At 40.7% G+C, this 460,579-nt stretch overlaps 5 protein-coding genes and 3 long non-coding RNA genes across 26 annotated transcripts; 4 read left to right on the plus strand and 4 right to left on the minus strand.

Annotated features, from left to right (window-relative positions):
• Positions 1 to 29,635: 29,635 nt before the first annotated feature.
• LOC309691976 lies at positions 29,636 to 32,285 on the plus strand. The gene is made up of 4 exons (XR_014272176.1): positions 29,636 to 29,744; positions 30,209 to 30,287; positions 30,666 to 30,761; positions 31,527 to 32,285. It is a non-coding gene; the product is annotated as an uncharacterized lncRNA (long non-coding RNA).
• A 12,896-nt stretch (positions 32,286 to 45,181) lies between these two features.
• On the minus strand, positions 45,182 to 368,756 carry grm8a (glutamate receptor, metabotropic 8a). 6 transcript variants are annotated; one of them, XM_082511551.1, is made up of 14 exons: positions 368,611 to 368,756; positions 356,847 to 357,696; positions 217,390 to 217,606; positions 142,222 to 142,357; positions 141,310 to 141,464; positions 136,573 to 136,710; positions 111,284 to 111,487; positions 84,337 to 84,476; positions 81,442 to 81,588; positions 76,667 to 77,088; positions 74,143 to 74,509; positions 47,847 to 47,987; positions 47,554 to 47,659; positions 45,182 to 45,985 (listed from the first exon to the last, which is right to left on the minus strand). In XM_082511551.1, exons 2-14 carry the CDS (start codon positions 357,387 to 357,389, stop codon positions 45,936 to 45,938), a joined length of 2,766 nt encoding a protein of 921 aa, XP_082367677.1. In that variant the 5' UTR covers positions 357,390 to 357,696; positions 368,611 to 368,756; the 3' UTR covers positions 45,182 to 45,935. The 6 variants fall into 6 exon arrangements, with proteins under 6 accessions (XP_082367677.1, XP_082367680.1, XP_082367678.1 ...); XM_082511554.1 differs by having other exon boundaries at positions 47,550 to 47,659; XM_082511552.1 differs by lacking the exon at positions 368,611 to 368,756 and adding an exon at positions 368,024 to 368,600.
• LOC309692751 (zinc finger MYM-type protein 1-like) lies at positions 65,131 to 68,665 on the plus strand. 2 transcript variants are annotated; one of them, XM_082511560.1, is made up of 3 exons: positions 65,131 to 67,061; positions 67,447 to 67,600; positions 67,808 to 68,665. In XM_082511560.1, exons 1-3 carry the CDS (start codon positions 65,533 to 65,535, stop codon positions 68,333 to 68,335), a joined length of 2,211 nt encoding a protein of 736 aa, XP_082367686.1. In that variant the 5' UTR covers positions 65,131 to 65,532; the 3' UTR covers positions 68,336 to 68,665. The 2 variants fall into 2 exon arrangements, with proteins under 2 accessions (XP_082367686.1, XP_082367687.1); XM_082511561.1 differs by having other exon boundaries at positions 67,486 to 67,600.
• Positions 175,870 to 194,058, plus strand: LOC309692756. Its single transcript, XR_014272434.1, has 3 exons — positions 175,870 to 176,030; positions 189,893 to 189,973; positions 193,961 to 194,058. It is a non-coding gene; the product is annotated as an uncharacterized lncRNA (long non-coding RNA).
• A 125-nt stretch (positions 368,757 to 368,881) lies between the features above and the next one.
• LOC309692758 lies at positions 368,882 to 370,448 on the plus strand. The gene is made up of 3 exons (XR_014272436.1): positions 368,882 to 369,390; positions 369,682 to 369,764; positions 370,436 to 370,448. It is a non-coding gene; the product is annotated as an uncharacterized lncRNA (long non-coding RNA).
• A 642-nt stretch (positions 370,449 to 371,090) lies between these two features.
• Positions 371,091 to 403,726, minus strand: znf800b (zinc finger protein 800b). Of its 12 annotated transcripts, none has more exons than XM_082510155.1 (13): positions 403,443 to 403,525; positions 390,687 to 390,733; positions 389,920 to 390,031; positions 386,238 to 386,580; positions 381,562 to 381,657; positions 379,918 to 380,061; positions 377,233 to 377,413; positions 376,955 to 377,144; positions 376,707 to 376,869; positions 375,644 to 376,008; positions 374,382 to 375,545; positions 373,893 to 374,002; positions 371,091 to 373,404 (listed from the first exon to the last, which is right to left on the minus strand). In XM_082510155.1, exons 3-12 carry the CDS (start codon positions 389,974 to 389,976, stop codon positions 373,901 to 373,903), a joined length of 2,805 nt encoding a protein of 934 aa, XP_082366281.1. In that variant the 5' UTR covers positions 389,977 to 390,031; positions 390,687 to 390,733; positions 403,443 to 403,525; the 3' UTR covers positions 371,091 to 373,404; positions 373,893 to 373,900. The 12 variants fall into 12 exon arrangements, with proteins under 12 accessions (XP_082366281.1, XP_082366287.1, XP_082366284.1 ...); XM_082510161.1 differs by lacking the exon at positions 403,443 to 403,525 and adding an exon at positions 401,981 to 402,354; XM_082510158.1 differs by lacking the exon at positions 403,443 to 403,525 and adding an exon at positions 401,777 to 401,927 and having other exon boundaries at positions 386,376 to 386,580.
• A 7,987-nt stretch (positions 403,727 to 411,713) lies between these two features.
• Positions 411,714 to 444,990, minus strand: atxn7l1 (ataxin 7-like 1). 2 transcript variants are annotated; one of them, XM_082511851.1, is made up of 12 exons: positions 444,753 to 444,990; positions 444,214 to 444,288; positions 435,153 to 435,257; positions 425,886 to 426,084; positions 425,350 to 425,777; positions 422,807 to 422,889; positions 420,824 to 421,086; positions 419,966 to 420,176; positions 418,142 to 418,263; positions 417,073 to 417,594; positions 416,516 to 416,768; positions 411,714 to 415,398 (listed from the first exon to the last, which is right to left on the minus strand). In XM_082511851.1, the coding sequence occupies exons 1-12, from the start codon at positions 444,847 to 444,849 to the stop codon at positions 415,381 to 415,383; spliced, it is 2,376 nt and encodes a 791-aa protein (XP_082367977.1). In that variant the 5' UTR covers positions 444,850 to 444,990; the 3' UTR covers positions 411,714 to 415,380. The 2 variants fall into 2 exon arrangements, with proteins under 2 accessions (XP_082367977.1, XP_082367976.1); XM_082511850.1 differs by lacking the exons at positions 435,153 to 435,257; positions 444,214 to 444,288; positions 444,753 to 444,990 and adding an exon at positions 426,617 to 426,725.
• Positions 444,991 to 447,521: 2,531 nt separating this feature from the next.
• Positions 447,522 to 460,163, minus strand: sypl1 (synaptophysin-like 1). Its single transcript, XM_082510165.1, has 6 exons — positions 460,056 to 460,163; positions 459,342 to 459,529; positions 450,332 to 450,450; positions 450,033 to 450,237; positions 449,745 to 449,936; positions 447,522 to 449,445 (listed from the first exon to the last, which is right to left on the minus strand). The coding sequence occupies exons 2-6, from the start codon at positions 459,411 to 459,413 to the stop codon at positions 449,314 to 449,316; spliced, it is 720 nt and encodes a 239-aa protein (XP_082366291.1). The 5' UTR covers positions 459,414 to 459,529; positions 460,056 to 460,163; the 3' UTR covers positions 447,522 to 449,313.
• Positions 460,164 to 460,579: the final 416 nt, after the last annotated feature.

The following is a 460,579-nucleotide window of genomic DNA, read 5'->3' on the forward strand; positions in this document are numbered from 1 at the left end:
AAGTTAGCGTGGCAGCCAAACAAGCATAGAGGAATCTCAGTCTGTAAAACGGACGTATCCTCCAGAGCTAGTTCTGATTCTAGTAAGTTCTCATCAAAGCTTGATGATTGTGATAAAGTATGCCCCATTCATGGGAAACCACACCCATTACGCAAATGTCGTGCATTCAGAGAAAAACCGATTGATGAGCGCAAGATGTTCTTGAAGGAGCACAATTTGTGTTTCAAATGCTGTTCAGCATCATCGCACCTTGCTAGGGATTGCAAGGTCAAAGTGCAGTGTTCTGAGTGCAAAAGTGAAAGGCACAACACAGCTCTACATCCAGGGCCTGCACCTTGGATAGAAGTGAAGGACCCTGCTCCAGACCATGGCGGGGAGGAAGTTGAAACTTTGCCTCAATCGGACATCACAGCCAAATGCACAAAGGTTTGTGGGGGAGATCTGATGGACCGATCCTGTTCCAAAATATGCCTCGTGAAGGTATATCCAGCTGGGAACAGAGAAAAAGCAGTGAAGCTGTATGCAATTTTGGATGAGCAAAGCAACAGGTCGTTAGTTCGCTCACAGTTTTTTGAAGTGTTTGGTGACAAAAGCCCATGTGCGCCATACATACTGAGAACATGTGCAGGAGTAAAAGAATCAGCAGGTAGGAGGGCAAGTGGCTATGAGGTGGAATCTCTTGATGGGACTGTCCGCATTCCATTACCCAGTCTCACAGAATGCAATGAAATTCCCAACAACAGGGATGAGATTCCAACCCCTGATGTTGCTATTCATCATGCACATTTAAAGTCACTGGCACACCTCATCCCAGATCTGGACCCAAATGCCCAGATCATGCTTCTCCTAGGGCGGGACGTTATCAGAGTACATAAAGTCCGCAAACAGGTGAATGGTTCACACAACCAGCCCTATGCTCAGAAGTTAGATCTGGGGTGGGTTGTTGTGGGCAACGTGTGTCTCGGCAGTGTCCATAGGCCATCAGCAATCAGCTCCTTCTATACAAATACCACAGAGCTGCGAAGGCCATCTATCTTTAACCCATGCCCTAATGTGTTTTGTGTTAAAGAAAGGTACAGCGCCATGCAGGTTGCAGACCATCTTCCAACATGTCCTGAGCAAGAGTCCATCTGCGATGTTGACCATCTTGGATGCAATGTGTTCAAGAGGACCAAAGAGGATAACCAAGTTGCTCCTTCAATTCAGGACGCTTCATTCATGAAAATAATGAAGGCTGGACTACAGAAAGACACAAATAACAGCTGGGTAGCCCCTTTACCCTTCAAGAGTCCACGTCAGCAGCTTTCTAACAACAGGCCTCAGGCACTGAAGCGTCTCAAGTCTCTCATTCACAACTTTGAGAGGAAGCCTGAAATGAGGGAACACTTCCTTAGCTTCATGGAACAGATGTTCAAAAATGGTCATGCAGAGTTGGCTCCTCCGTTGGGTGAGGAGGAAGAGCGATGGTATTTACCAACATTCGGTGTGTACCATCCCAAGAAACCAAAGAAAATCAGAATAGTTTTTGACTCCAGTGCTCGATTCAATGGTGTGTCACTCAACGATGTGCTGTTGACGGGGCCTGATCTGAACAACACACTGCTGGGTGTATTGATTCGCTTTAGAAAGGAAGCTGTTGCATTCTCAGCAGACATAGAACAAATGTTCTACTCTTTCTTGGTCAGAGAAGAGGACAGAAACTTCTTGAGGTTTCTATGGTTCCGTGATAATGACCTCTCCAAAGATATCGTGGACTACCGCATGACAGTCCACGTGTTTGGGAATAGCCCCTCGCCTGCAGTGGCTATTTACGGCCTGCATCAATCCGTTCAAGTCAGTGAGTTCCATGCTGACCCTGATGTAAAGCATTTTGTGATGCGAGACTTTTATGTAGATGATGGACTGAAGTCTCTGCCTACAGTCGAAGCAGCTATCAACTTGTTAAAGAAAACACAGGATGTCCTCTCCAGGTCTAACCTGAGGCTGCATAAGATCGCAGCAAACAAGAAGGGGGTCATGAGAGCCTTTCCTTCAAGAGACTATGCAAGTGACCTTAAAGATCTTGACCTTGATGCAGACACAGTACCGATGCAGCGCAGTCTCGGGCTCAACTGGAACCTTCAAACAGATTGCTTTGTCTTCAGTGTCTCCCAGGAGACGAAACCTTATACTCGCCGGGGAGTCTTATCTATCATTAACAGTCTCTACGACCCTCTTGGGTTTGTAGCACCAGTTGTCATACAAGGCAAGGCCATTCTGCGAGAGCTCACTGCTGAGAATGGTGACTGGGATGCGCCATTACCTCGAGACAAGGAGGAAGCTTGGGCCTCGTGGAGAGCTTCACTGACAGAGTTGTCAAGTCTGACGATACCCAGACCCTACACTGAAACTTCACCATCGACAGCTGTCAACAGAGAATTGTGTGTTTTCTCTGACGCTTCAACAAAAGCTATTGCTGCAGTAGCATATCTTAGAGTCACAGACACTGCTGGAAACCAGCATGTGGGGTTTGTCATGGGAAAGGCCAAGCTGGCTCCTCGTCCAGAGCACACAATCCCGAGATTAGAGCTCTGTGCAGCAGTACTGGCTGTTGAGTTGTCAGACCTGATCTCAGCAGAACTTGATCTTCAGCTTAATGCTGTGACTTATTACACAGATAGTAAGGTGGTTCTGGGCTACATTTGTAATGAGACCAGGCGTTTTTATGTGTACGTAAGTAATCGGGTCCTGCGCATTCGAAGATCCTCCAGTCCACGCCAGTGGCGCTACGTGGCCACAAACCAGAACCCTGCAGACCATGCAACACGTTCTGTTGCTGCAGGCACTTTAAAAGACACCAACTGGCTTAGTGGACCCAGGTTTCTGTCCAAACCAGAGCAAGACATCCCTGACATCACCTTTGATCTTGTGGACTCAGGTTCAGATCCAGACATCCGACCGCTTGTGTCCACATTAAGCACTGCCACAGCATCCAAGCAACTTGGGTCCCAGCGATTCACCAAGTTTTCTTCGTGGCAGTCACTGACTCGTGCAATCGCCCATCTGAAACATATTGCCAGTTGTTACAACATGATCACAACAAACAAACCTTGTAAGGGCTGGCATCTTTGTAAGACAGGATTTAGTGTTGAGGAATCCACCTCAGACATCATCATTCGAACAGTCCAAGAAGAGGTTTATGGCGAGGAGATCAAATGTATCATAATACACAAAGAGGTTCCCAGAAGTAGTCCTCTGAAAAGTCTCGATCCCTTTATTGATGCACATGGCCTACTAAGAGTCAGAGGTCGTCTTCACTATTCGAGTCTTGCTCAGAGTGAGAAGACTCCTGTGATTATTCCAGGGAATCATCATATTGCAACCCTGCTCATTAGACAGTACCACGAACAAGTTCACCATCAAGGGCGTCTCTTTACGGAAGGGGCCGTCCGTGCAGCTGGATTTTGGATAGTTGGTGGAAAGAGAAAAGTGAGCAGCATCATCTACCGATGTGTGACATGCAGAAGACTTAGAGCTCCAGTAAGCTGCCAAAAAATGGCCAGCCTTCCGGCAGATCGTCTCTCAACAGACCCTCCCTTCACAAATGTTGGCCTTGATGTGTTTGGTCCTTGGAGTGTTTCTGCACGCCGGACTAGAGGAGGCCTCTCACACAGCAAAAGGTGGGCCGTGATTTTTACATGTATGAGCGTAAGAGCCGTACATATTGAAGTCATAGAATCCCTCGACACATCCAGCTTTATCAACGCATTAAGGCGGTTTCTAGCAGTTAGAGGGCCGGTCAAAAGTATTCGATCAGACAGAGGCACTAACTTTGTGGGTGCTTGTCAGTCCTTGAAGGTACCTTCTAACATCGACCACAGTGGTGTCAAGTCTTATCTGTCAGCCCAAGGATGCTCTTGGACATTCAACCCTCCACATGCCTCCCACTTTGGTGGAACGTGGGAAAGGATGATTGGTCTGGCTAGAAGGATTCTTGACTCCATGTTCCTCCAGCTCAAGGGGAAGCTGACCCATGAAGTGTTGGTAACTTTCATGGCAGAAGTAGCAGGCATCATTAATGCCCGGCCTCTTGTTCCTGTAACAACTGACCCCGACAACTCATTCATTCTTACGCCAGCTGCTCTTCTAACACAGAAGGTAAACTGTGTTCCTGCTCCTCCAGGAGAGTTTGGAGCCGCTGACCTCTACAAGCATCAGTGGAGACAAGTCCAGCACCTGTCCAACACCTTCTGGGACAGGTGGCGCAAGCAGTTCCTTCCAACATTGCAATCACGTAGGAAGTGGCAGTCATCTAACCCAAACATTAAGCCAGGGGATGTTGTTCTCCTCAAGGACAGTCAAGTACAAAGAAATAAGTGGCCACTTGGTCTGGTAACACAGACCTTCCAAAGCAAAGATGGTAAAGTTCGCCAGGTCGAGGTCAAGGTCATCAAGCCAGGAGGAGAAACATTGTTTGTGAGACCCATTACAGAAATAGTACTTCTTCTGGCTTCAGATGTCTAGGTGTTGAACTGTCATTGACAAAGTGTGGTGGCGCTAATCACGCCAGGCGGGGAGTGTTCTGATATCAAAAGTTTTTAAGGTAGACTGTTTTCTTGGATTTGGTAAATGTTTAAATATGCAATTGTAACTCTCTGGTGCCACCTTAAAACCTGTAGTCTGTAATAGGACATGATGTCATTGGTAAACAGGAAGTAAGTCTGTGAATTAAGGAGAAGGCATGTGCAGCATGGTGGCCTTAGCCAGATAAATCCAGTGGCATCCACATACATCCTATGCCTTTGGTAGCATTGTGGGTATGTATAGACTTGTTTTATATTTTATGTGCATGTATAGACCACTTTCTTTCAAGTAAGTTCATTTTTCTGTAAGTTTAATGATAAAACCAATCTCATGCAGTTTAAGCTAGCAATCGCTTATGGAGCTAGTTAAAGGGGAATGACAAACGAATTGGAGGCATTCATTATAGTAAGACTTGTTAAAATCATAATTTGATGTTTGTATTTGACTTAAAAAGGGAAGTAATTCATATGAACATTGCATGTTGACATATTAAAAAACTGGGTTAATATATTTTCATCGTTATATATGTACATGGTGAATAAGTACAGTGATTATGCCTTGTACTGTTTGTTACAGTTTCACCTTTCCCTGTGTCAATAAACCTGTGAACCGGGAATCGTGTCGTCAGAGTCTTGATGTGGGGAAGGAGTTTAGCTGACTGCCCAACCATAGCAGAGGCAGTACAGCCTGAGATAGCTACAGTCGCAGTTAAGACCATATTACCTTTTAAATTCAAATACTTTTATAAATCTTTCAGGCGCTATTGAAATGGTACTCCAGAATAGAATAGATGCTACGTAATGCAACTCACGAAAGCTTGGCACACAGCTCACGTAAACAGTGAAGTTATGATAGATCATTTAGCCTAGCATAACCTAGAGCCCATTTATTAGTTTTATAAAATCTTCTATTGATACATTAACCTAAGTCGTATTTCTGTTTGTTATGCTTCTCTAGCTCTCCTGCTTTTCAGCATTTTATATCTACCTACACCCTCCGTTCCTTTGTCCACTCCTACCTCTGCTGCATCCTCATACCAGCATGATTTAACAATGCGGGCAAGCATGCATGCTGCACAAGTATAGATCTCAATAGGTTCCTCTCCCCTCTCACACACATATGTGTTGCATTCTGATTTCTGCTTCAGTGTGGGAGGATCATGCCAACTAGCCTCATGTGAATTATTAATTCAGTCTGTCACATGTCATGATGTGCTAACAACACTCTGCATCGGCACTCATTTAGACAACACACATTCTATCCAACACCATACACACACACACAGGCATGCCATGCTGTAATTGTTGAGCCACTGGTACAGAGATCATGACGAATGATTGCAGATAATCTAGAGGGGAAAAAAGTAAGGTTGGCATCAAAGAGCTCCCCTCAAAGGGATTTTTGGCCTGACTCTTCTTTTGACTGCTCCTTTATACAGTGGTAGGACACTGAGGCAGTTGCTTCTAAAAAAAAAAAAAACAATAACACTAAATGACGGTTTCTTTTTTCTTTTTTGGCAGGAAGCATATTCCCTAGGTCAACCCATTTTTTTCCTTCATCAGACGTCTTTTTCCTCCATGGTTTCTCTCTTCATTTCTTTACTTTCATGGCTTTTTCTGTGCATATCTCTGAATTTACTATCTCCTCCCTTATTACCGGTCTTTTTCTTCCTTTGTCCCTGCTACTGTATACCTCCTCTCTAAAGTTCCCCTCCTCTCCTCTTTCTTTCATATCTCTTTGCTACTTTCTCTTTTATCTATGAAATCTTTTTGAATATGGTTTCACGTTCATTTTCTAGTACCTTCTTCCTTTTTCGTCCTCCTTTTTTCTGCTATGTCGTCTTCTTAAACTTACTTATTATCTTGCTCTCTAGTTTGTCTTGTCTGTTAAACTGGCTCATTTATTTTACCCCCTTGGCACTAAAGGCAAAAAAAGTAAATATAAAATAAGCCATTAAAGCAAATGTACAAAAAATATTGTCTGTATCAGATACTAATAATAAATTGGTATTTTAAAATAAAACTATTGGCAAGAATTTCTCAAGCAGTGCATTCTTAAGCTAGTGCTGGTCCAATCAAGAATAGAGCCCAGTGACTTTATGAGGGGGCCGATATTTTCAGCCTATATTAGATATTTGCTGATCATTCCGCTTCCTGGGTACCACCATCACCCAGGACCTGAAGTGGGAGCCCACCATCACCTCCGTCATCAAGAAAGCCCAGCAGAGGATGTACTTCCTGAGGCAGCTGAAGAAATTCAACCTGCCAACACGGACGATGATGCAGTTCTACACTGCAATCATCGAGTCCATCCTCACCTCCTCCATCACCGTGTGGTACGCTGGAGCCACTATCAGGGACAAACAGAGACTGCAGCGTGTTGTGCGCTCTGCTGAGAAGGTGATTGGCTGCAGACTCCCATCTCTGCAGGACCTGTACACCTCCAGGACACTGCGGCGTGCAGCTCGGATCTCAGCTGACCCTTCTCACCCTGGACACAGTCTGTTTGACCTGCTCCCCTCAGGCAGGAGGCTCCGGTCCATTCACACCAGAACCTCTCGCCATAAGAACAGTTTCTTCCCCTCTGCTGTTGGACACATGAACAATAACCATATGACTGTCCCCGCCACTAACACATGACCCTACGCTGTGTCACTGCATCATTTCATGTTTGGCACTGATCACCACCTGCACTCATGTATATATCTTTCTACGTAGCACTCATAATTCTTATTCTCATGTATATATCTCATGTATATCTCATGCACATATCTTTCTACATAGCACTTTTAATTCTTATTCTTACTTTTATTTTTTTTCATGTCTATTTAAGTGCTATTTATGACACTATGTTTGCACTGAAGCACCGCAGCAATTTCCTAATGTTGTAAACCTCAACATCTGGCAATAAACCCCATTCTGATTCTGATTCTGATTCTATTGGTATCAGTATTTACAATGCTCAATAAATGAAAAAGTAACAAGTGAAGGAAGAAAAGAGGAGAGACATCCTTCATCCATGTTATGAGTTTTTACATTGGATTTGTGAAATTAAAAAATTACAAATTACTACAATATATCCTGCATTATTAACAATATAATCTACAGCATTGACACTGCATTACGATGTTCATTTAAACCTGCTGGCCTCACATTAACCTTTTTATTACAGGTGCAGCCATAATCATTGTATACACACATTGCATTAAGGTATACACGCTTACAAAACACATATAATACATACAATCTAGAAACAGGCCTGAGCAAAGGCCTGAATGTATTCAGCTTCTTGTTGCAACCTGTTGCATTTGAGTTTGCTTAGTAACAGGTGACAGAAGATGGGCCAAAAGGAGGACAAGTCCTGAAGGGTGTGAAATCATCGCCATATTTGGAAAGAAAGAGGAACTTCTGTGTCTGACTTTAGATCTAAAAATTGCTCATTGTCTGTACAAGATGCAAATGATGTTCTTAAAATACAAATTATGTTCTTAGAACGCGAGAAGGGGCGTTTAACCCTGACGTTATAAGAGCAACTCTTTGTGTATTTTTGGGAGAAGAAGTCTGCAGATGTGATGCTGTGTGCTTCTTCCCACGCGTGTGTTTTTAATAAACTCTATCTGATTTCACTCTACTGGGCCTCCATTGGTTTGTCTTGTGCCACATTTTCGAGTTCGGGACAGTTTTTGGGGGCTCGTCTGGTCTTGGGGGTACAATAGAGGTGATTTTTGGAGGTTGCCGAGGCCAGGGAGTGGTCGTACGGACAGACATTTCCGGTGATTCTTTGACTACACAGGGCGCCCGTCTAAAAAGGTAAGGCACAAACCTCTTAAACTGAAATTTTGCTGTATTGGAGTATTATTCTATGTTACATCCCCTGGCTAGTCTAGGGGGTTGAAGGGACGAACATAAAGGTGGATAGAGAAGGAGGAGCCAAGATGGTAATTTTAGAAGGTTTATTTAATACTGGTGATGGGATCAGACTGAGGTATAATGTCAGGGAGAGCCAAGGCCAACATAACAAACAAAACATCCCTGATGTTGAAATAAAAGAAACTTACCTAACTCCAAAGAAACAAAATATACAACCTATAACCATAACCTACCTAACAACACATAAACAGGAGAAAACAGGGTGTCAAAACAAAAGGCAGCTCTCCCCTACAAGCAGTCTGAACATGAAACAACAATGCTCACACAAAATACAAAGCCATGCAAGCCTGCACAAGTATGGCAACCAAAATGACCAGAGGGCCCAGAAGCACAGCTCCACAGGCCTTAAATAGTGCTCTGCTGATTACCAATTAGCCGGACTCTGCGCAACATCCAATCAGGACAGAGGAGGTGGAGCCTGGACAAAACAAAGGGTTAATAGGGAGAAGAGACATCCTCCTGGGGGATGTAACATCTAAAATTGTAGTAACTGAATTACTGGTTGATTTCTGTTTGGAGTTTTATCAGTAATAATGAGAAAACTTTGAAGTAATGAGAAACTTTGAAGTAAGGATAATGAAACTTTGAGAAAGGCAGTACTGAGTTAAAAGTAACAGGACATTTCATGGGAAAATAGATCAATGTGTGATCAAGAAGTATAAATAGAAGTGTCAAGTCACGAGTTGGAAAACTCCCACTTACTGAAGACGTTCGGTAAGGACCCGGCGTGGTCATATTCCAGGTGGCGCTGCTGAGAGTTGTGGCCTCAGTTAAAAATAGCTAATGATCAAGAGGATCATTTTGGGATACACTTATTTGTCAGTAAAAAGAGTAATTTCGGACATGGAAGTCCGACAGAAGAATACCTGGTGTTGTCAAGGTGTTCAAGTGGCTCAGAATCTCAGACAACCGAGTCACTTATGATTTTGAGTTCCTTGGGTAATTGATTTTGAAGGAAAATCAATAAATATACTGTTAAGAAGACTTTCAGTATTGTGACATAAGTGAAGAATCAACTGTGCAGTTCTGGGAATATAACTGTGTTGACATTATCGGACCCAGCGTGGTCTGAAAGAGACAAAGAAATAGATCAGTGACGGTATTAATATATTTCTTTGAAGATTGGTGGATCTACTGAGATCCAGAAGAATAATCAATGCTGACTGAGTTGGTTTGAATGTTGATTGAGGGCGATCGTGGCTCAAGAGTTGGGAGTTCGCCTTGTAATCGGAAGGTTGCCGGTTCGAGCCCCGGCTTGGACAGTCTCGGTCGTTGTGTCCATGGGCAAGACACTTCACCCGTTGCCTACTGGTGGTGGTCAGAGGGCCCGGTGGCGCCAGTGTCCGGCAGCCTTGCCTCTGTCAGTGCGCCCCAGGGTGGCTGTGGCTACAATGTAGCTTGCCATCACCTGTGTGTGAATGGGTGGATGACTGGATATGTAAAGCGCTTTGGGGTCCTTAGGGACTAGTAAAGCGCTATATAAATACAGACCATTTACCATTTTGATTAATGATCCTCAACCATCACAGAGCAGTCTACAACTTCACTGTTGCCAGTGCACATGTTTGGAATCCCACATACACAATAAACAGCTGGGCAGAGTAGAGCTGGATAAATAAGTTATTAAATAACTATACATAGCAAATGTTATGACATTCTGGCATTTATGTGTCTGAAAGAAAAAATATCAGCTGACATATCAAATTTTTAAATAACTTAATATCAGTCTTATAATCCTGTATCATTTGGTTTGCATTTCATCCAAAGATCCATCATAACTGTGATTATGTCAGATATAAAATATAAAACAGATTACAGACAGTTTAAGGCTAAATTTAAAAACGAAGCTGATACAACTGGTTCCTGATCTGTTAAGTCTCCTTCCTCTTCCATCCTCCAATCCTGTTCTCTTTACCCCTTTTCCCCCAGCTTCATTTTAGCTGTAACATTCCCTTGATGGCTCAGCCTAGCTCATATTCTCCACCTCCTGAGTATCAGCTAATCATAGCCTCAGGTAGATTGCTGTCATGGACTTCACACAACAAAAAGGACAAAGTCAACTATGTTTGATCCCAGAGGGAAACACTTTGTCTACATGCCATGGTTACTTTCAAACACACACACACACACACACCTCGGGACCAGAGGGAACAGGGAGCTCTAGTATAAAGGTCATTTTTTGCAAAAGAAATAAAATCTAGGAAAGAAATTTAAAACAGAACTGAAGAACTGAAAACATACTAAAGTTCAACCTGAATTCTTTAGTCAGTAAGCACTCACTGATTTTCATGCATTTGCAGAAAGTTAAGAAGTCTGAAAACTCATAAATGCTGTATGCACACAGATACACACGTTTTGTTTCAACAGACATAAACTGTGAGACTTTTCAATCTATATCTACAGCCTATTTTAATTTAACATGATGATTTTATATCACTTATACCTAGTAAGTAGGCTGTTTTAATTGTTTCTTAGTAAACAAGAGGCCTGTGGAGGCAATTCAGAACAGCTTTTTTTTTTTTTTACATAATGTTTACCTGTGATGGTGCCTTTAAATCCCAATGACATCACTTGTTGGCTAGAGGAAACTTGTTTTAAACCAAGAGTAGGGCATTTTTATTGTTGGTATTATTTTTTTAAGCTGACATTTGTGCCCAAAGACACATTTTGTCTTTTTATGCCACCACCCATCTGTCAGCTTATCCAGGGGTTAAATTGAGATTTGGCATGTGGAAGAACCATAAGATCAAGTAACGGTGCACCAGTGCAGAATTACTTAGTATTAGAATTACTAGTCACGTACCATATTTTTTGGAATATAAGGCGCAATCAAAATCCTTTAATTTTCTCAAAAATCAACACTGTAATTTTATTTTATTTTATTTTATTTAATATCGGTACAGTACTCTGTTTTTGGTAACCATTGTCCTTGATGTAAATATGTAAAAATTGTGTATGTTTCTGCTCTGTGTCTTGTGTACTGTTTGTTTGTATATGTGTCTTTCTTGCTGCTGTTACACCCAAATTTCCCCTTGTGGGACAAGTAAAGGATTATTCTATTCTATTCTCATTGCACCTTATGTATGAATTCTGGTTGTGCTTACTGACCTCAAACTGATTTTATGTGTTCCACGGCGCTCAAAAATCTGTCAAAAAATCTTCTAGTACAACTTTGGTAAGCTACAAAGCCGCACCGCTTGATGGATTGTCGGAGCATTACAGCTGCCGTAGTCAGGAGCCTTGCGGCGTAATCTGGGTCCAAACTCTGTCCGCTTCAGGTGCCGAAGTCTAACGAACACTGCAACATTACTGAGAGTTAAAAACTGTCTAAATTCTTTCATCTTTAATAAAATGATCAGTGTTGCTGCTTACCAGGTGTAACAATTAAGTTTAACATCCAGGCAGCCATGAAAACTGAATGTATTAAATTTAACAGAGTTAGAAGTTAGCAGGAAGTTAGCTCGGTAGTTTCCACCTATGTTCTGGCATGTTCTGACTGAGAGATTTCAAAGGTACAGCTCTGCTATCACTTCAAACATAAATGAAGACAGAAAACTAAACAGCAGTCACGTTTGTAGGGTTACTGAAGTTGGGCTAGCTGGTCTATAAGGATGAGCTACGTGATCGCTAGCGACACAGCTATGTCAGCATAATCAGAATCAGAATCAGAATCAGAATACTTTATTGATCCCTGGGGGAAATTATTTTTTGTTACAGTGCTCCATTTTAAACCAACATTAAGACAAGACAGACAATACGCTAACTAAGAATAGTACAATATATACATATATATACATACATACATACATAAGTCACTTATAAATAAATATTTGGAAAAGAAACATGTGTAGTTGTAGCAGCAAACAGTGTGTTAAGTGGATGCGTTGTACAGGGAGATGGCCACAGGCAGGAATGATTTCCTGTGTCGTTCAGTGGTGCTTTTCGGTAATCTCAGTCTCTCACTGAACGAGCTCCTGTGACTGACCAACATGTCATGGAGTGGGTGGGAGGTATTATCCAACATTGTCTTTATCTTGGACAGCATCCGCCTCTCCGACACCACCTTGAGGGAGTCCAGCTCCATCCCCACAACATTGCTGGCCTTACGGATGAGTTTATTAAGTCTGTTGGCATCTGCGACCCTCAGCCTGCTCCCCCAGCATGCAACAGCATAGAGGATCGCACTGGCCACAACAGACTCATAGAAAATCCTCAGCATTTTCTGGCAGATGTTGAAGGACCTCAGTCGCCTCAAAAAATAGAGACGACTCTGGCCCTTCCTGTAAAGTGCTGTGGTGTTTTTAGCCCAGTCCAGTTTATTGTCAATGTGTACTCCAAGGTATTTATAGTCCTCCACAATGTCAGCACTGACCCCCTGGATTGAAACAGGGGTCAAGTGTTTCCTGGTCTTCCTGAAGTCCACGATCAGTTCCTTGGTCTTTGCCACGTTGAGCTGCAGATGATTCTGCTCACACCACGTGACAAAGGAGTCGACCACAGCCCGGTACTCTGTCTCATCATCCCTGCTGATGCATCCAACCACCGCAGAGTCATCAGAAAACTTCTGAAGATGGCAGGTCTCTGTGCAGTGGCTGAAGTCTGTGGTGTAGAGGGTGAAGAGGAAGGGGGAGAGGACAGTCCCCTGTGGTGCCCCTGTGTTGCTGATCACCTTGTCAGACACACACTGTGGGAGACGTACATATTGTGGTCTTCCTGTCAGGTAATCAACAATCCAGGACACCAGAGAAGCATCCACCTGCATCGCTGCTAACTTATCACCCAGGAGGGTCGGCCTGATGGTGTTGAAAGCACTGGAAAAGTCAAAAAACATGACCCTCACAGTGCTCGCCGGCTGGTCCAGATGGGTGTAGACACGATTGAGCAGGTAGATGATGGCGTCCTCTGTTCCGAGACGAGGCTGATAAGCGAACTGAAGGGGATCCAGATGTGGTCTTACTATGGGTCGCAGCTGGTCCAGGATGAGCCTTTCCAGGGTCTTCATGATGTGGGAGGTCAGTGCCACGGGCCTGTAATCCTGGGGGCCACTGGGACGAGGCGTCTTTGGTACAGGGACGAGGCATGATGTCTTCCACATCACCGGGACCCTCTGCAGACTCAGACTCAGCATAAACAGTTTATGAAAGACTCCACACAGCTGGGGGGCACAGGTCTTGAGGACAAGGGGACTCACTCCGTCTGGTCCAGCAGACTTGCCTGAGTGAAGTCTCCTCATTTGCATCTCAACCTGGTATTGAGTGAAGGTGATGGGTGGGGGAGGGGTGTCAGGAATCTCACAGGAGGCAACATATGAAGAGAGAGGCTGGCACAGTGGTGTGGCTCTGGATTCCAGGCTGACTGCAGGTGAGGTTGTGGGGGTGGGAGCAGACACTGTGGTGTCGAATCTATTGAAAAACAGATTCAACTCGTCGGCTCTATTCTCACCTCCCTCAGCTCCCCTGCTGTTGGTTGGCCTGAATCCAGTGATGGTCTTCATGCCCCTCCACACCTCTCTCATGCTGTTCTGCTGGAGTTTCCACTCCAGCTTCCTCCTGTAATTGTCCTTAGCCTCTCTGATCTTGTCCTTTAGTAACACCTGGATCTTCCTCACCTCCTCTTTGTTGCCCCCTCTGAAAGCCCTCTTCTTGTTGTTGAGGAGGGCTTTGATGTCCTTAGTCACCCACGGCTTGTTATTTGGGTAACAATGAACAGTCTGAGCTGGAACAATGGAGTCGGTGCAGAAAGTTATGTAGCCTGTGATACACTCAGTAAGCCCATTGATGTCCTCGGCGTGAGGCTCACAGAGTGTTTCCCAGTCGGTCACCTCGAAACAGCCCTGTAGTTCCGCTATTGCCTCCTCTGACCACCTCCTAACAGTCCTGGTGGTCACAGGTTCCCTCCTCACAATTGGCACATAGTGGGGGGTGAGGTGAATCAGGTTATGATCTGACCTACCAAGAGGGGGGAGGGAGGAGGAGCTGTATGCATCCTTGACGTTAGCATACAGTAAGTCTAAAGTTTTCTCTCCCCTGGTGGGACAGTCCACATATTGTTTGAATGTTGGTAGTGTATTGTCCAGTGATACATGGTTGAAGTCACCCGAGATCACAATAAAGGCACTCGGGTGCTGAGTCTGTAGCCGAGCTATGGCAGAGTGGATAGTGTCACATGCAGCTGTGGGGTTAGCAGAGGGGGGTACATAAACAGCCACCAAGATGACGTGAGAGAATTCCCTGGGTAAATAATACGGCCTGAGTCCAACAGCACACAGTTCAGTGTCCGGGCAACAAATCCTTTCTTTGATTGTTATGTTGGCAGGGTTACACCACCGGTTGTTAACTAAAACAGCAAGCCCACCTCCTTTACGCTTACCGCTAGCGATGCTGTCCCTGTCCGCCCGAACAGTGTGGAAGCCTTCCACGGAAGCATTCTCATCGGGAATGACCTGGTGCAGCCATGATTCGGTGAAACACATCAGGCTACACTCTCGGTATTCCCTCTGACTCCGTACCAGTGCTGAGAGCTCGTCGATTTTAATTGCCAACGATCGCACATTTCCCATCACGATAGACGGCAGACACGGTTTAAACCTCCTCCTCGCTTCGAGCCTCCGCTGTCTCACCGTCACCTTTTTTCTTCTCTTCTGTCCTTGACCTCTGCATCCCCGATGTGTTTTCCTCCAAATTTCAGCTGGTACTTCTGCGGGCCTGGCCAGCGAGCCGGCCGGCATCAGGGCGATCAGCTGATCTCTGGAGTAAACAGTCCGTGCGTGTAGGAGATGTGCCGCGGTCCCGTTCCATGATAAAAGTAACAGTTCCACGGCCACCAGAAGAACAAAAACTCTCTCAATCCACATGATTGAGTAAGAGATAGAAAACGGAGGAAAATACAAGTCAGAAAAAAAAAGAATACGTAAGAAAAAAGAGCTAAACTAAGAGAAAAGCAGGAGCGACTGTAACAGGCTGCACGCTGGTTGGCGCATGCGCATGCGTGACCAGTGATCCTAATTCATGGACTCAGACAGCTGCAGATATCAAAGGCAAGTTGTCATTCCTGTTGGAGTATAGTTGAAATCCACTTATGCTCACCATGCAATGACAAAATATTTGTCATTGGTGGATTCAAGCACACCTCAGCGGACTCGCAGACACGTCCTTGTCTAAATGTTAAACCCACAGGACCACGAGTAACTACGAGCAGCAGTGAATGACTGTATTTTGTTTCCCCTTCTGAGCAGAGGCAATGCTGTGAGGATTAGTTCAGGTTTTAGTCCTGCCTCACCACCTGCTGTGTGGTAAGCATAATGATTTCACTCATCATAATCACTGTAGCATTTACTCTGATTTTGTAATGCAGTGCTGGCATGGAGCAGAGTATTGTGTATGAGCGGTGTCTCCAGGGGGGTTATGAATAGAAATGTAAAGCTCCTGGTCTAACATGGTGTTATCAAATTGCTCTTCCTGCCCTTTTGCAAATCTACACACTCACACACGCAGACTTTCTAATCACATTGCAGCAACAGCAGCAGCAGGGGTTGGAAGTGTACAAGTCCTGATAGATGTTGCCCTCTAACTCAGCATCTAAGTTGGTCAGAAGGAGGAGAGCAGTATTATCACTCTTTGGCTCCATCCAATATTGATTGGAGAGGGAGATTGTGAAGAGATTGTGTGTGTGTGTGTGTGTGTGTGTGTGTGTGTGTGTGTGTGTGTGTGTGTGTAAGAATGAACATGAGGAGCAAAACATAAGAGATTTTGAAACAAAGGAATGAATACGATGTAGCAACAGTATGAGAACAATTAGACAGGGGACAGAGGAGAAAAGAGTAAGAAATGAGTGGAAATTTCATACTTTATGTATTTTTCATATTATTAAAGGAACACTCACCTTGACGACAAAATCCAGGCAACTTTCTTCTACTATCTATAGACTAACTATATAGTATATAGTTAGGTCCATATATATTAGGACACTGACACAAGTCTTTAGGTTTTTTTTACCTGTTTTAATGACACATATTCCATTTATAGTTATATAATGGACATGGGCATAATGTGCAGACTCTCAGCTTTTGTTTGAGGGTATCCACACTTAAAATAGATGAAGGGTTTAGGAGTTTCAGCTCCTGAGCAAGTGTGGGCATTTCCTTATGTCATTATCAATTAACCCTTTAAGACCTACCATAGAACCAAGTCCGCCAGAGTTTATATTATATTTTTACATGCTGTAGTGCCATTTTTAGGAGCTTTTCAAGTTGCTATACATCAATACAACCATTACAGCCTAAATTTTAATAATATGCATGCATTAAGTGCATAGTAATTACATAAATTGCAAAAAAGTGCAATAAACTACAAAAAAATTGAAAATCGTTTTTGTTTTTTAACATATATTTCTAGTTAGAGAAATTTAAGAGGCTTATCCCTCAAAACTGTAAATACAAAAAAGTTGCACAAAATAGTTTCCCACCACAGGAAATTTATTTTGAGTGTCTTCATAGTTTTATTTTTGAAATACACCAATTTCTATACACTGCAGGAAAAACGAAAATAAATATAGTGCAAATTTGCAAAAAAGCAGCATATGCATCAAAATAAACTATTTCCAGCAGTGCAATATTAGTCCTAAGCATCCCAGAAACGACACAGAAAGTCATAAAGTCAAACACCAGTATAAGCTCATGGGGCCTTGATGGTAAAAAACTACATTTCCGCGAAAATGACGTCACTTCCGGTTTCGGGCAGGTCATGGCGGACATGCGATAGTTCACGCTGATGGACATAGGAAGTGTTATGAAAAGCTGATCGGATCGGCAAAGCGTGTTTCTGGAATATTATGTTTTTGTTGCTGCAAGGGCTTTTTATGCAGTTTTTGCAAAGCTATATGGAAGGAAACTGTGACCTAGGACAAGCTGATGGCATAAGAAGTAAGTAGAATTCCTCTGGTTTCATATGCAAAAAAAATTATTGCGCTAGCTTACGTGGTTGCAGTGCTACCGGGATTTAAAAATAGTTACGCAAAATGGAGCGTGCCCGCTCCGACCGGTTTTAAAGGGTTAAGCAGATAGAAAGGCCTGAAGTTGAGGTTTGGTGCTTGTATTTGGAAGATGTTGCTGTGAACAGACAACATGTGGTTAAAGGAGCTCCCCATTCAGGTGAAACAAGCCATCCTTAAGCTCCAAAAACAGAAAAAGACCATCTGAGAAATTGCTACAATATCAGGAGTAGTAAAATCTACAGTTTGGTACATCCTGAGAAAGAAAGCAAGCACTGGTGAACTCAACAATGCAAAAAAGGCCTGGAGGTCCACAGAAGAAAATAGTGGTGGATAATCACAGAATCATTTCCATGATTAAGAGAAACCCCTCCACAAAAGCCAACCAAGTAAACAAAACTCTCCAGGAGGTAGGTGTATCGATATCCAAGTCTGTCATAAAGAGAAGACTGAAACTAAACAAAGAGGGTTCACTGAACGTTGTTAGCTGCTCAGAAGCCTCAAGAATAGAAAGGCTAGATTGGACTTTGCTAAAAACATCTACAAAAGCCAGCACAGTTCTAGAAGAAACGTTCTTTGGACAGATAAAACCAAGATCAACCTCTACCAAAATGATGGCAAGAAAAAAGTATGGAGAAAGTGTGGAACAGCTCATGACCCAAAGCATACCACATCATCTGGAAACCTTGGCAGAAGCAGTGTGATGGTTTGGCTGTGCATGACTGCCAGTGGCACTGGGACACTTGTGCTTATTGATGATGTGACAGAGGACAGAAGCAGCCAAATGAATTCTGATGTGTTCAGAGAGATGCTGGGTGGCATTTTATAATAAAGATGGACAAAGACGCAAAACATACAGCCAACACAACCCAGGAATTTACTGAAGCAAAGTAGTGGAGTATTCGTGGATGGCCAAAATCAGTCACCTGATCTTAACCCAACTGAGCATTTCACTTGTTAAAGACTAAACTTCAGACAGAAAAGCCCACAAACAAACAGCAACTGAAAGCTGCTGGAGTAAAGGCCTGGCAGACCATTAAAAAGGAGGAAACTCCGAATCTGGTCATGTCCATGAATTCAAGACTTCAGGCTGTCATTGCCAGCAAAGAAGAAATGAACATTTTATTTTCAGTTGTTTAATTTGTCCAATTACTTTTGAGCACCTGAAATTGAGTAATTATGTTAAAAAAAATTCTTCCTTACAAATGAAAGCTGAAAGTCTGCACTTCAGCGGCATTTGAGCGGTTTCATTTAAAATTCATTGTGGTAATGTAGAGAACCAAAATTTGGAAAAGAAAACCCTGTAGATTAAGCTTGCTGTAGCATGGCTTGCAGACACACTCCTTCTAACACAAAATAAGTGCAATAATGAGAGCACACCATATCATCCTTCTGTGCAGAAAGTGAATAGCAGGCAGCGACTTCAAGCAACTACGGGTGAAAGTAACACTTGCAGTGCAAAGTGGGCAGGACTCAAAATAAACATATTCTCTACATCCGGGAGCACGATTAAAGAGACTACCAGTGAGCGCACAGGATTCGGTTGATTGACAGATGCTCTCATAGTAAATACGTTAGAGGGTTACCTAGGCAACTGAAGTCTGGAACATCTGTGAGCGACCAGCTGTTAGTTTCAGAGCGATGCAGCACTGGTGAATGGCGTTCAGTGTGGACACAGCTTAAAGCAAAAGGGCCTTCAGAGGAAGATATCAACAAACACCAAAAGTGATTATATCCAGCACCAACCTAAAGAAATGAAGGATAGATATCAATTATGAATTGCAGCACTTATTAACATTTTTGCCAGAGGTTAAATAAGAAGATTGATGCAATATTCATATGCAGGATTTTCAACATGCCTATTAAAAGTGTGACACCCCACAACATTCTCCCGTGTTGTGTTTGTCCGTCTGCACAAAAAGCGTTTAGTGTTATAGTTGGATGGATAGCAGTACATGAATCAGTTCACAAACACACACAGTAGCAGTCAACAGAAAAAGTCAACAGAAAAAATCTGCAAAAAAACACTTCCAAACTCCATTATAAAGTCTTGAGTCTTGAATCTCAGATGTTGTCCACCAGCTACGCAAAACACATTTTTAAAATTTAGTTTATTCATGGATTAAATAAAATACACGTTAACTAAAAATAACATATTACTTGGTAACATTTAAAGGTGCTGGATATTATTTTTATCCCACTGAAATGCTGACAAACATGGCCAGAGGTGCTGTATATTTTGGATGTCCAACCACGAGATACATCTTGAGAACATCTTTAGATAATTTCTTTAAAGTTTTTGCACAAAACCTTCAAGTCAACAAATTGCCTTTTAGTGGTCACTGTGGCCTTGGGTCTGTCCCTATCTTGATCTTTCAGGAATTTTTTGAGGGAATTTTTACAAATCCGACACAAACATTCACTTGGATTGAAAAGTAAAGAAATTATAATTTTGTGGTCAAAGGCAAAGGGTCACCGTAACCTCACAAAAGATTGCCGAGGCCATAACCTCTTTGAATATAGGATTTAAGATTATGATATGAGAATTTTTTTAACCCCCCCCCCAAATTAAAATGATTTTTAATTAATTTATTATTATTAAAATAAAATAATGAAGTAATGATGATGATGTCCTCATGGACTTCCTCCATATACTCCCAGCAATTAGGAAATTAACTGTATTTGCCAACAAATAAACTATTAAAGTAAGTTAAATATGTTATTGATAAGATGCACTGAGGAAGAAAGGTTGCAGTGAAGGAACTGCCAGTTAATTGCTTGAAGAAAAAAAAAAGTGGTACCTGACATTGTAGATTATGAAAAGCACGCCACTGAGGCTGGTAGAGGCAGCCAAGTCTCTCAGCACTTCTCATAGTTTGTTTATGATAATCAAGCTAATATGTCAAAAATAATTGGGCAATGATTTATTCATATTACCTTTTACTTTGACCCATCAGCATACCATGTGACTTCCTGCCTCAGGAAGCATTATTCTAAGCATCATGACTTCATGGCTGAATGCAGATAATAAAATAAAATTAAAAAAAAATAAAAAACTTTTTATGATTCTCATTTGAGTGATCAGGCATACAGAACCATGGCTGTAGAGGAGGCACTTAAGTAGCACAATAAGACAAAGAGGAGGATTTTTGGTGCTGTGCACTTGCACAAATGCTCAACAGAACTTATTATGGATGATGCAGACTTTAGCTTTTGTCCTTTTTTTATGAAGTGCATTAAACCATTTTTTTTTCAGTGCAATAAATGTTGTGCTCTGACACAATCAGTTTTTGCATAAAAAGGTATGCTGAAACGCTATAAAAACATCTATAAGCAAAATACCAAACAAAATCTTGATCTATGAGCTGCTTGAACAAAGTGTATGATGACTGAGAAAGTAATAGGAGCTGACATATCCACCTTTCTCGCTTAAGTTCAGTGACGCCTGCAAAATAACATCAGAATGCTTTGTAATGCCCTGAGGTGCCATGTGTGACTGTGAAGATTTGCTCCAAAGAAATTATTGGTGTCACAGCAAATCTACAATATATTTTCCCCCTTTTTAGCAGCTGTTTTCACTTGTTTGTGTCATACTACAACATGCAAAATTAATTTTTACCAGATGTTCCTTTAATTGTCACAGACCAAAAACATCACTTGTCAATAATAAGTCCTGTACCTAAATAAGTGTTATCTTCTATTTATTAAAACAATATTTTATCGAGTTTGATATTTTTTCTACAACGTGATAGCAATAGAACACCACAAAACATCAGTTAAGTGAAAGTCTAATGATCTAATGTCAATAAAGGAAAAAACAACAATTGGCCATGATGAATAATTGAAAAGAACAAAGTTAAATAGAAATTTACATATGCAAAAACAAATGTGTAAACATGTACACAGGAGTTTACTTGTTCACTCAATATGAACCTGTATAAATATTGTCTACATGTCGTATAGAAAACGATAAATTGCATTTAAATAACTAATAGCAAATGAGAATATTAACAGCAAATATTGTTTTTTTTCCTTTTGCTTGAACAGCAGGACTGTTTCTTTGCAGCATTCATAAATAATGCTGTAAAGAAATTAACTTTTTTCTGTTTTAATACAAAGATCTATTTGTTTGACAGCATGAAAGAATTTGCTCTTTCTTTGTGTGTCTTAACAAATTAGGTCATATTCATAATGCCTTTTCTCTTTTCTCTTTCCTGTTTCAGCTGTTGACAATAAAGTATTCAAAATAATACTTTTTGGTTTAAGAAGATAATATAACATGAGTTTCATGTGCATATACTATACATTCACCCCCTACTTTGTTAGTTACACAGCTGAACACATTTTTTTCCTCATAACTGCCTTCATTTCTAATGATAGACCAAGATTCAACATTGTCAGTGTTGGGAAGGTTACTTTTAAAATGTATTCCACTACAGATTACAGAATACACGCCCAAAAATGTATTTTGTAATGTATTCCGTTACGTTACTCAATGAGAGTAACGTATTCTGATTACTTTGTATTACTTAATATATTATCAAGCTTTGTACAACTACATGAATGTACTATTGCTGTGTGATTTATTACTATTACTGAAGGTTATTCGCCATACTAATACCAACTAATACCAACTAGATTTTCTTAATATAATAAATATATAAATCTTTAGATATAAATCTTAATATAAAATGAGTAACAGTAGGGTGGACATTAGGTAAGACTGCACTTTTTGCAGCGATCTCATATAGAAAACTATTCCATGACGTGTATATAAAACAGGTCCGCGCCTCCTAACCGTAAAGCCGTAAAACTGTAAAGGGGCCTCTGGCTAATACATCGGGTTCCGTGTCGGGCTTGTAGCCAAAGTAGCAACACTAGTAACAGTACATTTGCATAATGACTGAAACAAGCCCACTGAAGGAACAATGGGCTGGGAGGTTAGTTCCATAATTCTCATGACCATTGATCAACAACCACTGACCAAAACCCACTGATCAAAGGGGTGCTTTTTTGAACTGCAGGTCCTTGAAGGGTAATACAGTTTGAAGCTGGAGGATCTCTATGTAAATATCCGATAGAAGCTAGGTCCCCTAACTTTCAGTAGCTGTTTCCACAATACTGATGAAGGAAAACGCTGGGCTGGCATGTAAAGGGGCATTTATTCCATTCAAGGACCTGAAGCTCCATAAAGCACCCCTCCAATAGCCAAACCCACCTGTTCTCTGATTGGATAGTTAAATTTGTGATTGACATGACACTTGCCAATCAGATGAAAGGAAGAAAAATGGGGTCAAAATTCGTACTTGTAACTTGAAACTTGAGTGCAGAGTTTCACACGCATTTTTTGGCTAAGTCCACACACAAATCTTTTTTACGCACACACAAATTCTTTTTATACAAATTCTTTTTACACATACAAATCCTGATTTACAAGTACAAAATATTTATGTCCACAATTTGAGCCCATACTATTATTGCTTTCTCAAATTGTTTGGATGTCTGCTTCAGAAATAGATGATATCTTCACACTCAGTATTCACATGTAGACAAAACAAACACAGGAAACCGAACCTTTCTGTTTTCCACTGTGTCCAGACTTAAAAACTTAACAGCTAAGTCACTGACACAACCTACAGGCATTAAAAGATTTGTCCAATCATTAGCAGTGCATTCCAATGCTATTTGGTACTTTCTGAATAGGTCCCCTGAAAAAGATTGAAAGAGTGCCATTTCAACCATTACATAAAATGCCTTGACATGGCGGGGGTGAAGGGAAGGAGCTTGAATGTTTAAAATTGTGTCCTCACAATGGAACATTCTTCAGGGGCATGCATTTTTTCAGAATCAAACACCATTACGATAATAGGTTGGGGCTTTTAAAGATACAACCCATCTGATGGCTAAAATGCTTTTTGTATTTTCTTTCTCTTTTTGACCCAATCTCTGACCCTGTGGGTGTGTAGGAGGATAAAAGTGGTTTAAGATGCGGATAAGGATCCACTGTTTGTGCTTACAATGCCTGAATTCCCCAAAATGGATATATGTATGATCTATGTGTAGACACATGTTCACACAGAGCTGTAAGCTTCCAGGTTTAACCAAAGTTCATTGCCAACCTTTGGACTCGAAGCACAGCTGCATGGCATCATGAGGGAAGTTTGTGCATTTTTACAAAAAGAGGAACTTGACAAAGGAAAATCCACCGCTGTTCTTTTCAACTTAGCCTTTGAGCAACCAAGGTGCATTACAGAAAGGAGGGAAACCACACAGTCCAATTGATTACTGTGAAATACAAAGAGACACCGCACTTTTATCAGTGGCTACTCCCCTTCTCTCTTTGGAGTTTAAAAAGCGTGGCATTCCCTTAAACCTCTGTGAAGCTGTGACACAGATTTAAGATCAATAGCTACAGATATCACCAGAAGGTCACTATTTATTATTTCTGCAGCTTCCGAAATAAGCACACGCACAAAAACTCCCATATGAATTACATTTGTTACTACACCAAGTGGTCTCATTTCAGCTTTAATAGGTAGCTCTCCTTTAGATTCTGATACCATTATGACCATCTGAAGTGAACTGTAAGTGTTGGCTGTCATTGTGTTGACTTTACTACTAATTTACATAAAAAGCCAAACATTAAACCTTTCCTTTCTTGCAGTAGTACACAGAATGATTCTCTTCTCTTTTATGAATACTGCACAATCCCCAGTAGGGGAAATAATGATCACTTCAACACCAGCTGCCTGAGTTATTTTTGTTGACCCTGGACCATCCCAGCAGTAAGCAGCATCTTTTAGCTATTTTAAGTTCACTGATTTTATGCGCCTTGGTGAAGTCTCCATTTACATTTATTTATATCACTAAGGTAACAGAGCACGATGGTGATGTACAAATAATGTGTGAATATAATACTAGGGGATGCCATTTACAGAGCAAGATTCCCCAAACCGTAAAGTTTAAAAACCGTAACAACTGCTCTTTGTAAGGCGTCAGTGCAATCAAATAGTTTGATTTTCCTGTCTGTAGAAGAATTTGGTTTTATGCCAGCACCATGCTCACATTGTGTTTGAATAGCCTGTAATTATTTTTGAATTGGTTGTATTGAAGGTCTATTAACAACAAAAGGGCCATTTGCCTCTCTGATAATGGTCTCTAAATGATGCCCATCGCGCTTTTATTCTCATGTCCTAAGTGGCAGTTACAATAGTAGATAATCTTCAAAGAGTACAGCATGCTCTGTCCTTTTTCCAGGAATTGAGCCGCACACTGGGGGAATTGTTTTAAACTCAGTAGGATTCCACCCCGCTTTCAACCTGCATGGGGATTTTTTTATTTTCATTTTTCTGGGCCATATGAATTGGTTTTGGCATTAAAGAAATGCCTTTTTTAGCAATACCACAGCCATAATGAGAAACAAAAATGTCTCTGCCAAACTAGAAAGTGGCTTAATATTGTCATATGGTTTTTTGCCTTTTAGAAATGTGTCTTTTCTCAAAATGTATTTTGTGTTGAGTGTAAGATGATTAAATAATATGCTTTGAATAAATTAAGCCAAATGCATTTTGCCTTTAAAAAATGCAGTAACTGAAAAACCTCTAGAGCATAAGTCTTGAGCCTCCTCCATTTATTTATATTTTGCTTCCAAAGAGCTAGACTTTCGTGTCATTTTTTTAAGTGATAATTTTCAGTCCAGTCCTTTTACCGGACCACTTAACATAGATACACATGAAATCGACAAGTGGAGGGCAACAGAAGAAATGACAGGCCTAAAAAACTATCTGCAACAGCAGATGTCCTTAGAGACTAAGAAAAACTCCAGTCAAAAAACTGACACAGGATCTGAGAGATGCATGTGATTCTTCAGTTGATCCATCTGCTGTAAGCCTTATTAGAAATGGTTTCTCTAAATTGGAAATTTTCAGTTCGAATCATCATCATTTCCATGTAAGAAGCCAGTGTAGAGGTACAACAGAGCAATCCGTAAAACATGGTGGTGATTCTATAACTGTCAGCCAGAACAGTCCCGTCAGATTTTGATCCACGATGCAATACCATCTGGAAACAGACAGAAGAGTCTGAGGTATGTTTGACCGACAATGGCTTAATTTTTCAGCATAACAATGATCCCAAACACATTGCCAATGCAGTAAAAGCATGCCTGGACAGAAAAAAACACAATGGAATGGTACCAGCCATGGACTGCCTCCCACAGAGGCCGGACATCAATATATGGGACGACCTTGACAGAATGGAACAAAAGGCAGCCAACATCCAAAGAAGAGCTTTGAATGTTCTTCAAGAAGCCTGAGAAATGTTCTGAACACTATTTAAAGAAATGAGAAGAAAGCTTGCCTGAGAGAGTTCAATCTGTGTTGAAGAATAAAGTGGCTATAGAAAATATTGACTTTCAAGTTCATTATTATTGCTTTATATAACATATTTCATTTAGGTTTGCACATGTTTAAATAAATCACTTCACCCATTTCCCATTTTCCTAGGAAAATATAAAGAAATAAGGGATGGCTCAAACATTTTCCGCAGTATTGTATGCCATGATTTTGTCATTTGTGTTGACTCTGAAAAAAATATTTCTTGCCCTCCCCTTCCATCTTGTCACTCAATTCCGTCTTTCTCCTTTTCCACTTTATTTAATCTCTTTCCTCACATAAAATAGACTTCCTATCACAAAGACAAGTTGGTTTAATATTCTACCCCATTCCACCACATTCAGCGGATGCATTTAAGTCAGTCACTCACTTTCTCATCCAGTTTTAGTTGTTTGCCAACTTCACTTCTTTTTCATTTGTGTGTTCATTTTCAACGAGATGAGTTGGGAAACAGTTGTATCCATCATCCCTGTGAATCTTTTCTCCTTCTCAGCATGCTCTCATTCAATGTGCACAGAAATGAAGCCTAAAGTTATGAACTCAGTGGTCGATGTACTTTTATAGGCAAATGCTGACATTTTGAAGTACGGTTTTGTGTTAATGTTTAGTGCCATTTGATTTGAACTATTTGTATGCCCCAAAGAAACCCAGGTTTCCTGAAGAATTTCATGGTTGGTTGAGAGGAAAAGATTGTGAAGCAGCGTGTGGACCATGGATTAATGGTCTCCTAAGAAAATGAGTACTATTGAATTTTTTTATTGATCCAAGAGCTCTTGAAGGCCAGACTCAAATTTCAGGTGGTTTAGCTATATTTATCTCACCCATTCTGACAATCATTATTGATATTTGGGACAAAATATCTAGTAATGTGAGAATTTTGGTTTTTTTTTTTAACAGGAGACAAAAAGAGGAGAACTCTCACCAGGTTAATAAAAGAAGTTAAATATTTAATAACATGTCTCCCCATGTGTCCAAGACAACTGTGATCTTTGTGGAAAACTAACACTAATCTGTAGCGTTGCTGAGTCTCTATGAGGTTGTACATAAGCACAGCTTTGAGCTAAATTCAACCAGTTCTTAATGTCAGCATGCCAACATACAATTCCAATTTCCTTGATGTATGCTCAATCATTCAGGAAATCCAAAAAAGTTGTTCCTGTTCATCTGGACGTAGCATTTTCAGTGGGAGAAATGTTTTGTCAATCTTCCAAGTGACTTCTTCAGTCTCAGTTGACTGCAGGTTTCCCCAACCTTATAAAAAAAAACATTTGCATAATGACTGACACGAGCACCACTGACTAACAATGGGCCATGAGTCCAGTTTCAGGATCGCTATTATGCAAATTGTCTTGACCATTAATCAATGACCACTGATCAGTGACCATGAGTAGCATTCACAGAGAGTTGTGGAATGGCTGCAATTACAGCATTGTAAGATGGTAACAGACGTGTACATCCTCATAATTGAAAGAGCAGCCATTGGCCTGCAGGTGTAAATAGACTGCGGAGTCCTGACAAGTTAGTGCTTCTATGTTGTGCCATCTACGTAGTCAGAGGTTGTTTGGTATCCCTGATCTATAAATCACAGCATTCTTCCCCACATTTATCAGCGTACACTATATTACTCTTTATGTCACTGTGGACCCGATCCTTGGTGTGCACCAGTTTTTGGTGCGACACTGAAAACGCTACAACCACATGAACGGAATAAACTTTTGAGGTTTTACTTAGAAAGCAAATAATTTCTTGATTCTGATTTACATTGGACTTAGCAAGGAGTTGGCAAGTGTCAGTGTCTTTCATGCAAACTACAGGTGACTGCAGCAATTTGCTATCAACCAGAGCTATTACAAGGTCTTTGGTTCAGCACCCTCTTTGTGACTGTTTTTACCTAGCAACAGCCATCAACCACACGCCAACCTTTTAGCAAATGACCCAGCAACCAGAGATTGCCAGGGGTAGGTCAACTGGTCTCTATGGTTGTGTTTTTGCAGGTATTAGTTAGAATTATGTAAATAATGGTACTGAATAAAAACTCTAGACCATAAAAATTATTACAATTTATCTGACTGGTTTTATGCAAATATCTCAAAAAAGCAATAAGGCAAAAATCTCGCAACCTGCAAGAGACACAAGGTTTAGTCATAGGACCATCAACCATCTTGTGGTTGTTGAGGGAGTTAAGGCTAAACTAAAGTCAATCAAAAACAAAAACATATACACAGTCACTAATATAGTCACCCCCCTGTGTGGCTTTGCTGATCTACTCTTCTCTGATAGGGTTCAGTTCTCCAAAACTACAAGGAGATAGATCAGGTCAGCACCACTAACAACAGCAAAGTCACCCAAAGTCACAGACAAAGGACTGTGACAAATCCCTGACAAAACCTTGTGTGTATTGCTCCCCAAAGTACAATAGAAGACAAGATTGTGTGTCAGCTTCATTTCCACTGTCAAAGCTCTCACTGGCAAAGTGCAGTCTGAAAAGCAATTACGTTCATCGGGGAGACGTAGGCATGATTCAAAATTAATTCCTATTGTCAAGCAAATGGGGGGAAAGGAGCGTTCTTCTTGTCTGCTTGACTCATTGAGATATGGAGTCAGCAGACATATTCAAATCAGTCATGTTTTTAGGAAATTCCTCACAGTTCTTCATAATCTGTTTTTCTATGCGCTTTCTTTTTTTTCTTTAAGTATCACTTTTATGCTTTCAAAGATTTTATACTTATATAAGTTACACTAAACTTGATAAAGAGATGGTCAAGTCATTATATGAGCGGGAACTTTTATGAGGTGTTTTGAAGTGTTACATGTATCTAACACATCTGTGTTCACTATTAATGGCATCTACTAACAGAGATGAGTCATCCCTGTCCTAGTAGCAGACCCCAAAGGTGTTTAACACACTTCAGTTCAGTAGGATTTGTATGTCTGTCATGTCAGGCATACACTTAGTATTAACATATAATATATTTCCAGATAAGTTATTTGAAAAAAGGGTTAATGACAGAAGTATTAGCCCATGGTTAAAATTTTCAGTTCGGACAGACAGTACTTTTTTATGTTAAAAACCAAATGAATTAAATCACAATGTTTTCAAAACCACAATCACTATATGAGGATTAATTGAAATGCGGTCACTGTTCTGTCAGACTAATCCAGTCACCATTGGACAATGTAGTCATCCAGCCATTTAACCCAGACGAGAATATTACATGTGTAACATGTACAAATCAATATCTGACTATGATCCCATCAGCCAGACCACACTTGAAGGTTTTCAGGCAGAAACTGTGATCAGATCTCACCCAGGTGTAAATCCAATGCTTGCAGGGTGACAGTCCACGCTGCGAAGAAAAAAACATCAGCTAAGTCTGAGCAATTGAAAGGTCACCTAACTCTGCCCCTTCCTGCTAACTCAAACAAGCTTAAGAAAAGCTCCTGGTTGCAGCAGTGATGCTAGAATCGTGTAGGAAAAAAGAGCTCTTCTTCCTTCAGTGTAGGAAAGAAGGATGCTTCTTCACCTAATTCAATAACAAGTACATGCACTGTAAACCCCAACAGTCTACCTGACTTATAAAGTTTGTGGATATAACAATTAAAATTCCTCACAAAGTTGAAACAACTTAAAACTTTTCTGTTCGGTTAACGATTCAAACAGTTATAATTGTACATGGCTTAGAAGTTAAGAGTAAATACTGCTTTCTTAATTATGATTTTTGAGTAAATGTTTTTTTCCGAGCTCCGCATGTGGACGTCATGACGTCATGACGTCTTCTCTCTTCTCTCTAACCTGAACGACGTTGACAGAAAATTCTGTTCAATATGGCTGCCCTTCTCGAGCGACTGGAGAACACATTTGGAGAAACTTGTAAGTAAAACGGAACCTTCGTTATGTTTATTTTTTCCGTAAAAAAGCAAGTATATTAATATGTTGCAGCCAATAACTTGTTTTCGAATGCGCTGTTGTGTTAAAAAGCACAGACCCAGGTGGTGAATAGTTGTTCGCGGTTGTTCGCGCTCTTTTTCAAACATAGATTATGTCGTCAGTTTTACAGTTTTAACCGATTAAAACACAGTTTTACGAAGAATCACACATAAAGAAAGGGTCTTAGTGATATTTTAACGACCCCTTGCCAACGCAAGAAAGTTGGCGTTTTTACAACAGCAGCCTCATTGTTCGGCAGGTTTTTTTTTTTTTTCTTCTCATTAGCATCATTCAAAAGTGACTTAGCTAGCAGTGGCAACTTCTATCTAAAACAATTGAAATATAGCAAGGTGTTGTATATTTAGTGTGCTGATAAGGTTTTCAATATTTTTATTTTTTCTTCCAAGGCTGAAGGCCAAAGACAAAAAGACAGAAGAAAAAAAAATTCAGACTGCAATTAATTTCAGGTGGAGACAGTAAACACAGGTGAGTTGAAAGATCTATTGAAGAAACCATTCATTAAGTCCCTTAAGGTGAAGATTTCATATATTGATAATGATAAAATTAACACAAATTAAAAGTTTCACTGATAAACACACAATTTTTCCTTGCTTTGAATCCCATGTTCTATATAGATCACAGCTCTGATCTGGAGAACACTATTTTAAAATACTGTGTAGGGTTTTTGTCAAATGATTAAGAAACATACTCTCTGTCACAAGAGACAGAAAGGTTGTGTCTTAAAAGAAAAGTCTCCAAAATTTAGTAGAGTCTGATGTCATGCAGTTTCATAAACATGTATTCTCCCCAAAGAATGACACCTGAAAACTTTGCGTTAAATGAACTTTTCTTTTCCCTTTTTAGGAGGCGCCTGATATCAACGTGAAACGCACTGCAGTACTTCGTGCCCTTCCTGTATACCTGCGGGAGGAGGACCCAGAATTCTTTTAGACATGTAATGTAAGTGTATTTTTGCATTACTTAAATTCTGCCAGTAAGATAAAATGCTATGGATTTTTTAAAATACAATTTAATACCCTAGCAGCTACCAAATTGTACAAACAAAATACCCTCTCTGTAGAAAACCCACACACACACAGGTCAGGAGCAGGGCACAGGCGTATCACAGCACTATGGCTATGCTGCAGGTGGCCCAAAAACCAGGCTGAAGTCAAGATTTAGTTTCTTTTTGAGATAAAGTCATGAAATAAAAAATTACTTTTTTTTTTTTTAGAAAAATAATAAAAATACAAATTATGTAATGCAAGAAGCTAACACGTTAATGTACATTTTTCAAAAAAAGTAGAGTACCCTAACTCGTTACAAAGTAACCCACTACACTGCTGAATGTTTTGCTAGATTACAGGTCATGCTTGTCACATTCTCTCAAACCAACCTTACTTATTTAATTGGGGCGATCGTGGCTCAAGAGTTGGGAGTTCGCCTTGTAATCAGAAGGTTGCCGGTTCGAGCCCTGGCTCCGACAGTCTCGGTCGTTGTGTCCTTGGGCAAGACACTTCACCCGTTGCCTACTGGTGGTGGTCAGAGGGCCCGGTGGCGCCAGTGTCCGGCAGCCTCGCCTCTGTCAGTGCGCCCCAGGGTGGCTGTGGCTACAATGTAGCTGCCATCACCAGTGTGTGAATGGGTGTGAATGTCTGGATGACTGAATGTGTAAAGCGCTATACAAATACAGGCCATTTACCATTGATACTGTGTCTATTCCAGGCGGACGCATTGGATGAGTCGACCCTCATTGACACTCCAGTTGCCCTTCTCACAGTGGTTACCGACGGCGCTTCCCAGTCCAGTCCATTTTACTTCCTCAAGCATGGCTGTTTTGGTGAAAGGCGACTAGGTGATGCGTGATATTCCCAGATTTGCAAATGCATTTGCTTTATTGTTTGGCTTGATCTATGCTCTGCATTTAGACTACCCCAGGAAGCTGGTTCACACATTTGCCTTAGTCCAAAATATCTTCATGGGGCTTGATGACGGCAAACCCCTGAAACCCCTGTCTACATGCTCTTAAGGAATATAAGGCAATGTTTGTTAGGACACGCACTCTGTTACTGAGCACTTTGTTTGAAGCACTTTAAGCACTTTAAGTTTACTACAGGCTTTGGGTGGATTTAACTCCATCAGTTTACCTAATTTTCCTATACTTGACTGCCTTATCTGGTTATTTGGAAGCTGATCGTCTTTGTACCCATTTTAAAAAATTGTTTTTCATTTCTATTTAAAAAAAAAAGTGATTAGTATTTGACTTTTTGTTTTGCATTTTTGTGTATTTTGAGAAAGATGCAATTAGGACTGATGTCGTCCTTTGTGAGTTTATAAAAAGATAAAAGATAAATGTTCTACACAGAATTTATAATGCTCACTTTTTGGTGCCGATGTCCATGTTAGTTGTTTTATAAAAACATTTGTGATGTTTTTAAATTTTCATGAAAAAATGTTAAATAAACAAAATGTAAAGTAACTGAATTTCCGTACTTTTTTTTTTTTTTTAGTAGTCTACACTCACAACATAAATATCTTTTAATTAATAATCAGATAATTTGAGTTTAGGTTGTAATATAATTGCATTGTGTTGCATCAAAATAATAAACTACAAGAAACACAAAAATATTGAAATTAAAGTATACAGTCTTTGAGTAAAGCTCAATTAATAAAATATAAAATATAATTTAAAATTTTTAGGTTAACAATAAATACAAATTTTGAGTACCCTATACTTAGAAGATATGAGTTTTTGTACTTAAATCTTTTGAGGTAATCAGTTTCCACAAAAGTTTTAAGTTCAGTCAACTTGTTCGGGTTTACAGTGTGTAAATACCAGCTGTGAATGCAATGGATGGATCACAAGACCAGATTACAGGTTAACATCAGGTGCATATGGCTATCTAATATCACTATCCAACTTTATTGATTATGTGTCTTCACATTTTTTTTGCCAGTTGTAAATATTATGCAGTTTTTAACAAAAAAAAAATATACTGACAAACACAACAAAACAGTGCAACAACAATGCAGCCCCAAACCCAGGCAGAGCCACCTGTGATTTTACTGATGGCTGTAGTCACTCACTGTTGTGCCTCTCTCATGACAGAGACAGCATTGATGACATGTTGAACCAACATTTTCAAATTTTGATGTATTGCTCTGTAAGACCTCTTGCTACTGATTTTCAATCCAGTTCTTGTTTAATTTCACACATCTCAACTCTGGCATACCTCTCTCATGGTTTCCCTTCCTTTAGAACAATTTCTTACAGCAGTTCTTCCACTGAAACATTTTCCGAGCTTCAGTAAATAGAAGTTGGATCAACTGAAGGATCAGATGGGCATTTGAGGGTAGTAAACATCAAATATTTGGAAGCAGTGCATACAGTGCAGAGCTATGCAAACCTCTTTGAGTCGGTTGTTGCACAATTGGTGTAAAAGTACTAGTAGATTGAATTAAGGAAATGGGGAAAAATTTTTGTATTTATGCAATAGACCACTCAGGCTCATTGGAAGCAAAATATAAAGAAATGAGAGATGATTCAAGAGTTTAGAAAAGTACTATATTCTTACAGGAAATTTGTAAAGTCTAAATCTAAAACCCAAGAAAGCCCATTAAAGGCTACGATGCACATATTGTGTGTTTCATACACATAAATCAGACTGCCACTAAGAGCTGGATGTGCCCATAAAACACCTCCTCCTTTACCATTCCGTCTTCACAGCTTAGTTTTCCAGCTAATATTTATACAGACACATGCTTGAGCAGATGTAGTGAGCTCTAATCACTTGCTAAGCATGCTACCGTGTAGCAAGCCATAAACCACGAGGAGGTCTTTCCTTTTTTCCCTTCCTCTACCATCACCTCTTTTTTTTTATCCTCTGTTAGGGAGCATTAAGCCACATGTTGCCTGCTATAAAAAGAGGGATGTCACAGTAACAGATGTATGTTTTTAGTGTATCTTTGTATTTTGAAATCCCTTTAATGTTTTATCCAGTCTGTCTTTACCTTTCATCCGCTTTCCAGTTATTTTTTTTCCACAACAACCCCCTCACCTTGTTCTGAAAATATATTTCCCTTTTATTCTGCTTCTCTTGAAAAGATTTAGGGTATCTATTTTCTCTTCAAGCATATGCCAGATGCTAACACTATGCAGTCAGCACAGTAGCTATCAACAGCTGTGAATCAACTCAGCAGCTGCTTCTTAAGGTGTTAGCCACAGACTTGTCACCCTTGCACCTCATAATCTTGTCAGTGTATGACCTTAGAGTTGTGTTGCTAATCTGCCTCTCAGCGACAGATGTCCTGTTATGATACCACAAGAGAAGGACAGTGAATTATGATGCTATCTCTTGCTCCTCTATTAGTCAAATTAGGCATTTAGAGGTCTTTCACCTTTATTTAGAAGGCACCACATCACTATACTAATTGAGTTGAGAAGCAGACATGTTACATCTTCCATGATCAGGTGAAATGCTTTGCTTATTTCAAGAGCATATTGATATAATAAAGACTGCAAGCTACTAATGCTGCACATGATATTTCAAACACACTCTACCTAAGCTGCTAAATTTGCTATCTACGACTTTGAAATGTCAGTGTAACTTTGCTGCCTGCTATTTTGACCACCACACCAGCATCTACCTGTAGACTTTAGTGGATTCCATATTAATCACTTCCTGATTTCTACATGCATACTATTTTTTGAGAATGATGACATCAGAGTACAAATGCTAATCAGTATTCTGCTGCAGTGATAAATCATTTCAAATATGGGTTTCTTGAGTCAAACACACAGTGTTACAAGGATTGAGCTGAACTATATTGGACTATGTCTTTAAATACCCTGTCTAAGTAAGTGTTACTAAAAAGAAACAGCTGGGATAACATTGTGCAACTAATTAAGTTAACTTTGGGTATAGAAAAAGTCAAGTGAAGTCGAAGTTTTTTCCTATAGCACATTTAATAATAAACAACCTCAGTGCAAAGTGCAGGTTACACAAAATATAAACTATACATAAGACTAAATATACCTCTGAGATCTCTAAAATGCCCCAAATAAGATTCACCAGTTTGCAAATATTCTAGATCAATTTTAGAATAATATACATATAATGTATAATAATGTACCTCAAGGTAAAATTGCAAAGAATTGGAATATCTCACCATGTACAGTCTACAATATTATCAATAGATTCAAAGATCTGGTGAAATCTCTCTTCTCACTGAACAAGGAAGAAAATCAGTACTGGAAGCCTGCGATGTCTTTAAATTATTACTAAAAACATGAACAAATATCCACACTTTAGAAGAAAATTACAACAGCAATGTAAAAACAAAGCAGGTGAGCATGAATTTTCACATGCACATGATCCTTTTGGGGTTTACAAATGCACATATGTTAGCCACACAAACGCACACACCTGACAATGACCTCACCTTATCTTATCCTGTCTAAAGTATGAAAAACAAGTTGTGTACTCTGCAGATAATGTCCTCTGTGTATGAGCATGTGGCACTGTTCAGGTATTTTGTGTTCTTTTTCATATTTAATGGAGCATATTTGCACTATGCATCACTGTGAGCCTTATGTTCAACATTTGGTTTCTCTGAGAGTTCCCAATTTATCTATTTTAATTCTGCATCACTAATCAGACGTAGAAAACTGGAAAAGTGCCCACACCGACGCCAGCCAGCTGTATCTTCAACAGGCATGCAAACATCTGTAAGAACCAGGATCTGTATCACTGGTGAGTCTATTTAAGGTAATAGCTTCCCCTGGCACAAGCCGTCTGACAGAGCTAATTACGATAAAGTCTCGGCTGGGAGGTTTCACGCGCTGCCTGAGAAACCTTAAACACAGAAACTGGCTGTTTTTCACTGTTTTTCTTTCTTTGTTTTCCCTCTCAAATCACTGTTCCATTGCTTAAGCACTCGTAACTCCCAAATGGAGACCTTGCTCATTAAGAGGATGGAAGCATTTCAGATTTCTCCTCTTCCTCCTCCTCCTCCTCCTCCTCCTCAGCACAACAGTATGAGGAGCATTTGATTGACAGGTGGGACATTTCTGTTGGTGGCATCTCTCCCAGGTGTCCCGTTTCCTCACCGGGGTATGTTTTTATGGGTACACACATGCATGGAGGACTGACAGAAACAATTCTGCTCACATACTCACAAATCGGGATAAATAGAAGTGAACACAATGCTGCAGACACTGCCAGAGAGAGACTGGTGGCTTTCTGTCCCAAAAGACAATAAGTGAAAATTAGGAGCACAGGGTCTGATATTGCTAAGGATAAACAGAGTTTCCACTATTTACTCGGTTTAATTTAGTAGTTTGCACTCGCCGCTTTAGAATATGGAAGGTTTTAAATTAAGTTTGTTATTCCCTCAGTAACTCAGATCAGTGTGTGTACATACACACCAATACCCAAATCCTTACATATTCACACAGTTTTATACTCAATTTAAAACTGAACTTGAAATAAGCAAGTAAAGAGTATGATTTGGCATTCGCTGGAAACCAGTAAATCCCATTAGTAAAGGAGATAGAGAAGAAAACCAAGCAAAACAACAGTAAACACAAGATTTAAACAAATAGATAAATTCAATTTAAAAATAATATCAAACAGTTCTTCATTTAAACTCTTTAAAATATGGATGATGGTTTTATGGAAGATCTGCAAAAACCAAAAAAATCCCCAAAATCTAGCACAGGCTAGATAGAGTAATTTCCTTTGCTTTTTTTTTTAAACCCACAGAGTCTTGCCATAGTCTAGAATAATAGGCTGGAAATAGTAAAGGCTTAGTCTCACAAACTGGTTTTATTGGAAGCACACTGTCATGAAACATGTACCTAATTTTCATAGAGAGAGAAACCGAGCGAGGTCAGGCAGATAAAGCAGGTTAAGATTACTTCACACGCGAAATACTTTCATTTGTCGCTCGCAGACCCCCGCCTACAAACCACAGCTTGTCCGATCGTAATTTAGAGACTACAGCCGGGAACAGCAGGCAGGCATGTCAAGCTCTGAATTTCTTTGCATGTTGTGCTTGGGCTCTAGTGAAGGGATGCTAATTTGCATTTAAAGTGGTTTGAGAGAGGTGTCCTTTTTCAATGTTGACAAAACAAAAAACACAAGCAAAAGCATGTCTTCCCTCCAAAATCTGAGGTAACTCATCCAGCTAACCAGCTTACTAGAGGGTGTACAGTGTACACTAGAAGTGACAGTCACATAGGTCAAAATCAAGGCACGTGTATTCATAGCTTCTAAAATGACAAAGATATATGTAAATTTACATTAATCAATAAAAAGTAAATACTTTATAGCTATAATTAAAATACAGGCATCTGTTATCACTGACAATATTTAGAAAACGAAAGAATATTAAAACGACATCGAGTACATCTAATTTTCAGTTAGCCTTACAAGGTTATCAAATGACTTGAAAACATTCAAACTTGTCAGCTTCAGATGTATGGGCTGTTTTATCCATGGCATGAAAAGTGTGACCATGAGACTTCACAAAGATGGGAAAGGATACAGAAAGAATAGCAGCAAGCTAAAATTATGCAGTAATCAGGAGCGGTAATCAGGAGGTGTAAGAGCCACTTGAGCACTAATCAGAGCTGTGGACAGTGTGCTATTTTCACAATTTAGCTCGGAGATGCAGAAAAGTCCTTCATACTTGGCATAGGGCTTATCTATGTAAATCTGAGCTTCTGTGACTGCTTAGATAGCGCAGTGGAGCGGCACAATCTCGACCCCTATGTGAGGAAACATAACCTTTCTTGCTTTTTGTCACAAAAAAAACCCCTGTAAAACTGATGAATATGGGGAGGTCATTTAGATAACACTAAATAAATTTGTTTGTGTCAAATCTTGCACGTACTTGTGCTCAAGGCGGTCCAGAGTTGCATTAGAAGATGACTGTGAAGAGAAAATCTGCCAAATTTAAATAAGGGTTTTTTAATTTGTTTTTTTTTTGTAGAACTGGAACATTTTATTCCACCTCAGATCCTGGTGTGATCCTGCCTGACTGAAGTGAAAGGGAGATGAGGGAAAGGTGGTGGAAAAAGCAACAGGGATGTTAAAGCTGTAAATGGATGTGCCAGAAGCTGTCAAAGAGAAGAAGGTCAGAATAACCAAAATTTAAAAAGATGTTCTAAAGGAAGTAGTATGTTGCGAGAATATGCTACGAACAGTTCGAAACACTTTCTAGTTTGCGAATATACATTGTTGTTGTTTAAGCTGTATAGCAGGAGAGCTGCTTTGCTGCCTGAAGCAGGTGTGCTGGTCTGCAGGTTTGCAGCAGTAACCTAGCACACGCTAGTTGCATTACTCGCATTATCTTTTTTTTTTTCATATAGTAAGAAGCTGTGCTTGTGCACATGCACGTCACAGTGTGCATCCATTAATTTTGGGGTCAAAGCTTATGAAAGAGCATTGATGGGAGTGATGTTTGATTTGCGTGGCTGCAGAGTTTAAATCTAAAAAGAATTTCTACACTGTTAAATGGAAAGAGATTTGGTTAGAGAAATTTTCTTCAGCCACCCTGCTTCCAGTTCCAATGCCACATTGGTAGCAGTGTGAATGAATTAGCAGAGGACAATGTGGATCATTGCCTGGAAAGCTTTTCTGCACTGCAGACAGTAAAAGGTTTTTGTGAAAATGGAAGCAAATAACATAAAAATGATTACAAACAACAATATAGTGAGGGGAACATAGTAATTTCCATTAATAAGGCAACTTAATAATGAAATTGGGGGTCTTTTATATTAGAAATGATCTATAATTTTAGCAATTACAGTTTAGAAAGTCCTATAACCAGTATTAATGTCTGTGCAGCCACAAAGGTCAATAGGTGCTCTTTTACCTAACAAGGTCCCACAGGAATGATTCCTAATCAGGTCACCTTTGAAAAGTCTTTAACTTAAAGGTAAAGTCAATGCAAGAAAAGGGCACACATCATTCCCTGTGTGTTCTACAGTACAGTGTATTCAATGTGGGTTGACTTAAAGTCTTTCAGTGTGCTTAATTAATTGTAATAAAATACAAAGATAACAAAACTTTTTTTTTTCATGTATAAAAATGTGATACTTTCTACTGGCAAAGGGATTCCATCATCCATCCAAATCATTGAATTCATGTATTCCAATCACTTCCATGGCCACAGGCGTATAGAATCAAGCACCTCAGTATGCAGACTGAAGTTTAGTGGAGGGAGGATTACAGTATCCCCTTAGTTACAATGAAATGAACTCATAATGCTTCATCATACAAAGAGACTTTGGACAACTCCATGCTTTGTGGAAACAGTTTGGGGAGGACCACTTCCTGTTACAACAAAACTACACACCAGTCTGCAAAGCAATATCCATAAAGACGAATTTGGGGTAGAAGAACATGACTGGCCTCCACAGAGTCTTGACCTTACCCTGATAGAACACCTTTGGGATGAATTAGAGTTGAAACTGGAAGTTGGGTCTTTTTTATACAACATCAGTGTTTGTCCTCACAAATGCACTTCTGGAAGAATGGTCAGAAATTTCCATAAACACACTCCTAAACCTTTTGCAAAGCGATCCCAGAACAGTTCAAGCTATTATAGTTGCAAAGGCTGGGCTGACATCATATTAAACTCTATGGAATAAGAATGGGATGTCACTGAAGTTCATATGCGTGTGAAGGTAGAAGAGTGAATACGTTTGGCAATATAGTGTACTTATTGTCCAAAACACCATGACAATAATTGACCAGGCTCAGCACACGGCACGCACTCTGCTTTGTTTGTGCTGGTTTGTACTTGTGTCAAGCTGTGCTTCACAGCTAAGTGTGCGCTCTGGGGATGTGCACTCACAGTGGCATGATCATGATTTGAAACAACCAGAATTTTCACTCATTTCTATTTGAAAATTATGTGCAAACTCTAGTGGGTGTTTTAAAGTAACTCAATGAGTGAAGTACCCGATTCAGTCTCTTATTAAAATGAAATTTAGAGTTTTTATTCGGACCACCTCTAAAAATTTCTCACCCACCATCCTTGCCATTTCTAGTCCAAGTTGTCACATGAAGTAATACTCTTTGAACAAAATTATTTATTTCATTCTGATTCATGCTTGATTACTAGTCTTCCACACCTGTGCTTGGACGCTTTTGTCAGTCTGATTCACTGCTAATTAATCACACCAAATCCGTCCTGTACACAAACCAGCTGCATCACTCACTGACAAAGCGACAATGAGGTCAAAACATCCACCATCTGGTTTCTCTCAGGAAATATTAGAGCACTCTCACACAGGCTTACGTAGGTGATGACAAACAAGTGTCAAAGAATGCAGCCTATATCCCCTCGACAGTTAGGCATTTTTTGAGAGTTGTCAACATTTGCTTCCGATGGGGATTTCCCACAATTCCCGAAATGACTAACAATAATTGAGCGAAATTTGCAGGACTTATTTAGTTAAAAAAAATCTTCAATGTAAACTGAGCTATTAATGCTAGTTTATTAAAATATTCAAAAGCCAAATACCCAGGATCCATGTGAAATTGAATATTTATTTATATTGAAAATAAATGCCCAAACCAAACGATTAAAAAAAGAATCACTTTCATAATTGTATTTGTGGACACCATAAACATGCTTAAAAAGATGTAGATGCCTTCTACATGGAGCTAACAAAATCAAGTCTGGTGCAAGACATATATACATATATATATATACATATATATACATATATATATATATATACATATATATATACATATATATACATATATATATATATATATATATATATATATATATATATATACACATACATATATATATATATATATATATATATATACATACATATATATATACATACATATATATATATATATATATATATATATATATATATATATATATATATATATATATATATATATATATAGAGGCCAACTCCAAGCCCATAGCACAAGTCACCATCAAGTGCGGGATCTACCAAGGAGATGCTCTGTCCCCACTGCTGTTCTGCATAGGCCTGAACCCCCTCAGTGAGATCATTAACAAGACTGGCTACGGATACAGACTACGGAACGGAGCAGTTGTCAGCCACCTCCTGTACATGGATGACATCAAGCTGTATGCCAAGAGTGAACGAGACATCGATTCACTGATCCACACTACCAGGCTATACAGCAATGACATTGGAATGTCGTTCGGACTGGAGAAGTGTAGCCGGATGGTAACAAAGAGAGGGAAGGTAGTCAGAACTGAGGGGATTGAACTACCAGAAGGCAACATTGCAGACATAGAGGACAGTTACAAGTACTTGGGGATCCCGCAGGCAAATGGGAACCATGAAGAGGCCGCTAGAAAAGCTGCAACCACCAAGTACCTGCAGAGGGTCAGGCAAGTCCTGAGGAGTCAGCTGAATGGTAAGAACAAGATCCGGGCCATCAACACGTACGCCCTGCCCGTGATCAGGTACCCTGCTGGGGTAATAGGCTGGCCAAAGGAGGAGATAGAAGCCACTGACATAAAGACAAGAAAGCTCCTTACCATGCATGGAGGGTTTCACCCCAAGTCCAGCACCCTGAGGCTGTACGCTAAGCGGAAGGAAGGGGGCCGGGGACTGGTGAGTGTCAGCACCACAGTCCAGGATGAGACAACGAACATCCAAGAATACATTGGGAAGATGGCCCCAACTGACCGAGTGCTCAGTGAATACCTCAGGCAGCAGAAACCCAAGAAAGAGGAGGGAGACGAGGAACCATCATGGAAGGACAGGCCCCTGCACGGTATGTACCACCGGCAGATAGAGGAGGTGGCTGATATCCAGAAATCCTACCAGTGGCTGGACAAAGCTGGACTGAAAGACAGCACAGAGGCACTAATCATGGCAGCACAAGAACAAGCTCTGAGCACAAGATCCATAGAGGCTGGGGTCTATCACACCAGGCAAGACCCCAGGTGCAGGCTGTGTAAAGATGCCCCAGAGACAATCCAGCACATAACAGCAGGGTGCAAGATGCTAGCAGGCAAGGCATACATGGAACGCCATAACCAAGTGGCCGGCATAGTGTACAGGAACATCTGTGCCGAGTATAACCTGGAAGTCCCGAGGTCAAAATGGGAGATGCCCCCAAGGGTGGTGGAGAATGACCGAGCTAAGATCCTGTGGGACTTCCAGATACAGACGGACAAAATGGTGGTGGCTAACCAACCGGACATAGTGGTGGTAGACAAACAGAAGAAGACGGCCGTAGTGATCGATGTAGCGGTTCCGAATGACAGCAATATCAGGAAGAAGGAACACGAGAAGCTGGAGAAATACCAAGGGCTCAGAGAAGAGCTCGAGAGGATGTGGAGGGTGAAGGTAACGGTGGTCCCCGTGGTAATCGGAGCACTAGGTGCGGTGACTCCCAAGCTAGGCGAGTGGCTCCAGCAGATCCCGGGAACAACATCGGAGATCTCTGTCCAGAAGAGCGCAGTCCTGGGAACAGCTAAGATACTGCGCAGGACCCTCAAGCTCCCAGGCCTCTGGTAGAGGACCCGAGCTTGAAGGATAAACCGCCCGCAGGGGCGTGCTGGGTGTTTATATATATATATATATATATATATATATATAAATAGATATATTTTTATTCCATTCAGCCTAAGACATCAAGGACATTGTCTCACAAATCCTGTTTTAAGTTCACATTTTCAAAGTAAGAGTTATGTGTGAGATAAATGTATTGTTTGGCATCTTTAAGTAGCACAAGAGTTTTTAGCTCATGGTATTTAACATTCAGTGTTTCTATTAACAATAAGTTAGCTCTGTTTTTTCCAGGAAGAAGATGACCCAGAACTCCCTTGTGCTTCAGATTCAGATTTGCAGCAGGGAGCGCTCTTAGCCACACTCCTGCTAACATGCATATGCATACTGTATGCATATTGATATGCAGCAGTGGGACTGGTGATTCAAAATGTTTCAAAATATAGCTAGATAAATAGATCTACTCTGTACTTTCTTAGGTCAAGGTAAATGCAATAGTAAAATTATGTCTTTAAAAAAAAAAACACCCTTTGTGGAATGATGCATGACTGCATGCTGATGTCTGAAGTCTATTAACATCCAGGTTTGGTAATTTGAATGAACTGGCCCTTTAAACAGCCTAGAGGGATACATTACTGTGTATTTGAAAGGAAACTTACCTTCTGTGAAGCTTGAAATCCCAGACTCTAATATTAATAACCAAAATGATTTATTAGTTATCGAGCTAGCTGTTATTATGTTTTCTTATAAGACAGTCGTTGTGGGAGAAATGACTTCAGTGTAAAAGTGTGGCTCTTTTGGCAGCTTAACTGATATGGTGAGATGATCCTGTCTATGTCATTACTAAATGACTGTGGCCCTGTATTATGTCCCAGTAAAGCCCCATAGCTACCATGGCTGGGAACCAGATCCATTCTGTCTTTCAGTGCTGCTATAACTAGCTAACTGACGCTTCATTGTTAGCACTGGCTAACCTATAGTGACTATTTATGAAAATAACGAAATAAAGAAATTTAGACTCATTTCTAGCTTTCTAAATAAAATAACATTTTTTTATATTTAAAAGTAGTTTGCAAGTCTCAAACAGTATAACGCATTGATGTAGCCCAAGGATTAGAAAAGAGCCTTAAATCTTCATACAGGCTGAGGGCCACCAGATGGCGATATCTGTGACTGGAAAAAGACTTCTGGTCCAGTGATTATAAAAATTTTTTGCTTTGACTTGAGCTTTGTAAACACTTTCCTATTGACTTCATTGGGTCAATCAACTTGAAATGGTCAAGTCAATGATCAAGATTTCAGAGGCCCACCCTTGTCACATCTGTTTTTGACAACAGCAAAATGCTAAATTCGAGGTTCCACAACCGGACTTCAGAACCCAGTGGAGGACATCATCACAGCTAAAGCCTTCTTTTATATCATCTATTGTTTATTAAACTTCTACAATGCAGTGGAAAAAATTTGATTGAATAGATCAATGTATCAGCTGCCATGAAAAACAAAAATAAAACTGGATTCTTTCCAAAAAGACAGAATATTTATTTTATCAATAAAACTGAAATTTGCCAATTATCCTTTTTTGGTAATTTACTATTTAAAAGTATGTTTTGATACTGGTTATCAAAATACCATATACGTTATTATCTGCAATGATGAGAAATACATTTCATGTTAGAGCGATGACCGCAGGATGTGCACCAATAGTTTGTTTAGCAGTTTGGACTGCCCTAAGTGTATGACTAAAGTGCATAAAGAGTCTGTAAAAATACAGAATATTTTAACTGCTTTGACATGAAAGAATTTTCAGTATTTTTACTATTTTTAGATTAATTTTTGCATATTTTAATCTCACCCTTAATTATGACTTTAACCATTTACTGAAACTTCACGGCTGTAAGAAACTATAAGAAAAAACGAATAATGTACTGGCAGAAAATGGCCAGTACAGTTTTAAAAAAAGTAATAAATACTTAAAGAGTGCCATGAGATTTTGTTTATGGTCTGTATAACACCAGAACGGATTTAGTTTATGTGATTATTTTGAATCACACTAGGAATCCTTGAAAGGCAAGCTCCCAATGCATTCTGTGCTATACTCCTGGCAGTGAAGTATACATGAATCACTGTCTTGGGGTGTAAACTAAAACTGCCAGCCTTGACTGAAAAGTTTAGCATTTGGCTTATAAACAAGCTCCAGTGGGTGTAGGGTCATGTTACACATTTCAAGTCTTACCCAAGTCTTTTCCATTAAATAAACAGGTAGGAGTTTAGTATTTTGTTTAAGGCCATGTGGGATTTTGCAGTTAGAAAACAATGAAAAAGCAGCTGCAAAAACAATACATTGTGGGGGAAAAAAGGCCTCCACTACCAGGTGTACATTTACTGATTTTTCTACACATACACTTTGTCATCAAGGGAGATTTCCACGGCTTTCAGAAGAAACAGCAGAAACTACAAAAAGTATGAGATCACTATTTCAGGAATACACTTGGTAAATTTCACACCTTTTCTTGTAACATCTGTGTGTAGCGCACACCATCCTCCTGTAAAAGGTGTGATTTGTCCTTTCACTTTGCCTTCAGCAGTATTGATTCCCCCCCCCAACAAGAATGGATCTACTGTAGTGATGCAGTTGACTGTTTTTTTTTTAGTTCTCGTGTATTTCTGAAGGCTGGACATCAGGTTGTTGTCTCTAATATTTATCACTCAATAACTTTCACTCTCCTTTATCTTCTGGCCCATTTTCCAATAGCAGAGAGAAAAAGACACCCTTTTTCTTTCAAACTCATTTCCGCATTTTTCAAAAGCATGACAACAAAATCTACACATTTGCAAAACATTCCTTTATTATAAATAAATCTCCTTTTTGTATAAAAACTGGCATGCTTCAACCATGGCATTTTACAGGTTCACAACCCAAGGCTACAACCCGGATAGCCAAGACAGGAGGAAACACACTCATCTCATTATGCAAGGGCGATCCATCAGACAACGGTGAGACAAGAATGAAAAAATCGTCACGACCACAAAAATACCTACAAGTAGAGAATAACAACAAACATGTTTGAGTCTCATAGATTTTCTCTTACATTTCTCTTTTTAAATATTTTTTAAAATGTAATTTGTTAAATCTCTTTTTTAGCCCCACCTTTTGCCCTTTTGATATAATTTCTACACATTTTTTTGAGTTTTTTTATGACTTTTTTCTCTTTTAAAATTTTTTATTTTTGTTTTTATATGTTTTAATAGTTACTCTTTCCACCACAGTCTCCTATGGTACCACTTTTTTTCATGTTGTTTCTTTTTTTTTTCTTTTTTAAAACAGGTAAGTTCATGGTAGGACCAATGAGCTGTGAACAGCAGGAAAGCAGGCACACTGACTGGCTGTTTATGTGGTCCCACCTCTGTGATTTGATGGGGAACAATACAAAATGTCTCATGCTTGAATTCCATTGGGCGCTCTGTCTGTTTTCCACTTTTTCAGCCAATCAGCTGAGTCACAGCTCTTCCTTCCCCTTGGCCCTGCCCCCACAACACGTCCCCCTCCTATTCAATCCCCCCCCTCTTCTCCATCGTCATCTTCTTCTTCTATGGTCCCTTCACATGGCGTGATTACTGTAGCTGACATATGTCATCTTAGTTGATGAAGCTGTGTAAAGAGTTAAATAAAATAAGATGAAAGAGCGTGCGTCATGGGAACAGAATTGCCAACAAAAAAAAACATGAAGGGAAAATTGGCAAAGAAATGTAACAAGCAACAGAATAAAAGTAAAGTGACAAATATGAGGAATGGAAAAGGGCAGGGAAAAAAAACAAAGAAGAAAGACCAGTTTAGAAAACAGTGTCACATCAACAATCCACTGTAGTTGCTGGGGCTTTTTGTTAAACCATGATGTCTTCTGTCCCCTCAAGCATGCTGCGGTAAATGTCAATATTTTTGCTGCAGAGCAAGCCTCTAACAGCACCACCGTTACACACTGATGGAATCGTTTTGGGTTCTTTTCCGCTCACTTGTTTTCACACTGCCTTAGACTGCCTGGATGATAGTTAAAGTAATAGTAAATAAAAATAAAGCTAAAAATTGAAATAACAATAATAATAATAATAATAATAACTAGAACACTAACGAAAATGGTAAAAACAAGCATCTAGACACGTTTGATAATGCCATCTTTCTGTTCAATCTGCTTCCTGGAACATCAAACTTTTTTCTAAACTTTTTGCAAACAGAAGCATTTAAATAGATGACTAAGCAGTTCAACCATTTGCTAAATGAATGAACTGTGACCTGCTTTCCTCACTGATGCTAATAAAGTGCTGACAGAGGGGCAGGGCAAGGTTTAGCTTCACTGTTCTGGAACCTATTATCCACGTGCACACAGAACTCACAAACTGCACACAAACAACTGTTAATAATTCCTTAGTATGCTCACGGGATTTCCTGCAAACGCACACACACACGTGCAAACCAAGAGTAACTGATACGTGCGCACTGCAGGAACCTGGAACAAAACCACCTCGATATAAACACTAAGCTTCTCGTGCACACGCACATAAATCCTCCCTCATTTCATTTTATCTGCAAATTGTTAACACCGGGACACAAAACAGTCTCTAAGTGAATTTAACAGTGCTTCGACTACAACATGGTGAGTACAGCAGGCATGCAAGAAACACATTTTCAGTAAAAGAAAACAGTATCTAAGGTTAATGTACACGTGGAGGAAGATTTTATTTGTTTGATTTTTACAGTGTTACTCCATCACAGCGTGCAATTAACAAAATATAAATGGATCATCCACAAGCTGGGTGGTTGGTAAATTATTTGGTTGTTTCTAAATGAGCTCACATAAATGGCTGCCAGGCTGCTTCATAAACACATTATGCTATACTTGATGTTTTTCAATTACGGCTAACTCTATACTGATTCAAACCAGAAAATTAGCCTGAAAATGATGTGTGTTTTTGAAATCACGTTACTAAATATTACTTTGTTGTTTTCTATTAATTTCTTCTCTGCTATTTGCTCATATTCTAGATTTCTTGACCAATCTACATGTATTTGACCTTGGTGATGCATTTTTTTTCAATACAAGTGTGTTGTTTACTAAAAAACTGATGTACGACTAAAAATTTATTTTTTATTTTAATTATATAAAGCTTGTCTCTTTTAAGTTTATATGTGTAATTATAAAATTTTGGTGTTCTCTTACTCACTGTTGGTCTCCATGCTCTCACACAGTTCAGTCTTAACTTCTCCATTTGGCCGGTCTCCTCCCTTCTGAGTCAGTTTTCCCGACATGGTGGCTGCTGTCACGATCGCCTGCGTAGTCATTTATTCATAATGAGAATTTTATTAATTATAAATGAGGAAAATGGTCTTAGTATACCTACGTTCTTCTTTCTCCCTTTGTAATTTCATAAAAATATTTTCTGCTTAACGTCAGCCAAAATCAAAATATATGGATTTGGAAAGCATTATGAAAACATAAGAGTAAAAGTCACGTCACCTTGAAGCTCCGTTTTCGTTTGGGTACGTTCTGCTCGGGGTGGAAGAGGATGATGTAAACCTTGGGCATGTAGAGCATCCCCAGAGAAACAGATGCAGACAGGCTCAGAGAGATGGTCAGGGTAGTAGTTTGTATATACATCTGCAATGAGAACGAGAGAAAGAGTCATTTATTACATTTTGAGTTGTCAGAAATAGTCTGTTTAATCATCCAGTGTCAGAATACATTTAATCAAAGGAAGACAAGGAAGTCAGTTGGGAAGTGGTGGGGGTAAGGAAGTAGAGGGTGGCCTAACAAGGGTGATATGAGCAGAAAATTTGTCAAGTGACAGCTACGACGACACACAGGCTAGTATATAAAACAATAACATGAATGATGGCACCAATGAAGTTGCTTAATTGCCCGTGTGCTGCAGAGCTCGTCTCCTTGTCTAGAAGTCGAAAGTGATTCTCAATGTTTTTGTCAGAAAACACTAGAGAAGTGGGTTTATGGCATCAGTTAAGAAGATGGTGAGGAAAATTACACAAAATTGACATTCAGACAAGTTTTCCTGAGAGTTTTGATAAAATTTTGTCTGATATCAGATACAACTGTGAACTTGCTTTACTCTGTTCCCATCCTCGGTTTTGCAAGTGGATAACATCCACCTGAAACAGATATTGCTTGGGTCAACACTGGCCTAGCCACATTCTCATTTTATAAGAGTTTTTGAAGATTAGAGCAATGTCGAAATGATTGGTGAATCTCTAACTCTTTCACAGCGCTGGATTCTTTTTTTCCAGTCAAGAAACTGTTCTTCATCGTGCAATGCCAATTACAGTATATATATCAAAAAATCTGCAGATAGCAGGATGAAGTTTGGCCTGTATGGCATTCTATAGGAGTAGAACAGAAAACTTTAGATTTCAGAGACTGAGTTGTTGGCAAACTAGAGTTCCCATCCAAAAATAAAATCTGTGCATTTCTATATTTATTCAGTTGTGAGTGTGCTGAATTACCATGTAGACAGACAGGCATCCAGAAACTGTCCTAGGTGGCAGGTACTAGTGGACTGAAGGACAGATATGATGACATGTGCTTTAGGTAGAGAGTCACCTACCAAATTTCAGTGTTCTATTAGAAAACAGCGATTCTGCTAAGTAAGCTAAGGTGCAATTATGATGAAACAGGAGGGGAGTTCAGGCAGAGACATTAACACACTGAAACATTCCGCAGTGGACTAAGCACCAGTTCTTAGTGGATCCTTAGGGAGTTTCATAGTGTAGTTTGGAGGAGGACAGATGTAATGACAGGCTTCACCCACGGCTCTGACACAGCTGACAACATCTCAAGACAAAGGCCTTATCAGGCAAGCAGTGTAGTGGAAGGACTGGTGAAGGTAGAGCGCAGTAAAAATGCAACAAGGAAAAGTAGGAGACTCGTGGAGACAGAAGGGACATAGGGAGGCAAAAACATGACAAAAAACTGATGTTTAAGAATGTGGCAAGAAAGAAGATGAGAAGCGTGTGCATCACAGACACGATGATCAAATGAGAAGGACAGAGTGACCAGTGAGACCACAGCAGTCACCGCTGTCAAGAAGAGGACCGAATCAGGCAGTAACTACAGCCTGACAAGAAGCAGAAAAACAACAAAAAAAGTAAAGCTGCACAGTGTGGTAAACACCATGCTACTACTGCAGAAAAAAAGTGTTTGATCCAAAGCAGCTCATTTCATTTCACTGTGAGAACAAAAACACCTTTCATGCCATACATTTGCAACACACAATCATAATATGAATAATAAACAGAAAGCCTGACTTACACTCAATAATAAGAAGTCATTCTTTTAATATCACACTGCTGGAAAGAAAGCAACCAAGCCAACATAGAAGTACTTAAAAAAACATATTGAATGCATCCATGAAAAATGTCCTGAAAATGTATAACAAGAAGCAGGTATAGAGTTTAATTCAGTTTCACTGTTGGCAATAAAAGCCTCTAAAACATGCAACTGTCAATTGGTCAAAAACAACTGGAACTGGAAATGCACACTACAAAAAATTAAGGCTAAGCTAAGGCTGTTCTCTTAGTCAGAAAGGCCCCAGCTTGTCTTAGCGTACCCTTACTAGATCATTTTGTGCTTACAAAAAGTAAGGACAGTAAAGTCTGGAGTAACACCGTCTTTAATAAGGAGCATCTCATGTCCTATTTCAGTTGATATGAGCTCTGGGTTGTGACTGAAAGAATGAGATCACAGATACAAGCAATGGAAGTGAGCTTCCACTACTCCTTCAAAAGAAGCCAGTCAAGGTGGTTCAGAGATCAGACAAGGACGCCTCCTGGATACCTCCTAGGTGACAGGTTTTAGGCATGTCCTACAGGGAGGAGGCCCTGGGGCAGACCCAGGACACACTGGAGAGATTATGCCTCTCGGTGTGCTTGGAAACTTCTCTGTGTCTTCCTGGACAAGCTGGAGGAGATTGCTGGGGAGAGGGAGGTTTGGGTATCTCTGATTACATTGCTACCCCGGACCAAGATAAGTGGCATAAAATGGACTGATGGTGTTTCTTGTCTAAACAAAAAACCTGAACAGATCTCTTGACTCTGATATAAAAATAAATCATTGCTTGAAGGGGTTTAAGTATTAAACAGCAGCACAAATCTAATTAAATACTTTAGGTGATAAGTCTCAACGCTGGCTTCTTAGATTAACAGCTGACTTTAAAATAGTCGATGACCTGGTGAAAGAAGCTCACAGAGACGCAATAGTATTATATTTATGAATGTTTTCGTAGGCCCCTGATTAACACCAAACCCCTATGAGTTTGCCCTCAAACATGTATTTGAAGACATTTAAAAGTATCCTTATACTTATCTGCAGCACCATGCTTTTATCCATGCACCCTGGTTGAGTAGCTTTGCATAATTCATAATTCAAAATTGTCCTTTTTTATATTATACTGGGCCTTGGTGCAACTCCTCAGTTCCTCCTCCGTCTAAAATGAGCCATTGTGTCTCAGAGCCTAGAATAGAAAACCTGACTAGACAGTGAACCTGAGCATTTAAAGAGGGATTGCACAGATAACTTGTGCATACTTTGATCTCATTTGAAACTTAACATGAGCATCCACTAATAGAACAGTATTATACTGCATGTAAAAGGAAGTAAGGAATATCATAATGGAGACCCTTTAATCGTAATGGCCCAAACTTAAATTAGTCTACAAAAATATACAACAGAGGAACAGACATGCCTGCCCGAGGGTTTGAATTAATTGCAGTGACAGTAGCTAAAGCATAAGGGGACTGCATGGTCAATAAACTGGATGCAAGCGGATGCGTGCAAAAGCACAAACATGACCTACACGTGTAAACTAAGAAATAAACTCACATGAACAGAATGTAATATTAACATCACATGGGAGTTATTATTCTTCTGGGTGACCTTCCTTAAAAAAAATAGACCCTGCCTGCAGCTTCATTATAGCCTCTGATTGCAGTTATTACCCCACAGCTGCACGCAAACACTCGCACACAGCAGAGCGTGTGCAATCAGGACCAAACTTCACAGTCGTGTGAGACACATCGTCACTTAAACAAAAGAAACCTGATCATGAAAGAAATTTGCAAGAGGGGAATTTGTAGATTCATTTACACGTTGCCATATTGTTTCTTTTTCAAATCTCCTGCCAACAAATTGTCTTTAATTGAATTGCACTGATACAGGGAACACAGTAATTCGCTATATCTGAGAAGAACAGATGGAGAAGGAAAAAACATATTTTCACTAGGAGAAAGGAATAACTCGAGAAAAAGAAATGGCTGAAAGAGCGAATGACGAAAAAGGAAAAGCCAGAGTAACTGCGAGAGGAAAAAGATTTATTCCCTTAAGCGGTGAACTTGCTCTTACCGAAACAGCAGCAAGTCTGCTGATAGCCACTTCCATTACATCTAGCCTTTGGTCCAAAGTTGTGACCTCCTGCTGTTATTTACACAAAGACTGAAACACATACACAAACACAAACTGAGGGCTGAAATCGTCATCCTCCACCTTGTTGTTCACACTTGATGCAGGCTGAAATGCGTGCCACGGAAGAGCGCGCTATTAACTCAAAAGACCCACTCAAAAAATAAAGCAATGACCTATGGCTGGCTGTATTCAGCGTGCTCCTTTAAGGTTTAAAACATTTATAGATGTGTAATGAGATTCAGGATGTGGAACAGACAGATAGAGCAGATGTGTTTAACGCCTTGGCAGACAAACTGGAGTAAGGAAGGTCACGAAAGAAAGAGAAACAATTGAAAGTTTGGATTCATGGTGCCCTTTTAATGTTTTTTTTCCAGTTTATTTTTCACTGTCTACAAGTAATATGGACCCACGCAGACTTTGAAGTGCTGGGTTGATTTCACAGGAGCCTTTTTTATGGAAACCTCATGACTCATATTTACTTCATTATTTCCTCTAAAGGAAACTGCTCATCTAAGAATGATCGTCTTCTGCAGAGCTTGTTACTTTTCAATTAGTGCTTCAAGGATAGTTCCACTGTTATTCAACCACCAATAGATTTATTACATTTCTGAAGAACACTTTTCATTTCAACTATACATGAAAAAGGCTCCCAATAGGCCATAAATAGCTAAACTGTATTAGAAACATGAATCTAGACGGAGACAGTTCGATTGTCTCATAGTTATCGGGCGCAGAAGTTCAACTCCTCATCATCACTGTGCAACCTTGAATCTACACTCAGTCGCTGATACTGAATATCTGTGTAACAATGTAATTCCTGGCCAATTGTGACAGTCTGGCAGCTTAAAAGTTCAATGACACGTCAGTTGGTGCAAAGACGGCGACTTTCTTTTCGCAGCAAACCCATATGATAGCTGAAGCATGACAGTTCATCTAAAAGGCTATTCTGAGTTCACTCGGCTGCACTGTGAGTGACACTGAAATGGAATGTACTTATCAAGAATACATTCTAAGTAAATTAAGCAAATTAGACCCATCTCCTTCAGGCTCATTGCTTTACACAAAAGACCATGTACATATTAAGTTTATCATGTTATATGAATTGAAAATGACATTGTAATTGGTGTATTTCAAAGTCCATATAGGGTGTCAAACATATGGCTTGAGGACCAGAATTGGCCCAGGAAAGACTCCAATCTGCCCCGTCTGCAAAAGTAAGTACATCCCTGATGTAGAGTAATGCTGTTGGCAGTAATTTTGGGTGAAGCAGCAAAATGCAGGTAAAATTTTTGGTGATTTATGGTGAAAGCTGTTCCACCCACAGGCTACACCTTTATTCTTTCATGCCATGCTTTCATTTACTGCCCATTCTACATGATCAGTGCTTCTCTCTCGTCCCACCGCAGAATAACTGTAAGTGCACATGCTTATTACAAGTAAACATGTTTGCCACAGCGCAACTGATAGTAGAACAGACAACAGTGCACCTGCCATATGCGTTGTCCCAGTTCAACTGTTAAAAAGCAGATGATTGGCTCTTTAGGGAGAGAGGCAACACAGCGGCACTCTTTGGCATTGCAGGATTCATCCATAAATTTCGATTCGGGATCCTTTAGGTGTCATTCCTCTTGCATTATGTCATCTCTGGGTTTTTATCTGCACCTTTTGTTTACTCTTCATCCCTTCACCAATACCGCTCAGCTTTCAGAGGATTTCTATAGAAAAAAGAAGCCAATCAAAGAGAGGTAGTGATGTCGTTTAATCACTGCTGTAATGTAGTTTAATCAATCGATGCGAGTGGTGACGGAAAGAATGAGATTGCAGATTTAAGTGGTGGAAATGAGCTTCCTCCGAGGGGGTGTCTAGGCTCGCCCTTAGAGACAAGATGAGCAGCTCAGTCTTTCAGGAGCAAGCTCAGAGAAGAGACTCTGCTCCCTCTGGTCCCTTGCATCAAAAGGAGACAGTTGAGGTGGTTCAGGAATGTGTCAACGATGCCTCCTGGAGGTGTTTCAAGACTTGTGTCTCTCCGATGGTTTAGGAAAGCCTCAGCATCCCCCTGAAAGAGCTCTAGGTGGTAGTTGGGGAAAATGAGGTCTAGGCAGTTTTGTTTATTACCGCTTCCGCCCTCTGACCCCTACACATAAAAGCAACAGAAAAGACGGATTTGACATATGTAGGGGTTTTAAGAAACACAAAAATCCCAGCTTATGAGGCTTGGTGAACCATGACATGAAAGCTTCTGAGTCATTACATGGCATCTGTGATTATCGCAACTCCTTTCATACTCCAAAACAAGAAAAGGGTAGTGAAATCAAAGAGTCCTGGCAAGCGACTTATCTAAAGAGAGGGAGGGAGAGGGAATGAAAGAGAAGGAATTTGTATGAATATGAAAGACATTGTGGGAAAGTGAACGAGAGAATAAAGAAAATGCGAAAAACAAACAACAAAGGAAAGTTTTGGGTGAAATTGGTGGAATTGGAGGAGTAACGAAGAGTGATGAAGGAAAAACAGCAACAAAGAAGCAAGAACCAGTGAGTGAACTGAAGAACAAAGTCTTGTATCTCTCATTGCCATGGGCATGTGGTTTGTGATGCAATAGCATTTTCTTTTGGGACGTTTACATTGAGGTTGCACATCTTAAAGCAAACAGTGTCACAAACTTTGCTTCGTATTACTATTTTAATTTTACAGTGATTATGTTTTTTCTTAGTTTTTTTTCTTTTACACTGATCACTTGCCTGTTTTGGCTTGTTGGTATTGTTTTGTACAATGTGTATTCAATTCAGCTTTAATTCACCCTACAATATTAGAGGGAAGACTGAAACAATCAGACGACCCCTGTATAAGCAAGCACTTGGTGACAGTGGAAAGGAAAAACTCCCTTTTAACAGAAAGAAACCTCCTCCAGAATCAGGATCAGATCGGCAGCCAACTGCCATTACTGATTTGGGGTGAGGGGATAGAGAAGAGAAGGGCCTATGAACATACTGGAAGTGAAGACGGGAGTGGTGGAGAAATGCTCAGTGCATTATGGGAAGCCCTGCAGCATCCTGAACCTATAGCAACATAACTTCATGGTCACCTGGTCCAGCCCTAACTTGAAACTTTATCAAAAAATAAAGATAAGTCAAATTTCAAAAGTAGCTGATGGTGCTGCCTCGCATTCCACTTTTTATTCTACTTTTACAAACTACAGGAATCACAAGTGAGACTTCAGTCTGAGAGCAAAGTGGTCTGTTGGTGTAATATGGTTCTATTAGATCTTGAAGATATGATGGGGCTGATCATTCAAGCCTTTTTATGCATTTAAAACATAATCAGATGTGTTTTAAATGCATGCACTGTTGTTTAAAACCATAAAACTGAGAAGAAATCTGTGCAAACTTTAAGATGAATATCAAAATCTATTTTTAGGCATATCAAAATTTAACAGGAAAAAGCTTGTCTGGAGCTTTAGGAAAACATATTTTTATTGAACTATCACCTGCCATCATTTGGACGCTGCTGTACTAAATTACTGGGCATTTACTTAAAGCTGAACTCATGTTCAACTTTGTGCTGTCACAGACTCACTAAGATCTTTAGCCAAAAATCAGTCCATTCTCTCCATGGAGTGATGTCTCCCAGCTCTCATTTGAAATAAATGACCACAGGCTACTTTGTTTCTTGTATCGAGTCAGGGAATGGTCAGAGAGAAAGATAGCCAAGAGAGGGGAGAAAAGAAGGGTAGTGAAAGCATTGTTCGAGACATTTTCCATTTCCAAAGACATTTCTGTTTTTTTCTCCATCGTTCCATCAGCCTCTTTGCCATTCCCTCACTCCTGCCCATACAATCTCTAATGATTGGCCGGCACTCTTCACTGCACTCCAAACTCCCTCGTATCTCTCTGTGGAATATTTTCCTCTGTCCTCACTACTTCTTTTTCTATCCTTCATTATATCTGTCTCTGTTGCTCTCTTCTGCTTCATCTTTCTGCCTTTTCAACCTTCTTATGTTTTACAGAACGTCGCCCTGTCATCTCCTTTTCTCCACATATCATCTCTGCATGACTTAAAAAGCTACCGCCTGTGCATGTTGATAGGGAGTTAAAACGTCCTTGACGGGTACCTGTCCTATATAAATATTTTGGCGAGCAGAATGACTTTTTCAAATTGCTTAAAGGTCCTGAACTAACTTCACAATCCCATTTAGAGTCATAACTTCCTCGGTATGTGTGTCTGGGTTCCGCTGTGTGCTTAATTGACCCCGCCTGTTTCTCTCAACTCACGCCATGGGACCACTCATCATTTTAATCACCTAAGCCACAGGAGGGTGAAGAGATTTAATTCTTATTTATATATTTAAAGTAATGTGAGGAGTCAGTATAGAATGATTTTTCCTATTGGGCAAATGTTAAAAATATAAAACACAGTATATATAAAATGAAAATTTTTTTTTTTTAAATATTGATGTTTTTCTTTTATTTTTAAATATTCTGAATATTCAGAATTTTAACTATGTTCTCCCAGATTTATGGACTATAGTTTGGCTCACTAATATTAGATTACATTTCTTTTATGTATTGCAACAACATGAGAAGCTGCAAAAATTGACTATGCCGTCATCAGCCAGGTGGGCAAAGCCTTAACTATACTACAATGAATATAACCAATCTGGGTTTCGTCTTCTCTAAAGTCAGCTACAAAAATATGTCTTTTCATTCAAGAGTTCTGCCTTCTGCCCTGCACACATGCAAAACACGGAGGAAAACAAAACACCTTTTTTCCAGTGCCTCAACGTACTACAACAACATGGCCTGTGAAGGTTTTTTAAGATTTCTTAATAGGACAGCGTTACCATTGAGGAAGTACTTCGATAAGCAGGGATGCACCCCCTTCCTATCCCAGTTTCAATTCACAGCATACATCCTTCACAAAGACTCAGAACAATGTCTGTAAGCATCAACAATCATCATCATCAAGCATCAACGATCATCATGCATCATCAACTTGCTAAAGTTAAAGTTCAGCAAGTTGTGTTGGTTGTGTCTGCTGAAGTTTAAACAGAGCATTAGAATGAGGAAAAAGGTGACGTAACGTTGAATGTGGCATGGATGTTGGTGCCAGACAAATTTATCTGAATATTTCAGAAACTGCAAATCTATTGGCATTTACATACAAAATCATCCCTAGGGTTTACAGCGTATTGGCCTGAAAAAGAGAAAATATCCAGTATGTATCAGTTCTCTGACCAAAAATGCCTTGCTGATGTTTGAGGTCAAGAAGAAGGGACAACAACTCAAATAACCACTTATTTCAGCCATCGTATGCTAAAGAGCTTATCTGAGCACAAAAAGCCCCACTGACCCTTCAAGCAGATGCGATACAGCAGCCAAAAACCACAACAATTTGCACAGGCTGACCAAAATTGGACAACAGAAGTCTGGAAAAATGTTGCCTGATACGAAGGCTCAGAATTATGAGTAAACCACATGACAGCATGACTCCATCCTGCATTATATATATATGAAGTTTAAACTGGTGGTCGTGGGGTAAAGGTGCAGAGGATATTTTCTTGGCATACATTGAGCTCCTCAGTATCAACCGAGAAACTTTCAATTGCCACAGCCTACATGGGTCACACAAAGCAGCGACACAGGACATTTCACAATCATATTTTAACTTTGTGTCAGAGCAGCATAATTGGGCCCGAGCTCAGTCGGTCCCTGTTGTCCACCAAGTGCCTCATTACATTCTACAAACAGCACTTAGAAACTTTCTTTCTCCATCTAATCCATACGGGTGTGGAGTCTGTGTGTGTCATAGAGGACATAGAGTATTTTGTGAAATAATGTTACAGCTATATTTGGAGTTTTGCAAGTCAAGAAGAGCTACACATCTTGCAAAGTTCAGCCAGTAGCCCCGAGTCAAACAAATTCCGAGCTATATGTAAAAAAATGTATTGTAATGCATACTGTGAGGTTGGCCTTGTTGTCGATAATATGCTTTCCTTTTTCTCTCTCGCTTTCTCATAACTGACATAACTGTGTCCCACTGTGCACAGCTCCAACCAATTAAAATGCCCAGCATGGACTGATGTGGAGTATCATCAGGCAGCAGACTGCTGTCCAGGCTGTGAAAAAAATAACGTGTTACACCTTGAGGAGGAGGATTAGGAGTAACTGTGTCTGTGCTCCACTACCATGAATGTTAAATATTCTTATTCCACTGGCTGATGTTTTGCACTCTTAACAGAAATCGGGCTGGAATTTATATGGAGTACACTGCAGCTGTGAACTACACATGCACAGCCCCAATCCTCTTTTGTAATTTTAGAGGAATTAATAAAAGAAGAAGGTAATAAAGTCCCTTTCATTTGGGGAGTTTATTTAAAGGAAAACATAAAAGGCTTTCATATTGTTTCTTTGGTCCCTTTAATTAAAGTTTTTATTTACAGAGTAACAGCTCTGAAGAGCAACTGGAGCTAATGAAATGTTGTTTGATAGTTTTCCTGGTGTTTTCACTTTCTTATTGTGTCCATGTTGTCATTCCGGCAATTGCTAATTCGGAGAACCAGAACCAGACCAGCTCTTTAGTGATAAAAATGAGCAGTAAGCAAATAAAAGTGCTCTCCTGATTAGAGACACGTGAAGAATCTTTAGAGTTCATGAGTGTTTTTGTAGTTTGTGTGCATCACAACAGCAAACACAAACCTGTTGTTCTCCTGTAGTGTTGGTATGACTTAAAATGCACAGATATTGCAATGACAAGCTTGTTTATTTGACCAAATATAGAAGCAGAGGTGCTAGCCGGTATTTTCTGAATCACAAACTAGTAAAAGCCTGTCTTTTTTGTTCCATCGGCTTAAAATATGCAAAAAAGTTAATGAAGGAAAATTTTGCTCATCATTAAATTACAGAATTGGAATAAAAACTCAAACTCTATGCCACTACCCAACAACTCTTTTGTTGACCGAGGATTTTCATTCCAGTGACAGACCTGAATGGTTCCTGCCACGATTTGGGCTAAGCGAGCTCCAAAAATTCCCAAGCCAAGTATCTCCCATCTACTGCCAGCAACCGGGTGCCAGTTTACTGCATCTGCACAGCAACAGCTTGAAAGGCAACAAACTGAATTTCTGTTGGGATCAGCAGGAGCTGCACCATAGCACTAATTAAATCGGTGCTACATTTATCTATTTCTAGATGGCGTTTTTTCCATTTTGCCCAAAATTACCATCCTTGTGCTTAATTAAAGCAGCACGACTCATTTGAAATACCATTCAATAAACATACCTTATATGCACTGTCTTGAAAAGTTAACAGTCATCCAAACAAAAACAAAAAGTGACTTTTAACACAATAGAGTGCCAGGTCTGAAGACTTTATTTAGTTCTTAGTTTTTACTTTGTCATTGTGTTTGTTTCTCCACAGTGAGGCATGTGTGATGATGAAGGAATGACAGTTACAGTGGAGGTGGAAGATAGAAAAGTGAATAAACAACAGCATTAGTCAGAGATGTAATGGTGACGGATGTTGCTGTGGACCTTAAAAGAGAATTTTGATGAAAAGTTTGGATTTATAATGTTCTTTGCCTGCCTCTACTGCTCCCCTGGGGAGAGCCTGCGTGCATCACACTGAGTGTGCGTGAATTCCAGCGTGCACGTGTGAGTGTTCTTAAACGACCATGTTTGTGAACGCAAAAGACGCATGTGCAAGTGTGTAAGTGTCTGTGTGCGGGCGTGTGTGTGTGTGTGTGTGTGTGTACGTGCACGCGTGTGTGACTGCGAGCATCACTGTGTGAGGCGGCCCCCCTTGGGCATCTCCCCCCATCCTTCAACATCTCACTGTTTGATGTCGGGATCTGACACTTGCTGTCTGTCTCTCCCCATTCTCAGTCAAACGACCAAATCCCACCAGAACCCTGGAAAAGATTGCAAAACCCATTCCTTCAAAAATAAATGAAAGATTTTACTGTTTGTTGGGGGTTTTTTTCGCACACACAGCCTGCTCAGGTTAATCACCCCAAGGATTGGGATTGGTAAAGTCTGTCAGGATGAAGATGGTGATGTCTAAATCCAAAAAAAAAAAGGAAAAAGAAAAAAGGAAAACATTGTTCAGATGTGATCTGTTCTCTGTACGTGTTCCGTTGATCCCGCATTGCGACTGCGGGAGTTACAAGCTTGTGATGTATTTTCTGGTATATTACCTCACCCATTTTTTTACTTAGCCTCAAACCAAGAAAGTTTTAAATTCAAAATGTACACTTTTAAAGGTGCAGGCATAAGGTGTTTGTCAATCAAAGAATGCATCACCTGCCTTTGCTCTGATCCCATTAACAAAACACGGAACCTACTTGCATTGTAAATTGACCATTTATGCAGTTACTGATGTAGTATTTTATTTAATTTTTGTATTTTATTAAGAAATCGAGTCGATGGAAGTGGATATGTTTGAGTAGCTGGGGTCAACAAGCAGAAAAAAGGGCGGAAGAGAGGTGAAGAAGAGTTTGAGAGCAGGGTGGAGTGGGTGGAGACGATTATCTGGGGTGATTTGTGGCAGGAGGATAGCAGCAAAAGTGAAAGGGAAGGTTTAAAAGGTGGTAGTGAGACTTGCTATGATATATGGTTTGGACATGATAGCACTGAAAGAAAGACTGGAGGTGGCACAGCTGAAAATGGTAAAATTTTCAGTGGGAGTTCCCAGGATGGTCAAGATCAGACATGGGTATAACACAGGGACAGGTCAGTTTGGGAATATTGTAGAAAGGATGCTGAATATGGAGCTGGAAGGCAGGAAAAGGAGCTTGGAAAGAAAAGACTTGTTTAAGTTGCTTTAAGAAGCCTCTCATCAGAGAAGCTTCTTCAGTTCTAAGCATCAAATGGTGGAGAGTCCCAGATTTAAACCCAGTGGGAGTTTCCCCCAAAGAGGGACAAAGGACCCCCTGATAATCCTCTACCTAATCACATGAGCCGAGGTGTGAAAATGGGTGTGGGTCACAATCAGCCAGGGTTTCGGGTGAGCTCATTGTGAAACCTGGCCCCACCCTATCATGCGATTTCCTGAGGTCAGATGGCCCAGGATGTGAGTGGGCGTTAAGGCATCTGGGAATGGATCTCAAAACTGGATTATAGATGGCAGACAGTTGGTGTCGACAGATGGTTTGAAAGAGGAGTGCAAGAAGCCATTTATGTCCACTGTGAGCGACCATCTTTGAACAGAGGTGGTGGTTTACGACACCAACTGAAGAAGCTTCTCGGATGAGAGGTGAAATGTCTTCAAGCAACTTAAACAAGTCCAGACACTTTTCTTTCCAAGCTCCTTAGACTGCGACGACCTGGATGACTAAGAACCTTCACAGACAAGGCAGGAAAAGAGAAACCACAAAGAGGATTTGCAGACTTAGTGAAGGAGGACATGCAGAGGGTTGGTGTGACAGTGGAGGATGATGGGGATAGGGTGAAATGGATGAGACGCTGTGGCGACGCCTAAAGAGAGGAGTCAAAAAAAAGAAGAAAGAAGGCAAATTTCAGAAGCAAGAAAAAAGCCAAACACAACCTTTTTACTATTATCTTTAAAATAGGATCCATGCTGAATTTCACTTAGACGCCAATAAAATAGCACCACAAAAATGTATTTCTGCTTTTTTGGGTGAAAAAAAAAATCCATTTCACTTCAGATTTTTCTTCTTGTTGTCTGATAGTGCTACTGCTGTACAGAAAGAAAGTAAAGTGCATGCCACAACTCTGCGTACTGTATTGTGGTAAATGCAAACCATTTTCAAGGATGAAGGTCTGGAAAACTGATATAAGTGAATCAGCTTCTGGCCAATCAGAGCAGGGATATCAATTAAATGCAACCCAATAAATGCTGAAATGTGATGCCGTCGGTGGTTGAGAGAGATCCGTGTCACAGAGAGAGATGCTGGTGATGCTTAGATGGTCATGAGTGCATGAGCACAGCTTTGGTTATCTGTCTGGTTCCACAGTGATTCAGAAACGTTATTTTGTTTCCCACATCCCTCTTTATCCCACTCTCAGCCTCTTTGTATCTCTGTTTCAGTTTTATAGTTTCTCCTCTTTGATGTACATTATAATCTCTCTCTTTCTCCGTCTTTCTCTCTCTCTCTGATGTTGGCTTGTAACTTTCCTCCATCTTAATGTTTGATGGCTGTGTCAGTCCCACCTCTTTTGAGTCTCTTTATCTTTTATAATGTCTCTCTCTCGCTCTGCTCTCCCACACTCTCTGATTCACTGCCTCTCTGCAGCATTCTGCCTTGTATTTTCACTCCTTCCACTTGACATTTGTGATCTTTTCTACACCCCTGCCTCCACTTGCTTCCAATCTCTTTTTCAGAACTGTTGCCACCCTCTCAGCCCACTCTCTCCCCTCTTGCTCCGTCTCTCACATCCTCTTCTGATTACTATAGATTGATTACTGAAGGTTACTCCTAGTAAAGATCTGGGCGGCTGCTGGTGCACCACCGGGATCACAGTTACAGCCATAAATCTATCTTTTGACGTTGAGCTGCGACACTGTGTGTGTCTCAGCGTGTGTGTGTGTGGGTGGGTGCGGTAAAGGACAGAGATGGATTTATAATGCAAAGAGATTGATAGTCTGCGCTTTACACTCCTGAAAATCAAACATAATCACCAAGAAAAGAACAAAAATGAGGAATGTTACTGCAATATTTCACTTCCAGTGTTGGGTATTTTTAGGTCAGGACTCCTTCTTTTCTCCTGGGTTAGACAGCAGAGTGCTTATGTACTTATGTGTGTTTTCAAAAAGTGAGATGAAAAATTTATGATTAAAAAGTAGAATGATGAGGTGAAGGGGAGGCCGCGAGAGACAAAAGGTGCATAGGTGTATACGAAAAGGAGCCACAGTGATTGAACCTGCTGATTCATATTATTCAGTGCATGCAGCTGTGTCCTTCTATTACATCACAGCATGAGTCAGTCTTTTCTTAGCCTGGATTTAGGCTGTATCACATATCTCATTGTTTTACTCTGTAATGTAGCCCAAAGTTTTCATGCCTAGAGAAGAAAGAAAAAAGAAAATCTAATGAATAAAGTCATATTTTAGCAAAGAATTTCTCCTGGGCCCCGCAAAATGGCTTAATTCTATACTTACACATGTAGATATTTTAACTCTTGGCAGCTCCTCCGTTGGTACTAGGATAATTAAATAACATAAAAGTCACTCAAAGATGTCTCTGTGCAAGCAACTGGTGTGCACTTAACGATTCAAAAACAAACCCACTAAAAAATATCCACCTGCTGTGAAAAAGACACACTCACACAAACATACACACACACAAACACACAGCGAGTGGGTTTGTGAGTTGAACTCGTATGGTTGCTTCTTCCTTGGTTGGAGGCAGAAAATAACAAGTTGGCCATATTTAGGACATCTGGAGAACAAGAGAGCCGGCTCACATAGAGGCACAAAGAGACGTACAGATAAAGAGAAACAGACAGAGACAGGAGAAAGCAGAGAAATGAAAGATGGCCTTATGTCGATAGAGTCGGGCAAAGGAATGATGAGGCGCACACTGAGAGAGATAGCTGCAGAGAGGATGTACCATGTGGTTAGGGCTCTACAGCAAGCAGAGTGAGGTAGAGGGAAGCGCACATGCAACGTTCGCACAACACAACCTTTCACATTTCTGCAGGGTGTGGCAGAAGCTGTTTGGAGCCTCCATCCTCTGCATCGATGCATGACCTATTTCATAACAATACTTTTTACCCATCTGTGATGGCTAAGAAGCTCCTTCTTTGATGATTTATCTCTCACATCCTTAGCCTGTATCTCCCAGTCCTCCTGCATCCCTCCATCTCTCATTATAAAACTCCCTTGCAATTTTTACCTCTCCATCTACATGCTTTTCCCCCACCCTTTGACTTCTTCCTCTTCCCCTTTGCCTGCTGTGGCTCTGAATCTCGAATCTATATTTGTCAGTAAAAGAACTACATAAAGCAGTTCTAAGTATACACACAGAGTACCATGAAAATAAAGAGAGTCTAAACTTGCATGTATTCTTTTTTAAATTTTACACAGGCCCCTTACAGTATCACAGGAAACCTCTAAGGTTCTTGTCTTCTGAACATAGATATCCTAAAAAGTGTGTGACGTATGATGCAACATCTTCAAAAAGCAGCAGCGAAATGGCTGCAGACAAGAGGCTGGCTGAACAGCAGAAACAGACAACAGCTGCCTGTAAACACCAGACCAAAAGCTGAACACAGCTTGGTGTGTGTGTGTGGGAAGGAGTAAAGGTCATTAAATGAGAGTCAGAGGATCACCGCAGAAATATCAAGAAGGCCATTTACTTTGAGTGCAAGAGCCAGTCTTGAGCAATAAAACAGAGATTTTAAAATTTGCCTCATAGTTAACACACAGTCCACCGGAGTCTCACAGCACAAATTTTCGGAATAATGCTGATGGACAATCACCTATTTTATCCTCTGTATAAACATTAAAAACGACTACACTGACATCATTTTATTTACTAATGTTGTTCATGGACACCAGCAGTATGGAATGGAAGTGCTATTGGACACCAACAGCAGCGATTCTTTGCAGACTAGTTTTCACTTATAGGGCCATTTTCCATATATATACACATGTATATATATATATGTATATATAAAGCCAATGTGGAAGTGCCTTAAACCTGCATTCTATCTCAAAGCCACCAGATGATGATGGATTGTGGTTATAACTGTCCTGTTACCTGCATTACAGACATCCCAACTATCATACAGAACCAAAGGAAAAAAAATTTAATTGTCTGCTTTGATTTTAAACTAAAGCTCTACATTTCCACCAATGTCTTCGATCCATCTTGTTACCATTTTCTTGGAGAGGAGCATATTAGCACAGAGTCCACCAAACACACTCTGACAAACTTCATATCTCATGACTTACTGTTTTTTGTGATTCTGAGGGAAATCACAAATCTGATCTTGACAGTTCCATCCCTGGATGTGTAAAGAGTGGTAAAAAAACAACAACAACTTGTTATTGCATTTGCTCCTTTGCTAGCAATGGTTCAGAAGTCAATTTCTCTATACATTTAGTTTTTTAATGTTTATTCAAACTCAGTATTCAGTATTTATTTATTCAAGGATTAAACTTTAATAATTATAATTTTATTTATGGTCTTGGAAAAGATCAACATTGCACATCAATCTCTCTTTGTTTTTTAATGCGAGCCGACATCTTTCAGGGCTGGCAAATTCACATGTCTCAAAAACATTGGTTTCAACCAGGGAAGTTGCCACTTATAAGTAGAGATGGACCGATCCGATATTACGTATCGGTATCGGTCCGATACTGACCTACAGTGGCGGCTGGCCCATAGGGGGCGCTCGGGCTCCGCCCCCCCAAATGTGGAGGAGTAAAAATATATATTTTTAAAAAATTCATCAATGATAGTTTTACTATGTGTGTGCCCATATACAGCCAGGCGTATTTTAACATTTTCACCAGCTGACTCATTAAAGTTCAACCAACAAACGGTGTTTTTCTTCTTCTGGGGCGCTCGTCAAAGCGCCCTTGATATGCAGCGAAATAGCCTATCATTAAATGGTTGCCAGGGGAAAATAATAAATATTTGACCTATCAGCGTCGCTGAATTAAATGGTTTGGGGGCGCTTAAAATTGCGCCCCTGCAGAAAACGCGCGAAGATTTGCTGTTCTAGAATTTTACCTCAGTCAGTAGCCTAAGTGAGCTATAAGGTCAGAGAGAGACGATGGCAGCGGTATTGTTAACGGTTGAGGCACAGCCTCCCCCAAATTCGGTTAGATCGCTTCTAACCTACCCTTTTGCCAGAAGGACAATGGCAGAAAAACTGCAAGTTAAAGAGTTGGGACCTGACAAGCCCGAAATTCAACTAACCCAGGCAACGAAGGAGAAGTCAAAAGCATACAACAGGACTTTTTGTCGGAGTTGGTTCCAGCGCAAGTCGTGGCTGACAGGCTGTGGAACAGCTAATGCACTTTTTTGTTTCCCGTGCATACTGTTCAAAAGTGACAAGTGTGATTTGACGTGGACACAATCTGGACAAACCGACTTAAAGCACCTCTCCGAACGAATCAAGAAACATGAAAGCTCACGAGTTCATATGGACAACAGTGTAAAGCTAGCTGTGCTAGGGAAAACTAGCATAGCGGCGCAGCTAGATGATGGACATCGGATTGCTTTAAGAAGGCACAACGAAGAGGTAGATAAAAACCGTCATATTTTATCTAAAATCATCGATTGTATTAAGTTTTGTGGTGCTTTTGAGCTAGCAATGCGGGGACATGATGAAAGTGATTCCTCAGACAATCCAGGGATTTTTAGAGGTTTAGTCGACTTGATGGCATCAATTGATCACGACTTGAGGCAACACCTTGAAAATGCTACTGTATTTAAAGGCACCTCGAAAACAGTCCAGAACGAGATCCTGGATTGCATGTTGGCAGTTCTGAGAGAAAGGATCGTGGAAGAAGTAAAGGCAGCGAAGTTTTTAGCCATTCAAGCTGATGAAACCACTGACATTTCTACACACTGTCAGTTAGTCATGGTGCTAAGATACATTGACCAACGAAACCGTATTCAAGAGCGTTTTTTTGAATTCATCAAGCTACCCAATGCTTGTGCAGATGCAATAGCCAGTGCCTTATCGGAGAGGCTGCGCTTCATCCTCCCCCAGGGACAAGAGAGAAAGTTGATCGCCCAGGCCTACGATGGGGCCGCTGTAATGAGGGGTACCACTGGAGGAGTGCAGCGTAAGATACAGGACATTTATGCTAACGCTCACTACGTACATTGTTATGCCCATCAGTTAAACCTGGTAATGCAACAAGCAACCTCCCACATCCCTCAAATCAGTCACTTTTTTTCCGACATAGCAGGATTCGCTTCTTTTTTTACTAAATCGAGCAAGAGGACTGCAGTGCTTGACGAGGTGGTGGCGCACCGACTTCCAAGTGCATCGGCAACCCGTTGGAACTTCAACAGTCGTGCTGTGAATACAGTGTATGAACATAAAGACGATCTGGTGAGGTGTTTTCAGACCATCCGTAACAGTGAAGGATTTGATGCCCCTACAAAGAGAGATGCCGGTGGTTTCGTGAGAATGCTGGAAGACGAAGCTTTCTGTTTTTTCCTGGCCTTGTTTCACAAGATAATGCCACATGTAGACATGCTGTATAACCACCTACAGAAGAGAAACATCGATTCTGTCACCATCGCAGGGATCACCCAGACATTCATCAGCCGCATGCAGGCTATCAGGTAGGCATAAAAGCATAAATATGTAACCTAGAATAAATGTTAATTATCTATGCATAGATTCTATCAAATTCTCTGCATATATTCTGTGTTCTGTGACTTAAATGTTTAATGGAATTCAGATAATTTTGATTTATATCAGCCTTTGAAGTAATTTTATGAAAAATATTTGATTAAGTATATTTGATGAAGTATATTCCCAGTAATGATTTGATGTAGCCTATACCATAGGCTATTTCCTGAAATTATGGCCAGGGCCTTTATTTACTTGCACTGGTTTTCCCCCAGCCATTAAACCAGGTCCGGTTATTAATTAAATCCGGTAATTCCCGGTAATTAGAACACAACCTTTGTTTGGTTTGTGTTTGGTTAATATATCCCTATTCAGTTTTCAGAAGCCATTAATGAAACTTATGTATTGGATCAGGGAGGCACTTCCTAATCTGGTTGTGGATGAGGAGTACAGGGGACCTGTTCAAGACCCACCCACAAAGAGACGGAGAACATTGGGGGAAGACAGGCAACACCATTTGGCACTGGAGGTAAGCACTAGCTGCTTGGTCTGATTTAAATCGGATCATCAGATAAAATCTAATGACGATGCTGTCAGATGTCATTTGATATAGTGGTCATGACTGTTTTGTTTTGTTATGGACAGATTTTTTTTTTCAGAATAATGATTAACATGAGACATGTGCCAAAGTCTTACCACTGAATCTAACTCTTACCAATTATATATTATTGGATAGGTGTGCGACACCATTATGAGCCATGCCAAGGAGAGGTTTTCTTTCACCAAGCACCTTGTCAGCGCCACTCTGTTGCAAGGAGACTTGTTCCAACAACACAGCAAAAATTTTCCAGATGCAGCACTACAAACCACAGTGGAAGCCTATCCCTCATTGGACAAAGCCAGACTTAAAACAGAACTGTCCCTGATCTACGACAACGAGGAGTTTCAGAGTTGTAGTGGTGCGCTGGCGCTCTATCAGGTTCTGATGGAAAACAACCTTCAAGACACATTCACCGAAACTGTAAGTCTTCTTAACATCCTCATCACCACACCAATGACAACATCAGAATCGGAGAGGTGTTTCTCTACTTTAAAGAGGATAAAAACTTTCCTGAGAAACAATATGGCTCAGGATCGGCTCAACGCTCTGGCTATGCTGTCCATAGAGAAAAAACTCACACAAGAACTTCCTGATTTCAACACCAGGGTCATCGAGAAATTTGCCACTCAGAAAGACAGACGAGCAAAGTTCTTGTACAAATAAGAACCCTTAACCATATTTACTCTCTTTCTCCATCCCTCTCTCTTTCTCTCTTTAGCCCACCCCCCCAATCAGTTTACAGTTGTTGTTTTCAATAGTTATTTTTCATTCATTCAAAAAAAAAAAAAAAATCTGTTCATGTTCATTTTTACAAATCTATACAAATGGCCAGAATATGGTTGTTCATTTTTACAAATCTATACAAATGGCCAGAATATGGTTGTTCATTTTAAATTTAAATTAAAATTGTGTTGTTTGATGTACTCATTAAATGGGTCATTTTAGTCGATATCATAAAAATTGCCCCCCCTGAGATTTTTTTCAGGAGCCGCCACTGCTGACCTAAATTACTGGATCGGATATCGGAGAAAAATAAAAAATGTAATCCGATCCATTAAATATCACGAAAGCACCTCACAAAACTTGCAACACGCTGTAACTCACCTCAGAACGTTAGCACGTCGGAGCAGTATGCATCACGTGATAGAGCGGCTGTGGCATGCGGGACCTGTCGGTGGTCTGGATAGCATTTGGAGCTTCGCTAGCAACCCGGCATTTCATCTCCGACAAAGTTATCCCGAGAGAAGTAAAGCAAGTGTGTAAGTCCATCTCTGAATGTTTGTAAAGCATTCCTGCGTTAAGTTTAACAAGCGACTGCCTCTCCTGCTGCTACTTCAATCATGAAACTGCTTAACGATCAGCTGATCGGCTTTTCTGTCGCGAGTCCGTGTCTCTAGCTTGCTTTTGGCCCACTTTGCACCAGAAAGAGGAAACCAGCGGCTGAACAACAGCAGCACGTTTAAGCTTGATCAGCTGTTGTTAGAATGTATTTAATATTACTTTCTACTTGAGGATCTTTTTCTAAGTAGCTGACGCTGGTAACTGTGCAGGGGCGGATCTAGCAAAGTTTAGCCAGGGGGGCCGATAGGGCATTAACAGGGAAAAGGGGGCACAAAGACATACTTTTCTTTCTTATTCTCATTTAAAATAGCTTTTAATAAATAATTATCTGACACCCAAAGTTTTAATTTGATGTAAAATGAATAGAAGTCAATTACTGTATATAGTAACTATTAAGTCTAATATATATACCCTAGTAAGCTATAGTACTTTTTCCTTTGGGAAGGTACCATCTGTGCAGTCTGCAATTTTGTTGAAGAAAGATGTTGAATCTATTTAATATTTCTTGAAAAATAATTGATTTCTGTGCATTTTTTTTTCACACTGCATCAAATTAAGGTTGATTACGTCGAGTAAGCATCATGAGGTGGAGCGTGAGGGGTGGTTCCCTATTTTTTATTTATTTATTTTTGTTGTTGCTGGGAGTTGGAACCCTATTAGTTAGGTTGCTTAATATTTATGCTAAGTACTCTTTAAAATACCAGAATAGGGAGGATGGTGTAGGTTTAAGTTTATTAGATTGATCAGTATTGCTGAACTATGAAATATTTTTTTTTGCATACAGGTATAACAGAATAGCTTTAGTGTAGTTGTTGTTTTAAACTTGAGTATGAACTTATACAAAATGCAGCAAGATATTTAAAATACAGTTTTGTTGATTAAAAAAACACTATATCAGATTCATATCGGTATCGGCAGATATCCAAATTTATGATATCGGTATCGGACATAAAAAAGTGGTATCGTGCCATCTCTACTTATAAGTTATTCTCTGATAGGGAGTTCATCAGCCGGTCCGGGACAGCCAACAGGCTGGTTTTAGGCCACGGCCCGTAGAACACCCATATCTGGTATATACTACCTTTAGTTAAACAACAGTTATCATGAGTTTCAACGCTCTTTCGTCATGACTTGGTGGTCATCAGAATCCCATCAGAGTTTTAAGAGCACGTGTGGTACAGGCATGAAACATACTTTCAAATGCAGTGAGTTACTTTCATAATCTGACTGCTGAGTGCAATGAACAAATGCCAACTTGTATCAATGTGCACAAACAAACTGTCACATTCTGTAACTGCTTCACACTTAATGCAAGGGGCTGTTTGATAGAATTGGTTCTTGTTGGTTTCTGTTTTAGAATATTTTTACCCAGAGCACGAGGAGCAGATTCTGAGCCATAGCACCACACCACACAGACAATAAATGGCCAACAAAGCTATCTCCATGACAACTGAGCAAACTCTGTCTGCCAACATGGGCCCTGAAATGTGGTTGAAGAATCTGAAAAGATGTACGCCAGTGGACCTTGAGTTAAAGATTTTCTTTTGTTTATATAAATGTTTAAATGCTCCCATTGAGATGTGTTCCCCAACACTGACTGTGAAAAGAAGTGCTGAAGCACACCTGCTGAAGAAAGGTTCTTATAATCCAAGCTCTCATACATTTGAAATGTTCCCACAAGGCCAGTGTGAAAGTCACTGTATTGAAAGAAGCCTCCACACAATCCCAGAGCCAAGAACTAACTGCAGTAAAGTTTTCAGGTCCCTGTAAATTTCACTGACGTCAGCATTTTAGACGAGGTATAGCACACAACAATGTAACTGTGACTTTTCTGAGCATGCCGAAGCATCCAGACTTGATTATCACTTGCTGCACTGTGGTATACTTCTATTAACTGTGTGCATAGTCATACAAATGTTAACCCTTATATCAAGATACCAGGTGAAGCATGATAATCACAAAGTTAATCATAATGAGAGTCATGCTGTCACCTAACCTCCAACTAACTTCACTGCAGCTCCATCGCCCTCCCCTCTGTCTGAAACCAAACCTATGCCCTTGGTAGAGCTCTCCTCATTAAAGTCCCATCAGCAAGTCACATCATTACCTGTTTACTCCTTTCCCTTCACTCTCTCCTCCCTCTATTCTGCTTTCTCTGTTAGCCAGCCAGCTGCCACACACTCCAGAGGATATCCCAATTAGAAACAACATACAGAGACAAGCGAATGTGCGCTGGTGGATATTCCAATTAAATACAACCCATCGGACAAACATGCTAACACAAAATGCACACAAAATTGCTGGTGGACATTCTAATTAGCCAAGCAAACAAGGCATGGACGCTGCAATGCCCGTCCAGTATGACAGGATGCTATGTCCGATAGAATTCACACATAGATATGGCCTCATGAATATGCACACAAATTACTTTTACAGTCAGGGATGTGCAAAATCCTGCCATGAAACATTCGGCCCCTTTAAATGGTCACAAGCACAAAACTTTGCATGTAGTCACAAACACAGAATTCGCATAACATGAGCAGCTTGCCTGTCATTCACACACAGTATCTTGATGGATTTGAGAAGCTGCAGTTATAAGAAATAGTCTCCTTATTTTGGTATAACTGTAGAGTAAGGTTATTCCGGGGGAAAAGGAGAAATACTGAACTTACAGATACACTTAAAATGTATTGCATCAACAATTACTCTCCGACTTCTTATGGAAAAAATGAGAGTGCATGAAACATCCAGCAAGAGTATGATTTCCCTGATGTGTGATTAGACGGGATCACTTTGATGTCAGCTCTCTGCCATGTGACAGAGGCTGGCACCCGTCTTGAAAGGAAAATGGGCTTAGATGTAGAGAAAAGGAGGAAATGAAAATATCCTGACTAACACTCCAAAATAGGAAGAGATTATTAGAGCTGACACGTTTTTGGTAGAGGTAGAGGAAGAGAAATCTGGAATATTCAGCGGACACAGGTCTTGGACTGTTTATAAAACACTTGATATAGCTACAGCGATGTTATCCTCTGGAATCTGGAGCCTCAATCTTAGCATGTTGACATGTATTTGAGTAGATACAAAACTCAATTTTTAAATGATAAGTTTATCACGTCACTATGGAGGAATTTTGTCCAACTTGAATGGCCCATTTAAGGTCATGTCAAAGCATCTCACTTGGATTTACATCCAGTTAAGTTTAAGTTAACGACTGTGTTGAGTCTGTTCCTTCCCATTCCATGCAAGGCCACCTGGGTTGGCTGGAAGACTGTTTACTTAGCCTGGCAGGGCGAAGGACACTGTCTCAGCTGAACTACGGACACGCACACACATACATATACTGACAAGCACTCACTGACGCATCACCCTCCCTACCCCGGATCCAACGCCACCTCCAACGCTTACCTCCCCTCTGATGTGGACATCGGGTCAGCTGGAGGCGCAGTCGAAGATTGCAGCGGTCCCAGATCAGATGTACACACTGGAACACTTTCCCATGTTGCGTGTGTTCAGTCCTCACTTGAATTAGTTATGGTCAGTGTTTATTATTCAACAACAAAGAGACTGAGAAAAAATGGCGTCCATGGGAGAGTTGGTGAAAACCACTGCTGACCAAAAAGACATCTTGATGATCTCTGAGATTTTGGGAAAATATTTTGTGGACTGATGGGACAAATTGAACTTTCGGTGGCAGTGGTGTGATGGTCTTGGGCCGCTTTGCTGCTTCACTTTCTGGTAGCTCAGCTCGCTACCAGAAACTCCTGAAGGAGAATGTCCACTCATCAGCTCAAAAAAGAAAGTTAAAAAAAAGCCTAGTCAAAGTCTGAACTTAAATCCAATTGAGATGCTTTTACATGACCTATAACAGGCTGTTCACAGCAGGCCAAGTCCTCCATAGAGATGTGACAAACTTTTTACCAGTTATCGCAAACTGCAGTTCTTTCTTAAAATGTGTTTGATGATTGGAAACACGCTAATGAGACAAATACACAGAAACATGAGAAATCAGGAAGCTGGTAAATACTTTGTCACAGCACTGTATATGCCTGTTTACTTCTATTGATCTAGAGTAATGTGCACATTTTCTTTATACAGATGTATAGAGTGTGTTTAGCACTGTGATGTAAAAAATGTGACTTGGACAAAAAAAAAAAAATCAATGACCTGTCATGAATCTCAATGAGTGTATAAAGTGTGTTATTGTTGAAAGCAGCATATTCGCACTATCAAGAAATGGAATCAATAGACCACTGCTGCTTTAGCTCGAGTAAACAGTCCGCTTCAATATGTGTACGGTCTTATGAATCAGATTAGCTATATTGGTGTTTACGTGCGCATTCAAACCCACTGTTTCTAAGCTGATAAGATGAAAGAACACTGTTTAAGAGCCAGTCACGCTATCACTCATACCCTCACACACACCTCACGTGGCTTTTATTCTCATCGAACACCCATTAAGAATTAACTACAGGTAGGAAGAATAAGCTCGGCAGTATAACTCTTTATAAGCCCAGACCATGGCACGGTTCCAGTCCATCAGACAGACAGTAAATCCTCTTGTACTCACGAGGGATTGTCGGGAGATTTCTGACTCTAAGCCAATAGTATAGCTACAGTTGTAAAACACTTCTGTACTTCAGTGCCAAAAGATACGGTTTTGATTTTGAGAATTTTCAGGGAGGTAGTAAAAGGACACTTTGTGCCAAAGCAATACATCACACGTATGGCTCAAAATGCAATTTCAAAACTTGCTTTAAAATCTGCTTAGGAGTTTTGAACCACGTGAAGCAAAAGGGCACTGATCGCACAACCACCTTGCACCTGCCAGAGAAGTTTTGTATTTTAAAAAACTATTGCACTTAAATATAGATCTAACTTTGCTCAAGCACAGCAAAATACAAATTTGCCCTGCTGTTCACAGTAGATGGAGATGTTCCAAGAGGAATTGATTTGAATGTTAAAGCGGTGATATAAAGGGAAAACAAACAGTTAAGCAAGCAGACACATATTACAGTTTGATCCTCAGAAATCTTGCAGTTGATTGGGGTTGAAGGACAGACACCAACAACACACTTTCCGTTTTCTCAGGATGTAATAAGTGTCATCCAAAATATAAACACACTCACCCGTTCTGCAGACTGGGACGTGCCAAAAAAGATGGGTATGAACGCCAGCCAGATGATACAGGTGGTGTACATGGTAAATCCAATAGGCTTGGCTTCGTTAAAGGTTTCGGGCACGCCTCGCGTCTTGATTGCGTAAACCGTGCACGTAACCATCAGCAGAATTGAGTAACCCAGGGAGCAGATGAGAGACAGGTCTGAGATGTCGCACTTGAGGACACCACGTGCCGCCGTGGGGTCCTGGGTCCGCTGCTCGCCGTAGTCCACTACAGTATGGGGAGGATCCACGGCGAACCACACAAAGACACCCAGAAGCTGAACTGAGATCAGGGAGAAGGTGATGACGAGCTGGGAGGCAGGAGAGATAAACCTGTAAAGAACAGGATGGTTAATTAAATTTTGATTTAGCAAGGATGAAAAACTGCAATTAATGCTAGAAAATATGCACTCATGGTTTACATTTCTCAGGTTGCACCAACTTCTTTTCATGAGCTGAGAGCTTGTTCCACCAGCTCCCAGTTTGCGTTCAGGAGACAGTCCCCCTCTCTTTTCTCTTTCATAAGTTACCTTGAACAATCCTTTAGTTTGCTGATATATAGGCTGTAGCGATGATAAACGGAGTACCTCTGCTTCACTCAACTCTTTTCACTATTTTCATATTGATATAGCACAATCGCATCTCATTAACTATTTGTTAGCTGGTATTTTATCCTGTTTCTTGGTCGTGGTCTTTCTATGCCGCTCTTGTCTGCCATCTCTTTCCTCAGAACCCCTTACTGGTTCAGCAGATGGCCACCCTTATCTAAGCCTGGTTTTGCCAGAGGTCTCTTCCTGACAAAAGGCAGCACTTCCTCCACCACCAAGTGGTTGCTCATGGGGGATCAGTCACTTGAGTTTACTCTTTGTACGAGTAGCACCGTATGCTCTTTACCTTTCAATATAAAGCTCCCTTAGATTACTGTTGTTTTGAATTCATGCTAAATTTTTCCAATAGAACTAAACTTAAACATTGCTTCAGTGTCACATGGTTAGTTAAATAGCAGTCTGGTAATGCATTGGCCAGTCTGGTGACTTAACCTCTGGAGGGTATTTGGCTGGTGTAGCCAACAAAGATTCAGGCCAAGATTTTCTGTTTTGGCAGCCAGAGATTGCTTATGAATATAGATAAATGCAGAAAGGGTACTTGTTACTGGACAATAACTATTGTTCAAACATAATTGAGTAACAGAATTTAGACTATTTATTGAATAGAATAGAATTTTCCTTGACTTCAGATTCTGGATATTCAAATACAGATATACATTACTCAGTTAGCTTAGTTAGCTAATGCCAGAATATCAATATCTGGCATGTAGGGCAGTAATATACCTTGTTCACTTTAATCTGTCTTGGGTCAGGAATGCATCTGCACACAGAGGTAGAAGCCTAACCCATAAATAGGCTCTCAATAACCATTGTGTGATCTGTAAATACATTTTATCTTTTCTCTTTGACCTACCAGGAACGGGTGACTCCAACAGGTATAAAATTTCAAGCAGGTTCAGTGAAACATCATAATGCAGTGGCTGACATGGTGATCCACTGAGATTCACCGTAAGACTAGATCTATTCTATTTTCCACAGAATTTGATTTTTCATAAAGTCTTCAGCCAGTACGGTCCAAAAATAACTTAACAAACACTCAAAAATCCTGTCCCAATAAGATGAAAAGAAAACAGTTTTATTAGACTCTAAAAGGTTGAGACAAGTCTCCCACTTGACAGCGGCAATATATTAAATTTCTATAAATGCGACCATACACACTCCAGCAAATCCACGCTGAGAGCTAGAGCGAGATCAGGGAAAATATAATGATGGGTTTTGCAGCAAGAAAGAAAGGGAGAAACAAGGATGAGCAGTTGCAAGAAGACATAGAGCTGAAAAGAGAAAATGTGATGATCATCTAGGATGACAGAGATATCAAAACCGGGGTGCAAATCATGGCCCAAAACAAAAACTATATTTCCACTTGCATCAGAATGAAAGAAACAACCCACTCCTTCAAGCTCTCAAGTTCAAAGGACGCTCAGTGCTTGACTACCTTAGAGTCACTACCGTAACCTGAAAAGAGCCTCAAAATACTTTGTGTAAAAAGTCTGTAGCTGGATGGGAAAAAAAAGAAGAGGAAGGAAAAAAAGGGAAAAAATCTAACTGTCTGGATAGCAGGGCCATGAACCTGAGCACTATTAAATCCTGCATTAACAATTTAGCCACTTAGTGGATGCTCTCTCCCAGAGTCACTCACACTGAGTGCAAGCAGTACAATAGGAAATTGTTAGTTCATGACTCTCATAAATAATGTATGAAAAATAAATGATGAGTAATGACCGCAAGTATCTGAAAAAGTAGGGTGCAGGTAAAGTCACACACCTGAGTGCAAAAAAGCCACACTTATAGCAATATTAAGTGCCACTGAACCCATCAAAATCTGCACAGCCCAAACATGTACGCACAAAAGGGCCAAGAGCAGACGTAATGGCATTTTTACCTGGGTGCTGTTACAGACTTTTTCCCTTGTTCAAAGATGCGGTGTATCCTGTTGGTCTTGGTGAGCAGCGCAGCGTAGCTAAAACACATCCCCAAGCCTAAGAAAATCCTCCTCAGGGAGCACACGCCCACATCCGGCGTCGCGATCATCAGGAATGTGATGGCATAGCACAGGAAGATTCCAGTAAGCAGCACGTAGCTCATCTCTCGCCCCGAAGCTCGGACAATGGGCGTGTCATTGTACCGGACAAAAGTGACGATGACGAAAGAGGTGGCGATGATACCCAGCATGGCGATAAAGACGGGGACGATGGCCCAGGGTGAGTGCCACTCCAGTTTGATGATCGGAATGGGAGTGCAGCCAGTGCGGTTGGCATCAGGTCGCTTCTCGTATGGGCACAGCTCACAGGTGAACTCTGAGGCCTAACGGGGAGAGAGGTTTTAGAACATGCATTAGTTCATTTTCCTTAAGTAAACAGATTTTTCTAATGATAATTTGACTGTTAAACACCGATTCAACCATGAATTGGCTGATTGAAAAACCATCTGGCCATCTGGCTGTTGTGGTGTGCCTTGATTTCATTTTGTTGTCTTGTGTCTCTCTTCCTGCAGTCAGACCAATGCATTATTATCTATTGGACTGCCGGGGCCAATCTAATCTGAACCCACAGCAGAAGGAAAGGTGGTGTGCTGTATCTCACTGAGGCTGCAGAACAGAGCAGGGAGTACTGTCACCATCTCATAGATCAGAAGGAGTCTGTTCACAGAATGAGGACCTTATTGGAGCAGGAGCTGACTATTACATCATTGACATCATTTATATGGTTTAATTCGTTAATCAATTTATTTTTTTGCCAAAACATGTAGAAAAAAAACTCTTTTTGTGTAAATATATGTGTGCCTGATCTCCATAAGACACAATCTAATATAATTCTGAGGAAAAGACTTATTATCAGTTATGCTTTTGACAACTCCACAATTACTGCTTGTTTCTGCAAAATAACTATTGAGTGCTCGCCCTCATAAACATGAGCAGCTGCTGTTGTACAGTGGGGCAAAAAAGTATGTAGTCAGCCACCGATTGTGCAAGTTCCCCCACCTAAAATGATGACAGAGGTCAGTAATTTGCACCAGAGGTACACTTCAACTGTGAGAGACAGAATGTGAAAAAAAAAATCCATGAATCCACATGGTAGGATTTGTAAAGAATTTATTCGTAAATCAGGGTGGAAAATAAGTATTTGGTCAATAACAAAAATACAACTCAATACTTTGTAACATAACCTTTGTTGGCAATAACAGAGGTCAAACGTTTACTATAGGTCTTTACCAGGTTTGCACACACAGTAGCTGGTATTTTGGCCCATTCCTCCATGCAGATCTTCTCGAGAGCAGTGATGTTTTGGGGCTGTCGCCGAGCAACACGGACTTTCAACTCCCGCCACAGATTTTCTATGGGGTTGAGGTCTGGAGACTGGCTAGGCCACTCCAGGACTTTCAAATGCTTATTACGGAGCCACTCCTTTGTTGCCCGGGCGGTGTGTTTTGGATCATTGTCATGTTGGAAGACCCAGCCTCGTTTCATCTTCAAACTTCTCACTGATGGAAGGAGGTTTTGGCTCAAAATCTCACGATACATGGCCCCATTCATTCTGTCCTTAACACGGATCAGTCGTCCTGTCCCCTTGGCAGAAAAACAGCCCCATAGCATGATGTTTCCACCCCCATGCTTCACAGTAGGTATGGTGTTCTTGGGATGCAACTCAGTATTCTTCGTCCTCCAAACACGACGAGTTGAGTTTATGCCAAAAAGTTCTACTTTGGTTTCATCTGACCACATGACATTCTCCCAATCCTCTGCTGTATCATCCATGTGCTCTCTGGCAAACTTCAGACGGGCCTGGACATGCACTGGCTTCAGCAGCGGAACACGTCTGGCACTGCGGGATTTGATTCCCTGCCGTTGTTACTGATGGTGACCTTTGTTACTTTGGTCCCAGCTCTCTGCAGGTCATTCACCAGGTCCCCCCGTGTGGTTCTGGGATCTTTGCTCACCGTTCTCATGATCATTTTGACCCCACGGGATGAGATCTTGCGTGGAGCCCCAGATCGAGGGAGATTATCAGTGGTCTTGTATGTCTTCCATTTTCTGATGATTGCTCCCACAGTTGATTTTTTCACACCAAGCTGCTTGCCTATTGTAGATTCACTCTTCCCAGTCTGGTGCAGGTCTACAATACTTTTCCTGGTGTCCTTCGAAAGCTCTTTGGTCTTGGCCATGGCGGAGTTTGGAGTCTGACTGTTTGAGGCTGTGGACAGGTGTCTTTTATACAGATGATGAGTTCAAACAGGTGCCATTCATACAGGTAACGAGTGGGGGACAGAAAAGCGTCTTACAGAAGACGTTACAGGTCTGTGAGAGGCAGAGATTTTCCATGTTTGAGGTGACCAAATACTTATTTTCCACCCTGATTTACGAATAAATTCTTTACAAATCCTACCATGTGGATTCATGGATTTTTTTTTTCACATTCTGTCTCTCACAGTTGAAGTGTACCTCTGGTGCAAATTACTGACCTCTGTCATCATTTTAAGTGGGGGAACTTGCACAATCGGTGGCTGACTACATACTTTTTTGCCCCACTGTAACTGATATTTTCTATTTTCTTTGCTAAGCACATTTTTTGACATATACGTGCGTGTTCAAGTATTTTTCCAACTAAACAGGAAGCCTGATAGACTTTGAAATGGTCCCCAATGATAATTTAATTTTCACATATATGGATATATGGTTATGGCTCAAGTACATCTAATTTTCCATGGTGTACTGAAGATCATTGTTCACTTGCATGGCCCAATTTCAGCCATGCTTTAGCTGCTGCATATTCTCATATTTGACTACAATATACTTTTTTCTGCTCTTGCTCTTGACGAAGACGGTCGCACTTTTCTCTTCTCCTCCTCTCCCTTAGCTTCCCTGCTTAGCCTCTTATGTCCTTGTCTAGTCTCATGTTTTTTCCTTTCCAAACGCCTTCGATGCTTGTTCCCTCCTGGGAACACGGCGGGTCTGAGCCCGCGCTGGAATGGTAGCGCTGGGCAGGATGGCTGCTGTGTTTGCTTCGGATTACTCCTCACCCCCCACCCGACCCTGTGGCTTGTCACGTGTTTCATAATGTTGTGCTGTGGACATTTATGTGCTTTTTTGTGCAGAGGAGTTCTTTTTGTTTCCTGTTCTCATGCTGTCCTCCCAGGAGCCCAGCATGAGTAGAGGTCACTTTTTTTCCTCTTGTACTTTCCTATTTCACTGCAGGGCAACCTGCACGTGGCGAATAAAACTTTGATTGATTGATTGATTGATTGAGTATACATTGTTTATGGTCGACTCAGTGTGTCCAGGCCCTTTGACTGAAAAACAAGCTCAAATCATCACCCCTCCATCACTGTGCTTGACAGTTGGTGTGAGGTGTTTGTTCTGATATGCTTGAGTTTTTCAGCAAACATGGTGTTGTGCATTATGGCCAAGCATTTCCATTTTCCTGTCTGCTATCTCAAGGACATTGTGTCTTGTGGTTTGTTTGAATGCAACTTTGCAAACTGAAGCTGTGCTGCCATGTTCTTTTTTTTTTCAAGAAAGAGAAGAAGTGGCAGCATTTCCAGGCAAACTTCAGTTTCAGATTTTTTCTTATTCTACTTTCATGAATGTTTTTCACTTGTGAATAATCTTTGAATGGACTTTTTTTTGGAAATGGCCTTATAACCCTTCCCAGACTGATAACCAATAACAATTCTTCCTCAGAGATCACTGCTAATCACTCCTTGGCCTCGTGTTAACACATACCTGAATGCTTTAGACCAGCAAAGTGACAAAACCTTTGCTTTTATAGAAGTGCTGCTGCTGATCAGTTAATCAAATGCTTTTGATTAGCAGCACCTAGACATCCCTGACTCTCTTTATTCCTATAGAAAAAGGATATATTTAGGCAAAACTAGTTTTTTCATACATTGATTCTGCATTTTAGCTCAGTATTTCTAAAATAAATGATGACACAGTGTAATATTTTACCTGCTGATATTTATCTACCTAATTTGAAGACCTGATAAGGACCAGATCATTTTATTATGTCCTGATATGTAAAGCGTTACAACTGAAAGAGGCTGTGCTTTCTTTTTTATCATTAATGCAGCTTCAAAATGTGTGATCAGGGCATTTCCCTCTCCTCAAATTAGATACTTTCTCTATATAGAAATTCAAAATGGACAATCTAAGTGCCTCACTTTTTTAATTGCCTAAAAAAAGAGCAGGAGTAAGCAGACAGCAGCTGTCAACAAGTCGATGTGTGCAGAAGCTAACACGTTTACAATGTCAAACAGTTTTTATTGCAAATAGGTCTTTCAGCTGATTCTTTTTAAAGCGTTCCAACAAATGCGGTTTCATTTGTAAAGTTGGGAGAGGGTGTATAAGGAATGTTAGACATTTGATTAAAATCCACATTTTTACCTCGTTTTTTGACAAGTCAATTTCACACAGATGAATTGGTTAGGCTAAGAAGTTCTGTGAGCCTCTCTAGGTTTGAAAACACAAATAATCAGTGCTGAAATCAGACTGACAGAGAAACTGCTAAATTGATAAAGGGTTGATGCATGATTTTTGTCAAACACAAATCAAGATCTAGCCAGATTTGTATGTGACCTGTGATGTCACAGTGTTTGTGATATTTTAATTTCTGGATCACGCTGACGGTTTTGGATAGCTGATATTTTTCTTCAGAAATCTACCTGAAAGTGGTATCCTTCACAGCGCTCACAGTGCCAACAGCACGGCACCCCTTTCACCACTTTCTTCCTTTCACCCGTACGGCACGGGAGGCTGCAAACGGAGGCAGGGAAAGTTGGGTCACCCATCCTCCAACGCATGGCCTCCACCTGAGAGAAGAGCAGTGTGTTGTTATTTGTGTGTCAAAACGGCAAAATGAAGCTTCTTATTTTCTCACAGGACATCTTGGAGCATAAGGATTGGCAGCCATCTGCAGAAGCTGACATAAACTGTATGTTAACAGTCCTTTAACACTCAGCTTTCTCTCTACCTTCAAAAAAAAGTGTGTCTTCAGGGCATCTCGCAGAGCAATTAGCACAAGCAGATCCTCTGATCATTTTCCTGAGTGCTGCCAGGCACAAAACTAACACCAGCTAGTCTGGAAGCCAGCAATCAGACCATAATCAGATTTGGCACAAATAGGCCATCTGCATTTCCTTCTGTGTGTGTCTGTGTGTGTGTTTATTTGTGAGTGTGCACACGCATATGTTTCACCATGTGTGCATTTTGTTTATTTGTGTTTGTGTCATGCTGGCATTATAGTGAATCCCTGAGCTCTCCGTACGTCCTCTGCGAGTGAGTTTGAATGTGTGTGTACTAATTTGTAGTTGTGTGCGCGAGCAGTTGTGAGGAAGTTTGTCATTACCGCGTTCCCTGAGGTTTAACCATCGCCGAGGGTGCTGCACAAAATTTAATATTACTGTTTTAAACACAAAAAGTACCAGTCCTAAAACAACTAGTTAGAAGGGAAAATTCATTAGACTTAGAGAGGGTGGATTTGAGTTAATTACTGACACACAAACAGAAACAAGTTCTCATGGAGTTTAATATGCAAGAATGGGATAGTTGCTGCCCACAGTGTTGTACATATATCACTAAGGAGAAACTTTGTTTACGGAGAAATTTTGCTCATTACTTATTCATATCCCCCATTTAATATCTGTATACTATCACCTTATTTTCTATCAAAAGGCATAAATTAAACAACACAGACCCATATTTTATTACAGTGCAGTGTCAGCCTTCATTTTATTTTGCCAGGAAAATAGGAAATTGGTGCAGTGATTTATTGAAACATATGAAAGCATACAGGGAAATATAAGGCAAAGAAACAGGGTTTGTATAATTTCAAAGATTTTGAAAGTCAATTTTTGGCATGGCCACCTTTATTCTTCAACACAGCCTGAACTCTCTTAGGCAGCTTTCTTGTCATTTCTTTAAGTATTCTTCAGGAATAGTTCTCCAGACTTCTCGAAGAACATTCAAAGCTCTTCTTTGGACGTTGTCTGCCTTTTGTTGCATTTTTGGTCAAGATGATCTCACACTACTCCAGTAATGATGAGGCCTAGGCTTTGGCGAGGTCAATCCATGACTGATGGTGTTCCATTGTGCATTTTTTCCCATGGATATACTTTAATTTTATTCGCAGTGTTTTTGGGATCATACTGAAAAATGAAACCTTTCCTGTGTTCATAACTCCATCAGTTTTGACAAGATCACCAACATCACTGGCTAAAATGCCAAAACAAGACAGTGGCTGCAGCATGTTTTACAGATAGCTGTAGACAGCAGATGAACAGTCTGTCGTCTACAGCTATCTCTCCTGATCTCCTCTGATCTCCCAACGCTGATTCAACTCAGTGTTGCATAGCACGACAGTGCACCCAAGGTAGCCAATACTCAGTTTGCACAGGGTTTGAATGTGTGAATTCTTGAGACTCACATGCTGTACATTCTTATGTTCCACAGTGCTGTCTTGTATTTATAATGATGAACATTCAAACTTTTTTGTTCTTAATAAAAACTACCCCCTGCTACCCTGCATACTTTCAGGATTTTACCTAATTAAATATGTCTGTCTATTTAGAAATTGTTAAAGTGCCAAATCATGTGTGACTTCAGTTTCTGTGTTTTATACTTCTGTACTGCTGTACAAACACACACACTGACACACACAAACACACCGTCCATCAGCCAGAAAGCGTTTTGTGTCTATTAGTTTTCTCATCTGTCATCTGGCCTTTCTAATGAAGTCCTTGGTGGATTTATAACACCTAGCACTGCTGCGTGCTCAAAGATTTTTTTGTGCATGTGACAGTGAGACAGAGAGAGCGAGTGGGACAATGGGAATTCAGTTTGCTAATGCATTCAATTATCTGTTTTTCTGTGGATCTAAGTAGGCACTGTATATTCTCCAGGTTCTGTAGCATTGGTTATTATGTGTATTCTGTAGGTGTGTGACCTTTCACAGTTGCGAATGTTTGCAAGTCTCTCTCCTTCACAAAGATTAGTATTCTGAATAGAAGCAAAGATCTACACTTGCTTGAAAAAACTAACTTTTGCACCTGAATAAGAGCAATAACTCAAACGAATCCAGCCCGGTAACAAGGGATTTTGAAATCATGGCAGCTGCTCATAGTCATGTTGAATTTTCATTCTTCCAAGGTGTCTGATCTATAATGCCTCAGAAGCTTCAATGAGGCACTCAAATCAAAATATATGACATTTTTCATTAGGACACAGACGTGTCATGCTAAAATACTAATAATGAGATAGTTCAACATATGACAAGCTGGAAACACATCTGAAATATATACTATGGTAAATGGCATACAGTATGTTCTGTACTGAACAACTTTTTAGACCATAAAATGTTAATCATTGAAAACATATTTCATAATAAACTAGTATTTTTCACTCGAGCTTCACTTTTAAGTTGATTTTCCAAGTTTTTGCCTCCTAATTTTTTTCCATTGACTTCATTCAATTTATATGTGTGAAAAATATGAGCAGTTTTGTCAGCTTATAAACTGTAAAAACCAATTAGGTACACTGGTATACGTGTGTAAAAATCTCACCTTGAGGTGTAATTTATTGGTCCAGGAGCCGATGACTCTGTACTCAGTAGTCGATCTGTTGGTGATCTGGTACTGGAATATGTCGTATCTCCCTGGAGCATCTCCATTCTCATTGAAAACCACTGGTGTACCAGCACTTCCTAAAACAGAAACAGGTTTTGAAGACGGCGTCAATTTAGTAATTTCTTGTGATGCTCTTTCACTTTTCTTGATCAGGCGACTACTCCTGAAAAGCATAAAGGTTCAATGGAATGAAATGTGAAAAGTTCTATTTTCTAGCTTCACTAAAGACATTAAAAGTTCGGAAAGTCATCATTTCTTCTTATTTTAATGTGTATTTTAGAGATTCTACTTAGTGGCGGTATTACAATGCTGTGTGCGCAATTTTAAAGAAAGGAGTATAATGACAGTTTGATGTACTATGGATGAAATTTTACAGAATTTGTAGTACTGTGCAAAAATCTTGAGCCACTCATCTTTTTTTTTGTGTTTGGTTTCAAAGAGCCAGACTTTCCTATAATGTTTTTAAAGTGGTTTTGAGCCAGTTTTCCTTTAGACATTGGCTGCTTTTTCACTCATTTCCCCCCCTTCATTACCAGTGCTTACACCTAAACATTTTCACCGGAATGTTTTTTTGTTGTTGTTGTTGTTGTTGTTGTTGTTTTATTAAGCCATTACACACTGACCTTTGCAAGACCTAACACAAGAGGTGTACCGGCATTTGCAGAAAAATGTCAAAGACAACACAGTTTGACAGGCACAAAAAGGTATTTTTAACCCAGCAATGTGATTCACAAAGAGCTACTAGTAGACATCATGGCATATCAGCATGGTGTGCAGTGTGTACAACCGTGTCTACAACCATCTGTCAAAACAAGGTGGAGGTTCTGTCATAGTTTGGGCTGCACCTCAGCAAGGGAGGATCTTGTCAAATCTTATAGAGAATAAAAAGGCGCAAACCTCAAAAGAAGAGCTTTGAATGAGAACCATTCATGAAATTTACTTCAAAAAATGACAAGTAAGCTTGCTTAAGAGGCTGAGGTGAAGAATAAATATCAATTTTCAAGCTTGTTCAAACTGCAAATATGCATTTCCATCTATGTTTGCACATTACAATAAATCGTTGCACCCATTTCCATTTTCCTATCACAATATACGGAAATAAAGTCTTTCTTGAAGACTGTGCTACCATTATTGCATTCTTACTATTTTACAGCACCAGAATAAGTTATCAGTAAATCAGCTATATATACACACAGCTTCTCTCTGTGCCAGCATTTTACACACATTTTGTTTTTTCACCTGTATTTCATAAATGTTCTCATTGCCTACTTCTGTGAGCCTTATATTTCAGTCTAACTCTAACCAGGACTACGATATGGATACTAACCAATCAGAGGAAAAGTAAGGGATGATTTTCACAGAGCATCTCTCTTAATATTAGAATCCTCAGAGCAAATCCAGAGACAACAAGCAAACCCCACAAAGAAAGTGTCAGGCAAACCAGGAGACTCAGTAGAGGGGTGTTGTAGCAAGGCAACATCCTCCACCAGTTAGTTCTCCACCACCTTTGAGGTTTAACACAAACTTTTTTTTCCTCTTTCGCTCTCTGTCTTACTTGCTATCTTGTTTATTTAGCAATGCAATCAAATCAAATTACTGAAACTAGCACAGCATAAAGGAAATCCAATTATAATCTATATGTGGAAAAAGCACTACATTATGGAAATTGCACCCCAGGTAAAATAACTCATTAATGCTGATGGAGGAAAGATAAGAAAGACAGAAAAAGTTATGCATTTAAAGCAAGAAAAGGTAAACAGCGTACGCCTGGAAACTGAGTAAGCGGAGAAAAGCATGTCAGAGAAAAAAGAAAACACAGAAACAGAAAATATCAACAAATATATTTTTAAAAAAAAGTAAAAGTTCTTGTGACAAAAAAGAAACCAAGCTGAACAGAGAGACGCAAGAAGGAGATCAAGTGTGATAAAAGAGTAGCGTGGGTAGAGAAATGACTTTACGATATGACAGAAAGAAAACCAATCACGATGACAGAGAGAAGAGAAGATGAAGGACAGAAGAGACAAACTCAAAGACAAAGAAGTAGAAGTGGCCCACTGTGAGCAGAACAATGAGAGATATGCACATAATGGGTAAAAGAAAGAGAGAGAACGTCGTAATAAGTAGGAATCTTACTGAGAGAGACTGAGGAAGATGAATGGAAAAGGATTGAGACAATAGATACAAGTTGTCATTGATGTCATAATTATTATAAGGTCATGTCTGTATGTGAGAAGTATACCCATTAGCCCTGCACAATGAAAAAGAACACTCACTGTTTCCTGCTGCTTTTAAAAGTGACAAGGGGGCCTTGAAAATCCTTCATATCTGACAAATTGAGAGTGATACCCATGTCAAGACTACAACACCCCAGCACTAATGCCAAAGGACACCTTGCGTGTATCTTTGAGATCCTGGCAGCTTTGACAGAATGGCAGGATTTGATATTCAAAGAATGAAAACAGGCATCACTGTCTTTACTACAAACAACAGACAAGGCCGGCGATTTTACTTAAACCTGGAGATGCTTTAATGGACGGCAGGAGGCGACAACACTTGTTCCCAGAGGATTTATTAACTCTAAACAATTCTCTGATTAATTTATGGTTTTATCTACTTGTTTAAGTCTCCTTTCACTACTAAATGGCATTAATCTTATAAAATGTTTCCACATTTGGAGTCTGACACACGATAAAGACGATCATATAATGGAGCGATAACACTTTATAACAATGACACACTATTAAGTGTTAGTAAGGTTTTAGTGTTTATTACTCCTCCATATTATGTGATTTATAAACACAGGTAAATGCAACAGGTATATATTTTTATTCTTGAATAATAAGCTCATATATAATATGTTCATGGCATATAGATAGTCTAAGTAAGTGATTCGGCTGTTTAGATGCGCATTTCTGTTTATAATGATTAAGATATGAGCTCGTTGTTTGTTTGTGTTTTAACAGAGGTTTCATAAATACTAATTTAATAGTATACTTTTCAGGCAGTTACACGTTTGTGTGACATCTACAATGAGAACTACTTTTGCCTTATACAGGTTTAATAATACACACTATGGAATAATGCTTTATAAATGATGAAATAATTACTACTCCTTTAGTAATGCTTAATAATGTGTCATTTTGATAGTTGTTTTAAGCGTTACCAGTAGAGCTTTCAACAAACTTTCCACTGACAAGATGCAAGTTGCATGTAGTATCCTTGGGTCAGATCCTCCACTTTCTCTGGCTTTAGAAAGCCAGCATAGCAACAGCCATTGCCATTCTTAGTGGAAGTGTAAGCTCAAGGCTTCACAATGAGAGGCCATATACCAACGAGCAACACTGATGAAGAAAAAAAAAAAAACAGAGCCTACAATAATGAATGGGTTGACAGATTTACAACTGCATTGGTCTGCATGCATCTAATATGTTCATGCATGATTAAAAAAAAAAAAAAGGTGCATCCCACCCGACGATAAGCATGTCATTTTTCCTCCCTGCTGTATTGGTTGGCTTTGCTCTGTAATATTCGATCACACCAATCATGCCTCTTTAGGGCTGCTTTGCAAAATTCAGCAGTTAAAGTTGTTGCCTGGAGTGAAGACGGAGGTAAGGCAGGCTGTTTGTCATGAAAAAGGCAGTTACCTTGATTATTCAGTCACATAGAGTTTGCACCTTTTGTTGGAAGTTTCTGGATAAGGTGGATAAAGACACAAGAAACACAAAACAGGCACAACAGAAGCTTGCGTGACGAATCCAGTGCATGTTGCTTACAAACCGATATAAAAATTTCACACCATTTTTAACCTTTAAGGATACTTAATCACATTTTTTAGTCTCTTTTGCTGCCGTGTTGATGTATTCTGTCATCAACGTACAGTAAGGGGCAGTGATAAATCAGCTTTTACACTTTCAATACTTCTCGCTTTAGTTGCTTTGACCTTGGAAGGGGAAAAAAAAACAAAACAAAACACGAAATATCACCTGTTGCCCTAGCAACACACCTCCACCTCATCCATAGTGACACCCATTATGAGCTGCTTTTCAAAGCAAGATGCTGCACTGCAGAACATATTTGTCATAATGTGCGAGTAAGTGCTGCGTTTGTCCCGAAGACACGTTTTTCTCCTTAAACATCCATATGCCACAAATATTTTTGTATATCTTGTAAACCATTTGTTATTTGGGATCACAGTTTGTCACCTCTCCTGTTTAGCATGTGAATTATTTGCCTGTGATGGATTTATTCTGCATAACCCAAAGCTGGCATGCTTTGGGTTATGCTAATTGACACAAAGTGCTTGAAAAAAAGGCCAGGGGGAAGATGTAGGTAACATAATGCATTGTTTCACTTACTGTGATTGAGAAAAATACTGAATTCTGAAGTCTGAGTCTTTCATTTTTGGAGGAGGATTTGGGTGCTGCGATTGTGCTGCTTGAGCACAGTGAGAACAGGTAAAAATTCTACTTGAAGGCAGGAAGAGTGCGTATGTGCAAGAAAACATTTTTTCAGGGCTTATTTTAACTCTGCAGGTCGCCTCGCAGCACCAGATAGACATCTAAAATGACAAAGGCCCAACTAAAGTGTCCTATGGCAAAATACTGTTTCCAGGCCTGCCAGCAACAGCGCTCTGTAGCTTCCCCACAGAGTCGGAGGCTATCCCTCTGGGTATCAACAATACACTACAACTTCCCTCTAGATTTGTTAAAAAGAAGATCATGGGTCATGACCTTTTACTTCAGTAATCTAATAAAATATCTAATAACCAAGAACTCAAAGAAGCCAATGTGAATTTCAATTTGGCTGAAATGAGCTTGCAGACAGAGATACACTAACAGAGGTGGGAAAGGGATGAAATAAGAGGGAATCAGTAATACTGGCACAGGAAAGAAGACGGAGAAATGATTTGGTTTCCACTAGATTCAAATATATTCAATGTCAGTCATACAAATCTGAGAGAGCTGAAAAGAAGACAAAAAATGAAGGTAAGGAATACAGGAGTGAAAGTAAGAAACCTTGGCTAGCTTAACCCTTTAAAGCCGGTAGGAGCGGGCACGCTCCGTTTTGTGTAATTATTAGAACCTGAGCACAATAATTTTTTTTGCATATGAAACCGGAGGAGTTGTACTTACATCTTATACCATCAGCGTGTCCTAGGTCACGGTTTCCTTCCACATATAGCTTTGGAAAAATTGCATAAAAAGCGCTTGCAGGAACAAAAATATAATATGCCAGAAACACGCTTTGCCGATCCCATCAGCTGTTCATAACACTTCCCACATTGAAACAGACGTCAGCACGAACGATCGCATGTCCGCCATTTCCTGCCCGAAACCGGAAGTGATGTCATTTTTGCGTAAAATGTAGTTTTTTACTTGTAGGCCTTAAAAGCCTATACTGGTGTTTTTATAAATCATGTTTGACTTTATGCTTTTCTGAATAGTTTCTGGGATGCTTAGAACTCGAATTGCACTGCTGGAAATAGTTTATTTTGATGCACATGCCGTTTTCTTTGCAAATTTGCATCATAGGATTGTTTTTCGTTTTTCCTGCAGTATATAAAAATTGCTGTATCTCAAAAATAAAACTATGAAGACACTCAAAATAAATTTACTGTTGTTGTGAACTATTTTTTGCAACTTTTCTGTATTTAAAGTTTTGAGGGATAAGCCTCTTAAATTTCTCCAAGTAGAAATATATATAAAAAAAACAAAAACGATTTTCAATTTTTTTGTAGTTTATTGCACTTTTTTGCAATTAATGTAGTTACTATGGACTTAATGTATACATATTATTAAAATATGGGCTATAACAGTTGTATTGATGTATAGCAACTTGAAATGCTCCCAAAAATGGCTCTACAGCATGTAAAAATATAAAGTAAGCTCTGGCGGACTTGGTTCTATGGTAGGTCTTAAAGGGTTAACAGTCAGAGAAAAACAGAAAAAGATACAAAGGAGAAACGATAGAGTAAAATTAATGATAGAGGAAGAACAAGGTAAAACATGAGGGATCCGGCATGCTGACAAGTACTCGATACTGTCTACTTCACAGTCAGCTGCAGAGAGATATCAGTCCACTTAAGAGCAAAGAACGGTAGGTGAGGCAGATGGAAGTGGTGCAGCAAAAGGACACAGAAAGTATACAAAATGTTTTTTACTTAAACTTAAGATAGATGCAAAGATGGCAGAAAAATTAAAGAATAGAAGAGCTGGTAAAAAAGCCTCAAGTCTTGCCTGGTACACTTAATAAGAACCAAGGAAGAATAGCAAGTCTTCATACCAGAGACTAAATTTATATGAAGGGAAGATGCAAAAGCTACACTGCAGCATGCATTAATAAAACATAGGTCTGTGTGTGTGTTCTTTGCCAACAGGCTCCCATCTGTGTGCTATGCATCGATAGCACTAATAGGGGAAAACGACACAGACAGACAGGGAAAGAAACACAAAAAGAGAATAAGAAATGACAGAAGAAAAATAATGATGAAACCTGAAGTTATGGAAGAAAAAAACTGTCATTTTCACATTTTCGCAGGGAAGGTGACTGTAAAAGAGCAGCTGGTTAAACAGTAGTTCTCATGGCTTTTTTCTACTCTTTTTCTGTCCTTTCCCAATTTTCTGTCACATAATCGGACATTTTTGCAGCCACTTGCTGTACAACTTTCCTCGTGGCCAATCATTTCATCCCATCTGGTCACTCTTTACCTCTAAATCTGTTTGATCCAACAGCAACTATCTCCCCTCCCCCTTCCTCTGTGCATTTCCAAAGCACGCTATACCCATCCCTTCCCGTGGAGTCATCTCTCCTCTCAGCATCTCTGTTATCACCTCGCCTTGTCTGTGCAAAAGCAAAACAACCATGAGATAGTTTGTCTGAGGGAAACAGAGCTGATAATGGAATATGTTTGAAGAGGATCCAGATCTAAACGATTCTCCGTGTGAATAACAATGAAACACTTTGGCTAAAATAAAATACAGTAAGAATCTTTTCTACTGAAATGACATGTTTTTCATGACTTATGTCGAATGATGCACACATGCAGGGCACAAGAAAATATATACATATATTTTTGTACGGCAGTCTCCCGTAATTACAAAAAACTAATTTACTGAGCCAATATTTGTGTCATCATCTGCATTCACTGCAGCCTTTGAGAAAATGGAAGAGAGAAGAGTAAGAAAAGCGATAAAAACCGTGGGAGCCGGCCATATTAAGCTGATCAAAAGAGACAAAACAGCCTGAGCCGGGGATAGAAATGCAATTTGCAGGGAATAAAAGCGGGAGAGAGGAGAAATAAACAAAACAAGAAACAAGGAGTTACATTAACAAACTTGGCAGAAGAAAGAGGAAAACAGTCAAGGAGAGAGCTCAAGTGTTACTTATAGCTACACTGCTTACAGTTTCAACTCTCTGCTTGACTTTTTTACAGTCAAACAATTTTATAATATATAAAACCTTTTTTCAGTTTAACCCTGTACACTAACTTGCATTTCAAAAGGCAAAAATCTCACAAACATACACACGTATAGCATTGCAAAAGTCACTTAGCATTGCCCCATGCACTGTCCAAATATAAAAAGACATCTAACTTAATGGGATGAACCTTTATTTTGTCTACACATAACAGGCAACCTAGAAAATAACACATTTTACATTGTATCTTTAGGCATTTTGTTGCTAATAGCCTGTTGAAAAAACTGTTCCCATTTCTTTTCTTGTAACTATGAAATATATCAATGGTAACACAGTTTATAAGCATAGAACAGCGTTTTTCTACCAACAAGTTGCTCTCCAACCAGCTATTAGCCAAAACCCAACCATATCTCACCATGGTCCATAAAGTTATATTCTTCAGAAACGTTATGGTTCACGTCTTGGCTTCAGCCAGTGGTGTTGGGGATCAGTCAAAATGTCTGAAGAAGCCTAGAGAGCTCCCAAAGACTAGAAAAGTTGCCTAAAAGTGTTCAGGCGATTACAGCAAAGTTCACCAATACCTGGGCTCCTCTGCCAGCTAAGAGGTTTTTATCATAATATTTAAGGACAGTTTTTTGGCCATGCCCAACCAAGGTAGAAATATAAGAAATTTATATATGGAGGCTAGGACAGGCCATACCACTCTCAACACTGGCACAGGAATCATAGAGTCATGAGTTTTGCTAAATTAGGTTTAGAGACAAACAACTTTTTCTGCTCTTGCTCTTGACGAAGGCGGTCGCACTTTTCTCCTCTCCTCCTCTTCCTCTCCCTTAGCTTCCCTGCTTAGCCTCTTATGTCCTTGTCTAGTCTTGTATTTTTGTATTACTTTTCCCTGGAACATTCTCTCACAGTCTGTTCTCTAAAACCTAAAAGAGGAATTATGGATTGGATCAACTGGTCCCTAAATGCAACTGACACCCCTTTCTCAACGAGAAGTTTGGGCTTGGGTGAGCCTGAGTGCTGAACAGAGACGCGTTACTGTAATCTGATTACTTTTTTCAGGTAACGAGTAAAGTAAGGGATTACTATTGCAAAAACGGTAATTAGATTACCGTTACTTTCCCGTAGGAACGCTGCGTTACTGCGTTACTAAAACCGTGATCTTTTTTGCGAGAATGTCTCATGACAGTGACGTAAGCGAGTGCGACGTTCGTGACAACAGCTGTGTGCAGATCAACAGTGCATCATATATCGAGTGCGGGAGAGAGTATGAGCGTGCAGCGTTTAAAGCGTGGAAGTACTGACCTTACTTTGAGTTTGATTCCATAAAAAGTGACAAAAACATTAGCGTCCGTTGTGCGTGGGAAGAAAACTTCTTTTTAAAGGGGAAAAAAAAACCCTAAACTTCCAAGCAAGCACCGAGTGCGCTACAACGTAATGGGAAACTCACAGAGAAACTCGCGGATTCTTCCACTGACTGCTGCGGCACACCTGCACCAGAGCACACCTCCGCCTACCCTACTCCTGCTTTACAGGTGAAAATAGAGCAACAGGACCGCTAGTCTTTGATGTTATTTATTTTCTGCTGTGTTTTACTTGCATCTATTTGAAGGAGTGAGTGTAAACACACAAAAAAATATTTTATGTGCTGGAATGTGCAGAAAATAAGTTTAAATGTTAAACAAATTTCTTCCAGTCAGAGAATGTTGCATATAATTAAATTTTTCCTTGATGCATAAAGTTAAAACTAATAAAACAAGTTTTAAAAAGAGACTTTTCCATTTGATTACATTTTGTATGATGGATCATGCAGAAAAAGTAGAATTGGGCTGAAAGATCTATCGCTTTATCACCTATTCAGGTTGTAAATCGTGTTTTTAAAAAGTAACTAAGTAATTAATTACTTTTGAAAATAAGTAATCAGTAAAGTAACGTGATTACTTTTTCAGGGGAGTAATCGGTAATTAGTTACTGATTACTTTTTTCAAGTAACTTGACCAACACTGGTGCTGAAGATATCTACCTATTCGGAACCATGGTAACAGGGTTCTGGCAGATCGGAGCTGGCTTGGCCCTGACTTATCGAAGAATTAAGAAAGCGGAACCGGCTGTTCAAACCCCCACAGAGCTGCCCGCTGGGATTGGAATGATGGGAGAGAGTTTCTCAAAATGGGCTCATTGAGTGCAGCACGGATAAGATCTTGGAAAGGCTACGGCTGCTGTGAATACTCAGAATAAGATCTTTGACTGCAGACTGGATACATCTCGGAAGGGCTAGCTCGGAATAACATCTCTGGGCGCAAATTGGATGACATCTCGGGGAGGCACACTGCCGTGAGTTCTCAGAATCGGCTCCTTGAGCACAAGAAATGACAACATCACAGAACGCAAGTATGGAGAAGCTCACGGCTCTCCAATGGGAGACTGAGAGACCCTGTGTTGGACTGTAGAACTGCTTTGAAATTCATATGAGCTGTTCGCACTAAAGTAAAAACCATCACTTCATGCGGATACCCCTTTGGCACCAGCTGCGGTCTCAAGCTGAACAACAACACCCTGATAACGACTGTGTTTAGTCTGTTCCTTCCTATTCCATGCAAGGCCACCTGGGTTGGCTGGAAGACTGTTTACTTAACCTAGCAGGGCAAAGGACACTGTCTCAGCTGAACTCTGGACACGCACACACATACATATACACTGATATGCATACACTCATCTCCCCTCCCTTTCCAAACGCCTTCGACGCTTATTCCCTTCCGATGCTGACGGTGGATCAAGGAGACCAGCGCACGCAGGCCTGGATGTACTGTCTAATTCGGCTGTCTCTCACCCTTTACCCACCCCTGTGGCTTGTCATGTGTTTCTTTGGTGTATTGAGTTTTTTCATGTGCTATGTCCAGAGGTGTTTTTTTTCTGTTCTCAAACTGATCTCCCTGTTGGAGCTCAGTCTGGGGGGGGAGTTATTTTTTTCTCCTTATCTTTCCTCATGTGGTGCATTTTCCATTGTTATACCTCTCTGACCTGTCTTCTCCATGTGATGCTTTGTGTAATGTATGTATGGTCGGAGGGTAAGATGGCGCCGCCATTGCGTGCAATAGGTCGGCAGCCTTATGAAATTTCCCCTTGTGGGACTAATAAAGGTATATCAATTCAATTCAATCAATAAATGTCATAAAAATATGTCCTTTTTATGATGTAAAGCACATATTACAAAGCTACATTTGCTAGCATTTATCAGCAGACAATGTAAGTGTTCTTCTTCACATGACTGCTAGAAGTATAATCTGTGCTGCTCACCCTTTATCACTGATTGCAATGGATGATAACCAACCTACTAAGCCTTCCAAGGTAGAGGAGAGCAGCCACAGGCCAAATGGCTATGGGAGTAATAAAACTGATTAGATGGGTTTGCATCGTCCTGTCCAACAGACCTGCATAATAGTAGTAATAATTAACAAATTAATTAATTAACAAAAATGATTACTCTATTATCCTTGCCTCTTATTTTTCTGAATTAAATGTATTTCCAATAGTGGTTTGTTTTTGTGCCCATGTGAGTGTATATTTGCCTCTTTGCTGCACTGATTTGGGCTCTCTGTATGATTGCTTTTATACCTACTTAGTTTCTACCTATTCTTACTCACTCCTCTTATCTAAAATTATATTCGGCTAATGATCCTCTTTCAGAACTTAGCTCATTGCAAGAGAAAGGGGTAATGTATAATATTGAAAACAATAGCAAGAGGATAGAAAATGCTTTTATATGCACAGCCTATAGATACACAGTAGCTGAACAAGGTCTACTTTATACGATGGCTGTTTTGCCCATTTGTCTCTCACAGTTTACACTGACATTATTCAACGGCCAACTATATACTGCATATGGCTTCACCAAACAATAAATAAGCACTGTAAGAGAGCTCTTCTACAGCAGGCAAGGTGACACTACCTGTACAATAGGTACTTCCAGCTGCTTCTTCAATTGCAAGAGGTCACCACAGTAGGTAACTCCAGTAAAGTTGACAGATTTTTCCATGGGATGCCCTTCCTGAAACAAATCCCAATTGGGGATAAACTAGGGAGTTTACCCTTGCTAAGGGAATGTGTAAACCATTACACTATGGAGCTACCATGACACTACCTGTAAACACTTGGAAAATGTGCAAATAATCTTCTACTTACTACCTGCTGCTTGTAAGTGGACAGCAGGTAGTAAGTATGAGATTATGTTTGGACCTGAGGAGTCTATATAGAGTGAAGCACTAAGTACATCCCATGACTCAACAGCTTTGTTGGTGCGCTTGACTTTCCAAATTTAGACAGAGCTACTGTAGCTGTTGAGTTACGTTCTTTAGAGAAATAAGATAATTTAATAAGACTATAAGTCTTGTAAAAAAATCTAAACATCTAAAGGTGGTGGTGTGTTCACAGATTACATAATTTCATAAATGATTACCTATGTTACATTGTGCATAATTAATTGCATGAAGTTACATTTCTGTAGCCTTTTAACTAAAAGGATCTTTACACTCCTGCTATAAAGAGTATTTACTAACTCAAGATACCAGAACAATTTAACCAGGTGCAATTCAAGAGACCTCAATGGGAATAATAGTAATAGTAACAGTGGGTAATGCTGACTGGGAGTATTCTTAGCCCAGTGGGCGCAACCAGCCTCAAACTGATCCACTGATCCATACTGGAACCATTGCCCAGGATGCCAGAGGATGTAGGGGTCTGGAGAATGTGGATGACATGAAGGATGGAGGCCTTGGTGTTCCAATTTCCAGCTACTGAAACTGGCTTTTGGGACTTGCAAAGTCACCTCTGTGGTGAGGAAGGAGTCCTAGCTTGAGACTGAGAGTTGTGCTAAACTCATTATGGAGGACTTTAAGAATCTCAGGGTTTTGTTCATGGTTGAGAGGAGAATGGAATGGGGGATAGACGGATTGGTATGGCATCAGCAGTGATGTGGACACTCAACTGGTCTATTGTGGTGACCATGAAAGTGAAGCTACCAATTTACCGGTTGATCTATGTACTGTCGAAATGATTGTGATTGCAGAAAAAACAAAGCAACTAGAAGCAATGTTTTTGCCACTGAGAGGATTCTGAAAGGATCAGATTGTCATTCTAGCTATAAAGACGCATCTCACATCTAAGAGACGTCTCACTTAGTGAGAAGTCTTAAAAGTTTTATCAGCGTTTTGGAGTTGGAGAGAGCTATTTGGGGTAGGAACATAGGAATATTGCAGAGATGGAGTACAAATATGTTAAGAAATAAATAAAAAGATTTTATTGGTTTACAGGTGACCATTTCTTAATTGTGGCAATATGATTATTAAAACCTTTCAGAGAGTATTTTTAGGCTGAAACTGTGTCTAGCTGAGCTACAAATAATGGAAGCCCTCCGGTCCACACATACACTTTGCCAGACTCTTATATTTGAGTGACTGTTTTGACCAGGATAACTAGAGCCAAGGAATTAGGAAAATAAATTCTGTACTAAAACCCATAATTCTGAAGAATGCTTTTCCAACATTGGCGATAGAGGGAGGACAACACAATTCTAAACTTAGAACTTGGCCAACTTGACATCAATACATGTAAAAGCAAAGGGTGATAAACTTAAAAACAGTCAATACAAATCTGAGCTTGTCAGTGGAAAAAAACAAGCACTTTAAATTTGCTATGGACAGTTTCCTCCTGGGATTATATTGCAGCCGTTCACAGCTGCTGGTTATAGTGTTCTCACTCAATATTGTACTACATCCAAAAGATTTTGTCTCCATTAAAAATTTAGGAATAAACAGACCTAAAAGATGGGGAAAGGGTTTAAGAATACCTGAAAAACAGCTGTTGAGGTATTAAACTGACAATAAAGAATCAACATCAGGTAGATGCGGATAAAAAGGTTGTTGTTAAATATATCACTGATTTTATGGGGATTGAAAGGGCATTACCTTTTTCTTATTATTCTCCCCTTCCACTTACTTGAAGTTTGAATAATAAACCAGGACAGTTCCCTATGCATTCTTCCCTTCTTATGGTTGCCCTAACCAAAGAAAATTTGGCATATTTGCCATTATATGTTTAGCATGTTCCATGTTTCTCTCTTTTTGTTCTCTTGTCATTTCTAATGTCATATTCAGTTTAACTTTAAATTCATGCTTCTCTTTGTCTTTTACAGTTTCTTTTCTATCCAAGTCTACGAGCTGAACATAAATTTGATATATCACTGTCAGCTCATCTTGAAGGTCATTTTACGCAGCCCCTAAAGTAAAAAGAAAAAAAAAGTTTGTTTTTGGGGTATTTTTTTTACTTTTACTATGCCCTGGATTTCCATCCATTTTTCTTCCTTGCCCCATGGATAGACTGAAGATGACTCTTATTTCGCTGTTTTCTTCTACCCAAAGCTGTTATTGACCAAGCAAAGTTCATCTTTCTTTTATCTGTCTTATCCGCCCTAAAGCACTGCCCTTTTCTCATTGTCTTTTGCACTCTCTTTGCCTTTTCTGCTTTTCAGCAAGCTCTCCATCTTTTTTTACCCCATTCATCTCTCTGATTCACTTTCTCTTCAACCTCTACTCTTGTCTGTTTTCCATATCTTCTTTCTCCTATATCCCTTCAAGGTCATATAGCCCTAATAGACTTTCTACTGGGATAAGCTCTTCTGACTCCTTTGCTCCCTCTTTCTTATTCCAAGATCATTTGCGACTGTTCAAGTTCATCATGTATAGGGAAGCTAGTTCTCCAGAATAATACAAGTACTCTTTCTCTCATAACAGGTGGCCTTCATCCCCCAAGCCAGTTCCTTTTGTAATGTCATTAACCAAAACCTTCCCTTTTTTATCCTTCTCTCTTTCTCCTCAAGGCTGTTCAGCCAGGTATAGAGTTCTTCATATGAAAGTCAAGCCCCTCTAATTAGTGCAAGCCAGTTCAGTTGTGAAAGTCCATCTTGTCTCTCTGCATGGAATATAACCACACATAGTGAAGATCACAATGAGAGTTACCTTGCATGAAAAACACATCCACATATAAACTTGTGTAAAGGACAAAAATAGGCCCTTCTTTTCCCTACTAGAGGTGGGAATAATTGTAAATCTCACAGTTCAGTTCAATTTAATTCAGTTCTTGGTGTTGAGAATTAGTTTTTTATTGAAAACAATTCTTGATTTACAGGAGGAAACACTTGATTTTGGCTCTTTGTCATGCTATTGTCCGTACAAGTAACAGTTAAGCAAACTGGTTTGATGACGATCGGAAAAATTAAAGATTATCAAGAAATGTAAATTGAAAAATATTATATTGGACCGGTCTTTGACACAAAATAGATAGAATAAGAATATATATATACACATAACGATATATATATTGGTAGCGCAGTGTTTCATTTGTATGTATTCAGTAAGAATCACAATTCTTATCCCTTTTTCTCACCCACCCCATATTGTTTGTGAGCCATATCCAAATTGCATTTAGCCTTAAACCACTCAGTCTGAAAGAGAGCACATATGGTCATGAACAGAATAACATTTTATTCCCAAATCAAATTCTGTGTTTGAACATAAACGTGGGTGCTTTGAAATAAGTAAAGTTTCACTGAAAATCTGCCGATGAAATGTAAAATGTGAGCTGAAGGAAAGAGAAGCAATAATAATCATACTGATGGTTAAACATGGTATATTGCTCCCAGCTTAGCAAACAAACAAAGCAGTATGCTTGACACAGAGCGAGTCAGACTACATATATAATTGTGTACTTGTTTCAAAATAAACATTTGTTTTGATGAAACGTAATACATTTTCCTTACAATTTGTGGATAACAAATCCTAGGAACAAACAAAGACTTTATAAAGCCTATAGTGCCATGAGTTGATGACTTAATGGCTTTAGGGTGTACGAGTGGTAGGAGTGCAGAGTACAGAAGAGTAACAGAGAGTCAAACAGAAAGCTGGGGGAAAAGAAAGAAAAATAGAGTTGGTGAAAAGAGGACAATAACAGTGAAGCACAAACAAATGAAAGTATGCTAAAAAGGAAAGAATGAAACAGAAGAGCAAAGAAGGGACAAAAGAGAGTGTGATGGAGAAAGAAGCATTAGAAAGGACGTCATCTGAAATGCTTTTCTGGGGGAGTACTTACAAGTAACAAAGCCAGTAGAAGTAAAAGCAAGTAAATGTATGTATATCTGGATCTGTTAATACTTTGACCTGGTCTGAGTTAAGTTCTCAACATGAAGTGAAACAATCAAACAAACCAACTCATTTTGTTTTCCTGACGTTCCTAAATTTATTTCAGTTTAATATTTTATTTTTGTGCCTTGGATCAAAACTGTACAAGTTGCCTTAGTTTTCATTATGCATAAAATCTGTGATATACAGTACTGTGCAAAAGTTTTAGGCAGGTGTGGGTGTGGGTGGGAGGGGGGATGCTGTAAACAAAGAATGCTTTCAGAAATATAAATGATTGTTTTTTGGCCCCAAGTGTATTCTGCAGCAGGACAATGACCCCAAACATACAGCCAAAGTCACTAAGAACTATCTTCAGAAAAATACAAATTACTGGAAGTGATGGTATGGCCCCACACAGAGCCCTAATCTCAAAATCATCGAGTGTGTTTGAGATTAAATGATGAGACAGAAGGATGTGAGGTAGCCTGCATCCACAGAAGATCTGTGGTTAGTTCTCCAAGATGTTTGGAATAATCTACCAGCCGAGTTCCTTCAAAAACTGTGTGCAAGTGTACCTAGAAGAATTGATGCTGTTTTGAAAGCAAAGGGTGGTCAGACCAAATATTGGTTTGATTTAGATTTCACTTTTGTTCATTCACTGCATTTTGTTAATTGATGATGAAAATAAATGATAAACACTTCCATTTTTTAAAGCATTCTTTGTTTACAGCATTTTCTGACCTGCCTAAAACTTTTGCACAGTACTGTATGTGTGCATTTACCTCTGTTTATCTGCATGAGCTTTTCTCTGCAATGCAAATAGTGCAAAATAGTAGCAAATGATTTTCCGGCAAGGTCAAGCAAACACTGTTTTTATATAATAGTATGTAATCAAACTCAGTAATACTTCTGGCTGCAGCCTTGTTAAAAAGGGTTCACGACAGTGCCACGCGTTTGATTTGTTACACCATGGCCTTCCTGACACAACCCCAAAGGGATTTGTGCCTCTTCCTGGGAGTGAACCAAGGCTCTTTCCTTTGTAAGGCAAATGTGCAAATCACTACATGAAAAATCAGTCTTGCTGTGTTAAAGTGGCTTGGAGCTACATCTGGGCAATATCATGTTAAAAATTTGAGGTGTTCAGAAATCCTGATGGCATGAGAAACTGAGAAAGTAAGAAAGTGGATGACTTTGACTTGTGTGGATAGTGTTATGGGCTTTTTTCTAGGTGAAAAAAGATGAGCAATAAGCATACTGCTGTTTACTGTATTCCTGCATCCTGAGGTGACCTCTTCTCAAAATACAAATGCAGTAACATAATGAATGTGAGAGTGAATGAATAGTGGTATTGTAAAGCGCTTTGAGGGGTTCCGAAAAGCGCTATATAAATGCAATCCATTATTATTATTATTATAATTTTATTCAATTGCCACCATAAACCATACGTCATCTCTGCAAGAATGTATAAAAGAAAACATTGTGGCTTTTTGTTTCTGCCACAATGCCAAGTGATGATAGTATAAGATACTGCTTAGACTAGGCAACCATGTTTAACCATGTATAACAAATTATTCAGTTAACATGGCACTCCAGCTGCCATAATCAATCATGTGTGAGGCAGACAGATTACATATGACAAATCACATCAGGTAGACGTGATTTGTCATATGCTATTGCAAAGGCCAAAACACGGCGAAAAAAACTTTAAATACTGTCCTATAAAACTTTGGAATGAATTACCTTTCAAAATAAAAAACAAACTTTTTAAGTTGAGATTCTTAATAGAATGAGGTGTATATATGGCTGTAACTTAGGAGGTAGAGCGGGGAATCAACTAATCAGCAGGTCTGTCTTGATCTTGGTTCCTCTAGCTTGCATGTCAAAGTATCCTAGGCAAGATACTACACGACAAGTTCGCCCTGATGCATCCATTGGGGTGGGATTCTATCAGCATTAAGTTAAAAGTGCTTTGGTATTAAACAAAAACACTTTAAGGAATGGGTCACTGGGACTTGCATTAAGAAAGTGAATTGAGTGCTCAAATCAGTCGAAAAACACTACGTAAGTACCAGTCCATTTACTTCTTTCATTTTCATCTCAGCTTTCATGGCTGTGTTTTTGTTTCAAATTGATAACATAGCATATACCCATTGAAAGGTCACAAGGTATGAAAGATATGAATTCAAGATATACCTGTGTAGATCCAACAGGACAAGAGTCCTCTTCATCACCTTTTTAGCTAGATTAAAGCCTTAAAAAAAAGCCCATGCCACTCTGATGCGAATGGAATCATCACCTTCATGAGTGGATGTGTACAGAACCCATGAGAACAAATGAGAGAAAAAAAGAGTTTGTCCTCTGGCCATTAAAAAAAACTTGATTTTTAGTGTTAACATGGACATCTGCTGAAATTCTGTTAAGGCTGTACTCAAATTGAATGAAGAGGTTGCTAAACGGTTGGCTTTTTGCTGAAGTTGAAGTGCACTGGTTTTCTACATTGATTCTGTGGTTCTACAGCAACAGCAACAACCAAACTGGTTTTCAGTTGGTCAGAAAGCAGCCCATTCTCTCTCTCATTTTGTCATGTAGCTGCTCAAAAGGCAAATGGATATGGATCCATAAGGAGCAACAAGAAAGAAAATCCATGGTCCATCATCACCTCTAGCTTATTCTCCTCCATGCCCATGATGTGCAATTAACACAGGCAAGACACACGCAGGCCTTCAGTTTTTCCCACATTTCTCCTTAAGGGTTATCAGTGTAATGGTGACCCTAACCACACTAATAATGAAACTGTTTTTAATCAGAAAACACAAATGTATCCAGACACACTCATAAAAATACACACACACAAAAAAGTAGCCAGAAGAAGCTTCATTTCTTCAAGGCATCTGACCAGATGTGAACAACCCCAGCAGATCCACTTACTACAAACAACCACCCAGCAAATGAAACTCATTAGTTTTTTAAAAATCAAACTCAAGTACTTACAGTGGGAAAACAGACTGACAGAAAAAGTGATCAACTTTCTTTTTTCCGGGGATGGCAGTCCATTACACCACCACTAGCAGCCTGAACCACTGATACCAAGGATGGTATCAGTGGCTCTGATAAGCCAGGATGGAACCCTGCTTTCATCTTGTTTACACAAAATTCTGACCCTATCATTCATACGTCACAGCAGAAAGTCGAGACTCACCAGATCAGTCAACATTTTTCAGTCTTGATGAGCCCATGTGAAATCTGGACTCAGTTTCCTGATTTAGTTGGAAGAGCAGGACACAGTGTGGTCTTCTGTTGCTGTAGCACATCTGCTTCAAGGTTCGATGTGTTGTGTGTTCAGAGATGCTCTTCTGCATACCTTAACTGTAACTAGTGGTTATTTGAGTTATTGTTGCATACCTATTCTCCAATACTCAGACAACCAAGCTACATTCAAAGTCCCTTAAATCACCGTTCTTCACCATTTTAATGCTGTTTTTCAACATCAGCAGGTCATCTTAACTGTGTCTACATGCCGAAATGCATTCAGTTGCTGCCATTTGATTGGCTGCTTAGATATTTGCACTAACCAGACAGTTAAACAGATGAATCAAATGATGTGGCTGGTAAGCGTGTAGGTGTTTAATTCCCATCTTCGCATAACCCAGACACTGGCAAATTGATTGATTCCACCTATTAATTTTTTTATTTTCTGTAATCATGTCATGCCTCAATTCAAGCATTCAAGTGCACTCTTTCTATATTACTCCTTCAAATTTTCTTTTTTTTTCTTCCTTTTCAAAATACTGGAGGGTAGAGGTGTGTCTGGAGTAAATTATTAGTTATTTAAAGTCTGTTTTTAGTTTAAGTATTCCCCTATTTCATCAGTAAATTATACATTTGTAGCGTTCTCACTTTTATGGATGCAGCATGTGACCTTAAAAGGATAACACAGCTGTAAATTAATTGCATTATAATTTATTGTAATTGCCACTGTTACCCATAACTTTCTGTAGTGCCATCTACAAAGTGTCAGAGGCTAATGAAAGAATTTAATAGCTCTAATACAAGCTTGTATTCCCATATCATTTCAGCTCCATCTTATCTAAAAAAATTTTATTCCGTCTCAATGTCTGGTCAGGATCACTTACAGCTCATTCTGTCTGGGCCAACTTTTACTAAGCGAGAAGGATTCGGTGATTCATCTGGGGATAAAGTTTGCGACCTTGTAGTTATGGGAGGATTTCTCTACCCTCCAGGCCAACAATAACTGAGAAACTCACTTGAGCGCAAATCTGCCGCTGCTGTATGAAACAGCAATCATTGCCTGCCTGTGAATTTATTTCTGACACTTTTAGCAAGGGCAGACACCGACAGAGCAGGAAGCATCAAACACTGATACATATTTTGGGCACATTCCTATACAGACATATTCAAGCAATTTTAATCGTTCCTCTAAATCAGAAAAGCATTCTTGTAAACCTCACAATGCAACCAGTCTCACTCTGCCTCTTGCTTTCACAGACATTATGTATTCCACACAATGCTGGACGAAGGAACACAGGAAATGAAAAGGCTGACAGAGAAGCAGGTACAGGCGCATCAGGGAGAGGAATGGAGATTAATAGTAGAATATTCAAATGAGGTGTCTGATGCTACTTTGAAATGAGCAAATGTGTTTTTGGGTTTTTTTTATCCACTTAAAATTTGTCAACACTTGAGGAAGTCATGCAAAGAGAAAGAGAGAGGGGAAATTACTGAGCAGTACAAAGTGATACAAGGCTATTCGCAAAAAAGCAAAATGTAAAAAGATTACATGTTTTGAGAAAACACAAACTGAATCTAATGTTAGGTGTGAGAGGTAATGTGACATGTTCTTTGATAAGGACAAATTAGACGTTTCGTTTAGCATTGTTAAAATATGAATTTGTTGAGTCAAGTTGGGTAAAAAATACTGTAATGTGTCTACAATTTATTAAAAATGTGATACTGTCCAAATGTTTACACAAAAGGATTAACACACTATTCAAAACCTGATGTTGACTAGCTATAACGTATCAATAATACAATAATCTACCTTACATGGTAAACGAATCTCGTAGATACCTGATGTAAATGATGTGGTCTATCAGAAAGTTTACAAATTTGCTGATAAGCTTAGTGTTACACTGGGCTACAGCCCTAGACTAAGTTCATTTTAACTAAAATTTAAGGGTTACACCGGTGCCACACATCAGAAGGGTATTTCTACAACGTAAACTCAGGATAGCCAGGCCTTCTTTGCATTTTCTGGCTTGACAAAGTCTAAAACTGCAGCAGAAGCTTTGCTAATTCAGGTCTCCTGCTTCTGGAAATAAGCATAAAAGTGGACGTTTCATGCATCATTTAACTCTCTTTCTTCCACACAAAATGGGTCAATTGAGCATTGCCTACTCCAATCAGAGATATTGTCAAAGGAACAGGTTATTTAAAAAAAACAAAACAAAACTTATATAACAAATAAAATCACGATGCTGTCATGATCCTGGGCCATGTTGGCCCAGTATTCTTAGTTTTCGTGTGTTTTGTGTTTTATTCTGGTTTCTAGGATGTTCTGTTAAGTTGTTCCTTGACTTCGCCTTGTGACTTTTATGCCCTGTGTGCCCCTCTGTGTATCTGTGAGCCCTCGTCTCCCCTCCTTGGGTTTCATTCAATGTTTTCCCCAGCCCGTTTTGTCTGTGCTCTCTCTCTCTCTCTCCTCCTGTCTGAACCTCTGTGTACTTCCTGTTTTACTTTGACAGTCTCTCGTCAGTATGCGTCATGTTGTGTTCACTCCTGCCCTGTCTCGTTACGATTATCTGTGTCAGCTGTGTTCCCCATGTGCTCCCACTTCCCTCGTTAACCCTCTGTGTATTTATGTGCGCGTCTCCCTCAGTTCTGTGTCGCGTTCTCCCTCATCCGTGTGTTTCTCCGTATAATTCTAATTTGGGGTGTCTTGGTTGCCAATTGGTCCCGTTCATGTCTTTGTCTCTTCTCTGTTTCCTTACCTCAGTGTCTCCCAGTTAAGTAAGTCTTGTCTTCATGTTTGTTTGCCCATCAGTCTCCAAGTTTAGTTGCCTGTTCTCTCAGTCATGTCTCCTCTCATCCCTTGCTCTTTTGCCCTCACTCTCTCCTCCCTCTGTTTCCTGTATATAGTCAGTCTGCATCTCAATGTGTGTATTTCTTGTACTTCCTGTTTTACTTTGACAGTCTCCTGTCCTGTATGCATTATATTTAGTTTTGTCCCGTCTCATCTGTTAGATTGTGTCCAGCTGTGTTCCCCAGGTTGCTGTTAGTTTAGTTTTCTAGTTCCTTCCAGTTTGTTTTTATTTATTTATTATTTATTTTTAATTTCATAATCCAGCAATAAAACTGTGCTGATTGTAGTTCCACCTGCAAGTCTGCATTTTGGGTCCTAATCTTTACCGCTTTAACCACCACATGACGGGTCTGTTCAGTTCTGACAGCATCATGAACGAAATGTGGAAATTGTGTTAGCTTTTCACTAGATCAAAGTGAAATTAATTGGAATGATTTTATATTGTCATTAATAAACAGCCTACAACTATAACTGGTCAGTTGTCTAATCTGTGCTTGTAACATTTATAAATTTTCTGCCACACCAGCTGAATGTATGCGTTCTTGAGAACCATTCAGTGGTTTTTGTAAGAATTTGTGATAGCATAGAGGTTCCAAATGATTTTAAACTGAAGCCCTGAAAATAACCTGCTCCCAAACAGGTTGTGTGTTCAGCATAAGTTACCATGGTGATCCAGCAAGGCACAAAGACAGCCCAAAGTGAGCCACCGGTGTGACACTGAAAACTCTGGCTTTAAGTTCAACATACCTCACTAATCAATTAATCCCACTTCATAATACAGCCCTCAGGGCTTTAGCCTAATGTCACATTAGGGCAGCTATGGATAAGCAACCACTTGTGTGCAGCATTGCTGTGGCAAGATTTGCATGGAAGTGAGACAATACACACGGAGGAACTGGAGACAATTAAACAGAAAATGTTTGGAAAATATGGAAATATGTATTTTGACATAAGTGGTTTAAACCTTTTACTGACTTAAAAGGTACCCCCCCACCCAAGAGTTAGAAAAGGAAAAGGTCATTCCACGAAACAGTGACATCAATAACATCTAATATGAGCCATGTAAGCATTAAAACGACAGGAACAAGGATTTTAACTCTCAAGAAATCTGTGCCGTGGAACAGATTGGACGAATGTACATAAATCCACAAGCACTTTGACCAGGAGACAGGAGTTCATGTTCCACTAAAGAGAGCCTATTTTTAGATTCAATTCAGAAACTCTAGAAGAAAAAGGAAGTAATAAAAGAGCTGATTGATTTTACTTTGCTCAGAGATGTATTTTTTCTCTGTCCCAAATGCTTACCTATATCAAGAATAACAATGCAAATTAAATTTGTATTTATATTTATATAAATATATTTACATTTCTGAATTAATTTATATTTAATTTGAGTTCTTCACAAGGCAGATGTTAAAGGATAAGTCTTAAGATAAAAGTGAGTATCATTCATGATTTTAAAGAGGCTGAAATGTTTGCAAGTTGGTGATCTGAGTTCATAATCTCCTATATCTCTCTTTATATATTCTAATTTCATTGTCAATACACTCATATCTGACATTAATTTAAATGATTTATACATGAAAGCTTTAAAACACAGGGAAGAAGATAGTGTGGTGTGATTTAAATGTGTATCTGAATATCCGAAGGGTACTTGTCATATTTGTGCAATATATATATAAAACACCCAGCACGCCCCTGCGGGCGGTTTATCCTTCAAGCTCGGGTCCTCTACCAGAGGCCTGGGAGCTTGAGGGTCCTGCGCAGTATCTTAGCTGTTCCCAGGACTGCGCTCTTCTGGACAGAGATCTCCGATGTTGTTCCCGGGATCTGCTGGAGCCACTCGCCTAGCTTGGGAGTCACCGCACCTAGTGCTCCGATTACCACGGGGACCACCGTTACCTTCACCCTCCACATCCTCTCGAGCTCTTCTCTGAGCCCTTGGTATTTCTCCAGCTTCTCGTGTTCCTTCTTCCTGATATTGCTGTCATTCGGAACCGCTACATCGATCACTACGGCCGTCTTCTTCTGTTTGTCTACCACCACTATGTCCGGTTGGTTAGCCACCACCATTTTGTCCGTCTGTATCTGGAAGTCCCACAGGATCTTAGCTCGGTCATTCTCCACCACCCTTGGGGGCATCTCCCATTTTGACCTCGGGACTTCTAGGTTATACTCGGCACAGATGTTCCTGTACACTATGCCGGCCACTTGGTTATGGCGTTCCATGTATGCCTTGCCTGCTAGCATCTTGCACCCTGCTGTTATGTGCTGGATAGTCTCTGGGGCATCTTTACACAGCCTGCACCTGGGGTCTTGCCTGGTGTGATAGACCCCAGCCTCTATGGATCTTGTACTCAGAGCTTGTTCTTGTGCTGCCATGATTAGTGCCTCTGTGCTGTCTTTCAGTCCAGCTTTGTCCAGCCACTGGTAGGATTTCTGGATATCAGCCACCTCCTCTATCTGCCGGTGGTACATACCGTGCAGGGGCCTGTCCTTCCATGATGGTTCCTCGTCTCCCTCCTCTTTCTTGGGTTTCTGCTGCCTGAGGTATTCACTGAGCACTCGGTCAGTTGGGGCCATCTTCCCAATGTATTCTTGGATGTTCCTTGTCTCATCCTGGACTGTGGTGCTGACACTCACCAGTCCCCGGCCCCCTTCCTTCCGCTTAGCGTACAGCCTCAGGGTGCTGGACTTGGGGTGAAACCCTCCATGCATGGTCAGGAGCTTTCTTGTCTTTATGTCAGTGGCTTCTATCTCCTCCTTTGGCCAGCCTATTACCCCAGCAGGGTACCTGATCACGGGCAGGGCGTACGTGTTGATGGCCCGGATCTTGTTCTTACCATTCAGCTGACTCCTCAGGACTTGCCTGACCCTCTGCAGGTACTTGGTGGTTGCAGCCTTTCTAGCGGCCTCTTCATGGTTCCCATTTGCCTGCGGGATCCCCAGGTACTTGTAACTGTCCTCTATGTCTGCAATGTTGCCTTCTGGTAGTTCAATCCCCTCAGTTCTGACTACCTTCCCTCTCTTTGTTACCATCCGACTACACTTCTCCAGTCCGAACGACATTCCAATGTCATTGCTGTATAGCCTGGTAGTGTGGATCAGTGAATCGATGTCTCGTTCACTCTTGGCATACAGCTTGATGTCATCCATGTACAGGAGGTGGCTGACAACTGCTCCGTTCCGTAGTCGGTATCCGTAGCCAGTCTTGTTAATGATCTCACTGAGGGGGTTCAGGCCTATGCAGAACAGCAGTGGGGACAGAGCATCTCCTTGGTAGATCCCGCACTTGATGGTAACTTGTGCTATGGGCTTGGAGTTGGCCTCTAGTGTTGTACGCCACATCCCCATTGAGTTCCTGATGAAGGCTCTTAGGGTCCCATTGATCTTGTACAATTCTAGGCATTCCAGTATCCAGCTGTGGGGCATTGAGTCATAGGCCTTCTTGTAATCAATCCAGGCAGTGCACAGGTTGGTCAGTCTGGTCTTGCAGTCTCGGCTGATTGTTCTGTCTACCAGTAGCTGGTGTTTTGCACCTCTGGTATTCTTGCCAATTCCTTTCTGTGTCCCGCTCATGTATTGACCCATGTGCCTGTTCATCTTAGCCGATATGATGCCTGACAGGAGCTTCCATGTAGTACTGAGGCAGGTTATTGGTCGGTAGTTGGAGGGGACCGCTCCCTTCTTGGGGTCCTTGGGGATCAGGACCGTCCGACCTTCGGTTAGCCATTCCGGGTGTCTCTCGTTAACTAGCAGCTGGTTCATTTGTGCTGCCAGACGCTCGTGGAGTGCAGTCAGCTTCTTCAGCCAGTAGGCGTGAACCATGTCGGGCCCTGGTGCTGTCCAACTCTTCATACTGGAGACCCTTTCTTGGATATCTGCCACTGTGATGGTTACTGGACCCTGTTCAGGGAGGTCGCTGTGGTCTGCCCTCAGATCCACTAGCCACTGAGCATTGCCGTTATGGGTTGCATCCTTCTCCCATATGCTCTTCCAGTATTGCTCCGTCTCCAGCCTTGGTGGTGCTGTTCTCTTATTGTTCCCTTGCCACTGAGAGTACACCTTTGCTGGTTCTGTGGAGAACAGCTGGTTTATTCTCCTGCCTTCTATCTCTCTGGTGTACCTCCTCAAGCGGCTGGCCAAGGCTGTGAGTCTTTGCTTGGCAGTTTCCAAGGCCTCAGGTATGGACAGCTTGCTGTATTTCTTAGGCACCTTATTTGTCGCACCTTTCTGCAACTCTGTTAGTTGGCTAACCTCCCTCCGTGCTACTTTGATCTTGCCCTCTAGCCTCCTTCTCCATGGAGGGTACTGCCCCTTGTGGCTGTTCAACTTGTAGCCAAGCATCTCACTGATCACTGTTGCCGTATTGTAGATCAGCTTGTTAGTGTCGGTAATCGTGGTTGTAGGTATTGCCCGTAGTGCTGCATTAACATCATCTAGCAGACCTTCTGAGGGTACTTCACGTAATCTTGGTAACCGGCTACGGGGGATCCAGGTTTCAAGCTTGGCCATGATCCTATTTTTCAGGTCAGTTCCTCTCACACTCAACGATCCTTCTCCTATCGCACTTGGGGCTATGTACCCAATCTCGGGTGGGGGTGATGATATCTCCCCCCTGACCTGGCGTCCTGACTCCTCCTTGCCGTAGCATTTGTGTTGTACCTCGTCAATCTCTAGCTGTGAGAGCAGTCCCTTCTTTCGAATGTTGGAACACTGAGCTACTAGTTGTTTCGCCGTCATTGTGGATGTTGGGTATCGAAGAATCCATAGGTCCCTCATCCTATTCATGTAGCCCCTTCCGCCGGGGTTACTTGCGTAGTAGCATTCCAACAATATATATATATATATATATATATATATATATATATATATATATATATATATATACACACACACACACACACACACACACACACACACACACACACACACACACATATAAATTGCAGTAAGTATTACTGGAGGTTAGCATAATCTTTTTTTTTTTTTTTTTTTTTTTTTACTAAAAAAAAAAAGGTTAGCATAATCTAAGGCATTTTGTTTGAATGGTCAGCATGTAATTTTTTTTTTTTTACTAGGATAAGAATGCTTTTAAAAGCATATGCACCTGAAAAAGGTTACAATCGTTGAAAAAAAACAAAACCCAGCATTATATTGGATCCTATACATTTAAACCAAGTGGAAAACTTACCATTGAAGTTGACAGCGCGGATGTGGTTGAGTAGCTCTTTACCATCGATATTGTTGGCCATCCGTGGACAGAGGCCTGGGTATCCGTAGCAGAGCTCCCGGTGCATGCGGTGCAGAGCGTGGGCCATGGCATACACTGCATCCATCACAAACTGAACCTTTCCCTCTTGTTCATAACTGGAGTCACGGCCAACTTTTTCTAAACCTGAACAAGAAGAAGAAAAGATGTGCTTAAAAGGGAGAGAAGGAATATTAGAAGTAAGATAAAGCACATTAACTCCCAGGGGACTCGTTTTAGGTAACAATCAAGGTATGGAAATCCATAGCAACATACATTCCACCTGCGTCTACCTCTCATAACAGATCAGCGGGGAGCTATAGGGAAAAACTTGTGTGCAATGATATAAAGTTACAGCATACAGAAGTAGATTTCTTTAGGCCATGTATCATCCATCACCCCACATGAACTGAAAAAAGGAATCATATGCTTCAGGTACGAGATGCTACGGTTGTGTGGTGAATGGCATTTGATGCTTTGGGTAAATGTGAAACTTATTCATGGCCTTAAATGACTTTATGATAATCATTCTGCAGTCTCGCCTTGAGTCTGTTCTAATAGGGAAGCCTGGCACCTGACCTGTATAGCCAGTCGTGTGCCTACTGTCGTCTTCACAGTGCCAGGCCATCACCATTTGTCACAGCTTTTGCTTCTGTTTGTGCTTTGTCTTCTGTATAGCCCATTTATGTCCTATTATATTCCATGTACACCATAAAAAAGCCAATAGTCAAGTGGTGACAGAAAAATAGAAATGTATAATGCAGGTGAAACAAGATCTACAATAATGGCACCAAAGCACGTAGAGGAAAGTGGGCAGCGGTTGGCTCCAGAAGGACTGAAGAAAGAGATGAAAGAAAGACAACAGGTAAGAAATAAAACGAAAAAGAGAGTTTAGATGAAGAGAAACTTTAAAGGAATGAAGAGAGACCAAATGAGAGATGAAATCTTTGTGCAAGACAGGTTGACCAGTAGACAGGCAACGGGGCACTCAGCATGACAATGACAAATAACTCCTCTCAGTCCATTCTCGCCCTGGTAGCAAAGAAAGAACAACATGTTCCTTCTTTACATCTTCTGAACCACTGATAATGGCATTTCTGTGTATACAGGAAAGGCAAGAAAGTGTCTGGTGGGGACAAAATAGACTTTATCCTCTTTCCGACTAGTCACACAACCATGTGTTGAGCCTTGACATGTTTAATTTACTTATAAGTCTCTACTTTTGGCTTCACATACAGTTATTAGTCTTCAGTGTATACTACCATTTAGCTCTGCTTTCTGAGCTTATCTTACTGCTGCAGCCTTATTAGTTACTGCAGATTAATGTTTAGGTTCATAAGCTGCTGATGAATATTTGAATACTTACATCTGGTCTTTATGCTTGCATGCATGTACAAAATACATGCATGCATACAATCCCTGCCCTGACATAAATATGTGCCAATGCTCAAAAGCATGCAAATGGTCTCCCAACTGCATTTTCTTTGAGCGGATTTTATGTAATGACTCATTAGCATAATGAGCTAATGAAAAAAGAAGAGAGTGAAAACCTCCTTGATGCATTAAGATGAAAATCAGTAATTGAGTGTAACATTCATTTTCTCTGTTTTCATCAAAAAGTTCAAAGAGTGGAACCACATAACATCCTACGTTCATTATCTTCCTTTCTCACACGATATCTGACTTTATGTGATATATTCTTTGTTCTTGTTTCTCTATCCTTATCTCTCGCTTCGACCACATTCTCTCATATTCTCTCTTTCTGTCCTACCCCTCCGTTTGGTTACTAAATCTACTGCATCTATCTTGGCTATGTTCACTCTTTTTTTCCTTTTCTTTTTTTCTTTAAAAGCAGCAGTCACCTTCAGGCAACACAAACCGAATCAAAACCCATCTGGGCTGAGCTGAATTAACAAGACCAGAGGCACCCAGAATCAATATGAGCATCCATAAGGAATTAATGGGGTCCCCTGAATAAAATCCAATCCACAGTTATGGAAGGCTGTAGGGTGCTTTGTATGCATGTCCTTATTCGTGTGTTTGTTGGTGCCTGTGGTGATGGGTAAGAACCCCAGCAGGAAATTAGTTAGCATTTTCTCCGGGCCACTGTGGTCCAGCCATACAGCTGATCACAATGCTGGCCTAAGAGTTGAACTTTGATAGTAAACAGGAGCACTGTAATGTGTGCATATGTGTGGAGAGAGGAAAAAGACAGAGAACAAAGTACGCAGAAAGTACAAGTCTCTATCTTTCAACTGTAATGAAAATCTGTTCTTTTTTGATCCTGCAAAGAGGGCTAACACAATAAATTTTTTTTTTGGGGGGGGGGTTCTGCAGCACCCTGTTTTCTGTTACCTGTTTGGACACTCTCCCTCATGCTGAGGCAACTATTCAAACCTGTGGGTATTTATTTCATGACCTGTACACTGCTGGGTGGAGGAGGGTGCTTTCGGCAATATTGATTTTGTGTGTATATACGATGATGATCCGCCCGGCTTGAAAAAAATGCACATGTGGACAACTACCTGCCTGAGGTGTCAGACTGAAACTGGGGGTAAAAACCCACTGAGTTATTTCCTAAAAAGTATGGGGAAAAAAGGAAAAAAAAAAACAACTTGTTGCTCAGAGCTGGCAGATATGCTGTTATGTGTATTACTGCCCTTAATTTGACATTTCATTAGAAAAGCAGCTGCACAAATCACATAACCTTTATTTATCCACAAAAGCATTCACCTTTTGGCCAACAACCTGCTCAACATTCATAAATACACACATTCACAGCTCAGTAGTCACTGAAAGAGAAGAGAGCTTTTCTCATTAGCATCTCAAATTCTGGCCACAAGCCCAGTTTTTGAATCTCACAGCCAGAGCTACAGTCCTGTGCAATAGTCCTGAGTCACCCCTCATTTCTTTATATTTTGCTTCTAAAGAGTCAGACGTTCTTGTAATTTTGAAGTGAACAATGTTTCTCCAGGCTTTCTGTCTGCCTTTCAACACTTTTCTTTGGACATTAGCTGTTTGTTTAGTCCAGTCCTTGTATTTTACCATTGTTAGAGGAATATATGTTTTTTGTTTCCTGAACCACTTAACAATGTTCTATGAGGACAAAAAGAATCCCAAACTTAAAAGATGAACCAGCGTTGTGTCTACACATCAGGCAATGAATGACGAACCAGTTTAAATCGTATACTTAGGCACAGCCTGTTGCAAAAAGTATCTACAGTGATCAAGAGTATCTGAAAGATCCAGTAACAATCTGGCACAGGACCTGAGAGATGCATCTGGCCCTCAGATCCATCTGCTGTTTACGGAAGCTTCATCAGGAATGGTTTCAGTCAAAGGGTGGCTGTCAAGAAGCCAAGTACCTAGTACCATCAGGTTTTGATCCACCATGCAATATCATCTTGATCTTAAACACACTGCCAGTCATGGACACGTACACAGAAAAACACACAATTGAACATTGCCAGTCATGGATTGGCCTCCCTAGAGTCTGGACATCAACATTATTAAAGCAATGTGGGATTATCTTGACGGAACGGAACAAAAAGGAGCCAACACCTGGAGAATGTCCTTAGGACTTTGAATGTCCTTCAGGAATCCTGGCGAATTATTTCTGAAGACTAAAGAAATGACAAGAAAGCTGACTTACTGAGTTCAAGCTGTGTTAACAAATAAACGTAGTCATACCAAATCTCAACTTTCAAGCTTGTTAGAATTGCATGCATGTTTGAACATGTTTCAATAAATCATTGCACCTATTTCCTATTTCCCAATTTCTTTTGCTGATTTCCCTTTCATTTTGTTTGCTAAAAGAATATTTACAAATCACATTTGATTGGTGTCAGGCTAGTATGCATCAAACTATACTACTAAAACCCAAAAGTTTCTTAGAGCTTTTAAAGTCTTGTCTTGCCCTGAGGTTACTCTGGTAACAGCCTCTGTAATGTGACTGATTCTCGTAAGCTCACTTGAATCCTGATGTGTGCAGCAGGGTGAGGTACACCACATTCAACTGACTGTGATGTCTGTGAAAACAAAACCCAAAAAGAAAAGTGCAGCAAGGTGAAACAAATGTATCTGTGTGGCTAAGTGATGTGATGGGAGTCCATTTATTGTTCTTGTAACCAAATTCAAGGAAATTAGAACAGAACAGAGTGAAAATTGATTCAACATTAAATAGAAACACTGTAAGTTAAAACCCGATTGTATTTTATCCACTTATATCCACCAGGTAAAAAGTACAAAAAAAGTATATCATTTAAATTACAGGCTGACATACAGTGTATGGCCCAGCTACACACAACACCTAGAGAAGCTGCTCAGGCATGGAAGCCCATGCTATGAGAAGTGTGTGGTGCATAGTTTGTGTGCTGATGTTAATGCCAGGAGAAGTCTGGAACTCTACAGTCAATCAGCAGTTCATATAATGGAGTCCATATAGTGTAAGTAAGCACTTATCGGGGCGGGGTTTTGTTGTTGTTGTTGTTGTTGTTGTTGTTGTTTTTTGAATATTCACTCCCCATACTGCACATATTCAATTTTTTTAGGTTTATTTACTATTCCTAACATTTCCTCAGCCAGCAAGGAGTGCAGAAAGGTGAATATGTTCAGCCATAGTGCATCAAGATGACTTTAAGCAAAGGAAAGACAGACAGAAATGCCATGTTTTATTCATTCCATTAATCTCATTGGTGTAGTGAAAAGCTGAATCACTCATTAAGATGGTTGGCAAGCACATAAACAGCAACGTGTATACATGCACAGGAATGCAAAAAAGAAAGAATAGAGTCAAGCGCCTTTAGAACTGGTCAGCTGTGAGATACAGTTAAGAAACCTGTGTTTCTAAGAAGAGTGCATTTTGAAATATACCTAGACAGCCTCCCAAGTCAACAAAAGTACCTTGAGCTGTCTAACGTTCCACCATAATTACAGATCTAATTATGCTAATAGTCTACAAACAAAGCTAAACAAGACATTAATTAGTAAGCCCTTTCACAGCAACATACCTTTAAATAACACGTCTGGCAGTGGTGCACTGAAAGTACATCTTTTTAGCAACAGTTGTGCAGCTCTTAGAAAACAAACTGTGGTCAGTGACCATTCACAAGAAAGAAGAAAGACACCTGAAAAGGGCAAAGAGTCTTTTCAAGTGGTTTCACAATTTAGATAAAAATAGCGGCATGTTTTTTAGACGCTTTGGCCTTTAAAAAAAAATAAAAAATGAAATACAAGACTGCTAAATGCTGTCTTTTCTTCTCTCCAGATTTGTGCCTCATTGCATGTAACTTGTGTTTTATGTCTTTCTGAACATTAAAACATCTCCTTTTAATGCATCGCTACAAGTACGCATGCAGTTGTTGGCATTCAGCATTTGTGCAAATTCTCATTCAGAGAAAAAAAAAAGCACAACCAAGTAATGAAAGTATTGTACTTTGAGCCATAGATCAACATGCCATGTAATAATGAGAATTTCTCTCTGCTATTCTTATGAGATGTGAAATGACACGATGCATCATTAATCAGTATATCGCAAGAAAATGCAATCGTGCCTTGAGACAGTTAAATGACTGTTGCTGTTATGAGTAGTGCTAACTGGGAAAACACTACCGTGTCTGTTTCCTGGGATTGCGTCAGGTGTTGAAACCGGAGCAACGGGTGTGTGTGTGTGTGTGCGTCTGAGTGTGTGCAAAGTACAATACAATACAGCTTTTATTGGATGTGTCTGCCCATTGTCTGCAGCCAGTAACAGTGTGTGATATGTATGAAATCCACCCATTTAGTCTCTGCACGTTATGTGAGCAGGTGCAAAATCAGAACTAGAGATTTAGCTGAGGCTTTAAGACCCAATTACGATATTCAATATTTAATGTAGTGCAGTCTTGTTTTTGTATCAGTGTGGAAAACAGGAGACAACAATAAAGGTGAAGTGGAGGCAGAGAAAGTGATGACTGGACAAAATGTTTGCTTGCTGAAGTGAATTTGCACACTTTATTCCATTTTGTAGCCAGCAGCTGCTAAATGCAATTCAGCCTTTCTGTTCACTGTTAATGACATCAGAGACCACAGGCAACTTAGTTGGTTGGCGCCTTGGTAAACGAGGATTTGCACTGAAAACTCTGGGAGGCAAAAGGACAGATAAAAAGTAACTTTCGTGTCTCATCCAAGATCTGCAATCCGAAAAGAAAAAACAAAAATGCATGAGCAAGCAATCTCCATATCTGCCTCCAAGTCATTTTCATATTTCGTGGTTGATTATTTGTTCTTGTTACATAGGCACTCGGGCCGACTGCTGTGATCTGATTCTAGATCTGTACAAATTCATTACTCATCTTGGTTCTGTTTAATAAAAGCTACAGGCATGTCACGGCAAAAAAACATGTTCAAAAACCAATTTTATGATGAAAGTTTTGTTTGAAATTGAGATGATCTGCTATTTGTCGATCCTGACACCTGCTATTACAAACTGAATGCTAGCATAAAAATGTAGGCTTTAAAGTCTCTAAACTACAAAAGAAAAGGAGTTTTAATAGTCAAGACCCTGCACTTTAAAGGGGCCTTTGAAGATTAAGTTGTGGTGATATTTTTCATCATTTTCGGTTTCTTTTAAATTGATACTGCATTATAAACAGACCTCTCCAAACAAATCTTAAACTCGGCACTTCAAAATCAATGCAGAGGTGGTGATACTTTGAATTCTCTTATTAGTAGTGCAAGTCAAAAGACAAGATATATATGTATTTCCTTAGGAGTCAAAGTAAGAAGCTTACAAATGAAAACACCTTTTTTGCAGCATGGTCGGGGATGATAGTGATTTGAAGGACTTTAGCATCTCTTCTGCAACAGATTTTAACATAATAACAGGCCGAGAGATCGGCTGAAACCTCTGGTCACCAGTGTTGGGAAGGTTACTTTTGTATGAATGAATGTATTCCACTACAGATTACAGAATACATGCCCCAAAATGTATTCTGTAACGTATTCCGTTACGTTACTCAATGAGAGTAACGTATTCTGAATACTTTGGATTACTTAATATATTATCATGCTTTTTACAGCTACATGAATGTACCATTGCTGTGTGATTTATTACTATTACTGAAGGTCCGCGGCTCCGAACCGTAGTAGGGGGACCTCTGGCTAATACGTCCGGTTCGTGTCGGGCTCGTAGCTGAAAAATAGCTTTACTTTTTGTTGTGTGGGTCAACTTTGCTAGCGAGAGACAGAGAGAGGCGTTGAAAGGCTGCTCCAGAATTTACTGTTTCGGAGGAAAACACGAACACAGTGTACAGTCAAGTCTTGATAGCGTACTTACAACTGGGCTCGTCAGGCACTCTTTTTGGCTGCAGTGGTTATTATTATATTTACATGCTTCCAGCTCCCGTTTCTGCTCGATGACAACTCGTACTTTTCCTTTTTCTCCCTCCCTCGCTCACAGACACACAATGGGTATGACCATTCTCCCTGCAGCACGGACTACACTACCAATGAGGCTACATTCTTTAGCGCTATGTCTGTAACACTCTGCCTATTGCCTTTATATTAAATCATTTTTAAAAAAAGATTTCCTCATTATGAGACGCGAGATTGAGACACGGGCATTAGGGCCTCTTAATGCGTGTTTTGTTTGGGTTTCCACCGGAGTTTTGGAATTACCAAAAATGGACAGACAAGGAGGAGACAGAGGTGTCGTTTGGTCTTGCTTCCCTGAATTGCCAGGGAGCACAGCCGTTTATTTTCCAACAGAAACACACCACCGCTAACCAAACTGCTCGGCATAGCTTAGCACAACAACAACAACAACAACAAAAAGGCGCTCTCTCACCCAGGAAACACACAGTCGCAGAGAGAGTGCGTCGCCCTGTAACCATGGCAACCGTAACGCTGCCGCCTGGAACAACCAATGACTGTAGAAAGCAGTCATTGGGAACAACAGAACGTAGCTGTCAAACAAAACCCAAACAGTCCTGACCCGCGACAATATGAAACAGGAAAATACCGCCGTGTAATCCATTTATTTCAACAAAGTAACTGTATTCTAAATACCACCTTATTAAACGGTAACTGTAACGGAATACAGTTACTCATATTTTGTATTTTAAATACGTAACGGCGGTACATGTATTCCATTACTCCCCAACACTGCTGGTCACTATGGAAAAATGTGTATTAGAGTGTGCTTCACCAAAAACCTACTTATAATTTCTTTGGTTACTAGCAGGTTGTGGTGGTTGTCAGTACTTAGCATAGAACGTCAACACTCATCAACTGTTTGTTGAGCTACAGTGAACCTGTGAAAAGTGGGACAAACACGGGAAATAGAGATCGTTGCACCCTTCAAAATGTTTTCATTTCAGCGCTATAGTGTGCACCGCGTGTTTCACAGTTTCACTACTGCTCAGCAAGGATCTGCAGACAAGTTGGTGCCTTCCATGCAAGCTATGGGTGCAGCAGTGTATATCTCTTTGTAACCATTTTTCATCTACCAACCACTAGCTAACCATTTGGGGAACAGACATTTTTTATAGTGATCTACATATGGTTGCCCGGAGTGTTGCTGACCGACTAATCTCTTGGTCTCTGTGACTGGGGCATTAGCAATCAATTTCACAGACAGCGAGCAATCCCCAACAACCACTTGCTGACCTGCCAAGCAATATAACTTGCTAAGCAGTTGCTAGCCCTGAGTGATTGGAGTCTTTAAAAGGCAATTATGAAATAACTTTATATCGCACTATTATATTATACTGTTTAGTTATACAAAAGTAATATAACTATTCACATTGTGAAATGACTGCCGATGTTTTGACTGACTTTCTTCCTGACAGCTAAGGAGCTACTGGCTGTATCGACGGCCATTTTTCAAGTCTGCTTTGTGGGACTTCTTCACGATTACATGTGTGATTATCCATAATATTCAAAATTGCAATAAATATTAACATACCTACTTACTTTAAAATTAAAATCCTTCTCTACACAAGAAGGATTAAGATTACAACATGGGGGGGGGGGGGGGGGGGGGCTGTATCTTTTATCCTACTATTTTCATGATATGAAATAAAATAAAAAAAATTGGGAACAGCAAAACCTCTGAAATGCATGTTTCACTGCCTTGCTAGTGAAGCGAGTTCCTTGTCTAATACAAACATAAAGCAATACATGAAATCATCGAGGTGAGACTAATGCAAGAATGCCAACTGGCTAAATGCTTTGATGGATGCCTTCATAGACCAGTGTGCTGGGCAGATTTTCTACATGCAGTGATTGATGGCAACACAGCTGACAGACAGACTAATGATGTGAACAAGCTCCTTAATTAAACATCAATTTGCAGCACATATTCAATTCCCTCCTTCTAAACTCTCAACAGCTAGCAAGTATTTTACTCTAGCTTTCTTTTCTTCTCAACCACCACCTGACGCCCCCATCCGCCTTTCCTTTTCTGTAGGCAAATTGGCTTATAAAAATATATGAGAAGGAAATTTATTTATGAGCCCTGGAATGATGCAACCTAAGTTCAGATGTTCATGAATACATTTACATAAAGGTTGTTTAATTAGCTTTTCTCTCATTTATCAACGATGGCTCAAAAACATCACAAAGATGACAGCATAGAGTGATGCTGCCCACACACACCATAATTCAGAGACATTTATGAATCAATATTGTTAAAATATAAAACTACCACTCTGCTTAAATGCGTTTCTCATATTTCTCATATTTCTTAACATACAAAAACCATGCAAACCATATTTGACTGGCTTAGATCTTTGAGGCTAATCTACCAAGGAAGACATGGCTAATCAATAAGAAAAAAGAGCAAATGAGCATCAGACAGAGATCTGCTCTACATGATTTGACAACAGAGCACTGAAGCCAAGGCTTGTGTCAATACACTGCTGCATAAATACCAGTCAGTGGCTTCAAGCCTGAGTGCAAGTATGTGTCTGTGTTTGTACAATTACATCTAAGAGTGTGTGCGCCTGTGTGACTGTGTTTGTTTCATAACTAGTGCCTCGTGTGTGGGATCGAAGCTTGATGTCAAATGTTATTTGACACATGTCTGTGTAGACTCTTCAAATTTACTGTATTGATCCAACAACAAATAAAGAAGATGCATAGATGAATAGAAAAGTATATCTGTTTAAAAGTTATCAATACAAAACAGATAGAATAAGAGATAAAGAACTTGGTTAAAAGTCCCATCACCAGGCTGGCTTTAGGGTGGATGACTAGATGAACAAGTTCCTAAAAAAGACATTTCAACCTCACTACAGTTTGGGAAGCATTCTAATAGCTGAAGTCTCAAATTAACTTATTAATAATTGCACCTTCGTGCAGCAATGCTAACATTTTTAGAAGTCAATTACCTGATCAGAGTTTACTCGAGCAGCAACCTGTGTGAGTGAAAGGGTGAGGGTGACATGTCAAGCATGAAGTGACATGAACTGCACTTCCTGGAAGAACAAGCCAGAGCTGGCTCCAAAAACAAGTAAATCCCCAGAGACCTCAGTGTTAAAATATTTTTTGTTGTTGTTGGTGGTGGTGGGTTTTTTAATTGCAGATTGGCAAATTGGCTCTTAAAGCTGTACTGGAAATGTCTTTAGTTTATGTAATAATCACATCACTTTAGTAATAGTAGTAACACTTTCTGTACTTAGTATAGAAAGCTCACTCTTGACATCAGTTGTATGCATGTGGGATGTGATCACAAGTGGGGCCCAAGTTTTATTGCACCTTCACAGCAGACTCGTTTTCCTCTTGAGGGCTCTGGACATCCTGTTGCAGAGGAGATGACGGTTGGTCGGAACTGTTCCTAGACTGAAGAGATAAGGATTTCTCAGGATTTGTTTGGGAGGTATAAAAGGGTTCAGGGTGATGTCTTTCCCTCAGAAAAACGGGTTAGGTGTGTGATCTGAACGTTTTTCTCCACTGCAGTGTTTTTCTTTTCTTTTCTAATAAACCTCACTTCAAAAGACACGCTTGTTTGTTGGTTGCAGTTTTATTAAAGATTTTCCATAACAAATCATAAAAGGTGTTAAGGTTTTCAAGGAGTCGGGCATCTGACTGACAGGCGGCCTTCAATGCCACTAATTTTTGTCACTGATTAGGACTCTCTACCCAGTTTGTGTCGATGCCTTTTGGAGTATTTTGTATTGCAATTATCTCAAGTTGTAAATCTTGCTGTGTCCACTCTAAAAAATCAGAAGTTGAAAACTCAAAACATCAAACAACTTGAGTCAATACTTGAGTTCTGACTGTTGTTGATTTTACAGGAGTTCTGGGAACTTTTCTTGTTAGGGTAACAATAACATTTTTGGTTTGGTGGAGACTTTTACACAAGATATATTTCTTGATCACTCATATCCAGCTTTTGGACCACCACACCTGCTTGTGACCACCTAGCATGACCTTGAGTTTGAGTTGCCTCCTAGTTGCAAAACAAGGACTTTTAGTGTTTTAGGCAAACATGTTGACTCTTACACTATTGAAACCTATACGCAAACCTTTCAAGGATATTAATGTTGCTTGTACTGTAACTAAGGAAATGTAAATAAATAAAATGAAGAGGCCACAGCTCATATTTTTCCGTAATGTAAGGGTTAGCACATTCACCTCACAAGTATAAAGATCCTTGTTAAAACTGTGAGAAAACACACAGCCAACTCCAGGTTGGGGAGGGTGTCACAAGTAACTGTCAAGTCCCTGCTGGTCCCAACCCAGGATAAAATAAAGGATTGCATGTGGGGTCAGAATTTCGCCCAAACCAATCATGCAGATCAGTCTGCTGTGTAAAGTAAGGGGGCCAATGAAAGGCAAAATGATGCAAAGCTTTCTGTGACTGACACAAAAAGTGTTTTGTTTAGTTAATGTGGCAGAGTTTGGTTTGTAGCTCAGCTGCAGGTGTCATGGGAGGCTGAGCTCCATCACCTAATCACCCGTCTTATCCTTCTCAGGTTTGCAAGAGTGCTGGAGCCTATCCCAGCTACCATAGAGTGAGAGGCGGGGTACACCCTGGACACGTCGCCAATCTGTTGCAGGGTTAACACAGAGAGACAGACAACAATTCACTAATTAAGCTAACTCTACTAACTACATGTCTTTGGACTGAGAGAGGAAGACAGAGTACCTGAAGAAGAATTCATGCAAACATTCATGTTTTCTGTTTTTTCATCTTTTTCTTTTAACAGCATGTTTTTTTTATCAAATGAGTAAACACAGTAGAAATTAGATGAAATACACTAAAACCTTTGTGTTCATTACACTGCTTGTGTGCATAAGCTTGTTTAGCTATCTCCTTACTAATGTCACAGGCTTGCCTGTTCTCGGTAATTGACTTGCTAAACTCAATATCACTGTTACTTGTACCGGCAGAAATAGCACCAGAGCTCAAATGAGCAAGCATTTATTAGATATGTGGCATTTTGATCCTGCTGCTGCTCCTATTCTCATCTTTCCCCTCTCTCTTCTCAGACCTGCTGTCAGGCTGCAGTGAGAGTGTTGTCTGTTTTATAAAGAGCAATTCGTAGCAGAGCACCCTTTTTCATGAATAATGTGATGCCATTGACATATGTGGCTAATATATATTACACTCTACATTATTGCTGATATATATTACTGCTGATGGTACACACAGCTAATATAAATTATTCATTGGTCATTATTCATATCTTGCTGAATCACTGTCCTGGCATAACTTGGCTATGCACACTAGCCCTTCCTCTCTCTCCTCAACTTTTTAAATTTCCTTCCCTTCTTTTGATCTCTCTCTTGCCCAGCTTTCACTTGACATATAAACAAGAATTTCATGAATGTTTTTTTTGTTGAAGGGATGTGTGCTTCATGTCACCGGACCTTCTCCCTTCCCACCCTTGAACAAGCACATTTATAAACACACTATAAAACACCGAAAGGGGAAAGCTGTGGAACAAAAGAGGCAGGTGGCAGAGAAAGAGCACAGTAAAGCTAGCGAGACAGCAGAGAAAATATATCAAACAAAACAGAAGGATGGTGGGGGCTAAAAATAAAAGCTGGAGTGAAAGATGATAGATAGACTTTAGGTTTATAAAAGCAAGGTCAATAAACAACAGAATAAGAGACGTGAATAGCTTTAAACGACAAATACATTGAATATAATGCTCTGACACACAAACATACTTGCTGTTAGTTTTTATATTTACAGTGCTGGTATTTGTGTCACACAATCAGAAACAAGTTTGCTGTGAATCTGGATCAGTAATATGATTAGGTGCATTTGATTCAGCTGGGTGACATTAGGACTATTAAAACTTCTCAGTTTTCCAAGACCTGCATGGGGGGGGGGGCAGTTTTAAAAACTTGAGAAAATGACAACGACACAAAAACTTTGAGAAATGGACAAAAAAATACAGAAAAATGGCTGCTGTAAAATTAAATTGCTGATGGTTATATACTTAGAAACAGTATGACATAGATTATATAGGTAGCAAACAAGTGGGCAGGTAGCTAAAAAGAGAGAGAAAATCTCAGACTTCCACTTGTCTGGAGAAATATAACAATGTTAAAATTAGGCACATGCTGTCTCAGAGATAATGAAGAAAAAGGAAAAAATGCGTTGACTAGTTCTAGTCTTGACTATTGTAATTAAATATTATCTTATAAAAGAAGCATCCCTTCTTTTAAAAGTTTCTTGAAAAGCTTCCAGTTAATCCAAAATACTGCAGTGACAGTACTGCCAGGAATGAGAAAGAGACACTTTTTCCCCACCATTAGCTTCTCTTCATTGGTTCCCTGTTAAATCTATTCATCCATCCATTCATTTTCTTCCGCCTATCCAATTCAGGATGGCAGGGGGGCTATAGGCTTTCTCAGCTGCAATAGGATGAGAGGGTACACCCCAGAGAGGTCGCCAGTCTGTCCCTGTTAAATCCAAATCATCACATGCAGACTCTACAGTACTATATCGTCCCAGCTGAAGACTTTGTTCTAAGATAGCAGGCTTGCTTGTGCTTCCAAGAGTTTCCAGAAGTAGAATGAGAGGGAAGAGCTTTCAGCTCTCAGGTCTCTTTCCTGTGGAACCAGCCACCATTTCATATTCAAGAGACAGACACTCTTTCTACTTTTAAGATTAAACTTAAAACTTTCCTTTTTTGATAAAGCTCAGAGTTAGCAACATCACATTGCCCTGAAGCATCCCTTCTTTATGCTGCTATAGGCTCAGGCTGCAAGGGGACTTCACATGATATACTCAGCATTTTTCTATTAGTCTTCTCTTTTTACTCCCAATGCATTGCTGCTGCATGTCTTTAAATTGTGTCTTCACTCCCATAGTTTGTCTTGTCTCACTATGCTTTCTTCCCTTTCTTTTCTTTTCTCTCATCCACCAACTAGTCACAGCAAATGACTGCACCTCACTGAGCCTGGTTATGCTGGGGGTTTTAGTTTAAGAGGGAATTTTTCCTTCCCATCGTTGCTTGTTGAGCATGTGATTGTTGGGGTTTCCTCTCTAAAACTGGAGGGTTTACCACACAGTAAAGAGGCAACTGTTGTGCTGTGATTTGGCATAAATAAATAAACTTGAATTGCATTATAACCTCATGTCAATTTTGTCTTTATAGTTTATGTCCAAAACTCACTTCTGCATCTTTCCATTTTCTTCCATAGACAGACAACCATTTGTGCTCACATTCACGCCTATGGTCAGTTTAGAAGCGTCATTTAACCTAACCAAATGCATGTTTTGGGGCTGTGGAGAAAGCCACGGTACTCAGAGACAAATCACGCAACCAGTCAGCTAGTGGCTTCAAACTCAGGACCGTCTTGCTGTGAGGCAACAGTATTAACTTCTGCATCATCGTGCTGGCCAACATCTCAACTCATGACATGAACATGTTGAGGTAACAATGATCATACAAATACATTATATTTTATGTGCATACTCCTGCCTCCTAGCCACATTTTTTCATTAGTGGACTTTTTTTTCCTTCCTCTACAATGAGATTTGGGTCTCATCAAGATGGATTACAGTTTGTGTGAGGCTGTGATACAACAGTGGCAAATGTGCAGTTCTCTACTTATTTATCCAATGCCAAAGTAGTGGCTATGATTGCAGCTCACCCATACAGTTTCTCAGTATAAGAATCGAGGCACATGTTACAAGCATGCTCTCTATCGTAGGACTGCAAGTCATAAATCAGCTACCACATATGCACACAGAGTGCATCATTGAGAGCTATAGATAACCATGTCCTCTGCAAGAAAATGAAAAAGGATCATTTCACTGCAGCTAAATGACACTTCATCTCACCTACTGAAAACTAATGTTGGAAGGAGTCATATAGCACTGTCTGTTGCTGTTTCTGTCTCACAGTCTGCAATCTGTCTGTCTGTGCCTGTCTGTCTCTAATTGTCCATCAAGCTCTCCATCTGTGCTCGTCTCCATCCTTCAGTCTGTTCAGTCCTTAGGCCTTTTCACAGGGGAGGGAACAGTTTATTCAGCCTGTGAGCCTAATAACTCTCCTTCCCCATCGACCTCGTTAGGATATGGTCTATTTGTAGTGAGTGAACATGTGTTTGTACGCAAGGGTAAATGTGTGCATGCTGGGCTAAGTCAGGATCTCATTAACTTCTGGAATGGTACTGTGCTTCTCCCACAGACAGACACATGCACACATCGCTAGTGTTGGATGAAGGCTCTGTGTCTTTAAAAGCATGACTTTTGTACCAAGTAAGAAAAGCATTCATGCATTCAGAAAACAAGGGCATCAAACTAGCCAAGGAGCCTTTAGAAGATAAATTCCTCATCAACAATACTCTATAAAGTATTAATTATTTATGTTAAACTGAGGAAGTATAAAGCTGTGTGTGTGTGGTGTGTGCAAGCATTTGATAATCCTCTGTGTTTGCCTATTAAGTAGGAAGGAAGTTAGAGCATAACCTTCATTAGGCAGCTGTAAAAAAAGCTACAGCATTATGGTAATTTTGCTAATCAGGAAAACGGGCGAGAGATGAAACTGTTATTCTTTTGTTTTTTTCCCCTCACAGAGTACTATACATGCATCTTTTTAAGCTTTTCAGGCTTCTTCTCACCTGGGTAAGAGTTTTGGGCTCTCTTCACTGTGCCCCAGCAAATTCTTATAGATGTGACCTCTAGTTGTTTAAGATACTGAGGCATAAACTTCCAATGTATCAATATTTCTTATAATCAAGGTCTTTTCCAGGTGTAATGTGAGGCAGAGGGAACTCCAGGAAATCACAATATTTTATAAATTCAGATCAGTTCTCCATTTATTGCACATTTATATAATTAAAAATTGGTTCTAATAATATACCTGGTGTGTATTCATTGAATTGTGCTTTGCTTCATAGGGTTTTAACTACCTGCATTTGCACAGCGGGCTTTGCCCTCATTTAATAGAGATAAAACATCTCTGAATGAGTTTTCCTGGACCCATTAAAAACAGCATGCATGCAACTATAACTTCACATAAAATAATAATAAGCTAATATAAGGAATGAAAGTAGAAACTACACAGCTGCATAAAATATATATTATGTATTGCTTTGCAAATAAATACTACATAGACTAAGATATTACTTTTATTTGCCATGTTTACAGTGTAAACAATGCAGTAGATTAATTTTCTGGCCATACAAATTAGGATGAGAACAAGAGGCTGCAAGACGGTGAGAGTGTGCAGAGGAAAGGCAGGCTCAATTCAGAAAAAAAATAACATAATTTAAAACTGTTATTGATTTGCAAAGGGAGAAAATAATGTCAGACTGGACTCCTACAGGCAAAAATAATATTGTTATTTCCATCTCCGATAATTTATACTCGGAAGTATGGCTCTATTCTGGGACCTCCTCACTCTTCCACATGCTGAACCTGAAAGCCAGAGGCAGGGAGACCAGCAGCAGGAACCTGTATGGGGCAGACTTCAGTGACACATGCATGACATTGATTGGGTCAGAAACAGCATGAACAGCAGCTGGAGTCAAGATGGATTGCAAAATGGTTTGTAGATATGCAGAATCTGTAAGCAAGCTTGCCAATTAGACAGGTAGAAGGCTACTGCGTTTGACCTGAACTTATGCTAGGCTAAGGAATTCAAAAACCCACACTGAGACAGCATTACTGATTTTCACCTTTTCAACGTTGACAAAAAAAATAACACTTTAAACTTGGATTTTATAGAAGAGAAAGAAATGACAGATGCAAGAAATGGAAAGACGAAAAGACAGACAAGGCGAGATAAAGAAGTTTGATGGCTGACAAAGTAGAGAACGATAACAAACCGGTATCATTCCCTTGAGAGTGACACAAGTCAAAATCCACTCAGACAGAAAGGCAAAGAAATCAGAAGTATAGAAATCAACAGGATAACAAATGTCCAACTGTCCACAGTGCACTTTAATTCTTCTGAGTGTACCTGAGGCTTACAGCTCTAGTCAACATCCACTGCTATGAACAAAGTCTGATGGTGGCTGTGGACAGAGATGCTAGTGGTTGTGCTACCATATCTTGTTTTATTAAACATTGTTTATGTTTTTGCCTATTTTAATGTACGTTTCTCCATATGAAAGCAGAGAAATGATCTAGAATGTATGAAAACTTTAGAGATTCATGTGGAAATTAAGAGATTCACCTCCAAGAGCATTACTGTATGTATGAAGGGAGAAGTGGGTAGACTCGCTCTATAGATCTGCATTTTGTCATGCATTTTATCTCAGTGTGTGTATTTCAGCCTTCTTCACTATGGTGCCACATTACTCCAAATCCTGCTCAGATCCAGTCTACCTGGCAAGTCAGTTTGAAACAACAACCAAATGCTAAACGCCAAATGGATTTTCTGGGTCATTGACACTGCCTGGTCCTGCTGTGTTTGGTCTAGCTTTAGCAGCTGTGACAAAATGGCATCTTTAGAAAGACGTGCGATGAGTGTGCCTACTTGGGTTAGAAACAGAAAAAGAACACGCATGTTTTAAAGTAACACACATATAGTAAGAAATGTTGCATTTTCCTTCTTGATGATCTACAAGCAGTATGCATGGGAGTTTCTGGCCATGTAAGCGTGTAGTCTTATTTGTGATCTGGTGTCTGCCTAAATCAGTTTGCCCTGAAGCATTAGTTTTACCTAAATGTATGCCTTCAACAGAGCACACTTTTATTCCAGCATCCGAGTTGTCGGCTGATGTCCTCATGAGCCATGTCTCAAAAAGAGGCTTTTTACACTCAGCAGCCTGAGTGCCTTGGATTTCCCCTTTTTTGTATACTTACTATTCTCTTCATGAAAGATGAAATGATGAAAGCTGAAAGTTGTGGTAATGCACTCTAAATAAATCATTAAAATGCATTTATTGGACTGAAGAACCAATGTCTGGCTGGTCGTAGTAGCTTTAGCAGCAAATCACTGGATATCATGTAGCTACTATGATGCTACGTATGTTGTTTTACATTATACAGTAGGCTGGGGATATTTCTATGAAAAATGCATCATCTTCATGTAATTCATTTTGTACTGACAATAATAAAGGAAACAATATCTCCCAGGTTAAATTAAGAGAGTAGAGAAAGGAAGTAAAGAGAAAATGACGCAAGAGTGATTAGGTGATGGGGCTTCATTTTCTTTATTTGTCAACGGCCTCTTTCTGACAAAAGCCATTTTTCTTTTATGCAGCATAATACAGCAAACAAATGCTGCTTGGGTTATAATGTAACTGAACTACTCAAGCTGTTCCATTGCACAGTACTTCACTGCTAAACCTCAGAGGAATATGCTGTAATTTTTGCACACTCATTTGGAGCAATTAAATGTGCAGCAAAAAGACTAAATACAAAGACGAAATGAGTGCTTTTATAAAATATAATACAAATACTTAAAAAAGGATTTATTAGAACCATGCATATAACTTTAAAATATGGCAGACATATTTGGTTTACTTTGATTACACCAATATATAGAGCAAGTCATGGATAATAAATATTGCTTGATAAATGGACGTGAATATTGAGTGTATTATATAATATTATATTACAGTATATTTCTATTTAACCACGCAGCTTGAAAGAAAGGTAGATTAGAAATGTAGGAGTTAAGTTAGAGGTCAAATGCAACATGATATTCGGATGCAAACTATAATGTGATATTTGTAAACCATGTATACCAGTATCATTTCCAGAATGTTTCCAAGTGCAGTAGAATTTTAAGCACAGTTTTAAAGATAAAAGTCATTTTATGAAAGTTTCACCTTATTTGACCTTGACAGAGAAGTCATAAGTGCAAAATCACGTGATATTTAGAATCACCATATATCATTCCCTATATGCATAAAAAAGTGCAGTAAGAAACATGGTTCTATATAGCTCTATCTATCATTATTATCATTTGGACCTCCAGGTCGAGCTACTGACCCTGAAGGAGAGGTCAGAGGTCAAATGTGACATGATGTTTGAAATCTTTATATGGTACTTTCTATATGTTGACAATAAACACCACACTTGGAAGAATCATAGTTTCTAAATTACAAGGATTTTTGTCAATTTTTAACTGACAATCCAGTAAACTGACCTTGAAGACCTTGGAGAATGTAAACTAAGTTTGGATGGATTGTTAACACGAGCCCATGCTAAACCCCTACAAAGTTTTACCAGAATTCAAAAAAAAGAAAACGAAAACTTTGAGCTGTCATGTTCGCAGACACACACACACACAACCAAAAACATAACCTCCGTGGCAGAGGTAACTATTTTGGAGTCCATCATGGATTTTCAACCTCCTCTGATAATACATATGTGATGATGACTATTCTCACTCTCAAATGAACACCATCAAACACTCCAGGTCATCACCTCATCCAATCTTTTAAGATTAATAGGTTAAACCTCAAGTTCTTCAGACTCAGAACTGTTTAATTCCCGTATCCTTTTCAAGTCTTACAATCTACAATTAATTTGCCCACACCCACTTATCATATTTCCCATGTTACTTGAATATCTTATTATGCTATCTTTGTCACTGTTTGTGTAATTTGTTTCCAGCTGCATTTTTCAGTTTCTCTAACTGTTAATTTTCTGTTGACATCATCTCACCGCTCCCCCACTCCCAGCCCAATCACGTGCAATAATCACATACATTTCCACATCCTCCCATCAGCTGTCTCACAACAGTGACCTTGAGCAGCAGGCTGCTGATTGGCTTCTGTGTTGATGATTTGGAGGTCACAAACCCCAGCACTTGGAATTAATGGACTCTGCTTCATGACTACAGGGCCCTCGACACATAGATGCCCACATACACAGATGCCACGGCTAGTAATAGACGGTCAATGGGAGTCACAGCCCTTACAAACCTAATTATGTGAGCCAATGGCAGGCATCAGCCAGGGAGTAGTCGCTATGACACACACATAAACATACAGACCCGATCACGGCAGCACAGAGATATACCTACAGGTCATGTCCACTGGCATTGCTAACTCTTCTAAAAAGTATAACACTTTAGCCAGTGACAGGTGTAGGCAGTGAAAAAGTGCACACACAGCACCATCTGGATCACGTGCACACGAATGTGACGACAGCACAAGACAAAAATCAGCTGTAGCGTTGGGTCGTTTGTAAAATAACAAGCTGCAGACAATTTGGACTAGGACTGAAAAATGCAGGTCAAACCACCATAAATCATATAAAAGCAATGCAAAAAAACAAAAAAATGACACCAAGAAGTGCTTATTACAGAACTAATACCCATATATACCCTATGCACAAACACACAAAACAAAACGCACCGAAGAGAGTGCACTGCCACATTTACAAGCACATACTCCAACAACTATTTAATTTCCCTTCAAGCTTCGAGTACACAAACAGTTGCTCTTGTTGAGCTATATTGCTTCTTAAATCCCAACAGCTAATTTGATCTGGGGTTTAAGGTTACTTATTACAGCCAGCAGTGCACTCCACAATATATATATATACACACTAATTAGAAGACAGTATTTGTCTCTGTTGACAGACTTTCAGAGCTACGATGTTCTAATGAAGACTTATTCAATCTAATGTGATGTGCTTAATCAGCTGGCAGATGTAATATGAAAAGCTGGGCCTGCTTTTAGGATAAACTGGTTTCCCTGAAAACTGTCAGTCTGGTGTGCCTAGTTATTGTTTTACGCTGTACCAAAATAAGTAGAATGTCACAGGCTGGGTCTCCGACCCAGCACTCTGAGTTTTCTTTGTATTTTTTGATATGTTATTAGTTTGTGTTATTTCCTATTTGCCTTTAGTTTAGGCAGTTATTGTTCCTGGGTTTTCTATGTTTTGGGGTTTTCTATTTATTTCATCACGTATTAGGTCTGTTAAGTTGTGTTGTCATTTCCTGTTTTATTCTGACAATGTCATGTGTTCTTTGTTCATTGTATTTAGCTTTCCTCTCCTGGTCCTGTCATTAGGTTTATGTCTGTCAGCTGTTTTCCCCCATGTGTCGCCACTTCCCCTGATCACCTCATGTCTGTATTTAAGCCTTTTGTTTTCTTCATGCCATTGTCAGTTCGTCTGTTTATCTCACCAGAATTACAGTCATAGTCATAGTCATAGTCTTAGCCTGTTTATTTTCCACCTCAATCATAGTTATAGTTTTTGGTCTTAGTACCTTTAGTGTTTTGTTTCTTAGTGTTTTTCCAGCTTAGTGTTTTGTTTCTTAGTGTTTTGCCTGTTTGCTTTGGTCTCTTGGTTCATTTCCTGTCGTCATCGCAATAAAGGTTCACTTTTCTGTTAATCATTACTATTCCTCGTCATCATCTGCTTTTGGGTCCTGTTTCCGCACACATCGGCGCACCCCGCCGTGACAGAACGAACTGACCAGTCATGGACCCAGCGGATTCTGCTCTCACCGAGTGTCTGGAGGAGACTGCTCGGATCCAAGCGATCCTCGACCGCTTCTTTACAGCGCCCGATTTGAAGAGCAAGCTGGTAATGATTAACGTTGCTGAAGCTATTATGGAGAGGGATCCCCGCCTTCTCCAGCTCCCGGACTCACCTGCCATAGTTGATGCCTTTACGAGGATAAAGGAGATGCTGCAGGCCCAGGGACTGTTGAGTCAGGAAATGGCTTCCAGCACCCACCAGTCACAACAACCCCACAATCAGTCATCTCCATTGCTGCCTCCGGAACCTGAGTGTGTTCGTGTCGGTTCGCTGAGATTCGCCGCAGCGTCACCACCTCTCAGCTCACCAGTTTCCACGCCCTCATCACAGTCTCGCCATACTCCTGTCACAGTTCAGCGCGAGGAAGCGCCGCACACCATAGACTTGGACGACGACGAGCGCCAGTCTATATTCTGCGCTCTCTTGGAGGAGGAGCTCCGGTGGAAGCCGTGGCTCATTCCGGAGCACGAGCACTCTTTCCGGGGAACTCGACTGGCTCTCGGGGGACCTCGGAGTTACCAGGGACTTCCACCCATCGCTCCGCCGTCTTCCACTCCTAAGAAAAAGCGGCGTGCGCGCCACCGACGCTCCGTATCACAAACGCAAGTGAGTGATTACATTTTGGCTCCTCATGTTTTCTCTCAGTAAGTTGTTGAAATTGACACTACTTTTCCGGTTAATGAGCCCGGCTATACAGAGACTGTTTGCCCTGGAAAAGCTAGCCATCAGGCTCAGCTAAGCTGCTGTGGGACTGCTATCCAGGCCGGTTTGGAGCCGGAGACGGAGGTACAGCTGGTGCAGCCAATTTCAGTGTCAGCCGGAGGGCCCGGGGAGCCCGTCCGGCCTCAGGTTTCGTCTGCTGGAGGTTCAGGAGAACCCAGCCAGCTTCATGCTTCGTCTGCTGGAGGTTCAGGAGAATCCAGCCAGCCTCATGTTTCGTCTGCTGGAGGTTCAGGAGAACCCAGCCAGCCTCATGTTTCGTTTGCTGGAGGTTCAGGAGAACCCAGCCAGCTTCATGCTTCGTCTGCTGGAGGTTCAGAAGAATCCAGCCAGCTTCAGGCTTCGTTTGCTGGAGGTTCAGGAGAATCCAGCCAGCTTCATGCTTCGTCTGCTGGAGGTTCAGGAGAATCCAGCCAGCTTCATGCTTCGTCTGCTGAAGGTTCAGGAGAACCACACCAGCCTCATGCCTCGTCAGCTGGAGGGCCCGGGAAGCCCATCCAGCCTCATGCCTCGTCAGCTGGAGGGCCCGAGGAGCCCATCCAGCCTCATGCCTCGTCAGCTGGAGGGCCCGGGGAGCCCATCCAGCCTCATGCCTCGTCAGCTGGAGGGCCCGAGGAGCCCATCCAGCCTCATGCCACGTCAGCTGGGGGTTCAGGAGAACCGCACCAGCCTCATGCCACGTCTGCTGGGGGGCCCGAGGAGCCCTTCCGACCTCATGCCACGTCTGCTGGGGGGCCCGAGGAGCCCTTCCGGCCTCATGCCACGTCTGCTGGGGGGCCCGAGGAGCCCTTCCAGCACCACGCCACGTCAGCTGGCGGGCCCGAGGAGCCCGTCCAGCCTCACGCCACGTCAGCTGGCGGGCCCGAGGAGCCCGTTCAGCCTCATGCTTCGTCAGCTGGAGGGCCTGAGGAGCCCGTCTGGCCACCTTCTGCTTCACCACCTGTGGCTGCAGCGCCACCTCCTGCGGCTCCCGTGCCGCCGCCTGCAGGACCACCACCTGCTGCGCTACTGCTTGCTGCTTCTACGCCTCAGCCTGAGGACGACGCCTCACCTGGTTCTGCCACACCTCAGTCTGAGAACTCATACAAACTCATTTCACCCACTATAGACTGTGTTGCTGCAACTTGAAAAGCAACCTGCCTCGTCAGCTGGAGGGCCCGAGGAGCCCGTCCAGCCTCATGCCTCGTCAGCTGGAGGGTCCGAGGGGACCGTTCAGCCGCCATCTGCGGCCGCCTCGTCATCGGCTGGTCCAGCTTCAGCCTGTGCCTCGCCAGGCCCAGCCTCATCAGAGCCTTCATCCTCGCCAGGCCCAGCCTCATCAGAGCCTTCAGCCTCGCCAGGCCCAGCCTCATCAGAGCCTTCAGCCTCGTCTGGTCCGGCTTCGTCAGAGTCTTCAGCCTCGTCGGGTCCGGCCTCAGAGTCTTCAGCCTCGTCGGGTCCGGCCTCTGCTTGTGCTTCTGCTACGCCTGGTCCGGCCTCTGCCTGTGCTTCTGCTACGCCTGGTCCAGCCTCAGCCTCTGCTTCAGCGTCACCTGGGCCAGCCTCTGCTTCAGCGTCACCTGGTCCTGGTCCTGTGCCCTCCAAGCCTCGGCCGGTACGCCTGACACTTGGGCGCCGCCGCCGCCTTCCGCACGGCCGGCCCCCTGAACTGTTTCCACGCCGTCGCCTTCCGCACGGCCGGCCCCCTGAACTGTTTCCGCCCCGTCGCCTTCCGCACGGCCGGCCCCCTGAACTGTTTCCACGTCACCGCCGTCGAGGTCGGCCCCCTGAACCGTTTCCGTGTCGCCGCCGTTGCCGTCCGCACGGACGGCCCCCTGATCACATGAACTATGGCTTTCTGGACCGTCACCCCCCGGGCCGGCCCCCTGATCACATGGACTATGACTTTCTGGACCGTCACCCTCCGGGTCGGCCCCCTGAGGAGTCATGAACTGTTCCCTGCGCTCCTGTGATTTTGATGGACATTTTGTTTTTTTTTTTGGCCTTTTGTTTTCTTCATGCCATTGTCAGTTCGTCTGTTTATCTCACCAGAGTTACAGTCATAGTCATAGTCTTAGCCTGTTTATTTTCCACCTCAATCATAGTTATAGTTTTTGGTCTTAGTACCTTTAGTGTTTTGTTTCTTAGTGTTTTGCCAGCTTAGTGTTTTGTTTCTTAGTGTTTTGCCTGTTTGCTTTGGTCTCTTGGTTCATTTCCTGTCGTCATCGCAATAAAGGTTCACTTTTCTGTTAATCATTACTATTCCTCGTCATCATCTGCTTTTGGGTCCTGTTTCCGCACACATCGGCGCACCCCGCCGTGACATAGAATGACACTGGTTATGATGCAAGGAGGTAGCCGATGCAGGGATAAAGGAAGACCAATTATAGCTGACCTTCTGCTACACTTCTCAGAAAGTAAAACTTACAAGCTCGTATAGATCTGTAGAATTACAGCTAAACAAAACAATCTGTTATACCCTCAAGTGTAAAACTCCAAAGTACCTTGGAGCATTTTCATCTCTCTTTGGATCTCTAGTCAAATAACAATTTACACATTTAAGCTTTATTGACTTTTTCCCCAAATGGTTGATAGCAAGTGAAATAATGGAAGAAGTCAAATATAGTCTTACCTGTGCATTTCTTCAGGCTACCAGGCCGTTTACCATGCATTCCCAGTTTACAGTTAAAGTTTTCCTCCCAGAATTCAGCAAACCAAACATTTCTTCTGTTGTTGGACAGCGAACGGCTACGGAAATACCGGTCAAATGCTGTGTAAAAGACAGACAGGGCAAAGGTTAAAAAGTATGAAAATGAGTTATTATTTTTTTTGTTTTTCTTTTTAAAACTCTACTGAATACATCTCCCTATTTATTTTGTTTAGACGAGCTGCTTTCGACACTTTCAACCCAGATATTGTTAAATGGCGTAATAGGAGAGGGCACCGGTGCTTCAGGGGTTATTGGCTTCATTTCTACTGAGCCTGTCTGTGCTAGAAAATTAGGTGTTCAGCACAATGTAATAGATTTTGACACATAAATGCGTAGGTTATGAATAGCCCACGTATGGTATGGCTGAAAAGCTATTTTGGTTGAACCGGTCAGTATTGGAGCTCCTATCAAATACTGACGTAAAGAGAAAGAAAAGCATACATTTTAAAATAAGCTTCCACAATAGATTGGATACTTGTCCATTTTAATAACAAGATAAGAGGAACTAAAAGAGGGGAACATGTTTCTCTACTCATAGGAATGAAATACCTGTCAGCAAGTGGCAGGGTGGAATAAAGATACGGGCAAAAGAAAAGAGACGTGCAGATGAGAAAAAACTACTTTCTTCATACCATAATTAAATGTGAAAGAAGCTTCTTAAATGCATGGCATTTTATCTGCCACATGAACCTTTTAACAATTCATCAGCTCATCGGCTATCTTTCTTTGTTTCCGTGCAGGGTTAGACTTTCATTTTAGCCGTATGCTACAGTAAAACTTTTACAAACTAGGGGATTTTAGCTTTGACATGAACTCTCTGATATATATTTGAGAAATTTAGGTTTTTGGTTAATGGATTTTTTTCTTTTTTGGATGTTCCAAATATGCAAAAATTCTCTATTGTGCAAAAGCCTCAAGCCACCCCTCATTTCTTACATTTTGCTAAAATAAAAACTCAGTGCAGTAATTTATTTAAAAAAGATATGCAAAAAAACAGAAATACAGCATATAAGGCAAAAACAGAGTTTTTACATGAGCTTTAAAGTCAGTGTTTGGTATGATCGTCTTTACTCTTTAACAGAGCCCGAACTTCTTAGGCAAGCTTTCTCGTAATTTCTTCAAGTAGTCTTCAGGAATAGTTCTTCAGGTTTCCTCAAGGACATTCAAAGCTCTTCTTGTTGTTGGGTGCCTTTTGTCCTGTGCTCTGTCTCATGGTCCAACATTGCTTCAATAATGTTGAGGTCCAGGTGCTGGGGAGGCCTATCCATGATTAATGGTGCTCAATTGTGTTTTTTCTGTCCGGGCATGCTTTTGCTGTACTGCCATGTGTTTGTGTTTGGGATCATTGCATTGTCATATTGAAAATTGCTGCCAGTCAGATGCTTTCCAGATGGTATTGCATGATAGATCAAAATCTAATATATGTGTTCATAATTTCATAAATTCTGACAAGATCTCCGACACCACTTACTGAAATGCAGCCCCAAACCACAACAGAGCCTTCACCGTGTTTTATAGATGCTGTAGACATTCACTGCTGTACCTCTCTCCTCACCTCCTCCATGCACATTTGGTATATCTCATCCTTACCATTTCCCTTCCTTAAGAATGGCTTTTTGACAGCCACTCTTCCACTGAGACCATTTCTGATGAGGCTTCAGTGAACAGTGTCTGTCAGGTCTTTACTGATTTTTCCCTGTTCCTTAAGGAGATGACTTTCCTGAACTGTTCAGCCACTTTAGATAGTTTTAAGCCTGGCACATCTTCTTTCGTCTTCTTGTCTTGCAGAGTTTGCTGAAAGTAGAGTGGACTGAACATGAGTGAAAAAGCAACCCATGTCCAAAGAAAAACTCTGGAAGGCCTTTAGAACATCTGGCTCTTTGGAAGCACAATTTAAAGAAATGAAGCATGGCTCAAGACTTTACACAGTACTTTAAAAGGAGTAGGCTTTTCTCTAACCCAAGTCCTACATCTAACCATAGATGGCTTGTGACCGGGTGGGCAAGAAGAAATGACTGCAAAGAAACATTTACACTTAACTAAGAAGGCGCAACACATGCTCTGTAGTTAAGTGTAACACTGGGCACGTGAATGATTCCATGTGAGGTGTGACAGCCTGTGCCATGCCAGATTCACTGTAAAAGCTAAAAAGATCTCTCCTGATTAATTCAATGTGCTGTTGTGGAAATGGGTAATGTGTGCACCTGGGATGCTCTACTGATATTTGACTGCTGGAAATATTAGTCTTACTCTTTTTTGTGCCTCAACAGTAAGATGTGCCATGTGGAATCACATGCTTCCCATTGTGATAACATTACATTCCTAAAAACAGAAATATAATCATTTGAGGTACTTTGAGGGTCTAAAAAGCACAAACTTAATTCAATGATAATAGAAAAATAGAAGTATTGCTACCAGTTGGGCAGTTGTTTGGAAGCACACAGTTCCTATGATTACATTTTAGATTATATTTTGGTACATCTCATGCACTGCTTTCTTATAGACTGTAAAACAATAAGTTCATATGACATTTTTAGTGTCCTGTGTAATAATACATAGATATAACCAAGCCAACCTTTCCTCAGTCTGAATCAGTGTTGAAACTGAACTCTGTGAACAATGATATATTCATTTAAAACTGCATTTAAGTACTGATGAATAGAGATGAAACCATGTAGACTTTAGTTCTAAAGTTCTTTAAAGGGTAATACAATTTCAGGTTAGTAAAAATAAAAATAAAAAATAAAAAAAATACTGTAGCATTTATTAAGCCTCTTCCAACCAGCTAAGTAAAGTAATATATCAATGTCTGCCCAGACTCATAATATATGGAGTAAAAATATTAATGGAATTTAATATGTGGCCACCAAAGATTAATGTCACCACTTTAGTATCTGACCAAATTGAAAGTGCTCAACATCTCTGCATCTACTCTTGAATTATGGTGTTGAACAGCAGCCAGAAAGGGTGTTTTTGCAAAACATTAGCATGTCACAGTGAAGCAGAGCTCTCCCCTTTTGGATATAAAATGACACCAGCTAATCATTTTATCCAATTAGATATCTGTGTAAAATTTATTCAAATGAATCAACTTGTGGCAACCCCCCCCCCCCACACACACACACACACACACACACACAAAAATAATCATGATGTCACCGAGATCTTTGACTACCAAATTCTGATAACTATGCTTATTTCCAAGAGAACATTTAAGACAGGTGGAATGAAATTTCCTCCCAGTGTTCCCGAGATATTACATTCACAAGAATAGCACAGGTTGGGTTTGTCAGCTTTGTCTACCTTCAGAAAATAAATGTGTTCACCAGAATAAGTTATACATATGGATTATTTATGTAAAAACATAATGCCTCTGGCCAGGACTGTCGCAGGGCATAAAAAAGTACCTGTGAAATCAACAAAGTCGCTCATATCAGAAATGTTATTTGATGCTTCTGCCTCTAATCTGCAGATTAAATGTGAAGCCTGAGCCTGAAGACAGTTAGCTTAGTTCAAAGACTGGATGGGAAAAACAGAAAGCCTTTTTTCAAAGATACAAAAAATATTATCTGGTGTTATATTCCTTATAAAAAATGTAAAAGTGACTCATGCACTTAGAGTGACTTTTGTTTTTCCTTTTTGTTTTGTTTTGTTTGAGACTAGCTGTTTCCCTTGTTTCTGGCAACTGCAATAGCAAAGGTAAACACAATGTGACACTGTTGAGGGAATTTGTGGCATATTAACACAATTTAAAACTGCTGCCTCACTGCGTTAAAAACAACATTGTGGTGTTTTTGGACCAGTTGTGAAGCAAAGTTTTGCCTTAAATTATTAAAGTTACAGCAAGGAAGTACTTCCAAAGTACAGGCCAGAGACATCTGTTTTTAGCAGGAAGGCCAACAATTTCATTTACTTCTCTTTTGTTTCCTGTGGAAATAAAAGCTAAATTATACAGCATTGGGAGCCCAAAAGATGATTTCAATGAGCTTGTTATGGCATCAGAATAATTCTCAATGCGTGAGAAAACATTTACCTCATGTGCAAAAAGATCCCATGTTTGAGTCTATGTACTGTACTATACTATGTCACTATAAATTACAGTTTAGACACATTTTAAGCTTTATATAACACATGTTGCAGAATTGCTGCATTATACTGCATTCTCTTTCTAGGTGTACCAAAAGAAAAGTCTAGTCATTAATCCTCACTCACATCTCTTCTGTCATTTCTTTAAAGTCAACATAGCCTTTCTTGTGAATCTGCCAAAGCTCCCTTTGATTCATTTAAAGTTCTATTTCTCTCCCTCGCTTCCAGTTTATATCTTGTCACCTATGTGGCCCTCCAGGAGTCAATTATCTAATAGAGAGCTCTGACAGAGAGCAAATGAGGATATTCTCCCTGGTGTATTGGCAAAAACTTGTTGCCCACTGGGATCAAAAGTGAGAGAACATGAGTCCATTTCATTTCTGTCTCTGGTCTTTCCCCTGAATCCTTAATTTGATCTATCAAAGTTTGAGCAGACGCTGCTTCGGCTTTCTTTCATTTGCCACAAATCCAGTTTCAGTGCAGGTGAGAACTACTTTTATTATTCCTCACATCTTCTCAGTTATTACCTGCACGTGTGCTGACAGCTTCGTATATGCTTGTTATTATCCTTACCATCCACAGATGCCCTTTTGGGAAGAATTGTGATGGCCCCCTCGGCCACCCTCTCCTGGCCAATCACAGGGGAGATCTTGGACCCCCAGCTGTCTGAACCCACCCACAGGAAGTGACCCGTCTGGTTGTTCCTTTTAGCTGCATCCAGAACTCGTCTGTTTTAGAAAAAGAAAAGATAATTCAAATATCTGAAGATAGACTACAGCAGACAAGTCGAGCAGTGGGGTATTGATTTAGGCTTAACCCTACATAAAGATCACTGCAGCTTTTTTCTTGTACCACTGCTTATATCTATAACTGATGCAGCAACAGGCAGCATCCGTCTTGCCCGTGAGGAGTGACTCCTTTTTTTTCTATCCATAAAATGTGTGAAAAACATGTCATCAAGTATTTATTTCCAAATCTCAAGCATTCTGGAGCTTAGCATTCTGGACAGCATTTATCTAAAAAGGCTTTATTCTTCAAGCATTTTTGGCAGGACCCAAAGACAAGAGGTCTGATTGACCAGTAATTAAGCCATTTCAGGGGGTCGTATGAGTCAAAACTGCATTTTATAATATTTGAATTTTTTTGTTTAAATCTCAATTTTCATAACTGCCTAATAATTATGTACATCATCATTCAAGATGTAAATGCAATAATTGTGCCTGTAGTATAGTGCGAACTCTTGTCGGTACCACAATGCAACACTTCTAACCAAGTGAGTTGCTAAAGAATAGCGATATGAAAACCAGGTCTTTTCTTCTTCAGAATAACATAATTGTAATCACAGCGAGCATGTAGGTGTCAAAAGGTTTCTATTGTAAAATATGTTGAAAATGTCACAGAAAATCTTATTAAACAAAAAAGTACACCTGATAGCAGCGGGAAAGTTGACCAGCAGGGTTCGTTTTTAAAGTGCACAACACGTACCGTATGTCATCCTCATTAGCGAACATGATGATGGCCCTGGCATTGGAGGTCTCCAGCAGGCGTCTGATGATCTTGTCAAACTCCCCTGGCCTGGGCTCCCTGGGGATCTTCAAGGACTGGGCAATACACACACCACCTGAGACAGAAGAGGGGGGAAAAGCAAAAGGAGGGACAGATTGCATCATCTATTTTAGATTCACTGATTTGCATTTTCCATTCTGTTTTCAACACTAATTTCACTCTCGGGTCGGCTTGTACACATTTCTGAAACTATTCAAAGCACTCTGTGTCGAGGCCTCTGACGAAGGCTTTAACACTTCGAACACCCTCACAGCTTTGAGATAAAGGTAAGAGTAAGTGGTTGGTTAACATGGCAGCAGAGAAAGAAAGCAAGATATTCACTAAAGTCCGGGAAGAGACATGACTGAACGTAAAATAGTACTGGCTGTTCAATACAATTTCTTCTCCAAAAGATTCAAGACAAAAAACATTTGAAAAGATTAAACAAAAACTGACAGGTAAGATCGGACTAGGTAGGAAGAAAGTAGAGAAAGGGTAGGAGGAATCTGGGGGACTGGGAAATTCTAAGAGAGGAACGCTGAAGAAGAAAAGGGATGTTAAAATTGATACCGAAAAAGACTAAAAGGAAGAAGTGAAAATAAACAGTGGGAAGCTGAGGAGGGGGGAAAAGCAGGAAAGGAGAACGAGCATTAAAAAAAGAATTTGCTAAAATGAATTGAGATGATGGTGGAGGTAGGTGGTGTTGATCACAGGAGAGAAAACTGTAAGAAACAAAGGAAAAGAGGAATGGGGCATGAATGATTTAAAATCACGGCACTGCACAGAGTAAGTGGCAAGAAATATCGTCTGTACCCACTTCACCTCCTTAATTTACTATTGTCGAGTGCAGCAATATTAGTTATTTCACTCACAATATGAGATAATGAAGATTTCTGTCTACCTGGTTCCGCCTTGATCCCTCAGCCCTCTCACACACACGGACACACTGTTGCATACTGTTTTCAGCCACCTCAGGAGGTGTTTTTTTTTAAGCTGTTAATTCACTCTGGCTGCATTCAATCATTAGCTATTGTGTAAATTCTTTTTAGCAGTATGTGTGTGTGAGTGTGTAGGATTATGTTATTGTTGTACATTGCCTTTGTTATATCTGTACAGAATTTATGATGGACATTGTGTATCCATGTCTTTAGTGTGTAAGTCTACACATTCATTTCATTCACGTCTCTGGGAATGTCTGTGTGTGTGTGTGTGTGTGAGAGAGAGAGAGAGAGTGAGTGTGTGTGTGTCTGTATATAGAAGTGAGAAAGTATGAATGATGTCCCCTTTCCTCCCTGCCTGTTCCAGACCATTTATTGAACATCTGTACAGTCTGTCGCTTTCACTATGTCACAGCCCTTAATCACACACACGCACACACACACACACAGACGCACACACATCCACATAAATGCGCACACCGGAGTGCATGAGCGCTAAAACAAATACTCATTAGCCTCAAATTAAAAGCCTCTCAAGGATAATCACTAAAGTGACAAAATCTGCACAAGTACCCACCTCTACCCCACTCCCCTACACACTCGCACATTTACACTCATTCTCACACAGACACACACAAGAAGCAAATATTTAAATGTTCAAAATACGTTCTCAAGGATAATGACCAAGTAGACATGCACTTTTGCATACATATACAAAAACAGCAAATCATAAATAAATTCAGCGTGGCATATGTACACGCATACACTCAAATACACAAGCGCTGACGATTGGATTCTCCCACCATTGTCCTTGGAGCAGCATAAAAGTGATTAAATCGCTGTTTGTTTCACAGCCTCACAACCATCATTAATAACTGTCCCTGTGGAGAACGAGTTTCCCAGATAAAGAAAATATCAAATATTGTCTGTAAACTTAAGAGCTTCTCCACACACGCGCGTGCGCGCACACTTGGCTGTCACTATCGCAGCCAAACACTTCACATATTTGATGGTGCAGAAATGGAAAAAAAAATTGACGGCATGTTAAAAGTGAACGTCAGATATTAGCGCACACCTTTTGCTTCTCAGCTAAAAGCACAGCTGCGAGGCAGGTCAGGAGACGTATCAACAGCTTCTTTTTTAATCACTCCCAGAATGTCAAGTTGAAAGCTTAACAGGAAACAAGGTTCAATATCCAAATCCTTGCACAGCAGGGCACGGGAAACAGAGGACTGGGTTCACGTTCCAAACACAGACATGCATAAAAAGAAAAAGTCAAGAAAAAAATTTGCAAAAAATATCCTGAATATATGTAGCCTATATTTCTGCTCTTTGTCAAAAACTTCTAATATGCAAAAATATTTTTAGTGTATTCTGCAATCTTTAAAATCAGCACCTCAAGTAGTCTCCAAAGCAAATCAAGTCAGAAGCGTGCTGCTGTTTCCCGAGGAGGGAAACTGTGCCTGAGAGCATTAGACACTCATTATCCTCTGGATAAACAAAGCAGTAAACACATTATTTACTGGCATTTGTTATGTCAATAATGTTCATCATTATTGGATTAAGTCGGAATTAGTGCTATATTTAGAGAAATCAAAGTGTGAAAAGCTGTTCAGTCAATTTTAACTTTCAGCTGTTCTTGTCTTATAGTCAAAGGCTCGTAATTTGGCTGATTGTGTGTAAACTGTATAATTAATTGTTTGGAGACATATGATCACACGCTGCGCATGCTAATGTGGAAACCGTAAGAAAATCTCTTCATTCACTTCAGATAACAGCTGTATTGTGTCACTGTAATAGTCAGTTTTTGTTACATAATTTGCCAGTTGTAGCACGTTCATCTACAATGGGCTAATTGAATTATGAGCTCTTTATCCACTGAGCACCAACACACCGAGCTCTCCGTTTATCACTAATAACCTGATTATTGAGCCTTCGCTGTGGAATTGAATGTGACTGAATCCTAATTCCTTGAACGTGTGAGTGCGCGCTCATGTTTTTCACATCTCTGGGCGCAGATGCGAGGTGTAGCATTGTGCCCCGTGAATACCTGTTTTTTGTATGTGTGAATAGGAATCAACCTGTGGCCACGAGGAATGAATCAATGCACTCAGCTATCTGTGGAAATACATGCAGTTTAATGTGCATTTTTGTGTGCGTGTTACACGTTACTATGCATTTGTATCCGCTTGTCCCCTCTGCAGCTGTTACAGAGAGAGGCAGAGTGCAAGCTGTGATGATAAATCCAATGTTAAGTGTGTCCAGCGTCTCTCCAAACGAAACCCTGGCAGTCGGTAATTAACTCCATTCTGTTTAGAGGTTGAATTTTTTCAGTTGCAGGAAGGGAAACGCCGCTGTCTCAGCGTTTAATTAACAATCTGCTTCCCTCCCACACGCCCTTCTCTCTGCACCATTTCATCTATTATCCAACAGAGACTTGAATGGGGAAGAAGAAAAAGAGAGAAATTACTCATCCTTCTCACTGTGTGCGTCTTGCTTTTGTCAATTTCTTCTCACCTGTAGCTCATCAAACTTTTCCTAATACCTCCAAAGTATTTAGACAATTTCAGGAACGAACTAGCTAAACTTGGGGCACTGCATCCTGAAATAATTACCTAAACTCCTTACACATCAGACAGTGCATAAAATGCAACAAGCAAATTTTTTCTTCTTTTTTCATATGTTGTTTTTATTAATCCCTCAAACCTACCTTACATGAATTTCACAGCAGTCATTTCTGCTTCTGCACAAACTGTGTTGTTGACTCTGTAAAGGTTTGCACACATTCACTGATAAACCCGTGCATTTTATAATATTGCTGTACTACATGAATAAAAGTACAAGGTCACTTAGATCTTACACTTGTATGGGCTGCTCAGCCATGGAAACCCATGCCATGAAGCTCCTGGCTCACAGTTTCATTGCTGATGTTAATGCCAGAGGATGTTTGGAGCTCTGCAGCAATGCAGGTTGGTGACTTTATCACACTATGCAATCAGTCCTGATTTGGTTTGCAAATGCTTCTACTTGGCAATAATACCATTTGTTGATTGTGGAGCATCTAGAAGGAGGTGGCCTCCTATTACAGTACCAGACTTGAAATCAGTGACCTCTTTAGAACACCCCATTCTTTCACAGATGTTTGTAAAGTCAGACTACATGACCTGATTTTAATCACTTGTGGCAGTAGAACTAAAAACACCTGAATTAAAAAATTAAGAGTATACGTGGTTCAAAACTTTACAGCCATTCCCAAAAGTCAAGAGTACTGCAGCCCACTTAAAAACCAGAAAGTCCCATTAAAGCCCACCCAATCTTAAGTCTTCACGACAAAAGAAACTGATGCATTTACTTGAAAAATATAGTAAAAAACACATAAACAACACAGGCTGCTGACTATAAATCACTACTGCTACCCAGTCATATGCAAAGTGTTAAGGCCAATGAATGAAATTTCTTCATGGCTAGTGACTGGTGTGTGTGTGTGTATGTGTGCGGGTGTGCATATTTCTGGGTTAAACATGACTGGAGTAATAAAGTGAAACAAAGGCAATAAAATCCGACTCCCTTTCTGTAATAATTATTCCATTACAATACAGTCGCATTATCCTCCAAGCAGCCTGCAAGTGTGTCCTGATAATTTTGAGAGACACACATGCCCTATCAGCTGTTACCATTAGCACAGGATTAAACATGGTTGGATCAAATGCGAGGCTCTGTGTGGTCTACAAATCCACAAAGGAAGAAATTAATTTCTTTCTCCAGCTTGGTATTTCCTTGATAAACCCTGTCTCCGGACTCCCACTACATAAACACTTGCCAATGGATTGTTACTATGGAGAATACTTAGACACATGCACACACTCTTTCTTTCTCTCCAAACCTCATTAGCACACACTTTAAAATTAGAAGTTGCCCTCTGCTTCTGTTCATGAGTGGGGGTACTGTGATATAGGCCCTTTGAAGGCAATGATTTTTTTCTTTTGTGTATGTGTGGTGGTGCATGGGCACTTGGCTTTTTTAACACTTAGACCCCCGGAGAGCAGTCATTTTGGTTTTCTACCTTAGACCCCCGCGGAGTCATCATTTTGCGTTTCTACCTTTAAAAGCCGGAGAGCAGTCAGTCAAATGCTGGAGTCATTCATATGTATATTAGGTCGTTACCTAGGAATTCTGGAGGGAGGGGAGTGGGGGTGAGTGATTGAAGGGGTGGGGGAGCTGCTAAAAGCGGTGAGCTTCCTTTTGTGTTTCATCTTGATGCATTCTCAATCATCCAGGGAAACAAATCTCCAAAAGTCACCAACTTGGAGTGTTTCAGTTTGCCGTCTTAGGGAGAAATCAACACACATGGGTGTATGTCCTTTGTTGCTGAGATTTATTGATAAAAACAGTACAAAAAACCAACCATTTGTACACATATTTACAAATGGCCTGCTGAGTGGTGCATGGAGCATGTTCATTGGTTCATGGACCTCCCTGAACTAATGGCATTTATTGCAATTGTCATCTTGCGGGGGGTTACCAGGGTTCCATCTCTAAATGACTGCTGGTCAGCAAACCTGGGAAACCCACAGATAATTGGAACTATGGCACGAAACCGCTTCCAAAACATCATGCAACACCTACGCTTTGATGACAAGTCCACCCGCTGTGATCGAGCAAAGACTGACAAGTTTGCTGCAATTTCCAGTGTGTGGGGATCATTTGTCACCAACTGCATCACGTGCTACAACCCTGGTCTACATATCACCATTGATGAACAGCTTTTCCCATCAAAGACTCGGTGCTGTTTCCTGCAGTATATTGCAAGTAAACCTGACAAGTTTGGGATCAAGTTTTGGGTGGCTTGCGACCTAAAATCCAAGTACATTTGCAATGTCTTCCCATATCTTGGCAAGGACCCCAGTCGTCCCACTGGGGAGAGACTTTCTGAAAATGTAGTAATGAGGCTGATGGAACCATTCCTAGACAAGGGCAGAAATGTTACCACGGACAATTTCTTCACATCGCTTTCACTTGCGCAAAAACTTCTTGGACGGAAAACCACCATCCTCGGCACAGTCAACAAGATTCGCAGGGAAATTCCTCAATCCACTAGACAGACAGATCGCAATGAATTCACCACTCAGGTATGCCACTCCACACCGAGCCCTGGAAAAAGGGCCACGTGTCAGGTCAAACACAGATGCAAAAAAAATCAGGCCACTGTGCGATGTGTTCACTGCTACAGGTACACATGTGGTAAATGCAGACGACAGATACCGTGGCAGTGCCAGGATTGTGAGTGATTGCTGAAAATGTTGAAATGTACTCACTCACTTTTTATCATTATTTGTAAATATGTGTACAAATGGTTGGTTTTTTGTACTGTTTTCATCAATAAATGTCAGCAACAAAGGACATACAAAGGACATGTGTTGATTTCTCCCTAAGATGGCAAACTGAAACACTCCACTCCCCCACCCCCTCAATCACTCACCCCCACTCCCCTCCCTCCAGAATTCCTAGGTAACGACCTAATATACATATGAATGACTAGCCAATTTAGCTTCCACTTCCACCATTTGACTGCTCTCCGGGTTTTATAGGTAGAAAGGTAGAAGCCTGGGGATGCTATACAATGCTTGTTTAAGTTCTGTACTTACTAACATGGGATCTTACCAATTTTTTATATGGTTTTGTTTTTGTGCTGTTTTTCATGTGGTGCGCAAATTTTTTTGTCCCACACAATGTGTGTCTTTTTTTCAGCCTCTGAGGTAAATGTCCTCTGCAGGCTTCCTAATGAATCATTGACAACCCACAAACCGCTGTCCAAAGAAATGTGCATCCTCCCATTAAAATAAGCCTTAAAGGATGCAGGTCACAGAGCCTCAGACCGGCTTGAAAATTCAAAGCGGCCCAAACCCGAACCCAAAAAAGATGCTGCTCAGACCTAAAACCACCCTCAGGTGAAAATGTTTTTCTAAACTTGTAACGGGTTCAAGTTTGGTAGCTTATAATTTGATGATAATGGAACACCGGTTGGTGCAGGGAGCGCTAAAAAAAACGGGCAGAGTTTCTTCAGTTTTCAGAAAAAGAATGTTGTTTTGGTCAACTTTTGATTAGCGTAGCGTGAATACACACTGAGGGAAAATTACAACCCCACACCAACATTTGGAACATTGCTCATTATGTTAGAGTTCCCACTGTATAAATGAAGGCACTAGTTTGCATCAGTGGGTGGATATTGAATATTTGCTAGATGGCACAGCATAAACCGCTTCGGGTGATGCTCAGACAAAATACAATAATTTGTGGTATCTATCTAAAAACCTCATTTACAATCTAGTCTCAGTATATTATAGCAGAATTTAATAATATAGTTGCAGGAGTTATCTTTCAGTCTGCATCTATATTGTATTATTATAATCCTAGGCACTGGAAAAATCTGTCTTTTCTTTAGTGTGCGTTACTGTGGTTTTTGTACGCAAGTGAAGAATGGAAAATACATTGCAGAAAACAAAAACATCTTTCTATTTAGTATCTATAGGCAGCATGTGAACAGCAAGAATTGGCTAAAAACAAACCAGAGCGTTCATTTTTTGTTTTTGTTTTTAATAATGTTTAGATTAATTATTACATACATAATTATTATGTCTATTTAACTATAGATTTTGACTATTTTTCACAGCATGGATTTAACAAGGTGCTGGAAAGTTCCCCGGAGATTTTGGTTCATATTGACATGATTGCATCACACAGTTGTTACAGGTTAGCCGGCTGGACATCCATGAGCCAAATCTTCTGTTCCATCATTTCTCAAAAGTGCTCTGTTTGACTGAGTTCTGGTGACCGCAGAGCCCATTCAAGTACAGTGGAATCAGTGTCATCTTGTAGAAACCAGTTTGAGATGATTTGAGTTTTGTGACATGGTGCGTTTTCTTGCTTGAAGAAGCCATTAGAAGATGGGTACACTGTGGTCATAAAGGGACAGACATGGTCAGCAACAATACTCAGGTAGTCTGAGGCATTTAAATGATGCTCAGTTGGTACTAAGGGGCCCAAAGTGTCCCAAGACACCATTACACTATCACCACCATTCTGAACCACTGACACAAGGCAGGATGGACCCAAGCTTTAATGTTGTTTACATCAATATCTGACCCTAACATTCAAACATCCCAGTAGAAAGGGTTGAAAATTACTAGTACAATCACTTGAAACTTTCTGTGCAACACTAATTTAATTTATATGAAAATAAAATAGAATAAACTTTTAAACACATCAAAACATAGTTGTGAGCAGATGGGAATTAACTGTCTCTCCTTCTGTGGGCAACTAAAGAGAGGCTACTGGGTGATACTACAGTAAATTACAGTTCTAATTATCTAAAACTTGGAAAATCCTGTACATTAATAAACATTAAAATATGTACGTATAATTAAACTGAAAGTGTCATATGTGCTAAAACTAAAAATAAAAAAAAAACTAATTTACAATGTGTTGCAGGGTAAAGTAACGGTTTCTATGTGGTGCAAAAACCAAGCATGTTAATGCATCAATCTTTATGCTGTCCTGTCACAAACCCTTGCAAGTCCTTTTACTTTTCATCTGTGAGGCAAATGTGAAGGACAGAGGCACTGACTGCAGATTAAATGAAAAGGACTTGAACTTGTCACCTATACTTATTTCATACATAGAGGTCAGACTGTGCCTTGTAAAGTAAATCTTGGCCTTTTAGCATCTAAGTTTCACTACCGTCACACAGAAAATGTCTGAGTGCACTGTGTAGCAACACCTGACATGTGTGTGTGCGCGCGTGTGTGTGTACATGTTTAGACATCTTTTCGGGGACAGAAAATTGAAATGCCACTATACTTGTGGGGACCAATGGTGACTTATGGGGACGAGTTTGAACTCGTGGGGACCTCCTCACTAAGATATGAAAACGAGTGTGTGTGTGTGTGTGTGTGTGTGTGTGTGTGTGTGTGTGTGTGTTGGCAGAATTGTCATCACCACAGGAGTCAGACAGTCTAGCTGAAGTCAGCATTTGCTCAGGTCTAATGTGGAGACAGGTGGACACCTAATGCACGCAGCACTGTGCATGCATCAGACGAATGTGCATCACAGGCAAAAATGGAACCCATCTAACTGCTGCAAGTATTTCCATGAAAAAGCAACATAATAGCACATTTAAAGCACTTTAAAAGTATATATATAAAATTTGGGGTTGCACTGAGCATTTCTTCTTCTCTTACTTCTTTTCACTCTATGTGTTTATATGCAATTTTGCATTTAATGTGTGTCTTTTGTCCTGTCTCCCTCCCCTCACCCACAACCAGTTGTGGCATGTGGCTACTCCTGCCTGATTCTGGTTCTTCCAGAAGTTTCTTTCCCTTAAAAAGGAGTTTTTCCTTCGCACTGTCGCCATGTGCTGACTCACAGGGGATTGTCTGTATTATTGTGGGGTCTTTACCTAACAATACAAACCACTTTGAGATGACTGTTGTTGTGATTTGGTGCTATATAAATAAAATTGCATTGAACTGAACTGTATTGAAATGAACTGTGTGAGTTGGCAGGTTTGTCATCACCACAGGAGTCATGAAGTCCGGCTGAAGTCAGCATTTGCTCAGGTCTAATGTGAAGAAAGGTGGAAGCCTAATGCACAGAGCGCCATGCACGCATCAGACGAGTGTGCAGCCTCTTTAAATGCTGTAAGCATTTCCATTAAAAAGCAATATGATAAGAAAACATAAAGAACTTTGGAAAATATAAGAAATTAGTGGTTAAGAAAGACTGACAAAATTAGTAGGAAAGCACAAGCTATACATGTTGCGTATTCATTTTTCCCCCCTAATTAGTGGCTGTGAATGGAACCTTGAGAAAATACTGGAAGTAGCATTGTAGTGATAATTCACACGAGACCCCAACTTACAGCTGTATCTGAATCATCTTGTGCAAATATATATCTGAGTATTTACATTCTTTTTGCTTTTCCACAGAATTTGGTATAACACGCGTCAACCCACATCTAAAACCCATAAGAAAAGGAAACAGAAAAAGCTTTTCCATTTCTAAATCTGCACAAGCCAAAACCCAAACAGTGCTCGAAAGTGCTGACTAATAAGCACTTTTCGTACTTTATTCTTCAATATCAGCAAGTATATAGAAATTCCACTAGCTTTGAACAAGTTTCTGTGAGATCTGACAACTGCAACGGGAGACTACTTTTGTGAGGCAGGAGACAAGTCAGTCTCGATGTCTCCACTGAGTCATCTGACCTTCCATCGCCAGTCGCACATCACCAGTACTTCTAATCAATCAGACTAATCCCAATGGCTTCTGCTGGGTGGTGGGAGGACAGGATCGGCAGTGGGCCAGACAAGAGGGGATAGATGGCGAAGACCTCAAACGAAGAGACGGGATAAGGGATTGCAGGATGATAGGCAGGACGGGTGGAGAAATGAGAAGATAAGTAGAAGAGGAGGATTCTGGAACTAGGGAAGGAGGAAATGGAAAAGGACGGAAAGATGAAACGATGTAGCATATAAAGCAAGGGGGAGGGAGATAAGCAAGGGATGATTGGATGCCAGACAACAGATAAAAATCACAAGGTCAACGTTAAGCTCAGAAATCACAAAGAGAGAACATGCCCACTTCTCTGTCTGATACTCTCTGTATGACTTCTGAGTGTTGATCTCTCTTGCTTTAACTCTACTGTTGCAACAGCCCTCTCTTTGACATAGAAATGTGCCCCCACCCCTACACACACAGAGAGACACACACACATGCACACACGCTATCTGACAGTAATCAGACATCCAATTACAGCAGTGCCCCCGGAGTAGGGCTGTGTACATGCATGTGACTGTTTGTGTATGTGTGCGTCTGAGAATACATGTGTTTGCTTCTTTGCTGTCTTTTTTTTTTACTGAACACACACTGATACTGCATCAGATGCCTGCTGATGTCTGATACTCCCCAGCCCGGGATGTCCTGCTGTCCCTCTAGCTCATGTTTTATCTGAGGATGAAGGATCTTTCATGTAAACACACACAGACACACACATAAGCAAGGCTGTTTCTAACAAAACGCTAGACTTGTAGAAGAATGCAAGGAAAAGGGATTACACAAAAACACTCAGCAAAATATAGTGAAAATGGTCACGGCAGGGAGCAATTCTGCTTTTACATTAAAAATGAAGAATTAAAATATATCAATTAACCATATTCTAGACCAAAAAACTACATTTGTGTTGTGGATTGTTGATTTTTTTCAGTGCCAGGGTAAGATAAGATAACCTCAAGAGCAGTTTATGCATTGTTAACGTTTTAGGGCAAATTGTTTAGTATTTCACACAGTACGTAGCAAAATTCTGTAATCTCACCTTTCTAACAAGTACAACAACCAGTACCATCCTTGTATTATACAGAAAATTAGTGCACAGATACAAAACGTATCCAAAGAAATATTTACTATAATACAAAGTGTTCAGGAGAAGTGACAAAAAACAGAAAAACAAACTGTAAATTGTCCTCGCTGTCTCCTAGGCCTCCCTTTACCCTGACTAGTCCTCTGTGTTCATGCTGCTCCATCTTCTTGCCTAACACCTGTATAAGTCCCTAAATGCCTCTTTTAGACTCTGACACATGATTGAATTTTTTTCTAATCGACGCGGAACCGGTTCAACATGAGTGAGACTAACTGGTAATCAGTGTTTTCCATTTTGAAGGCCAGTGTTCCCATAGGTCAACAAAGTGTGCTAAATGATACAATCTGTTTTCAGAGATTTACAAAGCTGTGTTTGAGAATGACATTTGAACCAAAGGAGACCAACAGAGCTTAGAGTTTATTAGTTTGGAGTCATGTTGTTGGTAGTTCCACTTTGTGTGAGTGTGTGTGTTTACAACCTGGAAAAACTGTAGCAGATCATCATAATCTTCAGTCTTTACCATATCGATGTTTGGTTTAATCAGAATCATCTTTATTTGGGCACGTTTGTGCACACAAACAAGGAATTTGAGTCCGGTTGACTTTGCCCTCTTCGTGCATATAAAAAAAAAAAAAGAGATCACTTTGTTTAGTTGTTTGTCTTTTTACTTCATATTTGCCATGATTTTTGCAGACTTCCAAAAACAGACAAATAAAGAAAACACCCAAGTTATCTTTTTCAGAACCTTTTTTTTTGTCTGATGTTGTGAATGATCTGAAACTATTCTTTGAAACTATTCTGTGGTTTTAATCAGAGAAAACAATTCTGTTGAGTTTTCTGACGTGTGCTTTATTTTATTTTATTTTTTTCTTGGTTTCTTTTTTTAAAGAAAAGATGTGAAGGTTTCACGAAGTCTGTTAGCAATTGTGAAAAAAAAAATCTTGGCGCTTATACTCCTCATGTTAGACTACACTGTTTCAGTAGATGGCTCTACAACACAATACATAGATGTCTTTGACAACTACTTTCTATTCTTTACGTTCTTTTGATACTTTGCAGTCATTTATGTAACCAGTTTTGAAACATGCAGTCGTACATAGTGGACTTTTTTTAATGATTAGTATATGACTCTACCACTTCCAACCTCCATTATTCTTCCAGGATGCAATCATCCATGCTTTTATTTCTTCTAGACTTGTTTACAGCCATGCACTTTACTCGGGCATCTCCTATCATAACATGCACAGAGATCTTCTAGCATGGTTAGTAGTTCCAAAGGCTCGTTTAGTCATTGAAGCTGACTGAACCTTTGTGTTCCCCGCCCCATGACTCTAAAATTCCCTTTGATTTCAATAACTGCTAATGCCTTTATCCAACCATTTTCAGTATTAAGACCCAAGAGTGTATATGCACGGTCTTTCCTTCCTGTATTTACTCTTGAGAATTTTAAATTGTTTTTAAAATTGTTTTTTTTATCCATTTTTAATTTTTACCTTCAACTTTACTGACATTTGTTGCTTTTATTATTAGTACTGTAACTTGGTTTTGAAAAGTGCTTTATAAATACAAATAAAGCTATGTAACATAAGAATGCAAAAAAAATCATGGCTCGTGTCTTTAGTGCCGGAGTTTATCACTCTGCCAAATCAAAAGAATGAGTCACCCTGCAGCGCACAAACAGACAGCCATGTTAGCATTTTAATGGAGTCATCGGGAAGTGACAATTATTGTGCTAGATGAAATATACAATCACACATGCATTAAATATTCAATAGCAACTTCATTGATACATCAGCGCAACACAACACACAACTAATCAGGCAGCCCACAGAAACTTCAGCCAATGATTTGCTCCTGCTAGAATCTGCCAGGGAGCAGAATATATAGACAGCATTATGGCATCTGAATAGCAATGACCACGATGGCTTATTACTGTAGATAGCATCCACATAGAGAAACATGATGCATGAATGAGGATGAAAAGAAAAAAAAAAATCTGGCAGTCTGTGAATACATGGTCGGCTGTGCACGTGCCCGTGTCTGTCTGTGCTCGAGTGTGTGCGCTCAGTGCAACAAACGCCTGACACTGACAAAGAAGACTAATGTGTGCTACTCTGCTTGGCAGTTAGATGTGTGGGACGCAGGTATATGAGAAATGTATGAAATAAAATTACATAGCTGAAGTTAAAATAACTACAACTTTGGCTGTAAATGTTATTTTAAAAAAATAAAGAAAAAAACCTCGGTCACGCAGGTTAGGCGGGGTGTTTTTAGACATATTCTTGATGGATTATAATTTGCTTTAAGGTGGCTAAATCAATGTGTCTCCAAATGTAATTATGTGAAGGCTGAACCTCTTTGAGAAGTACATTAACTTTGGATTAACTTTTACATTACATTAAATGTAATCACCTTTTAATATAATATTAATCCTATCTTCAAGACATCAGCCACCTCAGCATTCTATGAATCTCTTTCAGGGCATTTCTGTTGTGTTCATAGGTAATAGAAAGAGTGGCTTATGCTCTGGCCTGGTGCTGTGAATGCACTATTGCTTTGGCCAACAAAGTCCCATGCATAGATTTCACCAGATCAATATGACTTCTACATGAACTATTCTTTGGGTATTGATGCATTCGCTGCTGGCCTAGGACACGGTGTTTACTGCCAAAAGCTAAAGTGACAAGGTGAAAAATAAATAAATAAAGCAGTGCTACGCAGACGTACATGAGTCAAAGGGCTCCATTTTCATGACAGAGCACAGAGAGGCTTTGCACAGGTAAAATGACATTTTTTTGACAGACACACAGGGGTCTTAATCCCAGCTGCAAGCATTTGATATTTTGGCGATTTTTCCCTTTTTTCCCCTCCCTCTGAACTTGAATTACCTTTAGTAGGCATAACCGTTCAGCAGGGGTGTGATAATGGTGAAGATGCAGCAGAGCAATTTCTGCTGTTCGGGATTATGGTGATTTGAGGTTATGCTGCGTACCTGCTCAGACCATTTCACAAGTACGCGGAGCAAAGAGGAATGAAATGTATTTTTCTGAACACGAAAACCACTCACAGATGGACCACAATATTCTTCTCTGTGGAAAAAAAAAACAGATGTCAACAATAGCACTAAAAGACAATGACCATCACCTTGCTACTGAGATATTTGTTCACATGACATCCCCACATCCACACTGCCCCTTTGACATTCTCTCTGCCATCTCATCTCATTATTATTCTTTTCCGTTTCTCCCTTCTCCTTTATTCACTTCCATCCCATTGCCTTCCCTTCTTCCTCTATACCCTGGGGGGAGAGATCAGCAGCATGGTGTTCGCCTCCCTTCTATCTACTCTTTCCGCCTTTCCATGCTGTGCATCCATAACCTCGCTGAAGCCTCCCACCACACGCATCATGCCTCCAATGTTGCCAGCTAGCCTGTGTCTGTGTGATCATGTGTTTTCTATCCATCTATGCCCCGACTTTATCTTTCAACTCTTTACTCTCAGCGGCAGGCTTTGTTGTGCACATCCTGTCTAGTCTGGCCTGCCTCAGTGCTCCCAGCAGGCAATATGAGTGTCATGTGGCTTGTCTTTACTCCATGTCAATTATAATTCCCACTACAAAACACAACAGCAAGGGTGAGAGAGAGTGAGAGAAATTGAAACACTCTGGTTTATCCATCTTATCATGGCCTTTCTATCACCAGGACCAGCAATCAGAGCCACCACAAGTTGTTCATTGATCTCATAATCAGACAGTGGTTGTAGCGCAATAAGCTAACCATGGCTAAACATGTGAAACTTTATTTCTTTTAATGGAAAACGTCTTTTATAGTTAATAAATACACATATGCACACGAATATGGGCACAGAATACATTCACCCATCTTTCGCTGCACTTGGTTTGCCTGCTCGATGAAATGCCGCTTGATGTGTCTGTTTGAACGCGTGGTTGTGTCGAATTGTGAAGGACAGCAAGGCCTGTTGAAAAAGGTTAGGGAGGCAGAGTCCATTGGCATTTACTCAGCACTTAATAAGGTGAGTGTTTCAGAGACAAAAAGGATAGAGGACAGAAATATACTTTGGGTGAATAATCACACAAAAACACACAGAAAAATATCCTCTGCACCAGCGGATAAACAGGAATTTACACAAAAAGACACACACAGTCTGAACTCCTGCCAGTCAAGCGTGTTAGCAGGAGAAAAAAGGGGTCAGTGATGGCTTCACAGTTCAGTTAGGAGAGAATTTAACAGGTTGATTGAACCCTGACTAGAGATTACTGATGGATCACTAAAGAGAAGAGAAGAGAAGAGAAGAGAAGAGAAGAGAAGAGAAGAGAAGAGAAGAGAAGAGAAGAGAAATTACAGGCATTCTCTAGAGATGGAATCGGGACCTCTTTTTTCATAATTTGAAAAATGGTGTAATGGAAATGAACACTTCATTTCAATTATGCAGTTGTAAAACTCACTCCTGTTATTTGAGGATATTGAGCCAACATTTTTAAAAAGGTTCTACCAGTTGGTAGTTCCCTTGGAGACAAGAGAAAAATCTCTAAAAACAATGCTGTACCTGCATATTTCAAACACATGCACACCTCGACACCAACAACACACACATACTATTAGATTTCTTGTTTGACGGAGGAACGGGAGATCAATCTGGGTTTCCTCCTGGGTTGCTAGAAATCTCTAGGGTTGTTCTATCTAATGCTCTCACCACATATATAGATGTTTTCACACATGCACCTGAGCCCCCTGGCAAAGCTGTTTGGTAGAAAGCAAATGTCCAATTTCAGATTCAGCTTGATCGAACGTTAAATGGTCTCTAAACTGCCAGTTACAAACTGCAAAGTGTGTGTGATGTCCAAATGAATAAAGGTGAGGTTATAGAAAACGATTTTCAAAGTACAGTATGTGGCATGTATGTCTTGTACACCCTGCCCAGTCACCGCACATCACCAAAAGCTAAATAGGGTATCTTCAGAAGTGAGACTTTATCTGACACATGATATGTTTGTGCTTACATGCTGTGTTTAGTTTGTGCCAAAATGTTTGCATCATGGCCAAACATCTCTGCCTTGGTCCCGTCTGTCCAAAAGACTTGTGGTTTCCTAAGATGCAACCTTGCAAACCTACGCTGCGGTTTTCTTTTCTTTATAGAGAGGAGAAGCTTTCTCCTAAAAACACTTCCAAGCATACATGTTCAGTCTGTTTTTAGAAATTATGCTGTCATGATCTTAAATATTAAAGGCTGAGATGTAACCTTTGGGTTTATTGCAGGTCCATTGAGCACTTCAAGGTCTGACTTTGGGTTGGATTTGCTGGAATGTCCACTACTGGGAGGACTGCCATTGTGTTAACACACATTTGAATGCTCCAGATCAGCAAGCTGCCAAAACGTCTGCTTTTATAGAGGTGCGCACACTTCCTGATGATCAGTTAATCAAGTGCTACTTAGTGTACTTAGTTTTCTGAGAGAAGAGAAGTGCATAAAATCCTGTAAAAACCTTCTTTTCCATATACGGCAGACCAATAGCAGTTCAAACCAGGGCAAATTACCAATAAACTGATAAAAAAAAAAAGTATAGTCTGTGCTGAGAACTGGGGGCTGGAAATGGGCTGTTTTCCTTCCAATATATCAGTTTTGATCAAATACATCTTGAATAAAAACTGTAAAAATCAGTATTACCACTTCCTTTGTGTGTTTTTAACCCAACAGTTTCTATGTTCTTATCAGCACTTTATTTTCATCTTTCATTGGTGATACTTCTAAACACGAGGCAGTGAATTAATTTGTCATTTGGTGCACTTTATACAGACCGTATGCAGCTCCACTTTTGTTACTGTGCTAACTCATTTTTAGAGAGCTTATGTTGTATCCTTGATCTGCAGTCATCATTATTGATTTTCTAGTCAGGACTGTTTCACTGCCCAGTAAAAACATCAAGGATTTACAGGCTGTTCCAAAAGTTTATTTGAAAAAGAGTTTAGCCTGCTGCATAAATGTAAACCTGTGCAATTTGTGAAGAAGAAAGTTTCAGTGCAATATATTTGGGAGTTTTGTGTGTTTTCCCTTTGCTGCCATTAAAACCATCTAAGGTGATCTGTCTCACTGCTGAGTGCCCTTTGACCCTGTAATCTAGGAAGTGTGAGACTGAGCTGCTCCTCTGTGGGCACCCATGCTGTTCAGGTCCAATCAAGTGGCCACATAACACCATTATTTCAGCCTTACCCTCTGCAGGGGTGTCAGTGTCCATCTATCGATTCCCTTCTTTCTTTAATCCCATTCTCTAGCTATATTCATCATTTCGTTCTCACTGTCAACCCCCTGCGTTTTCAGTCGCTCATCTCGCCCTCTCTGCTTCACTTCTTCTCACTTTGTGCTACTATTGACTTTGTCCATCTTATGCTCCACACCTACCTACATCTCCCCCCTGTCCCTCCCTCCATCCTGATCTCAATATTCCTCCTCTCTTTACAAACTCTCCATCCATCTACTCCTCTATAAAGGCCCTTGCGGCCAAGGCTCCATAATGAAATCTCAGCAAGCCTTATTGTGTTGATTAAAGCTGTCAGAAAGAAACTAAGAGAGGAAAAATACAGTGGCAACAGGGGGAAAACAAGGGCTCAATGGTGCGTTGCGAGCGTCCTTGTTTGAGCTATTATTTTTGCCTTCCTCCCTTCTATGTTTCCTCTCTTTTTCAGTTAACATATACACAATAATTCTATTAGTCTTCGAGTCTTTCAATCCTTCAGCCTCTCTCCTTCCATCCATGTCACTATAAGCAGAACCTTTTGAGGTTATGTTCTGCCCCGACCTTAACGTAATGCAATTCTGTCAAAACACATCTGCCCCTCAACCCTCTCTCTTCAAGCTGTTTCTCAAACACCGTCCTACATAATATGTTATGTACACAACTACACAGTAGCAAGATGCTTAATTTGTTTTTAATCGAGCTGTACCATTCAGCGATGCACTGATGGATCAGCCAGCGACTGGACTCATGACTGATGACTGCCTGATCAGAATCACATATACAGCATTCAAAACAATGTGCTGTAAATTGATGTTTACCTGTTCAGCTCCAGAGCAATTAAATGTGGAAATGATGGGCTCTGCCCAGCTCAGTCAACACTGTTTGAAATGCACGTAGAAGCTGTGCACAGAATAATAACTGCACTGCCATCGGCACATATAATTGCAGATATAAAGCATTTCATATATATATATTTTTTTTTTTTAAAGTTTAAAATAGATTTATGCTGTCAAATGTGTTCTTAGGAAGAAAATCCAGGTTTGTCCAAAATCTAAATCAGCCAAGAATGCAAACAGTGTCTCTGTTTAATATCAGCACTTACTCAATGAATGTCCCATGTTGCAGTACTAAAATTATGACTGACTGGGTGCTGTGTGTTTAATTCTCTAGCATAGAATTAAAAAAAAAATGTAAGTACTACTTTTTTTTATTCTTTTACCTGCCCATTAGGGTACAAGGGGAAAAAAGGTCAGGAACTAAGCAAAAGCTATATGTTCAATCACTTAGTAATGTCTTTAAACTGCCAACTACAACTGACATTGATAGGAACGTGCTAATCTGTACTAATCCTGATCTGCTTAATATCAGCAGCTGATTAATTAATTGATCACAACACTTTGTAGAAGCTATTTAGAGCCAATCATCCAATGTCTGTGAAAAAAACCACACACAAAAACCAAAAACATAATAGGAGGGGAGATCCAAGTAATCAGTGAGGGGAAATGCCAGAGTGGGTCACAGGGGGTCAAAATGAGTCATATACATCTGAAACCAACCAATGCTATGCCTCACACCCTCCGCTAACTTCCTGAGAGAAACTCTGAAAATGTAGCGCCAGAAAATCCTAAAGAATTATACCAATATAAAAAGCCATAAAACTGGAAGCAAATGTTGAATCATTATTGCAGCCTTGTTATTATCAAAGCAGGTGTAAGAAGTAAGAAGTATGAAGCACTGGATGTAATTTCAACTAAAAGATAAAAGCACATTAGACCAAATAGAGGACAACAAGTGTGAGTAGAAGCAATTCAGTGCAGAAAGTGAGCCATTTATATTTTTTCTCAGCTGTGAAGTTTCAAATTCATATGGAAGTCAATAAAATGGACAATTCAGCAGAGCAGGACCAACATACTGAATGTGTTTACAACACAGAATATTGACATTAGAAATGCAGTCTGAAAATCGTGTAACCTAAATATCATGAAGAGCTTTAGTATTGAATTTGGATGTAGATCTCCCAAGAGTACGTGTGTGTGTGTGTGTGTATATATATATATATATATATATATATATATATATATATATATATATACACAGTCATATACACACAGTATATAAAACACAGTTGTGTTTAACATATGTGTATATGTGCATACATATATTTGCTTTAACAGCAGGTCCAAATGACAAGCACAAGAAGTTCAAACAAATTACAGAACAGTTTTTTATATTACTTATTTTTTTCTCACAATTTAAGCCCAAAGTGTCATGGTGAAAGATTTCTTCTTCTACTACAGCAGCATTTCTTTATCATGTGGAAAAACTGATTTTCTTTTTACTTTCTTGTGCTGAAGTTTCTGAGAAATTAAACGAGTAGTTAAACTTCAACTTAAGATCAAAGTAAGCTGTATGTGACCCATGATAATAAACGAGGTAAACACGAACATGATACGTGTAAATATTCATAAAGCACTTATATACGTATGTGTCACCACACACACAGCAAACCCCACAGCACAGAGTGATAATCAAGCACCATCAGGACCAGGCAGAACGGAAGGCATGCCCTCCAGAGTGCAACCTTCCATTAACATTACATTACCGGAGAGACAGGTGAATGACAGCTCAACAAGACTGAATATCAACAGTTTCTTTTTCAATTATGAAGATGACAGAGAAACCACAGGGAAACAAGCCGGACGTCCACTAGAAGTACTCTGAGGAGATTTTGGAAGCAGCCTGCCTGTATGCAAGATCATCTAGCAGCCAGTCCAGCGATGTGCATGAATAAATCAATCTGTCACTAACTAAATCTCAAAAGGTTTAAATTTAGGATGTGTAGGCTCTCAAATGAGAAGCATTTCAAAAGCACGTTATTCTGAAATTCAAAGATTTCAGCATTCACATTAGCATCGATAGTCTTCTAATTAGAATTAGAAACAGATGCTTATCTATACTGCAGATGACCCCACTGTAAGAAAATCCACTAAACAGAAATGGAAAAATAAAATATTGCGTGGAAAGGAAAATACAACATTCTGCAACTGCAGAAATGGGTTTAAAGTGTCTGTTTAAGCAGTGGTATAATTGTTCCACATACTCCGTGTGCTCTCATTTACATTCACAACACAGACACAGACTTGTTACTTTTACGCAGAGAGACTTAAGTTAACTGCAACGATGGTGTAAGCTACAGCTTCTCTAAATGTCTCGGCTCATTTAAAGGCAACTGAACCATTTAAACCAGTGTATAGTCGTGGGTGGATAACACAGAAGCAACATTTTGTGGTAAGATGTTTGAGAACCAGCGTGAGGAGAGCGGAGTGATAGGCAGATGTGTCCTGACAGTGTTTTTACATTAAGCCGAGGCTAGGAGAAACATACTGTAACCTCAGAGCTTCAGTTTTATAGGTATTGTAAAGATATTTACATGTTTTATACTATTGTTTACTTAAAGTGGCCAGTATGAGGAAAAATGGCCAGTATGAGGAAAAATGCAGTGTTTAAGAAATGGTATCTGTGTGGCAGTTGTGTTTAACATCTACTGTACCTCCTGTGGTAGCCATTATGCATCGCGAGTGAGTCACTGTGCAAAATGTATTGTGGTGAGAGAGAATGTGTTTGGACTATTACAAAATAAATAAATAAATAAAAAAGGATAAATGAGAGCGCCATAATTTACAATATTGTTTCACAAAAAAGCTGCAAAAATAGTACAGTGCAATATTATTATTATTATTATTTAATTAAGATGCCAAATTTTGGTTATTTACTTTACAATTAGTTAGTAAAAGAGTAAATTAATTTTACTGATTGAACATTGTGCTTGATTAATTTCCAGTCTGCAAATTTGGATATAACATAAATAACATATTATAAATTATGTTTCTTATTTGCATAAAAATAATAGTTTTAAACAGATTTCTAAAACATTAGTGTTTTCTTGTTTTTATGACAGGTAACCCAAAAAAAATTCTTAGGCACCGTAACATCCGGATTGGAAATAGTAAGCCATTGCCAATGTACTTAAAAACATGGACTCTATCAGAAGGTATAGCTGTGGTTGCAAAAAAGTTGGGAATGACTTACCTCTGTAAAAACTTTCCTCCTCAGTTTATTATGTCAGTCAGTCATTTCAGATCATATGAATAAAGACTTCTGTTTATTTAATCTTGGACTTACTGTGTTTCAGAATGGAGGATTATCTTTGGCAGGCTCATTAAAAAGTTGTCAGCCAATGAACGAGCGGTTTCAGGGTCAGACCCACGTCTCCTTGTCACATGATTGTCTTTTTTTTTTTTTTAAACCAAGATAACCACAATGAAAAGGAAACATCACAGTAGCTACTTTTACACTGTCCATTGATGCTCCTGTGGGAGAGATGGTGGAATTGCGAGGCTGAAGAGCTGGCTAGCTTTCTAACAGCGAAAAGCTTATGCCGTGTTCCAGATACCTTGGAACTCGGATGTTTCCACATTCCAAAAAGAGGAGGGAAAAAAAAGGGCTTGTCTTAGTTCTTAGCAAGGCAGACTCCTTCAGGTATTAATAGCAATAAAACATACCACTTATGTTTTGGGGCTTTAAAAAAACACCTTCATGTGTAGAGCCTGATCAGTGCTCCGTGTATGGTTTATTTAATGATTAAAAAAATACACAATATTGTCATTACAGATCAAAAGTTTATAGTTTAAGTACTTTATATGTTCAGTGCCACCACCTTGGATTGCAAACTCTGGGTTGGTAGGGCTGCTCCAAATTCCCAAATCTGAGTTGAGGGGACATTCCAGATTGAATTTTTGACTGGGAACTTTCGGACTTCCGACTTATTCAGGAAAACACCATTACCTTTGGATGTTCTTTTGGTTCCTTGCTAAGATTCTTTGTGCACTTTTGAAAAATGTGAACTTCTTCTATATTCTTCTTCTTCTTTTCTTTTTGGGTGTCCCTACACAAAATCATTCTGCTCTGCATTGCTGTCAGTGAAGAATAAATAAATTACACATCACACCAGGTGAAGAGAATTCCTGCCTCAACCACGCCTTCAGCCCACTTGCAGCCGGGAAAGGAGAAGGTTCTGAGGCTTGTAAAAGATTTAGGTTTTAGAACAGTCATAAGGAGTCCCTAATCCATATTTCATTCACTCTGTTAAAAAAATATAAGTAAGTAAGGGGATTTCTCCTCACAACCGAGGATTAATTACCAAAACTCAGTTTAATGATTAATTGGCTAATTGTTATTCTGCAAAATCGCAGCACTAATAATGTCAAGAGAATGAATATTTTCAATCATAAAGTTATACATTGGATACCTAATAAATGAAGGCAGTAGGCTTTGACGCCTATAACATAACCTCCATACATGACAGTAGTTGGACGGTTCACACAGGTGATTCTGACACGAATTGAATCAATACCTTGATCAAAAAGTCAGTTTGAGGCTTATCAGCGGTGTGAATGAACAGGTTGTTTATCAGAAGCCTGAGGTACAGAAAAACACATGAACCAGCCATTTCTGCAACAGCCCAGATCAATGGGAGGATGATCAGGGAAGATATTGGCAACATGAGAGCACAATGAGCAATACTCTCCCTCAGCACAAAACAATTGAATCGCAATCTATCTCGGCTATAGCCAGGAAACGCACACAGTCTGTCAGACATAAAAGTGTGATGGGTTACACACACGCACGCATGCACACAGTGAGCTTTAACCATGAAAAAACAAGGTTTACGTAAAAATAAAACCAACAAAATCTCTCATTTATATGGTTTGATGTTTAAGGAACTTAGGTGCCTAAATGTGCACTGTGAAAAGAAAGCTTTTACAACCGTTCCCCTACACAGAGCTTCCTGGTTCCTTAGTGGGGGGAAAAAAAAGGAAATAGCAACCTGCCCACCCCCTCCAGTGTCCCCAGGGCAGCTCTTATTCCTTGTAAAGAGCTGGACGGCTCCTGGCTAGTAAATAGAGCAAAAGAGAGTCAGTGAAAGAGTGGAGAGTGGAAGATGGGTAGAAGAGTGGCAGGAAGGAGGGCTAGAAAGAAGAAGAGAGAGGTAGGACAGAGATGGGTGAGGGCTGGGGCTTGTAAAAGGCATGAGATTCATTAGGCATTCACACTGTGCACTGGAGAGCCCTGATGCCTCGCAGAAAAAGAGAAGGGATTACAGACATCGCGGGTGTGGATGGGATGGGTGGGTGGACGGGATGGGTAGGTGGTGGGGAGCCAGAGAACCTTTTCTGTGAGCCAGGGGAGGGGAGAGGAATTGGAAAAAACAGAGAAAGGAAAAAAAGCTGTATGAGGTGAGGAGAGAATTCGGGCAAGACAGCAAAAGACAGGCAGTGAAACGGAATGAGACTTGGCTCCGAGATATCAAACAGGAAGACAGGGAGTGAGAGGGTGGGCCGGCGTGTGCAGTGAGGAAGAGAATATATGAAAGCTGTAATGCAGGGAATGGAAGGGAAGAAGTGGTGACAGAGTGAAAGAGTGGGGCAGCAAAAAGGAGAGACAAGCAGCCAGGAGGAGTGCCGTGGTGCCATAAAATGCCAGCTGTATGCCACTGCAGTCTCTCCCCTCTCATCATTGCACCGTGTGAGTTATCACTGTGTCTGCTACCTGACACACACACACACCTATACAATCCTCCTCCAAGTTTACAGCATGTTCACTGATTACTTGGATCTCCTCTCCTGGTCTTTATGAGCTTAGGGGCTGATAGCAAATGAAACATTTACTGCCCACTTGTGGGCATGACAGCGAGTATGTCTGTGCATGTCCAAATCTGTGCAGCAGGCTCGTGTGCACATGTGCATACCAACCAGGCTTGGCAGGTTCCTATAAAGCAAAGTTGTTTCTATGAAAGTTACCCCCCAGCTTTGTAAAGTGTCCCATCTGGCTAGGCGTAGTGTTGCGCAGAGCAAAATCAGACATGAGAACTCTATTCAACTGTGAAATGAAAGGGGCGAAAATCCTACAGGAAAAGGGAAATACAGAACTTTAAGAATTCATGGACCATATCATTAGTTTTGCATGAAATATAAAATATGTACACGTAAATTAATGCTGACCATTTCTCACTAAAGTTTTTAGATTGAATTTCTGTCTTCAAGGCAGCCATTGCTCTAGTTCATTTCGGTACGCTACAGAAATCAGCTCCATCACATTGAGCAGTTCATTGCCCTTATTTTTGCTGTGGAGTAATGCACTTGTGAGTGGGAACCGATTAGAAAGTTGGTTCATTCGGGGATGATCAGAATCAAACAGTGGAAAGATGTTGTTTTTTTGGTTTTTTTAATGGATGAAATAACAAAAAAAATCCTTTTCAAAATATTTACGTAAGATCGCTCACTTGACAATTCATTCTGGCAGTTTAATTCTCAGATGTCGGTGCATCCTTGTCTGCTGCACCAAGGAGAAGTCTAAGACTGGCTGACAAGTTAATAGCCTTACACATACAAAGATTCTGGTGCTTAAAGCTGTTTCTAGATCATTTACTTATATAACACTTGCATCCTATTTCACATTTGTCTACTTCACCATCACACATCTCATCTCAAATGCTCTTTGTGGAGAGGACAGGTGATTGAGGTACGCTTCCTAACATAACCAATGTTTCCCTCCAGATCGTAACTTTGCACGGGGACTTCAAAAAACATCTCCTCACCAAAAAAAAAGCCTTAGTTATCATCAACAGGGAAGTGCATGATTTTTAACCCGATCGACCAATGAGAAAGCCTTGAGCCATGTTTAGTCAACATTCACTGGTTTCCTTCAAAGTAAGTGAGAGGGTGAAGCAGAAGGTGACATTTTTGGCTGCTCCCTTATGCACAAGGGAGTGTCACCACAGCAGGTTGTTCTTCATGTTCAATTTGGTAGCTCTTAATACAGGATGCCCAGCCCGACACAACCCCTGAGGCATTTTCGTCCCCTCCCAGGTTTGAGCTGGGCATTTTTCACTTGGTAGGCAAACAAGCGAGACACTACACTGCAGAGCTTACGGTACAGAAGATGATATGGCATTCATATATATTTATGTTGATGCGCAAACATGGACACATATGTGTAAATGCAAATACACACAAAATAACCAACCCGGTGGTTCCTGCAGACTTTAGGTGTCTCATTTTTTTCTTATCTTAATAAGGTTGGTCTTAACTCTAATGTGATGGACTGTTCCTCTCCAGTAATAGATTCACAGTAACAAACATTCACTGTAATTGCTTTGCCATACGCTTAAAACACACGCAAATTATTTCACGGTCCCATCCAGGCATTAGTCCCCGTCTCTTGAAAGCAGAGCACCTTCCCCCTCCTTTAGCTCTCACACCAACACATCCACACCCACACGCACACATCCCGTCTTGTCTTAAAGTGGCTGTTTGGTGCTGTCAGCTTGGTCTAACAGAGTCGTTCTCTAACCTTCCTTGTACAATCTACCCACCCACGTCACACTTAAGGTTGAGAATTACAAGGTTAAGTCAAGACTTATTCAGCGCTCTGGCACAGCAACATCAAAAGTATTACTAACACTACAGCTTGTTTGAAACTAGGGCTGTAACTATCTGCACTTTTCATTGCAAAGTGACCTAAACGATTTTTTTAAATAACATTTCCAAAGATCACAGACACAAAGATTATACTTTTTTTAAGCGTACAGTGATATAAAAATGAAAATGTGAGCAACATGTGATGATTAAAGTCTTTGGCATTTCTTCTTGAAAGATTAATTTCAGCACTTATAATTGCATTTTCTTCCTGACTTTTAAAAACTAGAGCCCATTCAAACTACCTTTTCTGTGATATATGAATACATGCCTTCCAGAAAGTTTTGGGTGGTTCTCTCTCTTTCTCTCTCTCTCATATACTAACTAGAGTATATAAAAAAGTTACAGTGCGAGTGTGAAAAACTATTTGCATATTTGATACACTTAAAAGCTCAGATCATCAAGCAAATTTTAATATTAAAGATAGCCCCAATAAAAATGAAAGGCAGTTTTTAAATAATGCTTTCATTCATTAAAAGATGCGAAAACTTTGACTAGTTACTTTTTTGGGAGCTTTTCAGAGGTGGACTTATTCAAAATTTTCTGGTAGAGAGCAAAATTCATCAGTCATGATAAGTCGCCCAGGTCCCGAAGAAGCAAAGCAGCCCCAGACCATCACACTACCATCACCATGCTTTGCCATTGATAGCGTGTTCTTTTTATGAAATGCTGTGTTAGCTTACCGCCAGTTGTGAAGAGACTCAAACCTTTGAAAAAGGTCAACTTTTGTCTTGTCACAGAATATTTTCCAAAAAGTCTTGGGGATTCTCATCAATTTTTTTTAAACCACAAGATACGCCTTTGTGATCTTTTTAGTCAGCAGTGGTTTTCTTCTTGGAACTCTCCCATGGATGCCATTTTCCCAGTCTCTTTCTTATTATTGAATCATAAACAATGACTTTAACTGAGGCAACTGAGGCCTGCAGTTCTTTAGATGCTCTGGGAGGGTTATGGGAGGGTTATTTTTGCGACCTCCTGGATGAGTCATTGAGGCGCTTCTAGAGTATTATTGGTAGGCCAGCCAGTCCTCGGAAGATTCCAAGTTTTCTCCAGTCGCATAATTGCTCTCACTGTGGTTCACTGGAGCCCAAAACCCTTCGTAATGACTTTGTGGCTCTGAGATAACGTGAAAACTATGGATCAGTGCCATTACATGCATAGCCAGAAAAAACCCAACATGGCTATATAAATTAATAATCCCCAACAAAGAAGCAGGGATTTGAGAATCCCAATGCAGAAAAACATAAAACATTGGTGTTTTCATTGGTTTTATCTCTATTATTTAGTTATTTATTGTTTTGATCAGAAGGTAACTTGGCCAATGAAGTGCTTATAAAACTGTTATTTTCTTTGGGCATTTCTAAGGGACAAATCTGAGGTGCGGTAGCCTAAATCATGATTAGATTCAATGAGAGACAGCGATGAGGAGAGATGCCCAGTTCCGTTTCGTTGCCGTCACCATCTCTGGGGTGATCTGACTAAATTCTGCTGGTCATTCAAATCCATTTACAGCTCTGTCTCTCGTTCCACTGATCTATTGCTCCATCTGTCTTTTCTCGCTTTACCCCCTATTTTATTCATTAGACTCACTTCTACCTCCAATCTCCTGAACACTTGCTGTTTACTTCTTTTACTTGCATTTCCTTCCACGCTATATTTCTTGTACTCAACCTCATTTGTCTCTCTTTCCTTGCTGCATTTCTCTCTTTCTCTGCCCCTTTGTTTTCGAGTTCCACGCTGCATTTACCCAACCTACCGCTCCTCCTCACTTTCCTTCCCAATGTCTTTCCTCCCTCAATCCACCTCAGTCACCACTTTACCCAGTTATTTCTCTTATTTTGCTCCTTCCTTTGATTCCCACTTTAATTCCTTTGTCTTCCTCTTTCTTTCCTTCTACTTCTTTCCCTATTCCTCTTTGGCTATCTAGGTGGAGTGCAAATGTTCCTCCCAATATGGGCGAGCCCAGAGACCTAAAAGACGACTTCAGTAAAAGATTATGAGGCTGATCCATAACAGCCATCAAAGCTAACAAGGGGGATCACTGAATGATACACACTCCCTCTATAACACACAAGTACTCACTCCTCAAGCTGTAAAGATGTTTTGTTTCTTGAGATAAACAAACAAGGTGTTATTTAATGACATATTGGTTGACAGATTTTGTTACCTTGGATCACTGCTTCCTATTATTCGGTCTTTATGCTAGAACACTCTTTATCCTAACTTTACTTCTCAACTTCCTTTGGGAGTTATACCTCTCCAGTAGAGATGCCAGTCAAAAAACAACAACAAAAAACAGATTTTTTTTCGCTCTTAGCAAGGAGAAAGAAATAAAATATATATATATATATATATATATATATATATATATATATATACTCTACTGCTTTTAAGGTTTTCTTTGTATAAGACAAAGCCAGAAAAGAGAGGGTGTCAATTCACCTCTCCCCCCTTTTTCTTTTTTGCTCCCTCCTCCATCTTCATTCCCTCTGACCTCCATGTACCTTTATGTTTCTGCTCCTTTCTACTGCATCACATTTTCCTCCCTGCTTTTCATGTGACCAGAGAAAGAATACAAATTGGTGCTGCAATGAGCCAAAGTCAAAGAAAGACTGAAAGGACAGGGGTTAGCAGAACATCAGAAACATTAAGACAAATAAGGAGAACAGAAAGAGAGGTGTGGGATGGAACAGACACCGTTGCTTCAGTGCATGTGAATATGAATGTAAGTTCTAGTGAATGGGCAATATAGTGTGGAAAAGTGCTTGGGATCATTTCCATCACATGACATCCAAATCACTCCCACCCTCTCCCTTTCTGCGATTCAGTCGCTTTCTCTCTCCTTCCCCTGTCATTCTCGCTTATTCCTGCCTCTGTCATGACAGGAATGCAGAGAGGTCTCAGCTCTCAGCCGCTGGGGATTCTCCTCTCCTGGGACTCTGTGATCTCTCTCCCTCTCTTTCAATTTCAATGCCCTCCATTGGCATCACAGTTGAACAATATTGGCGGAGCATCAAAGGCCTCTCTCTCTCTCTATCCCTCGCTTCTGCTGTGCCCTTCACTCTCTTCTTTGAATATCTTTCTCAACTCTTAATTCTTTTCTAGAAATTCCACTTTCAATCAGTGTGGATAGCACCTAAAAAGACTTCAAACAAGCCTACTTGCTAACTGGGTCTTAAACTTACACTCGTACTCGGTTATAATCACAATATCAGATAAATGCTTAACGTGTTACTTCACAGTAAACCCTTATTTTTCGAGTTTGCTCTTTCACAGTCAGTCGATCAAACCTGTAGTTATGCAACAGCAGCGCAGTGAGTTCATCCCGACCAAGATTTTGTTTGCATTGCCTGACGAGCACGTCACTGAGTTCATCATCACCTGCACTGACAACTTCATTCTATGTTGTAGATGACCAATCAGGGAAGGCGTAGCATTGCATTACTCACTTGGTGAAATTAGCATCCACTCAGTCACAAGTCTTAGTCAGTGAATTAGTCAGATGTTTGTTCTGTGCTTAAAATACAAGCTGTTCTGATACGAGTGGTGACGTAAAGGATATCATCTGTTCTACATTAATTATATTAGTGAAGTAAGTTCCTGCCTTTAAAACTTTTCATTTGTATCTTGCTTTAACTCATCATGTATTCATATATAACAAAATTCAACCCTGAGGGGCGTCCACACTTGATCATTCATCGCCCCCATAGCTGATGGTTGGTCAGTAATGGACATTTAAGGCTCCAGTTGCCCAGGTAAACCTCTAATCTATTTACACCCGGTCTTATTCTTCACTCTTGTTCGTAGTTGCTTCAATCACTGGCCTTGAAGTTGAGAAAAGTTTAACTCTGGACCTTGTCGTTTTGCTTTGCCAGTGGTTATTTCGTATGTTGTCGTTGAAGTTGACTCACCGGTAGCTGCCACTTTATAGGCAGCTTTAAAAGCGATATATACAGTAGCTGTTCCATAAGCTTCAATCACCAGATATGAAGAAATCATGTTTGTGTCCAGAGCCTTCAAAGGATTTAAATTTTGTTTTTTTGGCTATCACAACATGTTCTGGAACAGTGCGCGTGCATTTAAATCCATGTTGTGCATGTGGTATTGATCTACTGTCTGCTTCTTTGGATCTTCATTGACAGACCTCTGTTGCTCCTGAGTGAGAAATGCCTCCCCCTCCCACCCCACCCCCCAAGTCTGCGAATCTGTCATCCAAAGCTAAACAACCCCCCGCTGTCCGATCGATCACGCATAAACATCACAAGGCTGCCTATCGCACAAATCCTGAAGCCCAATCAATGTGTTCAATCCCCAAAAATGGATCCGCCTTTTTAAAGGATGCCACTCGAAGTACCACTGAGGTGTGGTAGTAGAGCAAAGTGTATAAGCTCAGCAAACAAGTAAGACCTACAGTAAAGTGTCCCAGAGTTTTCTGGGACACTGCACTGGCTCAAGTACGAGGTGCAGCACATTTCTCAAGATCCTGGGAAAACATTACTTTCCTTCATCTATCATATATATAAAATATGCATAAACTGCGTGGAATGAAAGCGCATCACATTTTTCAGCTGTGAGAGTGGAGTCGATCCAAGATGTATTACATATAGCTTTGGTTCTGCCTTTGCCTTTCTGATTAGAGGATTTGTTTTTTCCGTGCCAGACCACCTGTTTCATTAACAAAACCAAACCAGATGACAAAACAGATCAGAGTCGCTTCCCAAACAAGAGTCCCATAACCTTTCTGATGAACACTGGGCAAGGACATTAAATAGCTTGCATGTCATCAAGTGCCGAAATTAGCCGAAGCGGCGATACCTGAGCTTCACATTAATTTCACCTTTCTGTCTCTCCTCCTGTTCCTCCTTTTCAGTCTTGTTAGCACTGTCTGAGCTTCAAATTAGTCACTCCTTCAACTCTTATCTTTTATGCCGTCTCTCCTCCTTGCGCTGTCTTTGTCACTCTCCTCCGCAGCATTCAGCCAAATTAGTTGATCTCTCTCATCTTTATCTCCTCATTCTCACTTGATCTCTCTCAAAATTGTCATCTCCTTGTGCCTTAATTGTTCTCCAAAGGCCATCATCCTCTGTCCAACATCTACCCTTTGACCCGTTCTCTGACATTCGGCACCTGAATGTCTCTTTCCCTTGTTTTCCAAAGTCCTTCAAATCAATTCTTCCTTTGCTTTTTTATTTTTTTTTAACTATTCAACCAAAAAAGCCTCTTCATGTTCTGATGACCCCCTCTGTCACTTTCCACAGGCCGTCAACCCCACTCTATTCCTGTTCACCAAACCTCTGCATGCCTCGTTTTACATTTCACTGAATCAGAGGAAAAACGAGAGGTGTTTCGTCCTTGCGTTTATGTTTGTCCTTCTCCAAAATACCCATGGTGGTGATAAAAGGATGTGAAAACAATGAGCTGTGATCATTTCATATCAGATGCAGAGGCACCATATTTGCACAGTGAGCAGGTTCAGAATGAAGATTAAAAGAAAATGACATTACTGTGACGGCATCAACACTGTTATTTTAAAGGGCAATTCCAGAGCAGGGAGACTCATGGTAATTAACTAATTAATGAGTGTATAGCAATATTCACTTACTGAAGCGTTGACTATTCCTATTGAACATTCTCCACGATTAATTAGTATATACAGATTACAGGACAGAAATTTGGAAACTCCCTCTTGTACTGAGTAGTGCTGTACTGTTTTATACCGTCTTGTTAAAAAGAACATTTTCACAGAAAGCTGTGAAATGTTTATTTTTTTCACATTAAGAAAGTGAAACAATGGAGGTTACGTACATTATCTTTTAGCAGGCTAAAGGATCATGTACCTAAGAAACTGCATAAACTGGAATAAAAAAAAAAAAGACTCCTGATTCTCCATATAAATACACAGATAGACAGATGGACAGATATATATACAGATATACATGCATTAAAAACAAGTGCAAATTCCAGGCATTTTGCATAATTTAAACCTTCTGTGTAAGGTAAGGTATTTTATGAAAGTATGACCTTATTTGACCTTGAATAAGAGGTCACAGGTCGCGCTTTTATTAGAATCCCCATATATCATTCCCTATATGCCTATATATTGTCAAACCTCTGACTTCAGTTGTAGTCAGAGGTCAAATGTGACGTACTTTAAATATTTATATGGTGCTTTCTTTATGTTGACAATACACATCACACCCGTATGAATCACAATTTTTAAGGTCTAAGTGTGATTTTTTTTTGTCAGCTTTCAACCAAATTAATCAGTGAGTTTTGAAGACCTTGGTGGGTGTAAGTCAAATTTGAACAGATTGCTAACATGACCCCACTGTACACCCAAGCTAAAATGTTTACAGACAAACAGAACGACACAATAACAAATGCAACCAAAAACATAACCTATTTGGTAAAGGTAATCATTTTTATTGATATTTTAAAGATGGTGTTTAAACTTCCTTAGACAGCAAGGCCTTCATCATTTGTTGGTATGCCTGGGCAGTGGGATTAAATTTGTTTGTAAAGTCCAAACAAATTCAACAATTTAGGTAACTACTTCTTCCAGCAGAGAACTAAGAAGTGCATCTATTGCTCAGGGTCTTGCTGTAGCCATATAATGGGAATGTTATGCAATTATTGTCATTAAAGCTAACATCCATCCATCCATCCATCCATCCATCTTCATCCGCTTTGTCCGGGGCCGGGTCGCGGGGGCAGCAGCCTAAGCAAAGAGGCCCAGACCTCCCTCTCCCCAGCCACCTCCTCCAGCTTATCCGGGGGAATACCAAGGCGTTCCCAGGCCAGCCGAGAGATATAATCTCTCCAGCATGTCCTGGGTCTTCCCCGGGGCCTCCTCCCGGTGGGACATGCCTGGAACACCTCACCCAGGAGGCGCCCAGGGGGCATCCTTGTCAGATGCCCGAACCACCTCAGCTGGCTCCTTTCGATGTGGAGCAGCAGCTGCTCTACTCTGAGCCCCTCCCGGATGGCCGAACTTCTCACCCTATCTCTAAGGGAGAGGCCAGCCACCCTTCGGAGGAAGCTCATTTCTGCCGCTTGTATCCGCGATCTTGTTCTTTCGGTCACTACCCACAGCTTGTGGCCATAGGTGAGGGTAGGGACGTAGATCGACCGGTAAATTGAGAGCTTCGCTTTTACACTCAGCTCCCTCTTCACCACGACGGACCGGTGCAGCGTCCGCATTACTGCAGCTGCAGCCCCAATCCGTCTGTCGATCTCCGGCTCCCTTCTCCCATCACTCGCGAACAAGACCACGAGATACTTGAACTCCTCCACTTGGGGCAGGAACTCATCCCCGACCCGGAAGCTAACATATTCGCATTTACTGAATGAGAGAAACCATTGTCAGGGAAAACTAATGGTTAGTTAACCATCTATCCGCTTATCCTTTTTCAGGGCCGCAGGAGCCTATCCCAGCTGTCATAGGGCGAGAGGCAGGGTACACCCTGGACACCCCGGAGTACCCGGGGAGAACCATGCAAACACAGAGAGAACATGCAAACTCCACACAGAAAGACCCCGGCCTGATGGTGGAATTGAAGTCGGGACCTTCTTGCTGTGCAGCAACAGTGCTAACCACTGTGCCACAGGTTAGTTAACCATGGATTAATAATTACTGACCAAGTGATAATTACTGGCTTGTAGAGCATTAGGTGGCATTTGTAAAGTTGCAACAGATGTTTATAAAGTTGTTTAAATTGATTGACTAATTGATTAATGATGTTATTCCCTTTTTGACTTTATTTATTTTTATTTATTTTCACCAGCGTTAGTTACCAAAACTACTTTTTTGATTCTTTTTAAATCTGCAACAAACAGAAATGTCTGCTTGTCTTCACAGCAGAGAGATCAAAATCATTTAGTTACAACATTCAGGTGCACAAAGCAAAGCGATTTGCAACTCAAAGCAGTCTACACAGTAATTAGAAAACCTCATTTCATTTACTGTTCATCGCACTCTGTTCACTATAAATCCACTTCCAAGCTCAAAGTAAATTATCTGATTTTTCCCTCAACCTTGACCGTCTTTTTTTGGTGGAAACTATTGTCTTTTTTGTTTTGGGTTTTGTTTGTTTCCAATTAAAAAAAAAAAAAAAAAAGATGTTCTAAAATGATTTTGTTATACTACACTGCTTTTCTTATTTTACTGTGCAAAAATTCTGTTGTTTGTGTACCCTTGGTTTATTAGTAGGGTCTAAAAATTTTTTTGCCCTGACAATCTGTAAAGAACTAATCAAAATCAGTTGTAAAACAAATACATTTATCGAGGTACGACTTCTTCACCATTACTTCAGTTGTTGCAAATACGGTATTTTCCTGGTTATCTGTATCGAGTATGAAATACTAGCATTGTGATAATCTTAGCGGGGGGGAACCCGATGCTGACAAAAAAAGGTATGAATTTACCAAATAATCATATTTTTACTGGTTCAAGCTGACATATTTAGACTTTCATTTTCAGTCTAGTTGAGAATATTTTAGATATACAAATGCATTGAGATGTGATGTACACTCAAATCTCTTACAAACTAATTACTGTTACTGGGGAAAAGCCAGTTAAAAGCCTGACTATACACATCTGGCAAAGAAATATGTCATAACTTGAAAACTCTACCTGGCGGAAGTCGACTTCTCTTACCCTACAATGCAAGAGAAAGGTTTTTTCATTTGCATGACCTTTAAGAAAGCAGGCTATTTTCAGCAGGATTTGCTACTTTCCCAGCATCACAACTCTAATCATTCCTTGTAGTCTAAAAAGATTCAAACTTATGAGGGCAAGTATAATTCCCATAGAAAATACTGCTGTGACAGAGACAACAACACAAGCAAATCCAAATACACACACAAAGTGCCCAGAGGCTGTTGTTGCTCTTTCCATGATAATTGCATGATCAGGTATTCTGGTTAAGCACTCTCTGGAGAAGTGCCAGGAGCTAAGTTAAACAGTCCATTCTGTTATAGCTGTCACTGGAACTGGGACTGTGTTTGTATGTGTGTGATGTTCTCCCCATTTCTGCTCTTTATTAAGTCCATCTTCTATGTCTTTTTCATCTCTTTCATCTTTTCTGTCTCTCTTTAGTTTTGCCATCTCTCACTTTGGGCAGCTCTGAGCAAATTTAAGTTTTAAAATGAAAATAAAAAATAAATAAAAATAATTTTATCTATCTATCTATCTATCTATCTATCTATATACACACACACACACACACACACACACACACATATAGTTTAAACTTTCAACTCTTGCAGCAAGCTTAAAAAGTAGCAGTCTAGAAACTTTTTTTTTTAATTTTCTACTTAATGAATTTGGCCACCCTTCTACTTGTAAATGTCATTAACTCATTAAGGGCTTTTACAGTAAGTCCAGAGCTTTCCACTGGGAATTATCAACTGCTATTTCCAAAGTTTCATACATTCTCCTGAACTAAATCCACGGAGGGATCTAAAAATGAAATTTGTAATTATAATTGATGCCGGGAAAGCAAGGAAAGGTTATATAAAAAAATCAATAATTCAATTTGCAATTTCCAAAGTCAAAAGGTCAGTAAAAATAGCATGGATTGGTGGCTCAACTCTGCAGCTTTAATGTATAAACACAGTCAGTAAAAAAGAAAAAGAAAAAGAAAAGCTTAACTGCAACACTGCAGAGAAAGAGGGAAAACAATCCAGTTACAGAGTTGCAACAACTAGATGCAAAAGTGAACCTTAAAACAAACGAATTCAACCTCAAATTCCACCAAGAACTAATTCGGAAAGTGTAAGTGAACGCTTTTGGAATGATCCAGAACAGTCAGCCCAGCTTTCAAAATAATTGACAACCTGGCAAATCTTTGCTTGCTAAAATGGGCAGTGCCAAGATGAAAATATCTCAGAAGTTTACATGGTTTGTAAGACAGAGAAGGTGAAATAAATAAAGAAAAACTCTGTACAGTGTAGGTGAGAGTTTTCCCACCAGTGCCCAAACTTTCTCACACAACTGGAAGTATCAACAGAAGCTATTTTAAATTTGGTATCAGGCTTGTGTATTTGCACCTGCATGAACAAAAGACTTTTTCTCATTAGTGTATAGTGTGAGCAAACACACTTAGGCTCCTGCCCACAAACACAGAGTCTCTTGGTTGTTAATTAATGCCCTGAAAGGACAGCATAAGCTATGACTGGCTAAAGAAGAACTAGGCTAGCCAGACGGTAATCACAATGGGCTTTAACTGAAAATACAAGCTGAGTGGTTATTAATGAGTCTGTACATACACACTAACACAGCACAGAGGCAAGTGCACAAACAAAGCAGTATGGCATATACAGGAAAACATTAACATGCAAACAATACAGGAGTAGGCAAAACATTTAAGCACACCCACTCACACAAGCATATAGGAATAAAAGCACACTTCTGAAAGTAAGGGTTGGAAATGCTTCAGAATGCTTTTAGATTTTGGGCTGAAAGCCCAAAAATGTTTTAAGAAATGATTACTTCAGTGACGGTCCTGTGGGGCCTTCATTAGCGCTCTCTCTGTTACTGCCACTCACATTTCATACATACACACTTTCACATTTTAGCCCTGCAAGCCAATTACAGGGGACTGCTGAACGGCAGGTGCTGGGAAAGTCTTCAGGGGATTAGATATTTATATTACCAAGCAGAACCTGAGATGATATGAGACATTCACACATGTATATGAATCAGCCGAAATAATAAATCCATTAGCTCGATGCTTTTTAATTGTATAAGCCACCACTGACCCGTCGTAAAGGACAAAAGACTTCTGAGGGTTTCCTCTGAATCCTGGCAGTTGATCCTTGGAGTCGTGCTGTGCACTGTGGCTATTGTGAATCTGGCTTATTCTGGCATATTCTGCAGGTTAGACTGGGAACAGGAAAGTGTTCAGGAAGTGGAATCGCTTTGGACTCTGCAGGAGTGCAGTGGCAACATTATACTGCTAGGGGGAGGCAGGTATAGGGGAATGTGTTTCAGTTTGGAATGAGTCTCTTTGAAGTTATGAGCACATGATAGTGTCGTTTTTCCCGCATCATTTCAGTGATATATCCATGCAGGACATCAGAGATTTCCAGATACAAAGGAAGAAGTTTCAAACAGTTTGAAAAGATGACACTCTCTGGACAAACTCTGGAAAAAAAAAATCTCTGCAATTGTTATTGCTTCCTAAATCTGCATATCCTAGCAGGCAAATCTTCTTCCATCTACATGACATGTCCACCGTGGGCTCCTGACACAGGTGTTTTACTGACTTGTAAACATTACCTTGTTACATCAGGCACCTTTCACGGATCAACAGGACAAGAAAGAACCCAACATCAGAGTGTTCCCTTCTTCACTCGTGCTGTTTTTCATGCTACGGTTCATCCCAATTGGTTTCAAATTCTGCTACAGGCTGTTCTGTGTTCATATCTGTCATTTGTCACTGTACTGTGTTGCTGTGGGACAGGCAGTGAAACAATAGCAGTAACATGTTCTTTGAGATTTTTTATATATATAGCACTTCTAATTTTATTCACTTCCAATTTGTTGGGCACATGATTTGCATATAAAGGCATAAACCGCAGCCAATATAAATAGAAGTAGCATACATAAAAATAACAGTTAGAATAAAAAATGAAAAGCAGATTTGCAAAAAAAGGCAATCCCCATAAATTTAATTAAATGTCAACATTATGATACCTACCTACACAGAATAACAACAATATGCATTAAAGATCTGGGGCTTTCCTTTTTTGCTTTCCACCAGACGTCCACTGCATTGTGTAACGCGTCAGTGTTATGACTTCACACATTCTGGCATAGCAACTGAACCATGGAGACATACTGGCATTGTAATAAAGTGTAGGATCTGCTGTTTGATGCTCCATTGCACTGTTTCTGGTTCAACATTACACTGCTGGCACATGTTAGGGGAGCAAATTTTACGAGGGTCACTGAAGTTGCGCGAACGAGTGACAGTGAGGTCGGGAGAAGGGGAAAGACAAAAAAAATAAAATCCATGGGAGAAAGTCAGACAGGGAGTGAAAACGGAAACATCACGGTGGGTTGCGAGAAATGAAAACAACATAGACCTGAGACAACTGAGAAACTCAGTAGCAAAACCAGCTGCCATCATGTTATGATGCCACATTTTCTCATTGCTGGTGTGAACAGCAGGATGGTAACAAAGCCATTTGTAGGCCAGTTTATACCTGTGGTCTACTGGACTCCTCTGGGATTGTAGGAAATTCACTCTTTCTCTGTCTTTTTTCTTCGCTTTGTAAATAAATCCACTTTCAGTACCTTCATCTAAGTTCATCTTTTATTCTATTTAAATTCTTCACATAAGTTAGGAGATCCAGTATATCATTAAGAACCTCCACAAACAGTTAAAGTCTCTGTGAGGAAAGAACTGCAACGCTGTAGATCGATAGGAACAAAGCTAATGTCAGTGTCAAGGACGTAGCTAATTCCAGTGACAGTCAACAATGAATTCCACTGAATACAAAGACAAGAAGGAGACGAGGTTAGGTGATTGCCAAGTCAGTGTAACAGCAACTGGCTACTCAGACTTAAGACTTGGTTTTAGGGTTATACAGTTAAAACTAGCTTAGCTAACCAGTTCTAAACTAGTGCTGTAAAAATGTGTTATTTTTTTTCTACTTCATTCTCAATAAAATGAATATACTTCACCTGTTAGACGGTTTAGTTGCAGTGTGAGATGAGTGTGGAAGCCTGAAAGCCAACTTTATTGTTTGTGGTGTTCTCAACATGGAGTATTACTAAAATTGAATTTCATTGATATTCTACTGGAAGGGGAACATTACATCCTCGCTCCATTTATAGTCTGACTAGCAGCAGCTAGTCTGTCTTCACTTCTGGCAAAACAGCGAGAGAAAGTGAGAAAGTGGAAGGGCTGATGAGATTTCTATTCCCTCCCCACACCACTCATCTTTCTCATTCTGCATCTGTCTTTCTCATATGGATTTTTCTTTCAGCTCCTCTCGCTTCCCGCTCTGGTCTGGTTCTCTTTTTCAAGTTTGCAGGTGTAGGTTTAGGGAGACAAAATGCAAACCACAGGTGTTTGAAACCAAACGCCTACTGCACCACGTCCCACTGCTCCTGACAATACCGGGCTGTCTCGGTGTGTATGCCAGGATTGCTGAGGTGACTGGGCCAGGCGTGTGGGCTATTGAAATCTAGACTAGTGCAGCTTCCCTTCAGGGAAATTGTATCCCGTGGTTTTTTGGGGGGGTTTTTTGTTTTGTTTTGGGGTTTTTTTTTGTTTTTTTTTTTTGGGGGGGGGGGGGGGGGGGTTTACAGCTACAATTCATAAGTTGTCTGATCAATGTGTCACTTGCAGGCAATCGTAAAGTACTTGATTTAAAAAAATCTCTTAATAAAGAGATATTCACCTAATGCATGTGCAGACATACACCTGCACACACACACACACGCACACACACACACACAGTGGCTGTTTAGAATGGGGATAGATTGCAGGTTCTACATATGTATACATCCAGATTTAGAGACAGCTTTTTAAAGTCTTTTAAAGGTCTGTTTGAGACTTAAGACTTGGTTTTAGGGTTATAAAGATAAACCTAGGTTGAAATGTGGATTTGTCACGTCCCACCAGCCCCCTTCAGAATCAGCTGATTTTGTTAAAGAACTTCTGCATTTAATTTACATGCAAAACGCCATGCAGTATTTAATCAAGAGCAAGTACGGCAGAAAGGCACATTAAAAATACATTTCAGCTCTGCTTAAAGCTGCAACTCAATTTTACACCAACTCTAAATTCCAAATTATTTTAGCCTTTAGGTGAAAATGAGATGTTTCATATGATATAATTTGTTTTGACCATTCACCTTACCCACATAGTGATACAGCTCTTTTCATATCACCCAAAAAGCAGTTTTAGTACCTTTTCAATTGTATTATCTGAAAACAGACATCTAGGGTACCACAACTTGCTTCTGAGGCAGGTTTGCTAAATCTATAATATAGCACATGATATTCAAGTTCAAAGTTAATCGAAGACAATATTGTTCTTAGTTGAATAAAAAAAAAAGAGGTTTGGGCTTTAGATTGTGACAGAGTTGGGGTGAAATTGTGTGCAAAAATCCTGGGAGAAAGATATATGACATTCACTAGCTGGGCCCACGTCCTCATTTTAGGTTTGACAGCGTTTTAGTAGGTAAAGGTGAATGGCTTGGACATGAATTGAGCTGCAGCTTGGGGAAGGCCTCGAATGGGACTGGAGGCGGCTCCCGGGCCTGGCAGATCGCCATGTACTAAATAGAAGTGAAGAGGTTAAAGAACTGAAAAGGGGAGGAAGGGTGGAGTACTTAAACAAGAATGAACAGCTTGTAGTACTGGGGGAACCTATATAGATGAGAACCGGAAGGAGCGTGTTTGGAGGTGTGGTCATGCTCCTGAAATGTAATATATCTATATCATGGCTAAAGCACTTCTGGATGGATGCAAACTGCATTTCGTTGCCTTGTACTCGTGACACATGCAATGACAATAAAGTTGAATTCTATTCTATTCTATTCTAAATTCCAATACTTAATCTCCAAAAAAAAAAAGTCCCCCGTCTGTACTTTCAGAGTCTGTAAATTTCACAGGTTTTACAGTATGAATACATAATTTTGCATGGCTTCATGAGACATGCTTTAGTTAAAGGAAAAATTACAGTAATTAGCTGATATGGCAGGGCTCAGATGGAAGCTTTTCTCAGAATTGACTGATTTCATATTGAATGGCCAAAGAGGGAAACAGCAATCACTCTAGGGGAAGCACTGGTAGTGTAAACATCTGTGAGCCAAAATAAAATGTGAGAAATGCTCATCCAGACCAATTTCATGTTGCCACTGCACTTGCTCATGTCCTCCTAGACAAATTTAAAATGGGAATGATATATAAACTGGCCACTTTGTTAGGCTTAGATACATGTGTTGCATTGCAAATATCTAATTAGCCAATCATATGGAAGCATTTCAATGCACCGAGCCATGCAGACATGTTCAAGACAGCCTGCAGAGGTTCAAGCCGGGCATCATAAAGCAGAAGAAAGGCGATTTAAGTGACTGTGAATGTAACGTGGTTGTTGGTGCCATTTCAGAAACTGCTGCTCTACGAGGATTTTCCAACACGATCATCTCTAGACTTGCGATACTTGGATGGTCAGAATTACATTAAAGCATGGATCCATCCTTCCTCAGTTTGGTTGGTGATGGTTATGGTGGAAAACTTTGGGCTCCTTGTTTACCATCATTGAAATGCCAACTGTTGATCATTTCCATCCCTTTATGATCTCAGTGTACCTGGCTGCTTCCACCAGGACATCGCGTCATGTCACAAAGCTCAAATCACCTCCAGCTTATTTCATAAATATGACATTCAGTTCACTCATATGGCCTCCATATCTCAATCCAGTAGAGCACCTTTGAGATGTGGTGGTATGGAAGATTTGTGGATATAATCATACATGTAAAATATAAAAAATGGCAGAAAACATGACAGTCTAACAGCTTTCTGTGTGTGCCTGGTGAACAATATAATATAATATATGCAGCCTTGGACTGGGATAATGATCCTCTGCTTTACATCCCTATGGCTTCCAGTCAAAGTGATTATGTAGTTTTCGGCATCTGGCAATTGGACAGACAGCTGCACTAGAAATTAAGCTCATTGAAAATCAGGCAGTTTAATTAGTTGAAGGATAGATGTTCAAGGGGCTCATTCTGAAACATTCATTGCGAAAAAACAATAATTACCTACAGTAACGTTAAGTGCTCAATACTACTCTGTGAAAATTGCGCTATTTTGTAAACGTTATTGTCTGTAGGAATCTCCACATTAATAACTCGCCTCTTAACACAATAGGATCAAAAAATGCCATGCAACTGATACAATTTTAAGCGCAAAACAGCTTTTTTTTCACGGTTGGATATTTTTATTTTGAAAGACAGTTGCAGCTTCTTGGTGTTCAAATGTTTCACTACTGTGTCCACAGTTTAAAATTCGCCCAACAAAAACCTGCTAGCAGCCTCTCTCTCTGCTTGACAGGACACATGCACACACTGGGAAATAACACATTGCAGGGTGGCATGGTACACGCATGCACACGACGCGTGCGTGCAAATCCACATGAACACACACACGCCCACAAGTGTAGCCACATGAAGACATATGGTCATCCCCGCCATAGGGGAGGAAGTATAACACAATAAGCCAAAAAAGCTTTGGCATTGCCTGCATGCTATCTGTGTGTAGCTGTGTGTGTGTGTGTGTGTGTGAGTGAGTGAGCTCAGTGTGGTGTTTCTGAAATCATTGACTCGTCCATTCCACGAGCGGGAGTACTTGCTTTATGCCCACACAAATATGTGACTGCAAACTGGCAAAAGACACGGGGAGACACCAAAGAGGGTATAAAATGTGCTTCAACTAAGAGAAGTAAATGCAAACAAAGACACATCAAACAAACAAAGATATTGTTCCACTGTTAGCAGGAGAGAGGAAATCCAACCCATATGAAACATACAATGTGAAAACTGAGGAGGTCCCAAAACCTTTGGAGAAGAGTGCTACAGTATTATTTTTACATAATTATATCTAAATACATGTCTGTGAAGGTTCTCAGTCATCCAGGTCATCGTAGTCAAAGGAGCTTGCAAAGAAAAGCGTCTGGACTTCTTTAAGTTGCTTGAAGACGTTTCACCTCTCATCCGAGAAGCTTCTTCAGTTCTAAGGTCAAATGGTGGAGAGTCCCAGATATAAACCTAGTGGGAGTGACCCCCCACAGAGGGACAAAAGGACCCCCTGATGATCCTCTAATCGCCTGAGCCAAGGTGGGAAACTGGGCGTGGGTCCCAATCAGCCAGAGTTTCGGGTGTGTTCATTGTGAAACCTGGCCCCACCTTATCATGCGAATTCCTGAGGTCAGATGGCCCAGGATGTGAGTGGGCGTTAAGGCGTCTGGGAAGGGATCTCAAAACTGGATTATAGATGGCAGAGAGTTGGTGTCGTAAACCCCGCCTCTGTTCAAAGATGGTCGCTCACAGTGAACATAGATGGCTTCTTTCACTCCTCTTTCAAACCATCTGTCCTCTCTGTCCAAAATGTGAACATTGGCATCCTCGAAAGAGTGTCCTTTATCCTTAAGATGCAGATGGACTGCTGAGTCTTGTCCTGTGGAGGTGGCTCTTCTGTGTTGTGCCATGCGCTTGTGAAGTGGCTGTTTGGTCTCTCCAATGTAGAGGTCTGAGCATTCCTCGCTGCACTGTACAGCATACACCACATTGTTAAGTTTGTGTTTTGGCGTTTTGTCTTTCAGGTGAACCAGTTTCTGTCTGAGCGTGTTGCTGGGTCTGAAATACACTGGGATGTCATGCTTGGAGAAAACTCTCCTGAGTTTCTCTGATACACCGGCTACATAGGGGATGACAATGTTGTTGCGTCTGTCCTCCCTCGCTGGTGTCTGATCTTCTTTTCTGTGCCTCTTTGCTGACTTTAAGAACGCCCATTTAGGATAGCCGCACGTTTTGAGTGCTTCCTTTACATGTGTGTGTTCCTTCTTTTTCCCTTCAGGCTTAGAGGGAACATGTTCTGCCCGGTGGTGTAGGGTCCTGATTACTCCAAGTTTGTGTTCCAAAGGGTGATGGGAGTCAAAGAGGAGGTACTGGTCCGTGTGTGTGGGCTTCCGGTAAACTTCGATGTTGAGTTTGCCGTTCTCTTCAATGTGCACAGCGCAGTCCAGGAAAGGCAAACAATCGTCCTTTGTGTCTTCCCTGGTGAACTTGATGTTCTTATCCACAGCGTTAATGTGCGCAGTGAAGGATTCCACTTCTTGTGTCTTGATTTTGACCCAGGTGTCGTCCACATATCTGTACCAGTGGCTGGGTACTCTTCCTTTGAAAGAGCCAAGAGCCTTCCTTTCCACTTCCTCCATGTAAAGGTTGGCTACAATAGGTGACACGGGGGAGCCCATGGCACAGCCATGTTTTTGTCTGTAAAAGCCTTCGTTGTACTTGAAATATGTAGTGGTGAGGCAGAGGTCTAACAGTGTGCAGATCTGATCGGGTGTGAAGTTGGTCCTGTCCTCCAAGGAGCTGTCTTCTTGTAGTCGTTTTCTGACAGTCTCCACGGCCTCCGTGGTGGGTATGCAGGTGAAGAGAGAGACTACATCAAAGGACACCATGGTTTCATCTGGATCCAGGGTAAGTTTCTGGACCTTGTCGGTGAAGTCGGTGGAGTTCTTGATGTGGTGTGGGGTGTTCCCCACGAGAGGCGCAAGGATGGTAGCAAGGTGTTTAGCAATGTTGTAAGTGGCTGAGTTTATGCTACTGACTATTTTGAAAGTCAGTGAAAAGAGGAGTGAAAGAAGCCATCTATGTCCACTGTGAGCGACCATCTTTGAACAGAGGCGGGGTTTACGACACCAACTCTCTGCCATCTATAATCCAGTTTTGAGATCCCTTCCCAGACGCCTTAACGCCCACTCACATCCTGGGCCATCTGACCTCAGGAATTCGCATGATAAGGTGGGGCCAGGTTTCACAATGAACACACCCGAAACTCTGGCTGATTGGGACCCACGCCCAGTTTCCCACCTTGGCTCAGGTGATTAGAGGATCATCAGGGGGTCCTTTTGTCCCTCTGTGGGGGGATACTCCCACTAGGTTTATATCTGGGACTCTCCACCATTTGACCTTAGAACTGAAGAAGCTTCTCGGATGAGAGGTGAAACGTCTTCAAGCAACTTAAAGAAGTCCAGACGCTTTTCTTTGCAAGCTCCTTTGAATATCTAAATACAGTTTTGTACAGTATTGTGCAAAAGTCTTGATCCATCCCTTATTTATTTATATTTTGCTTGCAGGGAGCCTGACTTCAATGTAATTTTTTTAAGTAGTCTTAAGCAATAGTTCTCTAGGCTGTCTTTCATTGGACATTGGATGTTGTTATTGTTTGTTAAGCCACTTTACACTGATCTATTAATCATTCAGCATAACAATGGAACCTAACTCAAGGAAAAAACCTTTATTAGCAGCCTGGTTCAAATCATCATAAACATGTATGGAGGAGTTCAGGAGAGACGTACAATAGCCATCAAAACACCAAGGAGGCTCTGTTATAGTTATATACATATATATAAAAGTGTTGGAGATCTTGTCAAAATTGATGAAATTACGATCCCAGAAATGTGCTGTCAGATCTAGACACTATGCAATGCCATAATGTTAACATGGCAAACACACTAATAATCCAGTAAAAGCATACCTTGATAGAAAAAATGCACAACGGAACACAATAAGTCATGGATTGGCCTCTCCAGACCCCAGACCTCTATAGTATCAAAGCAGTGTGGGACCATCTTTACAGGGAATTGAACAAAAGGCAGCCAACATCCAAAGAAAAGCTTAGAACATCCTTCAAAAAGTTATTTCTTATTTAAAGAAATGACAAGAGTCAGGCAGTGTTGAAGAATAAAGGTGGCCATACCAGGTATATTTTCATTTATATTTGGACATGTTGTAATATATTGCTACAGCTCTTTCCTATTTTCCAAGCAAAATATAAAGATTTTTGGAAAAAAAAAAAAACAACTTTTTTTGAGCACCTGAGGTTCATTTGAAGATCTTCTTGGGCCCCATCTGTCAGTTAAAATGCCCCCGATCCTGAAGGAGACCCTCCATATTTCACACCAAGGATCCAGGTGTGTGCAAGATTCATTAAAAAAAAAAAAAAAAAAAAAAAGGTACAGAGGGGATCCTGGAGTATGTGTGTGTGTTTCATGTATATCCCATTGACAACTTTGACCTCACTTCACACTAATCCATGAAGACTTTTGTCAATAATTGAGGTCCCTAAGGTAGACACTGCTTTTTGAGGTTTAAGGCTTGCTTTCAAGGGTAAAGCTAAGAATTAGGTTCAGACTCGGGTTACAGGTTCCATTATGGAGAGTGTAAGGGGCTAAGGGGTAATGCAACAAATGATCCCCACAGGCATTTTTGTGTAGGCGATGATGTGTGTAAACAGTGACAAGTCTCTGGAATTCTCTCTTCAAAGCAATTACAAGGCAACACATGACCCAAGACCATCACACTGCAGGGATTTGTTATACACATGCAATGTGTGCACACGCACATGCATGTGCTCACATCGCATATCACATACTGACACAGACAGAACATTCAGAAACAACTTCAACTGAGGCAATATTTCAGTGTGTAAAGACAAAAAACGTTTGAATAAAAAAATGTTTGTAATACAACAAAGGCCAAAGAAAATTAACAGGATTATTATTATTATTATTATTATTATTATTATTATTATTATTATTATTATTATTATTTAAATCCAGAGAATAGAAGTTATTTTATAAGTGTAAGCACCTCCATCAACTTCTCTGCTCCATCTGCATTTTTCAATTAGAACTTCATGAAAAAGTTTATGACAAAGATGTGCCATTTATGAATCCAAGTACCGGCAAGAATGCTCTCAGAAAACAGCTGGAGGCAAAGCCATATTAGCAAAAGAGCACATTTCAAATTGAGCATGTCCAAAATGCTCCAGCAAAATTTCCTTCATGCTTGGAAAATCCACACTTGCAAGCAGGCCTCAGTTACTTGTCAAATACGTGTTGCATATACTCATTTTGCAGAATTCCAGTAGGTTGGAAACTCGTTTCTATCAGCTCTATCACTTGGACTCGATCCACTTTATTGCATCCTCTCCTTCACTATGTCCTGAAGTTGATGAGTAGGATGAGGGGATGTCTGTTTGTGCGCGTGTGTGTCTGACAGTGCCTTTGGGAAATGCAGACTTTGAACAGATTAATGTGATCTAAATATAACCACTGCTAATCAGGACATCAAAACAGGCACAGGCAGACACAGATAGATAGCCATTCAGAGACTTTCATGTGCACTACGCTGAACACCACCACACACGCACAGCGAAAGTTTTCATGCGCACAAATATGCATGACCACAGTGTTGCGTTGCTTCTGTTTCAGTCGGTCATTTCCATCCGTTTCATCTTTCAGGCTGTCAGCCTCAGAAAACAAGTTGTAGAAAAAAAATTAATGAATAAATCACTGAATTCAAAACAAACAAGTCATCCACATCCTGTGGTTTCTAATATGATTACATGTTCAAAACTAAACACGAACTCTAAAGCTTTTTCCCATAGAAGCTGTAGGTGTGATCTGAAGTGAAAACACTAATCTGCATCATCTGAAGCATGGCTCATTTACTCACACATGCAAACCCACGTGCACGTCACCTGCAGTGCATCGCACACATCACGACGGCTGAAAATACAAACGCATGCATTTAAACTGCCCGATGTGCTCCACAGAAGAGTTAATAATGTGACCTGATGAGATGAGAGCTCATTATCTTTCACAATAGGCAACTAATACATCATTAGACTAAGATGCATGTATTGATGTGTGTGCAGGGAAGAGAGGAGAGATGAAGACGTGGTCACAGTCAGACAGTAGACTGCCTACGGGAGAGAAAGAATGAAAAAGAACCAAAGGTGAGACAAACAAAAAGTGGGCTGCAGACAGAGACAAAGCCTTTTTCCTTTTTCAATGAAAGCTTTCTGCATTCTGCCGTAAGAACAACAGCTGCAGGCATGTGCAGAGTCCAGCATCGACCACCACAAAGACACACTTGAAAGCAACACAAGCAGCAAAACACTGCATGTTGAGCAGCACATTTCCTTGTATTTTCTACCTCATGAATTTAGAATAGGGTCGAAGCCTCCTGGAGAAACAGGTGCAAACTATTTTTCAGAGTTCCTTCCTTTTTTTGTTGTTGCTTTTGAGGGTTTTTCTGACAGTTATTAGCACAGTTTTATCTATTGTTCACATCAAATCTGAATTATCAGCCCAAAACCCAACGCCAAACACAAGACAGGTCAAAGGATCTCAAGCTCAATCCGGATATTCCACGCACATTCACAGACCAAAGTGCCAGCACAATTCAGTGTGTGGGGAGGAAAATGAGAAAACCGTCCCTGAAAACAAGCCAGAGATGAAATGTGACATCATAAAGTTTATCCTCCGCACGCACAAACTCCACCCAATCCTTGCTTCCCCTTACCTCTCTGTCTCTGCTGCCATAGCAACACAGTAGGCAAATCCAAAAGAAAAAAACATTAATGTGACGAATTCAGCCAAATGTCTAAATAAATAATTTGTGAGGAATGGATTTTAAAATCAATGCATAAGTAATGCTCGCCTCTTTCATTTGTACCAAATAGTGTATTATTGGATGTCTGTCTGTGTTTAAGTATCCTGTTTGCCTATCTGTCACTCAATAGGCAAAAAGTAATATTAATAATAATATTCAGCAAATAAAATCTGATGTTAACCATAATATGTTTATCCATAGCATCAATAAACAAACCGTTCAGCGTCAGTATCCATTTGTATTTAGTGCAACTTGCTTAAAAGGACTGTTCAGAAACCATTTATCATCTATTCCTTTAATCACTCTGCGGTTTAAATTAACATATTAATGTGACATTGAAAGAGAATTTTTCTATTCTTTCTCTATAACTCTCTAAGTAGAGTCCACTACATTGGCAAACACAACTGTGTGCTGGAATATGTGGCAATATTGGTGGATAACAGGTGTATAAAGTTAATGACAATGATGTGAGAGATCAGGAGTCACATGAAATAAAGCACGTTGGTTAAGGCTAGGAAAGATTGTGATTTTTGGTTGCATGTCATGTAATACAGAAGTTGAACAAGCAGGCAAAATTCATCATTTAATACTAAAAAGGCTGCTTTGAGTTAGCCAGTGATGTATATGATATCTCTATCCCACAGTCTGTATTTTTTCACTTTTTCCAGGGAAAATCATAACAGTTTGTCCTCAATCAAATCAAATCTGGTGCGCACTAACTGATGCTCAAAGTCAGATGTTAAATGTTCTGGTTTCCTGTATTCACCTATTTGTTGGGTATTTGTTGTCATTTTTTGAGTAGAATAGTGCTTTAATTTACCAGAAGCTCTTAGATACCAGTGTTTGTTTGCCATTTCTGTTCTAAGGTTGGCATCCAGCATGGAAGCCCCAGATGTTTAGAAACTTCCCACCAGCTTGTGAACACAACGTGACTAAGTGAATGGACCATTTTAATTGGGATTGTGTCGCCAGAACCCAACTGTGGTCCAAGTTTTTCTTCTGTCAGCTGTTAGCAAGTGCTGCGACTGGGACTCACATAGAATGTTAATGACTGAATGTCTATAATGTGTGTCTCTCCTAAAAATAAAAGTTAAGTAAACCAAGCAACTCTAGAAAATTGCAACTATCCAAATATTTACACTACTCTGTTTCAAATGCAGTTTCTTCAGAGAAGCATCAGATCAGTCCAATGTTTATTTTCTACAGCGTGACACCAACAGCAAATATAAAGAGAGTCAGAGTCATAAAAACCTTCAGCAACAAGAAGAACAAGCAGTCCTTCAACAGGGGCATCCCCCCCTATTGAGCCTTGATCTAAGCATCATTGAGTCAATCTGTGATCAGATGAGGAGGCTGAAGCAACTGAGACCGTCTAAATCCACAGGGGAACTGCAGAAAGTCCTCCAATATGCTTCAAACAACCCATCTGCCATGAACCTTGAGGAACTGCAGGGAGATTTACCAAAGAGAATCGCATGTGATCACACCAAGCAACAGTTTGTTTATTTTATTTATTTTTGTTTTGTTGTTATTGTTCTGTAAGGAATGGGTTAGTTTTGCAACTTTTTTTTTTTATCCTCAAGTGCATAAATATTCTGAAGATCACAACATCTGGTGTGAAACTTTAATATAATTTTTTAAAAATATATAATATAATTTTCAGGCCAGTAACAAAAACCTGTTGGTGGAGAACATTACACTCAGTGATTTATAGCTGCAGCTGTGGATTCTCATAGCTGACTTTCATTTCCTCTGTCATGTATTTGCATTTGCTTCATCTTGCTCTTTGATCTCACAATATATTCCTTTACTGTATTCACTCGTTTTTGATACTTTCCTTTCCAGAAAAACGATTGCATCCTAGTCATTCATCAATTACGCTCACCGTCCACTTCATTAGGTATACCTTTCAGCTGCTAATTAACACCAGGCACACAGCAGCAACCCAACACTTCAAGGCATGTAAACATGTCAACACAGAATGCTGAAATTCAAAACGCGCATCAGAATGGGGAAGAAAGGCGAGTTCAATTACTTCAAATGTATGATGGTTGCTGGACCAGGATGGGGTGGTGTCAGAATTCAGGGGGAAAAAAGACCAAATATCAAGTGCGTAGGAGTTCTCTGGATGACAAAATCCCTTGTTGATGCCAGATATCAGAGGACAATTGTCAGACTGCTCTCCCATGTGGAAAAGAAATAGGAAAAACTTATAAAAGACTTGTATCAGCTTTAGCTTGCTTCATATAGTGAATCATATAAGGCTTATATGATTTACTCATGAAAGTGGCCACTTTCTCATTACTTCCATATATTGTTTTAGGAAGTATCCAAAACATACAAGTTCCATTTATATAATTTTTCAAGGGATCTTATATCTGTCTTCACTCTTGTATGCTTTTCATACAAGTTCCACACAAGACAGATACAAACCTTATAAGATTTATATATATATATCCTTTCCATATGGGCTGAGCTGAAACAAAGGCAGCAGTAATTAAATTAATTACTCATTAATACCAAGGTATGCAGAAGAGCCTTTTCTTGAAACAAGTGAAGAACACACCCGTTGCCACTCAGCTAAGAAACTATCTATAATCCACGGGGACTCAGCAAAATTGGAAAACCACTGCCTGGATAGCACACCATGTCACAAAGCTCTTGAAGAAGACAGTGAATTCACTCAAATGGCTCCCCAGTTACCAGATCTCAATCCATAGAACAGCTATGAGATGTGGTGGAACGGGAGATGTGCAGCTAAAAATCCTGCAGCATTTGTGTAATGCTATCCAAGACAATCCAATTGTTTGTATATTGCCAATTCACAACAACTGTTGCCTCAGGGTACTTTAAATCATAGGCTGCAGACCCTTCAAACAAATAAACAAAAGGAAAAAGGAAAAAGATGACCCCTTTGGCACTTGGTGACAGTGGGAAAGAAAAACTCCCTTTTAGCAGGAACAAACCTCCAGCAAAACCAGGCTCAGGGAGGGGCTGTCATGTGTTATGAGTGATTTGGTGGTGAGGGGAATGAGAGGGAGGCTGAGATTAAAAATTGCTAAAGATTAAATCCAGTAGTGAATGAAAGCAAGGTGAAAGGAGAAAAAAAGGGAAAGGAAAAGAAATCTCGCAGCAGCCTGAGTGCTAACTATAAGCTTTTTAAAGAGGGAAGTTTTAAGCTTAATCTTAAAAGCAGACAGGGTGTATGTCTCTGAAATCCATATCCACATATTATATATATTTATCTGGGGTTTTTTCACTTAGACAGTCACACTCATAGTGCTAACACTGTTATATTTTCAGTCTATCTTTATCTGTGTTTTCACAGGAATGTCAGAGCCCTTTGATGTCTTGTGATTTCTTGTGGCTGCTATCATCAGCACTAGCTCTCAACACACTGGCAGAGAGTCACTGCACAAGACTCCTGTTGTAGCACTCTCAAAATAAATAAAGGTAATAATGCACTGTTTTTTTCCTCTATATTGAAAGAAAATCATATAAAGCACATGATCTGCCTTTCAAAGGAAGAGCAGAAGATCGTTTTTTGAAGTTGCTAAGCATGATGCTAGAAGAAAAAAAATTAATCAGGCTTCTAGTGAGGTTTGAAATTTTTGAGGCGCACACTTCTTAAGATTCTACCTTCTGCACCTCTAAAGATCTAGTTTTACATTTTTACAGCATATTTATGAAAGTTTGAACTAGAAAACTTTGTTTAAATATATTCAGCTTTTCATTAGCAGACTAAACTAAACTGATTTATTCCAATTTCATAGCATCTGATCCTGTAGTAAAGAGATGAGGACAGAAAGGGGAGATGCAGATACAGGCAAGCTGTTCTGCACCAAAATAAATTAAAACACTTGGTACAGAACAGGAAATATGCATATATTCTGGGGGAAAAAACAACAACAACAACAAAAAAAGAAACCCAAAAAACGAAAAGCAGCCAACAGGGGAGAAAGAAAAATACAAAAGGAAAAAGAAGGGGGGGAAAGTTAGTGAAGATATAAGGCCATGTGTAAGCCTGCATAAATTCCTATTTCTCTTTTGAATAATAACAGTTTCATTCCGCAGAGAAAAATGGGGGAGGCTTGGATAAGTGGTGAAACTTTTAAATCCATGGTTCCGTGCTGGCGGAGTGGGAATAAATTACTCTGTCAGAGTCAAACTATGGAGACACAGCTATGTTTGTTAAAGTGTGGAGTGTTGGAAATGCCTCCAATCCTCAGCCATTGCCCATCATTTGTCAGGTTCCACTGCCAACTCTGTCGCATAATTGGGTCTGCGCTACCTCTGTCACCATCAACCGTCATTTAGATGTAAATATGAGGGCAGCCGATGTAAGGACGGCACAGGGCTTTGATAGGTGAGACTCGTCTGACTTTGCCTTTCATGAAAAACATTGCATTATGCGTTTAAACAGTTAGTGGCACATTTTATGGTGTATGAAATGGGGTTTAGACAAGTTGACTGAATTCGATAAGGAGGCCTCAACTTTATGAGAGAAAATTAGGGGAAATCGCATTTTAGTGCACTTTCTGTGTCATCCCTCATTCTAACAGTATACTCTGTGTCTGCTCTTCCGATTTAACTTTTAGATTAGTCTTTGTGTTTTTTCTGTGTGTCTGTTCCTAGCTTTAGAGTCAGTATGAATTCACATCTTGCTGCATTTAATTATTTCGTCTGTGCCAAATATTGTTGTCATGCTCTTCGTACGCTACTGAATTTGAAAGGCTAAAGGAAGTTCTTGAAGTTAAAGACAAAGGCAAGAGACCCACAGGGGAAATATACGCCATCTGCCATCATCAGTATTTATGATTTATCAGTGTTATTTTCTAATATTCCATAAAGTGAAGATTGCCAGTCTGTGAAATTAAGTTATTCAGTTCCACAACAAGTGCCTTTTAATACCAGGGAGAAGAGCAGATGACACACGAGATGTGTTAATCAGTGGCGATAGAAAATAGAGAAGAGAAAAAGGGAGTCATGAAAGAGACTTTAACAGGGAGAGGGTGAAGTGTGTCAGAGGAAGAGTAAAAGGGGATTATATGATATGTAGAGAACTGCAGTGTGCTTGCATTAGGGGAACTTGTAGCCCAACAAGCTCATAGTTTTACCCCAGGAAAAGGGATAGTGAAAAAGTCAGAGGATACTAGGGCAATGAGAAAATAGAAGAAGCGACGATAACCCGAAGAAATGAAATAAAGCATAAATCAGTAAGACTCAGGATGGTTTCAGAGGAATAAACAGACAAAGAGACAGATGGAGAACATCGATTACCCTTCCCGTAATCCAGCATTCCAGCAATCCGACATGGATCATAGTCAAAGCAGCAATGCAAAAGCAGTTCCGATGGAGTTGTAATTCTGCTGCATTCTGTCCTAGCTAATCGGCCACTGCCAGCTGGCCATCAGTCAGTCCGTTGGACAACAGGATGTGCGTCTCTGCTTGTATACATTTTTTGACAGAAAGTAAGTGAAAAGATCCAGGTGGATATCTATGGCTACGTTCACACTGCAGGCGAAAGTGCATCAAATCCGACTTTTTTGACCCTATGCAACCCATATCCGATCATGGTATGACAGTATGAACAGCACAAATCCGATATTTTCAAATCCAACCTGGGTCACTTTCGTATGTGGTACTGAATCCGATACATATCTGATGTTTGAATGGCCATGTCGCATTAAATCCGTCTTTTACGTCACTGACACAAGACAGACGCCAATTATCAGCGCCGGAGAAGCGCACGAGAAGACATCGTGAACGCTTCCTGGCCATCCAGTGAAACTTTTGGGAAGACAACGTTGGAGAAATGGGAACATTTTATTTGTACTGTAAAATCTGCAGATTCTAACAGAAATCTGCAACTATCCTTTGAAGAACCACTCCACTCTAAAACAGCAATAAGGATCATTATTAGGCCATATGTGAATAACAAAATAACTTTACAACTTAAAGCAAAATTGGGAAACGTAAAGTCCAAAACAAGTCTTTATATTAAGGGCCATCAGTCAAACAATACTGTTCGGTCTGGGTCTAAACAGAGTGCGTTGTGTGTGACGTCTTCTTTTGCGCATGCGGGCCGCTTTGAGGGTTCAAACTAGAGCGCGTTTGCTGTCACATTTTATTTGTAGTATGAACAAGCAGACAAAAAAAAATCGGATTTGATCAAAAAATCGGAATTGAGGATTAAGACCTGCAGTGTGAACGTAGCTAGTTGCCTCTCTTTGTGAATGTCAGAACATCTCATCACAGACTAGCTTTGCTTTCATATTAATGTGGATTCACTACACCCAGCAACTGTAATAACCCTAACCGGTCACTATACAGTTGGGTCTGAGTGATGCTGGCATCAGAAAAGTTGCATCTAAGCCACACATTTTCCACACAAAAAAATAAAACATAAAGAAATCAAGAACTGAAGCAAAAAGAAACGTGTGAATTTGTAAGTTAACAGGGTTATCAGTATCAGTGGTCTGTCATTCAGGTTCAAGCAGATGTTGACTTTAATTATAACTGTGTAGTCTCAGTTTTAGCCTTTTTTTTCAGCTGCAACCCCTTAAGAGAGTTTTACACAACTCTCTTAAGAGCTAATAACAAACAAATATGAAAAGATCTGAATTAAAATTCAAACATATATGCTCAATTTATTTTATGCCTAATACACTGCAAAAGTTCTAAAAAAGCACAATGAAAGTGACAGGTAACACAGTGCATGATCTTTGTTTTCTCCACCTCAAATTTCTATGCCATAAAACTGCTCTGTTCAGACTGTGAGTAGTGTATAACAGCATATTTTGTATTCTGTTCACCTTCCCTACTGAAGATAAATAGTATCACCAGCAAGATGTTTGTGACCAACAATACAGATTTCACAGATTCTACAGCATTTTGCATACACCTACAAATCTTGTTGACAAAACCGCTTCATTCAGATTTTGCCTGATTCAGATCCTGTTAGACCCACTTTGTAAAATAATGTAAGATGTTTTAGAGCTTTTTTTCCTCTCTGCATCTTTTCTCCGTATTGATTGCGTTTGTGTGCAATGCACTTTATGTGAAATTAAAAAGAAACATCAGGTTCCCTTCCTTTGTACTCCATGATTGCCTCACAGTTATCCGACACTCAATGTGATACCATTGTACTCATTTCTTTGCAGCATCTTTAAACATTAATCTTTTTGAAGTCATGGGTTGACTTTGGCCTCCCACCATTTGTTTGCTGAGTAAAAGCAAAGAGGCTACAATTCTCTGCAATTTTGAATCAGCATACAATGATTTTTATGTGATCACGGCAGGCTGACAACATCAAAGTTAAATTTTGCTTTGATCACTGACTGTAAATCTCATTTTCTACAAATGACGCTTCAAGCTTAAAGTCACTAAGCTATGCTAAGCCCTTTCCAAAAATCGTCCAAGTGACAGATTTTATAATGGTGAAACTGATTTTTTACCTAATGCAATGAAAGAGGATTGCATTTAAATGACAGAAGGTGAAGTTTACTTAAACACATGGAAAATGCTTTGAGTAGCCTCTGTCTCTGTTTAGTTATATCCTATCAACATATATGGTTTTGTCCATTATTTCAGCATAGACAGCAAAGAGACACATAAAACACCAAAAAGAGATTTTACACTTTTTGGTGTTTATCGCTATAATCCCTATCAGATTTTTAATATGCTTGCAGATGGCTTTTCATTAATAAAGGAATATTTGTGTGAATATTAATAAAACAGAATAGATTTTAGAATAGAATAGCAACTTTATTTTCTTTTAGAACATGGAGCAGTTAGTGGGCATCAGAAAGACATTTCTGATTTTGACTGCACTTAAGGCTGGACCTCTTCTTAGAGAGTCTATTGCTAAAAAGCTCAACTTTTGTCTCTTTATAGGTGGCTAAAACTGCTAGCTTTCTTTTAGGTTACACCTCAGCTAATTCATGGCAATGAACTAGACTTCCCAAGTGCGTTTGAGGCTTGCAGTGCTATTAAATATTAATAAAAGCGTACTTTTCTTTTTCTTCTAAAACAACAGCATTTCTTTTTATTTTATTTTTTAGTTCCTTTTTTGATTGAGATTGAGTGAAATTTGAGTATGTTTTAAATAGGTTTCACTTTATTTATGTTAGCACTATTTAGGTGGTGCCCATGCAATGAACTTACAAAGTTAATGTGTAAAGCGCTTTGGGGTCCTTAGGGACTAGTAAAGCGCTACACAAATACAGGCCATTTACCATTTATACAATCTATGAGTAAACCTTGCTAATCAGGGGGGGGTCACGTGGCCAAGCATTAAGATGGCAGCTTAGCGACGTCGCTCTCAGGACAGTGTACAAACTTTCTATAAAAAACCCTTGCATATGCTGTTAGTGTGGTCTGGAATATACGGCACTGACATGTCAAAAGCTTCATCTGTGAAACAGTGTGACATCTTTACCCGAAGACACAAGACAGGCGCTATACCATCAACGTCCGACACAGATGCTAACATGGCTAGCATAGCCGAGGTTTTGGATGAACTCAAATCACTCCGGTCGGATTTTGGAGCCAAGTTGGACAGCATCGATATAAGACTGACTGGGATGGCGAGCGCAGTGACTGCACTGGAGGGTAAAGTCTCGGAGGTAAAGCAAGACATATTGAACCAGGGGGCTCATATCGAAGAGGCCGAAGCCCGCATTGCCGAAGTTGAAAGCACACTTGAGAAAACAGAAACGTCACTGAACTCGGCTATCAAACGAATCGCACTTCTTGAAGCCAAAACAGATGATTTGGAAAACCGCGGACGACGAAAGAACCTGCGCATCTTCGGCATAAAAGAGGGAGCAGAGGGGCAACAATCACTCTTCGACTTTATTAACATCATGCTACCTAAGTGGCTGGGGCTAGCGCCCGACAAGTCATTCACACTGGAGCGAGTGCATCGCACGCTTGCCTCCGGGAAACCAAACCAGAGCAGAGCGGTGCTTATTCGTTTCTTAAAATTCCAAGAGAAGGAACTGGTATATCGGGAAGCAAGAAAACAACAAATTACACATGATGGGGCCAAGATCACATTTGCACAGGATCTGTCTGCGGAGACGGTTCGGATCCGACGGGGATTTCACCCGGTTGTCAAACTGTTTATTGATATCAATGCCTTCCGTGGATTCCAGCACAACCCATGCAGACTCAGAATCCTGTACGGTGGGAAGATCCACCTCTTCTCAACACCTCAAGAAGCCGAAAAATTCTACAAGAATCTGCCGAAGGAAACAGCAGAGGATGCTCATCACCAGTGAGTTGGTTAAACAACAGGTTAACCATTAAGACACTCCATAAGACTGCCTCTGCTTCAACATAACCGACCAGTAATTGAGTCACTGATAAGAGACAGATAAAATTTTGAGCTCGAATTTATGTGGGACTTATGTTACCATAACTGGGCGTTTTTAAGCGCATATTCGTTCTAAGTTTGATTGCAATCGTTTTTGGGTTGTAGATTAACAGCTGAACCTCACCTAAGTCTTTTGTTTTGTTTTGTTTTGTCCTACCAAGGGTAAACTTTACTTTATTATGGGGGAAGAATCAGTATCATTATATGGTTAGTGTACACTGTCTGATTTATGGGGTTTTGGAGAGGTCGCGTTGACTAGTTACTCCTCAGTGATGTGGATTAACGCCCTCCAAATAATTTGTTCAAGGGAGGGGGGAGACATTTCCAACAAGGAAATGCAAATGTTCAATCAGAAATTGTTTACAAGTTCTTTATCTGGTATGTGTGAGTGTGTGAATGTATGTGCAAACCTGCTTCTTCAATTTTCCCTTTACTTTGTTTATTTAAGTGAACAGTCTGACAATATTTTATGGAGAGGACAACTAAAGAGAACATTTTGAAGGTTAACATTACGACCTGGAACGTTAGGGGGATACGGAAGTTAGCTAAACTGAAACAAGTATTAAACCGACTAAAACATTTTAACTCTAGGATTATTTTTCTACAGGAATCTCATCTTACTGCATCAGAGATACATTTATTAACCAAAAGATGGCAGGGTCAGGTATATTTCTCTTCTTTTACTAGACATGCCAGAGGAGTCATTACTCTTATACATAAGTCAATCCCATTTCAAACTACGAGGGTGATTACAGATCCAAACGGGAGATATGTAATTGTGCAGGGCCGTATCTCCATGTTAGAAATAAACCTGATAAATATCTATGGCCCCAACGAGGATAACCCATCCTTCTATGAAAATCTATTTCTCACAATATCAACCTTGGAGGGCCTTTATATCATAGGAGGGGACTTCAATTGCGCCCTGGACCCTAACCTGGATAGGTCGTCTCAAACTGACACTACTCATACCCAGACTAGAAAAATACTTTTTAACTATATGAAAGATTTGAGATTAAATGAGGTCTGGAGAACAAGGAATCCAAATAACAGGGAATTTTCATGTTATTCTAGTTCGTATCAAAGTCATTCGCGGATAGACTACTTTCTTATCTCTACAGAGTTATTACCTTGTGTTGAGAACTGTTGGTATAACAGTATTGTGATTAGTGATCACGCAGCAGTATGTCTATCAGTTAGATTGGGCGAAGTTGATCAAGGTGTAAAGCGATGGAGGATGCAAACATTTTTGTTAAAGGACCCATCATTTGTCAAATTTATAGAAACTTGCATTGATCAATATTTTCAAATAAATAAAGATGAAACCACAGCTAGTATTAGGTGGGAAGCATTTAAAGCTTACATAAGAGGGGAAATTATAAGCTACAGTAGCAACAAGAGTAAGCAATATAACCAAGAATTAAAATCATTAGAAAGGCAAATTAAATCTAATGAAACAGAATTTTACCAGAGCAATGATCCCACTAAACTAAACAATCTGACTATTCTAAGAGCCAGGTATGATAAATTAACAGCAGAGAAAGTGGCAAAAAGTTTAATGTGGACCAAACAATTATTTTATGACCAAGGAGAGAAGGCAGGAAAATTATTGGCCTGGAGGATAAAAAAGATGCAAGCAGAAAAGGCCATCACCCACATAAAGTCCAAATCGGGTATTATAACAACAGACCCTTTAAAAATAAATGAAAATTTCAGAGAGTTTTATCAATCTTTATACCAATCTGAATATACGGGAAACAGAGAAACACAAGATGCATTTCTTGATCAGTTAAAATTTCAAACCCTCTCAGAAGAGGATAAAACAGCCCTTGATAGTCATTTAACAATAAAAGACCTGTCAGAAGCCATAGACGACCTGAATAGCGGTAAAACGCCTGGTCCTGATGGACTTCCAATGGAATTCTATAAAACATTTAAAAATAAATTAATACTGCCACTTCTTAACATGTATGAGGAGTCATATAAGTCCGGAATACTCCCAGACTCACTGAGATTAGCTACAATAACCCTTTTATTGAAGCCAAATAAGCCTCCGACTGAATGCTCCTCTTATAGGGGAATTAGTCTTATGGGATGTGATACGAAGATTTTGTGTAAAGCACTCTCTAGAAGACTAGATAAATGTGTGCCTAATTTGATAACAGACGATCAACAAGGTTTTGTTAAAACGAGACAAGGCTATCATAATATAAGACGTGTCCTCAATGTACTTTATGAGAAAAACAATAGGGAGGACACTGCGCTGCTATCACTAGATGCGTGCAAAGCCTTCGATAGAATAGAATGGAATTATCTCTTACAAGTGCTCCCCAGATATGGACTAGGTGAAACATTCCTGAAATGGATCCGATTATTGTATACACATCCAACAGCACAAGTTTTAACTAATAATAACGTATCAAAACCCTTTAATTTACAGCGATCAACCAGGCAGGGCTGCCCTCTGTCACCAATTCTCTTTGTGTTAGCAATAGAACCTCTGGCCATAGCTGTGAGAGCAAATGCAGGAATATCAGGGACAAGAATTGGAGGAAGAGACCATCTAATTTCTTTATTTGCAGATGATATTATATTTTTTTTGACTAATCTGAAAGATAGTATCCCTAATTTAGTAACATTAATAAAAACATTTGGAGAATTTTCAGGATACAAAATTAACAATTCTAAATCAGAATTAATGTTTCTTAATGAGGAAGAAAGAAGAAGCCCTGTGGTGGCCACCCCATTTAAGACAACTACAACAGGCTTTAAATATTTAGGCATTAGGATCACTCCAAGCCTCAAGGACATAACCTCAATAAATTATGATCCCCTTGTAGGAGAGGTCACGGAAATGCTAAACCGTTGGACAAACCTGCCTGTATCTATGATAGGCCGGATAAATATCCTAAAAATGACAATTTTACCCAAATTTTTATATTACTTCCAAACACTTCCGTTGCCCCTACCAACTTCATTTTTTGACAGTTTAAACAAACTATTTAACCAATTTATTTGGAATAATAAGAAGGCAAGGCTCCGCTTACAGCTACTTTACTTGCCCTATGAAAGAGGAGGTCTCCAAGTCCCCAACCTCAGATGGTATTATATGGCTGCCCAACTAACATCAGCCACCCATTATTTCTGCCCAACAACACCTCCAGCCTGGGTTGACATCGAGCAAAAATCTGTTCCAGATCTTCCCTTACACACTTTTCTATATTCTTCAGACACTAAGATATAAAAAAAAACTACAAGGAACCCTTTCTTGAAAAATACAATTATAATTTGGCATGCAGCTCATAAATATGTGGGCGATCCTCCATCGCTTTCGCGATTTACCCCTATTTGGGGAAATGAAAAGTTCACGCCTGGTAAAAGTGATGGGGGATTTAAAATATGGAAAAATAAAGGCATTCAAAAAATTAAAGACCTATATGCAGATGGCATACTGCTCACATTTGATCAGTTGTGTAAAAAATATTTAATACCCCCAAAGCATTTTTTTTAAATATTTACAATTGAAAAACTATTTGTCATCAAAACTGCAAAGGATTGCTGAACTTCCACCATTGACAAAAATAGAGGAGGTATGTGTTAAGAATACAAAAGGGAAAGGTTTTCTCTCTATATATTATAATTTACTGATGCTTTCCTCCAAAGACTCAGCAGCAGATAAACTGGATGCTTGGAGAAGGGAGATCCAAGAGGACATAGATGAAAATGACTGGAACCAGGCTTGCTTAAAAGCACAAAAACAAACAATAAACACACGCTTTAAACTACTGCAATATAAATGGCTCATGAGAACCTATATAACACCTGTCAAGCTTCATCATATGTCCAATGATATTCCGGACATCTGTACTAAATGTCTAGTTGAAAAAGGAACTCTTCTTCATTGTCTATGGGAGTGTCCTAAAATCCAGGACTTTTGGAAAGATGTTATCAAATATCTGTCTGAAGTGTTTAAGGTAAAAATCCCTTTAATAGGAAAACTCTGTGTACTTGGAATATATCCAAGGGAATTTAAGCAATCGGGGAAAAAAACTAAATTACTGGACTACGGACTACTTCAAGCCAGAAGAGCCATTGCGCTATGTTGGAAGAGTATGGATGCTCCCTCCATGGGACTCTGGAAGAAGGAAATTGCAATCTCTCTAGGCCTGGAAAGACTGACATATATTGCCAAGGGCAAACAATGGGACTTTGTGAATATGTGGAAGCCATATATGACTATTTTAGGGAGTGGAGGTGAAGGACATTTATGAACAAAAAGGAAAAGAAGAAGGACAGGAGGGGAGAATCTTGTCTATCCTAACCCATTGTATTTTTGTATTGCTGTGAGAACTATGCTCATTTCTACATTTGAATGTGATGTAGGCAGGTTTGATGTATGGATGGATGTGTGAATGTGAGGGTGTTCAACATTTGTTTGTATTGTACTATAAAAAATTTCAATAAAAATATATGGAAAAAAAAAAACCTTGCTAATCAGCTTAACTAGCATTCTATAGCATACATTTTTTATTTGTCCCATCCCTACTTCAGCATCCTAACTAGTGGTACAGAAGTGGCTTGAGCTTAACAAGAGTAACTTTTTGGCAGGTAATTTCAAATTCAATGTTTTAAACAGCTCGCTATAATGACACACAAACTTTTTTTGTGCAGCGTGACAAACAATTAGCACATGCAAGCTAAGCTTTAAATTGGTTAACTGGACACTGGATCCATGAATAATGTGTTGCTGAAGTTATCTGGATACTTTATATTTTATACATTTTCTAAAAGCAAATTAAATAATATTGATAACTCTGTGTTATTTAAGTTAGTTTGCAGTGCTGTGGTCTAGTGATGCATGACGTTAGACTGGTGAAGGGCAGACTGTGATATCTGTATACCATAGAATGTAGTTGGCAAACTCACTGCCTTGCTGCTTCTAAACTATTCCCCACCTGCCGACTTTAACCTCTGCTGGTAACAATGGTAAAATTGCAGATCCTATAAATAATTTTTGTGACTGGTTAACAGGTTAAAAAAGGACAGAATGATCCAGAATGGCACTCCAAATAGGCATGATAATAATATTTCATCTTTTTTTTTTTTTATGAATGTATACTTTATTGATCCCCTTGGGGAAATTGCTCTCTGCATTTAACCCATTCACTCAGTGAAGCAATGAGCAGCCATTGGGCGCCCGGGAGCAGTGTGCAGGGACAGTACCTTGCTCAGGGGTACCGCAGGGTAGCTGTTCAGTGGATTTGAACCACCGACCTTCCGATCATGGGGCCACCACTCTACCTACTGAGCTATCCCTGCCCCTTAATGTACCATGTCATGGTATTGTTTCAAGCTGACAACCTGGAGATCCTTGTTCAATTATAAAAACTGAAGTAGAATGATTCTGTTATTATTATAAACACTGTGGTTCTTTCTGTTCATTTTGTATCAAGTAGAGATGGGAGGCTGTGGCACAAGTATACAGCACAGCAAAATGCAGTAGAAAAAATCCAAGTGTTTATTTTTCCTTGTTCGACCAGTTCAGGTGCTGTGAAAAAAAAGATACTACAGCATAAGACTTATAATAGCTGGGAAGACTGTGTGAGTTCACATATGTTAAATTATTTAACTCCCGTGTTTGGTTTTCTAAACTATACTTTTTAAGAAATAGAGATATTTTGGGTTGAAGCTCTGCGGTGGATCTCTCAAAGCACCTTTACTGCCAAGCAGGTTTTTTTTCCCTTTGTGTGCCTGAATACGTTGGTTCTTGTCATTTATTTTAACTGTGACCCCAGAGCCTTTTTGCAGACATAGATGAAAAAATGAATAAAAAAAAAACCATGAGGGAGGGAAAGAGAAAAACCTTAAGTTACTGGAGCAGAACGGAGAAGAGGCTTGAAAGTGCTTTTAACTTGTGCAGAAAGATTTCCAAAACACACACACGCAAAAACAGCAAACTGGCACAAGCCACACACACGCAAAAAAACAAAAAAACAAAACCTAAAACACACATAATTCTTGCATAAGCATATATACACACACACATAAACAAATATGCATATATAAAAACTGAGTTAAAACATACCTACAGCACAGCCTGACATAAGCTGCAAACACACATAGAAACACACCTATGTGTACCAACTGCTGCAATAATATAGCTGAAATTACTTTTGGGGCTTAGCAGCAACTGGCGGAGGTTTCTCTCTCACTGATCTCTATGAGGCCAAATAGGGACAGAGAATAGAGGGTTACACGCATATACATACACATGCGCACACTAATCCTCCCTCTCCCTCCATCTGTACTTCTGTCTCCCCACCCTGTCTTGCTCTGTCACTGTGGAATATGGGGAGTTCTCATCCCTGTCAAGAAAACCACTAGAGCTGAAAGAGACACTACACACAACAGAAGCACTGATCAACATATAGCAAAGGCACTATAGCACATTCCACCGTGGCCCAGTGCTGTACCAGAACATATAGCCAATACATACTACTGTTGATTACTGTGTATACCCACCAGCGAACTCTGAAATTTAAACTTGCCTTTAATGATTGCTATCGAACAAGACAGATTTATGTTTTGTGCTACAGGGCCTTGAAATCTATTGTGTAACATATTGCACGTCAGCCAAACTGCTTCATAATTATTCTTTCAACTCCCAACCAATCACCGAGACCGGGCTCAAAATACTGAAATGGGTTTACAGGTTGAAAAAGCATTGCAGGCAGAGTTTTCCAGGAATCATTTCTGTTGGATGTTTTATTGGGAGGCCAGGGATAATTGCTAAAAATGGCTATTTCAGCTGGATGGGATGAAATTTACAGAGTTACTGAGGTAATAATTACCCTCTCTAGATGTCCTCTGGCAATACTAATGCCATCTGCAGAGGGCTGTTAACTCCTAATAGATATTGTCAATTTCACCCAGGTGAGAGATTGGTAACATAAGGCTAACATTGGCCTGATTATAATAGAATCCGGAGACTTGAAAAGATTTAAATCACCTCTTCTGTCTAAAAGTCTAACGACACCTTTATTTCTTTATATTTTGCTACAAAAATAAGAAATAGGTGCAATGAATTATTGAAACATGCAAATATACAGAATAAAAAGCAAAAGCGCAGTGGGTAACGAGCTGCTAACGAGCTTGAAGGTTAACATTTGCGATGACCACATTGATTCTTCAGCCTGAACTCTTAGGTAATCTTTCTTGTCATTCCTTTAAGTAGCCTTCAGCAATGGTTCTTCAGGCTTCTTGATGGACATTGAAAGCTCTTCTGTGGATGTTGGATACCTTTTGTTCACCATGTTTTACAGATGGCTGTGAACATTATTGCATCTTTCTCCTGACCTCCTCCGTGCATGCCAGGAAAATATAGATTCATCACTCTATCAGACCTGTTGTGACTGGTTTTCAGTCCAGTTCTTGTGTAATTTGGCATAACTCTGTGTTTTCTCCGTTTCACTTAACTTTTTCTTCATTTTCTTAATCTTGAAATTATTCATATGTCACTGTGTTAAGTGGCTTAACAACAACAACAACAACAACAACAACAACAACAACAATAATAATAATAATAATAATTTTTAGAAAAAAGAAGAGGTATCCCCCTGAAAATAGTCAGATATAGGTTATCACTTGAAAATGTGTGAAAAAGCAGCCGATGTCCAAAGAAAGCCTGGAGGAATACTGACAAAGACTAATTTTAAAAAGTCTGTGAGCAAAAAAATAAAGACTTTTGCACACTACTGTATATTTCTGAGTAAAAGCCAAACCATTTTCAATAAGGCAAGAAACAAAAATAATGTATTCCACAATGTGTTTTTACTACATGCACTAATTATGGTTAGTTTCTGTCAGTGTTCTTGCTCTGAACAAATCTTCAAACTGGCTTATATATATATATATATATATATATATATATATATATATATATATATATATATATATATATATATATATATATATATATATATGTATATATATATGTATATATATATATATGTATAAAAGGTTTAATAAAAGAAGAACTTGAATTCACAAAGACAATCATGCCTCATACCAAGAGGATAAACAAGTCTATAAGCAACTGAGACTTTGGGGCCCTTCAGGCAACTAAGACAGCTTCACCTTGAGATGAGAACCAAGGCTGGTGTAATTAGTTACAAATGGATGGGTTGATGTTTGTGTTCCCCATGTGAGTGTGTGTCTGTGTCTGAGTGTGGTGATGAATAGTATCAGTCTTAAGTTGTGAGGGGAGTGTAATCAAGGACAAGAAACAGAGAGCTAATTCCACCCGAGAGACATACATTGTCAACTGAGAGAGTTAGAGAGTGTGTTTAAGTGCCCGCTGCTTTTTCTTGAGCATTTATATTTTGTGAGGCTGTGCGACAGCCTGTGTTAGAAAACTCACACTTACACCAGACAACAATTGAATTCATACAGCAAGCAAAAAATATAGGATTTTCTTTGTTTTTCAGATCATTACCTTTTCTCCAACACAAGTGAGGTCTAAAAATGGAACATACTGTAAAAGCTCATAAATAGATGATAGGTGCATTTCAATTAATGTACAATCTGCTCTTCCTCAATGAAAAAACAGAATAGCTAGTAGCAAGTGCTGGATAATGACAAGGACCGCCTTCAATGTGGAGGGCAAGAGTGGACTCGAAGCGAACTAAAGAGGCAAAGCTAAGCAAAAAGGCGGAAGATTAGTGTAGAGCCAGAGAACTAATTAAATGAATCTGGAGATAAACGTTTAATTATTTTCTTTCAGCCCTTTTTCTCCCGCTCATTTCCTTCCTCTCTTCATTACCGCCTTCCAGAGCTGCAGCAGAGCGGCCAGTGTCAGGGGCAGTTGACTGTTCTAAGCCGGTGAACTCAGTCCACACATATGCTTTCTCTCTCTGCCCCCTACACTTACAGGTGCCCATACACACTCGGTAACACACAGATTGAGTCACGCCCACTCTCTTTCCTTCTCCCTTGCAAACACACATCCCCTTTCGCTCTGTCTGCAGTGTGTCTGAATGTAGATGTGGTAGTTTTAATCCCAGCTGGATTCCACGGGGAGGTGAGGAAGGGTACTGGAAGGAGAAAGGGCCGTGACTTGATTTAAAAGATGTCTTCTATCTTTGGTAAAGTACACTGCCACCTCTTGTTTTATAGTGCAGAAATCCATACGTTTCAAACACTGGTTGATTTAGGAGGCTGTGGCCTCAGCACTACATGATGTATTCTCTACAGAGAGGGTCAACAGTACTCTTGGATGGTGGAAAGGGAGATTGCCCTTTAGATGAAAATGTAGGCCAGGAGCTTGGACTGTCTCAGCACTAAAATGAAACACTACCAGGTTGAGATGCTTGCGTGCTTCTGTTTTTGGTCTAGACCTCTGTGTCAGAAAAAAATATGTTTTGGGTTTGTTTTGGTTTTTTTGCTCTTCAGGGATTCGGTATCAAAAAAGGCTTTTCTGATGCGTTGCTTCTGCTCTGTGTGATGTAAGATGCAACTTTGTGATATTTTAACACTGTAACAGGGCCACTTTTGCCTAAAAAAAGTTGACCTTTGCATTATTTATTCATTAACCTTTGATCAGTGGGCTACATCGATTCGCTGTGTACAAAACCTGTTTAATGCATCCAGTTCATGAGCACACACTAATGATGAGTAAACACATTTGGCCCCTGCTCACTGAGCTGTGTCTGTTACTAGTTCTGCATGACTGGAAAGCCATGGCTGGGGGTGACAACACGCAGGCTACATATGCAGTTAACGTCACAGTGAATATATTTCAGGATGTAGGCATGGATGAGCAAACAAAAAATATATTAAATATATACTAGAGAACCCTACATGGATAGAAACATAGAAATGTTGGCATGAGAAGCCAATTAAACAGCATGGACATGATTTAAACTGTTTAAAATGCGCTGATGGAGATTTAAAAGTTCTGTTTATGATTTATTAAGAAGATGGTAATTTACAAACATGGACGCAGGCAGTTCATTTCTATACTGACCAAGTGCGTTCCAAAATAACAGAAAAGTGAATGCAATTAATGTACCTGGGGGGTGAATAATGTACTTACCAAAAACAGTACAAGTACAGTATGATTATAAATTAGATGCTCTGGATACAGAACACACACAATGGAAGATTATCAGTGCGTTGGCCACCCCACATTACTCCAACAGTGTGGGATCATCTTGGCAAAAAAAATGCATGACAAAAGCCCGAAGAAGAGCTTTGAATGTCCTTCAAGAAGCTTATAGAACTATTCCAGAAGACTGCTTAAAGAAAGCTTCCTAAAAAATCCTAATAGTACTCTTTTAAGCCCAAAGAGGCTTTTGCCCTGGAACAAAACAACAGTAAATCTGGTCCTTTCTGTGTAGCACATTTGCATGGTAACACTGACAAATTAGTATCAAGTACAAAGCTGCTAGTGTGGTGTATCTAAAAACTATGTTCATGAGCACAATCAGCTCAGTTTCAACACCAAACATTATTTCCGGCAAAAAAAACCCCAAAAACTAGTATCTTGGTTCCCTTACAAGAAATAGTGAGAATTACTAAGCAATAAGATACTTTGAAGAAAGTCATGTAGAGAGGCAGGAAAAGGCCCCTCTTCCTCTGTGCAAAGTCCTTTGCATACTAGATCTGGTTCCCATTTTGAGAGGCAGATGGATGGATGTCTCCCACAGTTCATCAAAAAAAGTTTGAATTCCACTTTAAGGCAGAGTGCAGTCATTCTGTGGCTTAACACTTTAAAGTTTTCTCCATACTACTGGCGAACTGTGGGAGGTCTGGATCTAACCCACTGAAATAAAATGCTTCTTCGTGTGAATAAAAGAAGCTTGTTAAATAATTTGTGCTGAACATTTCTTAAAGTGAGCTCTACACCTGAAAAGATTCCACAAAAATAAGCCTGGGTTCATTTTTATTTCCTTTTTAAAAATTAAGTTATATTCCTGTGAGACAGAGAAGGCACTGCCAAATGCAAGATCCCTCTTCTTAAGTACAATTTGCGCAGTGGGTGGGGGGTGCCTCGAAATAAAGTCGTGAGACACTGAGGTATTTGCTGCAATCTCATAAGGATTCTGTATTGAATTTCTATTAGCCTGTTGACTCCACCGCATCAGAGCATCCCTACTTTAAAACCAAATCCTTCCCCGTATCTGTTATCCTGAATACACAACATTCACGATAACATGTAAAGAAAAGCAGCATGAAACTATTTGTGAATCATTTGAAGTGTACTTATTTTTTTAGATAACATGAAAACAACATATCAAATAGTGATATTGAAAATTTGAGCTTTTATTAAAAAATATGCAAATTTATTCTGGGCACTATAAAGCACATTTACCCGCTTAATGAATTCAGGCCATGATCTAAGTCTCCCTAAGACCTCAAAGAGAAAATGAAATTCCACCCTGTCAAAGGCTTTAGCTGCTTCTAACAAACAGTATGCACGATGTAGTCAAGAAAGAAATCTCTAACACTTTTAGAAGCTGCCAAACATCTGTGTGAGAACTCCTACTCCAAATGAACCTTGTCAGGTCAGGTTTGATCAGGGAAGACTTATGAGTTAGATTCTTCTACAAGCAAGCTGTGCCACTCGGGGACTGTGTTGATAATTTCGCCAGCAGGTATTTGGACATATGGGCACAAAGACTGCAGGCTTAAATAATTTGCAGTTATTTGGACAGATATAATAAACCACTATACAGATGAATGATGCTGTAAGGGGAGCCAACCTTATCTGGCTCCCCTTACAGCATCATTGCGATCTCCCTCCTCAAAGGGTTCTAATATCTTAAGCCAAAGTTCATAATACTTTGTCTCATGGTTGGTTACTAATGGCAAGGGGTGATCTGACAAGATCCATGCTTTTGGAGACGAAAAAGAACTGTGATCAGTTTGACGTTGGCCACTGTGGCAATTTTTTAAGGTGTGGGCTCAAGAGTTAGTGCTTTAGTGAAATTTTGTGTTTAATGCCAGTGTTAAGAGTTAGCAAAGTAAGGCAAACATAGGAAGGTTGATTTCTTTACCACCTGCATCCTGTTCTTTGCATTCTTTCCCTTCTAACCTAAAAACAAAGTTGTTTCCAGTTGTTTTTTCCTCCTAAAGCAGTCCTTTTGAAACAAAGATTTTGCTGACTGCTCTGTGGACTTGGCTGAAAAATTAGATGTGCAGAATTTTCTACTTACTCCTCCTGGGAGAGGCATAGCGCTGCAGCTGTGCGGCAGCAAACATAAGTAGGACATATTCACTTTCAAACACCGTATTGGAGAAGTAAAGATTTAACTTCCAGAGTCTTAAATAAAAAGTCTGAGTGGACAGTTTTAAACATTTTCTGTTGCTGCCACTATCACCTATTCACCCCCCACACACACCCACTAACCCCTGACATATGCTAATGTGATGAGAGCAGTTTTTGGCAATTAATATCCTTTCACAATGCACGCAGTACACGTGCACACTTTCTATAACTCTCTCAAACACACCCACCCTTTAACACTCATCGGTGAATGATTACACACCAATTCATATGGATGTTTGGTATCAGTATGCAGAGTGCCTTGTAAACTTCACTCATTACACCGCAGTTACAAAATAACATCCTAGAAATTCCCAGCAGCTCGCTTTCTCTTATTTTCTCTCTCCGAGTGAATCTGAAGAGGTCCACTTGTTATTGAAAATGCAATAAAATGAAAATATATGACTGTGTCTCAGGGAATATATGCATGCATATGTGTACAACGCATGCTTAATATCATTACCAGGGTCCTTATTTTTATCCTAATGCTGCTCTTCCTTTCCTTATTCTTTTCCTATTCTACCTATTTCCCAGCGTCCAGTTTCATTCATTAATTCCAACACACTATGAACTCTCCCCGTCCTGTCACTTTTTCCTGTCCCCTCCTCTTGTTCACCAGCGTTTTGTCCACTCTGCCATCCCTGTATCTTCCTTAGCTTGCTTGGCGTCTTCAGAGAGGCAGAGTAAAGAATTGAGTGACTGCTGTCACAGCATGCAGCCCCAACCATACACCCACACACACATCCACCTACACACATATAAAGCAAGATAATGCCCCCACCCCCCGGCCCAGAACACAAATACACACTTTGCTAAGTATTGCTTCAGACTGTACAGTGACGTATACACACACACACACACACACACACACACACACGCACTGATCTGACACCACACAAAACATTTATGTGCTGACTGCCACTGCACAAAACCCTGGGCGAGCTGGCTCCAAACACGCACCGGGACTAAGATGGACAGCTAGACAACAGCACAGACATACAAAAAAAAACTGTCATTTCTGCATCAGCACACAAACAATGGAGAAACAACAACAACAACAACAAAGGGAAGAAAATCAACAGGATGATAAAAAATAAAAACTGGAAATATTTCGACTGATGAGAATCCCCTCAAATGGATTCTTTACTCGTCTTGGCTCTGTCAGTCGGTAAATATTTGTCAACATCCAACATGATGTGTTTTCAAAAAACATTTGAGACATAACAAGGGAAACCAGCAGCATTTTGATCTGTCAACATCACTTGAAGGATTTCATAAACTGATTTTGATTCTGCATTCACCCATCTTGATGCTCCCAGGACCACAGGGACCGTGCTTTTAGAGTTTACATCAAAACAGACAAGTGATCTATCTCTCTGTGTTTCTCTCATTTTCTGTATCTCTGTCACTCTCACTTACTCTGTAGTGATTTGTTCTCATTTTTCCTGTCACTCCACCATCCAGTGAAGTAGTTAAAATACATCATCTACTGTCCCTTCACAGCAAACCCAGCCCTGAAATCTTTCCGTGATAATACAGCAGGCAAAGAGTGATTTTAAAAAGAACAGAAATGCAGGCCGAGACTAAAAGAGACCTGCAAACACATCGATCACAAGCAGCCCGTAAAAATCAAGAGCCAACAACTGTCCAATTTACATCCCACTGCTAAATACAAGCCCAGCTAACAACAGTACAGTATATCACCATGAGAAGCCCATTACTCTCCAAGACTTTGGCTAAGAGAAAATGGCAAAAGCTTGCTGCAGGGAGACAAGAAACAAAATATAGCTGTGAGCAGGATATCTGCTTCAAGACCTGCAGACTTTCGGCTCTAGAAGTGGAATTCAAAAGTACTGAGGCCGTGGTGACAAATTCCCTCATCACGGGTGTCACTGCTCTGAAAACAGCTGTTCTGCTCTAAGTGATGCATGAGAACAGCAGCTCAACAAATAGAGGGAGGTTTCTCCAGGAAATCCGATTGTTGTCCCAACTGTGCAGAGCAGCATGACCTGAACTCAAAGCACCCCAAATCTGCAGCCAGAGGCAGGTCTGTACGTTTTTTTTTTTTAAATTTAATTTGCACAGTGATGGCAGAAATAAACAGTTAAAACAGGCTGATGAAGGCATTTATATGACAGAAATGTTCCAAGGTATTTTAATTTCTACTCTAAACTGTTTCATAAACTATAATGTGACGGTCTAGTGCATTTAAAGAATACGACATGCTACTTTTATTTAATAGTGTTGTAAAGGTGGCAGAGACTAACACAGGACCGATAAATCCTTTCTATGTGTTAAATCATGTGTTCTGTCAATTAAGTCAAGTAAGCACAAACTACTCCAATAAAATGTGACAATGGCACTTTGCAGTGTAACTTACTAAAAGTTATTTCATTTCTAAAATTTGGAGCATTGCTATTATTTATGTATGTGAACTGTATGATTTGACAGGAAACCAACCAATTTTAACTAATATAATTTGCATCATAATTTGCCGGCAAACACTCACACAGCCCCTCCAATCACTAACAGCTGTAGTAGTTAATGTTCTTAACACTGAACAGCGCTTTAGGAGGAATTTGAGAGCACAGTTAAGCTCCTATTTCAACCCAGTGAAGTATTAAAAAGTTATCGTAAAACCTAACCTGGCCAGCATATATGTTGACATTAGCTGTTTAACTGTTAGCAGTTACCCAGTAGCCACATTAGCCATCTGTTATCATTAAGGTAGCAGCTACTGAATTTTAGTTAGATAAAAGATAAATAATTGTTGCAGGCTGAACGTGACATGGATGGAATATGGAGCAGTGACAGAGCGGATTACGGAAACAGAGAACGGGGCAGTTTGCTGGCTGTGCAGAGCAGCGGGGGAACCGTAGCCCAACAGAGCAGAGTCTAATGTAGAGAAGTAAACCGAGCAAATGAAGAGTGAAATCCGGAGCAGCACAGCCAAATCAGACGGGTTTTGTGGCTCAAGAGCTGAAGAAAGGACGCAAAGAGCTGCTGACTGAGGTGGACCAGTGTGAATGGTGGACAATATATGATAAGCTTTAACTACTTACACAATAATTTATTGAAATGGGTTTCTTATTTTGTTGTATAGCTCTGAGGTCAGTTTTGAAAAGCAGGCAATGAGCATAAGTGATACCACACTTTACCACTCTATCTTCCATTATGCTCTTCTTCCACAATAATTACATTATTGATATGTGTTGGGCATTTTTTTAAAAATATTTTGCTAATTCTAACTTATAACTGGAAAAATTTGTGGAACATTAACAAATGTTAATAACTTCTTTTTCATTACTTCTGTTGTTGCACGATGGGCTCAAAACCTTTTATCTAGTATTGAGTATTTTCTTGGGTATTGGTATCGACTTTGAAATTCCAGTATCTTGACAGCTGTAGTAACCCCATGCATAGTCAGCAACAAAGTTTAGTACCTGAGGTTTACCAGCAGAACATTTCCTACTCTGGGTTCAATAGCTTGTTACTAAATGCATCATGCTGCTATCTCTCTCCCTGCTAAATCATGCTCATGCACCTGGCAATAAGGGGGAATTCCTACTTAGCTCCATGTTTCAGTTTAGACACTCATGCTTCCACTGAAGGCTCTAGACAGGTAGGGGTGACCATGCCCCAACTGTTATACTACCTGTCTACCATTCTGAAGCATGAAGGTGTTCAGATATGTCTTACAGCAGCTCTTCTGTGGTATTGTACTACAGTACAGATAAGCCTTTTGATCGTCATGGACATCAGTTAGCCTCAGGCACCCGTAACTCTGTCACTGTTCCACCATTTGTCCTTCCTTTGATGACACATGGCTGCGTGAGTCCTGCTGCCTTCAGATGGATCAAGAGATTTAATGAACTGAGATGCTTTCACTACAGCATAAAGCTGCAGAGGACAACAGGTCCTGCTCAAATTACTGATCCCAGTTTGCAGATGACAGTTTAAGCAGCAATGACAAAACTGATCATTTACAGTCTGTTACTGCTGAACATTTGCTCCAAGTTCTTACAGCAGTTTAGTGACTTAGCTTTGCTTTTGTTGATCAAAGCACCAAAGTGGCAGCACATTAATGCTGCACCAGCAACAGATGTGCTCTGAAATGACTGCGTGCGGGCCAAAACCCAAGACACATTTCCCACCAACAATTTACTCTGCACCACCTTATTAAAATCAACCTCACTCTTGATTTCCACCTGCTTAATATGACCCCTGTCTTTGTGTCAACATAAAAATCCACTCTTTAACGCCGTATCACCCGCCTGCCTACTAGAGTAACTAGAGTTGCCGTATTAGACGTTTAGAGCTTGTTCTGCTAATTCTCAGGGACAATAACCATGACAGCACACCTTTTTCACACCGGCTGAATGCGTCTGCGAGAGCTGGCGTCACTGCCAAAAAAGAAATACATGCATAAAGAACTAAAAGACAGATACACAGATGGCTGCACTTGTCCATCACATGTTTGCGACAATAACTTTCTCAGTTTGCTCGCCACAGTCTGCAATCTACAGCCTGCAATTTACGCAAAGAGTGAACTTCCCCCGGAGTTTCTCTAGAACTTTAAACAACAGGTTTCCACTGTGTTCTTTCTACAATTCATCCAAAATTGCAGGCCAAAGCCACTATTCATGTACTATACACCAAAGTGCACTATGAACATCATATCATAGTTATTACATCCTGATAGTGGAGCAGAAGTGGCGAGCTTGCCTTCTAACAGTTTTTTTAACTCTAGTATAGACCTCCGCTCTGCTCTCACTCAAATCCATTTAAATTATGATTTGCTCTGGAGTGACAGTCACAGCAAATACTGTATGAAGGTGTCACACAACACAGAAGAGAAGGAGATATAAATGCTGCTTCAAACATTTTCCCAGAAAAGCTGGAGGATAAAAACTCGTCGCCATAAAATGTAGACAAAATCAGAACAATCTATGATATAGAAAAACAATATAAGTCTTCTAATCTCAATCAAGGCTGAGCTGAGGTTTCGTTTTAAGGGGGGATGCAGATGAACAGAGGAAAGGTTCGCTCTTACCAGTTTCTCTGGAAATCTGGATAAAGGCCTCAACGCCGCTCTCGCCATAGTTGCCTTCTGAGGCCAGCGTGGAAACGTAGTTCCACTCCATTGCCGTGACGATGTCCATCATGGCCTGGGCCTGGTACGAGTCCGGTGGCACAACACGGGAGAAGAAGTCATAGCGAGTGTTGTCACTCAGCTCGGGAGCCGTGGAGGCGTAGCTGATCTGCGGGATCTGGATGGAAAAAGGGGAAGAAGGAAGGAAGATGTTGAGGAAATGTGAAAAAAAGCACAGTTAATAGCGTGGTGTTTCTGAACGTGAGCCAAATAGTGTAATTGTTTTACTGCCTACATATTAAAATGAGTAAAGTGGGAAGACTCTTATATGATTATTTTTTCAATTTAATGTTTATCACCACAAGTAATGTGTTCCCATACAATGAAAAAAAAAAACTCGAAAAAGTAAAACGGTTCAGTGATATTTGAACTAGGAATTACAAAACGCCCACTCCCTGCAGGATCAGTGTGGTAAACAACTGTCAGGAAATTGAGACAAAGTCATCAACATGAAAGTTACAGTGTAACTAAAATGAGTAATTGCTGGTTCATAGATATGAAAGGAAAAAGAAAACATACTGATGATGAACAGGTATTAAAGCATAATTGCTTCATAATTGGAAATATGAATACAGGCTGACAGTGTGGTAACTAAAAGGTAAGCAGGTGGTGTCATTTTTCTACACTTGTGTTATGGCTGACAGATTCAGGATAGAGAGAAAATTTAAAAGAGACAGAGAAGAGACATGTGGGAAAGAAAAGCACAACAGTCAGATTGCAGAACGGAGAGACAAAGAGGCTGACGAAATAACAGAAGACACACACACACACACACGTCTATTGCTTGTGATAGGTGGCATAACAGGCCGAAGGTGTTCAATGGCTGACAGGCAGATTGATTTTTCCCCCTGACAGTGGGAGAAGCCCCTCCATTTATAACATTCGCAAACACACACACACACACACACACACACACACACACACACACACACACACACACACACACACACACACACACACACAGAGTTTTTGGGCAGAGATATCATTGGCATACATTCGAAGCAACTCTTAACTGCCAATCTCAGCCCAAGCATAAGGTGTGTCAGCTGTCTGTCTCCCATGCTAACACACACAAAAACACCAACGTCGACAACTGCTGAACACAGCAAATCCAGGCGGGAGATTTAGGACAGACAGTGTGTGCAAGTATGTGTGTTTATGTGACTTGAATGTTTCTAAAGGCCATCACTCACTGTCTTTATTCCCTTTGAGCATCATCTGAAGTCTCTGTCGCTGTGCATCTATACTTGTCTTTGCCATTTTAAAAAGGTCAGCGATCCATTTTGAGAGATACTGTAAGTTATTTCTCTTCAGTGGTTTTGAAGCAAATCTGTAAACAAAGGTAAATAATGCTAAGTTTCAAGATTATTGCATGCAGCATAAAAATGCATTGTATTGTAAATGAAGTATGCTAATTGTAATTCCTAACCTGTACAGCACATTAACTGTGTATAAGGAGAATATTGAGAAGAGAGAATATTTTGTTTTCACTTCTATGACAACGCTCATTGCTCAGTACTAAATGGAAAAATTCTTGTTTTATTGCTGGCTGGATATCTAATTTTGAAACAAAACAGCTTTGTTCCTCAGTTTTCAGTTGTTTAATAACTTTCCATTTTTCCAACCCAATGGAAGTTCACACTTCCAGCATTTGAGTGCCGTTTTTGGTCTCCTCTGTCAGGGGAATAGAATTGGGAACTCTGGTGAACTTCAGGATATGTATAATTCATAGAGGTAATGATAAACAAACAAAAAAGGAAAAAAATCAAAGCCAATTCCAGCTCATCACTGTATATACAGTATGTGGCTACATGCATGTGCTGCTGCGTTCACGTCTATGCTGTGTGTAACTCCACCGTTTTACTTGGTCTTTTACTCTATGTACTTTTAAATAACTGAATATCCATTTCAAAGAGCACTGAATTCATGGATGCAGGAGTATGAGGTATCCGTCTGTTTACCATGGGAAAGAAACTTTGTGACCTCCGCAAACCTAATACTTTGATCTTTTGTTATTTCACTCTAAAGCTGGGAACCACAGACATACTCAGACAAACACACTCAGTAATGACTTGTCATCCTTCCCAAGTCATTACTGAGTAAGAGGACGAAAAGCAGAGAAAAGAGCAAGTGCAGTGAGGGAGCGAGAGTTACATAAAGTACAGATTCAACATCCAGTATTGTCTACTGCAGGCATAGAGCCAGTACCGTCTACCCCAAATATACCTGTGTTTTCACAAAATATTTCTGCAGACATTTATATAGTCACTAGGGATAGGTAGCGAAAACAGGTAATAAAACGTGCACCAGGGCTAAATTATTAAAGACTGTGGTATCGATAAACTCCAGCTTTATTAGTTCTACTCGGAGAAAACATGATGAATTTTCTCTTTTCTCCTTTCTTTCCTGTGTTTGAGGGGCAGAGGTGGCTGTTTGCTCGCTGCTGCTCCACGCCGTACTTGAGCACACACCCAGTGAAATATCCGAGTGACTTAATTGTTTAAAAGTGCGACTGTACTTCACAAGCAAAGCTACTGACAACGCAGAAGCACAAGCCATCTTTCCATACTTTTTCTTTGGTTTATCCAGTTCTTTGTTGTGATAGGGCTGGTGCCTCAGAATTACTGTTGTACTGTTAAAAAAATACTGTAAAACTTGGAGCTTTACTAGATATATGCTATAATAAATGATTTAATTACATATTTTTACAGCATTATCCTGTTAAAATAAAGTATCGTCTGGTATAAATAAAAATAACTGTAAATAAATGTCAGTATAGTGTAACCCAATTCCTAAAATCATCTTAAACAAAAAAGAAGAAAAAGTAAAACATTTTATGTTCATTGTTTCTGTTCTTACTGTTCTTGTTTAATGAAAGTGAAAAGAGATCAAAATATTTATTTAAACAAAAAAGGGACACAGATTTATATATTTGTTCTGGTTAAACAAGGGTTAAGTTTCTCCGAGGGTTGATGAGCTCTGATGAGAGCTGTTAGGTTTTACTCCACTCCTCTCGTGTCAGCCAATCAGTGAAGCTCTAGGCAGCTCTTATCCTTCCTTAGTACCAGCTCCCAAGTTTTCAGTCTCCTGCTTCTATAGCCGAACAGAGCAGGCGGGCTAAAAATTGTTATCGAGGACAGAACAAGACCGGAAGGTTTACTGAGCTGTGGCTTCACGTAAACGCTGAGCATCCACTCAACAGGTTTTTATATGGGACGAATCCAAAGACCAGGTCAGCAATTCCAGAACCCAGAGTGTTACAGTGTTCACTGGATGGCGAGCCAACCTAAGATCCTAGGAGACGATATACATATACACGCACACTCATTTGCACATTGATGGACTGCAATCCTCTACTGTACAAGTAGTGCGGTAGGACAGACAATCTCTCACACACACACACACACACACACACACACACACACACACACACACACACACACACACACACACACACACTCACTCCCCTTATTGGACAGATTCTATTGCAATACACCTGTTTGTCAAGGACCCCACCAGCACCATTTGGACTTAAAAAAGACCAATTCTTTACTTGTGCACAATTTTATTTTTATTCTATTTTTTTGCTACTTTGGGGGAAAATTTTATACTTGAAGTTCTGTTAAAACCTGTTGTAATTCAGTGTTGGTTACAAAATTCCTTTAAAAGGCTTAACATCACTAAAGTACTTTTAAGCCACACAACTGTGTTTGTCTGGTTTCTCTGCCATTCATGTAGCAGAGCTCTAAGGGTCGTTCTTAATCTTCTGATACTAGCCCAAAAATACTCATTACCTTGGTAATTATCCATTGATACTGTATTTCAACCCACGTAAGTGCTACAATAGTCACTGGATATCCCAGTCTACATGTTAAAGCATCCATTGAACAAAATATTGAACCCAGAGTTGCCTCCATCAGGATGCACTGCAAATATCGAAAACGTACATATAAAAAAAAAAGTGCCTGTGTGTATGTGTGTGTGGCTGGATGAATGAGGCTTGTAGTAAAAAGCACTTTGAGTGATTAGTTGGAGTAGAAAAGCGCTATATAAGTACTGGTCCATTTACCAAGTTACTACCACTACTGACACATTCATAGATCCCTGAAAAACAGATATGTACCTTTCATAAAGGTGCAGAAACCTTCTTAATTTTCCAAATGTCAAGCGACGTTTGAGTGTTGTAAATCATTTACGTACTGTGAGTTCCCATTGACTCGCAATGACTTGAGCCCTTTTCAAAACAAGCTGAGTTGGAGGTGTAGTTAGAGGCGGCAAATTAACAGCTTGGTTCCCCCACATCGCCGGGGAAGAAGATTATGCCTGCAATCCCCTTAATTCCATTTGCTCTAATGAATATGTGTGTGAGTGTATGAGGGAGAGAGAGGGAAATACAAGTGTGAGTAATAAATGGAAGAGTATGTATAGGCTTATCTGCCGTTTCAATTAACACTTTCTGACTCTCATGCACTTATCAGAGTAATGTCCTGTATTGTTTCAGAGTTTTGGAAGACAATTATTATCATCTATGCAATATCCACTGACTGCAGAAAGATATCAACAATAATTACTGAATGTATAAACAACTGGATCGGAGTCTAGTAGTGGAAAGTGGACAGATAAAGCAACTGAAAACTTTTGTTGCAAATAGACTTATATTCAGCTAAAAAAATAAAAAAATAAAAAGCCTGTTTGTAACCAAGATGATGCTAAAATGTAATAATTTGATAGTATTTCTTTTTCTATGAGACAGAAAGTATCTAAACCGCTGTAGATGCAGTATGTCCTGGAGATACTTGACCTTATAGACATCCTGAATGATGACCCAATCACAAACTAAGAAATAGCTGTATTCAAGAGAAAATACTTTGGTGAACATACAGCGTTAATGTTATTTTCTTTAGTTCTAGATGCTGTTCATAACCTTGTTTGGCTATTCATTACAATTCAGTCATTCAATATATGACATTTTGCATAAATGCTTGCTTGAAAGCTTGAATTTTAAACTCTTTTTTTTTCCCATTTTATTCAAAGAACTACCGTACTTCCACAAAGTAACAAATTGTTGGTAGTTTTGGATCCCCGGAATACAGTCTATATATAATAGCAAATAAATAATTTTCACACACTGTTGTATAATGAAGGCATCTTAAATCGTTAATCCTCTGTTCCCAAGGATCTCTGGATTACCAGAATTCCAGTATGCATGCTGCTGCTCGCCTCCTTACAGTCACTACTCTTAAATAAGCCAAAAGGTCTCTGAACCAGCACTTATTCCCTGTACCTCCCCACAAAACCTCATTAGAAGCCTAAACTCTTTCTAAGAACAAACACAAACTAATCTACATCAAGTAGTGGGGCTGCCACTGAATAGCGATTGGGCCCAGCCAGCAAAGATATTAAATCTTGGTTCCTTTGCTTAAGTATAGAATTAATCACAATGAAAACATGGAATAGACTAGTCTCAGCCATAAAAATAACAGATTAATTCTTAATTGCTGTATTCCCCTCTAAGCAAAGAGTATTGAAAGAGTAAAAGCTTATGTTTCCCCTTCATGAAAACAATCAATCAACACCAGCAAGCTGTTAATATCACTGTTTTCTTGAGCTCTGGAAACGAAATCCTTTGACTAAAACATTGCTTTAAGAAAACCTTTAAAAGCCCTTCTGCTTTTTGTTTCCAAATAGTATCTCCTGAATAAACTCTGGGGGCAGTGAAAGCAATAGAAACCAATATAAGCCAATATCCTAGAAGTCCTGCCACTATAGACAGTTAGGTCTGCCCCGTCTGTTCCTTAATGGGTTTGGTGAAAGAGAGGAACAGTTTCATCCTTCACTATAGATCCAACTAAATCCCACTAGGGAGCTGAACAGATAACTAACAGCCGGATTTGGACCTAATGATTCAAGCCACTGGCTTTTTGTGAGTGAGTGTGTGTGTGTGTTGTTTCAGCTGGGAACCAAAGTTGAGTATATTCATTTCACAGAATTGCACCCATCCTGGCAGAGGAACCAAAAAGACAAAAAAAATCAGCATGGCAAAATATGCTTACCTAAGGAGACTTCTGGTTTGTGAGGAATGTTAGAGTCAGCAACTTGTGCTGTGCTTTCAGGCTACAGTAACCTACGACGGGCTGAAAATAAGCACAAAACAATCTAAATCTATGACAAATATTAGATTTTTTTTTTTTATTCTAAATGTTGTTTTAAAAAATTATTGTCATGTGGAGACCTTACAGAAGCATGACTGCAACCTAAACTGGCCTATAGTGTGTGCTTGTGTGTATCTGGTGGTAATGGAGCCGTCAGGTAGGGAAGCAGAGTCTGAGCAGAAGGCTGATAGATGGCATTGGTTTGAAGCTAATTAACCCCAAAGCATTACACGCACATATCGCTTTTCTGTCTCCTACACACACACACACACACACACACACACATACACACACACACACAAACACTGTCAGTAAGAGGATTGGATACGTTGTTAAACAGACAGACTTGCAGGGGCATCGTGAGGAAGGTCGGTCACGTCATCCGTGATAAAATTATCTGCTTAATCACGCTAACCAATTTATAGTCAACTTTTGCGTGGAGAGAAATTGTAGTCATTTTGTATACATAATTTCAAAGGCTACAGAGCTTAGACAAGGATTGACAAGTCTTAGACACCCAGAATGAGCTGGAGGAATTGAAGAGAGCATGGTGACCATGAGAATATAGGCACAAATACAGTAAATTGATTTGGTCGTCTGGATCCCTGCTTTTGAGTAAGTCTGGATAGTTATTTACTTGTTCAAAAACATTTTTGACTTAGCCCTCTAACAGCAAGCCTGGTCTCTGTTTAATGAGGAGAGTATCGCCACAGTGGGATCTCACCAAGCTAATTTACCAGCATGAAGACTGCTGGGGCTAAGGCCTGGGCGTCTCTCGCTCCGTCTAACCCCGTTCTCCCTGTCTGGGGCCATCTGTCTCATTTTTTCCTGTTTACTGTTTGTACCTTTGCATTTGTGCCGGTCTTTTAGGCTTTCATGTTACAAATGTATCCTCATTTAACTGTTTTAAAAGGGGATTATATTTTAACAATGCAACTACCACAGTAGACTATGATAGTTAAACTACTTTTTCCATGGCTGTAGGTGTAAGATGACTCATACCAAAACAAAAAGGTTCACGAAATTGCATGTTCTTCCAAAGGTTTCTTTTTGGTTTCCTCAGTCCAAATACAAGCATGTTGTGCTAAGTGGGGATTTTAAATTCATGTGAGCATGAGTGGTTGCCTGGCTCTCTGTGATGGACTGGAATCCTGTTCATGGCTTCCAGCCTTTTGTCCAATGTTAGGATAGACTAATTCATCCAAATTGTAGAGGGTGATATGGTAACAGCTGGCCATTTCACATCCAAGTCAATAGTGTTGTCAGGACACTGATTTTCAAGAATTACATTAACCCATCGATATCATTGAATTCAGGTGTTGCAATCACTACCATGGCCACAGATGTATAAAATTAAGCACCTAGGCATGCAGACTGCTTCTACAAACATTTGTGGAAAAATGGGTCGGGAGCTCAGTGAATTCCAGTGTGGTATTGTGATATGACACCCGTTTAGCAAGTAAAGTTGAGAAATTTGTGTGCTACTAAATATTCCACAATCCAGTGAATGCGAGTGCAAATGACAGGAACACTGTCAGAAAGTGGTAGGCTATGGAGAAAAAATAAATAAATCACAGAGTGGGGTCAGCAGATGCTGAGGTGCAGAGTGTGCACAGGTCGTCAACTTTCTTCAGAGTCAACAGCTACAGATGTCCAGACTTCTGGCCTTCAGATTACAGCATTTAGAGAGCTTCATAGAATAGGTTTCAGTGGCTGACCTGGATGCAAGCCTTACATCACCAAGCTCGATGCAAAGCATCAGATGTAGTGCTTTAAGGCACTTCTCAGTCTGAAAATCTGATGGACAAGTCTGGGTTTGGCATTTGCCAGGTGAAGGGGTACTTCAAAAAATAAAAACTTGACTGGCCTGCACAGAGTCCTGAACTCAATCCAAAAGAACACCTTTGGGAATGTATTAGAGCGCAGACTGTAAGCCAGGTCTTCTCATCAGTGTCTGACCTCTGAAATGCATTTCTGGAAGAAGAATGGTCAAAGATTCCCATAAACACACTCCTAAACCTTGTGGAAAGCCTCCCCAGAAGAGTTGACGGTATTATGGCTACAACAGGTGTAAAATCAGATTAAACCCAATAGATTTAGAATGGGAGTCACTCAAATTCACATGGATGTGAAAGCAAGCAAATACTATAGTCTCGATTGATGTAGAAGACAGCTCACATAAAGTACAACAAGTGCATGTTTCACCAGTTTTGGCAAATGCTAGCTCACACATGAAGTGCAAGCACAAGAACACACACACCTTAGGGCAGCCAAATTGCTAAATTACTTCCTCAACATGTCTTAAAGCAGGGGTCTCAAATTTCAGTCCTCGAGGGCCGGTGTCCTGCAACTTTTCCATGTGTCCCTGTTGCAACACACCTGAATAAAATTAGTAGGTCATTGGCAAGACTATAAAACTTGACTACATGCTCAAGTGGCAATTCAGCCACTTGATTCATGTTACAGCAGCTCATGAGTGAATGGACATACTGCAATAAAAGTACTTTTAGAAATACATTTTTCCAAACACTTACATTCACTTAAAAATTTACTTGAGTAGGGTGAGGGGTTGCCTTTTCAGCATGCAGTCAAGTTCTTATATTCTTGCTACTAATTTTATTCAGGTGTGTTGCAACAGGGACACACTGGCCCTTGAGGACTAGAGTTTGAGATCCCTTTCTTAAAGTTCTCCAGAGGCTTGGTAATGAACTGATCATTTGATTCAGGTGTGTTGACTCAGGGTGAGATCTAAAACTGGCCCTCGAGGCCTGGAGTTGGAGAGCCCTGCTTTAGGGCAACACAATGCACCTAATGACTGCTAGTTTTATTATTGACAATAAATCTAAAGTTATGCTGAGCTCATTTAAATGCTGCGAAACAACAATGACATATTCCCTTTAAAGTCCTGGGTTTACCCTGTGTATGCTCTGCACATCACAGCAAATTCAGAATAGAATAAAAGCCTGTAATTTGTTTGTTGACAACCAAATGAAAAATGTAGACGAGATGAAAGAAAGAGACTGAAAGAGTAAAAAGGAAGCCACTTGATGGGAGCAAACAGAGGGAAAAAAATCTGAGTAGGGTAGCAAGCAAAAGGAATGAACGGGGTTGTTTTATTTTTTTAGTTTTTCTAAAAAAGTGAAGAGGTTAAGGAACACAAATGAGACTCAATGCTGACAGAAGGGTTTTTTTGGGTTTTTTTTTTAAAAGGTGGGGAATATTTTTCCTCTGTCTATATGAAAACAAGTGATTAGGATAAGACTGGTTTTGGTAAAAGCAAAAAAGAAATAAATAAAAAGACAAAAAAATACAAATAAGAAGTTACACTGTCATCAAGGAAATGGATCGGTGTACCTGCAGGTATATCAAAACACAAATCCTTAAATGTCTGATAGATAAGAGGAACTCAATCGATGGTTACTCTTAGCTCTCTAAGGTAGCGCTCAGTTTGTCTGGGAGACTGAAGTATAAGCAAGGCACGGAGCGAGGCAGTGAATTAATGGCCCAGTGAGCCATTAATTCCCTGGAGCTTTCCAGTGGCACACTGTAGAGAAGGTGTTCGGCAGGTGGGAACAATGCTTTGCACTAATGGGATGAAACTCACATGCAAGGCCACACATTTAAAAAGAGACTAAGGAAAAACTTTCAGCGGAAACTTCCCCAATCTCTCCGATATTTGTTTTCATGCCGACTATATAGAGCTTATATCAAAGCAAATTGATTTCCTCATGAAAGTGGCCCTCTTTTTTGCATTTATATCACTTAGCTCTCTCCTTTTCCAAATATGTTTCTACACATTAAACCATGGATTCTTGTAGCTCCACTAGGAAATGAAAATAAATAAGCATCTCATCTGTTAAACCTTGTTAAAAAATTTCTGTAATATTTCAAAATCACAAATAAACGTTATGCAGGTATTGGGGGGTGGGGGGAGTGGCCTTTGTGTGAAACTAACACCAGATTGGGCACCTTGAAAGCAAGTTGGTGGCTTCTAATTAAGATAAGGGTAAGATGACTTGCAGTAATCACCTCAGAGGCAAGATAAAGACGTGGATTACAAGTGACTAGAATGATGGCACTGATTTATTATTGATCTACTTAAGAGCAGCTAAATCCAATCAACCTATCCATCTACAAATTAGTCAATTTTGCAATGACACTCTGTAATCTACTCCTAATATTTGACGAGCTCTCATGGATGGTGTCAAGGTAACTGAGGCCCTAAAAATATGCACTTATATTTCTGAGTCAGACTTTCTGTTCACGGTATTACCAAGTGAGAAAATTTGCATGTAGTAATAGCACAGAATGGAAGTGAAAACCCAGCCTTTGCAACCAGTTCTTAAATTATCAGCATGACAACGAATAAAGCAGAGACACGGGGAACTCTGCTGTGCCGAGAGGCAAAAGCTGTAATGCCAACCCATCACCTCAGTTCATTTAAATTTTTAAGAGAAATCTTATTAAGGACGGCACTTTGGTTATAAAGGTTTAAAACTAAAGTGATGAATGTGCGCCTGCTGCTGGGAGAGGATTCAGAGGATTGGCTGGAGGACACATGATGTAAGTTTTACTTGGGTAACATGTGTGTAGGTGTGCGCACACAGTTTTAAATACACCCCCACTGCTAATATCAGACAGGAGAGGAAGGCCAGAGGGCTGGAGGCCAGGGACCCGAGGCTGCAGCCTTTAATATATCTCTGTCAATACATCATCACTTTCCTTCTCACATGAAAACACACAGCTTTACTTCGCTATATCACAGGGAACCAACACAAACTTACACAGACACACACACAAAAACGCTGTCTGTCCTCAGTGGACTTGGATTTTCCTGAACAAAAACCATACACACAAGCACGCATGTCTCTGTCTCATACACACACACACAGACACACATACAAAGTTTAATTCAATTCAATTCAGCTTTATTTATATAGAACAAATACACAACAACCGTCCCCTGAAGGCAGGGGTGCCAAACATAAGGTATGAGGGCCAGATCACTGATCACTGCAACCAAGATGGCGGCGCGCACAGACGCAGCGGCCCGGAGCTCCTACACTTTTGCACTTTTGGTGGTACTGTGTATTATTTCACACAGTCTGGGGTTACTTCAATACAACAGAGATGATCTACTACAACTAAGCCGTGGAGATCTTCAACTAACATCCGAGTATCTCATCCCCCCGGAGATCGTTAAGCAACCCCCGGGGCTACCCGCAACAGCAAGCCGCAGGAGGAGACGTTGCGAGCGGAGGCAGAAGAGAGGCAAGCGGGGAGGCCTGTGGGCACGGCTAAAGACTAGTCCGTTTAAACCACCACTCCCGATCATATTCCTCTCCAACGCCCGTTCAATCCATTACAAACTGGATGAAATACGACTGCAGATCGCCACTCGACGGACTTTTAATAACTGTTCGTGCATGATTTTCACTGAAACCTGGCTGGACAGCGCCATTCCCGATGCGGCTATCGATCTAGCAGGCCGCACCGCCTATCGAGCCGACAGGTCTGCGGACTCGGGTAAGAAGACTGGCGGGGGGCTGTGCATCTATATTAACAACCTTTGGTGCATGAACGTCACGGTAACGGAAAAACTGTGCAGTACAGAGGTAGAACTGTTGGTGTTAAAGTGCCGTCCATTCTATCTCCCTCGGGAATTTTCTGCCGTTTACATCTGCGCTGTTTACATTCCACCAGATGCTAATGCTAAGCTAGCGTTAGCACAATTGAGCAGCAGCATCAATAACAGCCTGGTAGCACACCCGGACAGTGTCTTTATTGCGGCTGGGGATTTTAACCACGCGGACCTGAAATCTGTACTTCACAATTTCCACCGTAATGTGAAGTGTGCTACCAGAGGAGATAGAACGTTGGACCAGGTGTACACCAACATGGCGAATGCGTACAGAGCCCAGGCTTATCCCCACCTGGGTCTGTCAGACCATCTCTCCCTTCTGCTACACCCAATATACACACAAAAGATCAAGAGCACTGGGATTACAACCAAAACCGTGAGAACATGGCCGCAGGATGCTATTCCGATGCTTCAGGACTGTTTCCACTGCACAGACTGGGATGTATTCAAGGTGCAGGACACTGACAATCGTGTCGCATTGGACAGTTACACCTCCACTGTCTTGGACTACATCTGTTTCTGTGTGGACAATGTAACAACTTGGAAACGATTCCGTGTGTTCCCTAATAATCCACCCTGGATGACACACGGAGTTCAACAACTTATTCGAACAAGGAACAACGCTTTCAAATCCGGGGACCAGGAGGCATACAGTGCTGCCAGGGCCAACCTGAGAAGAGGCATCAAGACTGCCAAGCAGCAGCACAGGAGGCGTATCGAGGCCAGGTTTGAGAACAACACAAACCCAAGGCAGGTCTGGGAGGGCATCAGGGCTATCACGGACTACAAAAGAAGAACACCATCACCCTCAGCCGACAGTTCTACTCTGGCTGAGGATCTAAATCTCTTTTATGCCCGTTTTGACAGGGAGAACACCGACCCTGTCCTGTCCCCTCTCCCCTCAACCGACCCTGCTCCGGTCCTGAGCACTCATGAGCTGAGGCGTGTGTTCCGGAGCATTAACACCAGGAAGGCGGCCGGGCCGGATGGAGTGCTGGGCCGGGTGCTAAAAGACTGTGCTGCGGACCTGGCGGACGTCTTCACCTCTATATATAACACCTCGTTGTCCTGTTCACTGGTACCATCCTGTTTCAAAGCAGCAACCATCGTTCCCATCCCAAAACAGTCAAATGTCACATGTCTGAACGATTTCAGACCTGTGGCACTCACCCCCATTCCCGCCAAATGCCTGGAGAGACTGGTCATTAAACACATCAGAGCTGCTTTTCCACCATCCCTGGACTCGCACCAGTTTGCATACAGGGAGAACCGGTCAACCGAGGATGCGATCGCCACAGTGCTGCACACATTACTGAAGCACTTGGAACACAGGAATACCTATGCACGGCTCCTCTTTGTAGACTACAGCTCGGCTTTTAATACCATCCAGCCATACAAACTACGTCCCAAACTCCACCAACTGGGACATAACTCCTTTCTGTGCAACTGGATTGTGGACTTCCTGACTAACCGTAGACAGAGTGTCAGAGTGGGTAAGAACACCTCTTCCACCCTTGTGGTCAACACCGGTGCCCCTCAGGGGTGTGTTCTGAGCCCTCTGCTATACACTCTCTTCACCCATGACTGTATTTCCTCCTGCGCGTCCAATCTCATTGTTAAGTTTGCAGATGACACTACAGTGCTCGGACTTATATCCAACAATGATGAGACAAACTATAGGACAGAGGTGCAACAACTAGAGTCATGGTGCCACGACAATAACTTGGTCTTAAACACCAAAAAGACCAAGGAGATCATTGTAGATTTCCGGAAGAGGGGTCATAACAACCATCTGCCTCTCTTCATTGGCAGTGAGGCGGTGGAGAGGGTGAGCAGTTTTAAATTCTTGGGGGTAACTGTGACCGAGGACCTGTCCTGGGGCAACCATATCACCTCAGTTGTACGGAAGGCCCAACAGCGCCTCTACTACCTGAGGAGACTGCGGAGCGCACACATTCCCAGATCTCTGATGTTGAACTTCTACAACTGTGCCATCAGCAGCGTTCTGACGTATGGATTTCTAGTGTGGTTCCCCAGCTGCACCAAGGCCGATCAGCAAGCACTCCAGCGGGTGGTGAAGGAAGCTGGCAGAATTATTGGAACAAGTCTGCCAGAGATCAGTAATATCTTCCCCACTCGCTGTCTGAGGAGGGTGCACAGTATCCTGCGGGACCAACATCACCCTGCGCGCCACCTTTTCCATCTGCTGCCCTCAGGGAGAAGGTACAGGTCTATACAGGCCAGAACATCCAGACTGGCCAACAGCCTGTATCCACAGGCTGTGAGGCTCCTGAACTCTCTGCCCCCCTCTCACGGACAATAACCATATCCAACTTCTTAATAGCAATGAACTGGTCTGCATTGGTGCATCATATCTTTATTCTCTTCCCCCTCCTGCCCCCCCCCCCTCTTTCTTAAATAGATAACTATCATATCTGATATCATATCTCACAGTACAATAATATTGAATGGGTTGCATTGTTGTATTTTGTCATGTTTCTCAGGTCTTTGTCTGAATTTCTACGAACATTATTGCTAAGGATTGTCTTATTGCATTGGAGTCACACTGGGTTAAATATGTACACTTGGGTTTTAAGGGGTATTTATTATTTTCTTCTTTTTTTGGGGTTGTATGGAAGCCCCAAACGCAATTTCATTGTTCTTGACAATGACAATAAATAAATAAATACTAAATACAGAATGGGCCTGGCAAAGACTTCAGTCAGGCCCACTGGATGGCTTTAGAAAATGTGAATGAGGGTGTAAATTCTGGGCGGATTTAAAGTTTTCAAGTTTTGCAGCTTTTTCTAATGATAAAGACTTTCCCCACAGGTGTTCAGGTAAACAAACAATTAAAGAAAAGTTCACAAAAAACAGACCTTACAGAACCTTTTCCCACATCTTTTTATTATATTAAGTAATCTCAGGGATTCAAAATGATAGTATTCACAAGATTTTCAGAAAACTTGACCTGTGACCTTGTGATTGAGACAGGGTTGCTAACTGTCCCGTTTTAGCCAGGACATCCCATATAATGAGCAAAATTGGTTTGTCCCTTATTCTACCTTAAATATTCCGTATATTCACTATTACCGACAATTTTGCTTTCTGACCAACAGATGGCACTCTTATAAATACAAAATCTGATTTGACTGCAGTTGTATCAGACCAATGCTTGTGTCCACTCACAGTCGTCAGTGACGGCCCGATTCATAAAAATAAAGAGCTACTAAACTGGGTAATGGAAGCCCGTATTTACAGTATTTTGAATATTGATTTTTATTTCTTTTTTGCTTATTTTTAAAGGAATTTTTTTTAAGTAAATAGTGATTGCAGCTATCATTTACTGTATTTTTCATTATCGTTTTAGATGAGGTATTGATTAAACTGAATACCAAAATTTTATGCATATTTAAACTATGCCCAACTGGCTGCATGGGCTTCTGATATGCTAGGGTGTCCCTTATTTCATAGTTAAAAAGTTGGCAACCCTAGGTCGAGATCACAAGTGATCAAATTTACAAAGTTGGGTGTCCACGCTGCCTACCTGGTCTGCAGGGTAACAACTATACCCTATAAGCCTGTTACACCCACGCGGTAAAAAAAGAGAGCACGGGGAGACAGGACAAGAGAGGAAACAGCAGTCAATAATGGCACAAAAGAGTAAAAAAAGTTTTCTCTTTATCAGATCTTTAACTATCATCAAACACTTTTCAATGTGGGTATTTTGACAGATAAAGCTGCACTGAGTGCATCCTCTTTTTATTTTGTCTTTCTGATGAGACACTGGCGCGCAAAGCTTTCCAAACAATTTTAATGACTCTTTTAAAAACACTGGTAGAAAAAACCCTGACAATTGCATCAGGAAACACTTGCAAAGCAAAGTCGTTTAAGTGCGCTGCTTAAAGTAGCAGCACATTTGGTTTTTGACTTCAATAGATGACAAACACTCAAGTATTCACTTATGACAGTTTAGAAGACAACCTTCTTATTTTGTTCATTATAGAGCATCTATCATTGCTCCATGCAAGAAAATCAACATGGGCATTGATTCCTTCATTGTTGCCCAATTATAATGAAATCAAACTGTAACCTTTTTTAGGCAACTTTTGTGAGGACAGGTTTCACTGTCCACCCCCCCTCATGTGTCCAAACAATTTAAAGCATGACAGGTTTAAACTACAGATTGATTGAAAGGATAAAAACATGCTGTGCCTGATGTTCCATGTCCCTGTTTTAGTACACCGTTTTACATCTGCCCCAGCACGCACATTAGGTTTAAACTACAGACAGTGCTTAGATCTCCTAATGTTGCCTCTTTTACTTGCCTTGCTAGGACTTAGCCCACTCGCTCTCAAATATGCCCCTCTGCTCATGCACACTATTTGAATAATGTATTCCTCCAACAGCTGCATCTCTTCAGCAACCAAAACCTCGTGTCCAGTAGCGCACACAAATACACCCACACAAACACGCAGGAGGAAGGCACAAGACTACTTGATGCAAGCCAGCCACCTGCAGCTTCCCCTCTCTGTTTTGTCTCTCCATGCAGTTACACAAAAGCGCCATCCAACAGTGCTTCATTGTGAGTTTCCTGCTTGATGGTGCTTTTATGTGTGCGTATGTGTGGAGGCAGTGCATGTGCCAACATGAGCGCTTGACACCTGCCAGCATTCTCTCTCAGCGTTCCTGTATGCGTCCCTGTATGTGTTCCTGGCTCACACTGTGCAACTGTAGCACCAAATGTGACAAATTCCTAAAAATATGCAAAGTTAAACTTAACATTTCAGTCTCCATTTGTTTTCAGTTCAAAAACACAGGCAAAAGGACACATACACACACACAAATATACGCAGAAAAAAAATGTGCATACCTGCCAGTGTTACAGAATTATTAATCAGAGCAAATCTGAGCTTCAAAAAGGTATTCCCCGGCATCAAACCCATTGGGCTTACAGTATATTCCCATTGTTGCACTTGTAAATGAGCCTCATACATCATGCAGTATGCCAACAGACCTGCACGGAAAGCATTTTAAATTTGTTTAATGAAAAACAGCTTAGCAGCAAATTAGAGGCTAGAAAGTGTTTAAAAATCATTTGATCAGATTTCGGATTATGAAATAAGTTTTGATTAAGTGTTTGACGCGAGGACTTTTTCTTCTGACACAAGACAAAAATGACAAATTTCCCTTGCAGGAGTAGAAAAAAAATCAGTTCAGTGTGTGCCCACACATGGCTCAAGCATACATGGCACTTCAGTTGTGACTGACAGGAGTACATTGCGTTTCTTGGATTTTACAGTATGAAAAACCATGCATGGCTGTGTTTTAATTTAGCTTCTAACCGCTCACAAGTGGATCATCAGCAGCTCAGCAGGCAGCCTCTTGAGTCAGTCATTAATACATTATGTATCAGCATCAAAAGGGGAATGTGTGAGACCACTACTGATCTGATCTCTGGCCTATATGCTGAAAAATAGAGCCAAAAATGGGAAGAAATTGAGATTCAAGACCTCGTGCATCAAAAGATTTTTTTTTAAAAGAAATCATCATTATTATGGGAGGGAAAAAATATATATAATTATATCTTACATTTGAAGTCTCCTCCATTTCAAAAACACTCCTTAACATCATTCATTTCAATCTCCACCATTCATGTATTTTAATGTTGCAATTTCAGTCTGGAATAAGGATATATATATATATATATATATATATATATATATATATATATATATATAGGTCCCTCATCCTATTCATGTAGCCCCTTCCGCCGGGGTTACTTGCGTAGTAGCATTCCAACAACGCCCTGTTTTCGTCCCTTGCCCACCGATGCCTTCTTGTTCCAGTAGCCCACTTTTCGTCAGGGTGCCCTGGTTCCTCAACACCTGACGCGGACCTTGTTGATCCGGGCGACGTCCGAGCCGGCATGCCTTCATATTTATCTGTCTCGCTCATGTCTGCGGTAGGCTTACTTAGCATAGGGGGTCTAGCCTTAGGACCCTTACTGGATACAGACGCCCCAGGCAGGAATCGAACTTGCGACCCTCTGCTCCAAAGGCGTGTAGTCTAACCACTACGCTATCCAGCTGCGCTCCCAACTGACCGAGTGCTCAGTGAATACCTCAGGCAGCAGAAACCCAAGAAAGAGGAGGGAGACGAGGAACCATCATGGAAGGACAGGCCCCTGCATGGTATGTACCACCGGCAGATAGAGGAGGTGGCTGATATCCAGAAATCCTACCAGTGGCTGGACAAAGCTGGACTGAAAGACAGCACAGAGGCACTAATCATGGCAGCACAAGAACAAGCTCTGAGCACAAGATCCATAGAGGCTGGGGTCTATCACACCAGGCAAGACCCCAGGTGCAGGCTGTGTAAAGATGCCCCAGAGACAATCCAGCACATAACAGCAGGGTGCAAGATGCTAGCAGGCAAGGCATACATGGAACGCCATAACCAAGTGGCCGGCATAGTGTACAGGAACATCTGTGCGGAGTATAACCTGGAAGTCCCGAGGTCAAAATGGGAGATGCCCCCAAGGGTGGCGGAGAATGACCGAGCTAAGATCCTGTGGGACTTCCAGATACAGACGGACAAAATGGTGGTGGCTAACCAACCGGACATAGTGGTGGTAGACAAACAGAAGAAGACGGCCGTAGTGATCGATGTAGCGGTTCCGAATGACAGCAATATCAGGAAGAAGGAACACGAGAAGCTGGAGAAATACCAAGGGCTCAGAGAAGAGCTCGAGAGGATGTGGAGGGTGAAGGTAACGGTGGTCCCCGTGGTAATCGGAGCACTAGGTGCGGTGACTCCCAAGCTAGGCGAGTGGCTCCAGCAGATCCCGGGAACAACATCGGAGATCTCTGTCCAGAAGAGCGCAGTCCTGGGAACAGCTAAGATACTGCGCAGGACCCTCAAGCTCCCAGGCCTCTGGTAGAGGACCCGAGCTTGAAGGATAAACCGCCCGCAGGGGCGTGCTGGGTGTTGTTATATATACACACACACACACACACACACACACACACACACACACACACACACACACACACACATATATATATCAATGACTGTAATATCTGACTTGGAAAGTGAAGCTAGTGCAGAGGTGAGTTAAATCTGCATTCGATCTAATGTCCATTAAGAGGCGACTCATCTGGCTGCAAAAACTGCCAGAAGTGTGAGTAAATAAACCTTCTTCCCACTTGATCTACGAACCCAGTAAACACTTTTCTAATTGCTTTCTATTCCCGATCACTACATTCAAGGCTTGTTGAACACAACACAATGTTCATCAGCCCATCCATCCATTTCCTTAACTACTTATCTAGCTTGGGGTCTTGGCGGTAAGCTGTAATAGGAAGACAAGCAGGACACACAGAGGTGAGGTGGTGTTACTTCCACAGTTCAAAGACATGCTTGTTGGGTTAATTAAGTGATTGTGCATTGTGGTGTGGGTGTGGATGTGGATGGTTCTCACCGGAGTTGGAAAACAAAGATAAAGCAAAGTATATTTTAGGGAAAACATGTGATTGCAATGGCCTAAGTAGGCTTTAGAAATGAGTTAAGTTTGGGATTTTTTCTTCTCAATCAATCATATTTTCTGTGTAGCAGCTGGACTCAGTAACCAGTAGAAAAGGCTCCTTCAGCTGCCCTGCAATCAGAACTGTAAATTTTGAAAACTGTAAAAAGCTTCAGTTTATGCATCTTTCCCTGTTTTTACATAAAGGATGAGTGATGTGTTTTCTAAAAACAATAAAATAAAACAAATTAGCAAAATTCAGAATTACTAATCCAATTGAAATTAAAATAACACAAGGGGGGGAAACGTTACTTAATGCGTCAGGCCCTTCTGTGCCGCCGATCCACTTCTCGTGCCTAAACCATCCAATTATTATTCCTCATGACTCACACATCAACCTAACCCCCTACACATAACCAGTCAGAAGCACTGTAGGGCGGACGATAACGTCATAGAATTCCCTTAGTGCCTTAATCTTTTCAAAGTAAAAGCATCTAGGTCACATGTTATTTTTTTTACCAGCTTGTTTGGACAGAAGTTACGGAGGTCAAGACCTCAGTGACCTTCTGTGTAGTTACAGCTATGTATGACATGCATATGAACGTCCAGGTTTAATCATCTCCACAGTCAGATCCATGTCTCACTTGTAATTTTTACACTGTGATGGCCAAAATGTTCAGCTCAAGGCATTAATACAAGACTTCATTAGCACATTTAGTTATTAATCAGTCCGCTTTGTTTTAGTTGCTTAAATGTGTGCATCTTACAACCTTCCCATCCTTCATCATCTTAATCTTCATCCTTTAAGAATGATGACATTTGCTACACACAAACAAATGACTTGTATGTACCATAAACAAGGGTGTCTAATACATAAAAGACGAACATAGAGAGCAAAACACAATGAGATGCTATCAATAATGTTTGGGTTTTAGGATTACTAGCAATATTTCAGAAGTCCCCTTTTCCCCGTTTTGTCTACACCATCATTCGTCATGTTCAGTGTGCAAATTTGCAAAAAGAAATATATAAATATAAAGAACCATTACAAGAAATATTGCATACACATTTTTGGGCCGACTTGGATTGAAATACACAGTCACACAACTGAAAACTAGAATCAATGCCTCTGACATAATTCCAATAGAACTGCAGCTGTCGGAGAAACTTTTTGCTGATGACGTCTTTTCTGTGCCAAAAAAATGTAATGACTCAGTGATGAATAGATACTTGTTAAAGATCATAATGGAGGTTAACGTATCTGACCTTCCAGAAAAAAATTGGGGTTTTTATTACAAGCAGGAGCCAGAAATTATGTGCAGCTTTTTGATTATTATCGCATAGAGACCCGAAGACCAGCATTTCAGGATAATCTCATCCCACCTCCTGAACACGCGTACATTACACTGTACAGCATGCAGAACACCTGTAAAATATAAGCAGCCCTCCCTGTTTCTTGTTTCACCTGTTGGTTGATAAGATAAAACTCTGGATGTTTATTGTAGTGCTGATTAAACGGATTCTAATTTTGTGAATCTAACAGCATGCTGCCACAACAGTCCCAGCGCATTCATAGAATAGCAAAAGGCGCAAATGCTTTCTGACATTTCAGCATTTGTTTCAGGATACAAACAACAGAGCAGCAGATGGCGAGACACTCCACTCATCTATTTCTTGTTCTTCCAAGCATCACTAAATGGCTATTGTTGTGGGCTCAGCAGCAGGTTAACACAGTCAAATAGAAAGCAGCTATTTTAAATAGTGACTGTGCCGCTTATATATAGTGCGACAAATTTAAATGGCAGAAAACTGATGTAAAATAAATGAGAAACATTTGCAAGAGTAATTGCGATCAGTTTGCTAAAAAAAATAGTCACTGTCACTATAAATTAGGAATAAAAATGGTCAGTTGGTCTGTTCAGTGTACATTTCTTGGCTATAAAGTAGTTTTAATCAAATCAAAGACTGAGTCGAGTAGCAGGTGCTCGCTAAAAAGAGCAAATTATAATGAAAGAGGAATTGATTATGTCGGTGTAAATAAGCACTTATCAAATTCGCTCTTGGATAACTTAATTGATCCGGAAGTTGGTCAGCAAGAGTCATTTCGTGATGCAAGTTCAATCACACAAAGTAATTGCGCTGAAATGCCGGGTGAGCGTGCTCACGCAGTAACAGGTGTACAGCAGACAAACAGCTGCAGCATTATGGGAAATAAGCTCCCCTGCTATGCCTTTAAAGACAAGGTTAAGAGGAAGAGATATAACTAAGTTTTACTTTTCCTAAACTTACACCAATAAAAGAAGTCTCCCAAGATGGACGGTTCTTTCATCCCACCGGGGAGAGCACAGGGAAGAGGGCTGAAGGACCAGCTTGTTATCTGTACCATATGGTCTCGAGGGAAGGAGTATCATTTTATTTTTAGGGGGAAGAAGGCTCTGGCACTCGCACATGCTCACACCTGCTGAGAGGAAGCAATTCCATTTCCGGATGCCCCCCTGTGTCTTCCAATCCACCTCCCCCGACAAACTTTTTACACGCATACTGCTTCACAAACCTTTACATGAGCACACAGATGTTTGCTCTCTCTCCCTCTATCTCTCTTTTGATTTTTTTTTTGATTTTTTATTTTTGCACAACAAAAGCAAAAACTTTGCCTTAATCATATCTTAGGTGACCTTGAAGAGTTTTTGTTTTTTGGTACAAGACATGACATATCACGAAACAAAAATCAACCGACTTCACTCACTGTTTCACCTGAATGAAATTTTTGTGTTGTCACTTTAATAAACTCAGAGTGACTCATCGCTCACTGCATTAGCATGCACATAATGTACTCGAGTGACTCGGTGAATATCAATTCTTATAGTTTCCTGTTAGAGAATTGTGGATCAATATGATTGTCATTGTGCACGATGATTAGATCTTTAGCAGAGTGATTACATCTTTAGGATGAATGCTGACTTCTGTTTCCTACACAGACACACATACACATATCACTGATCACATCACATGCTCATAGACACACACGCATCACATGTTCACTGTTGCAGACACACATGACACATGTTCACATGTGAGTGTTTTATCTGTCGCATGATTAAAGAGATATTTGTGTGACCACTGAGTTAATAAAAGAGCTGCGTGAGGGGGCCAGAGTTTGGAGTTGTCTGGGATCAGGTGAGGAGCTTGCAGCTTCAAGACCCTGGTCCAATCGGCTCCCCTTGCAAGTTAAAATGGATTGAGTTCTGTCTTGCTTTGTTCACGGGAATAAGTCTCTAAACCAGCGGGGCCTGCGAAGCGCAGACCTAACATTCCCTTTGTGCATTTAGTGGTGTATGCGGAAGATGTAGTGAAGTATGTGCACCGCACGGGAGTGCACGGTGTAGTTACCTTGCATGGGATTGTTTGAATATTGAACTAGACTATGCGTGTGCATGCACACGTGTTCACACAAGAGAATATGAATGCAGCTGGCAGTTTGCCATTATGTTGTTAATGTGTCCATCTGAGAAACAGGCAGCTGTGTGCACACAGACTTAATGCACTAATGCAGTGCTGCCTAATAGAAAGAGCTACTGCTGAAATCACACACTTTGAACAACCTATTAATATAATGGGATAGGTGGAAGGAGGGGGGAGGGATAGAGGAGGGGAAGAGGATGGGAACTAATAAGGAGGGGGTGGATGAATGATAGTAATCGGTAGGTTGGAGTAAAAAGGGGCACAAGGAAAAGAAGGAAGAACGAGTGAGAAAACAATGAATGGATGTGAAGACAGAGAGATAAGGAGGGATGATAAATGGAGAGAATGGTAATGCAGAGTGGTGACAGATCAATATGAAATATCTGTGGGGATGAAGGGGATGAAAAGAAAGGGGTGAGTGGAGAAAGGAGGAAAGAGACAGAGACAGCATGAAGCTGAAAATTAAATGATGAATGGAACAGTAAAACAAGAAGAAACTCGGGAACAGTAATGACAGATATGCAATGCTAGCAAAACCTCCTTAATCAACTGCTTCCGTGGAGAAAACAATCTAGTTTCATTTGTTGTAAATAAGCAAAATCATCTCTGAATCCCAAGGAACAAATAACACTGAAATATAGTGGGGGAAGGCAGGAGTTAAAGTTAAAATCTGGCTCATTAGTTATAGATCCACTGGTTTAGCATAAGCAGAAAAAAATAACACCAAAGTACAAACTTTAGTGACAAGCAAATTTGTGGAAGTGTTTTTCAAACTTTCTGGAAAACACTGCAAATGATATTATATTTTATGAGAATAAGAAGTTGACTGGCTCTCTTTAAGGCAATGCAGAAAATAGACTGGAAATTTTAGGAAGTTGACACTGGGACCAGTTCTTTCTTAAAGGCTTTCCGTGAGCCTAACTACTCAACACTGGTTCCTATTCCCTCCACAAAGCCTTCACCATCAGAGAAATACTTTCAGTCAGCCATCAATTGGCTTACTGTATTCAGCTTAGACACATTCTTTTGTCCACCGTTTTTCATTCTGTTATGGTTCTATCCATCTTTCCACGGGGATTTTGAATAGTCACTCTATAACTTATATTTTCTCTCCACGCGTCCTTTTTCTTCTTCTGATGATTGAGTCCACTGCTCATTTTCCCCCTCACCTTCTCCTCTCCCTAAACTCCATTTTCTTCTTGCACATTTCTTTGCTTTTCTTCAATTCCATAGTTTCTCCAATAAACCTAAACTCTTAACAGAAGAGAAAAAAGTGAAAGTTATTTTTTTTATATCTTTCCTGCTTTACCTTCACTTATTTTGTTGTTCTCTAGTCATGTTGCATTTTATATAAACCAGCAATCATTTGCTTGAGTTGAAAAATTGGGTCAACCGTAGCAATGGGGATACCTTAAACCTCAAGCACCTTGAGGCGACTGTTGTGATTTGGTGCTATATAAATAAAATTGAACTGAATTGAATGGGGACTGAGTAGCCCCCAGTAACAAGTTGTAACCTAGGAAAGAAAACTTTAGAAGCACTTTAGAAAAGTTTCTCTTACTTCAGTAGTGCTGTGACATACTGCAAATTTTATCAATCTGATACCAAGTAAATACAGGACCAGTATTTCCAATACTAACTGTCAAAGGTCTGCAGCAGTATTTCTGTTAGTGGACCCAAATTCAGACACTTGAGGCAGGGAGTTCAACAAAATGCGAGCCATTTATTAGGCAGGGAGAAGGTAACAACAAAGGCAGGTAGATAATAAAGTAAAACTTCACTAGGACTAAACTGGAAGGAACTAAATGATAAACTTAATGGACAAAGAACATCAAATGAACATGTTAAAAACCTGAACACGGTATAACCAGGAAACTTGGATGCTAGGAAACATGACGTAAGACAAGAGATGACCCAGCAACGAATGACAGAAACTCACATGCACAGATAGGAGACGAGGGGACTGGAATCACATTACGAACACAGCTGAAACAAATGAAAGTGACGCCACAAGGGAAGCAAAACGAAACACACTGAACATGGACCACGAGACTATCAAAATAAAAGAGGAAACAGTGACATAGACTGACACATCAGCTTGACACAGGAGGAAATGTAGATGAGAGAGAGTAATGATGAGCATGGAATAAACATGACCGAAAGGGAAGACATGGAATGACACACAGGAAGGGGAGACAAGATAGTTTCGCAGAACAACAGAGAATCAGAAATATAACTAAACAATAAAGAGAACTCCATACTCAAAAAATAGAAAAACCAAATATTACAGCACACACAAAAAAAACAACAACATAACTCAAAAGGCTGGGTCAAAGGACCCAGAACAATGACAACTAATACCGATAAAGGCAGCTTATTAAAGGATACGTCTGTGGTTTTTATTTTCCATAATAAAGAATTAATACAACAAAACACACCTTTCCGATTTTCATGTATTTTCAAACTGGGTTTTTTGGAGATCTAGAATGTAAATGTACCTGTCTGTAAAGCACCTTTGGTCACTTGTGCTATAGGCTAGAAATGAAATGGATGTGAACACAAAAACATTCAAACATTTTGTGTAGTGCAATGTGGAAAGGTATTTTTTTTTTCATTTCCACAAAATAAAATAAAATGGTAGAATTCCACACACCAAAATTGACAGAGAATGCCATGAAAATTCATCCAAAAGTTAACGAGATGATCAAGTAGTCCAGTTTAGTGAGCTGAGTGTAGGCTTAGCAGATTCAAAGCCACCTGTGTCTGTGTCTACATCAGCCACAACACCAATAACACAAACTTTAAGCTTTAAACCAATTTTATTTGATAAGTTATTAAAAATAATAGTAAAGAACAGGAAAAACACCTCATACTGGTCTCACAAAGCAGAAATAATATTACAGCTATATAAGTGGCTCTTTTTGGAAATGCACTTTCCGACACAATCGTCATTTTTCAGCCTGGAGGTTGTCTACAGGTTGCCATGTGAGACAGTGTTTGTGCAATTTCTCTCAATGACAGAAGGGGGAGACACTACAGATTTAATGTCACCTCACTTGGGCTCCAAACAACTGTTTGATTAATATTTGCGGGCATTTTCATTTACTATGCAAGAGTTCCAGTTTTACTAAGGAAGACCAACAACAACATACACTAGTGTTGTAGGGTTTTTTAATTATTGTGGTTTGTAATATATCACCTATATAACATGCATCTTTGCTGGGGAAGTCCTCTTGGGAAAAAAAATTATTGCGTATAGAGATTGAAAATGTGACGTCATTCAGGGGTAAAACCGCAAAGAATTCTGGGAACTCGTAGCAAGAGGTACTAGCGCACGCAGGCTTTCAATTGAAATCAGTTATACAGCGATAAAAAGAAACACAAAAAATGGCAAGAAGCTGTTGTATTATTAACTGCAATAGCCGGTCGCATGACTTTACTTTCTACACGGTGCATTTCAAGGTCCTCTACCCAAACTGTACCTGGGCTTGTTGCAGTGACCTGTTTTTACTAAACTCCATGAGTGTATGCACTCACTCCAAGAACCGTATAATTATAAATATGAGCGTGGTGAAAGTTGGGCAGCACGCTAACGTATTTTGTCCCTCTGTGTGCTCGTAAGGGTCTAACCCTTTCACTGGTTTGATTTTTTTCCTCGTATCTTTTCTTTGACTTTTCATCAAGTCTGTCTTTGTACGGACCGGCATTGTTCTCCTTCGTTTTGTACATACCTTTTTGGGGGGCAAAGAAAAAGCAAGAATTTATTGGAACCGAAGAATGAACATTTTGCGGTGCTGCAAATGCTTGCATTTGATGCGGTACTTGGATTGTTTTGCCACGAGTTCCCGGCATGCAATGCACGAAAGTCACGTGGTCTGTCAATCTCTATTATGACTTAAGCAACAGTGGCTGCAGAAAGATGAAAATACTGGAACGAATAGTCCAGGACGTGCTAGCCATAACTGGGCACTGTGACATATCTGGGGGAGACAAAAAGGAAAAATCACTCACAAAACCTTTATTTTTTTCTTTTCTTATTTTTAAAAAGCGTCAGAAAATAAACAACACAATCTTCTGTCATCTATTTTGAAGTGTTCAAGAGTTTAAAAAGATAAGAGGAATGAGGGTTTGGCACAAATGCTGCAAGCTGCCAATTAAAAAGAAAATAAAAGGCACTTTTATACAATGCCGGCGCAGAAGTGACTTTCCTCTCTCATCTGGCTTTCAGCAATCAAAGGTGTCCAAGCCCTCCACCACTGCCATGGTATCATTCCCGACCTCATCTCACTGCCTCCTTTTCATCTCTACTCCCTCGCTCCCCCACCGTCTCTCCCCACCTCAGCTCCTCTCTTCACTTATTTTCACCTCTGTCCTAACACCCCCGCAGATGTCCTGTTCTGTCTCTCCTTGAAGATCCAAAACCCAGAGCCTGTATCTTTATCCATTCAGACTGTCAGCCCAGGACTTTGATCACTTCGCTTTAAACTCGGGCAAAGAAAATAAAGTTTGTGCCCCACAACCTAAAGCAGCTGAAGTTGTAGAAATTACCGCTCTGTTATACGCTTATTTGTGAACACGTGTGCAGAAATGAGTTTGTCAGCCTGCGTTTCTCTTCCTCGTTGCCTTTGTATTTCCATGTTAAGGTTTCTTTTTATAGGATTTTGTGCAGCTTGAAAGGCTCTTGTGTGCAGTGCAACTTCACATGCCAACCCACCTCCTCGTCTTTGTCCCTCTCCCCATGTCCCCATGCCATTCTCACCTTCCATTTAAATCTCCCGTACTCTTTCACACATTTTTGTTGCTCTGCTCCACTGTGCCCTGCACTGAAACTCTGTACCACTTTGCTTTTGTAAGCCAGTAATTCTCAAGTTGCACCCGAGACCACAGTGGATCTCTGCGTCTTCCTTTTATAAAGCATGAACTTTTCAGTGGAGCCTACTTTTTGTGTCTCTCAGACTGTGTGTTATTTAGGTTGCCTCAAAAAAAAAAAACTTTTTACCAATACAGCAAAGCGTGTCAGGGGTCTAAATCACTCCCCCTCAGTTAATCATATTTATGCTCCAGCACTTGTCACATTTCTTGATGAGCTGTCAGCCTTGAAGTGACGTGTAACCCAATACTGGAGTAACTACCCAAAGAGTCTTAAAGCCAACATGCATTAGCGAGGTAAGAGTTTTCATCTTTAACACATTAGTTCAAGAAAGTTTTGCATTTGTCTGCAGAACACTTTTGCTATATTGTACTAACACTAATAATACTAATTAAACCATTAATGTGCACTTTTCCATTTCAGTTAAGTGTTAGAGTCCCTTCTTTATTTTGCTGTTATCTTTAGTCAGACCAGTTTCTCTTCTCTGTCATCTGTTTCCCTGCATGGAATCGAGCTGATAAAGTGAAGACAGTGACAACTTGCGATGGTATTGTTAATGCAATTAGACCTGCTGATTGCAGACAAGCTAGCATTGGCCATAGAAGCAGCATAGAAACTCCTGTCAACAACATCACGACTGTATCATCAGACAAGCAAATGAGGACTGGTCTGACCCAGAACTCCTCCTGGCTTTTCAGATCTAATATTGTTAGGTTAGGTGCAAAAAATAAATAATGTAATTCAGATTTATGCAATCTTATTGCACTGTGCTCATGATCAATCTCAATGTTCTTCTGAAAGACAGCAAAATGCCCAGAGGTGAATTAATTCTCAGTTGATTGCAACACTATTTCAGGCTTTTAAGAGCTGCACACTCGGAGTTAAATTAACATTTTTAAAAGAGTTAAATATTTAATACTATACCAGAGTTCCATCATTAACTTGCATAACAGTGTTCAATCACCACTATAAGGGATATGAAAGCTGGTCACAGTTTCTTTCTTCTTCTTTTTTGTCTTCATATGGTGTTAGTTTCATTCTGTGTTGTGTCATTTAACCATTCTTTTACAGCCCAGGTTTTGCTTTTAGCGGAACAAATAGTTAAAACACACAAAAGAAAAATATTAAGACATAAGGAAAATTGGCTGAAGGACAAAAAAATATATGTCACCCTTCTTTTGCAGAGCTACTTTCTGTGAGCCTAGGGGTTCCGGTTAATATAGCAATCAACAAATTTGACCTGACCTCTTTACTGTTCCTCTAAGCTGATTCTGACATCCACTCTTACTCGCTTTCTCGCTCATCAACAACTGCCTGATAACAAGATAATCATTTCAATCAAGTGTTTTTTGGAGCAGAGAAGCAGCCAAAAATCGAAAACAAGCAGTCCCAAGTATCAGAGTTTAGAAACACTACTTTAGCACTAGTGGCCTAATAAAAGAGGTCTCGCTTCATAAAGCAGGCCTGAGGCAATGAACCAAAAAATGCTAATTTAGTAAATAAATCAAAATCTGTCTTTAAGGCAACCAATTATACTTCTTCACATATTGCACATGTACATATTTTTTAATACCGTTATTTCAGTTTAAAAATGTATAAAAATGTAAACTGAGGTGCCCCAGGTCAAAGGTGAAACCTTCTTTGACTCTTCATTTTACTGAACAGTGACGTGTCTTGTGTTTTTAAATACCAAAATTAAAAATTAAAAATGGGACAAGGTAATAACTTGAATTGTGGTTTGTTGCCTGAGAGCAACACCTTGCCATAGAAGGTTAACATTTTTTTTTAAAACTGTTAAATAATTAACACAGAGTTCTATCATTAACTTGAATAAGAATGTTTATAGTTTTTAATAGATGTTTTTTGTCCTTGTACAGAGTTAGAGTGAGTCAGTGCTTTGTCAGCTAGCTACATTTTCAAGATCATTTTTACACTTTACCTTTTGCTTTTTGCAGAACAAATAATTTAGAAAGTTCTAATAGAAAACCCCAGAGAACATTTTATTCACAGTACTTAACAAAGTTATTAAACTGCGCAAATATTTTGGAAATTTGTCAAAAAACTTGTTTAAAACTAAACATCATGCTATTATCTATTAGGCAAACAACAAACTGAATTGATGTTTTTATTCCCAAATTTGAGCCAGCGCACTGGGCTCGTTTGTGAATTCAGAAATTAATCAAGCATAACACTCAACCACTAAAACTGTTTTTGTGTTCAGGAAATGTAAGTAAATAACTGTAATTTGGAATCTTGATCAAAAAAGAATAACATGCTTTACTATTTATTTATTTTTTTTGCTTTTTTTGTAAAAGAGTAAATTTGGAAATTCACTGACAACAACAATAATTCTGACTAAGGATTTTATAGCAAAAAGAAAGCACTTAACATTTTTAAAATCTTAAAATATCCTTGCTAAGATATCAATTTCATTTGATTGTATGGTGAAATTTATTATTTATCTAATGGGTGGCTGTAGCTTAGGTGGCAGAGCAGGTCAGCCACTAATCTGAAGGTCGGTGGTTCGATCCCGGTCGGTGGTTCGATCCCGGGCTGCCTCCTGGCTGCATGCCAAATATCCTTGGGCAAGATACTAACCCCACGTTTGCCTACTGGTGGTGGTCAGAGGGCCCGGTGGCGCCAGTGTCCGGCAGCCTCGCCTCTGTCAGTGCGCCCCAGGGCAGCTGTGGCTACAATGTAGCTTGCCATCGCCTGTGTGTGAATGGGTGAATGACTGAATGTAGTGTGAAGCGCTTTGGGGTCCTTAGGGACTAGAAAAGCGCTATACAAATGCAGGCCATTTACCATTTAATACAACTTTATTTACCTAATGTATGGTGTATATGGGAAATGCTGGTCAGAATCATAAAAAGGTGCTTTAATCAATACTGTTCAGTAAAATTTAACAGTTAGATAATGCAAATAACTGATCAATTTACTAACGATTTAATTTACTAACAATTTACTGTGCGAAGGATTGCCCCAACTGAAGACCTCAGACAGCTATGCTATTCATCACATCATTGTAGACCATTTTAGGAAGTTTAAGTTTGTTTGTTTTTGTAATTTAACTTGGTTTCATCGCCTTCATTATTTTGCTTTACATAAAACTTGCAGCTCCCCCATGTGTTGTTTCCTGTTAAAACAAGCTGTAAAGCTCATGCCCATGACCAACAGACAACAGCAGCCGCAAAGAGATGACGTAAGTAACAAGGTGGTAAACCCAGTGAAGCGGATAAAAAGACATTTCCTTTAGGGGTTTAGACCGGATCGGGGCTAAACGAAGCGCGAACATCAGGCTTTAGCTGGCCAGTACGCAGGGGTTCATATTAGTGTGCCCTGCATCTGCTGGATGTGACGGCTAATGAATTGGACATATCAGCTTTATTTGATTAGAGGTCAAGCCTGGTTGTCTGATTTGAGAAATTGAACACACTCGGGTCATGAGCACACAGATTCCCTGACGTCCCTGTGTGTTTCTAATCCAGTTTGCCTCCACAAGTTTCCACATTGTGTATTTTTCACTTCTACTTCTCTCGTAATGGTGAAAGTAATGAAAGGTGATGGAGCTGCTGTCAGACACTCATGCATTCCTTCCTTAAGAAGGCATGAAGCTGTGGTGAGTTAGTCCCGCGCACACACATCTACACACAAGCATACGGAGGCATAAACACACAGCATGCTGGGCGCATTACATAACAGTATTGAAAGTTGGAGAGAATAATTGGATAGCTTCTTATGTGTTGTCCTTCAGCACATCTCTAGGTGCCGATAGCCAATAAGCATGCTAGAGTCAAGCACACCAAGTTTTTGATTACTGAGTTAAATCACGGTAACACAGAGCCAACAGAAAAATGTGTAGGCTGCCACAAGCAATGCTGTGTCCATATCTCCTATGAGAGCATATTTAGCAGTGAGACGTGAAGTAAAGGTTTAGTGTAAAACATTCAGTTTTTTTATTTATAATTTCAGACTTGAGGAAAAGAAACACACCTTTACAGCCATTTCCAGCTAGGGAATTTTAAAAGAGAAAAAAGAAAAAGCCCCATCTCCTAAAGCATCTTATAACCCTCCATCGCTTTGTCATTCCTCCCTTCTCTCTCATCTTGCCCCAGGACTGATGACTGGGTTTCTTTTCCGTTATTTCCAGCTGTCTGTCGGAGTCCATCCGTCAGTCTCTTTCTGAGAGGGACAGTGATATGATTTCCACGATAGGAAATGGCATTTTTTTTAAACAGACTTGGGGTTTAGTCTCTCAGTCTCTCTCTCTATTTATGAGGAGGGCAGTAAAACAATATCATGCCAGGACACAAAGGCCTTCATACCTGTCTGCCTTCCTGTCTTTCTGTCCAATACTCAAGGGATCCATTAAAACAAAGAGATTTCAGTGTGACAGTTCCATGTTCAGGCATAATCATAATGTTATTTGTCATTTTGACAGATAAAAGATAATTGCTGCCCTGCAACACAGTTACTCACATAATTGAATCATCATCAGCAGCACATTCAGCTGCATTAATTTAGGGAAAGCAGATGCTTAACGGAGCACGCAAGGCACCAAATAACAGCCAGCTTGACGTTGATTGGAAGGTGGTACTAAACAAACTATCACGGGCTAGAGAAACCCTGCAGGTAGTCAATCATATTAGTGAATTAGCACGCAGCTGTTTGTATTATACAAATGACATTAAACTTTCTGGAGAGCTGTCTTTCCTCTCCCTTGGCCTCTTTTTTGCAAATGATTTGATTGTACTGCTACAAAAAGGTCAGCTGAAAATCTTGTCTTGTCTAGCAATTGAGTCAACAATTAGTTTCATATAAACAAATCAGAAACTAGCCAACATACCGGCATTTTTCAAAGTTCAAGATTTTGTTTCCAGTATATTTATGAGGCACCTGCAAAGCCTCTGTGTGGACTGTGTGCCTCAGTAGGGCAGGGATAGCAGAGGCACACAAACTTTTGGAGTTGATTTAACACATTTATCAGATACTTAAAAGTACCCAGCCATGGTGGGACCACAAGCAAGTGTACTCCTAGTTTTGGTCCCAAGCCCAGATAGCCCAGGAAGGATATCTGCTATAAGATTTTTCCTTATTAGACATGGAGATCATCAATAGGATTTTCATACCACTTTGCTGCTGGTCAGCTAAGTGTTGGCAGAAACTGTTGGCCTAAGACAAAGTTTGAGGAGAGGGGGTTGGCATCTTTGGAGGAGTGTGGAAGGACTTTAAATGTAGGGACTATGCAAGGAGAAGAGGTAATGATGGTGCACGAGTGTAATACCCAAGGTCAATGGACAGCGCACAAGAAGAAGAAGAGCACAGACAGGGTGCAGTGGGTGGAGACGAGTGTCTGGTTGATTTGTGACAGAAGGACAGCAGATAGAACGAAAGGGATGGTTTACAAGACCAGCTATGATGTATGCTTTGGAGACAGTGGCACTAAACAAAAAGACAGGAGGTGGAGCTGGAGGTGGAGTTGAAAATTTTAAGATGTCATTGGGAGTGCCCAAGAGGAACAACATTAGAAATGAGCATAACACGGAGACCGCTCAGGTGAAGCGTTTTGGAGACAAAGTTAGAGAGGCAAGACAAGGCTGAGATGGTTTGTGGAAATACTGGACAAGGGATGTTGAAGATGGTGCCGTCAAGCCGAAGGAAAGGATTCATGCATGTAGGGAAGGAAGACATGCAAAAGGTCGGAGTGACAGAGGAGGATGCTAGGGATAGGGTGAGATGGAGATCGATGATCCACTCTTGCAAATCTTAAAGGGACCAGTGGAAAAAAGAAAAAGACCTAATAATTAAATATCAAATAAACAACTTCTAACAACTAGAAGGGAACACTAATGGTCTTATTGTCAAAGGAGCTTGCAAAGAAAAGCGTCTGGACTTCTTTAAGTTGCTTGAATTTGATTTACAGACATAATGGTCTTATTGAACAACTGGAACATCAAGAAAGTGGGCTGAGGGTAAGCAAGGCTGGACAGCTGTTGCTGCTCCGCAGTGTCTGTCATTCTTCGTACCAAACAAAGGCTGACACCCTAAAGGCACGTCTCCTTGTTTTATTATTCTCCCATTTATTCTTTTGCATACTAGCCTATCTGTCTATACGTCTGTCAACCTGCAAGAGAGGCATCTCAAGTTATTCTGCCGCATAGCAATTTCCCCCTGAACTTGTACTGAAAAACTCCTATATGCAGAATGACACCCCCTTTGCTTTTTATGTCCTCTAGTTTCCTCTCAACTGGATTTGCCCTTTTGTTATGTAGTCTCTCAGGAAATCCAGCCTACTTAACAACTATCCTATCTATTTTACTTTGCTGTACTGCGATTACTACTACTGCAAAAGGGTAATACTGGATTTGTAAAAACTTAATAGTAGGATCTATTAAAATTCTGTTGTTTCAGCATGTAATTGACTATAGCAAGAAAGACCCCAACAGAAAAAAAGATAACTTAGATAAGAAACAGCATCAGAGCTCTAATATGCTCCACTTTACTTTTGCAAGGTCAGGCAAAGGCTAGTAGTGTGGATGATGAAATTGCAGTGACTGAAGCAATTGCATGTCTATTCTTTTGTATTCTGTTCCTCTTACAGGATGTATCTGCAGATCAGAGGGAAGGCGGCGTCGGCGTTTGTGTGCGCCTGTGAGTGCGTCGCACATCTTTGAAGCTTCCTGCTGTCAGCCCGCTGCATCCACACACACCCACTGTTGTTTACTGTGTGCGCTTATACAAATCCAGGCACACAACTAATAGGACAAAGCAGATGTTTGCATAGGCACTTTTGCAGCATCACCAGAGCTCACATTGCGCATGCAGCATTGATGCTGAAACACACTCATAGCTGAAGAGGCTGAAATCAGGGTGACAGGAAGGTTAACAATATTTTAGAGTTGTCCATTATTGTCCTTTAACAAGCAGCCCACACCTCCTCTTTCTCTTCTTGCTGTCTGCTGCAGCTCTCACTTTTTCATCTGACACGCAATTACAAATATTTGCTCACCGTTTTCTCCCTCTTACACAGACTTGCTCACGATTTCAGTTCCTCTGCTCACAACAATAGTGCTCCTTTTCAGTCTAATTATATATTTCTGTCTCTTCAGATTCTTTTGATCACTTTGCCTGTTTTATCGCTCTCCCTCTCTCTCTCTGACTCTGTCCTTATATGTCTCACCCTCTCCTTTTCTATCATCTTTCTAAAGCGGGTTCTCCGTTCACTGGCCCTGCCAACATCTTCAACGATTCCTTACTTTTTTTCTCAGCATGAAAGAAATCGATGAATATAGGCCGGCAGTATACTCCAGGTGAGGGGTGGGGCGGGGGAGGACCGTGTGATGCAAAAGAGATAACGAGAGTAACATTTATAGTGCAGATGAAGGGGTAGATGAATAGGAGGGAGCACAGATTTCAATAAGGAACAGAGGTGGATTTGAAGGAGCTGTGAAAAAGTGAAAGGTGGGGAGTGTTGTAGAGACCCACCTTTTAGCACATCCCAGCACACCCACTCACTTCACCAGATGCACCTTGTTTAGTTCTCTCACCTTTGATTGGGTGTGGTGCTTGTCCTTGATTGCACTCACCTGTCACACATTATATGTCACACAGTATATAAGGACTGCATTCACTTTGGCTCACTCTTTCCGCACTTCCACACGGGGCGGCAGCTGAGCATTGGCAGTCCATGTGTGTCTTTGTTTCCTTCCTTTTTTGCCTTATTTATTTGAGAATAAAAGGAGTACCCTGAAAATCATTCTGCATTAGATGGCTGCTTTTCTTATTCTAACCGGATGAGCCCATGAAGCTGATTGCTTCAGCCCTGAACCTTCCTCCCTTCAAAACATGGTCCTCCGAGCCGGAGAGGTATTAGCATCATGGATACACAGCAGCCATCTAGAAAATCCAGTCGTGATAGTAGACCTCCTGCCTACCTGCAACAGTATGAAGTTCAGTACCCTGGAGCTAGAAGAGCTACATGTGAGACAGAGAGCCAAACTGAATGTCAGCACAGTGATAAAGACACACATGGGCTGCAGGATCCTGTCGGAGAGTCAGAAAGACCACCAGAGACATCCCTTGTTCCTTTACCCACCACCCAAGATGAGGTCATGAGGGAACTCCTAACGACCATGAGGGAGATTAAGCAATTTATGATTCAATCATCTCCTTCCCATTCTTGTAGCTCCAGATCTTCCATTCGCACAGTCTCATCAGATGGAATCAAAGCTTCTGTATGCAGTTTACGAGCCAGTCCTCAAACACATCAACAACATGAGCAGCTCCCAGTGATTGATACAGTAACCTGTCAATCACCCTTCCAGCCCCCGCAGATTAGCCGTCAGTCTGGCTTAGTTACAGCTGCCAGCCCTCCTTTACCTAATTCAACAATACTAGATGCTGCTATCCCTTCAACTGGTTTGCCTAGACCAGTCCTTGCTACAGAAGATGAGACTCCCTTTGATTTCCTGGCCTTATCACGGCAGGATCCCGACCAGATCTCATGTGTTCAACCTGCTGTTCCTTTAGCTGAAGACCCTGTTCAACCTCTCATTCGCATATCTGACCACAAGCATTGCCCTCCTCTAGAGCAGCAACCAGCTACATCCAATACCTCATATGAACAGAAACCTTTGATATCTGGTACTGCTAGCTCGGGTCACTCTTCTAGCACGAGAACACATGTATATAAGCTTGAAGGTCCTTCATTTCCAGACCTTAGTAGAGAAGACGAAATGCAATACAGGATGTTACGGATGGCCCTTACAAACCTTCTTGATCCTCATGAGACAGAGCACTTCAAATATCATGTCCTTCTTGATCACCTCAAAGTAGACCAAGCTAAACGATTAGCTCTTGCCTTTTCCTACGCTCCTGACCCATACACTCAAGCCATCAAAGCCCTTGATGAGCGTTATGGGCAACCAAGACAGCTGGCATTGAAAGAGCTAAAGAATATACTGGAACTGCCTCCTATCAGAGCAGGTGATGGTCAGAGCCTTGATAATTTTGCTCTTCGAGTACAGGCTTTAGTTGGGTTGCTTAGCACTATGGGAGAACAAGGACGTGCAGAACTAGACTGTGGCTCCCATGTCGATCGCTTGTTAGTGAAGTTGCCTGCAGAGCATTTCAGTCGCTTCAAACGGCATGTTTACAGGGAACAGGGAGAAATGACGTATACCTTGCCTTTGTTCTCATCCTGGTTGCAAATGGAATGCAGGTGTCAACCAAAGAAGGCCAGTCCTGTTCCATCCTTCAACCAGACACGACCTGCCCGTAAGTACGCTTCTCCACTTACAACAATATTACATGAAGCAAATACATCTGATGATTCTGTACATGCAACACAGCCGATCATGACAACTAAGGCTACATGTGCATATTGCTGCTCACCAGAACATCACATTAGTAAGTGTCCTGGGTTTATTCAGAAGACAAAGGATGAGAAAACAAACTGGATAAAAGTAAACAAACGGTGTTGGCGTTGTGCTAGGAATCATCAGGCCGCAAAGTGTGACCTGAAGAAAGCATGTGCCACCTGTATGGGACTACATCTCCAGATCCTATGCGATGTAAATAAGAGATCTAAAACTGACACTCATCCTGTAGTGAGGACGCTATACTTTGATAGACCTAGTGATTGTCCTAGTGTCCTTTTAAAGGTCGTGAAAGTGCTCCTGCGAAATGGCAAAAGAACCCTTGAAACATATGCAGTACTTGACGATGGCTCCCAGCGTACCATTCTTCTGACATCAGCTGCACAGCATCTCAACCTAACTGGGGAAGCAGAGAGATTATCACTTAGAACGGTCCGTCAAGAAGTTGAAACTATTCATGGTTCTTCCGTAAGTTTCAAAATCTCACCCATCGCACACCCAGAGAAAACCTACACAATTACTAATGCCTTCACTGCAAATCACCTAGCACTTTCAGACCACACCTACCCTGTATCATCTCTCCAACGGAGATACAAGCATCTTCAAGGTATCCCATTACCCATTATTAATAAAGCAGCGCCACTCCTGCTCATAGGCTCAGATCATACTCACCTCATCACGCCTACTGCTCCATTGAGACAGGGACCATATGGGTCTCCTGCAGGAGTTAAAACCCAATTAGGATGGACACTTCAAGGCCCGATCACAGATTTTCATCCCCAGAGCAGTACAGAGCACGTGCAGTGTTTGTTCACATCTCTCAGTTCATCTGCAGATGTACTGCGTTATCATGTTGAGAAGCTATGGCAACTAGACACTTTACCTGAATACAGTGAGAAATCTGTGATCTGATCAAAGCAAGATCAACTGGCACTGGAACTCCTTGAACAGGCCACAAAAAGGGTTGAGATCAATGGTGTTAATCGCTACGCCACTCCTCTTCTTCGGATGGCAAACTTTCCTCCTTTGAATGTCCCTCCAAATGTAGTCATGTCTAGACTCCGCAACACTGAGGCTCGGTTAGCTAAAGATCCTGGCAAAGCCATGTCTTACAAGGATCAGATTTTGAAATTGGAGCAAGCAGGCTATATAGTCAAACTTAGCCCAGAGGAGATGCACAATAGCAAAGAAACCTGGTATATCCCTCATCATATGACAAGTCACAACAATAAAGATCGCATAGTCTTTGACTGCTCTTTCACATTTCAAGGTCAGTGTCTCAATAAGTACCTATTGCCAGGACCAATCCTAGGCCCAACACTTCTTGGTGTTTTGTTGCGTTTTAGGCAACATTCAGTAGCAATAAGTGGCGACATCAAAGGCATGTTTCACCAAGTCCGTCTTCTGCCTCCTGATAAACCACTCCTCCGATTCCTGTGGCGTGACATGAACAAAGCAGCTCCCCCTTCAGTGTATGAGTGGCAGGTACTCCCCTTTGGTACGACCTGCAGCCCTTGTTGTGCAATCTATGCACTGCAGAAACATGTGAAGGAATATCAATCTGACAAAGATGTGCAGTCTTCAGTAATGCAGTGTTTCTATGTTGATAACTGCTTGCAGAGTTTTCCATCAGCAGAGTTAGCTCGAACACTCCTAGACAAATTAAGAAACCATCTATCAGAAGGAGGCTTCGACCTTCGCCAGTGGGCCAGCAATAATCCTGTTGTGATTAGCCATCTACCATCTGAGGTAAAAACGGCAAGTAATGAACTTTGCCTGACTAAAGACAAGCCATCTGGCCCACATGAACGCACATTAGGATTATTGTGGAATTGTGAGACTGATTTGTTTGCCTATAAATACAGAACTCTAGCCTCACACCCCACCACAATGCGTCGTATCTATGCAGTACTTGCTCGTCTGTATGACCCATTAGGCTACTTACTCCCATTCACAACACGCGCCAAAACCTTGGTGCAAGAGCTATGGAGAAAAGAGAGAGATTGGGACGACCCTTCCCTTCCACACGACCTCTTAGAGGCATGGAAGTCCTGGGAAGAAGAACTTTGTTATCTCCCACAAATTGCCATCCCACGTTGCTATACTTCTAAGGAAATGGATGTTTCTACCACAGTTCGAGACATTCATATCTTCTGTGATGCTTCGGAGCGAGCGTATGGTGCTGTCGCATATTTGAGATCAGATGATCTTGAAGGTCACGTGGAACTGAGTTTCTTGTTAGCTCGCTCACGTGTTGCTCCTAAACGGCATTTAACAATACCCAGACTGGAGCTATGCGCAGCCCTACTAGGCGCACGCCTCTGTGAGCTCATACAAACAGAACTCACCTTACCAGTCAGGACTACCACCCTTTGGTCTGACTCGACAACTGTACTTCACTGGCTTCAGTCAGATTCCTGCCGTTTCAAGGTATTCGTAGGAGCCAGAGTCTCAGAAATTCAAAACCTCACAAACAGTCAAGACTGGAGATACATCAATTCAGCCACAAATCCTGCTGATGATGTTACGAGAGGTAAATCCCTGAAAGAGTTCCTTAGCCCAAACAGGTGGACTGAGGGTCCCTCGTTTCTGCATGAACCTCCAAATAACTGGCCCACAGTTACAGATCTCCATCCTGATGATGATCAGACTGAGTTAAAGAAATCCTACTTCTTTGGTATTGTCAGTATACCCTCCCATACATACACACCCAGCTTCAGAACGTATCAAGAGCTATTGGATTTCACGGCTCATTCACTCTCCAACCAAAAGGGTAACATTCCTTCTGCAGCTGATTATCAAACAGCAGAACAAGAAATCCTTCGTCAGGCACAACTGGACAGTTTCGGTGAAGACTTAGCCCGTTTACAGTCAGACAAACCCCTCTCATCCGACAGCCGTCTATTGTGTTTGTCACCAGTGTTGTGCAGGAATTCTGGACTTATCCATGTAGGAGGCCGATTACGGCAAAGCCCAGACTTGGAATTGAATGTCATTCACCCAATAGTACTTGATCCTGCTCATCCAGTGACCAAACTGATCATACAAAATTATGATGACAAACTGCATCATGCTGGTTCAGAAAGACTTTTTGCTGAACTACGTCGGAAATTCTGGATTCTCAGAGGAAGGGAAGCCGTACGCAGGCATCGGTATAGCTGCGTCGCATGTCAGAAATGGAGAGCACAGCCCATCATTCCAAAAATGTCAGACTTGCCTGCTGCTCGTCTTAGGTTATTCAAACCACCTTTCTACTCCACAGGAATAGACTGCTTTGGACCATACAAGGTCAAGACAGGCCGCAGATCGGAGAAAAGGTGGGGAATAATATTCAAATGTCTCACCACTCGGTGTATACATCTTGACCTCCTAAACAGTATGGATACAGACTCCTTCCTCATGGCCCTCCAACGATTCATTTCTCGACGAGGAACACCCCTGGAAATTATATGTGATCAAGGAACTAACTTCAAAGGAGGAGATAAGGAACTACGGGCAGCTTTTAACAACCTTGCTCCGACTCTGCAGCCGGTCCTAATGACTAAAAGAATCCATTTCAAATTCAATCCCCCACATGCACCCCATTTCGGCGGAGCCTGGGAGAGGGAGATACGTTCTGTGAAGAATGCTCTGAAGAGAACCATTGGTGCCCAACTGGTCACTGAAGAGGTCTTAAGAACAGTCCTAATTGAGGTTGAAGGCATTCTTAACTCAAAACCCCTTGGCTATGTATCATCAGACATTGCGGACATTGACCCCGTAACCCCAAACCTTCTCCTTATGGGCCGACATGATTCATCACTCCCCCTGGTATCCTATTCTGATTCTGACCTCCTAGGCCGACGACGATGGCGACATGCACAAATATTGGCAGATCACTTCTGGCAACACTTCATAAGAGACTATCTACCATCCCTCCAAAGAAGACCCAAATGGCAGAAGGAAAAACCAGATCTCACATTGAACTCTGTCGTCATGATTATGGATTCACACCTCCCACGAGCCCTTTGGCCTGTAGGAAGAGTGACGCGCTTGCTGAAAAGCCCAGATGACCGCATCAGAACTGTGGAGGTAATGGTACAGGATAAAACCTATATCCGCCCTGTCTCCTGTCTGATCCCCCTGCCCCCGCTTCCTGACGAAGACTGATCCTGATCATATCAACATATTTCTCACTAGAAATATGGGGGCGGCTGTTGTAGAGACCCACCTTTTAGCACATCCCAGCACACCCACTCACTTCACCAGATGCACCTTGTTTAGTTCTCTCACCTTTGATTGGGTGTGGTGCTTGTCCTTGATTGCACTCACCTGTCACACATTATATGTCACACAGTATATAAGGACTGCATTCACTTTTGGCTCACTCTTTCCGCACTTCCACACGGGGCGGCAGCTGAGGTGAGGTTCTGTTTGGGTTTTTAATTTATGTATTGTTTAAGGTACTGAGTAACTTAAATCTCTGTTTTCTTTCAGCATTGGCAGTCCATGTGTGTCTTTGTTTCCTTCCTTTTTTGCCTTATTTATCTGAGAATAAAAGGAGTACCCTGAAAATAATTCTGCATTAGATGGCTGCTTTTCTTATTCTAACCGGATGAGCCCATGAAGCTGATTGCTTCAGCCCTGAACCTTCCTCCCTTCAAAACAGGGAGATAGTAGGAAAGGGAGGGTAAAAGGAGGGAGAGATGTTTAATTCATTCTTTCACCGTGTCATTAAATATATATGGGCGCTGGAGCGAGGAGAGATCACCCTGACTTTAGCACAATGGATCTACTGAGATCGCTCACGCTCTCTCACTTTCTTTCCGTGTGTGTGTGTGTGTGTGCCAAAAATCAAACACACCCATGACTACGCACGCTGTCACGCACACACTTCTCCCCTCACACTCACACATTTCCTTGGCAGGAGAATCAACTATTACAGTGTCTGTCGGTCATTACGCCTTATTCCCCCAGTGATGGATGTAACACTTTGTGGCGCTGCAAAATGTGTTTTGGAAATGTGTTTGGAATTGCTTTGTGGCACTGCTGAATGCTTTTGGAATGAGATCATAACAGGCTGAGAGCCACTGTAATACCATTGTGCAGCAAGTGGCAGGATGCCACTTCAGTGTAAGTTACTGATGTGTGTGTGTGTGTGTACTTTAAGGTGGATTTCTTATATCTGACAGCTGCACGTGTGTGTATTATATACCAGACTGATGATGGCATGTGTGCGTTTATGTCTGTGTGTGTGTGTCACGGGCAGAGTGCACTCATATATGTATTTATGTGTGACACTGACAATTTAGGTTGTGACTGCCAGAGTTGACAACCACAATTCTGCACTAAGTGGGACTGTTATATGGTTTGTCACCTGCATTATGCTGTCGGCTAGAAATCTCGCACCTAAGAAAAATTTGATTTGCTCACTTTATGCAGTTAAGGAAGCAGAGATTTAAAGCTGGGGCTATTTTGGATAACAGCTGCTACACCGAAGGAGATTATCAGACCTGTTTCAAACATTTGTGGCCATCCTGTCCATCAGAGACTGACAAACCACAAATGGAATGCGCTAATCTCGAAGCATGGGGTTTTACAGATTTACTTTTAAACACCCCTGTCAGCACGCAGACTGATCTGAGCCGAAGTGATAACATTATACACTTTTTGATATGCACAACTTGACATTTGCACAGGTCCTGAACGATTCTGTCGCGTACAAACATCAGGGATTGGGAGGTAAAAAGAAATGGGGTTCACGGCAATGCATTCAACAACATAATCCAATGTTGTTTGTGCCAAAGTGCAGATTAGAGGTACATTTTGTGTGTGATAGCCTGTAACACAACTTTAAAACTCACATTAGGACCAAAGCATGGATAGCTTCTGTGGAAACACTCTCAAAAGCAGAACTGTCAGTTGAGTGGTAAAGCTGCAGTCTTCACTGCATAAAGCCCACAGCCCCAAGCCATCCAGGATTAATCAATGGAACCCAGCCTCATTGATTTAGGACATGGAAGCTAGCCATGCATAAGATTAGGTATGTGTGATCCTCAGCCCTGTAGCCTGCTTTCTCTTGACTTGAAACACTGCACATCCTTTAAACTTCCTGTATTAGTTCCAGTGTAATGTCTTTCAAACTTTTCTTCACCTTGACATAGTATTACGTGGACCCCAAGAGGAAAAACCTCTATGGATGTTAGCACCTGTATCTGCTCTGTCATACATTGAACTAAGCTACTTGGAGAGATTTAGGTAATCTACAAATAGTTAATGATAACTGATATCCAAAAATTTAAACTTGTATGTCTCATGGCTGCTGATCCCACATGGGATATGCTAGCAAACAAACTACAAATGTTTTACCAGAACCTCACTTGGAATTAATATTGAATTAAGCATGTTTAATTTAAGCTGCCATTGAATATTGAATTGCAGAGGAGTATCCTGCAAGGAAAACACTTATAAAAGGGGGGTGAGAAGGGAGAAGAGTGTGTAATCATCGCTAATGTTGGCACACATTACTCGATGCATTAACCGTAGAGTTGAGGGGGACACACGAGGCATGACCTTATATTTAATTCATCACACACTCCCTGAAGTAAGGCTGAATGCTTCGGGGAAGCTTGCTCTGATCGCAATGAACAGATGACCCTTTCACAAACTGAAAATTAGACTTTAAAATGTGTTACATGCGTTATACTTTGCTCCTTGGTACACCTTATGACAGATTGGTGGGTGTGTACCTCTTCTGTGTGTGTCCATGTGCTGTAACATCTATATGGCCAGCTTTCTTTTTTATTTCATGTGAGCCACAGTGGTAAATGGTCTGTACTTATATAGCTTGCTTTAACCTTTGCAGTTCCGCAAATGCTTTACGCTGTGTTTTTAAAACACAACCACATACACACAAACGCCAACATGGCCCCAATATCCACGGGTCACACAAACATGACGTTTGAACATAGTTGCCCTTGGGTGAAAAGGATTTCAGCTAGACTACCACCTTCAACATGTCAGAGACAAATGTATGTCTATGTATATGTGTTTGTATTTCCCCGAAGATAACAGCTTCCAGCGAAAGACTGCAAAGTGTTCACTCGAAGCTAAAACAAATCTGTTTCAATAAAGTGCTTTCAAGGATGTGTGTGTGTGTTTACTGTAAAGTCAATAGCCAAGTGTAGATAGTAAGTAACAGGCACAGAAAACAATCATATCAGTTGTTTTTAATAAAATTGTAGTTTGTGAAACAATGTCAGACTGTAGGAGTGTTTCCATGTCTTTCAATCAGTAAAGTGAGGTTCGACTTTCAGTGGAGACAAAATTTATGCTCCAAAACTAATATGTTGTTGGAAAAGAAAGTGTTTGAGCTTTCCAGCATTTAACAAATAACTAGTCCTGGCCTAATAGGTAGAACAAAGCGCACAAGTTGTAAGCTCACCTAGCAGTTTCTGTTTCTAAAAGCCTGGATGTCTAGATAGTAGTATATAATAGTAAATCAACTATGGGATACCAAGTATCTCTTTTTAGGGCATTTGCAATATTTTAACAACATTTAACCATATTCATTCAATACATTAACCTAAAAAGTGCAAAATAATAGAGCTTACTCTTTTTATTGCTTCATTTATTTAAAGTATAGTATTTAAGTTGTTGCTAGCCTTGACTTGTCTACATATTGACCTACTAAAGAGTAGGTCAATATCTAGTATGTACTAGTAAGTACTAGTACATACTAGAAAGATACCTTTTTACTTAAAATCAAGAAACATCAAAGCCTGATAGAAAATGTTCTTAGAATACTGCAAACTAATTAAAGAGAGGCAAAAAAGACTACTTATTCATGCATCCAAGATATGTTTGTATAATGTATAATCTTCAGTATTTACGAGAATAACCTCCATACCTTTGGCACTGTGTCAAAAGACATGACTGAGTGTTTGCCTTTGCAGAAAATGAACTAGAATAAGAAATTATTCCTTTCATTCCTAATGGTTAATGGTAGGTAGCTATGGCATCAGTGATGTAGAGCGAGCTGATCATTATCGTAAACTGAGACCTTGACAAATTACCATGCTAGCTGAATTGCTACACACTTTAACATGTCATTCAGGTTTTAATGCAGCTACTTAATGGTATTTCTTTAGCCACCATGTATTAACTGTATAACAGAAAGAAAAAATCAGAAATGTGTTGAATAACTGCATTATTTTAAGTAGAACTGTGTAGCCTTCTCTTAAAGTACTAATGCCCATATATGTTATTGCTCGGAACTACAGTTGTGTGAAAAGTAAAGTTTTTGCAGTCCTTTGGAAAACTTGCCACACTGTTCCCGCTTCCATAGGAATTAAGCAAGCAAGCAATTTATTTATATAGCACTTTCAGATCAGCCCCCAGCTGAACACAAAGTGCTGTACACTTGACATGCCAGAAATGATACATTGAACATATTAAAAAATAAGAAATAAAAAAATAAATAATATAAAATAAATTAAAAATATTAAAAAAAAAAAAAGATGATTATTAAAATAACATTTAAAATAATAAAATTAGCACAAATAGCAAAAACAATAATAAAATAGTATAAAAATGATGATGAGAATTACATTTAAAACTACAGTATAAAATCAGCACTTACCTTAAGAGGGTAAGTAGCAGCCAGTTGCTGCTAATCAAATCAACTTGGCTGCTGGTTTGGAGTATTCACGTGTGTGTTAATCTTCCCAGGAGTGGATATGTTGGCAAATTCCCCCCAAGGTGTAACCATGCAATTCTCAGAGCTTTATTTTAGATTCTTCTGGCTTTAGTGTTTGTTGAGTGGGGCTTCCCGTTTGTGAGTTTGCAAATTCCTCTTTGTGAGTTGTTGTGTGGTGTGTTTTGATTGTGTTTTTGACACCCTGAACTTGATATTGGGCTAGCCAACAAGCTATTAGGCTAACAGCTGGCAAAGCTAACATCTGACTGAACATGCTTACCGGTGGAACTGGCTAACATGAGGCCAAAGAGGACTCTGATGGCTGAGTAAGTCGAGGACATTAAAAAGTCTCTTGACTTCCTAATGGATGAAATTTTTTACTATCAGGTTTGCAGCAGAAAAGCATCTTTGACACTGTGCAGAAGGTAAAGCTCTGTCCAAAAATCAGAGAAAAAGAAAAGGATCGCAGACCTGGAAAGTAGGGTCAAAGAACTGGATATCTAAGAATTTGAGATAGTTGTGGAAATGGTATCTACTGCATAAGTTAAAAATTTCTTTTGTTCAACAAACACGTAGTCTACATGTTCTATTTATGTGCTTATAATATACACCATATACATAAAACCTACATCCATACAAACACTAGCTCTCATTGTGCTTTCTCTGCTTTTGTCGTAAAATATTGGAGGGAGAATGAGAAAGTATACACATCTAGGGAGAGTAGTGAGATGTGAAGAATATGTAGAGACTGATGTTGATAGTCAGACAGGCAAAGATGAAGATACGCCTGGACAGAAAGCTGACTTCATCATCTATTCATAAAGTTAACCTGTCATGTGGTCAGGTAAAGTTGACTAATGTAGTGTAATGTAAAGCTTGCCACTGCCGTTACATTGCCTTAGATACAAACAACTCAACATGCACGTGTGTGCTCATCATTGCTTCACTCTGGTGCTTAAAACACATTGCACTGCACCTGTGTATAGTTGTATGATTTATACATGGAATGCATGTATGCCATTGAATCCACGTGTGTCTCTGGATGTGTGTTTCCAGAGAAAAGGTGGAGAACGGAGACTAGCACAGGATAAACAGCGATGAGTCACCTGTGTGACTGACCTTTTAGCATACACACTCACACGAGGTTAGCGTGTGTGTGTGTGTGTGTGTGTGTGTGTGTGTGTGTATATATAATCTACAGAGTTCTTCTCAGCCTGCAGTGCGCGGACAGGAGAGAGAAGGTCAAAAGAACAAAATGCACGTTCTATCACAGTTTCTTGAGCACACATTTTACTCACCGTCTATGAAAAGTGTGTATGTTCAGGTGCAAACCCTCCCTGCCATCAGCATCTGTCAAACTGGTTTCTACCAACTCTAATGTCAAGGCAGCTTGGCTCCACTGGGCATTATGAAACCCTCTGATGTCTCCTCTTTCACTACACCTGCCTCCATGAATGAATATTAATGAGCACACAACAAAACAAAGATACTAATTTTAATATTTTGCCCACTCAGCAAACCTGGTTTGCATTCACACCTGCCATCCCCATCTTGGAAATCTTTTGCCACATCAACTTAGGATCAGAAAGTATTCTCCTCCTGAATGCCATCAATATTTATGAACAAGTCAACAGACCACGCAAGCTATTATAATGACTTGCAGACCATTATGCAGTTGCACAGATATACAGCAGCTTGTGTCCCCCACCTGGTACCCACAAGCTGGAGCTCTTTCTCCTTGCCATATTAGACTGCAGCTACAGGACCAAGTCAGAGACTGAGTTTACAATAGTGTGTTTTTGCCAGTGGTTTCTATACTTAGACTTCTTTATTTAGTAATTGAACTAATGGACACTGGATTCAGATCAATTTTGACTTTTAGAAATTCCGATGCCGAGGCTCGCTCGCCGTGAAAATTAACCTCCAACTTTTTGGAAATTGATTAGCTATTAGAGCCAGTTTTAAAGTAAAATGTCACACTAGTCTCAATCTTTTATTTGTTAGGAATTACTCTCTTTCTTTGTTTCACTCTTTCGTCTATCCATTAATCCACCTTTCATCCATTTTTTAATCACTTGTCCAATTAAGGGTTACAAAGGGAATGTACCCCGTCTTAGCTGAGGTCTGATACAATTTTATTTTCGACCATGAACAAGGTAGACAAGCAGTGCAGCTGTATTATTTCTATGAGCCACCATTATCAGCTAAAATTTAAAAGATATGATGGATACACACTAACAGGAGTGGAACCTGAGATTTAATTTGATTCAGCATGTGAAACCTCACCAGATTTTATACATTTTTAAGTTTTTCTCAAGTCTCTTTCCTTTTCTTTTATCATATTAAAACCTGCAAAAATGTGGGTTTTGCACAGGAAGACAATGAATCATCTTGGGCTCTGGGGATGGAACTTTCATAATAATAAACTGATCATTTGAAATAATTATATGTTGAGTTCCATCAGTAACAGTGTCATGTGAGAGAGCCTCCACTGCCTACACAAGTGTGATGTGTTTGTTTTCCATTATGAAATCATGCAGGTTAAAACCATCGCAAATCTTAAATGCATTACTGATAGAGTACATGGTACCGTGCAATAGTTTGGGCATGCTGCAAAAACAGAATCCTTTCAAAGGTAATGTTAACTTGTCGCTGTGCGTTTAGGAAGTCTCAGTTGCTTCATTCTCATTTAATTGTTGAGATTGGGCCATCACTTTTAGGACTCATTTTTTAAATCCTGCTAAAGACTCTGAATGGATCATGAGTTTCAACTCCATTAGACACCACATGAGTGTGTATGGCACAGGGTTCAAATCCCAGCTACTGCTTTTCTGTGGGGAGTTTGCGTGTTCTCCGTACGCTTGTGTGAGTTCTCTCAAGGTATTCCAGCCTCCACCCACAGTCCTAAAACACGTTTGGGTTAGGTTAATTGGCAATTCAAAATTGGCCATAGGTGTGAATAATTGTTGTCTCTTTGTGTTAACACTGTGCCAGATGGGTTAGGCCCCAGTCCCCCGTGACCCTTAAATGAATAAGCAAAAGAAAATGAGTGGATGAATTTATGGTGTATTAAAACTAGCTGCATTTTTTAAAATTCTGTGTTATTTAAATAATATATTACATGAGACAGATACGGTACCTCTAACCCGACCATTTGCCAGGTTAGAGGCTTGCCTGTAGGATTATTGATATATCAGTGTTCAGATCTTGAAAATCCATAAAAAAGGAAGAAATCACTGAGGCAAAATGATGATAATACACAAGAAAATCTCATAAAACCCGAATGGGCTCAGACTCATGTGTGAAAAGCCTCATGTTCTTTCTACAGGGTGAAACAGAATGCCGTGTACAGCAGATGGCAAGAATGCCAACGGGAGACAACAAAGGTTACGTGAAGGCCAAGACAAAAGTTCTGCAGCAATGCCAAGTTGGTAATGTGCTACTGTGTTGCTTTAGAGGTACAAACCTGCAGATATATTAATGTGCCCCCCCCATGTGAGGTACATGTGGTTCCACAAATCACATGTATCTCATCAGCATGACAGGTTATTTTTGGGAAAAAGCCTTGGAATGTTTCTATCCTTTTCCCAAAGTAGTGAATATTTTGTTGAAGCTAAAGTCCTTCAAAAACGAAGGAGTAACGGGGGCTTGGGGGAAGACTCTATGAAGTACATCTGAGAGACAGATGGTAAGAATGCAAAAACGAGACAGGAGGAAGACGGATCAAATAGAAATGGATGCCCAAAGTTGTTTACTAATCCCTTATGTGTGAAAAGAATCATAAAATATAAATTCTGAAAAGTGAACATTACAAGAACTGAGTTTTTTAAAATTGTCATGATCTGAGTCACTAACAACTTGAAGCACAGTAGAAAGAATCGTATTTTATGCTTTGGCATTGCTTAGCTGATACACTGACGGCATGAATTTCTTCCTTATATGAAAATAGAATTGAGGAATGGCTTATGTATAAATATAAATGTGGTCATAAAGTATCATAAATATGGTAAACAAGTACTGGTAATGAAAAAAATGTGAAGAATAAGACAGGAGGAGGTGGAGAGGAGAGCAGAAGAGGTCAGAAAAGACAACAAAAGTGGCCCGAGGAGCAGAAGAAATAAGTCAGAAATAAAACAAACACATGTTTTAAAAATGTAAATCACTAAAAGAGAAAAAAACTAAAAATTGAGGATTCAATTTCTGTTACAGTGCAATACAGGGACAAAAGGACCCCCTGATGATCCTCTAATCGCCTGAGCCAAGATGTGAAACTGGGCGTGGGTCCCAATCAGCCAGAGTTTCGGTGTGTTCATTGTGAAACCTGGCCCCACCTTATCATGCGAATTCCTGAGGTCAGATGGCCCAGGATGTGAGTGGGGTCCTTTTGTCCCTCTGTGGGGGGTTACTCCCACTAGGTTTATATCTGGGACTCTCCACCATTTGACCTTAGAACTGAAGAAGCTTCTCGGATGAGAGGTGAAACGTCTTCAAGTAACTTAAAGAAGTCCAGACGCTTTTCTTTGCAAGCTCCTTTGACCGTCTTCAAGTAACTTAAAGAAGTCCAGACGCTCTTCTTTGCAAGCTCCTTTGACTACGATGACCTGAATGACTGAGAACCTTCACAGACACAGTGCAGACTTGTTGAATGTTTGGACATTTTTTGAAGCCATATGTGCACAGTAGGAGAATGCCTTACAAACTTGGCTTCATTACAGATTGATGTTACATCCAGTTAGGCCAAGATATTTTTGGATGACCTTTGTTGACCTCGATAGTTTGGGATTTGGTCAAAGTGCAGACCCTCACCTTTAATTCGCTATTTAACAGTTTCAGTGTTGACTTTCAGGGGTTTAAATCCAATGGACAAACTAAAAATCATAAACACTGTTCTTTTAATGCTTTGTTAGGACTCCTATGCAGGCAGTGGAACCTGTGGGCATCCGCTGTGTGTAGGAAACCCTCGCTTTGAAAGGCATTTAATGCAGCAGTCTTCACTTTTTTTACTAGTTCTTTCTGCTTTTAGTGTATATTCTAGCAGATGAAATGCATACTTAGTGAGATTTCAATTACCTTGACTGACCTAGCCTCTCTACAGAATATTCTACTCTTCATCTTCAAAAACTACACTGGGTGGCTTTCGTAGTAGAATTTCAGTCATTGTCCACTTCCTGTGAGGTAGTGATGGGTCGGTCGCGAACGAAATGGCTCTTAGAGCCGGGTCTTTGAAGTGAACGATGCGAGCCGTGGGGGGGGGGTTTTCCTTTCTCTTGCCCTCTCTTTCACTTTTTTTTCACTTTACGCTGCAAGTCACCCTTGTGTTTGCGCTGAGCAGAGACGGCAAACAGAGCCTTGCGTTTGCGCCCCTCCCCCCTCTGCTCAGTGGGGCGCAAACAGAGCCTTGCGTTTGCGCCCCTCCCCCCTCTGCTCAGCGGGGCGGTAGTTACACTCGCAACAGCAGTAGCACACAACAAGAGCAGGAGGGAGAGGGAAGGAAAGACAGCTGGGAGCAACAACAAGAGACAACACCGTCACATTGCAGGGCTTGCAAAATCGCTAGCCCGACGTCCCGGGGCTAGCGATTTTTCCAGTCGGGCTACCAAAATCTATCTCTGCCCTGCCCGTCGGGTTATTGTAGGAAGGAAAAATATATGTCAATGCTTTTGCATTCTTTCGGAAATGTAGCTGGGTAATTATGTCATTGGCATCGGTGAGCCACTGTCAATATGTGACATATTGAAATCGCGTTTGAATTTGCGCTTGTTTTTTGCTTTCACTTTGCAATCGCGCGAACTGTGTATAGAGAGCGACAGCACTGATTGGTGAGTGATGATAATTTGCGCACCAATTCCTCTGACATCGTCTTATCAATCGTTAGCTTACTATGCAAACATGACAAGTGAAATCTCCCGCAGCAAGCTTAAACATGTGAGAGGTTGATCGCGCAGAGAATCGCTGACCGTTATGTGAGTGTGTGTGTAAAAGCAGCAGGATATATATTTTAGTTCTGCTGAGCCAAATAAGACAGGTCAGGGTGAAGAAGTGACAGCCAAAGAAAAGCTTACCACAAAACGGATGACAAATCAGACTATAAGGCAAAAAGAAAGTGCAGCTTTATGGTTTCATGGACAAAAGAATTTCTGTGGCTGCAATATGACGAGCTATATAATCGGGGCTGCACATAAGTGGTCCGCAGGTGCGCATTCGCAGTCAAAAAAAAAAAAAAAAAAAAAACGCGCACGAGATATGAAGTTGCAACGCGTGTTTGCATACATAAGATTTTCTGGAGGAGGACAGACATTTGTTTAGAACTCTTAAAGATGTCGAAGAAGCTCCTTTAAGCAATTACTTTGGTGTTCCTCCACCTCCAAAGAAATGTCAGAAGGAGTCCGAACCACAAAAGAAAAGTGGTTGCAGGAGGTGAGCTGGCTTCAAACAAATGATGAACGCACAGAGATGTGGTGCGGAATGTGCCGTGAAAATCCCACTCTAGCGGACAAAAACAGTGATTTTTATATGGACGCAAACGCGCGTTGCAACTTCTTATCTGGTGCGCCTCTTTTATTTTGACAGCGAATGCGCACATGCGGACCACTTATGTGCACCCGTGTAAATAACATAATGTTCTGCCGGGTGTGTTGTTGGTTTTCTCTCGATTTCTGAGTCGACAAGCGCCTTTGTTACCGGGACCAGTCATTTTAAGAAAGGCCCCCATTAGAACCCATGAAAAATGCAAGAAATGCATTATTGCTCAGTCTGCAATATCTTTCCCGAACAAACACCAATTGCAAATAACATACTAAAAATAAACCTGAAAAATCTGTTTAGAACAGCGTACTATGTTGCAAAGAGTGAACTACCACTGGCAAAATTTAGCAGTCTTTGCAAACTTCAAAAAGCAAATGGCCTAGATCTTGGTTCCACTTGTCTCTTACCCGTGACTTCAGCGGAAATTTCAAATTCAGGATCTGACACAGACTGATTCATGTCCTACACAGTTCTTACAAGTTCATAGAAATTTCTGTTCAATTAGAACCAAGTATTTGAGTTGATGATTGTAATTTTTATACAATGTTGTAATTTGTTTTTCAACAATTTTTTGATTAATGTTTTGTTTCCTTCACAATATTATACTTTAATGTATAATATTGTAAAGGAAACAAAACGTCAATCAAAAAATTGCTCTCTTTTTTTATTCGGGCTACTTAGATTTATTTTGGGCTACCAAAAACTGAAGAGTCCCTGCCCGAAGGGCTACCAGGGATTTTGAAATTTTGAGAGCCCTGCATTGGAAAGGTGCAGTAAAGAAAATGAGTCACACCAAGAAAAGAAGCAAAGTCTGGAACCATTTCAATCTTATTGACAAAACAAAGGCAGAGTGTAGTCTACAAGAAAAGGATATCATATAGAGCCGGCTCCACAAACAACATGCACAGGCACCTAAGAACTGTCCACCCATCAGTGCAATGGGAAGATAAAATGCAGTCAGTTGAGTGTGATATTAATATTTCTAAATGCCAACCTTTCCCTTAATTAAAGATCTGGGCGTTCTTTTTTTCCCTTTTTTTTCACATATTTTAGTTTATATTTAATTGTGTTGTGGTTTGCAGTGTTTTGTGTTGTTTCACTTTAAATTTGTTTAAAAGGAAAAAGCTTAAAATTTAAGTAGTTAAAAGTTGAAATGTATGAAATGTAAATAGTTGGTTTTTGTATTTTATAATTTATTTATTACATTTTATGTGGAGTGAATAAATAAAAGTATATTTACAGTGGCCCCTAGAGACAAACCACGTATAAACTCCAAAACGTACAAACTCCGGAGCACATACAAACTCCAAAATACAATGGAAGTGCTCCAGGATGCTAGGGGCCGTGTTGAGCTTTTGTTACCTAGTGGCTACACAAGCCAGGAAGTACCAATAATCGGATTGGGTGTGTGGTAGTAACAGGTAAATTAATTTTTTTTTATTATTTGAATATATATATACACATATATGAGTGCTTGTGTATTAATACAAAAACAATAGACATATGCATTCGATTGTGTAATTTAAGTGATCTAGGTAGCTCTGATTTGGAAGTTCAGTTAACACTAGAAATGTGTTTTGGAGTTTTTACATGCTTTGGAATTTCTAAGTGCTTTGGAGTTTGTACGTGTTTCGTCTCTAGGGGCCCCCATAACTATTTATACATAAACATACATAAAGAAAACCACGTTATTTTACATTACTAATTCCTTTTGTGCATAATTTTATATTGTTGTTGATAATTAATTAATAAAAGCAACAAAACAACCTAAAGAGCCGGTTGGGAGCCGAAAGAGACGGCTCTTTTTAGTGATCCAAGCCGAAAGAGCCGGTTCTCTAAAAAGAGTTGGAAATCCCATCACTATTCTTAAGGTTGATAAATGGTTTCCACCTTGTGGTGAAGTGCTCCCCTCAAAAGAAAAACACTTGGACAATGATGTTTTCTTTACTTCTTACTGAGTGTTCTTCACTTGGCTCAATGTCATGAAGGGATTTTTCTTTATAGTGGAAGATGATTCTACCAGGCATACAGGGCAGATGATTCGGCAATCATCCACCCCGCTCCTTTCAGTGGACGGCCTTTTGTGCTGTGAAGCTGAAGTGTTCTTTTTTTTTTCCCTTCTACTTTCTTTCTGATGGCTTTCCTTTGTTTTTACAGCCTGAGGATGGTGTGTTTCACATGCACTGAGAGCTCCTTTGACCAGATGTTGTGGGTTCACAGAAACAGCTTTAAAATGCAAATGCCACAATCTTACATTTAAGCTCTTACAGTGTATAAAACGCAATATTTATTTTTTTTGTGGGGGGGGGACTTGTAACCCCTTGAACAAAAGTATAAGGACAAACTTGTAACGCTACTTCCAGCCCCTACCTCAAAATGTAACTGTAAGAAAGTAAGAAGGACAATAATAATATTTCCTGTAAAAATCTGCTCTTCATGTGGGACCAGGAATAACTGACCATTTCTTATGACAGCTGTTTTTTGGGATCTCTAATAATCAGGCAGAACAATCGCAAGAGCACAAAACGAGAAGGAGAGAAGGGGGGGTTGAATGGAAAAGACAGAGACTGAAAGATACATAAGAGACGGTGACAGGGGACTGAGTGACAGAGATGTTTGCCTGCAGCGTTACAGCTCCTTGTTTCTGTTTTCTACCACTCTGCTTCTTATGAAAGAGCACATAATCGCAAAGATGTGATACAAGAGAAAGTTTCTAAATGCTTCAGGACAGCTGATGGACAGAGAATATGCCAGTGCTTACACACACCACCAGACACTCAGGACAAACATCCAGAGTTTATTCCAACCCCGTTTCTTTTTTATTGTCAAGGGCCGCATTTTTCTTTTTTCTGTTTTGTTTTCTGAACATATAAAAAGCAATACTCATGATTAATTTTTAACTGATCATTTGTTGTTCTACAGTTAGAATACAAATACAATAGGTCCAGTTTTCAGCCGAGTATTCATTTGGTAAGTGCTGGATAAGTAAGCTATACTCCTCACACTGGAGAAGATATCACTGTTTTATGTATGAAGCTTTTTTAACTTTGTACATATACTGACTGCATTTTAATTAATCGTTAAAATAATAAATTAGAGCACAAAACCCTTAAGAAACCATAGACTAAATAAAGGAAGATAAAAAAAAAAATTCTTAAAGCCTGAAAACTAAGAACAGAAAAGGTGCTGGAGTCTAGTTCTCTCTTACACCACTTGAAGTTACTAACTGATTGGCTCTGTTTGCTGCAGCAGCCATATTAATGAATGCTGCAGCACAGAAGTGTGAGAAAGTTAAGTGAATTCTTTTGACCTGTGGTCCAGAAGCCTTCTTGCTCCACTATTGCTGTCTGTGCTAATGATAAGCAAGGTCTCACACTTCTTAGTCTTCTTCTTTAGACTGCTCCCTTTAGGGGTTGCCAAGCAAATCGTCTGCCTCCATCTCAATCTGTCCCTTGCATCCACTTCTGTCACACCAACCCTGTGCATGTCCTCCTACATCCATGAATCTTCTCTGTAGTCTTCCTCTTTTCTTCTGCCATCTCTGCCTTGTCTCTGCAACTTTGTCTCCAAAATACTCAACCTGGCCTGTCTCTCTCATATACTCACCTCCAATCTTGTCCATCCTGATAACTCCCAAAGAAATCTTATGATCCTCATCTGTCCTCCCATCTTTCTGTTAGTGCCACCATCTCCAAGCCATGCATCACAGCAGACTTCACAGTAAATAAATACTCTCAGATTCCTGGACTGAAGTTTGTGCAAGATTGTGTGTGGATATCTGTTCCAGCTGAACAGTTATTTCCAGCACCCGGGCTACCATTAGATAGAGGGAACAATCTCCAATGAGGTTGGCCGTGTGCACTGTTTTATATAAAATCAGTTGTGGGAAGACTGGGGCAACGTGGGTTTTATACATATTTGATATAAAGTTACAGGTTAACCGGTGAAGGCTACAGCTGCTCATTTGATAAATTTTTGATGTGTTTTACTTTTTAAGGATTTTTGTCAAGGCCAGTAGCTCTGCAGCTGTAAATCAATTGTTTCCTGTATGTTATTTAATCTATAATTAATGTAACATGTTGTTTACTTAGTATGTTCTTCAAATTTCTAATGTTCTCAGTGCAGTATCTTTAATATCTAACGAGATAGAGACAATATTTTATTAGTATGGATACTTGCAAGAAAAACAGAAGATTGTTTAAAGCCTTTATTAATTCAGATGCCTGCTGGCCTGGTTGAAATCAGAAAAGTCAATCACGCAGATCAACTCATGCATTTTAATGCTAGTGAACAGGAGGCCAAGGTATCCCACTATATTTGGAGAGTGGTCTGTATATTTGTGTGTTTGGGTGTCCAATTGCATCTCTTTTTAAAGTTGTCCTAACTCCCCCAAACTTGACCTAAGCACATTCCAGGGCCAGTCTTTGCATATGGTGTGTTTTAATAATTCAATTTTTGTTTTGTTTTTTTGTTGTTGTCAATCCATAATTTTTAAAACTGCATTTTTTGCATTATACTTACATAGAAAATCTAATAAAATCTAAGTGAAGTAGATGCTTTTTATTACTATCTTTGTAATGAATCAAGCTGTATTGTTTAAGCCAGCGGTCCCCAACCTTTTTTGCACCACGGATCGGTTTATGCCCGACAATATTTTCACGGACCGGCCTTTAAGGTTTCGCGGATGAATACAACAAAATAAAACTAGTACCGGTACCGAAAAAAAGAAGATTTATTTATAACGCACGTGAAAAGACCCAGGAAAACCGAGTTAATGATAAAAACGATAACAAAATAACGCTGAAAACCGATAAAAACCCTGAAAACCATACATTTCACACCAGAGCCTCAACTTTCGCGGCCCGGTACCAAACGACTCACGGACCGGTACCAGCCCGGGGGTTGGGGACCGCTGGTTTAAGCTAACAAAGAGCTGAATTGTATTGATAGATATCCTGAATCAATGTCCATACATGCGTGGCGGGGTGTCAATTTAATGTTCCTATAGCGACTGCATGGAACCCTCTTCAGTGTGGTGTAGACCTGTAAACAATGACTGTGCAGGTAAAACCTATCCCATTCCTGCATCATATCTATTACTATCAGCATGTTGCAATGCACTGTGTGTCACAGTGTGCCAATTTCCAATTTCCTGTAAAGATTAAGATGACTCAGGGTCCGTTAGCATAGAAAGCAGCAGAGGTTTCATTCTTTTCTATGGCTTGCCACGCGCAATCACTGTTTCCCGCTGCATGGAGCAAAGTATAGTGCAATCACGGTGGCAAGGGAGCATTCATACAACCAACGGTAATGCAGAATAACATGCAGTGGACACGTACACGTAAAGAGCATGAGCAGCTGCAAAAAATTGATGTGGTCCAGGCAGAATACAACAGCCATGTCTATTGTGGGCCAAATGCCACGTTCTATGTGAAAAGGCCCTGAGGCACTGAAGCTGAAGAGGCCACAGGTAATTAATTACTTATAGGGTGGAGTAAAACACTGACAGGGACAATTTTACTCCACTTTTCATACATGCATTTTGCTGACAAGCTTACATATTATTGCTTTAATAACTCCACTTGCTAATGCTGACATGGCTCATACCCAGAAGCGCACAGATCACTCAGTCTTATTTTTATGGTGGCCCTGAGAGAGAGATCAAATTCAGTGCAATGTAAGAAAACACTAGCAAATATAAAAATGCTGCTAAGCACACAAAACACCAAAAGGTCAAAAGAAACGTCACAAAACACAACTGAAGAGTTTTGGGGAAACAAACGTGACGGAACAGCTGCGGAAGTAACAAGTTAACAGTAAACTGCTAGTGGCAAATATGTATTATATGAATCACGCAATTAAAACACACATTACCTTTTTCTTCCTCACAACACTGATGAATTCTTTGTCTTTGAAACTTCTTTGTCTCAGTGCAAGCCTTCACATGCTTTGGTTTCTGTCACTTCCGCACCTCTTCTGTAGTATTACTTTACCAGAAACACTTCTGTTGCGTTTTGTGAGATTTTATTTGTTTTTGCTTCCACTGTATTTTACTCAGTTTCCATTATGTTTTGTGTGCTTTTGTGGCATTTTGCTGTTTATTGGTGTGTATGTTTTTAAGTTGCTGTGTGTTTGACCCCTCAGGGCCACCATATATTTACGTCACTACAGTACACTTTGTCAGCCAGAACTACATTACACATATTTGCTATAATAATTAGTGTGAATAAAATACGTTTTGGCCACATTGACAAAGACATTAGCTGCCTGCCTGTTTGGTTTTTCTCCACCTTATGGTTGCCCTTTTGACTACATCTTAATCTTCATCCTGTCACATTTCTCCACCTGTGCTTACTTACCTCTATTCCTTTACTTCCCCTTAACCCACTATAACCCTGCATCATTTTTTTATTTCACTTTCCCTACTTTTTATTTACTTCCCTCATCCCATCTATTATCCCTCCACTTATTTCCTATATCTCTATGCTTGATTTTGGTCAGTGTTGGGAAGGTTACTTTTAAAATGTATTCCACTACAGATTACAGAATACATGCCCCAAAATGTTGTTTGTAATGTATTCCGTTAAGTTTCTCAGTGTAACGTATTCTGAATACTTTGGATTACTTAATTTATTGTCATGCTTTTTACAACTACATGAATGTACTATTGCTGCGTGCTTTATTACTATTAATGAAGAATACTTGCCACCGAGCTAATATTGTAAGTTGGCGTTAGCTGTGGTTAGTTTATAGACTGCTTTCAGAACTGCACATGACTATTTGCAGCGAGAAGGTTGTTAATACTTTCCATCAAGTAACAGTCTGCAGTCTATGAACTCAGCTAACACCAGCTAACTTCAGTAATGGTAATAAATCACACAGCAATAGTACATCGAAGATACTTTAGTGGGAGATAACCCAGGTACCAATCACAACTAAAACAAGATAGTTGCAGTAGGCTAACATTCGTTTTTAAAAAAGAACTTACTTCCAGATGTTTCTTTAGGTTTGAGGTGGAGTGTTTTGACGCTGAGAGCAGCTTGGTTGCGGGCAAACAGAGTTTGCATTGAACAGTCAGATTTCGCCCATCCCTTTCGTCTTTAAATATGAAGTGGTGTCGGAATTTCCAAGTAAGAAATGCATTCCTACCCGCGCATTCCTACTGACAATGCGCGGAATTAGCAAAATTAAAGTAAGTAAGTAAGTAAGTAAAATTTATTTATATAGCACTTTTTAAGACAAAAACGCTGTTACAAAGTGCTTCACATGAAGACATGTCAAACAAACAATATAGCAACATAGAGGAAATATAAAAGCATATCAAACAAGCAATAGTACAATATAAATATAAAATAAAACAACATATTATGCATTAACATTACCCAAATGCCTGTCTAAACAGATGAGTTTTAAGCTGTTTTTTAAAAGAGGCCACCGTGTCGATGGTGCGTAGTGAGGAGGGTAAACCGTTCCACAGTATTGGAGCCAGGGTTTGAAAAGCGTGATCCCCCTTTGTTTTCAGACGAGTCCGTGGAATAGATAGACGACCACTATCAGTGGATCTAAGAGTCCGCTTCGGAGAATAGGGTTTGAGAAGCTCCGAGATATAGATGGGGGCCTCACCTTGTAGAGACATAAACGTAAAGGTGAGGATTTTAAACTTATATCTATACCCAATCGGAAGCCAATGCAAGGATTTTAGTATAGGAGTGATATGGGAAAATTTATTGCTGTGGGTTAAAAGCCTCGCTGCAGCATTTTGAACCGCTTGGAGCCGATTTAGTGAGGCCTTAGATACACAGGAGAAAAGTGCATTACAATAGTCTAGCCGGGAGGAAATAAAGGTGTGGACAAGCATCTCCAGTTCGGTTAAAGCGGGGACAGACTAACATATGAAGCAGGAAAAGGCTGCCGTGTGATCCATTTATTTCAACAAAGTAACTATATTCTAATTATCACCTTTATAAATGGTAACTGTAACAGAATTCAGTTACTCATATTTTGTATTCTAAATACATAACTCCGGTACATGTATTCTGTTACTCCCCAACACTGATTTTGGTACAGTGGTTGTGGCCATTTGCATAGGCATTGGCCTACACAGAGGGACTTTCAACCTATGCAAACATGTTTGCATGCATTCTTAACAGCCTAACAGCTCAACATGCTATGCATAGGTTGAATGCTGTACATGAGCTGGAGCAGATAAAGGGAGCATCACAGCACGTTCAGCACCAATGTGAGAAGCACAAAAAAAACATCAAAGACCAAAAAATACAGCATGAGAAGAAAAGCTGGTGGCTGCAGTGGACATTTTTTGTTGTTTTTAACACTCAGTTTCACTTCAGCTCATCTCCACAGCTGGCAAGGACCAACAGCACAAGCAGGAGTAGTCCCACAGTGACAGTAAAACGCTGCAACATGGAGATGACATTTTGCAAAGCCATCTGTAGGCTATGAGAAGGCATACAAGCAGAACAATGTTATACTCCTTACTCTTACTTACTCTCTAACTTTCAACCTTTTCTCTCTTACCTACTTTCCTTATCTTTGAACATCTAACTCCACTTCCCTTTAGGGTAGCACAGAAATTCAATGATTAGCACTGCCTCACAGAAACACCACCTTCATCACCTCCACCAGGACATGTGGGGATTTTTATGTAGAGTTCTGTGTTTTATCTTGGCCTTTCACCCTTCGACATATCCAAAATTTTCAGCGGTAAAAGGGTGAGAGGGTACCGTGGACCGGTCACTAATCTGTCAATGTAAATTCATAAAGAGATCAGGCATTATAAGCAATATTAACGTGCCTTTTTCTGTGATTAAAATAATAGAAATCAAGTGGACCACAACGAGCTTGTTGGTTGCTGTGGAAAAACAGGTCATTATAATTCAAAAAGAACTAAAGCTGTGAAAAATGCTATTAATATTTGTACATGATTAATATGTTAAAAGTTGTTACAAACTCGCTGAACAGAAACACAAGAATTCCCAAGTCCACTACTCATTTATAAATAGATTCAGATGTTATATAAATATATATATTTATGGCATCAGTGTGAGCTCATCCCCTTGTAATTTAAAAACAAAGGAGAGGAAAAGATATTAAATTTAATCAAAATCTAACAAGGTACAGCCAAATATTTCCCCCGTGTTGCGTTTAAGAGGGTATAGAAAATGTGAGTTTAGCTGACCCAACAATACTGTGACAGATGTAGCAAGAAAAAGAGTCTTTGATTGTCACACATACACAAAATGTCATGCATTTGAAAAAATAGGCATGCTCTTCCCCGAACACACACAAACACACAGGCACACATATATGCAGTACAATGCCTCTTGGGTCTAGAAGCAGATCAGGGGGTGCTGTGTCATCAGAGCTGACTGTCAAATGTGGTGACAAAGAAATCTGCATAGAGCGGAAAAAAGTGAACTACACAGAAAGAAAGGGGGCATATGACAGTGACACAGATGCAGAGGAAAATCACGTGAGGCAAAGGATTTAAAAAAAAAAGTGACAACTTGCTCAGAACCATCAACCAGCCCCCTGATAATGTGCTTATTTTGGTGATGCAGCTGAAAGCAAACAAAAGGCAAAGAAGACAAGAGTGTAAAAGAAAGATAAAAAACAGCAGAAGTGTAAGACATGGACAGATGTAGTCAAGTATAGTGCAAAGCACAGTGGGGTTGACTGGTTTCTGTCCTGTTTCTTCAGGCATGCTGAGGCGTGACAGTGCAAGACGCAAAATTCGTCTTGAAATTTCAATGCCTGAAACTTTCAGCATCTCTCCCACACAAATCTTCTCGGCCTTTCCGTAATAGCAAACTGACAAACTAACCTTTCAGTCTTGTTTCTGTCATCGATGCTTCTGTCTATCTCCTCTCCATGCTCTATCTATCACAAGCACACTGCACTCAGTCCATCCATCCGTCCACCCAACCTCTTGGTCCAACCACTTGCCTCTTCCACCAAGCCACCCTTCCTACCCCTTTCCTGCCTCTCATCGCCCCCTTGCAACCCTTTTTTAACCTCTTTCAACTCCTCTCAGCCTCTTTCCTCCCTGTCAGGGGCCATTAGTTCAGCCTGACTGGTGATTTACCCAGTAGAAACCCCTCTAACCTCGCACTGCTCCAGGGAGGGGGGCCGAAACACCTTTTAAGGAGCAAAACATCCTTGGATTGCTCACATTACACACTGGCGCATCAGGCAGGACCATCAGTCTTGCATGCTGCTGCTCACCTTCTCTGTCTTTTTTCTTACCTAAGGCAAATGCAAAGTATTGGCATTTAACACATTAACTCTGCCTTTCTTGCATTTATGCTACCATCAAATCTGTTGGATCAATGACCTTTTCATTCACTGCAGCTTATTTCCACTTGAATTAACAAATTAATGCTGGCCTTCGACTACACAATCATTTTTTCTGCCATGATGGTCACGGTGTCAGATCAGGGAAAAATAAATTCTTCCTTTTTGTGACTGAGAGACCTAATACACGACTCATTACACCCGGAAAAAAACAAAATGTAAACAGACAATGGCAAGTGAAGCAGCGTGAAGGATACTGGCTGTCTGCTCCATTTTCAATGCTCCACCTAGCAACATCATTTCTCCTTTTCTTTGCCTTGTCCACAGTTGTACAGAGCCAACCAGTACAACAAAACTCTCAATGGCCAGTAAAGCAATCTCTGCTCGTGCTGGTCAGAATAATTATGTAAGATAAAACCGCCATTTGATGTGCACGGTGTCTATTTTTGTTCCCGACCTGACACAATGCTCCATATTGTCAGTGTCTGGCCATAATTAACACTGCTGTGGTGTAGTCTGAAACCAGCATAACCGTCATCTAGGATTTTTAGAAGTCACCAAACACTATCTTCATTTATTTACATGGACAGCTGCACAAATCCATCCCATTATGCCAACTGTTTTCTTTTCAGCCTGTCTGTTTTGGAGGAATTCTGCATATTTCTGTTATGTTCATGACCATTTTTCTAAAATTAGACTAAATATTTCACATTCACATATGCCACATTATGGTGTGTAAATGGATCAGCCTTTTCAAGTGAAAATGTCTCTTGAGTTCTGACACTTATCAGTAAAGCCCAGTGTACAAAACATTTACATAACTGTGTCTCAGTTTTAGGCCGTACTGACTTTGTTGTTGCCAGTGAAAAATTAAAAACAGCATGCTAACTAGCTTTAATTCCATGACTTAGCCCATTTTCTCTCACTGGGTTTATATCTTTCTGAGAAAGACGGATTAATATTTTCCATTTTGACCCTTGCTTACCTTCCATGCCAGACTAACTTCATTAGTAGCACCACCGCCCCAAGAAAAAAAAGTGTAAACACAGATTAAAGGAAATGGAACCAGCTTCAAAGAGATTCAGAACAAGTCGAGGGTGTAGGTTAACAGTACAACCGCCTGTTTCTTGCCTGTTTTTTTCATTACCTCTGACTGTATTTCGAACATATCCGAAAGCACCACACGGAATAAAAATTTCCTGAACTTATATTATGAGCACGTTTTTAGAAAAGTCTAATAAATGTGTCCAGTGGATTAATCAGTTCTGCTGACTGACTGCTGGTGAGCTTCTGTAGAGGTATGGGAACTAAAAGGTGATAATGGGCTAACGAAAGTAAAAAAGAAAGACGGTTCGTGTGTGTGTGCGATCGCCTGTGTGAGCGCGTGAGACAGAGACCCATTATGAAATCCCACAGAGAAATGAACATTAAAACCAGGAAAGTCTTCGCAACAGACAAAACGTGGCCCCTAAATTGTGTATGTGTGTGTTTGTGATCATTAGTGTGCAGAGATAGTACTGGGAGGTTGTGCTGGGTCGTGGTTGAAACTCCACTGGCAGCATAATGACATGACCTATTGATCTAGAAAGCACTGCAGGATGTTACTGACCTCTGGATAGATAGCAGAGGGTGGAGGAAAGGAAGAAAGTCTATAGCGTGTGTGTGTGTGTGTGTGTGTGTGTGTGTGTGTGTGTGTGTGTGTGTGTGTGTGTGTGTGTGTGTGAGGTTCCTGAGTCTCCTGACTGCAAAAGTTTGCACACACAGGTGGTGCTAAAACATGGCGACAACATTAAACTTCCTAAGTGTCCTTTGGTAAATTCTAATCCTGCAGATTTAAGAAAATCCCAAAGCCGTCTTCCCCAATTCAATTGAAACATCCTTGCTCTATTAGTGAACCAGAACATTATCTCGTAATTAGGGGAAAAAACAATGTCATTTTAAGGATCAGGAATATGTGCACAATCACAGTCCCATGGTTACGACTGATAACCAATACAGCCTAAAAATGAGACCAAATTTAATAGAGAGAAGAAATAAGTCAAGTGAACACCAACACTTGCAGCTTTATGAGATTATACCTGTAAACAGCAGTGCTTTTGGCCTTACAAACCACAATGACATTGGTGATTCATTGCAACATTTCATATTCATTTCTCTGTCTGACAGAACAACGCCATCCACAGCTGGCTGATTCGTGGGTAACCCCTCAATTTATAACAATACTAACATACTTATTAGAAGCTAGTATCACATAAATTGATGTTTGTTAATTGCTGTTCAAAACCAATTATAGCAAAGGCTGATTGCTTTTTGATTAAATATCAACAAAACAAAGTAGTGGAGTAAAATAATTTAACCAGTGATTGCAGTACATGACAAGCTACACCTGGAGTTAAGATAAGATAGAACTTTATTAATCCCTCGGGTGGGTTCCTCTGGGAAATTCGACAGTTGCTACAGTTGCTACAATTCATTCTGAGAGTGGCAAGAATCCTATGATTATGGATCCATCGAGCAAATGGAACATTTCATTCCATGCCTAAAATGTCATTCCTATGCTGGTTTGGCACAGATATTATTACAGCAGCACAAACATAAATTTTCACACTGGCTGACAAATATTTCAGGACCTGAGAGATGCATCTGGCTCTTATTATTATCTTATTCATCAGTTAAATTTATTTGAAAAGGGACCATGTACAATATTAACATAAATGTTGCCATTCATTGCATTTTAATAGAGTTAGCTTACGCTAATTTGCAACTGTAGTTCCTTGGCAGGTCATATGCAAAAAAATGGATCCATTTATTTTTAGCGTTAAGCATCTCTGGTTGCAGTCTTTTCCATACAACAGTACAACAGTACAAAAGAAGAACAAGTCAACAGTAGCATCCTCCACTACTTTCTGAAGTCCTGTTTTGAAGTCTCGAGAGGAGTTTTCTTATTGGCGAAAACTTGGAACAATGGTTTGACAGGATTGACTTGCCTACCAAATTCACTCCAAGAGTACATCGAATGCTTTTGTGACTCTGGCTGTCACAAAAGCATTCCCTGCTAAAATAATCATCTGTAAAACACGGTGGATCCTCTGTTGTTATTTGAGGCTGCATGTCATCCAGTGGTGTTGGAGATCCTGTCAAAAGAGTTGGAATTATGAACACAGAAAGGTAACATCAGATTTTAATCCACCATGCAAAACTATGTGGAAAGCATCTGATTGGCAACAGCTTTAATTTTCAGTGTGACAAAGATCCCAAACACAGGGCAAAGCAGCAACAATATACCTTGACAGACAAACTTGAAATTGGCATCCCCAGAGCCTGGATCTTGACATTATTGAAGCAGTCTGGGATCAAGCAGCCAACATCCAAAGAAAAGCTTTGAATGTGATTCAAGAAACCTGGTGAACTATTCCTGAAGACTGCTTAAATCTTGTCCAAGAGAGTTCAGGATGTGCTGAAAAATAATGGTCATCATACTTCAAAGCTTGTTAGAATTATACAAATTCTGTTTTTGCCTGGAAATAAATAAAAAGCTGACATTTCAGCAATCTGCGTAATTAATTAGAGTTCTCTAAAGGCATTCATTGATTAAAACTCTAAAAACTCACCAATGTTCATCAAAATGACATTTCCCATATATCATCGTACATATCGTTCAATATGTAAATTAGTTCCTCTTTCATTGAACATACCCAACTGGATATGCAAGACCCACTCATTCACAAATTCATTTGCTTCATGGAAAGACACAGCATCTGTCCCCACTGCTGGGTGTGTGGTTTAGTGGGTAAGAAAAAATCAGTGCTTAACTTAGCGCCACTTCTCTGTCTTTAATATAATTCTTCTTTTAAAAAAAAAAAAAAAAGCAACAACTGCACTGCTTTTTCCCTTTATTAACAATAAGAGATTTAAAGTTTCCAATCAGCACTGTTAAGTAGTATTCAGTTACACAGACAAATCTCATTTAGGCTGCTGCAGTGCTTGTCGGCTGACCTTTAAGCAAGAGGATGGCAGAGAAGGAGGAATGAAAACGGCCAGCAGACTCTGATCAATAACTGTGTTGTCCCAGCTAATTGAAGCTGATACTCATAATTGGGAGAGCCAACAGTAACATGGCTGCTGATACTGTTATTGATGTAAAGGCCAGCAGCAACAACATATACTCACTTTGATATGAGCAATATGCAGAAGTCATCTTGCTTGATGAATCCATTACTAAAGGAATTGCAAAGTGGGATATTTAGACAAATAAATCCAGGGATTAAAAAGGATTCTTTAATTTTGAAGAATTTTCTATAGGGGCTAAAGTCCAATAAAATGTGTGTGTATGTGTGTGTGTGTGTCATATGATTATTGATTACAAAAAAGATAAGGCCAGAGAGGCCTTAGGATGGCAGGAGAAACACAGAGTGAAGATGGATTCAGGGAAGACAGAAATGAACAGGTAAAAGAAAAGCATATGGTTTTCAAGAGGTGAAAAGAGGGCTTAAAGAACAGAGACACAAGATAAACAGATGTGTCTGTGGAGAGTTAGGCGAAGCCGGTGGCCAGTACACAGTGTTATGATCGAGTACAAAATAACACCTCCTGTCCCCTCTATCCTTGTTTGTGTGTATTGCTCTATTTCATCATCCATCTTTCTTTGGGTTATCGTCTCTTCCACTTGTCCTCCTCTCCTTTCTCAAATTTGAACCTCTTCTTGCCCTAAAAGCTTAACTTACCTTCCTCCTTCTTGTTCTTTCATTCTTTTTTCTTTTTGTCTGATTCCAGTAATTTCAATAGTATTTCATCTTTTTTTTTTAGAGCCTCATTATCATCGTAAAACTCACATTTAGAGAGAGCTGGTTTTAGGAGTCCAGTTCAGCTACATATAGTTTGAGCACTTAATAATCCAGAGTGAGTGAAGGTCATAGAACTCTCCTGGACATGAAGGGACTGCCTGCATTTTCATCTTAATATATACACACCGGTTATACTTGCCAGGCTGAAAGGCTGATGTGTGCCACTTTATTACCATTGTCTCACTGTACTGTGTAAGAATTGGAGGATGGGGGAACACACGAACCTCTTCAGGGTGGGCAGCTGCACAGTGCAGTGGGTCCTTGGTTGTTCTGGTCCACGAAAATGCCAGCCTCAAATAAAGTGCATATGCGGGCAGTTCCTTGAGGATGAAGGAACTGATACATTGACTGGCCTAAATACAACAGAACACCTCGGGCACATTTTGCTTCATTCAGTCTGATGCCACCAGGTTATATCTCAGACTCTCCAGAAGCTCAGTGATGTCCTGGTCCAGATTTAGGAGGAGATTCCTCAGACCACCATCTATCATCTCATTAGGAGGACACCCCGGTGCTGTCAGGCATATATAAAAGTATGTAGGCGTCATGCAAACTACTGAGTACCATTCTGAGTTGCTGGAATGAAATTTCGACAATATGGACTAGCCTGTCACGTCAGTCTTTCACTTTGATTTTTGGGGTGTCTTTGAATTCAGCTCTCTACGTGATTTTCATTTCCATCAAACGACGTGGCATCCTCTCATTCCTAGCACATTTCTCAGTCATTATCAGTATACTGTAGATATCCAGCATAATATCTTTCCCCATTGATAATCGGATGTGTTTTCCTTTAATTTGTTTGTAGATACTGCTTAACTGTCTATGAAGGTTAGAGGTTAGTCAAAGTATGGCTTTATCTAATTGGGAGTTTGTATTGATCAATTTGGTGATCATCATCCTTACTCGTTCATTACTCAGAAATGTCACAAAATAGAACACAAAAGCATTTATGCTTAAAGAATAAGTCAAAAAATCAATTAACAGTTAGCAGTTACAGATTAGGAATGAATGTCTGCATTGAGCAAAGGCTAAAAATCCATAATTCCCCAATATTTTTCTCAAGTTTATTCCATTTTGTAGGGAAAAAAATGAAATTCCTTACATAAATGTCTTTTCCTGCCTGGCAAGCTTAAGCTGAAATTTAGTAGATGCCCTTCTGGTTGTCAAACATAATTAATGCTACATTTTCATATTCCCTCTCCATGGTTTTATGACAGGAAGTTTTGCATTAGGTGCTGAGGCAGCTTTTCTTTTCGTTTCACTCCAGTGAAGCCACTGTAAAGCTTTCCCCTGTCTCTATCAATGCCCTACATTATCTCACCTCCTTTTAGACTTGCAACCAAACATCTGATCACGTTCGATCTGGCATTTGGGTTTTAATTTGGAGATTTGTCTTCTTAACACGTGGGTGAAAACCTTCTCGATCACAGCAATGAGCGTAACACTCTAATCCACCTTATTCTTTCCAACACCGCAACTTCATCACTAGATATAACAGAATTTTATATTCTCCTTTAGTGATTTTTCTTTAAAAAAGAAAAAAGAAGCACCTAGCAACAAATCCAATTTGCTTGGTGAGCAGCAAAGAAGCACCCAAACAAGCCTGCTAATGAGCTGTTCACACACGCTCAGTGTTGTCCTTGTGGTCCATTACTCAGGCAGAGGTCATGAACTGTGTGAGAAAAAAAGTATGCCAGCCATTCAGGCCCCTTTTAACTTTCTCTATCATTAAAATACAGCCAAAATCACAGTACAGTGTATGGTCATTTTGTCAGACAAAGTCCCAGTTAGTACCAGAATCTTGAAAAAATGAATGGCTCCTGCCTGAAGTGTTCAATATTCATCTTCTACTGAAGCTCTGCCCCCAAACGATTGCATTCAGAACTGCCCTCCACCAGTTATGTCATGATTTACTCTTCTTTCTATCCTATTTCCACAAGCTTTCCTCCTTGATATAAACTTTTCCACACTCCTCTTCACCTCCCTCTTTTCTTTTGTTGTTGTTGTTTTTTTTGCAATTGGACTCTATTTATTTCACCTTCTACCTCTGTCTTTCTCATAGTACTCTTTCACTCCGTTTCAGTATCTCTTCTGGCAGCAGCAGCATCTCCCTCCTTCAGCAGCATTTCTATCCTTCCATCACTCATCTCTCCAAGAGTACAGCCACTGATGCCTGCCGCCACGCCAAGGAAAAAACACATTTTCTGTCATATTGCCATGTCAGTGAAATTTAGGAGCCGTGTGTTTGTGTATGTGTGTGTGCTTGGGTATGTGTATGCGCGTGTCTCTGCTTCAAGGGTACTTTCATCATCAAATTCCATTTCCTTTGCAGACAAACACTTCTGCCGGCAGGCTGACAGACAAGGGGGAATGAGAGAGCGAATGAGTGTGTGCGTGTCTGTGTGCCTGTTTGTTTGTGTGTGTGTGTGTGTGTGTGTGTGTGTGTGTGTGTGTGTGTGTGTGTGTGTGTGTGTGTGTGTTTGTGTGTGTTTGTTGGCTACTCAGGGCAGCATTAGGATGCATTGGCTCTCGTTTTGCTTTTATTTTTGTTTGTTTTTCCCTCCCTCAATTGAAGACAGGGGTATTGAAGTCGATATTCATATTGGATTTTTCTCTTATTTAAAATTGCTGTGAAGAGGTTTTACACGACTGGAACACAATGCGCACCCACACGTACAGACACACGCTGCCCACGAACGGAGGCTCAGATAGTATCCTTACTGAAAAGACAATTACAGCACAATGTGTATGGGGGTGCCTGCCAACACAGACAAGCATCGTGACGACAACAGCCGCACTGCAGTGCAACACAGTGCTTCCCCTCACGCCCACACACTTATAGTACCATTTTATTCCTACAGGAAGAGAATATGTTCTGTATCCAGCTCCACTGAGTTTGTTTAGTGTGCATTGCCTATGGATTTTGAAACAAATCTATGTAGGTGTGTTTGTGTCTGCTCTGCAAGTGTGGGGACAACCCTGCGGTGAATGACCAATAAGCCACTGGTCACTGAGTTGGCAAAAGCTACATATCCCCTTGGCACACTGGCCCGAGTGTGTGACACAGGAAGTGCAGAGCTGATACAGGGAAACACCATGGAGAGTAAACAGTTGGCATTCAGTGATACACACAGACACAAATACACAGGAAATGTAAATCTTTAAAAGCAAGTCGCCTAATGCCCGCATTCTTATTGGCACTATTTGCCTACTAACAAAAATGTAACTAGTTGCACAGGCCTAGACACTGATTGGATCCTAGAAACCACTGGTCGCTATGTAGTGGTAAATGGACTAGTTCTTTTATAGCACTTCATTCAAACTTTATACAACACGCCTCAATTATCTACACACAAGCACTTTTTTCTACACCGAAGTGCTTTCTATATAACACTTTGGTGTTATAGAAATATATCTTGCCCAAGGATACTTAGGCATGCAGACTAAAGACCAGAGCAACCAGGGATCAAACCTCCAACCTTCTGACTAGAAGTTGATGTGCTCCTGAGTCACTAGTCAAAACATTCCCCAGCCAGTTGCAAGTGGATGTTGGAGTTTGCTGGGAACGTCTCTGTTGCTAAATCCCCAGTCGTGCAGGACCACAGACCGGTCACTGATCCCCTGGCAATCTCCGGTTGTTAGGTGAAAATGTGTATTCACTGACTGGTTGCTGGAGATTGCTGGAGATGTACAGTGCTCCATGCGATTGCTTTGTTCGTTAGCAGACTGCTGTGGCCACCCATAGGTTGTATGGAAAACAATAACTTTTTGACAAACACTCACTTTTTCACATGTTCCATGCAAACTACAGGCAATCCTGGCAATCTAGTAGCAACCAAAGCAATCAGAAGGAGGTATTTGGTGCAGAAGCCTCTTTGCGTCCGACTTCACCCAGCCACAGCCAGTAAACCCAAAGCATCTAATAAGGAAATACAAATTCATCCTGTGCTAGCCATCAACAACTGGTCTTTTGATCTGTGTGACTGAGGCCCAAGGTAATTAAAAACTTCAAATTAACCATAAAGCAGAGATTAAGCAAGTAGCTAAGCATGGGTAATCTTAATCATAAAGATTAATAATGTGCAACCATATGCAAGTAAAAAAGATTCTTCACAAGCTCTGCAGATGGCCCTCCACAGCAGAGCACTTGAGCTTCACCAGAGAGTAGTCTTAATTACCTGGTGAAAAAGCCTGGTTGGCGGCTGAGAAGCGGTGAAAACAATGAGGAAAATTAATGAGGGTGACATTAAGAATGGAAAAAGTTCAACAAGTCAAAACTATAGCACTCCTGAGTGGATGAGATGTGGAGGAAGACAGTAGAGAGACTTACATGAGGATAAATGTGGCTCATTGTTTAACTTGAATAATTTGCTGTTCTTTCGGTTTCAGTTTCTGGCTCCCAGAAGTTTTTTCCTGTTAGAATCTATTTCTAATGGTCAGAATACATAAAATGTTTGTATGATATATTAAAGTCTAGAGATTAAAGCCCTGTAGAGTCCATATCCAACCTGTCTAACCCCGTTAGTTTCAAATAGTGAGTGGACCTTTATTTCATCAGCCTGACATTTTGTTTTTGGAAAATCTTTATTTTTTTGTGCAAACTTTGTCCTGGTGTACAATACTGAGTCTCTATACTGCCTACCACTGAAAAAAGGGTCAAAACTAGTCACTGAGTGTGCAAGTTCTATCTGACCTTAGTTATTCAATGCCATGAAAAAAGTATTTTCCCCCTTGGTGATTTTTGTTTTTATTTTTGCATAACAGACAAAGATAACCCAAGCAAATACAAAACTTTAATGCGTTTTTAATGATGACTTCATTTATTATATCAAGAGGAAAAAGCTAACCAAACCCATCTGACCCTACCTGAACACCTAATTGCCTTCTAAACTTAATTACTGGTTGTGCCACCCTCAGCAGCAAGAACTGCAAACATGTGTTTGTAAAATTGGTTTAATTCAGCCACACTGGAGGGTCTTCAAGCACAAATGGTCTGTATAAGGTTATGCCAAAGTATCTTTTGGATTTAAGTCTGGACTTTGACTAGGCTACTCCAAAATCATTTGATCTTTTTAAGCCATTCAGTGGTGGATTTGCTGTTGTGTTTCAGATCTTTGTCCTGCTTTATAACCCAAGCGTAGTTCAGGACATGAACTGATCGCTGGACATTAATGGTTCCTCCTACTACCACCATGACTGACTGTTGGGAAGATGTTCTTTTTGTGAAATGCTATTAGTGTTACACCAGATTTGACAGGACTCAAACCTTTTAAACAGTTTAAGTTCTGTCTCATTAGTCCACAGAATATTTTCCCAAAAGTCTAGGGGAACATCAAGATGGGTTTTTTTGGTAAATCTGAGACAAATCTTTGTGTTCATTTTGGTCAGCAGTAGTTTCTGTCTTGAAACTCTCCCATGGATGTCATTTTTTCCCAGTCTCCTTCTTATTGTTGAATCATGAATTCTAACCTTAACTGAGACAAAAGATGCCTGCAGTTCTTTAGATGTTGATTGAGGTTCTTTTGTGACCTCCTTATGCACTCCTGGAGTTTTCTTCATTGGCCAGGCACTCCTGGGAACGTTCACCACTGCTCCAAGTTTTTGCCATTTGTGGATAATAGCTGTCACTGTGGCTCACTGGAGTCTAAAACCCTTAGAAATGACTTTGTAACTCTTTTCAAGCTGATAAATGTCAATGATTTTGTTTCTCATTTGTTCTTGAGTTTCTTTGGATTCTGACAGGATGTGTTGAGATCTTTTAGCTTCCACTTCACAATTTTAAGACAGATTCTATTTGATTCAAAACGTCTGGGAGCGATCAGGCGTAAAATTTAATTTTATTTAACATTATTAGCGCTATACTATTTTGCGCTGGGCCAGGTAGGTTTGGATAACTTTTTTTTTACCTTAACAAATGATGTCAACATTTTAAACCTATATTTCATAGTTACTCAGGTTGTCTTTGTCTAATATTAGAATGTCGTTCTACAACCATTCTTCTGGAGTTCCCTCACTTACACAGAGGGTAAGCATGCTCAAAGCATGTTTAAAATAGGAAGGGGTGGTAGGAGCACTCTTAAAATTAAAAAAGGAAAAAAGATGGTATGCGTGACAAAATTAAGCCCTCTTAAGAACATTACAAAGTTTGTAAAGAGAAACCAAAAACATTAGAAACACTATACTGGCGCAAGGGAGATTGCATAATCTTTGGGGAAATTTTTCATGTGCAGTGAAAAAAGGAAAATAAAGTCTTTCATGAGTCCACAGAAAGATCATAGACAAATGACTGGCACCATTAGCCTGGCACAGAGTTCTTACACTGCTGCCAGTTTTGGGTATGTAAGCATCCAACAAACCTTCCTAACTATATATATGGTAAAATAATATAATATAAAGAAGGAAAAAAAACAATAAAGATGTTCACAAATATGGCATGGGAAGGGAGCTGCAAAACATTGGCACTGATGTATTGGCACAGGAAAGCTGGCAAAGAGTTGGCAGCAGTATGATCATAAAAACAGATCTAATTGCATACTGGATGAAGCAAAAACAATGTAGAAACATGTTTCATATGTACAGATATGAATAACAACGGGCTCGAACTGAAAAACTGGCATACAGTCTGCGATTGTGTCTCCACCAACTAGGATGATATTACAGAAATTGTTGGCACAAGGTTGTCAGTGGGCATCTAATAAAACAATTTAATTAAAGCCAGCAGCATAAAGTGAGAAAATATTTTATCTATAAACAGATAGTAGCTTCAGTGGTGCAGTGGTGAGACACTGAAATCAATGGTAACTACCCCTCACATGCACTGGCACTGCATTAGAAGCAACTCTGCTGTCACTGCGGTTTACTTGATTAAAGGTAATTGAATAGAGGTCCAAAATTATATTAAAAAGGTCTTTCATTGTATGAGGAGAGTTGCCAGGGGATATATGAGAGACTTCACTACTGACTTCCCTATTCATCTGACTTGCAATAACTTGGACTCTATGAGGGATCAAAGAAAGTCTGCATTAGGATGTAGGTGAGATGGCATATGACAAAATCACACAGTTTTGCTTAAAATAGACCCCTCAAAAATAAAATGGGCAACAAGCTTTGCTGCCATTTCCTTGGTTGCCATAGTTATGTAGGCCACAACAGTGATAAACCAACATTTTTGGCCTTGACTCATTGGGATTGTAGACGTTAACAGACTCTATTTAAATCAACCAAACCAGCATGTTGGTGCTAAAGAGGTAGCCAGTCCATTAGAATGTGACGCCTACAGGTCCTGAACAAATGTTAGCTGATTCTACATACATGGCCTGAGGAGGGAGCACGCGCTGTATTCTGACACTGATTTGGCATTAAAATAGTATTGGGTCTTCTTGTGGACATAGTAATGTCTCAAAACTACATTCATATTTGATGGAAAGTGATAAAATATGAATGTGAAGAAGTGAGAGTACTAAATCCTTGAAAGCTGGCCAAAGGGGAGAAAACAAAAAAAAATCCCCTCACCTATTAACCTGACAGCTTTAGCTTTAGAAAGTGTTGATGTTTGGGAATTTTGACATCTTCCTGTGTTTGTTACTGAGCTAGTAGCGAAAAGCATTTGCTCAAGGAGTGGTTTAGTGAGAAATGAATGCCTGTCATACATTTGCTTTATCCAAGAGAATTTTCTTTGAGAGAACAAAGATGAAAGGCTGCCCAGTTGGAAAGTTATCCCCACTTACAGTTGGTGAAGATGTAAATAGAATCACTGCCTGTAGTTTATATTAGAAGCAAAGCATTTAGCCACCCTGCTTAAGAAAATTTTTCCTTTAAAAAATTGCAGTTCTAATAAAAAACAGGCATAAGGAAATTGTGACTGACTTCGGTACACTTATACTTTTAGAGGACTACAGTCAGCCCATGTACTGAGCCGCACAAGCCGACCTAGAAGGTGCTGCTGTTTACTCTGCTCTCAGTATAAATTTGCATGATCAAACTGACAAAAGTGAGAAAGCTAACTTTGAAGATACCGAGCAAAGGAAACCCCTGCTGTTTACTATAATCTAGAGACACAGTTCCTCTTACGTCCTCCAAACTCTCTCAGTCTCAGTTCTGTCTTTGGTTGCTCACTGAATGTGCTTCTATGTATTTAGTAGCTTTTTTTTAAAAAAAATATTAAAACTAAGACTTTCTTTTTACAATCTTTCAGTTTCTTTCAGTAATGGTCGATCTTTTTTAACATGGTGGGATCACCTTCCCTTGAAAGCACTGCTTTACATGTATAGGCGTTACTCTCTGGCTCCTGTGCCAAGGAAATTTTCATTTCCTCTGAGGGGAATCTCGACAAGATTATCTGTATAAAACCTTGAGAGAGCTACTTCTCAAGGTGATGAGAGGAGCTGATGTGATCCACTGATAACAAGTATAATGGATCCTTTATAATCCCTTGCTCCACCTCCCCAGCGCCCTGTGCACCTGCAGCCGCAGTACTACTCCCTCTGGGTAGCGTGCAAGTTGATTTACACAACTAGTGCTTGTTTAACGCTTTGTGTGCATTTCGGAAACATTTATTTGCCGATTTCGATATATATATCTGTCTCCATAAAAGCCAAAATACACTATTGATGAATGGCCACTGTCAAAACAGTCCCTCTATTAATTTCTGTCTACAACCCTAACACAGGGCTTATAGAGACGTTAACCCATCCCACTCTCTCCCTCTCCTGCACCTCATGCCATCACTGCTTATCATGTAAGTTTAACAATGGAGGATGAGGAAAGACTTATTATTCAAGTCAAGGAATATGCCAAGCTCTACACCGTACAATACCATCATTACAAAGGCGAGGGCCAAAAAAAGAGGATATTCCCTAGCAGCCTGTAGACTTGACAGTCTGCTAGTGAGACTATATGAATAGGATATATCGCTATATATAGTGATTTTTTTGCCTTGTGGAGTTAGACACAACAGATATGTGGTAGCCTACCAAGTCAAAAATAACAACTGCAACACACAAACTACCCAAGGCATTTCTAGGTCCTGTGCCAAGTGTGTTCTTCCAGTTTTCATGCTGCAGTGCAACGCTTCATAGCGGTGCTCGTAGCAGCATTTGACACACTGCAGCAGCAGTGTTTTCAGCTTGACACACATTACTGATCAGTGCATTGATTAAAGCTAGGAGCTCAGTTTTAGGTTTGGGTCATGTTTCCTGACCTACTGCACAAATGGAAAGCGCAGGGATGAGTAAGTAATCAAAGCCATTCAGGCCACCACTTGTACAGTCTTCTGAGACTCTAGCTGCTCACTGCTGCTGGGAGTTTATTGCTTGACCTGGCTTATTAGCATACCCCAGAGGTGTGCTATCAGATTCAAGTCAGGCAACAAACCGGGTCTGAGTCATTTTGTTAGAAACCTTTGTGTGATTTTTGCAGTGTGCTCTATATCATTATCATGCTGGAAAGTTAGCCTTCTCCAAAGCTTGTGCAGATATCTCGCTAGCCTGTACTTATTCATGAGGCATTTTCCTGACAGCCACAGCAGCTGTGATTGGGTGAGCTGCTCTGTAGGTCCTCGTTACAGAGATGCAGCAATGGCAGCCAAATGCATTTTATTATTGATCACTGTTCCTCCTGTATCCTTTATAGTTGTGCTGAAAGTCTCACAGCTCTTGTACATAGACAAGAGTTAGACTTAATTGGAAATCTCAGCTGCACCTAATTTCAATTCAACAATCACCGATTTCTTGTTACCTCTTTATTTCAGTGACCACTGTAGTAGTATTAATGCTGTTTTTAAGAAGCTGTACCATTTTGAATTATTTTACTGACATATCACAATCGCTTCTGGTGCACACTGTGTGAGCTTCTGTATTCAGGTCAGTTTGTAAGTCAGATCCACAGAGAGACACAGCATGGATTTACGATGTCGATCACATCCTGCATACTGAACATGCACACACATGTACGACCTCTAGCACACTGTTGGAAGGGTCCCGTATGGAATTGCTATGATAGCGGCAGACGTAGAAATGAAAGAAAGAAAGGCAAAAGAAAGAAAGAAAATGCAAAACCCCGTTTTCAACTTCGGCATTGTCAATACGTTTAATTTTTTAAAAAGTGTAGGGTTCAAATTGGGAAAAAAGTAGCGACTTTGGTCTCCTTTTTAATATGCATATGAAAGAGGCTTTACTTTCACATCCACATACCCTGCGGTCCCTCTCCCACAGCTGACCCTGAAAGCCTATTTCTCTCACAGGGACAAAAAACAGAGAGAAAGAAGATAAAGTTCTCCTTTTTTTTTATTGGAAAAACAATCTGTCCTAATCTACAGAGAGATGCTTCTCATCACCCCCCCCAATACATTCCCTCCCATCCCTTGTTCCCATCAGTAGAGCAACACCCATCCACAGGCACACACACATGCTTCTAGATACTTAGACAGAGATGCTCTTTTATCTGCTGCAGAGCTCTTGGGGGTATGTGTGTGCATCTGTGTGTGTGTGAATGTTTTCATGGTGTCACCAAACAGGAAGGAGGAAGTTCCCTCCAGCAGCTCTCTTTTATATATGATGTTTTCTTCAGAGGAAAGTGGGAAAAAAAGAATAAGAAAAAAAGTGGACAGACTCACACAATGCAGGGAGAGAGAGAGAGAGAGAAAATCCATACATGACTGCTAACGAGCTATTATTGAGACACTACGGAAAAAGATGGAGACTGATTTTAAGCAAATGTGTCAAAGCTCTCAATAGCAATAATGAAACAGAATTAAAAATTGAGCACAGACCTACTTGCAGTTGGTTCCCAAAGGACCAGGTACCGCTCCACCGAGACTCTGTCCCAGGACATCAGACTAAATTTTACTTCCCTTGGGAATAAAAATAGGATTATCTAAACACTATGGTACATTATGACTTAAATCAGAGCACTGAAATGGCCTGCTGAAGTGTCACTGAGCAAGTTTCAGGAATGTTAAGACATCTAGTTCTGTTTCACTATTGTCAGGACCGTCTGAAAAATGACTATTTCTCTGTGACTATTTCTCAGTTTTAGACCATATTAGTAAAATTAAAGTTTCATTTTACACTGATACAGTTTTATATAATCGCAAGGGTGCCCTGCACACTGGGGCTGGCAAATCTTTTTTTTTCCTTACAATTTTGTTTCCAACTAGGAGTTTAATCCTGGTATCAGATCAACAGTTCAGTGCATGGCTCTTGTTATCACAGGAATGATCACTAGCCCGTGAGTGCAATGGGAAAAATAAAGTCTATTATTCTGAATTCAGTGTGTATTTCCGGTCCACTCTGTACCGGAACAATCTTTCCCAGTTCCAACATTTATGAAAAAGATAATCGAGGTAATAATCGAGGTATTTCACAGTGAAAGTCTTCCTTTGTTCTCGGTTATAAATCAGGTGTACACCTTTCCTTTACAGCACCAGAGGCTTTTGCTTGTTTCTAAAAGCCCAAACTTACTCCCTTTCCTCCCTTTAGTTCACTAATTTGTTCATGTTTCATCATATTCACAATTCAAGGAAAGTCACTTTAGTGTTGATTAATGGTGATCTCAAAATTTCCCAAAATTGTAATTGCTATTTTCTCTACTGGCCAAACTCAATCAGTTCCCATTTCGGCATTTAACTAAATGGAATTATATTAAGAGAGCGGAGTCAGTCACTGATCCATTTTCTGATTTACATTTTGCCAGATGGTCTTTGGATTCCAGCCACATCATTACCATATAGCATTTTTCATTTGCAAGTTTCAGGTGGAAATGGGCTGACAAATACTTCAGACCTGTTTTGGACTTGAATTCTGCACCAAAAATGCAGACGTCTGCGTACAGCGAATGTGGTTGAGAGGCAACAGTAAAATCTGACAGGGTTTTGAAGTTGTTGGGGGTTTTTTCATATATCTTTGCACACACCGAAACTTTCTGAAGTTGGCAAAGGTGCTTGTTATCAGCAGGGCTGATACGAGTGGTACACAAACACAGAGGCTCCTATGTTTTTGTAACTCACAAAAAAGCAACAGTGGAAATGGCAAAATTCACACATGAACACACACATAGATCGCTTCTGCCTTGCTGCTTTCTGTCCAGGGTCTGTATATATGCACACACACACACACACACACACGCACACACACACACAAAGGCACACCATCACCATCTCCCTTTGGCCAGAGGCTATAGATTTCTAAGCACTTTCTGTCTCAGATAACCAGCAAATCAATGAGCTCTCTTCAATTAACCAAGCCCCAGGACCTGGTAGCTCTGCTGCAAGATGTGTATATGTGTCGATGTACAAGTGTGTAAATGAAAGGGTGATGGGATGTGTGTTGGCATCTATGTGATACCTGAGAGGTCCTTTCAGGGCAGAACTCCAGTCTCATATCTGATGCAGGCCCAAGCTAATTGAGTGGCCTCTACACACAGGTGCACACAAACCTTAAGAACAGCTTTCCCAATCTCCCGCACACTTACTCTCTGCTTTTCACACACATATGCACTCAAAGCATTTATGTAGACTCACAGACACACTCACAGAAAGCGGATATAAACAAAGACTGGTGACCCAAGTGAAGAAGTCAATATTAAGAACCCGGCTCTGAAAGATATATTGTGTTATTCATCTAATATGTTACAAAAACTAAAATTAAAATATCAATACTGTGGGGGGGGGGGCGCTCGTGTACACTGATGGAGTAGGACACACTCTTCTTAGCTCCGCACTTTTCCTCCTATTTTCCAACAATTAACGCGACACCCTGCTTCTTTACTTAACTAGTCAACAGCACTACTGCTCTGCATCGACTATGAAAAAGACCGGACGACATGCCGCCTAAAAAAGACGCAACACACTGCCAGAAAGCAGTAGCCATATTAGCGGCTATCGCTAGCCTAAAAACTTCAATGGAGAGCCGCCTTGACACAATTGAGTCAACTCTGTCTAAGCAGTCCAGGCAGATATCCAGTCATCCGAACAGCGTCTAGATGTTATCGATGAGTCGCTTACTACAATGGACGGCCGTGTTTGTATGCTTGAAGGTACATGGAAGGAACTAATGGCGGCCACCGATAACCGTTAATACAGAGATACACATGTTAATGTGATCTCTGGTCTCCCACTCAGAGACACAGGTCTCCGAGTGTCCAGCATTCAGACGGCTACCTGAGGACACTCACGTGAGAGAAAATCTGCTCACACAGATATGTCGAGCCAAATACTGTCAATAAGGCCTCTGCAATGTTCTGAAGACAGTAAGGTACTGATGTTCAGCAGGTGAAAATGCAAGCTCCATAATCACGCACAGCTATGGATTCCAGATGCATTCATAGTTCTGCAAACTTTGACCCCCACAGAGTCGAGCTTTTCAGTTCAATCGGCTACATTTCGATGTCCTCTGTCTCCAGTCAGTTAATGCGAGGCAAATCCAACTGCTCATTAAAGCTTTCTGGTTTGATCAGAAAAGAAAACATTGGTCCATACACCTGAAAGTCCCGAAAACACATTGTGAATTCTGTCTCGAGTCTACAGATGTATCCGTGTATTTCCGTGGTGCTGATGCTGTGCTGAGCGGACAGCTCCTGAAGCATTTGAAGTGTTGGAATGTGGAAATTTCAACATCGCTTGAAAAAACTGCCAGCTAGCAATGTCCCTCTCACCGGTAGCCAATTACAAATTGAATCTGGTAGTTGGGGTTGTTACCTAAGATATGGTCATTAAGAAGCAGCACAACTAATGTGTCTATGCAGCTAATTTGCGATGTGCAACGCTGGCCCGGCCATTTATTTTTTAATGTACCTTCTCAGATTAACTCACTGCGTGTCATGCCCAGGGCTGGACTGGGACAAAAATGGGTTAGGTTTCCCTCTCACCACATATCCAAACTGATATCATGACCAGCAACTTTTACAGCTGTGGCTCCAGCAAACATCAGCTGACACTAGAAATTAATATTAAATACATTCTAACAACAGCTGATCAAGCTTAAACGTGCTGCTGTTGTTTAACGCGACATCCGCTGGTTTCCTCTTTTTGGCGCAAAGTGGGCGATAAACAAACAAGCGAGACGGGACTTGCGACAGAAAAGCCAATCAGCTGATCATTGATCAGTTTCAAGATTGAAGTAGCAACAGGAGAGGGAGGGGGAGAGAATGAGAGAAGAAGAAGCAGCTGAAAGCGTAAAGACACAGAATAAATCCAGCTTTGTGTCTTTTTCCATTCTAGCTGAAGTACGGGACAATCATGTTCATTTTCAGCTCAATACGAAACCTTGGGTCTTTCCATCTAAGTGGATGTTACTTTGATACATGCCACATGATTGTTGATTGTTGAAGGGGCCATAGACTTTCATGGAAATGGTATTTCCTGCTGGCTACGGCCCCTTTAATCCCTGCCAAAAAGCAAAAATGGTTCAGAAATGGTTTGAGGGGCACAACAACAAGTTTGAGGTTTTGAGTTGACCTCCAAATTCCCCAGATCTCAAGTCAATCGAGCATCTGTGGTATGTGCTAGACAAGCAAGTCCGATCCATGGAGGCCTCAACATCTTGGTACAGATACCACAACACACCTTCAGGCATCTTGTGGAGTCCATGCCTCGATGGGTCAGGGGTGTTTTGGCAGTAAAAGGGGGACCAACACAATATAATGTAATGTCTGATCGGTGTATAAGACTGGTTCTCCTCTTCGTTTTTGCTGGATTTTTGAGCTACATGGTGTGGTGGAGTAATGCATCTAGTTTTTAGGCTTTTACTCTATGAGAAATTCAGAGTCTGTGGTTAACATGCATCACAACTACAAACAAGAAACTTTTCAAAAAGTAAAATCAGAACTCGTACGAGAGGGGAAAGTTGAAAGACAGGCAAAATTAAATTAACAAAAAATATACTGTGAGAATGGAAGCCAAGAATAATTTAATCAAAACTGACAGCTGAAGAGAGACAGAGCAAACTGTTTCGAGCAGAAATATAGGCAAACAAAAAGATCAAGGGGAGCTATTGTATATTTTAGGACAGTGCGCAGACACTAAGTCTATGATGGACAGGAGGAATTTTCATTAAACCAGACCACATTAGTCAAAAAGGTCATTTAACTTCAAAGCACAAATCAGAGGCTGACAGTTGACAGATCCTTCCTTTCAAGACACACAGGGATTTACCATCAGAATCTGTTCTATGCTTCACTCACAAACACATTACTTTATACTGGGGAAAGACACCTAGATCTCTTCTGAGGGACAAATATAGTCAGACAGGCCTGCTTAAAACCTTCCACTTATATTTTTAGGTTGTGGAATATGGCATAAAAATAGCTTTTTCTTCTTCTTCTTTTTTTTAACCCTGGTACACAGACACACACACACACACTGTAACTGGAACAGCTGAATGATTAAAAGTAAACTACATGTAAAAAAAAATCAAAAAAAGAGACATTATTTATAACTTCAAAGTCTCTCGTGACAATACGACTCACGCACAGTGTAGCTACTTCGCCTTTTGCCGAGGTACAGATGCTCTCTTTCAGCTTGTAGTACATTTAGTACATTTGAGCAGAAGCGGCACTCAGTAATGCTCAAACACGTGCACGCACAATCAAAGAGACAGAGAATATGTGGTGGTAACAAAAAAAAAGCAAAGATGAAAGAGATGTTAAAGGAACAGAGAGACAGATTAGTGAAAAAAAAATGTACAGGAGTGAGCAATAAATTGAAGAGGATGGCATCAGAAAGGATAACACTGTAAGTGTACCAACAGCAGAAATTGATATTTGTGCAATCCAGAGGACACCATAGCAGGGTTAAAAAAAAATCCTTGATCTCCACACACTGGTCCTCAGAGTGTGATTGATGTGTAATATCACAGTGTCTTTTGTTGTGGTCCGGGGCAAAGTCTCCATTTCCTTGTCAGGTTGACCACCTCTCCTTACCCTCTGTGCTCGTGCCATGTTGAATAAATCCCATTTTTGTACCAAGTAATGTGGTGTGTCAGGAAACAGACAAAACCACAGCAAGTACATACACATTTCCCATGCAGTGGCCTGTTCAAGGGTGGACTTTGGACTAATTTGTCTTGTCAGAGACACTTAAACCACGTCTGTCAAGTGTGGGCAAGGTATTGTTTAAAGTATTTCATACTATATGTTACGAAAGTTTTTGCACACATGCTAGAAATATGCTTTTTTTAAACAAATGTTTTGGTTTTTTGCCAAAATGGGTTTTCAAATCTTAAGACTTGCCTTAAAAGAAAACAAGACATGAGAGAAACACCCTTCAACGATATTACAAATGTTGATATTGCCTAGTTTCTCCACCAGAGGGTGCTCTATAACTACCATGTTGGCAACAAATGTTTGGAATGACACAAACATAAATGCTAAAATATAGAGGGTCCTTATTTACAAGTTTCCTTATTTAAAAGGCGCCACCGGAGCGTATCGACCTCAATTTGATTTGTCAGTGATTTTCCATCAGATGTGATGCAACTCTCCCAGCAATTGTTGGACAAAAGTGTTAGAAACTACACTACAGAATCTCTTTTCAGACCCATAGTATTGGAGATGAAAATTATCACCGTTTATCAGCCAAACAGTTTTTCTGAATATGATGATTATGAAATTGTAACGTTTCCTGCCAACGACATGACCTCATTGTCGCACACAAGCGAACATCAAACTCAGCTCAGCAAAGAGTAGGAAGCAGAAAGTCAAACAGGTGGATGGAATGTGAAAAAAGGCTTTTGGAAATCCATGGGCAGAAACAGCAACAGTGGCACCAAGCTGCTGCGTAGTTGTCAGCTGAGCAGAGTGCCTCTGCGTGCTATGCAGCAAAAGCATGACAAGAGCCCTGAAGGAAACAGTACACCACAAAGACTTAGGAATACAATTACAGAAATAAAAGTGTAGCAGTGGACTCAAGTTAGGCTCCCTAAACCAATTCCCAGGCTTTGCTTTATTATTTGCTGCAGTCTCTTATAAAAATGAGCTAAACTATTTTTAGTGTGTTGGTGTTAAGAAAAAGTCAGTAATTTCAGCTTCTGAAGAGCAACACTGCTCGAGAAAAACAGCCTCACTGCATAAATGTTAGTAGGATGGGGGAAAAGCCAGGCTTACACACAGCTTACACACCAGATGGACTCATACTGGCAAAGTGTGGCAGCAGACCTTCTCTGTCAGCTGTGACGTGGACACAGCAAACTTTGCTAATCGGTCTTGGAGAGAATGGAGATACTGTGTTTTGTCAGGTTTCATCTCAGCAGACTGGCTGATGGGAAAGGGATATCCAGTGCCTACCTTAAATTAATGAGTAGGGTCTCTCCTTGCGCTGAGCATCACCAGAGCCATAACTGAGCTGATTAAAAGCCTGGAGCGCACAGTATCTGCCCCAACATTTAGTTTTTTTCAGCTTGCTGCTAGAGAAAGTTTTGCTGCCACTAGGATTGGATTAAGAATTTATATGCACCTCCAGTCAAATGTTGGTAGACCAGCTCGGTCTATCAGTCAGTTAATACAACACACACCAAGACACGCACACACAAAATGTACAAGTGCATGGGAAGTGAAATGGGTTATCTGCTAACACATTAAATGGGATCTGTAGGCTTATTGGCTGGATATAGCTGATGTGTGTGTGTGTGTGTGTGTGTGTGTGTGTGTGTGTGTGTGTGTGTGTGTGTGTGTGTGTGTGTGTGTACTTGTGATTAATCCTAGTAGGAGGTGGTGAAACCCTGAGGCTATACTTTCCTCTGATGAGATCTTGACAGCTAAGGTTTATTCCTCTTCATCTCCTTCTCAGTTTCTCTCCTTCAGTCCTTTGCTTCCTACATTTCTTCTTCTCTTCTTCCTCATCTTTAATTGCACTCTCTGTGTCCACCTCTTGTTCATCAGTTCAGCATGTTCTATCCTCTTCTCCTTCCATCTTTCTTCTCTTTTGTTCGTTACTAGCATCCTCTTCATCCAAATGAAATTCTTACAAACCCTCTTTCACCCACACTTTCTCCTTCGGCTCTTAGTACTTACTGTCCACCTCTGAGTGCAACCTGAAGTCCTCTCATCCTGTTCTTTTCTCTCGATATCTCTCTTTAAATCTTCCTCCTCCCTGCTACTTCCTCCATCTCATTTTCTGGCTTTCCCTCTCTGCAGGTGATTAGCAGTGTAGAGGTCAAAACACGTGACCCCTGCGAAATGAACAGCTTTACTTCAAACCTAGCAGCGGGTGCGCAAATATACACACACACACACACACACCAGATACAGGCAAGCACACGTATCACAACCTGACACAAAAGAAAAAATAAGAAGAATTGTGTTCTTTCTTCCACTTGCTTGCATGAACTTCAGAGACACCCCTTTACGGCACACCATATCTAGTCATCTGGTTTCTGTGTGTGCATACACTCAAAGCACAAGCAATGAAATCAAATGCAATTTCCACAAAAGCATACAAATGCTAACATGCACACACACACATCCACAAAGAGCATGCACAGCCTAACACACCAATCAAAATCAGACTTTGTGTTCTTAAATTACAGTTTGAAAGCAGTGCAGGTCACAAGGCTTTAAACTCTTAGGTCTCCAGTTATTACCATAATACAGCGTGATGTGCTACAGAGATATTAGAGTGTAGTGCTACAAAGATATATAAATCTATTATGTTTATCGATGTGACATTTTGAAAGGTTACCTTTAAGGTGATGATAAATTTGCACAGCCCGGGAGAACAACACAGCGTGGATAGAGTTCAAAGCGCAAGCGCGCTCAACTGCAACCGACTTCTGTTTGATAATTCTCCGAATACAGTCCCGAGTGGAAGGAATGACAATGCAGTCAGCAGAATAAAACGTTGACATTACTGCAAAGCAAGGACTCCATGCTCCATCCGCGGCCACATTTGCATGTGTTCACATGCCAGGTACCATTAATTTGTTCAATATGTTTATTTGAACAAGTCCCCTATTGGATTATTAACTTTTCAAGGTGTATGGCAATGGATGCACCTGCAAAAAAATGATATTAACCAGGAACAGAAGCTTTAAAACATATTCAAACAATTAGCCTTTAATTTATACATTTATATTAACCCTTGTATGGTGTTCGGGTCTGTGAGACCCGTGTTCAGTTTTTTTCAAAAGAAAAATTAAACAATTAATTATTTTTTCACGTGTAAATGTGTTGTGTCTTTCCACTCACTCCACTTGATTATAACTGATTTATTTATAACATTTTATATAAAAGAAAAACGAGAAGCACATTAATTCATAAATGTGATCTAACAAAGGTAAAGGGAAAAAATTAACCATGTTTGCTGTTCATATGTCTTGTAATTGGGATGAAGTAAACATCTGTTGAGTAATTTAACATAAAATTGTTTGATAGTGTTAATTTGGAAAGCCAAAACTCTAGCGGGTCCACCAGACCCATGAACACTGGCTGAGTAACAAAAATACGAACACCACACAAGGGTTAAGACATTAATCAGATATATCAACAAAAATTTACACTTGCAAACACTGAAGATGGGTGCAAGTTACAACGATGTAAACAGGTGGAATATGTGTTCCTCAGTTCCTGTGTTTGACTCACCTGGTCCTTGACGGTGAGTTTTCCAGCATTTAGCTGCATCACTCAGAAAGGTCTTTCTCATTTGATTCTCTGCCTCTCCTCCACCTTCACTTTTTCCCCTCACTGTCTGTTTTGCTGAAAGCCTTCTCTAAATGCTGCCTTGAGTCCAGAGTCTGTATATGCAGTCCATGCATGGATGCTGTGGTAAGAGGGACAACTGATGCATTCTGAGAGCTCATTGTGGCAGGATGTGTCACTTTTGAAGTTGACTGTTTAAGGCAGGCTACAAGGACCCTGGAAACAGTGGCGTGTCTAGAAAATTTTTGTTGGGGGGGCCAGGTAGGGGCACAGATTTGGAGAAGGGTGGCAGATGTAATTGGCAGATAATGTTAAAAACAATTCTATTAACCATAATTCAATAACCCTGTAAACCTAATAACCGAATGTGCTTTTAACTCTTATTAGAATGAGATTTTAACCACTACTGTGCAAAGTTTTTAGATACTGCGTTGCTAAAGGACAAGAGATACAATCAGTGTTTTGTCAGTGTTTACTCAGCATTCAAGGACAGCAATATTTGCATAGTATTTTTACTGACATATAGTACACATATGTTTTGGGCAAAAACATTTTTTAATATTAAAATATGAACATTTGTAACAAACAATTGACAAATTAGCCATTCCAATGCAAAACTTTATCTGCCTGTTAAAAAAAGAAGATAATCTTCTCACAAACTGGTGTTTGATTGTGAAACAGGAAAAAAGTGGGGAAACAACTGAAAAGACTAACATTTGAATAAAACCTAAAGGCAAGTAAATACTTTCTATGCTGCCTTATGGTAAACTTTGGTAATATTGATAAAGAACAACACTGGCTGATGATGAAATCCAGTCAGCTGGCATGGTGACACTGCCAGTATTAACCTGCAGGGCTGGACTGGGACAGAAAATCGGGCATTTTGACTAGAGACGGGCCCCCCAGGTATTAAAGCCATAAAGACTTTGACTGAAAACAAATGCTGTTGTGACAGTGATGTACAGTCTTGTTGGTATATGTATGATTTCTATACATTTTACGTCAGATAAAAACTTTGGTTGTAAGATTTAGATAATTATTTAATAAAAGCTAGATATTTTAAATGAGAATAAGAAAGAAAAGTATTTCTTTGTGCCCCACCTTTCCCTGTTAATGCCCTACCTGCCCCCTGGCAACACTTTGCTAGATCCGCCCCTGCACAGTTACCAGCTGTCAGCTGCTTAGAAAAGGATCCTGGTGTTATTTGTCTCTCAGAAACAGTTCATAACTTCCCTTCAACTCATTCATGTCACCTAAAAGGTAAACCTGTTTCTCCATCACAGCTCTGATGATTCAGTAAGGACATCTCCTGGTTTCATCTTCATGTTTCCCTCTCACCAGATATCCAAACCGACATCATGACCAGCAGCTTTACAGCTGTGGCTCCAGCAAACATCAGCTGATACTAGAAATTAATATTAAATAAATTCTAACAACAGCTGATCAAGCTTAAACGTGCTGCCGTTGTTTAGCGCGACATCCGCTGGTTTCCTCTTTCTGGCGCAAAGTGGGCGATAAATAAACAAGAGAGACGATCAGCTGATCATTGATCAGTTTCATGATTGAAGTAGCAACAGGAGAGGGAGGGGGAGAATGAGAGAAGAAGAGGCAGCTGTGCAGCGTAAACACAGAATAACTCCAGCTTTGTGTCTTTTTCCATTCTAGCTAAAGTTCGGGACAAACTGCGTCTCTTCTCAGCTCAATACGAAACGTGTAATATTTTCTCTGATTGAGGGACCATTCCATTTTTTTAAGGAGCCGTTGGCAACTCTACTAACCTTATGAATAAAATAAAGTTCACTATCAGTAACATCATAGCACCCACCCACCTAAAAACTCCATCAAGCTGGCTAGAACGCAGTATGAGTTATTGCAACTGAGGGTAAAAAGTCAGCACAACGAAAATAAACTCCACCTAAACTTGGTTCATATCTGACCCAGATAGACTGCAGGTCATAACTTCTTACCTGAAGTTCAGTTCACCTGACACTCGGACTGGCGGCTGCCTCGGGGCTCTCCTCCTGCCTCCCCTTCCCTCATCCACCTGTTGCCTCTGTGGAAGCCCCACCATAGCCACCACCAAACAACTGAGTCATTTTTACACATCGACCTGCATCTGGCCAATCCACCACCTCTCATTGTTCATGCCATTACAAAAAAAAATAAAAAATAAGTCACCGGGCACATGCCCGGTATGCCCGATGGCCAGTCCAGCTATGTTAACCTGCAACCAAATCTGCAGCTCCATACAGCAATGTTACGACTTAGATTATATCTTATAACTCATAACTCTTATGTTAGCTGCCCTCAGTAGCATACTGTCAGAAATATTCGAGGGCTGCAATAATTCTTTAAGTGTTATTTTTTCCTTGGGATTCTAATTTCACCGAAGTTTACTAAACTCAACAAACTTAATATTACTTACCGGGACATTTATTCTGTCCTCATTTTCTTTCACCGAAAAATTGTTTCCTGCAGTGCCGTCTTTCGTGCTTGGCTCTCCTACCTTTGCTAACGTGATGCACATAGCGCAGAAGCCGATGCTGCATTCACTTACACTCGGATATCTGAGCTTCACCGTGAAAACATAATCGTACATTTGATATTTGATTGAATTTTATTGTTTTGCCTTTGGGGTGGCACCTGGGGTGGCCAGTCTGGTTGGGGGGGTGGCCTGTGCCCCCCCAGGCCACCCCGCTGGACACGCCATTGCCTGGAAAATGTCTGCCACTGATCTCATTTGTTACAGGCATGGTCCTTTAAGGGTGAAGCCTGATGGGAAATGTATGCGGGTGTGTGTAGCGGAACTGCCTGTCGGGTGTGTGAGGGTGAGCGGAGAAGGAAAAGAAAAGTAACGGTTAGCTACAGAAGAGACGAAGAGAAAGTAAATAAAAGGAATATAATAACTCCCTCGGCAGCCAAAGTTGTATCGGCGATGCCCGCTGTGAGTAAACTGTTTCAGCCCACTGTACGCGGTGTTCGTGCCTTGGAGGAGAAATAAAGGTTCGGTAAAGCAGTTTCCTACGCCTCCCTCGATCTTCTTGCTAGCGGAGTTGACCTGTATAGTAAGCTGTTGCCGGCTGCGAGTCAAGTAACTGCCAGAGGTTTCCTTACTACGGTTCGGGGCCGCGGATCTGGCGCGGTAACACTGGGGGCTCTTTTCCGGGATAAAACTCCGCAAAGCGCCGAGAGAGAGGGAGCGAACTTTCTTTTTCTCTTTTCCCTCGGACGACAGAGAAAATGGCGGCTCCGAGAGATGCTGAAGGGGATGGCATGGGAATGTACTTCAGTAAGAGCAGCAACCCATTTTTGCCAGAAACCCCAGAGAGTGGCACAGCTAATGTGGACCGTGCCACTTATGTAAACAATAGAATCCACAGCAGCAACCCCTTCATCACGGACATAGAGTTAACGCCAGCGGCGAGCATAGCAGCAGTCTATACGACGGAGTTTGAGGCTGCATGGCATCTCACCCCGCCACCTTCAGCTCACACCAACCCTTTCTTAACACCAATAGCGAAGCAGAATGCAGTGTGCAGTGAGTTTAAGCAGTTGCAGTGCTCAGACTGCGGAGGCCCTGGTAATACTGCATCTACACCGCTCACAGTGGGACAGCATGGCTCGCATGATCACCCACCTCGGATTGTTACATCTCGGCCATGCAGCCAGCCATTCACCGCCGTGAACTGTACCTGCAGTGTCCCTAGAAAAACGCCGTTTACTGAGCCAGCGAAGCTACACATTATGCCGGGTATACCCCAACCTGCGCAGTACAGCTATGAAATGCCAGCTCAGGGCTATTTTTCCCCAACAACTCGCATGGCAATACCAGCACCAGATGGGGGGTGTGGGCTTTGCAAGCATGACCAGGGTCACAGTTCAAAACAAGCCATGCCAGGGCCACGCGGCTGTTTTCCTGGTGTAGTGCAAGACGGGGGTTTTGCAGATTGTAGTGCTGATGGACAGACGAGGGGCAAGGAGAAAATTCCCACATTACAACCAGACCATTTCGATGGGTCAGGGTCATGGAAAGACTTTCTCTATCAGTTCGAGACCTGTGCAAAGGCCAACTGCTGGACGGAGAACACCATGGCTGTCCAACTGAGATTCAGCCTGAGGGGCGCAGCTGGAGCCATAATCCACAAAAACCCCAAATCTGCTCGCTGGAGTTACCAGAGGATTGTGGAGGAGGTGGAGGCTGCCTATGGGCCGTGTTCAGAGCATGCAGCAGCCATTGGCATTGAGCTACGGCAGAGAATCCGGAAACCAGGTGAGGCCCTGCACACCCTCAGAGATGATATATACGAGAAGGTTTCCATTGTGTATGCCAACCGCTCCGAGCTGGAGCAGGACTGCATTGCTGTAGAGATCTTCACTAATGCTTTGGCAGATGCTGAAATGGTCCAGAAATTGTTGGAAGAACAACCACGCACCCTGGCAAGAGCCTATGAAATCGCCCACAGGTTCGAGACAACGAAAAGGGCCGCCAGGGCAGTCACACAGCTTATGCAGCCAGGGCCACGAGTCTCTACAGCACAGGGGACCCGAACAGCTGCATTACGGGAGAGTGTTCATATGCTAAGTTATGAACCACCGGAGAGGGCCCAAAGACCTATCCAGCGTGGGCGCCAAAGCTGGAGCACATCTAACAGGTCAAGCAGGAAGGAGGCTGTTTGCCATAACTGCTCCGGCATAGGACATCTACAGAGGAACTGCCCCTCTCCTCGCTCACCTGCCCAAAAGCCTGTAAAAGCTGCTAGAGGCCCAGCCCCTGACCCAGGCACAGTGTTCCACAACGGAGGCCAAGATGTGATGTGTGTCCAGATAGCAATACAGGGACGGGAAATACGGGCCTTGCTGGATTCTGGTGCACGGCGGAATGTGCTGCCCCTCCACTATTTTAACACCATCCCCGCAGAGTCAAGACCTCAGGTGCAGGCATCCATTGCTCAGACTCTACAAGGCATTGGTCCAGAGGGATTGGCCGTTCTGGGCGAGGTCATCCTGCCTGTACAGGTGGGGAGCGGTGTTGAAAATGTAGACTTTCTTTTGGCCGACATGGCTGAAGGCACTGAAGTTATTCTGGGGCACCCTTTCCTGCAACAATCGTGCGCTTGCTTAGACTACGGCCGCCAAGAGATAACCCTGTTTAATGAAAAGATACCATGTTCTGGCGTGGGCCCTCGACCCCAGGTGCTTGTTGTTAGGGTGGCACGCACTACGGTTTTGGAACCAGGCTGCGAGTATGTGGTCCCCGGGTTTTCCAGCTCCCACTGTGCCGCCCATAGAGACATGATGCTAAGCCCTACAAAGGGCTTTGTGGAGAAGCACCAAGTACTGGTAGCTCACGCAGTTGTGCAACCTAGTAAACCCTCTAGCATCCCAATCAGAGTCTTTAACCCTGGGGCCGCAGCTGTCACCTTAAAGTGTGGTGCCGTGGCAGGGGTTCTTCAGCCCGTGCAGGTCCTGGAGGGGTCGGGGGGTCGCCCACCAAGGGTCCTGGCAGCCCTCGAACTTAATGGTACTCCCCCTGCTTCTGTACCAAGCCATTTGCAGGCCCTTTACGCCGAGAGCAGCCCCGGTTTGACTCACGTTGCCCGCTACGATCTGGCAGGCCTGCTGAGGTCCTACAGTGATGTCTTCTCCACTGGCCCGAATGACCTTGGTCGCACTGGTGTTGTCCAGCATGACATCCTGACCACGCCAGGGCCACCAGTTAAGCACCCGCCGCGCAGGATGGCAGGGGACAAACAAATAGCGGCCGACCAGCAAGTACAGCAGAGCTTGGAGGCTGGGCTAGCTCAACCTAGCAATAGCGGCTGGGCTGCTCCAATTGTGATGGTGAAGAAGAAGGACCAGAGTCCCAGACTATGCGTGGACTATAGACCACTAAATGAGCGAACCCTTAAAGACGCTTATCCCCTGCCACGCATCCAGGACACCCTTGACACGCTTTCTACTGCCAAGTACTTCAGTACACTAGACCTGACTTCAGGGTACTGGCAGGTAGAGATGACCCCCAGAGCCCGAAAAGCAGCTGCATTTTGTACCCGTAAGGGATTGTTCGAGTGGAATGTGATGCCGTTTGGACTGTGCAACGCACCGGCCACATTCCAAAGGCTTATGGACAGAGTCCTGGCTGGGCTGCAGTGGGAGACATGCCTAGTGTACCTAGATGACATCATTGTCCTGGGCCAGGATAGCACCCAGATGCTGGAGCGGCTCGAGCAAGTGTTCATCAGATTGCGTGGAGCCAACCTAAAACTGAAGCCATCTAAATGCTGCCTGTTTCGGGAGCAGGTGGCCTATCTGGGCCATATCATCTCTGCTGGAGGTATTTCCACGGACCCCCAGAAAGTCCAGCAGGTGACGGACTGGCCTGCACCGCGGACCGTCACAGAAGTGCGTCAGTTTGTTGGCTTAGCCTCATACTACCGCCGGTTCGTGGAGGACTTTGCCACAGTGGCTAAACCCCTCCACGAACTTACTAAGAAGTATGCCCGTTTTAACTGGACTGCCGACTGCCAGGGAGCATTCCAGGAATTAAAAAGACGGCTTACGGCAGCCCCTGTCCTGGGTTACCCACTGGACCAGGGTGACTTCTTCCTCGACACTGATGCCAGCAATTGTGGGATTGGAGCGATTCTCTCCCAAGTGCAAGGGGGCGAAGAGCGGGTCTTGGCCTATGGGAGCAGGCGGCTGTCGGCTACCGAACAAAACTATTGTACGACCAGGCGAGAGCTTCTGGCGGTTGTGGCGTTCACTTCCCACTTCAGACAGTACCTGCTGGGTAGGCCGTTCACTGTCCGGACTGACCATAGCAGCCTCCGCTGGCTGACCAGGCTGAGGGAGCCCGAGGGCCAGCTGGCCCGCTGGTTGGAGAAGCTGGCAGAGTATAACTTCCAGGTGCTGCACCGACCTGGGAAAAACCACCAGAATGCGGATGCACTTTCCAGGAGACCCTGCCGCGCTTCATGCCCGTGCACACTCCCAGAGCCCACCATCAACAGCGACCGGTTCGAGCATAAAGGTGTGCAGTGTAACTTAGAGGACTGTGGTACCAGCATGACCCCCCCAGGGCAGCCCCCAGTGGGGGTAGTGGGGCCTGATGGTACCGATGGGAAAAGCCGGGTAGCAGAACCAGAGTGTGCACCCGTAGCAGCAGTGGACTGTTGTTCCAGTAGTAGCCACGACACCTGCCCAAATATCCACCGGGTGGATGAGTCCCATCACACTAGCTTGTTCAGTGGCTGGACCCCAGAACAGCTCTTGGCTAGCCAGAAGAACGATGTGGATATAGGCCCAGTTTGGGAATGGAAGGAAAAAGGGGAAGGTCGGCCCGTCTGGGCCGATGTAGCGGCATGCAGCCCCGCAACCAAAGCCTACTGGGCGCAGTGGAAGAGACTGTACCTAAAAGATGGAGTGCTGGTGAGGAAATTCCACTGTACAGAAAGTAATGTGTTTTTCCCCCAAATCCTTCTGCCTCACGCCTATCGTCACTCCGTAATGCAGCAGATGCACGATGGCCCAGTGGGTGGCCACTTTGGGGCAGAAAGGACCCTGGCACGCTTGAAGAATAGGTACTACTGGTACAACATGAAAGATGATGTGACCCTGTGGTGCCGCACTTGCACCAGTTGTGCTGAAAGGGCGCGGCCCCCAAAAACCCCCCAGGCAGCGATGGGCACGGTACGTGTTGGCGCCCCCATGGAGAGGATTGCAGTCGATCTGATGGGACCGTTGAACGAAACAGAAAGGCATAACCGATTCATATTGGTGGTACAAGACTACTTCAGCAAGTGGGTGGAGGCTTATCCAGTCCCCGATGCACAAGCGCCCACGGTGGCAGGAAAGGTTGTTGCGGAGTGGGTATGTAGATATGGAGCCCCACAGTCTCTGCATAGCGACCAGGGCACCAACTTTGAGTCGGCTGTGTTCCAGGGGATGTGTGAACTGTTCGGAATCAAAAAGACACGCACCACGCCCTTTCATCCACAGTCCGATGGCCAGGTAGAGCGTTTTAATGCTACCCTGCAGAAGGCCTTAGCCACCACCGCGGAGCGCTGCCACTGGGACTGGGATATAATGATCCCCTATGCTGTCATGGCTTATCGGGCAACTAAGCACAGTTCCACAGGATTGACCCCAAACATGATGCTTCTGGGCCGAGAGATAACCGAGCCTATTGACCTGGTCGCGGGTCTGCCGGCCGACGACACCCCCAACTGCACTACACCACAGTATGTGGTGCAACTCAGGGAAAGGCTGGAGCTTTCCCACCAACTGGCACGGGAGGCTCTCGGGAAATCTGTTGAGCGCGCTAAGAAACAGTACGATAAGAATATCTGCCAAGTTCAGTATCCAGTCGGCGCTGCAGTGTGGCATCTGATCAAAGGGACCAAGAGAGTGCGGCACAAGGTTCGCAAGTTTCTGCCTTCCTATGAGGGCCCCTACTTCGTAGTGGGCCTGTTGGATGATTTAGTCTACTGCATTAAAAAGGGGCCCCGAGCAAAGGCTAAAGTGGTTCATCACGACAGACTCAAGCCTTATCACTCAAGAACGCCGCTGGACAACAGCTGGGTCTTCCAAGACTCCGACCAGGCAGCACCCACCGAGGTGCCTCCTCCAGCGCTCGACGAAAGCGATTCTGACATTGATTTCGGCCCCTTCGACTTGTGGGAGACCCCAGCTGGGGCAGATCAACCAGATACTGGTGCTTCCCTGAGAGCTGGCTCTCCGCCACCCGCTCAAGGAGATGGTAGTGGGTTGCCAGCCAGCCCTGTTCAGCCTTACATGGATGGGGCTGAAGGACCAGAACAGCACCCTTCCTTCAGGTCCACACCCCGTTCCAGACCACAGCGTGTGCGGCGGGCGCCGGACATGTTTGGTGACTGGGTCAGTCACTAGGCTAGTATGTCCTAACTGAGTCGGGGTGTAGGCGGATCGCTGCCCTGCTCAGTAGTTAAAAAAAAAAATTGTTCATGTTACATATGTTAAGGGATATGACTGTTGTAAATTGAGTTGTTACAGGGGGCTATTCTTACGTGTACTGTTGGGCTTGTTTGTCTTGCTGTTTCCTGGCAACATGGCTGTCGACGGGCTGCAAGTTATTGTTTGAACTGTTTATACTAATGAGGTAAAGCTGGATATAGGGGTAAACGTTCAGCTGTAGTGCCTTAATGTCTTTCTTTATGAATACTGTCTATGTGAAGGGCGGGATATGGACATTGACTTGCACCCTCCTCAAAGTGAACCCTGTACATCCTATGTTTTCTTGTGCTTAAAATATGGACAGTTGTCTACTTCAAGATTGTTCCATCCTAAGGATCGCCATTTTTGGACTGGGGGCACGAATGCTGTATGTTTCCTTGTTAATGGGGGGTTCATGTGCTGGAATGATGTTAAGGGTTTAATTATCATCCAGAGTGGGGGTAGTGTTACAGGCATGGTCCTTTAAGGGTGAAGCCTGATGGGAAATGTATGCGGGTGTGTGTAGCGGAACTGCCTGTCGGGTGTGTGAGGGTGAGCGGAGAAGGAAAAGAAAAGTAACGGTTAGCTACAGAAGAGACGAAGAGAAAGTAAATAAAAGGAATATAATAACTCCCTCGGCAGCCAAAGTTGTATCGGCGATGCCCGCTGTGAGTAAACTGTTTCAGCCCACTGTACGCGGTGTTCGTGCCTTGGAGGAGAAATAAAGGTTCGGTAAAGCAGTTTCCTACGCCTCCCTCGATCTTCTTGCTAGCGGAGTTGACCTGTATAGTAAGCTGTTGCCGGCTGCGAGTCAAGTAACTGCCAGAGGTTTCCTTACTACGGTTCGGGGCCGCGGATCTGGCGCGGTAACACATTTTACATTTATCCTGCCTCTATACTTTGCCAAAGAGCTGTGGAGCTTTTGGTATCCAAATGGAGCTGATTTGCTGAGGTGTGGCATCAGGTTTAGGAGTAAAAATTTATGTATCAGCAATTTTAGCTGAATAGTTTTCAATCTAGGCACTCTTTCTTAAGAGGAAGTAGCCAGTAGTTCTTTATAAACAGAACTATTCAACTGGTCCTAGAAAAATGTAAAAAAAAAAAAAAAAGGTTGGCTAGGTATAAATAAAAAGCTAAATCAGATTACTTATTAATAATAATCCATGTTTACATGGATAGCAGTGTGTAATCTGTTAGAAAAGATGAATTCATCAAAACCTGTAGTAACCTCGATTCAAGCAAGCATCACTTTTTAAAGAAATTCAACAAGCCAAAACGGAAGGCTTATAAATTATTTGCAGAGATCAGCACTCTGTAGCATTACACTAACTGTATGTTTTCAGATGGAACATTACATAAAATTATAAAGTGACCGACAACTCTTACAAGAACTGACTCTTCATCCATTTATCGCAGCCATTCGTTTAGCATCTTTTGCACTTTTCTCTCATCTAGCGCAGGCAGCTGTGATGTCTTGATTCAGAGGTCTAATCGACACTCCAGCGGCTTAGAGAGACTGCCCACGTGTTAGCTGGCAACACTGCCCGGGCCTTTGATATGCTCAAGTGTGTGTACAGTACATTTTTATGTGCATGTGTGTGACTCATTTGTGCACTGGAACTCTTTGAAGATATACACAAGCCTCCCAGAGCTCTCCCTCACAAAAGGCAGAGCTCTGGGAGGCTTCACATAAGAAGTGCCAAAGTGTCCCTTTTCTATATGAACCGACGCTCATTCCTCTACACCAACTTCTGCACTTGATTTTCGCACTCTAGCACATTGACTGGTACACCTCAGTGAAGCTAGGTTGAGATTTTAGTGCAAAACATATAAACCACCTAAAGTCTCAAGTGCTTGAGTTAAAGACAGCTAGACTTCTAGGATCTTAAGACATTTGCCTCTCATCTGAGAAGCCTCCTCAGTTCTTAAAGCTGATGGGGAATCCCAGGTATTTAACGGCTAGAAGGGCTGTCACCTTGAACATGGTTCCGAGAGTTGCTAACTCACCCTGTCATCACGTGAGTTGGTAGGGTCGCAAGAGCCGAGGTGTGAAATCTTTGTGAGGTAAAACTGAAGAAGCCTCTCAGGTGGGAGGTGAAGCCTCTTTAAAAGTGACCTTCAGCTCAAGCACTTAAGGCTACCGTGACCTGGATGACAGAAGACCTACACAGACATATATCACCTAAATTCAAATCACAGCAATTTACCCATCATCTGATTTTATCATTTCCCTATGTTCCTTCCATTTCCATCATCCTACCTAAATATTACCCTCTTCTTCTATTTCAGAGAAACACAACAGGATGTCACTGTCATTCTCATGGAAACAAATGCAGCAAATGGAAAAAAAAGTTTGGATCCACGGGAGCGGGAACTCTCATTTGACAAAACACGAAACTCAAGACAAGTGAAGGGAGACAGACGCAGTTGAAGTGCGAAGTACAGATGAGAACAGAGGAGGAGAAAATGAAGACGAAGAAGAAGAAGAGAGAAAAAAAAAGCCTTTTATTTCTTGTTTTGCCAAAATGAATTTCAAGGCTCATCTGCTCCGGGTGATGTTGTTGTTCGCTGCCAAAAAGCCTCCTATAAATACAGACTCAGCTCTGAGAGGACAACAAGCCAACATCGTCCGTTATGTGGACACAAACAGAGAAAGTGGATGGTAATGCAAACGAAAGAGGAAAAAACACGAGCGGAGGAAAAACAGCTTAAAGGAGGATGTAAGCTGGTGAGTGTGAGACGAAGCAGTTTGGTTAAAAAGCCAACGCAAACATGAAGAAAGTGAAATGAGGGATAAATATCTAATATAGCTACAGCACATGAGGGGAATATAAATATTATATGCAGACAAATCCTATACAAAGCACACATGACTTTTACCATCAGAAAGAATGCTAAAACTGATGCAGACTCCCTCTGCGTTCAGGAATCCAGAATGAAAGCAATCGCCAGTGTGAGAGCAAGTCCCATCATTCTTGATTAGTATAGTCCAAGCCCTTCCACAGGATACTGTATGTATCTTAGCAAGCGATTATGCTAGCAATTACCCCCTAATATTCAGGATAATTGTTATTTATTACAGCTCAGGTCTCATTTTTACAATTTAGGCTGGCATTTACAGCATTGATAGCACCACGCTATCTAACGTTAGCTGCAATAACATTGACAGTTTGTCTGGTGCATTAAACAACAGATCAAAAAATACCTGAATAATTAAACTTGCTTGGAAATGAAATCAAAAGTGAACAGTGAACCCTGCTGGTTGAAACAAACTGGCCAGAGTGGCTAAAGCATTTGATTGGCTGGCAGCTCATTTCTTATCCAGTCAGATTTCTGTTATTGTCACTGATTCAGATGATTTAGCAGCTATTGGTGAGACCAGTGCTGTGATAAGCAATCAAACTATAGGAAAAGTTGTAAAATAGGAAACGCATGCATTAAGGTTTTATGAACAAGAACCTTATATGTAAAAGCGAGCCCTTTAAAATGGAGTGGCTCACTAAAGAAGGCTGGACATAGACCGATGACCTTTTTTTATTTTATTTCAATCCTTTCCCCTCTCTATTGTGTCATAAAGGTTCATATCAGACTCAGATGGTTTCTAACAAAGACAGAAGTTAAAGTTTATCACTCAATCTACTTACCCCTCTAAAGCTTAACTGCAGTGTCTGGGGGAACAATAAAACACAGAATGAAGACACTAAGAGCTGATAGGATTCAGTTCGCCTGAAGGTTGAAGACTCAATACAACGCAGACTAAGAAGTGAGGCAGAAAACGGCAATGTTGCAGGGCAGCGTCAAACTCTGTGTGAGCACATGCTTGTATCAGCCTGCTGGGTGCGTTTGCGCATCTGTACTAAAGCTAATCTGTGTGACCATCATCCAATCCACTACTAACTGAGTGAAGCGTCCAGCAAGAGAAGGCTCGATGCTGGCATCTCTGAAAGTTTGCATGTGTGTTTGTGCATTCACCTCGGTGGTGCCAGTCAGGCATGACAGAAGGAGAGAATTAAAAGCCGTAGGCGCAAAGAGACCTTCTCACATATGATTGTGTGTGTGTGTGCCTGTGTGGGTGCATTTGTGCGTCTGTAAAGAGTGACCTTCTCTCCAGACTAGTGTCACAGACGGTTGGTTTTGGTACCAGGCCTTTGGCTTTATGGAGGCCTATGGGCAAGGTTTAGTCTACCACTCTGGGAGAGAGAGAGTGTAAATGTGTGACTGTGCATGCCGGTGTGTGTTTGTGTGTGCACGCAAACACTATCAGAACAAGCTCTTCCTTCACCAAACCACCCACGCATGGTTTTCCCCTCCTCTCTCTCTCACTTCATTTGCAATATGTCAAAAAAAGAGATTAGGTAATGCTTGTTTATTCCCCTCTTTTCATAACAACAACTTAAAAAACAAAAAGGTTCTGGTACGTGAGAAAAATCGATTTGTACCTTAAGAAAACAGTTTTCTCAAGTTTTTGCAGTTATTACATCATCATCTTTACCATTTAGGCTGTTAGGTGAAAGCAGGAATGGTAACAAAACTAATTGGTCAGGTTTAGGAAATGTGCTGTAGTTTGCGATTTGGGTTAATGCACCTTTTTCAGTATCTTACCTAGCCAAATGCACTGAAGGCAATCTTTTACCATACATACTACCAAAAGTTTGGACACACCTTCTCATTTAATGGTTTATCTTTATTTTTACAACTTTCTACATTGTAAATACATACTAAAGACTTCAAATATAAGAATGATATATGCAATTACATAGCAATACAATTTACATTTCTCAAAGTAGCCACCTCAGATTAGAGCCCAGATAAATGCCGCACAGAGTTCCACTACCAGACACATCTCTACATCAACTTTTCAGAGGAGACTGCGCGAATCAGGCCTTTATGGTCAAATAGCTGCGGGGAAACAACGACTAAGGAAAAGCAACAAGCAGAGGAGATTTGTTTGGGCCAAGAAACACAAGAAATGGACATTAGACGAGTGGAAATCTGTGCTGTGGTCTGACGAGTCCAAATTTGAAATCTTTGGTCCACCCCTGTCTTCGTGCGCTGCAGAAAAGGTGAATGGATGGTCTCTACATGCGTGGTTCCCACCATGAAACATGGAAGAGGAGGTGTGATGTGTGGAGATGCTTTGCTGGTGACACTGTTGAGTATTTTTTCAAAACTGAAGGCACACTGAACCAGCACGGCTACCACAGCGTCCTGACAAGCCATCCCATCCGGTTTGCGTTTAGTTCGTTTATTTGGGATTTTATTCATTTATTTCTATTATTCATTTATTTTCCAACAGGACAATGACCCCAAACATACCTCCAGGCTGTGTAAGGGCTATTTGACCAAGAAGGAGAGTGATGGAGTGCTGCACCAGATGGCGTAGCCTCCACAGTCACCTGACCTAAACCCAATCGAGATGGTTTGGGATGAGATAGACCGCAGAATGAAAGTAAAAGGGCCAACAGGTGCTCAGCATCTCTGGGAACTCCTCCAAGACTGTTGGAAAACCATTTCAGGTGACGACCTCATAAAGCTCATTGAGAGAATGCCAAGGGTGTCCAAAGCAGTAAACAAAGCAAAGGGTGGCTATTTTGAAGAATCTAAAATACAAAATATGTTTTGAGTTATTTCACACTGTTTATTTACTGCGTTATTCCACGTGTGTTCTTCCATAGTTTTGATGCCTTTAGTGAGAATCTACAATGTAAATAGTCATGAAAATAAAGAAAAAACATTAAATGAGAAGGTGTCTCCAAACTTTCTCACTGGTAGTGTACATCAATAACAGTTAACTGCAGACGAAATCAGCGGGTCAGACTTGACAAAACTGTAACAAATACAGTACAAAAAGGAAGAAAATGAACCAGGGCAGATGATAAATAATGTATTAATGTATTAATATATTAACTTTTAGTCTGTTACACAATATCACCTTATTTTTTAATATAAAGTTCGCCCACTCATCACATGTTTTATATTTATGGAACACTGACGTTCTCTTCTGATTAATTTCTGATAAAGAAAGATGGGAACCCATCTGTTCCAGCTCCTTCCTTCTCTCTGCACCCTGTAAAGATGTCCTTCTGCAGGAGTCTGTAGGGAACATGATTAGAAGGGAGGGGAAAAAATCAATACAAAGAAATTAACTGTGTCGATATATGGTGTCTCTGGTGATTCCCACCTCTAGTTATTAGGCAGATTTGGGCCCACCTGTGCAGGCTTCTACATCGAGTGGTCTAACCTTTGTGTTTAGGGCCCAGATGTGGATTTTGGTTTGTTTCATCCTTTGTGTTTTACTGACACACAACCCCACATATTCACTTTATTAAGTATACCTGTTCAACAGCCTGTAATGTCTATCAACCAATCACATGGCAGCAACTCAAATCAGTTAATCATCTAGACATGGATGTTGTTAGTGTCAGATGTGCTTGTCTGGGTGTTTCAGAAACTGCTGATCTACTGGGATTTTCCCACATAACCATCTCTGAGGTTTACAGAGAAATACCAGTGAGCAGCAGCTCCCTGGGTGAAAATGTCTTATTGATGCCAAAAATCTGAGGAGAATGGCCAAACTGCTTTGAGCTGAACATCACAGTGAGTTCACTGTACTCAAATGGCCTCCAGAGTCTCCAGATCCCAATCCAGAGAGACCCGTGTGCGTGGAGATGTGCAGCTGTGTGATGCAAAGGGAGTGTCCAGCCTTAATATCACTGATACCTTTCACACCACAGATGACATATGTTGTTTTGTTTTGCGATTACGTCTATTTTTTCAAAATAAACTAATGACTGCCATCACAAGCTGCCGTGTCTCCGTCTATGAGCCGGCTTGTGACTTGAAGCAGAAAGCAGATGATTCTTTAATGCCACAGACAATAACACAGACTGTCCAACTGGGTCTACTCAGTCGTGATGCCAATGAGAACAAAACACTCATACTGTGCCTTTAAAGAAACTGGGAGCATGTTTACAGCAGTGACTGAAAGTAGCTTGTGGAGTACATAAATCTACTGCATGTCTTTGCCTTACCATGAAAATGACTTACACATTTTTAACAAGGTTGAGTAAAACATTTTCCTTTTTCATATTTGTCGTGCTTGTACATCAAACTGCTTACCTACCTGTTAGCCCATAAAAACACATAAAAACGTGTAAATAACTGGCAAGTAAAGAAGTGAAACTGGATGAATCAATGCTACCAGTGGAATCAAACAAGCCGGGCATAAACACACTTAAATGACTGTGTTTCATCTGTGCTATTAAAATACAGCCTTTCACTATAAAAGACTCAAAATGTTTACCAGGCAATTAGGATGAGCTCCCAGCAAAGTCCGCTAATTATTATTCATTGTCTGCTCATCGGATCTCATACTCAGTATGCATATGTTGATATAAGACACTCCTTGATTTTAAACAAACCCTCTTTGTGGTCGTGAGGCAGCATCACTTTAAATTCAGCTCCAGTCACGCGGAACCCCTTCTACATACATAAGCAGGAAACTATGTTAGAGTTTCTCTCTCACACCACACACAAGTGCACACACACACACATTTTCCCTCTGAGCCTCCATAGACCCAATTAGACAGCCATAATTACTGCCAGACAGGAACGAGAGGACGGAATAGAAAATAGCATCCATTTTTTAACCCGCACTAGATGTTTCATTGCATCAGTGTCCCTAAACATGACAGTGAGCGGAGTGGCGAAGAAGAGACAGGTGTAGAGAAGCTGTCGAAGAGCATGAGAGCACAGGGCAAAGAAATATAAAGCACACAATGAAGACAGGCGGAGGAAGCATGTGTGAGGAGAGATGTGGGTGCAAGAGCATAGCAGATATTTAATTCATGCTTATCTTGCTTAAGAAGTTAATTTAGCAAAAGCAAGTTAATGCTCTGATTGCACACTTCATTTTTTTTTCTTTTAGCCACACACATCCACACAGAAATGGATATTGAGAGAACTCTCTCAAACCTTATAGACTAATGTCATTAATTAGGTCTTCATATGTCTGCACAGCTAAACTCTTTGCTTCAATCTGCACGGATGAAAGAAAGAAGTGAAGTGAAAAAAACACTGGGGAAAGAATTTTCCTACCTCACACAGAGCAAAAGCAAAACCAAGCGACATTACGTGATGGCAGAGCTTTTAGAAGAAAAAAAAAAAAAGCAAAGCACGAATATGAAGAACTGCTGTTTCTGTGATGATAACTGCTCACTTAAAAATATTAAGTGCAGTATTCGCGGCCAAAAAGAGGGGCAGGTGGGAAGCCAAATGTTAAGATAGGAAAAGGCATGTATATATACATATATATTTTTGCAGTTTATTTATTTTTCAACTACCTGAAACACCTTGGCAAGTCAATTTTTTTGGCGTGACATCAGTAGAACATGAATGCATCATAAAATAACCACACTGTGTCTATCAGTAGTGTAAGTGGTGTCAGTGTCCTGGAACAAGGCAAATTTCTTCTGCACACACCCATCAGCAGAGAATTTAAGCAACATTTGAGTTATGTGCAAGTTCTAGTTCTCAGTTTTTACATTTTAAAATTGTGAGAAAATCTAAATTAAATGTAATATATGAAATAGGTGGGGACAAAAACATTTAAACCAAAGGCTAAACGAGTTAAATAACTTCATGTAATTAGGTGCTTACCTCTGCAATAAACACAAACATATATACACTAAATAAATGCACTGCATATACACTTTGATATGTATTCACTACCGAAGTGGCACACAGTAATACGCAGACAGATAGTGTTTACTTTTCATGGCAGAGGCGAGATGGCGACTAATAGGAAATTGCAAGTGTAATAAAATATGTTAGCTGTGGCTGCACCACAGATTCGCGTGCACACTCGCAGATAAATGCACACTTAAACCTCGCTATCTGCCAAAAACCTGCTGTAGCAGCAGAAACCTGATAAGGGCTCAACTTGACACATTTCCCTTGCTCTTTTTTCCCCGTGTTTCTTCTTTACTTTTTGTTCTTTAACATATCTCTTTCAGTAAAGCAGCACATGCACACACAGACGGTGAACTGCCCTCCAGAAAGCACGTGTGTGTTCAAGTTTCCCTCGTCCTCTTTCAATTGCATGCCTGCTGCCGTCTCTGACAGCAATGAGTTTTTGTTTATGTATTAGCGCCTTTCATCAGCTTCTGTACAGTGTGCATGAATCTTTGTGCATGTTTGTGTGTGTATGCGCTATACCCAGAGAGTCATACCTCAAGGCAGTCTGTTATCACCAATAGCCTGCTAAATTAATCAGTACCCCTCAGGCCTCTTGACCGGACCCCAGACACTCGCTCACTCACTCACTCACTCACTCACACACGTACACATGCACACACTCACACACTCAGACACTCACACACCAGTCATACGTTTCACAACATTGCAGAGGCATCATTCATAGAGTCAAACAGGTCCAACAGCACCCCATGGAGAAATACTGAGACTAGGTGAAAATATACACACACACACACACACACACACACACACACACACACACACACACACACACACATATACTACACACACTCTCAAGCAGAAACAAAAACACCCAATCACGAGTAAAAGTGAGTATAGACATGTGAAAAAAACATCGTTCTCTGTTATTCGATGTTAAGAAGAGAGGTGACAATAAGCGAGGAGCAGTGTGGCTTCATGCCGAGGAAGAGCTTTACAGATGTAATGTTTGCTTTGAGAATGTTGATGGAGAAAAGCAGAGAAGGTCAGAAGAAGTTGCGATGGGTCTTTGTGGATCTAGAGAAAGCATATGATAGGGTGCCAGGAGAGGAAATGTGGTGCTGCACGAGGAAGTCAGGGATGGCAGAGAAGCCTGTGGGGGTGGTGAGGTGTGCGGTAAGAGTGACAGATGGGTTCAGGGTGCTGGTGGGATTACATCAGGGATCGCCTCTGAGCCCCTTCTTGTTTGCAGTGGTGATGGAAAGGTTGACAGATGAGGTCAGGCAGGAGTCTCCGTGGACTATGATGTTTGCAGATGGCATTGTGATCTATAATGAGAACAGGGAGCAGGTGGAAGAGAGTCTGGAGAAGTGGAGGAATGCACTGGAGAGAAGAGAAATGGAAGTCAATAAAAAAACAAGACAGAATATGTGTATGAAAAGAGGTAGGACTAGTGTAACAATGAAGCTGCAAGCAGAAGCAGTGAAGTTGGACGAGTTTAAATACCTAAATGGCAAAAAGACTAGTTCTTATGTAGACCTTTTCTACACTGCAAGGCTTAGCTGGTTTGGACATGTGCAGAGGAGGGATAGTGGATGATGAATATGGAGCTGCCAGGCCTCAGGAGGAAAAGAGGAAGGCCACAGGGAAGAGTTAAGCATATGTGTAGGCTCGATCTGACAGAGAAGGATGCTAGGGACAGCGTGAGATGACATGGTGTAGCGACCACTAAAGGGAGCAGCCAAAAGAAGTAGTAGTAGTATAAGAAGAAGTGGAACAAGTCTGTTTTTTTTTCTTGCAAACTGTTGAGAAAGAGATAAGCATAAGAAAAATCACTCTGCATTCATTAGTGTGTGTATTTGTATCTGCATTTTTCTAAAAGAGGAATGCATGTCACTAGGTTAGTTATGAATACGTTGCCACAACAGGGATGAAATTAACGGGTGCATTTATGTATATACGTCTGAGAGTGAGAGAAAGAGCACAGATTGTGGGTGTGAGTGCAGATGCTGCAGCAGTGTAAATCTAATTCCTATCTGCATAATGGCACCTCCAGCTGAGGAACGCCTGCTCCTGTTCCCTCTCACTTTTTTCCTCTTTTCTCTTTAAAACACACACGCACACACACACACACTCTTTTTCACTCGTTTTCATTGGCATAATGCTTTTCCTAGCCCCCTACTCTAATCCTAGCCATCAGAAATTAATGCCTAACCCTAAAGCCACATTCTGAGCCTCGAAAATGCATTCAAATTTGTAAGTACTGGCATTTGGTCCCTACAAGTGACTGTTGGTCCCCACGAGTATAGTGGCATGCCAGTTTCAGGTCCTCACCAATATGTTTAAACAAGTACACACATATACACAGCTATATAAAAGCACATCTGCATATATATATATATTCTCCCAAAACCTATTCAGACTTCCTCACTCTCAGAAAGTACATATCGCATTACCAAACACCTACAGCCCTCAGCACCCACGCACTCTGAGGAAGAGGTATATGTGAACTGAACCGTGTGTGTCAGCTATGAAGCAGGTCTCAAGCTCAAGTTAATGTCGATGATCAAAACTGATCAAAACTCGAAAAAATGACAAACACAAAGCTTCCACTATAGCACTGGATTATCATGGCTAACATGATAGCACACAGAGCAGAATAGCACTGATTTGCACTCTTGTTGCTTGACACATTAATTTATACAAAATCATTCTTGTTTTTACAAGTTTTTTGGCTGTAAGCTACATGCTAAGAAACTTTTACTTTGTAAATTAAAGCAGCACAGGCATCAAGCTGCAAATTCACCCTGAAGATGCAGTCAACCCAACTGACATTAGCAAATGTACCTTCACTTAAACAAATACCATATATTCTTAGAAACTACTTAGCGCTTTCATGATGTAAAGATGCAGCTGCATCTGTTTGGAAGTTGGCTTATTATGTGCCTCATATACCCTTTTTATTAAATGTGTACAGCAGAAAATCTTCCCACACTTTTCTTTTTTCTTTTTTTTTTGCATTGCCATCTGTGCTAATAGGCGACATTATTCACAGTACACTTATCCGTGACACCTTGCTGTTTACAACAGCCATGTGGTTTAAAACTGCTAAAACCAACTCTTCACTTTGGTGAAATGGGCTTTGCACAATAGACCCACATCAATATGTACAGACAGGGCTTAAAAACAGCCTCAATTACAGAGCTGTAAAAATAACATCTCCAAGGTAGACTTGAACTGAAGAGGCCCGTTATGCCCATCTCAAAGAAACCCTTTAATACCCAGGAAAGGCTGACTGAGCAAGCACACTGGTTTAAAGGATGGCACTGGAGTAGTAAGTCATTAGAACCCAGCTGATATAAAGCTTCAGATTTTGATGTCACCAGCATGAACCATTATGGGATTGTTGTTCGCGGAAGTCAGATGTATTAAAGCAATATACGAAGATAAATTATGTTTTGGGGTTTGAAATTTGAATTGCTGAAATTAAAAATTCATCAGAATGCTAAGTTGCTATTGTACATGGCACCAAATACAGATACAACCAAAATGGAAGCAATTCATGACCCTTGCAGCTTGAAAGCAGCGACAAGTAGCTGAGATCACAGAGCCAACAATGCATGGATGACGGAAAAACATCATCTTCAACGATTTCATGTGGTTGCACAACTTAGATTTGGCAGTTACCTTGGCTGTAGCCACATGGTAGTACAGCGTAGTAATCAAAGAAAATGTGACAAGGCAAATATGACTGGTTGCTATCGTTACACTTCAGACATAATTTAACAGGGTGTATGTTATATGGTTAAAAACTGCAGGGCTGCTGCAACTAGGGATGGGTACCGGTATCCGGTGCCATGATGGCACCGGTTCTGACATAAACGGTAGTAACCAGACCGAAAAGCAGCGCACATTTCGGTGCTTTATTTCAGTGCTTTTTTTTCCTGAGATGTCATACACTTTGAATTCTAGCCAATCATTTTACGTTTCCGAGGATAGTAGGCGGGTCCAGGTACGTACGTTCTTTTAGAGCAGAGCTACAGATTAAAAATGCCCAAGGCGAAGCGGTCGAAAGTCTGGCTGTACTTCACAGCAAAATATGCAAACTCAGCAGCCTGCAACAAGCGCTTTAAGGTGATACTGTGCAAAGGAGGTAACACCTCAAATCCGATGAAACACCTGGTGACGCATAGCGTTTTTTTTAAAAGCCGAAAAATGCGCCGTATTTGATAGCTTGCTGCGAGACCTCAAACCGAGCGCATCTACTGCGGGTGGGTTGCCTGTTATCGGACCCGGAGTTAGCAACATCCCCCAAAAACCCGAAGAGGAGAGTCCTGGCCCCTAGCCCTGCCAGTGTAGCAGAAAAGATGACGGATGATGATGGCAGCAGCAGCCGTTGTACTCTGCATGAGTAGCTTAATGTTGTCCGTGTGTAATTTACGTTGAGTAGGCTAACCACGTTATTACATTAATGCATGTAAGGTGAACTAGCAAACACCGTCGTAGCTACATGCGGCTGTCTTCTTGTTTGATGGCAGATGCTCCCTTCACCCTGGCCAAAAAGGCTAAAATGACCAAAGAAAAAGTGGAAAACGGTTAAACATGAGAGGTTTTTGGACAAAGTTTGTGTTTTTTCCATTGTTTAAGCACTGCTTCCAGCCAAGAGTGATACCATATATGCCCCATAGCTGCAGAAAAGGTTAACATTGTTATCTTTTTACAAAAAAACAGCTGAACATGAGAGGTTTTTGGACCAATTTTGTGTTCTCCATTCTTTACGCACCGGTTTGAGCACCGTTTCAAAAGTACCGGTTTGGCACCGGTATCGGATAAAACCTAAACGATACCCATCCCTAGCTGCAACATTGCTAATTTAAACAACACCTATGTGCTTTTGTTTTAGGCAAACCAGTGTGATCGGGATTGGATGCCATCCCTACACCTCGGACACACAGAAGTCTTTGTGGCTCCCTCTGATCTGTATCAACAGAGAGCACTAGATGCTCCTGCACCTGCTGCTGCACCAGAAGACGAAATGTTGTAATGAAACATTCTGCCCTAATAAATGCCATAAAAATACTTTGCATCTAATTGACATTGATTTTTAAGATTCACTGTACAGTTTAGTGCAACTGTGAGGCACAAGTGAGAATATTATTACAGTCCAATATTAAAAACCATGTAAAATGTACTTTATAAATTTGTATGCAGTGCTACACATGCATGAATGCAATCTTGAATTTGTTTATAATTCTTAACTTTTTTAAGGTCTAAGTGCTTGCAACAAAAGGTTTTGCTGGAGCATCACTAGCTACTAAAAATAAAGTAACCATTCAATGTGTTCATTTGCATCAACCTTGCCTAATACCACTCCTTTGCTTTATTGTTTAGCTGCTCTCTGTCTCATGCTGCCGATTTTCTCATGGGTCATTTGGATGTTTTTTAAGCATTCATTAGTGTGTTTTCCTCCGAATCACCTGTTGGCATCTGTCTTTATTTTCATTTTGTGTGAACAACATAATCCAGTGATTACCAATACCAATACTAAAGCCAAGATTTGCTTATTTGAAAGTCCAATATTCCAATATATCGGCCAACACTGGATTTCATAAATGTTTGAAGGGTTTTACTTTCATCTTGTCTTTACATTTTAATAATGATACCGACAGATCAGCAAATACCTTCCATTGGCTGTGTGGTTAACCTAACTGTGTTAGGTTACAATTGGCTGACACTAAACTGGATAAGGAAAAAAAAATGGATGGATGGATGGATTGGTGGAAGTTTAAATCAACAATCAATGAGCATTTATGTCACACAGGTAAAGAGCCACATAGCTAAAATGAACCAAAATGCCTCTAAAGTAGCTATAAAGATCCTTTTTCTTGAAGCATGATTCACCTTTAGCTAGCCAGCTGAGATGCCCCACTGGAACAGACAAGAGTTCAAAGCATTAGTCTGTGTCTTTTAAAGACAAGCCTTCACTTCTTTTACATCCTTTTAGCAGTTTTGACTCTGGGCAGTACCTGAAAAACCTCAGTCTTCATTTTGCAATAATTTACAGTTTCATTTGAAACACGTATGCAGTCCACTCGTACAAATAAATCTGTTTAGCTGAGAACACGTTCAAGGCAGCTGCACATTTTGTGTGAGGCCAGAAAATGTTTTGGAAGCACTAACAATTATACTATGAAAATTCATACCTTTCCTTTAAGTTTTTATTAGCTTTGAATCACTTCTTAAAGTATTCAGTAGTGCTTCATGAGATTTCTTATATAGCAGGACATTGCTGAATTTGAATGAGCTGATGACCTTGCTGCTTCCAGAACATTTAAAAATTGTCATACTAAACATTTAATACAAATAAATATAGAATGCTGTCCATTTTTGGTGAATTTGTTGCTTCCATCGTCATAACTTCTGATGCAAAATGAGAAACTTCCGCTATTTTTCTTTTCTTTTTTTCATTGGAGCAAAATGTCCAATAACTAATTCCTAACCACAAACATCAGTAACACTGTGTGAATGCGTCTGTACAGTGTGCCTCCCTGCTCCACTGCGCATGCACTCATGTGTGTGCGTGAAACTATTTTTTTTCCCTTGCATAAACCTTGGCTCGTGTCCAGCTCCACTTGGATGGAGCTCAGTGAGCGAAGGGAAAGACTTGTCTTGTCTTAGCGGTTAAATCCCCCTCTGAGACAGAAAGTGAAACACGCTCTGAGAGTTTTATGTATTGTTGCAAAGCTGCTTTTTTTATGGAGATATGCAGGGGTAAGCACCCCCAAGGGCTTTCTAAATCACCTCTCCAACAGGTATTATGATACACAGACTTAAGTTCACAAACAGACCATTGGCGCAAAAGCTACATTAACTGTTTACATTGACTGTTTGGTTTAGGCAATTATCATTAAACTGAATTATGTTTAATACATTGGGAATTGTTGGACACTACACACATTATATTATATAAAAGATCTGTTTCTCTGTCTACAAGTGGCATGCTAATTCTATTACAACTACAGACTAATGCAAATGTTCATTCAAATGATGAAAATTCATATTAAATTCCATTAACATATTCACTTAAACTCATCATAGCCTGTTCATTCCATCGACTGTGCTACAGTTCATGGGGCGGGTGTGCCTTGGGCAGTAGTTAGTTGTTTTATTCCAGGGTCGGTGACTTGATTGCCATTTTATCCCCATTTCCAAGCGTCCTTGAGCCTGACACTGAACCTGATGTTTCTCCTGATTATAGGTAAGAATCTTACATGGCAAACCCACCATTTTCTAGAAGCTCTAAAGTTAAAAGGTGTCGTGTTTATGTTTCTTTACACTAAGGATAAGTTACTGATTGCTGTCATAACTATACTGGTAAACTCACAGTACTACAAACTAACATTATCCCCAAAATACCCAATAACACAAGTAAAAGCAATGTTACATGTTGCTAACCTGTGCATCTTAAAGTTTTTTTCATGCCAGAGTTAACGTCCCTCTAAAAAAAAATATCACTAATGTAAGACATCATATTTCTCTTATTCTGCTACTACAGCCCAAACTTATTTTCAGAAATAATTTAGAATGAGGCAACATAACCAAAATAACAAAACAGACCCTGTAGATTATTTATGACGAAGTCATTGATGACGTGGCAGCCTTTGTTTTAGACTTCAAAGCACTGAAGCTGAAGTTTGCAAGCGATGCATACAAAAAACAAGACTCTGAGATTTCCATGTTCTCCGGGGAGGACTAGTGACTGAGGCAAACCTATAAGGCAGTAAAATAGGTTGTAATCATCATGTATTGCTTATAGTTAGGTATTTAAGTATTAGGATGTGGATTGAAGTGCAGATCTTTGGTGTTAATTCAAGAGATTTTACAAATATAGCACCCCATTTTCACAAGGTCAAAGGTAATTAGATAAACTAATGTAATTTTAAATGTGAATATTGTTTTTAATACTTGGATGGAAGTCTGGAACGCATGGGCATCACCAAACATTGTGTTTCCTTGCTCAAGATGTTCTTTCAGGCAATTTAGGTTGAGATCAAGTGGCTGGCTTGACCACTGAAGAATATCCCATTTCCTTACTTTGAGATACTCTAGTATTGCTGTTGCAGTATACTGTGGGGCAATATCCATTTGCACAACAAAGTGCTGTCTTTAGCATTTAGCTAAATCTGAACAGAGTATATAGCCCTGCGCACTTCAGAATTTATTGTATTACTTCATCCATCAGTCTAATCATCATAAAACAATATTTGATTTGTAGATATGTCCATTCTATAACATTGCCTCCACCATATTTGATATGCTTTGGGATTAGCTGTTTCTCATTCTCCATGCTTTTCTTCTTTCATCATTCTAGTTTCATCTCTCTCTGTGCATGCTCTTGATGATTTCATGTCTTGTCTGGCCTTCTTGTTCTTGAGTATAATCAGTGGTGTGCAACTTGTTACTTACTATATCTCCAATTATGAAAGCATCTCTTGATTTCTGACCTTGACAATGATGCTCATCTTCTTCAGAGTTTTCATGACTTGGTTAGATGTTGTGAATTTGTTTTTATAAACCATGGAAATAATTCTGCCATTATGCAGTTTATTTGTCTTCTGTGGTCTCTCAGGCCTTTTGATGTTAATAGCAAGGCCAGTTCAATCCTTTTCTTTAAGAAGTAACACATTATTGATTTGCTCACCTCAGCATGACCTTCCTCAGTTGCATTGATGTCTCTTTGGACCACATACTAAGAGTTCCAGCACTGCAGAATTCAACACTTGGAATCAACTCCAGATGAATTACCAAAATTGTGTCAAAATACCTCACTGTATCTAGAACAATGGCAATGACCCCAAAGTTCTGCAGCATTTAATATTCCCCCCACAAAGCTATGATCTTAACATCAACGAGTCCGTCTACATTCTCTTCTCCAGCATAGCTGGAAAAATGAATCTTTAATCACAAATAGTCCCCACAACAAATAATATTCCAGCAGAATTTAGTTTTTTTAATACAATTATGATGAATAAAAAACAACAGATTCCATTATTTTTGAAAGCATATTAATTTTGAGTTGCACAGTACTTCATATGAAGTATATTGTCAATATGGTTTACTTAAATTAATATATTTTTTCCTTATGGTACAGATAAAATGTGGCATCTACAATATGTTTGAAAAAAACTGGAGCCAGTATTTAAATTTAAAAAGAAGATTATTTATTGGAAAACAAATAGCTTTAAAGACATGGACAGGTTTAAAAGGTCAAGAAAGTACGTGTTTAGCAGGGAGACTCTGTGAATGATGCTGTTTGAAGGTCAAGAATGACTAAAGGATAGGCTAAAGCACAAGGGATGTTTGAAACGAACAGCCACACCAGGAAACTCTCCTATTCCACACTGTGCAACAGGAGGGTGTCAGTCCTTCAGTGGTTTCAGAGTGATTAAATGTCACCGGTATCATGCAGTTTGTAAGGACATGGTGCCATATAATGTCAGAGAAAAAAAGCCAGAGTACATAAAACTTTTTACAGCAGCTGTGATGCCAACACACACACACACACGCAGACACACACACACACAAACAGACAGACACACTGTAAAAAAAAAAAAAAAGCCAACTATACTATGATATATAGGAACGATTAACATTGGAACATCCACACAGGAAGCAAGCACAGCAGCCAAAGACCACAGAAAATCATTGAACAACCTAACAACAGGCAAAATGATCACAAAGTGGGGGCTCAAAGTTAAACTTTTCGAATGGTAAAAAAATAGGGAGAATACGGTGTCCACAAACGCCAACCACCTCCCACAAAGCAACGGATGAACAGCAAATTGCTTCTTGTGTAGATGAGATCACATCAGCAAATGCTCACACTAACAACCTGAGCGATTTAGCATCAGGCCAACACTAGCTATTTAGCTTTAGCTATTTAGCTAACTATTAGCATTATTAACATTTATAAAGAAAATAAAGTGAATTAAAGTAACAAAGAAACACCCTTCAATCATGTTATGAAACTTTATGTTGTACGGTTTATCCACCAGAATGCGCTCTCCAACTCTCCTGTGGGCAACACATGTTTGGGCAGAGCATACAGGTACATATCAAATGTTAGGGAAATATCAGCTGATCAGAATACCGGATAAGTTATATAAGTTAGGCTCTGCTGACAATAGTAATCGGCTAATGTTCACCATCTTCTTCTAGCATGTCAGCAAGTTATCATTTAGCTAAAACAAATGGCTGTTTTAGTCGTGAAGTTATTAAATCATAAATCAGTTTCATCTTCACTCAGCTTAATTTGGAAATGAGTAATGGCTTTCACATGCAAATGGTATTGAATTATTTATTTACAAGTGTAGTGTATTAATAGACTGTATTACAATGGCAGCCAGACCCTTCACATGTATACATATCGGTGAAGGCATGTACCTCTTTTAAATCTGATTACCATTCATGTCTTATCACGTGGGGGTGTTGGGATTTTTCGGGGGAGGGGATGCTAGAGCAAAGATATTATCTTTACTCTGCTTTTTAACTGACACCCTGTTGTTACCTTTTTCCCTTTTCTGTCTCTGCTATTTTGTATTTAGAAATCTTTTCTCCATCATCACCATCAACCTCTCGCTTCCTGTTTGCAATGTGTGTTTTCCTGTTCCTGTATGCATGAACTCACTGATGCTCCATGTTTATTTCTCTCCTCTGAATGCAGCCCAAAATTAGCAAATAGAGTCATTTGTAATAAATTGCATAAGGTCGCATGAGGCTGCTTAATATTTTCCTGGCACTATAATTAAATTTCGTTTGCAATGACTGTTGCAATATTCTCCACGTGAGCAACTGTCACTAGGGATAGCTGCCTGCGCTTGGTGTCTGTTAGAACAGTTGGGTCTTTAGTTCATACAATTCAAACAATAAAAACCATCAAAGCAACAGAATGTTTTCCTGACTTTAGTCAGTTAAGATTAAACAGAAGAAAATCATCATGTCTTTAATATTTATTCTTGACCTGGTTAATCATTAATTTATCAGTAGCTCAACATTCAGCAATCAGCCCCAAACAGGCCTTACTGAAGCCACTGACAGGCATTTTGAATAGCCTAGGCAAAGCCCATCCGTATGGAGAAGAAACACTTTTTTGTGATTCTCTCTCGGGGCTCCCTGACAGATGAGAGGAAATACATCAAAGCTTTTCTAAATGTCATCCTAATTATCGCTGGTGTTGCGCCGAAATATCAAAAATACTCCAAAATACCAAAGCCCCAAGGTTTTTCTCAACGTGTAACCTCTGAAATTCATTGTCAGCTTTCAAAGCCGCATCAGGACTGGAGAAGTCAACGGCTTGTCAGGTTGTGTGTGATTCACTGTGAGTCACATCTGGCAGGCAGAGAGGGGTGATGACCAAAAGGAAACTTTGCTGACTTCAATGAATAATTACTTCAAGTACGAGTGTGACTAGTGGTAACGATGTACACTGCCATGATTATCAAGGGAGAGCTTGATTTCCTGATACCACTGCTATGGCTACTTGGACTGTTTTGGTGCCAAGACATTGCTATTGTCATAACTTAAACAAAAGGGTTTCACCACCATAGATCACAGGAATTGGAGGATTCCCCTGATCTACCTCATTAGACCTGTCCTTCTGTCTACAATTGCTTTCGGTCTTTGTGCAGCATAAACATTTCCACTTTCCATTATATAGGCAAGCTGTCTCCTGATTTTATGGTTGTCATAAATAGGGTGTCATGTGGATGTCAACAGACGATGATCTTTTTTCAGTTTTTCACAAGAAGAGATTTTCTCCTGAGAAGCATCCCAAAGAATCCGTGCTTGTTTGATCTCTTTTTAATTGTAGTGCCATGAACTTTTAGCATGAACATTTAACATTTAGAGCTGTAGCTCTTTGCAGTTTCTCTGCAAAGTTGGCCTAATAACAATTCGCAGATTGATGGGCAACAGCAGTTGCTTCTTTAAAATCATTACTGATGTTTTTCCTCCTTGACACCTGGATGCCCCAGACCATCGGTCTGCCAAAACTTTAGCTTTTATAGAGTTGCTCACATGTGCTCATGATCACTTAATCAAATGCATTTGATTAGCGGCATCTAACTGCTACTTCCCCTTAATTCTTATAAAAGCAATAAAGGTGTACACAGTCTTTCAAGCTCTTTCAATACTTTGTCTTCATTTATTCTTAAATAAACAATAATTCAACGTTATATTCAGCATTTTGTTGTTCATTAGAGGCTGTGTTTACCTCATTTTGACAGATTCTTTGTATTATGTCGTGATATGTAAAACCTTATAACTGGCAGAGGATGTACTTTCCTTTTTTTACCATCAATGTATGTGTTATTACGTGGCCCTGTTCCAGTTACAGGCTCATCAAGTTCTGACACAAGTCCCACGTTTTCCTAAATGAAGGTAATCTTGGATATTTTTCTCACTAAATTTAAAATTGGGTCAAGATATTTGTTAATGAGGCATTTTCAAAAATCTTTCAGAGCCATCCTTGACGGACAGGAAATGCTCTTTACATGCAGCACTGTGCAGCTGTACACAAAGAAAGGCACTTTTTTTGGTTACAATGACCACGTCATGCAACAACTGAAACAGGATCAGAGCAGGAGCGGCGCAGTACGGTTTAAAAAAAACTGTCATAAAATAGATTCACCAAACTTCATCCTGAGCAGAGGTCTAAGGAGTGTATTTGTGGGAATACACAGAGCGTAAAATACAAGGTCATGGTCAAGGTCAAATTTATTTATATAGCACATTTCAAACAGCCGATGCTCCACAAAGTGCTTAACAATATAAAAATGGTATTAAAAAGCAACAATGTAATACAATAATAACAGTAAAAAAAAAACAATAATAGGACAGTAAAAGAATTAAAACAATAACTAAACTAATTCAAATAAGACCAAAATGCTTGGGTCATAGTGTGTTAAAAGCCAGGGCATAGAAATGTGTCTTTAGGACAAACACCACACATCCAACAAGCAGCTAAAACTTTTTTTTCTGTGATTTATACAAAACCTGCCTCATTAAATGCAGTAATGTTTAAAAATATGTATTTTGGTTGTCCTCTAAACTCAGACTGAGTACAAGATAACAGATTTTTATTTCAAGGATACCTATCAGCACCTATCAGCTACCACTGTGTAACTTTTTTTTTTTTTTTTAAATTATCAACGCCTGTCCGTTTTGGTTCTTTTGCCACCAGAATTATTGTCTAAAGGCCAAGAAAGATGCCCAATGGATTTACTTTACCAAATGGACCATCCCGGCCTTGCCGTATTGGTCCATTTGATTTACCTTTTTTTTTTTATTGTTTATTTCGTTTTATTTTCACTTGCTACACACGGGACAGACATGACTGGGGGAAAGAAAAGGGAGAAAGAAAGAAAGGTAGGGAAAGAAAAACAGCGAGGAAGAGGAACGGTGATAAAGGGCAGAAAACAAAAACAAAGAGACAAAAAATAAATATATCAATCACCTGGATCACCTGTTGAGAAAGTAAAAAGAGAAAACAAGCAAGAAAAGAGAGCAATATAATAAACAACATCATCGCAATAATCTATGTTAATATAACAGTAAATACTAAATATTGAATATTATTGTGCAGCACGTAAGATTGACAGCGCACAGTGTGCTTTGAGGTAGGAGCCAAAAAGGGTGTAGTTTGTGTGTGAGCACCCGTGTGTACACCTGTGAGCATGACGCTTGTATTTAAAAGGTTCCTTCATCTGCTAGAGGGTGTGGGGAGCCACAGCCCCATCCTCCAGGGCATGAAGCAGGTATGGAGGAGATCCAGGCTCCAGACATCCAGAGGCCCCCAGAACACAAGAGACCAAGGAAGACCAACTGAGGGGCAACCGTGCCACTCTCCCGGAAAGAGCTGAGGAGAGCCCCAAATGAAGGGTCACTCAGCAGCCGCGGAGCAGAAGCCAGGGGGGGTTGCAGTGACGTGCCCATAAGCTCCGCCGGCAGCCAGCTGTGCCAGAGTGACCGAGCCCCAGGCCCAGGGGCTGAGAGCACCCCACCCTCCGAAGGGGTCCGAGCGAGCCCCAGGCTCCAGGCCCCGACAAGCAGCCACCAGGAGTGAGCCGCTGCGTACCTGAACACCCATCCCTGGACACCAAGAACCACCAATGCACCGATGTCTGAGGGCGTCTGCCACTGGCAGGGGGAGTGGTGGGGGGAGATAGGCCTCCATACCTTGGAGGATCACTGTGTAACTGACCAGCACAGTGTCTGACCTTCCCTCTTCCTGATGAGACAGGAGGCGGGTTAATGGCTTGACCTTTGTTAAAACTGGAGACTTCTTCCTGTTAAAAAGGAGTTTTTCTTTCCCCATGTCGCCAAGTGCTTGCTCATAGGGTTGTCGTTTGATTTCTGGGGTTTTCTCTGTATTATTGTAGGATGTTTACCTTACAATATAAGGCACCTTCAGGCGACTGTGATTTGGTGCTTTTTACAGTTAATCTGAATTGATTTGAATTATGTGCACAGATTCACAGACTTCTACATACAGATACTTTAGATATAAGAACAAGAAGACTGCAAGTTGAATCCATGGAGCTGCTCGACTCTTTTTTTGAAGAGCATGTCGTCAAACCTTAGAATAACCATAACCGAGAAGACCGAGTGTTTGCTTTTGGAAGCCGAAATGAGTGCATGGTGCTAATCAGTGGTTTAAAGTCTGAGCCACACCTGTCCTTCACTTTCTCTATGTATGCATGCTGCTGCTCTTTTTACACCCTCTGTCTTTGTGTTTCAGTAATTATTCCCCTTTTGTTCACTTCCACTTCCCACCAGGACACCATTACAACAGCCACATACACAAAAAAGGCAATAATTTGTGAAGGTGGGGGGTAAGGGGAAGAGGGGGAGAGCCAGCCAGATAAAAAAGGGTAAAAAAGAGTGAGCAAGGGATGTAAAAGAGAGAGCTACTGAAAGAAAGAGAAAGTGGTGATGAAATAGTGAGACAGAGAAGAAAGGGAACCCTGGAGAGAAAGATAGAGGAGATGAAGGGATGCAGGGTTTGGAGGTGAAGTTAGATCCAGGGGTGGAGAGAGATAAAATGAGGGCTTGATGGAGGGAGGTGAGAGGTCGCACTCTCCTCTACTCTGTCAGAGCTGTGATTATTCCAAAATACACATCTCTGTCTTTCTTTCTCTGTGCCCACTCTCCCAGCATGTTTTTTGTCCTCAATGATCTCTCATCCCCTGTCGTCTTTTTATCCTCATCTTTCGTTCCGATTTATAGTCTCTCCCACTCTCTCTCACCACCCTATGTCCTTCCTCGCTCCTCTCCCTCACTCATCCTCTATGCATAATTCAAGCTGAGATTCCAGCATGACGGGCATGGCCATTAAAAATACATGGGGACGCAGCGCCAAGCCCGTTTAGTGCTGCCTTTCCTCGGAGGAGGAGCACCATCGGCTGGGGCAGCGAGACCAGTAAGGAGAGAGAGAGAGGAGGAGCTGGAGGAAAATGAAGCGCTTCCAGTGGAGGAACTTTCCCAAGGGACAAGGAACCTTTGGAGGGATTTAAAAGAAATCAAGTTCCGAGGGAAATTCCTTTAACCCCCAAAATGCTGTTTGCTCAGGGTGAAGTGCTTCCACGCAGTTGAAAAACCTTTTGTGATGTTGTCACGCTCACGGTTACAAGAATGTAAACCTGGCACCTCATGCCTGATTAACTTTAATTATAAAACTTTTTTTTCTGATTGTCTCACAGCATGGCCTGGCGACCTGTACGTGGTGTATGCTTTCAATGTATGACGGCTAGAATATGCTCCAGCTCTCCTATAATGGATGGATGGGTGTTTATGGTGATTACAGTATGCACTTTTGTACTGGAGGAACTTTCTCGTTATTTAAGGAACTTTTGGAGGAAATCACTCAATTTTGTCTGTCTGCACAGCAACATTAAAGCCCCACTTCTTTGGGTTGTTAGCTGCTTGTTAAGGATGCGCACAAAAGCACAAAAAGGGCATTTGCATAACATAAATGCCCGCTGAATGATTTAAATGCCACCATAACCTAAATAGCGTAGTATACTCGACCGTCTTATTAAAAAAAAAGGATGCAAACATTAGCTGTATAGAGTATAAAGTTTCCTTTAAAAAGAAAAAAAACATGATTACAGCTCTCAGCTTTCTACCTTTAGCGTTTACCACAAAATGAAGCAATGTAGGAAGAAAATGAAGAAGCTGGAACACAATTAAAAGAAAGTAAAGACCACCACAACCAAAGTGGATCTAATAGAAAAGTGTTTTTAAAACAGAAAAAAAAGTCATTAAAGGTATGTAGTCATTGGCGAGCTCCCCAGAGGATAATTATCCAAAGTTATTCCTTACAACAGTTTCATCCAAAAGTGTCTGTTATACAATACAAATTAAAAAAAACACACCCACATCTCCACACAGCTCTGCAGGAAAAGCGCCATGTTGCCTGGTTCTGTTTGACTGTGGCACAAACAAATCCCCTATTTTATCCTGCGTGCTATGGCGACTGCAGCTACTCTTCTGAAGGGGGGTGTGTGTCTGTGTATGCGCGTACTGTTGCTCAGCTCTGCCCATCAAACAGACACAGACCTGCAGCTGTGACACCGACAGAGAGCAGAGAAGTCAGAGAGCCGTCACACTACGCTTCCATTCTGTGAAACATTGCCTTCTCTCGCATCTGCTTCAGAGTAAAACTGCACATACAAACAAACAATACATGTTCTGGTGCAATCACATCTGTTACATCCACCTGAATAGGGAAGTTTTCTAGTATATGCCACACCTTCCTTATTAGTACAATACAATAACTTCACTCAGTTCTTAAATTTATCCACAAAAGTAACCTCATAGGTTTCTCAAACAGCAACAACTGTCTAAACTTTGATGGATGTCGTGACTTTGTACAAAAGTTGAGTCCACTGTGTCAAAGGTCAGGCTCTCCACACTTCAAATAGCTCAAATCCTCCTTTTAATACTGCTGACAATATCCAAAAGCAAACTTCTCCCCCAAGTGGCAATCACTGTGGAAGTGCCAAAAACTGCAGCTCTGGACCATTGCACTCTGGCCACTCAGCCAACCCTCGTGTTCAAGTTAAATGACGAATGTAAAATAAAACAAAAACATTGAGGCCAAAAAATAAAAGGATGACTTTACATACACTCTATGGGATTCTCACCTGCCTGTATCTGACTAGACAAAGAGAAACTTTACTATTTAAGGCTGTGGTAAGCCTGTTTTTCTGAGGAGAGGAGAGGAGAGGAGAGGAGAGGAGGCAATCACAGGCAACGGATGTGGATTAAATGTGGGGGGGAAAAGAAAGGAACTTTTTTTGTCTTACTCGCTTGACCAAGCTTAGTGGGGTAATTGGCAGAAACTGGCAAGTAATGCACTCTTCACTGCTTATCTGTCACTCTCACACACACAAAACATACACATGTGCTAATATTCCAAACCTTCAGAGAAACAATTTCACACAGAAACTCCAGTCCCACATGCAGCAACGTAAACAAACCATTTTTTTTTAAATCTCCCATTCCTCATTTTATTAACTGTCAATCAGTACATCACATGTTTTTTTAATGGGCACATAGATGGTGTGTGATACAGACAAAGAAAGTGTCATATCGAGCATGCGTCATCTCCTCAAAGGAGGACATCTATTTTAAACACTCACAAGCACACATCCTGTCAATGCCCCTTCAAAGATGTCGCTTCTTGCAGGAAGATCCTGTCTTTCTGCTAATGTTGTTTCCATGTCTTCTTGCCTTTTCGTTCATAAATAATACGCTGCTGCTATTAACATGGTCAGGAAGGCTGCAGGAGATGGCAAGATCACAGATGCAGAGGAAGATAGATTGAGACACACCAAGAGCAAGAGAGCTGGGATGTGGGAACACCAAACACTTAACCTCTTTTTTCCTCTCGGTCCTCTCACCTGTTCTCTGCGATCTAATGCAACATCACTGCAAGATGTAAAAAAAAAAAAAAAAAAAGTCTTTGCAACCTGCATTTTCCCTCGAGTCTTCCGCTTCTCTTTACTGAACTCTTTCCCTTTGACGATTACACTTTTACTGCCTTCCCTCTCCTTATCTACCACCTTTACTGCCCTGCTTTTTACTGCCCCCGTCATCCTCTTTCAAGAGATGGAAGAGAAGTACAGAGTGAAAATAAATGGAGGAACGGGGATAAGAGGAAACAACATAATGACACACACAAAAAAAAGAGTGAAACGATATTAAGAGGTGAATCTGAATAACAAAGAGGCGAAAAGATGGGGGAAAATGAAAGGAAAGAAGCGCATCATTTTCTCTATACAACTTGTTTCATATCCGCAGCTTTTATCACCAAACATCATGAATCTTACTGGATGATGTTCAGTGCTCCTTATCAAACACACACATACTACCCATTGATTTTTAGCTCTACACCAGCAGCATGTTATTAAAATGGGGCCCTTAAAGCATCCCATTCTCCCCCCTTTGAGTTTTCCTCAGTCTCATTTTCTCTACTTATCTGTCCTACTTTCAGTCACATTTATTAAAAAAAAGAACTCTATGCTGGAATGTTTTCTAATCCCTGAACTATGTGGCGTTCTCTTGTTTTAAGTGCACAAAGTCTTCAACAGCACTGACACTTGAAATGCGTCTTGAAAGATAAGGCAGACTTAATGAAGCACTTTTTTTTGCCCCTCTCTGTTTTTTTCCCCGTAAATATTAAAAATGTATTCGAATGCAGCGTTTTTTCATGTCGACTTCCTGTCGACGCCCTAGTAACAAGCTTGAGAAATAATATATGAGTCATGTCTCATTCAATTTTTTTTTTTTACTTCTTTTATTATTGCTTTACGCTGAGATCTCAGCGGATTTCAATTTTGAGGTAACAAAACTGGCTTTACAGGGAAGAAGCAGCGTGCCAATGTCTCTACCTATGTTGCTCCATAGCACACTGTTGAACTTACTGTCCCGGTGTTCATTCTGCCACCTGTGGCAGCGATGCAGACTGATATAATTCTTTAGAAACCACACAAATTGATTACTGTGACCAGAAAGCAACCGCTCAGATCATTTTTGACAGCAGAAACAGAAGAAGAAGCACCTTTTCCACACTCTGTTTATTATTCCAGTCAGAAACAATGCTATAGCAACAACAGTATTTTTTTAAGAGCTGTCTAGCAGACACAACAGTGAGTTGATACACTTGAACTGGTGATATTATTCTTAACATAATGTGTCCTCCTATTAAAAACCGCATCTCTGTTCATTTTCAGGTTGCCAACAAATTTCACACCTATGTAGTTTCTTGGGTGTGTGTGTGTGTGTGTGTGTGTGTGTGTGTGTGTGTGTGTGTGTGTGTGTGTGTGTGTGTGTGTGTGTGTGTGTGTGTCTAGGATATTCTGACCAAACTGCAAACTGAAAGATGACCCAAATAGCTTTTTCAGATGTTGTACACAGCATTTGCACTAAGCCAATACAGCACACTCTCCTTGCTGATAGAAGCATGATCACAAGTTTGTGTTTTAGTTTATTTTGGGAAGAGCAGAACTTAAGACCAGTCCTTTGAGAACTTAGTTTAAAAAATGAAACAGCTTTGTTTTGTTTTTTAACCCAAAAGAGAGGAGCCAATTTACAATAATAATACAGAAAGGCAGGAGGTTCTCATATTTAATGTGTAAATTTGGTTGATTAAACAGCTAAAATGCTTCAGTGATTATCAAAACTGCCTTTGATTATTTTCCTGTTGACTGACTAATCAACTAATTGCCTCAGCTATATAAGCACAGTTCAGTGTGAAATGCACACAGACACCATGAACATTCAGATTTAAAAGTTATCTTCACACATAAATGTATTTATGCATCTGTATGACAGTCTCCTGCATTCTAATTAGACCACAACTGATATATGCTCATGACTGATACCAATACCGATATTTGGTAACTTAAAAAGTCGATATATCAGCCAATATCTTTTACTTCTGGACAGATTTCCCTAACACTTGTTTTGAGTAGTTATTTATGAGTCCTTACTAAGATAATATGGCAATGCAGTTTAAAGATATATTGTCACAAGTTGTGGATTACTCGCTTACACTCTGTCCAACTCTGCTCAGATAAGCTGATTGTATTCTGTTACTCCCCAACACTGAATTCTAATGCCTAATTTTCACACCATATCTTCTCATACTAACTACCAGGGCTTCTGTGCAGGCTGGTTCACAAATCACACACTATCATCAGGTGAGTAAAACAACAGAAGCCACAAAAGTGACAACATTCTAAATTACTTTTGGCTTCAGTTTCCTGTAATATTGCTGCACCACAGCAAAGTCAGGATCCAAAACAAACAAAGCAGAGTACATAAAATAACCTCCACAATATCCGTAACTAACCGCACAGCAAGGAAAGAAGCCAGCTACCAAAGAGATAGATCACACCAGTCTAACTCTCCGTTAGATTAAGTGGCAATTAGGCCTGTGTGATATGAGGAAAATCCGTCATGTGTGACAACATTGTTAAATGTAGCAATGATGATATGACTGGCAATTAATAAATATTGATTTGTGCAAATAAGCTAAACAGATCCTATTTCTTTCTGCTTTAATAATTGCATTACTCACAAAGGCACCAAATGTTGAATAGCCAAAGCGCTCTGAATAAAGAGATGATATAAATCATTTTGAAAATGCTTCTACACTGTAAATGCAAACAATGTCCTTAAGTCAATTTAAATCTGTGACTTTACCTCAATTCTTACTGGTTTTTGAAACGTTCTGATATCAAGTTATTTATACTTTTACCCAAGAAGTATATTTGTCTCAGTTATGTAGTACAACTCCTGCAAGGACAAGTGCATTGATTCATTAAACTGTTATTGTTTGCCTTCCAGTCCTTAATTTAGTACTTCTGTAGCTCAACACTTCAGTTTTGTCGTGTTTAGGGTTTGATTACTATCTCATGTGCTTTTCAGTGTTTGAATGCTTAAGACAAGTGTAAAGGTTTAGGTTTAGGCCAAAAATTACAGAGAATCCTGCAGCAACAAATAACTCTCAGCAGTTGTTGTTGTCCAGTGTCGGTGTTTTACATTAATACAACCAGTGTTTCTGAACTGTATTGTGTATGGAGCTTGCAACAGAGAGTGACAGAGATTAGTAAATAATACAAAACATAATGTAAATACAAGTTCAAGCTTTTTTAAAACAATCTGAGCTACTATTATTCAAATATATTTGACATATACGTATATAGTTTTTAAGTAATGTATTCAACTTAAAGCTCTTCTATTTCGGCATATTGTTGGGTTCACATGACTTATCCCGTGTTACACTTCTTAAGTGAACAACTTAGTTAACTTACCCTTCTTAAGGTGAAGTTTCTTATATATGCACACTTACGGGAGCTCCTCAGCCATGGAAACCCATGTCATGAAGCTCCCCGTGCAGTCTTTGTGCTGATGTTAATGCCAGAGAGCATGTCAAATCTTTGGCATCAAAATGCCAAAGTTAGGAAATCTGCAGATACTGAGTCTTTTAGGTGTTCTTATAGAACACTTTCTACTTGAGCATTCAAAACCCTTTATCCTCCCATTCACACAAGTATTTCTACATCCAAGAGTTTTCTATCGTACATTCACACCTACATTAATACTCTGGGAGTAACTTTGGGTTCAGTACCTTGCCCAAGGATACATGTAGCCAGGAATTGAACCTTCTAATTAATAGATGACCTGCTCTTCAACCTGCTCTCATGAGCTACAGCCAACACTTTTTTTTATGGCCCAACACTCTTGTCAACAATTTGTGCCAGCTTATCAAATTTTATAATGTAGAGAACAACTCCAGAAACAAGTGAAGGGATGAACCTAACTGAGGAACCAAGGGACACAGCCTGCTCATAGACTGTGTTGGGGAGTAACGGAATATATGTACCAGTGTTACATATTCAAAATACAAAATATGAGTAACTGTATTCCAAGTTCAGTTCAGTTACTGTTTCAAAAGGTGATAATTAGAATACAGTTACTTTGTTGAAAAAAATGGATTACACTGTGGTCTTTTCCTGTTTGATATGTTAGGGTATCCCCTCTCTAATCCCAATCTAATTTTGGTAATTCCATGCATTGCTGGAAACTCAAACAAAACACAAAATAAGAGGCTCTAATGTAAGCGTCCTGTTAACGTTGGTGGTGTCAGTTACACAATGGACCCGAAACCAGCACAACAGAGCCGGCAGTGCACGGGCAGGAATGCATTTCTTAATTGGAAATTCCGACACCACTTCATATGGGCAAAATCTGACCATTCAATGCAAACACTGTTTGCCCGCAACCAAGCTGCTCTCAGCATCAAAACACTCCCCCTCCAACCAAAAGAAACATCTGAAAGTAAGTTCTTTTTTAAAAAACTAGCATTAGCCTACTGCAACTACCTTATTTCAGTTGCGGTTGCTACCTGGGTTATGGGCCACTTCCCTATCTTTTTATTCCCTATCGTACTATTACTGAAAGCTACTCGCTACCAAGCTAACATTGTTAGCTTGCGTTAGCTGAGGTTAGTTCATAGACTGCAGACTGTTATACTGGATGGATAGCATTGACAACCTGCTCGCTGCAAATAATCAAGTGCAGTTCTGAAAGCAGTCTATAAACTAACAATGTTAGCTCGGTAGCAAGTATTCTTCATTAATAGTAATAAAGCACACAGCAATAGTACAGTCATGTAGTTGTAAAAAGCATGACAATGTATTAAGTAATCCAAAGCATTCAGAATACGTTACATTGAGTAACTTAACGGAATACATTACAAACAACATTTTGGAGCATGTATTCTGTAATCTGTAGTGAAATACATTTTAAAAGTAACCTTCCCAACACTGCTCATAGACTACTGGCTTGTCAATCACAATGTATTCCTGTCCTTAACACTTTAACACTTGTTCCTAGAGTATTTAAAAGTAGAATGGGAGGGAGAGCCTTCAGTTTTCAGGCCCCTCTTCTGTGGAACCAGCTTCCAGTTTGGATTCGGGAGACAGACACTATCTCTACTTTTAAGATTAGGCTTAAAACTTTCCTTTTTGCTAAAGCATATAGTTAGGGCTGGACCAGGTGACCCTGAATCCTCCCTTAGTTATGCTGCAATAGACGTAGGCTGCCGGGGGATTCCCATGATGCATTGAGTTTTTCCTTTCCAGTCACCTTTCTCACTCACTATGTATTAACAGACCTCTCTGCATTGAATCATATCTGTTATTAACCTCTGTCTCTCTTCCACAGCATGTCTTTTATCCTGTCTTCCTTCTCTCACCCCAACCAGTCGCAGCAGATGGCCGCCCCTCCCTGAGCCTGGTTCTGCTGGAGGTTTCTTCCTGTTAAAAGGGAGTTTTTCCTTCCCACTGTCGCCAAAGTGCTTGCTCATAGGGGGTCATATGATTGTTGGGTTTTTCTCTGTATCTATGAAGCGCCTTGAGGCGACTTTTGTTGTGATTTGGCGCTATATAAATAAAATTGAATTGAATTGAATTGAATTAACAAGCCATTAATCATAAAATAAGCATGACTTAATTCAAGAAGATGTAAAGCTACTGAAGCCACAAACTCATCTGGATAGTTTTTACTGACTTCACTTTTAAGACTCTCAGGCTATGTCCTTCTTTTAAATGGCATCTTTATGTTTTTAGACATTCTTATTAAATACCCAGCACGTGCCCCATGGCTGTTGATGAAAAGATTATGGTCATTTTGGCTGTCAACAGACCTCTGCAAGCTATTTGAAAAAATCCTTCTAAAAAATTAGCTGGCATCATCAAAAACAGTGGAGAATAAGAATTACCAAATGCTACCCTCTCTGTTTTTAATGATATTTAAATGATGCCGCTAACTTTTCATTTACATGATGCGTTTAGTTTCATAGCCATGGCAACCTTGGCTGAGGAGCTCCTGTAGGTCTGGGGTGTACCCTGCCTCTCGCCCTGTGACAACTGGGGCAGGCTCCAGCCCCCTGCAACAGATGGATGGAATTATGATGCTGGTCTTCACCTGTCAGGCCTCTGATATATTGGAGAGAAGTAAAAGCAATATGCTTTTGACCACCTGGCATACATTTACCAGCTGTCATAATTAAATCTTATCATTAAAAATAACATTCATTAGCAGCGACTGCTACCGGTGATACAGTCCTTGCTTGCCTTACCACCCACTCCTACCTCCACACTTCACTTACCGTGCACTGAAACAAACCTTGAAACTCCAGTAAGTTTTACTTACTTGCATCACATTTACATCATGAAACAGTGAATATCTCATTTTGGAATAAAATCGCTCGACTTCTAGAAACCACTTTTCACTCTGTGTGTGTTTGTGTCCTCCCTCAATCTCATTCTCTCTCCTTGTCGAGTTCATTTATTTCAAATGAGAGAATCCATTACTGCGGCATCATTCCACTGCAGATAACGCTGTCTTCCAGAGCAAGTGGTGAAATCAAGCATGCTGAAAACATTTCATCAGGGAACCAAAGTAACAACAGAAATTCATGTTGGAATGACAAGTGTTGTGAAACACAGGGTCCTTTCATACAGCTGGCACACTGGTTACACGCTGATAAATGGCATGCAAGTGTGGATTCAATAATAGAACGCAGATAAATAACCAACAAAAATTAGCAAGCAAAGTACTTTATTTTCCTCAGTAATTGTCTGCACTTGTTCAGCTGTTTCAGATGTAGTCTCTATCTTCTTCTCGCAGTGGACATTTTGTTTTCTGAAACAGAGGTGTGACTAATTGCACTAATGTCTGTGTTCCGTGAAAGTGTGCCAGGGTCCTGGTATTGTACACGCTGGCTCACTGGCATAGCTTCCTGGCTCAGGACACAATGGGTGTAGACTCAGTAGTTATCACTGGCAGCCCACAGAACCCCAGATCCCACCGCAACACATTGGTTTCCTTTAACTCTCCCAAAAACATGCAGAGCAACGGTTTTGCTGCAAGATGCAAAAGAGGAAATTGAGTTGATCCCTGGGCACTGCAGCGAAATTGCCTGACTGCTCCTTAATGGTGGGAACAGATCAAAGTGGAGGAAATAATTCCCAAAATTCAAAGACATTAATAATGTTTCCATCCCTTCAGGTGAGGTGCAAAATTCACCCATTAATAATGCTATTAGTTATACTCACATTTAGAAAAGTCAAAATGTCCGCAGTAAGTAAAGCCCTGTGAAATATAACATAACAAATGTGCCAAGTCTGTATTGTCCAGCTGTGATGTGTGAAACCTTTGACTGTCTGTAATGGCTTCACTTATCCCTTATCTGAGCTTTTATTCAGCCGCAAACCTGATGAAAGGAGCAGGGGAGATAGAATCTCATTCCACTATAATGCGCTCCATACACTGGTGCTCTCCATGCACAAACATACAGATAATACTGACAGACTCAATCTCTTTTACTCGCCCCACCTCTCTCAAACACACACACATACACACACAAATACATTCGATTAAGGCCTTAAAGGAAAACCCTTTCTCTCGAGCAGGCACGCACATTCATGGTCAAGTGGACACAAATAAATCCACACATTAACACAAGCACAATCAGCGGTTTCATTACACATTTATAATGACCTCTGAGTTCCTTTCAGAGATCTTGATTAAACTTTAAATTACATTCCACATTTCGCCTCATAAACAAAAAAAACTTTACAAGTAAATAGACCTGCATTGTTACGCTGGGTTTTGTCTGGATGAATGAGTGGCGAGATGAAACGCGGACCTCTCCTAAAAAGATTGTGAGCATTATAACGGTTTTAAATGGTTTCTTTGTTTAGCTGTTTGATTGTTTTTTTTGTTTTTTTTTACAAGATTATGGCATACCCATCATGCATCGGTTTTTTTAAAGGCTCAAATCCATTTAAACAGTTTGTACTTACTGGAAAATGACACCAGACAGTAATAGTTTACAGTCTTTATAAATATAATTGTTATTACAGATAAATTAGAAAATAATTATATTACTGTATTTTTCGGACCATAAGGCGCACCGGATTATAAGGCGCATTAAGCGAAACAAAACAGTCAGATAAGTCAAACTTTACTCAACTCATTCTTCTTGCTTCTTCCTCCTCTTCCCGTATCATTGATTCATTAATGTTGAATTGTCTCGCAGCTGCTCTATTCCCATGTTGTTGCAGTATATTAATGACTAACCTTGTATTGTGGATTAATTATCTCAGTTGTTCTCCTGACTGAAGTTTGGTCCGTTTACAGCATCCTGCCATGCGATTGCATTTGTCCCTAACCATCGGGAACCCTCAGGTTAACTTTTATTGAGTGGAAAATAAGTTAGCGTTCATCCTCCAGGTTCACTGTTTATGTTATGCTAACATAGCTGTGTTGCTAGTGATCACGTAACACACCATTGTATACCAGCTAGTCCAACTTCAGTAACCCTACAAACGTCACTGCTGTTTAGTTTTCTGTCTTCATTTATGTTGGAAGTGATAGCAGAGCTGTACGTTTAATTTTTTCAGAAGTCTCTCAGTCAGAACATGCTATATCATGTTTAGGTGGAAACTAGTGAGCTAACTTCCTACTAACTTCTAACTGCATTAAATTTTATACATTCTGTTTTCATGAATGCCTGGATGTTAAACTTAATTGTTACACCTGGTAAAGCAGCAACACTGATCATTTATTAAAGATGAAGGAATTTAGACTTCGTAGCTTACCAAAGTCGTACTTTGACAGATTTTTGCGCACCGTGTACCACATAAAATTCTTTTTGCGGTCAGTAAGCACAATCAGAATTCATACATACTGCGCACTGGACTACAAGGCGCACTGTCGATTTTTGAGAAAATTAAAGGATTTTAAGAACTACAGTAATAAGAAGAGAGTAGAGAATTGAAAACACTGAAAAAACCCTTCAAAATAATTGAAAAAGATGGATGGATGGATGGATGGATGGATGGATGGATGGATGGATGGATGGATGGATGTCACATGTCAAAGTTCATAAAAGAATGTGGCTTAGGTTTACAAAGTTGCATCTGAACAAACCACTTCTCCAATAATGTCCTTTGAACAGAAAAGGCCAAAGGGGGTTCCCTGATCATAATGTACGATGCAAGTGCACCTAATACCATCCATCAAGCACGATGGTTCGAGGGGTAATGATTTGGGCTTGTTTTGCAGCCACAGGACCTGAGTAACTTGCAGTCATTGATTGCAACATGAACTCCTGTGTATACCAAATAGTTCTAGAGTCAAATGCGAGGCCATCTGTCTGACAGCTACAGGTTGGCCCAAACTGGAACATGCAACAGGACAATGATCCCAATTATAGCAGAATCAAGGTGATGTAATGGTCCAGTCATAGTGCAAAGCTCAACCTGATTTTAGGACCTGTGCATAGATCAATGCCCATAAACCTTAATGAACAGATAAAAAACATTGTATTGTAAAACATGTGAGAGCCTGATAAAGTCAAACAGAAAACCATTACTTCAAGTCATTGTTGCTAAAGGTGGTTCTACAAGTTTTCGAATTATCAGGTGTATGTAGGTGTTTACAGGACTGCATAGAAACCTGTGAAAACGGTATTTTTCAAATGACAATATGACATTGATTGGGAGGATTGGAGGTGGTGTGCAAAGTAACGAAAGCTGGCCAAAGCAGCTAAAAATAACACACCCTGTATGAGAGAGCACATTGGATATGGAAATGGCCATCAGCTAAAGTGGACTGGTATCTGCTGGGATGGCTGAACTTGACTTTGTCGCTAGGCTGAGTTAGCTCCATGCTCCATTAATATTCGGCTTCATACTTTACTAAGCACGTTCATATTTGGGGGTTTCCTGCTTGCTATTTTCAAACCCACATCACAAGACTGGCACTGTTCAGCTGCAAATAAATCCACTTTCGTCCATGTTCACACATAACATATGGCTCTTGTTAATGAATCTCCAGGCAACACTCTACAAATGAAAGTAATAAATAATTTCAGAAGGACAATTAAGTCTCCCTTCATTAACCATTTGCTCATTAAGTCTGCCTTCGTTAGTAAAGGTTGGATGATCGCGTCCTGCCCAGCTGCAGCAGTCGTGATATTTCCCTGTTGCAGATAATTCGGAGTGAAGCAATGTGCACAAGTCAACACGAAACAGAGACCCACTCATGTCCTAATGAGCCTTCCTGCTTGCTGTTCGGAGTGCTCTGTGGCTTCATTATCATCACCCTCTTAATGCATAATGCTTCCATGAAAGAAATCAACACCATATCATTACACTCTAGAGAATGCCACACTCTCCCCTGCTCACCATCTTTCTGGCTTTTTGCCTTTTTTTATCTTTTATTTGTACCTTTATCCTTCTGTCTATTTTCCTTGTCCAATCTTCACTCTTTTCTTGTCTTAATTCCCCTTTCTTCTCTCACTTCCTTGCAAAGTCTCCTTCACACGCGTTCCGCTCACTGGTGTCTTTCCTGTCATTATTTCATCAAAGAGTGTGCAGGATTAGAACAAGACCGTGTAACAAACCGACCTGACCTTGAGACTAATAGCAAATCCCTTCAGACTTGTGTCTGAATAAGCATCCGAATAAAATTACAGCATTTCCTGTTAATAGCATTTTAATGCAGCCGTTGTCATCATTGTGGAGCCTGATGCCAAATTGATTTGTAAATTCAGAAGGCAATGATGTGTCTGAAAAGGAGATTGTTTTAAGTGAGCAAAACTCTCAGTCGTCATTGCATTTCAACAGCTTGAACAAACATATGTTCTCAGTAATTTCCATTCCAGCGCTTCTTTAACAGAAAGAATGTGATTTTGTTCACACCAAAACGGAAAATGGAGATTTCTCAAATGCTGTTAATATTGTGAAAGAGTTTAAGTGGAGCCACAGTCTTCTTTTTTTTTTGTTATTGGCAAGTACTTGTGTTTTTAACATAACCACGTGAAAACTAAATTGCCATCTTTCATCTTCAATTCAAGGGCTTTCTACAGCCATATCATTCTCAAAGTCTACAATCAAGAGATATCTTCATAAATGGAAATGGGACGTTTACAACTGGTTACACTTCAAGAACAAGACACTCAGATTTGACCTTGCCAGACTACATCTAAAAAAGCCTACAGAGTTCTGGAAAACAAGTCTTTGAGCAGATCAAACTGAGATTAATCTGTTGATATTTTTAAGTCTTGAGTTTGGTATTATATTCATCGGCATATTGGATTGGACCATAGTTGGATGAGAGACTGGAAAGCTAAAATATCAGCTCAACTCAAGCAAGGCGTGTCCATGTACTGTATCAGTGTATTATGCTACACTTAGCAAGATGCTTCTGCAAGCTATAGGAGTGAATAGCAGATAGCAGAGAGATCCCTGCTAACAGTGCTAGCATGTGACTTCTGTTAGTACAGTTAACTACATAACCAGCCATTTACAATATATCATTTCTCAGATAAATTCCTTAAAATGCTCCAAAGGGCACAAAAACCACATACATGGTGGAGAGATTGTGTTAAGTGACTTAATTCCTTAGCCTAATAAGGCTAATAATTTAAACATGCAAGCTAAAACTGAACAATGAGAATATATTTTGGGCATTTTTAAGAATGGAGAAAGTAGCTATAGAAGCATTTTTTGTTTTGTTTTCTGGTGAGGCCATTAGCACAGGGATTGGCTGCTTTTTAGCCTCAAGTCACTATCGAGGAATTCTTTTGTTTACCACACTTCCTCACATGTTTCCATTTGGTTTTATGCTACTAGCGTAGCTGCTACACATATCAATGTGAGACTGGGCTGTTATTGCGTTTCTGTTTGTGCATTCTGTTTGGAGACAGGCAGTGCCCACGGATAAGGAGGTTTTCATATATGCAGTTAACTCATTGTGCAACTGTCACAGCTTACTACTGGGATCCAGGATGTACTTGTCACAGTGGAAAAATACAGCTCAAACAACAAACCCAGGAAAGCAATCAAGGTGGCGGTAATATGCGGGCAAATGAATATCGCACAGTGCAGCAGTTAATTCTCCAGACGTACAAGAAAGGGAAGCTGCAGCTGAGTTATGGAAGCAATAAGAAGGCTTCTCGGCAATGAGTCTTCCTCACACATACACTCACCCACCGGTGCAAGAGTAACTGGATGTATGTGCAGCAATGTCGCAGAGCGTGGGAAAAGGCTTCCTGCTCTGACCTTGGAAATGAAACACACAACTTCATTAAATCCACTAGAGACACAGACAATAAGTTGTCTTCTCAGAGGAAATAAGAGTGTGTCTGTGTGTATTTGCAAGCTTCAAGCAGAGTCAAGTGGAACTGATGCTGATTGAATGAAGGGTAGAGATTTCAGTGTGTGTGTGTGAAAGAAAGAGACAGAGAGAGAGATGTGTGCATACTGGAAGTGTTTCCTAAATTCCCTAAGGCAAAGTCATTCTATTAGCTCTCACTAGGGAAAAGCCACCACTTATCAATTTATGAATTGACTTTCATTTTCGGCTTGAGCGAAATGTGCTTTTCACTTCAATGTATGATTTCCTGGCGACACAGCAGACAAAGCCACACACTGAGGTGGGGGGCACTGATGTAAAAGTCTCTTAAATACTACTTGCGACAATATCAAGCCACATTATCGAGACAAATTTGATGCCAATGTGGGCTGTCAGCGTTTTACAGTGATAGCTTTATATGACGATTGTACCCAAGCAAAGGTTAGCTTCAAGGAGGTCTGACAACTATCTAAAGGTCTCGGAGGTTCATGGATCCATAATGTTTTGTAATTACCCATCCGTGCACAAACACGATCAATAAACCTGGATGAAGCAGATAGTTGCTGGTGAGTGAATAACTGTAGAGAAAAATTAAGACAAAATATGAGAGAAAAGACAAAAAAATGTGGACTCCTCAAGGTTATTGATTAGCAGAAACAGCAATCAGGAAACGAGTGGGCAGCCCTGTAATACACAGGATGTTTCAGGCTCCAGGTTAAAATTACAATTTGTGAAAAAACCCAGCGCAGCACCTATCTAGTCTTCATCGTATAAATCAATAGTACCTCATTAATTCAATTCAACCATCAATCCAACAAACAACGCAAGCTGAAAACGCTCCAAAGTTTTACAAAGAGCTCATTAGGCAGCATTACATCTGCTGTCCCACAGATTCATTTTAAACCATGACTATTTGAAGGATAAATCTAGTTTTCTAAGGGGACAAATGGAAGCGAGGAAGTCAGAGAATCATGCTGCTTTTAAATGAACCCGTGACTAATGCCTAGACAAACTGATGTGACAGAAACACAAGCTTGGGTAAAATTATTGCTGGTGTTTTGCATTTCCATCAAATCATTTGGAAACATCCATCACGTGCACTTTACAGATGAACTTCATGGTTCAATTGTAGCTATGCCTTTCTTTTCCACATATCCAATTTCCCTGGCAATGTGGAATTATTGCCCACATTTCTGGAGCTCTCTTATTCGCTCTAATCTCGGAGTAAAGTAGATTATGAGTTGACTGATTCTCTTTCTCATATATTTTAGAGCCCTTCAGGGGTAAAACTACAGTATACAGGCAAGCAATTTGCATGATATAACAGAAAGCAGGGTTTGTGGAGAAGATGTGCTTTTTCTTGCCTTCCAATCCTATTAATCATCTCTTAGACACATTCCATGACCCAGTTTGCAGGTTCGAAATCCTATAGGGTGCAAACTGCTGATCTAGATAATATGTGTGACTATAGCTCCAGAACACTGTGCTCAGTAAGTATGTTATACAGTACTAAAGTTTGATTTTCCTTTCATGTATTAAGTCAAAACAAAATCAACAAATGAACCATGACAGTTGTTCCACATACACTAAATTGCCAAAAGTATTCACTCACCTGCCTAAACACTTTAGTGACAGCCCATTCTCAGTTGGATTGACTGTGATGTTGGCCCACCCTTTCCATCTATAACAGGTTCAACTCACCTGGAGATGTGTTCCACAAGGTTTAGGAGTGTGTTGGGAAATTTGACCATTCTTCCAGAAGCACATTTGTGAAGTCAGACACTGATGTTGGCTCACAGTGTCCGCTCTAATTCATCCCAGAGCTGTTCTATTGGGTTTGGTCAGGACTCTGTGCAGGCCAGTCACAGAGTCTGGCCTGCACAGAGTGCAGGCTTCTATACCAAACTCATTGATCTATGCTATATTTCTATGGACCTTGCTTTGTGCGCTGTTGCATAGTCATGTTGGACCAGAAAGTGGTCTTCCTCAAAATGTTCCCACAAAATTGGGAGCATAAAATTGTCCAAAATGTATTGGCCTGCTGAAGCATTAAGAGTTGCTTTCACTGGAGCCTAACTCCTGAAAAACCAAACCATAATCCCACTTCTACTTAACTTCACACTTGGAACAATACAGTCAGACAAGTACCATTATCCTGGCAACCGTCAAACCCAGACTCGGCCATCGACTTGCCAGACAAAGATGCACTCCAGAGGACACATCTCTACTGTTTTAGAGTCCAGCTTCATTGTGTTTTACACCACTGCAGCTGATGCCTTGCATTGCACTGGTGATCTAAGGCTTGGATGCAATTTTGTAGAAGCAGGCTGCATTTCTCTCTGCTTGCTTTTTTTACATCTGTTGCTGTGGAGGTCACTGGAACACCTGAAATCAATGATATGTATGGGTGAGTGAACATTTTTGGCAATATAGTGTAGTTCCGTTTAATAGTTTTGAGTTGATTGTAAAATTTGCGTCCCAATATTCCGCTGCCTGGTCCATGGCTGGTTTCCCACCATGTGGATGAACAAAGTTTTATCTTATTATTTCTCATGTCAGTCCCTTTGCCTCTTAGCTCTCATCCCACAGTGCAGAACTGACATGAAGATAGTGCGAAGATCTTTTAAAAACAGACGAGCAGCACAAAAAGCTCCAATAACGTCATGCTGTTTGTCTAGATTTCTCTCAGCTGTGACTGTCAGTGAGTGGCTCCCTCTGCAGCTAAGCTTGGTTAAAAAATTAAATAAAATCTGTTTTCTTGAGGATTTAGATTTTTTTCACACAATCTGTTGTTTGAATCTCTTTTGTCTGCTGTGAGATTAGAAGACGTGCGCGCGCACACACATACACACACACACTCTCCCTCACTTCTGTATCTGCTTTCTGAGCCCCCTGTGTTGAGTGGGCGACTAGCTGTGACTGGCGCTGTCAGATTAGCCCATTTAAAAAAGACATGTTTGCTTGTGAGCATGTGTGTGTCCTCCATACTATTTTCATACTGCGAGCCATGGTACATTATTCATGTTAAACCACGCAGAGAAAGATACAGTCGTGTGTCACACAATACCACCGCCACAAGCATGTGGTTGATACCATCGGACACGTACAGATAAATGCCTAAAAGACTCCCACGTGTTTGCAAATAATCACACTGGCACGCTTTACCAAACACACTGGTTTCCACATTCGCCGGCGAGCACAGAAAACATACCGACATGCAACGCGCATAAAAACACACGCAAAAAGACACATGCGCGGCACTAAATCGTATTAGGCAAATGAGAATGAGACGGCACAGAGGCAGAAAGGCTCTGTTCGAGCGCTGTTGCTGTGACAGATCCTGGCATAAATCATGTTTAGTTGTTGCCGTTGTTGTTTAATATGCAAATCTCCCATTTGAAGCGCGAGCTGGTTGTTAACAAGTGCATTCAATAACACATGTGCGCTCTCACAGCCCTGTACGTTTTCACACGCCTGTAGCGTATGGATTTCTGAAAGTGGGCAGGTGAAAAATGTATGGCCACACCATATACACGCACACACCTTGTGAAAGAGCGTGGGATAGATGTGGATGTGAAATGCCGTGGGCGTCATCCCTGGACTCATATTTCATAATCATATGGTTATCCATCAGGCCTGTGCAGCTAATGATGACAACAGAACCACACACACAAACGCACTCATAGAAATATACTCTGTGAGAGAGAGAGGTACAACTGTTCTCAACCAGAGACAAGAGAGCTGCTGCAAGGACACAAACATGAGCAGGGACACCGTTGCACAGCATACACATGAGCACTCATGAGGATGCTCAATTAGGCCCACGCGTGTGATGAAGAACACAGAGACACAAAGAGATGTCCTAGCGGGGAAACATACAGCACATGTGCTCACACGCATACAAACACACATAAACACAAACTGTAAGTGAATGAAGGGTCTGTTGACAGATTTCAGCAGTAATTGATACCTGTGTTTGGCAGCCATTTTTATCTGGCTTAAACCACAAGCCAGGAATGATCTAAGCTACACAGCAGAAGCATATGCACACACACACACACACAAAAACCCTTTTCTTACAAGCATCACTTGACACATCTTGACACATCTCTCTCGCTCACACAAACACACATGAACACACACATAGACACACACATCTGAACATGAGATAAAATCACACTTTAGGCTTTGAAAGGCAAAACCAAACACTCCAAAAATTCTCTCTCTCTCTTCTGCCTTGTTGAACTTGCAGCATTGAAGAGAGCTGTAGCCATGACCCCCCCGTGTAACTCGTATTCTCGAGCCAAATATGAACACAGAATGCAAAAAAAAAGAGGATAGGAAGGGAGAAGGAAAAAGAAACAACAACAAAAATAAAGCGGCTCAGTGGTGTGTCAATTCTTACCTTAAACAGGCGCAGGATGTTGGCCACCATGATCGACACCGAGCTGGCTGCAGCTCCGATCACTCCTACGATTTTATCCGGCTTGGTGAAGATTGGAGGGTCTCCGTTGGCACAGCGGACATCGGATCCATCCCTCTCTATCAAGGCCTGTACAAACGTCAGGGACTGCTCCAGAGCATACGTGTCCCTGGAGCAGGTATCCAAGATCCGGGCCCCCAGTGTGATGTTGGGTAACAGTTCGGGGTCCTTGTTGATCAGGTCGATGGCGAACATCATGGCCTCCAAGCGGTGGATGCCCTTTTCCTTTTTTAGCTCGCCACATGGCGTGCCACGGTCCCCTCTGGCGTGCACTGGAAATAATCCGCCGAGTATAATATCGCCATCTAGTCGGATGGAGTGGGCATACTCTGGTGCCGCCTGAGGGTCTGTGGGGATTCGCTGAGGGGAGGCGACGGGAATGAGCCAAGTGTAAGAAGTAGCCACGAGGAGGAAGATGAAGGAGGGAGACAAGGGGTAGGAAACTGGTCTCCACCGTGGTTCCATGATCAATGAAGAAGTTAACAAAGCAGATCTCAGAGGAAGGATTCCAAAACTGAGAGTTCTGGAATGAATATAAATGTTGGGCCTTTCTACTGGTCGATGAAGGAGGGGTAAAGGACCCCAGAGATGGAGCTAACCGAGCCCCATGAGGAAATCATAATCCAAAAGACAGCACAGAAACAAAAAAGCTAAACAAACAAACTAAACAAAAAAAAAAAAACAGCGGTAGTGCAAAAATGTGTCAGTGAATTTGAAGAAATCTATTTAGAGAGTAAAGCGTGTAATCCACAAGTCACATCTTCAGTAGAGCCTGTTGGAGAGAGACAGAAACAGGATGTCTGAGTGCCCAATGTGATGTGAACATCAAGCTTGCTGCAAGGATGTAAGGTCCACCTGACAAACATGTGTAAAACCACTCAAGGGCAAGGAAAAAATGCACTGAAATATATCAAAAAAACAAGCACAACAAACGCGCAGATGCTCATTCGCCAGCACACTCATATGGGCATATTCTTTCCAGCGGAACTGTCAGAATTTGCACTTCAGTTCTATAATTGAAATCCCAAAGTCTGTCAGTTCATAATCACCTCTACACACTCACACATACACACAGTCTCTTGTCTTGGCATATCGATGAGTGGAACAGCTGCTAAAATGACAGCACAGAAACCTTTTGGCGAGCTCCTCGGGCTATTCGCACGAAGGCACGTGGATACCTGCTTGTGGAGGGAGAGGAAGAGAGCCGAGGGAAGCAGCAGGGGAGACACAGAGGAGACACAGACGGTGAAAAAGATGAAGATAAGGGAGGAGAGACAGAAAGGGAAAGCATGTAAGACAGAGAGGGAGAAGCAGAGTCAGCGGTGAAAAAGACAGAGAGCGCTGCTGTGGAGCAAGTGTGCTGCATCATTCAAACACCTGCTGTTTCTGCTGCAGTTAAATGAACACATTACATCCAGCGCAAAACTCTCTGTCACACACACACACACACGTGCACAGAGCTTCAAATCACAACAGGTAGCATTAATGTTGAGTCCCTTTCTGGAGAAGATCCTGCAAGATGATACCAGATGACTACTTCAAACTCACTCCTGTAGGGAGAGTTGTAGCTCTATCTATGGTGAGCAATGCTGTATTTAGCAGTCATGTTGAAGAACATGACTTTAAAACTTGGTTTTGACAAACGTGTTGATTTCTACATGATAGCGGTGCTAATGTGCTTCCATTAGTTCATGCCTCAGGGGATTTAATCTCTAATTCGACCCTGATCTAGAATCATAGATTTTATTTTGCACTAACGCTGCATGAAGAGGTAATTTATGCAAATTTGTTAATGCCCCTAAGTAATCAAACCCTAAGTGGGTTAATTAATCTACAACTTAACAGATTTAGTGAAAAAACATTTTTTCCATCCATTTTTCTAAGAAATCTATTGTTAAAAGCATCAGATATACAATTCACTAGCATTTAAGACCAACCGAGGGTGTTTGGTTGATATACACGCATCAGTCGCTTCATTAGGTACACCTGTTCAGCTGCTCATTAATGCAAACATCTAATCATCCAATAAAATGGAAGAAATCCTGTTCATCTAAGGAGGTAAACATGATTGAGACAACTTGGCGAAGTTCAAACTAAGTATAAGAATGGCAACAAAAACAGGTGATTTAGGTGACTTTGAACATGGCGTGGCTGTTAGGCTTTTCCCACACAACCATCTCTAGGGTTTACAGAGAATGGTCAAAAAAAAAAAGAAAAGACAGAAAAATAACTTGTTCAAGGGTGAGAGGAGCTTGGCCAGACTGCTCTGAGCTGATAACAAGGCAACAGATCACTTATTACTGAAAAAAGTAAGTGAATTACTGAATTTTAATTTAAAAAAATTGCCTGCCTGTGTCACCTGTTAAAGTTCAGGTGCCGGCAGCTTATTGGGGTCAGCACATACTCTGGATTCTTTGCTGGCATTGCCTTAGCATACTGTCTGTGCAGATTCTTGCAAAAAGCCGAAGTTGTGTTAGTCAGATAATGCTGCTGTTTCTGTCCTGTCTGTTTACATTTTGCACTATTTGTCATGGTCCTGGGCCATGTTGGCCCAGTGTTCTTAGTTTCCTTGTATGTTTGTATTTTGTTCCTTGCTTAGGCCATGTTTTCTGAGTTGCCCTGTTGTGTTGTTCCCTAAGTGTTTTCCCTTCGTGGCTTTTACCCCCTGTGTGCCCCTCTGTGTATCTGTGAGCCCTCGTCTCTCCTTATGTTTTATTCCATGTTTCCCCTGCCCATTATGTCTAAGTTCTCCCCGTGCTCTCTCTTCCCCCTGTGTGCCCTCTATGTATTTATGAGCCCTCGTCTCCCTTTGTGGTTGTTTCATGTTTTCCCAGCCCGTTATGTCTGTGTTTTCCCCGTGCTCTCTCTCTCCTCCTGTCTGAACCTCTGTGCACTTCCTGTTTACTTTGTGACTCTCACGCCCGTACATGTCATGTTCAGTTCACCCCGCCCTGTCTCGTTATGATTATCAGTGTCACCTGTGTTCCCCGTGTGTTCCCACTTTCCTCGTTAACCCTCTGTATTTCTGTCTGCGTCTCCCTCTGTTCAGCGTGACGTCGTCCCTCATGCTGCGTGGATTTCCCTGTGTCTCTCTCTCTCCGAGTGTTAGTTTACTTTTCCCAGTTTAGTTTTGTATTTCCTATGTTCTGCCTCTTCAGCAATAAAGCTGCTTTTTGAGTTCATCCCCGTGTGTGTGAGTTTTGCATTTTGGGTCCTCCTCCTGCCTGCCACACAGCCGAGCCTTGACAGTACGACGTCACCAGACATGGACCCAGCAGGCTCCTCCCGGGAAAGCGATTTGGCCCGCATCTTCAGCCTGTGGGAGCGAGTTTCCCACGCCTCGGACATTAAAGCCATGTCCATTGGGATAAATGCCATCGAGGCTATTCTCAAGGGGAATCCCCATCTGCACGAGCTCTCAGGATTTTCGGGCCTACTGTCCAATCTGCAGAAAGCCAAGGAGACAGTACAAATTCGCGAGCTCGTCATACCGCAACAGCGACCACCACAATCGGGAAACGTTTCCACGCTGCTGCCACTGGACTCCTCTCCATCCACCCTCCACTCTGACTGTCACTCACCCGCTGCCTTTCTCGCAGCAATGTGGTCGGAGGATGAGGAGCCGGCCGTGATCTCTCCGTCGTTGCCGGTTTCCTCCATCACCGCACCTCCGGCTTCCCGAAGAAAACGGCATTCACGCCGCCGACGCGCCACCCCACAGCCGGACATTCGGCCTTCTAATTCACCTGCTGTGGTGAGTGAGAACTCTGTGTCTTTTCCAGACATTATGACTGTTCATTCAGGGGCTGTGTTTTGTGTGGCGGAAGTCAATGCGAGCTGCTTATCGCCTGTGCAGCTACCAGAAGCTCAGTCAGCTCCCTCGCAGCCCTTCCCAGCTCAGTCAGCTCCCTCGCAGCTCTTCACAGCTCAGTTAGCTCCCTCGCAGCCCTTCACAGCTCAGTTAGCTCCCTCGCAGCCACCCTCAGTTCAGTTTCCCGTGTCCCCCTCAGTTCAGTTTCCCGTGTCCCCCTCAGTTCAGTTTCCCGTGTCCCCCTCAGTTCAGTCTCCTGTGTCCCCGCTAGCTCAGCCATTAACTCCACCACACGCTCCATTTTCACCTCTACCATCGCTTCAGTCATCAGTTCGGTCTGCCACTCAGTCGCCCTTAGTTCCGTCATCCACACTACCACCTGTTTCCCTTCCACCACCACCATCACTACACCCAGCCATTCAGGCTGCTACTCAGTTAGACATTCAACCCATAGCCCTGCCGTTAATATGCTCTGTAGCTGAGCCACTAGCCGCCCGACCCGCAGCCACTTCAGCCACTCCTCCACCCGTCACACCTCCACTACAACCATCACTGCAGTCTCTAGCGCAGTCTCCCGCAGCTCTGCTTTCCCCAGTGCAGTCTCCGGTGTCCCCAGTGCAGTCTCCGGTGTCCCCAGTGCAGTCTCCGGTGTCCCCAGTGCAGTCTCCTTTAGCACAGTCACCCACTCAACCACCAGCACCACAACCGTCACTACCTCTAGTTCGTTCCCCTGTGAAGTCATTAACTCCACCACCTACCCCACTCTCATCCGCATCTCCAGTAGCTCAGCTCGCACCTGACCCATTGGCCCAGTCCCCGATAGCAATACGGTCTTCTGTTCGGCTTAACATTCAGCCAGGGGTCCCAAACCTCTCTGGCTCTACATCAGCTCCTGCTGGAAGCTCGGATGAGCTCATCCAGGACTCCGCGGCTCCCACGCCGCCATCTACCTCGTCCGCTGGGGGTTCCAGTGAGCCCGGCCAGCACCTCCTCGTCTCCGCTGAAGGGCCCGAGGAGCCCGTTCAGCCTCCTGTCTCCGCTGGAGGGCCCGAAGGGCCCGTTCAGCCTCCTGTCTCCGCTGGAGGGTCCGAGGGGCCCGTTCAGCCTCCTGTCTCCGCTGGAGGGTCCGAGGGGCCGAGGGGCCCGTTCAGCCTCCTGTCTCCGCTGGAGGGTCCGAGGGGCCCGTTCAGCCGCCATCTGCGACCGCTTCGTCATCGCCTGGTCCGGCTGCATCCGCCTGTGCTTCTGCTACGCCTGGGCCGGCCTCTGCCTGTGCTTCTGCTACGCCTGGGCCGGCCTCTGCCTGTGCTTCTGCTACGCCTGGGCCGGCCTCAGCCTCTGCAGCTCCGCCTGGTCCGGCCTCCGAGTCTTCGTCCTCGTCTGGTCCGGCCTCCGAGTCTTCGTCCTCGTCTGGTCCGGCCTCGTCTGGTCCTGTGCCCACTAGGCCATGGCCAGCACGCCTGGGACTGGAGGGCCGCCGCCGCCTTCCGCGCGGTCGGCCCCCTGAACTGCTCCGTCGTCTCCTTCGGCGCCGCCGTTGCCTTGCGCACGGCCGGCCCCCTGAACTGCTCCGTCGTCTCCTTCGGCGCCGCCGTTGCCTTGCGCACGGCCGGCCTCCTGAACTGCTCCGTCGTCTCCTTCGGCGCCGCCGTTGCCTTGCGCACGGCCGGCCTCCTGAACTGCTCCGTCGTCTCCTTCGCCGCCGCCGTTGCCTTGCGCACGGCCGGCCTCCTGAACTGCTCCGTCGTCTCCTTCGCCGTTGCCTTGCGCACGGCCAGCCTCCTGAATTGTTTCCACGTCGCCGCCGTTGCCTTGCGCACGGCCGGCCTCCTGAATTGTTTCCACGTCTCCGCCGTTGCCTTGCGCACGGCCGGCCTCCTGAATTGTTTCCACGTCTCCGCCGTTGCCTTCCGCATGGTCGGCCCCCTGAACTGCTCTGTGTTTGGGTTATTTTCTTGGGCTCCGGTGTTTGCTGTGCTCTTCTTTTGTTTTCTGTTCCGAGCCCTCCGTCCTGGGCCCCCGCCGCCCGCCCTGGGTTGTTTTCTGTTTGGTTTTGTTTTTCTGTGTTTGGGCTGTCTGGAGCCAGCCCTTGGGGGGGGGGGGGGTACTGTCATGGTCCTGGGCCATGTTGGCCCAGTGTTCTTAGTTTCCTTGTATGTTTGTATTTTGTTCCTTGCTTAGGCCATGTTTTCTGAGTTGCCCTGTTGTGTTGTTCCCTAAGTGTTTTCCCTTCGTGGCTTTTACCCCCTGTGTGCCCCTCTGTGTATCTGTGAGCCCTCGTCTCTCCTTATGTTTTATTCCATGTTTCCCCTGCCCATTATGTCTAAGTTCTCCCCGTGCTCTCTCTTCCCCCTGTGTGCCCTCTATGTATTTATGAGCCCTCGTCTCCCTTTGTGGTTGTTTCATGTTTTCCCAGCCCGTTATGTCTGTGTTTTCCCCGTGCTCTCTCTCTCCTCCTGTCTGAACCTCTGTGCACTTCCTGTTTACTTTGTGACTCTCACGCCCGTACATGTCATGTTCAGTTCACCCCGCCCTGTCTCGTTATGATTATCAGTGTCACCTGTGTTCCCCGTGTGTTCCCACTTTCCTCGTTAACCCTCTGTGTATTTCTGTCTGCGTCTCCCTCTGTTCAGCGTGACGTCGTCCCTCATGCTGCGTGGATTTCCCTGTGTCTCTCTCTCCGAGTGTTAGTTTACTTTTCCCAGTTTAGTTTTGTATTTCCTATGTTCTGCCTCTTCAGCAATAAAGCTGCTTTTTGAGTTCATCCCCGTGTGTGTGAGTTTTGCATTTTGGGTCCTCCTCCTGCCTGCCACACAGCCGAGCCTTGACACTATTATCCTTTTGTAAAATAAAATGAAAGCAGTGTTCACTCTTCCACTCCTCAAAAGTTGCAGACCAATCCAACATTTTCTGCACAGAACATGAAATCGCTGACTGGAGCAGCTGGAAGAAAAAAGATGCTTTTTTTTTTTTAGTCCGCCCCTTTAAAAGAACAGTTTTAGTGGACTGAAGAACCGTTGTATGAGTTATGTATGGACATAATTGTCAGTGTAATATAATTAATGAACTTAGTACAGTAACATGTTACATTACTGTATTAATGAAAAATGTAGTGTGACAACAGTGGTATGCAGCAGAGCATCTCTGAACGCACAACACTTCAAATCTGCAGCAGCAGAAGACCACACCGGGTGCCACTTCTGCCATCTAAGAACATGAAACTGAGGCTTCAGTTTGCATGAGCTCACTAAAACTTTCTTTGTCTGACTGTCTTGATTTCTCTTGCAAAATTTGAATGGTAGCATCAGAGTTTGGCGTAAACAACATGAAAGCATTCATCCATCCTGCCTTGTGTCAGTGGATCACGCTGGTGTGATGCAGGATATTTTCTTTGTATTGTTGAAATACCAAAGTCTGCCTGTATTGTTGCTGACCATATCATGTTCATAAAAACTTCTGAGCAATGTTTCCAGCACCTCAATGAATCGACATCAGGAAAAATGAAGGCAGCTCTGAAAACAAAAGGGGAGGGGTCCATCTTTGTACTAGCAAGGTGTACATAATGAAGTGACCAGCGAGTGTAAATCTTATTACATCATTTGCACACATTTAGGCCATCACTCTAAAACGTCATTCTTTATTATAGTTGTCCTGCTTACCCAAATACACACAAGCGTTTCTTTTGAGGTGGCCTATTTCACACACACAAGCCCGTTAATTGGCCGCATAGTTCTTTTCATCCTTATCTTCTTCCCTTAGAGAATAGTGTCTCAGCACAAGTAAACTACTGAGTTGTATCCTAATGTTAAAGGAAGACTTCAGGAGGAACGGCTTACTCATTTTCTAACAAAGAGTCAGGTGAGGTCATGTCTGGTCATTAAACAGAAGCCAGCAGACTATATCAAGACTGAGAACGAGTGGAAACACTAAGAAGTTGCCAAGATATTTTCCACCCACAGCTTACGCAAATGATTATGACTATGCAACAGGCTAGCCATTTCCCCCTGTTTCCAATCTTTACAGTAAATTGAACTAACTGGCTGCTGGCTGTCGCTTTATATTTAGTGTATGCACGTGTGAGTCGTACTGTGAAGGTAAATAAACATAAACATTTCCTAGAGAAAATAACAGATGCGTGAGAATTCATATTTTAAAACATGCTCAATCTTTCCTTTCCTTTTTCAAGCGTTAAAGCCTGGAATAAACAGCACATATGTGATAACCTAGACAATACTGGACCTGAAGGTACCACCTACACCAGCACTGGGTCCGCTTCAGTGAGTCATTACAGCCTTGCCTATATCATCCTGTAAGAGTTTTTCATATTAAATGACTATAGATTTGCAGTTTCTTCTTTTTGCAACGATAGTTTATAGCTGTGAAAGCTGCAACTATATTGTATAGAACGAATCTGCCTGTTTGCCAGTATGTGGTCACTTTGACATCCCTGCTTTATTTGCATATGCTCAACCGTGCATCATTTTTATGGGTTTTGTTTTTTACCTACCACAAGAGGAGATTGGCCCATTTTCAATCCTGACCATTTATTATGTAAAATAGCCCTAAACGCTAAATGCATTAGTTTAACTTAACCCTGGAGAACCCATGGGGTCAAATTTGACCCCATGGGTTCTCCAGGGTTAAACATTTGCACTACCCAATACTGAAATGTCCAGCACTCCTTAGGAGTTGGCTACAGTACTCATAATCTTGAACTGTATATGTCTGCTGGCCCATTAATCAAATCCCAGAGCAGTTTTCAAAAAAAGATTTCTCACCGTCTCCCCATAAAACAACAGCATAGCCTTCCTGTAATGAAAGCCAAGCATCATTTAAAGACTTCTGAACCATTCTGCAGACCTGTTTGATTTCCCCCACGGGAGGCCCTAACAAGTTCTGGACTCAGATCTCATCCCAGCGTGAGGTGCACTCTTGAAGAATCCATTTATAATTCGATTCTGTCCCAATTAATTCATCAGTTTCTCTTCACTCTAAATGGAATTAGGTCAAAGCCACTCATACGGCCAAGCTCCCGCTACGATTAAAAACCCTGCTTTATATAGGTTATCCAGTTCTGATTCATCTAACAGTGTTCTCCCTGCAACATTGTGTGTTCGACACTTTTCGCCTTGAATTCAAGCAGAGAATGGGTTAAAATTGAGGCCCGGGGCCCCCCAGTCATTAAGCCGCACTAGATTATAGCCAGCTCAAGTCTACGTCTCAGTATATTCCAATGGGGTCCATTAAACTGTGGTACAGCTTTCTGTCAATCCTTTTGCCTGTTTTTTGCTTCTTCTTTTTTAAGTTCATCCTTGCAGCTCTTAGCACTTGGCAGGCATCTCATATTCCCGAACAGGGAGCAAACCGCATGAATATTTTTAAAACCAGAAAGGGGGCATTTATGATTTAAAAAAAACAGCTACACTGGTTCAAGATGTAACTACATGCAAACGTCTCAAGTGGGGCACTAAAAAAAAAAAAAACACAGATCAGGGCAACGTGCGAATGTCTCGTGACTGAGCTGAGGCCCCGAGGTTATTAAAAGTTTCCTGTCTCATTTACACTCACGCCCTCTGAGGATTATCAAGTTTAAGAGGTGAAAAGACATCCTTTGTCTGCACGCTCATGAAGCAGCCCTACACACCTGAGCTTATGCTGATCTTAACCAGTTTGGCTACCGCTATTTGGCTTTCCAATCGGAGCCTCTGTCACACTCTGTGAAGGCTCAAACATCTGCTTTTTTTCTCTCTTCTCCCATGTGGCAGCCTAGAAGGAGGCAGAAGAAATCCCGAAGAAGGAGGCTCCCGCTGATGTGACGCTTATGTGCTCAACGATGAAGAGTGTTAAACCCCCCCACCCTCCGAAAGGCTGCAGCTGGCTCATCACTCTTTTTAATTCACACCCATGGCAGGCTGTCTATGAGTCTGTTGCCCACTTCTGGTTGTGTAGTCAAGTAGGGAGGTTTGGGGGGATTCTTCACTCACTTTTTTTCCAGATTCTTCCTTCTCCTCCTCCCTCCATTTCTCTCTCTCTCTCTCTTTATTCCCTGCCACGCTCTGCCTCTCTGCCACCGTCTTGTCTGCCTCGCTGCTGCATCGCATCACCTTCTACAGGCCGTCTCCATCTCTCTTGAGAGTCCACTGCTCTTTTCAGAAAGTGATAGCTTTTCTGCTGCCCTGTCCTCTCCCCTATCCTCCTCTCCCCCCCCCCTCCACCTTCCCCTTAAGTAGGTGTTCTTCGCCACCCCCTCCTTCATCTTCTCACATACATGCCTCGTTTTATTCCTCCCTTCTCTCGCTGTCACTTTATTTTATTTATTTTTTTCTATTTTAGCTGTTTCATAGGCCACCGCTGCACTAAAAAAAAAAGTGGTGATTCCCTCAAAACACACACACCCTCACACAAATCTTTGGATCCGACTTCCGTTCAACCTGTTATAACCCTAACCAAGGCTGTAGATGAATAAATGAAGCGTGGCTGAACTTGATTGTATATTTTTTTTCTCCTGGTCTCTTCTCCAAACACTCCAAACATAGTTCACGTTACCCCTGAATGTTACCTCCAGAGGGAAAAAGACTTTTCTTAGTCCTTTAAAGCCTTTTTGATTGTTTCCAGTCTCAGCACACATCAGTGGGGCACGCAGAAAAAAGCTTACGCATCCCTTTAAAACACACACACACACACACATGCTTCTGATGTGATTAAGTCATGTGTCAGAAGATAACGCAGAGCTCACAGGTTCAAAAATAAGACTGTGCGAGATCAAAGTCTAGGGGTGTGTGTGCTCATTATGCAGCCCTTTGGGCTTCATTCGGTACAGCAGTGGTGGTATTCTGGTTGCAGCCTAATTAAGACACTGCCATCCTCAGTAAAAGCAGAGAAACACCCGTGCAATGATATCTGGAGGAGCAAAATTCATGCTCATTATATCATGTCTCTATTTTTTCCCCTAACACACATCCACGCAATCCTGAGTAAAAAAACACCTTTGAACGGGTGCTGTTAGAGCATGTACTCACCCAGCCACCACCGTGGGGAAATCCACGACAGAGAGAGAGAATAAAAAAATGCATAAAACAATAAAATCCCGCAAAAAGTAAGAAGCAGTGAAACTGAGACAATGAATAACACAGACTGGTCAAAACCATTCAGCAAAGGAATGTGTGTTAGAGAGAGAGAGAGAGAGAGAGGGAAAGGTGGGAAACACACACACACACCCTCGCTGAGAAATGCAAAAGAGATCAGCGCATTTGGTAACGTGGAGAAAAGAATCTGCGTGTTTAGATACCTCGGAAATGAGGAAAATCAAATCATCCGCCAGTGTGCGAGCGGTGATGCTCCGGCTCCAGCCTCCCCCGCAGGCTCCGTGGGGTCCCTGTCCGTCTAAAGCAACTTCCTTGCGAAACTCAGCAGTTTCACCTCCACCCTCACACACGCACACACACAATCAATATATATATCTGTATATCCTGAAGTAAAAATCTCTTTGTTCCACAACAGCAAAAGGAATTTGAAGACAATTTAGACAATCCTCATGGCGATGACTGGAGAAAGGAGCAGATCTGTGCAGCTGCCACACAAGAACAAAAACAAGGAAAAAAAGAAAAAAGAAAAGAAAGTGTTCTGTCGTGACCAACAGAGCTGATTTAGGGGCTCAAAATCAACTATTAACTCCGCACTTGTTAATGGAGACAATAGAGGGAGGCTGCCTGTAATGAAGTCGATGCCCAGGAATGAATCTCAGACAGAGAGGTGTGGAGAGAGGGAGAAAGAGAGCGAGGGAGAGGAGAGGGTGATGAAGGGGGGGACAGAGTGCAGGAATTCATCATGCGCGGACTCTCGTCAGTAACGCTCAATAACGCTGTTAAAACCCACCTGATTGTTATCCGCTCCTTCTCTAAGCTCTCCGCACTTTGCGCATAAACCCTTCCAGTGAAGTCCGCTCGCGCTGCTCCGCGTACGCGCGCGCACACTAACACCACCAACACCCCCCCTTCTCCAGGTTGTCGGTGCTGAAAAGGACAGCGCACGACACGAAGCTGCCACACGAAGCGCGAACCCCCTGTCCCCCAGCTCTACGTGAAACATATGTATGTATTGGAGGCGTCGGGTCTGCATCTGCCGCCTGCACCAAATCATCCTCTAATTGCGCCACTGTCGTCCAGCAGAATCCACCCATTCAATCAAGTTTATTACCAGTCAATCGGATCGATTGTTTCCCCAGTGGAAGGCGTTGGTTATTAGAGCACGTTAATAAGTCATCAGAATATGCTCAGGCGGTTGTGCCACACTCTTAATTGCTTCAACTTCAGTCCGTTTTTTGTTTTTTGTTTTTTACTGCGCCCATTGATTCCCCCTTCCACACACCCCTCCTCTTCCTCTTTGTACAATCATAGCGCCATGGTTCTTTGTGGTGAATGGAATTAAACAAATGAACCGCATCCCATCTGCTGTGTAATAACAATTTGATAAGCTGTGTGGAGTCAGAAACCAGGCAATTGAAACAGACCCGGGTGTTCCCTCATGTGACAGCGTGTAAGATGTGCGCAACACGTCCAATTTGTGGCTTTTCCGATTCGGAGGGAGGTGCATAGACGCGGAGCAATGGCACCATCTAGCGGTGGATGTCTTGTAATTGCAACAGGAAAGGGGCAGGTGAGCGTTATCAAATTCCTAAAGAAAATTAAAAGAAAGGAAAGAAAGAAAGATAAAAAGAAAAAAGTCATGGCAGGAGTTGAATAAAACAGTTTTGAAGTTTTTCTTTTTATAAATATGTACATGAGCTTTAATTCTATGGACTCAATTGGCCAATATAAGAAGTGTACTAAAATGAGCTTTCAAGTTAAAGTGTAACCTTCATGTCTACACTAGTAATGGGTTCATTTTGTTCCATCTCCTTTCATTTTATACCTCTGTACATAAGTTAGCTTGTTTGTTTGTTTTCAGGTCCCCTGAGCTCAGGACGTCAACTTTGAAGTAGGTCCTGTGACAGTGATGACTAAACTCTTCACGTGCCAAATTCCTTTCAGGTGATTTTCGAAATCTTCTTCAAAAACGTTACATTTGTTCTTTTTTAATGTTATTATGGTACAAACAGCTGTAATAAGTACTTATACAAAAGAGCTTTCATTTCTAGATAGGTCTACTGAAATTGGAGTAAGTGACAGATTTGTATCGGGCAATTTTAAAGGTAGTCGAGTATTTCCACCAGATACATGACTTATACACCTACTTCTTTAATTAGACTTTGCTAGTACATGGTTGGACCTTGTGTTTTTAGAACTGCTTTAATTATGCATGCCTGAGACTCAACAAGATGCTGGAGACAGTCCTCCAAGATTCTGGTCCATATTGACATGATATCATCACACGGTTGCTGTAAATTTGCTCTATTGGATTGAGTTCTGGTGACTGTAGCATTAATTTGACTACAGTGAACTTATTGGTTTCACGTTTAAGAAACCAATTTGAGATGATTTGAGCTTTGTGGCATGGTTATCCTGCTAGAATGGACCACCAGAAGATGGGTGGCTGGACTTTTAAGGGGTTAGCAACAATATCCAGGTATGACAGTATCTTCTATTGTCCAGCTTCCTGTTCTTAGCTGACAGGAGTGGCTGCTGCTGTAGCTCATCAGCTCTTCAACCACTGACATCTGTGTTCAGAGATGCTCTTCTGCATACCTTTGCTTCAACAACAGGAACCATCCTCCTCTTACCTGTAGACCCTAGAGATGGTTGTGTGGATCAGCAGAAAGAAGAGTCCATCTGGCACCAACAGCCACACAACAAAGTCTCCCAAATCGCTTTTCTTCCTCATTATGCTGCTCAGTTTGATGTTCAACAATTTGTCTTGACAGGCAGACACTGCTAGTAGCAGCAGCATTGACCTACTGCCATGTGATTGGTTAATTATATGTTTGTGTTAATGAGCAGCTTAATACGGTGTACCTAATAAAATGGCCAGTGAGCATATCTGACAATGTTGTTTGCAGAGATTGAAATTATTACCCAGTGTAACGGTGTGGCTCACTGTCTATGGACCTACTGATATCAGGCTTTGACTGTACTTACGAATAGATATGTGTTCATATCTTTGAATAATATTTCCTGCACTCAATAAAATGTCTCTTACTGTCACCACCACAACTCAGTGGCATTAAAAAATAAAAAGATGCATTTCAGCAAAGTTGGGCGGGGAAAATGGAAAGCTGGGGAAAAAAGCCAAGTCTCCAAAGACATAATTCTTGAAAAACCAAATGAAATCTGCAAACGTTGTAAACAAACAAGACTGATTGAAGTAGGTGACTCACACTTCAAAAAGAGAGAAAAAGACAAAGCCACACAACAACCTACTGAGGTTTAAAGCAGTATAGTTTTATTTAAGTGGTTGGTTTCAACATTCTTGTCACTGAAAGGCTTTTCTAACGCTTGTCAAATGCTCTAGAAGGTGAGCTTAATAACATTACAACTTATGATTAAAGAAATGTCAAAATTAAAAAATAATAATAATAATCTAAAAGTCTCTTGAGGTTTCATTCCTGCTCTCTTCTGGACACATTTCAACAACAAAATCTCCTCCTTCAAACAGTGTAAGATTTTAAAAAAAGAAAAGAAAAAGAAAAGAACTAATGGTGGAACAATGCAAGCTTGCCTCAGCAATAAACAATTACAGAGTTGTAACTAGTCAGACGTGTTAAAAGCATATGGCCAACCAACACAAGTGAGTAACTATTTTGACTATTAGAACTATTATTTATACCATCCGTGCAGGATGGATCGATATATACACACTGTCAAGACCTCGCTGCTCTAGCATTTTGGGTTATAAAAATAAAGTTTGGTCTTTCCTTTTTTTCAGGTTTTGTTCCATTTCATGGCTTTCTGTTTGAACAGTAAGACATATCTGCTTTTGGTCTTCCTTGATCCTTTCTTTCCAACTCTTATGTGCCAGTGTCTCAAAGACTACCATCAGGAGCTGTTAGCAAACAAGTAAACCCCAACCCTTCCATCCCTCTCAAGTTTGGGTACAGGAAATCATATTTTGAATGGAATTCATACAGTACTTGGTAAAAAAAAAAAAAACAACAAAAAACAATCTTACAGGTAAGAAGGGAAAGAAAAGTTCATGCCCCTGCATGTTTAAGTGGATGTAACAAAATACTTAATGCCAATTGTTAAATAAGGGGAATTTAATAGTTTTGCTTTCTGGATTTGTGGCTTTCTTATTATTCAAACCTGCCATGCGTGCTGCTTTAGGCACTGAGGTTGAGACACATCTACCAGGACCTGTGATGGAAAGTACAGTAACTAAAGGAAGAATCAGCAAGATGACAGTGGTAAGAAAATAATGTCTTCCAGTTAACAGTTTAAGGCAGTATGGCTGTTGGTGACCTGTCACATCCTGCAAACATTCAAGCACACATTACTCCACATAATGTGCTGTTCAGTTCCTTCTCGCTGTAATTTAGCATGCAGGGTGTCAGTTTGATAGTCCAAATGTTTCCCCTGCTGTACCACGTGTTGTTTCAGACTTTTATAAGTGGGAATTTGATTCATTTCTATAAAGTGAAAGATTCCTTCCAGAGTACAAAAACGTTCTCTGGAAGGATAACCTGGTGGTACAGGGTACTGTCATGGTAAAGGAAACACCCTTTACAAACATGCAATCACACCAAGTAGATAAGGCAGAAAAAACAGTGATTACCACATGAAACTGATTGAAGTGATATTAGAAGAAGCACGCACACATTTTGTTTTTTAAATCTTTAAAGAAAACTTAAAAATCCACTCTGGTATTTCCTTTTCTTTGGCTGTACCCTGTAATTCATAACATCTGAACTTGTTGGTCACTTTAGAGCTGACTAAATCCGACAAGTTTAAATTTCTGGGACAATGTACGTGACAAAATAGAGACTATTCAATTCTAAGGCGAGCATCAAACACTTTGGCTACAGTTTCTCTTCCTGGAAAGACAGCAGGGCACAAAAGTGGTCCAATCAACACAGGAATCAAGTAAGAGGGGGGAAAGCAGATGAACCAGCTGAATATAATAGGTCTGCATCACACCCAATTTAAGATATGGACATACATATAAGTCATAAATTAATGAAATGCTGCTGTAAGGATATAGGTTCATTTTGTGTAGGGTTAATTTAGCTTTATCTCTCAGTCTGTTTTTTGCAGAGACCACAATCCAGGTCTGATTTCCCTCCCTCTCTTACACACACACACACACACACACACACACACACACACACACACACACATAGATTAACTTCATCCTTTTACTAAAGGCCGTTTACAGGAGCAAAGCAGTACAAACTAGTCATCTGCATATGGATCCATATTCACATCTTGTAGTAGGTAAATAGAGAATATATATACCAGTAGTGAGTCTCTGTGTAGATAGCAGCGCCACCATCCAGCATGCTGGCTGGCTTCATCATGAAATTATACATGAATGTGAGATTCCAACAATATATTTGGTTCTTAAGCAAATGTGGAACATAAAACTGTTTGTACTTCACTCCTCCATCGGGCTCCGTTGTTCCTTTTTTGTTTGTTTCCTTCACATTTCCATCATCTTTTTCCTGTGCTTGCTCCATCTGCCTATTATTTTTCCAGTTTGTCATCGTTAGTGGCTCGCTAACCCTTTATTCCAGGGGGTCTGTGTGGAGACAGAGAGCAATGTAAAAGTGAGGGTAAAAAAATGATCAGAATGAGTTAAACGAAGAATCAAGGGAGAAGCAGGAGGTAAGAAAAAAGACTTCTAATGAGCAGAGTGATACACAGAGAAGTAAGTGAGAGTGAGCATGCAGGAAACAGCTGGTAAATCATGCCAAGCAGTTAATTAAAGGAGGAGAAGGAGGAGGAGGCTGATTGGGATTTCTCATCTCTGCCCAGGGAGTGGTCTTCAAGACTAACAAATAAACACACATTTCCTGCCACAAAGGAAACTGGCCCATCTCAAACACATTTATAGATTTGCTCAGGTATAAATGCATCTTGCAGGAGCTTGTCTTTTTGCAGTTTTGGCACACACATCAGGAAACAGAGAGGGAGACAAAAACACAAAAAGACAAACTGGCAGGGTGAGAACGAGGCAGCGATGAAGCAGCGGACTCGCTGCACTGGAGGGAAACTCTGTGTTCTTACACTGTTTTTCACCAGACCAGGGATTTGGAGCGGGTGCTGACTCCTTTCCTCCTGCTGGCTGCTGCTGTCGTTGCGTTACGATGGCTTCGCTTATGTGACTCCAGGTACAACTGAGGAAAATCATTCACAAATACATTCAAATGTTATGCAGATGTATGCTAGTGGTTTATTTTCATTTTATGAAGTCACTACTGGCCAAATGTGTTTTAATGTTGTGGTTGCAGGAAAAATAGCATACGGATGAATGCTTAATCTATGGATGACTTTGATTAATCAATTAATCATTTTGCTTATATACCAGAAAACTGCAGAGAGTCCAAGGTGACTCATTTAAATGCAAATTTGTGCTACTTCCTGTCTCGGTCAGAGCACTCTTTAAAACTGTTGACATTTTTAACCTCTGTAAGACTTTCTGTGGTATAAACAAAGGTTATTTGGTCTTTGTCAGTATCTGCCTATTCTCACAGGGAGAATTCGTGTCAGTCATACCTTCTTAGCAAAGGCCCGTCCACACTGGTCACAAGCGTGAAGGGAGAAATTCTTTGTCACTCTGACTTCAGTGGACGATGTCCCCGTGCTGCTCTCTGACTGGGCGTCATGTCGCCGCGTGTGTGGGGTTTGGTTGCTGGGTGAGGAAGAGGTGGTGGTGTTGGTGTTGGTGGAGGAGGAGGAGTTGTTGCGTTGGTGTGTGTGTTTTTCACTGCGGCGGGTCAGCGGGGGGCTGATGGGGTGGTGCTGATGGGTCTGCTGTCTCTCTTGCTTACGGGTGACGGGAGGGGACGGGGTGAAGACTGTCGACGACAGCTCCTGTTGTTTACGAGTGACGGGGGCTGGAGGTGGGGCAGAGGAAGAGGAGGCTGAAGAGGCTGTTGGGCCAGTTGTGGAGCACTCTTGCTTACGGGTGACGGGAGGTGAGGGGGAGGAAGACGACGAAGCGTGACGTCCGTTCACTTCCTCTTTGACGCTGCTGCCTGTCCTCTTGTTCGAATTGTTGAGGACTACCTCTGCTAGCCTCTTCACTGCCCTACTCTCCAGTTTGGGCATGATCTTGGCGAGGTACGTGGATGACTTCTTGTGAACTACGGTCACGTGACGCAAGACGTCGCGCTTGCGACGCGACTCGTAGCGACAGAGAGGGCAGCGGTAGAACTTAATGAAGATGTCGTTGCCGTCTGTGTGCAGCTCAATGTGTTTTGTTAAGTTCTGACGTGAGCTGAACTGTCGTTTGCACAGCTTGCAGAAGAGCTGCTTAAAGTCAAAGCCCACTGACAGTTTCGTCATTTTGGTGGCCATGCTGCCACTACACGCGTTTCCCCCACGGGAGGATGATGATGATAATGATGTCATTTTTGGGCTTGACGGGGCCTCTTCCTCCTTCACCTTCGTGGCATTGTGTGCCACAGAAACTCCTTTAGCTGTGCCAGTGCTGTCACTAGGAGAAGGTGCTGGACTGCTGACAATGTCCTCGTCGTCTTCTTCATCCGAGGGCTCCACTGCTTCCTCCTTAACCCTGACATTGTTGCTGACAGACAAGTTAGTGCTGCTGCTGTTGGAAGTGGCTGCTGCAGCGGTGGACGTTGCTGTACTAGAAGACTTGCTGCTTTTCATGCTGTATATCTTGTGGACTATACGCATGTGCCTCTTCAACATGAGCTGAAACACACAATTGAAATTCAAAAATTAATTCACGTTTGTTTTCTGAAGGAGCAAATTACATGACGACAAAATACCAACTTATTAACAAACCCTACCTGTGAGCTGTAATTCCTCTTGCAGAGCGTGCAGCGGCATGATGCCGAGTTTGCCTGTGTCGAGGCCGGGAGCTGAGTCTGAGGTTTGGCTTGGTTTTGGTTTGAAGATGATGTTTTAGAGTTCACAGGGGTGGACTTGGAGCTGTGGCCACGTGTTGGCGAGGCATTGCTGCTCTTTCTGGGAGGCGTGACTTCCAGTGAGAAGGGCTGGCCGGGACGTGAGGCTATGCTGGGTGTGATGGTGTCCCTTCGCAGACCACGATGCACCTCATCAAAGTGGCGTCGCACATTAGCTTTGGTAGCGAAGGTTTTGAGGCACACTGGACATGACTTTCCAGTAGGTGTGCTGAGTGTCCTCGGCCGACCTGTGGTGTCATGAAAAGGGTTATTATTGCGAACGATAATTCCTGCGGAAAAGTAAAAATTTCATTTAACATTAAAAAAACTAATTTTTTATAGCATGGTAGGTAAACACAAAGAACAATGAATAATAGCAAATGACCACAATTCGATACTTCACGTGGAATGTTTAGAACAATGTTACCAAAAATGACATCTAAAAAAATTCAAGCCCAGGCACTCGAGGTAGGTTTAAATGAGTAATAAATGCCTTTTACTTCATCAGGCTAAAGACATGAACATTTTTTGAAGGTTTACATTCACCTAACACTCAAAAGATCCCCAGTTTGAGAGACTGGGAGGTGAAACAAATGCCTTCAGGGCTGTTCCAGGAAGGGCATACCATCTGATGTGGTGACCCTTTGTGAATAACAGAGGAACCAAAAGAAGCTTTTCAGTGTCAGTTCTTTGTAAAAACAAGTCAATAACTTTTACAAATATTGTAAGGGTATGCAAAATACTGTTACACAATAGAGGGAGCAAGCTATTAATATTACAGTAATGCAAAGATCCATTTATTTTTCTTTTTTCTTAAAGAACAAGGAGGATTGTGGGAAAGGACACAATTTTAAGTAAGTTTTGTTAGATATTATAATTTGTCAGGACAGGAAAAGCACAACAGAAACTACTAGTCAATTTACCAGCACAAATACAGATTGCATACCTTTCACCATGGACAGCAAGCTCGTAGGAACTGTGCGTGTCTCTGTAAACTTTCTGAGTTCCTCGAGTTTTGTCTGGTGCATTTTGCGGCAGTGGCGTCTGATGCTGCGGCGCGAGTTGAAGTCTTGACCGCAAAGACAACAGGAGATTGTCACATCTTCAACCTGAATGAGAGTGAGAGAAATAAGACTGAGTTACTCAGCATCACAAAGAAGACAACGATTTGTCTTTGTTCTCTGCAACACCTACCCCACTGTTGGACCCCTCATCCTCAGGCGGTGGCTGCTCCTCTTTAGCCTCCTCTTCAGGCTCCCATCTCCTCTGTCCCTGGTTGTGTCCTGGGCTGTTGTGGCTTTCTGGTCCAGCTGTCTGGTTTGCCTGGTTATTCTCCACACTTTCCATTGATTCGCCCTCCCAATTTACTGGACTCTCTCTGGCACTGCAAGAAATACAAATATATCAGAAATGAAGAAAAGACATGATCTTAGAAGTTGTGGTACATCTTACTCCATCAGCGCAGTGCTGACCTGGGTGTGTGTGATGGAAACCGAGCAAGCTCCTCCTCTGTGGTGAGGTACTGAAACACAGCCTTTGTGGTGGTCTGAATGGGCTCCAGTCGGACTACGTAATCTGGCCGATCGGCTCGTGGATAGATAGCATCCAGTAAATCCTTCATGGCAACACTCTGCCTGTCATCACCTGATGAACCTATGAAAGAAAAATCCCAAGAAACAATCAATCAGCTGTTTGTCACATAATACACAAAAGAAAAACAAATGTATGCAAATAAACACAAATAAACACAAGTATATGAGTGTGACACAGATGTTCAGTCTCAGTGAAATCTTTAGAAGCTGAACTTAAGTCTGTATGACTTGAAGGCTATTCTGGTGCAGCTGCCTTATAAAGAGCAAGCTAGAAATTTGTCATGAAAACATTTGCCTTGCTAAAAATAAAATGCTAATACCGGCTGTGTTCACATGAGGTTACTACAGAGCCATGTTATACTGACAACACCCATTTAGAAAGGATATTTGAATATATATCGGAAAAAAAGATCATGAAGACAAGGTAACCCAAAATGAAAAGATTTTAATTAGTGGAAAATGATCCTCATTCAGCTGTAATGCCATCACCTGAAAGACTGCAATTTGGCCTAATGAGCTGCTACATCATACTATTAAAAAGAGAAACAGAAGCAGTCATTGTATTCATTTAAAATCTCTGACCTGTGGCAAATTGCACAAAGGCATCAGATAAAAGTGCCCAAATCTAAACGGACAAAATAATCTCACAGGGGCCGACCAGCTTTTCTCTTTCATTTTCTTTTGTGCCACTGAAAAGAGGAGAGAGTGAAACAACATTTAATATGGTTGGAGTGTAGAGTGGTTGTGGTGATTCAGGTTATGTAGTGAATGGATGAGGGTGCAGGGCTACAAAACACTGTCTCTGTGCAACTTTAGATTAGCACATATCCTTATCCACAAAGAGTATTTTATTTCAAGTAAATGCAAATGTTTACTCTTGACAGGATTAGGGTTTCCTCAACAATAATAAAGCCCTTATTTTATTCTTATAAATCACTGTGTGGTATGGGAACTGCAACAAAACTGATTTAAAGTCCCTCAGGTGGATTATAAGGACAGCAGAGAAGATCACTGTGGCCCTACCACTTACAGAACTATACAATGAACACTGTATCTGCTCTACAGAGCCCTCCCATCAATTGTTTACTGCTCTGCTGTCCGGCATATCTGAGCATCCAAACCAACACTCCCAGACACTGAAATAGCTTCCTCTCCCAGGCAGTAAGCCTCCTCAAAGCTTGGGGCACCAAGAGAGTGAACACAGGCTGCACTCACTCAGTCATATTTTACACTCTAGCATGTCTACACTGTATGGACATGCTTTAGACCACAGGTGACAAACTCCAGGCCTCGAGGGCTGCTGTCCTGCTTGTTTTCCAACTAGCCTGCCCTTGTAGCTTCTTATTGGCAAAGCACATGTAAACCAGATAATCAGCAGCAGGTAATGCAGGGATGTCTCAAAAACAGGCAGGATGCTGGCCCTCGAGGACTGGAGTTTGACACCTCTGCTATAGACTAACATACCTCACTAGCTCTACATTGAGACATACACAGCCACCTTAAATGGCACAAGGAAATTTACGCTCTTTGAATAACCACATATGTTATCCTCTGGTATATTTATACACACTTTATAGCTACCAGTGCTGTTACTGTAAAGTCTGCCTCTGTGGTTGTTATCCCTACTGGCAATGTAATCATGATGTCAGTGTCTGCACTGTAGGGTTGTCTTGCACTTTTATGTAGTGAATCATGGGTCATACCTGTATTGAACAAGTATGAATGAGTCATTTTCTAATATAATACACAACAAACCTTAGTTGATAGACTCCCGATTAGGAAAAACAAAAACAAAGCTGTACTTACTGCCGCACAGATCAAAAAGCAGATGAAGATAAGATACAATTAAAAGACTTTTTTTTTACAAGGTAAATAATATAACTGACTGTTCATACCAAGACAGCACTGTTTCTTAAAAGAAAGCAGAGAAAGCTAATGGAAAAATTGCTTGAAGACTTTCTTAGTGTACATCCTTCCTCTTGTAAAGCAAAGAGACGTGGACTCATACTATGGCTAATGAGGAGTAGATAAAACAAATGGTGCGAGTTCAAAGTCACTCTGCTTAGTAGTACGAGAGGAGAAACTGCATGATGGATAGATGTGCAATGGGATGTGGGTTTGTGTGTACAAAGACAGAGACAATAATGAGTATGAGACAGATGGCATGAAAGAGAGTAAAGGAACCTTGGGAGTGAGATAAAGTCAAATTTGAAGAAGCAGAAGGCGACGTTAAAGAAATCAGAGGCTTTTTTTCCCCTTGCCAAGGGCATTTGTGTGTGGGTAACCTCAGGGATTTATGGGGCCCAAGCTGAAGTGAAGTTTGATCCCTGCTTTATCCGGGGACTTACAGTTTGTCTGGGGGTGTTAACAAGTTAATTTGAATGCCCCCAGTCTTCACAAAAGGTCTGTCCCCAGTTCTTGCTGTACCTATTGATTTTATTACTGAGTTTTCAGACATCTTCTCTGCTCTTTTGGGGGCTTTCTCAGCAGAATTTGGATCATGAAGATGTATTCCAGACATGTTGACGAATGTGTGTCTTCATGCTTAGGCACGTTGTCACTGACCATCAGATTCAGGCAGGCGTGATAGGCAGTAGTACTCCTTATGTGTGATGAGGTTGGGCAGGCCTCTGAACAGACTGCGGCACAGTTTACACTCAAAGATGGTGTCCACCTCCCTTAGCAGCATGTGTTTTAGCTGGCTGGTGCCTGCAACAAAAATATAAGGAGTCAAAAGCACAGATACAGTATTTTCAAAAACAGCCCTAAGCGTAGGTTGGCTGCAGCATCATTATGCTGAAGGACATTTTATTAGATAAAATTTGAATTCATTTATATTTTCACTTTTTTTAAGACTCTGTATTATATCTTGATATAAGAAACCGCATAGAAAATTAGGATTAATCACAGAGGAATGATAAGTTCCTGTATGCATGAAAACCCTGTAGGGTAACTGTGATAGATATCATAATCCCTGGAATTAGTACTTTGTTCTTTTAAAGGATTTCTGATAATGATAATGAAGTCTTTGTATTAAGGACTACACTCCTTTCATCACTTTTACTTTTTCAAAAACTGTCATTCAGCATTCATTTCAATTGCGCATCTGTTCAGTGCTTTATTGGGTATGTGACGCATTGCTGCACCTTCCTTTTATTTACATGTGTCCATATATATATGCACATAGACACATTTATGTTATGCAAAAATCAGAGTAAACACCGTTAGGAGGACTCACACAGATGTCAGAACCACACACACACACACACACACACACACACACCTGCCACTTCATTTTATCCTTTGCCCTCTGCCACTGGCTCAGAACTATATGTGTAGTGGCATGGATTACAACAGCAAGGCATAACCACAGTGCGCTTACAATTTAGAGGTACAGAGCAGAAGATCAGACTAAACACAACTGGCTGAGTTCAAGCAGAATAATCATTATTTCAACAGAAACATAATCTACAGTATTTTGAATATTAATGACTATTGTATTGTACTGTTGATTTGTTTTAAGAGACTTAGTTGGAAGGAAAAGCTTTCGATTTAATAAAATCTGTGTCTGAACCTTCACCTATGGGCACGAGCTCTGGAAAGCTTTTCAAGCATTCCCAGCTGGGAAGAGAACCGGGGGTAGACCCAGAAATCACTGGAGAGGTTTTATAGTTATATAGCCTCGGGAAGACCCAGGAGGAACTGTAAAGCACTGCTGGGCAAAGGAAGACCAGCTAATAGGTGCTCACTGTCATCAGATAAGGAGACTTTACATTGCAATACATCATCTACATATGTGCCTTTCAGGCAGACTTCAAGCAGACTGACCACAGTGTCTACAGCTGTTCATGTCCTTGTCCGCAAGAGAGCATAATCATGGCTTCAGGAATCAAGAAGTGCAAGATGGATGGAAGAGAGGGATCCTTTTTTCTTAACTCCTTATCCAGTTCAGGGTTGCCTCTTTTCAATGTAGCAATTTGCTGATATTTTACAGACTAACCAATTAATCTATTAAATAAACAAATTAGAAATCAATAAAATTTGTGGTATAAAGGATGGCAATCCTGCTGATGTGTTACTGGGATTAGATCACAATTCCTTATGGCACTCCACTGTGAAAACTGTCAACACATATTCAACTGAAAGAAGGGAGCAATGACAGGAGTTCATAAATAAGAATGAAATGAAGGACAATAAGAAAACACAAACCAGAACGGAAGCATTCAATTATCTGCTGAATCCCAGACTTGGAGGTCTGCAGAGGCTGCTGGAGCAGAGGAGGATCACCCGGCTCCACACAGAGACCTAAAAAGAGAGAAAGAGAGAGAGCATTTTATTAAAGTGAGCGTGTAATTACAACAGAGTATGAAAGCCACTGAGAAATAAAGCATCACCTAGAAATTCTGGGGAGCTGGTGGGAACAAAGTATATTGCCAACGCCAGTGCTTAAAGGGCAAATACAATCAGAGTCAGACAATGAAGTCTGTTCAGGATAGTGATTCATTTTGAAATCATTACCTTCTAATACACACACACACACACACACACACACACACACACACACACACACACACGCGCGCACACACACACACACGCAAAATGAGAAAGCATGCCTTCTATCTTTGCCTTCTAGGATCAGCATTATAACGGAAAGGAAACACAGGACATGGGTGTAAATGAAAAAACACCCTTTACAAATGAAATCTCTCTGCAGGGATTGCTCAGAGGACTACAGCTCAAGTGGGAGTGATGAAAAATGTGCAGTGGGAGGGCAGAGGCGTGCTGCTGGCAAATTTTTGTGCCGACTCCAACAGAGGTCGGCGACAGCAAAGGATTGGATACTCCGACTTGGGTCTAGCACAGTGCCACATTATCTGCCAAAAGAGGAACATGGCGAAATTTACTGATGTGCACTGGAGAATATTTTTTGATTATGCATGACCTGCAATTACTGGAGGATATAGACTGAGAAAGCAGCAATCCTGATCATGGCAGGGATTTAATGTTTTGTTTGACGTATGTGCCAGCTTTTTCACTAGCTTCCCTTTAATGCATGTAATCATTCATTCAATTGTCATATAAATACAGGGAGACAATTGTCCTTTACTCCTCTCTTGTTTTCATGCAAGTTGAATTGATTTATGTTCACTCTCAGTGTAACAGTACTAGCCAACAAGTTTTAAAAATGTAAATCAGATATAAAATTTTCTACCTGCATGAAAGATCAAATTTGTTGCCACAGTGTTATTTATTGGCCTTAGTGATAATAGTTGTTTGTTATTGATTGAACGAAACACTTTTTAAACCTTTTTTTAAAGCTTTTTAAACCATTTTCAGACCGTAAGTTTGTTGTTTATTTGCTTTTGTTTTTTTTTTAAATACAATTACTGTTTTAGTCTTCAATTCAAAACCTGTGGTCATCATCAGAAACAAGCTACCAAGCAGCAACCACCACGTCACTGTCATTTTTTGTAAACATAAATAAATAAATAAATAAATAAATAAAATGCATCATTAGGATGTGATCACAACATCCTGTGCCACAACACAATGAACACAATCAGCACACATTCATGGAAAGAAAGAAGTTTGAACGTATTGGTCTTAGAGTCAAACAAATTTAGTTTTCTGTTGTATAAAACATTAAATATAACATAGCAGGAGCAGAGCTTTGGTTCTTGCATTATTTATAGAAGCTGACTGTGGCTGAAAGACCTGCAGTGGTTTACTGAAATGACTTATGGGTAGGTAAAGTGCCCTCATCCTACCTCCTCTATAATAAAAGGTAGAATGAGGGCATAATTTTTATTTTGTATGTAATTATTTTTTTGTATTCCATGAACAATTTTTTTACATCAATACAATCTGAGATGGGCATACAAACAACCACGGGGTGTTTACCTTCACATACACCACCACACACCCTGTTATCACCTCAAAAAATAAGATGCCATTGAGAACATTATTTCTACTGCGACAAAAGAGCTGTTTGTAAAAGCAAGGCTACCACAAGGCTCCAAATAAAACATTATCATTGCTTCCAGTTGTGACAAATATCCACTGTTTGTCTCCCTCTGAAGCATGCACATATATTACAGCCCACAAACTACCATTTGTGTATCTTGGAGATTGTAGCGGTACCCTTTGACTGGCATTCTGTTAATTCGTGGAAAGCTCTGCTATTTCCAAGATGACGTTAATTAATCTCATGTTGGAATTCAGAAGCTGAGACATTTCATGTTTAAAAATTTTGCACTGGTACAATATATTTTAATGCCAACTAGGGCAGCCAGATTTTTAAGTCATGATTACTGTGATTAAAATGCATCAAGGCAACAACATTACTGTGATATGAATAGAAAATGTGATAAAGGGTTTTGTCTTTTGTCTTTTTTTATCAAGTTAAGTCAGTATAACTTTAACAAAGGCAAACAAAAAGAACAATTACATAATTATTTCACATGTCCTTTAGTGCAGCGGTCCCCAACCCTTTTTGCGCCACGGACCGGTTTATGCCCGACAGTATTTTCACGGACTGGCCTTTAAGGTGTCGCGGATAAATACAACAAAATAAAACTAGTACCGGTACCGAAAAACAGAAGATTTATTCATAACACACGTGAAAAGACCCAGGAAAACTGAGTTAACGATAAAAACGATAACAAAATAACGCTGAAACCCGATAAAAACCCTGAAAACCATACATTTCACACCTGAGCGTCAACTCTCGCGACCCGGTACCAAACGACTCAAGGACCGGTACCGGTCCGAGGCCCAGGGGTTGGGGACCACTGCTTTAGTGGTATCAATATTTTATTTTTAAACAGCATGTTTATAAACAATACAAAGTTATCACATTACTTTCATCTAGTTATCAATTGTCTACTTTTAAGAAGTTTCTACAATACTGGGAGGCAGGTCTACTCAAAATGCCATACACACCTTGAGTAGACCTGTTTTGTGTGAAAGTGGTGTAACTGTGGTTGGTTTACTCTGATCTGAATTCTTTCATGAGTTTGTAAGCGTGTAGCCTCTTTCCAAGATGTGGGTTTTGTTTCACACAGAGAAAAAGCCCAAGCAAACTCCAAGTGAACCAAGTGAGAACATTGAGTCTGCTTATTGGCTAGATGTTACTGGGGCAGCAGCAATAAAACAAAATGAAAAAGGTACTGTGTTCTTGATAACACGGAGAATTTCTCTAAACAGTATATCTGGGTGATATTTCACAGTTCGTCGGACTGAGGTTAGATCACATTTTAACTGTAAACAAACTGCTCTGGAGTTTTTCGTGAACTAGACCCAGACCACTCATCCATAGGTCTCAGTGCGGTTGTTCTGCTCAGACAAACTAAACAGTAGAGGTGTGAAAACACCCTGAGAGACACATAAAAGTGAAAGAGACTAGCTTACAGAGTAATACACCCACAGAGAAGGTGGCAGGAAGAGACAGAGACAGAAAGGTAAATGACAACTGTGTGAGAGGCTTTGATAGAGATGAAGATTATGTATTAATGTGTGACAGAACATGTTTTCCTCTTTACCATCCCCCAACACCTCCCCTGCGTATGCTGCTATAATCCCAGGGGTGAAGGTTAGTGACCACTCTGACCTCCACATCCCCCTCTGCAAGAGAGTCAGATCAACCAGAGCTTCTCTGTGCAGTGTCTTTATTGCTACCAGAACTATATGACATTAACACAGTATCAGTGTACACATATGTGAGATGCATAAAAACACCTCTTCTATTCTGAAAACATGAGACAAGAAGGAATGCTACTGTGAATGAAAGGCAGGGAAGGTTCATCTAACAAACCAAAAGAATAGAATAAAGCAAATATTTCAGAATTCAGACAGAACATCTGTCATTATAAAAAGTAGATTTCATAGCCTTGTAGTACAAATTACAACTCTATCCAAAAGCTTAGCTTGGTTTTGGGGTCATGAAACACATTAGCTAAAAGTAATCACACCACATAAGCAGGACAGATGTGACAACTGCACAATCTGGCCATGAAAATCTTTCCAAGTTCTCATCCTAAGTGGAGAATTAGGACTATTTTTTCCAAGTTAATCAATAATGGGTTACGTCTTATTCTTAAACTAGGACTGTGTTCATTTCTCTATACATTTCTATTGGATTTAATCCCATTCTCACCAGCAGAATGGAGGAGTAATGCAAAAAAAAAAAAAAAACTAGTGTAATAAATCAGTTCCCAAATAAAACTTTCATAAACGTCTGACAGCTCCAGCTAACCAGTGGTGCCCAGAGTGGTGCTCAAAGCCAAAGGCAGTTCCCATTTTCTGTGTATAAACAAACCATTCACTTTGACTTTGGAGTCCAGCCTTACTCCAGCGCCCTGACAGGAGGCTGACAGACAGTTTTAGCCTGTAGGTGGATGAATCAAAGCAGCGAGTAGTGCAGAGTGAAGACTAAAATTCCCACCATGAGGTTGTATGCCAGCCAGCCATGCTGCAGTTTACAGCCATGTCTGTCCAGACTACTAATATACTTGGTGAAGAACTTGAAGGATAGCAAAAAGACTAATGCAACAGACCAAATGACAAATGTGGTAACAATAGCCTCGTCTGTTCTTCTTTTATAGTGTTAAACACTGCCCTGAAAAGTGTTTTTGCAAAACATACTGATGTTGATTTAGCTGACCTTTAACCCTTTGAATTTTGTCCTTTTGAACATTTGTCTTATTCTTGAATTATGTAGCTCTGACCAGCAACATCTATCAATTCATCCATGAGACCAAGCAAACGGTTGTGCTACATTTTCCCATACCCTTTCCTCAAACAATGAGCTCATGAGAATGGGATAAACGGACGACTCAAAACCTTAAGTGCAACAGCTTGAGTCTGCACACAACAGTCATACTCACCTGTGTTCTGGCCATGTTTGCAGGCACTCGTCTGCAGAAACTGCTCCTCAGTCTGGCAGCTCTGGTCCCTGGTCTGAGTGGTAGTGTTCCTATGAGGCTCAGGCAGTAGAGGGGGAATGGGCTTCCACAGAGGCTTACCCTGGTGCTGTCCAGCAGAGTTGCCCCTTTCCTGAACATCCACTGGAGTTTCCTTCTGGTCCCATTTCACCGGCAGCGCCTCAGCTGAAGCAGAGGTCTGAAGATGAAGCTGATCAGAGCACTGATCTCCATGTCTGGGTTGCACCTGTTGATGTTGGGTGTCCGAATGGAGTTGGCCTCCCTCCATCTCTGGCTGAACACCACTCTGACAAGAAAGCCAGACATGACAACATAAGACACACAAATAAAACGGACTGCATTTATAATTAAAGCCACTGTAATCTCCATGCTCCTGTGGGTACTGTGGACATCAGCAAGAATTGCTGCCTGCCACTGTGATATATATACAACCACTGGAGGGAGACAAATCCAAAAAATCTTTAACTGCTTTAGATAGTAGCTGTCAAAGGGAAAGTGACTAACACTGTAGGTAAAAAGGGCAAGCCACTGCAGTGATGGATACTAGCATATGTGGGACTGCTTATGAGACAAAAGCTTTAAATAACTTCTTTATAGTTAATAGGTTCGTCTCAGGAACGCACCCCTGATAAAAGGTTCTGTTTGCAAAGGGAAGCCAATTAGAAGAAAGTTGGCTTGTTTTAGACAGTGGATGAATATAAAGGGCTGCACCAAGGTCTAGTGCATAGTAAATAAAGATTATTTTAATCAGTGTATCCTACAAAGCTACTCTAGCAGAGTCCACTCATATGGAAAAGATATATATAAATCTTATAAGGTTTGTATCTGTCTTGTGTGAAACTTGTATGAAAAGCACACAAGAGTGAAAACAGATATAAGATCCCTTGAAAAATTATATAAATGAAACTTGTACGTTTTGGATACTTACTAAAACAATATATGAAAGTAATGAGAAAGTGGCCACTTTCATGAGTAAATCATATAAGCCTTATATGATTCACTATATGAAGTAGGCCACATCTTATGCAAGTCTTTTATAAGTTTTTACTATTTCTTTTCCATCTGGGCAAGAATTTAAAAAATAGTTTGAAATTATAAATGTTACCTAATGAAGACTGAAAATTCATGCATTCATAGACAAGTAAATTAGAAGAGAGCTCCTTAAAAATACAATTAGTAGCTGTCTTTGTCCTGAATTAATGCCAATTGTTGGGCAGAATGAAGGACCACAACAGCTGGCCGTGTATACGTCTCTGCGCACATGTCTCCTGAGCATCCAGAAATTTTGTAGAGGAACATTAACCTTGTCTCACACAGCTACCCCCCAGCAGATAAGTGACTCCCCATCAACTCCTCAATGTGTGCACACACAGCATGTTTGTCTGTGTGTGTATTTATGTCTCTTAACCAGACCTCCTTTCTATCCAAGTCCCCAATCTTAGCTCCTCTGCCACCCACCAATTTATCCTCATTCCCTCTCTGTCTGTGTCTGCCTCGCTAACTCCTCGTGTCCCCGCTGTCCTTGAAGAGGGATAAATGACTCCACATTAACTACATTACAGCACATCACCACAGGACAAGTGGGCCGGTTGGACACTAAGGCACAAAGACATACAAACGGACACATTGCCATATCGTGGCTTAAACAAATAGCTGCAAAATAGCCCAAAAAATATCCCATTTGTGCAATACACACGTAACCTAATGAACCCAGTGGACCCAGACAGATTTATTTCAACCAATGGTTCAAGTGCAAAGATGAAGGGAAAGAAAAAAAACACAGTAAGTTTTTACTTTAAGAAAAAGAGGGAAAAAATCACCGTCATGAGCTGAAGAAAAAAACATCAGGGAGTGCCACCATTCACTTAGAATTTCAATTCATCTGCCAGTCAATCAGTCAACTATTCATGATTCATTTTCAATGGAAAGTGGTGAGCACAAAGCACAAGAAAGAAGACTGATTAGAGTAGGTGGGCGGGCTATGAAATTCCACTCTTTTAAAAAAATGTCATGTGGAATAAAGAATAAAACGAACAGGTGAAAGCGGTATCAAAAAAACCCAAAAAACAAAACAGATAAATCAGTCGGATGATTATTTAACAAGACTGATTTTCATATGGATATTGACAGCAATATGTCATTAATCACACGATGAATGGTATTTAATCATGAGGTCTATAACTTCAACAAAAAAAAGATGCAGGGCTCTAATGAAGATTTGTAGATTTGCATTTGTATATGGGCATTTACAGTTTTTGGTTACTGCTTGGGCTCTGCGCATCAGCAAACCGAACCAAAACAGAATAATGAAAACTACATATTAATAGGGTTTACAGTGGTACTAAAAGAATTGTTCGAGATATAGCCCCTTTAATAAGGTGATCAAATTGCAAAATTTCAAAAACAATTATTAAAGATTTTGTGTCCTGTTTCGCAGTGAGGCTTCTTGTTATTAAGAAAATTAACACGTGAAGAGTGAAAAAGTAAAGAAGATGTTAGTTGAGCTTCAAAAAATGTGCAAAATACACAGAATCCTCACAAAGTAAAGTGTCAGTTTGCCAAAAGACAAAATTTTGGCAAGAATTCTTGGAACAGAACTCTACAACAATGCATCTATATCAAAATTATGAAAAAACAAACATGCAGAAATAAGACAAAAGGAACAGCTTATGACCCTCAGTATAGCACCTCATTTGTCAAACATGGTGATGTCATGCTTTGCTGTCAGCAGAGCTGGTACACAAGAATTTATTGATAATTAAACGACTGACAGATGAAAAAGGATAAACACTGCTAAACATATTCAGGCAAACGTGCTGAAACACAACAGACAACCTATCATCGTTCAGTGGGACAATAATCCTTAACAAGTGGCCAGAGCACCCAAAAAGCTTTTCAGGGTGAAGAAAGTCCTTGCGTGGAGTCGTTGTTACATAATCTCAGCCTGGCTGAGCTGCATTTCACTTGCTGAAAGGGCAGACCTACTAGATTCACTGGTGTAGATACAAAGAGTGTTGAGATTGACCGCCAGGCTAGAACATATAACATGATTTAGTTTATGTCTGATTTATTTTTAAACCCCTAAATGTTGGCATCATGTGTAAAGGGCTACAGCTCCTAAACTATCCTCCCCAGTGATGAAAAACAACTCAAATTAAAGCTAAGACTCTGCACTTTGTCGTATTGACTGTTTGGTTTTTTTTCTCCAAATTTCCTGGCCGTCTAAATATCCTTGTCTAGACTGCAAATAAGCTTCTATTGTAACACAATCACTGACATATTTTCTCTTTTTCACAATAAAAATACTAATTGTATTACCTGGTGTATCTGTACAATTCCTATTTCCCATATGCAAAGGCTGTGGCACACTGTAATGACTGCAGGCACAATACACATGCTACAAAAAAAACACAAACAACACAGGGGCTAGGACAAACAAAAGGGGGTACTTAAAGGGAAATATATAAGGACAGAATTCAAGTTTTCCCTAGTTCACATCCAGTAAATTTTGTAACATGTGGCAGGAGTTATTTCAATAATAGGTTAGGTTTCATTTGGGTCTAACATAAATGAAGTGTGACTTTACAATCAGACAGGCATTGTTAGATTTTCTTTTGTCCAGTACCTGTCTGCGGGGACAGTTAGAGCTCTTCCTCCCAGCTGACTTCTGGGCCTTCACCATGCTGCCAAGACTGGCCTGCTGCCCCACACGTTCACTACCAGCATACACCTGTAACCTGCAACAACACTCCACATGAGCCAAGAACTGGACTGAAAGAATTAACTTCTGCTGGAAAAGCCACTAAAGCATGAAAAGCTGTCTAAAGAATTAAACAAATTATAGTTTCTCATATCTTAACTGTGCACTGTTTTCTTGTTTACAGATGTACACTTGCAATACATTTGTAAAGGATTGTTTGTGTGCAGATTACACAAAGCCATGATACATTATCAACATCAGCGAAGCAGACTAGTGAAAGAATTGTAAGTCACACAATCTAAACTTTAAATAAAATGCTACCAATGTTGCCCATTTAATATCATCTTCCACATGCGTTAGTCTTCAGAAAATGTGGGAGTTTTACAGAAAGTTGATGAGAACAGTCTGCAATGTTACCATGAACCAATACACTACATGATTTGCACCATCTCTATGTGTGCATTTGTAACGGAGTACTCTGGCTCATGAATATTGTTTCTCCTAATTGATATGCAGCATATATTTCTTCTAAGAACACCTTATAGTTGTAACCATTCTGCAGCAGTGTAAAGATTGATTCAATCTGCATTAAAATAAGTTGTCACAGGTAATTCTATTGAAGCAAGAATTGGTGCAATCAGCAAACCCAAAGAGAGAGAGAAAATGTGCATAAAATACTTTTTTTTTTTTACCCATTTTTGCAACACTGTGGTGTCCAAATCAAGAATCTGTAAGAAAACTGGTAGAAAAAAAAGTTTCACTTCTTAAACACAGCCACATAAGTTACAATACAACATGTAGAAAACACACCCATAACAAGGTCTAATATAGATACTGGGTGTGTGGAATCTGAAACTGCTTTTAAGTGGGCTTTGTTTTGTTACAAGTTTCCTTTTGATACAGGAACTGTATTGGTGGAAGTGCAGAGCCAGTGGTTTTGAATGAGTTACCCACTTGAGTCCTTTATGAGTCAGACTGAGAACTGCAGTGCCAAATTGTTGTGGATGCTGTAAAGATACTTTTCATTGGTTGCTCTGTATCATAACAAATCTACCATAGCTTTGTATTACAGATTTAGGTGTGAAACAGTATGAGTTGCTGCCCTCTAGTGGTCATTTAGACATCATATTACTGGACGTATTTTTTTAACATAAGATCATCCAGCTTCAGAGGCACATGCTGAACAACCTCACTTTTCCAAAATTTGCCATCTTTTGCCATAAGATCTAACAACAAGAAGCCTACGTTAGCTGTCACTGCAATCTGCAGAGTGACTTTTGTTGTTTTTTGCCAGAGAACAAGTTTTAAATGTATGAAGAGTCCAACGTTGAACTAATAAGGTGCTGCAAGTGACAGTGGCTTGAAGCAGTTTGGCTATGACATACTATGAGCATCCCAAATTTGTGGTAATTTGGATTTAAGAGACAGCAAGGAAACACAAAACAAATTGGATGAATATCAAGAAGGGAAAGCACAGATCACCAACTGAAATTAGATCACATCAACTCTATGCCTGAAGCAAAGATGTAGTAGCGAAGATTTTGAGATTTTATACTAAGTTTATTAAGTATTGAAACTAATATTCTGAAATTAATCACTATGACCTTCAACTACAGGGAAAGGGACATTAGGCAAACAGCGACAGTTGTGTCAGTAGATGCAGCGGGGGCCCCGAATGCTTCAAGACAAAGCCAGTGTCAAAGCACGCTGTCCCATGTACAGGCATGTCCCCCACTCAGAAACACTTTAACTGCTACTGAAACTCCAGCAGAGGGAGACAAAGCATGTAATGAAAATGGGGTTTTTTTAGTTTAAAAGTTTTATAGTGTTTTCTACAAGACCAAGGGCTTGAAGATAGCTGTCACAACGCAACACACCTCTCAATGCAAAAGATGTTTAGTATACCTCAAGTGGGGGCAAAATTATGCCTGGCCTGATGGTTAAGAACAGCAGGCGAGATGCTGTTCTTAACCATCAATGCAACTCTGTTAAATAAGTCATATATATATATATATATATATATATATATGTGTCCCTCATCCTATTCATGTAGCCCCTTCCGCCGGGGTTACTTGCGTAGTAGCATTCCAACAACGCCCTGTTTTCGTCCCTTGCCCACCGATGCCTTCTTGTTCCAGTAGCCCACTTTTCGTCAGGGTGCATAGTGTACAGGAACATCTGTGCCGAGTATAACCTAGAAGTCCCGAGGTCAAAATGGGAGATGCCCCCAAGGGTGGTGGAGAATGACCGAGCTAAGATCCTGTGGGACTTCCAGATACAGACGGACAAAATGGTGGTGGCTAACCAACCGGACATAGTGGTGGTAGACAAACAGAAGAAGACGGCCGTAGTGATCGATGTAGCGGTTCCGAATGACAGCAATATCAGGAAGAAGGAACACGAGAAGCTGGAGAAATACCAAGGGCTCAGAGAAGAGCTCGAGAGGATGTGGAGGGTGAAGGTAACGGTGGTCCCCGTGGTAATCGGAGCACTAGGTGCGGTGACTCCCAAGCTAGGCGAGTGGCTCCAGCAGATCCCGGGAATAACATCGGAGATCTCTGTCCAGAAGAGCGCAGTCCTGGGAACAGCTAAGATACTGCGCAGGACCCTCAAGCTCCCAGGCCTCTGGTAGAGGACCCGAGCTTGAAGGATAAACCGCCCGCAGGGGCGCGCTGGGTGTTTTGTGTGTGTGTGTGTGTGTGTATAGAGAGAGAGAGAGAGAGGGCGAGAGAGAGAGAGAGAGAGAGAGAGAGAGAGAGAGAGAGAGAGAGAGAGAGAGAGAGAGAGAGAGAGAGACTTTATATATAGATTGTTCCTGAATTTACATTTCTAGTGTGCCAGGCATCGTTAAGAACCACAGCACGCCTTTTCATCTCTGGATCCCGACTTTTAGCACTAATGATGAACCAGTCAAGCACTATGCAATAATGCCACAGCAGAGGATACTTGCAATAATGGAGCAGCTACTTAACAGATGAGCTCAACTAGAGTGGAGCCATGGCTGGAGACATAGAAAATGTCAGTCTGTGGGAATGCATTTGTTTTTATCTTGTCTATCTAAAAAAAAAAAAAAAGGAAAGGACAGCATGGATGCTACAGGTCAACAGTAACAAAGTCAGAATTTCTAACAGAACTATTCAATTAAATTTATGTATTTTCAACTAAAATTAAGAGCAGGCATATTAATACATCATGCACCTACCCAGTTAAGCTCTATTTTTATCAGGAGGGAGATTAACACCAGCCATTAACTATAATGGGAAATGAGGACTTTGACCGGAAAGTCTGTCTACCCTGCCGACTACTGGGGAGTAAGGAAACAAGCTCATTTAAAATTTCTGTTTCTTTATTTTAAAAAAAATAGTAGAGTTAACCTTAGTTAATACAACATATAAAGGCAGTGCTAAATTTGAAGCTACTGTGGACTTATCCCCCTCCTATCCTTCACTGCTCAGCAAAAAAAGATCTTTGATCTTCCTGAGTGTAATTTGTACACCATGTTTGTGAAAGTCTAAAAACATCTAATACTGGTGAGGAACCCTACATTGCTCTTAGTATGCATTTAAGAAAAACTGTCTATCTATTTTGTGTTAATCCATTAGCTCAGTGGCCCCTCATGACCTGCTTAAGGTATTTCTCAGTGTTTCACTTAATGCATGCTGGGATGCATTCAAGCACTCTACTATCCTGAATACGAATATATTATTACAGAAAACAAACACAGATTACAAGTTTCTGTCACTCTGACCACAAAGAACTATGCATGCAAAAGTACATTTGAAATTATCTAAGCATCTGAGTTTCATACTAAATCTAGAACTATCAGAAATGTTTGTTACCGTTTTCCAATCACATCTACAAGACAAGTACTATACAGCAAATTGACACATAAGTTTATCTACATATTTGAATATACCATAGTATCAAAACAGACACACATCTCGACCCAAGACTAGCAGCACCTAATAACTGATAACTCCAGCTAATAATGCCATTCTTCCCAGTCTGCTGGAGCTGACCCTACCACCGTGGACACTGCCTTAGGCTCCAGTCATTGAGTCCTAGAGATCAGTTGGTGACCTGCTGGATGTCAGTTACTCACTGACCAGTCTCTAGGCCTGTGTGACTGATACCTTAAAGAGGCATCATGTACTGCAAAGGCTGAAAACAAACACCTTTAACAACACACATGTCAACAACACACAGGGGACTCTCACATTTGTATGGCAACAGACAGAGGTGGTTATGAAGGACTGATCCGTGTTATGACTCTGGTAATGACACCAATGTGGCTCAGACTGGAAATGGCGATATTAGCATGGTTAGCACATTGGCCTAAAATCATGTTATTTTCCTCACATTTATCAAAATGTCAGATATTTTAAGTAGTTCTAAAATTCTACTTTTGGGGCCATCAATCATCTTTCACTCCATTCTAATGTATACTAATGTTTACCTTTTAAATATATTGGCAGCCGTGATTATTGTTATCCTCACCTTTCATGTTTAAAAAAACATTATCTGTTGAGAAAACTATGCATTGTACATCTAGTACAGTGATGCTCTGTGAAATTGTCTCTCAGAAAGAAAACGATGCTCCACAAATGCTGTAAGACCAATTTCAAAAGATCAATAAAGAAGAAACAGGTTTGAAAAAGGCATTTCCTTCCATCCTCCTCAGAACAGTCCTTGATAAACAACTGCTGAACAATAGCTGATAATGCAGAAAAAGATGAATGATATGAGCTTGTGTTTGCAATGAAAGGCTGAGCTGGGACTAAATTGCCTGAGGCACTTGGAAATACAGTCTCAAAGCTGACAATCTTAAGAATTAATCACATGTTTCTTATATTCTAAAAATAAGAGCTCAACTCTTCTCCTCTCCTATATACTAATATAACTCTGAACAAATCACCCACTACCTGGCTAGTATGACTCACTGCCTGAGTACCATTACCATTTCCAGCTGTAAAATTTCAATTCAAATACTCCAGTATACCCATTCCCAGCAAAACAAGCAGGCATCCATTGCTCAGTAGTTCACAAATTACACCTGAGTGTGAGTTTCAGCTGTAGCGGCAATCCATAGTGAATTCTGTTAATACTATGATGAATCCAATTTGTAAACTGAGTTTCCCATCTGGGAACATCTCTTATTTTAGGAGAAAAATCATAATTTTCCTTTTGAGAGAAAATAGATAAGGTAAATTCACAACAGAAGAAAATAACTTTTTCTATGCTGCAGTGAAACCTCAGCTTTCTATGGTATAGCAGATAAAGAAATATTTGCTACATAATATTTAAACATCTAAGTGTGCATTATTATAAGATGTACTGCTTATGTAGCACCACAGCCATTAGATAGATGGCAGCAATCATGATCTACTAGTCATTTCCTGTGGCCGCTGGAGAAGACTTCCTCCTAATGGACGAACTCTATACACTGACATGATGCTAGCTGCTGGCAGGTATACCAAGAATGACTACAGCACAGTATGGAGGCAGTGATATTGTGCGCTGCTTGAATGTAAACACTTTCCACACGGTGAATCACAGAATGGACCGTTTATATACGGTGGTGGTGACCCTTTCCCTTTATTGCTTGTATTCTCGAAAATGTGCAATATGTATATAGGAAGAGGACGTCCACTTGGAGGAGGTCCACTTGGAGGAGGTCCACTTGGAGGAGGTCCACTTGGAGGAGGTCCACTTGGCCGCCTCAAGTTTTCCAAAAGTATCACTATCCAAAATCTCCAAATTTTTCTCCACATCCGTACTTTGAAAGTCTGACTGAAGGACAGGGAAAGACACCTCTTCCTTTAAACAGCACTCTGAGTAGTGAAACCAATTGGTTTAACTACCAGTACCTTTGCACAGGTGCAAGTTAAGCATGTCACATGCACCAATGTTCCCAGGATGTTGGCTTTTGAAATGTAAGCTACTAACAGGTTTCAAGGTGAGCTGGGCCCCAGAAAAAGTAGGATGTTGATCAAGAATACGGCAATCCACTATTTGGATCTTTTGTATTGATCTTTTTCGTAGGTCCCATGTTGTCACTGATATTACCACCTACCAGTGACAACAATAACAGTTCTCTGATTTTCTGTGTTCACTTCACCACACAATCAACCAGAGTGGGAGCTAATGTACCACAGAAGATGTTAACAGCAAAAAAAAAGAATAGTTCGGAGGTGTTTCACACCTACTACACCAGCAGCTTTTCTTGAATATTTCCAGAAGTTTTACACTTTACCACAAACTCTCCTCAAATAAGTTGGCATGACTGAAAAGCTCAAAGCTCTCCGTCTCAGTCAGAGACGTTACACAGGGTAGAAGCTGGAAGGACGTTGGTTTGGTGTAACTCTTGCTGGAAAGCTTTTACTGGACTTGAGTAACATAAGGTGTCCTCATTAACTCGATTCATATTATTGCACTTCAGCTGTCTCCTGTCAGCTCCACACATACACACACACACACACACACACACAATGTGTGAGAGGAAGGTGAAGAAAAACTAACGCAATGCAAAAATAATAATAATAATAAAACAGCAGGTTGCAGTTGTCTAATAACTCTTAACATAAGCTAAAATTAGCCTAATAGAAATGTAATGTTTTGTGAGAAATGTTTTGTTTTGTTTTTATACATGACAGTTTCAACTTGCAACTGTGGATACAGCAACATACTGTGTTCACTGAGAACGGTTACTGGAAGCGTTCCTGAGCCCACACAGTGAGTTTCACTACTGAATCGTATCTGCTTTAAATGAACTGCTGCTGGCGCAACCAAATTTTTTTTATTTTTTTTATTTGTCCCTTGCATACACTGATTTCTCCAAACTGTTTGAATGAATTAACGATAACATGTACAACAGATGATGGAAATCCCAAAGTATCTTAGATTGAGACGTCTTACTCTGAAACTGCTCAAAAACAAATCTGTTCAACCTCCACAACTTTTCCAAATTTTATCCCCCTGTCCTGTTACTTAACATTTTGCATGACACCAAGAGCGTTCCTGTTCAAACTGGATGGCTAGATGTGGCCTTTCTATGTGAAGCTTGTATGTTCTCCCTGTGCCTGATTGGAGTTTCTCCCAATGTCAAAAGAAATATTTGTTATGACTGCAAAAGACTTGAAAGCTGTCCAGTTTGTGTTTCACCCTCTATATCACCTCCATGGCCCTTAGGTGGACAGGCATTTAAGATTGAGGCATCTGTGTATATTGACATTTTACACAGTGTCCCAACATTTTTGGAGACATATCTGTACAACTGCAAAATAGTCCCTCTAACTGTAACACTAAAACAAGCTTAGATAAATTCGGTGGAGTTTCTCACTTCAAGAAAGGTACTGGTGACAGAAAATAAACATTCACATTCAAATATGATTAACTGATCTCACTGTGTGTTACAGTAACATCCTGTGTGATAGCATTAACAGGTTGCTGCCCAGGAACATATGGGATCTCATATACATGCACACACCAGTTGGTCTTGAGATATTATACTGAAACTCACAAACATTAATCATTGTGGAAAGAAATCATTCTCTACAACGTTTTGGTTGCAAATGGGAAAATACCTGAGCGATACCACCACAACCACACCAGCTGAGTTATTACACAGACTCATTCTCCCCAGCAGCAACTTCATTCTCGCCCAGAAATCATTGCACAGCAAAGTTTGCTGAAACTTAATATCTTGACTTGCTTTCATGTCATCATTTTCAACAACCCAATTGAGCCAGAACACCCTTTAAAGGCACACTCGGTGGCAGTACACACAACAGCTGAATTAGACCAAACCAGATATGAAACAAATTCTCCACAGGACACCGTCCTTAGCCTTAATTCAAAGCAAGCACACAGCAGATTAGAGCAACATAAAGAGATGCAGCAGCAGCAGCAAAGCATGGAAAGGGAGCACAGACACAGATTTAAATAAATAAAACCACAAGAGATGCATAATGGGCATTTTCAGGCCAGGTGTGGATGCACAGTGCATAGTCTACTTCATATCAAGGCTTTAAAAAATCACACATAAATGTATAATTAAGTACAAGCCCCAAAGAGGGTGATGTCAACAATGAATGGCAAAGAAAGAAAGCAACAATCTATGAAATCCAAAACACACACAGATCACCTGAGATCCCACCCTATTCTGTAATGAGGCAACACTGTTGTGACAACAGCCTTGAACAACTGTTCTAGTCAGATATTTCTATCACAATAGGTAAAAAGTCTTTTTTTGTTGTTGTTGACAGATTGATATCTACTGAAAACTGTGCTTGTCTTTACCATGAACACTGCAAAATACGTTTCCCTAGTGCAGGGGTGTCAAACTCAAATACACAGTGGGCCAAAATTCAAAACTGGAACAAAGTCGCGGGCTAACGTTAATATTTATTGAAACATATTTATTCCTCCAGATATAAGAATGAATCTTTTCTTATGGACTCAAACACGTTTTGCTGAAAAACTGAATATGGAACAAGCAAAGCTTAATACTAAACAATATATATATTGGCTGTATAATACCAGTAGGCCAGCTCTAATAGTAATTTGGTATGGCTGCGGGCCAAATGTAATTAGGCTGCGGGCCAAATTTGGCCCGCGGGCCAGAGTTTGACACCTATGCCCTAGTGTATTTAATTGTTTTGTAGACTCGAAATACTCCACCATAGTTTCCTGGCTCACTAGTTGACTTACTACCTAGCTTGCTGGCCGTTTTGCTGAAATTGATTATCTTGTTTCCTGGCTGAATGGATATTTTGCTGTGTTTCTACTGTGGTGTGTGACTGGCAGGTAAAAAGGCTTGTTGACTGACTGAACTTGCACACTGGTTTGACAAGCTGACTCAGAGACTGAACACAACACTACATCATTAACCTGACTGAATCATACAGTGACGTCATTTAACTGTTGCAGTCAGCATCCACCCTGGTGAAAACCAAGATACCTGTGGTGCCTCAGCAAGGAAGAAAGCCAGGCAGTCTTGGCTGCTGTTCTTATCTCAAGCTGCTAAAAAGAAATAAACACCTAGAATAAAATGAATGGAGGCCAAGCTGAGGTAGTTAAAAGATTTGCCAAAAAAATGGCAAATATAAAAGTAATATGAAACAATATATATAATACAGGGAATAACAAAATATAGTGGTTGCTCATGAAGAACAATTCTGTCAACTTCAGACTAACCCTCCTTTTTATTTTAGTCCTCTGTCGCCCACTTTGTTATCTAAACTCATGGCCTTCTTATCCATTCATGTCACTCCCGAAGGTTAGACTGACCATCTCTATTCTGTCAAAGTTACTCATGCACTGTGTCACAGCTTGAACAGAGGGCAATAGAGAAAACAGAGGCAATAGGGGGCAGTGCAGCCAGGTTCTGACAGCATGCAGTGCAAAATAAGTTTTCAGTTAATCAAATACTGAAATAACAGCCACCTGCAAGTTCAAAGTTGGGAGCTTTAAACTGTCAAAGAAGAAAAGATTCCTATATCACTCCATTACCTCAGGGTGGCATCTGTGCTTTAGGGAACATGTTTCACAGCACAGGGAGCAATCTCTACTGATCTGTAACCTTTTGTTTTTTTAAATAAAAGTACAGGAAGTGGAAACTGCACAGTTAAAAAAATATGTTAAAAAAAAACTCAATGTAAACACATAGGTGGGGGTTAGTCAGGTAAAAAAAAATTCAGGTAATATGAGATAATATTATTAATTAATTTCACGAATCAAAATCCTGTATGTTGACATCGCTGCAAAATTCGTGTAAAGCTCACGCATTTCCGTTACATTCAAAAACTGCTTAGAAAAGAGTGATTTAACTGACTTTACTGCACAACAGTATCTTATAAAGGATTCTGTAGCTGACATTATCACCGTTTCACGACTTTATGGCTTAGTTCTCTAGTTCGGTCTGGCCGATCAAACCATGCGCAGTGCCCCAAAGCGCAACGGCAACAAATAAAACGTTCCAGGGTAAAAACGCCATGCTCATCTCCAAACCAGAAACGCGTGGCGCGCTGTGGATGTTACTAAAAAACGAGCGAGTGCTTATCCAGTGTCCGAATCATAATCCAACCCCATTCTCTGCGCTGTTCATAAATGCTTCACGGCCATATCATCGCGATCCAGTGGAAAAGACGTGTATCCACATGAGCGAGTTCACAATAGCCACATGCACCGAGCACCATGAGGAAAGGACCGGACGGATATACTCCTCTCCGGCTGGCCTGTCGAGCCCTGTAGCAGGTTTAACCAGTGTGTGTACGCATCCACTTACGCATCCCAGGGAGAGCGATGGAAACATAACCATCTCGAATAAACGGCGCGATCTTCCGTGTTTATACGAAATCCAAGTCGGTGCACTACTGGAGAGTGAAAGCGCACGGCGATTGTTGCCGCCCGAGTCCGTGTCTATTGGTTCTCGTTCAGCTGGGGCAGCGTCAGCACACACACACAGTCTCCATTTGCAACTCCATCGCCCCCCATGGGCGTGCGAGGCCGCGGGCTGTGACGCAAATGGCACTGGGTGATTTGCAAATGACATATCTTCCTAATTCGGTGTCGTCGCCACAGGGACTGGTCCAATTCACCAGATATTACCACAGAAATATCCATCCGACGGCGGGGGACGAGTAAATAAAGGCGGATGAGCAGTTCGCTCTACGGGGATGCGGTTGCATAACTCAGGAAACTTAATAAAAATGTGCACGGAGCGAGCGATGTGCAGTCTCCGTGGCTGATTTTTTGTGGTTGTTTCGATTTAATCCCAGTGGCCTGTGCTAGCACTCACCACACGATCCGTCATCGACTTTTGGCCACAGGAGGAACCAAGCAGAGCGTATACACAGGGAACCCAGTGGCCTCGCTATGGTGGATGTGTGGTGGCCAGAGCTAGGACGCATGCACGTAGCTGACGGCGAAAGACAGGACAGCCAGAGTGTGACTTAGGACCACATTCACAGGCCATAAAGGGCCCGCATGAATGCTATTGTGCTCTTTTATCCAAGAGTCCAACTATTTACAAAAGGTTGGCCAACACACACAAAAAATATAGCGGCGAAAAGGTGGCGGCGGTTACAGCAGCTGCCACCGTTCTCTGCGCAAAGCAACAGCACAATCATTGCGCAGCGCCGGACTTCCCCGGTTTTGTGCAAACTGTGCGATTCGCTCAAAAGACTTTTATTTTTTACCTCATTCAGGCTATCTTCGTCTGGTAAACCGCGAACCAGAGCGCAGAGCAGTCGTCGTTCTCATGGCACGATTTGCATCGCCCCCCATTATCCCCGAAAATCTCCTTTTACACGGTTATATTGTCAGCCTAAAAAACGCCACTGTTTTGAGCAACAAAAGAGCAGCTTAACGTGATCAAAGAAAAGGCCAAGTATAAAATGCACCTTTCACGCCGTTAAAGAGAGGCCCCTCGTAACTATTGCAGCATGGCAGGGGAGTGCGGCGTAAAAACGAGCTAACCCGAATAAAATACACACAAAGACAAGGTGCAGCTCTCGCACGAATCCGTCCATCGCCACCGTGACCGCAACACTAAAACGTCCCCGATCATTTGGATTATCCTGGAGTGGCCGGGGATGATATCACGGCGAATGTGAAACGCTGCGTTTTGCGGCTCCGTGGCACCTTTTCCAAGAAGCAGCTTGGCGCACAGGACCGGTGACCCTTCCATCTTTGCGCGTCCTTCTACCGAGCGAATTGGTGAACAACCCCGTATTTTGACCGGTCTCTGTTGAATAAAACACATCGCGGTAGGAGATTTTACCATTGAGGAAGTAAACGCCGCGTGTAAAAGACTGCTACAAGTCTCTGAAACTATTCCTCTCCCCGCCGCGGCCAGGCAGAAACAAGAGGGCGATGACGCCATTTTCTGCAAAAACAACCATGCTCGGGAAGCCAAAGCGAAGGAGGTTCAACCCGCTCCGTAGCCCTCAAGTCCCGCTGAAACGTATTTAAACCAAGTCCTTACCTTGTTTTTCTCGGATGGGTGGCGGAATAGCGTGTTTCGAGAGATAAAACTGCTCGACCGTTGCTACTTCGAGTCCGGAGATTGTTTATTTCGCCTCCCAGCGTCCCTGGTTCACTCTGAACAAGTTCCTCTGCGAGCCGCTGTCTTTGTGCACCCAGAGGAGCCTCTCAGCGTTAAACCAGTCTCTGCGCAAAGGTGCACCCTCTACGTCCAATTTTAGCTAAAAATATCGGCACTTTAGAGGGACAGTACGGAAAAGGGAGATGATTTGGTCTTTTTTAATTACAAAAAGTTGACAAATTGACCAGCTTTTTATCCAGTGTCTCGGTTATAGCGTTGATTTATCCCCCAAAACGCGCAACCTTTTCGAGGACACAGACCTCTCCAGAAGAGTCCACGACGCAAACTCCGAAGCACACCAGGGTGTTTGTACCCACCCAGAAGTTAAATTGGCAGATAAAATAATTTACACTGCCAATTTAATAAAATACCAACTAATTAACCAAAATAACCAAAATTACTGACAAACGTGAACGAGTTATTCGCATTTGTGGTGATACGGTTTGATTTACTAAATGAATATTTATTGTTTTTAATCACAATTTTATACAGAATATGATTTAGAAGTGCATAAAACACAGTTGTGCGCTTAAAGTTTTCCTCCAAAGGAAATTGACGAGTTTATTTTTCTTCTTTAAATGAATTCAAGTAAATTTAAAGATTTGTGTAACTATATGACAAGTTATATGTGATACATGAGAACAAGTAAAAGGTTCTCCTTTTAAAAATGTATTTCCAAGGACAACTCTCACTGATCTCCTTAAATATACCAGATGACAAATTGGTTTCTTACAACTTCATGTTGTTTTCTACTTTATTTTTAAATTTCCAAATGGCATTGGTTTATAAATACTGACTTCAAACTACATTTAAAAAAAGCATGAGTAGCTTTTTCAGCTGTTGACTAAGTTTATTAGTAATAACACTAATGTGATCATACATTTCTCATCAATAACATCGCTTATGTTTTCAGTTGTTTGGATAGTTGGTGTTGAATAATCACATTTTTTTAACTAAAACATATCTAATGGCATGTCACTGGCTAGCTAGTCTGCTAAACACTAGCTTTCCCAACTTATGCCAAATAAGCACTTAGCCTTACCTGTCCTACCTTCATTACAACTTCCTTCACTTGTTTGTAACAAATAATGAAAACAACCAACTGTTTTGTGATATTTTAGATGCATATAAATACATGACTGGAACTATTTTCAATGGTGTGAATGCCATTTAACCCGCCTAGCATCCTTAAGCTAGTTAGCTTAACTGCAAAAGGCCAGCAACAGCTTCTAAGGTAATACAGCTATGTTAGCTTTTTTTGCTTTAAGTTCGCACATATATATGTTAAACTACAATGGTTTTTTGCAAAACAGAGAAATAAAGTTTGTAACTGCACGCCTACCTTGTTTCCAGACAAGTTCAGTTGAAAACAAACCTGTTGGTGCAGGCATGGGGTCTTACTAATAAACCCCCCCTTACATTTGAGTCATGTCACATAAAGGAAGTATTTTTACTACATTTTATCACTTCAGGTTATCTAAATGAATTCAACAGACAGACTATTTTTCTACCGAGCTCATGCACCCACTAATAACAAGTGCGAATTAAAATAGAAAAAGGGTAGAAAAAGGTAAAGTAGTTAAGCTAATTGCTGCCAGCTGGCTAAAACAATAACTGTATGCATAATATGTCTGAATATGATAGTGGCACATATCTATCTAGCCACACACACACACACACACACACACACACACACATACATATATATATATATATATATATATATATATATATATATATATATATATCAAAAATTATAGCATATGCAAGCGTCATGTGATGCATTACTCATGTTGAACACGGGCTATGCACCTGCTGCTTGAATAATTAGATAAGGGCAAATTTTAAAATGTTCCCCTTGCCCAATAGAACTAGTTATTGTGTAGTAGTAATTGCAGCCATTTTTACAGTGCACATGAAATGGGCATATATGTATATGTTTTTGTTGATTAGCTGTACTAACTAAAGAAAACATAGAAATTTGACTGTGACGGCGGATAAAAGTAATGTAAGTAAGAGAGGGTATGATCAGTGCAGGTCAGTGTATTTAGCTAAAGAAATGTAGAATATAAAAGCTCTATGTGATACATAAGTAATGTGGAAGATGGGAAGTCATGCTCTGCTGCTCAAATAATTAGTAAAATGTTACCCAACTAGTAGCAGTATTCTAATAATACTGGTTATTTTGTGGTAGTAATAGGAGTTCTTTTTAAAGTGCAGGTTTATATAGCAAAAAAATGATTGTTTGCAATAAATAGAAAGTTTTTTTCTGGCCTTTCCAAATCTTATACTACTCTTTATACCTTGCCTACTATGATATCTTAGTTACATTCTTATAGTATGATGTGATGCAGTGTTATCATAGTGTGCCATCAGCTGTTGTTGAGGCTGTTACAGTCTGTCAGGATCTGGTAAAACCAGCCTTCCTGATAACTAAAGCTAAATGCCTTGAAATGCACCATTTAAATACAAATACAGGGATTTCCGTGAAAATGGAGCTTTACCCCCTCACAGTTGGAACTTGAGTCAGCATGTTGTGTTGCTATTGATATGCTTAAGAAAGGTGTCTCACTTAAACAAAGTAAATGTGCTAATTTTCCCTGAACAGGGCAGAACTTTGATTTGGGCGCACTGTGAACAAACTGTTATGTTACACCTGTTATAAAGGGTTCTGTTATTTAACTGGCAAAAATCATAAGCATCACATATGTGAAATCTTATCTTGAATCGACCCGACAAACTCTTAGACCACATCAAATAAAGAAAAACACTCAACACATTGAATGCAAAGTGGGAATAAAGTATGGTTTTAAGGAGAGGGGGGCGGAATTAAAGAAGTTCCATAAGAGTTATAATCCCCGCCAGCTCTTTCCTTTAAGCTCGTGAGAGCCCACAACAAAAGGTGCCCACCACTATCGCCTATACACAATTAACTAAAGCACCAGCATTATTCCATTATCATAAGAATGCTGTTTGCAAAGGCGGGAGGGGGGACTCCTCGGCATTCATGGCCGTGGTCGAATAGAGCTGAGAGCTTTTATCTTCTCAATTACATGCAGGCTGCATTCATCACACCACCTAGTGACATGTTTGGACACTTTTTGTGCACAACAAATAATTCGTTTATGTTGGTAATTTAAATGGCTTGTTTATAATTATAGCAGTGGGCCTTTTTTTTGGAGGGGGGGGGGGGGACTGGTGAGATTAGGGTGGGACTCGTTTCCAGAGGGACTCCAAGACAAACAGATGACACTGGTAAGATCTTTTTGTTTTTCTCTAACGGGGCATTCAATGTGAGCAAATATTGTAACTGTTAATAGTCTCCAAACATTCCTCATAATCAGATTTATGTTCATCTCTTGCAAAGGAATGAGAATGAAGCGTTTTGTAACGCGTACATTGCTTTCCTAATGTGACCGTTCTGCCTCCTAAGAAGTGTCAGGATCTCACGCGCCTTCAAGTCGTGCACATGCTGCTGCAATTATGAATTCAGAAGACCACCTGTGCAGTAATTGCTCATACCAGCAGTAGCATCTGAGTTTAAGGAGACTAAATGAGGGCAGGTTTCTTCTTTTGAGGCTAACATCATTTGTTTTGAATCACATTTCTGCCTGAGTGCTTTTGATCTATTATGTGGCTGATGATGAGATTCAGGGTCGTGTTTGAGCTAACTGACCACAAGGTGTCAATGTTGCCGGGAATGTATTTCGCCGTGTGTCATTTTGGTTCATTAATGGAGAAAGCACTGAGGAAAGCAGCAGGTATAAATGCCTACTGGATGTCATGCTCATATAAATCTAACTAGATGAAGTGATTTGTCCAGAGAGAATAGACGGAAGGAGAACCATCTGTACTTGCCAATGCCTCAGTAATGTATAATTCTGGCTTAACACAGCAGGTTTCATCCTTATGGTGCTCTATCACAATTTAATCCCTAGTGCATTGTACTTTGTCTATTTTCATTTCTTGATTCTTGTGTAAATCTTTCCTTTTAAAATAAGATTGATGTTAGGAAATGTGTTGAATGGACAGGCAAGAATGGTGAGCGTTAAAAAAAATAATGCAGCAGCTTATTTCTGTGGGGACACTTTGATAATGACACACCTAAGATGCGTGGGATACGTATCAGGACATCAACCGACCATAACATTGCAGTGCTATGAGATTTCTTTCACTTTTATGTGTAATTTAAGTTTTCCCACCTCTCCCTGCCAAGTCAGTTTTTTTTTCCTTTTATTTACTTTTTTTCAAAGCAACAAAAAAAAAATTACCATGAGAAAGACCAAATGAAGTTTGCAGCATTCCTGTTTGACTCAATATACAATAATGTGCAAAAGTCTTGAGCCACCCCTCAGTTCTTTATAGTTTGTTGAGAAAACATGACATATGTGCGGCTTCTTCTTTTTTTTTTTTTTGCGATGTGCAAAAATGCTTAGAAATACAGTATATAAGAAAAAACAAAGATTGCAAAATTCTAAAGAACTCAAAAGTCAGCATTTCATACAGCCATCTCTATTCTTCAACACACTGTTAGAAAAGCTTTCCTGTAATTTCTTCAAGTAGTCTTCAGGAATAGTTCTCGAGGCTTCTTGAAGGACAAAGCTTCTCTTTTGATGTTGGCTTCCTTTCAGTATGTTCTCTGTTCACACGATCCCACACTGCATCAAAACTGTTGAGGTACGCGCCCCGGGGAGGCCAACTCATGACTGATAGTGCTTTATTTTGTGTTTTTCTATGCAGGTATGCTTTTACTGCATTGGCAGGATCATGTCATGCTGAAAAATAAAGCTGTTGCCAATCAGGTGCTTTCCAGATAGTATTGCACGATGGATAAAAGTCTGATGGTACTTTTCTTCATTCATGATTCTATCAGTTTTAACAAGATCTCCAACAACAATGGCTGAAATGCAGCCCCAAACCATGACAGAGCCTCCATCGTGTTTTAAAGATGGCTGTAGCCACCCACTGTTGTACTTCTCACTTCTTGCATACTTATTAAAGACAACTGGAACCACGGATTTTAAATTTGGATGCATTACTCCATAAGCCAAAATTTCTTGCGTAATTTGACATACCTCAGCCCTTTTCTTTGTTTGACTTCCTTCAGAATAGCTCCTTGTTGGCCACGGTTCCACTAAGAAAATTTCTGACGGGGCATCAATAACTGAAGGGCCAAATGCATCGCTCACTTCCTTTGTCAGGGGTTGCTGGATTCCTTCCTGTTTTCTAAGGACACTTATCCTCTACACAGTTTCCTCACATTTTTTTAAGTAAGCACTGCACACCACACCGAGATATGCCAAGTTTTGGGCTAATGGCTCTTTGATTATCACCTTGTTGTTGCTGCACAAGACAAACAAACAAACAAACAAACAAAAATGGGTTTTGTTATCAATGCCAAATTGCTAGCAACATAATGCCCTAAAATACAATTTAAAGCTGGTTCTTTTCTAAATTATATATTATGTGTAGACACATCACTGGTTGATTGTTTGATTTGTTTGTTGCTTCATTTGAACTTGAACTTCATTCAGGGTAAGTGGACTACATTTCTAATTAGCTTTGCCAGTGTTTATAAAAATCGTATTTTTAGAATGTAATATAGGTTTTAAAGTGCTACTATAGAACTTCTCAAAGAAAGAAAAAGATGGTCACCGATTTATGAAATAAAAACTGAATTTATGAGCTAATAAAACGCTCGTCTTTGTAAAGGTCATTTCTGAAGCACCAGCCTTGTTTGATATGTGATCAGTTGTGTTAGCCTAAACTTAGTTCACCCCCTTGGACACACCATTCTTTTTTGTACAGTCTCATTAAGGTATCGTGGTCATCTAGCCATGGGATCAATTGTTGACATACTCTTCTTCACTTTGCTATGGTAGGCTATTTTAACATCTTCCCATAAGTTTACATAAAAGCTACATAAATTCTTAAAATTAAATCGGGGAACTTCAAAACCCCCGCTTTTCTGTGGGGATTTGTTCGTTTGTTCAGTTTCCAATCATCAAACTTTGTGGTTATACAGTCACATCGGACTCAGTCTTGGGGGAAAAAATATCAGCTGTTCTTTACAAGCATGTGCAAGGACTCAAGAAGGGTCATTACTCGCATCAAAGAAGTTGATATAAATTAAATTACTAAGCATTTATAGTTTAATGTGCAATAACTGATCACAGTGCTTCCAGATATATTTCACGTGAGTAACATTTAATGTGTAAAAAAAAAGAAATAACCTCTGTTTTAATGTTTTCCACTCTTTCTTTGATCTAAAAAACTAGTAAAACTGTAGAAATATTAACTGGACACCACATTATCACTGACATAATAAGTGAATCTCTAAATTCACCCCACTCGCCAAAGCCCGTAAATGAGGAACATGTGATATTTGCTGCTAGAATGTGAATAAGGCAGTCAGTGTGTAAGTATCGTAACATTTTTGGACTCCTGTCCATAAAGAACAGAGGACAGAGACTGCTCAGAGGAGGGGAAAATGGCTAATTACTGCCTGTAATGTCCTTTCTCTGGCTGAGTAAGGATACTGAATGACAGTCTGGAGCAGAGATGGAGTCTCGGTTGCCTGTTCTGACTGTAAACAATAATAACAGAATCAGTGCTATGGAGAGAAGGGCACTGAAATGACACAGCAGAACAATCTGACTTAGTGTTCCATCATGGGCTTCTATCTGATCTGAACAAAACATCAGCTGATCATGCTTTTTGAGATCAAAGGTCAGTCACTGAGAGGCCCTGTGGGATTTAACACGAGACTCCAAGATGTTGATAAATGTTCAAATAAAGAATTTGCTTTTCCCTCGCAACAAGCATGGCGTGATCTTTTGTTATGCTTTAGTTGTGCTGTCCACAAAATTAGTCTGTGGATTCCATTCGCTTGCCAGCAGAGGTGACTGTTCTGTAGCGTTTTGTGTCATCAATCCTTAGGGTTAGGCCTTGACCTGGAAAGTAAACCCCGGTGGTCTGGAGAAGAAGCTTCTGAGTCACAGTCGACATCGTGTTTGTTCTGAAGAGCCCTTTTCTGTTAGTCCAAGAGGATCTAATTAAAATACACAGAACTGTTAATGTGGCTGCTGTTACAGTCCTTTGTAGAAATGGAAGCTTTGATAGAGGTTGGATGGTCAGGCAATTCAACTGGACTTGTGTAATAACAGGTGATAGGGTAAAAAATGTTGGAAACCACAGTAGTACCTTTGTGAGGCTTTTTGTGTTGTAGGCACAGCGCTACACATGTGTGTGGTTTTCTTTTCCAATCTTATACTTACTTTATGGAACTGATTGCTTTTGATAAACTTGAAATATGTTATAGGTTAAATAAGCTCTATTTAAACATACATTTTCAGGCCGCTTATTTCTTTGATGTTAGTCTGCACTTATCCAATAGTGCTTGGCCTGTAGTGAGCAGAGTGAGGTGTTGGTGATGGTTCAGGTTTGCTGTAGAAAATTGTTAAAGTTAGTTTTTAATTATGCTAGCATCATTCTGTGTTGTTCTGTGTTGACAGTTTAGTTTCATAGGTTATGCTTTAGGAACCTTTAAATTAGAAGCTATAGCTATAACACCATTAGCCATGGGCTACCTGGGTTACTGACTACCACGCTCAGGCGTATGCAGAGTGCTGCTTTGCTCTGTAAAGACGGAAGATCGCTAAAATGAGTTTCAAGCAGTCTTTCTGATGTTTATCACGAATGAGTCATCTTTTAACATAATGCAAGGCCATGCTCATAAGTAATGGCTGCAACTTCATTAATCGCAGTACTTGAGAAGGTATAGTTACATCATTTACTGCTTTTGTGGCAGTGTATCGCAAATTAAACAAGACACTTAATAAAATAACTAACATTTAAGTTGATTTCCTAAGCTGATAAATTACAGTCAAATAGTAAATACAGTCATATGAGAAGTATGACCTATCAGGGCATAATAAAAATAATCAGGTCCTTATCAGGTCTCAAAATTAGGTAAATACAACTTCAGAGGATGTAGAAAACATGACATATTACACTGTCTATATATTTCATAAATTAGGAAATAGTGGTTGAAGAACTAAGTACACCTTCACTCCTTTCAGTGAAGGAGTGAAGAAGGTAAGAAACAACCAGGTGCTGTAATCAAATGAACCTGAATCACTCAGGTGTATGTTAACACAATGCAAAGAAAATCAATTGTTGCTACCCATCAGTCTGGAAAGAGTTGGAAGAACATTTCCAAATATTTGAGGTCCATCATTCTACAGTGAGAAAGATTATTCACAAATGCAAGACATTCAAGACAGTTGCCAACCTTCCCAGGAGTAGACATCCAAACAAATTCCCCCCAAGGTCAGGGCACAAAACTCAAGAGCTTCACCTGAGACCATGTTAAAGGTTAAAGTTAATGCCAGTACAATTAGAAAAAGGCTGTACAGGTTTGGCTTGTTTGGAAGTGCTGCCAGGAGAAAGCCTCTTCTCTCTAAAAAGAACACGGCAGTATGACTTCTGAAAGACTAGACTTCTGGAACAATGTCGTTCGGACAGACAAGATCAAAGTGCAGATGTTTGGCCATAATGAATAACACAACATTTGTAGAAAAACAAAGCGTAACAGCACGAACACCTCATACTGACTGTGAAGCATGGTGGTGTAAGGGAGATGATTCGGGCCACATGACTGGGATTTTTTGCAGTCATTGAACCAACCATGAACAACTCTGTGCACCAAATTATTCTAAAGTGAAATGAGAGGTCATTTGTCTTATAGCTAAAGCTTGGGTGAAACATCATCATGCTACATGACAATGAATCCAAGCACAGCAGAAAACCTACAACAGAAAGGCTGAAAGTTCAAGCTCTCAGTTAATGTAAAATAACCGTGAAGGGTGAAAGATATCAACTGTGGTTGTATTTAAACCATTTTAGAATCTGTTAATGTAAAAGATATCCTGATATGTGAAACCAGAAAGGGGGTCTAGTTTGTTTTTCACAACTTCACAGCATGTAATAAATTATTTAACTTGTGAAAACAGTAAGGCAATCACTTGCATTAATTCTCTTTTAGTTAGTCAACTTTTTTGGAGCTGGTTCTTATACTTGCCTAAACAAAAAGCCTAGGCTAATTGGAAAGTCATAGAACAGTAAATAACAGTAAAGGCAACTTATCTGATAATTTGTCATGAAATTTCATGAAAAGACAACACACAGAGAACAAGATCGGGAGATCATCCCATTCAGTGGGATAGATCTTTGTACGTAAAACTGTTCAGATGGACTAAAGTGGTAAGCTGATTCCTATAATTACCATTACTGCTGCTACATATTTAAAAAGTTAAACATTGCAAGACAGAAAGAAAACAGTTATGCTGTACAGTTACAGATTGACCTGGTAAGATAAAAGCATTAAAATGTACCAAAATGTTGCACTTTACAAAATATAAAAAGCTTCCTTGTGAAATGCCGGTAACCACATAAGAGGCATTTGCTCGCCTCCAGCAATTCAAAAATATGTCAGACATCAACGATAAGGAGAGATACTTTCAGAAGGTAAAAAACAAAGCTGTAATAAAGAGCTGTGAGACTTTCTTTACAATTCAAAAGCTGCAAATTTGATTTACAAACAACACAAATCCACTTTCAATCATTTAATAAAAGCTTGGATACAGGACCTTTTTTTTTTTTCCATTTTTTTACAGCATGTGGCATGTGTTAAGTTGTATTGGTGGAAAATCCATTTTCTAAAACAACTGCAGTAAGACTGAATAAAACCCCCAAAATCTTAACAAGGCATTTTTCAGACATTCAACATTCACCACAGTTTGGATTGGATAATAACAACAGTGCGCTGGTTTAGGGGGCCAACTGACCAACAATATCCTCTTCATCTTCTTTTAATGGAGTTGCCAGAAACACTATCACAAATATAAAGATTTTTTTTAATATCTAAAATATTTATATAAATAGAAAGTAATTAAAGATCTGGGCAAAATGACAAAGTGCAAAACAGGAAAAAAGAAAGAAAGAAAAGAAACAGGGAGGGTTTAAAAAAACAAAACAAACTTTAACAGCAAAGACAATATACAACTGCTCTGAAATCAGCAACCATGAGCCTTGTCTTCATTTTAGCTGCAACAGACCGTAACTTCCCATTTCTATTTCTTCAACCAGTAACTCAGGTTGGCTTCTTTTCCCCAACAAACACTTGATCTTTGATCAGTAGATACATGTGAGAAGGTACTGCGTGAGAAAACCGAAATCTATCCAATGATACCAAGATCTGTAACCAGTAAATAACACCAAAAAAAGAAGTATCGACCATCGCTTTAGCAATGTATGCGTTGATCTGTTATTAAACGTCTGTTGATTTAAACGTGTGAGCACAGCAAAGAAAACTGAAGAAAAATTAAAAGATTTGTTTATCTTGTCATAAAAGGGATGTTAGCCATTTAACTGTACACAGCCAGTACCCAGTTAAACCATGTGTATCTACAGCGAAACAAAGCCTACCATGCAGGTTCTATTAAACTGATCTAAACTGGTAGACAATCTCACGCGCTGATGGACAGTCATGGGAAGCACTTTGAGTACTTGGAAAAACGTAACACAAATACAAATGATTATGTACAATTCAATCATCATTAGTGCTTAAACAAAACAACCAATGAGTCCAAAAAGAGTTAGTTTCCACTGAAGCAGTTGGCAAGTACCAGGCGAGTGCATTTCTGAGAGTCACACTGCTAAACAGCAAATTTAAATGCTTTCAGTTACGTTAGCTCTATCGTCAGCAGCAATGAATGAAAGAGGGGGGTACTTCTCTGACATTTTAAAGGTTTATGCCGTTTGTTTTTTGACCCATTACGACATCTGCTGCACTTCAAAAGGGACCCGTTATGCCTTTCTCCATTAGCTGTCAAAGTCTAGTATTAACAAGTAATCTTTGTAAGCCAAAAGTTTGAGCCGTAGACTGATATAATCCATTTTAGACAGTTTTTTTTCTACTTATGCAGTTGGGAAGGGCCACCAATCAAATGAAAACTGGCTCAAAGGGAGGAGCTAAAAGTCAGTATGAGGAAAATCTGAATTATTTTGAATTATTAATGGAAGCAAGCACAGGAGATCCCCTTTGAAATAAGAAAAATCTCTTCACATTTTCTGATCGACTTTTTTGACATCCTCAGTTAAACTTTGTAACACTTTAAACCTTTAACCTGTGGCACACAGTGCTATAGAAAACAAAAGCATATAGTTTCCCTTCAAATGTAAGTGTTGTCTTTTTAAATCAGCACTGCTTTTTTACACCTGATGCTGCATCTAATAAAAGACACCGAGGGCTCAAAAGGAATGACTACAGAGCTACCGGAGAAGAAACGGTACCTAGCTTGAGCTGGGCAGCTGTGAAGCAAGCGGATACATTTTGACCCAGTTCTGACTCGACATAACACAACAAACCAAGCGTAATCGCACTGAGATGAGGCCGACCGGCCTTGGAAGATAAAGATAGTTTAAAAATATAGCTATAGTTTTGAACACTGGAAGAAGTATGAAAAAGGGTGAACCCACAGGAAATTGGGAAAATGGTGCCCCTTTATATGAAAATACAAATAAGGGCCTGGTTTCACAAAACAAAACCTAACCAGCCTTTTGTCTTGCAATAGTAAGAAATAATTATGAAATAATTGTGACCTCTGGGCTTATTATCTCCTGACAGGACAAAGGAGGATCTAAACGAGAACACAGTAGAACCAGACTACTTCACTTTCCTTTTAGAGCCTTAAATGCTTGCACAGTACTGCATCTAAAGTGTATACACATAATTTGTAGTATGAGAAACAACATGTGGGATATGGTTCTAAAGTTTCAGAGATCAAGATTTCTGTCAGACTACAATAATTATTTAAAACTAATATTAGAAATTTAAAAAGAACAGAAAAAGGATGTGTTGTTTCCTATTGATGACAGTAAACATAGACAGCAGCCATGGCTCACATTGGTTTGTGTGATTATTAACTAACGATATAATTATTGAATGTTTTGAGAAACCAGGCCGAGCTCATTATCGTTAATAAACAGAGACAAAGAGACAGGAAAGCTAAAAAATACCCTCTCTCCTACCTCATAATTGGGAAAAGGGGACAATTATGAATAAATACAAAAATAAGAACAGATATGTACACATTTTTAATAATATGAACTATAATAATACTTTCAACATTTCTTCAAAATGACATAGAAATCTTTTTTTTTTTGCTGAAAAAAAACCTCAAACCCTCAAAGGTCAAAAACAAAAACAAAAGAATGATAAATTATTATACAAAAAAAGCGCCATCCAACACCTTAATATTAATAACAATAATTCCATTTTTGGATGCAAGTCCAGGAGTTTCTTGCAATGTTTAAACCAGGACGAAGGGGAGAAAAATACAAAAACATTCTTAAGTTAAATCTGACTTCTTCCTATATTGAAATACAATGCATTGATGTAGCGTTGTTGGTAACACAGATGTCTTCTTCTTCCCTTGTCTGAACAGGTTCTTGTGTGGCACTGCTGGAGATGGCTCTGGAATCAGCGAACAAGGAAGGAAGGTGAACTGAGGGCAGTAAGTGCACTTTGAACACAGGCATGCTGGGATGAGCAGGGAGCATTGGGGGGCAGGGGGACAGTAAATAGAGAAATGGACAAAGTTGTTTGGTACAGAAAGAAAGAGGTTAAAGAAGAGGTAAATGCTGGATAAAACCCAGCTCATCTCTTTTTAAAGCAAAAGGAAAAGAAAAAAAATACAAATAAAAAATAGAGAAACACAAAAAAAGGGGTGGAGCCACTGAGGTGGCATAGCTGAAGTCTGAGTCCTACAGTAGTCGTGTCAGTAGGTCCTTTAAACATCAAACTCCCCCAAAGAAATCACAGTTATCTTTCCACTCAGATTTCTGAAAATAAACTCTGGTTATCCCCCTGCAAAAGTCAACAGTGGTGGTGTCATTAACAGTGCCTTAAAATTCCCTTATCAGGAGGATAAAAGGTTTTTGAAATCCTGTTCTGTAAAGACCACAACGGCGCGGAGCAGCTTTCCATCAAAATGATCCGTACTGAGGGATAAGTGGTGGAAGCCACTGCCAGCCAACTGTGGGCAAAGACTTCAGAGTCCCGCTGTCACAGCAGGTGAACTGAACTGTTTTTGGATAAAACAGATGTGACATGATGAAGCAGTCTGATTGGTGCTTGAAGAGCGGTGAGGTCAAAGGTCACAAACGGTGGTGGCCTGAACAGCTGCCCAACATTCTGTCCATTAAACAGGTTTCTGTCAGTGATGCAACTTGGCCTGTGGAGAAAAACGCACACTTGTCAAGTGATTTTAATTTCTTGCCTGTAAAGCAGCAGTTTCACAGCAGATGGAAGTTTAATTTGTAATTTATTAATTTATTTGCACAACACAGTCATTCATTCTTGAGAGCTAATGATGATATCCATTTAATAATAAGCATATATTTAAAAATCACTTATTAGCTTGCAACTTTTGTTCATTAATCAAAATCTGCAACAGTTTATGTTTTAGTAGAAGCGGTGACAGTGGTAGAGGAAAAGTCTAGGATCATCCCCTCAGGACAATGAACCAAAATCCAAGTCTAATGCATCAAAGAGTGACAAACATAGGCGTGACACTCAGATTTACGGAGAACATCACCTAAACTGGTGGGTCTCCCAATTTCTGAAAATAATTAGAATAAACAAAATTTTGACCACGCATACAGAGTATTGAACCACCCCTCATACCTTTTTTACCTTTATTCTTATTATTTTATTTTAGGAAAATGGGAAAGAGGTACAGCAATGAATTGAAATATTTGCAAAACACTTGAATATGTAATGCTGTATATAAGACAAAAAAACAAGTTGTATAATTCTAACAAGGCAGCCCTTCCAGTGAGACCATTTCAGATGAGGCTTCAGTGAACAAGAGGTGGATCAACTGAAGAGCCAAATGCATCTCTCAGGTCCTGTGTCAGGCCTTTGCTGGGTTTTTGTTTTTCCTGTTTCTTAAGGACATGACTTTCAGACACTGCTCAGATGTTGTAGAGAGTTTTTAGGCCTGACACTTCTTTTGTGCTTTTGCACAAAACTGCATCTACTGTCATTCAAAAACAAGATGGAACTGAATTTGCTCAGCTGTCATCACTGTAACTTATATCTCTCACTATTTCAAGGACCACCTGATTTTAAGTGGTCACATAACAACTGCGCAAACTTCACCTGCTCATCTATTCACCACTGAATGGTGAAGTATGTCTTTGCTGTTGACCATGGGTCAATGACTGGAGCTTCTTGTAATAAATGCTGAAGGTCTCCTACACACCAGCTCTTAGCTGACTATCAGACTTCCTTGAGAATTCAAAACTCAGCACACTAAAATATATTCCAGGTAGTAGATGACTGCTTACCTGTCTTGGGGATTCAGGCCCTGAAGCTAGTATCCCCCCGCTATCGCTTCCATTCCCAAAGAGGCTATCTAACCCACCCAGTCTGCTCAGCTTGTTGCCCTTTCCTCTGTAGGAGCTGGGACTTCGCCTCTTCCTCCCTTCTGCTCCTCCCCCATAAGCTAAGGGTCCTGTGGGAGGAGCCATTGGTTGGTGGGCAGCTGAGGTTGGTTCCCTGTTAGGTGAGTAGGGTATACTGGTGCTGCCAAGTTCACGACTGGAGAGAAGCAAAAGAAGGAAAACAGTATGTTGTGTCTACATACACAATAAGTATATTACATGTTATATGAATATACAATATGTTGAACTAAGTCTGCATTCCCTCTGACTACAATCATGACTTGTTATCCTCTAAAAGAGAATTTAATGGCATAACATGTAGGTATAATCAAATATTTTTGGGAAATAAAACATTTACTTCTAAAGTTAAATATCAAAGTACAGTTTTTACAAGTTTTCAAAATTGTGGCCTCTTAATGAAACTTTTTTTTTTTTTTTTTTACATTTTACTGGGGACTCACCTGTTTTGCGATATGTGGCTTTGAGGGCCATCAGCTTTAGATAGCCAGCCCTCTGAGCTTCCCCAAAGTTCGCTATCCCCATGACCAAGTCCCTTTTTCTTGGCTGGGGAGGCAGCTGTCCCTCCCGAGCTTTGTAACTGTGAATGAAAGCTCCTGTCGTTCCTTTTGTAATTATCCACAGTGGGAAACAAGGAAGAAGAGGAAAATGAGGAGGAAGAGTAGGACGTTTTTTTTCTCTTCTTAGTTCCCGCTACGGGTTCCTCCACGTCTTTGGATGGACGACTTGCTTTATGCGTGCCGTTACGGGCTTTGCCCTGCGCGAAGACTTGGGTGTGGGGTTGCGGGGAGTCTCGGATGTTAAACACCCCAGCTGTGGATGCAGACTGAGGAAACATGGTGGTGTACGAGAGGGAGTTGGGGAGGGAGTTGAGCAGACAAGAGGTGGGAGAAGGGGCTTGATGTGAAGGTATGGAGGATGTACCAGATGGGGAGAGGAGGCTCTCAGCAGCCAGAGGCACCTTCCTGAAACATGAAGAAGAGAATCTTACAAAAGAGAAATGTACCAATAAAGTTGTTTTACTGCCAGAATAGCTTGTAGGAGACCTTAAGTAACAATCAATATGCAGTATTTTACTGAACAATGGTTTTCTAAGCTCATTTTAGTGTCTTCCCCTCATTTCATCAGCCTCCTCGGCTATTTTTACTTTACTTCCCACGATTAAAACTCAGAAATTATTTATCTATTGTGATTGTGCAATCATTAACTGCATGCAAACCTGTTCTTTTTTTCCCCTCTATTGTTGCTAGTTTTGATCTTTGATTAAAAACTTACAGGCTTCATGTGTGATTTTTTTTCACCTTCTATTGTTTAAAAAACAAAACAAAAAAACCTTCCCGTCTAAAAAATGAAACAGAATTTGAATCTGTTTTCCACAGCTGATGAGTTCATCCCTTCCTCTCACATCTTTCCATTAAAACATTACATTTTGCTCATCTTTACCATTTCTCACCCATACCTATTAACCTTTAAGCAAAATATGGTAGTAGAATAATCAAAGAATACACTCGCCTCCACATCTGGGCGTTGAGGTGTTTCTCCACCATGTTTTGGAGTGCCAGCCTCATCCTGTCCCATCGCCTGTCAAACACATAGTGGCCTCTTCCCATCAGCCTGCTGCTGAATACGCAAAACTGTAAGAGGGAGAAAGAAGACAGCTCAGGTGAGAATGTTATGAAAGAATCATAAAGGAGGCAAGGCGAACGATTCTGAAAAGAAGAAGAGTGGAGGAGTAAAAAGCAGTAAAAGAGGCATCAAATGATGGAACCAAAGAGATAAGCTGTTTTCACACATCAGCTCTGGACAACATCAGGGGAATTAGGTTGGGACACTGCACCAAGTTGTCCTTTCTGATACTGAGCTCAGAGCAGGAGGCAGTCTGGTTCAGATTTGTTCTCAATCCAGGAAATAATTCTTTTGGTTTAGGCGAAGGTGCTAACTGGATACAACGCATTCGAGGCAGGGCGAAGGGCGTGAATTCTGGCCATCAGGTATCATAAAGACTAAAAAAGGTGTTAAAATAATGTAATTTTAGATAAAATTACATCAGATATTTGTGTTTTCATGTCTACGTAGGTTGGGTAATGTCTCAAAGTGAACTAGACAACAGTCCATATGTAAAAAATGCCATAGATGAAGAAGAACAGATGCCTAAGAGAAAAACAATGTTAAAATATTTTTAGAATTTGAGAAAATAAAAAATATAACTGGAACTTTTAACAGGAAATATACAGTACAGTGTACAATTTTTATGGATAATGGTAACTTTTAGAACCTCCCATTAATCTAACCGCTCAGGTCAAAACTGACTATGAAGTGAGAGCTCTGACTTGAAGAACTATAATAATCAAGCATTTCTTTAAATTTAGTAAAATGCAGACTTTAGGAGTAAAAAAAACATGTCTGCATCAGCTTTCCATATATTTTAATAATATTATGGGCACTTAGTACTCGCCATTTTAAAAGGAACAAAAGCACATGCCTGGCAAACTTCCAATGTCAGCATAACTTCAGCAAATTAATACTCCCTACCAATGAGCCTATACACAACCTGCATGTGCGCCTGTACAAAAACGGTGGTGCAAAAAAATGGCAACACACTTTATTTAAAGGTCTTATTTCTAATCTTTATGCCAGGGGTCTCAAACTTAAATGAGTTGCGGGCTACTGCTGGCACTGTCACCTAATTGGAGAAAACACCCACAAATATTTCCAAAAATGTAGTGTTTTGTTTTTTTTTTAAATTTCAAATATTGTATAACAAGAAAAAACTCAAAATTGTTTTCTTTACAAATAACTCTCTCCCTGAACTAACACAGCCATTCGCTCATCATGTTTGTACTGTCTGCTCATATTGCCTTCATATTAAATAACTTTTTGCTTTTAAAAGAACCTATTTCAACACTGCACTCAACAACAAACAAATTCCCTAAACTTCAAGGGCCAAATAACATTATATTTCTTCACGTCAATATATGGGACCCACATAGTGGTGACGTGGGCCGTGAGTTTGAGACCCCTGCTTCACGCTGGCTGATTGCTCTAGCTCTAAGGATAATACAAACTGGGTAAGAGTGTGAGATCAACCATTTAACATAGATCACAATCTCTTTTCCAAAATAGCAAACTTTTCCTTTAACACATACTATTAAGCTACACCTGAGGCTGAACTGGAACAAAAATATTTCCGCTAAATGACATATAAAAGCAGACCCTGCAGGGATAAAATAGGAGATAGGATGACTAAAACTTTTGTGAATTGGTTACTGAACGCCCTGAGGTTATGGAATAAGAAAATGCATGATAGTGCAACATTACTGGGTCCTTCTATTTTACCCCTAAAGGCTGCGGGTGATGACTGGAGTAGTGAACAGCAGGTCTGTCAGCATCCTCTGGATCTGCATCGCCCTCGTCGCTGGAAAGTCGACTGCTTTCTCCAGCAGCGGTCACCCAGCTGTGGGGAGCTGGTTCTGGGTTAGGGGCCTGGACAGGAGATGCTACCGTGAGCAGAGGACCTGAGGTGGAAGTGGAGGAGCCTCCTGGAACCCTGGGACAAAGGGGTGAATAAAGTAATGAGACAAAGTGGGTTAAGGATTAAAGAACTGGAAACATATGGGACAGAAAAACAAAAATTAAAGAAAAGAGACAGAACAGGAGCCGTGAAAGGGAAATTTAAATGTGAATGCAGAAGACGAAGAGTGTAAACAAAGAAAGAAGGAAAAAGGAAGCAAACTCCAAATAAGTTCATTTTTAAAGAAGGGTTTTGTGCTCTAAATAGAAACAGGATATACGTTTTTCACAACAATTTGACATAGGGTGATTTTTCTGCTTGCTCACTTCTAGCAAACTGTGTCTATAGCATCCCCTGGTGGAAAAGGGTGCATCTGTCTGAAGAAAAAATGCTCAAGTATGCAAGTGAACACAATCTTCTCAAAATGACAAGTAAACATACTTAAGACTAAAATAAATAAGCCATTATTTCTGTTTAGAAAGCATTCCCTTTCTCTAAAAGAGCAGTTTAACTTCAGTAGCCAAAGTTTAACAACATAAAAATGGCAGAAGTACATAGAAAACTATATAAAGTAGGCATTATAATATACAATGCTCCTGAAACACACTCCTCATTTTTAAAGCTGATTAGAGTCCTAAAGCTTTTATTATTTGCATATTTAATACTTTTCACATCCTTTGTACCTTGGTATGTGTGCATTTGCCAGCCGCAGCTTCAATGTGGAGAGAGGTCGTCCATTGGGGCAGTGAGACTTGCTGGGAGATGAGCTCTCTTTAGATATAATACTCTGGCTGGAGCCTTCCTTCCCTCCCTGCGCTCCGTCCTTGTCCTTATCCTTTTCTTTCACTCCATCCTTCTCCTTCGCCCGCCCCTTGTGTTCAGCCAGGAGGATGTCAAAATGTTTCCTTCGGCCAGGGACAGCCCGCCGGTGGGTTAAAGAGTGAGTCTGCAGCAAATGGAAAAAAAAACCAAAACAAAACAATTATTTTATTCTTTTATTCCTCTGACCGTTTAGAAATACTGGGTTATTTCCAGAGAGACTTTGTAAATGAAAATATTGATCTGTGAAGAACAGACTGTACCACAAACACACTTCACTGGGATTGAATGCTGCATTGAGAGAGGCTCAAGACACGACTCTTTGGTTTCATGATAGTTTCCATAACCTCACACTGTATGTGTCTACGTCACACCACACAAACACGGGTAAATATTACCTGTGCCTATATACCGTTCCAGGTACTTTGGAAGGTAACCAGCCATCAAACATTTGGTTTTCCAATAGATATTTACCAAACAAGGCAGAGAGGTTGCTTTAGACTGCCAGGCCTGCGTTTGGAAAGAAAAATACTTCCTGCACTTATTCAAAGGGAGCAGCCAAGGTCTGTGCATCTTTAACCACAAGGTCCCAAAGGTTTATGTATCACATTTCTAACTATCCTGACTATTGAATACACATTTGAAAGAAAATAAAACTTTTAAAAACTGAACAAGATGCCAGTGTTTGGCGTGCTAGTCGAAATTATGGTGATATATTAGGGTTTTCTGAAGTTTGAAGTAATGCTGAATTCAGAAAGAAAGGGGAAATCTGAACACTGACAAGTGACAAATATAAGTTAATTTTAATTTAAAGATCCACCATGACCACTGCACTTTCCTCCCCCATCTCCACCTCATCCTCTTCCTTGTCACCCAAAGCTTCATCCTGACCTGAAATCAGGACTCTAACATCAGAAAATGTCCATAAACATGCCTATTTATTCCTGATTAGATTATTCCAGATTAGACATGTGACATTCCTGCCTCCAGATAGCTGACACTGAGCTGCCTGGTTAAAAGCCAATGTCCCTCTGATCAACAGTTTGATTACATTCTCACATTGTGTGAGAGTTTATTTGCCAATTGCCTGAGTGTGACAACATTAAAATCCATTTTAACATTATTTTTTGTAACGCTGACAAGATAGCCATCATTGATCTGAAATGAGCTCCAGTGACTCATCAGCCCATACTGGACACATTCACAAATTTTTACAGCCTCGGATGCTTCACAAACAGCACAAAACCATCGATATTAAATTTTACATGTTGTAAATATGTTTGGTGTTTTTTTGGTTTGTTTTGTGGATAGTTTGGCAATCTGCCCTCTAGCTTATCAAGACAAAATGCTATGTGTCTAGCGATGCTGGACATAGTAGATCTGAACAAGATTACTTTGACAAACCACTCCCACATGAAAAAATGGCAACAAATTAGCCTGATACATCTTTAATTACTTAACCAGTTTGCAGTGATTAGTAAAGCTCAGCAGAGGTAATTATAGGGCAGTAAAATAGAGTATTACTTCTTAAGATGTTTTAGCCTCATCCAACATCTATAATTACCTCATCAGGGGAAGTGTAGGCCCTGTAATGCCTGAGCAATGCTACCCCAGCATTAACTGAGAACGGGTGTACACACAAGAGAGGCAGCCAGAGAGCTAGATATGATCATAGCTGTGGTCGGCGTCTTTCAGTAGCGACATTAATGTGCCCTTTAACGCTATTACTCTCAGAAATTGTGGTCAGACAAAGAGCAGGAGGGTCAGACGTTACTATTATCTCCACAGAAAGCACGCAGAGGTTGAGAGTGTGGGTAACCCTGCACTTGTGCCTTTATTTGCATTACCTTGCAGGTGAGAGACCGTGTGCAGGGTCGTTTGGTCTCGGGGTCCTGCACTCCGCAGTGCTTGTTGGGATCAAACACTCTCCCTGCAAAAACAAACACAACACAGAAACACACACTAGAGTCATCTGGTAATTTCTTCCTTCCTTCCTTCGAGTATCAAATCACATTTGATGGGAGTGGGAGCGCTGCAACACCACGAGCAAATCAATTTTCCTCTTCTGAGACAGCAGTTCACTCGCGTCCTCGCTCACATTTGTCTGTTCACATGTTGATTCATGTTCATTTGATCATTCAGTTGTGGTCTGAGGCTCCTCTAATAGCACCAGTCTATGTGACATTATTAGCAGTCCTTCCAGAATCAAACAAACAAAACCAAACAAAAGGAAGACTCTTCATACTGTGACAAATTATTCTTGACACGACATGCTGTCAGCCTTACAAGAGTCACTAGTGACTGACAGCCGAGCACACGCTCTCCAGCCTTAACGAACTGTATCCAGAGGGGAAAATTTGCACTTGTTAATGATCTCCACCCCTAAAATTTAAGGCCAATTTCTTACCCGAGTCTCTGATGTATGTTGTAGGAATAATATTAAAATGTATATGATGAAATGACTCTAGTAAGAGTGGATGAAATACATATATGTAGTTTGTGAGGGGCTGCCAGTTATGATGAGGACTCAGCTCCTTATCATAACAGCAGTTTCTTCTGGCTTGAGTTTTAACATTTTTAACAGTCTCTGTCTTTGTTGTTTACCCACTTGATGTCCAAAAAGTTAATTATACTAATTTTCTCTCTGGTTTCATTCTTATTATTACAGCCAAAATAGCTGATTTGGCTCCTCACCTTTGAAGTCAACTTTCTCTGACTGGCAGCCCTTCAAAAACAAAAAGCAGTGTGCCTGGGATGACAACATTAGAGACACAACACACACACACACACAAAAAAGTACCCGACAAATGATTTTACTTGTTAATGGCATCAATTACACAGATATGCTTAATTGATGAGCGCGTGAGTCTTGAATTGCAAAACAGAATTTTATTTTTGGAATTAATAAATTTAAATCAGCCTTTCAATTAGTGTTCTATTATTTGTCAACTTGAAATGTCAAACCTAACTATTTAAGTTGGGTTTGACATTTAGAAAGAAAAAAAAGACAGAAAAAGCAGTTAGTTCTCTACTCGGCCTACATTTGCAGACAGACAGACCTTTCCTCCACACAGACTTGCAAATAAACAGCAGCCTCCAGTCAGCAGGTTATCTTGAACAGTGTTACTATCACAGGGCTGTAATCTTGTGCTGGCCTTTCCTATAATCCCTGTAATCGTTCTGTGTTTGCAGTATGAGACAGCAGCTCCAGTGGATATATCCAGAGCAACAAACACGCACTCAGACATAAACAAACTCACATGCACGCTCCCTCAGTTCTTACAAACTTGATAAAAAGAAGTGAGAGAGAGAGAAAGCGAGACAGAGAAAGGAAGATGATCGCTGTGAACAGAACCTGAGCAAGACAAACCAAACAACACCAAAAGCAGAAGGTCAAGAAGAGCAAGAAACAAGACGAGTGACGTGCAGAGAGAAAAAGATGCAGCCGGGAGCCTGCGAAATAAAAATTAGGATAGAGCATGAGCTTGTGAAAGAGAGAGAGGAGGAAACAAGGAGGTTGAGAGGCAGGCGGTGTAGAGTGAGAGGATGGAAAAAAAAAAATGTAGACGCACAGGAGGTGGGGAAAATCTCTCAAGAAGACAAGCAGCTTTTTGGCAGTAAGAGCTCGTGAATTAGAGGGTGTAAATCAGAGGCTCAGAGCATAGAGGCACTCGGTGCAAACTGAGAGAAAGACTAGTGACAGGAAAAGAGGAAGAGAAGGAAAAGCAGCATAGAGAGATGCGACACAAAAAAAAAAAACCCAAACCCTGAAATATCAATAGGAAATCTTTAACTTTACAGCCACATGTGTTTTCACCCCTTCTTATACAGAATGATCCAGTCAGTTAACTTGCGCATAAATGTGAATATGAAAGTAAAAACGTTTGGGAGTGAGAATTAGTAAGAAAGCTGAGATCGGCAGGCAAGCAGTGAATAACAAGAAAGGAAAAAATAAAGGAGAGAGAAATCCATTAAATGTAGGGAGGTGTCTGACCAATTCCGAAGCTCACAGTTTCACACGCTGCTGACCAGTGTGCCGCTAAACACTCAGGCTGGAAGCTGTCAAAAGAATACTGAGGAAAAAGTGCACGAGCTTATCTGGGTGCAAGTGTGCGGTAATGTAGGAATTCTAATGTAAAGCTCAGTAGGAATTAAATGGGCAAAGGCTGAATTATGTAACTCTTGCAGCACAGGAATGTCAATCGTCTAAAGCGTCAAGAATCAGTTTCTTGAGCTGCAGGCTGATGGACTGAAATCCTAAATCAACCATAAAAAAGGCAGGAAGGAAAATGACTCAATATGTCACAGTGAAACACACATGCAGTAAGACTTCTGCTGGATTCCCCCCCCCTTCCTAAAAAAATGAAAAAAAAAGAAAGAAAGTGCTAACCTGAAAGTCTTTTGTGACTCCTGGAGGGAGTCTTAGTTCCATTCTGTTGCTTCTTCTCCAACGGTGACACTGATGGCAAAGCTGGGAGAGCAACAGCTCGGTGAGAAGGTGAGGGTGACAGGGAGGATTTCCGATCCAGCGGGGAGGGAGACGGCGTTGACGCCGCCCTTCTGTCCAGCGGGGAGCGAGCTGGACTGGGCCGCTTATCTAGAGAAGATGGAGGCGTGATGGATCGCGGCGTGGATGGTCCGCTGCTGCCACGACCATTTGTGAGCTTTTCACTCGATCGCTGGGAGGCCTGGGTAGTGAGGGATGAAGGCTTATGCGAGGAAGGGGAGGAAGAGGAAGATGTGAGGCGCACGTGTGTCGCTGAGTCGCCTCGGCTTAGGCACGGCATCTTCTCCAGGCTTACGACTGGCAGCGACACGCTGGAGAATAGTGGGAAGAGAGTTGCAGACAACTTTTTTTTGCAATTAATGAATAAAATGTGGGATTTCATCAGACTTAGTAACAATGGTATCGTATTGTGCACGCACCAGGTCTTGTTCCGCGCCCCCTTGGGCGGGTACACAGCAAGTGGAGCCTTGCTGAAGCGGGAGTGAGGGTAATCTTTAGGTATCCTGAACGCCAGTGTCTCCCCAGGACTGGGAGCCACAGCGGGAGGCACTGTGGATGCTTTGGGCTTCATGGCCAAAAAAGGACTCCTGGAGGGGACTGGGGAGCTGTGCTGCTTCTCTAAAACAGATCAAGCCCAAAAGAAAGAAAGAAAGAAAAAAGCTCTTATTCATGCATGACAAAAATATGAATAATAAAAATAATTTGACAATCAAATTTGACACATTATGACAATCAAGACAGACCAACAAGAGCATGCACTGCTAGTGTGACTTGCCTTCAATTAGCACCGAGTCTTTTTAAACCAACTCTACTCTGCTTAGTTGCCAGATGGCTATGTTGTAACACAGGGGAGAGCAAATCTGTGGCTGAACTTCTCCACAAAAAGAAATTTCCAATCAACTAAAGGATGCTTTTCTCTAATTAGCAGTATGCCTGACACCATCTGAAGTGTCCTTTTCGTGATGACCCCCGACCCCCCCACACCCCACCACAAGAGCCAACAATTACAATATTTTTGACCCAGATCTGATCAGAATACACGAGTTGGAAAAAAGTAAGATGCTGAGAACACAGAAGGAAACATAGACGGGAGTAAATCACAAAGCAGCAGGGAGGAAACACGGAGGAGAGGAGAGGAGCTCACACTTACGGTTTTTGCTATGCATGTCTTTGTGGGATCAGGGTGGGTGGGGGAGTGGGGGTGTGTGGTCCAGGACTGTCTCTGTGTCTGTCTCACAGGGAAACTATATCCCAGCTACCTGAATGAAAACAGAGGATTGAATATATCGTGAGCACTGAGCACAAGGCAGGGAAAAGACAGAAACAGTAAAACGGCGCTTTGGATAGCTAGTAGAGTATACAAATTAGGTGGAATGCCATCCTCTTTTTCTGTTTCCCTTAAGGCACGTCACTTCTACAAGTGAGCTAACTAAAGTTAACCAACATCTGCAAGACTTCGCTCAAAGATAAGCTGGAGAAAAGCTGATGTTAATTTTGGGATGACAATAGTTTGAGATCCCATCACTGGCAGGCTTTACTGTGACTTGACTCATTACCTTCTGCTTATCAAAAATGAACACTAGCATTGTTAAATAGCTGAAACTATACCTGTTCATACGCATTTGCAAACACTACTGTGCAGAGGCACGGATGTGGAGGCAAATATAAAGTTTTCAAAAGTCAGGCATCCGCGAAATATTTTATCATTACTTTGTGAGAGCATAATTTGCATGTGTGGGTGTGTGTGCGTGTGGCAGGTGTGTAAATAAGCCAGTGGAGGCAGACCTCCACAGAGGCAGCTGTCTTCAGAGTACTAGGATCAAAGTCCAGCGACACATTCACAGGTATGCACCTACAACAGTGCAAACTTTGCACATTAAATCTCTCATTATTTTACATTATATTAAGTAGTTAACTCCACTGTACGGTTCGATGAGGCTGCGCTGCAGAAATAGATGGGAAAAAATTGTGTCTAATTCAGGGTTACTCTCCGATTTAGGCATTGTATTATTTTCCCAGGAATGAAAAAGGTAAAAGAAATCTGAAGAAATATGATATCAGATTTCTTGTGATTATTCAGCCAAGCCACACACCCCCAATACTCTGTGATTCGACTGGTTTATACGATGTGTATACTATATTTTATTTGCTTTATTATACAAATAGCTTTTGCTCATGATAAGACAACAAAATAACCTGATATAGAACTTAAAAATAATTCTTAACAAAATGTTGCAAGACTTTTAAAATCTTTTATAGCTGTATGTGACATAATGATCAACTTTTCCCTCCCCAGAACAGCCTCAGATATATATTTTATATCTTATATATCAGAACTCATCCAGGGAGTAAGGAGTCAGTTAGGAGTTAATAACACTAAGTTACCGTACAATACATGGGCGAGTGCTCAGACAAGGTCACTAAGCCACTCGACCACAAGGGCACCCTCCCTACTACACTCTCAACCTGCTGGTTGTTATGGCAATGCAGAGAGCCCCAACGGCTGCTGATAGGCTCTTGACTCATCCTGTGGGAGGAGCCAGCTGATGATGAGGAAATACAAGTTCTCAGAGCTCAACTGGGTTTGTTTACACTGACAGAGGAGCAGGGAATAGAAGTAGAGAGAGGAATGGCATGAGAAAAATCTGAAATACAGATGAAGATTCTCAGAGTGTGCTGGAGTCAAAGGCAGTGGACTTGGAATTTTAAAAAGAGCAAGTTGTTTGGGATAAACAGTGAATTTTAAAAAAGGCATTATGGATGTATACAGAGCATGTTTCCAAAAATACCCCTACTGAAGAAGTTCCCAGGAATACGGACAGACTGACATACTGAAGAAACACTTCCTTTTTTTTTTTTTAAGGATATTTTTAAAATATTTCATCTACCAGAGGCTGAACTTGCATGGTTTCAAACATATCACAATCACAAGCAGTAAGCATGATGGATACAAAGTTATATTGCATCAGAGAGTGGTAACAGCAGCTCAAAGTTATGGGTTGTCATAGTAATACACAAGAAAAGAGCAGTGAGAAAGACTGAGTGTCACAGCAAGTGATGGAAAGATTTCTTATTGTCGATGCTGATCTGAACCCTAAACAGAGTCTGAAAAAAACAACGAAACAACAACGACAACAACAAAAATAGACTGATGCCTAACCTGGGAGGAAAAAAAATATCACTGTGGAACAAATATTCTGGTGAACATGCCACAGCTGAACATTTTTTCAGCACACGATCAAGTGTCTGTCTTCGAAGATGGACAAACAAGTGTTTTGTATATTTAACATATGCCAAGTTTTACCTCTAGATTAAAAATTTAAATCAGTCCTGTAGTTTATCTGCCTCCTGGACAGACACACCAAGCCTGTTCTCACATTGACTCCTGACATTACAAACAGAAGCTTTTACAAATGAGACAGCCACATCCTCTATGTTTAACAGGAAGAGAAAAATGGAGCATGATTTTCTGCAGTTCCAAAGCTTAGATTGCACTGCTGGTTTTCAAAGAATGATTTAAGTTAGCTATCATAATGTTGCGCTACTTGTCTCATTAGATTTTTTTAAGTTCATTTTATACTTTAAACTTCTACTTCTTATTGTAGCGAAGCAGCATTAAAGTACCTTAACTGCTACACTAAGTACTGCAGCCAGTTAGACACTCATGCACATTTTTTATTCTGTAAATATAAAAAAAATTGGGAGCCACTTCTCTCTTGCATTAAGAGGTAAGTCAATTGCTCACTAATGGGCCCTTCAGCTATGGGGGGGGGTTATCACTTTCTGTATCTACAGATATGTATATTAGGGCTGCCACGATTAGTCGACTAGTCACGATTATGTCGACTATTAAAATCGTCGACGACTAATTTAATAGTCGACGCATCGTTTGAAGCTTTGTAAGATCACAAAGGACGCAGGAATAATAATAGTAGGATTTAAGAGTGTAATAACGGACTGAAACAGAAGATGGCAGCACTGCATGTACAAGGATGCCAGCTGCCGTTAAACCCCGAAGAAGAAGAAGCTGTGTCCCAGAATTAATAGCGCAGCTGTCAACAATGGCGGCAGCTAGTTAGTTTTAACTTTACTCTTATTATTCTTTCTGGGTCACAAAATAAACCTTTAACATATTTTCAGGCGAGAATGTAGCTGTGTAAACCTCAAATATCTGCTCAGTTTATCAAGACACCACGTATTTTCAAAAGCGCTCCGACGTTTTCGGAGACGTCTGTTACCCACTAGCTCGTTAGCTAGGCGGGGGCAAGGCTAACTAGAGCCGTGAGAACACTGGACTCCCGGCAAATCGTTTTCAAACCCACCGCCGTCTTTCGCTAGTCAGGTTAAACATATATATAAGTCACTTAGATAACTTAAAAATGTTATTGTTTGGCTTTCTTTAGTATTTTATTTGTTCCTGAGTAAATCGGTTTGGCTGAGATTAAAGTTATAGTTTTTGCACAGCTAAAACTGTCAAGCAGACAGCTGATTATCAGAAGTGTGAGACGCTGGAGAATATACTCCGGTGTCCTGTTATATTTTAGAAAGCAAGGAGTTTATTAAACTTCACCGAAACAATCTGCAAATTTCATTAAAAATTAATAAACTACCATCTTGTCTTTATTTTTAGTTAGCACAAACACTTCAAGCTGTAAGCTAATGATAGTTATATAAGACCAGATGCTGCTGGTGCAATAAGCTGTACGCTGTACGTCCAATGGATGATGATCTGATTAGTCGACTAATCGCAAAAATAATCGGTGACTAGTCGACTATCAAAATAATCGTTTGTGGCAGCCCTAATGTATATAGAAAAACTCTTCACTGTTGAGAAAAGTCTCTGTTAGCATCTGAGATGATGTTAAAAAATATATCAAAGCCATGTCCTTCTCTTCTCTAAAGTGCAGACAAAAAAAAAAAATTTAAATGTGAAGACACTTCCTCAGATGTACACTATCAGTTGGCATTTTAATTGGCCCATACCTCAGCTAACAGCATGCATACAGCCAAGCCACAATAACAATACCACAACTGTGGCGTGAACGAAACTCAACAGAAAATCTGTGGTTAAGGGCAAAACTTTCCAACATCAGCCAAATAACATGTGCGCCACAGCCCGAGAATGCACATTTTAACAACAACAACGTCAAACACAGAAGCGGCCAAAACACTTGTTAAAGGTAGAAATGGTTGTGATCTGCTGCTCAATTAATTCCCCACTACAGAGAAAAGTTGGAAAGCGAGTAAAGCAACCAACAGAAACAACATGAACCTTTTCATCATGCACTCAACTCACTCAGACACACAAAAGCACACACAGCAGGGCACAAGCAGGAGCAAGGTTAGAATACAGACGCTCAGAAGAGTGAAGAGAGGAAACTGTAGGAAATGAGCATTAAAAGAAATATCTGAACATACTGTGGAGACCTGATTTATTTAGGGACGTGGCTTCAAAAGCACAGCTCATTTGTTACTAAAGTAGTTGTGACTCTTGCATTTTGTAGTTTCGAATGCTTTTCAAGACTCAGAGGTGCAAATTAAATGCTGTTAGAAACACTATACAACTATAATTACCATAATATAGTCATCAATCAGCTAATGATAGTGGCATTACTGGCAGGGCATACCAGAGACAACAAATAATCTAGCCCAGACTTACTTCCTGTTCCACGTGGAGGTTATTGCTTAGAGCCAAACTATGAATGCAGATAAACAATCAGATAACGCCATTACTTTCCCACCCATGTGTTTCCTTTTTGCTGTTCACGTGCACTTTTATCGGCACATGATCAAAGATAATCAAGTGTCGTTGCCAAAATATCGTCTATTGCCCACAGACACTGTAGAGATAGTCTTATAATCTTATAAATGTTAAAGTTATGAAATCATACTTTTTTCATTGGGAAGGGTTCATATGAACATCGTGATCTGGTTATGAAAAGCTTTAAGATTCACTCACAAGCATTAAATATCGTTTCCTTGCACATTTTTGTCTTTACAAACTCACTGGAGTGAACATGCTGCTAACACTGCCAGAGTAAGGGATTTAGCTGATATCCCACTGGGCCATTTATGCTAAGAATATACATGCTTGCTTTACTCTAAGGAGATTTAAATAAACAAATCCACTAAACAGAGCAAGCCTCTGATGTATAAAAGAAAGTATATGTTAACCTTTTAGCACACAAGACTCTGCATATTTAAATGCATTCAGTGTGCGTTCTAGCTTTAAGTTATCTCTTCAAACACATCAGAAATGAGCAGCAAACTGGGCATGTATAACTAGGAGCCACTGACCCCTGAGGCAGCCAATCCCCTCCTCGTTCTCTGTGCATGAGTGTGTGTGTGCACGTGCATGCATTTCGGTTTATGTAAGGCCTTAGTGCCGTTTTGATATACAGGTCAAGCATGAAAGTTAATCCCACGATGGATACACACAAAATCAAATACAAGGCAACTGCGATGACTAAAAAAGATACTACTACAGGGTCAAAACATTTAAAGCAGAATCCCCGGCAGGGAACAATGGCACTGTGCTTGTGAGGATGCTGCAGTGACATGATTAGGATCTACAACAATGGGAGGAAATGCATAAAATATCATAAGAATATCCTGACAGCGTGAGCTCCTAGAGGCAATCTACTCAACAGAGGTCAGGAAGAGGATTTTTCATGCCATGACACACAGCGGTTGTGTATATAAAGCTTATTTAGGTATGCAGCAAGCGACTCAACTACAGTAACTGAACTGGAAGACTTATAGGTCACTGCAAAACTAAAACTAAAAGTACATGATGAAATCCACACTGAATTCCTCAAAAACCAGAGTCTCCAACTAGTCAGTATGTGAACTGCCCTGCTGGTCTGCTTGGTGCCTGACTATTATGGTATTGTGGCCTGGAGGATCACTTTGTTTTATAGGGGAGCTCTCAGGAGATTCCCACTCTCGACTGTGTGTTGTGTTTTTGTGTGTGTGCACGAGTGTGCTTCAGACCTGTTGTCACCCGACCGTGTGTGTGTGTCAGCAAGTAGAAATGCTGCCAATGAGAGAGAGGAGGGGGCCTGCAGGGGGCAGGAGCAGGGACAAAACAACACTGGCTGCCAGGAGTCTGTGAGAGAGTGTGTGCATGTGTGTCTCACAATACCACTGACCTCTTTCTGCTGAGAACCAGAAAGTGAGAATGCGTGTGTGCATGAAACTTCACAGGCCTCTCTACTCATAGGAAGAAATAAGTGTGTTAGTGTATGTGTGTGTATATTAAGTGTGACCATGCCCCCCCCACACACACACTTTCCGCACAAACAGAAAGCTCAGGCTAGAAGGAAGCAGCAGCTCACGGGCAGATGTGAGCGAGCTCAGTAGAGCCACAATCAAAAACAAACAAGAGGTAGTTGGACATTGTGAGGGGCCAATGAGGTCTGAACAAACAAGAATGTTTTAAAAAAAAATAGACTAACAATTATTTTCAATTTGTTAGTTTCAACAGTTAATTTACTATGCAAATTCCTGTCAGTGTTCTGCTACTGGAAACTGAATTACCCGGAGGAACCTACTGGGGGATTAATAAAGTTCTATCTATCTATCTAATTTAATAAATATAACAACAACTGAGCAACTTTGTGAGCTACTCTCATTGGGCTGCAGTCTCCATAGCGACCACATGCTATGGTCGCATGCTTCCTGCCTGTGCAAGAAGCATATGCAGCTTAGCACAGTATATACGTCATGTTGCTATGATACATATGATGTATGCATCATGGTCTGGATCCAGACACTCACTTCATGTAAGATATGGAGGTATTTTTGAGCCTCATGTAGTCTTGAAGTACTATTGTTTTAACAGTGGAGATGTCCATTAAATCTTTTGTGCATGTGCCTATTGTTTTAGATAAAAATGCATATACACAGTTTCTGTAAATAATTTAGTGTATCATAGCTTTGATCCATCTGCTGAGTGTTAGAGGGCAAAACTGTATGATGTCTATTTGCACAGAGGGAAAGTAGCAGGGAGGTCATGTTTGAAAGTGCCTTGCAGGGATTCACAGAATTTACTTATTGATCTAAACCGCTCTGTGTGCGTTAGAGCAGGGCGATATGGCCAAAAATATTTATCACGATATATATTTGAAAATTTGCGATAACGATATAACCAACGATATAATTGATGCGAGACAAAATACAACTCCACAACATTACTAGCGCAAAAAAAAACAATCTTCCATTTATTTTCACTTAAACAAGAAGCTGGTTTTTATGTACATTAAAGCTTTATAAAAATGTAACAGTGCAAATGCAAATTCCTTGCTGAAAGTTTAACCAAAAGGCATTTCCAGTAGAAATGGGCTGACACATCCTGAGCATAACCATGTATAATATCCACTGAAGTTAAAAAGAGGTGCTTTGCAACATTAAACTGCAGTGTGCAGTACGTATTTTTCGGACCATAAGGTGCACAGGATTATAAGGCACATTAAGCGAAACAAAGCAGTCAGATAAATCAAACTTTATTAAACTCATTCTTCTTGCTTCCTCCACTTCTGTACCATTGATTCATTAATGGTGAATTCTCTGGCAGCTGCTCTATTCCCATGTTGTTGCAGTATATTAATGACTAACCTCGTATTGTGGATGGATTATCTCAGTTGTTCTCCTGACTGAAGTTTGGTCCGTTTACAGCATCCTGCCATGCGATTGCATTTGTCTCTAACCATGAGGAACTTTAACGTTAACTTTTATAAGTGGAAAAGTGTTAGTGTTCGTCCTCCAGCTTCACTGTTTATGTTATGCTAACATAGCTGTGTCGCTAGCGATCACGTAGCACATCATTATATACCAGCTAGCCCAACTTCAGTAACCCTACAAACGTCACTGCTGTTTAGTTTCCTGTCTTCATTTATGTTGCAAGTGATAGCAGAGCTGTACGTTTGATTTTTTTCAGAAATCTCTCAGTCAGAACATGCAATATCATGCTTAGGTAACTAGCGAAACTAGCGAGCTAACTTCCGCTAGCTTCCTGCTAACTTCTAACTCCGTTAAATGTAATAACTTTTGTTTTCATGGATGCCTGGAAGTTAAACTTTATAGTTACACCTGGTAAAGCAGCAATGCTGATCGTTTTATTAAAGATGAAAGAATTTAGACAGTTTTTAACTCTCAGTGATGCTGCAGTGTTGTTTGACCTGAAACATACGGAGTTTAGGACCCAGATTACTCCCACATATAAGAGCATCTTAGTCCGACAAATACGACAATAATGACGGCCGCTTGCATGTTCTGCAAAAAAATGTGCTTTGTCGTGTATCTGACGGACAACAACCAAACCAGTTCCACATCACGGAAGTTGCACCATTTTTACAAACCAATTCTGGTTCATCTGTTTCACTCAACAATCGGCCATGTGCGTATGAAAACAAAGGCACTGTGCATGCGCGTTTTACTCCCATTCTATCGCGATATTTCATTTTCCTATCGTTGCCTAACATTATACCGGTATTACCGTGAACGGTATAATATGGCCCAGCCCTAGTGTGCGTGTCCATGTATGCATACGTTTGTTTCGGGCTTCTTGTGGGACAACACCATACTCCCAAGCGTGTGCGTGCAACTTAGTCAAGTGTATGATTATGCCCTGAAGTTTTATGTCCGTGTAGTTTGCCTTAAGGGGTTTGTGTATGTGTGTGGCTTACCATAGTGTGTGAGAATGCCCTGAGGAGTGACCACCTTACTGCAGACATGGCAGACAACAAGAGAAAAATCCTCCAGTGCTGGGCACTGGCTGTAGACAAGCATCTCTGAAAGAGACAGGAAAAGTAGGTGCCACAATTATAGAATGACAGAAGCAGGCAGAGGGAACAGACACATAGACAGCAACTGAATATGACATATTTTGGCAGAACAGGGATGTATATAAAAATAATAAACATAAAGTCAGGATTGTTACACGCAGGATATTTAGAGACACTTGAGCTGAACAATCACTTGTCATCAGCTTCATCTTAACAGAAACCTCAAACACAAACCTCCCATTGCCTGGCACATTCCAATCCAATGGAAAGAGTAGAAGTCTCATGCCTTCTACAGGTCAGTCATCATGACTATTGGCTAATAATGGGAATACCTTTACAATTTATATTAAATAGTAAAAAAAAAAATAAAAAAATCACAATTTCAAAAGCCACAAGACAAAAAGGAACAAATCTTTACAATTTATTTTATTTTATTTGTTAGGAAAAAAACCCTAGTTTGATTAATTAAATGTGAAATGTTTATGTACACATTTAGTGATATTGTGTTTAATATCATATTTAGACTTCAATACTATATGAGGCTTTAAAATATGCATCTTCGGACCAAATACTAATTATCTAATTTTTACTACCAAAACCAACAATCTACCACAGGCACATGGATAATTAGTGTCTTTTCTAATTACTACACAGACAGACCTTCAAACACACTAGCTAGAACAAAACACTGTAGGTTACACCCCACCCCCTCAGGGAAAGTTGAAGATTAAATTAAATATTGAGAATCCCTCTCCCCCATATATGTCCAATGGAAAACATCTATTATCTCTTCTGGCTAAGCTTTGAGAAGCTAATCTATCTGTACCTAAAAAAAGCTCCGCTGTCAGAAATCAGAGCTTTTTATTAGCAAGGGGCTTAAGCCAGAATCACTCAGCAGAGGTTGGATGTATGTATGTGCATGTGTGTGTTTGTGTAAGGTTGCAAAGGAAAAAATAAATAAATAAAAAAAATATATATATATATATATATATATATATATATATATATATATATATATATATATATATATATATATATATACACACACATACACACACACACACACACACCGGTATTTATTTTTTAAAAGTGGGGGTGTCTGACAGTGAGTGTCGTCAAGATCTTACATTGCTAGCAAGTTTGTTGTCATCTAGAAAAGCACAGACAGGATGTCATGCTTAATACTAGGGGTGGGTTTTGATGATTGATTTATCGATTAAAATCGATTCTCGCTTGGATAACGTGATATTGATTCATTAAAATCCTGAATCGATTTTTAAATATAAATTTATTTTGCCCGAAATGCCAGAATCTCAGGTTAGACCTCACAAAATTTCAACAACCACCAAACAGCTAAAACAGTCAATGAGAGCAGGTACACGGATTCTGCACAAAGACGTAAACACAAAGCGCGGACCCGCCGAAACATCAGAATCAGTGAGATGTCGCCTTTCTCACCCGACGGCACGGACACGAGCTGAGAGCCGACAGCTCGCTGATTCTGATGTTTCGGCGGGTCCGCTGTTTACGCCCTTTTTGCGCTGATTCTGAAGCTGCAGGTTTTATCTCTCTCCAAACAATATTGACTAAACCAGCAGCAAAAGAAGCAGCAAACTACGCTTCACATAAACATCGTCATGAATTCCCTCTTACCTTTGCTGTTTTGCTGCCACCACGATAAAAATCACACTACATGCACAGCTCTCTCTCTCGCTCTCTCTCAGTGTACTTCAAGAACAGTTTCCCGTCTAATAATCTTTTTTCTGCATTATTCGCTTGCTTGTTACGCACAACTCCGTTCTTACAGCGCTGTCGGACGCTGTTTTTTTCCTTTTACTTGCTTCCGAAAAGAAAGCCTCATGTCTGCCGTTCAATACGCTACTGAACAAGTTTAAACTTTTTAAAATTATGCAAAATTGCAAAACGCTTAGCTATGTCTGTAATAAAACCTCTGTAACGTTGCTCTGCTTCACTTCAGCAGCATCAGGTAATGTTCATATGTTCATTAATAGTTTTCTTTCGTTTTCGATCTACTACAGAATATTTTTATAAAATCGCAGGCCAGGAAAATCACCTTCATGTTTTTCTGTGTTTTATCCTCAGCTACTTTGACACAAAGGCATCTGCTGTGATGCTTACACCTTTGATAATGTGTCAGCTTTCTTTTTATAGATATAAAAATATAGAAATGTACTGATGCATGATCTGAATTATAATATTTCTGACTGTCTGAGGCAAAATTTCCACGATTCAAATTGAATCGAATCAAATCGAATCGAATCAAATTGAATCGTGGATCGAATCGATTCTAGAAATGAGTGACGATACCCAGCCCTACTTAATACATATCAGAGTCTGTGTGTGTGTGTGTGTGTGTGTGTGTGTGTGTGCGAGAGATGTATAAAAGACAAGGTTATTTAAGGTCACGGAAGGCCATATTATACACTATATGTTATGTGCAGGTGGTGCATGTGGGTTTCATTGCTGGCTAGTGTCACATTCTTCCTCGCCCTGAATGTTGCAATTATATTATTATGTTAAACATATACATGCATTTTTGCTTAAAGAGTCTCTGATGAACTTTGTTACTACCAGATGACACGTACAGGCTATGCTAACCACAGGCCTCTAGCAGGCCTGTGCTTCCTTTAACCGGTTTGCACTTGTTTGGTTTCAGAATCGTGCCAGTCGTTTTAAGATAAGATAAAGTCCCACACGTGAGACATTTTTTGGTCACGGCAGAAAGTACAAGTTAAGAGCAGTAAAAATTAAAGAAAAAAGAAAAAAAAAACAATAGAATAGAATAAGACAAGATAGAATAAAATACTATATAAAATAGAATAAAATACTTTGTTATATTGGGAAATTGCACTTGATACTATTACACATCAGGGAGACAGGGAAAGTTATCACTGTGTAGATATGTCTGTGAAGGTTCATTGTGTAGAGTTTGTGTTTAGAACCTACTGTCGCTCACTTAAGACTATACTTTTAAGCACAGACTCGCACACAAAGGAGGAGCTTATGTTTAATTCAGCAAGACAAAACCTCAAGAGACAAATGAGCTGGGGCTAATGGTGGTTCAAACATGGAACGCACATTACAGAACTAATGGGCCAGGCTAGTCTTTGTTGGATACAGGCTATATGCTACAGTTGATAAGAAAAAATAATTCAACTCTGCAGCCTAAAAATTAGAGCTTGAAGCAGTACTCACTTTATTTTAAATGTTAGCAGCAGCAAAAATCTTTGTACACAGTGCACAAATCCCCTGGCACTATTGTATATAATCACTCCTATACCGATACCAATGCAGATGTTTGAATACCCAATACTGATAACCAATATATTTTTTTATTTATTCTTATTGTTATTTATACCCTGCTTTAGCTCTCCAACACACAATGCTTGAACATTTATCCCACAGATAATTAATGCAAATTACATCTAGGACACATATATTACTGACTAATGCGAAACCTTTGTGACCTTTCCAGTTTGGCTTATCTATTTGTGGTTAAGTCAGTTCGCAAATGATGTGGTGTCTTTATTTCTGAGGTGAAACGCCAGTAAATGTGAAAAAAGTTACACGGGGCCCAGACTCATGTTGCTCAGTAATACACAGCAAAACAAAAGCATGGCTATTGCTATTAGGTCTGAGACTGAAAAATACTATGCTCAGAAATGAACTCCCCAGAACATGTCAGCCAAGCCTCATTTAAAAACTTGTTTGACGCTAATAAAAACAATTTAGTTCCATTACCGAAGCCCAAAAAAACTAAAAAGATTTTTAGAGTCACTTTTGGCTTGAGTATGACTTTTCATTCTGTCATTTGTGGTGCAGAACACGTCACTCTGGTGACTGACGGTGCCTCTGTGCATTTGCATAAAAGGTCATTACTCAATAGGTTAACATACAACATACTGAGGCTGTCATTAAGTGATTACTTCAGAGTAATCACTTAATGCTTGAAATGCTTAATAGTCACTGGGAAGCATATTTGGTGATAAAGCAGAATGAAAGCTAGGATATTGTACTATTAAGCAAATAAAACTGACCATAAATTCCAAGCAATGTCTATTCAATCTGATGAGCACTGCAATGGAAAAAAGCTCCACATCTTTTGCTCAACAGTTGCAGTAAAGTAGTCGGCAGATGCTTTGAACAAGCCCATCTGGAAGAGGAGAATATTTCCCACACACAAATCGAACCATTGCGCTTGGATTTAGGCCACAATTCAAACTCTCTTCTTCTAATGTTTGACAAACAAAGAACTCCATTTCATTCACCAACAAATAAATTATACTGTTTGCTTTTTCAAAGAATTGCTTGATTGATACCACAGTATGTTAACAGGCCAGCGGTTCTGTGTGGAAAAGCAACCTTTAAATAATGTGAGTGCTGTCAACACATTGATACGAGGTAAAAATGTAATATAAGCAACTGAAGTGAACCGTTTTTTGTTTACAAGTTGATCAGCACAGTTCGTGTCTTTCCTGTGATCGTTTTCGGAGGAAATGAGCACACGCTCTCATTATTAGGAAACTTTTGCCAAGACAACGTAAAACTATGACTCGATTTTTGTTTTCTGGCATTTCGCAAATTCCAATGTATAGAGCAACATCAAAAAACAGAGCACTTTAAAAAAAGAAAACAACAACAAAAAGGAAGTAATTCCCTCTGCAACTGCCAAGTCAAATGCAAACTAAGTGCATATTTCTTCAGTCTGAATTATGTCTGTGTGAGTGTGTGCCAACTGCCACAGTCTGCCAAATGACTGACAGGCCAAAAAAGCAGACTCCAAAAACATCACTCAGTAGTGAATGAGTATGTTTCGCGCAACTGAAGTGATCCATCATTAGTCAGTGATCAGTAAAGCTAATCAGTTTACTATTGCAAAATGAGTGTATGGAAAGAATCCTACACAATATTCATTTAAAAAAATCAAAAACAAAACAAAAGTGGTTACTAAGGAAGGGTTGGTTGACTAACAAAGTATTAAGGCAACTGTAACAAGCAGCAACTCTGCTCTGTGGATAAATCAATTAACTTATCTCTGGATCGCGTTTCCATTTTGCACCATTACCATTCCAGAGGCGGCAATGTGCGAGATTGACAAATTCAGCTTAAGTTGTTCTGTGAACAGCCTCACCAGATAATTATTGCTCCGGCACCAAAAGCTCTGATAGTATAAACAAACTGACTAGCGTTGGCAGGCAGCTAATGTTGCAGAACTTAGTCTGCACACACGCACACCCGTACAGCCAAATTCACCTCTTTTAAAAATGTCCCAGATACAAAGTTCAACATGCTGGTTAAACATTTGATTGGTGCCAACAATAAAACTGTAAAGACATAATGTCACGAAAAGTGTTTACAAATGAGCTGTGGAAAGGTTAAGTAGTAGTTTTAAACATTTTATGATTGCAACGCTACTGAAAGCCACTTCTACCTAACGGTACAGTTTAATTCAGACCATTCCTTTCGAAATTATGTGAACATTAAAAAAGTCTGGTTTAATGTAAGAGTAGGGTTGATGGTTTTACTAGAAAATCAATGTTGCCAGAGTGTATTTACAATTTACCATCCAGACTAAAACTTTAACATTTTCTAATAAAGAACAGAGGAATCAAAGTTTTTCACTTGTTTCTTTTGTGCTTACAGACTTTCATTTTGATGATGCTTCTAATCCATGGTGTTTTTTAAAGGTTATATCTCAATCTCAAGGTTAATTTTTATAGTTAATCAATGATTTATTTTCACAGTTTTCCTCTGAAATTATTAAAACCTTTATTTCTGGTTAAATATAGACTTTTTAATATTTTTGTCTTTATAAATAACATTTGCAAGCATATTTGAGCATACATCGTGTCTGTGCAATCCGGGTATGACAGGATAATAGTCCAAGGAGCTATCATTCAGTTTTCCAAAACTTTTACCACTCAACTAGCTTATACCCTACTTCTATGGCCTTATCAAACCATTTCGCACAAACTAACAACTTCCTGTCTCGGTTTCACAGCCAGTGCTCTTTTAAGGTAAATAAAGGTTCCCTTAAAGGGAATATGTAGTTTCCAGGCACCTCTTTAGTGTGCCTGGCACCAAGTAACCATTTCCTTCAACCATCTGCACTTGGGCTGAGACCTGCTGGCATCCCCAGTTCAGATGAAGCCATAAAACTGGCAGCTAAGTATCGAAGTCTCTTACTATAATACACAAAATCTCTCTGTCTGGTTTTTGTCTGCAAGACACATATCCAAGAATTGATCAACCCAGCTTTTTAATACAAGTACATCCCAGGCCTGAAACTTCTCATCTATATTAGACAATATGGCGTCATCACGATCCTAAAATGACCTATTTGTAGTGTTTATGCACTTATAAGACCTTGTAATACTATCATAACAGTAACATCTAATTCAGCAAATATTGATTATTTTTTATTGTTAGCTTTACAGTATCAGTATTACTATACATCATTAGGCATGACAGCTTCTGAAGTAAAAGTTACAATAAAAGTTACATAAATAAAAACAAATGAATTTATGGTAAAAGGGATTCTAAGGCATGAGAGTCAGTCTAGCCCACAAAAATTAAAAATAAATAAATAAATAAAGTAAATTAAAAAAAGAGACCTTTTTAACCAATATTTCATTGCTTTTTTCTCAGGCTCATGTTATTGACATTTATTACTAAAAATTAAACAATGGAAATATAAAGCCATAATGAAAAAGGACAAGCAGACCAAATAACGCAGTAGTGTGGGTATGTACTAGTTTATTTCTTTAGTCTCACTGCTTGGTAGGTTTTGTTTGCTTCACAAGTGACCCCTTCGCCCATTTATTAACCTCTTTGCAGGTGTTTAGAAACTGAGTGACTGGACTGAGTTTCTCTTGTACAAAAAGTTTTTTGTTTCCGTTTTATGAACTAAATTCAGAAATTCCTGTACGGCTGTCAGAAACTCCAGCGGCACACTTCGACATGACTCATGGCACACCACTGACCCTTGCAACAGCACATCTGGAAACAACTGTTCTTAAACTGTGACTTACCAAACTTAACTTAAAAGTTTCAAACATCAGAGGAAGCGCCACAGACAATGCACAGTATTTTATCATAGCTTATACAATATCATAAGTCACCCTGTAGGTGAGAATGCTGCAAACAGTGTTCCCATTCCAGGTAGGTTTGGTGAGGGACAATTGTTAAAGCATGCTTACAGAGATGCTAAATCATAATACAGTGTAATCAATCATTTTTTATAGCAATGAATACAGTCAAAGAACACCTACATTCACTAAATTGTCACCCAAAGCATTGCCATAATAATGTCATGTTTTAGGCGAATCCCATTTCGAATAAAGTGAGTAGTAAACTGCTATTTCAAGATGAAGGACAGCAGAGGCTGCTGGACTAATAAAACTAAGCTGATTTTGGTTGGCATTAACTCCACTGCACACAGGGAGTGAAAGAGAGACAAAAGAGACAACCATAATGACCTGCACCACACATCAGTCACTGCCAAACTGGCCTCCGTATTTAGAAATGTGCACACATGCAGATGAAGTCAAGTGGGTTAACACATAATATATGAATCAATGATGAATCACTTAGTAGTTGATGCAAATTCACAAATAAAACATTAAAGCAATGTTTCCCTGTGTTTGTGAGGCTCGTGAGACTTGTGAGGCTCGTGAGCGTGTGTCTGCATATCACTCTCAGCAGCACTCAGTGTCATGTTGCCAACAGACCAGCAATTCTGGAAACACCGCTCTAGTCTGGCTCTGAGAGAGGGGAAGAGGAGGCATGTGAGAGTGTGTTTGATAGAGTGTGTGTGTGTGTGTGTGTGTGTGTGTGTGGGAGGGGGCTTTTGGTATTTGACCAGTGAGACTGAGAAGAGTTTCCCCGGCTCTGCATGCACGTCAGTGTGCTCCTACGAGGGCTACAGCACGCTTAACCTCTCAGGGATGACTCAACTGTGTTAGTGTGCAGCGCGTGCTCCCATGGGTATTTATACATGGTGAGGTGTGAAGGAAGCCCTTTGGCTCTGTCCCTAAGGAGGGTAGCAGGGAGGCACATACTGCCTGCTCAGGGGCACGCTCTTCACATGCACAAAACCGACGGCTGCACACAAGCTAAACCAATCTAACAGATTATGAGTCACTGATTGAAACCATCACCCTCCAACACATAGATACAAATACAACAAATAATAGCCCATCACATTCAAGCATAGTTGTTTGCTGTTGATGGTTTAGGCAGTGTAAATATGTGACACAGGAAGCAAAAAATATTGATCCTATAATTTGCTATAGCTTTGCCAAGACTCTATAGATCACTTAGCAGTTTTTCAATTATATACCTTCCATAATGTTTCAATTACAAGCTCTACAAAGACATCATCAATGCAGTCTCTTCTTTTGCCTTGTTTGGGGTAAGAATATCTGATGATGGAAGATCCAGAACAACATAGTAGATTCCATTTAATTCCCTACTTTAAGGATTTCACAATTTTAGTCTATTTCAAAGTTAGAAATCGAACAAATGTGTTTATGGCTTCTCAAATCTGCAGATTTAAGCCTTTTCTTGTATTATATGCAAGTAAACAAGACTCCCCTTGCTTCTAAACTATATGTCAGTTTCAGTTAAATATCTAAATATATCTTCTTGGTCTCTAATAAATTTGTGTCGGTATTTTTTCACAATTCGAACCTTTTATTTTGAAGCGATTAATCGATCAAAGTAGAGAAAAAAATCATTTTCAGTCCCAGATTACTGTAAAACACACCTGCAATCAGAAAAACACACACACGACCTGTAAATATAAAGTACAGCAGCAGCCATGCAAGATAAATAAGATTTCTGAGAGAAGTGGTCAAAGATGGCACCATTAATGCTCCACAGCATGTGCAACAAAACAATAACAAACAACCACCGTATCTAGTAGTCTAACTTCCCTTACCTTCTCTGCGGAGCTTCACGGCTTCACCAAGGCAGTAAAGCTCTTTCTCGCTGTTATCCAAGGACGGGTCTGCGTCTGAACAAACAAAACAAGCACTTAGAAACACGCAGGGGCTTTCAGGAAACTTTGGGGGGCCCATGCGTGGAGCCCTACTGCCGCTCCTCCTGCTCCGGGGCTGGCTACCACCAGAGGATAGCATTAGCTTGCTAGCGCCTACGCTGGCTTCCTAAATCAAGTGGAGCTGTCAAAGCTAACAAACTTACAGCTGGACAGTTGGGGGATAGCATTACTGCACGCGACAACGACACAAACTCCGAGCGGTAACCGATAGCTTTGCTCGCGCGCATTTGTGCACGACTGTTAAAGCAACACATCAATATTGCATTTCGTAGTAATATTATGACAGTTACTTTGCTGCGCTCTGACAGACACCCTGCATGGTGGAGGAGCTTACTCAACTCAATCACAGACAGTTGGACCACGCACTTCCCGACAGTTTGTCCGCAAAAATAACAACGCTACCCGTCGTGCGAACTTACAGTCAACAAAACGTAATTTAGCCGCACTGACGAAGGAAGACCAAGGCTCGCAAAGGAATGTATCCGGACTTGGTATTTGGCGATCCAGTGTCGCCATTGCTCTTCCTTCTTGTTGCTTTGCTGAGAGCCGTTTTTTTCTGCCTCTCCTTCGCACGCAGCAGGCGAAAAACGAAAGAACGAGATATGCTGACGTCGTTCTCGTCAGGCTTCGGCGTTGTCCGGCAACTATCGGCGGGGGCGATTGAGGGGCTGAAAGACAGGTACAGTATGGTTATTCACGAGTTCAAAAGTTCAGCGTTGTTCAGGTAAAGCCAAAAACCCATCATCACCATTTCCATAATTTAAAGATTACACTAGGCTTCATTATAAATAAATAAATGCCTTTTTTAAAAAAGTATTTTTGCAATAGCATGTTTTAGTAATATTTGCCCTTCAAAAAGCTAAGAAAAACTATCTTCATGGGGGGAAAATATTAGAAATTACCTCGATGTATTCAGCCAATACTGCTAAATTTAAAAATCTATATTTTTAAAGTCCACCTGTCTCTCTACAGTGTTGTGAAAAGTACTCATTATGTCTGAGGTTGTCACGTTTACATGTTTCAGACAATCAAACTAAGTTAATATCAGACAATTTTTGAATATTGATATCATTTATTACAGCAGAAAAGCTATATACACAATTATTATTCAACAATTAGAAATAGACTGGGCAAAAATGACATCATGGGAGAGTTCCAAGGAGAAAACAACTGCTGAGCAAGAAGAACACAAAAAACTCTTGATAATCCCCAAGACAGCATTTCATAAAAATAACATCTCACCAAAAGGCAAAAATGGTGTTGGCAGTGTGATGGAAGTTTTTGGAGTCAAAAGTCGATTAAAATGCAGATATAAATGCTTTTCTGTGACCTTAAACAAGCTGTCCAAGTCTCATTGGCAGTTATCACAAATACTTGATTGGAGTACTTGCTGCCATGGGTGGCACAACCAGTTATTAGGTTTATGGGCCAATTACGTTTTCACTCAGGGCCTAGTAGGTTTGGATTAAAAGCTGCAAACTAAAATTAAATTAAAAGCTGAATTTTACTCAGGTTATCTTTGTCTAATATTACGATGATGTCTGGGGAAAGATCCTTGGTCTTAGTTTATTGGAGGGACAGCTCAGGTTGAGTTGAAATGGTTTGGAGATGTCAAGAGGAGGGGTGGTGGATATATTCATATATTCAGCCAAGGATGTTGAATATGGAGCTGAAAGGCAGATGGAAAAGAGGAAGACCTCAGAAAAGATTCATGCGAGAAGAGGATGCTAGGGATAGGGCCAGATGGAGGAAGATGATCTGCTGCTATGGTGAACCCTGAAGTGAGCAACCAAAAGAAGAAGAAGAAGAAATCTTTTTATGTTTTATCTCCATTCATTATTTATCCTCATCTTCTCTGAAACACAGTGAACATGTCAGGAACCTTGGCATTATTTCTGGACATTGAATTCAGTTTTGACGATCATATCAATAGGATTGCTACAACTAATGTCTATCACTTAAAATCTATATCTATGGTTAAAAAATTCTTACCTCAAACTGACTCTGAGAAATTGCTTTCATATCAAGCAGGTTCAATTATTGTAATGCTCTCTCCAAATCATTCATAGGATGATTTCAGCTCATTCAAAATGAAAAATTTGACTACACTACCCAGTAATCAAGTTACATCATTTATTCCAGTTCAATATAGAGTTACCTTTGAAATCCTTTGATTAGTTCACAAAGCTCTCAATGCTTTCACCCTCAATTATATACCCGAACACTAATAGCTCAATACAATAGGCTTGTGCAGGTTGAGCTCATGGCATTACAATGACCTCTTGTGGTTAAAAAGAGAAGCTGCATTCACTGTGCAAAGAAGTACCAAACAATCGACTGGTGTACTTTTAAAACATTAATAATATCTTCTGAAGTAAATCATGTTTTTACTTATAAATGATTTTGGATGATCTCAGAGATGAGGTGCTCTTTGTGAGTTTATTTTAAGGTGTGTGTATATATATATATATATATACACACACACATTTTTTGCCAAAGAAAAATAAATCACGATTGTGTCCCTTTTCTCACAATATGTTTGTCGTTTCCAGTATGACAGCGATGATTAGGGATTAAGTACTCTCTGTTACACTTCCACTCCCACTTGATTGCAAATCGGTCTTGTGTTCTGAAACCTGAACAGAACAAATGGATTCAGATCACACACAACATACAGTCATCTTTTTAGGCAAATCAGAGGGGGCGTGAGAAAGACAGAGAATGGCGGAGATTACAAGGAAATGACAGCTCAGAAATGAGGGCAAGGAAATTGACTTGATTAGTTTACGCTGATGTGTCAATCAGATGAGATACAGACACAAGCACCGAGTCTGTGCATTCTTACATTATAATCTGTGCTTAAACACAATCCTTCCTGTCTTGCTTCCTGACACACACACACAAAAGATGACTCAGTCACAGTGTTGTGTTTATTTCCCCACATCGAGGTCCAACGGCCGATCAGAAGGTCACAGGACAATATAGGAAACACAGAGTGCTATTTTTACACTCAGCAGAGGACACGCTACTGGTTTTGTGTTACATGCTACTGGTTTTGTGGGGGGGGGGTTTCTTATATAACAAAAACTTTAGTGACACAAAAGTGAAATAGTTCTTTTATTTTAAAAGGCTTCTCTTGTGGGAATGAATGTAGGCTTGCATTCATACAAAGACTAAAAGAAACGTCCTCATTTTTTTGTTTTTTTATTGGAAAAAAGTACATCCAAATTGTGCATGTGACAGAGTGCATTGCATAAGAAAAATTGGCAGGTTAAATGTAAAGGAATCATTAAAAAAAAGAAGAAGCTATAGCTGATTACAGGAGTGCAGTGGCATAACCAGTACACCAGACACTTGCTGTTTCACTGAACTTTAAAGTTAAAGGAATAGAAGGAATGAAACCACCCTACACAGAGACAGTCAAAACACAATAGAAAGGACAAGGAGAAAAAATAATAATAATCAAAAAACACATCTGGATATACTGAAAATGAGAAATGATACAAAAATACGACACAGTACTTAAAACACAATACCAGCTCACCATTTGGTCTGGGGAAAAAAAACCAAAACAACTATGGAGAACAGGATGGACTAGTTTAAACAACGGCACAATAACAGGCTTAAAAATCACATAAGAGATATGTAGGAAGCTTAAACCAGGATAAAAGAAAATAGCGCTTTGGCTGAATATTTTCGCTGCAAAAAGTGATGAAATTAACAAGAAAGTTGAAAATGCTTTAACTGGTACCTTTGAAGAAAAGTGTGACTGCACTGCATTTGGATTAAAGAAAGCAACTCTCAAGTATTCTTCATGGATTTATGCTCACAGTGCTTAAAGAGACAATTCACATCAAAAATCAAATTTACATATTTGCTTAGCTGACTGACACCGTGACAGGATGTAAACAGACAGGTTGTGCCCTGTTTGTTGGACACATGGTAGTACGCCTGGGGAAAAAAATGTATATTTGATTTTGAGGGTGAATTGTTCCTTTAATGCAACATTGATAAAATCACACAAGCACCTCATCAGTGCAAAATAAAAAGGTCCTAGACTACAGTTATTTTAACCTTGGAAATAAACTAGGTCAGGCTGCTTGCCTGTTTTTTACAAAGAAAAATCCGTAAGGATAAATGGTTGGCATGAGTCGAGTTTCATAGAGACTTCAGTGATTCCCTCTTTCTGACACTAGATGGTATGAGGGAGTCAGTTAACTGATGTAAAAGAAATGGTTTTGGAATGAGGCATATCTTTTTAATCTACAAATATTTTTGAAAAATGTGCAAATACAAGGCAAAATGTATATTACATTTTGCAATATCGATCACACTCACTTTTGTAAATAAACACATTTAGTTACGGTTAACAAGGAGTCATAAAATGTGCTTTTCACACTGCCCTTAAAGCAGATGATCTTAGATCTTAGAAAATAAAATGTCCAAGTGTGGTGTCACAGAGAAAGGGCTGAGCACCTTATGTTCATCTGTGTAAAAATAAGTGTAATAAACCTCATAAACTCCAATACTTCTATGAAGACCAAATCAGGTCATAGGATTCGATCAGCGGCGCATTTAAAAGGATTTGGCATGCTTGTTGCATTGGTGCTGCTATTGTGTGTGGATGGCTTCTTGTCTACCACCTGATACCACATCAGGTCATATTGGGTTACAAAACACCAATGCAAATCTGTACTGCTGCAAAACTTAACTGCAGTCAGCAGTTTAATATGAGCTACCCATTGATCCTTCACTTTGTGTGTCTTCATCACTTTCACAGAGTATTTGTGTGTGTGTGTTTATGTGTTAAAATCTCTTCATTTCTCCACGTGTACTTAACATGCACGCATACTTTTTGTATGTGTATGTGTGTGTATATGTATGTGTGTGCGTGCGTGCGTGCACTTAAGGGTGATTTTCTGTATGTGGCATGTGCATGTTTTCTGTGTTTTGTACTGAGTCTTTGTGTGTATCTGTATGTTAGATTGGCGCAGGGACCTGGTGCCTTCCTGGTCCAGGTTGGGATGAAAATTTCCGGGAGTGCCAGCGAGTCTCTTTGTACACAAACCAAGCATTGAACGCCCACACAAGCATGTTAAGGTAGCCAAACACCTGGATAATATAGACAAAAAAATAATCATTAGAAATATTTTTTTTATATCAATGCAATATTTAGTAATGTTAAAACCAATATTTTTTTAGCTTTCAAACACACAAAGCAGAAACAGATTTCCCGAACATTTGTTGCCATTCCAAACATGCCCTCTGGTGGACAAACGATGAAACATCAATCAAAGGTGCTGCTCCTGTCTATTCTATGCTTTACACATTTTCATTTATTGGCACTTATAAATGCTGATAATCATATATCAGCAAACAGTTAATATCAGCTGATTATTATTTCATCTCACCACAGATATATTGAGGGTCCGCATGTTAGCAAACTCCGTGACCTCACAGGTGATGTTGCTACCCTTACAGAGTGCCAGCGTGCCACTGATGCCTTCAGTGTCTGTGGCACTCTTTACATTCTGCAGGCCTTTAGCCCAGGCGGATGAACACACCAGCCACAGGAAAACCAGGATCGCTGTGATCACAAAGTCCTGGAGAGGAGGGTAAATACATGAACAATTTCAATACATTTCAAATCAGGCCTTGCATCAACTGGGACGATTACAGGAGGCAAGATCAAGACTCACAAAAATGGGTCCAAAGTCAGAGTCCTTGTAGACGTGCATGTAGCCTAAATACACCAGCAGAGCTGCCATGCTGTAAAGGAAGCAGACAATGCCAACACCTACAAAGAACTCCGCCGAGGAGGCCGAGTCTCCCATCATGTGTGTTGTAGTGACAGAGTGGTTACAAAGAGTCGTATTTTTATCAATGAGCGGGAACTGGCTTAACCTGGGAATGATACAGAATAGACAGAATAAATGGGTAATTTCTTATATAATTAACTTAAACTGTACGTGAAAATTAAATATGTTGAAATGCTCACCTAAATGGGTATTGATACATGGCATTGAGAGTTTCATTACTGCCATCGCCACAGAGGATAGATATGACGTTCTTCCCTGAAAATCCACCGCAGCAGCCAAAAGCAAATATGGCTGTGAGCTGTTTGGACAGTAAGAAGATAGTGGCATGAGAAAAAAGTTATTAATAACATCAAAACCAGGAAAGCATAGGCTCTGGAGAATTTCTAAGTGGTGGGATTATGATCAGCATGTTCAATATAAAGAATTGCCTGAAAAAATACAACAACTGAGCAATTTTTACAGGATCATAAAAGAAGAGTTTCAAGAATTTGAAAGAGAGGATCAAATATTGGGTCAGTGACTTTCTATTTGCCATTGAAAAAAGATACAGAAAAAAACATGACAGCACAAATCAAGTATTTCCTTTAAAGAACCACATCATTTTTTCAAAACGTAAAAATGTGACTTGCATGGTTTCACTAATCCTGCCACTCAGCTCTTAAATTCTTTCTTGCAGAAAAGCATCTGATTCAGCCTGCTGACCATGTGATACTAATGCTCCCCTTTAAACCAACACAAACAGAATTCTTTTAGTGAGGGTGGCTGCCACTCAGCTCAACCTTTAAACAAGGTTAACCAGTGATAATAGAAATCACTGAGCAGCATGATGGGTAACAATGATTTCAAGTGAAAATAGGCACCATGTGTCGCGGAAAGCTTTGTATTTTAGTGCAATAAATAAATAGCTCTTAGATTTATGACTTTTAGATTTTTGACTGCCCTGTGACCACTAATGTTGCATTTAACAGTTAATATGGTGAAGATCACAGCAAATAGAGGCTTCCATGTTTGCACATCTAGCAGACATGCTGCAACGATATGCAATAGTAACTTACATTTGGAATTCTGTATCTGGCTACACGGTAATCTTGAAGTAAAGTTCAATTTCCTTTTTCCTCTGTTTTGGTCTCCACCGACTATTTATGGAAATCTGTGGGTCTTTCTTTGGCTAATAAATATTACACTAAAATTATTATCTAGTTACTAACTTTGCTTGTCTCTTGTGGTAATCTTATATGCAACCATATTTTTGTCCTAAGCTACTTTAAACTATCTCTTGGGAATGCCTTGGTGTCCCCCTGGAAGAGCTGGAGGTGGCAGAGCATTGGGGTGTCTGGGTACTTCTGATTAGGCTGCTGCCCCCACAAGAAGGATGATTTTGTAAAAGGCTGTAAATAAATGATGACAGTGGCTTTTCATGTCTTTAAAAAAAGGGTAATTGAGGAAGCATTTATTTACTCAAATGCTAGTTTCCAGCCTTTTCAAATACAGGACAATGTTAATTCTGTAAGTGCAGTCCCATTGGGTGCGAAATAGGAGATAAAGCAGGGTAGAGTGTTTTTTAGTTACAGTGGTCCCTTGCTATAATGCGGTTCATCTTTCGCGGTCTCGCTGTTTCACAGATTTATTTTTTTTTGGTGCAATTTTTGCATGTTTTTTTTTCTTTCAGCGCATTGTGTTCTGTGTCCTGATTGGCTGTAGACCATTGTCAATCAATCTCGTGCCGTGTCTCCTGTACAGTACAGAATGCGTTCAGTTTGTCAAGTTGACATAAATCTTTGATCGCTAGTAGTTTGACTCTGAAGAGCTGTACTGTATGTTTGTAACTTTTCTCCCCAACGAACACAACAATGTCGACGAAACGTTTTGCACCCTCAAAGGCAACCGCGGGTGCCTTTGGTTACATTCTATAATACTGGACTTATTTTTTTAATTAAACAACTACAATAGAATGATACACAAAAGCCTGCTGCTTCAGGTATGCAACTCACTCTTTGATCTCTTTTATACCATGTTTTCAAACCCTTTAAATCCATAATTTAGTCCAGATGAGTTTGCAAGCAGGAGGCATAGTACCATTAGCTAAACTAAACTGAGACCAGTGTTGTAACATTGCTTCACAGCCCAGCTAGCTCATATGGCAGAGCATGAGACTCTTAATCTCGGGGTCATGGGTTCAAGCCCCATGTTTAAATAATTGAGTGACAAAGAAAGGGAAGAATTAGTTCTTGCTTCCACTATGAGACTCAAAGCTATGTTGCTGTCAGGCAGTTTATCACTATGTTGATATTTTTCTATGACTATAATGAGAGAATGAATTGGAATGGAATGAATGGAATAAATTCTAGCTGACAAAGACAGGCATGTCAACATTTCCATTTTCCCTCAATCACGTTTCGTATTGATCATCAATACAACCCCAGAAGAGAGAAGGGCTAAAGTTAGAATTGTTTGCTTGTTTTTGTAATGTCAATCTTGACTTAGATGACACTGTCAGCTAGCTTGTCAGGATGGCCGAGCGGTCTAGGGCGCCAGACTCAAGGATAGATACCGTCCACAAAAAAAGGGACTTCTGGTCTCCAAATGGAGGCGTGGGTTCAAATCCCACTCCTGACAAAATTTTTACTCTCCAATTTCAATCAAGCTGTTTGATTACAACTCATGGAATGATTGACTCTTCTTAAAATGAATCATCAGCTCCTTTGTTTCATGGAGTTTGAGAGGTTTTCTGTCCACCACAATGCAACAATGTTGATTTCCTCCTGAAGATGGAGGCGTAGTCTGCAAACATCAACACAGGTTTCTTTCCATGTCTGTGAAAGCAGTCAAGGGTGCACAGAGTGAACAGGAAGAGGGCTGAGCATACAACCCTGAGGGGGTGGAGGAGGTTTAACTGCCTGTGCAAACTGTCTGAAGTCTGTTTGTGAAGACATCCAACTGCAAAGTGTGATACTTAACTAGAATGTGCCACTTATTTCCATGGAGAAACATGGACGAATGCTTAGCTAAAATCAGCAAAAGGATTTTTGGAGGGAAATGGCATACTCTGTGAATTTGTTGAGTTTTGAATGAAAACGGAGCCCAGCTTCTGTAAATATGTAGGCACAGTAGTTTCTGATTTCAATCTGTTCAGTGATTCTGAGTCTTATTCATTTTATATCCCTGCTACAGAAAACTGACCATAATTAGAAAGGATAGAGAATAATGTTAGATTAACTCTTATACCAGCCCTCTACATCCTTAGTCACAGCAAAGTGAAAAATACATTGAGATTGTGCAAGTCTTTAGGTGTAGTTGTGATGTCATGAGTCCTTTTGACAGCTGTCAGGATGGATGAGTGGTCTAAGGTGCCAGACTCAAGGATTCACTCCTTCCTCATGAAAGGGACTTCTGGTCTCCAAATGGAGGCGTGGGTTCAAATCCCACTCCTGCCATGCCCTTTTTCTTCTCACATTTAATTTACGTTTATAAAACTTTGTGAGTAAAAACATATTGAAAAAGGTTCATCAGCTCTACTAATCTACATCAAATTGCTTTCTTTTAGCTGAAATCAGTAGTCAGATCCTTAGTTTTGTTTTCTGTTAAGCAGTAGGTTGTTTTCTGTGCTCTGTACTACAAATTGCTGATTTCCTCCTGATACAAAGTCTCATTATTGTCACTCTGGATGATGTAGTACATAAACCTTCCCAACAGGTTTCTTTTCTGGGTGCCCCATGATTCTCTGAGTGTGCAGTGCCCTCAATTTCTAACTCACATCCACACCTTCACGTGGCCGCCAGAGACATTGATGAATACACAGACTCAGTCTGTGGATTTATCAGGAAATGCGTGGAAGATGTCGTCCCATCCAGAACAGTCAAATCCTTCCCAAATCAAAAACCCTGGATTAACGGAGATGTTCGCGCGGCACTGGCGGCACGGAACACCGCCTTTGCCTCCGCGAACACATCGGACTACAAACACGCACATTACCAACTCCGGAAGACGATCAAAGCAGCCAAACGTGAGTACAGGGACAGGGTGGAACAACAGTTTGACAACCCTCGGAGTATGTGGCAGGGACTAAACACGATCACAGACTTTAGAGGGAAAACCAGCACACCGCAGACCACGGCCTCTCTGTGTGAGGATCTAAACGTATTCTACGCTAGATTCGACACAGCGAACACCATGAGACCGGACAGTGTGCGCACCGCGGATGACGTCAGTGCGCACACTGTGTCTGAGGAGGATGTGCGGAAGTGCTTCAGGAAGGTGAACGCACGCAAAGCTACTGGTCCGGACGGGATTCCCGGCCGCGTCCTCAGGTCATGCGCGGCTCAGCTGGCTGGAGTGTTCACACACATCTTCAACCTTTCCCTCTCTCTGTCTGTAGTCCCAGCCTGCTTCAAAATGGCCACCATCGTCCCTGTACCCAAATCCTCCACCATCTCCTCATTGAATGACTGGCGACCTGTAGCCCTGACCCCCATCGTAAGCAAATGCTTCGAGAAGCTGGTCAGGGACTTGATCTGCTCTGCACTACCCGACTCACTGGACCCTCTACAGTTTGCATACCGCCACAACAGGTCCACTGATGATGCCATAGCCCTGACACTACACACTGCCCTGTCACACCTGGAGAAGAGAGACACGTATGTGAGAATGCTGTTTGTAGATTACAGCTCAGCATTCAATACCATCGTTCCCTCGAAGCTGGACAGGAAACTGCAGGATCTAGGACTGAGCAGCTCCCTCTGCAGCTGGATCCTTAGCTTCCTGTCTGACAGACGCCAGGTGGTCAGACTGGGCAGCATCACCTCATCCCCCATCACACTGAACACTGGTGCTCCACAGGGGTGTGTACTGAGCCCTCTCCTATACTCACTCTACACCTACGACTGCACAGCCACTAACAGCTCCAACATCATTGTGAAGTTTGCGGACGACACTACAGTGGTGGGTCTTATCACCAACGGTGATAAGACGGCTTACAGGGAGGAGGTCAGCGCCCTGACCCACTGGTGTCAAGACAACCATCTCACCCTCAACGTCGCAAAGACAAAGGAGTTGATAGTGGACTTCCGGAGGTGCAGAGAAGTACACACCCCCATCACCATCAACGGCGCTGCTGTGGAGAGAGTGAGCAGCTTCCGGTTCCTTGGCGTACACCTGGCTGAGGATCTTACGTGGTCAGTACACACAAACAAAACAGTGAAGAAGGCGCAGCAGTGCCTCTTCTTTCTCAGGAGACTGAAAAGATTCGGCATGAGCCCCCGCATCCTCAGGACCTTCTATCACTGTGCCATTGAGAGCATCCTCACTGGATGCATCACCACCTGGTATGGCAACAGCACCGCCTACAACTGCAAAGCTCTCCAGCGAGTAGTGCGGTGCTCTGAACGGATAATTGGAGGTGAGCTTCCCTCCCTCCAAGACATCTACAGGAAGCGCTGCCTGAGGAAAGCGGGGAGGATCATCAAGGACTCCAGTCACCCCAGCCATAAACTGTTCAGACTGCTTCCATCAGGAAGGAGGTTCTGCAGCATCCGGTCCCGTACCAGCAGACTGAGAGACAGCTTTTTCCATCAGGCCATCAGACTGCTGAACACGTCATAGACACCTCAGCTTCACTACTGGAACTTCAACATTATGCACTCCACACTGTATATAAATGCCACTTGTTTTGCACATATTCAACTCTGTATATTTTATATATTTTATTATTATTATTATTATTATTTTTATTTTTATTTATTTTATTTTTTTTTTTACTATTTAATTTGTAAAAATGTGTATACACACACACACACACACACACACACACACACACACACACACACGTAGGAAAATATTTAGTATACACATCCAGAAATGCATACACTATTATATATTGTACATATATTTATTAGTTTCAGGTTGGCCATTCTTGTATTTTGCTCGTTTGTGTTGTTGTGTTTGCACATCTCTGTTGCTTGTGGGGCTCGCACACAAGAATTTCACTCGCATGTGCTGTGCCAGTGTGCCTGCACATGTGATGTGACAATAAAAAGTGATTTGATTTGATTTGTGATTTGACCTTGCTTGTTTACTGTGAAGTTGCACTTAAATATATTCTAAGGGGAGGGATGTTCAGTTTTTTAATGATTTATAGCAGGGGTAGGGAACTCCAGGCCTCGAGAGCCAGTGCCCTGCAGGTTTTAGATGTGTCCTTGATACAACACAGCTGATTTAAATGGCTAAACGACCTCCTCAACATGTCTTGAAGTTCTCCAGAGACCTGGTAATGAACTAATCATTTGATTCAGGTGTGCTGACCCAGGGTGAGATCTAAAACCTGCAGGCTCTCGAGGCCTGGAATTCCCTACCCCTGATTTATAGCCTGCATGTATTTAATTAGCATCCCATTTAGTTACAGATGCAGTTTGCTAACCCTCTTGATCATAGATGTTCATCAACATGCTTCCTTGGACTATGAGGATTTTTTTAAATAAATGCTTTTTAAAGACCAAACAATCCATTCGTTTTCTTCCACTTATCAAATTCAGGATAAGCAGATGAAGCTACAGCACTCTGAGAACCCAAAGAAGCAGAACATGACATGAAACAAACTGAGGTTCTTTCCCCCACCATCACCAAATTAATAATACCTGAGATAAAGGTGGATGTGAACTGGCTCTGTATCTCCTTGTACAGGGAGTCTACAGACTGAAGGCCAGGAAGTGGTTTGCATCATGAAAACAAAGAAATGGCCTTTGAGCCCATAGAGAATGTTTCCTTATACAGAAAAACATACAAAAAAATCGGCCCATTTAGGAGGACACACCAACTAAAACCTTTACAATACTTCAAACTCACTTCCTGAATTCTGTTTTGTCAGCAAAACTGTATCACACACGGTCACGCTGCAAAGTGCTTTCAACGGGGGCAGCTGTCCTTTAACGCTTTATGTACACCACAAACCCCCACACCTCTAGACTTCTCTCCAGATGTTTCTCCAGATGTCACTGACTGCCACTTCCTGTTTTTTTTTCTCTTTTTTTCTTGGCTAAAATTACATACTTCTCTCAAATTGTCTCTGCCTTTATGAACTACTGCAAGGGCCAGCATAGCCCAAACACACATTGGCATCTTCTTAAAACACTGTGACTCTCTAAAAACTGTGGCAACACAGCAATACCTTATCAGTCCTTAGTCTCCATTTGTTTGGCATCCAAAACATCTGCAAACCCCTCAGTGCCAAATTATGGACATTCCTGAAACTAGAGCTCATAATCGAGCTGTGAGGGAGAATAAACAATCCACACACACAGCACCTATTCATAATACGCAGAAGAAGCTACCATTTATTTGTTTTTTTGTATGTTATAAAAACGACCTGAACTGATAAGGAAAGAGAATTAAGTGCTTGCAGAAGGAGGGGTCTGTACTTTGACAAGCTGTTAAGGAAAGACAAATTTCCCAAAAAGTTAGAAACGTTGGCAGAAAAGCAGTATAATCAGCACTTCATTTCTCACACAGTAGTCGCAGAGCTCTGGTCAGTCTGACCACGAATCCCAAATCCACTTGAGTGTGTGCACGCCTACTCGTGTCACTGTGTTTCCCTCCAGAGGCCCTGCACAAACTGGCTCTCCATATTTAGCCAGAGAAATGTGGTGGAGTCACGAGTCCATAAAGAGAGAAAAAACGCTTTATTATCATTCTTATTAAACAACGATGAGGGAATGGGGGCATCCTTGTAGCGTTTGTTATGCTGAAGACTCCTCCCTGTGTCCTACTGTGTGGGAGATAACATCTTGGGTGGTACGACTGTTCAGGACGTGCCAGATATGAGTACAAATAAAGTGGCATTTGATTCAATAAACAATTTATAAGGGAGATGAATTCTGGATAAAAAACAAAACCTGTTTGATAACCTTCAGTTTTCATGTTACATTAAATTTTGTTCTTAGATCTACTGAACGTGCTATCACCTGAAGGCAGGATACTTTCTGTAGGCTGTCTGTAGGATTGTGTGTTTAAGAGTTTGCGGGGGATGCACACACACACACACACACACACACACACACACACACACACACACACACACACACACACACACACTAATTCCATGTTAAAAATATCTTTTAGTGGGAAAAATTTGGTTAGGATGTAGTGTTTGTCACAAAAAGTGTATCCATCCATTCTTTGTTGCTTATCAGAGTCTGGATTGTAGAGTCCAAGTCCAGGAAGATGCCCCAGCCAACTCCTTCAGCTCTTCCGGAGATTGGTCAGTGGGGGGGCATTCCAAAGTCAACCAAGAGATGTAATCTTTCCCGCTTGTCCTAGGAGCTCCTCCCAGTAGGACGTGCCCAGAACACCTTTCACAGAATAACCTTCATATTGTGTCCATGTCCTCTCCTGGACTATTAGCACCATCATGTCGGTTAAACCTCTTTATTATTGTGTGAATACCTGCACACGTTTCATCATCTAGCCCCACGTAAATGAGAAATGACTTTGTGTTGTATAAAACCAACACTTTCTGAGTCAGATGACTGAGTGTTACTGTTGCCATAAAGCTCTTCCAGCCTGTGTGTGTTATGAAAAAATAGAACAGCTGAGGGAAAGCGTTGCCGGGCTGGATTCCTGACCCAGTTATGCAGAGAACAACTGATCGCTGGACTTTCCGCAAGAAATCTCCTGCATGTTTAAGTGAGTGTACGTGTAACTGAAACGTTTCAGCCACAAGCAGTCACTCGGAGGTGAATTATTGGTAAAAGATGCATTAATATGTAACTGTGTTGTCTGAAGGGCAGGCAAGTCCAGCTGCACTAATCTGCACCACTTCAGCAGACTTTCTTGTGTCCTAGAAAAATGCTGTACACATTTGTCTAGAGGCCTTACATTATTTCATTCTAACCATATTAGTGCTTTTATCTTATTTCTTCTAGTGTTATAATGAACAACAATTAACCTTACACATATATATACGTTCTTCTTGGCTTAAATTCAAACCTCAACCAATGTTTAATCAAGTTGTAGTCATGCTTTTGAGGCTTAATCTAATAATCTGCTATAACGTTCTAACTAGTGTTTTTCTTTCTTCTGTAGGGAGAAGGGGAAACCCAAGAATCAAGGAAGAACTGGACCTCCCTGTCCTGTGGGTAGGACCCACACTCTCCCTGAAAACTCAGAAAATACGCGTACAATAGTTTGCGTCCAACTTACCCACTCCACCAGTTTGACGAAGCCGAGGGGCTCCTTCAGGGGCGACAGGTTTAGTCGAAATCCGGTCATCATGATTGTGCTTTTCTGATCCAAAATCTTTATCCAGCTGTTTCTAAGCTGTGGATGTTGCTCCAACAAGGGAAGGAAAAGGGGGAGTAGACAGAGTGACGTGGTCTCTACTGCTAACGCTGCAAAAAAACAGGGAGCAGATTCAGTTTTACAATCCAACTTCTCATCCCACCAAAAAGGAGATCCAGTGTCTCTAGCGTGGAAGATAAAACGTTCCACTCGTTTAATAATCTTTTAAAAAAAACAAATATTAATTTGAATGTCCTTATTCGTCATCTTTTTTTTTCTTTTTCTTTTTTTAAATTTCCAGTGTAGATCCGCTCTGCGCTGGTGCTGATGCTCAGATGGAGCGGATACGCGCGTAAAGAGTGCCAAAACTCGCTTTGCCTTTGATCAGAACGCGTGCCGTGTATTTGGTTACAGGAAAATCATGGCTAAAACAAAAGAGAAAACCTTTTTAGTTTGGGGGGGGTTTTTTTGTTGTTGAGAGAAGCGTACTTTCCCCCGAGCCAGGTAAAATAAAAAAAATAAAAACCGCAAAGACAACTTGGAAAACCCTACAGCTGCGAGATAAGTACCGGGGTTTTACCGCAGAAAACCCATGCAAATTCACACCAGGAGGCACGAAAGTTATCGTTAACTCACTTCTGAGTGCCAAAAAGTATCGAAAGTGTCCTATTGGGTTCTCACTGGATCCATTCTCCAAAAAGCTGCCGCCCCTTGCGCCGTTTGCACCAACTGTGCACCGCCCCTTTAGTGCTGACTGGGTCATATGACTCTTAGCAAAGTGCAAGGGAAGAATTCTTGACATTTATTTACTATTAAGGATGCGGTGCAAGGACCAGTTAAAATAAAGGGATATTACGCCACATTTTCCACAGCAAGATTCAAATCTAAGGCGTTCAGCACATGTTTGGAATCACTGGACAAAAGCAATCAATTTCTCATCATATCATATCAAGTGATCTGGGAGGTGACTAGACTCTTGCACCTCATCTCAGATCACTGTTCAGACTTTTAAAAGTAGCGGACCCAGAGTAGCGGTGCGCTTCTAATAAAGCTGGGGTTTTCGATTTTCTTGGAAGGTTGAATGTCTGACCGGGAAAATTCACGGGATGGGAAAGCGACTGGAAACTGTGGTTCCTGAAGTCATTCTCAAGCTATTAGGC

The sequence above is a fragment of the Aulonocara stuartgranti genome, assembly GCF_965226115.1.
Source record: "Aulonocara stuartgranti genome assembly, chromosome: 17".
Lineage (NCBI taxonomy): Eukaryota > Metazoa > Chordata > Actinopteri > Cichliformes > Cichlidae > Aulonocara > Aulonocara stuartgranti.

Excerpts from the sequence above, each read along its gene's own strand:
- sypl1 (XM_082510165.1), bottom strand. The coding sequence starts at position 459,413 with ATGATGACCGGATTTCGACTAAACCTGTCGCCCCTGAAGGAGCCCCTC. Across the intron at positions 450,451-459,341 it reads TCGTCAAACTGGTGGAGTGG|CTCACAGCCATATTTGCTTT; the intron begins GTAAGTTGGACG and ends CTGTCCAAACAG. Across the intron at positions 450,238-450,331 it reads ATGTATCAATACCCATTTAG|GTTAAGCCAGTTCCCGCTCA; the intron begins GTGAGCATTTCA and ends TATCATTCCCAG.
- LOC309692751 (XM_082511560.1), top strand. The coding sequence starts at position 65,533 with ATGGCAGCGGTATTGTTAACGGTTGAGGCACAGCCTCCCCCAAATTCG. Across the intron at positions 67,062-67,446 it reads AGCCGCATGCAGGCTATCAG|TTTTCAGAAGCCATTAATGA; the intron begins GTAGGCATAAAA and ends ATCCCTATTCAG. Across the intron at positions 67,601-67,807 it reads AACACCATTTGGCACTGGAG|GTGTGCGACACCATTATGAG; the intron begins GTAAGCACTAGC and ends ATTATTGGATAG.
- znf800b (XM_082510152.1), bottom strand. The coding sequence starts at position 401,878 with ATGGCGTCATCGCCCTCTTGTTTCTGCCTGGCCGCGGCGGGGAGAGGA. Across the intron at positions 390,734-401,776 it reads CGGCGTTTACTTCCTCAATG|TTTTCTTACAGATTCTTGAT; the intron begins GTAAAATCTCCT and ends TTTTTCTACCAG. Across the intron at positions 381,658-386,237 it reads CAAACATGGCCAGAACACAG|GTCTCTGTGTGGAGCCGGGT; the intron begins GTGAGTATGACT and ends CTCTCTTTTTAG.
- grm8a (XM_082511551.1), bottom strand. The coding sequence starts at position 357,389 with ATGGAACCACGGTGGAGACCAGTTTCCTACCCCTTGTCTCCCTCCTTC. Across the intron at positions 142,358-217,389 it reads CCAGATTTCCAGAGAAACTG|GTGGTGTGTGTATTGCCCAG; the intron begins GTAAGAGCGAAC and ends CTTCTGTCTCAG. Across the intron at positions 45,986-47,553 it reads TGAGAGCATGGAGACCAACA|CTTCATCAACTAAGATGACA; the intron begins GTGAGTAAGAGA and ends CTCTTTACACAG.
- atxn7l1 (XM_082511851.1), bottom strand. The coding sequence starts at position 444,849 with ATGGCGACACTGGATCGCCAAATACCAAGTCCGGATACATTCCTTTGC. Across the intron at positions 435,258-444,213 it reads CGTGAAGCTCCGCAGAGAAG|AGATGCTTGTCTACAGCCAG; the intron begins GTAAGGGAAGTT and ends TGTCTCTTTCAG. Across the intron at positions 418,264-419,965 it reads ATCACCCGCAGCCTTTAGGG|TTTTGCGTATTCAGCAGCAG; the intron begins GTAAAATAGAAG and ends TCCCTCTTACAG.